Consider the following 576,716-nt stretch of genomic DNA (forward strand, 5'->3'; position numbering starts at 1 on the left):
GAGTAACAAAGAACCAGGCACTCCGTTTAAAAACAGGCACTCCATTTCTGGCAGCGGGCAGGATAGAAAGCCTTTAATTTGAGCCTTTGAGTGTATCCATGCAACATAAACTACAAGTGTGAGAGGAACATGCTGATAGTTCTGCACTACCCCTAATGGCACTGAGATGCAACAAGAAGGAAAATCTAGTGCACGCTTATTTTATTACAGAACGTTCCCATTACAGCCAACTACAGGTGCCATTTTGGATAAGTTGGTCCAGCGAGCCCTTCCTGGATGGCCAGTTTCCATAGCAAGTGAGCAAATTTGTTGCTTGTATTGTGTATTATACCACAGTTGTGCACAAAGGAATTCAGAATGGTTTTTACATGCTTGTATATGTAGTAATACCAAGTGTCTGAAATGCAGAAATTTATTGTTTCACAGAAATATCAGTGAGTAAAATTTAAGAAATGTCTAAATGTCTATGTTTAGGGGCTAGATATGGAACAAGTTACAGATGGTTTTAGACAATATGGATTTTGAAGTAATTGCAGAAAATTTCTATAAATATATTAATGTCATCTGCAGAAATTAACTTCCCTGTCCAAACTGTGCAGAAAAGAATAAACAGATGTATTTAGTTGAGAGTGATATTTATTCTTTCTGAGGAGTCCTATGTATTCAAAAGGTAGGGATATCTCTTATATACCTCAAAAGCAGCTGTGGGGCAATTGCAGCTCTTATGTTTTTGTTTCATTGAATGCAAGATACAAGGAGCCTTTATTTTTCTATTATTTCTCATCTTCTGAAACAATATAGAGTGAGAACAGTAGATTTTGTTCTTTGTGCAAGGGAAACATGATAAAATCCGGGGCTAAGTAGACAGCTTAAAAAGCAGTGTTAGTTTTTGAAGTGACTGTTCCTCTGAAGCAAGAGACAGAAGAGAAAAAAATGGGTCTTGACAATACAGTAAGTAGATTTCTAAAAGGTTTTTCCTTCCAGCTCAAATATTTTATGGAACTGGAGAAACACCAGGCTCCACTTGTAAAAAGAATAAAATAAGAGGATAATGGATACAACAGTAACAAAGATTACTTTGAGACAGTGTCAGAAGAAAGACTCAAAACAAGGAGAAGTATCCCAGGTTAACTCATCCATTATTTTCAAGATTCCACGAGCCCCCAGGTTAGGCAGTTATCTTGAACCAGAAGTGAGTAGCAATGTTAATTTACCAGTTTTATTGCTCATTCAAACCATTAATCACTACCAACAACCTTAAAAAATATGGAGGATATAAAGAAACAGGACAGGACAGAGATCGTGTCAATACACAGATGACTGCTTGCTGTTTACCTGGCACCCCAGGTCCTTGTTGTATCAGCTGCCACAGAGAGTAAGTGGGCTTAGATTCTTGATGCAGTTGTACAAATCAGATTTTGTTTTGGTATTGTTTCCAGCTGAAAGCCTTTTCTTTATTCTAGTGGTAGGAGACTTTCTTCCTATTAAATGCTTCAGTGGTGGATTTAAATATTTAGAGGATCCACATTACAGGAGAACTGTCTGAAAGCATCACAAAGCAAGCATTAGTTAAATCCATTAAGGATCTACTTAAGTGGAATTCCCTGCTGTTATCTACACGATAGCCACATAAAATGACACTATGCAAAGAAAATGCTGGGGGAAATATTCCTCCTCACATACTGTATCTGTGAAAAATCCAGTCTTACTGAAGGATCCCTTTTTGATTGTCTTGATTTCAGCTCAGAATTTATATTCTTCAGCTGAATTAGAGTACAGGGAACAATATGGCTTGGTTTCAGTTGTGCTTTTGCCCCTCTCCTTTTTAAGTACACTCAGTTCAGATAAAATCTTTTCTTAGAGCAGAAAGTACGGAAACTCTTTTTGTTTTGGACACAGCACAAACCATCAAAGTTGTATTCATTGTGCAAGACACAACAGGAATACACAGAACCTTTGTGTTGTATATTTTTAAATACAGGTAAGTGGTAGCGGTATGAATAAGATGTTCTTTCTTCCAGCTCCTAGAAAAAGGCACCTGAACCATATGAATTATAAAACTTACACCATCTTTCAGCTTGCTCTTGTTTTTACATAGGAGGAAAAGCTTGAACTCCATGAACTTGTTTTTCCATTCTCTGCAATCATGGGTTTGACACACGCCCAAGAAGGCAGTTATATTCCTCAGAATATTTCTATTCTTTATCAGTTATGTAACATTTCCTATTTTTGAATGCTCAGGAATCTCTGATACAATTTAGGCTTATGGATAAGATAAAGGCACTACAGAGAGTATATACAATGCATAAACATCCATACTGGTTGTAATATTTATATACCTAATCTATCTGTAAATCAGTCTACAGCATCTCCCATCACTGATTTTCTCTCTGGCCCCCATTCTGAGTACATTTTATACAACCCAAGAGGGTAAGCTCTGTTCTCTAGTCAGAGAAGTATAGAGTTATTCTATAGAGGCAGAGATTTTTTCTTTCTAAGACATTAAACAAAATATTTCTTTTCTATTGGAGGGTGAGATACTAAGAAGTCTTGGTTCATCCATACATGTAGATGTACATACAGAGGACCACACAAAGCCAGTAAGCCCACTTTGTCTTCCCAATTAGACTGTACCTTAGAGGTCCAACGCAGAAGAGAAAAAACACCTCAGCAAATCTGTTATTTCAGGGGTTAGCAGCTTACAGAAGGGAAGGAATAGCACATGGGAAGTTTACCAGTGGCACAAAGCAGACACAGAAGTGTGAGCCCTGGTGATTTGAGAGAGGCGTCCTTGTTAAGCAGTGGCTCCTGGATTCAGAAGTCTGGACACTGGAGAGGCTGCCACGTCCTGGGAGGGAAGATACTATAATCAGGTGTCCAGAAACCACAAGACACTGTGAGCAACAGTATTCTCTCACATGTCTGACACTCCTGTCCACACACAAAGCTACTACACTAGGATAAAATCTGGTGTCAGGTGGTATGGCAAACCCAAGGAATTACAAAATCAGAAGTCAGACCCTTTCCTCAGACCAGTATTATCCTAACTATGGGACTGAAAAACAATGCCTGTCTGGGTCTTCTGGCACTCCAGCCATTGAGGGATATAGTTCAGTAGCATTTCTAACCTTGTCTCCACACACATGGAAACTTACTTTAAAAAAAAAACAAACAAAAAATTCAATTTATCAAAAGGGTTCAGAACATCGGATTGCTACAAAAGCATCACCTGTCAAGACTGTGATCATAACTTTACAACTAACTTCATATGACACTGGCAACACAGGACAACACTGCCCTGTGGTGCAGCAGTATCATGACGTACTTCTTAGCCTTCTCCAGAGACATGCATCAGCAAACAAGCAAGGCCACCAAATTGGGAATGGAACAAAGATACACCACAGTCCTTCCACACCTTGGGGGAAAAAGACTGCATTTTTGCAGAGCCACACAATATTCTGAGAACCCTTACTATAGATTAATAAAAGGGTCTTGCTGTATATCTACAAATTGAGCATTCAAGGTGTGATAAAACCTCTAATGACTTTCCACTGGTATTTGTAACCCTTTGAAAATGTAACTTCTGTGCTCTTTGTGCCCCAAATAAAAAATTGTCTTTTGCTGTTTTCTCCATTTATAGTCCTTTCAGAGTAACTGCGTGATTTATAATAATTCCTACTCCTACAAGCACTTCTCCGCAGACAATAGGTTTGCCAAGGCCCACGATGTGGAACTTAAATGGCCTATCTTTCAGAAAAACACTTCTGAGTAGAACAAAGAGGTGTATGTGCATGTATGAGGGAAAACATTGCCCAAAAAAAAAAGACCTGACCCTGGAAGGCAGTGTTACCAGATCAGCAGGGGGCATTAGGCACCACACCTCCCCGCCGCTCCAGTGGCACAGGCTGCCGGGCAGCGGCAGATGATCTGGCACAACACATACAAACTATGAAAAGAAGACAAACATCTATCACCCGTTAAGTGCTTTAGCTTTTATTTAGCATAACGACAGTGGGACAGGTATCCGTTAAACAAGTGGAGTGCGACGCACAGGGGCAAAGGCGTCGGTCCGATGTGGAAGCCCCTCCTCCCTCTTCCCACAGCCTGCGGTGCGCGACATGGCTGCCGCTCCCGGCAGGCACTGCGGCCGGTCCCTCCGCCGGGCACTGGGCGCTACAGGGCCCGTCAGGCGGGCGGCCACAAGATGGCGCTGGCCCGAGCGGCGCCGCGGGGCGGTCGCGTTCCCGGTCAGCTCCTGTAGCTGGCACGGCAGTTGTTTCTGGTAATTTATTGGTTTTATAAAGTGTTCTGGGCTCATTATAAATAGCACCACATTAGGAGCAGTTCTGCTGCGCTGGATTGAATTAAAGATACATGCTTATTTACCCACTGAACTTAGGATCTCATACAAATACTTATTCACATATTAAGTGTATTATGACAGTCTGGGATCTACATTGTTCACACTCCCCAAATCTTTGTGTTAAAACGGCATTTTTTGCGCAGCAAATTTGCAACACATGAGTAGAAGTGATACTTGAATTTCACTATTTCAGCCATTGTGGCTTTTTCTTTTCTTTTTAGTCTCCCTCTCATATGCCAGCAAAAGCAAACACGGCACTAGCCGAGCAGCACTTTTCGTCTCTGAGAGGCTTGTGAATGTCCCAAAACCCACACCCAGCCCCGCTGCCTCAGCGAGGGGCTGTGTTGTGCTTTCAGCCCATGCCGAAGTGAGCTGGATCTGTGGCGCTCCTGGCTGGCAGCGGTGCCTTTATCCCCTGCCTGCGTGAGCCCAAACCCCCCCCACACGGCAAGCCAGAACGTGCAGTGGCTTAAGTGAGGACAGCGGTTCGCTGTTCCCCAGGCTCCTGCTCCCGCGTGTGTTCATCATCTTGAGTGGTCGTGCAGTTTTGAACACTTCATGGAAAGAAATTGACCGCTTAAGTCTTCTCCAGGCTTCCCGTGTGCCAGTGCCGTCCTTTCTGAGGAGCAAAGCACAAACTCGGAGCAGAGGTTGTAATCATTTTACCATTCCTCTGGTAATGGTTTCCCAAATCTTTGTTCGCGAAGTCAAGCCATGAGGTGAGGTAACGGTGTGCCTCAGGACACACCTGCCCTAAGGTGTGCCTGCACCCCTCAGCTTTCGCACCTTCTGCCCCACTGCCAGTCCTCCATGTGTTCTCAGAGGAGTGAAACGAAGCACCACACAGTCCTGTGTGGGATGCCGGCCGTGCAGGTGAGACTAGGAGCTACGGCCATGGGGGTCAGACACCGGGGGTGACAGTGGGATGGGTGAAGGAAAACTCAGAGCTGCGATGCTGGAAATAAGGAGAACAAAAGCCTTGTGGAGGGCGAACAGCACCGTGAGGCATGAATGGTACAACAGTGCAAAAGGGAGAGAGACAAGAAGCAGCCAGAGCACTTTGCTTCCCAAAACCCCACATCTGTAGCTCCCCACATACACTCCCTTTCTTGAAAACTACAGTCACCTCCAAATTGTTTCTGAATGCCCTGAAATTCAGCTTGCATGTTCCTTAGTGAGGGGAAGGTCTGAGGTGGGAGTGGTGCAGATGCAGTGGAAGCTTTAGCATGCAGCCACTCGCCACTTTGACCAGGCGAATCGCTGCTAAAGCTGTAGAAGCAGTGAATGAGAAAAGCTGTGTCAGAGTACTTGAAGGCTTCAAGAAGTTTACTGGGAGACGGGGGAAAACACATGGAATATCGCAAAACTTTATAAAGGTGGAGTAAAGACTGAACAGTGGTCATGCCCTTCCAGCATAGGCAGCACCTAGACATAAACTGTGAAAAGCATTTTTTGCACTTTTGAGCACCATCTAAGTACTGAATCTGCATCTGCCAAGCTGATACTAAAGCATGCCCATGTTCTAGGAACTCCCTGGAAATGGAAGCTGGGAGCACTGCTGAATCAACAGTTAACACCCATACTTTGCACAGGCAAAGCTTGAGAGTGGGTCACACAGTCTGATCACGGATGGTGCATCTGGCCTATACTTACAGACCAAAGTAGTGATGTTCCCTCCTCATTCCCTACTCCTGGATGGAGTGCTAACTGTTATCACCCTTCACCCTTTCCCCTAGGGTCTTTTTTGAGAGCTAGTTTACACCACAAAGAATTTTTCCAGTATAGCTGTAATTACTGAAACCATGGGGTAAGTGCAATTCATTCCAGTGCCATTTTTGCCAGTATTGTTAAACCTTTGCTTCAAATGACAGAAACTATTTCAGAAAAAGAACTTTTTTTGTTACTTATTGTTTATTCTGACTTCATTCAGCCTCATCTTTTCACACTCCTCCCTGACAAAACTATTTGGCCAACAGATTTAGCCTGAACTTCTGAAACTGTTTCTGCTCTCTCCCCTTATTAAATGCTGTCATGTATGGTACCCCAAAGCTGACAGTTGCCAAGGCCAGTTGCGTGCCCTTTTTCTGGCAGCACCAACAAAATTGATTGGTTTAGGAATCACTGAGGACAGTGCTTCACTGCGAATACTATAATCTGAAGCAGTTTAGTGTGGATACATCTGTACTAGCAAACCAGTGTTTTCTTCTAGCAGAATAAAACCATCTCCCACCAATGACATAAAATATTATTGGTAAAAATACAGTTTTACTGGTACAACTGTGTCTCTACCAGAGGCTTCTGTTGACACAGCTATGCCTGTCAGGGCTGGCATCTCTTTACAGCTATGCTAGTAGATATCAATCCTGTAAACGTGATCTTGGTCTCTCAGAACACACGTTCACTGCTTTTCAGCTCACAGTGACAACTCCATCCCACAACTGTATTCCGTACAGTTACTCTTAAGACAGTAAATGCAAATGAAGATGCAAATACATGTTGTAATTCAAATCAGTGAAACAGCATCCTATTCTGCCGTTCCTTCCTTACAGCTACTTAATGCAGATTCATAAAATTTAAGGTCAGAAGATACCTTTAGGTAATACAACTTGAGGTATAACACAGGTCAAGCAATTATATGTAATTAACCCTCATGATTCATAGATGAGCAGGCATCTTCTAGAAACCATCTTTAAGTCAAAGATACCAAGTGAAGAAATCACCATTTTCCTTAGTGGCTTGTAACATCTGCCTCACATTACTGAATACAGAGCCATAATAAGATGTTTTGACCCCTGTGATGTCCCATTCTGTGTGGGTTTCTCTCCTTGAAGTTCCTCTTCTCTATGATCCTTTTCCTTGATCATTCTTCTACTCCTAGCTGCATTATTCTAGGTAACACATCTCCAGCAGCAAACCTGCCATCACCCTTCCAGAGCAGCATAAGCCATTGCACTAAGACAACCTACCAACCTTCTGGTGTCCTCTGCAGGGAGCAGGCGAACACCCTTGTGACAGAATCATGCTCAGTGGGTACTGTCATCTCTGTGAGCAGGGTTGAAATACTGTCAGCTGGGTAGTGTATATTTTTATTTTACATTTTCTGGCGACCAAGTGTTTATACTGCACTGATCTCCATGCTCTGCAAAGGTAAAAAGCATGCCTGGGCAATAACAACTCTACATTTGTTAGGTCTGTGGATAATTCACATATATAAATCTTAGTAAATTTATTCCAAAATACAGAGAGTAAGACTTTTGACTGATGTATATTCGTAGGTACAAAGATACACATCATACTAAATTCATATTATTAAAGCCTTTACAAGAGAATCAGCCAAGCAGAAGATGACAAGCTTAAAGAGATTGTGATTACAGAAAGACAAGGAAAACAAACAAAATTCTTCCTTGTTTTCATTTTTTTCTACCCCATAAAGTGTTTATGAGTAGCTGGGTTTAACTATTCCTGTCTTCACTGAAGTAATCAATAGAGGAATACCTTCATAGAGAAGCATGCATTTTCTACAGTTATAGCTAAACAGGACAGATTTGAACAAATTCCTAAGGATCCACTTCCATTATTAGGGAAGAATCTGAATTTTTAGCTCTGCAAATAACCAGCTGAATAGCTTGTAACTCGATTTTTATTAACATCCAGTTGTCTGTCACATACCTCAAAGTCCAAGTGTCCCTATGTATAGTATTCCTGAGTACTTGACATCAGACAGCTGGCAATATTCTCAATATGATGTATAACAAGTGACTTTATTGGGGTAATTTAGGACAGACCCTGCAGAACATGTAAAAGAGTTTTTGTCTGGGAGCTGTTTCTCCAAATCTATCTGAGAAATGGCTTGCAATCTTACTCATCTTCACAGGTGCTTGATGCCATTGATTTACAATTTTATATTGCAATTCTAAGAGGTTAGCTGAAATAGAGCATACACGTATGAAGGACATTATTGAGTCCGATATCTCCAGTTCAAGAGAATGAGATAGTTCCCTTTCCCATTTAATCATAAATGTTTCTTTAGTGGGCAATAAAGAAAAAGCAATGGCTTTATGCAATCATCCCACAATGTTCTGAGATTCATTGCTAAGGAATAAGATTTGCTCAGAGAAAAAGGATTCTCTAATACAAGTAGATTTAACATCAGACTGAATAAAGGAACTCCTGAACTGGAAGAAGCAAAAAGGGAAGTCTAGCATGTTCCACCTTTATTGTATTTCTAGGTGAAACATGAATTTGTTTTACTGAAGAGTTAAGATAAATATTCCAAATAATTGAGATCAGTTTTTTTCCTGCAGTCTTTCAAGAAAGTAGGAGAGCAAAATACACAATATACTTAAAACAAAGAGTCACATTACTTTTAAAGTTGGTACAGACATCACCCCAGGAACAGAGAACATGGGTTCAGGTCTGGTCCATAAAAACTGCAGTTTTCACACCTGCAAACTCATGATCCCTCTCTTTCCAAAACATACCTAGAAAGTCAGTTCCCCTTAGCTGAGTAATGAGCTGGATTTATACATCTGTAACAGAACCCACCATACTCAAGAGGCTTGCATAGTGCTTTTAATGATTCCCATTCCTGCCTAAGTTAGTAAGAAGTGTTTTAAACAGGATGAAACACTGAATGGGGTGAAGTTCACAATAGTGAACTTCAATACAGACATAAAATAGAGATCACCTAATTCATCCATACTGAACCAACCTAATTAATCAGCAGGTCTCTTCAAATACATGGCTTCATTGAGCTGCGCAAATAAGGTCCCTGTATAAAAATGATATGTGTTAAAACTAAATCAGCAGAATGTTTAGTACTGGCCTTAGTTTGCTCCTGCTGAACTTTAATTCTTCTGTTATTGGTACTTTGAAAATTCACATTCAGTGGGACCAGCCCTTCAAGAAGAGCAAAAAATGCAAGATGATTTTGATGCTTTTACTTTATGTGGCCTTTCCCAGAATGAGTGCAGTCCCTGGTTTCTAGCTGGTGAGAATCACCATGGATAGTGGTTTCCAAATTAGGCTCCTTTCTTCTTGGACATATGCATAGGAAGTTTACACCCAACACAGAATGGTGTGGCAATTTAAATTGAAATGTGGTTAAATGAAAATCACATTTGTCCAGTCCTGTAGATGAGAAGAAAACAGCTGTAACATGGCAAAAAGATATGCAGACAGTTGATATTTTTTATGAAGTCCACTGAAAACACAAAATCAAGATTAGAAAAATTTTAATAGTATTTGTATATTACTTTTTTAAAAAGAGAGAGAACCTGGCATTTTTCTGTCCACTTACAATTTTCCCAAAATCCACCAAGAGAGATAAAATATTAGGGGTGGTCTGTTTGGAATGAAAAACAAATAGGAATAGATTAATTAGCGTACAAAGCGAGCCTATTGTCGGTCTCTGAGTCTTTGCTGCCTCTGACTATAGCATCTGGATTTGTTAATGCAGATGACTCACATTGTTAAGTCTTTGTTAAATAACTAGATTATATTTTGGATTAATAAAATGGTGGTTCTAATTTTAATAAAATTTCTTTTTAAATTTAAGAAGAAACATGTTTTAAACAGACCACATGGTAGCTGCTCAGGTCTGTCACTAAGTTTCATGGCTTAAGAGGAACAAGGACTACATGTTTGTAAGCATTTCCAGGATCAGGTCCTCAACTAGTAACACACAGAGATTTTTTTTAGAGCTGTGTATTTTGAAGTAGTTCACATCCAGGATGTTTAAACCCTCTTCTCTTAGGTTAGTTTAGCTCTTAGATTAGCTGAAGCAGGGAGCAAGTCAAAGGGATGTTTTTCTTGATAAATACTTTGCCTTCATAATGAAGATTTGATTGTGGCTGTGACAATCAGAAGTGTTGTGGCAGGGAGGATGTGAAAGTGAAGTACCCAAATTGCAGTTGGTGGTGATGTCCTGTTTGCTGAGGGCAGGAGCAAGCTCAATGAGTCCATGGGGACCATGTGCTTAACTGACAGCTACTGCACCACTCCAGTGCGCAGCCTTCTGCACTGGCTCCCTGGGAACAAAGCTGTGGCTGCCCCTCTCCAGCTGGTGTGTGGAGCATCTTCATCCAAGTTAACCTCTCCCTGTGAATCTAGACATCGCGGACATTTCAGCTGCCTCCTGCGCAAGGAGCGTTGCCACCTCACAGTCCTGAGGCAAGGACTGCCAGCTCACTTTTGCAATTTAGAAGCTCCAGTGAGCCACTGTATGAGACCAGCAGCCATAAACAAGCCTGAGACTCTGGAGATATACATACAGTTCAGCATATGCTTCACAAGTATACATCCCCATGATGCTGTCATAGTAAAATAAATAAAAGATGGTAAACCCCACACTCTGGTGCTTTTACTACATTAAGCCAGACACCTGAAAAGTGGATAAACTCTCTTCACTGACATGTAACTGTCTCTACATCACCATGACCAATGTTCAGGACCTAAACAGATGGACTCCTTCAGTATACAAGAATTTGTGCTTATCAAAAGAGGTTACTGCCACCTACCAGCTATTTATTGGCCCTCTGCTGGAGTCCGCTGTCTCCTTAGATCTGTTGGCTCACTTTATCCTAATTTTATTTGGGCAAATGGGTCTGAGCTAATGCAGATAGTTTAAATAGTAGTGTCTAGTAACCTGGTTCATTTAATCTGGAAAGGGCTGGGGAACACACACCAGAAGATGTGAGAAGCATTAATATGTTTTAGGGGTGATGCTGACAAAAAATGAGGATGGTAACTTTTTTTCACTGGCTCATCTGGGCTTTGGAAGAGAGCACCTGTTTATAATCTTAGGACATACATTTCTTTTGGCAGTAGTGCTGGCTATGCAGGTCCTATTCACCCCCCCCCCTGCTTCCAGACCTCCTCTTTGGTCAAACAGTAAGAAGCGGGTAACGGCCTCATGCGCTCTGCCCCTTCTCTTTCCCCTTCCTGTTACGCCAGTATTACTGGTTGGGCCGTTGGGTGAGTCAGTGCAAGGATCTGGATAAAAATAAGTTTTTTTTTCCCCCCCCTTGGGTTATCATGCAGCTGCATAGACTGTTGCATCAGCACTCCCAAGGTCCATGCCAGGTGCTTATGGCAGTCACCTGGAGCTGCTGGAGCTACTGGAGCTGGTGTTGCAGCTGGAAGAAATGTTCATGCAGTCATGGCATTCCTCCTTTGTGCCTCATTTCGTTGATGGTAAAGTGGGACTAACTGGACCTCTCAGTTTACAGGAGTGCTTAAAGGGTAAATGTATCAAAGCAACAGCTCTCAAACTAGGAAGCTGCCCTCTTGGGAAAGCATAGCATGTACAAGGTAGGGATGCAGAAGGCTCAGGAAAATTTCATCTGGCCTCTCCCACCTCTCTCCTCCCTTACCCTCTTCCAGCCTTTGCAGTTCTCCTCTCTCTTCCCTGAGAGCATGCACTTTGTGTCCCCTACACAAAGTGACTGAAAGAAATTGGCACTAGGGTGAACTTTGCTGTAAATTGGAGGGTAGGATTTATTTGGAGAGAAAGCAACAATGTGAATGATACTTATGAGTGATACAGTATGACTGCTTCAGAAGGCTAAGGCAGCTGCAAGTTGGGCTGCAGGAATTTGGGGTTGCCAAGAGAACGAACATGCATGTACCTGTAAAAGGGTGGGTAATGAAGATAAGGTGGGGAAAGGAGGGAATTACAAACTATTACAGCAAAGGAGAAAGGTGGGGCTCTGGCTAAAAGACTCAGAGCTGCTATATTACAGATTGTGAATGGTCAAATACTACAGAAATGAGTCAGAAATAGAGTGCATTAGGCAAAATAATGTTTTTTTCATCCTTGCAAATATTCAGAATTGCATATACACTTTAGTCATGGAAAAGAAATTCAGTTTGCAAAGGAAAGAAATTGTGCCATCTCCTATTAAAATCCATGCATTTCTGGATGTACATAAAAATATCCTATGGACAAATTATTTTTCTTGGTGAAGACATAGAGGCCACAGTAATCAATTTATTTTAATTTACAACTAATTTATCAACCAAAACCTTTATCAATTGCTGTTCCCAGAAGCAGCAATTGATAAATACTGTGGGCTGTAAGTAATGTTTGCATTGTGATACATAAATTACTATGTAACTATGCTGTGGAAAAGGTTTACGGAAGAAAACTAGGGCTTTTGTTTATTTATTTTTTCTTGGAAGACCCAGCTTTTTTACAGCTAGGGTACTGAGCTCATTTATTTTATGAGTGTGAAAGCTGTGTATTGTCAGTTTGACTGTTTCTTCAACCCTGCATGCTACAACTGAGGATAGAAAGGACCTCCAACCAACGTGTAGCTAACAGCAAATATTTCTTTTGGTTTCCCACGTGTATCTTGCACATCAGCGAAGAAAAGATTTGTTAAAGGCAGGAGAATGGGAAAGAAACACTGTCAGAGAACTCTATGATTATTCTTATACCAAATCTTTTCAAGTTTTGTAGTTTATAAATGAACAGGACCATAAATTAATAATGCAAAGGAAGGCTGGCCTTTTCCTAAATTGCCCCAAAATGCAATGGTATTCTCAAACAATGACATAGGATCCAGAAATGTTAGCATCATTCAGTTTAAAAGCTCGGATTTCACTGGTGGGTAAGCCCAGAAATCAACAGCCCAAATGGAAGATTTTGTTTTGATTTAGAAAATCAGTTGGGCTCCTATCTCACCAAAGTACAGACTCAAGAGCTGTTTTTCCTAGAGATCTTAGTCCACAGAAGCACTTAATCAGGGCTTAACTTTAAGGAAGTGAGTGATCTTACTGACTTCAGTGGATGATTCACATTTGTAAAATTGAGATACTTAAACATTCTATTCAAGTGGTCTACATCCAGCAAGGGAAAAAAATTGCTGATGTTGCATTTCCATAATAAAATCGTGTAAGGCATTCTTGAGATAGAGATGTGATGTTTTGAAATCCTTTTGTTTACACATTGCCAAAAGAAATGCATTAAATTGCCAGCGATTAGTGGCTGCTAAAGAACGGATTTTAATTAAAAGGTAGAATGTGTCACTCCCTACATGTTTTAGGCCATGATCTGTTGGTGTAAAACGTGTTTTTTTAAAGTTCGTTATGACCAGCTAAAATAAAATTATTATGCTCACCTCCAAGCTTTACACCTAACAGAGCCTGGCTTATCAGCTGGATATCTACTATAATAGTTTACATATTACATTTGTGTCTGAAGTGTCAATATTATGTAATAAAGAAAACACTACTATGTTATAGTTTTATGTTGACCACATAAGGGTTCTCTTAAAAACAAAATCCTGTTACTATAGCTCCAAACACCAAGCTAAAGCGTAAAGCTAAAGCTCTGAGCTGGCTGCTTACTTTTCTGTGATCTGATTTATGCCTTATTGAAATCAATTAAAAGATTTGCACTGACTGCAGAATGATTTCGATTGGATGTTTAACTAGTAAAAGAAGCGATAATTTAATAAAAGCCCCATACTTCTCTCTTTTTTCCTCATTAAATCTAATGCCAATGTAAAAGGAGGAGATTGAGAATTACAGTGAATTTGACAACTGTTTCATCAAACTGCACAGTTGAATCTAAACATAAAGCACAACAACAAAAAGGGTGGTTTGTGGGTTTTTTTGTATGTAGGGATTTTTCAGACTCTTGTGGCTACCCAGGTCAGATGCAACAGACTCTTGAATCTCTGACTGGATTTTCATCTCACAAAAAAGATTAAAGATTTCTCCCAGTACCTCTAAAATAACACCTTGGGGCTGTTACCATATTGGTTTATTTTCTGTATCTCTCTTTAGCATTATTCTGTGTATAAGAGCCACTGCTCCAACCAAATGGAAGGATAGCTGCCATACTGCTGGGAAAGCCACATCGCTACCATGGGATTGAGCTACCCACGGGCAGCCTGCAGGGTCTCTTCTGATGTTGTAGCCAATGGAGTAAACAAATTGCCAACAGTAAGTTTAGAAAATTATGTTGCTTATCCTGGAAAGGGATCCCAGAGTCCCAGAGTTTATAATTTGCTAGGAAAAAGGCAAAAGAAAGAAACCATGCTTGGACAACATTGGTTTATAGAAAATAATTAAATCAAAGAAACAATGAAAATGGAACTGAAGTTGAAACCATGCACTTGCGATATCAAATATCAATGCAATCATTTTGAAGCAGCTAATATGCATGGCAATTAGAGCTTTTTTACATTATATTATAATAAATTCATAATTCATGCATACAATGAGAGCTTTTGGAAAGGAGCATTTGAATTTAACAAACACTACCACTCATCATCTGAGCAAAGATGGCAAAAGGAATCTCAACATTATTTGCAATCTAAAAAAATTGAACCATGGTTTTTGCTTTGTGTTGTGCTTCCCTTGCACAGACTGCAGTGCCTTCTGTCTGCTTTAGGGTGTGGCATCTGCCATTGGGGAGGAAAAACTGGCATGTGTCGCCTTTTATAGCAGACTGATTTCATTGTGCTGAGGGCCTCTATTTTATAGCTTCTTAGTTCCAATCTTGTAGCCGAGTTGCTGAAACAAATGGGAAGAAAGGAGTTAGTAGTATAAACTCTTCATTTTAAAGCTTCATTCTTTTCTTCTTTCCCAGGGAAAACATTTCAAAGTAAATCTTTGTTAAACTTTGCAGGCTATTTTCCTGACCAGAAGGAGTTGCGGAGCATGTCAGGAAGTATTCCATCCGCAGACGGGGCGCTATCAGCACATCTTATCGGATTTTAGATATATTTATTTTTGCTTGAATATAAATGTCTTGAAGTATAAATGTGTAATTGATTTTATATTTTATTTTAGAGTACACATGTAAATAAATAGACTCCAGGAGACATCTATATTTATATTTGCATATGAAAGACTTCAAAAAATCAACTTATGTGGCTTAATGTGTATAATTAGCGTGTATTTGAATATAGAAAGGAAGAAAATCCGGGAGAAAATGTCAAAAAGGCTCACTAACAAAGATCTAGTATTCTCTTGGCAAAAGCTGATGAATGATTTGGCATGAATTCATCTTACAGTTCTGTTATTCTCTCTCCTACAAAGATGATATACCCCTTTCTAGCAGTTTGCATAGAATTGCAATTTGTTGTTGTTACAGCCTGTAATGACCCTTGGGTATGCACCTGATTCCCCCCAGTAGAATTACTCACCATTTTTTCCCCCGCTCTGTGTTTTTCTACTAGCCATATAACATTTTTGCACTTGGAAATGGTACCAAAAAAAAAAAGAGAAATACAATTGTAACAGCAGTATTAGCAAGATGTACTTGACAAGCACCAAGACTTTTCAAAAGTAACTCCATCATGGAAATCAGACTACTTCTGACTTTTCAGACAGAAATAAAATTAATAGACACTGAAATCACACTGTTCATACATTTATCAATAATCTTTGCATGTAATGCAACATTATAACATGAAGTTTCTGCTCTTAAATGCCTTCACAGTGGATTCAAAAAAGCCTACCTACTCATGACAGCATCTGTTGTGATAGGCTGCATTTTTTTTCTACCATTATTACTGAATCTCAGATTTAAATTTCCATTTTGAAATTTGCAAACGTGCTTGCCTTAAGCCTTAACAGAGCGCAAAAATAAATTCATTTAAAACAGTGTGGTTTAGACCGTTACGATATTGAAAACATTCACTAATATTCCAGTTTGCTATATTCATAGCCAAGTATTTAATCTCCCATATGCTTTCATTAGTTGAAGGTAGTGTGCTACTATTACCTTTTCTTCTACTAGGGTATCGTTTGTATTAAGATAGTTCTAAAAACCCCTTCAAACCATTCTGAAAGATGGTTAAAAAATGTAGGTCAGCAGCAGCAGCTTTCCATTCGGAGCAAGAGTTACATGGATTACATATTTTGGGTTTTGTGTTACTACGTTTTCATGAGTGTCTTGTGTGTACTGGAAATTATATTGTTTGGGGAAACAATTATGGGACCGAAAATGCCTCACTCTCCTTGATCAGTCTGTTGATCTGCAAATAAGTACACAGAACATATTGAAAACAGCCCTATATATAAAGGCATCATTAGTGCAAATGACCGTTAGAATTTGGAGACAGCTGGACAATATGGACAACTGCAAAGATGCTACCGCTGCAGAATTTTAGGTTAAATTTTATATTTCGTTTGCAGACGGTTATAAATCTTGGGGGGGGGGGGTGGGGGGGGACCAAACTGGAAAGAAAACACCAAATTATTTTCCCGTGAGATGGCAAACGTTTCCCTGCCCTCGGAGCACAACGAGGCGCCTTCTGACCATGACATATGGGGCTGGGGGGCAACTTGCGGTGCCCGAAAGTTTGGCAGTTCCGCCTGCTCCAGCACACCTGGACGCGGGGGCACCGCGTTTGCGGGCGTCCCGTCGCCTCTGTCCCGCCGCAGCGGCCCCGCGAGGCTGCGCCGCCGGCGGCACCCCTGGCTCCTGCTCGCCCCCACACGCCGAGGCCCGCCGGGACCCTTCTCCTCCAAGCAACCCCCGCGCGAGTTGGGCCTGCGGCTGCCCCCTCGGCGGGGCCCGCTGGACACGCACATGAGTGGCACCCGGTCAGAGGCAGCGACGGGGCTGCGCTCCGCCCGCCCGCAGCCCGCCGCGCTCCTGACGGCGGCCCGGAGCGGGAGCCGGCGCCATGCGGAGTCCAGTCCGCGTTTTGCGAGTGCGCGGGCGCGCTCGGGGCGGAGGGGGCGATGTCTGTCGGCGCTGGCTCCCTCGCTCGCTCGCTCGCTCATGCCATGCTGGGCCAGCGCGGCTCCGCCAGACGTGTGTTCACCCATATCCGGGTTAGGGAGGAAAGGAGGGGGGGAAAGGAGGGGGGGGGGGAAGGGGAAAAAGTTTCATTTAAACCTGAACAAAAAACTTTCAACATGAAATCACACAGCGGGAACAGGCGCGGACCGTAAGGAGTTCTTACCATTTCTAATCTCAAACACGGACTCGGGGAGGGAAATCTCTGTATCTCGGTGCGTGCGGAGCGGTCCGCAGGGGATACTCTTGGCTCAGTCAAGTCCCTGCCCCGGCCGCTTCTTTTTCTGCCCCTCTCCGCGCCCTCCCCCACTTCTGCTCCCCCCCCCCCCCCCTTCTGGGGGTGAGGGTCGATATTTTCTTCTTTTGTTGTTTGGTTAGCTTTTTTTTTTTTGTTTTAGTAGTTAGTAGTATCAGCATAATTTCTCCGGACTCGCAATGTTGCGATGATCATGGCCGCGCAGGTCGCAGCGGCTCCGGCTGGTGCGAACAACAAGGGCAAAGCCCCGAGCCTGCCGGGGGGCCTGGGCCCGGATCAGGGCCCGGGGGTGGCCGGGGCCGCCGCTACTGCCGCTCCTGGGCCTGGCCCCGCGCTGGGGGTCGTTGAAGGGAGTCCGGCCGGCGGCAGCGTGAATAATTTAGATCACCATCTCCTCCACCACCACAGTGAGCCGCTGAACATGGCCAATAACGCGGCTCCCGCCGCTGCCGCCGGTAACAACAACAACAACGCCAGCGGCGGCTGCTTCTCCTCAGAGCCGGCTCTGAAGGAAGGTGGAAGCTCCTCGGCGTTATCTTCATCTTCTTCGTCTCCTTCCTCCTCCTCCTCCTCCTCCTCCAACCCGGGCTCGGCTATGGAGACGGGGCTGCTCCCCAACCACAAGCTGAAGAGCGTCGGAGGCGATCACCCCGCCGCGCCGCCCCACCACCACCACCACCACCATGCCCACCACCCGCATCACCATGCCCACCACCACCATGCCCACCACCCGCACCACCACCACCATGCACTACAGCAGCAGCTAAATCAATTCCCGCCGCCGCCGCCGCAGCAGCCGCCGCCTCAGCACCATCCCGTGCAGAATAACAACAGCAGCCTCGGCGGCGGCGGCGGCAGCGGCAGCAACAACAACGGCGGTGGCGGTGGCGGCGCTGCTCAGCCCAGTGCAGACATGGAGCAGCAGCAACATGGAGGAAAAGACAGTGTTTTGGGCGCTCAGGCCGAGCCCCCCCAGCAGCAGCAGCAAATGCTGAATAAAGGCGCCGACGAGGAGGAGATGCCCGGCAAGATGGGCGAGCCCATCGGCGGCCGCTACGATCACCCCGGCTTGGGACCCCTGGGCGGACAGCAGCAGCCCCAGCAGCCGCCCCCGAGCGCTGGGAGCGGCGGCGGCGGCCTCGGCGGCGGCGGGAGCGGCGGCGGCGGCGGCCCCTCCGCGGTGGGTGTCTCGGAGTTCAATAGCTATTATGGCAACGCTGCCCCTGCCCCTGCCAGCAGCGCTACGGCGAGCCGCGCCGGGCCTTGCTTTGATCAACATGGCGGACAACAAAGCCCCGGGATGGGGATAATGCACCCCACGGCGGCCCCCAACAGCATGGACCCCCTGCAAAACTCCCACGAAGGTTACCCCAACAGCCAGTACAACCACTACTCGGGCTACGGCCGCGGCCCCGGCGGCGGCGCGGGCGGCGGCGCGGGAGCTGTGGCGGCAGCGGGCGCCGGAGCAGGCGGCGGCGGCTACGGGAGCTCCGCGGCGGGCTACGGGGTGCTGAGCTCCCCGCGGCAGCCGGGCGGCGGCATGATGATGGGCCCCGGCGGCGGGGCCGGCCTCGGCAAGGCTGCTGCCGGCGCGGCGGCGGCGGCCGGCGGCTTCGCGCGGTTCTCCGGACAGAACCAGCACCCGTCCGGGGCCACCCCTACCTTGAACCAGCTGCTCACATCCCCCAGCCCCATGATGCGGAGCTACGGCAGCAGCTACCCCGACTACAGCAGCCCCAGCGCCCCGCCGCAGCCCCAGCCCCAGGCAGCGGCGGCCGCCCCGGGAAGCCAGCAGGCAGCGGCGGGCATGGGCATGGGCAAGGACATGGGCGCCCAGTACGGAGCGGCGAACCCGGCCTGGGCAGCGGCGCAACAAAGGAGTCACCCGGCGATGAGCCCCGGGAGCACCGGTCAGGCCATCAGCAGGACCCAGGTAACCCCTGCTCCCCATCGCTGGTGGCTCCGCGCCGTTCGTGTCGGGGTCGCAGTTTCTTTATAATTCACTTTTTCTTCCTCTCCCCCTCCCCCCCAACCGCCTCTCCTTAAAAAAAAAAAAAAAAAAAATCTTGATTTTCTTTTTCTTTTTTTTTTTTTTTTCTCCGGGCCAGTTCTGCTTCTCAGTGCCTCCGCAGCAAGGGAGAGCGGCGCACAATGCGCGGCCCCGCCGGGGCCAGGGGTAGCGGAGCGCGGCTCTGGCTGCCGAAACCAGGCTGCTCTCGGACCCGCTTCATATTTTTGCTCCTTCGTTCCGCAGGCAGCAGCGGTGGGACGCGGGGCCCGGGGACAAGCGGCTCGGGACGGGGCCGGGTTTGGTCAAGGGGCTGCCGGGCCCGGGGGGATACAGTCCATTATCGTTCACGGAGCCTTTTGCTGTATTTTTATTTTTTTTTCTTCGTCCTTCCCCCCCCCCCCCCCCCCCGTCTCTGTTTTTAACCTGTTATTTTTTGTTCGGGCAGAGCCCATTGCGCGCTCTTAGCAAAGTAGTTTGTCCCTGGCGGAGTTACCGCAGTGAGATCCGCGCGGCGCGCCCGGGATCGTTCTTGGTTTTTTTTTTGTTTTTTTTTTTCCCCCTTCCCGATGGGAAGAGCGCGCGCGCGCGTGTGTGCGCGCGTGTGCCCGCGCCTCCGTCCGCGCGGCGCGGTGCGGGGTGCCTGGGGCCGGTGACCTTACGGGGGACTTGCCCCACCAGCGTTATCGCGCGTGGGTGCGCAGAACTACGTTTGTGTCCCCGAACACACGCGGAAATCCAAACGGGAGGGGGAAGGGTGGACGGGAGAGGGTGGCAGCGAAGAAAAATAAAGAGAAGGAAAAGTCCTTGGCGTCGGTAAAACGGGCACGGGCACCGGGCTGGCCGCCACAGCCACACGCACCCCCTTGTACCCCCCGCCCGGTAACTCCGCCGATCGATCGATGAGTGGATGGATCGATAGATGGGCGCGATGATCGCGTCCGGCGGACCGCTGCGCAGCGCCTTTCCGGCCGCCCGGCCGGGGGGAGCAGCCCCTCCGCCCGGCCGGGGGGAGCAGCCCCTCCGCCCGCTCCGGCTCCAGCACCAGCTCCGGCCCTACCGGCCACCGGCGCCTTCAGGGCCCAGGGCAGGCCCTCGCCTTTTCCCCCCTTCCCTTCCTTTCTTCCTCCCTCCCTCCTGCAGTTCGGTTCCATGGCGTGCTTTTTCTGGGCATTGGTTTATTTATTCTTTCAGATTATTAATTCCTAGCTAATTGGAGGCGGTAGGGGAGTACCTAGCAATAACAGGGCTTGGGTGAGGGTTTGGGATTTCAAGGTGTGCTCGTACCTCTGAAAGCGTTTTGTAACGTTGCATCTTATGGATATTATGCAAGGGATTAGTTTCTTACTTTATTTTTTTTTATATAAATAATCCGGATGCTAATTCCATTACATTCCTCTTACCTTGATAACTAACCTGTGCATGCCTTTTAAAAACATCATCTCGTTTGCGTGTGGCTGCTGTAGGTGAGAAGACGCCGCGTATTGTACAAAGATGGGGAAAAGGAGTCGTTCTGCCAGAGGTTGCGTTTGTCTCATTTCTGCAGCACATCCAGATATTCGGGGGGAAAATGCGCTTTTGGGTTTGAATTGTGTGTAGAGGACTTAAAGAAGCATCGGGAGTTGTTGATCTCATTATTTTTTTCTACACAAATGTGACATTAGGCTTGAATTCTCAGAAGTGAATTGTGTTAAATGGAGTAGTGCATTAGGATTTTATGGGTTTCTTTTCCCTTCGACAAGATCTTTCTATTAAGAACTGTTAAATCTTTTAATAGCTTTTAACAACAAGGACTGGCAGGAACAAATGCAGGTGTATGCTTTTGGGATCCTCAAAGGCTGGATCTTTCCATAAAGTAATAAGCAGAACCTAGAGAAAACACCATTTAATGTGGTAATTAGTGTACTAATCCTGAAAAAAAATAATGCTAGAAACCCTGGATGGGCTGAATGTATGTGTGTTTGTCTACTTCTAGCAGACCACTCCTTTCACGTTTTTAGTTTTTGTTCCATTTCTTTTCTGTTTCTTCTAGGGAAGTAAGATTTTTCTTTTTTTATGAGTGTTATTCTTACCTTTTTTAATTTGCACTGGTAAAAGGGTCACTGCAAGCCATAAGGTAATGAGGCCTTGTATCCTATGACCTTTAGTAATTAATTTTAAAAGATTTGCATTGTCTGATTGGTTTTGAACACAGCTAGTTTGGAATTAATGGCTTTAAAAGCTAGGAAAATTGTTGGCAGATAGACATAGTACATGTTAGTTTAGAGCACTATTCCTTTACAGCAGAAATTGTTTAAAGTATTTTATTTTTATTGGAGGAGTGAGAGTAAATTCATTATGTCCTCAGTATGACCCTTAGAAATACTTCCTTCTATTTATGGGTTTATGTGCTCTCTCACAGTTGTTTTTTTTTTTTGTGTGTGTGTGTGTGCCATAAGAATTAAGATGCAGCTTAGAAAGAATATTCTGGCAAGGGCATAATTTGATTTTTTTTAAATTATTTTCCTTAAAATAATTCTCATAAAGGCAAGTTGTCAGTGTTCCTTATGATATTTCCATCTAACCAGTAAGTGATTAAGGAATTTTGTTAGATTTTAAATTAATATTTTTTTAATGTGTAAAATAGGTTGTGTCAAATAAAAGATATAACTTACAAACACATCTTTAATTTTTTTTTAATGCCCATGTGTCACTCTCCATGTATGTTGTGTCATTATGTAGAGAAATTAGTTACTTTTTGAAAGAGAAAACCATAATGTTCAGTCCAGCATTTGAACAGGAGGCTTTTTTTTTTTTAATAATCATCTCTGTGTGTACTCTCTATATGTGTATGTGCACATTAGAATATACTCACTTGTGATACATCTTTGGAAAGCAGATGATGATTTAACCCTACACCTGTAAGAAACTGTCGGGCTGCTAACAGAGAACAAGGACCTTCAGTAGGCTACAATATCTCAGATACTTGTTGAGGAAATTGTTGCCTCAGCATGGGTAATTTCTATAATATGCAGAACTGTGGCATCCCAATCTGCCCTGACTTCTGTGTTTGTCCAGCCTATTAAATTAAGAAAATTTTGTTTCCATTTCATTTAATCACCTTATCCGACCGTGAGACAAGATGTAAGCTTGAAAAGGAGGCCTCTTGTTTCTGAAGAAACACACGTTTTCAAAGCAGATGGATATAGCTCATGCAGGTATATTGATTTGATTGTGGAGGAGACATGTGATGCTGGTACAGTACCTTCTCATTCAGTCATTTTGATTATTAAGTCCTTGACAGTGTACAGCTATTTAGGCTCCTGAAGCTGCTTTTATGCTTCTGATTTGTCCTGCCGTTTCTTAACACATTAGCTGGCCTCTGTGTGTGTGCTTTATACACTTTGTTCTTCTTTGTGCACACATACAAGATTTACCCACACCTACAGACAAAGAGAGAACCTGGGTCTTTTCAGGAGTACCTGTATAGCAAGTGTTAGGAAAAATTCTGTCTAGCCGCTCTGAATTAATGTGTGTATCAGTCGTTTGTTTTGCAGTGGAGAAACTCTGAATATGTCTGATTCTGCAGCTCTTTCTATGCCAAATAGTTAGCCTGTGTTGGGAGCCCTAAGCCAGGGCTGCAGCATCACGTCCTGTGCCTGAAGGCCATTAAACAGCTGTTAGTGTGGTGAAAAGCTTCTTGATGTCTCAATGGGAGAATAAAATATATTTTTCCCTGTGCATTTTGGAATAAACAGTTTAGCATTCATATAGCTTCTATTTAGAAGTAGCAAATAGCAATATTCTCAGTTAGTAGCATGTATATATATATTACGACCATATATTTGACACTTTGTGGTTTGGTGTTCAGTTATGGGTTTCTGTAGTAGCGCTTATGCCTACATATTGAACAGCAGGACCCTGTGTATGAGATACAATAAAGAAAGAGAGATGCAAGCCTGTCTACTGTATTACTGCCTCCATCGTGTACTGATTCTACAACTAAGCAGTCGATTGCTGTCTTCTTGGCATTCTGATCCAAATCTGTGGGGATGAAAAGGCATGTAATCTGTTGCTAAATTTCCTAGATACATATGTAATGTGAAATTTTTGAAATTACTAAGTATGGTCTGTTAGGTGATGCTGTTTCATTTTGAAGTAGTGTCTTAGTTAAAACTAGATTAAATTTGTGCAATGAAAATATGCTTGGTTAGCTATTGATCTTTTGCACGTCAAATATTTTATTACAGGTATTTTGACATTCTTCTTGTTAACATGAGAATGGCAGTAGTTTATTTATCCTTGTGTCCTTAAGATTGTACCTTTGCCCTAACTAGTTGCATTTCAGTACTTTTTCAGAATATGCCATTTATCGGGAGGCTTTGAAGATTCTCTGTGGATTTGTAAAGTAGTGTTGCCACAGTCACTGTGCATGCATGCTCAAGGCTGCAGAATTTCAGTAGCATGTGTTTGTGGTAGGCTAACTTGCTAGAATATATTTTAGAATTGTGATTATTAAGGTACTTGGGGGAAAAAAGTTTCTTTCAATTTTGGGCTATTTACATAGTGCTAAATACATGTTTTGGTAGGACTGAATGAGGACTTTAATTAAACTTAAATTAAAAGTATACCTTAGTGGTTTTCAAATTTGTTTTGAAAACTAGTAATAGAAAGGCACTACTAAGCAGTGTTGTTTTGTACTGCTTGCTGCTGAGAGAAGCAAATAAATATGATACATGGAAGTCTTGTGGAGCCAATTGTATTAAAGTAAAATGTATTTTAAGGAAGCCTTGCCTGTTAGTAAATTTAAATATTATTTTTTAGTAAAATTGAAAGCTTTCTCTGCAGTTGATGTGTGTTTTGCCATTCAGATCATAAGGTTACCTTTTGAATTTTTCTGTTATCAATCGTCCCTCTTTGTGCTCACTTTACACACAAACGCGGATGTGCTGGCACCGGGCTGCAGTGCTTGTGTTGCAGGTGGGCCGCAGGACTTCTGTTGTTGTACTTCCGTTTTGGGAGTGTGGCAGCCAGTGATCCACCAGGAACACAGATTGGCTCCAAAAGGACCAAACTCATCCAGGGCAGTGTCCCACTGCAGTCAAGGAATCTTCAGGGAGGAATGTATCCCAGGATACCAATGTAATTTGTGAACAGTGCATTTTTGGGACAGTAGATGGCTAATTTATACAGGACTACTTTTAACTATCTTTATTTGCTCAGTAACAACATTTTTTATGCTACCTTTCTAGTGTGCTGTGCACTGGAGTAAGAGATGATTCTTCCTGTTGTACAGGGTGGGGAAACGGAGATACGTAACACACACCTTCCTTTAGACAGGCACACCTTGGCAGAACTGAAAACAGAGTTCTCAGAAATAAATTGGGTCTCAGTGCCATAAACTTCAGCTTTTGCATAAATCCAGTCTTACTGTGAACACACTGTTGTGGGAGAATTTAAGCTTTACAGTCCTCTATTCAGACAACTGGGAAGGCAAATGACTGAGCGAAATGAGGGATTTGTCTGCTGTGTCAATATAGTCACCTTAAACTAAAGGCACCATCATCTAAAATGCAAGTATTCCTTGCACTGTTTTATCATTGCACATGCAATGTCATCTATATAAAGTTACTCGATTTCTCCTAGAAATTAAGCTCTGAGGAAAATTGAGTTGAACAAGTGCCCAGGAGATTTGCTGGTGTTGCAGAACTTGCCTTCTGATGAATACGATGTACAGAGAACAAGTATGTGCTGGGGGTGTGTGGGGGTGCATGCGCAGTCTTCCCTGCCACCAAGTCCAGTTGTTTTGTCTGGCAGATAAATTGTCTTCATTTCTAAAATGAACAAATTTGAGGCAAAAATCACAATTGTTGTTTCTTGTTTAAAAATTGCTTTTCATAGGGAAATTGTTCTTCCTGCAAGTATAAAGTACCTTTTAGCAAACTTTGTATTCCCTGTATAGGATGCTTATTTCATCTGAAGGCATCTGCAACTATTTAGAAAATTCTGTAACCTGAGATCATTATTCTGTTGATATTATCAAAATGTTTCATTTATGTTTATTAAAATCTGTGTGAAATCTGTGTAAAAGTTTTCAGCGGATGTGATTGAAGCAGTGTTGATGTATCATGCATTTATATTCCATGTGTAGTGGAAATGTTAATTTCCTTACAAACTATGAAGCCAAGTCATGAGCCTGCTCAATTTCTGAATGGGTAGTGGCTAAATTGTGGATGTAAAAGAGTTTGGTGATTCTGCAGTGTGTGTAAGGAATTGCGTTCAGTACGAAGCTATCAAGTTGATCTACTTGCATATTACTTCTTGCATTTGAGTCATGGTGGGTTTAGTAACTTATGTCAGAAAGACTGAGCATGTGTAGAAGTATGTAACCTATTTATTAGTTTCCTTTCTCCAGTTTCAAGGACTGTTAGTTTAGTTAATCTTTTGCACCTGAACTTGCCCAGTTGCCAAATGGTGTTCTGCATTTAGGAATTCACTGCTGTGCCTTCTCTTTCCAACCTGCACTGTGGCCTTCTCAGACTTGAAAAGATACTGAATTCAGGTTTGTGATCTGATAATTGGTTATGAAGACATTCATCTGAGTGATAGGCCATCTGACGCTTCCATCTGACGCTGTAGGGCTGTGTTGCTGATCTCTTCCTTCCACCCCCACATCCCCCCCAGTCTTTCTTTGACCATTGGGGGTGGGGAAGGAATTTTCTGCCAGTCTTTTTTTGTTGTTGTTTTGTTTGTTTGTCTGTTTTTTTAATTAGATGTACGTGGGATTTTTGTCTGTTACTTATTTTCTTAATTTGTTTGCTAAAAAATAATCATGAAAATGGGGAAAACTTAATGTATAACTTTTTTTTTTAAGGGATAGTGTTACTTGTGTTACTAATAGGGTCTTGTAAGCTTCTGCTTTAAACTGTTACATGTGTGTGTTTTTTCAGTGAGAGCTTTGTTTGATACTTACTTTAGGTATCTACTTACTCAAAAAATAAATCTTGGGTAGTAGGGTTTTCTGTTTGGTGTTAGTAATTTTTTTTTTTTTACCTGTATTAGTTACCAAATGGTTTTGATTCTGTGGAGTTACTGAATCAACTTATTTGCCTTTTGACACCATGTGGCCAGGTCCACTGAACTTTTGTTGTTGTAGCTGAATAGTTAAGTTCAGGGAATTAATTGCATCCCTGACTAATAGCTGTTGTGGCAAACCCCTTTGTATTTAGTTTACCATTGGAGTGATAGTGTATCTGCGCTGGCAAATTGAGCTTTTATAAGGAGGCTCTCATGAGAGGTTTACAGGTATGGCTGGTAAAGTAGAGGTAACTTGCTGAATTTTCCACAAGGTAGATGGTTCCACAATATGTTTTGGTTGTGTTTTAAAAGCAGGAAGTGATCTGTGTTATGCAGGTAAAAGAGGGTTGTGTTGCTGTAGCACAGTCCCTGCTATAGCTGGTTTTCACAGAAGAGCCTGAAGTTTGAGCATGGTTGTTTTCTATTTGTTTGACTGAAGAAAGAAGATTGGTTCAGAAAATCTCAAAAGGAGAGATCCTGTTTTAAAACATAATTGTAGTCATGTGTGCCATTCCCAGTGTGGACATGGCTTAATTTACAGATTGATTGAAGTGGAATAGTACCTTCTTTACACAAGCAGCGAATTCAGCCATGGTAAGTGAATTATGTGACTTCAGGAAAATGGTATTAGTTGGGGATTGGTGAAACAGTTCTGGATAGTTGTCTGCTGACTGCATCATCTAAAGGTTGCTAGTTTCACTGTTGGATGCCTCAGTTTCTCTTTGTTAAAGTAAGGATAATATTTCCCTATTTTTAAAAGTACACCTCAAATAATTAATTACAGTATCATCCAGAATAAATAGGCAGCCTAAATACTTGTTACGTGTCTGCGCTGTGCCTTCCTCTCTGTTTGGATGGGATCTGAGACAAGGTGTTCCCAACACCGATCATGTTATTTAGTTAACTTGTCAGGCTTACTTGTTTGTAAGCAAGGTACTGAAACATCAGCTGTAAAAATTTCTTTTGAAAGCACAAGGACAGGATTTGTAGTTCTTAAATTTTATTCTTTTAAAGTTAAAAATAAAGATAAGGAGGTTTGTTTTGACAGCATCAAAGGAATATGCTGGTTTATTTGCAGCCTTTGATTTGGATGGAATGTATGGAGTTCTGCATTTTTTTTTTTTTGTGTAGCAATTCATGTTGTGAATATTTTGGATATTCTGTTTATATGAGGTGGTAGTATTGATGTCTTACTTTCAGGCATGATTTATGGAAAATAATTGTGCTTTTGTGATTTTTCTTTTTCTACTTTAATTTACTGTTGCTTGAAATTCCCAAGTCAAGAAAAATGAGTGTGTTCTTTAGAGCTCTTGCTGTTTTAAGATATTTACAGATGGTCATAGATAGAGGTGATTTAAAGAAATATTTCTGGAAAAATACAGGTAGGTACATAGGAGGCTGCTTTAGCTGTGTACAGGCAATAGCAAAATAATTTTACTTGGCAGTTTTACTCCCATTTGACAGCGCTTGTTTTCTAGAAACAGAAAGGTAGGCTTCTGCGAGGCAGTGACTTCATGGTGCCCTGTGTTTGGCGGTTGTGAGAAGTGCCAGTAATATATAGATAGCTGTTAGCTGGTTGTATTCCGTTTGGGTAATTGTTTTAAACCGGAGTTATGCTTGACTGAGGAATTTCCAGCAGGCAGAAAGGCTGAACCTGGCGATTGAGGCTTCCTCGGGGAGGGGAGGGAGTGAGCTGCTTTCTGGGGCCGGTTACAAACGTGGTATTTGTAGCGTCTGTAAAAGTTTAACACATGAAGCAAACTAGTTAGCTTGTATAGAGTCACATGATCAAAATATTTTTCCCCTTGCCTCTGCCAGAAGCTATCTATTGCTTTTCAACAATCTCGCTTGTCGGGCAGCAGGCCAGGGTGTGCGAGGCGGCCCCTTACGTGAGCTGCTCCATTCTTCACCTCCCCGGCTGGAGTGCCCTGACCTTCACATATGGAGATTAGCCATGTGCTCCCGCAATTGAAACTTGCTGCCTCAGGAAGAAAGGGGGGTAGTGGTGCTGTGGGTTTTGTTTTTTTTTTTTCTTTTTTTCCCCCTCCCCCCCGTCTTTTTATTCCCCGGGGAATTTGACAGCCATTCATCTCTGACCTGGGCAAAGGTAATGCAAGAAAACTGGACTACAGTGGCATGCGGGAGGGAATGGGAGCATAGGCCTGCAGGTGGGCTGCTGCGGGAGGTGCCGGTGGAAAAGGGAAGTTTGGGGAATATTCTTGTTCATTTCAAACGATAGTTCTTGACTGCGTGCCACTGAGCTGCCTTTCAGAGGTTTTCTCCCGTGTGACCCTCTGCCTTCACATCTTCAAAACAACGTTATGTGGAGTGTTGCTAGCGGTTTTCTTTAAGTGATGCTTGGTTTACTATTAATTTTGTAATTTTTGCTAATAAAGAGATGTTCTGTTTGTTTGTCTTGTATTTTGATTTACATATTTTTTTTCTTTTAAATCCTGAAGCTAGCACGTATCACTTGTGCCAGGCTGGGGGGACTACCACAAAACCATTTTTCCTGCTAATAAACTGTAGTAGCTACTGCTTCAGTGATGTTTTGGGGATTTTAAACTTTCTATAGAATACTCTTTTTGTTGTTGAGCATGTGGTATGCAAATACAGGGGAATATAGTATACATAAATACAAAGTATTTTGTTGTGGTTTCCTTTTTTTAAAGCATTAAAAACACATTTTGCTTTTCTAATAAACCCCATAACCAAACCTTTTAATGTTTTGATATAAATAGCAATTACACTAACTGAGATCCAACCACAACTAAAAGAAAACATTTAAAATCATTCAGAAGAACAGTTCCTAACTTAATTGAGCTCTTCCTTTAAAGAGGAGGGGCTGATGGGGCAGCATCCGAAACAAACTCACTTGGGTTTTAGAACAGTCTTCTTGAAGTATTCAATGTGTCAGCATGGTTGCCAGCGTTTAAAAATAAAGATTTATCCAAGAATTAATTTGGGATCTGAGGGCTACTGCTGTCTGTGCTGTCAAGAGTTTTATGTGTGAATGCTGGTGACAGTCAGAATGTTTTCTGGATGAATTGAGACCCTCAAAAAGTATTAGATTTAGGGACATGGGATGGTTGTCTCATACATTGGGATACTAGTTAGGGATTTGGTTGTTAATAAGGAACTTGCCAAACTCAGCACTTCGGGAACTTCAGAGGGATCATCTGCCCCAGGAAGATGTTACATAGCCCCCCCATTCCTCCTTGGGTTTTTCACAGTGCATTTTAATAATACTAACAATAAGAATAACATGCTTTGTTATTGGGGGAGGGAGGGTGAGTGTTGTTTTGCTATAGAGGGTGGTTGGCAGAATGGTGAATGGAAGATTAGTGGAGCCCACTACTTTTTCTGGAGATACTAACACTTTTTGTGTGTCAGCCTTGTTGTGGGATATGATTGCTCAGGGCTCTTCCTCTGTATTTTCTTCTGCAGGGAGTTTGAGATTTGTGGATCATTTGCTTCTGTCTTCTTCCCAAATTTACACTACTTTCTTGTATCCAGATGATGTCATCTTTCTTTTTGCCCCTTTGTCTTGTGATACTTCTTTTTCTTTTAATCTCTCTGAAATTCCTCTTTTTCCAAATCATTGGATGATGGAAAAACCATTCCTCTTGTCTTCTGCCATTTTACAATTGCTGGAGAGTAAGTAGTGTGATCACATATACAGGGAGAAGATAGCTTTTGAGTGACTGTGATACCAATCCCTCCCTTTTACTTGCGTTTGCTCCTTTCTGTCCACGAAGGGGTCTGTGCACGAAAGTTGTTGGGGAAGGAGTGACAGCAGGGAAAGTGCCTTTACCAGCCAGCTTCCTGTGTAGGCTCTTCTAGTGACCCAGGGTCAAGCTGCATTAAAAAAAAAAAAGGCCATCAAAAACTTGACCAGGCACACAAATCCTGGTGAAATTTAGCATTGTTATGAGTAGTCACGCAAGTAGTTATCTGCTTGCTTGTGCCCTATTTTTTTTGGGTTCCTCTAAGTAACAGCAGAGAAAAGAGAAGGAAACAAAGGACACAAAACCAAGCTGGAATGTAAATGTTGATGTGCACAGTTTCTTTACTTTTTACCTGGCATGGCAGCTGTAATTAAAAATTTCTGTATTTGCTCAAAAGATATTTGAAAAGATGTCAGCATGGAAATTGAAGTATGGTGTTGCTGTGTATGTGAAAAGTGTAGAAAAGACAGGAACTGAGAAGAAACACTGTGTGTAATTGTCTGTATTAAGTAATGAATGTGATGTGCTAGATGCAGTCTGTGCAATTTTATAGTACCTGATACTTCATTTCATACATATGTTTTCCTTTTAATTTTCTCTATAGAGAGTAGCAAGCTGCTAGCGATGGTTGTTTGTATTCCGCTGTGTCATATTTTGTTTGGGGGGATGTAGCTAGTTATAGTTGGTGAATGAAGCCTATTTAAAAAGTTAAAGTTCCGTTGTTCTAGGAAACTACCTTAGGAATTTGAAGAACAAAGGCCAATTTCTTCTTGCATGGTAGTCTCCAAATTCTATTGCTTTGTCTCTAAGAAGATCTAGATGCTTATTTGCAATAATCTTGTTCCCTAAAAAAAAAAAAAAAAAAAAAAAAAATCTCAGATGTAGCCATGATAGTTACTTGTCGTTTTGGTTTGAAAAAGTTGAGTCTGACTCTACCCTGTTTGTTCCCTCCATCTACTCTGGCTATTAACATTCAGTTTAAATTTTTACTTTGCTCAGGGTTGGTGTTGTCTTGAAGAGATGGAGGAAGAAAGTAGGGGCTTTTTTGTTAAAGGCTGCAGCTGATCATGGCATCATGACAGAAGGTTCAAATAATTAGGATTTCTGATGACATTTCTGCTTTCTTAAGTCCTTTAATTCACATATGGTTGTCTGTTTTATTCGAGCAAGTTGTCTCAGCCAGGGTTCCAGAAGTGGGTGTATATATCCTATTGTAGACTGAAGGAGATGATGAACATGGCTTTTTTTAATTACTGAGGGCTTTCCCCCCTCACTTCTCCCTCTCTCCTGCCTCCTCCCCCCCCCCAGAAAAAATGATACTCATCTGATACTGAGCATTCAGTAAATGTTTTGGTGTTTTTAGATTAATGCTTGGGAATAAGCAGGGAGTATTTTTTATTTTTGTTTAATTGAGCTCATTCTTCAGACATTTATCAGATGATCCAAGTGGGTATTCCTCAGAAAGGCAGCTTTTTATTCTTCTTGGCTTTTGAGGATCAGGGGCTGAAACAAAGAGCAAATTGGCAAGAGAAAGGTTGTAACACATAAAGATATAGGAAAATGTGTTGAATTAAATGGACATGTGCCTTTTGTGTAGATAAGCCAGAATTTCTTCGAGGAAAACCGAAGAAAACTTGAAAAAACTAATTTATTTACCTCTGCATTTTTCTGTAGCCTGTTGTTCTGCTCCTTGGCCACTCTTTTATCGAGTTGTGTATTACTAAAAGATCTTACACCAAAGGGTGACTCTAATGATCATCTGAAGCTGATCTAAGATTTCACTTCTGCTGAAAAGACCAATCCCACCCTTTTATGAGCTCCCTGCTGCTTCCCTTGTGGCCTAAGGTGAGTCCCATCAGCTCACTGATTTGCCTGAAAACTAATCCTGCCAAACAAAACCTGTGAATGGTTATAGCTTTCAGCCAGGTCATTGAGCTGATCTGACTTTCAGCACTTTCCAGCACAGACGTAAGGCAAGGGAGAGCCTGGCAAGTTCAGCCGACGGTTAGGGTTAGGGCTAGGGCTAGGGGCTAGGGCAGGACAGTCCCTTTCTGGTAGTGGTACAGGTCTGTTATCAGCATAAACTCATCATGAGACTGTATTCTTGAGTGTAAAATCACTCTGCAGATAGACAAATATTTCATTTCTCAGTGTTTCTCTAGAGCAGAGAATCATTGTTATCCTCCTCTTAAAAAGGAAAGAAGCTGACCCAGAGGGTAAAAGAGATTTATATTTTTTTTCTCACCAAGATGATAATTATACAGAATGTACCGATTGCAGTGGCTAAATAAGCCTTCAGTAGCTTTGAAATACTAGATTTCAAGGGTGGGACTCATCTAACCATATGTATTGTAGGCATTTACACCTGATCTTTTTGTGTCTCTTTGATGTAAAGAAATAGTCATTTCTTGGTGTGAATCATCTCATCTTGAAGTAGACATGTAATGCAGGTCTAATGAATCATGCTGCTAAAGTTACATGTTTTTTCCCTTCACTCTAAAGAAGGTCTAAGCCGATAAGCTCAGGTGCTGATGTCAAAGGGCAAAGTGAAATTAATTTCTTCCGCTACTTGCAGTGTTTGCAAATCATACAGGCAAATGACTCCAGACTTCTGTTGGAGTTCTGGGCGGACTAACCTTCCTCTCATTATCTTGCTAACCCGTAAGAACTAATGGTTTTGGTACCCATTTCCTGTTAAGCTTGATACATTTCTTTTTTTTGTTATCCTTTTTTATAATACCTATTCAAAGTTTGTCCTGCTGTTCCTTTTCTTTTGATATGTTAAATTTTTGCATGTTTAAGTGTCTTTGTAGGCATGAGGCATACTGGCAAATTTGAAAATATCAGGATGAGTTTCCAGATCAGTTGACCTTAATGCTTAGGTACAAAATTTCCATACAGAGGTGCGAACTCTGGATTTGGAAATAGGGCAGCGGTTTCGTTGTGTAGATGCTGCTTCAGTCCATTGAAAACTCTTTGCCCATTGCTGGTACTTCAGCTGTGGTGAAGTGGGTGCTTCTGGAAAGAAGCTGCCATAGTGGTGGTCCTTCATGCCTAGCACTGGTGCTCTCTGCAGCTTGTCAGCCCTCTTGCTTGTCAGTCCAGGGGTCTGTCTGTGGGGCATCACATAGGGCAGTGAATGCGTTGAGTGCTTTGGCAGGGCTGAGGGACTGTGCCGGGCACAGGAAGGAAGGGGCAGCTCGAGGGAGCTAGTGTCTGTGGGAGCAAACAAGGTGTGTTTGGACTGCTATGGGTACATTCCAAAACAAAGCAACAAAACCCAGCCTAATGCCGATGGATGAAATTGCTCAGAAATGTAAAAGAAAACACGGGGATGCCCGTCCTGCCAAGAGCCCTTTTTGGCAAGGCAATTTTATGCAAAATTATTGAAGAGGAAAAAAGGTATTTTTCAAAAGAGATTTACCTGCACGTCCTGCGAAATGGTTACAGTAATCCTTTATTCTCTCTAGGGTCACTTAACCTTTCTTAGTAGAGTGTTTAAAATGCCCAAACTGAAACATTGTTCCTATTAATAATTTAGCTGACATCTTTGTGGCAGGGTGTCTGCTTTCTACTTTTTGAAGCCTGGTGTAATCACTGTTTCCATTTGCTCCCTTTGTTTTGTAAGGGATCTTTCTGAAACAGTGACAATTTATTTGGCTTACCTTGGGTTTCCAGCGGAGTATCCTCTAAAAAGTTACATGTTTTCAAAAGATTCTGGAGACATTTCTGTAGTTTTATCGTTTATCTTCTATAGTTCTTTCTTACATTTTGAAGTTCAACTAGTGGTATGGTTTTTAGATGTACTTTTTGCCCTCCAGTGTGTATGAGGGGCAGAGGAGGAAGTCTGGCTTCCTCAAGGTTGGCTGAGATGTTTTAACTTCTATAACAAATGAGGTGAGAATGAAATTGTCAGAAGGATAGAGACTAAATTATTGAAGCACTTGACTGTTTAAAGTAGCTGGGGATGTACTGTAAAAGGTGCGAGTCTAACAGTCAAATGTGTAAACAGCACCTTCCTTATTCCTTCCTTGTACCTGATTTCTCACCACTCGCTTTGTATGATGAGAACCTAAATCAGTGTGGGAGATACTGCAGTTGTTCTGAAAGTGTTAGTTTATGATCCCTCCACCAGAAGAATAATCTATTGCCATATAGGATAGCAAAGAGAAAAGCATTTTCAAGAAAGATTAATTGAAGTAATTCATCACTTTAAAATGAAGAAGGTTCATCAAACAAAAATAAAAGCTAAGTATTTTATGTGTGTCTATTGGAATTTGATAATCATTTGTTTTGCTAGAAAATATATGTGGACTGGGCAACCAGTGCTTGTCTACACGAGGAAATTTAATGGTACAACTATGTGCTATAATTATATGCTATAATTATACCAATATAACTCCCTATGGAGACACTCTTATACCAGAATAAGAGTTTACACGTTTTATCTTACTCTGCTTCCAAAGCATGAAAGCTTAAGTGGGAAAGGGTACTCTTATACTGGAGCAAGTTTCCACACAGAGCTAGTTATATTGGTATAATTATGCATTTTTTTCCCTTCAGTGTAGACAAGTCCCTAGTGCCTTTTCAGCTTTGAACTTTAGTTAAAAATTTCTTGGTTGTGACAAGTGTCTAAGCATTTTCAGAGTATATTTTTATAATGGGACTTGAGTATTTAAACCAATTACTTTGGCCAATTAACAGCATCCTGTGTTGTGGATAACAATAGGATGTAAAGAGGGATCAAAATTTATGTTCCTAGCTGCTTGGGTATATCTGCATTTTTCTTTTCCCCCTCTGTGGTTTTACAGGTATACAGTGTACAATGCAACAGGTGGAGAAGTCTTTGGCTGTCTAATGAATTCTGTGTTGGACACTTTTTGTCTCCTGTTTCTCATTATTTCTCAAGTTTTTTCTGTGTTGTGACTGTAATTGCATATATCTCTGTGGATCACAGAAAGAAGCTTCCTTGATGAAGTTGGAAAAGAAACTCTTCAAAAAATGTGAATTGTTTGGAGAATTGCTGAAATTTATTGATCTTCATCTCAAGACAGTTAGGACCATAACTGACCTTCTAGGCACATGTTGTGCAAGGAGTAACTCAGATTGGTTGCAGGGAGAGGAGAGGGTGCAGGTGCATGTGATGTCGTCAGAGGAAGGGTGATGTTTAGAAGGCATGTTTGGTAGGGATGATTTCTTTATTCTCATTCAGTCAAAAGTGGGTATGTAGAGAGGTATTTACATGGATGTTGCTTTAAGTTGGCCATCTCCTCTGGTTCTCTTTGCTGCTTAAAATATAGCATGTCTCATTCTTCACACCTCCCCCAAAACAGGAATATGTAAACACTTCTTTACAGTATTTTAGCAGTTTCTGCAGATATCAACACAAATTCCTTTTAAATGGTTTTTGTTGTATCTTTTTCACTTCTTAAGAAGTGACTGGTTTGAAAACATACTTTTTCATCCTCTTAATTTTCTTTTGTCAATATTTCTAGTACATATGTAGTGTTACAATGTTCATGTTGTCTCATTGTGTTAGAAATTGAGATTTATGACATCAAATGAAAAGCAAATGGCAGAAACAGAAGTCTTAAAATAAAACAGAGGTGATGTAATAACCTCCAAATCATAGAAGAGCAAGACTGGAGGGGACATCAGGAGGTCATTTAATCCATCCCTTTGCTCTGACACAGGATAGCACAGACCTAAACCATTCATGACAGATGTTGCTCTATCCTGTAGTAGTAGCAGACTGAGCAAAAAGGAATAATTTATGCATATACTTCCACCTGCCATCCCAAAGCTTTGTGCAAGCTGAACTTGCCATGAAATTGGTGTGAGAGGATATGTGGATTCATACAGGATTATTTCAAGTGTCTGAGTTGTTTCTGGTTTTTGGAAATGTAATGTCTTCTGTCCAAATAGTCTAATGATGTTTGTGTAGTTCTGAGCGTAATGCCAATTTCTAATTTTATCTGGTTGTCTGTTTTTCAGGTGTATTTCTTCCTGAAAAGATTCTTTCTCTGTGTTAGCTTTGTAATGGGTGTCTTATCCTCTTGGGCATTGAGCAGTTTAGTTTAAAAATGTGTAGCATTTTCTTTTCATACTTGACAGTATTTTTGGTGTAGAAATCAGTGTCAGTTTTCCTTTTTTTGTTCAGCTTCTTTCTGTGTGAAACAAAAACTAACTACTGGTAGGAGTGTAAAGGGAGAAGGGGAAGAATACATTCAAGAAATCATAGTAGTTGGCAGAAGAGCTGGGTTTAGCTGAAATGCCAGGTTAGATATGAAGTGAATAATGTGGCTTTAAGAAGAATAAATATAATGTACATCTCAGAATTTTACACATGGTATCTGCAGCTCTTTAATCGTAAATCGAAGTTTGCAAATCAGTGTCAGATGAATAACATCTTTCTAAATTGAACAATACCTAGAACTGGAGTTGCAGATACCCTGTTGCTAAACTGAGTCTTTGGGCTTGTTTGGTCTATTTTACCTTTTAGTTATATCAGCTGAGAAACACTTGTCTTTGGCCTAGTCAGAAGAGGTCATTTAGCGCCAAATTATTTTGACAGAATGAACTCTTTTCAGCCCTCATCAGCTGCAGGAAGAGGCTGCTATAAGTTGCAGCCTTGGAGAAAGGAGAAAGATTAAATGTAAATAGACTTAAATTGCTGTTGCCCTCAGAAATGGTTTACTTGGACATATGGGAAAGCTTCCCTATACCTGTACTGCTTCAGTGGCTTTTTTAAGAAGATGGTAATTTCCTCTCTATTTTACCATTTCATGTGATTGTTAATTTTAATTCTGGTTTAGATTTGGTAATTTTAGGAAGTTGGGAATGCTGTATTTTGTGTTGCGCCCGAAGGGTGATCATTAATTCTGAGTATCCTATCTAATAAATGAGGTTTTTTGAAGGCTTTTTGGGAAACCTGTGTTGCTGTTTTCACACGAAGACTGATGTGGGCTCTCTTAAGGACTGGGAAATAGGAGGTGGTCATAGAAGTGGAAAGAAACCAAGAGTTTTCAGGGAGACAGAATTTGAAAATAATGGTTTCTGCTGTGGGAGAGGGGAGGAAATTCTATGAATATGGCATAGTCAGGTTTCCTGTTAAATGATGGTTTTGGGATAAGAAATACTGAAACGGATCAGCTTTCCTGCTTTCATATTTCCCAGACCAGATATGTCTCATATGTTGATTTTTAATTTAATTTTAAATGGTGTGATATTAAAGAAAATTATGGCTGCATATTGAAAACACATGCCTTCTTTGTATAGAAGCTGAAAGTTCTGGATACTAGCTATAATAAAACTGTGCACTTAATTCTGAATATCCAGGCTAATATGGTGCAGAGGTTTGATCCCATGGTTAATCCTGCTTACATATTTGTGCACTTACCCATGTGCATGTGCTACATGCATGTGTTTCTTTGTGCTGAGATGCTTTAGGATGTTTCATAGTCTGTCAGTGGTTGTGGAAGAATTTGTCCCTTTTATAGTGATTGTGAAAAGAGCAGTGAAAGCGTAGCAACTTTTGCTGGTTTTGAGTGAGAAGTAGGTGAAGGAACTAGGGTTAAAACAGGATTTGACTTGGTTTAAACCCAGGTCAGAGTTTTTTTTTCTGAGTAAACCATAGGGAAATGTGTATTTATATCCAGATATGGTTTTGGAGGTCTGTTACATAGATTTCTTTGGGAGCCATTCCCAAATCTCCATGAATTTTTAAGTTTGTTTAAAACCTGTGGGTATTAGAGCTAATAATCTTTTTTAATCAGTGGAGCTTTTAATTTTCTTGCTACCATTATTGATTTTGCTTACAAATATATTTCTATAATTGCATGTATGTTGATCTCAAGAGCATTTCTTTCTTGTAGATATTAAAGTTTAAATCTGAACAGATCCCTTAATACTTCGAGGTTTTGTCTTGCTGTGTGTCTCTTAGTATGGCTGCTACATGCATTATAGTTCTGGAATTACTCTGTTGCAGGATGTTCTTGCCACCACCACCTTTACAGGGAAATTTACAACTCCTGTAATATTTGTCCTTTTAATTCTAAAATCCAGATGAAGCATAGTCCCAGGAGTGTTGTTTTGCTGTTGAAATGTAATCTTTTTCAGATGATACATGATTTAGTTGGAAACAAATTAGCAGCTATGCATGCCTAAAGAAAGCAATTTAATAAACAAGATTTTTGTAAGACCTAATCAGAATTGTAAAATGATACTTGGGAATCAGTTACATTAAACAAAAGAGCTGGTGAGAATGTAGGCATGTGTGTGAATTCATGGTTTCCAATCACATTGTTCTCTCAAGTAATACAAGGTCTTCGACCTTCAGTCTGCTGTTTTTTCTAATTTATTACTTAACTATGAAATGTTTTCAGTCAGTAATGAAGATTTCCACTCATAAGTGTAGCTTATTCTGGGGATGGATTTTAATTTTTATTTTAACTACTGAAAAAAGCTGTTTAATAAATGCTTCAAATCACCTGCTGCTGCTGGTGAATTTTTATTTGTTTTTATCCTTCCCAGAAACTTAGTTCCATGCTTCTGACAGTGTCTGTGTTGATGAGGAAGATCATTATAAATGCAAAATAATCATAGGCAAGTACTCATCGAAATTATGTTGCTCCAGCTCCACAACGTGGGTGTCTAGCCCCAGATGGTCTGTTTCTGGTTGACCCTTGAACCGAACTGGTGCTGCTGGTATGTCTCTAACTGGGGCAGTGGATTTTTATGATGTTCAACCAGCGTGATACAGAGGCTGTTATGGAACAATTGTAAAAAAAGGTGAACCAGTTGATTTCCAGGTAACTATTAATATTTTGCACTATTTACAACCAACTATTAATATTTTGCACTATTTACAGCCTTTACAGGAACAGTTTTAATGTAGAGAATGTTACAAGAGAAGCAGTTTCTTGGCAGTTAAAGAAGTGACAAGGCTTCTGTTATAGAGATGAGTTTGCCTTCCCGTTAATCCTGATCCTAAATATATCCTTTAGGGATTTTGCATATATTGTCTCTAGCTACAGGCTTTTCCCTGTTTTCTTATTTAATTAAGGCCATTTCTTACCTAATTAAAAAAAAAGTTGAAAAGAAAAAATACTAGATTAGCAAGTATGCTACCTGCTGTGAGGCTAGAAACAAAAAAAAAAAGCAAACCAGAAATTCAGTGTTTTACACTGCTTTTTAATGTCCAAGTCTGCTATCATTTGGTGTGAGTAGCATGACTGATTTGTCTCCTTTTCCTGAGCTGCTTTTCTTCATGGTATGGCAGTAGAATATAACTCTTAAAACTCTTTGGCAACCATTTCTCAGTGTGGGCAGAACTTTCTGAACTTTCCTTAGTTGCCATCTCATGGTATGGCTATGAAAAAGACAACTAACTACTTTTGTTGCCCATGGTGGAGCTTTCCGTTCTGTTATCCTTCTATGCTTCTTTATGCCTATATTCTATCCGTTCTGTAAGTGGATTGATTGGTTTTTGTTTGTTCTTGTTTGTGTGGTGTGGGGTTGTTTTTATTGTTGTTTTTTAGCTTTTTTTTCCTGATTTTATTCATCATGAACTTGAACAGCTGCAAAAAGAGGCAAAATTGCATTCGAGTCTTCACCAAAGGAACTTACACTGTGTTCCTGAAAGAGGGTGGCAGGGCACTTTGCAGAAAAGAATGCAAAAAATCCTTGATATATCAAAAGGATATAACCAGCAGTCAGGGATGAGAGTAAAAGCTGGGGTTTATAAAGGGAAAGGGGCTGTGTTTCTTAGAGTATCCACTAGATTCTAGTGTCATCTGAACTCTTGATTTATTCTGGAATTGCATTCTGGTGAGGTCCATTACAAATGCCAGCAGTGGGTATAACTCAGTTTTTTAAGAGTTGATATTTGCTTTTTTTGTAATAGTGTAATCTCAGAGCATGGCCTAGAAATTTTAAATATGTTTCATTGGGGAGTACTTGATGAAATCTAGTGCATAAGGTTGAATTTGAGAAGTTGAGGGGCTTATTTTTGGACTTCCTAGAAATAGGTCATTTTCTCAAAGGCATTAATACTGTTCCAAGTGTTCTAGCAAAAATTTAAGGTAGGGATTTTTTTGTCCTTTTTTTTTTCTTTTTTTTTTTTTTTTCCTGTTAACATTTCCAGACACCTTTTTCCATCTGAAGGTAGGTTTCTGAAAGTTCAGAATACCGTGTTACAGCCTGTGATGCTGTAACAACGTTCTCCTTTTGAAAACCTTCCAGAGATTTTTTTTTTATTCGCCCTTAGCCTACTGATTTCTGACTTCTAGTCCTGTTCCTTGCTAATCATAACTGACATCCGTCTCCCCAAAGTCTTCTTGTCTTTTTCCTTGTTAAGATTGCATATAATACTTGTTATTATGAGAGTGAAAACCCAGTCACAGAAAGGTGAAGTGTTGTGCTCAAGTTTGCATAGCAGGTCAGCTGCTGAGCCAGGAATAGAAGTCCTGTCTTATGACTTGGTGCCCTAACCGCTGGCCTGCACTGCCTCGCTGGACCACTGGTCTTTTCCAAGAATGTAGTGGTGATGGGGTATAGAAGAAGCTACAGCAAGTATAGGAGCTCTGCTTCCAACTCTGGCAGGGCTTTGAGGCTTGTACATAGCTTAAAATACTGGGGAAGGAAAGCAGCTTTCTAAAGGAGCACCTAGATAAGTTCTGTAAAGTTACGGTTTACTGTGCTCTGTTTAAAAATAAACAACAAAAAACAATTTGAAAATAGCTTTCCAGAAGGTTGTGGATGAGGGGAAAAAAGTTCTATGTGTTTGAAAGTCAAACTCTGCTCCACAAATAACCTCAAGAGCAGCCTGTGATTAAATCTTTTGTATATTCAACAACAAACTCATTTTATGCAACCACAACTATGATAAAATTGAATTAAATGAACCTGCCTCTAAGAAAAGAGACTGAATAGCTGAGTAGCGCATTATTCAGTGAATGGGAAACGGGGAGGCTGGCTGGAATGGCTGGGAAATGGTTTTAACATACTGTTGGACTAAAGAGCAATTCTGTGAAATCACTGTATTTGTTTCCCCCCTACCTCCCCGCCCTCAATTTTTAAATAGCAGTGCTCTTCATACTGTCAGAATTCAGTGTTGTGACACCCCTACTCAAAAGTTATGACAGCAGTGTAATGACAGCTACTGCCTCTTGAGAATCAATCAGGCAATTAATTTTGTAAATGAAATGCTGATTATACAAAGCTTCACATGAGAGGCCCAGTGATTAAAATCAATTTAACAAATTGTTTCAGGTGGGACTTGATTAATAATTTGCCATAAATGCTGAGGATATATGACCAGCATACCTTTTTGTGTGTGTGTGTGTTAATATAGAACTATACATAACACTTGGAGTGGAAAAAATCTGGAGCTAACTGTATGTACTTTTGGCTTGTGACCTAGATGAGATTGGTTATACCTTTTTGTGGCTACCCTGTTCTCCTAGGTGTCCATAATGCCACGTTCTCAGCTAGTGCTCTTTCCAGCAATTAAGTACATCTAACTTTTATTTTTGCTAATAAAGCCAAGTAACTGAGAAAATGTATTCAGATCTACTTGAATATTTATTAGGTTTAGGAAGATTTTTCTTTAAAATTTAAAGTGGATGTAGGATATCTTTCATTTATATTCTCCCCACCTCCCTTCTGTCCCTTACTAATTTTCAGGACTTTCTGCATTTTTCCCCTCCTACTCCAGTACTTCTCTGCTGGAACCTTCCTGCAGAGTGCCCCTCATTCAGTTTGAGGCTGCTCTCTGCTCCTTGCCTGATGGACGCTATTTTTAGTACATCCTTTTCTGTCCATCTAACCCTGTGTTTATATAAGAGCTGTACAAAGTAGGTGAGGGAGGTGGGTTTTTTTTGAGTTCCAGATGGCAGCCATGCACAGGGAGTGAAGGTGTTTACTTGTCTAGGAAGCTGAGAACCTCATTGCCAGACAAAATAGAAGTAACTGGTATTCTGGGTGGGGCTTTTCTTTCTTTAACTTACAGTTTTCTGGGTTTATGAATGAATTTCCTCTTGTTGCACCGTAGTGTTGGCTTCTGAGAAGGCCTTAGGGCTATGAGACACCCTCTGTGAATCTAGCCTGAGAACTTTGAGATGCTGTTTTCTCTCGCTATCTGCCCTGGTCTCCTGCCACAGGTTACTATTTCAGTAGCAGAAATGGTAGACTGTGCCCATGTCTCACGTGTTCCGGTGCCAAAGCTGTTGTGTTGGTGCTACTCTACGCAGGCAGGTTTTAGGTTCAGATGTTGGGCTGTGGATGGAAGTAGCTACAGCATGGTCATGATCTGGCAGAAAGTGGGAAAAGCACTGGAACCATTGACAAGTTCTCTGGGTGCAGATAGGTTTGCTAGAAGACATCTTTAAGAACCCCTAAATTCTGCTGCATTAGAAATTACAGCTAACTTGCAGGGGAGTCCTTTTGCTAGGAGAGTAGAGCTTGTGCATGCTTAAGAAAGATGGTCTCCTCTGCATGGAGCATCCAAGTTGGAGAATACAAAGACAGGAATATAATTCTTGAGTACTCCTTGAAGAAGTTTGGGATTGGTAAAGTGGGTTATAGAAGAAGGTTGAGTGTTCAGGTGTGTTACACCTTCTGTTGACTTCAGAACAATCAGGGTGTTACCTCTATGTCAGTAATTGGTAGCGACAAAGACAACTTGCAGGGCAGCAGTTCTGAGCTGTATAGTGGTGTGAACTTATTAGAAATACAGGATTGTTTTAGCCATCATCTGTGATAAATGCGTATAGTTGCTTTTTGATGATGTCTTAACCATTGAGTGCACTTCTAGTGGCAACTGAAGAGGTTAGTTTGGTATACTTAAAAACAGGTTTTGTTGCTGTGTTGTCATTTTTTCTTTCAGTAGACATTTAGGTTTATCTGTCTACAGAATAATAACTAGAGAATGGTTGACTCACTGACCTTCCAGTTTTCAGGCTGTGTTTAAGAGGACCCAGAAGAAAACTGGAAAACAGGCATACATACATACATCCTTCTCCCCCACCCTGCAGAGACACTTGCATGTATAATTATTTGTAAATGTTCTAGTGGAGTAATAGTTGATTTTTGGTGGGGCATAGCTTTGGTTTTCTCTGTTTCCGCTTCTTAATTACTTACTTTGGTTTGAGTGGGACTTTATCTTTCTGATGTTTCCTTGCGGTTAAAGTCAGACAGTATGCAGAGCCTTTAAGACAAGGAAAATTGTTGTTATTGTTAATTCTCAGCCAGTATATGCTTTTTCATTTACTGGCCTTCATCGTAAGCTTATGTTGAACTTGGTTCTTTGTTTTTGCTTATTCCTTGTTGTGCTTATGCAACTGACTTTTTATAATTTTAATTTTAGTAAGGTACAGAGAGTAGACTTACTGTTTAGAAAAAAAAATGGAAGCATGTTTGCCAGTCACCTCTCAGATTTTAATATTAATGTAAGTCAGAATTTAATGCTGTACATTAATACTGTTTTAATAGTTGTATGCATCTTTAAATGGATATTTAAAACACATGTAACAAGTGTTATGTTTTGAAACTTACGCTTTTGTCGTGTAAAAACGTTGGCTGAGGAGTCCTTGTACATGTTCATACAAATGATGGCATTATCTAGGAATGGATTATCTTTTCCCCAGTTTCGTCCTCATGCCAGCTGTGTCATTGTATTGTAGTGAATACTTGTGATTATCTCTAGAGATAAATTTGTAACTTGGTGCCTGACCTAGAGCTGAGAGCTCCATGCCCATCTTTCTTGGAATGTCGGTAATGGATTGTCAGCTGTCTTTATTATGAGGTTTCAAGGCTTTGGTATTAATGAAGAGCCTTTTTTTTTTTTTTTTTTTAATACAGAGACAGAAGCTTTGGCTGCAGATCAATGAATAAACAAAGAGTTATTGTATTCAGTAGCTCTAGGAGTTTGAGGGCAAGCCTACTTGAGAGTGTTGAGTTCATGTTATTTTGTTACAGGCGCAAATGATGTAGCATTAGTTGTTGGGATGTGCTGTGGCTTATAGTCCATTTAAATTGCAGCATTTGCTGTTGTTAGCCAAACCAATGCTGCTTTCAATCTTTTTTGTTTAAACAAACAAAAAAGCACACTTTCACTTGAAGGGTAGTCACATCTCATGTGAATATTCTTCTGGCAGTGAACTGCTCTGTCTGCCTTGTGTAGGAGCTCTCCCATCACATCTGAATCCCACTGTGAACTTCTGAAAGTGTTTCCCACTCCTCCCTGCCTCAAAATTTCAGTGGTGGGGTTCTTTGCGGCATCTTTAAATGGATATTATATTTTGGGACTGTGACTGGTGGTGTTCATATTCATAAATGTCTTTCAGATAAAGATTTAGGTGTTAGAAGTAAAGCATTCATTAATAACTTAATAGTGTATGTATAATGCATATGTAACATTAGTAATGTCCTAAACCGAAGAACTGATAACAACTTGGTCAGACTCCTGCTCAAGCTATTGCAGTGTGTATGCTGCCTCAGATCCCAGCAGAGACAAGGTATCTGGGAAAACACTGGTTAAATGATGAGAAAAAACAGTAGTGTTTTGGTTGTTTTTTTTTTTATCCTCTCACTTTAGAAAATATAAAATTGAATGTCAGGTACTTCAGGGTGAGGTGATTTATTTGTTTTGACTAGGAGGAGAGCAGAAGTGGTGGTGATACTGAGTTTACAAGTGGGTGTAGAATATTAATTTTTCTACTGCTGCTTATGGCAGGAATGCCGAATTTTAAGTATTCTTTTACACAAGACATTGAAAGAAAGAGCAGGAAACAGAAAGAGGTTCCCAGTTACTGTCTGTGGGCAGCGTAGGCTTTTCTGTGTCCTACCTTAATGGTTATGCTGTCTGTCTAAAGACCAGGATTGAAACCTTGGCCCTATTGAAATCATTAGCAAACCTTCCCTTGGTTGTTTTAATGTGCTCACAAGGCACATAATAGGCAAGAACTCTTACGAAATGCTCTGTTCTTACAAAGCCTGATAGTACATGTGCAAATGAATCAGATACTGACACAAGATAGGCACTATAATAAAGGGGTTATAAATTATAATATTACTGTGGACTGAAGCAAGGAACAAGACTTGGGTATTTTGAGGAACTGCAGATCTATGCAAAGTTTAAATGAAATGTGGCAAGTTGAAGAGGAGGTGCAGAATCAGAAGTAAGAGGCAGAATTCATTCAGGCTTGCCTGGCAGAATATGGCAGTAAAAAATAGCATGAGCAAACAGTAGCTAAATTGGTAAAGGGTAATGTGTATATTGGGGGTAAAATAGCACTAGAGAAAAATTGGACCCTCCTGTAAAGGAGGAGGGAAAAGGAAACAAATGGATATTGATGACTGCAGTGGCACTAAAATAAAATTTTAAAAGTAACTAAAACTTTGCAGTACAGCATATAATAAAATTAAGTAAAGGCATAGAAGATGTGAGAATACACGCATCATCCATTCATGGTCATACCTGCCCACTGGGTTTTGGAAGCATGTGATAAAGCGATGCTGTCATTTTCAGTAAAATGCTAGAGAGCAGATGTGGAGTGCTTGGTGGTTGATCCCTACAACATGAAGAGGCTAATACTAATACTCATCATGCTCATCCTGTCACCCAAAACTTGTCTTTGAAAACAGTTGGAGTTGATGTTAAAGAAAATATATGTTAATAAATGTTAAAGGAACATTCAGATGAGATTATAATATGTATTTATCAACTAACAGCTCCTAACTTTTCAAAATGTTGTGGGTGAAAGAAACTTGTTATCTTGTTACAAAAATGGAGTTCAAAAGAATGCTAAAGCTAGAAACTGTACATGCATTAAAGTTGGAAAAAGTTCTAATTAAATTTTTACCTGCGGTATGGGACACAGTACTTGATGAGCAGTTGTGTATGGCTCCAGGTCTTTCTCACCGTGTGCCATTCTGAAAATAGAACTTGTTCTTTTGTTAAGAGTTTTCAATGGTATTGATGACTGTCATATTAAATTCTAAAATCACTCTCTAGTGAAGAGATTTTTCCTTTTTTACAGATGGAAAACTGAGGCAAGCATTCATTGCTGTAGGAAGTCTTGAGTGGCCTGCTCATGGTGGAAATAGGTTAAATTTTCTGAAATACAGAGCTTCTGAAACGCCTTCAAAGCACATTTCTAGTCAAATTCAACAGTAGTTGCAGTTGTAGATACACAGTATAACCTGCTATTTAAATCCTATTATTTCAAGTCAGGAAATGAGGTATGCGTTAAATCTTGAAACTTTTTAGTGGAAAAACTGTGGCAGGTGCAGGGGTAAACTCCAGTTCCACCTGAGCATCATACAGCTACCTTAATGGTAAAACCATCTGCTGCTGCGTTCACTGCTCATAGACTAAGTGAAGCATTCAGTCTTCTGGCGCACAGCAACTCCTTCACTCCATTGCTCTCGGCGGATCCCCTAGAGCAGGCCCATCCGCTGCCTGCGCAGACAAAAGCGTAACTATGTATTTGAAGACTGATACAGTTGTATCTGTGAAGGAGACTCATTTAATGTTGCAAGGGCAAACTTAATTCTAACTGCTCTTAACTTCTGCAGTGGTAATATTAAAAAAAAAAAAAAAACAAACAGGGGAAGAGCTAGCTGTTTGGTTTTCTTTTGCCTTGCAGAAATATGTTGACAGCCACTGAGTCTCTGGTAGATGTCTTCACCTTTAGCTGCACTGCACAGATGGTTGGGATCTAATCTAAAGGGAGTAAGGAATAACAGTGGTAAGTTGACACCCTATATAGGGACTGGCCAGCGCAGGGATGAGATGTACTTTGTTACTGGATGTCTTCTCCAACTGTAAAGATGATCAGAGGACTCTGTTTTGTTCTCTCCCCAACACCTTGGAGGAAGGAGGGAACATGCACCACTGACAGCTAGGGTGGGCCTCTCTGGGTTGTCCCAGTAATTTCTGTAGAGGTACTTACCGCTCTGTCTTGCCCTCTCATATTCAGTATCTCCAGTCCTTGATCCTGATGCCTGACTTGCAGTGTCCACAGTAAGTTTGGGGTATGCCTGTATCCAGTGACCCAACCCTTGGTTTCAGAGTTGCGTGGGTCACTTACAGCCCCTGGTGACTTGAGTTACAGCAGTGTCTCAGGCTCTTTATCCTTCCACCTCTTTGAAGTGGACAGATGTCACCTCAGGGAAAGAGGAGCAGCTGACCTGGGGAGAATACTGGGAAGCTTGGAGACAGCAGGCTGGTGAGGAGAAGGGAAGGGAGGATAAAGTGGCAGTGAGACTCAGCCTCCTAATACACACCATAAAACCCCTCCACTGGTTGGAGGTCAGTAGTCCAGAGGACAGAGACTCTTCAGCCTGTATCCATGTCACCTCCTGACCTTGTTTCCTCATCTTCCTTTCAGCTCTTTCATGCCTTGCTTCTGTTTCTGATGCTTTTTTTAAACCCATTGTCCCTATTCCTTTGTCCGGCAAATTCGAGGCTGCCTCTGTACACCTTGTAACTCCTCTCATGAAGTCTTGCTGTGCTGCTCTTCCTCCCCTTCTCCTCATGGCCTGGTGACATTTGGGTGCTCCCATGTTGCCTTCACAAACATCCAATGTCACCCTGGCAAATTAAAATTCCCTGCCCCTCTGGTATCCAAGAGGTATTCTGAAGTGTTTTATGTAAGAACATAAACGACGTATTTTTCTGTGACCTCATTCTAAGACATAGCTGAACTGTTTCTGCTGAATTTTCCAGAGAATTTCAGCCTCAGGCATACGTATGGCCTGGAAAATTTCAGCCTAAATGCTTGAAGTTTGGCAAAGTTTATGTGCACCTGAAAGTAGTCTTAATAATGGAAAGTGTCAGACTTTTAGCTGTGTAGCTATCTGCATTGTTTATAATTATATTCAAGTACTGGATGTGCAATAGAAAATACTACAGTCAAAATTAATTAAAATTTAACTTGGATAAATGTTGTTACTGGAGTTGAGACCTAGAACTAATACCCTGATATGGAAGATGATGACAGTGAACAGTGTTGTTTGGCTTCATGAGAATCTTGTGGAGGAAAAACAAGACTTGCTTTGAACAAGAATTTATATTTGAGAAGATAAATATGAGGGCGATGCAGAGAATTAACATTAAAACCCATAAATAAACATAGATAAAGTATCTTGGTCTATAGGAGGAAATTCAAGTTGCCCCCTGGGACCCTCTAAGAAGGAATCTCTAGTCCATCTGCTAAACCTTTGTGTTTGTGTTGCTTTTAGTTAAAAGAGTGGTGAGAGTGCATGATTGCCTGAAGAAAAAACCAAGGAAAAGAAAAATGAGAGCGTTGTTACGGGTCAGGTGGCCTGGAGTGGTTGGGGAACCATTGATTTTGAAAAATACGCAATATAAATAGTAAATTACCCAGGACATTTAGTGGTGGAAAAATAGAAACTTCTGATCTGGCCACAGAACAGCCAAATAATAAAGGGAAAATTGCTGAGTAATACTTGCCAAAATTAGAAATGAATGTGCAGTTTGCTATGGTGGCAAAAAAGGGCAGTCCTCTTCTGAAGTGAATGGAAGTATTGTGTGAGGAGGACTTGGTTATCATTTTACCTCCTCATGTGTAGTGTGTCCATGTTTGGAATGTTTTATTTGACTTGGGGTGACTTTCCTGGCAAATCGATGTTAGTAAGGGTGTGGAGAGACATTGGAAAAGTGGGAATGTTTGAGTTTTTTACTTGCAGGAAGGAAAGAGTAAGAACAACATGCAGTAGTTTGTTAAGCAGCAGCTACTTTGGAGAGCATATACTTTGTGTGTAAAAACAAAAAAAAAGTCTCATTATTGCTGTTTGTACTAATAGCACACTGAGAAGAAACAGAGATGGGAGGGGGGGAAGTGTAATTCACTGTCAAAATAACTATTGCATCAGAATCTAATAGCCAGAAAGGACTTGTAGAGGCTGTGTTGCATACGGGGATTTAAAATTAAACTGGTCACAGTACAGTGTAGGAAAACATGTACAAAATATGCTACGGGAAGGAATCCTGCTCTTGGCGGGGGTGGGGGGGTGGGTGCGGGCTGGCTGGATGAATTAATAGATCTTTTTATTGGGAGGAGGAGGGGGTGTGGGATATGTCTCTTTCAGGAAGATGAGACTGTGATAGGTTTTTTAAAAGCTCCTCCCCTCCCCCCTTTCTTCCATGAATATAACCGGCACTTGGGAATTAAAAACTGGATATCATATTAACAATACAGCGCTGCGCTTGACGAAGTCCGGTATTTTTTCTGGTTCATTTAGTCCTCAGTAATAAAACATGAGAGTAATACCGCACAATGGTTGACACCTGTCCTGAAACTGTTACAGTGCTTGGTAAGTGCTGCCAAGAAGTCTAAAAATAAAACTTCCCTCCCTTGGCTCCCCTCCCCCTCCATCAGTGGCTGCTGTTTGGATTTTCTGAGGTCTGTTAAGGAGGTGAATAAACTTCCATGTGAAATGTGGGTTATGACTTGCTTTTGATCTGGGAACTTACTAATGCACATGATAGCAATATGAAAGTGCTGAAATACAGTGTTCTGTATGCGTTGCACTTCTTGGAAGTTTTCTTTTCTTTCCACTTTCCTTTTCCTTTTTTTTTTCCCCCCAAGGTAAGAAAACGGATGTTTTCTCAAGGTTGAATGGGTTGTCCACTCTTTCACTACTTGTGTGTCTTTCGATACACACAGTTTTCTTTATGTTTAAATGTTCAAGTCAGTGGTGCCGATCGGTTTACAACAGCATACTTAATTATTTCTTAACTTTATTGGACATTTTTTCTGCTTTTTTTTTTTGTAGGTAAGAGAACCGTAAGTTTGAGTGCAAAATTATTATTTTTATTTTTTTTTTAATGCAGTAGAAGTGCCAAACTCACCATTCAAAACCTCACCTAATTAATATAAGCACCAGAGTATGATACTTTGCCTATTTGTGTGTCAAGTCAATATTTGATGTGTAGGGCATTGAGAAGACATATGTAGAGTCTGCCCGTGGTGAGTGTAACTGTTCTGACCTTTTTCTTTCCACACCTTAAAGTGTTTCTTGGCTTGTGTTTAACAACAGGGCAGCCCAATGGATCCGATGGTCATGAAGAGACCCCAGTTGTACGGCATGGGCAATAACCCCCACTCTCAGGCGCAGCAGAGCAGCCCCTACCCCGGGCAGTCCTACGGCCCTCCTGGCCCCCAGCGCTATCCCGTGGGAATGCAGGGCCGGGCGGCGGCAGCCATGGGAGGAATGCAGTATCCACAGCAACAGGTTTGTGGAGGATTTTTCTCTGTTACTTTGGTTTCCCTCCTCTCCTTCTCTTCCCTTCTGACACTATGGTAATAGACGGGGTGCAAGGAGAAGAAATCAGAAATAAGTATTTCTCCCACAGAAGGAGGGTGAAAGGCTGTTTTGAAAGTAAATCTATTGTGTTGACAGTGTGAATGTATTCTGAAACCCCATAGTCAGAAAAGAGTTTAGTTTATTGCTGGTACTTCTTGGGGAGAGGAGTATGTCAAATGCAGTCAGTTTTCCATTTTTCTAGTTGATATTGTTTAGCCTTGTATATATTTTGTTTGTTTTTAAAATTCTCTTTCTCTCTGACTTAGATACCTTTAAATATAAGATGAAAGCTAGAGCTGACACCAGTGCAGCAGACTAGTGTTGTCCAGTGTATACAGAAGTGGTACATCTTTATATCAGCTGTTTGTTGTTGTGGTGGACTTTTCTGTTTCATATTCCTCTTTTCGCCTTACAGGAGGAGCCTGTAGATTTTACAGCTTTTTCCCCTTTACCAACTCTTTAAAGTCAGGATATTTATTTATTTTGTATCAGAGGACAAAGAAATGTAAGAGTTTCCTTTTATCTACTTGGATTTCACTGTTGATGGTGACCTTCTCTGACTTTTCCTGTCTTTGTAAAGAAGGTCAATTCCTATGTTCATACCATATACTAAGAAAGATACAGTACTTTTCTGGGGGAGAGGGGGTGGGGGTGTGAATAAACCCAGGTTATCAAGAACTTATGTTTCACTAATTTTGTTTTTAAAATTAGGAATGTGAGTGTAGGCAATGGGAGCTCTCTACTTTTTTGTGAGCACAGCAGAGTAATAACTTGATCATTAATGGGAAAGTACATTCATTTCGTGCAACTGACTAGTTGCAGTTAGCTTTTTTTAATGTCATTTATTGTTAAATATAGAGAAGATAAGAAAATCTTGCACTCCCTGGCAGATAGGTGTCTGGCTAGTTCTTGTTATCACCCATCTACCAGGGCAGGATATTAATCAGGCGGTTAATTAAATAACAGTATCCAATATACTAGTTGAGTGAATAGTACCAACAGTCTTCATTTTTATTCTTTTCTGTTCTTAAATAGATACTTATAAGGGAGAGGTTGTTTAGTTTAGAAATGTCAATGTATTTGGTTGCTGGATTCAGACAGCAAAGTGTTTTGTCAGTCATAAAAGGAGGAGAAATTGAAAAAAGGAGGCTTTATTTTTCTCTGTGTGGCTGTAGCCAAAATGAAGTTATTAAAACGTATTTTTAATTTTCAAATGAGTTCTTGTGTGCTGTGTGGAGAGGGGTGTTGAATTTTCACTGCATTTGCTAATTGCTTGATAATTGTAAATTACCCGTCAGCAGGCAGTGACCTGGCACAGTGATTGGCTGCGGGCCCTATCCGTCTTCTCACAGCATTAATGTAATTGGCTGAGCAGCAGCACACTTCTGAGCACTAATGCTCTTTGGGGAAAAAGTGAGAGGATAATTATGACATTGAATTTTTATTGAACGGACATCACCACCTAGGCATGATTTTGTTTTGGACAGCCTCCAAAGCTTCGTGTGTTTGGTTTGTGAACCTCTAATGATCTGAATCCAGTTCTTTTCATATTGCTCATATATTACCACCTTTCTACAAAGGATTAAAATGCAGAAATGCAGGTTTGTAAATTGAATTGCCAACTTACCAGCTGAGTGGTAAGTTGTCTTTGGCACAGGATGCCACAGTTTGATTCCTGGCTGGATTTTTACTCCTGTGACATGAATATTAAATAAGGAGAGCCTAGCTACACTTGTTAAAATTGGCAGCGTAACATGTACCTACTTCTAGATATAATGTATATAAAATAAATAAGATGGCCAGAAGTTTCAGAAGATGAACCTCAGCACTTTCTGGAAATTGGAGTCCTTTACAGTGATGCATTGAATCTTTCAAAAGCACAAGGAACTTCTAAAACGTTGATGGTTTAAAAAGTACTGGGCCTTAAACACATACAGCGCTCAGATTTAAGTATTGTGTGGAGACCGCACTGGGTAGATGGATTATGAGGGTGGAAGTGCCACACTGTAGGAAGGGTGGGAAACATCAATGGGAGAGGTTGTTCTTATTTTAAGTTCTAGTCTGCTGTTGCCCAAAGATAGCTGAGGGTGTCAGTTGTTTCTGTGGATGAAACGAGCAGACTTTTTGTTATACTGTGAAGATATTTGAAGAAGACCTTGAAATGCTAAGTCTGGCTCTTTGTCAGTGAGTGTTGTGGCTTGAGGTTAGAACTATGGGACTTGACAATTTAACTTGCAGGCTCTGCTGCAGGATGCTGCAAATGAAGAAATAAAGATGAAAAACAACACCCTAAATATCTAGCTAAAATTGATGGAAATGGTAGAAATAAAGATAATTGCCTAGGTGTAGGTGGTTGGTCTGTGTCATATTGCAGCAGAGAACAGTGTATTCCAGCCTGCTGCCCATAGGTGAAAGAACTTGCTCCTGGGAAGGGAGGCCTCTGGCATAAGCAGTGAAAGATTAAAGAGGCTGAAAAAGTGTTATCAGTTGCAGTCGTTCTGCGTATCTGCAGCACAGGTGTCACACATCGCTTGGTAACTTGATGCTTCATATCAAACATAAGGTGCAAATAAACCCCCAAATTTTCGTAATGTTCTTTGTAGAAATCTCAGGATATTGAAGAGAGAATGGAAAGTATGGGATATGTTCTGTGACATGGCTGCAGAGGATGCTTTGAAGAGAGAAACCAGATCTCCTAAGCATTTGAGTTTGAAACTGATCTCTCAAGAGTTACCCGTGACGACCCCTAGAACAAAACACTAAGCCTAATATAAGGGGCAGAATTTGAAATGTCATCTTTTTGCATATACTAATACAACTAGAGATAAAGGGGTTGAAATATATATGTAGGCATGTAGGAAAGAGGTAAAACTGTAAGGAAGTTAATGGTAACCTGAGTTTTTCTTGTTCTTCTCCAACACTTGACAAGAGAGATCCAGATTTATCATGTGAAGATGGGTGATAGCTTGTTGTGACAAAATGCTAAGCAATTTGAAGAATGTAGCAGCATTTTGTCAGATTTTAAGGGCATACCCAGATAACTCAGTGTGTCAAATAAATACATAAAGCATTTGGGCTGATTTGGGTAAAATTGTATTAATGGGTTAGGAGATTAAAAATCACATTATTCTGCGTAACACATTATTACCTGTGTAAAAGGGGAAATGTAAGAAAGAAAGGTGTTAGTGAATGAGTTATATACTTAATTTATGGGATTGCAGACATGACAGTTCGTCTCTTTTGTCAGTAGGCATAAATATGTATGGTGAATGAATTACTCAGAAAGAGTTTGTTATTTGGAAACTTTTGGGGTTTTGTCTCTTCCCCATCATCTTTCAGTTGGGAGGGGAGGAGGTAGGGAAAGCTAGGAGCAAGATGACCTGTACTTGTGTTGTCAGTTTTCAGCATGATTGAAACACAAGTTGCAACAAGGCCAGTGGTTGCATCCCAAGGTTTTTAAATGCTGGTCTTGCATGTAAAAGTTAATACTGCTATCTCATCATCTCAAGTACTCTGTCTCCTGGTTTACATGGGATGAATGTAATTTTAGGATTACTAACACTCCTTACCCAGGACTTCACAGAGATCGCGGTGTGTATGTAAAAACAGAAAGCAGAAAAACACACTTTCAGGTTTAATTTTTGGCTTCTAATCTCTTAGATGCTTCTGGGAATTATAAAGAGGTGATGTCAAAATTGAAAATCCTAATAAGCAGGAATACTTAGCACCTGCAGACTTCAGGCTTGATTTTGCAGTACATTTCACTATAGTGTGAGTAATAAGAAGTGATTATAAAGACAATAATTACCTTTTCACTTAACTTTTCCCTTTCCCATCCACCCCCTGGCTTCAGGCCTCGGTCAGGCAAGCGATGGTGCCCTATTCAGTTTCTGGATTCAGTTCAGTTGCCCTGCCAAAGTGTTTCTGTGCTTTAGTGCTGTATGCTATAGAAAAACCTGGTACTTTGTAAAAACATTTTGCTAAAACTAGAAATATCTCAGAGTACCAATTAAAAGTGTTTTGTTTTGGTTTTTTTTTTTCTGCTTTTGTCTAATGGTGTTGCTTTATCATGTTAATAGCTTGTAATAGTTTATTTTGTGCTGAATTTCATTAAGCTTAAAAATCAGCTCCTTGAAATACCCACATACAGGTTTTGAAAGTTTTCATTAAAGTCTGAAGGCTTGGATTTATGAATATGTTTGAAAGAATTGAATGCTGTGATGTGCCTGTTTAATCAGATGATCATTGCCTAATTGATTTTTTTTTAGCATTCGTTAAAATTCCTTGTGTACTTGATGGACTGGAACAACAACTTATTGTGTAAATAGAATTGTGTTGCTATAATACATAGTGAATTCTTTATGAAAGATAGTTGTGTGGGTATGTACAGTAGCCATTCCTAATAGCTGTTCAAAATGTACTGTTTCAGTACTGATCATGCAGTTGTCTTAGTGCCTTGAGCCTGCTTGCAGTAAGTCAGTTATGAGGCTTGAGCCTCCATCTGTTCTTTCTCTTTTTTTTTTTTTTTTGCTATAGAAATACCGTTAAGATGAGAGGCTGCTAATCACTTGTCCCTTTAACATTATTTTTGTATATATATTCTTGTTTTGTGGAATTCAAAAATAAGCGTTGTCACTGTCCTCATAGTTTTAAGAGTGGAACTGTAAGTATTCAGAGAAACACTATTTTACCCTCCTCTCTCCCCTCCCTCCCCCCCCCCCTTTTTTTTTAAATGTACAGATTATTTCAAGGATTAAGGAAAATATGCTGCTTTTTGTCTTATATGGCAGGTTTCAACTTGGAGTAACTTTCTGTTAAAGTGACAAAGTTGTAAAACCTCTGGGAATGTTCAGCAAGGATTTTTTTTGTAATGGAAAATGCAAGTCAACCAGAACTATAGCAGCATCAATGTGATTACCTCATTTAGGAAAGGGTTTACAGTGCTCGTATTGGGTAATGTCCCGGATTGGAAACATCAAATTCAGGCCAAGAAAATCAATTGGCTGTTGGTTTGGCAGGTAGAGTTTTAAAGTGAGCAAACACAAATGTGTGTTTACTACTGGTTGGTTGGCTGGTTGTGTGTGTGTGTCACTTTCTGAAATCATTTTAATTCTAGAAGATTGATGTATGCCAAGAAAGTGAGGCTTACTGTCATGTTTTGCTTTTGAACCATTAACTTAAAATGTGGTGCATACAGTGAATGCTCATCAAGTGATATGTTTGCACATTTTTGTGCTCCTAAGCAGCTTGTAGCATGGTTGATGTTAGTATCGGTTAAGGGAGCAGACACAGAAAATAAGCATTGTTTTCATTTCTTAGCTTATTTATTTTGCAAGAACAGAGAATCAGTCACTATGATTGAGTCTCAAAAACAACCAGTGGAGGACAAAACATTGAGATGTGTTGCTTTTTCTTAAAGATGGATAGACTCATTTCATACACATACATAAAAAGGATCAGCACGTGCATCAGAAGTGCGTTTTTTCCAGAGGTTTTTTTTTCGTTTGATTTAACTTGTTTGGTTTGGGTTTTTGTTTTGCAGAGAGGGGGAGGGGGGTTTGTTTTTATTTTGGGTTTGGGTTAGTGGTATTTTGGTGGGGTTTGTTTGGTTGTTGTTTTTTTTGAGTTTGGTTGGTTGGGTTTTTTTTTTGTTGTTTTGTTTTTTGTTTGCTTTTTATTTTTTGGTGTGTGTGTGTGTGTTTTATTTTGGGGCTTTTGTTTTGTTTTGCTTTTTTCCCCTGGGCATTTATTTGGAGCTCTCTCTAGCAAATTGTGGACTTACAATTCCTGGAAAGCAGAAAGGTTGAAACTCTTAAAGATGAGTATTTTTCTAACTACATTTTCTATTAAAACCATGTAAACACTTTGAATTAAGATAACTTCTCAGTAAAGTATTATTTGAATGGCATATCTGCTATCCTGTTGAATTGCTATAAACTTGTGGGGGGAGGGGAGGAATTAATCAAATAAGTAGAAGAACTTCCTGGAGAGTGTGAAGTTTGAATCCTTCCTTTTATGAATCAGAAAAGGAATGAGAAGTCACAGCTGTTTGTCTTCCTTGTAAGGTCATCTTTAAGAATGGGTCTTTTGATGGTCAAGTGTTAATAATTGCAAAGAAAAGTTGCTGTTCTTTGTTATGTAAAGAAATGGGATTTTTAAATTTCAGATTTGGGAAAATGCTAAATAATGTTCATGTGCAGACCGTAGGAAAATATTTAGCATGGTTCTTTCTTTGCCTATACTAAGCCTCATTGACTAAATTGAAAAAAAGGCTGCTACTTTAGTTCATGCCAGGATAAGGCTTTATGTTGTATTGTCTCCTTTAGAATTATCCCTTCTATTGAGTGTAATTCACTCTATAGAGGGAGGTGTGCAGAGATTACAGATAATGACGGAATCAAATATGACATAAGTTTGAGGTCTTTATGGTAGTTTAGCTCTTCATCTTAATGCTGGTCATCTGAGACTGTTTACTGAAGAAAATCCCTAAAGTAGCAGAATTGCATTATTATGGAAAATAGAAACATTTCAGTAGCTTATATAATTTCTTTGAAACTGTGGAAAAAATGTAGGTTGAAAAAGAAAAACTGATCCTTCAGCTGGTGAGAGAAAGCTTGGAAATGAGACATTTGTATCTGTTGAATTACTGTGTACTGACATTCAGTAAATGCTAATTTTTACATCCATCCTGGAGCAAATGGCAGTCTAGATTTGTGTAGAAACAGTGTAAGAATCATCAACGTACTATGCTGAATAAAATGTATTTTTGATACTGCTAACTGATTGTACTTCAGTTAGAATATTTAATAGCTGTAATCACATTTGTTATTCTGCTTGGAAGTGGGGGCATGAGAGAGGAAAACATGCAAACCCTGTGTGTTTGTGTTCTGAAAAAGGTTGCTGTTAAGGAAGCAGCAGTTACTTTGTTGTTAAGAACTTGGTTTGCTAGCAGTATTAGCTGTCATTCTACACTGGATTTTAGGCGGGAAATTGATTTTGGTGATCAGAAGTGGAGAACAGAGGGCTGTTTGCTGCTTTGCTGGGAAGATACAAAATTACTTACTTATGAACAGCTCATTTTACATGGCAGCAGGAGACACGAGTTTATTTACATTTGAAGTAAAATAAGCATCTTGCTTTAAGAAAAGACTACTGTATTACTCTATTCAGCAGCTGCCATATAATGACTGTGCAAGGAGGGTTTTAAAGTGTAGGTAAGGAATAATTAACTGTTACTCCTAATATTATAGTCATAGTAGTTTTCTGTTAATAATATTCATCAAAGAATAACTGACACTTGAAACTACTGAAATGACATCCAGACCCATCATGTGCACACACAGTAAGATTTTTGTAATCATACGTTCTGTAATGCTCCCCAGGGGCAACTCAGCATTTTTTTAAGAAGTCTTGGTATAAGTTTCTCAGAAGATACTATCAGTTGTCCATAAATTTAAATTTACATAGAGGAAGCAAGGAGGGAATGGGGTTTGCTTTTTTAAAACTAGGGAGTGTGTTTCCCATAGCTGAAAATAGGGCTGAATATAAGAAAGTGAAACCTGTCTGAAATCAATGGGAAATTTGCTGTGACTTCAGTGGAGCTAGATTTCACTTGGAGGCCATGTTGTTGGGGTGGGTGACATGTATTTAGTTGGTAGAGCAGCGTAGGCAGAATCAGCTTTCAAAGTCAATTGAAGAGAACTTCAGAACGAGACAGGTCAATACCCTTCACTTTGGTGACCTTGGGACGGGTAGCTTTCTTCTTGGAGCAATAGACCTTTCAAGAAATATCTGATACCAGTATCTCTGGATTGGATTCCTATTGCTACCAGCAGCTTTTTTTTTTTTTTTTTTTTCAGACTAGGAATTGTTAGATTTAGTTTCAGCAAAGCTTAAGTAAAAATTAGTTCTACAGTAGCATAGTAAGTACTGCAAAAAGTCAGAAGCATTTTCCACACCTTTTTAATGTAGTTAGTCTTAAATGACATGGGTCCCATGCAGTTTAAACAAAGCTTTTGCGGCATCCTGCTTCAGTTTTGTGTGTTTTATGATCTGAAGCATTAGGACCTTTGTGGGAGTAGATGAGTTATTAAAAATACATATACATATAAAAGATTTTTATGTGTTTCAGACTATTAACATTCTCTGTGGTTAGTTTTGTCTAAAACTCTAGTTTGTTTATATATATATTACATTAATCCTTACAACTGTACTAACTGGGCACATATAAAGATCCTAATGTAAATACTTTAAGCTTTTAGTGTTTTGTTATTTTTCAAGACTGATGAAAGATTTAAAAACTTAAGGATTAACTGAAAGATATAGCTTATTTTTGTAGGCTTTTATTCTCTTTCTACCTTGCGTGACCCCATTTTTGGGTGCTTCTCTGGTGCTTGCACTTATTCATTGCTTTGCCTAAAATAGAACAAATGTGTTAAATGCTTGCATCCTTGCTGATAAGTATTTGATCTCTGAATCTTGTAATGTGTTTTGGGGGTGGGGAAGAGGAGCAAGGAGAAAATCAGTGTCTGTCTTATTTCTCTGCATCCTCCATCCTTTTATGAACATTGTTTCTTAGTAATGCTTTTTACATTTCTGTGTTAAGAAGAAGGCATATAAAGGGCATAAATGCACAATATTAAAAAGTATATTTGAATCTAAATATATTTTGAATTCAAATACACATTTCAGAAAGTGAGTGAATTTGGCTTTGGTGTATATATCAAAGGCACAAATTACACTTGCTGTTGCTTTGTTTCACAGAAGAGTGATGAAGAGATTTCTGCATATTTCTTGGCAAACTGTAATATAACTTGTCTTTTGAGACAAGAGTCCAATCAAAATAAGCAAGGTTTATATAGCTACTTAGGAAAGATGTCGTTTTAATTACGGAAGTATCATTCCTTATCTTGAGTCTATGTACATACATGTGTTTAACAGCCAATGTTTTACAGGACAGGTTAGCAAAACTGCCTTTTTCTTTTCACAGGGTTCTGTCTTTCTCCGAACTGTTTTGTGCTGTGCAAGTGGTGCTCAGTAAAAACAAATACGTAAGAGTCTATGCCAAGAGCAGAGTGAGCCTGTGCACAGTGGAAGCAAGCAGGGTTGCTCAGCAAGGACCTCTGCTTTTTGCTCCTCCTGCCCCTTTTTGAATGACTCCACTGCTCACCTCTGCTGTACATCCTGACTTTCTCAGCTGTCAGGACTGAAAATTGGCACGTGCGTTAGCTCTTCTACCATACTGGAGAGTATTTAAAAGCACGGATGCAAATTGAGTCGTTTGTGTTTTTCATTGGTTTAATTTTATTGCTGGTTGGCAAAACTGAAGAAAATCAGCAGCTAGATATCCCCCTGCAGGTTTGGGAAGTGTGTACTTAATAGATTTATGGCCTTTTTACATTTGGAGAGCTGTTCTAGGGAGGAAACTGTTATTTCTAAAATGAACCTTAAGTTCTGCAGAAAATGATACTTGAGGCCTTGCGTTCACCAAGGAAAAAATTGTACCTGATGTTGGAGAGCCGGCAGGTGGGTTTTCAGTCCTCTGAGGTTATGCTGTGGGAAATTCCACGAATCCTTCTCAAATTGAGATTGTTTTATGACCTGAGTAAATTTGCAGTCTTGCAGCAAGTAGTGAAGTATAAATTCAGTAAATGCCAAGACTGTATATGTACTTGGCCTTTTTGATTTTATACATTAGAAGTAAAATAATGTTTCCTAATATTGCTTTAGGCCTGTAACATAGGGGTTACAAGAGAACATTACCACAAAAAAGTAATTGAAGAATATGCAGGAAAAGATCAGATATACTTTGCCTGTATTCAGTGTAGGCTTTTTTTTCCTCTTTCTCTCTCCTGTTCTGTCATCCCATTTTTGTCTTCAACATGTAGAACTGACTAAAAATACATTCCTATTCTTGGTTTGCATTAAGGTCCTTTATAGCAGAATAAAAACCTGACTAAATATCAGAACCATGTGTACGTGTGAGGTGCTGCACTTTTACTGTAGTTGCTCTAGACCTGCTTGCAGGAACTTTGAGACTTCTGCTTTCTGTAAAGCTTTTTTTTTTCTTTTTCCTTTTTGTCACCTCCCACCACCTTTTTTTTTTTTTTTTTTTTTTTTTTTGCATGGGGAGTAAAGCAATTTTTAGCCCAGAGGATAAAATTAATTATTGTTATGAACCTGGTTGTAAGGCTGTTGTTTATAAGAATGTGGGAAGATGCACACTACGTGTAGTATTCTGCTTAGTGGAGAAAACATGTTTTTACTTGAAAAGTATTTTTTCTATGTGGACCCACTTCTAACCATAGGCAAGGGTGACTGTTTCCTGAATCCTTTCAGGTAATAAATTTTAAGTTTCCTCATCATCTTTATAAATATTTGCTGAAAAGAAGCACAACATGCTTTGGTACATGTTAATCCTGTAGTAATGAAATGCTGCAAATGATAGGGTTTTTCGTTATACTGTGTTTTTTACTGTCTCTGAGATGTAAAATTTCACAGCTTATTTGGCATTTTCAATAGCATCTCTGAAAAGAGGGGGATGGAAAGTCTTAAATAATAGAGTTTAGTAAAAGGCATGGAAAGGAGCCTGGGACTAGTAGGAAAGTAGTACCAGCTAACAATGATTTTACAAGGAATGATCATCCACTTCCTGCATGTCAATAAAAATGCAGGAGAGCACCTTTCTTGACACAGGGGTTGCTGAAACATCAAGTGCTGTCTTTTTTTTGTAATACTCCCGTGGATGTTTTTTCACAAAGTGGTATCTGTCAGAGCTTGAAATATTCTTGCACAGTTCCCTTTGAACAGGTAGCACAGGACAAGTTCTAGCACATAGCTGCTTGACATGGGGCCGCCTACCGCAGGGAAGGAATGCCTTGCTTACATACATCTGAGTTGATGTGCTAAGAACTTTGCCAGTCATTCTGCCGATTACATACTGGGCTGTAAATTATTACTGAGCTTCCATTTTGAGTCATGGATTCTTTTCTTTTTCTTTCTCCCCCCCGCCCCCCCGAAGACAATAGCAGTTAGAAATATTGAGGATGCTATTACAGTTTGTGATTAGCCTGGAGATATTTTACAGAGAATCTAACATAAATCTGTGCATTTTTATTGCTACACTGTCTTCGGTTTTGCAAAGCAATATTTGCTTTCTTGTGTTGCTTTAATAGTACTGTTCATCTAGTAATACACATGGTGGAGTATCATAGAATCATTTGGGTTGGAAAGGACCTTAAGATCATCAAGTTCCAACCTCCAACCCCCCTGTCGTGGGCAGGGACACCTCACACTAAGCCATATCACCCAAGGCCTCATCCAACCTGGTCTTGAACACTACCAGGGATGGAGCATTCACAACCTCCCTGGGCAACCTATTCCAGTGCCTCACCATCCTAACAGGAAAGAATTTCCTCCTTATATCCAGCCTAAACTTCCCCTGTTTAAGTTTTATCTTATGTCAAATAATGTCAAATTACAATTTTGCATAAATGTCAAATTACAATTGAAAACAGATATTGTGAATGGCTCACCTGGAGGATGCAGTAAGAATACTTAGACTTAATATTTTCCTTAAAGTGTTATACCTTTCTTTGTTATTTTTGTATGCTTGGCAATAGATTGTAGCTAATATTTGAACAGGGGTCGAGAGGAGTATAGTCTTGGTTTTGTGCACTTGCTGGAGTTCTTTATCTATGCTGTTAACATCGTTTTGGAAATTGAGATATTCAGACATTGGAATGAGATACGCTCTGAAAATCCCAGTTGTGCTGAAAAAGGCAGAATGAATTGGGCGATAGGGTCCCTTGAAAGGATGTGAATTCACTCTTGTCCCATAATTTTTCCTGTGGTTGAAGTCAGTGGAGCAGTTATTGGAGCAAAGAACATACAACAGTATATTTGTATGCAGTTGCCTTGAGGGATTTTTCTTGTCTTTTCTTCCTTAAGATTCCCTATCTTGGGGCAGTTTTCTCTGTTTACCTGCAGGTGAAATGAGCCTTGCAAATACATGTCAGCTGAGGTATACATTTGCCCTTACTGCAGTGTTAATATTGTTAGTTACACTGTATTTGCTCATGGAAAAATAATGGAAGCCTGAAACTTGTTCTGGATAGAGGTGTTACGGATGCTTTGTTGGTTTTCTGTTTGCTCTCCCTTCTGGGTGAAGAAACTGTATTGCCATATCCCTTTAAATCCTGTTTGTGTTAAGGAAGGCCACCTCTAGCCATTAGCTTTCCCATTGGTTTACATGATTTTTGGTAAACTTTGCCTAAGATTGTGCTATTCATCTTAAATTTTGCTGTTCCGGCTGCAGTTTCCAACTGGAGGCACAGGAGGCTCCCTGTTCGGCATAGGCTGCTGCTTTCACGGGCAGCAGGAGAGGCTACCAGCCCTTCCTGCAGCTACCTGTCCCTTCTTGGAGTTACTTAGTGGAAAACTGCGGTCATTTTGAGCTGATCTGTCTCAAAGGTCTTCCTTCTGCTTGTGAGACAGCCGAGGTAAACATAGTGACAGTAGGACTCTGGAAAAAATACGGACCTGTATTGTATATAATACATCTTGATGCAGCAGTCATTTGGGTTGAAGGTATGTTTTGATAACAACTGAAAAAAGGGTTACCATGTGAAAATAAGTGTGCAAATGCAAATCTTGAAAAAAAAAAAAAAACCAAAACAAAAAAACCTCAACCAACCAAACCCAAAACAAAACCCCATTTTCATAATCGTTATCCTGAATGAAGCTCATGATTGTACGTGGCTGGCTACTGCAGTTTAGTGTCTTCGACTGGACTTGACTTCTTGTCGTACCTTTGGACACTCTACAGTACCCCTGGGAAGGGAGCCTCTTATTTGGCTGGGCTCCCTCTAGTAGCCTGAGATGCAATTTGTTGTGGGGTACTTCAGCTTGGGTGGGTCATGGTTTTGTGAGCAAAAGTGATCAAGGTACACAGACATAATAGGAGGGACATCCCCCCATTTTAATTGCCTGTACTCTAAAGCTGGCAGCCAGGGTAATAAACAAGAGGAGCTGAAATTTCTCATTTACAATTGTAAATTTCATCTACTTGGTATTACCTGAAATCTAGTGGGAAGGTTCACAGGATTGGGATGTTAAAATAAATGGTTATAACCTATGTAGAGAGAATTGAATGCGTAGAAGGGGAGGGAAAGTGGTACTCTATATCAAGAGTGATATTAGGTGTTTCTGAATCACTGAGTACTCAAAAGCAAATAATATTAAATATTTCTGAGTTACTGTCCTGGCAAAGAAGGCAGGAGATGAGGGTACCAGCTAGTACTTGCTAGATACTGCTGAAATAAAGTAGCAGCAGGATGACCTCCTTTGAGATGTTACAGTGATGAGAGTGGGGGAAGCAGAGACTGAACACCTTCTGCTGCTGGTATTGAAGCCCTTATGAATTTCTGTTAAAAACTCTGTGTGTGTAAATGCAGGTGACAGTTTGTCTGTAAAAGCAGTCTATCAGACACTGAGGAATTCAAAGGCAGAGGAAGAACTGGTCACAAAAGTACCATAGCTTGATTTTAATGATATTGCATGCAGGAAAAAAATCAAGATCAAATAAGCAACAACAGAAAATCTATCGCTATCATATACATATATGTCTGTTACTTTCAGAGGGATAGCAGCACAAAGATGGGCAGGGTTGTAAGCTAAATCAGTTGAGAGAATTTTTTTATTTTTTTATTTTTCTTGTAGATGATGCTTGGAAATGGCTTAAAGGTTTGGTTTTTTTTTTGTTTTGTTTTTTGTTTTGTTTTTTACTAAATGAATAATTGAGGAAGAATTTAATTCTCTCCCGCTGTTTCTGTCTCCAGCATCTGTCAGAACTAGAAACTTCTTGAAGCTATTTCTTGTTTAATACAAATGTTTTGAATGTGAATCGTTTGTTTTTTTGTTTGTTTTTTTTTTAAAGTGGTTTCTTTAGCTAATGAAGACCCATTTTAAAAGGAGTCAAATTCCTTCAACTATAAATGAGCACTAATTATGAATTGAAAAAATGATCTGGTAAGAATAAAATGTTCTGCTTACCATTTCTCCAATGTAATAAGCATGTTAAATTTCAGAACTGAATAAATACTTGTTTAAGTACATAATTGCTTAAATAAGTGTGTGTGGACATTTAAATAGGTTTTTTTTGGTTAGGAAAAAGACTTGCCAAGTGTAGTGTGAAAACTAGAGCTAATAATAAGACAGAACAAAATAGTTACCAGTCAGTGAGACTAAACCTTTCTTAAAAATAACAAAAAATAATTAATGCAACACAAGATTAAAAAATATTATTCATACTAGATTTTTATGCTTGCCAATTTAGGTGAAGGTAAGACCACACTAATATACAACACTTTGAATAAATCCACTGTGTTCTAGGAACTAAAATGCATGTCTCACTTACGGGATATTGCTTTCTTCTGGAAAAGCAGTGACAGAGGAGGCTTTGGAGGTCATGGCAGATAATCAGTTGAGTGCAAGTTTCTTGTGCAATCCTGCAGTTCAAAAGCTTTAATATGATATTTGGCTGAGTAAAAGAAAGTGATACTGGAAAACTGGATCTGGGTTTTGGTGCCTCAAAATGGCTAGTGGAGATAGAGCTTAGATAAAGAATTAGGATGGCTGCAGTGAACTGGAGTGGTTGTTTGTAAGAATTCCCGTGAACAGAATAACCTTCTAGGTTAAAAGGATGTGATTTGGGTGTCTTGGCCTGAATCTGTGTATAACTGAATATGTGGAACCAGAAATTTTAAAGAAGACTTTTTCGGTCTAGTGTACAAGTATATAGATAACATGGGCTGTACTGCCAGAGACAAAAAAAGCACATTGACTGAAGAACTGTAGCCATGTGAAGATGCCACATAAGGCTTGCTGTCTCCCTCAGACATGGCAGAATACCTTTAAACAATCAAAATAATCCTATAGGTCTGAAAATTAACTTGGTCTTTGAAGTGTTGAGTGACATGAATGTGAAACCACTTTCCTTCTGGATTATTCCAAAGTATTTGCTTTCCTTTGTCAAGTGAATCTCATGTTCCAACAATGCGGTCAGTTTATTAAACCTGTAGCACGTTGTTATGCCTTTGGAAACTGGGAACTTTAATTACTAAAAATAACATAATGTGGTTCTTAATTTTACAAAACAAAGTGGTTTTTGTGGAGATGGGTTCTGTATGGCTGAGATTGTTTGCCACCAGGTGAGCGATTTAAAATGCATGTAGAAGATAGGAAAACACCTTCTGGAGATGGAAGGCATTCTTTCTTCTTCTAAAAAAAGCTATGTGTAAACTGTAAGAGTTCATAAGACACAGACATGCTATTTTGTCTTGCTTGGAATCAGGAGCAGGACAATTACCTGCGTCCTCCAGAAAAAACTGGCAGGCTGGTCTGTGGCCTACCATGGTCTCCACAGCATGGGCAGGCATGGCTGCGGAAAGCACTAATCAACTGTAGCTTGCAGGGAAGATGTCTGAACAGGAGACTCAGGGAATGGGATATACACAAGTTTTTCTCCTCAGTTTGACTTGGTCCAGTTTTGTAAAGCCCATTTAAACTCTGAAGCTCTTATTTCCTTGTGCTGTTCTTTTTTTTTCCCAAACATGTCCCACTGTAGATCATTCAGAGTTTCTCAGGGGAAGGGGTCAGGTGTGGGCTTGTAGGGTTTACTGCATTTGTATGAGGGAGTTTTGGAGAATTTTTTTTCATTTTATAGTGGTTAGCAATCTGTCTTGATTCTCACTGCTTATTGTGAAATCAAAAACATACAAATAAAGAAAAGTTTACTTGACCAAATTTCCATGTGAGAATCTGTGCAAGTGTATGCATCCTAAGAACTCCTCTGTATCTGTTCCTCTCTGTCTTGGTGTGCTTTGGGATTAAGGGTTTTAATACTGTTTGATTAACAGTTTACTTTCCACAAGGAAGCAAGTTAAACAAATTCATAAAACTATACAGTAGATTAAACTGTCACTTAATCATATCAGTTTAATCTGGCTCTATTAATAGCTAAAAAATGGTTTTATATTTTTTTTTAATGCCTGGGAGCTATGCTACAATATACTCCAGTTATTTCAGATAATAACCTCTAGTTCTTCTAAACAAGGAGTAGACAGCTATTACTAATTTTTATATAAAATATAAATCTTCACTTTAGACCTTTTTGGGGTATTTTTGAGAATAAATTAAACTTAATTCACAATTTATTACAATTTTATATGTAAGTTTTGCTTTAAATAGTTCAGTTTTCTTTCAAATTTCTGTAAGCCTAATAAAAATGTGATTATAGTTACATATTTATGATAATTTCAGTTGTGTGAGCTTTCAGTAATGCATGTCTGCTACATACTAATGAGCAAATGAGATAACACATTAGAGTTGGAATATAGAAAGAATCCTGGTAATTAGGGTGCTTGGGTACAAATTTTGACTCTGCTGCTGAACTGTTATGCTAATTTATTATAAAATGCATGATACTTGCAAATAAATGATAAAATACCTACCTGGTGCTGCATATTAGTAGCGTTTTATCCAAATAATGTTTGTTGAGCAGAAATGGAGTTCTTGCAAAATATGGAAGTGAAATCCAAGTTTTGAATGTGCTGGAGGTCTAACATGCTTCGAGCAAGTGTGCTTTTACAGATCAGGTGGAAACACTTACGCTCTAAATGCGGCAATTAATTGCTTTTATCTTGGCACTTTGACACTCTCCCTCCTCTCCCACTTAATGAAGTCTGGTCTTGGAAGTCTTTGCTTTTCAACATCAGGTCAAAATGTGCCTTGTTGCCATCATGAGAAACTGCCCTGCACGAGGGTTCTAGATTAATTTTCATAGTAGTGGGGGTTTGATGTATTTAATGTGAATTTATCCTTAAGATGGTAGCATCATAGGAGAAGGTCTTGAGATGAGCAGGGAAAGCATTTAAAAAATGAGGATGAGTAGGGGGAGCAGAAACCAACAGACATGCACAGTGGATATGGCCAATGCAGAGAGTCAAGTAGATGTCTGCAGAAGTGTAGGACAGTGGGCTAACAAAACTGGTGTGACTGCACTAGAGAGGAACGTTGCAGTGACTATGACATGAACTGAAAGGGCCATTGTTGGGATACATAGCTGTGCAGGCAGAGGTAATTGTTAATTTTGGGTGCTGTTGCTCTGGATGAAGCATCAAGGCTTTGCAGTAATTAACGTCAGGATTATTGAGGTAAGAGTGTTTGGTGGTGTATGTGGGCACAGTTAGTTTTAAGTTTTCTTTCCCAGTTTACTGACATAGTATGTTACTGTAGCTGTGGAAAATCAGTCTACTGGAGTGGGCATGTGTATGTGTGTAGCTTGTTGGAATAGTATATGTAAAAGCAGTTGTAGAAGTTCTGTTTAGTTTAGTGGGCAAATTATTTTTCCTTGAGAACACGGCAACTTAAGTATAAAATTTATAGCAGCTTTCATTTAGCTGTCAGTGATAGGCTGTCATTTAGTCATCTTTTAGAATGGGTGCCAATCCTGAAGAGATGACCCTCAGAAAAACATCTTGGCCTACTCTATAGATGAGGAGAATGGGGAAAGATGTGTGTGGGCATCCCCTTCAACCAGCCATACTGGTAGTTAGTAGATAATTCACCATGTATTTCTGTGCTTTCTCTTCATCTTGTTCTAGTTTTGTTAACTTTTGTCTTTGACATAATATATACACACCCATATATATATATATATGTGTGTTTATATATATATACAGACCCCCACACCTGTGCATAGATATATATATGCATACATATATATGGTGGTATATCTGTTTCCAGATTCAGAAACATCCTGACAGCATGGATTCCTGAGCAGTGGTAGGGCACCACTCTTAGTAACGGCACTGTTCTTGGCTCTGTCAGCTGTAGTGATGCTTTAGATGTGGAATTTGCTATGACAATTAAATGCAGACCATGTATGGCTCACAAATCCACCTCTGCCATGACCCCAGATACTGATGTATTTGATTGGACAGTTGGAAAACTAAGCAGAACTATCTGTAGAGCAAGCAGCATTTTGAAACCAGTCTTTATTAATATTAAAATGATTGTGTCTTATAATCAAAATAATTTGGAGGGTGTATGTGATGTTACATAAACACTCTAGGTATGATGGGTGTTTGAACAAATTTTCTGCAGTCTGCTTACTCACTTAAAATTTTCAAAACAAGTATTCAAAAGCTGCTTCATTTGAAAAGACAGAGTTTTCACAGCTTAGCAGGCTGCACATTTAATACCAGTGAACTTCAAAGCTTTAGCCAGGACAAGTGCATGCATCTTTGTATTGCTCCACAATTTGGTGGTTTAGCTTAGAAATAAATTGTAAATGTCAGATCTGAAGAAGAGCTTGTGCGACTGTAAATTTGTGTGTGTGGTGGTGGTGTTTTTTTTTCCCCAGCTATGTTGGTTAGCCTCGTAAGACATTCTCTCCCCCTACACACACTTCGCTTTATTTATTCCATGTGTGCTGTTATTTGTTTATTTATGTATTTATTTTTAAGTATCGTTTGCATTCCAGTCTAAATGTGCTTGAAAATTACCATCTGCTCTCCTGCTATTTAGATAGGGCATGCTACAACTGAGGTGAAGAGCTGTCACATCAAATATTTTCATTCTAGCTTTCGCACCTTTGATATCGAGTTACATAATTGCAGTGCAGGACCATTTCCAGGGATTTTTTATTTTCTTTTTAACCCTCCCGTGCCTCCCCCCAGTCTTTATTGGATTTTGCTGCCTTTTGAGAGTGTTCCCAGTACAGATGCAAGTTTGTGGGTGCTAGGAGGTGAGGGTTCAGCCTGTCAGGAAGGTCCTTTCCTTTTGGTTAAATGCTAAAATGTAGTAGAATAAGGAGGAATAGGAAAACATAGTGTGTCTATTTATGGTGTAAGATGTTTTTAGACAGATAAAACACTGGGGGTGGGGTGTGTGGGGGGGTGGATTTGAGGTTGGTGTCTGTGTTTTGTTTTCCTTTGGTTATTTTTTTTCCTTTTTCCACAATTTTCTCAAAGTGAAATCTAAACATGTCAGTGACACGTGCAAAATATATTTTCTGTAAGGCTGAGGTTTACTCTAGTGGTGTTTTGGTGGTGGTTTATTTGTTTATATTTTTTTTCCTTGGGTTTTTAGTCTTTTAAGTTCAAGGACTAGGGGAGGTAGAAACTACTCTCAAAATCAGAGGATTATAAAAATGAACAGATCATCTGTATTCACATTGACAGTCACTTTGAGTTGAATGGGAATAAACTGACAGAAGATGGTGTTTGGAAATGAAACATGACAGGAAAGCAGTTAGCACAAACTGCCCAATAATTTCTCATAGTCAGGAAAAGAGCGCCATTAGAGAACGGGGGTTGTGCCAATAAAATAGCTGTAAGATAAATTAATGGTCTTGCAGTATCAGGCAGTAAATTGGGTGCATGTCATCTGCCCCCTCCCCGCTGGTTAATTCTGTAATAAGAAATGGGATGCATGCTGGCACAGGCACCAAATTCCAAGTGTTTGTATCTCCTGTGAGGAAGAGTTTGTTATCTACCTTGTTTTGACCCGCTGGGGCTCCCGTGGGACAGACCTCTGTTGACTGCCTTCTGGGTGAGACCCTATGTCCTATCTGTGGGGTAGCAGGTGGTTCCTTGGTGTGCCTCTGAAGCCATCATTCACTTCTTCAGACAGTGACAGTGGTCTTATGCATGATGTGGGGATTTTTATTTCTACTGCTGAAGTAGTGGATGCAATAAATGTAATTAGTTTTACATGGTGGTTTGTGCATTTTTGTGGCTTATGTTGGGGGGGGATCTTTGCTTTCATTGGTGACTAAGTGCATCTTCTCTAGTGCTTCTGGACATCACGGAGACTTTAGTGGCAGGTTGGTGTTGCCAAAGCCTCTTGTGCTTACATGATGCAGGTGTCCCTCTGCTCCATCCATCAATGTACTCCTTCACTTGCCTGAGCTTGGGGAGCGGGATTGAGGAGCCAGGCAGTGGGACAGAGCTGAGGTCATGAAGCTCAACCAAACTATATGGTGGGGGTAAAATATTTTGCCCCAGCTATAACATCCTTTTTCTTCTTCATTTAAACTTCTGGAAAAACCATGCACCAGAGATGCTTCAACTGAAGTTGTACTCTGGTAGTCATAACTGTAATGTGTTGTATGAAACCATGGTGGTAGCTGTGACCTCAGGTCTGGAAAGGGTGCACATGTCTCCATGGTGTCACCCATGTGTGCTCATGCGTGTGTGTACCACGTGCATGCTTTCTTTTACAGCAGTCTGACAATTCCCTGCCTGTAAAAGCTGTTCCATGGCTCCGAAATGCTGGACCATGGGTATGGTTGTTAACCTGGAGGGAAGAAATGTGGGTTTGTCCTGGTTTGGTCCTGTTTTCTGAGCTACACCGGGAAGTTTTGTTCCTGCTCACAGATGTTACTTCATTACTTGAGTTGAGTTTTTCTTTCTTCTGTTGGTCAGCCGAAGGATTTTGGAGTATAGTGAAAGCCCAGTAACACCCTTTTGCTCTGAGGTTGCTGTTTCAGTATATGGTTGTGTTGAATACATTGCTAAAATCCATTCCAAAGCCAGTTATGTATTTGCAGTATCGCCTTGAGATTGTTCCTTCATAGGAAACCAAGAAATTGTTCAGTGCCTTTCAGTCGGTTAATTCCCTTTTTCTGCAAGAGGAATAGAGCATGGGAAAAGTACATGCCCAGCCACTATAAGCTGGGGACTCCACAGCAGAGCTAGGTTTATGTTTTCTTAAAAGCAATCCACCTCCTCTTAGCAAGGACTCATGTACTTGTGGTAATTGAATGAGCTGCAGGGTACATCGGGAATTGTAGTTTTGCAGTGTTTTGTGCTCTGAAGATTAATAATCTTACAACCCTCTGAGGGAGATAAGGAGAAGATGTTCTCTGACAAATTGTTATCTTGTATTTCAGAAATGTGCTTTGAGCACTGAGCATACCTTCAATTCATCCCTTCAGTTTTTACCTTGATATCCTTAGTAATGGCAATATTTTAAACATCTAAGCTTGCCTTTCTCCTTCATCTCTTTGTTTTCTGCAACTGTTTTGGGTTGTTTTGGAGATGTTTCACTTACAAGACAGTTGTCTCTTTCAGAAGACTGTCCCTGAAATACAAACCAGGAAAAAGCATTAAAACCACTATTGTTTGGTTTTATAACTATCTAGAGCAGGGCTCAAATTGAACAAATGTTTGCCTTTTATATCTGAAGAGTGCTGGCAATATCCTAATGACCAGGGTTTAAAGAATAATTTGTATAGTCTCTAACTTTCACGTAATTTTTGTCTTTTCTCTGCCAGTGGTTTCAGCAAGTTTTTGTTATAATTTTTGCTGGTGTTACAAATCTGAGTCAGAATAAGGGAGATAGGGGAAATGATTTCCTTAATTTTGGACAATTTTCTGTTGCTCATGGCAAGCCCATCCAGTTTGGGTCTCCTGCTTTCCCTGTTGGTCAATACAGTGCCTTGCTAATTTTAGTGAAGCTTAGCAGAGTTTTACTGAATGGGTGGGAGACTTTCCTTTTTGTTTTTTGTAGGAGGAGGTTTAAACTAGGAGGTTTAGTTTCCTGGTTTAATGCACTGAAATGGCACAGCTCAGGGCCAGGCTGGTGCCGGGGCCGTGCAAAAGTAGGGAGTGTGTGCCGGGAGGATGGAGAGGAGGGTGAATCTCCAGCACTTAGCAGTTGGATTGGCTTGCTTTGCTGCATTGCTACAGTCAGGATAATTTGAAAATAAGCAGTAATTTGCTAATTAAGGTTCATGTCCTTGAACAAGGCATCTTGGTGGCTCTAGCTGGGTCTGCCAAAGCTGTGTGGCGATGCCTGGTGCTCCTCTGTCCAGCAGTTCCATCCTGGACCTAAGAAATTTCTGAAAGAAATTGGTAAGTTTCCATTATTTTCTTCTGGTTAAGAACAGCATTTTGTCAAGATGCTTTGTCTGACTTCTCAAACCAGATGTGTTAGAAGGATGACAACTGACTGGCAACTATTATAAAATACATTAGCATAGGATTTTTCTTCGACAGTCCCATTTGTGAGAAGTAATGAGGTCACTGCACAAGAAGTTTTGGATTTAATTTGGCATGTTTTGGCAGCTTGTTAGAAAAGCATTGTTTGGGTAGGCGCTAATAGAGAGACTAATAAATCTTTTTTCTTTTGTAAAGAGAATGTGTTGTCAGTGCACTCTTACCACCTTATGAACTTGGTCTCTCTGCAGGAGATCCACTCACCAAAATGCTGTCTGCTCCATCCTGCTCTTTGAAATGTTGGGGTTTTTATTTCTCCTTAGTTCTGGTAGAGAGAAGAATGTGTATAACACTGATCACAAAGCTAAATAACACGAGTAAAAACCCTACCAGTTGGCCCTATTGCTGCTGGCTTTGTAGACATCGCTTTTGTACATGGAAAAAAAAACCTGTGGAAATCACTCTAACAATAGATCTGCTACCAGCAGATTGCTCCTCTGTGCATAACAGCAATAGGTAAACACAGAGTTGTTTCATTAAATTAATGTATCTATCAATTTGCTTATGTTACATGCACTAGCATCTAAGTTCTTTAAGACTGTTTGGAAAGCTTAATTATTTTTTCTTCACATCTCCTAAATAAGCCTTGACAATCTAAACATCAGGCAGACTGTTATTCGACATGAATTTGTTGTCATATTCCAGATCTGCCTTGGATTGTGGCAGAATTTATTTCATAAAATCTTTTCCTATTTCTTATTTCTCTTTCTTTTTAAATGGCATCACATCAAAATCTGTCCAAAATCTGACTCACTGATGAATTAAGTCTTCAAAAAAGACAGATGGAGAAAGCAAATGTTGTTAAAATTTTGTCTCAAGTATTATAGCTGTGCTAATAGTAACTTTTTGATCATGATTGCTGTGCAAGGTTTGATTGGTTTTAAATTCATTTCTTTTGTTCTTCACTGTTTCTTAGAGGAGAGGTAGCATATAGTTATACAATACTGTTGTTTTGGCTGTATTATAACCAATACATTCTCCTTGAGTTTCTCAGTTAAGCAGTATAAAATGAGAAATTCTGTCTTGCGGGAGAATAGACGAAATAAAAATTTGAGATTCTCTTCTAGAATTTTCACTTTTTCTTTTAAACTACAAGCCTCTATAATTGCTTACTGAAATTTGTGGCTATCTTTAAACAGTTATAAAACTTCTTAACTAAATCACCTCATAGATGTGCACAGTGTGGTTTCTATTAAATTCACAATTCTGTGGGGAAAAACGTGATTGAGATTTAAAGTGTGTGTGTGGGAAGCTGGTACGACTTTTGTTCTTGTTGCAATTTGTTTATTAGTTTTTCCGAACTCTGTACATACTTGTCTTATTCTGTTGATTTTTAAAGGAAAGGCAGTAAGATTTTTCTCTTATCCATCCAGGTAGTGTTTTCAATCAGGAATATTTCTCAACTGTGATGTCCTTTTCAATTATAAAATAGTATTTGCCTTTTATAGCTGAGTATTAAATAAATTTTAAAATAGGATCAGCCTGACTGAAATAAGATCTTTTTGTCAAGATTTATGTGTGTGCATACAGAAGTACTACATTTCTGAGTATGGCAAATAATACGTCAAATCTGAGCTACAAAATAGAAATGTAGATGGATCCTTGCAGTGCATGTATTTTATTCTTACTTTACCAGTGATTTTTCTTTCATGTAGATTGACATAAAGCCAAATATGTACTTTCCTTTAGATATTAAACCCACTATCTCACCTGTGAGGGACTGTGAAATTATATCCCTTTAAAAGAGAATACATCAATCTACAAAAAAATTGCATCTTCAAGACAAGGTCCTTCTTATTTCTCTGTTCCTAAGTGTATTCAGAAACAAAGGGAAAGCTACAGGATTTAAGCCGGTTTGAAGCTTGTATCAAATACGGGGATTACTCTAGTTTTGCTATAATGTCATGGAGTATAATGACATTTTTTCACACTCTCCTGTTGGGATACAGCAAAAATGCAGTTGTTTTGTGTGTGTCTGTTCAACAATTTTTTTTAAAGGGCCTACATCAAAGGATCTTACAGGAAATTTAAAAGGATGTGGAGGTTTCTATGGTACCATAAACAGTGTAACAAATAATTTGTGGTAGCTTCTAAAATTAGGTCTTTGGGATGGGGAGAAGTGTTTAATCTGCGGATATAGCTGGTAGTTCTTAATGGTAATTAGTAGCTGTTGAAGAGTTTAGGTAGAACATTAATTAAAACAATCCTATCCAAGCCTTGCAATAATAGGCACTGACTGCCATCTATCCATGTGTGTTGTTTTTGTGTTTTTTTTTTTAATCAGGTCTATCAAACTATCATTAACTTTCTGCCTAGCCTGTATTTTCAGTGCAGTTTTACATCCTAATACTTGAAACCTTCCTCCTTCTGGGTGAATGCCTAAGACTTAATTTATCTTACTACGGGACTTTGCTGTTTGTCTTTTTGGCTCTGAAAGCAGAAATACAGAGCATTTTTCCAAGTATACCCTTAATCTAGAAACAGCTTTATAACTGAAAACTGAAGTTTATGATAAACGAACAAAATATTTTTGAAGTATAGGCATCATTGCCTTGTTAATGTGCTTTCCCCTCTGGCCACCCCTTCTCCAGTCTTTCTCTTTCTGTCACTCCATTAAGTACTGCTCAGTCATCAGTTGAAAAAGCACTGAAGGTGGAGTGAATGCAATCCTGACTTTGTTGTCTTTGTTAGCTAGATGAACGATGGGGACAGCTCTTAATTTCTACAGCTGGTCACAATGGTAGAGCTCTTACCATTTCCCTCCATTACACAAATTGGGTCAGGGAGTAGAAAGGGGTTGCGAGTGATCAGATAGTGTCCTTAAAACTTGAAAAAGAAATTCTTCTGGATTTTAAGTGTGTGCTGGTGAGTGTTAAATGAGCTGTATTTATTTATTGCAGGAGTTCAGATGATATTCAGGCAGGGGCTTTGCTGCCCTGGGTGTGAGATGCAGTGTGTGAGGCTTCATTCCCCTTGGAATGCAGGGTTTGGTTGAAGTCCCATCTTTGGGAAACCCTCAAGCTGTGCAGCCCAAACATTAAGCATCCAAGCTATGTTACTTTCTGACCTGAAAACATTTCCAGTGCTATTCAAGTCTTTGGTGCCTTTGTTTTCAGGGTAATTTTGGAAAGAGAGGATGCCAGTCAATTTAGTGAAGTTATAACTCCATTTTCATTAATTTTTTGAGAATGATTTGTTCATTTTATTGATGTCCAGTCGCTTGTGTTCTACAGAAATTGAGTTAGAAAAGGTCTGTCAATGTTTTGGAGCACTGTAGATGGGCAGAGTATTTTTCTATGTTAAAATTACCCTAATGTCCAAGCATGTCTTGTTCCACTTGGACTCACTTTAGTGTGTATCTGCCTACAGATGCCTACAGATTTATGGACACTACATTAAACAAACTATAATAATATGTATACATTTAACTCAGTATACTTGTCTTCATGTGCGTAAGTCCGTTGTAAGTCCATATTAATTTTGTTCTATTTATTAATGAGTGCTTATTACATTTGAGTGTACTTTTCCACACTTAACCAAGGTAGGAAGGTACACTGCAGTGTGTTAGTTAGGATACTTGTAAGCTACTGGAATATGTGATGAGAGTAGTTTTCTGTCAGGTAGTGAATTTCTGTCATAGTATCTTTGAAGAAAATTGATTTCAAAAGAAATACTGGGGTGGTGGTTGGGGGGTGTTTTGAAAAGTGGGTTTGGTCCCATCCTCCCTCCCCCCCCCCCCCCCCCCCCCAATGTTTTTATTTTCAGTGTTTTTTTGGGTTGTGGGTTTTTTTTTTTTTTCAGTTATAACTTACAACTTGTCTGTTCTTGACAGCTGTAGTCAAATCTAAATATTCAAATTTTGTAACTTTTTTGGTTTTCTGTTGTGACAGACTTTGCCCCCCCCCCCCTTTTTTCCTCCATGCATGTGTGAAAATTGTTTTTCATTCTGAGTTGGAAACTTGAAAAACTCTTAATAATTTCTGCCATGCTTTAGTACTGCATGCTACTTAAACAAAAGACCCCAAACTGACCTTCAGGAGTTTTTGCATCTCCCTGTGAAGCATTGAAATCTGCATCCATATAATGAAAAATTTTAACTTCTAAGAAAGAAGTGTTATGCACATGTATTTTGATGTCCTAGACATTGATTCTCTTCCCCCCACCCCCGATGGGTTCTGAAGAGCCTATTAATCTTCAGCTTTACTCATCTCATTTCCTAAGCTTTTTTGAAAGCTCCTGTGTTTTTGAATTGGGCATTCTGTCTCTGTTTGCCAGCTCCCCTCAGCATGGTAGAATAGGGAGAGATAATGGTAAGGGCAGAGATGCTCTGCCTGCGGCTTGGAGGGTTTCTCTCCATTAGCTGTGCTGCCTTCTTTCTCCTTGTCTGAGGTAGAGCGGGGTTTGATGGATCTTTTAATATGAGTATCATCTTCCAACACAGAGCATGGGAATGGATTAGCCTAGAGGGTATGAGATATGTTCTCTAAAGACAGTATTTTAAGGAGGACATCACTGACAATTTGGCTTCATATCCACTTTTCTTGTGTTTTGCCAGCTCTGCTCTCTGTGTGTATTGGTAGCTTTGAAATAATTTTCTATTGTTAGTTGTTAAAATAACTAAGGAATACATTTAATAGTCTTTGATCCATTTGCTCTTCGTCTTGTCCTTTCAGGTGGCATACTACTTGCTTATATGAAGAACAATTAGGGAAATAATTGAATGGATTTGTTTTGGGGTTTTCCTGAGTCAGAGGGGGTTTATTTTGGTATTTTGTTGTACATAGCCCTGAAATAGGTTCTTAGTAATTAACTACAAAATAGAAGGTGGGAGTGTAGTAGTTGCATGTGTTCAGGTGAAAGTTCTGCTGGAATATGGTGTTCTCGGACAAAAGAAATTAAGAAATTAAATTATACTTCTGGGATAAGCCTTGGACCAAGCTTAATCTCTGATAGTCTACTGGTATCTACCAGGTGACATGTGCGAGATAGTGAAAAGAAATAAAAAGTGGAAGATGGTGGTGTCGTGCTGAAATTTTTAAGAAAAAGAATGGGTTTGTTGTTGTTTTTCTTAACAGCTTTTCATTGGCCTAAAAAGTGTTTCATGTTCCCCCCACTCTCCAAGAAAAAAAAAACCAACTTTTTGCCAGTAAAGTACAAATTCAGCTACTTGAAAAATAAATTGTGTGTGACTAAATAGCTTTTAATAAAGATTATTGTGGATTGCTGCTCTTGTTGGGTACTTTTTTTCTTGATCGGGAAGAGACTGTAGCTGACTTCTGAGTTGCAGTAAGTAATCAGAACCCTTGACCTAAACAGATACTTTGTATGGATGCCTAATGATAATCTTCCCTCCTGGTTGTTTCAGTTTATTGTTGGGGAATGTTGGAGATCCCAGTGAGGTCTCCCAAGTCTTCCGCATAGGCACAATGATAAGTGGTAGGACTGAAAGGGTAAAATAAAGGAAAGGAGGAAAAATGCAGTACAAACAGGAAAGGATCCTGGTATTGTAAAATAAATCTGAAGAGACCATGTCTAGAGAGATATGCAGGGTGAAAATAGAGCACAGAGAGAAGAAAAATTCTCTGGCAGTCAGCAGAAGGCCCCATCTCTAGCACATCCCTGAGTTGGTAGGAGCTGTGTGGAGGCTGCAGCTGACTGGATGCAGGGGTGAGGGTGCCCACTCCTCCTCACCCAAGAAGTTGCCTGTAAGCAGGCAGGGTCTGTTAGGCAGCCTCAGTGTGGCTTTTTCTTTGATTTTGCAAACCATGATTTGAAGGGGCAGTGTTTGTTATACGTGATGATGGTGAACTTCTTGACTTGCATGTATTGACCAAAGCCTGAAAACTGCTAACGCAATTCCTCCAAATTACAAAACTTTCCTGAGGACAGGTGTCATTGTGTGGCTTGTGCTGCTCCATTGCCTTGCACAGGGAGGGGACAGCTCATGTTCTAAGCAGCATTTGGTAATTTATGTGGCTTGGGCTTGGTTTGTTCACAAGAAGGGATTTCAAAAGATGGTGAATATTCAGTTGAAATCAGCCCTATGCCCTCTTGGTGTGTGCTCATCTTCAGTTCTTTGAAGGTTTTATTTGGTTTTGTTGTGATGTTTAGACCCAAGTTGTTCAATATAATCTTTCTCCCTTAAGCCTGGCTGAACACACTTTTTTTGTTAATATTACTGAGGTGTTTTACTGCAGCAGCAGTGGTGATTACAAGACTACTACGTTTTGGCTAACAAATGCAATAAATGTGATGAAAATCCCCCTGTGTTTTACATTTCACTGCATAACATGTTTATATAACATGTTAAACACTTCTGTCTGAAGAGCAGCTTTCCACAAAGGTAAAATGTATTTTCCTTGGCACTTTTTAGAATTACTGTGGGAAAATGTAATTCCTGCTTGCTTCTCTCCCCACATATCTAAGTCTACATTTCCTAGTGTGTTAAAAACACGCTTTTTCTTATTTTCCCACCACCCTTTGAAGTATAATTTTTGAGTGTGTCTCTCAGTTTTATGAGGTGAGAGGCTGTTATGCAGAGGACATGGTTTTCCTGATGCTGGGGACCTGGCAGAGGCGCTGGGCAGGAGCAGCCAGGTCCCTGCCAGAGCATGCCGTTGCACGAGCGCTAATTTGGCTTTTTGTATTCTTGTCCTGTCTGTTTGTGGTATTTAATGTTCTAACATCTCTCTGGTTGGGTGAACCCATATGTCATTCAAATGGGAACCTGTGCCTTGCCATTGGCCTGACAGCCGCTCAGCCGTGGAACACAATGGTAAAATTATGAAAACTGTGTCTCTGTTCATTGGACCAGTGGAATTTACAAGCATTTCTCCTCGATGTGCCTAAACACTATCTTGCCGTGCCTTGGCTCACACGGCAGATTTTTCTGGATTATAAGCCTTGTCAATAGTGTGAAAGCTTGCTTGTGTCTTTTTTTTTTTGTTCCCGCTACCCTCTTTTTGTTCTCCCCCTTTATTTGTAGATGTGTACTCGCAGCCAGATCACAAGTCAGCTGCCTGCTTTGGTGGTTACAAAAATAAATATTTTGTTTGTATATTTAAAAGCAGAGATATTTTTATAAAAAGCAGTGTTTTGCTGCTGTTTGGGTCTGTCAAGGTATTTAATGGTAAATATCAGAAACGTTATTTACATTCAGATTCCGTTTACTTCAGTATTATTTGTAAAGCAATACTGTGTGATGGTAGAGCCATGTCTGTAAAGTCATGGGTTTGCTTCATGTCTCCCTTTTTGTGGTATGGTGTGCATTACAGATACATAATTCAAACATGAATGTTATTTGACATAAGGGAATAAAACTGTTTTCAGCTCATGAAAAAAACCTGTTACTATAAACTTGAAAAGTTCTTTTAAAATCACACTGTCAAACTGGTAGCATGTTTCTACTGTAGTGTCACCTTACTTTTTTGCCTGTGGTTGAAATGTCATGGTAATAATCAATTCATCTTATAAAACTTAGTGAAATACGCTTGCTAATGCTTGGAAGTGAAACCAAACCCTGCAATCCTGATGTATTAGTAAGGTATAATTTTGCTCAAATAGCCTTGGCTTCTGTTTCTGTGTATCTTACTTGCTTTGTGTACCTTGTCATTGGTTGAGTTTAGAAATCCAAGACAAGTTTCTCAGCAATTGAAATTATCAAGGTTCTCCTGCGCCCTTATATTACCAGAAAATTTGCTGCTCTTTCTGCATACAAAGGATGAATTTGCTGTTCGAGCCTAGAAATAGTGTTGAATGTCTATGGCTGCATGTATATTGAAATATCAGAGGAAAAATTCATTGCTGGGTTAATTACTGCTTGGTTCTCTGACAGCGAGTTTGATAGCGTCTCTCTGTGTTATTTTTCCCCTTATTTTATCAACTGAATAAACTTAACAATAGGAAAAATGGAAGGAATGGATGGTTAGTATAGTTGAAACTGGTTTTGGTTTTGCATTTTTGTTTTCTTATTTCTATTTTAGAAATAGTATAGTCTGTTCTTATTTTATTGGAACTCCTTTATTTTTGAGAAGAGTAGAAAGACACCTGAGAATGGCTAGCAGGGAAAATTAGTTCCCAATTAGTCTTACAGTTAATCACAAACTTCTTGTATCACAGGTTGTGTAGTACCTTTCCTGACTGTCATTATCAGACAAAAAGATTGTGGAGATCCTGCTAATCTGATGAATTACAAAGCTTTTTCCTGGGTCTTCTGCTGTCCTCTTTGGGCATGCTGTAATAGTGCAACAGTGGCGTTATGTTTTACGTTCATGATCTATGAAAATTTTAAAACAGAAATATTTATTTTCTGTTGGCAAAATTATCTGCTGCTTTGTGAGTCATCGACGTCCATATTCCTTGCCCCAAGGATCCTGCAGGATAAATCCCTCAGCTCATAGGTTCGTGTGTACATCACTGGTTACGCTGGTACCGTTGGTCCTGTTAAGCTCAGTGACACTACTCAATGATGAAAATTAAAAAATGCAGTTTCTGGAGTTGAAATCTGAGTAGCATATAATGGAGATAAATAAGGACGTGGTTGGGAAAGATGTATAGAAAAGGTTGAAGATTTTGCTGAGTTTTGTAGGGCTTCTTTGGAAACGTGTGCGTTTCAACTGGGACTGACTTCATGGTTTTATTTATAATACAAACTTTAATAAGTTATAAGACCTATATAGCAAGTACTTTGAATTCATGTATTTCATGAATCCAGCTGTAATGCGCTTTGTAGGGCTCTGCAAAGCTCTGTGCTGCATTGTGTGTCTACCCTGTTCGTGTGCTGAATTTCTTTCCTACTCCTTTTATATTACTGCACTTGAGAGAGTTTCCACTTGCTAGTTGGAACAGAAGCTTGAAGGGGATCTTTAGGAAAGCACAGTCAAGCAGGCATAATAAATTTTGAAAGGCATGAAAACCTACCTCCCAATTGAGGCAGGTAAAGATTTACAATACATCATAGAAATACTTTTTTTTTTTTTCTTTTTTTTAACTTGATAGAGCAGAAATCGTCTGACTTTGCAAAGCTTTTCTTACTTCAAGGCAGTGGAAGAGCCACTCGCAACGTAGCAAGTTGTTTCCTTTTTGACTTGAGGATGAAATAAGATTATTTGCAGATCAGTTACAGGCAACAAAGTAGAAGAGGCAATGCTTTTAAGCAGATGCTTGTCTAGGATTTTCTCTGATGCACAGAACAGTTACTTTGGATGCTAATTATTTGATTAGATGCCTTCTGGAGAGACACAGAGATACACTGCAGTGTATCAGCTGGTCTTTCTTCAAGGGAGCAGGTCTCAATAAAGCGCGTCCCAGAAAGAAAAAACAGTGGTGAAACAAACTACCATTTAGGTTAAGATAGCACCTAGTAGTGTATGCCTTGTATAACTTACAGTGTGAGGTTATAAAATTTGCTGGTTTTTAAGGGTCTTCGGTTGACTGCTGCCTTCTAAAAATCAAAGCCCTAAACCTGCCAGAAAAACCACCACTAACTGAAAATGTTAAAAACCATGTTTCTTTAAGCATTCACAAATTTCCAGGCTAAACAGAACCTACATCTTTAAGTTTGAAAGCAAATTCTTCCCTTAGATTGATAATTTAATGACACTCACCACATATTGGAGCTGTTGAGAGAATTGGATTATAAAGATTTGTAGATTGCTTTTAACAACATGGACTATTAATTTATTTTACCTTTCTAACATTTCTGTTACTTTGAAATGTTTCTTTTTAAAGAGCTGTTATATTTTATCATAAAGCATTCCTGCTTTCACTGCAAAAGGGTATTTATTATGGCTTCTCTTCTAGGTGAAATGTGATGACATAGTCTTTTCCTATCTATTTTAAATGTAGTAAAAGGAATAGGTTTTGCAAGCGTGGTACTATATGTGAGGAGAGGAAGAAAACAGGTGGGTGCTGGAAGTGTTTTTTGTAATGGGGTCTTACCCAAAAGGGACTTCCCTTATTGTAATACAGTATAGAAATTTACTTGTCTAAGTGAAAATCACTAATTTCACCTTTTTAATCCCCAAATTGAATACTCTTCCTTAGTGTTACATTTTTACAGACTTTTGAAGGTATTTGTGGCTACTGTGTTTGTGTGGGTTGTTTGGCTAACACTGCTGTTTTGAATGTTGATCTTAGTTTTGAATGACAAACGTTTTGCAGCTTTCTTTAGCTTACTGAATTTCTTCAAACACTGTGATCTTGGTGAGTAAATAGTAACACATGCTGTAGTTCGTTCTTTGAATTTTACAGAAAATAGATAAAATAGTCTTGATAATCTTAAAATGCGGGGATTTAGTTTATTTTTTTTTACCTATAGATGTGAAATAAAAGCAGAGTAGAAGCTGAAGGAAGGACTAGACCGAAAAAGCACAGATTATTTACTGGGGATTTTAATTGTTGGTTGCTTTTAATTGGCAGTGCTCCTGTTTCTCTTCCCTGCTCAACCCCCAATCCCCAGTTTCTGTGCTGAACATTTAAACCAGAGGTCAGTTTGGCTCTGTGTGTTGTTATTTAAAATATGCTGCAACTGGACTGCTAAATGGAACAACAGCATCAGCATAAAATGCAGAGACCGCATTAGATCTGAGAGGGTAGAAGTGCACAGAGGTTATCAAGAAATACCCAAATCAAAGTGAGTTTACTCTATAGATGTATTTTTTCGTAGTGAACTAACAATGTTTCGAGCTGCAGTCCCCTTCACATCACAGAGTAATAATCCTAGTTCGTGCTGTTCGTGTTTTCTCCTTTTTCTTTCTTCTAACTCCCATAGCACAGCTTTTTCAATCCAGCATTCACTGCACATGTTCCAGTCATGAGGTTACAAAGCTGACATTGCAGTCTCAGCAGAGGTTATCTCTTTAAAAGTCCCTAAAATTCCCCTTTGGCACATCCAGTTTGGCAGCTGGGTTTCTGTAGGAAACTGATGGAACCACCCCCTCCCCTTATGTCCTTTATAAAAATAGAAATCTATTAAACCTCTGGCCAGAAGGGCAGATGGGTAAATACTCCCTCCAAAGCAGACAGTGCTGCTTCCTAAGCTTTTCTCCCTAGTTTTATACTCTCAAAAAAATCAGGTTTATATACTTAAAATAGTATATAAGGTATTATATAAAAAAGTAAATAGTGACAATACCTGCTTTTAAAATTAAAATGCAACTTGCCTGTTCTTCAGGACATGTGAACTCTGTGCTCTGGAGGATATGTACAGGTGCTGAGAAATGTTGACCTGTTGTTTGAAATATTTTAAATAGTTATGCAACTGCAAAATCAGAAGCTTAGTTTAATCTTAAAAGCGCATGTCTCAACAGTGCTGTAGCTTGTAAAATACGACTGGTACTCGGACGATCTGCCAACCACATGGGATGCTTAAATATCTAACTATCAACATAGAAAAGTGATAACTGACCTAATAATATTAAAAAAAAAAAGACAACTAAATGGGCATTGCCCGTTCACGAAGAGGCTTTAGTTTCATGGAAATATATCCCTGAAATGCATTAATTATTTGTTTCTGCTTCCTGCAAGGAAGAAAGGGAGAGAGAGAGTTGTGTGTGCATACCCCTCCCCATATCACTGATTTTTCTCTTGGGTGGTATTTTGAGTGAGAGCTGCAGTGACTGCTTTCCTGCTTAAAGTGGGCTAAATTTTATGGCAGAATTTAAGTATCTGAGTTTAAGATGACCCGAAGAGCCACTGTCAAGGAGAGGAGAGGCTCCTTTTGTAGCTTTGCTTTGTTGTGGAGCTTTCCTGTGGTATCTGTTTCTGAGGGCTCTGCATCTACTCTCCTTTGGAGAGCTGGAAGCTACTTTGTGTATGGGGTGCTTTTTTGGAAAGTGAGAATTGTGGATTGGGATTCACAGGGTGAGGAGAGCACAGGAAAACCAAACCTGAAGGCTGCAGTTCAACAGCAGCCAAAACCAACCCAACTGGTGGCTGCAGTGCTGCTTCTCTTACATCACCTCTGGGTTTGTCTGACCATGTCCAGCTGTTTCTTTGCGCTAAGCCAGAAGGCTGTTGGTTAACTTTCTGCTATGTTAGTCTGGTGGTATGGCTCAGTAGAGGATCAAACCAGCCATGGGAGTGTCCTGGTTTTTACTGGGGTAGAGTTAATGTGGTGTTTGGTAACCGGCTGGGTTTAAACCGTAACAGGGTAAAGACAGAAGCCAGTGGGACTTCTGGAGCAACAGATTTGGAGCTGTATGCTAGCTGTCTTGGTGCTTTAGCTTCTGGAGCATCATACAAAAGGTCAACAGTCCCCCCTTGGTCCTGCTGTCTTTCCAGAAGAGGCAGTCTTATTTTTTTGTGGTGCCTGCTGTCAGGAAACCCCTTCTTTCTCCAGCCTCCCTATGTGCAGAGGTGGGCACTAGGCAGTTGTGAGGCAGGAACCTGCTCAGTGGATTTGATGAGGAGCTGGGAAGCATTTCTGCATGGAGAGTTTCCTGTAGGTCAGCTTTGAATGGCTCCCTCCTGAGAATGTGTGCTTTTTCCATCACCTTCGGAAGAGCTTAGCACTCTGTTGGCTCCTCTGGAGAACTGCAACAGCAGCTGTTATTTTGACCAGCTCTGCCTGGTGCTTGTGATCTCTCTTTGAGGACTGTGACCCCTGAATTAGACTCTTCTCATGTCTTTGTTGATGGTCAACAAGCCTACATGGCTATTTATGACTACATTCACCTGACACCTTGTGCTAAATCCTGTATGAGTTGCACAGAACATTGTATTTTCTCACTATAAGTTGTTGCACAGAGCATTGTATTTTCTCACTATAAGTTAACCATGTCTATTTTCTTGGGTTTATTGAGGAAAATCTTTGCTAACATGGCATCACTATTTAACCATCTTCGAGTCAGCCTGAAGCCCTTTTCTTTGTATGTTGTTTTAATGCAATGAAGCATCTGCCTTCTTGTTATGCTATCTATTTTTACCATTCCTGATTTTCCCACCTCTTATTTATTGATAACTTCTTGTTTCCTATGTCAAACACATACCAAAAAAAATTTTGCTCTTATTCCCCTCTAGAGTTTGGGGGGGGGGGAGGGGGACCCACACAACACACACAAAACCTCACCACTCTAAATTGTTCTAATAAACTAAACAATGCAGGAATCTATAAGTTTATTACACATCCAGGTGAAAAAGCATAATGAATTGTATGAGCGCTTGCAGTCCATTTCAGTGCAAAGTCAGATGGATTAAGACGGATTTCCCTTCATTGCACGTGCAGAGAAAATTATTTATGTAACAAAAAAGTGTTGACAATCACCTCCTGCAGCCCTTTTTGGAAAAGGCTGCTTCTTAACAGTGTTTTGTAAAGGAGAAGGGAGAACACAGAGGATAACATTCAAAAAGCATGTGTGCGGAGCTGCAGTTACCTTGGGAATGAAGTGAGGAAGGTGTAGGGTCCTCACTTGTGTGGTGCATACATCCTTAATCACCTTTCTGAACAAGCTGAAGTCTGGGCCCCTTCTGTGCTTAGCACTATAAGACAAAGACTATCTGGGACACCTTTATTACACAAAAGCAGAATGAACTGTTCAGTTTCCTGCTTGTCTGTTACTGCTGGCAAAGTGCGCTGCAGCAGACGGATCCCACCATTTTTTACAGTATTGGTCTTGGAGTAAAAAGAATTGAAGTTGACTGGTTTCTTTGTTTTTAACTGAAAGATTTCCCCGTAATGCAGCTGCTTTGTCAAAAGAAACTGCTCTAGACTTCACAGTTTGGAGGTATTGAATGTTCCTGATAGATCCTTTAAAGTGTTTTAAAGTGCGTAATTGGGGCACTTGAGCATAAAACTACAATTATACACTTGTGTGTTAATTTTGTGTACAGATAGATATTACTTCAGTCTGGCCATAAATGAGAAGGAAGCATTTTATTGTGAGTATAAGAATTTGTTTTGTGAATGCTTTGACAAAATAGGTGTACAGATAATAACCCCAGATGATCAGACTTGGGGGGGGGGAAGGTGTGGTTTAAGCTTTCAAGAAAGGGAAGGAACATGTATGGGTGTATTGGAGATGCTTGGGTGCTTTGAAAGAATAGTAGGCATTACAAAGATTAACTGATGGCGGACAGTATTTGAGTTAAGATTAGTTGCAATATTGATGAAAATTCTAGTAGGTTGGTGGAATGAATGCATGTGCTTGATGGTTGATTCTTTGTAAGATTTTAAGGGGCCTATTTTCAAATAATCGAAACAGGCCATTTTTGATAAATGATGTTATTACTATAAAGGTTCTTGTTTCATTTTCTGTTCCATTTTAAGGATAATGTTACATGAATTAGGTTAAGTTATTTACATACTTACACTGAGCAGATGTTTCTAAGACTTATTTGTGGTAACTGATTGGAGGAATAATTTACAATAATGATCTTATTTTGAGTATAATAAAACTGTAATTCTTTAAGAAATTACAATGTACTATATGTTTTCATCCATGAATTTATAAGATTGATGTCTTTGATGTTCCTGTCAGGGTTCTTTTGATGTTTTCCAGTGCTAAGTAGTAGGTCAAATTAAATAATAGAATTGGAGTAAATCAAATATATAAGCTCTGTGACTATAGGGAGAGGGCTTGAAAGTTTTATTTTAGAAATACTTGCAGCAGTATTTGAAATCGTAGCAGCGTTAGAGTTGTGAGATACAGTGTTCAGGCCATTATGTAAGTACTGGTATTTAAGAGCCTGACTTGTTTTTTACCTGTTCCATATAGGGAAAGAAAAGCTAGCACAGAAAATATTTACATCTTCCTCTTTTTTAATTTCTGATTCTGTTTGGTCAAACTCATCTAAAGCAGGGGTTTGGATAGGGGTTGCTTTATATTTCTTATTTTTCTAAGCAAGCATAACTAATGCAGGGTGTCTGACTCTGTTGGCTGGAATGTTGGTGTTGAGGGGCTGTACCACAGAATGGGATCCTGATCTTGGGCGGTTAATGCTATGCGTCAAGGTAATAAATTATGCTGGGCTGGTAGAAACGTAATCAAATTTTCTTATCCAGTTGGTTCAGCCAGTCATTCTGTTTGCGTCAGGATTTCTTGCTTTGGGGAATTTTTAGTGTCCAGATTAAAAGCATGATTTTGAGTCTACTGTAGTAAAAGCAGCTAGCAGAATTTGGACTGTACAAATGACTGCATTTGTCACAGAAATTGCTGAACCTAAATGATAGCTGTGGGAGGTCATGCCTTTTTCTTTTGTGTGTTGACCTCCTATGCTGTGGACACTATTTGGGGATTGAAATACATAATGAGAACACAAGGAGCTGTAAATCTGTTCTCCTGCTGCATGTGCATGGCAAGTTTTCCATGATTAGAAGTGTGATATCCCTTGGGAAAGTGAAGGATTGGTACTGGTGCAGGTGGCTTGCTGTGTGTAATGGCAACCTACTGCTCTGCCGTTTCAGCCAGGCCCAGGAGGCAAAGCTGTGGGGGCTAACTGGAAAGTGTCAGTCTCATCAGAGGTGTCTGGGCCAGGCCAGAGAGGTTCTCTGTCAAACACTAGAAATGGAGTGTGCCCCATGGCTGTTAACTTTGTACTAAGAGAGTGAACTGGAGTATGGAAGGGACCTTAAAGCTCATCTGGTTCCAACCCCCTTGCCATGGGCAGGGACAGCTTCCACGAGAACAGGTTCCTCAAAGCCCTGTCCAGTCTGGCCTGGAACATTGCCAGGGATGGGGCAGCCACAACTTCTCTGGGCAACCTCACCACCCTCACAGTAAAGAACTTCTTATGTCTAATCTAATCTCCCCTCATTCGGTTTAAAGCAAATACCCCTTGTCCTGTCACTACATGCCTTTGTAAAAAGTCCCTTTCCAGTTTTCTTGCAGGCCCCCTTTAAATACTGGAAGGCTGCTATAAGGTCTCCCTGGAGCCGCCTCTTTTCTGGTGTGAAAAACAAGTCCAGATAGATGACATCAGTTGTACTTCCCTTATCCAGCAACACTGTAATTCCATTGTAGAAGGCCACCAAAATTACCAGGCACGATTTGCAGTATGGCAAATTGTCTGGTACGTTTAGAGCAGCTCCACATCATTAAATCACAGAATGGTTGAGGTTGGAAGGGACCTCTGGAAGTCATCTGGTCCAACTCTCCTGTTCAAGCAAGGCAATGTAGAGTGGGTTGCCCAGAGCCATGTCCAAGCAGTGTTCAAGTATCACCAGGGGTGGAAACTCCATAACCACTCTGGGCAGCCTGTCCCAGTACTCCGTTACCCTCACAGTGAAAAAGTATTTTCTGATGTTCAGAGGGAGCCTCCTGTATTTCAGCTGGGGCTTTCACTTCTGTATTTCACTGGGGCTTTCACCAGTATTTCACTTCTGGTCCTGTCACTGGGCATCACAGAAAAGAACCTGGCTCTGCCCATTTTGCGTTGTCCCTTCAGGTGTTTCTGTACATTAATGAGATCCCCCTGAGCCTTCTCTTCTTCAGACTGAACATCCCCAGCTCTCTCAGCCTCTCCTTATATGTGAGGTGCACCAGCCCATTAATCATCTTTGTGGCCCTTCGTTGAACTCTTTCCAGTCTGTCCATGTCTTTCTTACTGTGGAGCTCAGAACTGGACACAGGACTACAGCTGTGGCCTCAGCAGTGCTGAGCAGAAGCACCTCCTTTGACCTGCTGTCAGTACTTTGTCTAGTGAAGCCAAGGGTGCCATTATCTCTTTTTGTGGGAAGGGCACATTACTGGCTAATGTTCAACTTGGTGTCCACCAGGACCCCCAGGTCCTTCCCTGACAAGCTGCTTTCCCGTTGGAGGATGGCCTCCAACACATATTGGTGCCTGGGCTTGTTCCTTCCCACGTGTGGAATAGGAATAAAGAAAGAAGAAGCAAAGCAGCTGCTGGAGATAGAGGGTGTGCATTGGGAAAGGTCTGTGAAGGCCAGCAGTCCAGTAGAACTGAACCATTTTGGGTGAGAGGAGGAGAAAGGCACGGCTTGCTGAAGAGAAGAAGGGCTTTGAATGATCTCAAATGATTTAGCTCTGAAAGATGTCCAATTTAGGAATGCTAAAGACAGTATTCATCGAGATTGATATCTTTGGAGGAACACGTGAATCGATTAAAAAGCACCCTTCTGTCTTGAAAGAGCCTGAAAGAAAGGAGAACTCAGTCATGTGCAAGAAGCTGGGGAAGTGATGCTAAACAGGGTGTTTGTGCATTCTAGCTTTCATCAGTACTGCAATAGAAGAATAATGTTTGCATTTGTTCCAGCTATCAAGATTGTGTGCCAGAAGAAATGTAGAGTGAAAGATGTTTTACAAAGGGATTTTTCAGTCTCCAGTATTTAAGTGTCGGGAGTCTCTCTGTATAAATGCATAAAAATGGAGGATTACTCATGTGGTTAGATTACCTGCTATTCAGACTCAACCCATACCTCTCATTTGTGTTCCCTGCTTTAGGAGGTTTGAACGGCATTGCAGAATTTGTCTGAAGAAAAATGATTGTCTGTAGTTTCTTAACTGTTAACCACCATTGGAGAAATAGTGGTCAAAACGGTTATCAATTTCCTGGAGAATAAAGAGCAAATACAAGACTTGAGGTACAAAGACCGCTGTGTAGTCCACTCATAGATGCAGAAGAAGTGCCCTGTAATGAATTACTTGTTATATGATTAAAACTCAGGGGCTTTTGCATTTTTCTTTTACAGCTGCCATTTTGTAGGTGAGTTTCATGCTGTTAGTGCAGTGAGAGATGAGGCTTCCTACAGGCGCCAACCATTGGAGATACCATAGGGATCAAGGGGATCCTCCTGTTGGTTGTGGCAGTTCTGATGTGCTTTTTCTTATGTTGGTTGGTAAAATGGAGGTTTATTACTTTAAGCCTATTATATGATCCTTGTTAATTGTTTTGATCACTTTAAAGAAAAAAAAAGGGAAGGCTGAGTATAAGAATAGATGTTATCTGACTCATCATTTAAGTGTGTGTATATATATATAGGCATTATGATTTCTCACTCTTTTTAATACAATGTATAAAATAGCTCCCCTGAAAAAAATTCTGTTTCAAATTCCCAGTCTTTTCTGTGGTGCTGGTCTGAGGGGATGGATATAACAACGTGGAAATCTCTTCCTAGAGATTATCATATTTTCATCCCTTAATTTGCAGAAAGGACCAAATGTTGCATTAGTTCAAACTGTAATGTACTGCGCATATCAACACTCTCAGGCTCTTGTGTGGAAGAAATTTCTTCCTATTGTTTCTAGCCTCAGCTGTTTACCTCTCCCTTGAAACTAATTTTAGCTCATCTAAAACATGCAAGTTTTTTCTTTCTGTTTGTTTGCTGTTTTTAGGGGAAGGTGGGAGTGGGACATGGTTGTGATATTGGCATAGATTTAGCGTTTACAGCAGAGGTAGTTTTCATCAATTTCTGACAAGGGAATCGAAGTGTTCTTTTCTGGAAGGAGAGATATTGCTTTTCCTTATAAATGATTGACTATTTTGTGGTAGTAGTCTTTATTTATTTGGCTCTTATCATGAAGAACAGCAAACTTATTAAAAATCTCAGAACATCAAAAATATGTCAATACATAAAACATAAGTACTGTTCCATACTACAGTCTATGCAAAAAACTATGTTAATAAGATGTGAAGGTTGCACAGCTAAGAAGTCAGAAAACATAAATGATAAGATTCTAGCAGCCACATTAACTGAGCCACATTTCACATCCTCTACATTTTATGAAATGCCTTTGACAACATAAATCAGAAAGAGAAGGTGCTATATATGTGCAGCATGGCTCGGTTAATGCTGCTTTTGGAACCTTAACATCTGTATTTTCTGACTGGAGAGTTTTTTAATTGTGTAATGTTAGTAGGTTTTTACAGGTTTTGGGTGGTTTTTTTTTGTTTTTTTTTTTTTTTGTAGTTTCTCTTTTTAAAAAGAAGAGAGTTGCCTGTACTAATAATGGGTTAGCTCGAGTTGCTTTGATTTAAGCTACAGTAAAAGGTAGTATATAGAGAGCACGTTGTGACAGGTATATATTTGATGCCATATACATTGCACTGACAACTGGTGTAATCATGCTGCTGTGTGCTTTCTGAGGAAAAGGGGGCTACAGGCATGTGTTTGAAGTCCTGTCCTTTCTGTCCTGTACTTGTAGCACAGGGCATGACTGCATTGCAGACTGCAGCATGTTGTAAAGATGCTTGAGCTACCTTTTTTAGGTGAACTGGCTTGTGTACAAGAAGCAGCCTGCCTACAAGAGCGTGGCTCTCCCTCTGACCTAATTCACCCTTCTTTAGAGCACAGCAGATTAGCCTAGCATGGCTTTTGGTGTGGTCTCCTTCCAATACCTGAGCTAGTTTGCAGTTCTGTATGCTGCACTGCAGTCTTCAACATAGACATGCATTTAGTGACTCTGCAAAATCCGCTATCTTGCGTATTCTGTAATGGGGATTATTGTGCTGTGACACAGAAAAATGCTTTTTATCCTTTTGCTTCCTTGCTCTGGGTCACGGGGTGAACCAGAATCAGGCCCAGTGTTAATATTTTAAAGGCTCTTAATAAGATTTTAAAGTTCATACTTCAATGTAAAGGCAAGCAGTCTAGGAAAGACAGCAACATAGGTGAACCTTGTGACCAGTGTATTGTCAAAAGGTCACAGCTAAGTGATAAGAAGTAACAGAATTTATATAATGTATGAATAAAATGCCTTAGCATCAGGATTTCTGATTTGCCTGTGATTAATAGCCTTGACATTAACACCCAGCTTTTTACTTGGTTTCCTTTTTGATTGTTTTTTTTCCTTTGGTCATTCAGTGAGAAGGACTTGCAGACTTTGTTGAGATGGTGTGTGCACAAGCACTCTGGGGTTGGACATGGTGATCTGAGCTGGGAGACGGTTGTGCACCAGCTATTAAACAGTTATCTGCTGGACGTGTGCCAGGGTGTTTCCCATGTTATATTTCTTTCTGTAAACCAGATAAATGTACAGGTGAAGACTTGGGCTTATGTGAACTAGAAAGTTCTAAGTATGAACTAATTTTTTTAAGTATGTGAAAGCCAGAGGGCTTGTATTTTTTTATGTTTTTTATATTTATAATTTTCTATCCAAAAGTATAGAGAAATGCATGGTTTGAATGTTTGAAGGAAAGTATGTTCTGGTAGAGGTCTGGGATTGGAAATCTTAAGACTGAAGCAGTAGATGTTTCAGCAAATCACAGAATTTTTATTTGAAGGTTTGATAAGGAACTGTGTGACAGCTTTCTTTATAGCTATTACTGAAGTGACCATTGTAAAATTAAAAGAATTAGAATTAAATTTGGCTATAATGTTTTGCTGGCTGGAGGAAGGTGCTATTGTACTCCTGGTATGAAGTACAGGGTGTAGTGGGTCTTTGGGTCTGGGATGGTTTTTTGTTTGTCTGTCCTGAATCTGTGGGATTCCCAGTTTTTCCCTGGGAAAAAAATCCCACAGTTTTTCCTGGGAAAAATCTGTGGGATTCTGTTTTGGTTTTTGTTTGTCTGTCCTGAATCTGTGGGATTCCCAGTTTACCCTGGGAATCCCACTCACTATACATTTTGTATTGTAATTTCTGTGCAGTTACAGTGTTATAATTGCTCTGAAAGTGGGTTGTCACTGATTATTACATTTCTGAAGCTGGTACTGGTTTCACAATGCTCAGGTCTGTTTCACTGTTTCTCAGCAAAGTAGGACACTGAATCAGGTAGTGTCAGCTTTTTTTCTACCACCCCTGCCTCTCGAGTTCAGCTTTTCCTCTCTAAGCAGGGCTTGAAGTTAATCAGGCCAGACACACCCTTCTTCTCCTAGTTTTTTATGTCATGACACTGTGGTCCAGGATTTCTGAACTGTACTGTTGCCTGCTACCGACAGGGTCTGCCTTACCTTTTGGGTATGAAATAGATTGAAGGGAGAGGCAACGGCTGATGTTGCCAGGACTCTTTCCATGTGGTGAGCATGTCATGGTGACTGACGTGTTCAGGTGGGTCCCAGACTGATTTGGCAGAGCTTTTTGTGATGGGGGACATGTAAAGATTCTTCCATTATTGACCAGATGTAGCCATTAGGATGGTTTAGAAGTGTGGTAACTGCATATTGCTGGTATTGTTAGTGTACCTGTGCTGACACACTAATTCTGTTATATTTTAATTTTAAAAATTATTATAATGACTGTAATGCTGCCTAATGATCCTTCTCCTTTGACATCAGTTATGGATTATGCATGCAAAAATTGCTTAAAATTTCCATTACTGTGAAGGTATTACCTGGACAAAGAACATCTGCCACAAGACCCCTTGTTTAAGCAAGAATTAAAGATAATGGGCTAAGTTATAGGTTTAATTTGATTTCTCCCACCTCTTCATTCTGGCTGCCAATTTTGTTCCTCTTTTATTCTCATCCTTTCTTTATTAGCTTTCAGAGTGGTTTAATCACTGATGGCCAGTCATACTTCTCCCAAAATAACGCTATTTGTACTGTGCAAGTCAGATGGGAGGCAAAGTAATTATTACCATTTCTGTGCTTGCCTAGAAATATATTCAAACTCTGGTCCATTTCTCTCTTGAACCGTCCCAAGAATGTGTGCCTTACCACAGGCATGCTGAAGTTGCCCAAATTTCATCTCCAGTGTTGTGTGGCCAGCCACAAAGAATGTGGATATAAGGGAGAAAGGGAGGGAGGGTTTACCTTAAGAAGAAAGAAGATGCTTGGGTCATTCACTCCAAGTGTTCTAAGTAATTGGCTTCAGATTTGTTTCGTTCTGGGGAGGTTTTAATGAAGTTTTTTTTTTACATGCCATTTAATAAACATTTGTCCATAAGCGGTATCTTGTGATCTCCATCACTAAAGCAGGATTAATTTGCATGTTGTTGTTTGTTATTTATTTAAATACCCACAGAAATTATACTGACTGTTCTGCTAAGGCAGCGGTGATGGGTCTCTGCACTGAAGAGTACAGCATCTGAAGCTACATGTAGTATAGTTATTGTTGTGTTTAGGGGTGGTTTTTTGATGCCTTTTTTTTTACTTTTTTAATTGGGAGAATATGGAGGAAAATTCCAAGATAACCAACAGAAGTTCAAGAGAAGAGCTCAGTACTCTTTTTTTACAGCAGTGTCTGGAAGCAGATTGCTAGGGAAAACACTTTAGAAAATGGAGCAGTCTTCCAGTTTCTGGCAGTCAAGGTGTTATTGCCTCTTCAGGTTGCTTACCTTGGTTCCTAAGTATCTCACAGGACACAAATACATATTGCAAAGAGGCAGTTAGACCATAGGCATGACTTACATCAGGTCAAATCAAGGATCATGTAGCCTCCATATCCTGCCTCCAGTGGGGCTTTAACTGGATGCCTAGAGAAGAGTGAGAACAATGCAGGCATGTGATACTTCCCCCCAGTACTCTCCAAGCCTCCAGCGATTTTCAGTTCACGGACTTCCTGAGCCAGATGTGGCTCTATATATTTGGTAACCCTCAGAGGATATATCTCTTGTGAACTTGTCCAGTCTTTCTTTGAGCCCACATAAACTTTCAGTTTTCAAAACATCATTTAGCAAGGAGTTTCAAATATTTGCTACCTCTGTGACTGGAGAACCTACCTCTCTTGTTTTGAAGTTTGCTTCTACCAATATCTATCATTTAATGCTTTTGTAGATGTTTTTGTAGCTTTTTATCGCATTCTACTTCCTGGTGTCTTTTCCATACTCAAAGGGTTATAGTTTCTTCGTATGGAAACTGTTCATACCTTGACAATTATTGCACTTCTCTGAGACATTTCCTACTAAGTCCAAGAAAATTGTATTGAGGGACTTTTCTTTGAAAAAGCTGTGTTGATGTTTCCTAATTCTGATCTTTGTTCTTGCCTGAACAGTCATCAGCCCTTCATAGTCTTAAATTACTCAAATGTCTGCCTTTTTCTTTTCTTAAAAGCCATACTCCAATTCTCACCTACCAAGTCAGCTCCAGGTTAGAGACTGTATGCCATCATTAGTAATTCAGCTGTTTAATTCGTGAATTTGTTTAGACCTCTGGAGTGATACTAAATGGTCAGTTTGTTCCATGCATAGTCCCATTAGATTCAAATGCATTCATCAAGTCCCTCACAAGGGAGGACTCCAGCATAGGAACCTCCCAAGATTTTTCCATAGTGCACACTAGTGCAAAAAATTTTCCAGCTTCTCTGTGATGACACTGTTTTCTCTGAATCTCCTTTTATACCTCAATCGTTACTTTGGAACTTCAGACTCTCTGGCAGACCTCCCTCTCCTGTTGTGTTTGAAGAAATAATTCATTACTCATTTGGTTCCCTTTCCTAGCTGTTCTTCCAGTTCTTTCTGGGCTGCCTTATTACATTTGAAGTGCCAGAGTTTATAATCTTTTCTGTTCTCATTTGCACGTGGTGTTGGCTTATTGAAGGGTGCCTTTTTGCTTCTAGAAACCTGCAATGAGCCATGCTGATGTCCTTTTGCTCTTCTCAGGTCTTTCTGAATAGGCGGTGAATATTGGTTCTGTGCTTTCCATGTGGTTGTTGTTAAGCAGCTTTGATGCTGACAGTGAGATTTTATTTCTTGCAGCTGTCTTTTAGAGCTTCCTTTTAACAAGCTTTCTGCTTTTTATGTAGTTACACTTTTTGAAGTTAAGCACAACAGTAGTAGATTCCTTGATTTTCACGGTTCCTGTAGGGCTGCTCAATTTAACTGTGTTATGGTCACTGATGCATAGTGGTTCTGCACCTGTAGGATGTAGAAGTAGATGATTCCTACTGCTCAGGACTGAGCCAAAGGCAGTGGATCCTCATGCAAGTTCCTTAACCAGCAGCTCCGTGGAACAACCTTTGGCAGTTATTTGATACTTTGGTCTCTGCTTTGTAGTCCACTTACTCAGTCTATATAGGAAGTGCTGAAATCTCCCTCTATTACAGTCTTGCACCATGCCTTTACTGATCTTGGTCAGTGTACTGCTGTCAGCGTTGCCATAGTCTGGCCATGCCTGGTGGTCTCTGCACTCACTCTTCCTGATCCAGCCAAGCTCCAGGCCTCTGCCGCTTGCTTTAGTGGAGTTCTGGCTTGAGCTGTTTCTAAACTCTATGTAGCGCATATAGTGTTACTTAATCAGTAGCTGTCTTCCCTGTGTAGCCTCAGATCAGGCAAAATGGTGACTTGCAAGTTGTTTCCCTTCTACCAGATTTCTGTTACGACTACTGCTAGTGCTTCTGTTTGAGGCTTGATGTTCCAGTGATCTGGTTTTTCTCCTACCCCCCCAACCCCTCTACTCCAGTCCCTTTGTGTAGAAGGCAATGTATTGTCTGTTTGCCTGGTGATATTCCAGCACACCCGTTTTAGTTTGTGTTATAACAACTTCATTTATGCATCAGCAGGGAGAGGGTAGTTGTCAGAAGGGGTTGCTTTGGTCACAGAAACATCTAACTGCCTGTGAAATGATAGTGAAGAAAATGAAAGTGCAGGTGAAGAGAACAAATGCAGAAGTGGAGTTAAACTGCTGACCTTCGAAGTTAGCAAGAAGTAGGGCTATCAACTTCTGGCAGAAGTAATAGGAGCAGATCAAGCTGTGGTAGCAAAACCAGCCTAGACAGGTGGTGTTGTGTTTATTACCTAGGAAATACTGTTGTATTGTTGAATGAATGTAGTAAGTTAACTTTAGGTAGAACAGGTATGTGTTTGCATGTTGAGTAAACAGATTTATCAGTGTATCAGAAACTCAGAGGAAACAGTTCAGAGATCAAAGCATATCAGATGTGCTCAGGTATCTGAGACATTTGCAGGGGTGTGCAGGACCAACATAAGACCCATTCTAGAAGGGAGAAATTCTGTGTTGCATCTGTCATTCATCTGAAATGGTACTAAATACCTGTGTCTAGGGAAGAGCACAGGTACCTAAAATTGGGGAAATATAGACACAGTATCAGGCACTTGTTGAAAGTGTGCTGTTTCAAATAGCTCAAGAAAATGTCAGTGTCTATTGATACAATGCTTATAGAGTGAACTGATGCAGAAAATTCCTCTGATGTTTTAATTGACTTGCTTTTGGTTATAGCTTAAATTCTCAGTGTATATGTGGGTTCTCACACATATGCTGATTTGTCTATTAATAGCACCTGTAAGAGGTTATTTTGTGTTGCACTTGTGTTTTGCTTTTATTTTTTAAAACAAGAATGTATCTTAGTAGGGGGAGAGGAGATTTAGGTTGAACTGGACAAAACAAAAAACTTGCCAAACCCCATTTTTTTTGTGTAAGGCTTAAACACACAAATGCTAAGGGTTGTGGGCAGAGCACTTCACAATAATTAGTACTTCCTTACTTATATATTCATATAAATAAATATAAGTATATATAAAAAGACTTTTCGGTCAGCACATCAGAATGATTCTTCTGTTGATTTGCCTTAGTAGTGTGCACATGAAGAGCAAGCATTTAAAATAACTGCTGCTGGGCATTATGGGACTGTGATGTTCAGAAGCATAGCATTTTCCTTAGTAGCTCTTCTTGAAAAAAGTAACTATACAGAGCACTTGGGCTTATTTTCTGCTCAGGCAATCTGGATCTAAGGGCTTGCATTAACTGCTGAGTGAAAGAGTAGGACTGTTGGGTCAGTTGTATAGCTGAGGATATCATTTCTGATCAGGTTGCTGTACAGATGTGACATAGCTTGATTTCATGTCCTGCCTCAACTCATGCATTTGCTTTGCTTGGCTCTTCCAACAGATACCGCCTCAGTATGGTCAGCAAGGTGTAAGTGGCTACTGCCAGCAGGGCCAGCAGCCCTACTACAACCAGCAGCCGCAGCCTCAGCATCTGCCACCCCAGGCACAGTATCTGTCACAGGCCCAGCAGAGGTACCAGGCTCAGCAGGTAAGCACTGTCCTTCACTACTGACAGTTACCCTGGAGCTAGAAGTGTAGAAATGATCTGTGTGAATTGAACAAAACCCACTTGATTCCTTTTTGAGAGAACAGTGTTAAAAGCAAAACTAAATAAACATGGAATCAGACAACATCCTTCTGAAAAGTCTTTGGGGATATACACACAAATACATCTGCACATGCTTTAAGGCTTTATTTTATATCTTTTTTTTTTTTTTTTTAATAAAGCCAGTGTACATACCCCAGCAACTATTAATTCTGCTTTTAAAAAGAAGTAACAGTTTCTTGATCTGATGTTAGTGGCGATTTTCCTTGCCTTTATTTTGTTCTGTTTTTTTCTCTCACAAGACATTGTTGAGAGCTTCTGCATCTAACATGGTTACTACAGTTTTGGTTTTTGTGCTTCTTCATTTGAGGATAGATGAGTTCAAGGCATTTTGGAACTGCTTTGCCAAGGGAGCTTCTTAACAGATATTTTTAATTGAGATTACAGCTATTAATTTGAATGTTGTCAGTTATTACACATCCAGTTATTGAAACTGCATAATTCAATATCCATTGCTGATCTCGAAGTGTGCTTTATATGTTGGCCATTAAAATAAAGCGATTCTGTTTTTAACAAAGATCAGAGTGATAGTGTATGGGTCTGCTTCCCAGAGCTTGAGAAACACCTGAACAAAATGGATGTGCATAGCTGAATGCAGCTGAATGTGTAGGCTCAGTTCTATCTGCAGTCTCAGCTCTGTTAATCACAGAGAGGTGATCTGGAAATGGAAGAATGAAACTAAAGCATACTTGCCATCCTGGGAAATCTAACAAAAGTGAGTTGCTGAAGACTGGGTATTAGTGGAAGCAACAGCACTTGCTACAAATCACTGGGGAATTCTGTCAGCCATGGTTGATTAACATTTTGGGATAATGCTGGTGCAATGTAAAAATCTTAGCTTCACATAAAAATAGTGTCTAAAATAAACTAACAAAAGATGCCGTAAGTAGCAATGGTGCAGAAGGCTCCACTCCTTTGATTTTAAAATAAAGCTATCATAATTTCACTGTGTAATTACGTGTTAATTTTTCTTCATCTACATTTTAAAATCCCATTGAGAATAAACTTTTTTTCATTAAAATGCTGGATAGATTATGAAATAGAATTCTTAATTGTATCTGTGATGTTCTTGTAAATGTCACCACTTTCCGTCTTTTGGATTATATGTAGCTGCCACTTTAAAGATTGCAGTTGTGTCTTTAAATTTAATTTTCTCCCTTTTTACTTTGGTATTAAATGCTTGATTTCTCTGGCTTGAAAATACTATTCATAACCATCTTGGTAAAGCCTTAGCAGATAAAGTCCTAGTAATACAGCCTATGAGAGAGAAACACAGCTGCTCCAATGTCTACATATCACAGTCTGTGAAACTGAAATGTTTTTTTTTTTTGCTGCCTTGGACACTTCATAATATTCTAAATACCATCAGTTGAATGGATTGAATATTTTAGTTTAAAAAAATACACAAAGCATACCAACTGTGCAGGACTTATAAATCAGTAACTTGTTATTTCCTATGTTGATACGTGTTCCAATTACATCGTTTGATATCATAACCAGTAAAATGAAGGTTTGTGCAATGAAGTGAGGGGTATCATAGGAGAGGATAAAGGCAAAATGAGAGTAAAGCTTTCCGTATATTATAGACTTTAGAGAACTGGGATGAAGAGAAAGGCAGGGACAGATTGATGAGTAGAAGACACTAGCCTCAGTGTAGCTGAATTTCTTCTTTGAGGATTTGAGGGTACAGCGGAGGTGTGTCTAAATCCAGGCTCCAAGGGTGATAAAGGCTTCTCATAGTCAGTAGGCATTTTTGCCTGAGTCTGCGAATTCAGATGATACATCAGGTTCTCACCAACACAGCCTTGCAGTTGGTAATCCTTGGTGTGAGAATTGAACCTGAAATTCTTTGTGGTTTGTGAACGGCTGTTTGGTTATCCTGTTCTTTAGTAGTGGTCAGCCTCTTAAGTTTTGAACTATGATCCCCTGTTCTGAATTATACAGGCTTTTCCTGGAGTGTTTGCGTGTAGATGGGATTATTTCATGTAAGTCCTTAACACTTTGGGACTTGGTCCTTTTCTACATCTCGAGATTGGTTCCATGGTTCCTCTTCCTGTGTCTCAAGAACAGTCATCAAGTGAACACCTCCTTTCTAACATTTCTCTGTAAAACCTCACCATGTTCTTCCTCATTCTTTGGGAGCAGCAGTTCTAGAAATCTAGAAAACAAATACCTAACACAAGAAGTTGAAGTCTGTACTTTTGATACTTCCACAGCAGTGTTCTTTCTCTGCTGATGATGCATTGTGAAGTAGCCATCAAGTGGTAGCCAGTGTACAATACAAAAATTAATGCTGGGATAACAAAAAAGTTGTGAGTGTATATCAAATTGTGCTGCTGAGACAAAAATAAAAATTAACTGTGCTTATTTAAGCATACATGTCTCTGCTTATATTAGACTGATGATCTTTTGAAAAGAATTCAAAAATTAGAGTTTACTTGATTAAAATTTTAATCAAGAGAAATAGGAGTAGGTATTCGTGTAGTTTTATGAGTTTTAAGGGCAGACTTCCCTGAATTTGACCTGTTGGGCAGCCTTATAAAGGGAAAGCTCAAGGGAGATCTTACTGCTGTTTGCAGCTACCATATGGAAGGATGTGGGAGAGAACTGGGCCAAACTCATCTCAGAGGTGTACAATGTAAAGATAAGAGGCAGAAGTGACAGACTGGGACAAGGGAAGTTGCAACTCAGTAAAAAAACAAATCAAACCAACAACCAAAAGACCAACAAACAAAAATCAAAACCAAACAAACCCTGCCAAAGAACAAAAAGCCTCAACACCAAACCCAAAATTACCACTAGCGTTTTCAAACACAGGAAGGAGTCCAGGGAGACTGGACATCTTTATCCTTGGAGGTGCTCAAAAATCAGCTAGACAAAGTCTCCAAACGCCATGTTGTCTCTTGACTTGCTTTGAACTGGAGGTTTGACGACATGACCTTTCTCTGGAGGTCTCTTCAAACCTATGTGATTCTGTGTTGCTGTGATTTAATGTTGGCTTTACATATTCTAAATAAAACTTTAAAATAGACTCCAAAATCCTATAATACCTGTTGCACCAGTTGGTGTATCTTTCTCATTTCTTAAAAAATACCAGTACATCCTGGTTATATAATCTTGTCAATTAGAAAACTGAGGTCGTCTCAGTCATACAATCTGTTATCCTTTCTGTCTGTAATCTTTACTTTTGTTCGTTCTTTCCAGCTCGCAAATGAATTTCCTCCATGTTTTCTGTATTTTTCGTTAACCATTTTCTTGTCTTTTTATATTGATTTTGTTATACCAATTCTGAGTGCAAAAAGCAAAGTCCTAGTTTTGAATGGTCACAACTTTGAGAACTGTATAAAGGCAACTGATGTCAGTCTCAAGAAGAGAAGCTGGCCCCTGAAGATGTTTTTGCCTTGTGCTGGCTAGCCAGAATTACGGCAACTTTAGACTATTGTGTCCTGGAGAGCATTGTTGGATCATGAAGCAAGAGGAGATCACTAGTAATATTGAAGTAGATGGCAGCCCCAGCTGAGGATCAAAATGTTGTTATTCTGGTTGTTTGCCAAGTACGTAACAAAAAGGCGGTCTTTGCCCCAAAGAGTGTACAGGTTATTCTATGCCCAATGGGCTGGAATCTTAACTTGTTTTTGTAGGAGGGGTGCAGCTGTGAGATGAAGAAGTTTCATGTTCTGTTTTAAGCTAAATAAGCTGTCTCCATAACTGCCACCTTTGTGTCTGTGATTGAACTGATTTTACCTCGAGATTGAGGAGAGAGATGCCAGATTGGAGAAAGGGGGCTTCTCAGTAATTTGTCTTCTTTTGCCTATGGTATTTTCTTTATTTCCCCTGTGGATTTATGTTGGTCTACTTACTTTGGAGATTATCAAGCCGAAAGTAGTGTTTATTCTGGACGGCTGATGGAGTTGTTCTTGCCACCAGTTTCGTTTTATGTAAAATCCTGTAGCGTGATGTGCTGGGCATTCTATTATGAGGAGAAAACTGATATGGAATTCAGTACCAATAATGTTCTATTTTCAATCTTTCAGACATTATGTGGGCGAGCGTCTGCAGTCAGGTGTAACTCTAAGTGTTGTGCCTTGGAATTGGTACTCGTCTTCATTTCTGACATTTTTTTTTTTCTTCTTGTGGAAGTGTGAAGCCATTGCTCCTTTTCCTTGACTCACTTGAATTCAATAGGCAACCCTGTCAATAAAAGTAAGCAAATAACATAATTTCTGGGCCTGTTCAGTGACTTGTTTCTATCCTTTGTAGAGGGGAAGGAGGAGAACGGGATTTATTTAAATGTTTGAACTCTGAATTGTTTAGATCTTTGTTAAATTGATTGCATGGTGGGCAAAAAGGGAGTTTTGTAAGAGATGATTTGATAGTAATACTGGCATAGTTTACTACAGAGCCATATTTTGAGCCAGCATCAGTCATCCCCTCTTCATATCAGGAACCTGCTGTGTAAAAACCATTAAAGGAAGAGCTTCGTCTGAAGCAAATTTATTGCAGTAGCAGATTCCTTGATCATTAGATATTGCCAGTAGATGTAGATACCGCGTTGGTGTTGGTTTTCTTTTTATTTTTTTTCTATTTTTTAGAAAAACTTCTTTTTACCTTTACTGCTCTTTAAAGTCAAAAAAGAGAAAGAAAGATGTGCTGTACTACGACAGTGTTGCCCTTGGCAGGGTTTTTCATCTTGAAATGGCATATAAATGAATAAATGCTTCAGTTGTTTTTGCAGTTTTAAATCTTTTGCCGTAAGTAGAAGCTGTATTTTGCTCAAGAATGTCAGGTAATTGTGAACTTAAACTGTCGTCATTAAATATTATTTTGTTAAGATAGCATGATGTATATTTTTGGTTATGATGCTTTCCAACTGGCTTGTAAACAGCCATGTTTATGTATTTTCTTGTTTTATACAGCATGTGTTCATATGCATTGAGAGAGGATCGTGCCTTTGAGGTTTATTGTGTTATTTTGAGTTGGGACCATATCACTTTTTGACAGATGAAATGATCTGCAAAACAGTTATGGCCTCACTGTTAGTTAAGCAAAAATAGTGGTTTTATTCTGCACCTGCTACTGCAATCCTGAAGCCATCCTTTGTTTTATATGTTCCTTGCAAGTTTCCAGACTAGAGTGGGATTTTGCTGATCCCTTTTCTCACATGCAGGCATGAGATTTTACAACGAGGAAAAAGTGTGGCAGGTCTTTGTGGTGGAGTATGCATGTTCACTTTTCTGGTTGGTCCTCCTAGTAACAGTGTGCAGGGAGAGGCTGTGTGTGTGTGTGTGTGTGTGTGTGTGTTCTTACATCATTCCCTTGTGGTTACTATGCTATTTTTTTTAAATGCCTTGAAGGAATAGTCAGGTAGTTCAGGCTCAGTCTTTAGTCTGCTTTTATTTAAAAAGAGAAAATATTTTATAAACAAGCAACCAGACGAGACTCCCTCACTGTCAGATTTTACTGAAATGTTCTAAAACCTGGCCCAGACCTGGCTTCCCTGCTTACCAAGCAATAATACCATTCCTACTGATCTTGGCAAGATTGTTTTCAATGCAAATTGTTATAGGACAAATAAAGTGGGGTGTTTTTCTGAGTGGGCCAGGGAGATGAATGCAATTGAGGCCAGTTAGAATTTAAGTTGTTTTCGTAGTCCCAGGTAGAAAGGCATTCAGAGCAGGAAGGCGGAGTGCCTGATGTGGGGAGCATCTCTGGTATCAGTCTGTCTCTGTGGGCAGAGGGCTGGAGGCAATTTAAGCTCTTTCAAGGGGCTGCAGCTTCTCTCTGTTTCCCTGAACTGCGATCAGTGAAGGCCATATGTTCCAGGTTTGTTCCTGAACTGGTGACAATGGTGTAAAGTAGTCCGAGTTGCAAGCCTGAGATGATGAGAATGTTCTTGCACAGACATCTGTTTTTAGTGTTGAGTCAGTGCAAGGTAGGACAGATAAAACATTACCCGATTTGAAACAGTCTTTGAAAATGTGAACAAAATGTGAAACTAATTAATCCGTTTTCATGTCCAAGCTGTACAACTGTCATGAAAACAGAACAAATTGTATTGTGGCAAAATGCATCACATTATTAAAGTGATTTTGGTACAATGAGGATGAAGTCTTGTTTTTAAATTGTGTGAGCTGCTGAAGTTCTTTTAGCAGTGTAATAAGCAGCACGTTAATTAACATTGTCAAGCTGTTTTGGGGTGTAACACTGCAAAAATACTGTTGTAAGTTAGGAATCTTTGTTAAGTGCAAATACCAAATTCATTAGTAAGTAATACAGACAGTTCTCAATGAATCCAAATTCAAGTTTTGTACCTGAATGCAATTACTCTTTTTAATAAAATCTTCACTCTTAAGTTACTAGAAACTGGTACAGAATTAGCAGACTAATTCTGTAGTTTAGTCTCAAATTCTGTAGTTTAGATTTAATTTAATTCAATTTAAACTTCTTAAAGAAGTAACACATAACTGCCCCTGGCTTAAAGTTGTAATAAAAATTGCTTGTCCTTCTGTCCTTTTAACTTCTGTCCGTGTAATCATCTAACATGAGATGAGTGGTTGCACTTAATATTTGTTGTGTTATGAACCACAGGAAATCTGGGAAGGAACAAGCTTGTATGTTAATGTGACATTTGCTGCCAGGCATATAGGAAAGCATTTTTTGTGGAAGTTGGCTATTACATGAGAACTCATAATCAAATTTAATGTTCAGAAGAGATTGTTGCCTGCCATCATCAGCAGTGGTTGACACCACTGCTTGTTGTGTACCATAAATCCTTCAAGGCTTCTGTCATTTCAGCAAGAGGTGTCCAGTGCATATTCACAGTCTTGAAATGCTGGGCTTTTTTTTTTTGCTTAGAAGCAGGTATTTTCTTTCCAGCATGAAGAGGTACAAGGGGGAAGTGATTTGTTTAAACTATTCAACCCCAGATTTATTGCACTAAGAGCTTTAGCTTCTGAGGTGTGCTTGTTGGCTGGCTTTTAGAAATCAGGGCTGCTTGTATGTAATGAGCAGACATATGCCTAACAAGAAGGCACCTGGGTGAAAATTCTCAAATGGATATACATACTCTGACAGCTTTTCCAGCCTCCTTTCTGCAAGATCTGAAATTAGACACAAAGAAAACCAACAGTATAACCTTTATAAAAAGCATACGTTTTGGTAAACTGAACCTTTTGTTGCCAACCTACTTCAGAGAGACCGGGTAGGTATCAAAAGACAGAATGCAATCTCGATTTTTTTTTTTGCATCTGTAATAAAGCTTGGCTGGACTTGGGAAAAGGAGGGAAGGGGAGCAGGCTCTCAGCAACTGACTTCCAAGCTCACACACTTAAATCCTGGCTTCTAGACAAGCCACCGGTGACCAGCACCTCTGAAAGGTATAACCATACCTTGCTGTATGATGTGATTTATAAAAACCCTGTTGAAGTACTTAGGAACCACACTGATCTTGTGTATAAAGCAATATATCCTTTTTGAGCCTTTCTTAAGCACATAATATTTTCAGGAAGGGCAAACGAGGTTTGAACCTGTGTAGGTTCAGTGAACGCTTAACTGATTGAAGTCTTTGCCAGTTAGAGTTCTGCTTTTATGAAGTCTTATTTCACAATCACGTTGCTTCTGTAATCAACTGATGCTTAAGTAACTGTTAAGCATATGGCTATTTATCTGTGTGGCGGAGATTACTTACTTAGTTTAGGAGTTCAGTGGAACCACCCGTGACTCCTGTTGTGCTACATCTTCTCCCAGTAGTGGGAATAGCTGATTATTGTCCATTTGGGGAATGCTCTGTTTGCTCAGCATTGCTTATATCATTCCAGGAAGTGTGTCAAGCCTTTCTCTTTTTAACTCTGTGATTTATATCTGTATTTATAAGATTATAATAGGTGCTAGCTTGTCAGACTTGGAGAATGATCTTCCAGAGCCAAGTAGCTAGCAGGAATAGAGTCAGGCAGAAAAAAGCAAGGATAATCGTCTGTAAACTCACACCTGAGCATGAACACCAAATTGAGGGCATAGCTCGGAGCAGCACTTAACAGCAGTGCTGGCTCATTTTGCTGAGGGCCTATTTGACCAAACCAAAACCAGCTGTGATCAGATTTTGAGAACTTTCTTCTCCCTGTTATTTTAAAGCAAACATTTACAAACATGGTGATCAATTTAGCCAAATAAGAATCTACTCGAGTTTATTAGGTCTGAAGCCTTTATAAAGTTAGCATGTGTAATTACCCCTTACACATACCTGTCTTTGTAGTAACTTGGATTTGTCAAGTGGTATTACTAGAGAAGGAGAAGTATTTTATCTTGCAAAGTGGTACTACTGTTTATGTATAAAACCTAGCAAGCTTGTTTATGTTTCTGTTTTATAATCTTCCAGAGGGCTGTCAGTGAAAGTATTTGTTTGCCTCTGTGTTGTCTTAACAATTGTGTGGCACCTTCAGTTTAAAGTTACCTCATCGTAGTTAAACATTTTCCCAGTCTGTATGTTCTTTTGCTTTGTTCATCTATTGACGGTTTTCTGATGAAAATAGGCTTTTCTATTTGCAGTTTGAAGGAGGAATTTTGAAGGTCAGCTTTCTTCTCCTGGGAAACCAGCAAGTGCACCTCTTCAGGCATCTGCTGCTGATGGGGGTTTGATGATATCTCGCCGGATAGTCAGAGGAGATGGGTCAGAGCACATTGCAAACGTGTTTGGCAGGAATGTCCATGACTACCTGTACCCCACTGGTTTTTAATTTTTATTCCAGTGTTTTTGTATCATTGTAGACTGAGTAGACATAGTCGCAGTTCTTGCGCTTGTAAAATGAGCAGTGCAGTCATAAGTTTTTCCATGTACTAAAGTTAAGTTGGCATACAGTATCAAAAAGAAACTTCAGTAAATTTCAGCTAAATTGGAAAGAGAGGAGATTTAGTCTGGGGGAAGGAAGGGAAGTCCTATTTTGTTACTTTAAGTGGTCAGTTACGTAGATGCCGTTTGTGGATTCAGCAGGCAATGTCCCATGTCGGTAACAAAAATCTCTGCAGAGCATTCTAGTGCAAAAGGTGAGGATGCCAAATCGGGTTTTCAAAGTAGAAACTTCAGTATTTCTAAGTAAATAACCCTGAAAGGAAACATTTTTCATCTCATCTACAGAAAATACATAAGATCTGTCATGGATTTAGTATGTTATACATCAAGAAAAATCTATTTAATGAGCTTAAATACAGTAAAATACACATGTTCAAATATTTCTCAAAGTTCTCAAATCAGTGGTTTGGCTTTATTCCACAAAGTATTATTATTGTTGTTGTTATCATGGTGGCAGTATTTAAAGTTTCTAAATTCTGATTTCTCTCAATATTTAAAACATAGAAGGTTAATTAAAGCAGTTCTTTATTTTGCGATTGCTTGGGAATATTAACCTCACAAAGCCTGCATTAAATCAGTGAAGTGATAGAATTGCATTTGCTTTGTAAAATAACTGTGCAAGAGCATAGACAAAGCCATTTACAGTTCAGTGCCATTAATTGCTTGGCATTTAGGTATTAGTGTAGGAGTCTATTAATTAACTTGATAGTAAAACTATTGGAATGCAGGCTGATAAAAACTATTTTGTTTTAGGATGTTAGTGATTATAACAATTGTTGCTCTCCTTACCACTCTCCTTATTACTTGGTTTTTTTTTTTTACTGTTATTGTGAGAGCAGAATTAATATTGCAGAAATAATTTTATCTGTACTTTTGAAATTTAGCAGTAATTAAAATGGAATAGTGGGTTTAGCAAAGGATACCTGATCATGTAATAGTTATTTACTTAATGAATGGCCATCAGATTAATGAATCAGAGACAAAGTTATCTGCACACGTTTTGGAATATAAACGCATAAATCCTATTGTAAGAAAATTTTTAAAATGCAAATGTATAGTACTATGAATTAAATGATGAAGTTGTAAAGTCTGAAAAGTACTAATAAATCCGAGTAGTAGGTGGTTTTGTTTTCTGGGGTTTTTTTAGTTCTGTATGAGCAGTATATAATCTCAATTTTAGTGGTCTTGTAAATTATACCTCATGGCCAGTTGCAATACAGCAGTATTCTCATATGGCCTTTAAATTAACACACATTATTTTCCTCAGAGGCAGGAAAAATAAGTTTGATAATATTTCCTGGCATTAAATTTACCACTGTATTTTTCTTTGGCTGCCCATATTTTCTTTAATAATTGAAGATTTTCAGTGTACGTGTATTTAGTTTTATTTTCAGTATTTTGAATTGGGATTTCGTTGTTGAGACAATGTATTATCTGAATATAGGTCAGCATATATTTTATATGTATTCATTATCCTTTCCAGTATTTCCCTTTTACTGCATTTCTTTGTTACTGTAGTAGGATTCAGACTAGGTTTTGGAGCATGCAGCTGAAACCTTACAGGGTGGTTTAGTTGTTGCAATCAAATATGGAAAACAAAGAGTGAAATACCAAATCAAATTAAATACGATACCAGTTGAAAAACATGTTTATCTTTACCTGTTGACAAAACTGCTTGGTGCTTTTGTTGTGGGAGAGAGAACAACTGTTGGTCTTGTTAAGTTGTCCCTCAATAAATCACACTCTGCAAGAGCACAGCCTCTCTTCATGTCTTCCTTGTGCTTCTCCCTGATACCCAATATGGGTGCTTGGCAGTCTTCCCCATGCATGGGTTTAGGTAGAAAATGAAATAACTAGCTGTATGTGTTTTGGTTTTGGGTGTCTGCCTGCAGAATTCATAAAGATCGTGCTCTTTCACCATCACAAGAAAGGTGAGGTTTATTGTTCTTCATGACCTAGCAACCCCTTACCAACTTTTAATGAAAGTCACTGGTTTTTCATTGCTATATTAAAGGGTAGTCAGTGACCTGGTCTCAGAGCTTTAAGTTTTCATCACTATTTCACTTGTTCTCCACCCTCCTCGCACCACTCCCGGTACCAGCCCAACTGGGAATACTTTCTTTTGACATAAAAAAAAACCAACAACCAACCCAGAAGTGTTTGTGGTGATGGTGATGAAGACTTTTTCTGCCTCGAAGATTAAAGGAATCATTTGCCACAGTTGGTTTAAATTCTCGTATTGTGCAGTCCATTGAATTGCTTCTGCTGGTGAGCGCTTCCTTCTGCAAATTATTGTTCTGTTCTGGAAATTATTGTTCTCTTTCCAATTTTTGGACAAAGGTATTTTGGCCGCATTTAAAGACTGCTGCACGGATACTGTCTTCACAGACGGCAGAGCAAGAGAGCATGTTAATGCAGCTAAGTCTCCGGGAGCCCCTAATGTAACATGCTAACCCTCTCATGTACTGAGAAATTAGGTTAACCAAAACAGTAAAGACGAGCTGAGAAGGCCACTTTTACCAGAATTGTTAGAGATTTCTTTATATCTGAGCCTCAATTCCTTCTCCTGTGATTATGCAGTTGATAAAATAGTAGGTAAGCGTCATGTCAGTAATTTCAATAAAAATGTCATTTCCACCTCTGTGGTGGTGGAGTATTAGGGAATAAGTTAACAGGGTTCACTGGGCTGTGATATAAATGTTGTCTGTAACTTAGCATAGCTTTGTATGGGGGGGGGGGGGGGGGGGGAAGAGAGAGGAAACAGACCCCCAAAACAAACCTCACCATTTTGGTTTGGGTTTTTCTGTTGTTTTACTTTTTTAATGTGACCTCAGTGATGTATTTGGGTGTTGCTTGCAACCTTTCCTCACAGATCTGTGGATTTTTGTGAGCCTTTAGATGCTGTCCTGGCTTTTACCTTGAAGCACAGTTACAGACGTGCCCCTAAGAAAACACTGAAGAAATGTTTCCCAGTCTCAAGTGAGGAAGTCTCATCCTTGGGTACCTAGCTCGATTAGCCTAGAGGTAGCAGCTGCTCTCAGTACAGCTTTTCTCTTTATTCTGTAAGCTGGCTTCAGGCTTTCAGCTCTGCTGTAAGCTGCGGGCAGTGCGCTGACCTCGTTTCTGCCAGCGAGCCGTATGCTTGGGAGAGCTTCCACGGCGGCAGCAGGCAGTCTGGGGCAGGCTGCTGCCCTCGGGGGCCACAGAGCCCCCAGCTCCCCTACTGCAGCAGCTGAGCTGAAAGAAATGGCAGGTTTTAAATCCTGCCCCTCTCCTGTGCCTGGTTGGGTTTAGCCATTTCTTCGGGGTGCAGAGCTGTTCCTCAGCCCAGCTTCACGTCACAGGTTGGCTGAAGAGGTGCGTTCCTCATGGAGTTTTAGGAAGGACTAGTGTGGCAGGGCGGGACGCTGGATGGCACAGAATCTGTAAGTCATCACATTAACATAGTAGTCTGTCCCAGTTGACCGTAGAGAGAAGGACATCTGAAAACTGTTGGGGATCTTTTTCTCTTTTTCTTTCTTTCTGTATAGCTTTGTCAGTGAAAGGATGGGCAGGGAGAGGAAGGAGTGGGTGTAGAAAATGAAAGTGTGGTTGGACTGCCTGGCCTTCTAGGGATTTTTAGGAAAAATCCAAAAAGCTCTTATAAACATGGGAAGATTCATGAAAATAAAATTCTTAGTTTACCCCTCATTTCCAAGTACTGTTTCTCAGATTACCTCTCCAGGTTCTCTCTCATCTCTTCATTCACACTAGAACTTTACATCTGTAGAACAAAGAAACTACCTTTTTTTGCCTGTAAATGAAGAACCGACAGCTGTTTATCAGGCTGTGCAATGTGCAACAGTCACATTTTAATACGAACATCAAACTGGCCTATTTTTTTTGATGTGGCATGTTACAAGTATGAGAGAAGAAAACTAGAAGAAATGTCTTGTTTCTGATTAAATCCACTATTGAGATGCTCTGTGATCCATGGAATGCAATAGTGGTAGAAAGAGAATAGCAAGATAAGAGTTTCCGAGAATGATTTCATCTTGGAGCTTTTCCTGCATCACTTGCTTAACGTGGCTCCTGGAGACCATATAGATGAGACACATGTGAAAACAGGCTGGAGTGTTTAGGAAGAGAGACCCTTCTGTCTAGTTAGTTGGCTCAGATTACGTGATATGTGACTAGAAGCTATGCTGTCCAAACAATGTTCTTCCTGTAAGATGGGGGGGGGGGGGGGGTGTGACAACGACACACACAACTTTTTTTTGACCCTAACTGCATTTAAAATACTTTCAGTGCATTCTGCAGGGCAAAACCTTCCGTAGTATGAGTTTCTAATAGCTTCCTGTGAGTCTTGATGGACACAGCCTCAATAATGTATTTGCTTACCTAAGTTAACTATCTTTAGCATCAACTGCTGCCTACCATGCAAAGTATATTTTTTTCTTCCCCGTCTGGTGTCTTAAGACATAACTTAATGTCAGTCTGTGAAACTTTGGATCCTGATGGGAGAAAATGGTGTTCCCATTGTTAGATTTTTTGTTTTGTTTTGTTTTGTTTTTAATTGGATTGAAGAAAGAGATCTGGAAAATAGTAAGGTTTTAATGAAACTGTAGGTGTCTTGGAAAAGAAGTTATGAATAGCACTGAAGAAGATGATGAGATGTCTTGCTGACAATGACTGGTTTACACCTGAGGCATACAAACTGACAGGTTTTCTCCAAATTTCTCACGGTACACAGGATTTGTCTCCGAGGAGTTAGGTGTGATTTCTCTATGATAAATTACCTCCTTTTGGAAAGACAAAGGACTACCTTGCTTTGCTGTTTCTCTGAAGCCCTAGATGCCCTTTAGAACATGTAACAAAGATGAAGACTGAAATGACTTGGTAAGGCAAAGTATCATCCTTGGTTTTGAGAACACAGTCATGCTGTGGCTTGACTGTGGGAAAATGATAACCACCTTGAAAGAAGAGCAGTCACTGCTTGCCAGACCCACTGAAGAAACAGTCAACAAGTAGCATCAGCACATGGAGGTAGATGCCAGCCTGTTGCTTGCTGTACATCAGGACAGCTGCTTTCCTTATCTCCATTCAGGTTTCATGGTGGTGTAAGGGGTTGGCTTGAAATGATTCACATATTCTGGTTGTGAGCAGGGTTTATTCACTTCACATAAACACAGACCTAGCATGGTTAAGAGGATTACCAGACTGCACTGCTAATCCACCTCCGGTGGTTAGCACTCTCTTCTTATATTGTTGGCATAATAGGTGCTGGGACCTACAAAACAATTTTTTTCCTGTTCCCTCTGCACAGCAAGAGTCTTACTTTGTGCACAGTGCTCTCCAGCTGCAAGATACCAGCTTCCTTTTCCTCAGGCCTTTAGGGTTTTTATTTGTTTTGGCTTTTCAGCTTCTGATTCGTAACATTAGGGACACATTTATACGTATTTCTTTTCTTGACCCAGGATCTTCTGCAGCAGTCCATCTGCATCCTGCACGACCTCTGCAGACCATCTGCCCAGGATTCAAGCAAACCAAACCTCTCTGCTCTTTTGTCCTTAGTGGATCATTCCCTACAGGGCTGCATTCTGTTGGCTGCTTGCATGCGACTCAGTGTTGCTTGTGCCCCTGGGCATACCATTTTTAATGAGTGCAGCCTTACCTACAATAGGCTTCTAACAGGTTGGCTGTCCTTTGTTGTCACTTTTGTGCTGATGGTATACAACTGGGGAGATGACATGTTAGATGTTATGGTTGGGCTAGAAGCTGGCTGTGTAGCGACAAGTCACCATTTTGGTGAGGTTTTGTTGTTGCAGGAATTTTTTACATTATTTTTATTTTTTCATTGCAGCTTTTTACTGTAGAAGGTAAAAAGAGGGGAAATGTGTCGATACCTATGTGTCTACACAGAATAAACAGATACTTGGTTAAGTGGTAACAAGAAATGTCCTATAGCTCTTAACATATCACTTGCTTTCTTTCTGTTCCACAGTATCCCTTCAGAGACGAGTAAAATTATCTTGTATTGTAGGGTTGTGTGCTCTTCTTGGCTGCTGTACTGGGTCCTGCCTTCCATTCTCAAGTGGTCTGGGGGGGGGAAAATTAACATTTGCTTTCAGTTTTGCTGTTGTCACATTGCTGTAGAATTCACTGTTCTCACACTTGAAGTCTTCTAAGGATCAACAGAGTGAATCAAGAACATGAGCTAAAATAGTTCTTAATGAGTTTTTCAAATTGAAGTCTAGTGTATTATTTACCTTCTGTTTAATCATCATGGTGCTTATCTTCCTGGGTGGTCATGTTATCCCTCTGAAATTTGCTGCAGTAGAAGTAGATGAAGCCTGAATGATGTTTCTCACCCAGCCCTTCTTTAAATGTGGTTTTCCTCCAAACATTAATGCCTTCACTACGCTTTCATTTTCCATTAAAAAGAATTTAAAACTATTTAATAGTTAGATCTTATCTTCTTCGGCAGAACTAATAACAAATGTGCATTTCATCTACGTGGTTTCAAGCATTATCAGCACTATATTCAGGTTTGCAGAGAACATGTAAATGCGGACAGGCTCACTTGTTTGAAACTAGGTCCAGCTAGAGAATGAAAGCATAACACTGATTAGCATTGTACATCAAAAGGGAAAATGCTGTCCATCTGTGGCCTACTCCAAAGTGGTTGCAATGCAGTTGACTTGGGCTGCAGTTTGGTGGCTGGTGAAGCCAGGCCTGTGGCTGGCTGCCACCAAAGGAGGGAGGTTTCCTTCCTCTCTGTGCTCACCCAACCTTTCCAGAGGCCAACTCTGCTCAGTAATAAAGCTGGGGGAAAACGGGTTACTGTTCTTCCAGTTTTAAGTTGCACCATTTCAAAAAGTGGGCAAATAAAGACCACTACAGAAACTAAGGGGGTGTGTGTCCAACTACATGACTTGTGGTAGGTGGGAGTAAGGGGCCTTTGACTTTCTTGCAGGCTGGTACATCTCCTTACTTGATCACTTTAAACCTCTGTGGTAGTGAAATCCCACAGCAGAATTAGAGACTAAAAGCTGATGGGTACAGTAACAGAGAACAAGAGGGAAGAATGTACCCCATTTCCTTCTTCACTCCTCAGGCTACACAATTCTCAAGTTCCATATACTGCAGTCTGCACACTAAGCTAAAGGTGTATATGAAACAGGGGTGGAGAAATAGTTTTGGCTCTGTGGATGATAAGCAGTTGGTGGTTATTATTACCCAATTCGCATATGGATTGATTTCTGAACAGCTTATGCAATACATAGGTTTTAGGCTGTGTATATGTAAGCAATATGTAGGCATAGGGTTTTTTTTTGTCTACCTTTTTTCACAGCATGTTTCTTGCAAAGCCTCAGAAGTCTAAACTTCAGCAATTTTGCATACATGTTTATGACTTGCTGATTATTTGTCCCTGTGCCTTTTCTAAAATCTGATGGGGGAAACCCTGATTTTAGTTATTTTACAACTTTGTTGACAGTTTGTGCTGTAACAGCTATGACATGATTGGGTTTGTGCCAAGTTGGGAAGTTCTGAGTGGAAACTTGTAGCTGCCTGTTTATAAAAGGCTTGGATTTCTTTCTTACACACATGCTCTTCTTCTGTGAGGGGAAGCATTCTCAGTGATTCATAAAAATTCATAAGCTTTGCTTTGAAAGCTGATGACATTTGATGGATGAAATATTGGGAATCAAAAGAAAATAATCAAGGATCCCAGGAGAAAATTGAGCCACAGTATCACTGGGGGTCTTCTCAGCCATGACTGTAGCACAACACATGGTAGCATGTCTCTCTTCCCCTTATGTTCCCTCTGTTCAGCCCTCAATAAATCCATTCCTAGAGGCTAGAAAGAAAAATGACCTTTCAAACCTGAAAGTGAGAATTGCCAATTCCAGGCATTTCTTCAGTGACAGACAATTTACCCTAATACTTCTGTCCTTATTTCTTATTTATCAAAATCTGTTGTATCTATTCTGTAATATGCTGTATGTTGAGAGAATTTCCTAGTGCAAAACTGAAGAAAGGCAGTAGGGATTTTCTCTCCTCTGTTTTTCAGTGGAAATTATACTAAGCACTATTTTGGTTACAAAGCCAACCTCTTAGTGAAATATGCTATTATTTAATCATCATTATGTTTAGTATATAAATGGACTATTTTTACTGGACAATGCATATGTATAAACACATAAAATTATACACACAGTGCCATGCCTATTTCATCTGGGAGATTCCCATGCCTGCAACTCACTGAGAGCAAACTGACTCTTTACTTCTCAAGAACCGCCTTCCAAGTTTCCACTGATCCAAGTAGCTTAAATGGCTTTATGGAGAATATAAGGAGGAGTATGTGTCCCTGGCAGGGGGGTTGGAACTAAATGATCTTTAAGATCCCTTCCATCTATGATTCTTAAGTGTATGATTCTATGTGATCTCGGTCCCATTTGGAGTGCACAGGTATCCGTATCATAACAGACACAGATGTCTGCAGTACTTGTTTCCAGACCTCATCTAGAATTGAGCAAATGGATTTGATTATTCCACATCAGAGGAAAGTACTATGGTGCTGGTGCATTTAAAAAGACAAAGGGTATCATGACTGGGGTTTTTAGTGTGCTCTTCACTGTGTGGAGAAACATTTCATAGATGATCTTCAAATACCCATTCAACATGCAGTATTTCTCATGAGGAAGTGTGCTATCTCTTCCCTCTCCTGCTCCATACCCGTGGAAATTTCAGTAGGAATTAAGATTAAAATCTTGCAAGTGGGTGGGAAAAAACATGCTTGGTACTTTGTAAGGAATTAATGGCTCTTGATTTTTCACAATATAAAACACGTTTTGCTTCCCAGCAAAATCCTGTCGTGTCTTCTTCCTAGGGAAAAAGGAACAATTGCCTTTATAAAATGACATCTCCTAAATTGAATATTCCATTTATCCGTTTTCACCACTTTCGGTGTTTCCGAGTGTTCTGTTGTTGTTTGAACAAGTAGTTCTCATTTGGGGTATTTCTGTAAGAACTGTGAGGAAGTGAGCAGAGCGCTGAGCTGGAAGTTGCAGTCTGGGGCTGCTGGGTTTATTACAGATGCCTGCGCAGTGACAGCCCCGAGCGTGTGCGTGTGTGTGTGTGCGCGTGTGCGTGCGCGTTTTGAAATAAAAAGGAAAGCAGAGGTTTGCTCATTTGTTTGCCTATTGTGAAGCTGTCCTGCACCTTTCTACTCCTTTGTACTGGGGTGAAGGCTGCTGAATGGGGGCCTTGTTCCATTTGTTGATTTTAAACCTCACTGTTAATCCACAGGAACCTGCTGGTGTGCGCAGCAGGAGAGCTGTGTGACAAGTGGAAATCTGGGCGGGGGGGAGCGCGGGGGGTCACAGGGGATAATAATCATTCAGCCATCAGCCTTTGTCACCCTTAAGCCTAATTGTTACCCTCTGCTGGTAACCACATTGAAATGCTGGCCTTTTAAGTGTTTCTTGATTTTACTTGGCACAGGCTTAGGGATAGGATCGTTTATTGCTGGGTTTACATCGTATCAGGTTTGCTAGGGTTCGTTTTATTAGCCGCGTTGAATTTTCTACATCCCTTAAAATAATTCAGCAGAGTCCAAAGAGGTGGAAGGGGCTGGATGGAAACAGTACAGTTGTTAAGCAAATTTCCCTCTGTCAGGAGCTGGGATAAAAGGAGAGACAGAAAGCTTTCCTGCTCTGCAAGCCAGCTCTGTCACGGAGTTTGTGCATGAGCAGTAAGTGTCGGTCTGGACGCTGAGCTGTCTGAACAGCCCTTGGTAAAGCAGAACAAGGCAACGTTCAGGCTGCAGTGGGGTGGGCAGGGGTTGCTTCCCCTGCCCTGTCTTTGCACCAGGAAAGCGTGTGTTCCTTCAGCTGCGTGTCAAAACTGAAGGTGTGGGGGTGGCCGAAGCACGCTGAACTGGGAGTACACTTGGGAGGGGGAGAAGAGAATTAAACCGTTTAAAAACAACAGAGAAAAACCTTTCAAGGTGAGATATCTTTGCTAGCACTCAGGAACTGGTTCTTCAACTTTCCCTGCCAGTTACACATGCTGAAGTCAGTACTGTGTTTTCTGTTGTTTTCCTTGAAGAAGTTAGTGTAGAAGCTGCTGTAGTAGCTAAAATGAAGCCTGAATCTAAGGCTTTACGATGGGCAAGTGTGAAGTAAGCTTGTGTTGTGGGTTGTGGGACAGCAAAGGGGAGGTTGTTTAGTTGCTGTCACTGCCACTGTAGTGGGTATTGTGTTAGGCCATTATGTATGACTGCTTGGGCTTCTTGCTATAGGGAGGGAGGTAAGTCACCTTACCACAAAGCTGGTGTTGGCTTTGGATCTACACTTTGCTTCTAATCTGTCAGATGCACCATGTCTCCAGCAGAAGCAGCAACTGTGTTGTGCTACGACCTGATAGCTAGTGTTTGAAAGTTGTGTCGATGATAAATCTAGGGTTGTTGTAGGAGTCTGATTACGTAGCATGATTACAATCTTATTTTCAAGTCCGGTCTTCCACCTGCCTCAGTACTTCCATCAAAACGCTTGAGAATACATCTCAGTAGGATGAATGTATTGACCACCTAGTGCTTGCTACTTTTACAGTAAAAGGGGGTCATTTATTTAGCAGGCTTGTTTTTGTGTGTTTCCCCATCTTCCAGTGGTATGGTTCCATGGTTGTCAGCATGTTTCTCAGCTCCTTGCATTTCTTTACAAACAGTGCAGGTCATAGTGGTAGCTGTGAGGGCTTGATAATTCCATCACAACTGTTCAATAAAAATTTCTGATTAAAAAAAAATACAACCCATCAGCATTAAGCTGTTGTATTTTCACCCTTCTGTGATGTGGATTTAATTGCAATTACTAAGTCAGGTTAATAATTCTGTTACAACTGTTGTTTCAGGACATGTCTCAGGAAGGCTATGGAACCAGATCTCAACCCCCCATGGCCCCAGGAAAGCCTAACCATGAAGACTTGAACCTAATCCAGCAAGAAAGACCATCGAGCTTACCAGTAAGAAACTAATGCTTGTTTCAGTGTTTTAAAATTAAAGCAGTTTACGTAGCATTTCATTGCATCTAGGATGAGCAGATGATAAATACTGAAAGAAGAAATATTGAACAAGGTTGATCAAAAACTGTTTTTAAACATATGATGAGAACAGACAGCTTGTGTATAAGTGGACCTTGCTTAGGCTTGTTATGGTTCAAAATAGCACTATTTATGCACATGCATGTTTTGTGCTTGTGCACATATGTATTTGCATAGAGGAAATGGATTGACTTTTTTAGCTCTAGGAATTCTGTACTTGCACAAAACAATCTGTTGAGGAAGAGACTTTTTTCTGTGCCCTTTTCAAGGATTTCAATAGATTCTGGTTTAGAATACTGCTGCCAGGAGTTACTTGCTCCAAACCCTGAGCATCAGTAATGAGTTTGACATGTTAATTCTGCTACTGTCTACTACACTGCGGAAGTGTAGAAGTGATACTTGGGCTAGGTTGATCTTTTGGTTAGCAAACTATTTTGGACTAACATTTCTTAGTTTTTCTGAGTGCTGTGCATTGTGCTGTGAGGAAAACAGCACAAATTAATATACTTTGCAAAGACACTGCAGCTACTTGCATTTCTGAGTACCTTATTTCACTATAATGGAGAAAGTACTCCTTAGCCTTGTGTCTGTGTGCCCTTCGTGGTTTGGGGATTTTCTTGTTTGTTGGTAGTAATCCAGCATGAATTTAAACCAACTGGAATATGTTCAGTTTGAATGATGAAAATTTTTTATAAACTGTATGCCCACTGGCTTAGAATAATGCATCGTACTCATACAGAATACTTTCTGCAGTCCATTATGTATGTATTCATCTGCAGCTAGCAGAGAGATCTCTATGAAGAGTTTACCTTACTAAGACATGTAACAGATCTGGTAGTATGTAATGTAGTTTACCTCTGGCACATACAATGATAGGGCAGTAAACATCTGCACAGCATTTTAAAGTTATTTCTTTGACATGTAGGAGGGTATATGTTCCACAAGTTCTTTATGAGATGTTTGAGACATGCATGTTGCAGGAGAAGCTATGGAGACTTGTGTAAGAAGAGATACCCATTTGCTTTGAACCCTATATTTATTCCACAGTCTTTCAGGAAACCTTTTTTAAAAGTACTTATTTCTCTGACCAGGTCTCAAAAATGTATGTTGGCAGTTACCTTAAAAATAGTAGCTACTGTGGACATTGTTTTGGCAATAGCTGTGCACTTTAAAAAGCAGTGACATTAAAAGGGACGTTTCACCTCCCCCAGTTTTTCATGAGCAGTGTTCATTAGGGTAGAGAGAAGCGAATTTATTTATCAATTAAATGTTCTGCCAATTTGCCTATGGTTTTCTTAAACAGTTGTCCTACTTTTAATCCATCCTCTGTCCTACCTCCATCATCATGCTATCTAAGCAGAGTATTGGGTATTATCTGTGTCTCTGAGTATTTGGTATATTTAGTAGCTCATTATTATTATAGCAATGAGTAAGCTGGTAGTATTAACAGTGAATATTAACTCTTTTGGCCACATATCTTAAACTCCAAGTTAGTCCCAAATTCTCTTATTGAGACATCTCATTACTGAAAAGCTTTGATACGTAATCAGAAAGCACCTTGTGTACACAAAACCCCTGCTGTTTGGATATGGAAGGGAATGGGAGGTATTAACCATTTTGTATTTTGTTTTGGGTTTGGGTGTGTTGTTTGGTTGGGTTTTTGTTCATTTTTCAAATTGAAAAACAACTGCAATCCTTCATATGTGGCAATAAGGCTTTTTTTTTTGATAGTGTGATCAAACTCGCCATCATCTTGCATCCAAGGAAAGCGTCTTAGAAATTAGAAGCAATCCATATATTCAGAGTACGGTGAAACAAGGTAGATGCTTTAATATAGCTCTGAGGTATGGATGGCTTGACTGTATGAAAATGGTGTTTTTTCTCTGGAGCAAGAGAGTTCAGATTTGAACTGCTACAAAAACCTGTGATCACTATCCCTTGTTTAGTATTCCTAATTATAATGTCATTTTGGGATACTAAATACGGCTTCTTAAGTTTGTTTTCAAGGTAATGCTGTTCTTCAGGCTAGTAGTCAGTAAGTCATCTTTGTACAGCGAACCTTGAAATGATAGTGGTGTTATGCTTTTAATAAAATCTAGTTATGTTTTTTATTTCATGGTATTCTGGTATTTATACAATATGCCCGTTATCTTTTTGTTTCTTAAGGGCATTGTGTAAAATCACAGCAGCTACATAGCAAGCTTACATGACTGTCTAAAAACAACAAAAGAGATGTAATGCTAAATGGTGAATGGTGTTCTCTGATGTGGCTTTGAAAAGAGTTTTCCTTTGATGGATTTGAAGAAGAGCTGGCCACTTTCTGCAGCACTGAATGCTGGCTTGTGTCATCCTTTGGGGGACTTTTTTCAGCAGGTTTGTGTCACAGTAAGTGCAGCTGAACAGCTCAATAGTTGTTCCGTTTCCTTCACACATTGTATATAGAAGTCCTGGCATGAATGTTCCCATAAAGTTCAAAGCGGACAAATTTGTAATGTGGGTTGGTAACAAATGGCTACAAACAAAATATGGCTTTATTAGCTACTTCTAATGGCCTGTCAGATTCTATACAATGCTTGCTTTCCTTCTCCCAACTGCTCTGATATCTGGAGGGTTTGACCTGTGGGTCTCCGACCATGTGGAGTCACTGAGAGCCCAAATGAAAAGTTGCACAGAATAGTGCTCTGAGCAGTTTTGTTGGGGTCACAATTAGAAGGAAATCTCAAGCTTTTGAGAAAATATGGGAGTCAGGTACTCTGTGAGGAAAGGAAGTCATAAACAGAAACTGTTCCCTATTAGAGTGGAGGAATAAAGGGGTGAGAGGCTTGAATGAAATTGTCTGGAGAACAGCTACTAGAGAATATATTTATTGAGACTTAAGGGATAATAACAAAATGCACATTTCTGCTATTGTGAGAAAGCTGGAGCACGCTTACAGGAAAAAGCTTCCAAATGATGTATCTGCAGATTTGTTGTTGCAGTAAAGGAGCTTGTGTCAGCAGTAGGCTGTGTGTGTCTGTGAAGACTAATCCTTTATTTTGTCTTTAATGAGTAATTTTGTAAATGTTGGATTTTTGTTCACGTTGGGTTGTGTTGATAGAATGAAGAGCAGAAAACATAAATTAATTTTTATTGGCATGAGTGTGAAAGTCATTTTAGATAGGCATTTCAGAAAGTCATTTTTAGATAGTGATGGTTTTGCTATTACTTTCTTTTAGTAAGGTATTTTTTTTGTCCAATATCAGGTGTGCTTGTTGTCAAATGGCCTACTTGAGGTTGCCATGCTTTTGAAACACAGGTTTCTGCTGATTTTTTGTGTTGCAACCTATAGGTAAAGTTCTGTGGCTGCCTGAGGTGTTGTAAGCCCAGGGCAGTAGCAGTCCTGCTGTGTGCCCCACAGCATGCCAGCTGTGCCCTCCCATGTCCTCCACTGTCATTCCTGAGACCAGCCAGTGCATTTGACTTGGGGAGTTGAACCAGCTGAGAAACAGCCACTCTCTTTATTTCTGGGTTAGTTTTTGACTGAATCATTGTGTAATTGCATGGGTGCCACTGGTACCTCAGACAAGGAGATGGGAACCAGAATCTGTGAAGGGAAAGGAGACAGTAGGGACTGCAGCGGCTTTGATTTTAGCCACATTCTGAAAGACTGTATGATCTTCCTGGAAGGGTTTAAGATGCTGTCATTCTGTCAACTGAGACACGACGGCACAGCAGATCCCAGTGTTCACAGTTGGGCCCTGCAGCAGTCACAAAGCCACCGACAAACACAAGACACTTCACTTCTTTTTGTAAGGGTTCTGCCAGTTTACATCCCTGAGTGCAAGCCCAGAGGCATAAGCATGCACGGCTGGAGGCCGCTGGGGAGCTGGGCTTGTGGCAGCCCTCATCTGCATCAGTGTAAACTGTAGGGATATTGTGGCCTTAGTCTTACATCTTAACTTAGGCTCATCTTGCATTTACTGGAGGTCATGCAGTGTTGAAGGGGGAAGGTGGTTTCTGGAGTTGAAGAAATCAGTGCTTTATCTGGTCACTCAGAATTCTGAGTTCATGGATTAATTCTATGATATCACTTACTCGCTGGGTCCTCTCATGAAGGCAGAGCAGGTTCTATGGAAAACAAAATAGTAGCCAACAGTGGACATAGAATGCCACTTGTATCTTGTGCCATGCTGTGACTTGAGAAGTTTGTTTGTGGTTCTGCAGTGTCTATAGTTGTATGAACTTCAGTGTCAGGTAGGTCTCAAATACTGCATATTGTTGCTTGGACAGAGAAACTTTTTAAGTTGCCAGTTGCCTTGTTTCATTATGCTTAGTCCTGTGGAAAACAGTACATCTGCAATCCCTTCCTGATTTTATTAACTGCTTCACAGTTCTGTTTTACCTCATTTTAACGAGCCTCTAAAGGATGTTTTGAGTGCTTCACACTCATTCCTCTGGTTGACACACCTTTTTCATTGTAGAAAGAGGGTACTAAATTAGATTTCAGTGGATATCTGTTGAGAACTGCTAGTGAACTAAATGCAAGATTAGGTGTACTTGTCTCACAGAACAACATCCTTTCAGATGCATCTTGATAGGTGCAGGCTGTAAGGAAAATACATAGGATGATTGGGAATCCACATTCCCTGTTTCACTTCTAAAATATGAATTAGCTTGGAAAGTCATCTTGAGCAACAACACTCACTGAACAAATGCCTTTAATGGCTGAAGTCTTAATAGAGCAGGAAAACAGCTTCCAGCAGTATTTGAGAAACTGTGGTTGACACCAGGAGATGCCTCTTTTCTTAGCAGTTAAACTGCTGGGACAAGGGACTCTGGTGACATTTATACAGAGCTTAGTCCAGTAAGCCCTAATCATGATCAGGTTTGTGATCAGTACCAGAGTGTAAATACTAATCACCACTGTCACCCCTCTGGTAAGGATGAATCAGGTAAGAAAAAAAAAAAACAAAAAAGCTTGATCTAAATTTAACTGATGTTTTAAAATTCAGAATATTATTTCTGATTTGATGGGGGGGGGGGGAATCTGTAAATGGATTCTTGGTAACTCTTGGGAGGCAAATGCAGTTGCCAGTTGACAAATGCATGTGTAATACATGATAGCAAGTCTGTCCTGTAGTTATTTGCTTCTATTCATGTCTCTGTTGAAAATAACTGGGAGTATGTTAAACCACGAACAAGAAGGAAATACAAGTATGTAATACTTGTGAATTAAATTTTCCATCATTTTTACATCAAGTAGGATAAGACTGGTGTGCCTCTTTCCCACTTTCTTTTTTCTGCAGTGTTGTAAAATAACTGAATGATCTTGTTTTCCTTTGTTTGGGTCAAGAAATTTTAGCTGAAAATTGTTACTCTGTGAAAGAAGATTATTGACTCAACAAGCCTTCAATTTTCAGTGAATAACACTCCCACCATCTAGCTTCAGGAACATGTGGTGCATGCATTCTATTTTAAAGTACAGACTGCAATTTAAAACCGAGGCAGTTTGATGCCCCACTGAACTTTGTTTAAGCCTGGAATAAAAGGAAAAAAGCTTCAAGTTGCAAAGAAGTGACTAAGCTTTCTCAAAGGCTTTTCTTAGCCATTGGAGTTGGAAAAAGTTGCTATTTTTTCCAAGTAATTTTAATTCTAGAACAAATGCATTGGCTACTTTGGGGTTGGGGGATTGGTGGTTTGTTTTGGTTTTTTTGTTTGTTTGTTTGTTTCATTTTGTGGGGTTTTTTTCCTTATTGCCATTCCATGTAATACGCCTGTACTAGAACAAGATTCATACAATGCGTACGTATAGGGGTACCAAGTGCATGTATTTCAGTTTGTTTCTGAGGTGCAGAACATGCCCCATTGTTGGTGCCGATGGACATACAGATTGTGTGTGTGGGCTCTTGTTTGTGTCTTGGTGTCTATCAGAATAGTGGGTCAAATCCAGTGTAAGTCACTGCAGCGCCACCGACATCAGTGCTATTATCGGGGAGGGGGATGCACTTACACTTTGTGTGTTGTTGAAAATCTCAGCCTGCATGCTCATGCATGTTTTACACTGGCTTCAGTGAAGCCAGGATTTCACATGATGATCAAACTTGATTCATTGTCTGAGAGTCAACTTGTACATTCAGTTTAAGTCCTGTTTCTGGAGAAAAGTACAGTTAAAGTAATGCAGAGCAGCCATGGGCATATGTTGTCCATGTAGTGTTAAACTGAAACATTGAAACCAAAACTGTTGATTCTTCAACTAATTATTCTTGCTATTAAAGTTAAAATGTGTAATGTGAAGAGAAGCTCCTGTTGTTACTCGTGTTTTGTGCTTTACAGGATTACTTGATTTTGCTTGATAGATTGATCACATTTATTTAAAAAATAGTGCTAGGTGATTATTGAAGTATAAAACACTAATTTCACTAAGTACTATAAAAAAGATTCTTGGCTATTCCATCACCTTATGTTTTCAAAATACTTTACAATGTTTACATTAGCCCTGTAATAACCAGATTACTAATACAGGATCTAAGAAAATTTACAAATGAAAAAACGAAATGCTTAGTCTGGCCTGTACATGAAACTTACATGGAAAACATGCTAAGGGATTATAGATCCCAGTAGTGGTTGAAGTTGCAAAAAGTTGTGTTTAAATGGGCCAATGTTGTCCTAAGTGGAATATTAAAGTATTAGTAGTTTTTTTCCTTTTGAAGCCACAAGGAGTTGCACTAACATACTTGATACCTCCAAATACCAGGACAATATTGGTGTTGATTCAGGAATTAAAGAAACTAGATTTAATTTGGGTGGTTGAGGAATTTTTATTCCACCCCCATTGTCTCTCTCCCCCTGCCCCAAGGCTCCTGCCTCCATAGGTGGGGCAACTAACCTGCGCTTCTGATAGCCCCTGAACCGCTGAAGAAGCTTGCAGCCTGAAGTGAGGGGCAAGCTGAAAGCCCCCAGGGTTACTTTAATATGCAAGGCCATAAACTGTGGTAGCATGGGTGCCTCTGCATGCATGGCTCAGATGTACCTGCTGCAGGGGCAGTAACTGAACTAGCTGTCCCTTCAGTCAGCCTAAATTTCCAAGTCAGTGCTTTTCAGTTCTGCATTTGGGAATCTTAACTAGAATGGTAGGGGTTTTAATTTGCAGATTAACCTTTAATTTTTGAACATTTTACACAATATGTGTCCATGGATATAGTGTGTATAAAAGAATGCTTATCTTAGCTGCTTGTTTATTTGTAAATTTTGAGTTGATGGCTTACTATAAATTCCAAAGTTTAGTATATTCACTGGTGCCTGTCTTTGTTCATGCCTGTCTGAAAATTTGGATTACGACGCAGAAAGTAAGACAACAGAGTATTAATCACTTGAATACTATTTCAGGAAGTACCTGAGACACTGTAAATGTTTTCTTTCTTTTATTTTTACCCCAAGTATTCCTGTAAGATAGGATTTTTTTTTTCCAGAATGACTCCTTGTGCTCATCAACCGTTGTGAAGTGTGACCTCAGCTTCATAACCTTGACTAAACACAGTAACTCATTCTAACCAGCAACATCTGAAGCCTAGCAGTAGATAGCTTTTCTGTATCTTCCTCCATCCATTCCTGTCTGCTGAGAACAACATGTTGACTTCTCATGCTAATGTTCCAGCTTTCATATTAAAAAAAAAAACCAAATTTACCAGTCTTTGATGTGAAGGTCACTTGGAGTGGTCCTGGTCAGCTCCCTATTTCTGTGTAAGCAGATGTTTATGCAGTCACAGTCAATAGTCTGAAGATTAAGCCAGGTTTCACAGTGCTTTGTCTGATTGTTTATGGTGTATCCATAATTGCTTGGGATTTTAGGTACCAACATAGTGCAAATGGGAAGTGTCTGTAATGTATTGTTTGTTTTGATTGATTCATACATATGAATCCTGACAAAGTCAGTCCTGTGTGAGGCTTATTCATGTTTTGCTTTATTTTTTTGAGGTTTGAAACAGGTTTTAAAATTTCTCTCAAATGCGTTTTCTTGAAATCAAATGTCTTGTAATGCTTAAGCCTCCAAAACCTTTCTTCCTTTGCTGGAGTCATACATCTTAGATTCACTATCAAGTCCTCCCTTGAAGACAGTGATTCATGGTGGCTTTTTATAGAATCTGTGCTATATTGTGCTGTATGTGAGAAGTGCTTCTGAAGTGTGTTGCATGTAAATAGGCTTCCATTATCAATTTACCTTTAAAAATCTATATGCACACACACTAGATGAGAGGGGTTTCTGCATTTGTCTTTGGAAGGCACTGTACTTTTAATTCACTGCATCAGTTTTCCTTAACATCATGCAGATTATTCTGTGCCATTTCCCACACAATTCCAGACATAGTTTTGCTCTCACAGGAGTTTATAAAGAGGGTCCTATTTGAATCAGCAGTGTAATTGCAGGGGCTGAAGCATCATGGTGTGTTGAAATTAAGATAGAAAAGTTGATAACATCAGGAAAAGGGTACTTTCAGTTCCCAGTGTTAGGCTTTTGATTTCTTTCCTTCCATGTAAACAATTGCAGATGACCCTTTTAATCATCTCAACCTGTGAAATAAAACTTATTGCGTTACATTAGAATTAGGACCTGAATTTTGATGCACATTTGAATAATTGCATTAGTATAGGGAAATACACCATTCTGGGTCATTTACTTCACATCATAGTTAAGTGGCATGAATTTATAACTGAATGTGTGGTGTTGGTGTTGGGTTTGGGTTTGTTGTTTCTTTCCCCTTCAAGGCAGAATTTCACTTAATAGTTTGAAGTGATCATTTTGGGAAGTAATATAAAGATAAGCACGCATGAGAATTTGCATGTTTGCATGTAGTAATACATTATGCATCAGTAAGCTTTAGTAAGGGTTGCTGAATACACAGTAGTGGACCTAGTTAAGAGAACAAAGCTTGTTTTTATGCCATAGCATAAGGTGTAGACTCACGTGTATGTTTATAGTATCACAGATGATGAATTTTGCCAATGCATTCTGCACAGAAGATTATGAAAGAGATATAAAACATTATTTTTTTTGTTTCTTAAACTGCAAACTATACAACTGTTAGTGCTTGTTTCTCAAAAGTATGGAAATAAAGGAACTGGAAGCGATTTGAGATTTTTAAACTTGCTTGTTAAAAATCAAGTAAGTTAGCAAGCTTGTATAGGTAGATAAAATGGTGTATGGATTAAGTACATATATTGGCCCTGGTGAACTAATTTCTTATGGCATGGGATTAAAACTTAATGCAGACTGTTACCTTTCCATTTTAGGCTTTTACAGTGAACTGAAAGCCTTGCCAGTTTTTTTGTATGATACTGCAGTGGAGATGGAAGAAAAACTCCAGATTATCCCTTATTCAATTTACAGACCATGTCAAGATTTTAATAATAGGGCTTAATGAAAGCTTCATAAAACTTTTTTTTTTTCCATCCTGTTTATTGTATCATTAGACACCTACATGAAAGTAGGAAAAAAATAAACTTGTTCGGTACAATTTTCCACTCAGTTCTCCAGGATTTATTGTAACAAGGCTCTAGAATTTAAAAATCTATTTGGTGGTGGGTTGTTTTTTTGTTTGGTTTTGTTGGTTTTTCTTTTGTTTGGGTTTTTTTTGGAGGGGGGGGTGTTTTGGGTGGTTTTTTTTCCTAGCATCTCATGGTTGTGGCGTCATTTGGATTTTCTCGTAGTCCATTTTCTCTCCCATCTTCATTGCTTTTTTTTTGTTTGTGCCTTTAAAGAAGTCTTGGGAAGACCCACATATACACACACACACCACTGGTGTTTTTAAATGACTGCTCATTCTTCCTGCATGGCTTGTTAGACATTTTACCCCGTTGGAAATCACAGTAACAGTCTTTTTGATTCTATCCTGATGGATAACAAAGTATAGGAATTTTTTAGGCTCTGAAAGTCTTTGGCTGCTTCTGGCCAGAGGGTTATTCCAGTGCTTAGGCCCCAGCTCGGTGTGCGGGGGGCCCTTTGGGCAACCTACAGAGTTGTCTTTCTCCTCTGCAAAGAAACAGAGGTCAGATATCAGATCCTATGAAACACTGAGAAATGCACCCATACACGTACTCATATATAAATATTGTAACTCTTTAATTTTTGCTGGTTAGAACTAGTGATTTCTAGTGCCTGCTTTTTAATGCTTGTATTCAGAATAGTACAGGTCAGATTGAAGTCAATCCTATAAATCCTTTACCTTAGTTTTGCCAGGAAAACAAACTTTCCCCTCCTGTATAATAATTTTGATCACTTGACCTCCATTTCCATGGAGATGTGATCAGAGGGCTATAGTCAGCTAGCCACGCAGGCCAAGAACTATCTTCTGTCACTTGCGGTGTGCAATGAAAGTAGATTGGAAGAGTAATTAAAGGACTTATAGACTGACATGTTTTTCCTCTACCACCCACATCCATTAAAAATGTAACTTGGAAACAAAACACGTGATCAGCTAAGCAAAGGGTTGTTTGGTGTTTTGTTTTTTTTTTGTGGTTTTTTTTTTAAATTTGTTTAAAAGAAAACAACAACAAAAAAACCCACCCTTCTTTAGTCTTCAGTGTTTAAAATTACTACTTTTTCAGCAATCCAAGAGACTGTATACCCTTCCATGTATATTTGTATTTCACACAGACTCCTGATTCCTGCACGCTTAGTTTAGATGACATGGACTCAGTTTGGCAAAACCTGAATTTGTAGCCCACAGAACAAATACATTTGTAACTAAACAAGTGCAGAGTGGGCAGCTAATGCTCCTCCAAGGTCAGTCTAGGGTTGTTGATTCAGGGTCTCACAAGATTTGGCTCATGCTTGTGAGCAGTAGGTACCTCCCAGTCTTACCAGGGTGACTGCCAAAACCTGATAGCAAGTGCTGGCCTGCATTGTGCCTTGGGCCAGGAGCATATAGTTCAGGGACATGGTGTGGTGGTGTGTGCTGCTCGCCCAGCAGTGCCCATGGCCCAGTCAGCTAAAGGGCTGACATGTAATCTTTGGCTGAAGCACGTGCATGGCTCCTGTGCTTGTGTTAGCTGGCTAACTAGTATGCTTTGTACTGCTGTATGTGAGGTTTTGGTCTCTGACCGCTGTCAGATGGGAAGGTGCCTTTCTGGTAAGGAAACAAAAGCTTGTGGTGCTTAATGACCTGGCAAGAGGGGAGCAACGTGTCTCTATTTCTGCAGGACAGGGTTAGGTTTCCTTCAGATCAGGGTATGTATGTAATACCATTTAGATTATATATCTCTGTATATGGTAACAGAAAGAAAAGCACGCTTAAAGGTGTTGGGTTGTTCAGGGATCTGTCTTTTCAGCGGCTCCTCTGTCTCCTGTCTAAGGGGTTTGCAGGTTAACCCAGCTTTAGTAAGCAGAAAGGGACTATATTACCTTTATGTTGGTTTTGGCACACAGCTGTGATGCTGTGGGCAACATGGCACCTGAGAGAACTGCTCTCCCTCCCAAAGACTTGGTGAAGCAGATTTAAAAAACAAAATGCATCTGCACTTGAATTCACGGCTTCCTGGGCAGCACACCATACTATTGCTACACTACAACACCCGCTCTATAGATTGATTTCTAAGTGGATATTTTTGTCACGCTTAATAAGAGCGAGCATATTGATGAGACAACAGTGTATAACCGAACATCTGTTTTTTCTGCACTACTGTTACTCTTAATTGCCAGTATCCACACAGTGGCAAAACTTGAAAGTGAGCTTTCGCCTTCCCTGTGAGGGTTTTCTCCACCGAACCAATCTTGCAAGTATCCCGTACTCTTTTCAGGTAGGGTGAAAAAATGAGGAGGACTTCTGCTGTTGTTGTTGAAAAAGTGAAAACGACTTCTGCTGTTGTTGTCGGAATGACAGTGTAAAATTAAAAGCGCGTTGATTTAGCAAGCTCGGATTCTTCCTCCTGGCTGGGACAAGGGGCTCGGCCTCCTGTGCCGCCTGCTGCCCGCATGGAGCGGCGCCTGGTGAAGGCACCGGTAGGAGCTCTCCGAGGAGGTTCGGCGAGGGCCAGGGAGCGGCCACCCTGTCCCGCAGCCTCGCGGACCTGACGGAAGAGAAGGGTGGTGGGCGCCGTTCCCGCCAGCACGAAGCGAAGGCGGGCTGTAAGGGCCCGGCGCTCTGCGCCTTCCCTCAGGCCGGGGGCGGCGGGGGACTCCCCCGGGGCCGGGCGGGCGGAGGTTCAGGCGGCCTCGAACGCGTCCTGGGCATTTTTATAATTGATCATCAGCTGACACCGCCCGGGCAGAGAGCTCTCACCGCTCCCTCTGGCTGCTGGAAGTCTGAAATTACATCTTTGTCTTTGAAGTCGGGCGCACTGTTAGCGTCGTCATGGCGACGGGGCGGGTAATGGCCTCCGCCGAGCGGAGGCTGGTATTTAGCGCTGAGCGTAGCTCTGCACAAGGCCTCGCTCTCCAGAGCGGTTACTGAGCTGTCCCCTGTTAGAAAATGTTTAAAAACTGCATTTTTACATGGCATTACCGGATTAATAGTCATGGTTATTTCTTTTTAACTGCAAGGATAAAAGCATTATTCCATTAAATGGGTAGGTTTCCCCCACCTCCTTTGGTTTATGCATTATTAACACAAGCTTTCCTGTTTTGCTTGTAACATTTTATAGGCTCTTTCAAACATGTAGTCAGATTTGCTCTGCTGTGCTTTTATTTTTCAGGACTTAACCCTTTCTCTCCTTGATCATGTCTTAAAAAACTTCGAGACAAGCCTCTAGCAGTTCTGGTTGCTCCTGTTTAATGTGTTAAAAAACAGAAGGCGGCAGCTTCCTCCCCTCCCCCCCCCCCTTTTTTTTCCTTCTTTTTTTTTCCTTTTTTTTTTTTACTATTTTTTTAAGAATTCTACTTTTTTTTAAGCATTCTTGAGAGTTATGCAGATGGGTCTGTTCTTGTAATTTAATTGAAGCAAATGCTGAAGTCAGCACATGTGGACCTTGATATATCTGGGAAGGGTCTGAGTTGAGGAAGTATTTTGGTCTTTAGTTTTAATTCGTATGCTTATCTTCCCTTCTGTCCTTAGTGTTGCCACCCCACTCTGTACATGAAGCATTTTGTTGGCAGCCTTCTAAAGAGGCTCACCTTGTGTCTGAGAGACAGGAGACCAAAAATTCCGAAACGATCCAGGGGACATGGTATTTACTCCTATTGCCGTACTCTTTAACATGGAGCCAATGAAATACATCTAGACAACCAAAAGTATTGTTACAAACACAAGCTGCAGTCTTTGTTTCACTTTTCCAGTGCTCTAAAATACAGCTTTCATTTTAGTCTCTAGTAGGAGGCATACATCCAAGTGCAGTCAAGTGCTGTGGATACAGGGATTCAGTCATCCCTGCTGACACAAATGTTCTGTTAAAAACTTAGAGGCTAACAAGCAAACCTGGAATTCATATTTCTCTCCAGCCTCCCCACCACTCCACTCCACCTCCACCCCCCCACCCCCCAGTGAATTTGTTGTTATGGGGTGCTTACTGGCACCTTTATCTATTTGTATCTGTCACAGATTCTGCTTTCCTTAAACGTTTCCAAGGACACTCAGGAAAAGACAGATGCTCCTTTTTTTTTTTTTTTTTTTTTTTCGTTTTAAATTGATGTCATACAGAAACATTGATGTAAATGGTACCTCTTGTGGGATGGACTTTTGGCTTCTGGACAGTGGACCAAATCTTTGAGATGTATTTTACCTATCCAGCTGTTCTGTAGACCACACTCAGGTCTCTGAGCGGGGAGACTATGTCTGCAGGGCTCTTGCTCTCCCCCCACGTCTGTGTCTAGCACTCAGTGTCTCAAAGCTCTGTGTTTGTTCCTGTATGCAACTTTTCCCCTGTGGACTCCCACAGACACCTTTGGGTAAACAGCACTGCTTCTAAAACTCTAGTGAAATACATTTCCTACCACAGGGAGTAGCCAGGATGCATGAAAAATAGATAGTCAACCCATCTCTGACCACCTGAGACCAGCATGAGGCCCATCTCTACTCTTGGTCAGCAGCAGCTGGAGGCTGTGTTGCAGCCCAGCCTGGAGTTAGTGTGTTGTAGTGTTGGTGAATGTGGCAATAATGTACTTTTATTTTGCATTATATATGTGGTTTTAAAAATTATGTTTAAATATATATATTTTTTAAAAAGGAGTCTTGGCAAATCTGCTCCACGTGTGGGTACAGTATTGTACAACTGCATGTATTAAATAGGCCATACTAGAGGTTTACTCTCATCTCCTGGTTTTGTGGATGTGAATTTCATCCTTTGAGTTGCATTTTCCTTAAATCTGCAAATTCTGGGAAAATTGAACAAAACAGTTTACATTCCATGAATAAGAAATTACTAATTGCTTATAAAACAGGTGTATCTTTATCTATACAGGGCTTTTTAAAGTTGCTGCTTAATCTTTTTTCTTTTTTAATCACTAAGTAAACATGTCTCAGCAGTTGCTGCATGTGAAACCAAAACCTGGATGTGGACAAAAAGCAAACACACTACACTAATTTTCATTAGCATATCCTATCTCCTAGAACATTTATTTTTTCATCTCCTTGTAAATTGATTTTTCACGTGCTTGTGACTGATATTTGAACTGTGTGTTTGTAGTAACTGATTTATGTAAAAGCTGGTCCTGGATTCCCAACATGAATATATTATGGAGGTGACCTACTGGGTCCATAGTTAAGGTTGCACAGAGTTTTCACTTAAAATGATGTTTAAATCCCTTAATTAAACATTAAAACTCCCATGAATTCTCAAACATAGACTGTTTCAATAAAGAGGATAAACTTTAATTATTTTAGGTACTCAGTGTTTTTCTTAGCGCTGTATTTGCAGAATTCAGAACAACTTAAAATTATTCCTTCCTTGTTTTTTTCCAGAGTTCCTGGTATTTTCACTTTGTCTGTTCTTTTAGAAATCTTTTGGCTAAGCCTTTCATTGCTGTAAGTTGTTGTATCTGTTGACTTCATACAACTATGACAATCTACATAAAAGAATTCAACCAAAACCAGTTCATCTTTAATTATAATAAAGCATGATACAGAAGAAGACACAGAAGACATATGCTGAGAATGCTCTGTATATTGTATGTTTTGACGTGGGAGTGAGACGGTGTATTGGTTATTTATAGCTGATACCAGTCTTTGACCCCGATGATTTGGAATGAAAAGGCTAGAGAGCCTATTTAAAGAAATCCCATGGGGAAACAAAATCCAGACTCACACTTAAACACCAGTAGCATCTCTTCTGTACAGGTGGCTATTTCCGAATAATAAACAACAGCTACAAAGGTCCCAAAAGTGGGTGTAAAATTCCTTCTGCTTTTCCCCATCTCCTTATTCTTTGAGGATCTGTTTCAAACTTTGTTGATATCAGTCTTTTCACTGATTGCAGTGAGCTCTGGATTGGGCCTTGCTGAAAAACAGTGTATTTGCATACCATATCCAAATGAAGAAATGGTTTCCTTTAGAAACTAATGTTACCTGTGTAAGTAGTATCTGTATTCAGACCCCTTAGTCTGCAAATAGAGACAAAATAGAGAAGAAACCCTTACTCCTCATTAGCTTAGGGTCTAGGGAAAGTCTTTTGTTCAAGTGTTTTTGGTCAGGATCTGTGTTTTCCTGTCATTTATGGCTGCCTGCCACTGTGGTCAGGTGTGCTTATCAGTTCAGGTCTCTTAAGCATTGAAGCACCAACAGCTACTGTTTCTTAATTATTTTTGAAAAAATTCTTTTCCTGTTATCAGCAGCTGCTGGGCTTTATAAAAATGCTCACTACTTTTTATGTGAAAGCATTGTTTCGGAGTGGCTAGTTCTTTCATTTTGGAATAGACAAGCACTATATCCTGAGATTGCATACCAATACCACAAAAATTCAGAATGACCTATTAATTTGAAGAATTGCTTATTGCTTTAGGCATTGGATGAAAAGCAAAATTGACAGGAAGTTCTTGTCTCCAACGCAGGAGTAGGTTCTCAAGCTCTTCCAGAGTGGGGAATTGATATGTTGGAAATGAAAAGGCTTTTTGCACATGCACAGTGCGAGGTTCATGTGGAAAAGCATGGGAACAGAAGCTGCTGGGCCTGAAATGCTCCTTTGTTGGTGGTGATCTTGCATTTTGCTGACTCAACTGTGTGTGTACTTGCACAGTCTAAAAACAAAAGCATAGTGGAGAGGAATACATGAGGGCAGCAACTAGTGAAATAATATGGAGAGTCTAATTTGTATGGGTTGGAATCTAATATTACTATATTAGTGGTAATTTTATAATTTGGGGGTGTGGGGGGCTTGCTAGCCTGTGCACACTCTCTTTATTATTTTATTTTTTTTCAAGGGGGGTGTGTGTGTATGATGTTAAAAAAGCCCTAGATCCGAGCACAGTATGTACATTGTGGCAGCAAGGGGTTAAAGAGATGTAATTATGCATTCTTCAGTAAGTGTTCAGCAGTCAGCATTACAGCTAGCTGTACAGGAAGCTGGTGGGGGGGGGAGATGACAGAGGGAGAATATGGAGATAAGGTCAGATCCGAGGATTCTCCTAGGGTTTTCTTGTGCTTGCTTTTCCTTTGTGGCTTACTCTACTCTCTTCTGGTAGAAACAGAAGAAAGCATTATGGCCTGTTAGTTCCTCTGATTGATAATGTACACTTAATCGCTTTTCTTTGTGGTAGAGGTGAATTTATGGGTTTAGTTTTTCAAGGAGTTCTGAGCTATCCCAGTACTTGCCATGGTCCTTGTATATTCCCAGCCCTTAGTTATTGCCAGGAGTGTATTGCAACCTGTGAACACTGAACATTTCAATAAACACTGTTTCTCAGCTGTGGTTCACCCGTTCTGTTTGAGAGGATTTTAATTTCCAGCAAATCCATCTACTGGATACAGTTTGTTTTGCACCTTTTGGGGCGATTTGGATGGATGGATGGAAGCTCTTGTGGAGGCAGTATTTCAGGCTGATCTGACTGATAGAGGTAAACTTTCATCACTGCTGACAGCCTTTGAGGACCAAGGGGAAAAAGCAGGGCAGTTCCCCCCCCATCCTTATAGTTGCATTGTTGGAACAAGAGGTTGTGGAGTGTTTTAGAACAGCTGCAGTAACAAAGCAGAGCATGTAAAATAGGTAGAATACCTGGAATGTGGGCTACCCTGTTACTTCCGCCCTGTGAGTTAGCCTGAGGTCTGACTTGCTGAGTCATTCAGTACACCAGAGCCTTCTTTTTTTACTGAACAAATTTAATTTGCAGCTGGATTTCAACATAACGGCAAAGCATTTCTGGGAGATATTTGTGTGTTTGGTAACATAGTGGTCTGAAAGGTGGTGGTGGTGGGGGGTTCTCCCCCGTTTTTCTTTCACATGGTACAGTTTTCATTTTTTCACTGGGTACTTTCCCTGTTTAATTAAATGGGAAGAGCTGCAGAAGAGTAAACGAATGGGATTTCTTCCATCATCTTCCTTGAAACAAGAAAAAATCCAACAGACACACATTAATGCACACCCCCACTGATCCCCTGAATCCCCGAATAGCTCTTCTTTTGGGATAAAGTTCTTTAGCCTTGCTATTGACCTTATGGGGATGGAGTCTTGTGATTCCCCTAGAGAGAGGGGAGGGTGAGTTTGTCAGTTTACATGCTGGTGCAGAGTTCCTGGCAACAATAGCCTTTATGTTAAGTGAGTTAATTGCATGGGTCTTCTGAAATGCAGCATTAGGGAACAGTCTACCCCTAAGGACAACTGAAATCTTTCCTCCCACCCTTGTTAAAAGCCAGTTTAAAGCTATTGATTTCTTTCCCTGCAAAAATAACAGTTAACTCCCATCATACTTCTCCTCTCTGTTTCTTAACTTTCTCTTTTCCCTGTTTTTATCATTTTAACTGTGCAAAATTCTGAAAAGGTTGCTGTAAGCAGGAAGGGTAGTCTGATAAGTGTATTTCCTAAAGCTTTTGGCCTTTCAAGCTTCCTCTTATGGTAAGGTTGAACTGTGCCGATAACTTGGATTGAGACGACAGGGGAGTAGTGTGCAATACTTTCTGCTTCCGATAGCTCTTTGTTGATCTAAGAGAGAGCACTTAGAGAGTGGTAGGTCATTTATGTGATTATGAAGAGCACTTGGTTCTCTCTTATTCAAGATGGAAAAATAATAGTTTTTCAATAAGAGGTCGCTGTCAAGATGACATTGAATGTGACTTCTCTTCCCTCTTCATTCCCTCCCCCACTAGAAGAAAAGCAGCACTGAACAACCCAGGATAGGGCTGGATTTTTCCAAATCCATGTGACTTTCTCTCTTCTTCTGTTCTTTGTTCATTTTATTTCTCACCATTTCCTCTGTGTGTAATGTTTATGTTTCTTCATGGTGCCTGGATGTTTATGGTAACTGGAAATTTAAAAATAAATGTCATACATGTAGGGCTCTGTGTTTTTTAAAGTCTTGTTTTTCTGCTTTGCAGAATTAGCTGTGAATGTGTGATGTGGTATCTGCTTGGGTGACAGATGTCCATTCCTGAATGATGCTGTGTTCCCTTTGTGCTTTATTTATGGAGTGATTTGCTTCTAAAATAATCTCTTATTAATCTTTTCCAAACTACACTTCTGTATGTGCTCTTTTTACATGTGCCATCATTTAGGGTACCAGACTAAAACCTGAAATTACTCCTAAAAGCTTTGTTTCTAAAGCTAATAATAGTGATATAACACTGTCATTTTTGATGTGTCCTTTCAGAACTAGGTTAAATGTGTAGTTTGGTTTTGCTTAGTGATTTTTTTGTGTGTTTGTTTCCTGTAGCACTGGTGTAATGAAATTGTATTTTAATTTAATTCACTTATCAAATGAAAAGACAACACTAAACTTGTCCTTTTTTTAATCTTAGGTTTGCTTTTATACCTCAGAAAAGGAACTGTATCCCCAAATTAGGATGCAGTTGCTCAGAGTACAGGACATAATGTATTTTCAAAAATAATTAACAGTTACTCTAGGGTTAATTTAATTAAAGCAGCATTGAACATCAGCAAACACCTAGTTCCTCACAAATTTCCTTTTAGTAAACTTTACTAAATGTGGTTTCAGCATGGTATGGGGATGAGCAGTGGAATATGTATCATTCCTTACATTAGGGAAGACCTTTTCAGATTCTCTTATTTGCAGTCTAAAATAAAGTGCTGTATAAAGTGTGTTGAGATTTTTCAGGTGTTTGCCTGTTGAGATATTGAAAATAGCTGGACTTTTGAAATTCTGGTTTTTGGAAAACCAAAACTGTTTTGGAGCCAGTTGAGGGAAAACTGGAATATTTTGGGTTTCTTCCTAAACTGTTTTTTACATAGTTTTCTTTTTAAATGTTGGTATTAGCAATGAACAGTAATGTGGATTTCCAATTAAGATACCTCAAAGTTAAATAGGAAGTGCTGAGAACTTCCAGGATTTATTGGTCAACCATCTAAAACTCAGGGAAATTTTGCACAAGGCTGAAAAAGCATAGTAATACCATTGATATTCAGTGAGCAGACTGGAAACTTCTGGAAGTTGGACTTGGCTTCTCACAGAAAGTAATCTTGCTTAACTTCAGTCTTGGATGTAGAATTTGTTTGGACAATTGTATTTCATGAAAGCAAGCTCAGGATCAGGCCGGAGTATAGATGGTGAGTATTGAGCAGTGACACCTGAACAAAGGCTTTAGTTCTGGCTCTATCAGGTGAACTCTTCCTGAGGGCACTTGCTGTGCTTCAGCCCCCAGAATGTGCAGTTTTTCTGGAAGCTTGCTTGATTCCTCTTAGGACTTCTATAGAGAAGTGGCCTTGCGGTCTCAGTGGCAGATCAAGCTGTGTGATGCTGGAGTGGAACTATGTTAACATTGCAGTTGGTATCAGGAGCAGGCTTTTGAAGCGACTCTCTGGTTAAGCCCTGTTGCCATACTTTGGTTCACATTACCTAGTGGGCAAGGAGCAGGTTGGTGTCCTTTTGCATGAAACTAAAATGAAAACTGTGCCCCAGGAGCCTGCCTAATGCACTACAGCTGCTAGTGGTGCTCAATCCCTGGGCTGGACTGGCATTCAGCCCCCCAACAGGGGTACAGTGTAGGTGTTGGGTGCTCAGCACCAAGCTGCACTGCTTGTGCTACTTCTTACAGAGCTGCACCACTAGCTCTGACAGGCATAGCCTTCCCTTTCAATTTGAGATGCTGCTGGGCTGCATCTGGATGTTTTACATAAGGTCTGGATCCAAAGTCCTTTGAAGTCTTTGAATGACTTCCATTGACTTTAATAGGCTTTGTGGCAGGCCCTAATGATTTGGTTGTGATGTGAAAAGGGATGTTCAGAGATTTTTCTATAATGAGAAAATGTTACCTTTTAAAGAACAGAGTTCAAATAGTCTGATCAGTTCTCAAGTGGAAGTGAGCTTCTTGCTATCTCCTGGAATCCTTTTGTCCCTGTCAAGAAAAATGTCAGAAAATTAGTGCTCCTTGCTCAAGTTAGGTCCAAGGTTGAAATTAGCAGAGGAGTTTTGGGTCATGGATTGAACTGTGCTGACAAGCAGTGGAGGGATTTGCAGTGTGCAACTGTCTGCTTCTCTCAAAATTGTGTTCTAAGCGCCTCATTCTTACCAACAGTCACTTTGCTCACAGTTTTGAAGTAAAAGAGCAGAAGGAAAAACCCAGCTAATGTTCATTCACACTAACACTGTTCTGAGTGATACCATAGGTCTAAAACCAGCACTGATTAAAAAGATCTCAAGTTTGTTTTTAAAGGTGAGGATGGAATAGAAGGTATTTCTCTGCCCTACTAACTGAATAACAAAACTATCCATTTCCTTGTATCTCACACATGACCCTTCTCTCTTTTCCAGAACAGTTTCTCGACTTATTTTTTTGTGTGCAATTAAATCTTTTTATCACATACGGTGTTGTTTGATCAGTATCCAGAAAAGCTTTTCTTTTCCTGTTTCTCCTGAGTACTCTCATGTGAAGTAGGAAATCAGCTTACTGCTTTAACAAATTAGTGTGGATGGCTTGGATCTGTTGAACTTATTTAATGTATTATTTTATTTACTTAGTCTTCATCTTCCCATAATTATAAAAATATGTACTCTTCTTTTTTTTTTTTTTTCTTTCCATAAGAGGTGTATACTATAATAATGATGTTTAAACGATCTAAGAACAAAGCATAGCTCCATTTCATCATTGGACATGGGGATCTAGGAGAATATGCATTTACAATCATGTAATTGTATGTGTTATCCTGCGATGGTTTGTCTTAATATTTTTATTTGTACATGTTCATGGAAGAGTTCCTCTGAATTTGCACTGGGGCTGATTTATCACAGTTATCCTTGGTTTACATCTGCGTAATTACTTTGAAATCACTGAACTTAGGCCGATACAAAATTGCAGTAGTGGTGAATTAGGGTCGTGCTTTTGATGGTGCTTTTTATTCTGGTTGAAATATTCTCCTGATCCAGGTGAGGATGAAATGTTGTACTAAGCTGTGAGATGTTTCACTGATTGGGTTCATGCTGCTTATCTGTCAGCACTTCCATTCTTAGGAGCTCTGTTTACTGCAGTGATTTCTGTGTGCCTTGGAAATGCAAAGGAGTGGGGAGAAAAGTCAAAATTCCTTGCTTTCCTGGTATTTATGCACTAGCTGTAGCTGAACAAAGTGGTCCTGAGGGTCTCACACTGTATTTTTGTAAAGGCATTATTCTGTCCTTTGGTTTGGCTTTACAACAAAACAAAACCACCAAATGCAAAGACCTTCTTTAAACTCTTCTCATTTTTCCTATCTGCTTTGAAGCAATGGATTAGCTTGTTAAAAGAAAATGCATAGGCAGGTGTTACCAGAAGGTGGTTTGTGTTATCAGGAGGTGGAGGGTGCCGATGGTATTCAGAATACGTAAATAAAATGCATTGTCAGGACACGTCTGTGGTTGTGTCTCTGTCAGCCTTTCACAATCCCTGTGTTCCTCTCATCTCTGAAATACAGGCCTTGGAAGTGATGGAAGGAGACCAGCTGATAGTCCTCAAATAAGCCATCCCTGTGTACTGTCCTTTTGTTTCGTTTTCAAAACCTCCTCTATCGGAGGGAAGCAGTCGCAGAGCCTGCATGCTGTCATGCAGATCTAAAGAACGTCATTTGATGCCGGGGCTTGGTGTTGCCATAGTCTCGGCTGTGGGGCTTATCCGCTCATCCCGGGACCTCTGGCTTCCCTGGCTGGGAGTCATCAGGGTGCTCCCAGCCTGACATCAGGGAGCCTGTGTGGCTGGAAGTGGTGCTGCGCCACTGCTGAATCAGCTTTTCCCCTCTTCCCTTCAAGATTAGGAAAGCAGGTGTTAAGTCTCATTCTGAGAATTTATTGTTATCTGTTGCTGACGCTTTAGAGACCACTCTGCTTACCCGCCTAATAGCCAAATGCAAGCTAATAGTCTGTACAGGCCACTGAAGCCTAAAATCCTGCTAATTCCTTCCTCTAATGAATAATCCCTGATCTCTGTATGTGCCTTGACTACGGAAGGACTGATTATGAAATTCATTGTAAGGAAAATTTCAAACTTACAATTTCTGTGCATGGGATTTGTAAATAAATGATGTCTGCATGTATACCATGTACCAAAGTATAGCTTTCATATGTTAAGTTAAACATCCCCAAAGAAATTTAGTTAAAATAAATGGGATTGTAAAACATTTCTCTTGCTCAGTGGATTAATCACTCATAGTTTAGGGAATAGGTTGCATGTTCTGTATGAAAGGTCGTTCGTTCTAACCCTTAGGAGAGACATCTTACATTGTGCTGGTGAGTAAATTTGTTAATAGCTTTGAAGAAAGAAGCTTCTCACTGCGGAGCAGGAGGTGGGACTCTGCGCTGGGTCCTGGGGGCCCCTGCGCTGTGGCTGGAGAGCCCTCCATTCTCCCTGGCAGGTATTTCAGAGGAAGCATACTGGAAATGTACAGGGATGGTAAAGCTGGTTCTCTGGGTCTGAAGAATGCTTGTAAGAAACAAGTCTAGTGATCTTTTCATTTCAAATCTGAAAAAAAAAAGGAGGAAAATATCTAAGCAACCAAAGTATTGGGTAGAGATGTTGCATAAATTATAATGAGCACCAGAGGACACAGGATGTGTTCATTCCCAAGCTGCATGATTATTTTGTGTTGCGAAGGGTTAGCTTTTCAATTGCAAAGCTTAATCACTTTTCAAATGAATATTTCATAACAGTTATTTTTTCATCAAATATACAACAGCATGCTTATTTTGTGCCTCATGTGGTAGACATTAGTTTTCAGCAGCTTTAAATTCCTTTTATTTCCCCTCATCTCCTATTTTTGTTTTCAGCCATGGATGGGCAAGAACATACTTGTGAATGTTTCCTGATGAGTGGCTGATCTTGTGGCTGAGAGCTAGGAAGAACCTAGAAGTTTTAGTAAAATTAGTCCCAAATTCTTCAATACATTCTAATTTATTTCACGCTGAGTGCAATTTATGTGACATTTAAAATATTCTAAACTTAGTTTAAAATGAAAACTCAACTCTGCCACTACTAGTAAACCCTGTTTAGTTACACAGCACAACTGTAGTACCCCCTTACTACTATTTGTTCCTGGGTGATGAAAACTGTTATAAGAACACAAGGGTTTGATTACCCTTAGTACAGCTTCTTTTTGCTGGAAGAGTCAGGCAAGGGGGATCTATATATTTGTGTATATACCTCTGTAGTGATCATATGGGTGTTTGAGAACTGTCCTGGCTTAGGGCAAATTCTGGATAGCAACAAGGTTGTGCAGTTGCTGTGTTACATACCCTTCAAATCCTCAACTGGGGGATTTTCTGTAGCACTGCTGCCCTTGCTCATGACTGTTTCCTGGATCTCCTGAGTGCTCTGGCAGATAGATGAAAATGAAACAAACTTGGAGGCTTTAAAATATACTGACGAGCCAGACTAGCTGGAAAATCGGGGAAAAGCTGACCTTAAGGCACCTGCACTTCTTTTTCTGTTAATTCAAGAGTTCTTTTGGTACTCACCTGACCAGTCTGTTCAAAATTAAAATGTATTTTTCTTTGAAGTAGGCAATAAAAGAAATATTAATAAAAATATCAAGTGTTGTTTTGACTGGACGGACTACTTACTTTTCTTGTCTAGCTATTTTGTTCTCATACTTTACAATATTTTTCACAGTGTACTTTGAAGCCTACAAAATACAGTATTTGTCTTTTTGCCTTCAAAGCTAAAGTAATAAATCTCTAAAACTCATTTAATCACATATATAAGGCACAAGATAAGTCTCAAGAGTAATGCAATGCACTCTGCCCATGTATCCTACACCAGTGTTATGAATGTAAAAGCTGTACATGATGCTCTTTCTAGAAGGAGCATTTTAGGGGATTTTCCAGCCCTGTGCTGGTCTATATTAGACAATGTTCAAATTGCAGCATGCTGAAATCTTTCAAATCTTGAGCAGGCAGTTTAATGGTAGTTATATCAAGGAGTTATCTATTGTGTTTGTCCTTTATCCTGTCATATATAGCAATGCCATATTTGCCAGGATGGCCTACATGTTTGTGTGCTTTTTAGTCAAGTACAGGATCCTCATGACACAGTTGCTCTTGTGTTCCTAAGTAGGAGCCACTTTCTTCTGTCCTCTGTCCATGTAGTTGAAGTTGATTACGGGACTGTTTTAAAAAAAATCTTTTTTTTTTTCTTTTTTCTGTTGTTCTGTTTGTGGTTAATATAGAAACCCAGGAATGACTGAATACTTCCCGAACAGCATAAAGTCCATGCTGTTAAACCTCATTATGGTATGCCTGCTTAGAAATGTCTTCTTTCTGTCTCTGATTTACGGAATATGTTATAACAGCAACTTTCCTTGTCTTTCTGTGCATGTGGAAAACCAGTATTTTACAAGCTAGATCTACCTATGAGCAATAATTTTCTTCCTGTATGTTATGATGCCCTCTAGTTCTTTAGTTTGTTTTTATTTTACAGCCATTTTTGAAATCTTTGATTGTCTATACACTTGAGTGGTTTCTGAACATGAAATATAGATCTCTCAGATGCCTCAAACATGAATACATTTTCAATCAAGCACATAGAGATATGCTAAAGGCTTAGAAATTACTGACTCTTTCAACTTCTTGTTATGTCGGTGGTCATAAGCTGCAAAGCCATAATACACCATTAGTGCACACTGTCACATGGAGAATTCTGGTTTCTTCAGAATTTCAGGTTCTTTAGTGCAAAAGATAGTCTGCAGAAATAGCTGCCTTGCTGTTTGGAATTAGGCAGTGTTGGGTTGCTGCTGTTAGTGCCCTGATGATATAAACAACATAGAGTTAATCTGTATGACCTAAGAGGGAGGGAGCTGACCTCACAAACATCAGCGAATTTCTTCTCACAACAGTCCTGGGAGGTAGGAAGTTGTATTATTACTATCCCTGCTGAGTATCTGTGGCACAGAAAGATTAATTGATTTGCCCAAGGTCATGGAGGAAGTGAGAGGCAGAGGTGGAATTGCATCCAGATATTCTGCATCCTGGTCAGATGCCTTAATCACAGGACCATAACCCCTTAATATTTGTGATTTTGTTTGCTTAAGTAGGTGCTGTTTGTGTGGTATCTTAAAAGCCTCTTACTTTGGTTTTTTTTACAATCCTTACCCAGTGTGCATTTTGTCCTGAATAGAAACTTGGTGAAAAGGATTTTTAGGGACTTCATATTTAAGTGCCATCTGTTCTTTCATCTTTATAATAATTCTGAGATTATAGGTAGTTGTGCTTTGTTTCATCGAGTAAATCAAACTGCTGAAAATGCAATATAAGCAAAATATGTTGCCTTTTTTTTTAATTAATATATTTCCCCCCAATGTTTTAGTGGATGAGAATTCATCACAATAAAGGATTAAACTGTCAAAAGAATATTAGCTGTTAGTGGTGTGTTGATTCATTATATGCTTTCATGTGTTTGGAGTCATTGTGCTTCACAGTGAGCAGGAGATGGGGCTGTTCAAGGGGAGCACCGTGGTGACCATTAGCAGTTGATTAAAAGGGAAGGATATGCAGTGAGGAACTGCTCATAAATTATGTCAATCCAGCTGGAGTTTATCTGCGTAAAAGGAGCTGTCAGCATCCTTATTTGTTCATTTCGCATCTGAAAAGTGCACGTAGTCAAAAAGCATTAGGTAGTAGTCTGTAATAACTGTCTGCACACACTTGCCTTGTATATACTATAGGTACTAATGGACTATTCATGGGGGACTTCATCCTGCTGTGAGCCCTGTGAAGGAAGAAGGTGCGGAGCAGCTGGTGGGACTGGCCCAGGTGCTGTCCTGCCCCCAAGGTCTAGCTGCTTGTAGGACTGTATAGGAGGTGTCGTCTTTCCTGTCCAGACAGTGAATGATTTGGCTAGGAGGAAATCTGCATTCAGGCTTTGCAGCTCATGGTCAAAGTGGGTTTTCAATCACTAGCCCAAGGCATGCACTTAATATGTAGAGTGCCTTGATGTGGTGCCCTGCTTTGCCACAGACACGTTTCAACCTCAAAGACATCTCCTTAGCTCTGTAGATGTTAGAGAACAATAACGTCAAATGATTTTTCTTTTTCTTCCCCTTCATTCAGTATTTATATTCGGTTTCCCTTTACACTAAAAAGAAAGTACTGAAAAGTTACATGAAGTGAATTCAAGTCAAAGGTGTTTAACGTATGTGAAGGAAATGAAGCTTAGATTTCAAGCAGTGATCAATGAAGTATAGTATTGTATGATCATTACCGAGCAATAAAGCAGGAAAGGAATTATCACAAGGATGTATATGTCATTCATCATACCCTTTTAATACCTCTCTTTCTTGCTTGCTTTCTTTTTATTGTCTCCTATGTTTTATATTCTTTGATCCTATATATGGGGACGAAGTTCCCTCCTCCTCTCTGACATTTTCACCTACTGTTATACAGTGCCAGCTTAGAAGAGTACTTCAGGGGAAGAAAGTCTATATACTCTGCTTTAAAACTCTGAATAGAATTAAAATACCTTACGCTTCAGGTTTCGCAAATTTTGTGAGAACTACTGCTATGTTGCTTTTATTCTGAGCACTGTCTGAGCCTGACGGAAAAAGTCAGTGGCTTTGCTGAAAACTAAATGTATTGAAAACTGAAATAAAATACCAGTATCATGTTTTTCACTCTAGCTTTGCTGCAAGTGAAAAATTTCACAGTATCAAAACATACTGTACCTTACTTGCTATGGGCGGACAACAGTGGGAGGCATCAGGGTTTCTTTAGTTCTGTTTTCTTTGTGTGCTGATCAGTAACCAACATCACCAAATGCTTATCCCTGTATAACATACAACAGTAATTAACTACCGGTGAGTTGTTCTGTATGTAAAGATGCTTGAGAGCCTGAGATGAATGAAGCAGTGCTATAAATGTTTTCTTACGGCCTCTGAGGCCAGCCTTTCCCAAATTTTGGCACGCTTTGCTCAGATCCAGTGTTGGTGGTGTCCATTGAAACTGGGCATCAGTCCCTGAAGTGATCTGTCATGTCAGTCCTTCTGCAGAGGCAGTGTGGTTAATAATAATAATCAATTTAGGGCTTGCAGCATAATCTTAAGTAATGCAGACCGAAACGTAAATTATTAAAGTTTCTGTTTGACAGTGAGCAAATGCACAGACTCATTCTCAGAAGGAAGGGTGACTCAGCTGTATTCTTGAATTGATGTATCAGGCTTCAGTGACTTCCTAAGATCTGACAACAGGTCTATTAAGGAGAAAAGATAGTAATTTATAATGTCTGGGATAAATCAGTACTTACTATTATACCCCAGAAGGCTTTTTTTTCTAATTATTTTTTTTGTGTGGTAAGTAGCATTTAAAAGATATTTACAGCATCATTTCAAATGAACAGAACTTTGAGGAATCTGCCTTGAAATGTTCTTAATTAAGATGCAAAGAAATTTATCTCAGTGTACTGTGTAGATATTAATCAACGTAGTTGGAAAATGGGAACATACATGATTAGTGATAGTACTTTACCTTCAAACCTTGAAAATGGCTAAAAATGATACACTCTTAAATCCCTTGTCACCCCAAAACAATGTAACACACCATTTTGACTCTCTAATTACCAAGCCTAATTTGTTAATTTCAAAGGGGAGCACAGCAGCCTATAAGGGCTTGCAGGGCTCTTTTAAAAAGAGCAATGTGGTATAATTAAAATGATCAAGTGGATCTAATTCGGGGGGAGGAGGGGGGGATGTCTTCTCTCGTAAGGTTACTTCAAATTGAATTGGAGTTGGCATATATAGCCTTTAATGAGGTAACATCCCTAGATAAAACATCTGACTTGCTGTTTATTTTAGTCTACATTTATTTGCAGGCTTTTATAGTGAGAGAGCTCTGTCTAATGGCCCTGCCAACCCGAGTGCTGCTTCCAGCGCAGTAACTGGCCTGCTGCACAGCTTTGGGAGAGCATTACACTCTCAATGGTGAAATTGGTTTATGTATGTTTCTGATGCATCCATCACTGAGACAATTATGCTTGAGAAAAAGCAAAATGCAGGAGTGATGCTCCTTGTATCTCTTTCTGCGGGTAACAGTGGTGAAAGCACTGAAAGGCCATTTCCTTCCACTGTTTGCCTCCACAGGATAGCTGTGTCATAGAGCTAAGCTTCAGCTGGATTTTGTATAGAATTTTCCTAGTAAATACTTCCCAGCTATATTTTACTGGACTAATACAGATACGATCTCCCAGTGGACACTTGTCTTCCAAAATGTTACTGTTCATTTTGGGGACTGATAATGCCTGCCTTGGGGTAGGTCTTGGGGGTGGGTTTGGCTGTTTCGTGGTTGTTTCCAGAGTGAGGGGGTTAATGAGTATGCTTCATTCTGGGCTTTAAACTGCTGTATTAATAGAGTTCTGTCCTGTGTTAAAAAGATAAATACCTAATCTGGATAGCATCCTAATACAAAAAAATTCTGACTACAGTAGGAGGTTTCTTGTTTTGTTTTAACTCTTCTGGGTGTTTTATCTTACAGAGCACTGTAGTAATAAAGCCATATGAATCCTCAGCTTATTATCCATATTCCTCAGTGTGCCACAAAGGCATTATGGAGCCTTGAGTTTTAAAATAAAACATTCTGTGAAGAGGATGAAGTTTCTCTAGTAAAGAGCCTTGATGGTGAATGCCCATTGCAGAGGGACGATGAGAGAGGAAAGAGTGACTACAAGAGGGATGAAGTTTGGGGACAGCAGTGCAGATCTCCTTTTGTTTCTCCTGGTGGAGTGGGTAAGCTGGAATTAATAGATATTTCAGCTCAGAAGAGACAGAATCAAGTGCCTGACAGGTGCTTCTTCCTTAGCTCAGTGGTAGTTTTGTATGGAGAAGCAATACTAATTCTGTGACCAGTTGGTATCACCTGGGAGAGCAGAGGTTAATGTTTCAAAGGAGGAGAAAAAGCTGTTTGTACGCAAGTGACATTGAAAGGAGATATGAATATTTTAATACCCATGGTAAAGGCCAGTGGGTTGTACTACATGCACGTGTTCCATTTTGGCTGGACCCCTTCTGAGCACCAGTTCTCTGGACTGTGGAAACACAGCAGAGGTCTACATTAACAAGTAAATTATAATGCTCCTCTCTGCCTTTTGTCATGTATGTAGTAAAACTTCTATAAATGAAGGTTCCAGAAAGAATTTGATAACTATACGTGGCCTCTTACTGTGATCATCTTAGCAAGCCACTGTTGCCTGTGATATCTAACATGATTGTAAACTAATACTGTATTTCTCATGCAGATCGGCAAATGCATATCAGCAGAATTACCAACATATGCAAAGGTTTTAGTATTGTTCCTAATACTTTTTGTTTCTGTTGATCTTGAGCAACATGAGCAGCATTTGCAACAGAAAACATGTCAAGAGTAAGCATGAAAAGGAACCCTCCTGCTTATGTGGTTGTTTTTTTTTCTTTCTTGGCTTGCTTTTATTGTATCACACTCAAGAAAGACACAGTTAAAGACACAGTGATTCTGTCTACAGCATTCTGAAATAATTACTTTCTCACTACTCAGTAAAAAGCTGAAATAGGAAGCTGCGGTAAAACAAAAGTAAGGTGGGGAAGAATGTTAATAAATATATCTAATATGCTAGTCCTGCATCCACCAGCTATTTACTAGAAGCCTTTGATGTCCAGTGTTCTCTAAACTGTTTGTATAAAATGTCTGAAAAGACAGGGAAAGTACAAAATTTGAAACAGAAGTATAAAATATATCTTTCTAATTCAGCAGATAGGCTATTCAGTGGATTTATAATTTGGCCATTGATCTGTAATTCACTGTAGTTATTTTGCACGTTCTGCATTTTTCCATTGCTTGTGTGCAATTAGGTATAGGTAATAATAACAAGAATAATGTTCACAACTCTGCTTCTTAGTGGTGTAAAGCCCGTACTTGTTGATGGGAAAAATGCCGTGTAAGACAAGTGGATTATACTAACATTTGAAAATCTTTTTGTTTCTTTAACATGTCTGGCAACTACTGAGCCAAGTGTGTAGAAGCCTTTACCCTCCTAGGTCAGATTCCAGCAAAGCCGTGTTGCTTTTATAGAATAATGCCATACGGCAAACTGACTCAGCTTTAAACACTGCATATGGTCCCGAGGGGAGAAATTACCCATCCAAATGACGGGTGGATGGCAGGCAGGCAAGTTAGGATGTAGCTGCAGCGTGCTCATATTCTGTTTCACTAGGGCTGCAAACATTGAAAATAGCTGCTTGGTGTATTTGAATCTGATCCTCATAACAGTAAGGAGCATGAGGGGATTGGAAATAAAATAAGAACAATAGCTATTTCTCTTTACACTGCTTCTGTAAAGTACTTCTGATACATTGAAGGGAATTAATGTCTTTTGGCATGGTTTATTTCATTTTCCAGAGTGGATCTGGTAAGTGAATGGGAATCAAATACAATTATAATAGCCCATTTCTCTTTCCTAAATAAAGTTTGGTATGCTCATATTAACTCATGTCAGTAGTTCCTTAGTTCACATCAGTAAAAGTCAGTTTATAATAGCTAGGAATTTGACTTTATTTTTTCATGCTGGAGGTTTTCTTGGGAACCTGCAGCAGTAAAGAATCCTGGTTGAGTTTCAGTCCACATTAAATGAGTAGAATAGCAGAAAGTGAGTTTACATATTCCGTGCTTTGAAACAAACAAGAAGTAAATACCAAGCACTAAGTGAGTCCAAAACAGCGAGAACATTTTGGGAAAAAAACCCAGCTATTTTGTTAATTTGACAATTCTATAGCATGTACTGTAACTACTATGAAATTTGAGTAAACCCAGTAATGTTGTTTGATAAATTCATTAGCTAAAGTGCATTAGTGGTAGTGCCCTGCAGTCTCATAGTGCTCAAATGCTATCGCTTGTTCTACCTTTTTGGTTGTTTTTTTAAATAACTCTTTGACCTTCTTACTGCACAGTTGTAATTTGGGTGAGCTGGCAAGGTGCTTACTGGTTGCTGTCTGAGGGAAGCTGTGCTTCAGTGAGAGGCAAAGTCAGCACAGTTGCTGAAGGACTGAGGCTGGAGTTGGGGAGCTCGGTAGGGAAATAAGGTGTGAAGAAGGTGATGGAGGGCTGCTGAAATCTGCAAGGTTTGGTAGCTGAGAGTCCTCCATCTAATCTGTGTGGATTTTCTCTCCCTGGTTGGTCCTTTGCAGCTGTCCGTGGGCCAGGGTGCGAGAAGGCTGCTCCCCAGTGCTGGGGTCTGAGAGCTCTCCAGCTCCCCTGATGAAGTGCATCCCTGCCCCATCCTTGCAGTAAACCCTCATGAATCCATGAGATGGATTGTGCCATGTTTTCTCTTGTCACAGGCATGATCAAGTCTTTCAAGTTATCTTTGCTCAGAAGAGCAGTTTATTGAAGAGTTTTGATTGCATGCATTTTAATTCCCTGTGCATCCAGTCTTGATTTTTATAACCAGGAGCCCTGACAAGTAAAATCCTTGGGTTCAGTTGGATGTATAGCAGCGTGGGCTCCTCCCAAAACCTTGGAAAGTATAAAAGCAGTAGAGTACTCTCAATACTCTTCTAGGTTTCTACAAATTTCTCTGGATGTGTGAATAGCGTTGAAATGTTAAAGAATTTATATCACCTATTGAGGGACAGTACATAACATACTATTGCCTTGCTTTTTTAACTAGAAAAACACTTTTTACATTCCATGTGTAGTATGATCTTCTGAAATCCTGAAACTAACTTGAGATTGAAGAGCTTTCCATTTCTAAAGGTTTATACTGAAAGGAGAAATTTGTAGGTATTGCAGGGAATAACCCTGGATTCAGTGGCAAGCTAAGACACTGGCATCTTCATAGTCTTGAGTAAATAACTGAACCATCCTGGAAACCTTGTGAAGAAATGGATCTAATTGAAAAAATACTGTGTGTTTGGACCAGCTTTCTCAGTTTTCACTATTTGTGACCTTTTACCCAAGTTTCATATGCTGTGTTTCCAGTGAAATGAGCAAATATCTAAAATAACACCATCATATGCAAAATAGATTATTTTTTTAATTGAACTATTCAGATAAATGTTTATTTTAATAAGCAGAATCTTCCAGCCACTCAAGGATCAAACCTAGGCTGTACTAATCATTTGATACCCGTTTTTCCCCTCCCCAAGTTGCACACTGTGTGGTTCTTTCAAGTGCTCGTGGTACGTATTATTGTGACTCCAAAGTATTTAGATTCTCTCCACATCTGTTGTTGCATTGACCTCCTGTATTATCTGTACCCATTTTTCTTTTGTGAAAAAATACTCAGTTCTCTAATTTCAGCTTAGCACCAGCTTGACATAGTGTATTTTCTGTTTATTGAAGTAAGGCTAAAAGCTGATAAGAGAAGTCTTCAAAATCCTGTTTTAGACTGAGTACTAGATTATATGCTTGAAAGGAAGTGAATAGGTATCTTTTACCGATGACAACTAGCACAGATGGAATTCACTTTCTAGGCTAACCTAGTTTTTCAGGTTGCTTTCAAAAAAGCATTGCACTTGCAACCAGTCAAAGCTATTACTGACCAAATCCATGGAAAAGAAATAATTTGTATAAAGCCAAAACAAGAAATAAAAATTAAAAACTAAACTAATGCTATTGGATTTTTATATTTATTTGTCCTTAATTTGATTTCAAACCTTCCTCATTGGAACCTAAGAACATCTCTAGACTTGAGCATTTTATTTACATTTTAGACAGATTGTGGAGGGAGAAGATAGAGAAAGGCTTTCTATATAAATTGCAGAATGAGATGGAGGAATTGTTAGTTTTGTTTAATATCTGCTTTGGAAACTTGTATGTTTTTAATGCCCAAGCATTTTAGGGTTCTGTTGGCTTACTTAATATCCAGGACAAATGCTTTCATGGAGTCATAAAGTACGTAAATCTTGTGCATACTGGTTACTACTACAAATGCTGGGTGAATGGTAACTCTTTTCTCTTTCACACCTTGAGATCAGGCTTGTAATTGTCACAGCTTTTTGTTTGGGTTTTCCTATTTCCAGTCGGGACACACTTAATAAAGATTATTTTTGAGCTTACGAGGGGGGGTGTGTGTGCTTGATTTACATACTCCCACATTGCCGACAGTCTGGGTACAGTTAGCATTGCAAAAAATGCATTTTCTGTTTTTTTGAAGAGACACTGCCATATCTTTCTGGAAAGGGCTGAGGATTTTTGGGTCAGTTCTGCTCTGTGTCTGTCTTCTCCCCCATCAGCGGTGGGAGCTGGAAGAAGGCTGTTAGTGTCTCTATACTATAGATAGTATTTTGACCTCTTCTAAGGCTGGTAGTAGTGTATTAAAAATACAGCAAAACTGGTCTTTTTTAGGAAAGCTTGACAATATTCAGCATATTCCTGAAGTGTCTTCCATAAGCAATAAAGCTAGGTTAATGTATGCTTTCAGGGAAGATCCATCCTGGAAAGCACATCTTTCGCTACACGTCATCTCATGTCTTCTCATTATCTTCTGACAATCCTGCATTTTTGGTGTGTCTGATTTCTACTCTACCCTACCCTACTATGTGGTACTTACCTTCAAGGTGTTCACACCTTGTGGACACCAGCTGGACAATTGTGCTGCCAGGCATGCTCCATCAGATGATTTCTAGTACACGTTGCCTAGATGATGGGATCTTCAGCAGATTGCTTTGATTGATGGTCAAGAGAATTAGGGGCCTGATTGTCTGAGCCTTCTGGTGGATACACAAGAAAGTTCTTGTGGATCTGTAGAGGGCTTATTTATTATCACTGTTAGCAATTCCCTTTTGGACAGGCATTATGTCTGTTCACTGAAACACAGGCGTGCTTTTCTGCTCTTCACCTCCTGAGCTTTCTGAGCTGGTGGTTGCTGTGTTGACTTGGTACCTTTGTCTCAGTGTTATCATAAGGAAGGCAAAATAGTGCCTGACTGACTTGAGTGACTTCTTTGCAATGGTCATGATACAGTTCTTGAGAGAGGAAAATGCTTTTATGTAAAATGCTCTTCTTGGCAGTAGACTGAGAGAAATTATACCTTGAAAGATACACTTCTGATGTATATGGTTTACATTTAGCTGACCACAGATTTCAGTTCAGGTGGCTGAAGAGCTGGTTTGAGCTAAAGAATTATGTAGTGTCTTCTAAGCGTATCAGGAATCTCTGCCTTGACATTTGCAAGCTCACGGCTGCTCAGAGGGTCTTCCTCGCCGTGAAGCAGGGATTGCGTGAATGTCCTCACTCAGCAGGGTCGTAGTGTATCTGCACAAGTAAACCAAGCAAGGGTCTGAGATCTTTCCTAAATTGGGTTGCTTCTCTATATTGGACAAATTTGAACCTTTCTGTTCCAGGAAAAGAATAACATCAAATTAGGTAATCACCTCCACTAAAATGTATGTTTAGATGATAGCATGTTTGGAAGAGCCAGCCTCCTCCCACCCCACAAAACTACACATCCTGAAGGCCAACAGGAAAGGGGGCTGATTATGCAGTCGTAAGCAAGATCCGTATTTCCACTGGCAATTTAGGTAGGTTGGCTGTTGAACTTGTTTACGAATATAGAAAGATGAAAAGGCCACAAGTGCTAGTAAAATCCCTTTTTCTTTATTGACCTCTTGGGGAAAAAGGTATAGTAGGTACTGTTCTGTTTCAGTCAAGACAGTCCTCCCATGCTGTGTTTTAATCCTAGTGAAGAGCTCTGACACAATCCTATGTGTATAGGAGCTATAAGGCTAACTTAACTAGGATGCTTAAGTAAGAGGGGTATGACCCAAGCAAAAAAACTCAAACAAAAACACTTTTTAGGGAAAAAAAAAATCAGAATTTGTTATTTGAATAGATAGCTCTGTGTCAGTAGCACCCAGGCTGCTGGGTCTCCCCTAATACTGTTAACATAAAATGCCTATCAGCTGCATCTGCTTGTCTCCTTCAGGCTGAAAAAATGGAGGATTTGTATTAAAAATAAAATAAAAATAAAAAATAATAAACCCCCAGAGACATTTCCACTGGATGATTTGTGTGTATATTCTAAGAGCACTTGTTAGTGCTGACATTTCCCTCTATGAATATTTTACGCAGGCATTCTACAGTGGCCAGCAGTTAACTTTGCTTTCCTGTAGTTAGTACATTTTATCTGTTCTCCTCAAATTGTTACTTTTCCCAAGACAGGAGGAAGAACAATACTGTTGGTGGGTGCTCCAGCAGTTGGCTTTCCTGTGAAACTGTGAAGGGTTGTAAGACCTGAGTGTAATCCATGTAGCTGCTTTGCTGTTCCCAGCCTCTATATTTTTAGGCTGTGGCTCTCTGTAAATTCCATCTAGGCAGTTATCACTCTAGGCAGTATCACTCAGAGGCAAGGCATGAAAAACCTTCTTACCAAATACTTTTTTTTCCTCCAGATTACCATTTCTATCTATACAAGGGCCTTTTTTTATGGTCAGCAAAACACTGTGAATTTGTGCTAGTGCGTATTGTGCCTTTTGTGTTTCCAGATTTTAAACTGGGGGGTATTTTTAGAGTGAAGAGGTGGACAAGAACTTTGTCTCCCGTTCAAATAGAGAAGTGCAGCATATGGTTTCACTGGTTACAAATTTACCAGAGGAAGAGGTAGGTAGGACTAGCAGACCAGTGCTGGCATTCTCTTAAATATTTAGAAAAACTGCGAAAAGGAGGAAGAAATCTGAAATTTCTGAGTAATTGTGACAATTTATGTAAGGAAATTTAAACTTCAGAAACGTAAGGACATTTGCTAGAGACAATATAAACCCTAGAAGAGCCAGAACTAAATCTCTGAAGTCTAATTGCAAGGCAGTCTTCTCCCTTTTAATTGATATTTAAACATTGGCTAACATGAATCTTTGCCATTTAACTGACATTAACAACCTTGGTTAACTTGGTTTTGAGCTTTTGATTTTATGGTTTGTTTTTTTTTATGTTAATTTCACTTTAGTGCTTGGATCCTTGTAAAATTGATTTTTTTTTCTTTTCAAAAACAAACATCAAACATCCAGAATATCTGTTTTGTGTTAATATTTAAACATTTACACACATCTTGGGCATAATTGTATATGCATTTTATAGCATGAAAAAGTGAACCATATTGATTGTAAATTCTGAACATCTGCACTGCAAACCAAACCTATACTTTTTTGTGCACCTTGCTTTTTCTACATTTTTCTTATCATACTTTAAGTATTTCATTTTTATTAATTGCTGGCTTATCCCACACCTTTTTTTTTATTTTTTTATCGTATTCCTTTAAACCATTTCTCTTTTCTCTGCATCTGTTCTCTGCATCGATAACTTGTTTGGAATAAGCCAACCTTAAAACAGGCTTTTTGACCCTAAGTCTATCGCTGCTACTATCGCACTGGTGCAGTGAGCAGCATGTGGTTGCTGAGGGGTTCTGCTAGAGCAGAGTGGCCTCTTCAGTATCTGTGTTTTCCCTGTTCCTGCATGCAGACACACCGCCTTGGCAGAAGGCATGAGCTTGTGATGGGTTTCCACATCTGCAGTTAGTATTAGTGGACACACAGTCACCATTGGTACCTTGTGCTGTCACTGTAGCCCTCAACAGAGGAGGGTAAATGGCTCCTGGTGCATAGAAACTTGTTCACATGCCTGTGTTTTGCTTTCTAGAGCTGGGCACTGGAATGTAGTTAGGTGGCTTCTAATTGTCATCGGAATAGAAAAAGAGAGGAGTGCTTTCTGCCCTGAATGCCGTGTACCACATTTACTGCATTAACATCAATCAGCTTTTAATGATAGTGGCAGCTACATTTCAGATGCATTAGAGTACCACTGGCAGAAGGTTCCCCCACACACACACGAGTAGGTATGTAGGTATGTACACGAGTATTCTGTAAAGCAGTCCATATGTTTACTTTTTCTGGTTTTAGCAAGCTTTGAGATTGTCACAGTATCATAATCAACTGGGAAAGTGTTAATTCACTGCGAAGGAAATGACTGCACATAAAGCTTCTTCACAAGAGCAGCAACATTGTGCTGCCTCAAGACACCTGGGTATGGTGCTCATCATGCTGTCCAGTGGGAAGAAATGTTCCAAAATTCACCAAGCAGAAGGAACTAAACACAGCCTCACTTCTTTTTTCTGTCCAGCCATTGTCTTTTATCCATCAGTAATCTCAACTGCAGTTGAATTTCTGGTGATATGTTTGCATTTTCATTCAATCTTTTACCAATTGTTCTTCACCCAGATTTTTTTTGGGGGTATTTTTGGTGATCATAAGAACAGATTCTTGTATATAGCTGTATTTACAAGACACAGTGAGCTTGCAGAGAGAACATCGGTCTTCTGCCACTGCTCATTTGTTGTACAGTTTTGGTTGTGATGGAACATCTGATCACACAACAGAGCAGCTTCAGAGCTGCCTGAAGACATTTCATTCTCTGTCATTCCTCTTCCTTGTGATCTTCCACAAGCTTATTCTATTAAAATGACACAGAAAGTATGTTCTGAGCCATTTAGACATTCTAGCATGAGGACATCGTGTTTGGACATGTTGAACTTAGCTGTTGCAGCAGAAGAATGATGGGAGCAAAGGACCACTGTAGGCAGCTGGATCATACAAGCCTTTTCATAGATTGATTGTGCTCAGTCTCAAAACTGGCTGCCTCACCTGCACCTGCTCTCCTCTGTTTGGATAGCTGCTCTAGTATTTGCCCAAACTCATCTTGTCTGTGTTTTTGCTTTTGTTGTTGTACATTTGCCTTTGAAGTAGACTATCTGCAGCCTTCACTGTGAGCTATTGTCTGACAACATTAATTAGGCTTCTGTAACAAGTAGGAATTAGAGCGCATCTGGACTAGAGAGCATTTTAAGTGATGCAACTGTGTTGGTCAACTCTGAATGTTTTGATGTGTTGATGGGTGAGAGGTACTGTGTTTTTCTGTTGTTCCTCTGTTCTTGTGTCTGCATGGAAGGCACATGTTCCTCCTCTGGTGAATTTGTTGGCCATATTTGCTAGTGCTGCTGTAGGACTTAACTAGGTCAATGTACTACAAACAAAAATTAGACGCCATGAAAGTGGATATACAGATATCTCGTGCACTTAATTCCACGCCTCCTCTCACAAATTCAAAACAAACCCCCCATACTCTTACATTTGAAGTTATTTACTTGGCAATATTAATAAATTCCTTCAATATTCCCTATGTTGAAGACTTTAAAGAGTGAGTGACTGAGATCTACATATAACACATTTCTTCAGAAATCACTTAGACAAGGGCGTTGAGTTCAGCCACATATCAGAAACTATAAGCGACACATAGCACTCATAAATGTTTATAAAACATGAGGTTCAGGCTTAACTGATGGAGTCCCACAAGTGCAAGTGTGGAATCATAATCACTGTTTACCTTCTTTAACTGGTCTCTATCTGGTCTAGAGGGTTCTTCAAGTAATTAAGTCTTTAAAACAAATCCCCTCACTGAATAAGAAGGAGCAAAAGGGTCTTGAGAGTGCCTGTATCTTTGTGTTTCCTCGTACAGAAGTGTCCATGAAATCATGCAAAGTTTAGGGAGAACACCACTGTTAAGTTTTTTCATTTGGTTGGTTTTGTGATGAACTCTTCTTTTTTTTTCCTATTGAAAACAATTTTTGAAATATTTCTTTGTATAAATTCAGAATTTTCAAATGATGTTCACTTATGCTTTACATGCCTGTGGTTTTATTTACTTAAGTGTTGCTTTTGATTTTGAATATAGCATGAAGAATTGTCCTATTTCTGGTCTAAGACTCGGAGTTCAGTACATTCTTTACTCCTTTATCTTGATTTTATGCTTACTAGAAATCCTTGATGAGAAATAGGTTTTATTTTTCAGGAGATGTGGGGTAAGTTTTCTGTATTCATTTGGATGTAATTTGCTGAAGCAATGTCAATTTATCTTTAAAAGTACTACTGGCCACTTCTGATGATGGAGTTGGTCACTGCTTGAATAGATTTGTAGGCTTGTTTTCCATATATTGAAGACAGTTATTTGATTTAATTTTTGGAAAATGCTGCATAAGAAAGCTGTCCTCAACATATACTATATTAAAGTACAAAAATCACTGTGTTAAAATGTAAATAAAATAGTCAGTTCTGAGCTGGATGAACAATTTATAAACTATTCTAGACATCTTGACTCAATGAAAGTTCAAACAAGCTACACTGCAGTACTTGTTACTAGCTTTCTTTTTTCTTAATGTTATATTTTGACTTTTATGTACTAAATACGTTTCTAGTTTGCAGCTGCATTAGCTGATTTGGGACTGTATTTTTGGGATCACTGGCAGAAATCAAGTCCTGATGTAAAGATTTCTTGGTTATTATAAGGTTGATTTTGAGTTCTGATAGGTTTTTACCTCTGAAAATATAAGTTAAAGTTAATACTCCCAATGTGCGCGAGTGTAATATGTGTAAATAACATTTTAGATGCTTTGTTTGCTCAGAGATAGGCAACTTGAGTTGCAAAATTTTCCTCCTACTGTGGAGCAGCTTTAGACTCAGGTTGGAATATGGTGGGGTTTTTTTGATGTGATGCCCCTTTCAAAAAGCAAGAGGGGGAGCATTGAGGCTTTCACATATCAGGCTCACAAGTTGTTCCATTTACTTCTAAATACTGTTCACATTTGTGCTCAAAGGAAAAAGTGAACTGCAGACTCGTGAGATGTAATATGAGAGAAACGATGTATATTGATGTGTAGTGTCTGGTTCAGAGTCCCTTGCAATGAATGCAAAGGTCGCCATTGACTCCACTGGGCTTTTATCTGCCTATACAACAATCTGTTAAGAGAGCTTCTTTCTTAAATAGAAGCAATGTGATTTGCTTTTTTTATGCTGTGCATAAGTACACTTCAGTGTGGCATAGTCAAGAGTAAAGTGTATTTTTTTTCCTGACAGTAATTAGGTATTTCCCTTCTTAGACAGTTTTCCATTTCTGTGATTTTAAAAGATGTTTAACTTTCATGAATACAACTGTAACAATAACAATTGTCAGCAGGTTTGGTCTTGTTGCAACCCTTTGCCTTGGATAAAATACCAAGTATAATTCTGAAGTAGGTGCATGCTATATGACCTAGGAGTCAAATAGACGTTATCTGCCTGTCTGAAACATGGAAGCTCTAGTTTCTGCTGTATCCAGTTGGGGTATGCCTTTTTTTTTCCCTAGTATCTGTGAATGAATCTATGATTCTATGATTCTATGAATCTTATACATACAGATAGGCCAGGAGAAACTAAATCAGTTTGAATCCATCTCTGCAGTTTATAGTCTTTTCTGTCTTTTGTGTATCTCTTACTACTGTCCTGATAGATGCAGTTTTAGTGCCAGCAGAGAATTCATTTCTGGTGGGAACAAGTGTCATCTGTTAGAAATCCTACCAACTGCACATTCAGACAAAAATGAAGCACTGCCACAAGCAGCCTCACTGCTGTAAACCAGCTCTCTCTGCCAGGGCAGCTCGCTCGGTGTTGCTTAACCTAAGCAGCGTCCCAAACTGGGTGTGTGTATTTTTAAATGCCTGTTGGCCCCTTTTGCGTCTTTTGTGTCCGCTTCCCTGTCGGCGAGTGCGGAGTGAGCAGCAGGCCGGCGCGAGGCCACGCGGGCTGTAGCAGGAGGCTGCTCCAGTGGGCTCCCATCTGTCAGGGCTGCGCTCTGATAAAGCTTGTGGCAGCTGGCTCAGCTCGCCACTAATCCATTCATCCCGGCTGTGGATCAGAAGGTGGCCTGTCGCTTCCCGGAGGCCTCTGGACCTTGGAGAGTTGCCGTAGCCCCTGAGTGGTCCCACTGGACCTGCCAGCAAGTACAATGATAGGGCACATGCAACTTGAGTGAGGGGCATGTGTGGTGGCTCTAGGGCATTGTGCAGGGGACAAAGCCAGTCGCTCCCCTCCCAACTGACCTGTTGTGCCTTCGTCAGCAACAGTGTGTTCGCAGTTGATGTGCTAGCTACGGGTGGAAGATCACTATTAATGTGTTACTTACGAAGGAGTTGTGAAGTCCTGAAATACTTTCTTGCATATCGTGCAACTCGGCACGCACAGACCGCCAAGCAGAGTCAGCCGCTCAGAGCTCCAGATGGCACCGACGACTGTGAGAGACCACGGCTGTGTGTGATCTGTCCTACTGCTTTTTGGTGTAGGCGTATTATTGCTGTTACAAATAATTGATGAGTATAGTGGTTATTTAAAACCATGTAGTAGTTGCATTTCCCTCCCCAACCAAGGCTACATAGCTTGTTAACAGAAGTATCAAGATAATTCCTGCCCTAAAAATCTATAGCCTTTTATGCACAAAATCTGTCTTTGAGCCTGGAAGGTCTGAGAGGAGTTTTGCTGAGAATGGGAGATGGAGCAGAAAATACAAAGTTCAGAGAGAGAACAGAAACAGAAAGGTGATGGTGGAGCATACATGTGGCAGAGCACTGTAAGAGCTGAAACACTGTAAAACGGGCCAGCAAGGAAGACCTTGTAGGTGATGGATGTGAGTCTTCAATCATCCGTTAGAAGTAGTAGTTCTTTCTTATATTAAAGAGGATCTGAATGTTTTGGGGATGTTTGTGAAACATGGGATGGCCACATGTTCATTTTTTTTGTTCATCTATCTGAACAATAAAAACAGAACATGTAGGCAGGAGTGATTAGCTGGTTTGTCCCCTGTCATTGTTCCCCAGTCAGTAGAAGCAGCGCACCCTCAGCTACCTCATGTCTCTTGCAACTGTGTCAATAGATTTGTAGCTTTCCTATTTATTTGCTGATGTACCTAAAAAAAAAAAAAGGCAAGCTGAATCCCAGAAGTCACGAGGTAATTAAACAGCTCAGGAGAAACTGGTTTCATCCCATAAAAGAAGTGCCTGCAAGTTTAATAGAATCCTGATCTAAGGATTGGCGTCTGTTGCAGCAAACACCTTTGGGGCAGTCCAGAAGCAAAATGGACACACTGCTACTGCTTGAATTGATTCCCCAGTTGATGGTTGACATGACCTTCAGTGCATATGACACGTTAGGAGATGCTGGACACAGCAATTTGAACTGACGTGGAGGATGCAGCATAAACAAAACAAAACAGAAACTGCTCAGAGCTCTGTCACAAGCTTTTTACACCAAAGTTTTGTAGCAGAAAGTTGCAGAGGCTACAAGAAAAGCAGTAGCATATAAAAACTATCTTCATTTGAACTGAGAGGTTCAGATGAATTCCTTTAAAAGCACATTTAGATGAATACATATACAGTAACACAGAATAAATGGATTTTGTTCTCCTGTGTTATGATGAGACCACTCCTCAGAAGGTGTACTTTAAATGAATCATTGTTTTGAAATCCTCAGAAAGGCAGGCTCAGTTGCAGAGAAAACAGAGCAAGCAATGCAAAATCCTGGAGCAGAAGCCTGGTTAGGACAATCGCATTCACAATTGAATGGACAGGCCTCCGTGGTTTTGTAGCTCTGCTGATGGACCCAGCTCTGGATTGCTTCAAACAAAAAATCTGTCTGAAGTAGCTACACTGCAGTCCGGCCTTACGTGAACAGTTAAACTCTCAATACCTTAAATACACTGTGGCAACATGGATAGATGAAACCAAATGTTAGATAAAATTGGATATGGCATAGTAAATTTATATAGACTTTTCAGGCCTGTGCTATTTCTGTGGGACGCTGTTCTGTTTTGAATCTAATTTTAGTTTGGAGAACTCATTTGCTTTCCTTTTTCACATCCATATGTGCTCATATGGTGAATTTATAGTCTTTTTACTAGGTTTTCATTATGTTAACTCTAATTATTATAGCACTACGGAAGCAGTGTCGTAGTTCATACTGAGATAGAAGCTCTTGCATTTAATCAGTGAAAGTATTTTTTGGTTTGGTTAAGCATTCTGGTATCACGAATAACGTTAGTAATTTTTGGGGGGTATGTAGATGGATGCAAAAGGAAGGCATGGTAAAATCTAGCAATAACAATTAAATTATTTAGAATTTACTGAAATGTGCTGAATGCCAAAGCGAGGCATTAAATAGAATTTATATGAATATGCTCTGCAGATGCTGAAAGACACTATTTAAGTAATAAAGAAGTTTAAAAACAATTGAAAATAGCATCCTAAAAGTACAGGTTACCCTGTTCCCTTTCAGTGATTTGATGGCTCACAGTACTTCTTTTCATACCTGTGCATGAGTTCTTTCCCACTGGGTTTGTCCATGTGCCTATTTGTCATGATTTTCTATCCTTTAAGGTGAGACTGGAATGGGAACAGCAGCTCTGACAGCAGCTTTTACCTGGGTATCAATGCCAAGGATTAGATTTCAAGTACTCTGTGAAATGCTGTGTTCTGCAGAGAGTCTGTTAGGAAAAGTACAGCATTTATACAAATACAACTTGACAGTTAGGTGTTTCTCTAAAAATACTGGCTACTTTCTCCTTATTCCAGTTGTCTTCCCTCCCCAAGGCATCAGTCTTTGGCGTGAAACACTCTGTCCAAGAGTCATAGATCTCTCTCGGACAGGTGACAGAAGATTGTAAGCAGCTCTCCCAGGAACACATGGAAGAAGTTACTGGGGTTAGCACTGGGAGGGGATGGACACTGGAAAGCACCAGGAAGGGTTAAGGAGGAAGGCTGCTGGGGTGGATGAGGGAGAATGAGAATATTTGGGGCTTTGATGAGGCCCACAGGGCTTCCTGGGGAGAAAGTGTTTGAGCCAAGATCAAGCAGCAAGCAGCAGCAGCAGCAGTTTGTTTAGAAAAAGTGGACGGTGAAGACGGAGGTGAGGACATGGAAAGATGTAGTGAAGCATGTTCACTGATCTTGCTAATGGAGGAGAGATGGGAGATGAGGTGTTAGCTGATTAAGTTGTCAGATAATTTTGTTTTCCATATTGTGGAAGAATAAATTGTGAGTCTGTTGTTGAGGACTGCTGTACAATTGCTTTCTAATATTGGATAATTCTTCACAGTCTCTGGCCTCACAGATGTCTCTGCAAAACCTCTCCCAGTTGTGCTACCCACCAGTGCTTGCATCCCAGAGCTTTTATCAAGTCATTCTGTGACCTGCTGTAAGCCAGCCACGGGGCCTGGTGGTGGTAGTGGTGTTGGAGCACTGCCTCCCCCAGTGTTCCCACCAAATGCCATGTGATGAAGACTGATTTTGATGAGAAAATGACCATGTGTTTGCAGTTTGCACCGAGGCAGAAGGTAGCATCTGTCAACGTATTTTGTAGCTCCCATGTTTGTGTGGGTTATTTTTACAGTTCAACTCTGGGACATGCTACAGATGAACATTTGTGTTCAGTGCACTTGTGAGCCACCATGGCACTCTTTTTCTACCAGTACAGTCACTCCTTCCTCAGCAGTATATGAATAAGAAGTCTTTATCATCAGCTTTTCTTTTGCAATGAAGAAGCAGTTGCAGGGAAATAAACCATAATTGCATAATTTGGTGGGCAGGCTTTGACCGGAGCTCAGAGGCTTAAATGACTAGAAAAAGCTACCTATTGCCGCATTTGTTTGTTTGTTATTAAAAGTGTGTAAATGGAAGACATATCCGATCCTGCTGCATCATTAACAAAATGTTTTTAACCTGAAGTAGAACAGGCAACATAAATGGATGAAGAGAGGGAGAAACAGCAAGTCTTTCAAGGAAGTTGCTCAGGACAAGTGTTGTTTATTGATATTTAAAAGGAAACTGATACAGGAGAAATAGATTCAGATTTCAGCCTGAGGCTGAAACACAGATCTTTCACCATTCACAACTTTTTAGGAGGATGCATTTGTGTCTGCAGCATGTCTCTGAGGAAGGACAGACAGAGTGAAGTTGTATGTATCATTTCTTTATTACTTTAAAAACAATAATGTTTTGTCTGTAGATGTATAGGCAGCCATATTCTGTTCTGGAAGTAATACTTGCAAGTTGGGTTGTATGTTTCTAGGTTCTGTTTTATGTTCTTAGCTTGTCTTTCCCCATGCCTTTTCTCTGCCGCCTTCTTACCTTTACACCTCTCCTTGTACCCCCAACAAAAAGGGAAAAAGAGAAAAACAGAAATCAACCCAGGGGATGCAGCTAATTTGCTAATGCTTGTACATTCACTCTGAAATAAACATGACAAGGTCAGCAACACACAGCGGCACGCTCCTTGGGATAGATGAGGAACCTTTAAGCTATAATCAGAGAAGATCATAGATTCTGTTACTTGATTCTGCACATAGCATGTTATCTCCGTCTAAACAGAACCTCCTTGCATTCAGTTCCCTGACTGGAATGTCGTGCCGTTACTTAGGAGCTTTTTCTCAGTTCCAGCCTAAGCGCAGCTATTCCTGGGAGTTTCTACCCATTTCTGCTTATGCCAGATTGCCCTTTCTCTTATTTAGCTGTCTTTCCCATCCTGTTTATCTTCTCAATGTTTTAATTTAGGTAGTTTATTTTACTGTAACTTTTTTTAGGTTACACCTGTAACTAATGAGGTACATAACATACACCAGTCTAATTTTTCTGCAGGTTAGGAGTAAGCTCTCTGTACAGCAGTAGTTTTGGAAGCCATTCATAACAGAACATCCCGTATTTCATAACTGGTCTACTTATGACATTCTTTTTGCTGTCCTTGATTATTATGTTGTTATCTATAGCATATGATTTCCAAACTGTTAAAATTTGTTGTACCTTGAGAAGTGATGTGGATTAAATGTGCATAAAAAAGTTCTCTTCCCCTGCAGCGATCGTTAAGTACACACCAATTTTATTACTGGGAGCCAAGTTTTTCAGGGAGCACGTGCAATGTCAGACTCATGGGTCCAGCACACCAGTATCGGAAATTAACCTGTATGTGTTGTCTCCTCAATTCTTTTTTGCCGCTGTTTGTTATTTCCTTAGAGATACTTCGCATAAATAGTAAATACCTTACTGATGCTAGGTTGCCCTAATTTTCATACACAGTGAAGTGTGCGAGATACCAAAACAACGTATTTCACGGAAGTGAAGAGAAATAGCAGATTTAAATCTGTTCTCTTATTTAGAAAAACTGTGCACTGTAATTCACAAGTTCAAGTCTGGGATAGTGACCCTGGTTACTCCAGTTCTTGGCTTTTGAGGTAAAAGGCAGGTTCATGCCTTTTCATCTTGAGGTTTCCGGTTTCATACAGCTATGAGAAAATCCTGCGGATACTTTCTTTGTGTTATTGTGGGCAAGACTATTTCTAATTCCAAATGTCTCCTTGTCTAGTACAGTGAGCACCTTAACAAAACTGTCCTAGCTCGGGAGTTCACTATCTACTTCACCTTAATCTGAACAGCTGTTTGATCAAAGACTCTTACGGCCTTTCTGTAGCAGCATTTTATGTCTTAAGAGGTAGGGGTGTAACAATGAATGCCAAAATGCAACAGGTAAGCTCTGTCCAGGCTTTAAAGGTCATTGTAGAGAATCTGGATTCAGTGGCTCAAAGGTCTTTGTGCAGCAACACAGGTTTTAGACCATGTGTTTTTTGTCTTGTGTCCTGACTTTTTTTTTTTTCCAGTCAGTGTTTTTGTGCAGCCCTTCAAAACCATGTCACTTCAGAAATGGATGTGAAACCTGAAATCCTAGGTTTAGACTAGTTCCTGATTCGTGAGGAACAGTTGGTTCCCTTAGCATGCAGAGACATCTCAGTTTATGGACAACTGGTTCATGTCCCAGCAAGGATATTTGTTCTTCAAGGCTGGACAGCCCTAACACTGGAAACCCGTCCTCTCTGTCTGACTTCTGTTGTGACAAATACTTAATTTTTAATGATGGAGCGTGTTTTGTCTGTGAGCACACAGGGCTGAGGGAGTAGAATTTTCTTATCCCTGCCCATGATGACAGAACCACATGAAGGGAACAGACTTTTCTAGTTTATTTTAAAAATTATCTTGTTTATGTGGTGATGGGTAAAACCACCTCCATGTAATTTCTTTTAGTTCTCTTTGGTCTGACCTTCAATGCACAAGGATCTGTTTCTTCTTTCACCATACTGTGAAGGTGATGTTCCTTCTGCAGTCACCTTTTCTGGAAGGTGGAAGAAATCCAGGCCTTCATTGGTGATCCTTCCCTCACAGTGCTCTGGCTGGACAAAGGTGCTACTGTAGCAAATTTGAGTTTCTCTGCAAGGTGTTTTTTTTTTAATTCCTCTTAAACCCAGTTGTCAACCTGCATGCTTTAAGCCAAACCACTTCTGGTGCCAAGGCCTCTTTTTACATCGTCAGCATCAAAAGATTCATTCTTCCTATAACGATGAAGCTGATCAGTCCCTGAGGATACTTGTAGCATATAATGAAAAGACAAAGAGTATGAACATATCTGCGTGGAGACTGTTCAACTGGATAATTAGATGCATTAAAGTGTCACACAAAACTGTCGGGGTGGAGTTCCTGTCTCTCACCAGAGCATGCTCATGCCACTGCTCTGGCCTCACTGAGGAGTACCACCATGCCTGATGTCCTTGAAATGCACACCTGGAACTCTGTCTGAAACCTCATGGAGCTCAGCTCCTGTTGGGCACACAGGCAGTTCTGGGAGGAAGGTCCTGCAGCGGTTCCTCACTGAAAAGATTCTGGGACCACTACCAGATTTGTGGGGGTGTGAATGGGGCTTATTCCCAGACCTCTCTGCGTTTTCCCTTCATGTATATAAACAGGGTTTGAAAATAGATATTACTTATTGGTAATTGATGTCCTTCATAACACACAGCCCTCATGAATATTCAAAGTTGCATTCTTCCTCTTTTCCGTTTCCTCTCCTGCCTGAAAGTCCTATTGGAACTCCTGTCTTCAGGATAGTGCACGATTAAAAACTGGCATGGCAGAGGCCATGCTCCGGCTTAGATGTACAGGAGAGCAAGGCTGTGGGAGGACCACGTTGGTATGCCAGACAGGTACTGGTACAGAGCACCTGTTCCTGAGTGACAGGGTATATGGACCTGCTGTGGGAGTGGACCTATGAGCTATAGATATCAAAGAACTGGAGCAGCAAAATATAACCTTTCTTTTCCTCTCAAAATCTCTCTCTTCTTTGTCTCCCATTATCTTCAGTGAAGTTTTTTTCTGCATTCAGATTTTAGTTCAGGCAAATCTGTTACTGGTTGTTAAAATGTTCAGCTGATTTTAAAACAAGGTTTCTCTCCTGTTGTTCAGAAACACACCGTCCCAGTTATTCCAACATGCCTAGCCATGTTTTTAAGCTTCACTCATGTTCTTCTAAATGAAAATGTCACACTTCCTTTTCTAGCAAACTTGTGAAACTGGTCAAACTAGACTGACACAGCAGCATACTACTACACTCACTACTTCTTTAGCTTTGTAGACAAAATGCAACCCTAACAATGCCCTTGTCTGGCTCTGGGTACATCAAAGCATGTGCTTTCTTGTAGGATAAATGTACAAATCTAACTCATCTTGATGTGTCCTCCCTGTCTTTTTCTTTGTCTCTTTTCTTCTCTCCCTCTCTTCCTTTTTCTGCTGCCCTCCATCTCTTTTGAAAGTAGTGGAGACAGATTCAAAGAGATGAGACCCTTCCACCATGTGGAGTGAATAAAGACTGATAGCTGGCAGAATGAAGAGAGAGCTCAAGTATTGATGCTGAGATGGCAGATCTTTTTTCTCTTCTCCTTCCTGCAAAACATGGGAGGAGATAGCCCATTTCAGGAAAAAAATCCTAGTATAGCTCACTGGAGACCCACTGTACTCTGGAGTACTTTGGGATCTTCAGATTTGTGGCATTTTTACTAATGATATTTACACAGTTTTCCTTTCTGACTGCTTGACCCAGGAAGGTGAAGGTCAGAGGACCAATTATCATCTGCAGCCCCCTCATTTCCCATTTAATATGATAGAGCAGGACAATTCCAGGACTTCAAAGACTGGTACTAACCCATTCTCAACAATATATATGTAATTTCTTAGTAAGCTGTTGTCTTCTAGTCTCTCCAGGATATTTACTTAATGTACAGTCATGTTCTCCTTTTTCCTCTCCCACCCAGCAATACATTCCTTACATGTGCATTTGTGTAACACAGTAGTACCATAGAAAGAAGTATTATTAGTGGTGCAGCAATAAAATAAAGATGGCCCTTCTAGTTACAAATACCCTTTATAAACTTAAGTATTTAGGAATGTCAAAAGTTGCTTATTTAGCTGAAGTATAGAGACGAGTGTTTCTAACAATAAAAAAATGGGGGAAGGGAAGGAGTAAAGGAAATGTCTGAAGACAGACTCCAGAACAAGTCTGAGTAGAGCGGTAACTTCTCACATGTAGCAATCAAAATGGCAATGACAGTGACACAGTTTGCTTTGAGTTGCCTGATTCACAAATGAAGAATGGCCATGACAAAGTATCTGTTAGGGTTATGAAGCCTACTGCACATGCATTCCTCATGTAGATTGAAAAAAAGTAGATTTTAAAAAAATAGAAAATATAATTAAATCATTAAAATTAAAAATGAATTTAAATAATTAAAAAAGGTAAAATAAAATAGAAGTGTATCAAATGGCAGAAATGGTTTATTTATGTATTTAAAGCATACGCAGAAAATACTCTGCCCCTCTTCCCTGTTCCGTTTTCACTTCAGGGTAATAGTAAATAAAGAAATCCCAAGCTTTCAATCCCATGTTTTAGTTTATTAAAATTTGTAAAAGCTCGCTAGTATTTCTTGCCGTTTGTCTCATGTTCCCAGGGCTGGCTTGTTTATCCCCAGGAAGAGGTGGGAGTGTCTCTTGGGATGCTAGCCTCACAGCCTGAGTCTGGGAACAAAGTCATCTAAGGCAGCACTCCTAAATTAAAAGAAGAGTTACTGGTTGGTGGTTATGGAAATCTGTTCAGGTGAAGAGAACCAGAGAACCTATTTGGAAATTATTATGGGCAGGCGCGATAGCACTAATACTCATGGTGTCTGACATTTCCTACTGTAGGAGCCTGTTTTAAGTTGCTTACAGATAGTTTTAGGAAGTGTTGGAAACTGAGAAAAACAGCTCAGCTTTTTTAAGGAATGGATTTAAAGAAAAATGGTTTTAGTCATATTAAAAATCCCACACCACAGCCTCTTCTCTTGAAACAGACCTTTCAGTCCCATTGGTTTTAGCAGAAACTTAAAACTGAACTGCTGCTGTGCTTGGCATGCAGGGTAGGTCACTTACCATTGCCATGAATCACAGAATAGTTAGGGTTGGAAAGGGCCTTAAGATTATCCAGTTCCAACTCCCCCACCGTTGGCAGGGCCACCTCACACTAAACCATGTTTCCCAGGACTCCATCCAGCCTGGCTTTGAACACTGCCATGAAGCTGCCCATGTAACCTGTACTTGGCAGATCTGAGTTTGTAATGTCACCTGCTTGGCCCAGGAGCATAGCTAAATTCCTCAAAAGAGCCTCTCAGTGTCATGCTCTCACCTGTGCTAGCAACAATGGGCTGTGCTCGGCAATGGAGAAAGCAGGCTGCTCTCAAAGCAGAGGTGAGACTCAAGATCTGAGCCAAGGATGTGGCACAGAACAGGTCCTTAGCAGCTGCAGGAAGGGAGTGAAACCCCATCGTGGGGGTAAAAAGACAGGGTGACTGGCTGTAGGAAGGGACAGAAGTAGAAGGAAGAAACTTGAGGTCTAATGAGGAGTCTTGGGAAGGTTAGAGCTGTGCCCATGTAGGGCAGGAGATGAGGGCTGGAGGTGATGATGCTGGTGGTAGCACAGACTGAATGCAGAGAAAGAGTTGGGGTGATGCTGCGTGAGAGCATGGGGAGCACAGGGCCTAGGTCCCCAGGGATGGGGGCCATAAGAAGTTCAGAGACTGGGAGCTATAGAGACAGAAATTCAGAAAGTGAAGATTCTAGGTCTGCTGTGAGAGTAAGACAAGTTTCACAAGAGAAAGGTAGCAGGAGTAGGACATGAACAAATAAGTGACGACAGGGAAAGAAGACGACATCTGAGTTGACATCAACAACCTCAATTTTCACATCTTAACTTTTGATCCTATTTTTGTGACCTAATAAAATGTTTTAACATACAGGGCTTTGTACTGAGGGGTGTTAAAAATATCTGACCTTGGAAGAACACAGAATATCCTTACTGTAGGAGCATTTGTAAAAGCAGAGCTTGTATTTTATGAAGTACATACTTCAACATCCATGACCTCAAGTGCTCCTATTCTAAACAATCACAACACATCCTGAGATTTGTATATATTTTTTAGAGAAGAGTTCATTGAAATAAGCTGACTACAGTCTGAAGCAAATGTATATGGAATTATTCCTCAGGAGATTTGTACATCATTTTTATGTTGCAAAACTTCAGGTTTGGTTGGCTGTTTCTATGAAGGTGCTTGGAAACTGGTGCGGAGGCTTAAGTTACAATGAACAAGGTTACCAAAAGACTTTGTGAAGGTGCGAAAGCTGGGGGTTCAACATGATTACTAGATTTAACTGGTAGTGTTCTCAAAGCTAGCTATGAATCTTACTTGATAAAATGCTCCTCCAGATTTCAGTATGACTTTGGAACATAAAGGAGTCTTTTGTAAAAGAGGCAGGATTTCATGCAAGCATTTTTCCCTTCCTTCCAAATGTTAATACAGCTCCTTTGGCTTCTTAATAAAAATTTTAAATATCTTTAATATTCCACTGATAGGCTGTTATTCACAGTGGGAACCAAATTAATGTGCTCCTGAAAGCTCACTGAAGCAAATACTTATATCAGGAATGAATTTGGGCTCAAGGGTTAACTGCTGTCTCTTGTTAACAGCTGTTATATAGAGCAAAGGGAGAAAACTCAATCAGTTTTTGACTACAGCCTTTTATATAGGAAAAAACTCTTTGCCTTTTTACAGATACTTTTTTTTTTTTTTACCTTTAAGGTACCTGACTTTAAAGGGAATATCCAAATGTCTCTCTGTGGAGACTTAAAACAGCCTTTGTGGAAGTATTTGGAGTGGTGCTAATAACAATGGTTTCTGGCAATTGCAAAAAGGGATCTGACCAATTTTAGTAAAACAGTGGCATTAAACGCCACTGAGGTTGCTTTTGAAATGGTGTTTCAGTTTGAACTGAGTTAAAGCGATGTTTTAAGAAACAGTTTTGCACCTCGCTGGAAATGATAGACAGCTGCTAGACGAGGTAATGATCTGTCTTCATGTTTGATGCCTTCTTTTATCAGTCTAAGGCTTTTCACTGAGTCAGATCTATTGATTAGCATTAGTTTACTTCTCAGGAAGGCTGCTTTGCATTGAAATGTCATGGGATTAGGATACTAAATGCATGCCATGCTACAGCTTGAACTCTGTCTAATGCTGCCCGGTAAATTACATGTTTGCTGAGTGTTTAGCAAGGGTAATAGCTTTGCAGCCCCCCAAAATGCTAAATGAGGTCTTTTTTGTCTACTGTGAACAAATACTGGGTGAGAAAATAACAGGGTCATGCGGTAGATACTCTGTGCTCTGCTTTGCTTTACGAAGTATCAGTTTACAGAATTTTACAGAGTGAGTGGAACTCCAGAAAGTTTGGGGCAAAAATCTCTGCTTCACAGTAACTGGTGTGTCTGCATTCAAAAGAATGATAATGGAAGAGTGGGAAGAGAAAGATTACGTACATCATTACTAGTAATGAAATTAATTTACCACTTAGAAAAACCCAAACAACAAAACCAAACCAAACCTAAAAAGATAAAATAAAAGAACACACAGAAGCAGTTCTGGGAGACGGGAATTTGGTTGAATGCAATGTTCAAAATCCTAGGGGGGTTGCTTTGTTTTTCCTATTTTGCTTGCAGGGTTCCAGGTGTACCACTCTAAATATGTATGGTCACTTTGCAAGCAGAAGCTTAAATATAACACTGCTCAGTAATTATGCTAACTGCATTAATGGAGATTAGGAGAAAGCTAATAACCTTGGGTAGGAAGAAGATAGTCTGGGTATGTTGAACAGGATTTTTAACAATCCATTATTTTATATTTGTTTAAACTTCTTCAATATGTGTTGAAAATCTAGAATTTTCCACAACTGTCTGGAAAATTAACTGTTGCCTGAAAGACCGGAATGTAAATGTCAATTTTCAGTGATCTAATCTGATACTTCTTGGTTTCCTGTATTGTAATTCTCGTGTATTTTCCAGACAGTTCCCACCCTTTACTCCCTGTGTTTTCTCTTGCTTCTTTTTCCAGACAAGTTGTTATATTTCACCATGCTGTGATAAACATTAGTAGATGGGGTTTATGCCTATTACCTACTTTCTGTACTACTTGTAAATAAGAAACTGACATTTTTCTAACATTTTAGTTTCTTCCATGTTAAAAGAATATATTTTGTTTATTTAGTCACTATAAGAGATACTTGAAGATACACTGTAGATGATATTGACTCCTCAAGATTTCTGGTACTGTCAGATTCCACCCCCCACTCCTCCAATCCCCGGGATTACAGTTAGGAACAATTCAGAACACAGGTTCAAAAAAGAAAAAGGCAGTTTATGATAAAGTGGTTCTTTAAAACAACACGGCAGTATCCTGTGTGTGCAGTCTTTCTTCTACGTGTTTGTACGTTTTAAGCCATTTCCAGGAGCAGTGCTGTGTGCTGCATAAATGCACAGTAATTGCTGTACAAAAAAAATGTTTGCTTCTGTTTAATACCTATTTTTAAATAACAAAGGACGTAGTGTTACTTAGCTCAGAAGTAACATCATCTGAGAAAGATGGCCATTAAATTTCAAAGAGAAGATGTGATCAAAATAGGGGAGAAGCGGGGAGGAGAGATCATCTCATCATGACTCTTGAAAGAAGATGCATCCTGTTCTGTGTATTTGTAGAGAAAATGAACTGCAAATGCTGAAATTTCCTAACAGTTTTAAAGCAGAGCTAATGTGTGGCATGCCTTGGCAAGCTGTATCTTGCCAATTTTTCTTCATCCCCTCAAGCATATGCCTTGCTTGCATAACCAGTTTTTTAGCCACATGGATTCAGTGTTCCATGCTGCACGGAGGCTGTGCGAATTTATCGCTAATACTAAAAGAACATTCATGTTAAGTTGTTTTGAATAGCAAATTTGATCTAAAAAAAATTAAAAGAAATCCTAGATATTACTTTAAAAATAAAGACATGATCTGGTGAGCAGTGTGGGTATGCCACTGCATGCATGTGTCACCCAGCTCTATGTTCATCAGCTCTGTGCCCTCACAAAGCGTGATCTTTCTATTGTGGTGGAATTCCCTCTACCTCTCCAACTACCCCTAAATGGTCTTTACCTTGGCTAGAGTACCGAAGGCCATATGGGCCCATAACATTTTGTTAATGCACTTCCAAATCCCAGTAAAAGCTCTTCTTTCCAGCAACGCCAGTATCTTGCCTGAATAAAATTAAATTTTAGTTCCTTGAAAGAAAATGCAATCAGCCTTCCCAGCAGCTGTGAGAATTGTGCTATGCTGATTAGATGTGACACATAGAAGAAAAACTGCTCTAGCAAGTGGTATTTGTGATTCAGTAGGTGACACTCTTCCCTCTCAACCCATGCTGAATCAATGCCCCAGCAGTGTACCAGGGGACAGGAGAGCTTCTGCTGGCCCTGTTGTTCAGATGAGATGTGAAACTAAAGTCCTGGCTGCTTGTAGTCATGACAGGTTCCTTAGTAAACTAAAACAGAAGATAGGAGGTGGCCCCAGCATCTGAGTTTGATTTATTGACGAATATTGTAATGGAAAATGGGTAGGTATGGTTCTCTTTATTCCTTCTGCATGTTGCACACGGTAACTCTGTGATGCTACACTCCAGGAAGGAGCTCCCACAATAGCACACCTGGTAATAGAGATGCATCGTGCTGCTTCCAAGCAGTGTGTTGATAACTAGGCTATCCCATGCATCCAGGGAAGGGAACTGGGATTTTTGTGTTGAAGGAAGGGACTGAATATTGGGACTGGACAGTGGCTGCCATTTTTATGAAGCCAAGGGTGAAGGTTTTCTTAAGTACTAAGAGTCCTAGGTGCAACAACTGATTTTTCCTATAACATTACCTTTCACTGAAGTTCTTGGTATCCTTATTTCTTCATCTGTAGAAAACTTGCGTTAAGAAATGAATGTGAGCCAAAGTCTTTAGCATTTCTATAATCATGAAGGACTTATTGATAAAATGGTGTCTGCAGAAACAGGAACTATTCTGAAAATCCTTTCTCATGTACTTTAAAATTGATAATAGACTTTACATGAACTTAAGAATTTTCATACAATTGCATAGAGTGCCACAAACCTCTGTTTTTGGTTAGGTTTGGGTTTTTTTGACTGGAAAATGTGAAGTGTGAGAATGCTAGTGGTGTTAAGTTATTCAGAAGCTGTGTACTGAAGTACAGTTGATAGTATTTGCAGACTGGCAAGAGCGAGCTGAATTATGTATTTTGTAGGAAGCTATTAATCTTCCTGGGGAATACCATATGCAAACAGGAATACTTCTAAAATTAAGCAAAATGTACATGCTGTGTACTCAAGAGGGGAAGACTAGTATGAGGTCAAAACGTGTACAACAGCAGAAAGATTCTTACAGAAGATTACATTCTCACATATTACAACATTTGACTATCTCAAAAACTAAAGCTTGTTTTGGTACATATAATACAGAGCATATGTGACTTACAGTGAGTCTGTAGGAGTCTCTTTAGAACTGCAGTTTAATAGTGTCTTAATGTACTTGAACGTCCATGGACATTACTCCTTTCTCTCCCACAACTTAATCCCACTGGATTTTTTTCTACCAGTGGAGGATGAGTGGACTGTTTATCCTGAACCCATCACTGTGGGGGTTTTTGAACTAGGCTTAAATCAGCCAAACAACTCAAGAGGCATTTGCTGAGTTGGATTTTTTTTTTTCCCTTTTAAATGTATTCTTGCAGAGACGTAACTGTAATTGTCAATGAAAGATTGAACATTAAACAGAGCAAGCCATGGTGAGTGCAGTGATCTTCCCCTGAACTCTGGTTCCATAATCATGGGGGGGGTTTCAGACCTTTTCAGTTTCTGATGTAACTTCTGAAAAATGTTAGAATAAAATTTTCAGATTTTGTTGAATCTGACTGTAATGGAGGCATGGAAAGGGTAACAAACAGAGAGGAGGTGAAAGGAGAGGGAAGATGAATTCTGCTTTCACATGAGCCAAAACAGACAGTTAAATGGCTCTACCCATGCCCAAATTGAAGTTGTGTTTATTAAAATAAAAAGAGGAAAGAACCCAAGTATGTCTTCTTTTTTCTTCCATCTGCACACACGCTTGCATCTGAGCTTATTACCATGGTCACCGTATTGGTTGCTTCCTAGTAAGTGACTGAATAAAAGCATGGTTGCTCTCCCCAGATCAATCTGAAGTCCTAAATTGCTGTCTAATTCTGAACAACATGCATGCAGTACCCACCCTCTTGTCCACAAGAATTACCATGTATTTCAGATGCAGCCAGGCTTCCCATCAGTTTAGTTAAAGCAGCTTGTGCAAATTTATCTAAACCAAGCGTATGTAGAAGCGTGTGCATGTGTGAAAATGAAAAATCTTTTCTCTGAGCAGCTAATCCTCAGTGGTGGGGGACAAAGCATGGTTTCTGCTCTTTTTCCTATGAAAAATAATCAGTGGTGTTTTCCTATAGGCCATTTTCCAAATGCTGGGAAAAAAAGGAAATATCATATTCTTTTCCCTGCTGTCTCTTCTCTTCCAGTATGTTATTATTGCTGCTGCTGTTAACAAGTACAAATAACAATGTTATATTATTTCACTGCCTTGGCTTTTGAGGAAGTCTGCAAATTATGAATAGTCACTGTTCTTGAGCATTAAAAAAATAAACAACAAGAAAAGCAAGCAACCCAACAAAAAATCCAACCCCCCAGCAAGCAAACAAAACATTCAGCTTGGTTATCTGTAAATTGCTCTGTTTTTTTCATGGCCTGAAGAAGGCCCCAAGGCTAACACACCACTTATGAGCCAACTTTCCACTTGCAATATGTCGTACAAGCCTGTCTCCCTATTCTCTTCTCATTTTCTTGACTATTTGCTTATGCAACACAACTGTAGAGTCGTCTTCTTTGGGGGCTGTTGTGTGGGAAACACCAAGGTGAGAATTTTTTTCTGTTACATTATTTTTTAAAGTTACTGGAGTAAGGAATTAAGTCTTCCAAAAACCTCCAAAAGGAGAAATAGCTTTGGGCATTTTCCTGTGATTTTTGGAACATGGAGGCTCTAGAAGCCAAGGCATAGCAAGACACTGCCGGCTCTTTTGTGTAGGATAGATAGAACTGAAGTTTAGAACAAGTGCTCTCCTGAGCCCTCAGCCCAGCAGCTAATACGCATTACCAGGAATAGTTCCATAGAAGTTGGTCTGTAGCAGCTGGAGGTACAGTAATTGATTTAATTATTGCTGTACAACAGAAGGTGTGGAGTAGGGCAGGTTTTGGGGCACAGAGATTGTCAGAATATTAAATGATTAGGGAAACAGTTCTTTGAAAAACATTTTTGTCCTCATCGGTTTGTGATTAAGCATACAACTTTTACTGTATCCCTGGTTATAGGAATATATTTTCTAACAAATGCTGCTGAAAGTGCAGTCTTCATTTTTTCTTTCTTCATTTTCTTCCTCTCACTAATGGACTGTCTTACTAGGTGCTACATACTGGTCACTTAAATGCACCAGTTGGGGGGTGTATGTGAAGTGAAAGTTGAGATGTCCATGACTTGCAGCAAACTGGATCATTAGCAGAATCTTCCTTCCTCGTTTTAATCCTCTTCTAGATGCTTGCATGAAAACAGGAGGAAAACTCAAAATTTTCTTCAGACTTTATTCAGTGAAGCACTGTAACTGTGCAAGAGCCACTGGGAGCGGGGAGGAGAGCGTATGTGCGTGCACATGCGTACACATACACAGCTGGAAAAGAAAAATGGAAAATTCATATCATCAAGTCTTGCAAAGCTGTATTCTACTGCTCTGATACATACCAAAGTATAAAAGCAGTGCCAGGTATTAAGAGATTTAATAACATTCATGTGCTGCATCTCACTTTGAAAATACCACTTGTTTTAAACGTAACAGCTTTTGTGAATAATTCTGAAGATTAGTTTTCCTGTTTTATATGATCTGGTCAGCTTTCATAGATTTGTGGTCTTTTTGATTAGTTGGAAATAAGCTTTTTCCTGTATTATGCAAACAAAATCTGTTTTTACACAAAGTACATTAAGGCCATAACATACAAACTCCATTAGAAAGCATGGTGTTTATTTACTGTTTTTTTTTGTGAAAGGCAGCAAATGTGTAGTGCAGCCATCCTAATTTTTCCATGCTGCAGAGGTGCGGTGCTGTGTGGAGGTGCGTTGTGTGCTGGGACATGCACACTCTGCAGGCTACAGCTCGTTACTAAAGACAATGCTATCTCCATTGTAAAACTCTGTGGATCTCATTTTGCTCGCTTGGGGTTTTGTAATTTTGCCTTTGTGACAGGGCGGTGTGGATGGTTTTTTCAGTAAGGTAATGTGGTCTTACACAGTTGGTACTGAGACACGCAACACAAGTTTTAGCTCTTGACAAGTGAAGGTTTGTACATCATGTTAACTGAGGTCTGTTGAGGAGATCTACAGGGGGGTAGTGGAGGGTTGTGTGTGCACATAAAGAAAGCGATTCAACTAATAACCTAACATTTGCTACCATTTGTGTTCTGACCGAGCTCAGAATCTGCACTGAAACATGGTTGCAGCAAAGCTAGGGAACAAAATCCAACCAGGCCAAATGGAGTTAATTCCTGTAATTGAGACTCAGAGCCTTGTATTTGTAATGTTAGTGTCAGCTGCCTTTTGTGAAGACAAGTAAATTACATGCCCTGTGGAACAGAGATGATTTTCCACTGAAAGGTAGTTTGTGAAATCCAAAGCCAAATTTAATGTAAATCTCCTTCACCTTTGTAGTCATCATCTTTCCCTGCCTAAAATACCCTCCGACTCGTGAAGTGCTTTGAACGGTAGTTTCTGTTAAAGAAATATATTAAGAAATTATTTTTATATGCATATATATAGACACACACAGAGATGCTAATGCTGTGGAGGTGAGAAGACATCTGCCTGATAGCTCTGAGCTGTCATAGTTGGATTTGATTAGCACTGTTTCTGTAGTAGGCTGTCTTGTATTTTACTCCTGTTTTGAAGAACCTGTCTTCCTTATTAGCCCAAGAAGTCTGGACCTACAGTCCATTAGTTATTTTACCCCTTTAAAAATAAGATTAAGGTCATTGTCTTCATATTGAGCAAGCCTCCTTAAAGATAGGCAACATAAGAAAGAATCAGAGCAAGTTTTCTTCCTATTTAATTTGACCTATGCAATTAAAAAGTTATTGCAATTCTGTTGGATAAAAGTGTTACTGGGATGGGGGAGTGAAGTTACAATAATCTTTTTTAACAGTTTATAACAACTTCTCTGATACAGCATCTCTCAGTGATGAATGACTGATCAACCTATGTTTTTTAGTTTTTTTTTTCTTAGTAAGGTGATGTTAATGGCTTCAGTTTGTCTGAGGGGCCTTTTTTTCTCTGAAAAACTTATTTTGTAAAGGAATGAAATACTGGCAGACATTTCAGATTTTGGTAATACTTTAAGAGGTATTTATATTACCTTAGAAATAATGCTGAATTCAGATTTTGGGAAATACCATGATTTAAACAGAGTAAATGTTATTTTGTACTTAGTTGATAAGTGCATGTTTAACGAAGGTATACCCAACAACCGTTCTTCTGGTAAAGCAAGTGTGAATTAATCAACGTAACCAGTGCTAGCAGTCATTCATTCCTTCTCTCAAGGCGAAAGTTAAGACGCTTGTTTTATCTCAAATGCAAAAGTCATTTAACCTTTCAAACTGTGCTTTCCAAGACTGAAAGGCTGGCTTTTCAATAAGAGGCTTCCTGGACACAGACTGTCCAACGAGTGTACTCTTCACACCCTTCCCCCAACTTGTTGGCATGTGTTTGGGGCTCCCTTAGCTTATAGCAGTATCAAAGCCTAGGGGTGCAGTTCTGGTGTTTTCAATTGTTGCTCTGGCCCAACTCAGAAAAGGAAACAAGTGGTGAGCGCAGGAACTGGTGCACTTCAAATCCTCTGATTCCCAGCTAACATCTGCACAGAAACAGGTCACCTGCTCAGAAAAGGTATCATTATATGTGTGTGTGTATATATATGTGTGTTTATGTGTGTATGTATGTACCAGTATGAGTATCTGGTTGCCTTGTAAGGGATGTTTCTGAGGGAAGAATATTGACTGCTTTAGGACTCTTGTTCATGTTCTTGGACTCTGGGACCCAATGTGCATGTGCAGAATTCCCATCTTGAGGTGCTATTTCTGAAATACCTGTGAAGTCCAGTCCCATTTATGTCTCTTCCAAAACAAGGTAGCATTCTGAAGGTAAGCAAAAAGAGACAAGTTGTAGGTATCTTTGCTTGTGCAGGATATTGCAGATGCCAGAAAAGTAAATGGGTTCAAAATAGAGGTTGGACAAATCAGTAGAAGAAAAAAATCCACCAAATGCTACTTAGTGCAAAGCTTGATGACCTCTGGTTCATCAAGTCTTGAATTACAAATCACTGAAGACTGGGAATATATCTTAAATGGATGTATATAGGCAAATAAACCACATTTTTCAGCTTGGTGGGTGGCTGAAATTCTGAGTGAACCCATATGTAAGCACAGAAAGCCAGAAAATTTTATTTCCTCAGCAGTATCTGCAGAGGAACAAAACAAACATGACCCTGTTTCAGGTTGCTCTGCCCAGTATTCTGGATTACTTGCTTGAGCTGAAAAGAAGTGGGCCTCTGTTAAGTTTACTCAGGTTGCACTTGCTCTCCCTCTCTGCCTGGAACTCACAAGTAGAGATTTTTTTTCTGTGCTAATTCACCCCACCCTCCAGAGATCACTGAGGGATCCATGCAATCTCTTCGGCTCTGGCTGAGTAGGTCCTTCAGTGAAATGTCAGTATCAGCCTTAATTTCTGCATTACTCATCTGTTATAGCCAGTGTCCACATACCGTGTTATTTTTACAGAGAAGATGATAGTTATCTTCGTATCTACATAATCCTGGCCAAAAAGAAAGGAGAGACCCATGGCCTTGTGGTGGACCATTAATTAAATAGTTTTCAGGACAAGGTAGCTTCTAGGACACAAACTAAGTCTTCCTCTGAGGCCATGTCAGAACTCCATTTGAGTCTCCACAGCTTACCAGCTTATATTCTCTGAGGGCTTGGTGCCTCCTTTTGTGTCTTACATGTTTTGTGATTTAAAAAAAACACAAAAACAAACAAACAAAAAACCCCAACCCAAAATGCTATCAGGAGCACCCCCTCAGCTTGCTGGACCTGCCACTAGACAGTTAGGAAAGTGGGAAAGGATGTGATGGCTCAGGCACCCTCCACCATAGCTCAGGTGATGCAGCATGTTTTCTCTCTCTAGGATTTTTTTTACATAGTACCTAGAGGGTTGGTTTTTTTTCCATGTTTACCATGCTTTGCATCCTGTTAGAGCCTCGCTGATTGGTGCTGGTTTGGGCAGAGCAGAGCTACAAACTCCCATGGAGTAATCCCCCTTTAGGTAATCCTCCTTAGGTAAATGGCATTTTGTGGGAAGTACAATCTGGAGCTCATGTGGAAAGGCATATAAAGGAGATGGAAAGGTTATTTACTCGTAGCCGTTCTTCATCTACGGTGTGTTGTTACTCTGTATCTTCACAAGCCATCCTGTCACTCTTCTTGGAGAACCTTAGAAAAAAATTTCTCAGGTTAGGAACTGAAGGGGAGGAGCACACACCACTGATTTCGTAGCCAAATGCAGAGCATGCGGAGGGAGTCATGTTTATCTCCTTCCTCTGCAGATACTGCTGAGAAAATAAAATTCTTAGGCTCTCTGTGCTTGCATATGTTTTCACTCACAATGAGAATGTACACATAGGCAGTATTTACACAGGAACACCTATAACTGTAAAATACAGTTAAAAAAAATTATTGAAGAATTTTATGCTTGAATATTTTCAAATAAAAGCCACGTTTATGAAAGGTTGTGGGGAGCCTAATGAAGGATGTTTCATTCTGATGGAATAAATTAGCTTTGTTACAGGTTTCTTGTTTTAGAAATTGGTCCCATTGTGCTATCGAGCGTGTAGAGCTCTGTTTGTAAATCTCTTGATGCATGGTAGAAGATGAGAACTTCAGTAGGTTGCAGAATCACTAAGCTGAAACTTCTCTGGCTTTCCATGTACTGATTTGGGTGCCTGGCTTTTGTAACAGCATTAAAACAATCCCAATTTTCTAGTACATGAAGAAGACTCACTTCCTCCAGTGACCATGAATTCTCACTTTTGCCTGTATCTACTGTAACAGGTTGCTTTTCAGAGAAACCTCATTAGGGAGTCTGTGTAGTATACGGAAAGATTTTCCTTGCATACAGTGGATTGGTGTGATCAGCAAGTAAATTGTTTCTGTTTTGGGGGTATTTCCTACCACCATTGTGAACAGCAGTGATGAAACCAGTTCAAAGTGGGGAGAAGGAAATATCCAGGAGCAGAGGCAATTCGTCTCAATGGTGACCAAGGTTGTATCTGCCTAACCTATCTACTGTTGTCTGCTGATCATTCATTAATAAGGAGTTTTGAGATACCTAAAGTGAATAGTAAGCAATCCATTTCTTTGTGTTTCTCGTGTTTCTTCGTTACCTGTAACTTTATCCGAGGTAGGTTTTCAATGTTCTGTATGGTGAAACAAGTATATCTGCTTTTTTTCCCTCAAGAATTGTTGTCCAGTCTATTAGTTATTAGTTTCTCCACTAGAAGCAGCACCATGCCTTTCAAACAGCTTTCTCCTGACATAGGTTGCATTTGGAGGACTGCATTAACTGGCTTAGTCTCCTGTTTCAATCTTGCTTTATTAAGTTGATGATATTGGGACTGACACTCTGCTAATGACAATTTCATTTAGTGGTAAAAGGAAGGGAATGGAAGTCAGCACTCATCCAATCACACAGGCATTTGTCTGGGTTGGCTTTCACATGCTCTGTATTTTCATACGTTTTAAGAGGACTGGAACAGTATGTCAAATATTTATGCATATAGACCTTATTTTGTCTTTCAAGTGTTAGTTCCACAGCGTGCAAAGAGATGCGAATAATTCCTATGAGGCACTACAAGCTGTCTTAGAACTTTCTAAAAGCATTTTTTAGAGCTTTGTGATTGTGTGTGTTAAACGTTGCTGTTGGATCTTGGAAGATTTTGAAACAGAGATACAGTTACCAGCAAGGGAATTTTCTTGCTTTTCTAGAGTTTTGGAAAGCTTATTTTCAAGGAATTGGGGTCACTTTCTGCTTAACAGGCACTGAAAGGGATGGCATTTGTTTTTTATGCTTCATATCTCATAATGGTCTTGTTGGCAGTTCTAGAAAATCATACATACAAAGCATTAGTGTTTCATTTGAAAAGGTCGTAAGCCAATATAGTCTACATATTAGATGTTTGGTTTTTCAAGTGTAAACAGACCATTTGCTTTCTGTACATGAGCTAGAGTTGCATGATTTTTTTTTCAATTGTTGTTCCAGCCCACATAGTACAAGACTGAGAAAATGATCTTCTTCTGCCTTATTTAAAGTCACATCTGCTGCTTACATGTCACTCTAGCTGAACTTACACCTGCTTGCATTAAAGCACAGATAAAGTGCAGGTACTCAGAGATGGTGGCCATTCATTTGTGGTTTCCCCCCACCTCCATCAGGGCAGCTTACTGGATTTTTAGTCCTCTCTCACTTCCTCTGACTTTTTTTGTTTTTTTCCTTTTCTCTCCCCCCAGCCTTTAATACTGATCGTAAGTTGCGATAGTGTTAGCATACAGAGGCATACAAAGTGACACATCATCATTCCTACAGAGCCTCCCAAAGCTGTTACAGGGGAGCCAAGTGCCGTGCACTGTGCCTTTAAAGGGCTTGTCATCAAAAAGCAGCATTCTTAGCAAGTTAACTACCATGATGTAATATGATGAGGATGAGATAATTTGGGTTTTTCAAACAATTTAGCAGGTCAAGGTAACCCTTAGGTTCTAGTGATTTCAGTTTTGTCACATCACTTCAGAGCGACTGGACTGTGGCTAGAAATCTTTCCTTACTTTGGCCATCCCGAACACAGTGCACAACTCGCCCTTGCTTGCCTGTTCCCTGACTGCAGCAGGGCTGGGACAAGATTCCTGGAAGAAACCCATGAACTGTCTCCTGCAATCTCGATGCCTAGGAGGCCTGTTAACAGCAAGGAACTCTAGTACTTCTAAAGCCACTGCAGTGGATTTTTTCCCTGCATAAAGGAGCCTAGATGAAGCTAAAGATAGTACCTCATGATTACAGGCAGGGTGTTGGGTTCACCAGTTTTTGGTGAACACAGCAGAAGCAGCAACTGCTGCTGCTGCCCTGCATGGGGGTGAGGCAGAGGCAGAAGCCGGCCTCCTCTGGGAAGCCTTGCTGTGTGCTTGCTCCCCAGGCGCTGGAGCTTGTGAGTCCTGCAGGGTTTTCATGGGAGGGAGCGTAAGGGGCAAGAGGAGATGAGGATGGATCAGGGATTGTTTTTTTGTTTCTTGGATAATTTAAGTAAACGAACAACAACAACAAAACAACCTTTCAGCCTCCACATTCCAGTGCTTGTAGGGGGGGCATTTTTTAGCTCTTGTAAAATGGAGGGGAAGAGATGTGAGAATAATGATCTAAGGATCTACTACAGGTTCACAAACTAGAAGACGTATAAAAAGAATCCAGAGTTGTTTCCTAAAAGTTTCGTGTTTTGTAAAGCTTTTTTTCCTTGTTTTGAGCTAAAACATGGAATTTTTGAATGCTTCTGCTTGGTGAAACTGACTCCAGCTCTGGCAGAAAGCAAGAAATAGGATTATTTTTGGCATCTCTCAATTTTCTTTTTCCTCTAATACTGCTCTTTAGAGCCACCCCTGTGCCTTGCTCAAACTTACATAAAAGTTAATTTCAAATTGTGGGAAAACCAGCCCATGTACAGTCAGAAATAACAGATTAGCTTCAATGAGGTACATATACACATACAGTCTTTACCCAGTTTGCTTTTCCTCTGCTTTAAAGTAGCAGTGATTTCCCCCCCCCCCCCAATTTAATTCCTTTATTCGAAAAAGTGCATTAACTGTGATTAATTTAATGTTTGGTGTCAGTTCTGACCATTTGTAAATGTAGGCATTGTATTCTGTTGGGGTGAGAGTTATATTTTTTTCCACAGCGGTAATTAGAACCAATCTAAATATCAGATTCAAATAGAGCTTTGAATATTTTTAATGCAATTATCACATAGGTTCTGTAGCACTAAATACCATTGCCCAATAAAAAAAAATTCCCTTTCTAGCCTCTCCATATTTAATGGCAAGTAATTACACCAGTATTTGGTTGTAACCACTGTAAGTTGGAGGTTTTTTTTCTCCCTGTTTCAGAGATACAACCAGAATTTTCAAACGTAGGTCAAATTTAGATGCGTAATGGCCTAATTTTCAGAGATGTGAAATTAATTGAAAAATGTGAGTGCTTATTTCTGAAAATTAGGCCAGGTATTTCAGTAACTAAATACGAACATAGGTACCTAATATTAGGCAACCAAATTCAAAAAAATTGTAACATTAGCTTTTATATCTGGGAATCGCTTGCTTGTCTGCAGTGGTCTCAAGTGCTGAGCACCAGTGAAGTTAATTTGTTACGGTGTGTGCACAGGAAAATGTTTGGACATTTTAAAAATAAACAGCTACAAGGGATTAGAGTTTTATCTGACACTTTTAGTATGGGAACAAGGAGCACAAATGTTTATCTTCCACCTTTGCCTATTACAGTCAATTAGTACTTTATTTACCGAACTTGGCAAAAGTCTCGCCATGTGCATTTTGTCTGGTCTCCTCTTTCTTCTTCCCGTCCTTGTCAGAACAGCAGCAGTTCCCATCCTCTGTCCCCCCTCCCAATCTTTAATTTCTAGTTCCTAGGGGGGGTTTATTGGGGGCGGCTAGAGCAGGGGAGCGGAAGGGCTGTGCTCGTTTCTTAACTGGAACATTTGCTCTTGCCCGGCACGTCCTTGTTGGCTCTGGGTTTACTCCCCACAGCCTTTTAAGTTTAATTAATTTCCGTGTCTTTTCGCGACGCAGGTAGCAGAGGCCTTACAAAATTTAATGTGAAGGCGAACCTCTGTGTCGAAGGCCCCTTCAGAAGAGCGGGGAGTGGGGGTGGCGGGTATACCAGGCGGCCGAGGCTGAAGGGGACGGCGGTTGCTGCCTCGCGGGCGCCTCCCCGCTTGGGCCCCTCGCTGCCCCCGCCCGCCGCCCTCCCCGCTCCCGTTTTGCTCCCCCGCCGGCTCTGGCCGGGGCGGCCTGCGTGTCAGCGGCGGAGTTAATCATTCATCGGCACGGGGATTTTATCTATTTTTATTGGTTGCCAGGGACGGGTTTTTGAACGGGGATTCGGGAAATGTGAGGGAGAGAAGGACAACCCCCTCCTGTTCAGATGCGCTCATCCCTCTGCGAAGTGTTATCGCGCTGGAAATCTGCCGGCGATTTAAATAATTGGGGTGGTTTAAATTAACCGTTTACCTTTCGATGAGCCAGCCCCCTTCTCTCGCCTCCCCACCTCGGGGGTGGTGAAGCAGAAGGGGACGCCCGCGGAGGGCAAAGAGTGAAAATCCGGCTCGCAGGACCAGCGAAGTGCGAGGACTTAGTTAAGCGGGGCTTTTTATTTTTATTTAGGTTGGCAGGATTAAGAGAGATTTTTGGCAAGCTGTGCGAGGCACCCCTTGACAGTTCGAAGCCCTCGCGCTACAGCCGCGCGACTACAAAGGTTGAACTTAAAATCAGAAGAAAAGAAAAACTAAACCAAACAACCGACAGGGAGAAGAAGGATTGCGACACCCGGCGCAGCCTTGGGAAACCGAGCCCCAGCAGCTTCCCGGCAGGCCCCGCGCTGCGCTGTGCCGCGACCCGCCCCTCCCCCGCCGGCTCCGCAGGCTCCGCTGCGGCGCGGGCTCCACTCAGCGCAGCGCAGCACAGTACAGCTCTGCTCTCCTCCTCCTCCCCCGCACGTAGGCGCTTGGGAAAAAAAAAAAAGAAGAAAAAGGAGGAATAAAAAAAACCAAAAAAGCCCTTCCAGCCTGACTAGAAAATCAGCCTTGTTTCCTCAGAAACCGCAGCTGTTGCGAGCAGAAAACACGTCAGGCTGGCCCTCCAACACGCACAGATGTGCCTTTGTAAATCCACATAAACGCCGAGGAGGATTGCGTGCTGAGGGCAGGCACCCTCCCCGCCGAGGACGGGGCCGAGGCAAATGGCAGACAGCTTCTCTTTGCCGAAGGCCGCCTTCCACCTCCTTCCATTCCCCCCCCCCCCCGCCGCCTCTCCCCGGCTTCCAGTGGTCCTGGTTTAATTCCTCAGAGCGGCTTAAAGCGCCGCGAAACCTGGGGGCGGCCTAAATACGGAAACTTTGGAACTCGCGGGGAGAAACCCGCCCGCTCCGCTCCTCACACGGCGGCCTCGCCCCAGCCTGAGGGGCTGCCTGCCCGCCCTTCGGGGCCTTAATTTCTCTTTTTATTATTATTTTTTTTTTTTTAGATCGTGTGTTAAAGGGGTAGGCACCAAAGATACTGATCTTTTTTTTTTTTTTTCCTGACAGGACTCAGTGGGAGGAACGCGGAGGGGGGAGTTTGTGCTGACCTCGGAAAAAGCTTAAAATAAAACGTTGCATTTAAATGTACTGAAAGGCAAGGAGCGTTGTTTATCATGCCCTCGCCGGCTGTAACTCCACCCTCAACTCCTTTTTCTTCGTTTCCATCTCTTTCCCCGCACTCGCGCTCTCTCTCTTTTTAATATAACTTTCAGGCTGGATGAGTTGCAACTCGTTCTGCGTAATTAAAATGAGTGGATAATGGTTGAAAAGGGATGGAAAACGAGGCCGGGGGTGGGGGGGTGGCGGTGGGGAGGGAGGAGAGGAGAGGAGAGGAGGGCAGCGGGAGGAAGGCGGGCGGGCTGGGGCGCTGCTGCTGCCGTTGCCGCCGCTGCTAAGGCAGACAAAAACAGGTCTGGTCGCGCGGCAGCGGGGGAGGGGCTCGCGGGCCGCCATTGGCGCGCGGCGGGGCGCGGGCGCAGGGACCGTGCCGGTAGCGCGCGGCCATTTGTCTCGCCGCCGCCCGCCTCAGCCCCAGTGGCGGGAAGGGGCGCTCCGGCCTTTTCGTCTGATTTTTGGGGTGTTTTTTTCTTCTTTTTTTTTTTTTTTTTTTAATTTTAGCCACTTACAAACGAGGCTCGCAAGTCCACCCCCCCCCCCAACCCTCCCCCCAGCCCAGAGTTGTTTACTTCCTTGTCTTAACAATGGGTTTACAGAATTGTTTTACATTATTTTGGTTTTTCCTGTAAAGCTGCTCGTGATGGCTTACTCGGAAAAATATTTCTTCCCTTGAACAGAATCCGGCGTATCCCGGGCAGTACAAGTTATATACGGAAAGAGCTAACCTACTTAAGTGCTTATTTTTGTTTGACAGTTCAGTTAGGAGCTGGCCCAACCGACTTTTAATCCACTTTTCTAGGGTACGGTTCCAGGGACAGAGCTGCAGTTGTCCCTGTGGCCGCAGCAGCCGCTAACGTGCGATCTGAGGCTTGGATTGCTTTTCACTCTGCGTATAATTCTGTCTGTATTAACAAGAGGCAGCTGAATATGTGAGCACGTAACTGTCAGGGTTCTCTCAAACACACAGGACCGGCTTGTTGCAGGGAGCCGGGCAAGCGGGGAAGAGGCCGAGCCTGTGTAGGCATATGCACATACCTTTGTTACTTTGGCGGGGAGAGACTGAACTGGGTTATTAATTAATGTAATAGTGTTTGAAGAAACAAAAATTGCGTGTTTCAGACTTCAAGTGCATCTAATTAGGCTTGAAGTTACGGCTAATGTTTTTTAGGCTTGTTTATGGTAAGAAAAATAGAAGGATTTTATCGCTTTGGCAGAATGATGTGGTTGGCGTTCAAGCAGCTCTTGATTTCGGGAAGCCATTGCTTGCTAGTGTGGAAACAAGTTTTAAAATTATACTTCCCCCCCCCCCCAAAAAAAAATAAAAATCCCCCAAAAACCCTAAACATAAAAAATGGCACTCTCTTTTTCTTACCTCCCCATGTGATGTATTCCTCCCATCCCCCACCTCAGCTTTTAATGAGTAGGAGAGACAGAAGTTGTGACAGGGCAGGTACTGATTAGTTGCTGTCAGTCTGCCCAGATTAACACCTATTTTTAGGTTTTTGAACCTCTTGAGTAATACTGGTTAAATTGGCACAGGTTAATAAGTTGGGGTCCACAGAGCCTCTTAACAGTTCACTGTGAAATTTGAATTAAAGAGGCAGTCTCACTTTGTCAAAACGATGAAAAGGGTTTGTGTGCCAAACATTTACTACGTGTCTGTGTTTGTGTGCATGTGTGTACACAGCACATACAGAGGTCTGGAAAACAGAAATTGAAACGGGTCACTTTGAGCATGTTAACACAAACACATGAAAAGTTACGGGATCTTTGCAGAACAAATCTGCAGTGTAGTAGGTTCTGAGAGGAAATGTTTCTCTTTGCTTTTAATATAAATGTGGCACTTAAAAATTAATCTTTGTTTTTTCATGCATTTTCTCCCTGTCCTCCCCCCATTTTATCACTACACTGTTACACTGACACCCACTGGTAAAAGTTGATCTGAGATCATGATTGTAAATTGAGCTTCTTGATGAAAGGGCAGCTATTACTCAGAATAAATAAAAAATGAGCAAAGAGTAGCTTCTTCCCCTTGCTACCCCTGGGGGTGAAGGAGGGAAAGTGTGGCAACGTTCTTAGGTTTATTTTGAGGAGTTAGTGTGTGGATGCTTCAGGCTTAAGAAGGGAGGCTGCAGTGATTTTCCCTAAAAAACATAACATACAAATAACTGCATTGCAAGCATTTTCTTTCTAGATATTTGTATATTTGGGGACAGACAGCAGGCTGGCACAGAAGAGAACAGACACAAGTGATCAGTGTGTTAATAACTGTTTTAAAGCTGTTTCCCAGGTAAAACAACTTGAAGAAAATCAGGAATAATGGTCATGCTAGAGATACATTTGTGTGGGCACTGACCTGATTGTATCAAAGAAGAGATGAATGCCAGCACTGTGCAAGTCTTATTTAGTCTGTTTACCATTTAATTTAAACTTGTCAGTGGTCTTGAAAGCCACTTGTGTTGGAGAAACAAGAGCTTATTTTATTGAAATCTACCACGGCACCAAAATCTGGTTTGTGCGAGTGTTGTTCCATAGCCCTGCCTAGCACAAGAACAATACCACACAATTATGCTGTTTCAGCCTCTGAAATAGGCTTTCTTCCAAAACACCCTCCCCTTACATTATTAGACGTGTTCTGTTAATGAAATGATTGATTGAAAATCTTCCTGTGTTTATGTTGTTTGGGCAGCAGTAGCTTGGATTTCCCCTGTCTAGACTAAAATTGTATGCAGTGGAGAAGCATGGGACACCTGTTTGTAAACTCAGAGTGAGACATAACAAATGAGCTGCAGTAGAACCTGCCCATGACTGGTTGCTTATAAATGCAGTGAATATTCTTTGTTTTAAGGGAGAAGGGGAACCTTTGTAGAAATAAATACAGAAACAAAATGGACTCCACAAAACATTAAAGTGTTGAAAAGACCTGCCAGGGCTGCGCAGTTCAGAAATTAAAACTCCAGCCTTTCACCTTTGAGATTGTAGTTCAAGTCTTTCCTTACATTCTGAGTAAAATGAGCTTAAAAGAAGTATAAAAAGCACTCTGGGGTTGCTGACTTGCTGTTATAATTGGTGCAGATGCTGTAATTGGAAAACAGGGCGAGTGCTGGGATTTAGTTCTTCAGGAAAAGTCACAAGAAAAATCTTTACTCGGTTACTTGCTGTATCCTCTTGCAGGCTAACTTGTGCAATATATATGCGTGTAAATAAGAAATCTTTACAGAAGCAGTTATTGAAGTTAACAATTTATACAACCTTCTTGCGCCTGAAGATGTACTTCTATACTGAATATTACCTTATATGCACACCATCGTGCAGAAATGCTAAGTTTGGAAAACTGCACAAGGCTGTTAGCAATTGATTTGTTTTGCTGTTTTACTTTGAATAATAATAAAAGCATGAATAGGGGGCTTACTCTGAAATTGAGAACAGGCTGGAAAAAAAATGCTAGCTTGTATCCCATAATTATCCAGAAGCACCCTTATGGACCCAGAATAAAACTCACGGAACAGGCATTAAGCCTGTTAAATTCATTCATAAAATGAAGAATCAGAGTTTGTGAGGAGGTGGCATGTCAATAACCTGCCACATCCTTTTTCCTCTCCCCCTTCCCCAGTGTAGTTTTGTTCTGTTTGTGTGGAAAAACTACAGCAAACAAATAAAGGGGATGTTGGGGGGGGGGAAGAACATTTATAGTTTGTATTGCAGTATTCAAATAAAATACTAAAAATGCTATAAACAGTTTTATAGTCATTGTTTATGGAGTCTAGATTTTTTTAATATTCCAGCATGTAATTGAATTCTGAAGCCGAGATTCTGCAATTAATCAGGCTTTTGTAAGTGAGCTGCTATTTGCTAGAGATAACTTTGAGAATAATTTGGACTTAAATTGTTGGTTTGTTTATGGGTACAACAAAAAAGTGAAATGCTCAAGTGGTCTGCAAAATAATACATTGTGCACTTGCTTGGGTGAGCTAAAGTCCTAGTTTGTGTAAGTAGTTCAAGCATTTGAGAAACCCAGTTGTTCGATCCCTGTACGCAATTTCGGGCTTTGTGCATGTGAATTGTGGAACGTGTGTTTTCAGAGGACATGTTTTCAAGGCCTGTGTTCAATATCTCTGTTACAACAGATAATTCAAGTGAAATGGAAAAAACAAACACTTTGTCATGTTAATCTAGGTTTTGATTATTATGTGCCCTACTTGGGACTGAGATGACTCCTAGGGATGTTTGTATTTTTGTCTATGCCACTGAAATGTTCAGGAGAAGCTGGACTAGATTTGAGAGCCAGTTTTTCCTTTAGTACTGAGGAGGCATATGTCTGTTGTGGGCTGCAAGAGTGTGGAGGAGTTATGGCACTGACTGGAGCACTTGTTCTTTGCCAGTCAGATCTTAAATACTGCTAACAGAAGGGTCAAAAACTGGCCAGCTGTGACATCTGAATAATTTTTGAAGCAGTTAATCCAGTCAGAGTGTTTATCAGTCTTTGTACTTCATCAGGAGGTGGTATGGATGCAGCCTGAAATAAGAGAAAAGCTCAGATCAGTGGCAAAATCATTTAATTTGCCTGTCTTGTTCCAAAGATTTACCTTTCCAAGTTGCAGTATGAGATACAGAACATTATCCAGGGGATTCCTTCTGTGGGGCTGTTTGGCAGGAGTATTGATACTTCGTTGTGCAAAACCATCCTTTCCAAACCTCTGTTCTGAATCTGTCAATGCCCAGGTGATGCCCAAGTGAATTGTCCAGACATTGTCAGTGTAAGCTATGTTCTGTATATGGCACAATACTGATTTGGGAGAAGGGGATGTCAGGAAGAGCTTTCTATGTTCTTGGGAAGGTAGGGACTGGGTTCTGAGAGCCTGTTGCATCCCTACTGGCAATTGCCTGTGACATTTCCCCACGTAACTTGCAGTTGCATGGACCGACTGTGGTTCTGCTGTTGATCATATCATGCTCCTATGGCAACAGCAGTAATTTAGCTGAGTATGCAATAACAGACATGCACTTAGTATATTTTAATCACCTTTAGAGAAATATGTTTCAGCCTTTTTTTGTGTAGAGGTGTAGGCTTTCCTTTTAATTTATGCTTATTTCCTTTCTGATCCATTCCATTTTTTTTTCTTGTTTTAAGAGTAAAAGGATCATTTTTATGTTAACCAGTTTTTTCAAGATCATGCTTTAGAAAGGCCTGTTTCACCACTGCTGTGAGGGAAAGGGGAGAGGGGGAGCACAGATAAAATACTCTGGTTTTACTCAGAACAAGTTCATGAGCAAGTCCAACCATATACAATCTAGAAAAAAGTTAATCAGAACATAAGCTGTATGTAGGTAGGTCTTCTAATGACAGATTTTCTTTTATTGGTGTTTTTATTCTTAAAAAGTACCACTTTTTTTTTTTTTTTCTAGATAACGCAAAAGGAAAAGCAGTCCTTGAAGGGCAGGAGTATTGTGGAGATTGGACTAAATTACAAAAAACTGTTCAGAAAGGTGTTCTTTTTTCCTGTTATTTTTGAGATTCAGCAAGTTTGCATAAGTAACCTGTTCCATTAAAACTACAAATGAATGCAGTTCATGGCTGGAGGTGGCTGTGAGACACAGTAAAGGTTTTGAAGCTAAAACTGTGTTTCTGAAACAGAGTGGTCCCTACCTTATGTGCTTCCTCACCTAAAAAAAAAATAAATAATCTTTTTAACCCACATAACCCAAAATAGTGTTCTAAGATGCAGGAAGCTTTTTTCCCCTGAGCACAATAGGAATGTGTTGACTCTCTTGAAAACAGTTTCTGTTTCTCAAAACACGTTTTCTTTTTCAGCATAGATAATTAACGCCTTCTTCACAGTGCTTGGTGCCCTTGATACATCTGTTACCTTTGACAGATCCTTTCTGTTTTCCACCTCTTCCTAATATGCTTCCAGTATTTTCAGCACAAAATAGCTTAGTATCTTTGATGCTGGTTATATACAGGCTCAATTAAATGAGAAGGCTGCTGACAGAATGGTGTAGAGTTGAAACTTGAAGCTTTTGTTTCTGTAAAGATTGTGTCCTTGGTCACTTATCTTCAGTTTTGTTTGAGTTCTTTTAGGCAAGATTGTTTAGACTTGCAGTTTTTAGCTAGGTCTGTATTTGGTTTTGCTTTCACAGGTGGTATGTGCAGTAATTAGGTAGAGATACATACGCTCTGTGGTCTTAACAGCAGAAACCCTTGCCGCTGGTGAGGGTGGCTTTAAAACATGCCTTTCTGGAACTGTCTGGAATATTTGAAAGCATTATGGCACTGCAGCTGTTCAGTACCACCCCCTAGTTGCTGGTGGATGGTATCTTGTACTTACACTAAGCAACCTGGCTTTGAAAAGGGCTTACCATGGGTGTTCAGGTGGGCCCTGGGTTGCTGAACTATGGCAGTGGGAACCTCCAGCCCTGTGAGTGAAGGGCAGCAGTGGTTTAATCCTTGGTGTTTTCTGTAGCAGGGTTCTACAGCCTTACAGTGTGGTAGTGCGCAAAGGCAGCTGCTGTAGAGACCCTTTAGTAGTGGACTTTGGTAGACAAGGTTTTATGATTCCTGGTTTGGAAGTGGGGAATTAAAATGAAATCACGGTGTTGGAACAAGAGAATGAGAAATAGAAACAGATTAGAAAAGATGCAGACACACAATACCTAAATAAAAGGCTTACCAGTGGCAGTAATTGTTCCTGCTTATGTCATATGGTATAATGACAGTTTCTCAGATTTCCCATATACTAGAATAGGTGAGGATGAAAGGCTGGAATTTTGTTTTTACATCTTCCGCACTTTTCTTAAGGAAAATTAAATAGTGACTGCTCTGAGATTTCGATGCAAGTACATCATTTTGATATCTACTTTGTCAAACAAATATCAAAAGCTAATTTACAGTGCAGCTACTCTGTTTCATGCAGCATTCGGGTGTGAAAGAACTAATTGTATGTTACTCATCTTTGCATACATATATATGAAAAACAGTATGACAGAAAAATATAAAAGAATTTAAAATGCATGTTTACAGAGGGAAAACAAGTGTATATGTATATGTGTATCTATATATTGTACCTATTTCATCTCGTAATGATGAGCAGATGAACATGTTACTGTCATGAACTTGCAGCTGATCATCTGTTTATATAGTACCTACGGGGGCATAAGTTATCACAGAATTGCAAAGGATGGGAGCATACTCACAGATAAGTCTCAGGTTCCCTTCCAGTGAGCGTGTGCTGAGCAGAGATGTAAACAATCTTCAGTGTCAGTTTATCTGGGATTTGTAATGGTTGTTTTCTGATGCAGACCTAAATACATTTGTGCCTTTCTGTCTTTTTGAGGTTACAGGATTTGCCCCATAGCACACAACTTTTTTCTCCCGAGTTGCTTCTAATATATGTAATTCTGTTGCAAGTATTCTATCTCACAAGGATGATGGTTATTGCTTTTAGTTAGCTAATATCTAGAGTCTATTTTTTTTGCTTCTTAGGGATTGGCCTTGTTCCCAGGATTTTGCAAAATATTTGCAGTGGGAGACTAAACCAGCAGGTTAGTTAATAGCGCATCCAGCAATGTATGTTGGGCACAGTGTTGAAGATGTGAATGATTTTTTGTGGTGTTGTAAATCATGTTCCCCCAAAACATTGACATTTAAGAAAAAGTTTAAGAAAATGAGCAGAACCAATCTGTTCTACTAAACAGCTTTTAAGAACATGAGGCATCATTGTGTTTTATCTCAAACACTGGCTGACCAAGTACAGAGCTGCTTCATCGAGCTGTGTCCTTGAGCCACTGTGTTGTCTGTACATGCTAATAAGGAGAATGAGGAGAATTAATAAGCAATTTGAGCTGCAGCATACCTTCTTGAAACATCTTTTCAAACGTTTTTAAAGCAGTGTAGCACACAAAGTTATTCTTGCATTTAAAAAGAGATCATTTTGTTACTTAACTTGTATTTTTTTGAGCTAAAAGTTGCAGCTGCAAAAATCAGAGCATTGATCTTTATTATTGCTAGGCCTGGTGAGCTAAGAGATACATGACTGATAGAACAAAGAACAAGCAAAATAAATTAAAGGGAAAGTCTAAGAAAAGGTGGATGCCAGATTTAATGAATAACTGCCCTGAATTGGGTCACATTGTATCCACTTTATACATAGGTCAGAGGGGAAGGGAAGCCTGGCATTTGCTTCACTGCAAGGCCTTGAGTAAGTAGCTTCAATGACTTTGCATAGAAAGTGAGGAAATCTCAGCTGATCTGTCCTTAATTAATGAGATTTACATTGTGTGACTGTCATGCCTTTATTTTGGGCATAGATTGAGGGTCATTACAAAGGTGTGTCTTTGGTGTATTTGTTCAGGGATTGCCCAGGGAACATGCCAGTCCTCACTTGCTGTAGACGCAAAACATAGCCTGAAGTTACACGGGTGATTGCAGCTAAAAATAAACAAAACCAGTGGCAGATACCAGAGAAGAAGGGAAAAAAGGGTTGTCACAGTTACCAAAGTTTATTCCTACAGTTCTGCATGCATTAAGAGTTGTGTGTGCCTTCAGTAAGTCCTTGAAGGATTGTGGGTCATGTAGGTTTGTCCTTGCTCCAGCCAGAAGGACAGCCATCTTCTACGACTGGCAAATCCTTAATTACTTTAAAAGGAAGGCAAAGGGAGGAGCTACTAGAGGTAGTTAGGCTGGATTTCGTAAAGATATGACCAGCAGGTCGAAGAAGGTGATCCTGCCCCTTTGCTCTGCTCTTGCGAGACCTCACCTGGAGTATTGTGTGCAGTTCTGGTGTCCTCAACATAAAAAGGACATGGAACTGTTGGAACAAGTCCAGAGAAGGCCCACGGGGATGATCAGGGGACTGGAGCACCTCCCGTATGAAGACAGGCTGAGGAAGTTGGGGCTGTTCAGCCTGGAGAAGAGAAGGCTGCGTGGAGACCTCATAGCAGCCTTGCAGTATCTGAAGGGGGCCTATAGGGATGATGGGGAGGGACTCTTCATTAGGGACTGTAGTGATAGGACAAGGGGTAACGGGTTAAAAATTAAACAGGGGAAGTTTAGATTGGATATAAGGAGGAAATTCTTTCCTGTTAGGGTGGTGAGGCACTGGAATAGGTTGCCCAGGGAGGTTGTGAATGCTTCATCCCTGGTAGTGTTCAAGACCAGGTTGGACGAGGCCTTGGGTGATATGGTTTAGTGTGAGGTGTCCCTGCCCATGGCAGGGGGGTTGAAACTAGATGATCTTGAGGTCCTTTCCAGCCCTAACTATTCTATGATTCTATGACTCTAGCCATATTCATGCTAAAAATAAACTTTTTAGGGACTTTGAAAAATGGAAACTGGATTAACTTCCTGTAAACTTTGTTTAAAAATGAATTCAGAGGTGGTGGAGTGTGGGTGGGTGGGCTGATCAGAAAACCTGAAAAGCTGCAAATCTGCACTAGAAAAAGATTACAAAGGGTGTATTGGCACCAAGTACTACAGCATCCTCTGTGTTTCATGGTATCTGGGCTGTTTTCTATAGGCAAGACTGGTGTGTGGAGATAGTAATTGGACTTGCATTTGGCATTGCCCTATGCCTGAACTAATGGGTTCCATTTGTAAGTTGTGATTTCAGATCCCTCCCCTTCAACCTGCTACAAAGTCCTGTGTAACTCAAAGGGCAGACAGTTTGATTATGAACTGGGCAATGTGGTGCGTTTTGTCTTATCATGATTGAACACGACATGCACTCCAGACAGCGAGAAGGTGATCTGACAGTCATTCAGGAGGCACCACCTCTATTTCCTCATTCTTTTTGGATTTTGTTGTCATGGGGAAGAGAGTCCTTTATGGTCTGACTAATCTTAACCAAACAGGGAAAACAAAAGTATTGCAAAATGCAAGTATTAACATATCAATTTATTTTGTGTTGAGCATCTTTTTAAAGTGCCAGGGGCATGCCTTTTTAGTAAGCAGGCAGTTGACAAAAACCCTCTAGGTATCAGAGAAGCCCTGTGCTATAATTTTCCTAGAATAATAATGTCAAACAAATGACAATAGAAAGCCTATAAAATTTGGAGCCAGCTGGGCAAACTCTTGTGTGTGAAGCATGGTTACTGTCAATGCCTGTGCAGAACATTTTGTCTTGATCAGAGCTGCTCCAGTCTGCTGCATTCCTAGCCAGAGTAGCTGTAACCCCCTCACCTGCCAGCTGCAAATAGCGGCTCCATTAGATGAACTCTGAGGAGCCTCTACCCAAGACAGCAGCGTTAAGTGCGTATTGTATTGGGAGCTTTTGCCTAGGTAGTTAAATGTGGATCGATGATCCTTTTCAGCATTAGTGTTAACAGGCTATTACATGGAAACTGACATGCATCAGAAATGATTATTAGTGCTTATTTTCAGATTCCCCCAAAAAAGATGGAGAGGGGCTCTGCGACCCATATCTTTTTGCAAGTCAGTTATTTTGTCCTTGCATACTTGCTATTTCGTATTCTGTTGTTTGGATAACAGTCTTGGATATTAAGCGTAGCTGTAATTTGTCCTGTTAACGGTATTCCACTTCCTGCAGCTCTTGCTCAGTTCCAGCTAATCCCGTCTCAAAGTCTTGATGAGACAAGGAGGAGCTGGACTGAGCTGAGAACCAAATCAATGCTGAGTATGGCTTTGGAGAAGGCCAAATGATAATAATTCCTTGTGTCGTCTGATCACTAGGTTGTACAACTCTGTTCCAAAAAGGTATTGTTCAGCATTGCTCCTCAAGGTTTTGATCTGTGTTTCAACTTCTTTCCTCTTTGATGAAGGTAAAAATAACTTTGTGAACAATTTACTGTAATTCCTCTGGCTGCAATACAGTATTGTTTGTTGAATTGGAACTGTGTGAGTCCTTTATTGAAAAGCAAAACAAAAATAATGAGGAAGTCTCATTACTTCTGACAAAAAGAGACTCAGGGCTACTCCCGAGCTTGTTTCAGGGTACTCCACATGTTACTTATCAGGGATTCTCCAGGCTGACATGAGCATATTTATGAATTCTTCCATCTTGAAAAAAAAATATTAAATGCTATTTCATTCTACTCTTATATAATAGTATGTAAGCAGTGGTGGTTTTGGCCACATCTGCCTGTTTTGGAGATCATCTAGGTTGTGTGGGGAGATAGCAAGTTCATTTTGTCATGTGTTTGGGAAGATGTGCAGGGTTTTGGGGCACCATCCTGGCAAGTTCTTGATCCCTGAAGGGTGGCATCTGGAGCAAGAGCCAGGAGCAGGCTCTGGGAGGGGTCAGGTGCCCAGGTAGAACAGGCATGCTCCAGATGTGGGATACTTCTGTGCCACTAGGTGTGTCTCATCTAATTGATCCGCAGCATATGATTAATACACATGCTGTCTAGAATATTACGGCATCATTTACCCCTTACCACTTACAGTGGCCTTCTAGCCCAGAATTGTAGAACACTGTAGTGCGGTTTGAGTTTATTGATTAGAAGTGAAAAGGCTGTTAGATTCTTCAGGTAAACTGGGAGAAACACCAATTAACAGTGATTAAAACTTGCTTTTACTTAGAAATAATATACAGGGCAAACAGATCCATTTAGTTGTAACACTGTACTGTGAGGAGTGGAAAGTGGACTGAAGCAAAGATTCAGAGCAGTGCCTAGGGGCAAGCTACTGTATCTGATACAATCAGATACATACATGTAAAATCAACAGTGCTTCATGTAAGAACCAAGTCTGCTTTTTTTAATGATGCAGTGAATTTTTCAGTGTGAAAAAAAACCAGTCCCCACCCAAGATAATATATTTACATATGTCCAGTCAGAGCAGACAACTAAAATAGGAAATGTTTAACTGCCACAAATAAGCATATTAGAAGTTCTTAATTCATGTCTGATTATCTCAAAGCAGTAATGAAACTCTTGTTCGTTTTTTTGTTTACTGGAATGGAAGTGGTATATCTTGAAGAAGATAAAGAGAATGATGGTGCTTGCCTGATTCTTACCAAATTTTTCTTCTGTCTGGGGTGCTGTGGGTGCTAATTGAAGTACACTCTCATTCCCACTAGAGGGGGGTCCTCTCAGCCTAGGTTGTAATGCATTTTGGCTTGTCTTTTTTTTATTTAACTTAACATGAGGAAAAACTCACGTCCTACATCTTGTTTCAGTACTTTCTATTGAGTATCTTATGGTGTCAGCAATTACTTGTTTCTTAGTGGTCTTAACTGCCTTTTATACAAAGAGTTAAAAACCAAAATGAGTGAACACTGGTAAACACACAGTAGTAACAAAGAATACAGAGGGTGTTTTATATCATTGTCTGCAAGGTGAGGACAAGTATTTAGCACAGAAGTGGTGTGATCACTCTTGGAAAACAGAAGTGGCATTATCAGACCTGTTCAATAACTTTTTTTAATTATCTCCACCAATAGCTGCACTCCATTTTATTGTCTCTGTGAGCCTTATGTTCTAAGCATGAAAGAAAATATTTCTATATGTAAAGGAGACTAGATGTATAGTTTTTACATCAACTTAAATTTCTGCAGTGCTATCTGATGTCACGATTTGTTCCTCTTCTCAGTTTCTCGGTGAAAAAGAGGAATGAGTTTTGTAAATGCTCTGGTCATTGTGCCATGCTAATTCATGCATTTTGAAACTATGGCAGTTGCGAGCATTCTCTTGGCCTTGAGCAAGCAGGAGCTTAGCACAGCCTGTTTGTTGACAATACCCCTGTACTCTACCTGAAGGTCCCCTCATGGTGAGGCGGCCTCTCCACAGATGAGGCCAAGCATGGAGGCCAAACAAAGGAGGCTCTGCCTGATCTCTGCTGGGTCAGTGCAAGAGTTTTGTGCTATCTGTAGCATGCTCTTGATGTGGGGAGCATTGAGAGAGTACAGGGCAGAGGGCAGGCAGCTCTGGGCTGGCTCAGTGGGCCATCAGCCCAGCTGGGACCACTTGGGAAGAAGAGGAAGAGAAAGGAACAGTAGTCCAAGGGAAAGTGAACTGGAGCTGGCAAGGAGTTTGCCTCCTGGGGTCAAGGATGGAGGCAGAGAGGGACTCAGTGTCACAGAGAAGGCTCCAGTTTTCCTAATGAATCTCCACAACTGAAATGTGGCAGAGTAATAAGCATTAATGGGTCTGGAGGCAGCTTCTAGGATATGTGACTGGCACATACTGGATAAAGAAAACTGAGTGAGTTTCCAACAAGATTGTTCACGTTTTGGGGTCTGCCTAGTTACAGTGGCTGGATATTGTACTAAAACAGTAAGCTTAGTGGAAGTGAGCATTCACAGTTTAGATGGATACTGAATTAACCCTAACTGGACTGCTTCTTGTAGTGAAATTACTTTTTCCAAAGGCCACTTGAACGCCTGAGCAAGGTACTGTATTGGGACAGGCAGTCGCACTGTTATTTCCAATCCAGTGGCTGATTATTCTCTTTTTGGCCCTGGGCAAGTCACTTAACCCTCTGTCTGTTTCTTCATCTGTAAAATATATTATGGATATTTATCAGTCTCACCAGGACTGATTGTTTAATATTTATGAAGTGCCTAAAGGATTAGAAGCTTAATATAAGTAGCTAATACATATCATTTAGATTGATTTTATTTACTTGATTTTTTTCCCCTACCTTCTATTGAATGAGATGTTATTTTGTAGCCTCTTGCTGCTGTTCCTAATCAGCTGGACAGGTCACATTTGGGTAACTTCAGGTTCATTTTCTTCTTTTATTCCTAGTTCCTATGAATGCTTTATCTCCTTCCTGCTTTCTTCCCTCTCTTTTTTAATTTAGAGATGAAGAGATACCGTATGTTGCTAGATCATGACATAAATATATTTAAGTGTTCCCATCATTGTTAGTTTATCTGCCTTTCCATTATAAACCCTCTTGTTCAGGGGTTTATAACTCTGGCATTATAACATGCTTCAGGCTGAAACTTGACATTCATTTTTTCCCTCTTGATTTGCTTTAAATCCTTCACTCTTCTTAAGTTAAACTGGAGATTAGATACATTAGTTATAGTTATACTAGTTGTATAAATCATGATGCAGCAGTAGGCATTTTAAACAGGATGTAAATCAGAGAAATGGAGAATTTTCTCGTTGTTAAACCATGTGCCTGGGAGTAGGAATATGGGATTCTTTTCCTGAGTGTGTCCCTGGCTTGGCACATGACTGCTGAGAAATTACTTAACCTCTTTCCACCTTGGTCTTTTGTCTGTATATTGGGATGATGACATTTCTTACTTCACTGGTGTATTGGGAAGCTTAATTAATTAGAATTCATAAAAGAACCAAGATTCTCAGGTGAAAGGTGATGAAGTGTGAAGTATTCCTAAGGAGTCTTAACAAAAAATCAGTGTGCCTGCTCTTCTGTGTCTGTTGCCTGTTGTCCCAGATCAGTGCTTAGAGCTGTGCGGTCTGTGGCTTTACATCAGTTAGGCTGAGAAACCCTGTTTGTGTCATGAGGGATGCTCTCTGAGTTTCCTCTTGTCAGGATTTCTGTTGTCAGCTGTTAGTTTGGCATGTCCTATTGTATGTAAGCTTCCTAGGGTTGACCAAGACTGCCATCTTCATTTGCAGATCTCTTCTTTGCCTGGACTATGGTGCTGTGCTCAGGGAGAGAGAGGTTCTTGGTGGTGGCTAAATGTGAAATGGCCTTTTTCCTTATAATTTCAGGTTGAAGTGTTGGCCTCTGAGGATGCTACATTTGGACACAAGGTGTGTAGTTTGATGTAGTTTTGTTACATAGGTCCCATCAGTTTGAACTGTTGGATGTGTTATCACAGAAGATGACAATTTTCAACCTGAAAATTCAGGACCCTGTGACTTACATCCGTCAGTTCTTTCCCTTATATGTGGTAATCTGACAGTGACACATAAGACTGTCTAAATGCTGTTACTTGGCATAAAACCTGTGAGGAAGTTTTACTTGCGGAAGCCCATGGAACGTCAGCTTTGTAGTAACTTTGGAGATTGGCCTGGTCCAAATGCTGGATTTGTTCTTGTTCCATAGATTTGCAGCTCAAAAGTTGTAGTTGTTATCTGTTTTGCAGTCTGGTGAGTAAGCCACTTTGTTGATGGTCCTTTTTCACAGTGCATCTTAAGTAGAAAGTAGTACATTGAACAGCTGCATCACCCTGTATTCAATTGTAGATCAATGTATGGCGCACAGTATGCGTGTTGGAGAGGCCCCTTAAAACCTGCTCTGCTAAATAGATGGGCTCCTAGTTATTGCTCAGGTTTCTTTGGCCAGAGAGCATTATGGTGATGACCACAGTTTTAATTGAGCACTAATCGCAGATGATTTTAAGCAGGGCAGATTGTGTGTAGGCTACATCTGCTTAGCTAGGAGGAGAATGGGGAGGGGAAGAAGGAGATTGTAGGAACAGTAGGCCAAATCATGACAATGAAGAGTTTTGTGCTGCTGAAGGCCCGCATGCTGTGATACTACTGCAGGTGAGAAAATAACAGTAAAATAGCAGTGAGAAAATACTGTCAAGGTTAAAAAAAAAAAAAAAGTTCTCAAGTTCTGTATCGAATATGAAAAAATTAAACAACAGAAAAAAACCCAAAACTTTTAGATCACTTAAATATTCATGATGCTAAAATTTACATTGTGTCTGTATTGTACATTTTTATGTCGACCTCTGATAAAGTGATTTAAATAAATTATTAAAAAACAGAACTACAGTATTATTTGAAGTATTTAACATACTGTAGTCTGCAGTATTTTCTGAGGTTTATTTAATACCCAGCCTGCATACAGAATATTTCTTGAATATTTAATAAACTCAGAGGGTCAGCTCTTGTGAACTCATCTTCATAATCCTTCAGACTAGGTGGGTAAACAGAAATGTTGCTGAAGATAATTGTAGCCAGTCGCTCTCACAACGAAAGTACTGTGGAGGAAGCTTCTTACTTGTTTCATGGCTAGACTTGCAAGCTGGTTTTCAGTCTTTGGATTATTTTGATGGACATCCTTTGAACCTCCTTTTCATTATCAAAAGTTTTAAGAATTTCTAGTACTAGGCTTCAGGTTTATAGAACTGAATCGTTATGCTTGCCAACATCATCCTTCAGAGTCTCAAGCAACTTTTCTGTAAGATTAAACTTCAGAACAAATGGGGTCTTCTTACTCCCTTAAAACAGTAGCTTAATGTTACATAGTGAACTGTATATGTCTAGGGGTGTCATGTACCTTTTATCAGTCAAGGAGAAAGGTAAATGTTCATCCCAGATGTGTTAATTCCAGAATTTATCTTAGCTGTCTAGGCATGCTGTGAAAGCACTTTCCTTCCTCCTCTCCCTTAAGAAATGCTTCCTTTACTGTCTCAATGACAAATAAATATTAGTGTCTCTGTTACATCAAATGTCTTTGTTAGATTAACAAATGAGTTGGTATGCCCATGAAGAGTATGTATGAACACCATTTTTTAATGAAAAATAATTTTAATTTTATAAATCATAAAGTAAGTTGATATGGTGAATACCAGGTAATACAGATGAGAAGGATATAAGGTTGAAAGTTTCCATGATATAAAGCTTTCCTTAATCCCAGCTTTTAGCCTGCATTTCACTCCAGGTCTGTTGGAGACTGTTGAAGGGGCTGTCTTTATGGGTTTGGGTGTAGCATATACTTCGACTTGAGACATTGTAGGCCCTCTCTACATGCATAAGGAGAAGCATAATTTGCTGCAGGTTATGAATCTTCTTTTGACTGTATCCATTCCATCTGTCCTTAGACACTTACCACTTAGTTTTAGGATTGTTGACAGGCTGTGTTGCCTGTAGATACTAGAACACTGGTTTAAAAACAGAGTATTTCTAGACTGCTGAAAGAGTTTACAATGTTATCTGTTAGTCGTAAATTCTCCATGATTTTAGTCTCATGGTAAATACGCAATCTGGCAGCAAATGGGGCTGTTTCCCAGGAAAGCACTCTGAATAGACGGCAGAACATTGTTCAGCTTTACTGTGGTTATTGGCAGTGAAGTGAAGGTCTGGCTGGTGTAGTCTACCCCTAGGATAGTTGAGTCTTTGGTGATGACAAGTGCACGCAGAAATCAGCTACAGGATGCTTTTGATGGAAGATACACATACTGATTTGGACTAAATAATTTTTATTTTAGAAAAGAAAATGAAAAGCAAAAATAGTTTCACAGTGTTCAAAATGCCCAGGGAAAAGAGGCACCTTGAAGTACCAAATCTTATCTGCTAAGCACAAAACAGGTGCAAATTCCAGACCATTAGCAGAAGTCCTTCAAAATGTTCACTCCACCTCACCTTTTTAATGAGAAAACAGTCTTCCCAGAACAAAGGTAGAATGAATGTAAGGCATTTATTGGAGTAAAAATGAGATCTTAATATGAACTTCTTTTTCTTTTTTTTTTTCTTTTTTTTTTTTCCTTCTGGTATTCTTTAATGGACCATGAAAATGCAAGCAGCTTTTCAATCAGTTTTAAAGTTGTGGTTTTATAAGTAAAAAGATGCACAGGTTTGACAGCATTGCTGTCCAAACCTTTCCTTTGGTTGAGTAATAGGAAGCAAAACCATTCAGCTTTCTTTGCAACTAATTTTACAGAAGTAGGAAGCTGTTAGTGTGCTGTAACAGCTTTTTCGAAGATGGTACATGTGGTGTTCAGTTTCATTTACACATTCATTGGTGTGTGTGTTTGTATGCATGTTTGTTTCTTAAAGAAAAGGAAAGACCTAAACATCTAGCTTTTGACTGATCCTTCTGCTTCAATATTTAGAAGGATTGTGATATATACGTGGCGGTTTATGGAGAGATGTAGGGGAAATGACCGCCTAGCAAATCACAAACAGCTGATGGGTGACCTGGGACAGCATTAACAGTTATGCCTGGTTCATTCAAATTCTGCTGAGTATAAGCTTACATATATAATTTTCTTGAAAACGGTAGTTGCCAAGAAACTAACAGAGAGCGAGTAGATGAAGTGGTATCTGCCCGAGTCTGCAGCCAACACACAGGAATGTATTTCAAAGTTGGAAACTCCTTCATTCCCATTAATCTTATTAAAGCCTAATGGTTATGTGTAAAAGACTAACAGTACCAATTTATTTTGTGTTTATTTTAGCTGGAATAGGAAGATAGATCTTAGCAGATGGGATCAGTGTTCCCAGATGGTAGAAAAAAATTGGAGGGATACAAAGATGTGAAAAAAAAAAAAAAAAAAAGAATAAGGTGCACAGAGCAGAAATAAAAGGTTTAACCATTTTGAATTACGCTGATTTAAACATGAAAGCAATGAACAAATAAAAATAACAGCATCTTGAGGATTTTTAAATCCTCCTTTAGAGATTCAGATGCTCAGTTTCCGTAAGAACATCTTAATCCCTGAGGCAGAATTGAAAATCTTAGTTTGAAAGGTTGGTTATTATATGAAGATTTAACCCACATTTCATTGTTGTAGGAGCCACATATTGGCGTCAGTTGGAGTTACAGTGTCAAATGCAGTAGCACGTACTCCATACAGACTACAAATGGTGTTTGGCCCTATCTAGAGAACAAGTTGCTTGGCTTTTTAAATATTTGTGCTTGGTTTACTCTCTCTCCTTTCCTTCCCCTTCCCTAAGGCTTTTACTGTCAGCATCTACCTGACCCAAATAACGTAGGGTAGAGGAGTCTTCATTCAGTTAAGCAGGGTGAGATCACCTCATCCACGTGTCTCAACCTGTCTGTGGACGTGTAAAGTGCCAGAAGCTCTCTGTTTGCAGAGACGGCTGCAGAGCCCGCCTACCGCAGCTAATGCCGAGATGCAGTGATCCCAGCTTAGTGCAGCATTAATATAAATAAGTTTGTTAATGGCAGTCCAGCAGCTACATGTCAGAAGGCTCACAACTTTGTGCAACAGGAAAAGAGACACTTATGTTCCCACAGTGGGGGAGCTCCACCAAGAACAGGACTCTCTTATTTGGTAGTGAGCTTTAATCCTTCCATTGTGTGTCGTTTTAAGCTGTGTTGTGATGTAATTGGCTTAATCATTACTATTATGTTGCTTTGCACAAGTTAAGATTGTAATTTGACATATGGAAATGAATGGCAACTGAATTAGTGATTTGCAGGTGTCATTTAAAAATGGGGCAGGGAAGAAAGCCTTTCATATTTTGCAAGCAGCATGTTTGCTAATGTACAGAAGCAGAATTAACTACACAACTCCATCTCACGCTGCCTTGAAGTAGGAGCGAGCCTCACCTGTTCGTTTCTGGGACTGTGCTGCTTGGGTTGAGAAAAGAATCATTCCCAATGGGTATATTCCCTGTAGGAGTGATTTTACGTTTCCTTTGCAGAAGACAAATACAGGACAAAAGCATTCTCTTTGATTGAGAAATCAGCATAATGGAGACACAGCTCTATTAGAGAAATGCAGCAGGGGTGGCATTTCTGATGTGGCTGTGTCTGCGTGGTGGAGCGTTCAGCATTGTTCGTGGAACTAGATGTATTTTGTGACATGGCATAAAGTGATGACCTCGTCTCCATAATTCAGTAACTCTGGAATTTGTTGAAAGAATCTATTCCTTAGTCTTTCTAAGTATGTGCTGGTGGGATGCATTCTTTTAATGTTCTTTCTCTGATACAGGATACATCGTTTTGAGACTCAAATGTACTAAAGACCTAAAATACCTTTTTTTTTTTACCTCCCAAACACGCTACTTCTACTTGAGTTTATTAAGTTGCGGTTGGGTATTTTGTTTATTTCAGTTGATTTTTTGCTTGGTGGTAGTTTTTTGTTTGCTTGTTTGTTTGGGCTTGTGTGGTTTGTTTCTTGCTTTCCTCCACCTTGCAAATGCTGCTTTATTGCAAGACGCAACACATCATGGTGTGTCTTCCATAGCCCACTTATTTTCACAGTGCAGATAACGGAAGTTCAAATCCTGAGGGGAGATTCAGCTGCACAAGGTAGCTATGTGCCAGCTTCCTGGTTTGAAGCATAGAACACTGAAGAGAATACATGGCTGACTGAGAATTACGACTGCAAATCTAGAAGGAAACTGTTGTTCTAGCCATATCTGTAACACGGAAGCCTTGATTGAGGTGCCATTTGAAAAAATTAAGAAAGCGTGTTCTCAAGAGATTTTTTCCTTAATTTTATTATCACTATTTTTATTTGTATTAGCTTGATTGCAGCAAAACAGTACTTAGTTCTTGGAAAGAAGGAGAAAAGAAGCCATTGAATGAGAAAAAAAAGTAGGCGTTAAAAATTGTTTTCATTTACCGCATGTCTTGTTTAAGCCTGCTTTCTTTTGTTGAAGTCTCCAAGCAGCCTCTGCTTCTGCCATCTGGTGGTTTCTAATAAAAGTTGCATCTTCAAAGCCAAATTAAATTGTTTTAAAGCCAATTAATCCTTTTCAGAAGAGGATGTTTTCAAGTGTCTGAATTATCTCTGTCTTGATATGTTGACACTTGGAGTGTCTATGTGTGTGCTTAGTATATGGGAAAATACAGAAAAATGAGCCCTCATTTACATCTATCTCTGCACGGTTGGCTTAGGTAGGAATCTGGGGGTTGTAAATAAGATTTTGGATTTGTTTCAGCTTAGAAGAAATAGATATTCATATTAGCCTCCAGTGACTTCTGTTTTGTTGCTCAGAGCACAGTTAGGATTACATGTTTCTCCAGTTCTGTTGTTTTCTTTGTGGAGTTGTTTCACCTGAGGTGTTCAGATGACTGGAAGAATTTCCCAACCTTCTTTCATTAAGTCATTTTTAAAGCTGTGTTTTAAGATTGCTGAAGTCTTATGAATGCCCTCTCCACTGTTTTACTAAGAGTAGAGAATGGCATTATAGCAGGGAACAATATTCTTAGAGACCCCTTAGACCTATTTTGAAGTAGTTAAGTAGCAGCAACTTAAACACGTTTCTGCCTAGACCTTTGCATATCACTGGGATGTTATTTGGGAAAATTCAGGAACATGCAAAAGCAAGCAATTATGATAATGTTTCAGAAATTTCATTTACGTAATCAATAGTTCTTAATATCTGATGAATTTTGTCTCAATAAATAAAGTTACCCTCTGTCCATTGTGTCGTCCTCACTGTGGTCCAGCTTTGTCCCGAGTACTCTGGGCTGTACAGGAGTGTAACCACCTTGAGTAGGTAAGGTGAAATCAGTACAAGAGTGCAGTACCCCATCAAAATCCATTCCAAACAGCACCTGTATGTTATGGTGCCCCACTCCTCACAGCTCACTCCTGCTTCTCGTGGAAGAGAGGATTTTAAAGTTCCCGGGGGGGATGGAAAAAAGTGAGAGCTTCTTAGAGTTTCTGATGCCTCCTTGTGCAGTGGAGGTGGATCTGGACAATATTAAAACAATCTTGAATAAAGAAGAAAAGACAAAATGATACACAGAATAGGAAGAAAGGTTGTATGTTAGCCAAGAACCCCCAGATGTGAGAACATCAAGACACGCTGGATAAATGGCGTAGTAATAGTGGGTTTTTTCCTTCCTTGTACCCTGTAGTCCACACTCCTGGACTATAGTCTCAGGAAAGACAAGACCAGGCAAGGCAAAGGCGCTGTCTCATGTGGCAGTGTCCTTGTTGAGGGTACAGCGTGTCAGTGTTTCTTGGATATTCCCTTGTTTCTTTTTCTGCCAGTGACCCAAATATATCAGATGCTCCTTGTAAGCATGAAGCATCTCACGGTGCTGGCCGAATAAATACTGATGGCCGCAGGGTTAGATTTAGGCACATGAGTATGTGGTAACATTTGTTTTACGAAGCTTCCGAGCCTCTGTGGCAGTCTGGTGTGAGCTCAGCTGGTGAACATCAGCCTTCCTTAGCACCTTTGAATATCACTGTCCTGTGTTTTGCCCAGCACCTGCGGATTAGTGCTAAAAAATTGTAACTTGCTAGCTTTTCTCTAGCATCATCTTTACTTTTGGTCGTACATAAACATGATGAACAGCCTTCATCTCCAGTACTGCACAGTTTATGTTATTAAGGTGTTGATATGGCCACACTTTGGGTTTTCAGATGAGTTTAAAGCTTTCACCACCTTTCTGAGGGCACGAGATGGCAGAAATCAGTGTGCAGTTTTCAGAAACATGTATGTAGTTCATGGCAACTGTCAAGTATTTCCTCAAGTGATGTCTGTAAGTAAGAAGGCGTGGCAACTGGGTTTGCTTTTCTGATTCATGAGTAGTGTCCCTCTTTGGCCAGTTCTATGCCAATTTAGTTTGCCACTTTTTTGAAATTGGCTGCTACAACCTTGAATTGTCCAGCTTTTGTGGCAGCAGCCGTAGCAGTCCATACTTCCCTCGCTTTTGTTTTGGAAGAGATGATCTGTAGTGTGGTTTGCCCTTTCCAAGCTCCTTAGAAATGCCAGAAGAGTACAAAGTTTGATGCTTTCATGGTGGGAACATGCATTACCTTCAGGGTTTGACTGAACCCACAACCCACCACTTCACACCAGTAACTAAGATGTGGCGATAGCAGTTACCACAAAAAAAAAGAAAAAAAAAAAGAACTTATTTTCTCAGCCTTCCTTCTGTAACTGCATTTTTAACTGGTGGGTGCATTTGGGCTGCCTGACCCTGGTGTGCCCGAGCTGACTGCCAGCATCTGGTTTAGGGTTCTCCCTCCCTCAACTCTTAATGTATAACGAGGGTGATGCTTGCCTGATGGGCCCGGTCCTTTACAGTTCTGTGTGGCCTCTGATTTATACTGCTGGTTTGAACTTCGAGGGAGTATCAGATCTACCAAGAAGTGATCTAACAGTTGGAACACAATGTTTGCTTGTAAATACCTGCACATTTTAAATAAATGTTGAGGCAGGTGGTCTCTTTGTTTGGGAGTGGGAAGAGGGCAGGACAGAGTATTTGCAAATAGTTTGCTGTTTCTTCTTGATTAGGAGAGCAGGTTAGACCAGATTTCTTTTTCTTCTGTAAATTCTACCTGATTGCACAACTGGTGGGACCAGAACTGCTCCCTCCAGCAACCAGCCCCACCTTGCTACAGGAGGCATGTTCTGATTGATAATGTGACTTAAAAAACAACAAGAAAGAAACCACAAATATTTACATTTTTTTAAAACTACTGTTCGTTTGTTTGGTTGTTGTTTGGTTTGTTTTTTTTTCCACAACATTCTTTTTTTTAACAGCATGAAATACATGTATAGGAAAAGATTCAGATTTCTGCTGTGTGGCTGCTTCCCTTGATTGCATAGTCGGCTCATTAAAACTAGTGCCAGGGTTGAAGAATAAGAATTGCAAAGAGGAACGTGAGAAAGTTGTTGGGAAGACAGATACAATTTAAGTTTTTGTTTCCCCCTTTTTTTCTCTGAGACAGGGTCAGGTGTGTATCATGCTTCTGAGCTGTGCTTTGCTGGGAAAAGGGCTGTTGACATGTGGCAGATTTCAAAGAAGAAAAAACAATGACAATAATACAGAATCTCAGGCTTTTTACTGAACATACGTTTCTTGTACAGAAAACACCATTTTGTAACTTTGATGCTTCAATTATTCCATTGTGCAGTTTTTAACAATTTCTCCTTGTGTGACAGGGTTTTCTAGTGAATTGGGATTTTGATGGATAATTTTATTATATTAGGAGGACACTGGGAAATCTTGTTTTTCAAGATCCTTTCTTTGATTTTCTTTGTGAACAGATCTTAATATTTTCTAGTACTGGAAGATCAAGATTACAGATGGTTTCACCATGATTTTCCTGCTGTTGCAACGCCTTAAATTGTTTAATATTATACACACGTAAACTATTGTGATATATTTCTAATGTAGCAATCATTATGTGTTTTATGATTTTATTACTAAATCCTTGCTGCTACCTGAAATAGAAAGTAGATTGATTTACAGTCTCTCTAGTAAAATTTGCCTTAACATTTTAATCTTAAGCAAAATAAGCATCATTCGTACTGTTCAATTTAATGTGACTGTCTGTTTTCATTCCACTGGCTTATTCCTCCCCCTCTCTTTATCAAGATCTGTTTGAATCTCCCTGAGCCTCCTGTGGAACTTCATCAGTGTTATTCCTTGTGTCAGAACCGATGTACCGATTACCTCGTAAATATAATCTATATCTAGAGTGGTTTTATAACTTCAGTCCTTGTGCAAGGGCTGTGCTCCAGTGGAGTGGTGTCCGCCTTAGAAACACTGTGGGAAGGGCGGTTAGAATGCATACTAATTTAAAAATTAATAAATGTATTTTGAGAAATGTGTTAACTGCTGTTTATGAAAGGAACCATTGAAGTGAATCATGTGGAACTGGCTTTTGTCACATCTAAGTAACTAAATATCATTATAGCACATACGATTGTGTGCAGAACCTTTACAGTAATGTAGGTATGGCTGTTTATATGCTTATTAACTTGTAGTTTTTTAGCTGTGGTGTGTGCAGAATGCTGCTGAGGTCAGAGTTGTTAAGCTGCCCCAGATAGTACTCAGGGAAGGAATTGTATTCGCTAAAGCTTTCTTGGTTTGGTGTCTTTTAAGCAAGTTTTTGGTTTTGTTTGTTTTGTTTTTTTTTTACCAAGAGTGTTGCAGAAAAGGATTCTTGAAGGAGAAGTTTGGGGACACTGGGCTTGAAAATGGCATGAAATTAAGGAAAGTCATTAGGATTTGAACTGGTGTCTTTGGTGGAACAAATGTTTAATATGGGCATGATACTCTTAGGATCCTGTGGGTTGCCTGGCTTACTTATACAGAGGTCTGAAATGGAGACGAAGAAGCTCAAACTTAATACAGTGAGCAAGGGGAAGCTAATGGAGCACATTAAAAATGCAAGCTGACCTAGATATACTGTTGAATGGTGCCATGTGGTGTGCAGCTTTATATGGCAGGCTGCAGCATCTTGTTGACCAGCTGGAAAAGCTGAAAATACTGCACTGTTCACAAATCCAAAGAAAAGATTGAAGAATTGGGCCATCCTGTTCTTACAGGTGGCGTTAAGAAAAACATCAGTTTTTCACTATGAAGGCAGCTATTGATTTCTGTTAAATGTATACAACATTTGTTTAAAAAAAAACCCTACAGGAACTACTTCTGGGAAATGATCAATGTGCATGTCCCATTGTTATCAGTGTGTGTCTACTTCCTGCTGTCTCCTACCTAAGCTACATGTACACAGGACCCTGGCAGATGGAAGGGAAGCCATAGTATTATGCCAGCAGTTAGTTGACCAGAGCTAAGTTCTTTCTGGAATATGATGAAATTCAGCATGGTAAAGGGTAGCGGAATCCAGTCATTAGTTTCACGCTACTTTTAATTCCAGGTTAATTTTGAAGAAGTATTTTAAGAGGGGTCAAAGTATCAGAAAATATTCATATGATATTATTTTCCAGATAATTAATAGTAGGTTTTAGCTGCTGTTTGAAACCTGGTGGAAGGTCATTCATTTTTGCATTGAGACAGTTTCAACTTGGAATGATTATCTTCGCTTATTTATAAATACCAAAAAAAAAGCTTACAGAGAAAATTTTGAGTTCCCACCACCCTTGCATTTGCCTTAGCCTCTGTTCGAACTGTGTAAGTGCAGGCATATATGATTGGTATATTATATATTTTTATTAGACTGGGAGGTTTAAAATCGATTTTTTTAGGGCTGCAAGTTATAATGTGTTTTCATTTGGTACTATAATAATAAAAAAGGCTTTCATGTACCTGTGATGTATTTGATTCCTCCCTGCAGTGACTCATTGTGGATCTCTCACAGCTAAGTGCTTGTTCCTTGTGATCAGAGGAAAATGCTACACACCTTCTGCTTCGTGCCCATTAAATTCAAGTTTCTATTGTAGGCAGCATTACACAGCTATCTTGGAGAATTAAAGGAGAAAAAAATACCAGCAACAGTAACTGAAGTGGAAATTTTAAAAGCCGCTTTGTTCCCCCTCAGCCCTAATGTCAATGTTCAGGGCATTTCAGTTTTTGTGCTTGCCTCTTCCAAATACATAAATTTTTCCTTCCTCCTGTTCAGAGCACCGGCCTTTGGTACCCTGATGAAATTAGTGACCATAATGGCAGTTAATCTTTTCTCTCTTCTGGAACCTGAATGATGCATACCAACCTTTTTTTAGTCATGTTATGCTAAACATAGCATATAGTTCCTTTATCTGGACCCATATTTTGAGTTGAAGAAGGGATTGTTTTCTCTAATTTTGTTACTCTTCCCCCCCACACACCTTTTTCATCCCCTGAGGGAATGGTCTGGAGAACAAAGTGTCCATGGTCCTGGGAACAGAAATAGCTTGTTCCATTCATAATTTAGTGATCTATTTCTGTTTGGCAAAGTTAAGCATATGCTTAACTTCAGGTCTGTGATTAAATCTCACTGACTCCAGTGCGACTTAAATGCTTTGTGAAACTGTGGCTTTTATTCCCATCTCACCATAGCACCATTCCTTCTGTCACTGCTCTTTTTTTCCTCTTTTTTTCCACTCCTCAGCCATGCTGCAAGTTGGCTGTGCTTAGTGTCAGCAGTTTATGTTCTGCATGTTTAATGAAGGCCATGGCTCAGCTCAGCATTAGCCCTTCCCCTTACGCTAACAGAATTTTGATAAATGAGATTTCCTTGTGTGGAGAGCTGAGAAGGGGCTTTGACGGGAAAAGGCAGGGCATGAAATCGGCAGGTGTCAGGGTGTGCAAATTACAGGCATTTTAAACCAAAAACAAAATAAAGAACTTGTTATGACTAACCGTCTTCAAAATGTGTATATTCCTGTGAAGTACAAAAAGGATTTAACAATATACAAGCAAACCAGAACAAAATTCAGTAAGCAATAATCTGAATCAGTATATTTCTACCTCCCTTTTTGGTCCATATTCCCTACGACCTAAATTGTGAAAGCATGCTGTAAAAGCAATTGGATTACAATAATCATTGCTGAATGTAGCACGTGGAAATACATTTCAGTTGTGGTTTATATCCTGTGTTGATGCAAACTATTAGAAGTTCTCCACTTTATGCCCACTCAAGTTATTGACTGCAGTGGAATAACAGAGGGAACTAGCTGCACAGATGAAAGGAAACTGCCAGGAGATATTGGAAAAAAACCATTTCAACTGAGGAACATTTTTATGATCCTTCCTTCATTTTCAGTTCTATTTTCATTTTTGTGATAGTGCTTACTACGTTCCCCCCTCGACCCCTGCTCTTCCTTCTTCCTTCCTCCTTCATGCAGATTTAGCTCGTTCAGTGACCAGTCTCCTATTCAGACTGTATTGCTGTGTAATTTAAAAGAATCTTTCTGTGTGCTCGTATGTGCCAATGAGGTATTGGATTGTTGAAATAACATAAGACTCTTCACTGGAGATTATAATCTGACACAAGTGATTGAAGGCCAGAAATAGATCCTGCAGACCTAAAACTGGAGCTATTTTATTACCTCATCTAACGTTTCATGGAAGTTTCTGCAGTGGATTAGAGATGAATTGTTTTTATTGGAAAGATGAAGAGAAAGGACAGTTGGTATGGTTATACTAATTAATAAATAACACAGTTAATTACTGTGCTGGCTCTCCAGTATGTTCAGAGATTAATTTAAATCAGTCTAAGCTTGCTTCTATTAAAATACTCAAAACTGTATTTTTATACACAGAGAAATGTAAAATATATATATATATACAAATGCGTGTATTTAAATATATAATTTTATTTCTTATATATTGGTTTAGTTGATTGGTTTTTTTCTCTTTGGTTTTTGCATGGCTTAAAAGTGGGGATAATTGCAGGTCTAATTGTTTTAGAGGTTGGTTTGTACCATACATACAACTAAATCTTTCTGTAATGTCTACAAAGAGTTCCTCAGGATTTTCGGCTCACCTCCAGCCACCCTCTTTCCCTCCTGTCAGCCAGGTGCTGATGGGGCCCCTACACACTTTGGACAAGCTTAGCATTGCATATGGTCACCCACTGGCATCTTCTGGTGTACAAATTGTCTCTTATAGATGATATGTTTTTTTAAATTATTAAGACATACTCTTCATTCGAATTCCATCTCATCCCAAATTTGTGTATGTATGTATATACATACATAAAAAATTAAAAATAATCTAGCAGTTCTTTCTTTTCTGTTTTCTAAAACACCTTCAGATGTGTTACAGCAAAGCAGCTGCAGTTGCACAGGCAGTGACTTCCAACAGTAGCTGTAGACCTTGGGCTATATTGTACCTTCTCCATATTTTACAGTGTAACTTGTAATACACCCTTTTCAAATGCTGAATTCCAGTCTCTTAGCCCCCCTTGATCACAAAGAGTATTTACAGACTTGTCTGGGAAGTGCAGACTGGAGGGCAGGCAGGCAACATTCATGATTCTTGTAAATTGCGGCCAGAAAAGGCTCTTCCACAGCATATGATCAGGCCTTTGAGGCCATTGGACAGCTGTGATTGCAGGTGCAATTAGTGTCCATGATCTTGGGTTTGTTGTGTTCAGGGCAGAAGAGTTTGGGAAGGGCCGCAGAAAACCTGGGTGTGAGTGCAGCACTCCCTGTGCTGTGCATGGGTAATGTGCTACAATCGTATCCCCATCAAATATAAATGGTCTAAGTTAAACAAAGAAAACCTGTGTTAAGAGGCAAAAAGAAAACAATGTCCATTCTGCGTTGCGGAGTTAAATGCTGTTTATTTTGCCTTAAAATGTAGGCAGGTGAAGAGTGGTTCCATTTTTTTAATCCCTCATCACTAAACCCCAGTAAGTAAGGCCCAGCAAGGTTTCCTTTCACTAGCTGTGATTTACTTCCTTCAGACTAGCAGGCAGAATTAAACCTTCAGTCCAGAAGAGAAATGTTTGAAAAGTATATAATACGTTATTTCTTGCAGGAATTCTTAAAATATTATATTATCTTGTGAAATAATTACAAGTAATTGTGATCAACAGTTTATATGGTATCACCTGTTACTTGTTTTGGTTTTTTTTTTCCCTTCTGCAGTTTCTTTTTGTTGATCTTTACCATGAATATAAGCTTTATGAAAAAACATTGCTCACTAAGATTTGGAGACTATGGTATTTTATGGTGATGTAAAGTAATTATACTCTAAACTCTGACAGACAATGTAATTTAGAGATTGCATTCCATACATACCCTTCCGTCGTGTTCTGGCAAAGGCTGTCCTTCTGCTAAATCTGATAAAATATAAATTTCAAATCCCAAATGTGCACGCACATAAAAAACAACCATACCAAGGATGCCTGTCGCTTCGTGGTGTTGGCCAGCATCTTGGGTGCTTTACCTTCACACTCTCAGAATGTAAATTGCTCCATGATAAACTGCAGCGCTAACCTTACCCCTGGGGGAGTGCTGGATTCTCCAAGTACAGCCTGCAGTCTGTGGGCTGGGTGCCACAGTTCTCTCAAGGCCAGGGTGCCTCACTGGGCAGTATGCTCCTGCTTAACCTCAAATATGTCAACAGCCCTCAATTAGAAGGCTTTTTCAAATGCGGAGTTATGTGGAGCCTGAAGTCTCACCAGAACTGGGGGCTGCAGTGTGCAAAATCTGAACTGAACTTTTAGTGAGGCCCAGATGATCACTGTAGAGGAAAAGGGTACGCCTTCTGGTCTTTCCACTGGCACATCTTTAAGGTAAAAGGGAAAAAAAAAGCCTACGAGGTCTACACTGATTTCCAGATCTTTCTCATGGTTAAAATTGCCTCCTCTTATTTTAGTCTCGTACTTCCAATTTTGTTCTGCGAAGTTATTTGAGTTCAGCATGTTCTATTTTAGAACTGAAAGACAGTTTTTGCTACACTCAGATACATACAGTCACTGTACCGCGGTCTCCTTGCATACGTCAGAGACTCAGACTGTCTCATTCCAGGACTTGCTTCCCTCAAGGCTCATCTCTTCTCCATGTTTTGATTAGGAGATGAAAGGTGCAGAGAAGGGCTGCTGTTGAACAGAAGGAAGTTCATTGTCTTGATCTTTGATTTATCCCCTTATCTAGACACAGAATATTTTACACCTAAGTATTTTAGTAACTTAGAGGGAAGAATTGTGAAATAATACATTTTTCTAAATTAAATTTTCAAAATGCCAGCAATCTCACTGCATTCTGGACATGCAACCTCACAGTGCAGAGTTGGAGTGAACCACTCCACTACGTAAATTTATCGAACACTAGTCAGTAGATTGAAGTGTACGTATTTGCATATGTACACTTGTATATGGCACTTGGTCTAGAAGAGAGTGGATTTGTTTCACAGGAAACATATTCAGTAAAAGTGAATATGACCCATTCTGACATCCAGGCTAATCGGCTTAATAGCCAAAGAAAGAAAAAAAAACAAAAGCAAGAAGCATCCTCAAATAACAGGAAATAAGGTTTGCATGCAGTCTTACCTGTTAATATTTCAAAGTTACAGGTCCCCACTGTACAGTAAAGTTTGTGCTAGGAAGTGCATGTGGAAAAGCTAAGTCGGGTTTCTGTCAATTTTCAGACTTCTTTATGCATACACTCTGAATTTTCATGTTTTCATTGAGAAGATCTTGCTAATATTTTTAAATCTTGTTCTGACCAAGTTATTTTTAGAGCTGTACATGCTCAATTGGAAGTAACAAAATCAAAGATTTCCAGTACCTTGGGTCAGTTGTGTGCATATCAGCAGTATGGATAGCAAAAATAGTGAACTCTTCAGTGGAAATAAAGTAAGCCTGAGATTGTCACTGTAGGTTGCCCACAGCTCTGCTTGTTGCTTATGTTTCACTGCTGAGCTGTAAGAAAGAGTGTAATAAATTTAGGAAGAGTATTGCAGGTGCCAGTCTTCAGAGATTCAAAAGGGCTGTGCAAACTTGAGGTGCATGTCTCTGTCCCAGAGGTGGCACCAGCCATAGCTGAGCAAAGGAAAAAAGCTCCCATTTTCCAGGCATTGTGCAGCAGTGGAAAGACAGTTTTTTAAGGGCGAATTTTGAAAGTTAGTTTGATATTTGAAATATATTCAGAATTGGAATGTAGTGTTTCTGGGTTTCAAAGTGTTTTATAGTAATTTTTATGTATGTTTCTCTAGTAAATTGCCGTCAAGGAATTGTTATTAAAATTATAAAAAAAAACCTGTATTAATTGTTATTAAATTGGTTTCTATTCTTACACCCATGTGATCTTTCAAATCAGGAAGAAAGCAGTATTTTAAAACAGAAGCTGTTTTAAAGGGCATCTTATGTTAGCGTTATTGTTCTGTAGTAGTATATCATCAATCCCTGACTAAAAAATACTTGTTAGTACCTGGAACTATTCTGCAAGGAATTCTAAGATAGCTGGTGGTGTTGAGCAGGTGTCTTAATTCCAAAATACTATTCAGACATTACCCAGGTTTGGGAATGTTTTTCAGAGAGAGTCAAAAGCTGTTTTTAATAATTCCATTTAGAGGTAACCCTCTCTGTAACCACTTTCTGAATTCAGTTACTTTATGAATTTGTCTTGTTTCTTTAATACTGTTTATGGAAGAAAACCATGGAATTTTCACTAACCTGTCTTTAAGATGATGTAAGTTATTTAATGAGATGGATTTTGAAAGTTGTAGATAACCAAAGATTATGTCATTTCCTTGATACTGTACATATACTAAGAAATTAAATAAGCACATGTGCCTGCTTCCGTTCATGTACATATAGCAAAGAAATGAGAATAGTTGTGTGTAGAACTGATTGCTTTCCATATATTTAGAGTAATTCTTGTGATAAAGGGAGCTGTAATCCCATTTCTGAGACCATGAATGTTTTTCTTACAGTCTTCCAAGCAGTAACTAAAATGCAGAGTATTACACTCTAGAATAAGAACTCTGGACAACTGTATTTTCTCTTGAATGGAAAATGCTATTACTTTGGAGACACTTGTATCCCCATGTCATAAAAGATCCATGGAAAAAATAAGGCATCGTTCCTGTTAATGGTAGAATCTAGCTATTGTAGGAAATCTGCTAAATTAAAAGAGGCTCCCATTGTTTCTAACCTTCCTTTAAGATTTGAGGATTTTGGGGCTGGAACATAATGCATATTTTTCCTGCTCTACTCCTAAGAAAGAAGGAAGAAGGAAATGGGAAAGCAACATTCTAGAGTAGACATGAGAAGACATCCTCCCAGCTTTGTCTCAGTGCTTCTTTTTCAATCTGGAAAAGTAGTGACTGAGTGTTGCTGCGATGTTACATCTGCACAATTTATCAAAGCTTATGGGATTTTAACTTGGGTTACAGAAGGCTCATTAGTTGTCAAGTCAATTGAACATAGGTCATAATTATTACACTATTAGAGCATTATTGAAAAAGATAAATAAGTGTCAGGCTGTGAGATCTGTTGGAATAAAAGTATTTTAATAAAAATGTCAGGATTTTAACATTCCTCAAGTTCTACAAAACAAATGTGAACCTGGCTTCCAAATAAATGATGATAAAAGTTCAGTGATAAAGGGATACTGCTGCCTAACTTGTTAAAAATAAGTCACTGAAGTCGGAAAGGAAGGGGGACTGTATTTCTGTCAGTTTCTCTAGAACTCTCCTTGGTGAGGACATGAAGAATTTGCATCCAGGAGAGAATTGCTGTGTGACTAACCTTTACAAATCTTCATACTTTCAATAGTCTTTAAGTTGTAGTTTGAGTAGTAGGTTATGGTTTCCTACTAACCACTTACTCCAGAGAATACATCTTTCCATCATTTCTTGGACTTACCTCACATACCTTTTCTGCCAGCCATTCTTTTGCATTCAAACACCGTGGTAATGTCCACGACCAGCAGAGTAATGTTCAAAGACTAATTTACAGAATTCTCCATCGTTGCTGTAGAGCTAAGGTTGGTGATATACTCATGCTTTCCCTCCTCCCCACATGCTTTTTTTCTCTGACTACAATGTTGTGTAGTTTACGTCTCTCTATTTTTATCGTTTGGCAGACAGGCATTGTCCAAGAGTATGAGAATGTGTCTCATAATGTGCAAGGCAGCTGCAGCATGTCACATTTGCACTTTCTAAGCATCAACACAGAATTTCCTTTGCTGGATAGAAATTTGCATGCAGATTGAAGGCATTAAAATACTGTGCCTCTAGGAAATCTTGGTGGAACTTGATCCATTTGTTGCTTACGGAATTGCGGTCATGAAAGAGAGAAAATGTTGTTTCCAGAATTTAGTTGTTCCAAGTAATGGAAATTTAGAAATTCCTATTTAAGCTGTTTGTCATTCTGGATGTTGGTGAAGAAGACTGTATAGCATATTCCCCTTCCATTTGAAGTTCTGGAACCTTGTCTTACCAGCTGCTGTTTGCAGGGCCTTTCATATTCCCTATGGGAATTGCTTATCTGCATGTGATTTTGGAGGTTGTTATTAGATTAATTACCCTTTTCTCAAAATTATGAACTACAGTATGTGTCTGGATGTGTCATCAGGGAGGTAATACGCGGAACTTGGCCAAAGATTTTGATGATACTGTGTGATGAGCTTGCTTTTTATTTGCTTCCTTGGATCAGCTGAGATTGGTCACATATAACGTGATGTTGTAGGATTTGAGTTATGTGATTTAAAGGATCATCTCTGCATTCTTTAGATTAGGCGCCTACCAAGAGGCAGATGTTATTGCAGAAGGTGTTAACTACCCTTAGCTACTTACCATAAGCTACCAACCTTATAACATGGAAGTTTACTATAGTAGTTCAGCCAATCCCAGATTGTAGTTCAAAACATGGATTCAGTTTGTTGGAGCATCTGGGTGCAAGTTTACTTTCTCTTATCAGGATTTTTCTGTAAAAGCAGCAGAGCAGCAAGGTAGACAGGTAGAACAGCGCTAACCAGACCCAGAAATGTCTGTTAAAATGAGGCTATAAAAAGCCCTTCGTCCCCGTACGTGAAGCAAATTAGCAAGGCTGCTTGCACCTCAAAATACCTCATCAGTTCGTGGGAAGAGAGGACTTCTTGGGAAGGCTTTCTATCACAGGCTGCCAAATCCTTGGCTTTTTGGCTTTGCCGGATGTATCCATTAAGAATTTAGGGAGACTTGCGTACTTCTGCAAAATGGGATTTGTTCTTAGCCTGCTTCTTCACAGAGAAGTTTTTAATTTCATAAAGCTGGATGTTGGTGTTCAGGAGAACAGGAAGATAAAAAGGAAGAACAAAAGCAGAGCAGATGCATTTCTTAGTGCAGGGTGATGTGAAGGGCAGTGTTGGCAAGGCTTGTTCAGTGACGCTGTGCTTCCCTTATATTGCAGGAATGAAGAAACCTCAATAGCTATTGAACACTTTTTATGAGCAGTAAATACACTGCAGAAAGAAAAGCAATGTCTGCAGGGCTTTATAAAGGTTCCTGTAACAGCATCTAACTTAGTGGGTTTTTCAACGTAACCTGTTACGACCTAGCTGCCTGGCCTTCATTCACTTTGTTGGGATTTATTCAGACCAGGAGGCGTGAAATCAGCAATTGCAGGTGGGAAATTAAAAAAAAAACAAACAGGTGTTTTTTTTTTTCCTAAGTCTTTTTTTCAGTTCAAAGCCAAGATTTAAAGCCAATTTTTAATGCCCCCCCCGCCCCGTTGATTGGCTTCTCCCCAAGTCACATAATTTTCAGTGAATCTGTTGAGAGTGCAGTGCCTGACATTATAAGGGGTAATAAGTTGGAATCTGGAAAGAGTCCTCCCTATATTATTTGTGTGAAGTAAGCAGGCTTGGAAGGCGGTGCAGCAGAGAAACAGAGGGATTTTAAAAAGAGTGACAATTACTATTATTTCTATAGCTACTCTATACTTTTTTTTAAGGAAAAGTGAGAATGAAGATGAAAGGAGTTGGAAGGGTACAATTGGTATGCCTTTTGCTCTGCAGCTCTTAGAAGAAGAGACAGGCTTTGGCCCTGGGAAGCTGCTCAGTGGCACAGAAGAAAAAAGGGACATGGAAAGCTGAATAATTGCCATGTCTTTGTGGACTCTCAGCTCCTTTGAGGGGAAGGGAACACAGATCCTCCACCAGCTTTCCCATTGTCAAAGAGCCTTGAGACTTCTTACTTTTCCCTTCTTACTTGTGCTGTGGCTGCAGCAGCTTGTGCATGGAAGGTGCAGATCAGCAGCGTAGGTCTTGTGGGAGACGTGGGGTACGAAAGGTATTTGTCTTTGTCCTGTAAATACTCAAGCTTTTGTTCTTCCCTCCCCAGCTTTGCAGCAGCAGCAGCAGTTTAATACCAAATTGTTTGCATTGTTGCACTGTATGGAACAGTGCTGGCACGCAGAACTGTATGAAGAGACATTATACAAGATTAATTTAATTTTTAAAAGAAGTTCATATCTTGTCCGGCTCTATATTGGGAAGCAAGGATGGGAAGATCACCACTGATAAAATGTATCTCAGGTAACTCTGTTGATGACAAAGAAGTTACACTGGGGTAGAAATCTGAAAGTGGTTTAGTGAAAACAGTTATTGGAGCAAAGAGGTTAAGAAGAAGATGAAACATTAAAAGCTGTTTTAAAATGATGATGTGTTCTGGCTAAAATAGTAAGGTCTCAACCATTTAGGATAAAGAGATGAAAGCAACCCCCTGCCTTTAGGCTGGAATGGGTATGTAGCTTGCCAAAACTTTTCTTCCAGAAAGTCTTGATTTTCCTCATTTTGTGCTGTCTAACCTTATTGTGGGTAGAATTTGTGATTACACATAATCCTAACCAAACAGAAGGAATGCACTACACTGCTGGTCTGGTTGTATGTCTAACAGCCCTTTCCCGTCAGTTGCATTTCATTCTGTCTTTGGGGTTGAACTAGTGAATATGCACAACCCGAGTCTGCTACCAGTGATGATGACAGCAGAAGTTTAGTACATCTCACTTACAGTTTCAAAGAGGAGAATTAGGCTGTTGGATTTCAGAAAACTTCCTACACATTTGTAGTTCATTTGAAAATTTCAACTGTGCTGAAGGAAATTTTTCTTTTAAATGCATATCCTCATTTCCCAGGGCACTTTTCATGCCCTAAACTTCCTGCTGTTAAGAAGATCCTAGACTGCATGGAGCTGACACACTCCTGCCCTGTAGGATAAGCATATCCCAGGAGCATACATAGGCCTGGATGGTCCTACCACCATTTGAGGGTAGCTCCTCCATCAGAGCACAGCTCTCAGTCCCGGAGCAGAGAGGTCTCAGAGCAGGTAGCTCACCTGAGATTAATCCTGCACCACCGGTTTGAGAGCTACTGTGAGAGCACGCATCCAGGAGCCTGTTAGTCTTAAATTGGCACAATGGCCATGGAGAATTCTTATTGATACTCTCATTTACTCAGATTGAGGACAGGAGACAGCAACCTGATGTTAATTTACTTGTGTTTATTTGTTTAACAAACAAAACATTTGTTTTATGTTCAAGTATATGTGTAGGATTTTAATCTAGATGTATTCAACAGACAACAAATAAAAATTATGCTTTGTGGGCATCTCGCTAGTGTTGAAAAACAGAAGGCTAATGTCTGCAGTAAGTAGCACCGTCTAAAGCAGTACCTAACTGCGTTAGATCTCATAAATCCTTTATACTTAAAGGAAAGGAAATTCTGCTTGCTCTAACATGAAATGTAAAACTTTCTACCTCAAGCAACAAACTCATCTGTCAAAGCTAGTCTGTAAAGCAGAGCCCCGCTGGATGATCTGAAGGGCAGAAAACAGCTCTGATGTATTACAGGCTTGCATTTGTTAGCAAATAGTCTTTGAGTAATATTTACCAGTGTTCATGGTCTTCCTTTAAGAAAACCAAAACAAGTTGCCTGTGAGAAGTTTAGCCCCAAAGAACAAGTTTGAAAAGGCAGAAGGAAATGGAGACCTGCCAAGCTTGTTGGCTGGAGCCATGGACAAGAGCAAGGCCTGTCTGAACTGCCACTCAGTTTTTATTCTGTGAGTTTGCAGGGTTGGTGATTAGAGTGGCTTTCGCCCAATTATGCTGTGATTATTCCGCTGCACTGTAATTGACTGGGGAGATATGCTAATACCTGTCATTTGGGATGATAAAAGATGAGCGGAGGACGCAATGCATTATTTAGCTGGCTGTGTGATAGATGAGGGATGCGCAGAGTGCTTTAATTGCTGAGAAGAGAGGTTAAGCTGAACGAACGGATGAATTAGAAATGAGTTTTTTTATGGCTTGTGGAAAAGTGAAATAAAGGGAAATGTGCTTTAATACTGTAGCAGCAGATAGAAGCAAACACAACAAGACGAGATCTTTTAGGCAGCTTACTCTCTTAATTTAAATATGTAAGACAAAACATGGTTTAGTGCTCAGTAAATAATGATAACAGTAATTGTAAGAAATGGTTGGTGAGTTCATATCCTTGCCCAAAAAATCATTATAAAAGGAACTGTTTTTATTTGAGGTGTTATTTGGTGATTTGGAACCTTTTAAATTTCTGCTGCAGTTCAGACCTTTAAAACCTCATTTCTAAGGGCTGTGGTACCACTGCTGAATAGTGTGTTTTGTGTGCATAGGTCAGATACAGATTTACATAAGTAATACCACACATATATATACATATATATATATACACACGCGCAAAATCTCTTGAGTATACGTGTTATACAGTTAATAAGTGCATGGAGAAAGAAGTGAGATAAAATGAATATTCATAGTGATTGGAGGAGTGTAGAGATACAATTAGCAAGAGTATACAAATAACTCACAAGTGACATAGCTCTTACCCTTTGGGTGGGAAGGTCATTAGAAACTGTATCTTCTTTTTTAAAAGATTACCCAGTGAAAAACAATGGAGTCAACCAGTAATTTCCCCATTGTGTCCTTTGCATTTCTGCAAGCCTTTGTCTGTGGTTTAGAAAAACATTTAGGTCTGTTCCATGAAGGCATGTGTGGATAGGTTTTTGGGAAGGACTTCCAGTTTGTAGTTAGGAAAACAAGGTGTCTGTAGTGTGATGGAACCTTTATGAAATGAAGGAATTGATTTCCAGTGTGGTTGATGTCCCCAAACCTGTCTTAACTGCTGGGAGGTTGCTGCTTCTCCATTGCAGTATGGTTTTTTTTCCCAGAATATGCTGGCTCTTGAGCCATTGTTATTGAATGATAATGGATTTGTCTAGAATATCCTGCCTCATGAGCTGAATGCCAGCTTGAGATGGATGCAGTGCTGTGCTGCTGAAGTAGAATCTGCAGGGCCCAAACACTCCCCCAAATGTAATTGTCACCTTGTTTTTTCTGCCATTCACCAAAACTTACTTATGGCTGCTTTTCATCATCTTACTTGGGGACTGGCAACTTCTTTTACAGTTGTGCAGCCCATTGTTACTTTTTTTTTCTAAAGTTATTTTTGAAAGAGCAGTTTATAAGGCAGTTTGCTGCTTTTATGGAGCGATTTATATCACGGTGTGCTGGTTAATATAATTTTTGTAAAAGGACCACTTGGATTTCACAAAGTGAGAGCTTCTGGTTGCACCTTGGCTTCTTTCCATCAGTTGAATAGATGCAGCTCTCAGAAAAGCTGTGCATCTTTAAGGAAAGAAACAGTAAAAGAACATTATTGTTTTATGGAGTATTATATAGAAAAATCTGACTTTTAAGAATCCCTTGTTGACCATTTTTAAAGTTGATATATGAGAAAGTTTATTCTACATAACTAGTGTAGTAACATATTTAATGTAAAAAGAAGCGCATTTTCCCACCCAAAGAGGGATCCAAGCAGTTTTGCTTCTTGAGGTGGGATACCCCAGATGACAGCTGGTGTTAGGGAGCATGGCCGGCCAATGCTTGGCACACTGCTGGGGTATGTAACAACATCCAGCCAGAGCCAGTGGGATATGACATTGCAATAGCCTGGTCTAATGCAGTGTAAGCCATGGTTCTAGTCCAGCAGGACACAGACAAGGACAAAGAAGTTATGGAAAGGGGACAAGGAGCTGCCTGCTCACCATGGGTCCCAGGTGGGAGCGGGTCCCTCCAGCAGGCACACAGAAGCAGCAGGATGGTTCTGCACTGATGTCTGCTTGGGATCAAGTAGCTTCTGGCATGACAAATATCTTTTTTCTGCCTAAATCCCTCTGCTGGTTTTGTGGTTTGTGGCCTTCCATAGTTTTTTCTCACTACCAGGTTTGTGATGGACCCTTGCAATTTAGAAGGGAGTGAGGCCCAGCCCTGCTTGTTTGCAGATAGCATTAACACCCTGGGAAATGATCTTATCCGACTGTGCATTTGCAGTCAGCTATTCATCTGCTTCTGTGTAAGTTTGTGTAAATACAGTGGGGATAAGGCTACTAACTTTTTTCAGTCTTTTCTAGTCCAAATTCCCTGCGAAGCACTATCTTCACTATTATGCCATGTACAAAGCATCCAGTGACTTTCAGCATGTTGTAACTATGAAATCAGCATGCAGCTTAGGGGATTTTCATACTCCTTGAATAATAAATTTTAACCTCCCTAGGAAAATAAAAATCACTTATGATACAACAGCAAATACTGCTGAGAGCAAGCCATTTTTCCAGTACTCTGCTTTGCCACTTAAAAGATTTGTCATCATTATATGTATTGGGTATATATGTGTGTGTGTGTATGTTTACATAGCATGTAAATATCTGTAAATAAATGTGTAACACATGTAAAATGTGTTACGTGGACACAGACTCCATGGAGTTAATTTCTGTACTGCATCATGATGCAGATGTCTGTCTGTCAGAGAATTTTGGCTTATTCTGCTGAGCCCTAAGATGTGCCTGCAATAAGTATAGATGGGAAGCTTAACTGAAAACAAAGCCCAATATACCTTAAAGAAACACCTTGCTTATGATCAGCAGAAACGAATTATAGGAAGGAGCAGAGTGTTAGTTCATAATAGTTAATCTTTGTTATTTTTCTTTCAGTATATTATTCGGGCAGTTGGAAAATATTAGTCCCCAACTGTCGCTTGGCTTAGTGCTATTTCTCTACTTGTAAGGATCTACAATTTAAATTCTGAGGCAAAAATAACTTACTTTGTTACTGATAAAAGATAAAACCTATTTGACTGACGTTGTTAGAAATAAGCGATAAGAAACTTTAACAGATCTATCAATCAAAACAGCAGTTTTATTTCTTGTATTACTGGCTCCTGAGGCTTTTGCTGCACCACGTGAGAGGTAATTTCTTACCGTAGGCTTTTCTTACTGTGCACTTGATGTACTTCTGGAGTGGGCGGTGAAAACTGTACATTTTATTTTGTTTTCAGTGTTTCAGTCATAAGGTTTTGATGATCTCAGCTTGTTCCTTTAGCAGTTATGTCTGGGCATGATCTAAGGAATCTTGCAAACCCACTAAGGTAATAGGAAACTGAGGTCAGGGGTGAACAGAGTAATTTTTTAGACTTAACAACACTGGGGGCAGGAGGGGGGCAAAACTGCTGTTATAATGCTTTATAAAAGCAAACCAACAACAAATCTCGAGAAATTCAAAGCATCCTTTCCTTTTCATAGTTTTCCATCAGGGCTCTATATAAATTTTGCAGTACTGCTCTAGGCTCCGTTTGTGAAGTGCCTTCCGGATTATGTGAGTGATGCTTGTGCTGGTTTTTGATCCCTAGATCAGTCCCAGTGATGGGAGTTTATTGAAGCCCCCAGTGGGTGAAACACGGGACAAGGCAGTGGAAGTTCCTTTGATAGTGCCTGGGTAGCTTGTTAAAAGAGGTAGCAGTGTCATCCAGAAGAAGCTATTTGGGAACCACAGAGTGTGGTACTGGAGAGAGCGCTTTCCTTGACTCATCTGTCACAAACATGGACCTGGTAGAGATTTTTATTCAGAAAGAAGGGAATTCCTCCTTCAACCCATTTCTCTCCCTCTCTACCTCTTCTCCCCCTGCCCCCCCCCCCCCAATAATTTTAAACATCATTGGCCCAGAGCCCTCCAATTTTGAATTTCAAATTATTCAGCTGTATAAAAATGAATAGACTCTGCTATGTGTAAAGCCAGGCACAGTGGTTCAAGGGCTTTATTTGGACAGAAACCTCTGTGTCCATGTAACTTCATGTAAATATGTGCACACACACACACACAATATACACACAGTAACAGTTTTCTTATCCCCAGTGGAAAAAGGCTTTTTGTGTTTCATGAAAGAAAAAAGTAATATAAAGTGTAAGAGGCTAAGCCCAATATCTGGGACAGAGATGTTCTTCTGAGTTGATAACAACTGTGAGTTAGAAAGAAATGTATTAGGACAGAAAAAAAAACAACAACTGAACAAACATTTGTTTCTACCTAACAGTACCATGTAAAAATCTGGAATTCAGAGGCCAGTGTAGTATCTTTCTGTTCAGTGGGAGAGCAAAATTGTGAGTGGCTCTGCATCATACTTTTTAAATAATGTATTTGTTGTTCTCTGTTAAACGTATTTCAAAGCTTACTAAGTAATTTGGTATTTACCAAATAATGCCCGTGACCAGTAGTTGCTGAGTCATGATCCAAAGTTAGCATTTTGGTGGGAGATTGAAGGGGACTATGACCAGCATTATGTTTTCAGCTTTGAAAAAGATGTTCTGGCAATTCTAAGCAAACGAGCTGGGGCTGGGGAGCAGAAAGTACTGCTGTTTGGAGGGCTGAAATTTTGAATTCTCACTTACTTTAAATGTTTCAAAGGTAATAAAACACTTTCTAGGAGTTTAAATGAGATATAATGAATTTGATTTTAGGGGGAGGGGAATTCATTTCTGTGGTTGTTGCTTAATCAACATCTACTCTGCCACTTCACATCATCTTCTGTCCTTTCCAAGTGAATTAGTTCTTTGGGCAGCACGTTAAGAGGAAGTGTATTGTTCTTGGCAGGGCACTTGAATTTCTAATTACCAGATTCCTGCCTTAATTGCAATTACCTGGACACCCAGGCAGGGTGAACTTTTGGAAAAGAATGTAATTAGTGCAGAAGAAACCTTGCTGCCAACTGCTTGTCTGGATATCTGCACTAAGCAGAACCTTGATAAGTTCACATCTCTACAGACAAGCTATCCATCCATTGAAGTGCTGTCCAAATGTTGTGCAGGTCGGTTGGCAGTGTGTGTGATTATTGTGTGGTCTGAGACCCAGTGTGAGGTTAAAGACAGCTGTTGGCCTTTCTGTTCCCACCTGAGTTTAGGAAGCAAGAAGGACCACTCTGAGAGAATTGTCTTCATTTTTTGTAGGTGCTCACCAATAAGGAGTTCATCAGATGCAGAATTTGTGTAAATAAATGGCAACAGCAAATTGTGGCCTATGTAAGATAAATGAGGTGCACAAAGTAATTTAATTCAAGTAAAAACAAACAGTTCAGGTTATTTCTTTACAGTAAGCCATTCTTTACATACAACTACAAAGGCAAAATGTTTCCAGCCCAGAAGAAATCATGCAAAACCACACTTTTGAGCTGAAGTAGAGCCATAGTGAGGGTAGCTGTGAATACAGGCTGTAGCATATCCTGATTATAAACTGAAATCACTTGGTTTAAGGGCCTCCAGAAAGGTTTGCTGCATCAGGCTTTTATTGTCAGCTCCCTTCTGTTGACTCACAGGAAAATTAAATGTAATTGATGAAAAATAAGGGAAAAGAAATTAAAGAATTACTGCATTTAAAAGAATTACTGCAAAACATCTTTCTGTAATTGCAACCTTTTAGTAATTCAGCTTTCAAATAGTGTTGCTGATGAGGAAATTGAAAAACTTCTGTGTTAAACATTTTTTGTACTGCGGCTTGAGTGCTTGGGGGGGGCTTTGTTTCTTTCCTTCATCCCTTTTAATAGAAAAACCCAAAATCCTCACAGAAACATAGGTGTGATAGATCCCTATTAGGGAACAGACAGACTTCGTCGCTGTGGTGGTAGCCAGTTGTGTACCAGTGTAACTTACTGGTGGAGAAGTTCTCAGGTAAGTGCCTTCTGTTTGTATAGAGGGAGTTATAAAACTGCTTTGTTCTTTCAAAAATGTAGTTAAGAGCACTTCAAATGAGCTGCTTAAATGCTAGGCTTCCTGAGCTCACATCACAGTGAAAGGGTTGTGGTGGGAAGGGTGGTGGTGGTACAAAACTCTTCCAGTTGCTTTGAAATAACACAGGGGTAAAGGAGATGAAGGAGGTGGGATGATGAGGCCCTGGTGAATAGTTAACTGGTTTAAATTCAATTACTTGGGTGTTCAAGTCGTTAACAACTACATCAATATGGTTTTTATTAACAAAAGTTTTCCTGTCACATATGGTGTGCTTGGCAGCAAGAGCTTGCTCTCAGCCAGCCTGACTGCACAGACAAATCTTGTTCAATCAGATCCCAGGGGTTGCTGCCCATCCCTCACTTATGCCAAGCCAGAGGTGACAATGCTAAAGGCTTCGGGAGGTAGTTCATGAAATTCAAGGTCAGCAAGTTTGGTGGGCTCAGTACTTAGGGGTTTACATAGCTTTTAGATTTTGAATTTGTGAAGAACAAACGCTTTAAAAAGTTTGGCTATCACAGTGTTTTCATTATATTTTTTTCTCTCCCCTCCTTGTTTAAATTTGGCTATCCTCAGTCTTAACACTCACACTTCTTTTTTTTTTTCTTTTCTTTTTTCCCAGACATACATTGTTTTAGAAAGTCACATTTGTGAGTTTGGGGGATTTTTATGTTCTTTCCAGTCTTTCTGTTTTAGCCAAAATATATATTTATGTGCCTCTTGTGCTAGAAAATAATATATACATATTAGTATTGGGGAGAAGAATGGAGAGTCATACTCCTGCACGCAGACAGTCAAAAGTTTCATTGACAAATTGTGATATTTAGGTGCTGATTTTGAAACATTTTAGAGAAGTTTCTTCAGGCTTTTTGGAACTCTTGGAAAATGTTCCATGTAAAGGTAAATGAAGTCACAGATTCCAAACAGTGAAAGTGGATCTGGGTAATCTTTTACTTCTTAGTTATAGCAGGTCTTAATATTTCTGGTTAGAGTCACATTGTGTTTAATATTAAAACTCAGATGTATCAAAAGCTTACCTGGAATCGAATAGTGAATCCCTTCGACTTCCCAATCGCTCAGAGTGAGCAAAAGGCCATCCCCTCTGAGGATGAATGGGGACTGTGCTAGGATGACTGCTGGTTCTGTACCTTGGCTAGAATATGTCTCTCAACACATGTATTTTTGTGGTGCCAAAGTGAACAGAATAGACATTATGATTTGCACTTTGCTTTCTTTTGTTTTGAATTCAAAGGCCATCTCTAATTGATGGAGGTTTCCTTTATGATGCACTTATTTTCAAATCCATCATGCAGTGCTTGTGCTGCCCCTTGCCTTCGTGGATGAGCTGGTCTTTGACCCAGAACTGGTAAATGAACCCTGCAAGGAAATCATTAGAGAATTGGAACGGTTGCGGTGGAGGGGACAAGGGTCAAACCATTACTTCCCCATAGGGCTGCCAGCTTAAATTGGACTTCTTGCTTTTTGGAAGCAGGTCAAGTGTCAGGGATGGCTGAAGTGGTCAGGTACAAAAGGATATAGATCATGGACTCAGTTCAGTGGTTTTAGCTTAAAAAAATTAAGGCTAGGCAGGCTGAATTTAGTCTAATGATTCCTTCTCTGCCTCTGTCCTCTTTTCTACCTTTAAAAAGCAAAATTAAAATCCTGAGAAGTCAGTGGGAGCCAACACTCTGACATTAATGTGCTATTTGTGATTTTGTTGGTACATTCATAATTTTCTTTAGAGTAGTTGGATCAACCTTTTTAGTCTTTCCTTGCAGTTTTCTTTGATTGAAAAATAACAAATGATATTTTGTAACAAGAAAATACCTCCATAATTCTTAAGAGAAATATGCTTCCTGCTCTTTTTCCCTTCCTCAACTGTTCTTTGCATAATTTTTGCACTCTCTTAAAAAATGTAAAATGACCTTTTTCAGGCTTTACAAAATGAATGTTTCCTGCTCCTGAAGGAAAAACTCTGCAGTAGTGCATCTATGGCAATGAAATGTATAATGCTGAATATGGGAAAGTATTTAATTTAGAAATCTGAAGTCCTTGAAACATTTTTATAATGTTTTATGTAACTCCAGATGTGTAACTATGTAAAATAAGCTTAAGATACAAAAAAATGCCAAAAAGCTGTGGGTATCGTGCTGCTGAAATATGACCACAAACACTGAAGAACAAAAAACATTGTTTTGTACTAAAAAAAAAGAAGGGGTAAAAAAAAAAGTGTCTCTGAAACCTGAAGGTCTTTTCACTGTGACTTCAAAGTGCCACAGAGACCCCTTAGAAACATCCCACTAGGCTCTAATGCTGTTCGTAGCTCATAGCAGTTAGTAGGTCTTGTGTCTTGTGTCTGTCTTACACAAGTCTGACTTGTGTAAGGATTTCTCCATTTCTGAAATAATTAACAAGATGCAAGAATTAACACAGGTTTGAGTGAGTGGGTTGAAACCCAGCTCTCCTTTTGAAATCGGTGGCAGTGGAGTATTTCTGTGGAAGTAAATACGCTTTGATCGTAGAATCACAGAATAGTTAGGGTTGGCAAGGACCTTAAGATCATCTACTTCCAACCCCCCTGCCATGGGCAGGGACACCTCACACTGAAGGGAAGGTAAATTAATTGCGATGTGTCTGATAGGTAAATGTCTTAAAAATATTAATAAGAAAAAAACTGAGGAAAAATACATAAGTACTACTTTGACTGGGCTATCCCGCCTCAGGAACACCCATACTTGAGATGCACAAGTCAAGAAGACATGGCAGGAGTCAACGTGAAGCTGTTCACCGTCTCCAGCCGCGGAGGGACAGACTGTGAGATCATGTGAGGAGAGCTGCGCTAGGTTGCAGGTGGCCTGCTTCAGTGGCCTCTGATTCACAAAGTGGGCTGTCTTCCCAATTCAGTTCTCTTAGTCTTACTCTGTGGGTAAGGAGGAACAAAAATGTTCATTTTTGTGTGTTTATCCTTTGAATATGGTTTATTATGGGACACACACACACACCCCTCCCCCCCCCTTAGTTTACACATTCATTTTCTGGGGGGTTCTTGTACCTATGATTTATAAGTAAGAAGGAAAAGAGAAAAATTGAGTAAGAGATTGTATTTTATCAGACAAAATTCCCTTTCTGTGGGGTGTCCGGTGGGTTTGCATGCTGCCTGCTGCTGGGATGACATCTTTTGAGGCGCTACAGCCCTGAGCACTCTGGCAGTGGAGAACAGACACCCTGCTCCTCAGCTGATGAGGCTCTTGGGCCCCACCATGCTGAGCTCCCTCCCCACAGCCAGCAGTGCTGTGGGCCTCCTGCCCCACAGCTAGAAGTGAGCATACGCGGTGAAGTGAGGGTTGGTGAAGGAGCCACTGGCCAAGATGGTGCCAGTGCAGGAGCTGGGGGCCCAAATCAAGATGGTGGGGAGTCAGGGGAACTGAGCACAGAGAAGAGGGTAGAAATAGAGAAGCATCACCATTTCTGTACTTGGAGAAGGGATTACAGCCTGTCCCGTGCTCTAACGGTACCTTGCCTCTACAGATCAAGAGAGACTGACCAGCTGGAAGCTGTTATGCTTTACTCCAGCTCCTTCCTCTTCCTGCAGCTCTTTCCTCTCCAGCAGGCTGGAGATGAGAAGCACATCGTTGGTGGTGTGCAGACAGAAAGAGGGTTCCCCAGCACTTTCAGTGTTTTGTCTGATATAAGCCAGCTGAATAGGGCCAGCAGTTTGGAACATGGCTCCGTACATTCCAGCTGGCTGAAGGGAGAGGCTGCTGTCCTTGTGTCAGGGTGGACTGTGTGGAGAAGGCACCCACAGCACGGCTGGCGACCTGCTGCCCAGAGTGCAAACCTTGCCTAAGCACAGAGGCAAAAGAGAGCAAGCTGGCAGCCCCTAAAAGTTAAACAGGGAGATTTTTCATTCACACGGGCTGATCCAACAGCTCCTGATGTTGATAATGATGAATGGTGTGTAATGAAGGGCTGCGCAGCTGAAAGAAACGGTTCTTTGAACATGGCTTTTCTGCTGTAGCGCATCAGGAGTAACAACCTGAGTTCCTTTGATAAGAGGTGCTCGGATGGGAAGCAAGCTGGAAGGAGAGTGATTTTCACCAGCTTCTTACAGAAGGCACACAAGGCACCAGGGCTTTTGCTTGTCAGTCATGCAATTTGCTTTAAAAGGTGAGAATTTGAGATAGCACGGATTATAGTAACAATAACATTGATCAAACTTAGCCGGTTAGAAAGGTAGATGCAACTGTTTCATGAACCAGCACATTAGTGTTCAGTTCACAGGAGGGAGCTGTGTTTGGGGCGGTTTTTGGCAGGTGAGTAACTATGTTCTCTGCCACCTCTGTCATGTTAGGAGGAATGGTGTCTGAGCAGTGCTCTTCCTGCTACCAGGCATCCCCAGTTGTCCCCTGTATAACATAAGGCCTTACTTTTTATTTAATGGTGGTGTTTCCAAGGTTGTGACCTTTGAGCTTTCTTCACATCTTTACATTTTTTTATTTCAGTGGAATCAACAGAAATTAAACCTATTCTGGAGGTAGCATTGCTGATCTCTAAATTTTGCCTAATATTCTGAACAGCACTACAACTTGAAGTCAGTATTTAATCTGTGCCTAGTTTTATGCAGCTCACTTTTCACTCATATAGGTATGAATAGAGATAGGTAGTTATGTGTATGAGAGAAGTGAGGTGTTTTCACTTAGCTGTTTGTTAACTTTGAACAGGAGATGAAGGACCAGCACTTTTGATCTTAAGAACTTTTCCCTCCTTTCTTTGCACATTTGTACCCCTGGAGTTATGGGTACTGTCCACTCTGTGTTTCAAAATCCAGTAAGAAAAGAAAGTTAACACTAAATGTCATTTTATAATTGCAATAATGATCACACAGCTGTGCTTTCCTAGTTGCATAACACGCGTCAGGATCGGTTTAGTTGCTCAGCCTCATTTCCTGCCCAGTTGTAATTCTGGTGACCATTATTACAGTAGGAAGGCTGTCCTTATTCGTTGTGGCCATAGTCTTGACAAAGGCCAGAACAGCATACCGGACGCCAGTGTAGACGGATGCTGCAGCTCTGGGTTAGCTGCATGTAAGCTTTTAGTGAGTGCAGGAAGCTCATGTGGTGCATATGGACAGGACAACTGCAGAAAGCACAAGCAGCTTATGCACATATGCCCCTGTGTGCATAAAAAGTAATAAAAAAAAATAACTTAGGTATGCCTTTCTTTCTTAAGAAATGTTGCCTTTATTTATGAGCATGTGAAATTCTGAGGAGGAGCTCTTACACTTAAATGAACCTGCGAGCAGCCCATAGAAAAGCAAGTGCCTGCAGCGCTAATAATGAGAACTGACAAGGCAATCCTGCTGTGTTTATTTATGACCTTCTGCCTTTGTTAGCTCTTGTGAGAAATTCCTCTCTAACCATAACAATATTGCTGGAGCTTGGCACTGCACTGAGGAATCCTACAGTGCCCCGAGGCCGCTCACTGGCACGAGTACAGCTCGCAACAGATTGGCATGGTTGTTGAAATTTTCATATGTTTTCCCTTCATTTACTTCTTTACTTGATTCATAAGGCTGTCTGTTTCTTTGGTACGTTTGTTCTGACAAGCACCCTTCAAAGTATTTTGGGACTTTGTGAAGATCCCAACTTACTGATTTGTTTTTTTCCCCTCTTTTTTGGTAGTCTGTCTAATGAATAACTCAAAGGATGAAATGAGCTTTGGTTTGATAGTTCCATCAGGTAGATCTTAGAAGTTGTGAGATACATAGGGCTTTTTTAAAAGAAAGCAGTGTATAAATACTGCCTCAATTTGTAGTCGTCAGCATAAAGACTGAGAACAGGGGACTGGAACAAATGCTCAAGCACCACTAAACAAATCAGCAATGACCTTACAAGCCACAATGAAAAATTTTCATCAGGGTAAGAACCACATTCTTCTTGAGCTGTAGTGCTTATGAACTGTGCCATGATGGAGCTTGCTGTTTTCTCATCTTCTTCTCACACGCATTCCCCAGAAGACCTTTCAGCCCTGCTGCATTAGGTAGCTCAGGCACAAATTTAGAGGATGGAGAATCAGCAATAGAGCTTCACCTGAAGGTCTGTCAGGGCTGAAGTCTCTTTTTACTTCATCTTGCAAGGACCAGGGTGCCACCATTGACAAGTCCTGCAGTTCCTTGGCTGATGTGTATGACATGGGTTTTCCTTGGGGGAACAGCAGCAGCAGGAGAGGAGGGCAAAGGAACACTGCCTTACAGGATCCTGCCAGACCCTCTTTCGTAGAATCATAGAGAAGCTTCAGGCTGAAGCCCATTTTTTCCAGCTCTATCACATTACTCAACGTGGTTTTGAGCATACTCAAAATGTAGTGCAACTAGAATAGAAATTAGTGGGGAAAAAAAGTTATCTTTCATTCTCTTTACAAATACTTCATACAAGTGGCTTCCAAACGCATTGTGTCTGTGGGCTGTGGTACAGCAGTAGTGCTTGCTGAAGGGAGCTACAGCAGGGGGACAGGTGATGGGGAAGGACCATTGGCATCTCAGATGAAGAGCTGGTTAAAGCACTCTTGACAAGAGGGCAGATGAGAGCACCCCACTCAGTAAGGCTCCACTGAGTGTCCACCCATTGTAGTGCATGGAGCTGCAGTTGCATCTGTGCAAATCACAGTTGCTGTACAGTGATCATTCTGCCCCTGCTCTCTTGGACTTTTTCTCAGAGCATTTTTACTAGCATCACACCAAATTGGTAGTTCTGTGCAATACCAACCTCCTTCTGTCAAGCCAAGGAAGATTTTTCAGGAACAACCTACTGAAAGCTTTATCTAAAAGACCTCAGGACTCCCTGTCTTCTCTGTGCTAAGAAAAAGCTGCAACTTTGAAGCATGCTCAGGCACTCAGAAACTCACAAAAATCTGTCTTTTGCAACTCATCGTGGAAATATTTCCTTTCTGTGATACATTAATTAAAGAACAGTAATAACTGGTATATTGTTTTTTCTGTAGGCTGCATAGACTGCATGGTTTAGCACTTCTGTAGTGACTCTTCCACATTTCTCCTAATTTGTTGGATTTCAGGAGTGCACCTAAAATTATGGACCTGTTGGAGAAAGGCTAACTTAATGCACTCAACGATCTGGACAGCCATGTCATCATCTTAACTTCAAGATACCTGTTCCCGCCCCAAAAGCAGTTCATAAGCTTGGCTGGGACAGCATGCTCAGCAGTAGACAGGAGAAGGTACTAGCCTTTCTTAAAGCTTAATGGGAGTGCTACAAGTTACCCTTCTTAGTAGGGTAATCAAGACATTATTTCAAAAGGAATCTGAGGCCAGGACACTTTTCTAGGCTTTCAGAAGCCTTTTGAAATTTCTATAGAGGCTTCTGAAACACAAGTCTGTCAAAGCCTTATCATCTCAAAAATATCGCGTTCCCTTGCTGCTCAATTATTTTGCACAATAGTGTGCCCAACCAGCAGTGAATTACTGCGAGATGTGAATTCCAGAACTTCAGGTGATGAGGGAGTCTGGTTCTAGCTGGCATGTGTGAGAAGCAATCTGAAAGTTTGGTTTCTGTTTTATTACCATCTTGGATTTCCCAGCCTTTTCCCAGGTTACTGGAAAATGAAGAGGTGGGAGGGGTTGAGTGAGCAGCTCTTGAAGCATAATTGTTTGGTTTTGCTCCTGTGGCCTATAAACCTCAGAAAGGATCAAGCAGTTTGTGTGCGTGGTGGGGGATGTAGAGCAAAGCATAGCTTTCACATAGCTGTCACAGCCCCATTTGTGCTCTCCTGGTTGTCAAACCACGTGCTGCTGGGGTTGCGTTGGGTTAAAAAAAAAGAAAGGGAAACAGGGAGGAGGATGAGAGATTCTTGTGTGATGCTGACAGAATGAGTCTGGAGTGACAAAGGAAGCTGAATTTACTGCAGTAAATGTTATAACACTCATTTCTGTCTGATAAGCAAGTATAATACTGCATATCCAGTTTGTCCAAGTTCTGTTAAATAAAAACTAATTAATTAATTAATTTATACTGTTCTCTGAGGCAAGTTGCCTTACTCTGTTCCCTTAAAAGGAAGCCTTTCTAACATTTATCACTCCTTTTGCTTTATACATTTTTCTGTTCCTTTCAGCTTCTGATTCAAGGGGAAGAGATGGAAAGTTATGGGAGCACCTGTGTTTTTGAAGTTTAAGATGTGTCTGTGGCTTATTTACCATCTCATTGAGTTGTGGTATTTGGTTACAGGGTTCTGTGGGAGAGAGAAGAAAGAGACGCAGTATGGTGCATGCACAAGCCCTGAGCTAATGAAAAACTGTATTTTGTAGATCCTTATTCCCACAGTAACCTGCTGGGACATCCTTTTTATCAAACCATAACTCTACAAAGGATATTAATATGCCAAAAAGAATTAAAAAAAGGCAAGTGCTGTAGATCAGGAGCTTTTAAACCTTGGACATACAGGTGTATAGGTTCATCAGTTGTTTAAGTTACTGTGATCCACACATTGGTAGCCTTGGAAAGTTGGAACAGCTCATATTACCAAGTTGCCTGGGGGAGGAAAAGATCTGCTTTCAGTGATCAGTGGACAGTTGATTGTTGGACCAACACTTTTTCTGCTCTCTCAACTGCAGTCTACAAAGCACATAGTATTGTAGGCCCAAACTTTCTAACATCATAGGTAATGCCTTCTGAATACAGTGTGGGGTGGTCTGAAAAGCACATGTGGACCGATGTTAATTAGTAGTTGCAAAATAGGTGTGCTATGACTCAAGGTATGCCTGTGGTAGTAAACAGTGAGGCACATTAAGCTGTGTTAGGTTGTGTGGTCATGTTTAAAGAGTTTCTCCTGCGTGAGCTACCCTGCATAGACCTATCGAGAATCTCTGCCCTGCAATCGCATGTGGGCGTCCTGTGGGATAGACATAGTGTGAGTTTTACCACATTTCATGCTACAGTATTCTAAAGTGGTGTTTGCTCCTTTTTGCTTGAGCCACACCTGCAGAATCTCAGGGTTTTTAATAGATGGACTGTGTGTGACTACACATGCTGCAAGTTTCCTAAAGTATGGTAGCCAGATTAAACAGAATAAAAGAGTAAGCAGTAAGTTCTAATATATATTGCTGCTGCTCCTGCTAAAAATTTAAGCATCTTTCAGATCTGCTGACCCATATATTAGTTTTGGTAATGTCTTATTCTTTCTCATATGCTTCATTCAAATCCATGTTTCTTGTGATTCAGTACTCTCCTTGCTTGCTTGGTTGGATTTTTTTCTACATCACCTGTGAAAGTAGAACAAGCACATAATGAGAGGGTGAACAGCAGGAGCCAGTATTTTCTTTGTGCTTGGTGATGCTAGGTTCAACATGGCCAGAAGCACAGCCAGGAAAGAAGGCTGGGCTGGGAAGCAGGGGATCTGGCCCTTCAAATTCTGAGCTTGCTGCAGAGAGGGAGGAGGATAGCAATCCCCAAAATAACAAGCTGCAGAGAGCTTGAAAGTTTCTGGATCAGTGCGCGTTTTCCTTCATTCGGTCAACTTCCTCTCTGCTTTATCCTGCCAGTTCAGTCTGTCTTCTCCCTGGGGAGGTAGCTGTAGGCTGCGTGATCTAGAAAATGGTTACAATCCAAAGAGACTCTAAAGAAGGAATTCGTTATGTCTCACCTCGTTGTTCTTTATATGAAAAATCCTTAACATTTCATGTTTGGGAATGGTTAAGATTGGCACTGAGGAAACCGTGGATGGGAAGTATTATGAGTGCGACAAAATTTCATTAGGATGCTGTTACACAATCACAACTTTTCTTCCCTCTTCATAGGGTAAATTTGTTGTGGTTTTCATTGGTTTGGTTTTAAATGTTGATGATTTATTGATGATAAATAGCTGATGCTGTAGCTACAAGAATTGTTGGCTGTTAATTTTTCTTTGCTACTCTACTGAAGAAACAAATGGCTCCTAAGGGTTTGCGGCTTTTTGGGTTTAAATTTTGTTCTCAGGAATTCTACATGCTAAGCATTCTGCTTCAGAGATAAACAGTGAAGTTCCTATCTTGAGAGATGCTGTGTTACTGTGTTTCTGTTCTGGAGGTTTACTGTTTATTTTTGATATAAAAAAGTATTGTTTTCAGACAAGCTGTGTGTCTTATCTATTTACAGTCCTTGTTAGACTTTGTGCTTTGATAGCACATGGGCCTAGTATTTATCGCTTCATATATCAGAGTCAATGTTTGTAAACCAATGACTTTTTGTTACGCCATTAGGAGATTCTTGATGCAGCTGGAGAACTCAGGAGCTCTCTTCCCATTAACTGTCAGGAGCTGCAGACCCTGTAATGAGTGGCACTGGGCATGAGCAGGGAGCTGTGCAGTGGTCTGGGCTCTCCTCTGGGTCCTCTAAGCTGCAGTGTCAGTTTTGAATTTCTAACTGCCCCAAGCTGGTTTTGGTGTAAAGCTCTCAACTGGACAAGCAAAGAAGGTCCCATTGTGGGTCAGTTTAGGTACAGAAGTGTGACTGTATCCATCTTAGCAACTTCTTCTTGTTCTGTGTCTTAACAGACACATGTATAGCATGTTCTGTTCTTGGGCACCTGTATCCACAGGTCCACAGTTTTTATTTTTAGTTAAGGTAGTCCTACAAACACAGATCCTTGTTAAACAGATTCTTGTTAAACAAATGTAGTAAGAAATTACTCTTTCTTTAAATGAACTGGGAACTGAATGCTGCAGTGAGATGCCATATCCAGCAGAACAAAATTACATTCGTCGTTAGGGTGGCAGTCCTGCCTAGGCAGCCAGGAAGGCCGCTAGCATTCCCGGCATTTTTTAAGACTGGGAACGAATTTTGTATCCAAATTACAAGTAAGAACTGTCCAAAACAGTCATTTGCTTAGCAGTTACTGTGACTCGAGTCTGTTTTTCAAAGTTGGTTTTTTGTAGGTAATTTCTGGAAGACCAGTGTAATTCCAGGATAGGCTGTAAAGATGTCAGGCAGAGCACTGGCACTGCAGTGCTTGCTTACACTTTTTCTCAATTGTGTGACTGAATATAGGGCTTTAGGGGAAAAGATTTTACATCCTCAGGGACTTCTCTGTGAAACTTCTCAGAGTGTTTGATACTGATTGGAGTCCTTGCAACACAGTTCAGCAACTGAGTTATTTTGGGGAGCCTGTGAGGCCTGCAGAATGAAGGGAACGTGTTTCCCCAGCAAGTTGTGCTTTGTCACTAAACTTAATGCAATAAGTTAGTGGTTTTATCATACACTTAGAAATTCCTTCATCTAGAGTGTTGCACAAATAGTTCAGCGCATAGAGGTTAAAGTTAAAAACATTAAAACCTCTAGTTAAGTGGAATAAAATAAGACCAACAAGTACCATAAATAACTAAAAAGTGCCTCTACCCAACTGTATTGTCTTGCAAGTAAGTTTTTGGTATGAAACAAATCCTCTCCTTAAAATAGCATGTTCTGAGGAGAAGTTGTGCCTGTCAATAAAAATCAAGCTTTTTCCTCAAAGAGGTGTTTGAAATGGAAGTATCTTTGCTTTTCCTTCTCCAAATCTTGAATTAACAAGATTCAGAGAACGAACCCTGTTTTCTGTCCCCAAATTCATTGCACTAATGGCACTTTGGCAAAAATGTAGCAGCAGCTTTGCTGTCTCCTGTTAAAGAATTTTTTTAAGGATGTGCATTAGGTACATTTGGTATGCTTACTGAGGGTTGCAACGCAGCTGGTGCAGAAGGAAGCCCCCCATGTAGGGGGTAGCAGCCTTAGAGAATGAAAGCATTTTGCCTATGGCCTCTGTCATTGCTTTGCTCGTGTTTTCTTCCAGTTGCACAGGCCATGGGAGGCTGTTAGCTCACTCGCTGCCTCAACAATGTGACCAGCAGGGCCTTTGGAAGACTTCTTGAAACATGCTATTATAGGCTGCTTTGTGATGAAAAGAGGTCTTACAAATATCTTGAAATTTAAACAGGGCTATTGTGGGTTTTCCCTTTGTGTGTGTATGTGTGTTTGTCAGCCAAATCATTTGTTCAAAGTTAATCTCAATTACAGAGCATATTGTTCATAATCCCCCATGGCTCCAAAACAATAGCAGAGTGTATGTCTGCTTGAATATATATTTACATACTTACATGTAAAGTATATTTGCATGTATATATAATTCTGCTTCTAAGGCGGCGATTCATGTTAAAGAGATGGATATTTCATGTAGGATCCTGTCTTTCGAGCAGCACCATCTTCCATCCTAATAAAAATACTGCAGGAAGGCCTGAATGGAGTGAGCAGCGCTTTGATCCTGCAGCCATTCAGTTGCTGCAGTTCCCTCCATGTAATGCTGGGATTCATGCTAGCAAACGGATGGTAGAGAAGTCTTGGGTTTTCAGCTTCTTGGAGACTGGGAGATTTTGTGTATCTTTAATTTTAATATCTACAGAATACCTCTGCTTTTCTTCTAGTCCCTGAGCATAAAGGAGCCAATAAGCAATAGTTGGAAAGTTGAAATAAATCCCAAGTTGTATATGCTCTGCGCAATCCCTGCTAAGATCCCCGAAGTACAGTAACCTGTCAGTGAAAATAGGGTGTAATTCAGCGATGCACGAGTTCAGTTAGCTCTCTATTTTTACTGATTTCAGAGAAGGTGAACATCATTTTTCAACTGTAAGTATTTAGCAAGGGATTGCTTTAGTGAAACCTTGGTTTATGTCTGCTGAGACACACCTGAGCAAAACCAGCAACTGTGCAAAGTGTTTACAGTGTAAATTTTTGCTCTGTGGTGAATGCTTTGATCTTGTCACACTGTGAGTGTAAACTTGTGGTGGTATTACGGAGTTACTATAGTCTTGTTTTTGGCTGTTTATTGGATCTGGGTGTATTCCTTGGGTAAGTTTACATTATTATATATGGGTGTTTGTTTTGTTTTTTTTTCTTGCACTGTGTTTATAAGTAACTTTGGGTTTCCTGGCTCTACATAAGCAGTTTATTTCTCTCTACCCCTTGCTGCCTGCATTGCAGTAGTAAATTGGTGTTCTGTTTCAAGAGCGTCTCTCCTGTCAGTCTGATAAGATCGTACCACCAGGAAGGCATAACATTATAATCCCAAGCACAATGTGATCCTGTTCATTTTAGCTCTTGTACTTGTCAGTGGGACAAGAATAAAGGTTGTGCATGGGTGGAAGGTGAGGCTGGAAGTGAAGACAGTCAGAGATAAAACACTTTGCTAAAAGAGATAGATCTTGCACAGGGACATTTCAGTTTGTAATCAAGGTATTATGTAGAAATTAACTTTGAAAGCTGGCTTGGGTGTACTGCATAATACAGGATGTAAAGCTGACAGAGAGAATACAAAACCATAATACAGATTTGTGACCGGGGAAAAATATTACTTTCATTTTTTCTTAGATTTGGTGTACTTTGAGTCATACCAATAGGCAAGAATAACAAAATTACTCTAGAAACAGATCTGCAAGAAACAAGAGATTTCTGCTAATTCCAGACTTCCGACATTTTAGCAGAAGAAAAGAGTACTTTCCAGAAAAAACCTCTGAAAAGAGGCAAAATTTAAGGCATGCCTTAGGGTATGAAGACTTGAGCCCCTTAAAAGAATCCCAGCAATTACCTAACCTGCCAACTTTCCAACAAGATAAATGGAAGCACTGTAGCTTGAAGGTGCCTTGGTTTGAATGAGATGCAGTAAGTAAGGTCTCTCTGTTCTTTACAGGCATCATAGATCTGATAGTACTTATAAAAGAAGAATAGAGTTGGTGCCCTGCTGACTAAATTGTCCTCTAGAGGAGTATTAGTTACAGAGCTTCTTTGTTAACTAGGCTATCTGCTTAAACCACTGTGAATTTCTCTTATTAGTAAGCTTTTTAATAGCTTTTCATATGGATGTGCTAAGTAAATGCAAGAATATCCACGTAATTTAGGTATATAATTGTGTATGTGTACAGTATTTTATATATAAATAAATGTTTGTGATGTGGAAATTGCACACAACTTCATTACTGTTCTGTTGAACTGAGGTAAAAGCAAGCATTAAAATACTTATAATAGCAGAACAGTAAGTCGACTTCTGCTCTTTCTGTCCGGGTGCTTCACATAAAGTCTTTCTTCTCCTCTGTAATTTCCCAATTAGCTTTTGTGGATAACAGAGGTGTTCCTAAAGCCTTTGTATGCTGGAAGTTTCCCAGTTGCTTGCCTACTCAGGATTTCTACCTTAGAGGACTAGTAAGGCCACAAAGCATGTGTTAACAAAACACACAAAGTAATGATCTGCAAAACCGTGCTGTGCAGAAGGGCTGATATTTTTCATTTTAGCCCACTGTAACACAAGATAAAGTCTGTGTAGCACAGCCAGGCATCTAGATAGACTACAGCTTTCATGCCGTCCTGACAGCAACCTTGTTATGAGCTTTCTTGATGGGTCTGATGAATGAATGCTACCATAGCATCCTTGGCAGCTGAGTTGATGGCGAAGTTCCCCAGCACGGGGAGGACACCCCAGTGCTGATGCTGAGCACACATGGGGAACGCAAGGTACTGCAGGTGCCATGGGACGGCCTGGCTGCTCCAACTGCATGTGCTGGGGTAGGGGGGAAGGGGTGTTGGTGTAGCCTCGCTCTTTGAGTAGCATTCCTCTTCCACTTTTGTGAAGGAGTTGCATCAAGTTGGTGAGAAAATCCCTGGAAGGCAAGCACTTGAAGAAACACCTGCGACTCCTCCAACACTCCATCCGCACAGGAGACTGTACAAGTCAGATGTGACCTGATGGGAGAAGTGAATTTCATTCCTGCCCCAAGGTTATTCCCCACATGCAGGTTCAGCAGGCTGGAGAGGTACTGTGGGGAGTGGTCAGGTTTTGCCTTGGTCTCTGAACAAGAGATAATTTCACCATGGGCAGTGCTAGCCACTTCATGGCTTTTCATTATTTCGGCATGTTTGTTTTTCAGGTACTTTGTGCCTTGCTGAAACAAATGAAAGCTTTAATACACACACCCTTTCTAACTCTAAATGTAAACCCCTGTGTTTTCTATATCTTTTCTCAGCTGGATACCAATCTGTTTTTTTTAATGCAGAATTTATATTCTTTTAGAATAGGCTCTATTCTGCTACATTCGGTTTTCAAGGGTTTATGTATGCTTTTCAGCAGCATTTATTTTATCAGCGTTTCCTGCAGCATTTGTTGCACATCACAACAGCAGTGGCTTGATTCCATTTAGAAGAATACCATATTATGTATGGAAAGCAGTAATTGCTTACCTGTTTGCCAAATACATTCTGCTGTGAAAAATCCCAAGCATTGCTCTATACAGCATCAAGCAGTGTTATTTCTTGTTCATATTTTCTACAGTTAATAGTTTTGAAAAAGAAAATAGTTTACTGCCCATTTCACAATTAAATTTCCTTTTGTGGGGATCTGGAACTCTACTCTGAGCGAATGCAGAGTCCACACAGTCTGAAGTCTCTATCTTAATTGTTGCTTTTCATGTGCTTGTCAGAAAAAGCAAAATTAATCTGTGGTGAGAGTTGTGCTTGAAGCATTAGTGGAAATTCATTAGAAATAAGGTCTGCAAGGTGTCTTGCAGAGAGATAAGCTGAGTGAATTGTATTACTACGCTTATGCAAGAGGAGGAATAACCTGTAGTGTTCTAGGTGTTTTTAAATGATTTTTCCTGGTGTTTAAATTGTTAATCCTACTTTTTCCATGACTTGGAAGACTGTCTGTCTTAGGGGAGACTGGCTGTGAGCTTTCCACATAGCATAACTGGTCAGCATCGGGCATGACTCTTACTCAAAACACACTACTTTGCATTTTGTCCAATTTCTGTAGCTTCTATAGACACATTTATTTTTTATTACGAAAATTAGGCAGCGGTTAGGCTTTGCTTACTGAGCTCTTTGCTCAGGGAGAGCCCAGTTCTTTTCAGTCCATGCCTGACTTCTACTCAGACAACGGGTACCATTGTCTACAGTGCAACCACTTGCATGAGCCAGGCAAGTGAAGTCAAAGTGAAGCAGCCAAAGTAATACACCATGTCATCCCAGTTATTGAAAGCCTCAGAGGTCATTTAATGACTTGTTTTATATGTGTGGTAGCTCTGTGCTTCTTGTTTGCACCTTAATTCACTAATAGAAATAGTAATGTGCTCCTTAACCTGTGCCTTGCCAGTAATCACAGAAGCACAGCTATCTTTGTGACTTTTCATTTTATGTGAGATTTTTCTGTGATTGCTTAGGAATTTCTCTGACAGTTAAGGGGCACACACTTGCTTTGTCACAGCATTCTCAGTTTTTCATATCTGATTTTACAATGGTTTAAAAAAACAAAGTACTCCCACAGATCCAAAGACTAGTATAACTCCTGTGTTACAGCTTTAGGGAGTATGCCCAGCAATCTGTAGTTAGAATTCAGATGTGCTTTGACCTACAAAGGAAGTTTCTCATGGAAAATGCAGCAGTTACGAACTGAAATGGAGCAACTTTTAGCATTGTGTTCAAACAAAATGGAAGAGAAACTGAGTTGTACGCTGGTGCTTGATGGAAATAGAGAAGAGGCCTTCCTTGCTTGTAGGTGGCCAGCAGGTCATGAGCTGCTGCCAAGGGCTGGGCCTCTGCTTGCGTCTGTTCTGCAAACTGAAAGAGCTGCGTGTGAGGGTTAGAAGAGCTGCATATTTTACACCCTTCTCTCGTTTTGGTGATGGTTTAAAGAGTGAAGTATATAAGCTGTGATTGTTAATGGTAGCAAACCCCAAAATGAAATACTGTGTGAAAATGAAACTGATGTATCATTTTCATTAGTTTTAGTATTGTCAGGCAGAATTTGTGGGATTAATTTTGAAAGCTTAATCCAGATGGAAAAGGTTAAATTCACTGTTGAGTGAATTTGGTTCCAGTTCGTTTGTTGCCCTTGCTTGTTCTTTTCTTGAAATAATTAGAGATTTATTGGAGAATTGTATATACTATCCTTGTTTTCTGCCATCATTTAACTATGTGAACCAACATTCAAAGACAACGTCTCAGTTATCTGCTGCAATAAGTAAACAAATGGAGCTGGTAGCCATGCCAGCTCTCAAGTCCTGTGTCCTGAGTATTATATGAGTTCATAGGAGTACTTACATTCTTTTTCCTCAGGATTTATCTGGATCCATTGACGACTTGCCGACTGGAACTGAAGCAACCCTGAGCTCAGCTGTTAGTGCGTCAGGCTCTACAAGCAGCCAAGGGGAGCAGAGCAACCCTGCACAGTCTCCGTTCTCCCCTCATGCTTCTCCGCATCTCTCTGGCATCCCTGGGGGCCCATCACCTTCCCCTGTAGGCTCACCTGTTGGAAGCAACCAGTCGAGATCTGGTCCCATTTCTCCAGCAAGTATTCCAGGTAATTTTGTTCCAACAAACAAAATTAAACTGATAGACTCGTTTATGAAATAAATAAATACTCCTGTAATATGAATTAATTTATTTTCTGAGAATCCTGCACTTTCAGGGCTGCCTTCTGGGAAAAAAAAATGCATACTTACAGCATGGTTAAATTCCATCTGAACTTCAGCTGCCAAAACCTCAGAGTGCTCAAAGTTTGGAGCTTGACTCCACGTATGTGTTTGATAAATGTCTTTATCAACCAATGTGAATACTTGGTCATAATTTTTATATTTGGTTTGTGTGTCATCTGTGTGTCACATTCAAGGCCAGGTTGGACGAGGCCTTGGGTGATATGATTTAGCGTAAGGTGTCCCTGCCCATGGCAGGGGATTAGAACTAGATGATCTTAAGGTCCTTTCCAACCCTAACGATTCTATGATTCTATGATTATTTACAGTGTCCCTTTTTTGGTTTTACTGTGTATTTCTGTTAGGTTTGGCTCTTTGACTTCTGTGGTGGTTTCAGACCCACAAGATGAGGCAGAGATTTTCCAACCCTGTATTGTGATAATGTGATTTTGGACATGAATAGAGAATACTGTATGAGATGTTTCTTAGTACTGCAAAGGTCAATGAGTTACTAGGAATCCAGCTCCACAGTAATAATTGAAATGCCAGTGGCATGCTTGCCACTCACTCTCTTGTGCCACATAGTGTGACACACAGTCATTCATGTACTTTCAGAAAACTGTGGAAATCTCTTAAGACACTCAGAATTAAAAACAGGCATGCATTTACTCCAGTTCTTGCCTTGTCCCCACCCATCTTGCATGTTGCTTGCAGGGGGTCAGGCAGCAATGTGCACTTGGTATTTCAGACGAGTTTATTCTCTTTCTGATGCCCAAGTTTTTGATTGTTTTCTGACATTTTGAATACTAGGGGAATTCCTAAGAGCAGGAGAATGCTGACATTAGCCCAGGGATAACATAAGTTGCTCACAAAACCACAAAAAATCAACATGGAGCTCAGTTAAAAGAGATAAAAACAATGATGCATTTTCATTAGATATGCTGTAAACCAAATGCAGGATAAAATTCAGTGAGTAGCATGTGTTTTGGTATTCAGAACAAAAGTATCTGTGTGAAGTGTAGGTGCCTGTTTGTATACAGAGGTTAAACTAGATAAGCAAAGGGGAGTAAGCTCAGTGCACACAGGAATGTTGCACACTTAAATGTGGTCTGAGCATGTCGAGCCCTGATGCTTCATGTGTGCCCTGCAGTTATTTCTTCCCTTTCCAGCCACTCTGACTGGCAGCATGTGCTCAGGTGGGTCAGGAAAAGCAGGGACAGCAGCAGGACTGGAATATTTGCATTATGTGCAATATTGTAGCTTTGTGTATGCAGCATATTTTACAGTACATGGTGAAGCCCATCCATTTTGTCGACTGGAGTCCCACCTAGCTGGAAAGGTAACATTTTTCCATCGTCAGATTCAGGCAAGTAAATGGATTGGCATTTTATCAGCCTGATTGCTGAATAGGGAAAGAAAGTTATGACATTGAAAGTAGCTTTATTGTAGCCATGATAGATAAGGATAAATAAGAACAGAACAGAATGTAGGGAGAATTAATAACTTCTATGAAACCAGTTGATCCCTGTGAGATAAAAATAAAAGGGGAGTGGGGCCACAGGTCAGGGTCAGAGTCGCTTCATCACTTCAGCTGAGCCCAAAAGCTAATTTTTTGTGACTGGCCTACTGAAAAGTATTGCCTCTTCATACAAACCATCGCCACCATTTTGCATGTTCTTTTCTGGTCTGCTGCAGTCACACAAAAGCAGCTCTTCCTCGGGAAGGATTTTTATGAATGGCACTAAATCAAAACCACCCGCTGGTGCTGTCCCAGCGTGGGTGAGCTCCTGCTCTCTGCAGCTCTGTTGATAAAGGTGAACTCCCAAGCGTGAGTTCTCTCCAGAGGGGAGCCAGGCAGCCGCAGGAGCATCGCTGCTGCTGCTGCTGCTGCTGCCATGGTTCTCAGGCTACAAAATGACATGAACAAAGCTGCTCTTTAAAACTCTGCAACTAGTAGGACGCCGCCAGGTGCTGGGGCTTTCAAGCTCTATGAATTCGACTGTGCTTTCACCTAAGTGTATTCCTGCTGTTATGCTTCATTGCTAGGACTGGGGTAGCTTTTTTCAGCAGCCATATTTACGAGACCCTATAAAGAAGTAACACGGAGCTTGTTTGTATTTCTGTGGCTGTTCGGAGTGTTCAGGTTGTGGCCGTTTTTAAACAGATTGTGTGCTACAGCATTGCCTTCAATAATTTTGCTTGCTGCTATTTTCCCCTCCGTTCTCACCCTACCCTTGTTTGTTCTGACCTCATTCCTCTCCTATTACCTCCTGCAATGTTGTGCCACAGCTTCTCCATGTGACATAGATTGGCTCTTTCAATCATTCTCTCTCCAGCAAGTCATTGTAAAATGAGCAGCTGTTGTGTTGCTGATAGCTATGGCTAGAGAAAGCCAGAATGTTGCAGGGGGTTCTTGGTGGGAAGGCCATTAAAATAAAGGTGTTGCTTTTCCAGGGTTTACTGGAAGAGAAGCATCCTTTTTCCAATGCCTCCCTCCTCACAACAAAATTGAAGACTAATTTAACATCAAAAGGGCAGACAAACAAACAGCCCCCTGTTAAACCTCCCAAATGGCTGATTCTATTCCCACTGCCTGTTTAAGCTGTCTCCCCACCCCACTGCAAGCCTGCCACCCTGCATTGCTTTCTGCCGCACGCCACAGATTTCACGGGAATGGACTGGCACAGGCAGCACTGACATTGGCACGTCCCTAGCTCAGTGGGCATTTCCTTCCTGTGCTCTCTGAAATACTGGACGGATATATTGTGTGGTAAGTGGCACACACATATACAGACTTTGTTTCCATTTGCTTGACTGGAATAGACCAGGGAGATTAACCCCTAAGAGCAGAAAAAGTAACTAAGATGGGTTTTGTTCAGAAAAAGTTTTCTCTCAGAAGGGTAACAGTTCTTTTTCACACACCCTTTCCGCCAGTCTTTTATGAAATCATAGTCTCTTATGATTTTGGGGGATTCAGAATTACATTCTGGTTTGTGTTAAGTAGATTATTATTCTGCTTTGCCAGAAATTCTGCTCTCTTTATTTTTAGGATACATGTTCTTCCAAAGAATGAGATGCAATGCCCTGCACTGCTTTAGGTCTTGAACTGTGCCTGATTCAACCCTAAACCATTAGTGGAAGCTGATGCAGCACATCATCAAAATGCACTGCTGTTGGCAGAAGATTTAGTGGCTGTTAATTTCACTTTTCTGTCTTTTTTTTTCCCCTTTCCCTCCTGCTCCAACCATTCCAGTTTACTAACAAAGCAAAAATGTAAATAAGCTAAACTCCCCTTTCTCCCCCCATCCCCAATTTTGATCTCACTGGCCAAAGGCTTTTGTCAGCTCTTTCTCCCTTGCAGTGTAAGCAGCAAAAATTTTTAATATTTAGAGTTCTGTGGAAGATTGCTGATAGGCCAGGAATCCCTTAACCCATGGTGGACAAGCAGGTTTTGTATGAGTCAGTAGGTTCTATTATATGTAAACCTCTGCAGGGATTTTTATCTGTATGGAAGAGAAGGATATCCTATATTAATATTTAATAGCAAATATTGTCTTCAGAAATATGTAAAAGGATTTTTTTTCCACACAGATCAGTATTTTGACTTGTGCTTTTAATACATTACATTCACTTCCTGAACAAACAAGCTTATTTTCACTCTGTTAAGCATCAACTGCATTGTTGGTTTTACTGCAATTGTATTGATGTTTTCTTGCACCAAGGATCTCAGATACAGCTGGAATTACAACTTTTAGGAAAAAAGCCATGTGTGGATACTCTCACCGAAGAATCTTATTGCTGGTCATCTTAATTTATGCTAACCAGTGTTTGGCACCCTTCTCTGATTAAAAATAGCCCACATCTTTAATTCTAGTATATGAGTCAATGGATGTGTTCCATTCAGTGATCAGTTCTATTCTTTTCAGTTCTGGAGGTCTTCCTCTCCTGTATTGATCAGCTAGCTAGCTTGAAATCCAGGACATGTCAGCATTAGAGTTACAGCTAACATTCTATGAAAAAAAGAGCAGGAGGGGAATGGGATACCCAGAGAGAGCTGTAACAGGACACCTTGCCTTGCTGTGCATATTAATCAATGAGTGTGTAGACTAGAGTGATTAAAATGCTGAGAGAAGAAAAAAATAAGCAGTAGTCTATCATAGTCCAAAAGGATATTTTAATGTAAAAATCTGAATAGGAGTGATGCTTTCTTTCATGCCTTATAAAAGGAGAAGCCTAAGAGTTGAACTGCTTCCAGAAGCGGCTGCAGTAAGACAAGCCAATCAGACAAGTCATGTTTTAAACAAGAATTTGGAAAAATAATTTGCTCAGGATTGAGTTATTCCACATGCTCACTCCATTGACCACCACTACTGGTATGTTTTATGGCATGGACTTTTCAAACATTATCTGAAGGAGAGAAGGCTACCATATGAAAGTGACCAGTGCTGTTCGATGTCTTTGTCAATGACAATGACATGGACAGTGGGATTGAGTGCACCCTCAGCAAGTTTGATGGCAACACCAGGCTGTGTGGTGCAGTTGACACGCTAGAGGGAAGGGATGCCATCCGGAGGGACCTTGACAGGCTGGAGACGTAGGCCAATGTGAACTCATGAAGTTCAACAAGGCCAAGTGCAAGTTTCTGCACCTGGGTCTGGGCAATCCCAAGCACAAACAGAGGCTGGGCACAAAATGGATTGAGAGCAGCCGTAAGGAGAGAGACTTGGGCGTGTTGGCTGATGAGAAGCCCAACATGACCCAGCAGTGTGTGCTCGCAGCCCAGAAAGCCAGCCATATGCTGGGCTGCATAGGTAAGTGTGAAGAAGTGTCAAGGGAGGTGATTCTGACCCTCTACTCTGCTTTTGTGAGACCCCACCTGCGGTACTGTATTCAGCTCTGGGGCCCCAACACAAGAAGGACGTGGACCTGCTCAAGTGAGTCCAGAGGAGGGCCGCAAAGATGATCAGAGGGCTGGACCACCTCTCCTATGAAGGCAGATTGAGAAAGTTGGGATTGTTTAGCCTGGAGAAGAGAAGGCTCCAGAGCAACCTTTATAGCAGCCTTCCAGTACCTAAAGGGGGCTTACAAGAAAGCTGGAAAGGGCATGTAGGGCTGGGACAAGGGAGAATATCTTTAAGCTGAAAGAGGGGAGATTTAGGTTAGGTATAAGAAGTTCTTTACTGCGACGGTAGTGATGTACTGGCACAGGTTGCCCAGAGAGGATGTGGCTGCCCCGTCCCTGGCAGTGTTCAAGGCCAGGTTGTATGGGGCTTTGAGCAACCTGGTCTAGTGGAAGGTGTCCTTGCCTATGGCAGGGGGGGTGAACTAGATGGTGTTTAAGATCCCTTTTAACCCAAATCATTCTGTAATTCTGTGAATTTTTAATTTTGTTTTACAGATATCCTTAAATAATTGCAGAACAAGGAAGGGGATTATATCCTTGTAAAATGGATATGATTTCCCTGTCTAGAAAGATTATTTTAACACATCTATCAATATTTCCCCCTTGGCTTCTCCGGAGGCAAAAATCTTGCAACAGCTTGTTGCAGGGAAGATGCATGCTGTTCATTGGCATCCGGACCAGAAAAAATCAAAACAAAAAATGCCATTGACGTAGCTATGTTCTTAATCACTGTTAGTGCACAAAACATCTATTCAGCAGTTTTGCAAATCTAGAATGCTTGCAAATGAAATACATGAAGGTTTCACATAGCAGTAGTTTAAAACGCCTTCTTTTGAAAGGTGTGCACAACATTTTGAGTTTTTCTGTCTTTTTGAAAAGAGGAAAAGTAAGCAAATTGTAAGGCACTCTAGCTTGAGGCATTCCTTCTAGCATATGGAGGATCTAACCTGTGATACCCATTAGAATTCAGCCCAGGTCACAGCTGATGAATAATCTGTTGTCTCAGGGCTTTGTGAAATAACTAAATAGTCTCAGCCTAGTCTGCTGAGGAAAGCCCGTGCTACAGAAGGAGCTATCAAAATTGTTATCATACTTGCAGCCTGGCCAGAGAGATCAGGAAGGTGTCCTTCTCTGCAGAGGTGGTCTTCTGAGAACAGGTGCAGGAGATTAAATGAGACAGAGACACACTTTTCTAGTTCCTCGTGTTAGTTTTGCTTGATGACAGAGGGTTTCATATTCCAGGACCATCAAGCTGCTGTTTTTCATCAGCTCTAAGTTAAGCATCAGATAGAAAAAACACAAGTCACCAAAACCAGCATGTCCTGGGTGATTATTTTTTAGAGGTAGTTTTCAGTTTTAAGTGTTTTCATTTGCTTCATATCTGGCTTATCAGTATTTATATTTCATGGTCACACATTTCAGTTTCAGTATTTTAATTGCTGTATAAGCCAGTGATGAACATTTCTGACCCATGAACTGAACATCCTGCAGGGTCTGACAAGCATGGCACTGAGGGTTGTCCAGCACCCTACAGAGGCTTCATACAAACTCACCTAGACAGCCAGGCTGGCAGCACTCACATAGCTGTGCTCTGCTCCCTATCTGGTTTGTTCTCTTTGTTGATTCTTGCCAGGCCTGTTTTCACCATCCGGGCTGTTGCCAAGCGGCCAGCATGGTGGGGCATCTGCTAGTGTGCATGCCGTGGCAGCACTCCTACAGCAGGCCGCTTCTTGTAGCCCTGTGAGTCACTGGTAGCCCGTGTGATGCTGGTACAGATCCACCTGGAGTATGATGGCTGTCGAAATCCAGTTAAAATCTTTGCATAATCAAGCACTTGCACTGGTTCACATAACAAAATTCAAACCACAGCTGCCAAGATTTGACAGGTATGTTTGTTGTTTAGCTGTATACTCTAAGCCCAGCCTTGGACAATTACTGTTTACATTTCATCATTAAACTGCATTTCTTTCTGACTTTTTTGCTCAGCCCACTTAGGTTAAAAAGTTAATACAGTGTGTATTTGGGTTTGACCATTTGGGGTTTTTATTGTTTCATTATTTGCCTACACAAACACAGATTCTCTGTCCTTTGTGTTGCCTAATAGGGCATTAATTTGCATATTACAAACATTAAAAGGTTGTCTTTCACTCCCTTGTCCTTTGCAGTACTTATCGGCGATTGACGAGTGAATGGGAGAAGTCTCTCATGTTTGCATCAGTGTGTTTTTGTTGTTGTTGACAGATGGTTGTTATACCTAGATAAAATAGAACATAAATGGCCTAAGTGGTTTGGTTTCTGTGATGGGATAGGCTGTTGGGGCTTCCAGTTTTTCAGTGGACTCTGTATCGCTGCCATTAGAGATATTTAAAGTGGTCTTCATGCTTCATAGTTACTATCAGGCTTGACTAGATGGATATGTGGTGTGTCCCTCCTTAGTAGAAAGAACCCAAGCAATTGTAAATATGGCTTGAATTAGTAATGGACCAGCTAGAAATTAGCCATTTAGCTTCAAAAGAAGAACACTTCAACTACCTCCATATCATGTTTCTCTTTTTTTTAACAATGAAAAGCAAGATACTCGGTCTCCTCCTTAGAGACAAAATTCATGCAGGTTGAGCCAGTGGCTTGAAAGATTCAGACAGCCCTTTGACAGCTTTGCTCCATAGGTAGATATGGAAGTCAAATTGCGAAGTGAATTCTTAGAAAGTAAACAACATAAGAACAACTCACTCTGATAGTGAGCTTTTCTGTTTGTTCCCCAACTCCAGATAACAGTGGACTCAAATTATTGTGATGTGTTGATTGATTACAGCCATTAAGTTTCTTAGTAATCAGTTTCATCACTTATTCTCAATTCACACTTGCACCTTTGATTTCTCTTCTACAACAGGGTGATGTGATTTGTCGTTGACTAATGAATAACAGAATTGGTTTCGGCGTGAGACAAACGGAATGCCGACACCAATCCCAAAATGCATTAATCTTTAATAATCCACATCTGCATGTTTATAAATGATATAACGAGGGGTTGCTAACGTTGATATTCCCCCTTCCAAACAGAAGCTGACATAAAAGTTGGTGTTTGCAAACTGCATGAGAGACACGTGGCAGCGCGTAGCGTGTGTGACCTTGTGGAGGGAGCTCACCAGATGAAAGTTCTCTGTTGATTAAAAATACATGAAAAATTGCTCTGCTTCTGCACCAGTCTTTGGAGCTTATCATTGTTGGGCAAGATGAAATATGGCATGATAGATATTGTCTTCTAGGAGGATCAGACCCACCAAATGGGTTTTGGAAGCAGGTTTACCTCAAGGTGCTTTTATCCTTTTATGCATTCAACTTGCCCTTTTTTTCCACAGTCCCTGAGAACCATTGAGATGGGCCTCTGTGATATGTAATAACACAATAAGAAAAACTAGATGATCTAAGAGTTGTTCCTTTTGAGGATAGCATTAATGAGAGCACATACATTTTGCTATTGAAACACCCATTAATATCAGGCAGTGGACTGGTATGAGAAGCAGCAGGTAGGACTAACAAAATAGTTCATTGCCAGGTATCAGCACTGCTCCAATTTCCAGCTGCTTGCCTGAACTTTAGAGTCAGGAGGAGCAGGGAGGAGTGAAACACCATCATTGCTGGTCTTTCAAGTTAATGCCACCTGATAATGAATCTTTATCCTGAACAATTCTTACGTGTAGCTGGATCAAGGGAAAAGAAATGCAGCTAAGAATCAGCAGTTTCAGTTCACATTCACTCTTTCTTTGGCATCTTGTATGTTTTCACACTGAAATACTATACATGAAAGATGGTATATGGTTTTCTTAGAATTTGTTAATTGTGTTAAATTTAGGAGTTAAGGTTTTTATTAGGTGGAAAATACTAGAAGTGTATGTCTGCTACACTGGTTGTGCTTCTCAGGCTCTTAAAAACAGATGCAATGAAGAACAGCTTAGAGAAAAACTTGCAGTTACAAATGTAGTCTAGAGAATGAGCATTGATAATGAAAAATTCTTCCTTTTGGAACTTGGATTGGCTCTCTAAATGGAATTCTAAGGTTTTATGTTTCAAGTGTGTGTCAGAGTAGTTTTCATTTCTGGAAGGAAGAAGTGAGCCAAAAATAAGGAAGAAATACTGCCCTGTCCTTTGTTAAGAGCTTTTAGATATTTAGCACTTGAATCAATTGAATTTTATATTCTGGTTAATTGACATTTTCTAAAGAAATTGAGAACGATTTTTCTCTAATCGAAGCATGTGCTTTTTGCATTAACAAACATGTAATGTCGTGTCCCAAGTAATTACGAATTATTAGATCCATGCAACCCTTTGCAATCTTCTACTTCAGTGTAAATGCAAGCAAAACTGTCATTTCTATGAAAGGCTTAAAGGACATAGAGAAAAAATAACATATGATTGCAGGGTTTGGATCCTTCCCTAAAGAACACAGGCACTTTTTTCAGCCGTTTGCACAAATTTAAGAAAATATAATTTACAAAATCTAAAAGCAGTTCAGAGGCCCGAGAGAAAGCGCTGGGCAAGCTGCGGCTGCAGCCTCTCCCAACCCCTCTCATCCAGATTCACACTGTCTCTTTGGAGGGACATGGTGGCACAGAGTGCAAAACATGTGGAGGGGCAGTTAAATGAGACTTCTGAGAGGAAAAAGAAGAATTAAGTCAGTGGCTGGGCTTTGAAGAGGTCTGTCTAGTGCGAGGAACGAGCAAGTGGGGAAGAAAGGAGCAAGCGCCTCATCTAATCTTTCTCCTGGGGACCCAGGTGGACAAATTGGCAACCCTGTTCACAGCCCTCCCCCCCCCTCCTTTGTAGCATAAGAACTGCTAATCGGATCCATGCTGCTGCAACTGTGGTTAGTTATTAACAGAATAAAAGCAGATTTCTTCAAAAGAACGGGTTGGGGAAAACGGCTATACAAAATTGCAAGGTTGTTAGAATCTTAAATGCACAGCAGTTGGTTTTTCCCTATTCTGAATTAGGTGATGAATACAGCCTTTCATCTGTCACTGTGCCCGTTTCTTCAGAAGGCAGCCAAACATTAAGCTTCTCAAACACACAAAAAAAAAGGAAAAAATTGTTTGAAAGAGGAAAAATATTGGGGAGCAGGAAGAATAGGAAAACGAGAAGGAGAAACCAGGTTTTGTTTTTATTAATTTGGCTTGGTGAGAGAAATACGAGCTTGCCTGCTCTGTTCAGTTCCTGTGTGCCAGCCGCTGTGAGCCACCATTTCTGAATGCAGGGATTAGAGAAGATTTAACTGGTTGCTATCCTGGGCTGCGCCATTCTGGATCGGCCTCCAGCAGAAATACCCTGGGGCTGGGAACTCTCCCGAGTTTAATGAAAGTAATGCATTAAATGAACATGGAGTTAGGCAGAGGAGAAAGAAAAAGAATTTGATCCCCCAAAATGAAACTTCTCATAACTGTGAAGTGAAATTACAGGTCTGAGGAGGGCGTTATGGAGGATAGAGAAGCAGCGGTGCCTAGATTTAGACTGACTCACACCTTTACTTATAAATAATGACTAAATGACGAATCCTTAATTTTGAGGAGCTCTGCAGCGTTTCTGCTTTGCAGCAGGATTCTGAAATATGTTAGAGAGGAATAGTTGTCAGGCAGACAGGTACGTGCTGTGGCCTACTGGAAATCCATTCAGTCTTTGGGTGAGTCACAGCCTTTTGAAGATTTCCACTGACAGCTTGCTTTGGGCTTGTTGCCAAAATCTCAGCATAAAAATGCTGTGGTGCTTCACATCAGTCCAAATGCAGAGGTGATTTCTGGATGAAGCATGGATGAAACAGACCCTCTTTGCAGTGGCTGCTGCTCCTCACCCTTCCTTTCCTGGGCAAAGTGATCTTTTGCCTTGGGGGGGGAGGGGGCAGTATATTTGCTTTCCTGCCTTTTGCCACTCAGCCTGTTGTCAGTTTAGGCAGTACTAACACTTATTTCACTTTATACTCCTGAGGATTTCTTAGAAGTCTTTTGTACCTTACTCAGAGGTTACACAACGTGAAAACAAAACTTGGGTGCCTAATTTGGCAGACCCCAGTTTCAGCTACGTAATTATTTAAAAAAAAAAAAGTCCAGAATATAATGAATTATTCTGTTGTGAGGGTGACATTTGGATTGTGTTCCATAAGTAATACCTTGGGACTACATGCTGAATAATGAGCATGAAACAACATATTGAATAGCTACCTCATCCAGTCAGTGTCAACTTTGCTTTGAATTAAATGTTGTATCATGTCAAACAAGTAGCTTCTGGTTGTGAAATTAAGATGTTTATACTATTGCATATGTGCAGAGAAAAGTCAGAGCTAGGGTTCTTCAGGCTCAGTGTTGCATCTTTTAATGGAGATTTGAGAGCAATTTAGTGCTTATGTTACAAAGACATCCCTGAAACTCACTCACAACCTGTCCTTGATATGGTAACACAAATACGAAAAAGAAGATGGAGTGTAGCTTTCAAGGATTAGCAGTCTGAGTATTATACTTTCATGAGAAGAGAAGTGAGTTTTTACCTCTTGTTGATTTTGTGTGGATTGTGAGTGACACTCGTGTGTGTTTGGGAATCTTGAGTCTTTAGAGCATGATGCATTTGTTTTAAGAGGTAATATGGAAATGCAGAGCCAGGCCCAACAACAATCTTGATAACTTTTTAATGTGTCGTGTCCGTAAGTCTGGCTTGACAGTCTTCATGTTTGCAGACGCTTTGCATTACTACAGCAGAACAAGTCAGCCACTTGCGATCTCGCCTTCAGCAGCCACACAGCCAGCCACCAAAAGTATCCCAAAGCAGGAGGACTCCAGGCTTAGTACGTAGCTCCCAGGTTGGAGAGATGGAAATCATCTCAGTGAGCAGCAGGCAGAAGTGGATTACTTGCGTTGCTGTTGCGAGCAAGGAGTTATTAGCTGCAGTGTGCAGAGCCAGAAGGCTTGGTTTGAGCATGCTTGACTCTGTGTACCACCCCACCCCCCCCCCGAGTGGTTCAGCACAGCCGCAGCTGCTGTATCTAGAAGGGTCCACATGTCGCTGACCTTCTAAAGTATCTGTGCTCAGGTTGCTGTATAGATACAAAGAAGGTTTTAGTATTTTGTGTCTTCATTTGGAGGGGTATAGGATATACAGGAAACCCTTGTTTTTTACTCAAAGAGTAAGTAATTTGAAAGTAATGTTGATACAATAGGAAGCTTGGCTACAATGCGTAAATTAAGGAAGAAAATAATTTTAAAGGGTCATAGGCTTTGTAAGATGAAAGAGATAACACAAACCACGTGACCAGTTTCCTTTTACGCCACCTATAGAAAAGTTTTTCTTTTGAGGTCATTTGCACCTCACTTCCAATTTCCTGAAAAGCTCATTCAAAACAGTCCGATGTAGAAGCCTCTTTATGATCTTTAATTTCTGATGTAGGGATCCAAGACCCAGAATGTCCCTTCTGGTCTGTGAGCCTTTACTGTCACATAAGACTGGTTTTTATCAGATTTCATCTGGGTTTCCTGGACCTCATTATTCCTAAAAGGAAGTTGTTTAAAATTCCAGTAGTGGTTTGATTATCATCCTAAACATCATGCTCTTTTTCCTCCCTGGTATTTAGCCACAAAAACAATTTTAAAAAGAAGTCACTAAATCACAGCTTTAGTTTTTGCCATGCTAAGTAATAACTCTCAGCCTCCTGTCACGTCATGCTGGTAGATGTTCTTGGTTCCCATTCCAGTTAGCATTATACTTTCTGGTTTTGTCTGTGTGAGTACTCGCCAGTGATACATCAGCAATGGTATTATGTTGCTTTACCTCTACTAGAAACAGTTCTCCTAATTCATCCTAATAATAAATTTATTTCATTCAGGGTGACATCAAATGCTTAACTATAACCGTTTGTAGGTTATAACGATTTGTAGATCAACCAGTATGGTCAGATGTTCCTTCCTTTTATTCTCCCATTTCTAACTGGTAATGCTACAGCTTTTCCATTAGAAAAGGCTTATTTCTGGTCTGGGAATGTAATGTTTGTATTTCTGTTACTCCAACCCAAAAGGTGGTCCAGATAGTTTCTGAGATAGTATTTTGATCATCTTCTATATTGACTAAGATTCCCTACTTAATAATCAACCAATATCATTAATCCAGTTCTAGCTCTTTAATTCCTAAATTAGGGTGAGAATTGTCCCAAAGACAACTCTGACTTTTCCTCCAGCCTGATGTTCTCCTTTAAACACAGACTGTGGTAAGTCCCTCTCCCTGCTGTTTCCCAGTCCTCACACATCTTAAAATTCCTGTGCTGATACCCCTCCTTAACAAGCAATTTCGCAGGGAGAACCTGTTACCACTGCAACGCTTTCTTGATTCAGTTGTTCAGGCACAATTCTGTGAGCTGTTGTCCAGCAGGTACAGGGTGCCACTGCTGAGCATCCTCCAGTGTCATCACCATGATGGGATCAAAGAGCCCTCAGCATGTTTCAAAACATTATCCATTTGGGCTGTAATTCATTGTAAGGACCCCTCCTCACCAGGTTATCAAAGGTCTATTCTTTCTTGCTATGTTGGCTCTAAGGAATTTACTTTTTACACTTTAACTGCAGATTTCATGGCTGTAGTCCTAATGCAATTGCCATTTAGTACTTTTCTCAATCCATCTTTTCCAAAGGTGCGGTGCAGTCTCCTCTAACTCTGTTTATTTCAAGCATAGATTTTCAGTTTCATGCAAAATGTTTAAAAGCATTTCTGACATAATTTTAAAAATAGAAATCCAGCTTACAGTTGTGCTAGTAAGCATCTTTAAATTCTCCCACCTCTTCAACTGACTTTTTTTTGTTTAATAGCAGACATGGTATTAGCAGACATGGTATTAATTAGGCTGCTGGTTTTGATAGTTTTAATGACTAATTTTGCAAGATAGCTTTATAAGTTTGAATTCCATTTTGCTCCTCTGTTAATATCTAGGAGAAAGAATTAGTGTGGCAGCATCTATGCTTTTAACATGCATTATTGTATTGGCTGTGATTTTGCATAATAAAAATATTGCAAAACATGCATAGTATTCTCTTTGCAGAAGTTTTGGCAGGTGGAGCATCTCACTAATGTGGCAACAATGCTATACAAAATGTGTAAAAAGGTCATTCCTGTTTAAACTTTCGTGTGTGTATTATTGGGAGGCATTAGTCTGTCAGTGAAAAAAAAAAAAAATGTTTTTTTTTCCTGTCTTAAATAGCTGTAGGATTCATGTTTAAAAAGAAAAGAGGTTGTTTTCTTCTTCAGTAGGAGTTTTCCTTCCCTAATAAAATACAGAAGTCTGATCATGTAGTATTTAATGTGTCTTCCAAGAATCCCAACTACAATACCAGTTGAAAGAGAGAAGGATTAATATCATTTAAAGGAAAGAAGTGGAAAATCTTTAAGGTAATTTTTTTTCCTGACAAAGAAACTTTAAAAGCATGGCAGACAGGATCTTCAAGGGTTTTTAAGGTTCTGTCATCAGCTCCCAGTCAATAGGAGTTAGATACCCAAATTTAGAGTTCCATTCAAGTCTTCAAAGGTATTTGGGTGCTTAACCTCCTCTTACCTTTTAGATCACTTGCAAGGATAAAATAGCAGTTCACCTGAAAAATTTTGGTGCAGTACTTTCATGTCCAGCATCTGGATAATTTGTAGCACACACTGATAAATGACAATGTTACTTCTGCAGTTTTGTAAGAAGATGTGTAGAGCTGATCCTGTTGACCAAATTGTTTTCCTTTGTAAAGCAAAATTTTGGCTTTAAATTTTAATACCGAAAAAAAAATCCAAACCACCAGAAGTAAACTTTAAAAGGTGAACTGATGAAATAGCATTAACGTTTGGTGAGTGTGGCAGTGAATTTGCAAAACTTCTGAGTCTGTATTCCATAAGTATGCAGAAGAAAATGATTTCTTAGTAGCAGGTCATACCTGCACTGTCCTAGGCTTTGACTTTACTGGTCCATTCTTGCATATCTGCCAGATAACTGAAGTTATTATCAATGTAAAAAATTAAATACCGTGTATAAATGTATTCAAAATATGTTGCCTAGCATAGATCTTCCATGCACTATTAATCTCCCTCAAAGTTTGCCAAGCCTCTACCTAAAAGGAGATCCCACTGGGAGCTGTGTGGTGCAGTCAGGACTACCCCTGCCTTTATATTACTTTTTTAAGTATTTGTAAAAATCTTCCATGGTTCAGATGTACTTGAAGTATTCTGTCTGATAGCAGTGCCTCGGGCATACACAATGGAAGTGGCAGTGCCCCGTGTTAACATGGAATTGCTGTTTGTTTATAGTCTTGAGTCACTGAATCCTTCCTGTCAAGCAGAAAGCGTTCATTATAATGCAGGCACTTAACGTCTCCACCGCCTGCTCTTGCATGACATCAAAACATAAGCCGGAATATTATTGTCATATGCCTTAGAGTTCGTGAATGGGCCGTGGATCCCAAAGCCTCAGGCACTGAGTGGCATGTTTGGTCTTTTGGAGGAGCAATTCTGCCTCTAGTCCAGCATTTGCATCTCTGAGACAGTTGTCACAGCTGCTCCCGGTAATGTTGACTGTCATGTTTTTTAGTGCAAATGCACCTCATCAGAATAGCTAGGCAGTGGTTACACTCCACATTTTATGGGTTTTCATTTTGTTCTTTTATCAATCTAGAGGCTGTGCTGAGAGCCAGTTGCTTTGAGACTGGGAAGTGGATGGGGTAGAGCAGACACATTTGCTTTCCTGCCTTTATGTCCAACTTGGGGCCCTTCATCACTGCAGAAAGAGCAGCGCCCCTGTCAGCCAGCTCCCAGCACCAAGACTGGCCACAGGATTCTTGCTCCTGCCACTGTGGAGGGGCAGCTGCTGAGCAGGAGGAAATGAGTCTCAGCAGGCACAAATCTATTGCCTGTGTTTTTATTCTTTCCATTTCTTCCGAACGGAAAACAATCTGAGCAGTTTCTGAGGACGAGGGATATAAATCTGTCTGTTGCTATTTATAACGTGCTCGTCACTACAGTGTCTAAATGCTTAAAGTATACATTCACTGCCTAACCTGAGGTGGTCTTCCAGCCACTTGGGTTGTCAGGAGCAGGCGTTTCTCAGACCAGCAGCAGAGAGAAGCCCCAGGAGACATCCAGGTCTCATTCTTACCCCTGCTCATGCTGCGGCAGGTTGGCTGTCAGGCACCAGGCCACTGGGCTGTTGTGCAGTGACAGGGTGGTAACGTGGACCTCCCTGCTTCACGTGGTGCTGAATGGTGACCTGGAGGAGTGATTTGCATCAATGTAATAAGCATCTGCTTTACTATCCAGTAATATTGAGAGGGAACATTTGATGCCCTGAGCTTCACAGGCAGCGCTGTGTGCTCTTCTTCTTTGGGTGGGTGGACAGCAGGGGATAAACTGTGTGGGTGTCTTTTGAACCAGGCCATAAAAAAGGCTCTGTCTGTTCTGGATGGATGCTTTAACAAGCAAATATATTCCCTTTCCTTTTATTTGTAATAAGATACCCTCTTTTCTGTCTGATCTTTTTCAAACGTGTTTCGCTTTCACCCCATATTCTACATGGACATTCAAATAATATTTAAACCACCAATTCATTGAAATACTTTTTAAAGTGTTGTTGTTAGTCATTTTTGTATTGACTGAATTTTTCATTGGTAATATTGTTGGCAGCAGTCCATGTCTGCCTGGCTGGAGGCCAGTTTAAGCTCAGCAGGATGAGCCCTATTGTTCAGCAGACTTGGATTTTGTTAAAGTCTCTAACAGAAATATGTGTCAGGAGATTTGCAGCTATAAATTGAATCATGTTGGTGAGGTTGGGAACTCGCTCAATACGAAATTGAACATTTCGCCATGCCTGTTGCTAAATATGTTTATGCATGTTCCCTCCATGGGTTTCCAAAAAAAAAAAAGGGGGGAAAAAAGAAAAAAAAAAAAAGAAGGAAAAAAAGCTAGACCTGTTGAGCTCTGTCTCTGCCTTATATAGCTGGTGTTTTCTTTGATGTTGAGGGGTTGAAAAATGCAGGAAGGCTTGGTTTTGTGCATTGCAATGTTAAAAGCAAGTCTGTTTTCCCTTTTTTCTCTGTGTGTTGCAGGCAGTCAGATGCCACCGCAGCCTCCTGGCAGCCAGTCAGAATCCAGCTCCCACCCTGCCTTGAGCCAGTCACCAATGCCACAGGACCGAGGTTTGTTAGGTGTGGGGGCTTTTTTAGTTGGTGCCAAATGCAGCTTTTGTTTAAGTCGCACATTAGCAATGTGAGATTTCTTGATTTTTCTTTTCTTTTCCCAGGGAAAATAATGACAATCCTCATTGTAAAAGGCTCAGGGGGTTTCCTTCTCTGGGGAAAGAGCAATTGAATAGCAGGTTTTACCAAAATGTAATTGGAAACAAGCCTTTCTTAAAATACAGTGAATTCCCAGAGTATAAAGGCAGTTTGCTGTAAATACTTGTGTCATGTCTTAGAGAATTCAATATTTGGTTGTCTATCTTAGAATTAAGGTATACAGAAATAGCGTTAGCTATGAGCACTGCAGTTTTGTTACGGTGCTCAATATTCTCATCTGTAATATTTTTACATGGGCACAATAGCTAGTCCTCTAGCCAGTTCTAGGATAAAAATATCTTTAAATATAAAGGGAAATCAACTATTTAGGTCAGATGATTCAAAGATTCGGAAATCTTGCAAGAGAAAACCTTGCAGGCAACAGCACTGTTCTAAAAAGGGTGCTTCCTAGCAAGTGCTTACAAAAATAAACAGAGCTGCTTTTTCTTTCTTAATGTTACTGTTTATAAACTGTAAGCTCTTCTCCTTTTGCCTCCTTCCTCCCTAGCTTAGGGAAGATAGTTGTCATAGTTTTGTTGTGTGACCATACATATGATCAACTGCTGTAAACTGGGCATTCTGTCCATGCAGTGGTTATCATGTGCCAGTGACAAGCTTGCAAAACAGACACATGATAACTGTGATAAACATGGAGTTATTTATGAAATGCTCCTCCTAAAATGTCTTGCTACCAGAAATACTCCAAGTAGCACCATATGGGGATACCATAAATACTGGAAGTTTTCTCACAAGTGAAACAAGTTGAACTCACAGATTGACAAATTTCTGGGATAGCATCCAGGAGGAACTAAGAGGACTCACAAAGCAGTGAGTCTCAATTTTTGCTGGTTTTCTGTGTTGGATGTCCCCTCCTCCAGGAATGCTGATTAATGAGAACATGAAACACAGAATTCCACACTCAGTTTGTTTGTTTTACTTCCTTTTCAGTCATTCTTTGTAGACAGTCAGTTATTGGCGCAGGAACCTATTTTCCCTTCAGAAAGTTGTTAGAGTAACATACGTCTTTAGTGAAATCAAAATTGCCTCAGCACTTGGTACAAATATATAATGCTTTGTGGGATAGTGTCACAAGGCACTGGGAATGGATCAGATTTGAGGCTTTGAACACCCAAGCATCTCAGAAAAAAGTGTACATTTTCTGGCACAATTGGCACTTCTTGGCACAAAATGTTATATTGCCCTGTAATAATTATTTCTGCAGTGTGTGTTCCTCACCTGGCTTTGGGGGACAAGTTAGGCACGTTTGATGGAGCTGAAAGGGTTGAACCTCTCTCCATTGCTGATGTAGAACAAAACTGGAGGTCATTGTGTGGTCAGGTGAGGCAGAGGGATATTCAAAAGTAGAACAGAGTAAGACAGCTGCCATAACTGGGAAGTAAAATTTACAGATTTAGTGTGGTTCTTCCTCTGTGCAGGGGTGTGTGTGTGAGAACTGTGGGTATGTTCTTGGAGAAAACGCGTTTGGGAATGTTGCAGTTTTTGCACTCTTCATACACAAAATCCAGTGTAATACGCATGATCCATGTGACCCAGCTTGTACTAGAAGCCTATTTGTTTCATGCAGCAGATATGAAATATGTAACTAGCTAGGTCATACTGATTTTGCAAAACATGTTCCCCAAAGCTTCTCTAAAGTCTGTGCTATGCTCACATAAACATGCATGCATTCCCTTTTGTGCCCTGTCATTGATTAGAGGCTCCTTTGAAATGGAAAACTTCACCTTTTAAAAAGGCTGCTACATTAGTTGATTCCTTTGCTTGCTTGAACTGCTTTCCACTGAACTTGAAGAAAGGAAGAAGGGGGAATGATGGGGACTCAAAGGGAAGGTGCTTGTCACTTATTGATAAAAACCTGAGCAGAAAATGTTGCTGCTAAGGACACCTGATCCATAGGCATCTGTTACAGTAATTTAAACTCCTGGCTTCCTGATACACTGTCTCCCCAAAAAGAAAAGGAAAATAAAAAGAAAATTAAAACAAAAAAACCCAGAGACCCTTCTTAGGATAAGGTAATGTTTTGTTTAGCACTTCGTATACCAGTTTTTTCTTGTTTAGAGAGAGAATTGAATGAACTAAAGACTACTTATGATTTCTGAAACAGAATCCTCTGCTCTTAATATTGAAACAAGTATTATTTACCAGATACTGTGAATCTTAATTGACAGGTGGAGTGTGAGCTGTAGCACTTTTGCAACCTAAACCGCTACCTTGAACCATTAAGTTTACATGTATTTATTTTGAGAGTGTTTGATTATATTTTACCGTATTTTCCATGGTAACTCAGTACCCAGCTGGGATTTTCATGTTTGCCTGCCTAAGACTGTACATCCCGTCACACAGTGCAGCATGAAGCAAAAAGCCTATTTGTACATGCACATTCTACGTATGGGAGGAGGGGAGTGGTAACGTGTGCATATACTGTAATGGGAATTTCTTGGGGGACTGGATTTTTTGTGCTCTCCAGCTTGCTTCTTATACAGCTTATTTCATATTTTCTGTAATGAGCATAAAAATGCTTACTTTTAAAAAAGAATTTGAAAACGTTTCATGTCCTGCTCAACCTCTAGGACATTTGGACCTGAGTCAGCATAGGTGGAGCATGCTATTCTAGGCAACCCATGTCTGTTCTCATCCCAGAATCGATAACTGGCTGCTGTTGTTTGAAGCCCAATCAATGAAACTTCTTCAGTTCTACCAACACACACTGTCTACCTTGGCAGTAAGAAATTGCATGTACTTTTATGTGCATAACCTATGTCTCAGCTTCTGTGGGCAGGTTACTTGAAGTGCACACCTTAATGGATTGTTGGTGGCAGAATGCTAAGGAGATGGCTAGGCTGTGCAGGGCTGGGGTCAGAAGTCTCCTGGAGAAGCAGGAGTGGCCATAGCTGCTCACCTACATGTGTTTTCAGCTGCTGGTGAATCCCAGCAATTACCGTTACTTGGAGATACCACATGAAAATGTAATCACGGCCAATGAAGCTTATTACTGAAACTTGCTATGCTCTGAGGGGGGAGAAAGGGTTGCATGTTTTGCACTTTGTTTCTGATACGGTTACTCCAGACTTTACTATCATCAAAAGTAGGGGGTTCATTTTTTGTGTTTACTGAAGTCAAGGCTTTTTATAAACTTCAGTTACATCAGCCCCCAGAGGTCGGGCAGTGGTGATGCCACAGCTGTTATAACCATTTGGCAAATAACTGAGGTAGAGTCACTTGACTATATTCTGCTGTATATACTGACCTCATCTGTTTGGGTTTTGAAGCTGTGCTTTGAGGATGTGCTTAGTAGCCAGAACAGCTCAGTGGGTTAGAAGTTACTTGTATTCATCAAACAGAAATCCAGCATATCCAAATTGACCCCTGAATGAGTTTCCTGAAACTGCAGCATGAAAAAGAATCTTTCCATCCTGACCATTAGCTTATACTCCCACTCTTACTTTTGGAACTTAACAGAGATGTCTGCCTGCATATCCGAATACTCACCTATGCAGATACTAATAGGAGAATGTCTGTCACAATAATGTTGAAACAGGCATTTTTACCCCCACAGAGATGCATGGTTTCTTACCTAATTTTGAAAAAAAAATGTAGAAAACTTAACTACTTCTAAGTAGTGCTTTTCATGCTTATGCAGTTGGATATGTACATGTCAGGTTTCAGTCTTACATTAAAATAGTGAATCGGGAGCTCCTGAAAACCATTGAATTTAATGGGAACAGTTAATGACTTTAGGTTATTACTCTAGCAAGCACTCTCATAATGGGGATACTTAAAGAAGCCTTATTTATTAGTGCAAATGTATATGGGTCAGAATTAATTTTTTAAAAATCTTTAATTGTTTTCCCCTTACAGTTTTCACAGCGGTGCATAGTTAAATATTCATGATAATGCTGATGATATGCTAAAGGTCTGAAATAGATCTGGAGTCTCAAAATCAACACAGGTTATTTAACCCTTTTCATCTAATGCACCACTGGGGACTTGCTCAGTGAAATCTCAGAGCACTGGAATAATTAGAAGATAGTAATGAGGATTTAATTAGTCCTTGAGATATGCTGAAATAGGACCACTGAGAACTTTTCTGTTTGGACATGGACTGCAAGCAGAATTGATGCCGTTGCAGCTGCTATGATGTGCTGGAAAATGTATTCCATTGCTGGAGGCAGTTTTCATGGCAGCATTCTGTGCCTGTCAGATCTATGGGGAAAGTGCCCTGAGTAAGCACCTCCAAAATAGTTGAATAGTAGCCTTCCTCTTCTCTATCACCTCCTCCCAGTACCTTTTCTGTTTTCTTTGTTTTATGTTATTCCTTCCGTTCTAGCTTTATTTCTTTTATAGTTGACATGATCCAGCTTTTGAGGATCGTTGTACACTTGTATGCTCTATTAAAAACATAGACAGGGACATGGAGTTAGAAACTGCAGGCTTGTAGGAGTACAGGTGTTATACTAAGCAAAATTTGAATCTTTTTGGTGTAACTGCTTGTAAGGTTTACCTCAGATCTAGTTCTTATTTAGTAATAGATCTTCACAGAAGTGATATTTATCAGTTGCTGCAATGTAGTAAATTTAAATAGCTTTTTTGGCATCCAAGATGTTATCCAGCAAGAGGTAGTAACAGATGGGATGTGAGCAGGCATTTTGATGTTCTCTTTGTGCTTCCCTATAAACACTGAGTAGCAACTGAATTCCTGTAACTGCAGTTTTCTAATTTACCCATTAGATTTCACATTGGTATTTTTCTCCCCTTAACTTTTCTGGGCATGCTTATTTACACGCAGTCATCACATAAATCCCACTGTCATGTATTTTATTCTAACAAAATAGAAATGGTTTTGCTTGCATGGAAGACACAGAATGCCAATCGGGTGTTTTGCGCCTACAATTCCTGATGAGATTTATGGCTTAATACTGACATACGATGGCAGAGATTCTTTTCCCTGAAATCTGTTTTCTTCATAAGAAACCAGAAGGAAGAAAATAGACCAAAGAATTCTTATTGCAACAAAAAAGATACTGTAGTTTGCGTTTAGATCTTAAAAAGTCTTTTTTCCCTGAGAATATGTTTTTTGCTCTCATTTGGGGGTTTGGGATCTATTCAGAGCACTGAGGAGCTAGAGAATAAAATGATTCTTGTCATTAAAATTCTTCTGCTTGCCATGTTAACGATGACACCACTTAAGGTTAAATCAGACTTGGTAATAAGTTTACTTGATGTAGACTGAAGTGTTTCAAGCTCTTGAAGAAAGATGGTTGAGACATGCACTGAGTGCAAAGCCACAGGTATGTTTGAGTGCCTCTTCTGCACGTAGCATTCTCCAAGTGGGTCAGTGCGGAGGAGCTGAGCTCCAGGTGGTGCACAGGAACACCGTGTCAGGCCAGGAGGAAGTCGTTACGCCCAGAAAACTGGGGTTAGAGGAACTGGGCCCTCAACAGCTAGAAAAGTGTATCATATAAGGAGGAAAAGCAGGTTTTACTTGAAACTGTCATACTACCTCAGTAAAACATATCTTTTTCATCACAAAGACATGACTAAATAGGACATGTTGCGTAGGAACATGCAGAGCCACTCAGTATGTGAAAGCAGAGACATGCAGTAGAATTGTGCACTAAACTTCTTTGGTGACTCAAAAAGTTAATTTCTCAGTTTAGTGAGCACTAAATTTATCAAGTCTTTAGAAAGGATCAGGCCATCATTGCTTTTTACCATTTCAGTTTTAATTTGCTTGTAGAAGTGGAAGTGCACAGAAATGTAGTGTTGCGTGATAAACAAGTTTTTTGAATGTATACACACTCTACATTCTTCTTTGCTATAGTGCTTCATTTGCACTATACTATTCTTTGCTATTTCAATTGCAGTGGCACCCAAGACCGCCATCTTTCTACCTGTTTTTATTGTACTACGTTATGTAGCAATGCACAGCAAAAATGCTTACGATGTGTCTACTTTGACTAGCAGTCATTTGAGATAAATGGTTACCGGTTTTCACTCTGAGCTGTGGGAGTGAATAGTTTTGTGTCTGTCTCAAGCATTACAGGAAGACCTGCTTTTCTTGCCCAAAAGTATTAGTAATGATGTTACTCCGCCAAACCAGGTTAATTCTTAAATCAGTCAGTTGCCATTTCAGGGTGCTGGTTTCAGACTGTATTTGTATTTCAAACATATATCAGCCGGTCTGTGTTGGGTTGATCTGGTTAGTTGCGGCCTGCAACAGTATTGACTATCTGCAAAAAGGAGGAAAGGGTATGATTTACATATGATAAGCCATTCTGGGAGAGAGGAAGACTGCAGAAGTAGGATTTGAAGTAAATAATAATATCTGGACAATCAAACCCAGACTCAGGTCACCCAAGCAATTTTTTTGTACTAGCAGCTGGTCATTGCTTTCTTCTTCCTGATGTTAAATCTTGTTATACTTGGGGATGAATCTTTATTTCATTTTTTAAACTAAATTGGGGATTCTCTTTTTGAAATCAGGGAGCAGAATTGAATTATTGTGAGAGAGTTTATATAGTTGCCAGCAGAGAAACTTCTCAATAGAAAAGTTTCCACTGACTTCATTAGGCAGCCATCAGATTCCCTGCCTCTGGGCTCTGGGAGCAAGAAAAGCCACAAGAAGTCACTGATAAAGAACTTGAAAGTGACAGTTGATGTTGCTGTCACCATGCTCAATGTAAAGTTACTGGGTACGATCCCACCCCTGGGACAGCTTCCCATCATGGTCTGTAAACTCCACTGATGGGAGCCATCAGTGCTCTGCCTGTTCAACAGCACCATCATTTCCAGTATACTCTGCTCTCTCAGTACCTAAGTTAGCCTTTGTGAGAAGCTTCTCTAAAAATACAGAGCTTCTAATATTAGACCCTTTGTGTCATTTGTAGTTAATATATAAGGCAGTGAGCTGAAATCTATGTAGTGTATATATTAATAGATAACACTGGATAGTTCCTTCTTTCCCAGAGAATCCCAAAAGGCTGCAGAATAATCACTCATCAGGGAACAGCTGCAAATCCAGGAAGGAAAAAAATCAGTCAAATCATAAATCATGGTAAAATATGACAAAAAAAATATTGTTATTTATTCTATATGTGCGCAAGACAGGAAAGACACATTGTGTATATTTTAGTCTTGTCCACAAAATCCATATATATCTCATGGTATTCAATATATTTACTTCATGAAAAGGAAGATCTGAGTTGATCCATGGAACCTTTGAACAGGAGTCTCCAGGGAGGGTAAATTTTTCAAACTTGAAATTTAGACCATTAAGCCTGCAGGCCTTTCACATTACACATTGAAAAGTGCTGTTCCTTCTTTGCTCTCCTCTGTGATTTTCCTAAGTATGCATTTATTAGGGAAACTTAGACAAATGTTGACTGTATAAAGCAGACGGACTCCTCAGTTTTTTAATGTTGCTGTTCAGATTCATTCCAGCAGCTCAAAATACCTACTGAAATTGAGGATTTGCTTTGGGGGCAGTCAGGAGGGTAGGGTGAGGAGCTTTTGTGCTTGCAAGTCACCATTCCCAGATTTTCCAAGCACCATAGTCAAAGCTTCTTGTGTAAGTTATGTTACAGTAACAAATTATATATAAGATGGTGGATGAGCAATGGTTTTTTTGTTCTGTCTATGCACCTCCACAAATGTCTTTCTTTCTTTGCCCTCAGTGTAGCACTTAAATTTACATGAGAAAGCATTATGCAAGGTTTACATTAGGAAAGGCTGGATATTTCTTCCCCAGCTACCATCTGGGTAATCTGTCTGATCCTTCCCCAGATTCTAATTTATCAATGATAGATTATATGAATTTCAAGGCTAGGCAGTAGCAGAGGGAGGTTTAGGGGTGGGAAGCATTTTAACATTATTACATGCTATACATAGACCGGGTTTTGTAATATCAGAGAGAGCAGCAGAGGAGATTCAGCCAGTTAACCTAGTAGCACAGCTGGTAAAACACTAGGGGGTCTGGGTTAAAACCTTAGCTAGGTCATTAGTTTCCATCTTCCCCAAAGCTATTCACATTGTGAAGAGAAGCAGTCAGACAAATAAACAGGGAGGAGACTGTAAGATATATATTAACACATAGTAAAAAATACTTTTAAAGAAAAAATAAAACAATTTCAGCACTTTTTCTTAAAGCAGAGCATTGATCCTTTTGTGAAAAGGCAAAATACTGTAGTGATCTTTGCAGAAAGCCTCAGTTTTGCTATGGTGGTGTTTTCCATAACTGCTGTTACACATAAGCAAAGAAACATCCTTTGTTGAATGGGTGTGAAGAAATATGGTGGCTGTTCTGCAGATGCCAACATGAAAATAAATCATCCAGGTACAAAAGGGAAACTGTGTCACTGGTACTCTGGCCCAGAGAACTTCAGATGTTTTTAGTAGCACCCTGATGGAGTTGGAGATGACAGGGTTTATGTGGGCTGAAAAAAGAGCTCAGTGTGGAAGTTAGATTTTTTTCATGGTTAATAGGGAAACAATTAAGAACTTTCTCCTAAAAACTTTTGGAGGCTTTTTTAAATTAAAGAGGTTGTGATTGGAGAAATAAATGAGGATTTAAAAATTTTTCTGTTAGGTTTTATAAGAATAAAAAGCATTATCAAGGTTATTATCCCTTCTGTTAGAGGCAAGAGAATAAGCCTCTTAATTTTTCCTGTGTCAGTGGTCTTACTACATTTTTTTATGCTCCTGTCCTTCAGTTGTCCAAGTTGCTTGTCAGCAGAAGTGTTCACCTGGTGCCAGGGATATTAGTAATATCCTCATGTTTTCGATACCGAAGTACTGCTCTTGTCATCTAACAGGTTCATACCAAAGCCATCCGAAGATGCTGTATCGGTGCAGTGCTGTAGCTTAGCCGTGCTAAATACGGATCAGATCTTGTTTGCCATCTGTTTATAAAGGTGTTTTATTTATTATTTCTTTTACCTGCCTATTAATTGCACAGGAATGTTGAGAATTGGTATTTGTATCATCTAAATGAGGTTGACACTGCAAGCTGATCTACGCATGCTCACCAGTCTTGCAGAGTATATTACCAAATTGAATGTTACATGTATGACAAACGTAGTTTCATATGTGCTGTCACTAGTCCAGATGGGCATGTTTTTAGTAAAGCTGTCTTCTGGAAAGTGAGAGTAGGAGCTGAGGTATCTTGAACATAAAGAAATCTTGTGCCTGCTTGCTCTAGAGGCCAGTTTTCATATACCACCCACATGGTTTCACTTGGGTTGTATTCTGGTACTTCAGTCAAACCTTTCCCAGTTTCTTCACTGATGTTACTTGTTTAGACTTGTATAAAATTTTTTGTCTGCTTATATTTTTTCCAGTATCTAAATCTCTCACTGTGTCCTTCTTAATGTAGATTTTTAATAGTACCTTACAGGAATACCATGCCATTCTCTGCCAGTGACTCTAAGTAGCTTATGGCCACATAATGCTGGCCTCTCAAAGTAATGGCACAACAGTATTTTCTTAGCTCCTACAGTCCATAAGCTACTCATTCCCAGGTCTGATGACACCATTTGAAGACGTTTGTTCTAGTACTATCAGCAGTCTCTGCAGACAACCTGGTTGCATATTTGGGGTCCTGGTGTCTCAGGCTTATGCAAGAGTAACCAACTATTTTGATGACTAGAACACTTCATTAATGTGTGAATGTTATTCTGTTGGATGTTTCTTTGCACTGCTCTGAGGTGCTGACTGTGGACATGTTCAGCTGGGCAAAACCCCACGCATAGTTCACCAGTCCAAACACTTCCTGAGCTGTCCTTGCCACTTGAGATGGGTGGGATAGTGAGAATTTCAGTCTAACTGTGATCTTCCTGAGCATCCTGCCATGCTAACAGGTTGCCAAATTTTATTATACTCACTGCACAGGATAGTGGTTTTGTTTGTTCAGCTTTACCCTGTCACTTCTTGTCTCAGTGTTGTTTACCCATGGATGAGCTCCGTGAAGTCACCGCTTTAGATCCATCTCATTTCTGTTGTATTCTCTGGTGAAAATCCTGAGATAGTGAATACAACCCAAATGGCTGTCTGCAGAAGGAAAGTCTGCCAAAATTTGTCATGGGTGTGCAAACATTTGCTCTTTTTTCCCAAGGGTACTGACCCAGTGCCTTACTAACGTACCAAGCAGTGGAAATTTGTGTGATTCTCCACATACACGTTTTTCTCTGTAGGTAGTGGAAAATACCTCTTCTCAAATATTTATCTTATAAACTGAATTGTAAGTAGAGAATTTTACATTCTTTTTCTCTAATTATTTGATGATTAGTGAATGCATCCAGTCTTTTTCTGCTCTTCTTATTCCATGATTTTCAGAGTAATAAGCCAATATAGCCCCTTCTTTAGCCTCTGCTCTTGAGCAAGGAGAACTTCAGAATATACTCAGAATATACTCAGAAGAGTTCCTCAGTTGTTTTGGTCCCATGCTCTGTCAGTAAGTATGCCTCTCTAGAAGGAGCGATAGCCTGATGTATTTTTATCTTACGTAAGTTCTTTTTTACAAAGTACCATTGCAAGTTCTATCATTCCTCATTTTTTGTTTATCAAATGTGTAATTTAATAGTGACCTCCTATCACTGTAAGCTCCAAAGTTTTCCTGAGCTTAAAATGAGTATGTGTTCCATGTGTTTTCAGGTTTAATTCATTCATGAAAATCAATGCAGTACTCCTGGCTAAATCAAAAGACCTCTCATTGACCATGGGTTAAGTGTGTGCCAGTAGGCAGTTGCTGTCTGTCAGCTGATATGCAATAACTTGTTACTTTGCAGTCATTTCCTTTGTGTTTGAGTTCTTGCTTTCCTGAAAGGGTTTTGATTTTTTTTTTTTCACATTCAAGCTAAGACTTTAAAATAGCAAAATAATCCATCTGAGGTTTTGCAGCAACACCCAGCACATTCAGTGGGTGTCTTTCATGGTTAGTGCTAAGGAGATAACAGCATTCAAGAAACAGTTGATTTTATATTGGGCAGTGTGCAAATGTAATTAAGACAACCTTAGTGCATAATTTCATGAAGCTTTAGTAATTTACTGTTGTTGGTCTGGTGTGTGTGCATATGCATATATGCATAAGGGAAAAAAGATGATTTTAAATGTTTTAACAAAGGCATCATAAATGGTATTACCTATATGATGTACATTACCAGAGTATTGTGTGCAGTTCTGGTGTCCTCAACATAAAAAGGACATGGAACTGTTGGAACAAATCCAGAGAAGGGCCACGAGGATGATCAGGGGACTGGAGCACCTCCCATATAAAGACAGGCTGAGGAAGTTGGGGCTGTTCAGCCTGGAGAAGAGAAGGCTGCCTGGAGACCTCATAGCAGCCTTGCAGTATCTGAAGGGGGCCTATAGGGATGCTGGGGAGGGACTCTTCATTAGGGACTGTAGTGATAGGACAAGGGGTAACAGGTTAAAATTTAAACAGGGGAAGTTTAGATTGGATATAAGGAAGAAGTTCTTTCCTGTTAGGGTGGTGAGGCACTGGAATGGGTTGCCCAGGGAAGTTGTGAATGCTCCATCCCTGGCAGTGTTCAAGGCCAGGTTGGATGAAGCCTTGGGTGATATGGTTTAATGTGAGGTGTCCCTGCCCATGGCAGGGGGGTTGGAACTAGATGATCTTAAGGTCCTTTCCAACCCTAACTATTCTATGATTCTGTGATTCTATGTTAGTACTGTGCAGGACAACAGAAGCTTCTTGTTTGTCTTCTCCTTATCAAAGGAGCAGAAACTTCTATCGTAAGCATTACCCATTTTATATTTTTTCTCTATATTTTGCTGAAAAGGAAGAAGAAAAATACGCTGCTGCCTGACCAGTTTTAAACCTTGTATGGATTTTTATTTTAGTTACAATGTGTTATTGTTAATAATGTTAACAATGTGAATTGTTAATAATATGCTACTGTTTTATTTAGAACTAAAAAAATTCAAAGATGGTGCTACAAGGTTAAATTGGGTTGTAATAAAAACAACCATTCTTTAGGAACATAAATGTAGCATAAAAAGTAACTAAAAAGGAAGATAGTATTTCTGGCAGACTCACTTTATTCAACTGCTCCTGAAATAGCTTAGTTTGCCAAAATCCACTCAAGTGTTTTTTTCAGTAAGTAATCCCTTGTTGTGATGGAAAGTAAAGCATCATCTGTACCTCTTTTATCACTAATGCTAAAGGAAAGGAGTAGATTTGTTCACTGATGAGCATGTTGTGATTGCAGTTTTTAATGTCTTAACTCACAGCTTGCTCTTAGCAGTTTATTTAAAAGAACCACCTTGTTGTCGCAGAGGTTGACGTGTCAGATGTACTCTGTTGAATCACTCCACTGCCTTTACTCCAGGGCAGCCCTAATGTAATCCTACTTCCCTTCTTTACAAAAGCAAACTTTATCTTAGATCTAATTTTCTGGAAAGAAAATTTATTTCTTTTTGTATCAGTTATAAATGAAGTTGAACGCTAGGCAAAATATCTGTAAATAAGGAAAAATGAATGTATGCCAGCTGCTCTCTTTCATTTCTAATATGATTTCTAGAATTGATGCTGTTTTCTCTTTATGATGCAAGAATGTTAACGTCTTGACCAGGAACCCTTTTTCTAAGACATCTGAGTGTTTTGCAGATATTCAAAACACTTCAAACTCATGCACTGATCTCTGAACATGCGCTGGGCTCTCTCAGAGCTAGGAGGAGGATAGACTCCTCTGTTATAACAGAATCAAGATCACAGTAGGGTCCTGATCTTACCTTCTCCTCCACATAGCATCTGTAGCTGAAATGACTCCTCTCTGAGAGCTGTCTGACACCTTCTGGGATGATGAAACTTATGCCTCAAGTCAAAAGCTGTTAAGGAATCTGTTCGTTCTTGCTGTGTTAATCAACATCTCCCCAGACTAAGGCCAGAGTGTGAGTTTGAGTAGTATCACAAGTTACCTCTGCTGATGAATTACTGGTGTCCCCACGACATAGGTTTGGCTGATGCCTTTGAGCACTCCCTGAGCCATAGCTCACATGGATAAGGCATCACAAGGGGCTGTGCGCAGAAGTCATACAGATAGGACTATCAGGATTGAGTGGGAAGGTCTAGCTGGATGGACATGGATGTGCTACCTGGCTCTCCAAGCCCAGGAATGGTCCTGGCATGTTTTATTTATGACTGTGCACATAGCCACACAGTCCATTCCACAGCATTAGAAAGGATTAGAAGTTTCCTGAAGAAGAGGTCATTTGAGTGGAAACATTTATTTCACCTCTTACTCTAGTCCTTTCAGGAGCCCTTCTGACAGCAGCTGAGCTGGCTAGAACTGGTGTTCTCCTTGTTCTTCATTAGACATTAGTCCATGTTCTCCATTAGACATTAGTCCATGTTCTCCATTACATTCAACAACCAGCAGTCTCTTTTCATCACTGCTAGAAATCACTACAACCTGTACAAACGATAGCTTTTCAATGTGTCGTCCATCCTTGTGGTGTTAAGAAAAGTACTGCCTGTGATAATAACTGAGCTGAAAAAACTTTAGCCACTAACACAATGTTTGGAAAGTTTTTTTGCATAGGTTATAAGGCCCACGGTGAACAGAAAACCCTCACTTCTGTACTAGATACTGTCTTTATAATAAAAAACTTGGTGTGACCAGTACAGAATTTTTCATTTAAATGGATCCCATGAGTGTGACACATATGGTGTACGTGTGTCGGGGATGCAAACATTTATTTCATACAGATGCACAATTGTATTAGGTTCCTAAATTAGTTACAGCACTATCGCCAAAAGACACCGGCTTTGCAATGAGGTTTGTGTGCATAGTGGAACCATTTTAGAAATCAAGGGGTCTGTTTCAAAATAAAGCTAAGCGGAGAAAGTCATACAAGCTTCCTTTGCACAAGTGTGGAGTTTTCCAATCAGGACAGGCCAGTTTCCAAGCCACCATTTCACCCTGGGCTCTTTGCCATGCTGCATGCCATCGTGTGTTTCCCGGCTTCCTCCAGAGCCAGTGCTAGGCTCTGACTTTGCACTTCAGGTGTGATCAAATCCGCTTGTCTTGGGGCTTGCAGAAAGACCAGGAGAACTCTGTACATACTCTGTCAAACATTACAGTTGGTAGTTCTAGCATGTTATGGTTGAGCTGATCATAGCACAAAAGAACTGGGCACAAGGGGGTGCAAGATCATCTCGGCTCCTGTTTTTTCTCCTTACAACCTGCAGCATTGAGCTTGTTGTCTCTCTGACAGGGGATTAGTGGATGGGTAAGTATGCTAAATAGGAAGGGTTTGTGGAGGGCTCAAAAATTGCTTACAGGTGCTTGGACTTAAAGCCTTATCTCTGGTAAAATACACACCGCCTTTCATTTCTACATCACAGAACCTGTTTGTCACCAGTGAAAAAAACAGGGAGGCTGACCCACAGAAAGGCTGGGAGGTCGTTCACCCAGTGTCACCTACTGTGTCACTGACAGCAGCGTTAGGATGAGAAACTTACTGTTTTGAGTTCAGGGCATGCTGGTTGGGGCTGTGGCTCCCACAGAGAGACTGCTGAAGGCAGCTGCCTGGTTGTGGGAGCTCTAGCACCTCAGTGTTTTCAGTTGTGAATTTGATCATGTATCTTTGTGTGGCTGAGAAAAAATTACCACTCTCCATTAACCAGATCTGTGTGATGTGTAATGCTGACCTATAGGAGGACAACCTGGCCTTTTGGGAGAGTCATTCTTCAGCCACCTCTCCTCCTCCTGTCACCCGTTTGTGTCTGTCTTCACAACTTGTCTTTGCCTCTCTCTCCCCTTTTTGCTTGCTTTCTTCCCTTCAGCAGCTTCCAGTTCTCAGCTCACTGTCAGGGGGGTTTGCTCTTACCTTTCCTCTGTTCTCCCCCTCATGTAAAGAAAGGTGTAAATAAGGTTGCCAGGCCAGGTGTCTTTTGCCTTTCAACTTCACACCTTCCCACACGCACACCACTAAAATGAATGGAAGGGAGTGGAAACCGGCACTTTTCATAAATAATGCTTCAGCTCTCTGCAGCCTCCAAGCACAGGTGCCTGATCTAGTTGCAGGATGGGCCAAAGTGCAGACTTGCTCATGCATGTTCACCCCTTGGCACCAGCACAACATGTCTCCTGCCTCAAATCAGGCAGGGGTCAGCCGCTGGCAGCACAGCGAACACTGGCCTTCAGCACGCTCACGTTTGGCCTCACAGAAATGTGAAGATGAAATCTAACGTGCAAGCAGAACAGAAGAGAAAGCTTGTTTCCCCCAGAAACAAGGAAAAATAAAAAATCCTTGCTGTCCCCTCAACACATCCTCTTCAACACTGAAAGCAGCACTAAAATCTTTCAAGGTAAAACGTGACAAAACCAGCGTCCCTGCATAGACATTAATTTCATGGGCAGCATTGAAGGATTTTTCCCAGTTCGTGAAAACTTACAAAACCCTGCCACAAAATGCACCTCTCATTTAATAGGCTTAGTACTTTTCCTTTCTATGAAGCTTCTAGATTGTATAGCATCTCACTAGGTCTTTTGCTGCAGGTTTTGAACCTTAAATTAAATTGGGATTCATCAATATATTTACAAAAGGAGAAGAAGAGAGACTGCAATACAGGTGTGCTGGCGACAGACCAGAAGAAGGACCTAGAGCACAGCTACATACCAAAACTACTATTTTTTTTTCTGGCTGGTGCAACTAGTCTTCACATAAAGGGAAATTTTAGCTCTGAAGAGTTTGTAAGCAATAGGAGTATTTACAGTGGATTTCTACACGCTGGAGTTAATGCATTCGGTTAGCAACATATAATTTTGGAAGACAGGATACTCCCACCATAAGTCATCAGGCAAATTCTGTACTACTTACTAGGTAATGTAAATCATTGTCATTGGGTTGTTTTTTTGTTTTGTTTTGTTTTGTTTTTTTCCTAAAGATGTGTTTCATTTTAAAACTAGCAGCAATTTGTAACTAAGCAAAAGTTACAAGTAAAAGTTTCTGAACCTTCTATACAGGTTGGGTTGTTGAGACATCTTTGCTGACTTGGAGGTGCATTTATTTCTGTTCATATGAACAATAGGAGTTTTCTGGACATTTTTAGTCTGAAAATACCTGAAGAGTGTTGGGATTTTTTAATGTCAAAGATTATTTAAATAAAGAACAGTTCCCTGAATATTAATTTTTGCTTTGGCACTTTTTTCCCTTCAGGTTTTATGGCAGGCATTCAGAGGAACCCCCAGATGTCACAGTATGGAGCTCAGCAAACTGGACCTTCCATGTCACCACACCCATCACCTGGAGGCCAAGTGCATCCTGGAATCGGTAGCTTTCAGCAGAGTAATTCAAGTGGTACTTATGGGCCTCAGATGAGCCAGTATGGACCACAAGGTAAAAGGCTTGCTGGTAGTACACATGGTAGTTTATATGTACATATATATAAAAGTATATATATGTATCGTATTTGTAGGTAGGTATGTGATTTCTTAAAAACAAAATAAGAAAATAAGCAAACCCAACACTCTCCCTCAAACAAAACTGTCATCCAGATGTGGAGCTGCACCTTGTGGAAGAAGCTGCTTCTGTTATTAGCCTCTTTCTCTGTATAAAAATAGTGACTTTAAACTGGGCAAGGAAATGATGAACCTGTTGCATTGCAAGGGCCATTTGTTTGAGACCGAGCATGTCGTCTCTGCAATGAAGCCACATTTGACCAAGCATGGAATAAGGGTCACACCACCGATCCCAAAATAGGACTTCTTTTCTTAAATGAAATCCAGTGAATATGAAATTATGTGGTGACTGTGAGGGTTGAAGTCTTCTAACAAGTATAATAGTACAGCGGCTACTGTGGAAATATAATATTGGGCTCTAATGCATACAGTTTGTGAACCTTAACTAACCCTACAGACTGAGAGAGAGAGTTCCTTTTATTTTGCTTGTTGGAATTGTTGGAGGATTAAGCTGAAAATAGAATACACTCTTTCTTCCCCTGGACAGCCCTAAACTTGTCTACTGTTTTGTCTTCAATGAAAAACCATTATCAAATATGCATCTGTTTAGGGGCTTAATGAAGTTGAAGTCAAGCCATAGAATATATAAGGGACGGTATTTTCTTTAGAGGTACATGAGTAAGCTTTTCTTTGCCAGCAAAAAAAAAATAGTAGTTAAGTGCTAACTACTGTTGCTTTCTTACTTAAAATTCTCAAAAAGGACTGGAGCCAGAAGCTGGAGATTCTGTAAGAGCTTTATGGCTTGCCTATGCTAGTAAGGATGGTGACTTTAGTCTCCAGAGTTTCTGAGAACTAGTTCTGATGTTTGTTTGCAGGGACCTTTACTGCCCTGCATGATGTTCCTTTCTGTTTCATCTCTGGATAGCATTTGTTGTAGTGTTCTGAGCGCAGGGCTACAAGCCAAGATTTCCCAGTGTCTAATTTTGGCTCTGCCTTTTACATCATCTTTCAACATAGGCAAGTAGATTCATTTCTCTGCTTCGGCTTCCTTGACTGTAAAATGGGGCTAGTAATGCCTTATAGCCATGTGTGAAGATTAATTGCCTAACTCTAGTTGACTGGTGCTTTCCTTTTATTTGGAAGGCATTTTGTGGCCATAAAATGCTGTCCAAGTGCTTATTTTTATCTGCACAGCGAGCAGCTAGCTTAACTGGTGAAAATCCAGTGAATTTATGGTGTGCTATCCTGACTTACAGCTGTACTACTGCTGCTGAGATTCTGAACCATGGGAATAGTGGGTGTCAAGTGTAGTAAAACATTAGCCATCCACACTGATTGAATGGAAAGGGTTTTGTACTAAATCAATGCATTTAAGTAACACGCTGAATACTACTTTCGTTTTTGCTTGAGTTCAGCAGTTCTTTTCCTCCCTCTGTAGATGAAAGTGCCTATGTAATGATTTTATGGGTCACGGTCAGGAAGAAACATCTATTAAAAAGTGAACTTGAGGGGCAGGAAGAAAATGAGCATCATTGTCATTAACAGGCCGTTTCAGAAGGGTCTGGTGAATAGTGTGATGGATGAAAAGCGTGTTCTTCTGCCAGCTCTTGGAGAATACTGGTGTTCCTGTGCACTGGTCATCATAAAATTAGGGCCTTGCAGACTTTCAGCTCTACAGGTAGCAATTAGAGCAGAAGGATACTACATTTTCAACAGGCTAATGTGACCATTAATCTGGGGATGAAGATGGTGATATTTTGAAGTCATGTATTTACCTGGAATATAATAATGTTACACTATTTACCTTTTATTACCAGAATAACAAATATTTTGAAAATCACCTGGGTTGCAACCAAGTTATTAAAATATTAAATTAAATAATTGTCAAGGATTTTATTTGCTTTCCATGTTCTGTTCACATGGGCCTTCCTCCAGAATATTGTTAAGCACAGGCTGAGTTTGACAGGACTACATGTATTTTTATGTACGTGTTAGTATTCTGTGACACTGAGCTTTCAGTTTGAATGCTAGATTTCACTATGTGCTGTCATGAAAACTGTTTCTCAAGGCTGGTGTCCTTTCTCTGCAGTGGAATTGCACACCATAATAAAGACTACACCAGTAAGTTTGGGTTGGAGGAATTAGCCTCCAGTTCACGAGAGCAGAATGATCCATTTCATGCATATGATTGATTTATTTGGTTTTCATTGTTTACATGACACTTAGATCTATAATAAGAGGAGAATATATTTTCCCAGGAAGCAGTTATGTACTGGGGACCTAGTCCAATCCTTTGAAACCATTCCCTACAAAAATAAAAAATGGCTTTGGCTCCACACTTCGGTGTCTGTGATACAGCATGCAGTTACAGAACATTAGTTTTAATTTTGTATTAAATCCCGGTATTTGCCTGCACCCAGATTAAAAAAAAAAAGAAAAAAGGAGAAAGAATGGAAGTTGTTACTGAAAGAAATAGTCTCTTTGGTTTGTATTTGGACAACACCTAGCTTGGGGGCTAATGAAGCTCTGGTCTGTGACCCAGGCATCAAACTGCTGCCACAGCAAAATGTCCTTTAAATGCACTCTGGAGAGCAGTCAGATGCTATAGTCAGTTTGGTCTTTTAAGACTAGGGAAGAGAAAAACTTCCTGTGGATCAGTAAAACATGCATCCCATCTCCCTAACTTTTGCTGCTTGATTCAGCAGAAAAACTGCTCTGTTTGGGTATAACAGAGAAACCACAGGATCGGAATTTCACAGTAAGTTAACCCCCCTTTTTTTTGTGGTGAGGTAATGTGGTTTGTGCTTTGTAACTTTCAGTGCTGGACTCATTTCACAAAAGCACTTTGCTACTTAGGTCCCACTGATTTTAATCTAAGTGGTAGCATCTTAAGGATGAGATGCCCTAAATATCTCAGCCCACAAATACAACAGCTTGTGGAGTTAAGACTTAACTACCAACTGTATCTGCCAAAGTCTCCTAGGTAAAATAGTTTTGGTGGAATTCAGAACAATGCATTTAAATGTTCTGTATGAGAAAAACTTGATGCTTAACTGCACGTGTAAAAAATTCTAAAATGACTTTAAGATGCTATTTTTAATACTGTGAATTTGACCCATTCCTGGAGAGAGCAAAATTAACAGGTAGTTCTCAAATTTCCCTCTTTTCAGCTTGCCTAGAAATGGCAAGATATCAGAGCACTTTGTTCAGCAGACCTGGACAAAGTGGGCCGGAGTTTCACCAGGAAGTACGAACATCTGTCTTTGGCAGGTTGTTATTAGGCTTTTTTATGTTTTATCTTCAATTACCCCTTTTTTTTTCTTTCTTCACAGTTCCAGTTACTGCTTTGTTTTTTTCTCGTGCATTTGAGATGTCATCTCTCTGGGTACAGTTCTGCTCTGCCAAGGGGGAGTTGGAATCAAAAATCCCTCGGATATGGAGGGGAGGAGTTGTTCAGTGGTATTGTACAGCCGCTGTTGCCAGGCTTGTACCCACTTGAAAAGTGTGGGCTTTTGGACTTGGCTGCCTGACACGTCCAGCTGATGTGGGCTGGCCTAGCATCTGCTGCATTCATTGTGTTTAATGCTGCATCCATCTGCTTTCTGTCAAAGCCACTGCCAACAAATTACTAATCTATTAGAGAAACATGGAAATAAGATTGCACTCCTTATTCCTGGCAATTCCTCTTGTATTTTGCTTGGCTTTTATTTTGCCTTTTTTTTTTTTTTTGTGGTCTGGGAAAAGTAGAAGAATAGCTAGTACTTGAAGTATTGAGGAAATGCTTAGGGAAAAAAGAAACATGGAAAAAACATTGAAACTTGTTTTCCTTACTGAAAAGATACCACTTCCCTGTGCTCTTGGATGTGTATCCCTGGAGATGAATGATGAGGAGCTATTTTAACTGAGCCACATATTTTTATGGAGAAGGTTCCACTGTTTTTTCAGTGTTGTGCTGACACTGGAAAAGCCAAAGCGTGAAAGAAGAGATTCTTTGTCCCAGTTCAGAATAGCATCAAAACAGCAATAGTATTTAGCATTGGTGTTTGCTCCTCCAAGCATGCTGCTGAATCGTACTTTATAGACCCTAAATGACAAAACAAATTGGCTTTATGTAAATTGGACTGACAGTAGCTCCCAGTGGTTATGGATATCAAGTCTCCTAGTCTAGGGAAGGAATTTACTTCTTTGGGAATCAGTATTGCTAATAGCATGTACATAAAATGCATTAACTGGCTGTGTGTAATCTTTGAGTGCACATATACACTATCTTGCGTATTTTTCTTGCACAAAGCAACTGGAAAACTAGAGGAACATCCGAGTTGTGTGTTACACCTTTAACACTAAGCAGAGCAGTATGAAACTAGTCAACACTTCAGTTTGTGGTCGCATACACTGAATCAGAAGTGTAGTCTCAGCAACCAAAACTCTGGCTAGGGGCGATGGCTCACTGAACGGAAAATAGTCAGCTGCCAGCGGCCAAGCCTAGAGGAGAAGTGACAGGGCATTCTAGAGTCAGCATAAAGCTGAATCTGGAGCCTTTCATCTCTGTTGAACCACATATTGGGGATATTTCTGTGGAGGTCCTCAGGCAGGCTCTTGGTTTCTGACACAGAATAGAATTGTTGCTTCATTTCCTTGCAAAACGTAGGTCTTACGTGTTCTTGCTGAGGAGAACTTGCAGCAGAGTGAGTTGGTTACTGTGTAGGGAGGAGAGGAGAGTTAGCCAAAGCACAGCGGCAGGACGGTGTGAATTAATTATATGTGCATTCAAATGGTGGATGAATATATTTATTTTAAATACAAACAAGAGTTGCATGCCACCAGCTCCACTGCCTAGTAGCTGAGGCCTGAGGAGAGATGTGGCTGATCTCCATGTTCAGAGAAAGAGTCCAAGGGCTGCTGCCTTTGAACAACCGTGGGAATATCTGAGAGTAGTCAGGAAACTCTGCTCTGTGGCATCCCACGGGGAGGGAACGGCTTGTGTTTCCACTAATCTGCATGAGATGGAAATAAAGACAAGTCAAAACTGATGACTGAAGTAGTGTAATGTGATCCATTTCCTAAAATACTTTCTATCATATCTTTACTGGGTTTTTTCCTTCCTCTTTCTCATGCTGCTTGGGTTTGTTTCTATCACTGAATAGTGTACACTCACTTCTTGACCTTTCAACGTGATAGGGAAATAGGCACTCATGAGTTAAGCTGCTGCAAGTGGAGCAGTTTGCTCCAGTGACAACGTAGATTGGGGTCAGCTGCATTTTCATGCCATCCCTCATAAGGCAGCTGTTCATATTAGCATCTTTGTAATGTTGATTACTCTGGGAATACTAGTTTTCCCAGAGGAGGTGTGCTGTAAGCTACCACCCCTTCTGCTGGCATAGTCAAACCTTGAATTTACCAGGAAGGTAGGGTAGGACAGGAAGGAGTAGAGATGTTTCTCGGGGCCTGGCACCCATCCTCACTGGTCCATGCCAAAGCACCTCTGACACAAATGGACAGAGCAGTTAGGAGCAAGAAGCCAGTGAGAATAGCCTGTTGCTGAAATTGCAGGAAGATGAAGAATGAGAACATGAAATTACAAAAACAAGATGCTCCCTTGAGCTTATGTAATGGGTTTCTTACATGCCATGTATCTCTTTACTGCATAAGGCAGTTTTGTACTCTGCGCTATGTTGTTAACCCTCTGGAGGCTGTGCTTTTCTGTCTTTCCTCTCATCCCATGATACATAACAGGCAGAAAATGTTTAAGAGTACATGAGAATCAGGTTCATAGGGTCATTCAGGTTGGTAGCGTGCTCAGGAATTGTTCTTGGCTGACCTTGTATTCAAATCAGGGTCAGATAGAAGATCAGAGCAGGATACTCATGGCATTATCCAGCTGGGTCTCAAAAATCTCTAAGGAGGGAGTCTGCACAAGCTCTTTGGGCAGCTTGTTCCACTGTCTGTCCTCATGGTGAAAAAGTTGTTCTGACTTTTGAGGACAGTGGGGTTCACTTTAGTTCACATGTGTAAGTTCTGCAGCTGCTTGCTTCCTCAATAGATACATTTGCTCAAAAGTATGATGTTTTTCTCTGTGTTTTTTATCATTTTGTTCAGGAAACTACTCCAGACCACCAACGTACAGCGGCGTGCCCAACACAAGTTACAGTGGCCCAGGACCTGGCATGGGTATAAATGCCAACAGTCAGATGCATGGACAGGGGCCAAGCCAGCCTTGTGGTACCATGCCTCTGGGACGGATGCCATCAGCTGGGATGCAAAGCAGACCATTTCCTGGAAACATGAGCAGTATGACCCCCAATTCTCCTGGCATGTCTCAGCAGGGGGGCCCGGGGATGGGCCCACCCATGCCAACTGTGAACCGTAAGGCACAGGAGGCGGCTGCTGCAGTGATGCAGGCTGCTGCAAACTCCGCTCAGAGCAGGTATGCGTCCAGGTGAAAGGAGTTTAAATGAGTAGGAATGTTTTTTCTTGACGTTTCTGAAGTAACGACACTATAGAGGTGTCAGCATATGCATTTATACATGTTGTATCAGTGTCCTTATCTCTGAGAGGAGATAAGGTGGAGGAAGAATACTTTTTCCTTCAGTGTAAGGGGAAAACGTGCTATCATGTGTTTGAATTATCCTCTCAAAAAGCAGCTGTGACAGTGGAGATGGCAACCACTTCCAGTTTGGTTCTTGGCATTGTAGGCTTTAGGAAAAGGCACAGATTTGCATTGAATTAGGAGTTGAAAACAACCCGTCTGCAACTTAAAATTGATTAGCTGGATATGTATTTTTTGTCTCCAGTAGGGAGAGGGCAAACGTATCCTTGGCTACTTGCCAAGTGCTTGACAGAGAGTAGGGAAGCTGATGAAGCTGCCCATGAGATCTTGCATTTACTGCTCACGTTGTGAGCAGCAGTGCTAATGGCAGTTCTCTTCTATGGGATGGCATGCAGAGGGGAAGAGGAGGGCAGGCTGAGAGGAGCAGCTGGAGGGGGAAGGAAGAAGGAGGCCTAAAAGCAATCTCTAGTTAACCTGGAGTTGATAACTGCCACTTATGCATCCATAAGAGAGAACTTATACACAGGATTGTAGAGCTTGGAACCATCATCTTGTCTCCCCTTTGGGCACCATAACTGCATGTTGCCATTTGTGTATGAGGTTTTGGCAAAGACACTTTTCTGTCCGTGGTTACTCTTAAGATGCCTGAATACTTGTGATGAAATCATATTTTCTGGGAATTTTTTCAGATGAAGTAATTTCCACATTTCTCTGGACTTAAATAACTCCTGATGTGTTTATTATCTTTATCTGTTACAAGAAGTTCCATTACATTTGAAAATTACACGAAGCTGCTTGCGCTGTTCTGATGAGCATGTTTGTGTGTATATATTAAGCATCTTGCATTTATTGATGCATATGCATACACAGATGCACATGTATGCACACAGGTATTTATCATTCAAGACCAGTGTTTGCAGATGCTAGAGTTGCTCTGATTCCAAGATACAATGTAAAACTAGAAATAGGAAGGTAATGTGTCCCTGTTGCTTTTTGTTCTGTGAGGTTGGAAGGCAGGTGGCTTCTCGTGATAAGCAGTAGCAAACTTCTAAAACAGTAACAGTAAATCTAGTGTACTGCGTGTTCTTGTTCAGTAAAATAGAACCATGCTTTCTTAAAATAGAGGGTACTCCAGCAGATACCTGTGAACCAGCATTCTCTTGCTTGTGTTGGTTGTTTAAACAGACCTGTCTAGTAGGATTTACAAAAGTCTGCTACTGTCTGTCTGGTTTAGGCTATTAACTGATGGGACAGGCACAAAGGAATCAATGGGCCATCGCTGCAGCTGCAAGAATACTTTCTTTATATTCATAATAAAAGGAAAAGCTTATGTTTGTTGGTCTTGACAGCAAGAAAAGACTTTGTGTTAAGTGGAATGTATGTAGTTTTGATTCAACTTACACCTTGGACATAGTGTGTGGCATTTGATCAAAAACTAGGTTAGATGATTACCACTTCCATCTCACACCTTCCTCCCAAGTCAGTTTTGTAACAATGCTTTTGGTTTCTAGCTTTGCCTAGGCAAAACTGCAGCATTACAGAGCCTTTCCATCGCATACTGTCCATTCCAGTGCCCCAACACCTGCGGAACGGCTGAGCAGTCATCAAATCTCTATTGCAAATACTGGCAAAAGGGATATTTATAAACTGCAAATTGAGAGAAACCTGTCACACCCCTCTGATGCCAGGGGGCTGCAAGCACACTGTTTTCCTCTTTGATCTCAAGTCAACTGTAGGGGTGAAAGCATAATGGCTTTTGGCTATTCCTGCAAATCCTCCATACCTGAATAGTGAAGGAATGTACTTGACAGTGATTCGTATTTGTGATACAGAGCAAATCCAAAGAGGCTGTTCTTTTGTTCTGCTTTAGGCCACCATACATTAGGTGCCTGCTTATCCCAGACAGTCTGGGGCTGGCGGATGCCCCGTGTTTTCTTCACAGCACCCCAGCTATGGCAGCACTCAGGCTCCCTTGATGCACCAGCCTGACCAGTATGGGTAGGTAGCAATGTAAACTAGACCTTGCTGGGATTTTTTTGTTAATGAACATGCCATCTGGCTGCTGAAGGAATATAAAAATCATGTGAAATGTGCACAAGTACTTTCATCATAGAGGAGATTGAAATTTCTTGTTTCCTTTCTACTGACGCCACTGTTACAATAGGATGAAAATCTGCATGTCACACTGTCATACCTGCATGGCTTTTGGATTGGCTCCATTTCCTGCCTGAGTGGGAAATGAAGAAATTTGTCACTGAGAAGGAATCATCCCTCCTCCCTCTTTTACAGGAATTATCTTTCTCCCCTCATTGTTGGTGTTCTTGTCTCACAGTGGTGCTGTACAACCCCATTATCTGACTTGGTGCTGGTGTTGTCGTTGCTGCCTGGGCAGTGAGCTGCAATCCCCAAAATATGCTCCCATTCTGAGAGGTGGTGTATTGCAGGAATGATGGCAGGGTTCCTTGATGGCATCTTCATGAACGTTCTGTTACACTGTAATTGAGCATGTACGTGTTTGAAAAATTTCAGTTAGTTGTTAGTATAATTTTTAGGAGCACCAAGTATCCAGTGCAAAACATTCAGCTGAAATGCAGCTACTCTTTTCACACCACTCCTTCACACTGTGATTTCTGTAACTGTATCATAAAACACTGGGAGTGGCTCCCAGCCTGTTTCTTCCTGACAACCAAGTCCAGCTTCACCTGAGATTCAGGTTTCATGGATTTCCCAGCCGTCATGTTATTTCAGTTGTTACCTGCATAGGAAAACTATAATACCCAAATTACTGCTACCTTCATGCTTATTAACTAGTTTTAATTACCAGTTTTCTCTAGGTGCTTTTGTTTGGATTTTTTCTTTATCATTTAAATATGTGCATATGAAAAGTACAAACAAAAAAAAATAGAATGCAAGTCTATTGGTTGTCCTGTTTAAAAAAGCAGAAATCATTGAAATGGGAGAACACTTGCACCATACTATTTCATCTGACTGGAAAGACATCCTCTCTTTCAATGCCAAATTGCATGAATAGTGTCCAGCCTTCTTCCTTGAATGTCTTGAGTTTCTGAGATTCTGCTGTGGGATTCAAAATCTGTTGGATATTTATTACTATAAAACACACTTCTCTGAAGACCTAGAAAGAAAATGAAATGGTTGTGTCAGAGTCATGATTACCCAGCAGTATTACTGTACAAGTTGGTTGTGATCCCCTTCAAAGTCAATTTGTTGAATCAGTAACCAAGTGTCAATAAGGGACAGAAATTTATCTTCAGCTGTTAATCCACAGGATCTATCCTTTACCAGCTCTGGAGTCTCATTTAGACACTGAAAGCTGGTTTGCCTCTGCCTTGCAAAGCCACACTAAGCAGCTGTGTAAAATGAATTTAAATGGCATACATTAGAATAAAATCACTTCCACTGGGGCAGAAGATCAATGTTCGTTAACCAGAGCTGGATGATGAGGATCTGAGTGTCAGCCAGTTATACCTAGGTATCATCCTCAGTGCAGACCACCATCCTTTTAATTAGAGAAGATAAAATCATATAAATAAAAGTGTGGCTGTGGAAGATACTAGGTTTACACCATTAGAATTAGCCTTTGAGCTCACCTTGAGGCCTGCTCTATGTTAAGCTTAGATTAATTTCTACAGCTACGTATCTTCACTGTAACATAAAATCTTCAGATGTTCTAGTCTCCCTTTTGCACAGAGGCCAGTGTTTCCCAGATGATATGTAGCATGTCATACTAAAGAAAAGAAAGGTGTTTTTAAGACCTCTTCATTAAACCGGCACTATCTATGGTTTCAGGCTACCCAAGATGCTTAAGCAGGTTCTGGGTAACAGTTTACATCAGGCAATGCTAAATAACTCTAATACCTTGTATAGTAATTCTGCTTATTTTCAGGAAGGCAGTGTGAAGGAACTGCAAAACCGTGTTTTCCTTTTTATATCTGTCTTGGTCTCAGCACACCCATTGACTGATAAGGACTGTATGTTGAAGACCTAAGATAGCCACTGCTAGGTTCTGCTCCTGAAGGTTAGAACGCAGTGGAGGCCTCTGAGAACCAGGTGGCTCCAAAAAAGAACATGTCTTTTGCCACACTGTAGTTCTTACAATACAGGTGATAACTTGAAATTTTTCAGGACTGTGTTTCACTGTCTGTGAGCTTTTGTTTCCTACAGCAAGTGTCCAGTATACACTTTTAAAAATTGATTATTAGGTTGACACCTGAAGTCAACAGATGTTTTTAGAGCTAGATGCTCATCATCATCGTTTTCAGCATCTGCTGTGCTCACAGTGAGTGTCATTCTGAGCATGTTATCTTAGCAGTTGACGGTGTTGACTGTAGTATATGGAAAGATAAAAACAAAGTTGTGAAATAGCTGGCTTATGTACTGTTAGCAGCGTGGCCTTGGGAAGATGTAGTTTAGTACTATGTGGCTGTGAAGTACACATCCAGCTGGATGCTAAAATGAGCCTCTTGCTGGTGTTACTACAGTTATCGATACCTGAACTAATTACTGTAAAATGACTTTCAGTGTGCCTACACATGAGGAGCAATCCTAGCTTTGAAGGCAGCATCTTTGACCTCAGTGTACTGTAACTTAATATGATTCTTGGAATTGCATGTTGCAGTTTTGTAAATTAAAGCAATTTTTTTTAATAGATTGAATGAATTTAGAATTCAGTGTCATTGATTTTAGAGTAGGCAATTTAGACATAGTAGTTTATTAAACTGAGGAATTGGGATCCAGCTTAGCTATTTGCAGCCTCTGGCCATTTTAAATCCTGGTCATTGGGTTTCTAAATTGAAGTGGATATTTACATTATTGTCCACTGATCCCCATGCCACCTGGGAACTGGTGTTCAATTGCTGTAGTAATGTGGGTGTTGCATTGCTTTGACATACTTCTAGGCATACTCTAGAATGTGGTTCTGGTTCTGAACTGCTTAGCGGCTGGTTAGATACCACAGCTTCATTGTGGTGAGGTCAGAAGAATTGAGGTAGGTTTTCATTCGGCCCTAAAACTGATCTCTACAAGCTGACTGATATAAGAGAATTTCTGTTGTACACAAAAACAGTTACAATTTGTGTAAATACGTTTGAAATGTGCATTCTAGGTATCTTCTTTTTAGTCTGTGTGTATACATGCACATGCACACTTCTGCACATACAGGCAGATGAACCTTCCATCAGCATTTCTCCCCTGCTAGGTATGTATAATTCATACTCCATGTTGCTGGTGCCAGCAAAGCACTTTTTCTGTATTATTTTCTCCAACAGCAGGGTAATGTAGCACTGCTGATGGACTAGAAGGTACTGGTGAGGAAATATAGTAATGGACATGGTGCATTAAAATGTCAAAAGGAAAAAGAGCAAGGCGGAAATGGGGAATAAATTTTTTAAAAAGAATAATAGTATAAATAAAACCCAGAACTCTTTTAGGTGTTTTACATCCTAGAGCCTGTCAATTTCTATGCAATATTTTCTAGTCTGGCCCTTTTGATCTTGAAACTTTGGTTTAAAATTCTAATTGTGATTTTAAAAGCTGTGGTTATGTAGCAGAAGACTTGAAGTGCTACAGTAAAACTACAGTCTTTAATCCCTGGAGAGAGTATGTATTTTCCATTGTTTTTCCTTTTCCCCTTAAGCATGGAGGTGTTCTCTGCTGGGAAGTGCAGTGGAGTGCAGGAAGGTTAAGTACTCATTCAAGTTTCTTTGCTTATTCAAACCAGGCTGCTTCCAGATGAAAGGCTGCCAACTGTGAAATCCCCGACGTAAACTAGGCTAAGATAGGACTGGTAGCCATAATTGGAGCCAGTGCAGGGGTACGTTATCTGTTGCCTTTGAAATAAGCTCCTTGCAGAACTGCTGTTCTTGACGGGTCTTTTATTCAATATTCAGTTACAGGGAAGGAGTTACTCCTGTTTGAATTCAGGCCTTTTACAATTCTTCAGTCTCAAGGTGTCTCATCATTTCATCTCCACCCTGCTCCTCCCAACATGCCCAGACTTTGGATTTCCTTTAGGAATCCTGAGAGATCACCCTGCTTTGCTTTCTGTTTGCACTGTTTGAATATCCAGGCAGTACATTTAGTTCATGGAACTACTTCTGGCTTCTGAAATACAGAAAAAAAGGCATGTATGGTTTCAGCTGGAGCAAGTGGTATTGCTTCTTGGCCTAAATGGCTGTACAGTGTTTCTGTGAACTCTGAATAGCTGCTGTGCTTGCTCCACCTGAGGCTGGCAGCATTTCAGTAACAGGTGTAATATTTTCTCTCTGAGCCAAGTTTCTCTGTGATTCGAGGGGTTAAAATTCCAAGTATTAATGCTTTCTGTAACTGTAATTTCTAAGGGAGCTATTAACCACTACTGGCATCCTTTTCTTCAAAAGGACCCATGCTTCTTCCTGCTTCATGAGAAATAGTTGTTTATGTCAAACTGGTGGTTTTTTTGTTCTTTTTTGAAATGGCACTTCCTTTTCCTTATGTTTTGCTTTTTAAAGGAGAACCATATATGGCTTTTCTACAGTGTATTCGGAAGGGTGAAGTACAACTTAGATTATATGTATTTATTATAGTAAAGGGAGAGCTGGCAGTCACACTTTGTGATTTTTTTTTTTCAATGGGGATGCATTTTGTAGATCAGCTCAAAATTGCTGATAAAATCATGTAAGGATTGGAAGAAAGTTTACATGCTGAGCTAACTGAAGCCATTTCTTGTAGGAGGCTAAGAAAAATATATTTTTATCTGGAATTTTGTTTTACTAAAAAGTAAATCCATCATTCTGGAGCCCTGGATGTCACCATGCTGCAGAGCTCGTGCAGGCAACCAGCGATGTGGGGAGGCATTTTTTCCTTTCTTTGTTGCTCATCAATCAAGTCGACTGCTGTATGTTGTTCATGCTTTTAGAGATTCACCACAGACCTCAAGAGTCCTACTCCTTTCCTTCTTCAGAGACTAACCATTCTTAAGTTGTGAAAGCAGGAGCATGTTGGGAAGGAAGGGTGATTTTCAGAGTCATGAATGAGAATTTTCGTTCATCTTAGAGACACTTCTAATTCAATTATTATTGTGTCAGGATTATTTTTGGCTTGATTTGGTTATTTAGGGGAGCTGTTGCCCTCTACAGAAGTGCTCATGATTTTGATGCCAAACTGCAGTGTAGAACTGTGTAGTGTATTAACATTCCTCCTCAGAGTCAGATGTTATGTAGAAATTTTGTACCTCGAAAGGTGATCTTTAGGGCATTAAGAATGCAGTACTTCATTAATTGTTACTGTATAATACTAAAGAAAAAGGGAGGACTTTAGATTGAGTATTCTTTCTTGGGTGGGAAGAAAATGGATTTTCACACTGCCTGTCTTTTTGCCTATTAGCTGGAAGATCTACTAGTTTAAATCACAGCACTAGTCACAAAAAAGGAAAAAAAAAACAAACACCACCACAATAAGAGTAGCAAAACAATCCCAAACCCCAGGAAAATAGCCATCTCTTTAATGGGACTCATGAAGAAAGCTAATTCCATGACTGCTCTATGTGATTAAAATCTCTAAAGGAAGAAGAACAAGGCAGAAATGGGGAATACATTTTTTTAAAAGGAATAATAAATAAATAAAACCCAGAACTCTTTTAGGTGTTTTACATCCTAGAGCCTGTCAATTTCTACACAGTATTTTCCAGTCTGGCCCTTTTGATCTTGACACTTGGGTTTAAAATTCTGATTGTTACTAGACATGTAAGTAACCTCGCAAGAATCATATTAAATAGTAACATAACAGCAATAAGATTTTTTCAGCGGTGGCCTGCAGTCCCACTAACACATTGTATACCTGTTGCAGTTGTCACAGTAGGTTTCAGGCATCCTCTGAGCCAAAGATGAAGAAAAGAGCCAGCTGAAACCATGCTGACCTATGCACCGCATTGCTCTTATGAAACTGTCTGGAGTGCCAAAGTGCCAAGACTGATGGTAATAATGGTAGTAATAATATTGATAAACATATTAACAGCTTCAGGCTGTTGGGCAAAGATAGGTAAGAGAAAATGTATCTGTTGGGAGATCCCTCTGGAGAACTTCCTGGACGTGCTGCTGCACAGGCACAGTTGCATTCATTGTGCTGTCAGCCAGATGACATTTTACTATGAAAAGATACACTGAAGAGCTGGCATGAAACAAACTGGATTTTGTTAGATTTTCAGTTGGTTGCCAGCACAGTGAGCTCCATGGAACTGCGGCGGTGCTCAGAAATGGTGTGGGGACATGACTGAACATGGTAAGACCTTGGTGAAAGGCAGCAGGAGATCCACATCCGCAGGTGGAAGAGGACAGAGCTTAGGGGTTGAGCCTCTTCCAAGGCAGTGCCCTACCTTAGGACATTGCATCAGTGAAACACGCAGTGTGTCCTTAGCTTCCTGTAGCTTTTTAGCACCACACTTTGGTGACCTCCCAGCTGTTCATATGCTGGGAACAGACTCTTACCCACTTACAAGTGATCATTCTGGGCGAGAGTTCATAGGGCCTTCTGACTTTTTAATACAGCTATTTATAAACATGCACAAAAATAGAAGGTGCATAGTGAGCGAGTCATATGAGTCATTCCCATTTTGATATCAAGTCACACCAGGCTAAAATCACCCTTCTTGGCATTCCAGTTCAGATTGACAGCATCATGCCATACAGGGCAAATTTCTTTTTTTGCTACAAATCCAGTTCATGCATTCTTCTGCTTGCCAGCCAGATTACTGCAGCACTCTTTCACCCATCATGCACTCCATTTTGGCTAAGAAATGTAACTCCTCAGTGCTCAGATATTGTCTGATAGGGACAGTGTGCAAGCAGCTGCTGTTAGAGCTGCTGTTTAAATCCACATTGTCAGGAAGGTAAGCAGGGGTCACTAAGAGTAGAGCTTCGATGGTATTACAAGCCATTTGACTTGGCCTACTTTTCAGTAGTCCAGTGTTTTCTATCACACAACATTATTTTGTATTTATCCAGTAGAGGTTGCACTGAGTACAAAGGGCTTAGTTCTTACACAAATAAATTCAGGTACAGAGGTCTGGTTGCACTTGTAGAAATGCTGTGCAATAAAGGCGTTTCATGGAATCCTTGTGGGTTTGAAGACTGGTGACAAAATGCTGTGGTCACCATGAAATTCAGACCAAAAAAAACTTCCATTAACACAGTAGGAGCTTTATAAAAACAAAATAAAATCACTGCAACCTAAAAAAACAAACAACCAACCTATGGTATTTCACTAAATATCCTTCTTGTTTTTCGGTCACACACCCTTGTATCATTAGGATCAAATGAAGTTAAGGATTTATTTTTCTGCAGGCTTGTGCAGTGTTCACTGTATTCAACTACTTTGTTGAATTCTTCATTATTATTCTTGGATCTCTTCCTCAGGTTTTGTTACCTGTAAAATGGGATAGGGGGATTTATTCTGATCTCAGCATGCATTCCACAGTACAAAATGCTGTGTAGTTGTGTTGTTATTAGCATCAATACTCATGAATACTCATGTGCCTCTTATGTTGCTCTTCCAGTGTGTGATGTAGTGTGATGCTCCTGCATTTTATTGGGCTTTAAATGACAACCAAGTAGGTAGCCCACCAGGGAGATGTTTTCACTGGAAGTAGTGTGGTTGACAGCAGCATGTAAACAGTAAGTTTTTGTGGCTGCTTTTCTGAGGGGCTAAGCATTGAATCAGCCTGATGGGAACAACTAATTTTTAAGTTTCTTTTCCCTCCTTGGTTGTTTATTAGTGAAATCTAAGTAATGGTGATGATGCTAAAGGCGCAAGTATTTGCATAATCAGAAGAAAAATAAAATATTTAGAAAGGCTATTTCTGTTATTCTTCCAAAAAGTGTCTTGCACAGAAATTTTTAGATCAGCCAAACAAAAAAAGCAGGCAGTGTGATCGGTCTGATTGCAGTGGATTACAGGGTGATGTGCACTGTCACATAATTGTGATGCTAGGAAGTTACTCCCCATTTTTAGCATTGCCATTTAGGCCTGAACATTGGGAAGAGCAGTTCGGTGTTGCGTCTGTGTGCCTGATGTGAGCAGACACGAACACGCACCCCAGTACAAGTCTGGATGCTTTTTCATTTATGCTTCCTAGTGTTTTGTCAGTGTCGGTGCATTTCAGAGGTTTGACCTCCCCTTTTCATGCACGCACACACAAGTAAAACATTTTATTTTTCCTTCTAGGCTAAAAAATGGAAAAACTCTCATGGCAGACCTGGCACCTGTCACACCACCAGCTTTTGTGCTTGCTTTTTAAAACTCTGTTATCATGAGTGGCGAGCTTCCCCACTGAACAGAGGAAATGTAAATCCAGGCTAGTACACTTATAGTAGCAGGTGACAAGAGGGGGATGCTTTTCTTTCAGATATAGTAATGTTAAACTTGTTTTATTTACATGGGAACTGCCTTTAATGCCATTTTATATCTGCTCAAGCCACTATTCAGATTTCATGTGTCTTGGCCTTTGCTACCAGCTAACAGCACTGACATACCAGTGAACTTCCAGTTAGAGCAAAGTAAGCAATGTTGGGGTTTATTTTCCCTTTCTCCCTTCTCTCTCCTCCAGTTCTCCCATATCCCCTGACAACAGAAACGGTTCCACTTCTCCAAGGAAGCCCATAATGTAGTGAGAAGAAAAATCTATAACAAAAGAGCACATGTATCTGCCTGCACATGTTTATGTGTAAATTCTCCAGGGAGAAAGCATTCATGGGTCTCACTCCTGAATTACTCTCATTATAATAACCCATTTGGTGTCAAAGTATGACAGATTATAAGCGCTTAAGGCTAGTCCCAGCTCAAGACAGATTTAAATAAAGTACTTCTGGTTATTGTGCAGGTCAGTGTGTTTAAATAACAGCCCCCCAAATCATACTTTGACATTTAAAAGAGAGAGGAAATATTGTCATGCTGCAGACCTGGCACAGATAAGCACAGGGCAATTTGGTCAGTACACTGTGATTTGTGAGTGCAGCCTAACGCAGTCATTTTCACAGTTTGTAATCAAGTAGCCACCTTAGCAGTGTGTCAGCATTAAAAAAAAAAAAAATGTTCCTTTTAAAATGTTTACACAAATTACTCCCCTGAGGTGCTGCAGTGCACTCGCTGCAAAACTGATGTAGGTTAAAGATCTGGAGCAGAAATGGCAAACTTCCATGAGCTTGGAAGCTCATGGCTTTTCTTCTGCAGCCAATTGCTCAGGTGGCCAGGCCACAGTAACAGGATAGTTCTTCAGCTCCAGTGCCAAGGGTAACTGGGAGAAATCCCTGCGTTACATGAGTGCTGTGGCAAGTGTCAGGAAGCATAATGCAGATGTGCCTAAATAATAATTGATGCAAGCTTGTGGTCACCAAGATGAGTGAGGTGTGACTTGGTGGCAGCTCTTGTCTCCCTGGGCTGAATGACCCATCCTGGCTCCCATCACTGCAGCACTGCTCTTTCAGCATCACCCTGCTGTGCCATGCTGCTGGACTGGGGCTCACCCAGCTCCTGGCCAGGGTGGCCTCCTTGGAGCCTGTTGCTGCCTCACAGCACCCTGCTTTTGAGGCTTCCCTGTGATCCTCTCCCTTCCTTCTGCAGACCTGGCTGAAAAGCTCTATGTTCCCACTGGAAGGACCTTCCATGTGTTCACCCTGAAGGTAGCATCTCTCTTTATGTTCCTCCCTGCTCCTCCTGCACCTAAACGCCTTTGGCATTTTGTGAGAATGCTTCCAGCACTTGTTCATTCTTCATTTCCATCTACTCTCTCCTTCATTTCCATCTTTTCTGCCCCAAACTGTCCTCACCTCCAGCCTTTCTAGACTCTCCACTTCTGAACCCTTCTATTCCCTATGTTTTTCCATGCTCAACTTGCCTCTGTGCTCAGGTTGCCACAAGCAGAAGCCGGATCATTTTTTGTGACTGTATGAATGGCTTTGCTCCAGTGTTACAGATTTAGATCAAAAGGTGAGCAGAGTGTCAGATGCATGCCACAAAATCCACAGAAAGTTATAGACTGTGATCACTCTGCATGCAGTAGAAACCTGAACTTTGACATGTTTCCATAGGAAAAGTTGTGTTTTCATTCCTTGTCCTGCTGAGTAATCCACTTTTATCATTGTCCATAGCTAAAAAACACACCTACATCTGAATTTAATTTTGTAGTTAGCTCAGATTTGTTCAAATCTGAGGAAAATGACAGTAAAAACCTTCATCAGATGGCAATGCTGACGAGGTACTAAATCACATAACAGCAAGTGTTAAATACAAGGGCTGCAGAGTGTAGCAGTTGGAGACAACACACTAACCTGCTGGTCATTTCAGGTCCAGCTAAAGGGAAACATCTCAGTGTAAGAGACGCTGCTTTGCAGCTGAGATCACCCGTATTGCCTGTCTTCTTTCTTACAATTTCTTTGTTCTGCTTTTTAACAATGACCAGATCTCACATGTCATCTCCTCTCTTTAAATACATGGACTTCTGCATTAGCTCAGAAGACACAATTAGATATGATGCTGCTTGTTTTGCAGAGAAAAGAGATTAAGTGCAGATTAAGCTTTGGGTAGATTGCAAATGAAGGAAAACAAAAGAGCAGAACAGGACCTTCTTAAAGGGAATGTTTTGAATTTGTCCAGTTGTATTTTGGATCCAGTAGTACACCAGACTATCAACAGCACAATGAAGGTGACTGTTTAGGATCATAGAGTCATTCAGGATAGAAGAAACCTCAAGGGGTCTCTGGTCCAACCTCCTTCTCAACAAGCTCAGCTGAGAGCTTAGGTCTTTATCCAGTTGGGTCTTTAAAACCTGCAAGGACATAGATTGCACAACTCCTCTGGTGCCTGACTGTTTTCACGGGGAAAAGGGCTTCCTTACATCAGTCTGAACTGGTCAGGTTTTAACTCTTGCCCACTGTGTCTCATCCTCCCACCAGGCCCCACTGTGAAGACCCTAGTTTCATCCTCTTGCTGACCTTCTTGTTGGTGCTGAGAACTGCTGTCAGGTTCCTCCTGAAAGCCGTCTCTGCCCCAGGCTGAACTAGCCCCTTGTTCTTCAGCCCCTCCAGGGTGAGTGCTCAAACCCCAACCGTCTAAGGGGCCTCTGCTAAGCTCACTCCAATATATTGTCATCATCTTTCCTTTACAGATCCCTGGGGGATCCAAAGTGGACATGATACTCTAGATGGAGTCTAATGGGTGCAGAGTAAGGAGGAGATGATCAGTTCCCTCTGTCTCCTGCTTCTGCTCCTGTTCGCACAGCCCAGGATGTTGTTGGCCCTCTTCGCTGCCAGGGCACTCTGCTGGCTCCCTGTCTGCCAAGATGCCCAGGGGCTTTTCAGTAAAGCTGTTTCCCTAGTCAGGACCATGTTGGCACTGCTGCAGCAGGCTTGTCCTTCCCAGGTGCAGGACCTTGCACTTGTCCCTGTTGACTTTCATAAGGTTCCTGTCAGCTCATTCCTCCAGCCTGTCTAGGTTCTGCTGGGTGGCAGCCCTTTCCTCGAGCATAACAACTGGCTCTGGCATTATGCAAGTGCTGTGAGTTACTAAAATGTCAGCAGGGTAAATAAACCACAGAAAGCAAGCAGATTCCCCCTCCCCTTGCCATTTTTAATCTCTTCCATTTGGTGTATACTTGGACATCTACTTGTAACAGTACAGCAGAAAAAAATAATGTGTAGGCTTAAGTACAGTGTTTAAATTGATAGCATAATCCTAAATTTGTACTGGCACAGCTGATTTTTCTTCTAAATGGGGAAAAATAGGTGATCTGGGATCACAGTATTAGAGGAGTTAGAGCTGGAAAATACCTGACAGGTTATCTAGTTCATATGTAATGCAGGGTTTCTCCAACCAGTACATTTTCTGTGTTGTCTGTGTGCAAAGTGTCAGGTACTGGGTTTTTCTTCATTGCCTTGGAGGGTAACTGCATCTCATCTCAAAGACATTTTTTCCTTATATTCAACACAAGTGTTTCTTTTCTTAATTTCTTCCTATTATTCCTAATTATTGCTTGTGTCATCCCAGCCATTGGTGTTTATGTGGTAAATACTGTAAAACTGAATGCTTAACCGGGTTTGTTCTCCTTTAGAATTCATAGTGGTCAGTTGAATATTTGCCATTAGATACCACTACGTGTACAGCAGACTTTAAAAGACTTGGGTTTTATTTATTCCTCCCAGAAAAAGTGGAGGAGGGAACTGGGAGATGTAGGAGTCTGGTAGTATGCTTTGAGGTAACTGCTTCTTAAACAGTATGTTGGATACGCCTTTACTAAAAGCAGCACAGAAGGAAACATAAGATTTTTTACTTAACTCCAACAACCAACAGATGATGCTGTGACCTTAAGCATATATAAATATGTTTAGCAGCTGCTGTGTAACATATTTATATGTGTTTAGTGACCTGGAGGTTAATCAAAATGAGTTTGGTGATCTCAGCTCAGTTCTTAATGGACTCCACTTCATATTATAGCACTGATGCAGCACAATTTGTCACAGTCAGCAGTCTTTACTCAAAGGAGGCCCACTGTGGAGTGAGAATTAAGGACTGAAGTAATACCTGATTATTTCTCCCTAAAGAAACTTTCCATTCCAAGCCATCATAGAGCAGAATAATATATGGAGGAGCTCTGTACTGTGCACTGCACCCACTCTCAGGATAAAATGTTCACTCTTATGGGATATGGCCTTTCAGTATTAGTGCTTTAGCTCACGTGTGCTGAGGTCAGTGCTTTGACAGGGGATCAGGAAAGGACAGAGTTCTGCCAGGGATGGTGCTGAGTCTTTTCACTTGCTGGGCCCTTTCCAGAGATGCAGAGCTGTGTCCATTCCAAGTGCAGCATTACATGAGTGGATGAAAGGGAAAGATACTGACTTGCCAGATGAAATTTTGGAATTAGGCTCTGCCATTCAGGTCTTTCTGAGTACCGAAGCAATCTTTTTTCAGTTGTTTTCTTGCTGTCCTGACCAAAGCTAGTATATTTCTTTTATTTAATTTCTACTCTCCATCTAAACTGGAAGTAGTTTCCTACTTTTTGATTTAAAGCTGTTGTACAGCAGTATGCTTTCATGATCTACAATTGAGATTGATGTCCATGGTGGGTAACATGAAATAGGTTGTACCTCAATTTGAGACAATGAACAGCCCCACAGTTTAAAAGATATATATGCTATAGGAAGTAATAGTATTGAAATATTAGTAGGTAAGGACCAATTTCAACTTACTGCAAGTTGCATATCTCTTGTGTATTTTTAAAGCAAAAGAAGGACATTGGAGAGTTAGATACATGTAGAGACTTCTGCCTTTTCCAGAATTTCAGCCTTACTCCATTAAGGAACCTCTCAAAATCCATTACTTCTCTTTTAAAGTGTAGAAATGCACTAGTGTGTTCTCTTCATCTTCACTAGTAACTTTACCCAGTAACAGAAAGAATCTTGCTTTTCCAGCATAGAAAGAAGTTTTCATTTAGCTGCATTTGTTGAAATATAGCCATTTTCAGCTAAAAAGAGGTGGGTGGGGATGTTTAAAATACAGTATTTACATAAGAAAAGCTAGATTGTGTGACTGAAATCTTTTAAAGTTGTTGCAAAATGTTCCTGCTGCTTTTGTTTCCCTTTGTAATTTTCCCTTGGAGCATTGATCCACTGTGCATTTTAAATCTTTTCCCTCCACTACTCATCGCAAGTTTCATTGAGGAAATGACATTGCATGGCAGTTGTCTCCTTCATATCAAAAGAAAGGCTTTGCCTCTTTGCAAGAGTGAAGAAAAGTTTGTCTTCAGAGAGCAAAGGACAAAACTGACTTGGAAAAAGATGCTTTATTTAGATAACGCGTTATCTTTTCCTTTGAAGAAATTCACAGTGAGCCAAGAAAAATTAGGCCAAGTAGTGCTTTAATGGTCTTCCTCCTGTACCTCCTAAAAAAGAAATCTGTTTCTACCATTGCGTTAAGAATCTGTCATGAGTTTGGAGAAGACAAGAAGCCACTGAAGTTGTTCATGGTTGTTGGTTTGGGGGTTGTTTGCTTTGTTTGAATACTGTATAATAGTGAAAAGCAGAATTGATACCAAAACTCCATCTTGCTGCCAGGACTTGCAGCTTTCCCTACCTGTAGGATAAAACTAAATGCTTTGGTTTTTGTGCGGAGAAAAAAGCTGACAGGTACTAAAACTATGCAAAGGGGTGGTTGCTTCTTTCTTGTCTCCCTTATTTGGAAAACCAGCATAAATTTACAAGGGGTACATTGAAGAAACAGGTCTTAGTTTTGTGTTTTCATATATAGGTAAGTATATTCTTGCCTGTGGTTTTGTATGATTTTATTTGTATATCCATACAGACATACCATAATATGTGCAGTCTTCAGCTAGACCAAGAAAAGGTATATGTGTATAAGGTATATATAAATCTGTATTATGGATTAAAAGAATAAAAGGTTATTTTTGAAGTTGGATCATGCATTACATCAGGTTATTCTGCTTACTTGGATTATTTTCTTCCTTGTGCGTCAGTTTATCTATAGAATTTGATAAACCAAGTACAAAGCATACTTAGATACTTTTTACAACTTGAGAGTAGGTAAGGTTTAGCCTTCGAAAATATTTGGTCTGAAGATCTTCGTGTCTAGAAGATGTGGAGAATTAGGTAAGGGCTTCATTTAGGGCAGTTTTTCAGACAAACTTAAGTCTCAGTCATGAAAGCATTGTACAGTTTTCAAAACCAAAGTAGTTCAGCTGTGCTAAGATTTCCTGTTGCAACAGAGTGTAGTATGCGCGTGGGTTTTTGTAAGATCAGACATAGATGTCATGTACAAAAGATGAGCATTGTATTCAATGCAGTAACGTCAGATAGAGAAATCTGAAACAGTCTGTGGTACCCATTATTCTTCTGGTCATTTCGCTGTTTCTTAAGCTGTGGCAGGTAGGGATTTCTATCACATAGTCAAAATGGCAATTCACTGGAATATGCCAATGCTAGGTTCTGATTTTGACTCCTGATCACATTGCTGTTTACTCATAGGATAAATAATATGAATTGTATTTTTCTGCTGATTGGTTGTGACATAAAAAGACACTGTAGACATCTCTTGAAATTTGTGTTCGGTCAAATTCTGTCTCAGATACACAGTAACTAATTCAAGACTAATTCAGAGCTCCCCATGTTGATAAAATGAACTAATTGTGTGCCTTGTTCTTAGCTATTGGCAAACAATAGGAGATGTACTCTGTGACAAACCACAGCATCTTTAGCAATGAGGTACTTAATGAGAGATGGTCTGTGTGCTCTTTCTTCTTGCAGGCAAGGCAATTTTCCTGCCATGAATCAGACCGGTATTATGGGATCCAGCTCCCCCTACACTCAGCCGATGAACAACAGCTCTGGCTTGATGAACCCGCAAGCGCCACCCTACAGCATGGCACCTAACATGGTGAACAGTTCAACAGGTAATGGTGGGTAACCTTTCAGCAGTGGCTTTCCTCCACAAATCTGCTTACCAGTATCAGCCCTGGGCTGGTGTCAGAGGGATGGCCTTTCTTCATTCGGTTCACCCCAGCTGGGTAGTGTGGAGTGGTTTGAAACTGGGCTAAAGTATTCACATTTTTTTGTACAGTAACTCATACATTTTTCATTAAGTCCTTTTGTGCAGCATGTAGATGAGTACAGTGTTTTGAACAGTTCCAGCAACACTCGGACCCAGTTTGACGTAGTTGTTGACTAGCAAGTATATGTATATTTGTGTGTATGTGTCTGCAAGAGAGGGAAGGATGAAAAACCCCATCTTTTAAGAGGCTGCTGTAGCTTTTCAGTGTCTTACTTGCCAAGATTGCAATTTCAGATATTTAATGTGGTACTGGTTTAAAAAAAGAGATGTGCACCTGCTCTGACTTGAAGATGCTCTAAGCTGAACACTTAAAATAATTACTCTGTTCTGAAAACATAGACCATATTTACTGTTTCTAAAATTCATATAACCATATATAGGGTTTCTTCATTTACTTATTTAAATATCAGTATATGAAATTTAATTATAGCTGCCTTTTGCAAAAAAAAAAACAAAACACAAACCACAAAATATTCAGTGTAGGTGCTGAATTTATTCTTTATGTCATGAACCGTGAATTTAGCATTGTTTGCAGCTTTGTATGTGACTGTGAAGACAGGTGAATGCATTCTGTGCAAATATGCTACGTAGTCCATTTTCAGCTTGAACTCCTAACAGTTATCCTCCATCAAGATAATACTTCAGTAAAGGTCAATTCTTCGATTGGGGTGGGTTTGGATGGAGTTTTAATGACCTTGAAGTGGATCCTTTCAAATACTTATTCTAGTCATGGAGTTTCTGTGCATGCTTTACTGATTACATTAGACCTTTTTGAAATGTTGGAGGTTTTGAAGTTTTTCTGAAAGCTCATGTGCCAGGATGATTTGACATTGTTCCTTAGTTGGTTTCATTTCTACTTTTGTTTATTTCTGTAGAGATACGTTACTATTTAAATTGTATCTTGACAAGAGCCTGTTTTCGGTATCATCCTCTCTGCCCTGCATAGCCCATTTCATGCCTTCATCTCTTGCCTCCTTACCTGACTTTCCTCCCCGTCAGTTTTACACATCACTGCTTTCTGCACAGAAATCGGCCACTGTCAGAATCTAGTGTGTAGTATGGCTAGAAGTTTTCTTTCCTCTATATAGGAGTTCGTGAGCCACCTAACAGTGTCATAGTTTTCAATAGTATTGTGTTATGGTTTTGGTAAGCAGAGGAAACTGAAAGGAAGCTGTTAATCAGTAAGATTAAAAAAAAAAAAAAAGAAAATCAAAACAACAAAAAAAAGGGGGCTTTTTCCAGAGCTGGCTTGGAAGCCATCGGTTAATCCAGACAGCACACTTCACCGTCTGGATGAAGAGGGAAAAACTATTCAAAAGACCATTAGATAATAGCTTGCTTTTCCCCCACTAGAGCTGTCCCAGGTAATATTATGTTTTGTTTGTGTACTTACATGTTTTGTCTGGCTTGCTGAAATAAAATTACTTCTGAGCATTGAAACTGTGCTATAAATTCTGTTTTGCTATTAGCAGAAGTAATTTTTCCCTCTTTTTCTTTGGCCCCCAGAGCTGCAAAAATAACCAACAGCAAGCAGATGGCAGAGTGCCCTGCCTAAGAAGATTTATGTATTCCTAAGGAATAACCAGTTTAAAGGAAGATTCACAGAGGTTTTTTGTTCAGATAATTCAGCCATTTGTTATTTCATACAGTGGAAATCTGTTCAATGCAAGGCCATTTATCCTAGCAGTCTTTTGTATGGGATAGTCATACTCTTTTTATTGTGTTATGCATTCTGAAATATTGGATTTTTAATAATTTAAACATTTATCAGGGTTTTTTTTCTGCCAGTGCATTTGTGAGGTTTTCTTTTGTTCCAGTTTTATTAATTCAAAGATTACCCAATGGAAAGTAAGTATGAGATGAACTGGAGGAGTTCGGTGCACCTCTTTTCATCTGTATGTGAGCAGACATGCATCTAGATTGCTTTATGCAGCCAGCATCCAAGAGCACGCACATGGGACAGCAGGGCAAAAGAGAAAATTAGGTGTGAGTATACTGCCAGGGGCACATGCAGTGGGATTGCTGTTACTTCCCCCTATCCTGACTCATCCTTCTGCTTAGGTAAAAGAAATGAAAGGCTGAGCTTAAGGCAAGTGTAAATACAGTACTTCAGTATGGTGGTGCCTTGAGTTGGGGAAGCGCTTCAGGATCAGCTCCAGCCCTGCATTTGATAAGGTGCATTTGATGAGGTGGAGAACTTGCGGGTGATACTTACTTACGGGCTTTGTGTAACAGCATTTTCTGTGACACAAAGACCAGTTCTGCTATCTGGCTCTTGATCCTTCCCACACACTCAGTGTAAAGTCACCAATAAACCAGGGTTCAGTCAATGTTTAGGGCCAAAACAAAATGCAGCTGAGTGGCTGCTGGTAGAGTGAAGCGTGGTCATTAGTTAACTTGCTTTCATACAGTGAACATGGGCAACTATGATTTCAGTTAGAGGCCAATAAAAACCTAAGGTAAGCAATCGGTAGAAGTTGGTTTCTTGATTGTCTGGGTTTTGGAGGGTGCAGTTGTGTTGCCCACTTTGAGGGAGGAAGGTAGGTTTTGGTTATATTCATTTTAATCAAATGCACTTTCAGGTTTTACTCTAAAATAGAGGAGGATTTCTGATGCTGATGGAATTGTTTTCATTGGAGCTTCAGTACAGCTGACACTGGTTTTGCCACACATTTTAGTAGTATTTATATCTCCTTGTTACCAGTTGATTATTACTTTTTTTTTTAATTAATGTCACAATTGAAAGGAAAATCATGTTGCAGTTGTGCATCCTGGAACCACTTCAAAAGTGACTGTGGATCAAATAACACATCACCAGCTTCTGCTGACGTAGAGCAGTTTAGGAACACAGAAATTATAAGATCAAAGAAGACAGATCCTTCTGACAGAGTATCCCATCCATAACAATAACAAAAGCTTCAAGAAAAAGTGTCAGGATTCCTTCACAATTATGGAACAAACTGCCATTCAGAAAAATTTTACATACTGCCCTTTTGTTATGTAAGTTCACATTTCCCATGTGTATTTTATATTTTTCCTCCTATTTTTAAAATTCAGGCTTTAAAAATACATAGAATGAAAGGAAGCTTACAAAACTTACAAAAATAAAATCTCTCTTTCATGCTGTAGGCCTTGTTAGCTCTAGTGAAAATCATCTTTAAAAAGAAGTAATATGGAGTTTGGATCTCTCAGATTTCCCTATTGTGCTTACACAGACACTGGCACTCATGATCTCTGCTACCTCTGAAGGTGAACAAAACAATAAAAAGGCATTAATCTCCTTACTCCACAAGGATCCTGTCCTAATTTCACTGTAATATCTGTTCTACTGAAACCTTCCATTTTCTGGGTAGTAGTATTCCCAACAAATTTTTAACATCAGAGTACTTTACATAAAACATGAAGTTCTAGGGAAAGTTATTTCAACTAAAGAAGTTAAAAGGATGCTTTTAAAACAACATTAAAAACAGACGCAACACTTTTTCACATATATATTTGACTTTGTGTTTATTTGGGTGAATCTCTGATAGAAAAGCAATCATTTATGAATGTGAAGCATTATTTTTTATTTTTTTTTTTTAGAAATTTTAATTGTTTTTCTCTGCTTGGCTACATTTTTCTGAAAAATGAAAGCATTTTTTTTTACTGTTTTCTGGCTCCAACACTTATGAGCTGTTATATCCTGCATATTTAAATAAACTTTCTGGAGGATGCCAGCAGCTGGTAGCAGTTGAGGTACCCCACCACCTATACTCCAAGCAAGTGATGACTATGATCCAGTGGTCATTGTGTGATTACAAATCAAGCCAGCTCCTGGCATAGATGCCCTCATCCCAAACCACATGCACTTGTCATCCCTCAACCGAGCCTTAGTAGGCAGAAAGAAGGTGCAGTGCCGAGGTCCCTGGTGGCCCACTCATCCCTTCCAGAGAAATTGCCCGAGCACCCTGGCCCGTGCTTTTCCCCAGAGGTGGACAGTCATTCATGGCAGGACATGAGGCAATGCTGTTGTCACTCTTCCATTTTTCCTGTAGTCATCAAAATAGTAGGGATCCTCTTTCCAACTCCACATGACCCAAAAGCTTGCTGCTTTTTCTTTTCCTTCTCTCTTCCTGGAGCAGAGGAAGGAATATCTTACAAAGGATGTAATACTGTGTTTTGCCGAGTGTGATTTGTTACTGCACTAGCAATAAAGAGAAAAACAGTGTTCGTGTATTGCTGCTCCTACAGTATTTCACCCTCTTCTGGGACTGATAGAGCAGCCTTTAGCAAGAAAGAATACTTTGCTGCAGTTTTACTCATGTCAATATCTGCTTTTTAGTACATTAAAATCAGTGTGGAATAGTGAATTCAGGACCTTGACCCATACTTGCTTTTTGAAATCATTCTAGCTCTTAAATTCTTACAATAAGCCAGAGGCTACTACTTGAATCCTGTTCACGGTACGCTACAACACCTTTTGAGTCAAGATTTCCCTGTCATCCTCCTCTCTAAAATGTTTTATCCTTTGGTTTGCACTTCACACAGAGAATTACTAGTAGCTGTGTAGAAGGAGGCTGTGTCTTATTTTAGCAGTTTCATGACAATAACAGTATTTCACTGCTCAAAAAGGGTCAAAACAATGTTCTTGCTGTACTGCTTTGCTAAAAGAAGTGAAGGAATGTCTGTTTGCAGACTGCTGGAGAGTGTGTTTGCAATAAGTTATGAAACAGCATTTCGACAGTAGGTGTAGAAACATCCTAGGGAAGCTGTATGGAAAGTAGACAACCTTGCAATTTGCTAGTAAAATCCTTGCACTTCTCTTTTAGGTAGCCAGAAAGGATGTAGATGAAGTAAACGTTTTAGAGCAAAAAGTGAAATGGATTTTGGGACGCTTTATTATTTTTTTCATAATTGTCTCCAATTGTACTCTTGCATGTGCCAACAAGAAATAGTCAAAAGCCAAAATGAATTGGTATTTTTAAATTTCTAAACATGATTAATACAGTCAGAATATATGTGGTGATTTTCAGACTAGAGTTACTTGCCCTTTATATGAAGTGCTAACTTAAACCTCTCTGAAAAGGAGCTTTTATAAAGGCATTCTGATAGAAACGGGACTGCCAGGAGTGGGCACAGTTACTGTATTCTTTGTAATAGAAAGACCGTGTGCCAACCTAGATAACAGTGAGATAGCAAAGGATTTCGCCATGCAGAATTCTGGTGAAGAAGCGTGATTGTTAACTTTGCTTCGTTTGACCTCTCTAAAATTGCTTTAGAGGGGAAGGGTCATCTTTGGTTGCTTTGAAACTAAAACTCAGACTTTTTTTAGCGCTTTCACAGCACGAAATGTGTTAACTGTTAAAATGGATTTTGTATAACAGTTCTGCATCCCAGTTTGAAACCAGACTGTGGTATGCATTGGACCATTTGGCACATATATTTTAGAAAAAAACTCTAAAAGAAAAATAACTTGGTGGGTTTTTTAACAGTGGAATTCATATCTAAAATGTGTTAGGCTGCTTTCCTTCACTTCATAATGGTCACAAGCTGCCCCAACTCCTAAACAGAGTATAAGGGCAAAATGCATACAAATCAAATGCTGGCTTCCCAGTGTCAGATTACTTGTCTGTTTTGTTGAGGTTTCACACACATACATAAAAATAACAGCATTTTTAGCTGATCCCAATAGATTTTTCTCTGCAGCTGCATCACTTCAAAAAGGCTTTTTGTTCCAATTCTTGAATCTTAAGTATTGCAAGTTTGTTGGGTTGGTTTTTTCTTTAATCTTAATTATGATTTATGTGTTGTGATGACTTTAAGGGCTTGATTGGGCTACAAATGTGCTTTGAAAAAAACAAGATGTGCCCATGAAAAACACGGGCAGTTCAAAGCTGAATATTGAGCATACAGTTGTAAACTCACATGGCACATGGTTGGGTAGGTTTTTTTGGCAGACCCGTAGTCTCAACCTGCAGTGATGCTAAAGATATTAGCAAATTAGCACTGCAGAGCTTGCCAGTGTATTCGCCAGAGTCCTGCTCATGCTCTCACTGCTGTAATTAAAACTAATTATTTTCTAAAACATAGTAATACATGAATATGTGCAGTAATCATTTTGTAGTGGGCAATCTGTGAAGTATTTTTAAAGCTTCTTTATCCCCTCCTATCTTTGGCTTGCTATGCAGTGTGCCTGCTGCCTAGTGCAAGCCAGCATTGTCATTTTGCAGAGGGGCACACAAGTCTGGTAATGATCAGATTTATTTATTTGCTTCCACAGTGATGCTTTGCTGATTCTTAAAATTTGTAAGTTTGGAATGTTGGTTTTTTTTTTCTTTTTATTGCCTTGTAGGTTATTCTATTCTATGTTTTTCTTACCTCAGGTCCTTCTTCGAAAGAAGGGCATGAGGGGGAGAAAAAAGGGAGAGAAAGGAAGCATAATCCAGTCTTTCGCAAATGCTGTGCACGTGGTTTTCTGCAGGGAAAGAATCGCCTCATGTCTTGCTGTTGTTCTCTGCTTATTTGCATTGATTCAGTGTCATGGCACCTCCTAGCATCTGGTCTGTGCAGTATTTTGTGCCTATTTGTCTGAGTGTTTCTTGCATCTTTCTAGAAATCCAGGAACCCAGCAGCTCTGCAGCAATAATACTATACATAGCACTAGCATCTTCAAATAAAACCCCCTTTAGCTCCCCACACTTCTGGGAAGCAACTGCATGCGGTTATCAAAGAAAGACATTTGTATGTTCATTATAGTCCCACCTCATTTTGGCAGGAAGGGAATAAGTTGAGTGCCGGTTCTCCAGCAGAGCACAGTTTACAGCTTACAGTTCTGTAGTTAAGAATCACAGTGGCTGAGCCATTCATACTGAAGTCAGTAGGGGCAGGAATTATCTGCTGGCCGCCAACTTTCATACAAATGTAATCGGGAAAGTCAGCCTTTTTCTCAGATTCAACACGGCAAGCAAAATGCACATCTTTTTTATTTACATCTTTCTGTTGCTAAAGGGCTGCAGCAGTTATTAAAATAGGCTGTTCTGTTAACACGTAGTGGTCAAATGTGGAGACAGCTGAAGACTACCAGCAGCGTGAAGAATAAATTTTACTCTGTAAAGTGTTTGTTGTTGCATGGTTTTTGTATTCTCCCCTCCTTCTGTCTCCTCTATTTCCTCACTTCAGCGGAAGAGGTTTCCAGGTTTCCGGATGCTAGGATAACAGGACGAAGGTGGGATAACCTTTGCTTCATGTGGCGCCACAGTCTTCAGTAGGAAGCATGTTTTTTCCTACAAAACCAAACATAGTCATGCTTAACTGTTTCTCCTGTTTTCGATTAGCACCTATGGGTCTTGCAGATATGATGACACCTGGTGAGTCCAAACTACCCCTTCCTCTCAAAGCAGATGGCAAAGAAGAAGGACCCCCCCAACCCGAGAGCAAGTCAAAGGTATTTACAATCTCCGCACGTGGTGTTGGTTCAGCCCGCAAAAGTCTGCTGTGTTGTCTCTCATCTTCTGGTTTTGGCCTACCCACCTCTGTTCTTTCCTGCATGCCTTTCCATTCACGTGCAATCTCTTTGTTTGTTTCTTTTCTTATATTTTTTTCAATTTTCCTTCACTGTGTGGATCTGAAAGTTACTAGTTCTCACGGCATTTTAACTTGCGGGGGCAAAGCGACCCAAGCCAAAAGTTGCGTGGGGATTCAGCTGTGCCAGGTGGGTGGGAAGGAAGGGTCTTGCCTGGTTTCAATACTTGCAGCCATTTTTCTCTGCCTTCAGTTATAGCTTCCTGTTTTGGCCACCTCAGCAGCAGCAACATACTTTTAATATTTTGCTTTCCTACCTTATTTGTTAAAATAAGGTGAACGGCTTGTTTTTTTTTCTTTCTTTCATAAGGGGAAACCCATGCTTAGCATTCCATGTGAGCTTGAAATAAGCATGGTGGCTTAGTGACTTTAGCCAAGCATCCAGCAAACTTTCCAAATTATACTAATTAACAATGTTGTTCTTATATCTTTTATATATATATAAATATATTTATATATGTGTGTGTTTTCTGTATGTGTCTCTCTGTTTATATATATTTTATATATAACAACTGGTCAGTCTGTTAAACTGGATGTATTTTTTTGTTTTTAATAAAGTTTGCCCTGCCTTTGTCATACTTTTTTTTTTTTATTCCTCTACCACAGGATAGCTACAGCTCTCAGGGTATTTCTCAGCCCCCAACCCCAGGCAACCTGCCAGTCCCTTCCCCAATGTCCCCAAGCTCTGCTAGCATCTCCTCATTTCATGGAGATGAAAGTGATAGCATTAGCAGCCCAGGCTGGCCAAAGACTCCATCAAGCCCTGTAAGTGGCTCTGGTTTTTTTTGGTTTTTGTTAATTTTTTTTTTTTGTAATTAAATATACTTTAATGCTTGCTTGTTTGTTTTGTAAATTCCTTTTATTCATTATTTATCCACTAAAGAGTTTTCTTTCTTTATAACACTGGGTACAAATTCTGCTCTCGGACACATGACTGTAAGTTCCACTGTCTGGCTTCAGTGGGGCCTGAGCATGCTTATCCCAGGGCAAAATTTGTCCCAAGAGTACTTTGAAATAAGAAAAATTGTGTGCATCATGCAAGTGTGCTGTGTGGTAATGCAGCAGTTGTTGTGAAGACAACATCCTTCCTGTAATGCATCAGCTTTCAAGCATGCCGAATGTGTTGTTAAGGACAACTCCATTTCTGTTCCTGGGCCCAAACTCCTTCACACAACTGACTTCACTCTGGTTGCTGCATGTCTTTGCTAGGATTATTTAAGAAAAAAAAAAAAAAAACAAAACAAAACAAAGTGAGAAATCTCCACGAATATCCATCAAAGTTTGAATTGTAGACTTGGCAACACAAAAACACTGCCAGGTCTATTTTTAAAACATTTTTAAGTGTGTATTTGAAAATAGAGTAAAAAGTCTTGAAACGAAATCATTTCTGATTTGCTTCATTCAGTTACTTCGAAATAACCCAGATTGTGGGTAGGAAAACCTGATGTGTGTATGTTTTTAAAAAGCTATTTTTAGATGAATACTGTTTAGTCGTTCTCATGCAGGTTGTAAAGAAGAACCTGAGAGAGATGTGTGGAGCTAAAAATGAATTTCATCATTATATATATGTACAGAAATAGAAAATGCATATACATATATAGACAAAAGAATGCAGGCTTAAGCTGATATGGCCTGTGGGGAGCAAATGTCCACTTGGTCATTTTTGCTTTGTTGTTTTTTGAATTAGAAAAATATATATTGTTCTTTTTTTTCTTTTTTCCAAAAGTAATAATGATCACAATGTTTCTATAGAAAAATACTGAAATATAATCTGGTGAGGAATATTAAGGGTTTTTCACAATGTTAATGTGCGCTTAAATTAGCAACAATTCTTTGACAACAACTTAGTTTTCACAAAGTGGTACGTTGAAGACTGTCTCTCAGGGCAAACAGAGGAAGGCCAATTGGAAGGAAAAAGGTCTACCCATCCAAAAACCAGACATCTCGTGAAACCCCCGAGCAAAGGGGCAGCATGGCATGAAATGCACCACCTTAATGTTTTGATATTTATTGGCAGCGACTTTGAGTCTCAGAAGGCAGCTGGTATTACTTGTTCCCACAAAGTCTCATCTTTTTCTTAACAGCATTTCTGAAAGTGTGGTACCAAAAACTCTGATAGTTAGTTTTCTTTGTAGTAGTGTTTTGGGTATTGTTTGTTTAGGCAGTTTTCTGGAGGAAAGCAAGGAGTTACTGCACAGGCTGTGGCAACACATCACGTTCTTCCTCTACAAGGCTATCAAATGATACCAAATGATAATGCATTCCTGAGCTCATTGCATAAACTGAATAACAAACCCTAGAGTCATCACGAACATGGAGTTTTTTCCATGTAAATATGTCAAAGTACAGCATTAGAAAAAATAAATGAGGGAAGTTTATGTTTTCAGTTTCTTCTGAATGCCCTTCTGTCCAAATGCTGCTGCATCTTTAGCTTCAGTTAGCTTCTTGGTACACAGATATGGATAAAGGCAGTGCTTTGGAATGATAGAAAAGTAAGTCCTATAAGTTAGTTGATCCCTTTTTACCTATGAAGGCCAGTGTATTGGATAACTGCATTGACTTCAGCAGCACCCTGACATAGACTGGAATGATTGATTCCAAGCGTTTCGTTACACTTGAAAACAGCCTGAATTTGTTCATTAAATCCCAAAGCTGCTTCATGTGCTACAACTTTTCCATTACAGCAGAGGATAAAAGCAAGAATGAATGGTCTGTAATTCACTTCACAGTATCCCTGTGATCCTACTAAGTGGATCCTCTCTTTCACTAGTTTTATATGGAAGTGAGGCATGAGAAAATGTGGAGAAGGAATTGTTGAGCATTATGTTTTGAGGGCTCTTCAGGTACATCGGTAAAAGGACACTTCTGCTCTGCTAGTTTTGCACATAATGTGAATCTCTGACAGTGGCAAGGTGGCTTTAAAATTCTTCAGAAGAGAAATTTCAAGTGTGTGTGTGTGAGCTATGCAGGGTCACTGCAACATGAATAAAACAGTAGGTTATGAAAAACCCATAAAATGCTACTCACTGTCTGTAAGTACACATGAACATGACAGTGAATACACCTGAATAGAACCATATCTCCATGGTGCTAGCTGTGAGGGATCTGCAGAGTCCTTCAGGAGGAAAACTTGACAAAGGATCATGTCCTGCAAAAGCCTCTGCCAGAGATTTGACTATAGGCAGGTTTTGCTGCCTGTGTGTGCACACTCTGTTCTGTAGTAAAATAGGTCTATGTAATAAATGTAATATTGGCAAATTCTTTGTTGAAGTGGGGGAAGTGAACAGTAGATAGTTCTATAAATATAGCGGCTTAAAGATACATACGGAAACAACTACCCACTGCCTTGATGTGAAAAGAGCTCCTGCAGAAACTTGTGTTTGCTCCGAAGGATTCTGCAGACTCACCATACAAGGGTGTGTATATAAAACAGTTTTAATAGGTGGTAGGGGTATTAAAAACAAAGTATGGTGTTAGACAGATTTAATATAGGAATTGGCTTTAGTATCCACATACTTTGACGAGGTTTTTTAGGTCACCCATTTAAACATGGCCAGTTATACCGTGTTAGAAGAGTGCTCAGGATCAAGGGCAGAGTAGGATAGAAGTAAATTGGTAAAGGTGTGTGCCACAGGCTCGCACTAGCATTCTTTCATCACCAAAATTATCAGCAAACTTTACAGAAGAGCTCATGATCTGTATTCTTCCAGCATTGCCAGTTTAGTTAACGGTCTCTTCATGGGATCATTTCGTAATAAACCCTTATTTTCTGAGGGTTAACATGTACCTATAGGCAAATTTAGGCTTCCAGCTGAACCTTCCCATGTGGAACTGAAGTTCATTTGTGTGTAGACTAGCTTGCATACATCTGTCATTTTTGTATGTTTACATTTATAAAAACAGAGAAGGGAAAAAGATCATCACTCTTGAGGAGCAGCATTCTCCCCTCCAGTGCGTTCTTCTAAAGTTAACATTTCATTTTAGAAGAAAATTGCACCCATTTTACAAAGCATGACAACCTGAAAGCTCACACAGTAAGGAACACTTCTTACCTTCTGTAAGCTGTGAAAAGTTTTCAGATTATACTGTCATTTTAAAGCCTGCTGCCACACTGCTGAAAAGTAGCATCAGTTGAGCTGTATAGCAGAAAACCCCAGAATGAGAAATTCTTAACTGTTTCCGTTCTGCCCTGAATCTGATTTGAAAAAGAGAATCTTACCGTATAAAAATGAAGATGTAAAACTGGTAAATCTGAATATTCTTAATCAGAAACTACCATAAAAGTGAAACAGGAACTGTTTTTTTGCTTCCTATGTTAGAATATAAGCACATACAAAAATTGATGGGTAAAAGCTGAAATTTCCCACCTTCATTTTTATTAGTTCTGTGGCATCATAAGTGGCAGATTAAAATTAATGCTAATCAGCAGCAGATTGTTCTTAGTGCAGTTGGTAGTGGAGTATCTCCATTTTATTCAGCTCTTCAAGCTTGTGTGCTCATATATCTGTTCTCACTACAAAATCAAATTAGTAGCAACATGACTTGCCTACTTCCCTCTTTCCACTCACCCCCCCAGAAAAATCTTTGGCAAAGTATATTTGCTGAAAAGAGTTAAATTGCTTTTCTGTAGCACCCAGATACATTGGGAGTGATGCTTTGAGTAAACTGGTTGCCATTACAGAATCAGTTTGTAGTTTCATTGCATAATCTGCAAGACTCATGTCAGAGTACTTTCCTGCCAGCCACTTAGTAAAGCAAATTCAGTCCTGACTCTGACTCCAGTAGGTGTTGTAACACAACTGAGTCTGGCTTCAGTAAATTCAGGAGTGCATCTCATCTCTAAGTAAGAAAGGTAATAATGTCTGTTTGCAGGAAGGACTACTGTAGGGGAGTTACAGTATCAGAAAGCAAGGCAGGAAACTTTACAGGAGGCTGTTTATTTAATTAAAATGAATGTCCATTCACTGGAAAGAACAGCAATGGCTCATGGAACTGCTGGGTCACCCCCTTGGCTTCACGTCTCTTTTCTCCTGGCTCTCCTCCAGCATTGCCAAGTTTCAGCTAATGGCTGGAGGGAGGTACAGAGCCTGTCATATTTTCCAGGCTAACATGCAAGATGAATGGTGGCAATTGGCAATGCTTTTAAAATCATTGGCAGACGGATACTACCCCGCTGCATCTTTCGTAGTGTTGAGTGCCAGTCCTCACCAGCACTATGCGGGGACATGGACCAAGTGGGTGGTTCTGTAGCATCTGTGAGGTACAGCTAGGGTCTTCTTCAAGGATGTTCAACTAGAAGTAAGTTCCTGTTTTCGTCAGAATAGTGCTGTCTCCTGCTCAAATAATGAAAAGAGAGGGTGATTGACTACATGAGTTTAAAGTGTCTACTGCAATCAAAAACAAAGTTTAGAATTTCACTATACAGATGCGCTTTCCTTCATAAATCTGGCTCCTTTCCCAAAGCTTTGTATCAGTCTTTTTCTCTAGTGTTTAATTCTGAACCACTCCTATCCCCCACTGCTGATCAAACCACTTCACCTTCTGCAAGCAGGGGGGTCTTCCTGCAGTAGCAGCAGCCCCTCTCTGCTGTCAGACAACAGGCAGCTCAGATAGCGTGTAGCCCATCCACACATGGCACAGAGCCCAGCTCACAGGGTTATACTGCACAGAGAAGATATGGTGAGAAGTTACAGCTTGTGTAGCAGCCTCAGTGCTTTCTGCCATATCCACATAGAGAAGGAAAGGGCATCAAGAGTTTTCATCAGCTGTGAAGTCCAAATAGCAGCAGGAAAAGGGGTTTGCTTCTGCATTTCTGCCTCATGAGACAGAATTCTTCTCTTCCACCTCTTTCACTTTTCCTAGTGGTGGTTCAGCTCTGATTGCTGTGCATCCCTCGTTTTCAGCAGGTCTTAATACACACTCTCTTTGCAAGGTGGGACATGTGAGATTGGTATCTTATGTCTGTTTTCAAGGGAGGAGAGTAGCACCTACTGGAGCATTTTTGGCTCGGGAAGCTAATTGACAGTTCACATGCAGCATTGCCCCCAGTCTCCTTGTATTGTAGGCATTTGCTTATCTGGCTTTTTTGGCCAACAGTGGTGTGACAAGGTAGTAAAGCATAACCATTTGCGACTCTGAGAGTATTACTCCTTAGTGTACTGCCGTGAATCACACTTTAGGCTACTTTTCTGCAATGCCTTTTCTGGAGGAGCACTTTCAGGCTTTCTAGCCCCTTTTGGGGGCCAAAGAGTAAATGATTGATTTGATTTGGTTTTAGGATTATGTGAACTTGTGTGGGACAAGCTTATTCTTAATTTTACTCAAAGTATTGCTTGCAAAGCACTTTGAAACAAGTGGGTGAGAATCACTGTATGAGAGCTACCACCTCTTAAAATTACATGAGGCAGCATCAGAAACTTGCCTTCTGGGATTCAAAGTTCCAATCAGTGAAAAAAATACGAAAATGGGGAGTTTGGGCCCTTTGTTTTAGAAGCTGAATTTTCCGTATATGGACAGAATGTACTGTTTGTGCCTGAACTAGTAGCCTTCATTCCTGACTGTTGTGTGATAGCTTTAGTTTGTTTGACATCTTCTCTTTTTCAGTGTTGTGAGTTTCTTACTTTCTTTTCCCTTCCCCTCCCACCCTTCCCCCAACTCTTTTCTTTCTTCTTGCGGTTTAGAAATCAAGTTCCTCTACCACAACTGGAGAGAAGATCACTAAAGTCTATGAGCTGGGAAATGAGCCAGAGCGCAAGATGTGGGTTGATCGGTACCTCACCTTCATGGAGGAGAGAGGCACGCCTGTGGCCAGCCTGCCAGCTGTGGGCAAGAAGCCCCTGGACCTGTTCAGGCTCTATGTCTGCGTCAAAGAGATTGGAGGTTTAGCACAGGTGAGAAGTGGTGCTAGAAAGTGAACCTCTTGAAAACTTGATGCACACTCTATTTTCTAGAGTATTTCCTGCTGGTTACACCATTACATGTTCAGCCTTGACAACACTGTTGAAGAAAATAGTTTTGTGCTTTAATATTTGTCTTTAATATTTGTGCTTTAATATTTGGAGTTCATCTTGGCTGTGTAATTGCCCTAAAACTCTGGCGTTTCAATCAAAATTGGCCATTGCTGTAGACAGATGAAATTTTTAACTGTTCGGGGAAATCCAGTAACTCCACTAAAAGAAAAAAAAGAGGAAAAGGCCATTGGATCAAAGTTACAAGTAAGTAACAGATGATAGAGCTGAAAGGAAAAGGAGATTTTTAAATCCATCCTTCCCAGATAGGGATACTGCCTCTAGGACAAATAATTCATCTCTCAAAAGAGGTGTCAGATACGTTCTTGAAACACAGTCCTTCATCCCAAACCTTTCATGTCTGAGTGTCTCTGTATGGTACATTTGTTTCTAAGACATGGACTGTGCTTTCACTGTGTTTGGAAAATGCTTACAGGACATTTTGGGTTGCCTTACAAACATAATGATTACAAGGAAAAGGTGAATTACTTAACTGAGATGAAAAATGAAAGCAAGAAGACCTGAGAATAAAAAAGGGGAGAGAGAAGCTTTGGTTTGTGTTCTCAGCAGTTAACTGGAAGTTTTACAAAGGGATGTTTGGAAATTAGTTGTGAGTTCTGTAAGACTGATCACCACAGAGCAAAATGTTTCATTGTCTTGCACCATCAGAAGGGAAAGCAGGAGAAAACAGTCAGTATTTGCAGCCTTAGATTTAGTATTCAAAGTCATCTGTCCTTGCCTAATGTTCTTACAAAGCATCCCTGGCATTAGGGGCTCACTCTGGCTAGGTGCTAGAAGGTACTGTGAAGTGTTGAGACCCATAATTTCTGTGGATTCAAGAACATTTGTAGATGATCAGTGCTTTGCAGGATGAGGTCCTAAGCATAGCTGTATAGATAAATACGCATATGCAATATTTAATATAAAATCGGTAATATTTAATATTCAAATAGATATGATTTTACACTAATTACAAAATTAGAACTTAAAAATTAGATCCTCAGAAAGAGAACACATTTTAATAACCTGTATGGTTAATTCAAGAAGGAAATGTCCAACATCAGTTAGTATCATTCTCTATGCTTTTTTTAATTGTACACAGTACGTAAGATTTGACTACTGAATTAGATCATTGGCCCTTCAAGTGCGGAGATTTCAACTATTCATTAAAGGTAGGCAGAGAAACGTAACATAGTTCACCTTGCCAGCTGCTAAATGCTGTATATGGGTAAAAGGTGTTATCCTGACATTTTTAGTGATCAGCTTATGCCCCCCAGCATCATAAAGATTTGATTACTTTTAGCTCAGAAACTTTATTACAGGTAAATTTTATCATGCAGCTGCTCTGCCTCATACAGCATGATTGTGCCCATAGTATGACTCTTAGCATCAAAAATTAGGCAAGATGGGGGGCAGATGAGATATTCTAGAGAGTCATTCGTGTTTGCTTATTATTTTGGGACACTTGGTGTTGATTTGCAGTGACAGACATTATGCTTTGCCAAAGAATAGATGCTGTTCATTTGGACTGATTTTTGAAAGAGCTTGAGTTACAAATGTATGTTCTTCGGTACCGGTAAAAATTGACACTTAAAGTCTCCTGGTTTTGCTGGTGTGCCCACATGAATGATAATTACTACTAGTGAGAGGCACAGAGCTTTCTTTGCTGAGGTTTATTGAAATGCACCTGTGTCCTACTCTCCTAAAAAGCTGTTGCTCCAACTGCTGCACTTCACATCTCATAATTCTGTCTGGGAAGAGCCAGGGAGCGGAGCTGTGCAGCAGCGGTGCATATTCTCTGAACAGTTGCAATTGATGTGGTCCTAACACGAACAGACCAGCTGTTGGCAGTCTTCTTTTAAATGCCAATATACTGGGCATTTAGGCATGAATGTTTCTGTTTGCATTATGCAATGTGTTCATTACGCACCACTTAGCTGTAAGCCAGTAGGCACAAAGGGCTGTGTAACTGCATTTCAAGCCTCAACAAGGGCAGTTTATGAAAATCTCGTCTCCTTTAACTTCTGGATTCTTGCAGGATGTACCAGGGAAATAAAAACCTGCTTGCTATCAATGCTATCCTCTAAAGATCTTCTCTGTGTGGCAGCAGTTACGATGTTATTAAACATTGAAAGAAATGTCAAAAATGTTTCCTTTGCTGGCATGCAGGCTTAGGAACAGTATGGCTAATGATAGCCTATGTAGCTATACAAGTTAAGTTGGAGTCATTAAAATCTGAGGCCTCAGGGCAAGTAGCAGTCATGGGATCAGAATTCATCCCCAGTAAAAGCTGAGATACGTAGACCTTTAAAGCCCATTTATTTCAGAGCTGCTCCCCTCCTTGGGTGACACTTAGCAATTGCACAACTGGTTGAATAAACTCTGGGACATCAGGTATTACAGCAAAAATACTGGCTGCTTGAGCAGTACCTCTGAGTGAGCCAGAGGCATCATCCAGGCTGACAGATGAACTTCACTGTTATTACAGATCACCTGTGTTTGAGGAACTCTTGAGCAGAGTCTCTCAATATTCTCAGCCGTACACTGCAAACAAGACTCGCAGTGGAGTTGTGCAGTCAGCATTATAATACAGAGTATTGCTGGACTATCCCTGTGTGAAGTCTGCCATAATTAATTAAGGGCCTCGCTTCACTCTGCCTCTCATCTAGCCAGAGGATCATTGATCTGTCCCTGCAAGAAGCCCTAAAGAGAAAGGACCTGAACCAGGAATTGCAGGCTGAACTGTTTGACAGCTGGTGGCTATCTTGGAGAAAAATTTATTTTTCATATTAGTGCTCAAGCACTTAAATTGCAAAATAATGCTCTTACTGCTTTCTAAATTAGTTTTTAGAAGCTGCTTTTTAATTGGAATATGGTGGGTGTGGGTGGGTGTCAGAGACAGGGAGAACAAGCATGAATTTGCTTGGAGATGGATTGCTAACTGAAAAGCATAGGCCCTAGAAGAGTGCAAGGCATTTAAAAGATGCACCATGCATAAGACTCTCCACAAGCAAAGCATTTTACGTTGCTATCAGCAGGTTCCTTAATGGTTTTATAACTGTAAATGCTGTCTGTGCATTACTTCGTGTGGGAGTAATGAGCATTAGTTAAAAGAGGAAAACAAAAAAATTACAAACCAAGACATTAAGTGCCTTTTTTTCCCCCTCTTCCCCCCCCCCCCCCCTTTTTTGTCTCCTGACTTAAATAAACCACATTGCTGCAAACCACCGATCCTGCCATTTATTTCGCTAGGTTAATAAAAACAAGAAGTGGCGTGAGCTGGCAACCACCTTGAACGTTGGCACTTCGAGCAGCGCAGCCAGCTCCCTGAAAAAACAATACATTCAGTACCTGTTTGCCTTCGAGTGCAAGATTGAGCGAGGGGAGGAGCCCCCTCCCGAAGTCTTCAGCACTGGAGATACTAAAAAACAACCTAAGATTCAGCCGCCATCTCCTGGTAAGTCAAGAAAACTGCAGCCTCTTACACAACCGGTTTTTGAATGCAGAAGGTACTAGGTTGCAGTTTACATATTTAGAAGCATGTCTTGCTAATGCTGGACAAACGACAAGGATAAGTATGTTGTTGGCGTGTTGTTTTCAAACTTAGAGCTAGCTCTTGAGTCAAGTCAGACTTAACTCTGAAGGGCCGTCTGCAGTCGTGTGTCTGGTTTGTCATTGCTCACTCTAACATATAAAGACGTGTGCACCAACATACCCTTAATATTCAGTTACACTGGCACAGTAGAAGGAATAGGATTCTGCATGGGCCTGTGCTGTAAGACGGGAGGTAGTTGGTACTAAATGGATCATCCATTTGCCTATAAAGATCAGGTTTAGGTACTTGCACTTCCTTTGCTATGACAGAAACTGCATATTCAACATAACTGTTGGTCAGTAAAGCTTCAGTTAGAGTCAGAATGACAGATGATGGACTGATGATGAGTGGGTCTCATATGGTTGCTCTGATATAGCTCATGTTGGATGTGTGGCAGGTGGAGAGAATAGAGTGTGGTGTATCCCCAGTGCCAGACCTCATAGTTGGAGGCACGCTCTCTGCTCTTTTGTTGCTAATCCTGTATGTCAGATGAGTCATTAGCATCAGTGTCTTTATCTTCTCATCTGAAAAATCTAAATTGAAATCGCTTTATTTTGGCTGTTCTTTATGCATGTACGGTGCGATGTTTGAAACCACCCTGTTTTCTTTCTAAATTTAACTTAGGTCTCTAAAGATTTGATAGTCATGATTGATACTTAAGGCAAGACAAGCATAGTACTAGTTTATGATGTTGCCTTCTGGACTACCCATGGAAGAGGAAAAAAATTGCTTTGTTTTGATGTTTATTAGTTTTTTTCTGACCAACAAAATAATTTGACAAAATTTGTGAACTACCTTCACAATTACTGTTACACAGACCTCCTTCTATTACTGTGAAGAGAATATAATTCCTGAAATGTTTACAGCAGTTCCATGCAGTAAGTTTTAGAAGGCAGTTTTAGGAAAGTATTAAATAACTTAATTTCTGTTAGTGCAGTTCACTGGCTGAAATTGGGAAGTGGCAAGTCAGGGACCAGCAAGCTCTGCAGGCAGTTTGCAGGCTGTCTGGCTTCAGTATCCTATTGTGGATACTAGAAAATTGCAGAGACCTTTATAATCACATAATACAGTTCTAGGCTTTACAAGATCATTTCTTATGATAGTGCTTTGTCAGTGCAGAAAACAATAACAGCGATAAGGTTGAAGTCTTTTTCAGCCTGATGTATTCAGTGTAAAGATTCAGGGAGGTGTTTAGTTAAAATCTGCCTAGGTGCGGCTGTTTAATAACTTAAGTATTTCCCCCGCCTTGTTAACACCAAGGGTTATCAGGCACCCTAGCACCAATTATTTAATAGAGAAGATAACGAGGTTACTTTGCAATGCAAGTTTAGAAGATGCAGAAGAACACTTGGTACTGGAAGTGAAGCCTATAGTCCGAATATTTATCTGTCTGAAACGAGCATAAGTGTCCTGAATGTGCACTACTGCAAAAAAATAAAAGATGTTGGACATGCCTGTCACTTCCTGAGAAGGCTGGTAAGGGGAGCTGACACTGTTAGACTTGTTAAGGAGGTTGAAGAGGAAATTCAGCTGTGCCTAAAATTAAACTGCAGTACTAAAACTGAAGGAGTATGTTGCTTTACTCTCTCCTCCCTTGCCCCTTTGCATCCAACACTGCGCTCAGTAGTTGCTTTAGGGATGATCACCATAAATTAGCTGAATTTTGAGGTGAAGAATCATTATTGAAATATATAAACCTGAAACAAAGGAATAAAATTGTCAGACATACCACTTCTACAGGGTTCTTTTGCATTATGACACTACAGATGAAAATGGCAAAGTCTGAGTTTAAATTTATCATAACGTTCAAGCAAGCTGTCTACGAGGAGAACTGAAACTATTTTTCTAAAATAAAAACACAGCAGGACATAGAGACTGAAAGAGGGGGAAGCAAGCAAAGATCTCAAGGTTTGTTTTGTTGGCAAGAAAAGAGCTCGTGTCACTGAATGGGACTGCACTTCTGTACGGAGAAAGGCTTTCCCAGTGTGTATCAGCTTTAGTACATGAAATCCCGCTGAGGTATAGATGCTGCAGAGAGTACAAGCCTGTTCTCTTTAATAGTCAGCTTTTTTTCTTGCTCCTTTTCCTTTAGTATATACCAACATTAACATTTTAACTGCACAAAAGAAGTAGAGTTGTAGACGTACTTTAGTTAATCTGTTACTCTGGCATTCAGAGGGAGCAGGAGCCCAATACAACAAGAAACAGTAGCCTCCAAAGGTCCTTGCTTTAACCATTAGCCTCTGTTGTGCAGTTAGCTCAATGGAGGCAGAGTCACTTTGAAGCCAAATCCATTCACGGGGAACTAGTTACAGTATTAGGGCTGAAGTTAATTCTGATAAAAAAGCAGGGGGACTTGCCTCAGAGGGGAGGGTGTTGTATTTTTTCCGGTTCTAACCAGCTGGTGCTATGAATTTAAAATCTTGAGAGTTTAAAAATCACCTGATATTCATAAGACTTTTAAAACAAAATATTTCAATTGCTTATAAGAACACATTGCTGCCTTAGTACAGAGAAGAATGCAGTTGCTATGTAGATGTAGTTCCCAGGTAGATGTTATTCAAGGTGGAAGCAGGCTGAAGAACAGTTTAGACAGCTTAGAAGCACAGTTCTTCCAGATGTTTCACATCCAAGGGGTGGTTGTGTTATGACTGTCTTACAGAAGACCTTTAGAATGTAGTCGTAGCAGTACTAGGAAGTGCAGCTCAACAGCTGTATCAAGGAGACTGCTGTAGAAGAACCCAGTCAGGGAAAGGATGCGATGTGTAAGTCAAATGTATGGGATGGTAAGGCAGTGGTGTGTTCCTTTGTAGAGCTGCCAGGGTGAGGTGAGGGCCTGGATGTGTTTTAGGGTGGTTTGCACTGCTCCGAGGCTGTGCAAGTTGGAGACGTGTTGTGGTAGGCTGAGGCCTTTGTATTATAGCTTAACCTGTCTGGGTCAGCAGCCAGCAGCAGATACTTGGTGACAGGCTAGCTATTAGAGGGTGTCTGTTGGCCTTATGTCCTGATTATTGGGTCCATGGTAAGGTCCGTGTCAACTGTTGACTGCTCTTTTGAAACATAGACAACCCCTCAAAGAGAGAAGGGCATTGTAGATCTTCATAAGATCTTTCTAGGACCTCTGTGCTTTCCAGAAGTGGGTGCAAAGGCAAAATGCTCTGTCATGCGTGTTTGATAGTTCTGACTGAAATACGCACAAATTATGTGGCAAGTTCTAAACTGAAAGGAATTCTGGGGGCATTACACTAAGCACTAATGGGTGCCAGAGAAATTTCAGAAGAGCATCAGCACGAAGGAGTTCTGTTCCGTTGCTGTGCTATGGCACTGTAGATTCTCAGCTGCAGTATGTGGTAATGTATGCAAGACTCTAAAAATGACAAGCTGAGTGTTTATCCTGTACTGAATGGACAGAATGGCCGCAGTGGTACAGCTGAGGATGCTCCTGAGTAACACTCAGCAGCTGGCCCTGATGTCAGCAGAGATTTTCATTACAGCAAACCTGGAAAATTGTGTGCCTGTGTTTGAAAGAGGGAGTGAGAGCACGCCAAGAGCGTGTGTGCCCTGCGTTTCCTTGGCAGCACAGAAACAACACTTGGGGAGGGGAATGGTGGGGGGGACACGACACAGCACCACACGACACAGTCATTCAGTGAATGCATCTGTAACCAAACCCATCGTCTCTGCCGGCGGGTGGCTGACTGAAGTGCTATTATTAGCAGGCAGGTGATGTCATGGAGCGTGTCATGAGGCCAGCCAGGGAATCCCCGTGGAAGATGGATGGGCAAGGGGTTGGGAAGGGTGGAAGGGGGGACAGAGAGCGGTGCCCCCTTTCCCTGCATCCGTGCCCACCCAGGGGGGCCCTGCTGCAGCAAGCAGCCCCCAGCCCAGCCTAACTGGGGCACTGGGCTCATGCTGTGTAAATTATCTTCCCAGCGTGGTGGCTGGCTGTTCACTCTGAACTATGTGAATGTACTTAACCTTCAGTAACCTTTCCATTGTTTACTTCAGAGTATACATTTGTAGCTTCTGGCAAAAGGTAGGGATATCCTAGAGAGCACATCAGGCCTCATATTAATGGAGTTTTAAGAGGCTGCATTCTTCTTTCTTTTTTTTTTTTTTCCTGAAGGGAAAAAAGTGCTGGCAAGAGAAAGACTTTTTTTTTTTTTAAACTGCATATTCTGTTCTGGTAAATAAAGTGTCTTTCCCGAAAGCAGTACTTTCAGGAAGAGTAGGCTTTGCGTGCAGGCTGTGCAAGGAAGAATAAGGCTGTGCAAGGAAGAATAATATGTGCCATTGAGTGAGCTGTGGAAGGGTTTGTAGGACCCCACCTTCTCACTGACAAAGATGTTCATCTTATTTCATTTTGGGTGGATTTTCTGTTGTTAAAACATATTCTTACAAATCTGTTATGACACTTGAAAAGTGGGTATTGCTTAGATGTGGATGTGGGATGAAGAATTCAGTAGCTATGTATACACAGTTTTTTTCCCTGGGCATCCCCAAATCAGCTGCATAATCATGTAAGCAGAGATTACCTGTTCTGAAAGAACATTGTTGTCTTCCTCCTTAGTTCTTTAATACTGAAGCTTATGAAGCACTTCTAAAGCTACCGTTTCTATTTCAGAATGTCCACAATCAAAATTAAACATGTACCATCATAAAAACCCTGCAAGGATAGGTGTAGAAATTTCAGTGAGCAGCTTAGCAAATGGAAAAATCAAGGTAAAATATGAAAAAGGCATATGGTACTTTCTGGAGAGAATAGGGTTGTTTTCATATTCTTTAACTAGAAAGCATTGCTAATGGCTATGTGTGTAAAATATATATGTGAGAAAACATAGCTAGTTTGCATTTAATGTGTGTGCATGCAGGTACCTGTGTGCACATGCTCTTATCCAAAAACTGTTTGAAGTGTATTGCTTTGATGCAAAGTCAAGCGCTGAGAAGATAGGAAATGCCAAAAGTGAGATACAGTCTTTGCAACCTTAATTATGTTTCCTTGTGCATATACAGTTCAATACACTCTTAATTACACAGCCACATTGAAAATTTTTCCATGAAATGTTTGTGACATTCAGTGCATGGAGTAAACAGTGCTCAGTGAATGAGGGACTATTCAGTATTCTGTGTTATTCTCACTTGTGCCACTATTTTCAACCGGACTCAGAGATTTGGGTTTACTCCTTAGTTTTTCTTGTCTTTGCTACAAATGTATTTGAGACCTTTAACAAGCATTAATCAGCCTTTGCAATACTCCTCTTGAGAGGGAAAGTAGTATGATTCCCATTCTACAGAAGAGGAACTGGGCTTCCAAAAAATTCATGACATAACAAACCCTATTACCCTGTCTTTGCTTACCAACCTCTCTCCAGTTGTAACTGTGAGCGCTTGCGCAGGGTAGCTTCCTGGCTATAGGTTCTCATACTCAGCTCCACATTGAAGACTGCCCAGATCAACCCAGGAGATGAATTACAGTGGGAGTCCGTGCACCCGCAGCTTGAAATAAGTAGAAACAGGATCTTCAGAGAACCAAGCAGTAAACTTATAACAAGTTAATAATCTTCACATAGAAACAGGTATTTTTTCACATTTATTTAACCAGATCACTGGAACAGCAACAGTACTTTCCCTGTCACAGGCACATTTACAGCATTTACCACCAAGTCTCTTCTTCAAATAATGAAGGGACCACTGGTGCTGTGTATGAAAAAGTTGACCAAATACATATTTGGCTTGGAAGACTCACAGAAAACTATTTCTCTTCTGGGGACAACAGAAGAGGACTATATATTTTCAAAGACATATTTTTAGAAAAAAATGGCCAGTTACAGCTGAAAATTGTGAAAATAAAATTAGCTTGAGGGGAATTGACTGAAGCTTGGCGAAGGTACTGAAAATCACATCCCAGAAGAGAAAGTTAAGTTGGTTTAAAGATTGTATCTGCTTTGCTAACAGTAACCATTAAGAGTACACACTTATTCTTTCTGAAGGAATATGCTGTCTACATTTATGTTATTTCTGAAATAAAGGTGAACTATTCAGTGGCCTGTTGGGCCTATGGCGGTCTCTTGTAGGGCATATTCACGTTCGGGCCCTTCTCAGTAGCTGATGACCCAGTCCAGAGGTTGACACACTTGCAGTCCCTATCCTGTATAAGTCTCCCTGACTCAATCGTAGCAGTACCAGAAATGGCACTTCTCATGATAGCATTTGCCTTTCATTTTTACATCTGGTTTAGTCATTTAGAAAGAGGCAGGGGAAAAATAGCCATAACCACCATAACCTACAACCACCACCCAGCACAGGTAGGATAGAGAAGATGTTAATTGCTGGTTAATAGCCCACCATAAGAGAAATACACAGGGTTAGGCTGTATCATATTTTACATTAAGTATAGGGGTACACTGAGGTGTTTACTTACATGGTTCTAATCTAACAAGATGTGACAACGTGTGGCTTAACTCAGAAATGCTCTCAAGCTTTTTTAGAAGTAATCTAGAATCATGTTTAAAGCTCAAGGGCAGGAGAATGATCCTGGCTCATGCAGGCGTCATATATACAAAGAGCTCACTTTATGTGAACATGATTTTACTTTTACATGGATTTGTTTTATTATATCACTAAAGCCTTCAGTCACTGTAGCACTAGTTGTTGCAATTGTTGTTACTGTATTAATGCAATCAGAGAGCTTTTAAACTTTTTTTGAACCTCATTACTATGCAAGCGTATTCCAGAAATGCCTGGGAGAGCTGAGGACAAGAACAATGTGGTCTGCACAATGTGGATTTTACATATTACTTGCTACTGAGACTGATTTCCAGATAGTGGAACATGTGTTACAGATATAAATGAAACACATATAAAAAAGGTGTTCTTCAGTTAAAAACAAGCTCTGCCTGTCAAGATGATGAGTGTTCTAGGATTCTGAGTCAATTATAAACTACTCTCTCTTTCACATACAGAAGAAAAGACCATACTGCTTGTTCCAATTTTCCCTCTAACAGTAATTTATAAAGTTTTGTTAATTGGTTCTTGAATGTAGATAATCAGGCACTATAAAATGCCTACATGATAGTTCATAAAAAAGAAGGACCTCTCACACCAAAGACACGTCTTTCTAAGCCTATTAGATGTGTGGCTTTTTTCTGTTGGTAATTTTTTTTTTCCCCAGTTGCATCTGAAGATTTGAAGCTTACATGTTCTCCCTAGGTAGAATTTCTGCGACAAGGGGAGTCAGATCCAGTGTTTAAACATTGTTACTAATTCCCACTTAACCACCTTCTAAATAAGAAAACTGCTACATCAGGTCTTCGGGGCTGGGAGTATTTCTCCTCAGTAGTTACATGAAAATAATAACTTCGGTGTCTACTTTAAAAGACTGGTCTGGATTTATTCTATCATTAGTTTATATGATGTATCATCTAGTGCCCTTATTACTGCTAAGTCTCATTGGAATAAAGCAGTACAAGCTTTTCTATGCTTGTCATATCAAGAATAGAGCTATTTACCATGGTGAAGGATGGCAATAGTGCAGTTACTCTGAGATCTCAACATAGAAGTTTTTGAAGATGAAATGGATGCTTTGCAGAATTGACCTGGTCCTGTGACATACGCTCTACAATGACCTTAACTACAGATGTCCGTTGCTATTTTTACAGTCTTATTAGGAGTGTTAGCTGTAGCCTCCTGCTCAAATTCTACTTTCAGTGATCACTTTCTTCTTATCCCAGATTGCCTTTTGCTTTTTCTTAAATACAATCTTTTGCCATGCTGTCTCAAAGATGGCATAGGGTTGCAGTGTGCCACTTATCATTTGCCATGTTTCACCATGGCGATGTCTGCCTTTAGTGGTAAATGATGAATTTATATTATTATAGCAGTTTAAATTTGTGAGGAAAAGCTTCTGGATGAAATTTGCCCTATAAATGTATGTGTTGTGGTAGTGATTATATGAAGAAGCTGTGCCAAAGAACAGCCTTCATTTACTCTGTTGTAAACTATAGACGGTTAACTTTGTATCTCTGACCTCTGATTTAAATAATCTTTTATCTAGGTGATTTCTGTTCCTGTTGCTTCAGGCAGCAGATTAAATTCACAGTTCCAGGAAAGATGATGACTATTACTGCACAGCATATTCTGGTATCAGAGGATTTTGGGGAAGTTCTAAAGTACTGAGATGCATGTTATAAGCATACTTACGGGTGAAAGAACCAGTTTCTCTACTTTATGATTATTATTTCCACAGGAATTTGGCTGCTACCTTTTAATATTTCCTGTTTCTTTAATTTTCCAGCAAATTCCGGTTCTTTGCAAGGCCCACAGACTCCACAGTCTACTGGTAGTAATTCCATGACAGAAGTGCCAGGCGATTTGAAGCCCCCAACACCAGCATCAACACCTCATGGACAGATGACACCTATGCAGGGTGGCAGGTATGAAAAGAGCTTTGTCTCATTTTCAGTTGGGCTGCAGTTCTACAACAGTTCCAGTCTTTCCCAACTGTTAGGGCACTCATCTGATGCTGTGGAGATCTAGTCAGAGTCTTAAAAGTGGCAGGGAGAGAGGGAAGGGGAGGAAGGATTAGGAGCTGCATTAGCTTTCTGAATACTAGAGGTGGATCAGACAAGCACCAGTGCAAAGGGGTGCATGTGAATATGTGAAGAGTGCAGAGGAAGGTGGAACCCAGCAGCACCAGCGTAGAATCACAGCCTTCCTTTCCTTGTTTACCCTGTACTCCTCTGGTATACAGGTCCAGACGTTCATGCTCAGGAACAACTAATGTGTGGTTTTAAGGTGTTACTTAAATTCAGATTATGAAAATCATATATAATAACAGTTGTTGAGATAGCAGAGGATTCAGCTGGATGGACTAAGAGATCGCTTTCTGTTCTGTGTCCTGTAAATCACAGAGACAGACTTAATCTGAATTGAAGCCTTCCCACTGTTCATTAAGGATCCGTATCCCACTGAAGTCCAACAGAAAAAGTTCTTGTTGACTTCAGCAGGAATGTAGCCAAGCTGTGAACTACGTACAGTCACTCCAAACATACTTAGGTTCTTTTTTTTCTCCATCTGTGATACTCCAGGAAGGATAACAAGAACCTTTTTTAGTAATCTTTAATTCAGATTGAGTTTTCTTTCACTATTTAAAAACCAGCAAAACAACTTAGTGAAATTTCAGAAATATTTAGACTTTTCTATGGGTAACAGGAACACACACAGCTGAATTAGATTAAAACCCTTTAGGGGTTCTTTGAAGTAAGTAGCCAGATAAGCCTGGGGAAAAAGTGGGTAGATTTTTTTAATGATTGTCTAGTGTGAAAGTATTTTGCATGTTCCTTAGATGTATCCTGCACTGATCACTGCCACAGCATCATGGGCTAGGTGTGTAATAGTCCAGTCTCTTTTCACAATTGTTACGAATAGATGATGATGTTAATGTCTCCTTTTTTTCATCTGCTAGAAACAGCGCAGTTAGTGTGCATGATCCTTTTTCTGATGTAAGTGATTCAGCATTCCCAAAGCGAAACTCCATGACACCAAATGCACCATACCAGCAGGGAATAAATATGCCAGATATGATGGGAAGGATGCCATATGAGCCGAATAAAGATCCTTTCGGTGGAATGAGAAAAGGTATTTTCTTTGTGGGAGGTTAAGTATTCTTCCCTACTCCTATGTAATCAAGATGTTCTAGTTGTCAAAATGAGCTCTTTACTGATTTTGCCATTCGTAAAATGGCATCCTTGTAGCAAAAAGAGACGTGTAGCAAAAAGAGAAGTGTAGCAATTGTGTTTCATTCTGGTCTGGTCATATTTTTCCCTCTCAGAGTCACACTATTTTAGACTCAACAGAATCCTAAAAATGCTTGTAGGAATACATTTCAGGAAATGACATAAATTCATAAGGTTAGATTTTGTGCAACACCATAGGTTTCTTGAAGGTGGTTAGCCACCCTGCAAATCCGACGCTGGACTTCAGTGTTAGAATATGGTCAAGGAACATGCCTGGTTGTAGTAGGACTGAACTTGGAATTCACTGTGTGGAACTGAGCCAGTCTCCTGATGCTCTCTGTCTCAGTTTACATATTTTCAGAATAAGAAAGCTAATTTTTTTCTCACTTGAACAGGCCCTGACAAAAGGTAATGAACACACTCATTTGTTTATTTTTAGAAAGCAAAAATTAAAATGATTGTCAAACCTGACTCTTGTCCTTTTGGCCACTTAACCTAAGATGGATATTGTAAAACGTGCTTAAAATGAATCAATCTTGCACGCTTCTTATATAGGAAAGTGGGTGGAGAGAACACAAGCAGGGTTCACAATGCTGCAAAGAGAAGAGCAGATGGAGGAGATGAAATTAAGAAAGTGGAAACTGAAAGGGAGCAAAAGGGAGGAATGGGAAGAGGAGGTCCAGAAATCAGGGGAAGAAATATATGTGATGAAGCAGAGAGATGTTTTAAAAGAGATAGTTAACCTGACATGATTTTTTTTAAACCTTCCCGTTAAATTCTTTCACCTGGACTGTGGATACTAGCATAACACAGTTGGAGGAAGAGAAAAACCTCTCTGCCTTCGATTCACTTCAGGTTTTATATCCGTGTAAGATTAAGTCGGTTTATTGCACTTTGTTATACATTTATCCTATCGAAATAGAAATGTCTGTGTTCCGTATCTACTATGAGGGACTAAAGGATAGAGTCTCTTCCTGTATTTGCTTGGGGATTTATATCTGATAATAGTTGTCAATGTGCCTTTTCTTAGACCCATAGAATATGCTCACCCTGTTCAATAAGCTACATCAGGATACAGTATGTTTTCCATGATTAAATTATGGTATACATGTGTGTGTGCAGGCTTTATGGGAAAAAAAAAAGAGCCTGATTTTGACAGCTTTGTAATCCAGACTAGGAGATTTGCTTTAGTCTGTTTTGTAAGGTCTCTGTTTTCATTCATATTTAGCATTGTTTGGGGTGAAAAGAACAAGAGCAAGTTGATCTTCAGCTGTGAAGACCACAGGGAAGAAACTGCCTGGTGCCTGATGAGCTCAGTTCCATAGGATAAGCTTACTTTCCTCGCTTGCAGCTCCTTACTATTATAACCATCATGTTGGTAGTGGTGCTGCTTCATGTGTTTTCATCAGACCCTGAAAAGCTTGTCAGATACCAACTAATTATCTTTGGCAGTGTTAAGGATCTGAACATTATTTTAAAATACATCATTTAATAGAAAGATATCTTCAAGCACCCAGAATAATATATTTAATTTCCCCTACTGTTGCAGTGCCTGGAAGCAATGAGCCTTTCATGACCCCTGGACAAATGCCTAACAGTGGAATACAAGATATGTATAACCAGAGTCCATCTGGAGCAATGTCCAACATGAGCATGAGCCAGAGACAGCAGTTCTCTTATGGAAGTGGCTATGACAGGAGGTGAGTCAATCTACAGGAAAAAGCAAAGCCCATTAGCAAAAAATGATCCTCTCTCTCCTTATTTTCCCATTACACCTTGCAGAGAACATAGCAGCTTACATTTCCTGCAGCATCTTACTAAATCACTGGGAATCAAACCACTGGTAATGACCGAGTCTGGGTGTTCACAGGAAGTAATAAGGAAGAATTGTCACACCTTAGAAGTCACTCAAGCTCCAGCAGATCAGAATATGGGTGTTTGACAGCCACCTTGAGCTGGTGGCTGGGCTGGGGTGTGATGGCATAAATTAGCACTTGAGTTAGTCTTCTGGCCATGTTTTCACCTAACCAGCTGTTGGTGAGCATTTTATGAAAACCAAAATGCACAGCCTAAAGGTCTGGTTTGTGATCTCTTACTGAATTCCCTTTGGAGAGTCTGAAGTCTGTTGTCTGAGCTGTAAGGACACCAGTCTTACAGTGTGTCTGTCAGGACCCTCATAGGTTTGTCTTTCAGTGAAGTACACAAAATAAATGTGTCCCTCTTTTGTTTATCCCAGGAAAGTCTTTGGGGTAAAAAAAAAAAAAAAAAAAAGGGTAAAAAGGTAAAATCACCGATGTCTAAGCACTGATACAGCAAGCAGAATGGTTTGGCAGTGTTTGGATGACATGAAGTATTCCAGTAGGTTTTGCAGCTCTGGCTGTGTTCCTACTTTTACTTTCATTAGACTGTGTACTTTAGCTTCACTTCTTGTTTCCTGAAGGTAGCTGAAGTGATGCAGTGTGTGTCTTTTAAGTCTAACAGTGGAGTAGTTTTCAGTCAGTATGTCAGTAGATGTGTAGGGTAACACAAGTACAATCACATTGTTCAACAGGTCACGTTGCTGGGGAGTCAGTGAGAGTAAGGGTTCCAGTGGAAGGTGGTAAGAGAATGCTTTCTTTAAGGGGCATGTCTTATTTTGTTGGCAGTTTTGGAGAGTAAGTGCTTTTTACAGAATGAGGTTTCCTTTGTCATTTTTTAGGTTGGATCATGGACTGGGTTCTGAAGGCATTATGGGACCACCTGGTGGTCCACCAACGTTGTGCCTTCAAACAGTGACCCAAACATGTACTCTCCTAATTAGTACCCTGGCCAGCAAAGGTGAACACTGATTTCTCTGTAGTATCTACAATAACCAGCCAACCAGTGTTACCAGTGTCTGTGAGAGCACATAGACAGAATATGTGGCCTCTTGGTGTGTTTTGCCTGTTCTTATTTAGGGTTATACCACTGGTGCAGTTTTTTGGAGTGGCAGAGACATGGATGAATCTGTTGACTTTCTGTAGCCGTAGAATCAGAGATTAGATAAGGAGTTAGTTGTGTATCTCCCTGCCAACACTGAACTAGAATATATTTTACAGACCCAAGTTCTCCAGAGCATCATTAAATGACACCAGTTCCGACGTTTCCACAACTTCACCTGCCTTGTGGTTATTCTGTGGCTAACAAATTGAACATTTAGGAAGCGTTCCCTTATGTATGACATACATGTACCTTTCTTAGTTTTATATTATTGCATGTACCATCTTGGACAACTGTAGACAATTCCATCAGTTGTATTGGGTTTTTAACTGGCATTAGGTAATTTCTCTCCATCCTCATCATAGTTTCAGAGATACTGAACAGCTATTGCTTTCATTCTGGTCAGCTCCCAAAAAATGTGAGTTGTCTATGCTTTTGGAAAAATTAGGTCCCATTAATTCTTTTAACACGTCAGCTTCTCCAGTCCTCTGTTTCTGTGACACTCTGTGATATATTGCTTCCATAATTATACTCACATTATAGATGTGTTCTCACTGGTACAGAGAGGAATTACTGATGTTGTGGTGTGCAGTACAACTGGTATTTATCAGTCTTAGTACTTTCCAAGTACTTCATTTCAGAAACCTAAATTTCATTCAGATGTGCTAAAAATATTGCAGTTGCACTGTAGTGCTCCTTGGAGGTCTTAACATGCCACAGGTAAGTTTCCAAGTGCAACGCAGCTCTACCTTTTATGTGTATGCTTCATTATGTAGCTTTAATTAAAAATAACATGAACATCAGCAAAATTAAAAGTACTGGTGTTACTCCATAATGATGTATTTAAATGTTACATATTGTAATTAAATTTGTACTTGCTTCCTGTCACCAGCATCAGACTAAAATTACAATTTCACTTCAAGTCAACAGTTAACTATTGATTATACTCTTAAATAATCCAGAAAGTAGCTTGGTTGGTGACTTGCTTGGTAATTCTTGTTAAGAATTTTGACTTGCAATCTTTGAGCTGCACATACGATATTTTTCCACCAGTGCTGCAGCAGCCTGTCTTACCTCTTTGCTGACCATACCCTGTTCCCATTCATGACTGCTACCTCTAAATCTCTCTTGCATCTTCCCTGCTCCTCCTTTCTTCTATCTGTCTGCTTTATCTCCTCTCTTCCACAAACAGCTCCAGCAGAGTTTATTGCATCAGGCTCAGTACCATACCTCACCGTACCTTCACCTTGGTTCCAAATGGCAAATACCATCAAGGTGCAAGATCATCAAAGCACTTTGCTTTTCCTGGTGTCTTGGAAATTCCAGCAGCTCTAAGTGTTGATTTGAATGCTTCATTTTAGGCATGAACCATATGGGCAGCAGTATCCAGGACAAGGACCTCCCTCAGGACAGCCACCATATGGAGGACATCAACCTGGAATGTATCCACAGCAGCAGGTAGGAGAGGGGAAAACAGCTATATTTGTATCATTTGTTTAATAAATGTCACCCCAGAATTCTGTATACATTCACATATTTGCCTTGTACAATACATGTCTTTTAACACAGAGGAGCACTGTAGCTCTGGTCCAAATCACACCCCATATAGACAAGCAGTGTATGTACAACTATAGAAAAATACGTTCATTACACCGGAAGAGTGTAAATTTTAACAGATGTTCTGTGGCTTTGGATGTGTATCAAGTGACTGTCCCAGGTTAATAACCAGCAGACTGGGAAAGTCTAATTCATAGGATAGTAAAGTGATGCTGCCTCAATTCCAGAAACAAACAGGAGAGCTGCTTGGCTGGCAGGTTGAAGGGTCTTAACCTGATTATCATGCAGCCAAGTGAACCCAGCAGAAAACTGGAACAAGTTAAAATGTGCACTACTCTCAATTATTTCCAGTGCTGTGGTAGGTGATAACACCTATCTTTAATACAGATCAGATGGCACATTTCCCCACGTCTCTAATAATAATCTCTAATAATAATATGGTACAAACACATGAAAGAGAACATTATTAATGTTAAAAATAGTTTAACTATTTGTGCATTCCAGTCACCCTAACCATGTAATAACTTTGAAAATAAAAAAAATATTAATAGGGGTTTTTTTGAGGTGTAACATTACTACCCTGCAGACAAAACCCCATCTTAGCAGTCAATAGCAAAACTACAATAACTAGAATTGAAGTTAGCTTCCAAAATAGAAAGCATTTCCTTACAATATAAAAATTTAAATGTAAGCAAGTTTTCAACCAATTTCAGATAGTCAGTTTGGGTAGAGTTTTACTAGGAAATTTAGGGGGTAGGGGAAGGGACACCACTAAAAGAGGAGATCTTAGTTTGCACTGCACTGGAAATGTATATACATTCCAATTTCAGAATTTCTTGCTTACGTCTTTGGTTCATAACATCTCTAAAATAGCATAATCAAAAAACTATTTTGTTGTTCTTTATGATGGTCATATGCTAGCAGTCTAGGTGATTTAATGGGGGAATTGCAAAGATCTGTAACAGAGCAGTTTGTGATATTCCATGCTAACGTATGCAGGGAATATATTAACTACATGTTCATTTAAGCAAGGAGACAGCTAGAATTTGTAAAAATATATTTGGCCCTGTCCTTAATGCTGTTTATATGCCTTGTACAATGACTCTGGAATGCAAAATGCATTAATGCAAAAAAAGCAGTGAAGAATTAAGGGCAAAGATCCTGGCTGGCCTCAGCCTCTCCCTTCCACTCCCAGAGGACTCCACTTCTTCATGCAACTAGAGGTTAGGTTGCCACTAGGTTATTTTCAATTTCCTAAATCTCAATTTATAGTAGTACAGGAAGAATGTGAAAAAAAGGCCCTTTCGAATCTTCATCTACAACCGGAAGGCTAGGGCATGATCTGGTATGAAGGTGCTTGGAGTACTCCTGCGGCTAATGAAGCACTTTGAGACAGGTTTTTAAATTCCTGTACCACATACTCATACCTTGAGTGCCATTAGGCAGCAGGTTTCCAGTGTTGGTGTCTTTCTGTCTTCTGTGAGGTCTCAGAATTCTACATCCCCAGTGGAAAGACACATTGTGCAGCCCAAGCCTCTTGCCAAACCTTTACACAGAAGGGGGAGTTCAGGTGCATCGCTGTCCTCAGCCTTGGGTACTATTAAAAGCACTGAACTGCTTTTAAAAAGGCACATGCTTCATTCCCAGTCTACTTTAAGCACTGAGTCACTGTGGCAAAACAAACACCATCTTTTTAGGTGTGGCAACTGCCAAGTCAGTTTTTAATGTATAAATTGGCCCCAAGGGTGGAATTTACTACAGCAAGTAGTTTATGTAAGGCTGAAAATAGTTATTTCTCAGATAGCCAGATAGCTCTATAGCAAGTTAGTTTAAAGAAAAAAATACTTTCATGCAATACAGTAGTTGTGGTTTGATGTGCACCAAAGTTGGAAGATGAGTTTATGAATCCCAGAGCTGTTTTAACTGACCCATATTGAATACATACAGAATTTTATCTGACCTTAACTCCAGCACATTACTATACATTGTGCAGTGTGACTGAGCTACAGTTTCCAGGGGAGCTGTAACTCTGAATTTGCCATAGCTCATATATTCAAGAATCACCCATTTAATTCACATATTTTGCTTCAGAGCACTCAGTGTGGTTTGAACTGTGGAACAAACTCCCACAGGAACGAAGGACCACTGCAAACCTTACCACCTTCTCCTCAAACTGCAACATCTTTTTTAGTTCTGCCATCTTAAATACATACAGCTTGTATGATTTAAAAACAGCTCACTTCACACAACATTCCCCACTTGAGAGGGTGAGAAACAAAGAGGGAATAGACCATAGGTGGCAGCTGTTAGTTACATTGCTTAATTCATTACTGATCAGCAGGGTAAGAACCTGCATAAACTGGAGCAGGACATTTGGATGTGACCATTTGCTGTAATAATCACACAGTAAATTAAATGTGATTAGGATGATTTGGGAAGAGGGATGGTTGCCCAAACAGGACTGTGTTCCTGGGAATTACACAGAGTAGCAAATGCAACAGAATGTTTTCTCCTACTAATAAATTTACTGTGTGTTGCCTATGCCCTGTTCTAAGATGCAGCATTCCAGACATGCATGCCTGCAGCATATCTTACTATTTTAAGAGTGTATTAAGTGCTTGTCTCTTGAAAAGATTCACTGAGTGGTTTTGAATTTTTTTAATTTTTTTCTTAGTAGACCAAGCATAAAAAAGAAGTGAAAATATTTTAGTTGATGAGGACCATTGCCTTTTCATACATGTCTGAAATGAGCAGTGGAATTTAACCTGTCAGAAAGGAAAGGAAACAGAAGGAAAAGGGAGGAAATGAGAGCAAGCATAAGAAAATTTAGCCCAAAGATAAATTTCTTTTTAGTATTAAGTTATAAGCACAGCTAAAAAGAAACCACTGGATCAAACCTAACTGTAGCACTGTGTGCCTGGCTCTGAAATCAGCGTGAACCCCTAGCACAGACTAAGCGCCTTCAACTTTTTAAGTGAGCTTTCAGCCAATATACCTGTATTGAGAATGGAATAAAAGTGACACATCTTCTCTCCACATTTTTTTTTTTTTCCAGAACTACAAGCGACACATGGATGGCATGTATGGGCCTCCAGCCAAACGCCACGAAGGGGATATGTATAACATGCAGTATGGCAACCAGCAGCAGGAAATGTATAACCAGTACAGCAACGCTTACACAGGACCTGACAGGAGGCCCATGCAGGGACAGTATCCATATCCATATAACAGGGAGAGGATGCAGGGCCCAGGACAAATGCAGCAGCATGGAATACCTCCCCAGATGATTGGTGGCCCCATGCAGTCATCATCCTCCAGCGAAGGTCCTCAGCAGAACATGTGGCCAACACGAAATGATATGCCTTACCCTTACCAGAATAGGCAAGGTCCAGGAGGCCCTGCACAGGCCCCACCGTATCCAGGGATGAATCGCACTGATGATATGATGGTACCTGACCAGAGGATAAACCATGAGAGTCAGTGGCCTTCTCATGTCAACCAACGTCAGCCTTCTTATATGTCATCCTCAGCCTCCATGCAGACTATCACTAGACCTCCTCAGTCATCCTACCAGACGCCACCCTCTATGCCAAACCACATCTCTAGAGCTCCAAGTCCAGCATCCTTCCAGCGCTCTTTAGAAAACCGTATGTCTCCAAGCAAGTCTCCTTTTCTACCCTCCATGAAGATGCAAAAGGTTATTCCCACAGTTCCAGTGTCACAGGTCACAGGACCTCCACCCCAGCCACCACCAATTAGGCGAGAAATTACCTTCCCTCCAGGCTCTGTAGAAGCATCCCAACCAGTCTTAAAACCAAGACGAAAGATTACCTCAAAAGATATTGGTAAGAATCAAAATAAAAGCCAAATGCTAAAACAAGTTGGGAGAAAGGACTTCGATTTTGATTTTACATTTTCTTTTGACAAATAGTTAATTTTAGTAACTATAATGTGATTGTCTTCAATAGAAATGTAATAACGTATGCACTGGGGAGTATGATAGGTAAAACTCATCCCAGACAATCTGACACGAAATGAAAGCAGTATTTTAAATAGAAACCTGAGGTCTCCAGAAATGCATGAAAAATGAAGCTTGCCTCAAATTTCCAAATTATATGTGTTGAAATGTCCTTAAAAATGTCTGTTAAATCACCAGTACAAAATTTAGCTGAGCAAAGCTTTCTGTGTTTGTGTTCCATGGAAGCTCATGCTGTTCTGCTGTGTAGTTATAGTCTATGCCTCCCTTGAGGGGCTCAGTTATTCATTCCATATTATTTGTTATGTTTGTTTCTCCCCATTCTTTCCCAAGTATGTTCCTGAGTTCCTGTTACATTTCATACATTCAAGTTCTCATACTTCAAATTCCCACACTCCTAACAGAGTATCTGGCCTTTATGTACCAGTTATTTGGTTTAGTCAGTTTCTCTAAGCTTGCATGATTATTTTGGCTTCAGCAAAGTCAGGAAGAACAGCCTGTCATGCTGCAGTATGAAGGCTGAGCAGCAGTTTCAGAAAAGCTGAACAGGACTAAGTGGTGAAAGCAGGTCTTACCCAGTGTTTTACTAACTATTTCATTTAAATTCTGCATCCTCAAAATGTCACATTTTAATCTTTCAGAACTCATTAATGTCTCCAGGGATGCACTGTTTTACTTCTCCTTTTTCCCTCCAGTAACTCCTGAGGCCTGGAGAGTGATGATGTCTCTTAAATCTGGTCTTTTGGCTGAAAGTACCTGGGCGCTAGACACTATTAATATTCTTCTGTATGATGACAGCACTGTTGCTACTTTCAACCTCTCTCAGGTAGGTGGCAAAGCAGTTTGCTTCACAACTTTCCAAGGAAGGAAAACTGAAATAAGATACCTACAAAAATGCAGAAGTCCTTTAAAATTTATTATAATTAACATGAAATTGAGTATTTTGAAACTTCTCTTTTATGATTGGTGAGCAACAGTGAGCAACAAGAGATAGCTTTAGGTCAAATAGGGGAAATAATGAGCCTGAAAGAAGGGTATCTCTTGTAGAAAGGAGCATGTAAGAATGTAGGAATTTTGGCACTGACATAAGACTAAATTCACTCTCATGATAGTACAAAGACAATCCCAGAAAACAGTAGTATGTTAGTAATCTTGTGTTTCCATAATAATCTTTGCAAAACTGTTTAAAATGGATTTGTAGTTGTCTTTTGGTGACTACTTGTCTTATTCAGAAGTTCCATACTAGGCTGTGGGGTTTTTTGAATTGCTTATTTTCTGTTTGGTTTCTTCTTCCAGTAAATTAATTTTGCCCAGAAATATCAGATGGGCAATATAAAGGCTAATATCCATTGTCCGTCCACAGGATGCAAGTAACACAGGATTTAACAATGCGTGCTTTGCCTCACTACCTCCCAGCATTTTTCAGCCCTGCTTTAATCATTGGCCTGTTAGGTGGTAGTAATAGATGGCATGCAGATAGTGCACATCATCTAAAATTTGTACAAATTAAATATTCAGTTTCTCTGCTCCATTCATTCCTTGGTTACTAATAGTATAACTCATCTTTTTTTAAATATAATGACCTTTTTTAAATACAGACACAAATGGTACATTTCATCCTGCCTAACTTTAGAACTAGGGATATCTATAGCATGATTCATCTCACCCTGAAGTAGAGATCTAAAATAGGTCAGATGAATCATACCCTAGAAATGGCCTGTAAAAAACCATTGATTATAAAGGGAATCTAGACAATTAGGTTAGGTGTCTAACTGTTGGAGGTGTTTGAAGTGAAGTGAGGTGAACCTCCTCTGAAACCTGTTAGAAACTGCATTAATGCACCCTGTGCAAGTTGCACAGAATACCAGGCATATTTTAAATACAGGTTTTTTGTTACTTTTACCTTGGGGTCTGTTTCCAGTGGCAGTCAGGACTCTGGATGATGACTGATAATTTCTGCAGTTCATAGGCATCAGTTTGTTCTTAATTCTTCGAGGGTTTGGCAGTCATAAGAGAATACAGGACAGAAAAAAAGGATGCATTTTGCTGGAAACCTATTAGCCCACAATTTTAAACACCACCACCACAATAAAAGCCAGACATCAGGCTGAATACATCATAACAGCCAAGAACTTTTAATAATAAAGCCACTGAGAGTAAATTAATACCAAGTCCAGTTGCTGGCTTTCCATAAGAAAGTGATTACAAATTAATTAAAAGGATTGAACCTAAATGAAGACTGTTTCTGAAGGGTGACTTAAAGCACCAGGCTCCAGTAACAATTTTTAAGTATTGCCAGGCAAAAATGGAACTGTTCCAATAGAGATAGGGTATTAATCTAGGACGTTGGTACCTAGACCCTGAACTGCAGATTCCTACACGACAGTTGGTTTTGGAGACTGAGACACAAAGGAGGAAAGGAAGAATTGTAAACTTCAGGCATCTAATAAAAGTACAAGTCAGAAAAACTATGTGAGTTAGAAAGTACTCTGTGCAGAACATGAAGAATGGCAGCCACTTCCAAGAGGATAGAACAGCTACGATAGATGCCTACTGTAGCTTAAAGGAGACATATGAATAAAATTCTGCACTTCTCATACCTGTAACAGTTCAAGCAAATGGAGCTATGATAGTTAGACACTACATACTGTTTGCACAGATGCTAGAAGAATTTTTCCTTTGATTAAATTCTGTCATGCAGGACCTAGTCACAAGTCCACAGCACTAGGAGTCTGGAAACGTTCACAGGTGTATGCATCAATGTTCCTAATAACATTTCTTTTATCTGATTTTTATGTTCTTTCTTCTCCCCTCAGTTGTCTGGATTTCTTGAGCTTTTAGTAGAATATTTTAGAAAATGCCTGATTGACATTTTTGGAATCCTTATGGAATATGAAGTGGGAGATCCGGGACACAAAGCACTTGATCACAAAGCAGCCAAGAAGGATGATAGCCAGTCCTTGGCAGAGGATACTGGAAAAGAGGAGAACGATGAATGTATTGACTATTTTGATGAAGATGAGGAGGAAGGGGAGGATGAGAAGGTAGAAGGGGAAGAAAAGAGCATTGTTTTTTCCACTCCTGGTGCCATTGCTGATCCAAGTGAGCGGCCAAAACAAGCCAGTAAATTTGACAAGCTGCCAATAAAGATTGTAAAGAAAAATAATCTATTTGTTGTTGACCGATCTGACAAACTTGGACGTGTTCAGGAATTTGATAGTGGACTTCTCCACTGGCAGCTTGGTGGTGGGGACACAACTGAGCATATCCAGACTCACTTTGAAAGCAAGATGGAGATTCCTCCACGCAGGAAAGCCCCTCCTCCCTTGAACTCTCCAAGCAAAAAGAAGGACCTAGAGGGGAAAGGTGAATCTGAAGAACAACAAGAAAAAAGTATAACAGCAACCATTGATGACGTCCTCTCAGCTCGGCCAGGAGCATTGCCTGAAGACTCAAACTCTGGTTCCCAAACAGAAAGCAGTAAATTTCCTTTTGGGATCCATCAAGCCAAAAGCCACCGGAATATTAAACTGCTAGAGGATGAGCCAAGGAGCCGGGATGAGACTCCTCTATGCACCATAACTCACTGGCAAGACTCCTTGGCCAAACGCTGCATCTGTGTGTCAAATATCGTCCGTAGCTTGTCTTTTGTGCCTGGCAATGACACTGAAATGTCGAAACATCCAGGCTTGGTGCTGATCCTGGGAAAGCTGATCCTTCTTCACCATGAGCATCCAGAAAGAAAGCGAGCGCCGCAGACTTATGAGAAAGAGGAAGAGGAGGACAAAGGGGTGGCCTGCAGCAAGGATGAGTGGTGGTGGGACTGCCTCGAGGTCTTGAGGGATAATACATTGGTCACATTAGCCAACATTTCTGGGCAGCTAGACTTGTCTGCTTACACAGAAAGCATCTGTTTGCCAATTTTGGATGGCTTGCTGCACTGGATGGTGTGCCCGTCTGCAGAGGCACAGGATCCTTTTCCAACTGTGGGGCCCAACTCAGTTCTTTCGCCTCAGAGACTTGTGCTGGAGACCCTGTGTAAGCTCAGTATCCAGGACAATAATGTGGACCTTATCTTGGCCACCCCCCCATTCAGTCGTCAGGAGAAACTCTACGCTACTTTAGTTAGGTACGTTGGGGACCGCAAAAACCCGGTCTGCCGAGAAATGTCCATGGCGCTCTTATCGAACCTTGCCCAGGGGGACACATTAGCAGCAAGGGCAATAGCTGTGCAGAAGGGAAGCATCGGAAACTTGATAAGCTTCCTGGAGGATGGGGTCACTATGGCCCAGTACCAGCAGAGCCAGCATAACCTCATGCACATGCAGCCTCCACCTCTGGAGCCACCTAGCGTAGACATGATGTGCAGGGCAGCCAAGGCCTTGCTGGCTATGGCTAGAGTGGACGAGAACCGCTCAGAGTTCCTTTTGCACGAGGGTCGTTTGCTGGATATCTCAATATCTGCTGTCCTGAACTCTCTGGTTGCATCTGTCATCTGCGATGTACTTTTTCAGATTGGGCAGTTATGACATAAGTGAGAAGCCAAGCATGTGTGAGTGGAGATTAGAGGGTCACATATAACTGGCTGTTTTCTGTTCTTGTTTATCCAACGTAGGAAGGAAAAAAAAAGAATCTTTGCTCCTCTGCCCCATTCACTATTTACCAATTGGGAATTAAAGAAATTATTAATTTGAACAGTTATGAAATTAATATTTGCTGTCTATGTGTATAAGTACATCTTTTTATTTTTTTTAACCAAAGTTGCTGTCTAGTACATTCAAAGGTCACACTTTTTTTTCCATAGATTATCCTTTTCAATGTTCTTTTCCATGTTTGTATTGCATATTTTTTGGGAAGCGAACTAGTGACTTTTTAAAAAAAATGTTATGGCAAACCATTGTATGATGGAAAAAAAATCTCACCACTTTGAAACAAAAAGGTGAAAAATAACCAACATACCAAGTTCCTGTGTGTTTTATTTTTTCAAATAAGGAAAAAATAAAAAAAAACTTGTATACCATCACCCAAAGCTCTGTGCAATAGAAGATTCTAGTGATGTAGGTGTAGGGGATCAAGGAGGGTGTCAGTCAGTAGTCAGAATACAAAACAATACTGGTTTCTCCTCAGGAGAAATGGTTACATTAGGCTAGGAGCAAAACAAAACAAGAAAGTCAAGTTAAAAGATTTTTCAGCAAAACCTGATGATAAACATCAATTGCTTCCTCACCAGAACTGTCTTGTCTACATCTGTTTTTTTGACCTTCCACAATGACAGTTCTTCACAATTCCTTTAATCATTTTTTAAAATATTTTTTTATTGCCTAAGGGCCGTGATGTATATAGAAGTTGTACATTAAACATACCCTCATTTTTTTTTTTTAGTACAAAGTTTTTAGTTTCTTTTTCATGATGTGGTATCTACAAAGTGATAGTAGAATTACTTTTTCTTTCATTTGGGCCATATCTCCAAAAAATAATTGAAAAAAAAAAAAGAAAAAAGAAAAAAACCCAACACAGAAAACCAACAACTGAGGGTAATGTACAAGTTTCTGTATGTATAAAGTCATGCTCTATTTCGGGAGAGCAGCCGATCACAATTTGCTTTATAAATCAAGGTGTGGAAATGGTTACGTATGGATTGATTTAAGAAAATGGTTACCAGTCTACAGACAAAAAAAAAATATATACAGGAAAAAAAAAGAAGAAACACAACTTCAAAGATTTTTCAGTGACAAGAATCTGCATTTGTATTTCAAGATAATGTAGTTAAAAAAGAAAAAACTTGATGTAAATTCCTCCTTTTCCTCTGGCTTAATGAATTTCATTTATTCAGTATAAAATCTTTATATGTTCCACATGTTAAGAATAAATGTACATTAAATCTTGTTAAGCACTGTGATGGGTGTTCTTGAATAATGTTCTAGTTGCAGTGTGGGATATCGGAAAGCAAACTAATTACAAGAAAGAGCAATAATGATTATTCTCTTTCCCCTACTTTATTATTATAACCTTAAAAAAAATATTACGCTATTGTATTGCAGCAACTTGCTCTCCTTTTAGAAAAGCCTTCTCACAGCACAGAGAAGTGTTTTTAATTCTTATTTATAAAACCACGGAGCCTCAAAGGGGAAGACATGGCTGGGAAATGATAGCTCTGACTATGCAGGTATCAAGTCTCCATGCTGTGTTTGGGGGACTGAAGATGGATGTTAGAAAAAGTGACAAAAGATTTTGTTAAAGCAATAACCAACTTGAAGAAATTGATCTGTATTCACTACCTGTAATTCTCTCTGTTGGTTAAAGGTGGAAATACCCCAGTGATGTGGGTATTTAGAATAAACACCCACCCACTTCTCGATACTGTATGTGTCATTGCATACTTACATGGCCTCTCATCCTCAGAGTCCCCCATTAAAGTGGATCAGGCTTTAATAGAGCACATCCATCGTTGTAATTGGTGGGAGATGGCCATTTCAGTTTTAGGAATTATCTGGTTTCAAATACAGCCACTCTCACCTGGTGATACCTTGTTGCTGAATATTGTTCAAGCACTAATTTTTTCTATTTCATCTTGGATCATTGACTTTGTTAGTGTGATCATAAAAAGCTAATAATAATCAATTTTCTTGGAATTGCCACATAATTACACTGTTAGTGGATATCCTCCTCCCCTCTCCAGTAACAATACAGAGGTACTTGAAAATTACAACCCCCTCTGGCATACTGCCCATTTTGTTCATATAGATTGCTGTAACATTAATATATGTAAGAGGATTTCAGAGACAGGTAGAGCACATACAATTATAAGCCAAGTTTGAAACGTGACTCCCTAGTGCCATGAAAAGTAATTTCTCCTTTTAGCTTTCCTTATTCGGTAGTTTCTCCACTCCCACATCACCTGCTGCAGCGGGCTGTCTTTCTCTGGCATATCGCTGCGTTCAGAAACACATGGTGAATTATAACCCACTTGTAACTTCTCATCACAGAAGGAGACATATTTCGGGGATGATTTTGACAGCTTAATACTGGGCAGTGTGGAAGTAGCATCCCCTGCTAAACTTATTTCTTACTAACATTTTACTGCTTGATATTATGCATGGATACAATCAAGCTGTTAAATAAACCCTCTGCTGAGCGATGCCCTTTTCTTGTCAAGGACAGAAAAGGACGTCTATTCTCTTCTCAGCATTCAGACCCAGAGTCCTCTGGGGAAACTGCACCGGTGACAAAGCACTCTGAGCTGTCAGAGGCAACGCTTTAATGTTATTCAGGACTGCTCTGAGCCTGGTCAAACAACATGGTGAAGGGAAAAACCCACCCCACTAGCCAGCCAGCCACATCATGTCCGTATGTGTGTACCATTGCTGCCACTTTTCCAGCTGGACCAAGAACTAGCTGGGGAACTGGAGGAGTAGAAGGGAAAGGTTAATAATACAGAATCTGCCTGAGCATGATTTTATGCTGTTACAGTAGGGGTAAATGATCTAAATCGCTGGATGGTATTGCAGCACATTTATCAGAAGAAAGGTGAAGCATAAGAACACCAATTCCCTCTGTTGTCTATGTATGATTTCACTTCTCCCACAATATTCTCTTAAACCTTTGGAGATCTGCTTGTGAGGTTTGTGAACTTGACATGTTCTGACTGAATCCTGAACGAGCTTGAGCTGCTGTTGGCATTGTTCCTACAAGAAGTATTTTGGTTTTCAAATGTAAAACAAAAAATTTACATTTTGTTGCTGATGTGATCACAAGATACTCTGTACTGAAGCTCAAGCTAATACCAACAGAAAGGTGCAATGTTTGAAACTCTAAAACTGCAATGAGTTATTTAGGGGAAAGCAGCCAGTGTGTACTTCAGACAATAATCAAACACAAATATTTGACTAATATACGTATATATCAATAACCTGCTGTTTGTCTGGCAGGCCCAAGCAACTAATTGCTTATAGACTGAAAGAGCAGCAGTGAGCTACACAGAATCCCTGAATCTTACTGACTTTTAGAATTACTACAGGAATTAAAAGATGCCTATCCCCTCTGGCAGAAAAAAAGTGATTTTTTTTTCTTGTTAACATAATTTCTTACACTATCCCTTCAAAAAAAAAAACCCAACCAAACAAAAACCAAACAACACAGCAGGCACATTTTCAACCACCCAAAAGGAAGGATGCAGAAGAAAAATATATGCACATTCTTAAAGGCTTCTGCAGTTTCATCATCCTTTACTGTTTTACACCACGATCAGTGAACTCTGTGCCCTACATCACTACTGTGAAACTGTTACCTTTTTGGGCCTGGATACAGCCAGAATAAAAATGTATTTAGAGGAATATTGTTGCAAAAGCATATGCTTGTGTTCCATATTAATGATTCCTATACAGCACTTTCACAGTACAATGAAGATTATACTCCTTATTTTACAAAAAATGTGAAAACACCTCTCAGTAATAAAGAATCGAGTGTAGCTGTCATTTATGACAGAAACAGTTCCATCCAAAAAGATCCAGCCGTTGCAGGGGGTAGGTTTATTTCAACAAGTGTTTTAACCCATGTTGTTGTGCTTCACTCTCCTGCTGAAGCTTCTGTTCAATATTACTTAGTAGCAAAGAAAAAAAAAATAAGTCACTATCATCTCCTCAGTTATCCCCTGTACAAGAGGAAGAATTGTAAGCAACCATAGGTGCAGATGCCCAACCTAACTTGAAACTGAACTGGAATATGAGAACTGAGCTGAGGTGGCACATAGCCAGTTCACCCTCTCAAGAAGCTGTGTGTAGGTTCCTTACTCTGCAAATAGTAGTACTGGCGCATCTAAGAAATAATACATATGTATTGCCCAAACACTGTAACAACACTGTCACAGAGGTCCATCCCTTCTGTGTTTTAAATAGGAGCACACTCTTGAATTTTGAGATGAGTTGTTCAGAGAGGGATGACAACTACTAGTTTTATCTTCATTGACCTGGTAACATCAAATATATGGAAACCACACTGGCACACAAACCACAAAGCAGTCTCTGCTGCAAAAAGCTTCCTTTCCAAGTCATGAAGATGTAACTGCAGGTGGAGATAGACAGGAGAAAATAGAAACAAAAGCAAAAGTAAACTGAAAAAGCAGGTACCACTCTTGCAGAAGAGTAGAATTACAAAGACTTAGGCCATGGCCCCACACCCCCTGCAAATTTAATTTTCCTCAGGATAATTTGTGAAATTTCTGGGGCTCCCCCCTTCTGTTTTCTCATTACAAAATTTTACACTTCCCATGCCCAATTCATTTCCTTCCATCACTCACAAAGATTTTTATTTTTTTTTTGTTAAGGATTACAGAGTCTGAAAGGAGAGAGCAAAGTACTGAGGGAGGAAAGGGAGAAAAGACATGGCCAGCTGGAGAGAGGCAGAACGTGAAAACAGAGCTGAAAGAAAAACATCCTATGTCCCTGCTGCATTGCTCTATTTTTACATTTGGGCTGTTACAGAGAAATTAATAATTAAACCAAGCAGGGGAATTTGGCATGTCATTGGTGGTTGGTATAAAGAAAAAGGAAGTAAAAAGATTTTAAGAGGCAGGAGGAGTAAGGGAAGGGAAGGCAAAGATGAGCCTAAACATGCAGACTGGTAAATGCAATTTTCAGTTAATTTCATTTACCTTTCAAATCCCCAAGATGGCAGGAATAGGGAAGGATTAATATTGTCTTTACTGTTAAATTCACCACAGTTGTTCATTTGTGCACTGTCAGAAATGGGCTGTGGAAGTCTGGCCTTCCTTTCTGTGTTTGTCAGTAGTTGTGGGTACAGGAGACAGCTGTTCTGGGCTGCATACCAAATCCAGCTATTCATGCCTAAATGACTTCATTTGTGCTTCCAATTACTTATTCTAACAATTTCATTTCAATGCTCTTGTACAGTGTAAAAAAACATAGGTTTACACTTCACATTTGTTTTAACTGGCCTGAACTAGTGAGATGGAGGAGCAAGATCCTTATCCAACACCTTCAACAGAGCTATATCATCTTATCCTGCATTTGTTAATTTACTTGGTCTGTCATTACTTAGTATATATTGCATTTCCATTAATTAAGGATAGTTATTTACATTGAAAGGGTGATGGGGTGAAATTGCCTAGCAGAGTAAATCCCTAATGACTCAGGTATCTCTGCAATGTTTATTCAGGTCAGCAAAGAGACTCCTGAAGGACAAACATTCTGTATTTTCCTCCTCTATGGACTGTTTTAAAATGGCAACTCTACATATTATCATACGGGGGGGGGGGAAGAGTATTACTGAACATGAAAAACTGTTGAAACACATGCTCAGAGTTCTATGTATACATAGGCAGCTGAGAGGAACGAAAAAAAAAACTAAATCTCTAGTACATGTTTTACTGTCAAATTATAACACAATTGCAAAATCAACTATTAAACCTCTTTTCCTCTAAGAGAGTTTGAAAAGAAACAATGTGCCGCTGGTTGCACTGCCACCACTGAAGCTTACAATGGACTCCTTTTAGAAGATTTTTATATATTATAGATATATGAAGGATGAAGCTCCATACAGAATGAATCACAGCAACTGAGAGATACTGATGTTTAAGCACAAGACCTCATCAGCAGTACTAGTTCTATACATTTTATATGCAGTTAGGGAAGACAGACTTAAAACAAGTTACATGTTACCAATATCCTGTACCCACCTAAAACATGTATTTCCCTATATTTCCATTTTAAATAGTCATGAATCTTTTCCCTGCCATGGGTCATTAAAGGGTAGTGTAGGAGAAGTTGTTCTTTTCATTTGTTCTATTTTTTTCTCTCCCAGTATTTACTCTCTAAGCCTCTCATGTTGCTTCCTTCCTTTCCCCTAAGCATTAGTACCAAATAGAGAGTCCTGTTTTTCTGAATAATTGAATAGCCTGGGTTTTGTCTATTATTGACACCTTAAAGGGGATTTCTCCACTGTGCTGAATAGTATCACCAGTTCTTGAGACAGCAGCATCTCCTGAACATTCTTACCCCGCAGGGAAAAGTTCCTACAATGGACTCCCAGTCTTAACAGTGGAGGTGGCCGAGATGTGTCAAGCAGAGGTAAAGAAAAGAAAAAGACTTTGAGTTACACATTTGACATTTCTACACCTCTACAAAAGATGGGTATTTTACTTACGGTAAGCATAAATAACCAAGCTTTCCAGTCAGCAACTACAACTTCCTCAGCTTTTCTATTATGAAGGGTCTTTTGGGTAAAGGAAGTTTTCTTTAAATAGCAAAAAACTGCTTGTTTGAAAGCACTTAGATGAATGACCACTGTACCCTGTGAAAATAGCATTATGACCTCCATAATGTCAGCTCTGCCACAACTCACTCTATCCCAGGCTCCTCAGCATACTTATTAGCCTAGCATTAGCATATGCCAACCTTCCACAACATGCATATCTGATCTAGGAAAGGCAACTCAAAGAACCAAAACACTGACTACTGGACAATCAGATGAGATATAGTTTGTTGCTTATGTATGCCATAAGGAAGAAAATATACCAATCTATAATGTGTAAGTACAGATTGTATCCATTAAACACTTTCTTTTAAACAGGACACTTTTAAGTTAATATCATTAGTTTATTTTACCTTCAGCTGCAGCTGTGACCTTACCTGAAGAGGTCACCATTGCTGGCCTGTGCCTCCTAGAAGTTACCAACATCCCTGCAAACACAGCAGCACTGCTGGTAGTGGTACTGTTTCTCATCAAGTCCAGGCAAAGCAGGTTAAGCACCTAATGCACTCAGGTGTTCAGTTTGCTTGATTTTCCAGCCAGAAGAGTTTGGCAGCTGCTGTGACCATACACTCACACAGTTATTCACCCATTACACTACGAACAACAATTTATTTGGCTGCCAGCTGATTTACCTCTCGGAGCATCCCAAAATGCAGTTTAAGAGAGCACTGACATGGGTGAGGAATCCAGCCTGACTGCACAAAGCACAGCACAGAATCTTGCCCCAGGTACTGGCAGAAGGTGTGGTACTGGAACAATAAACACAGGCTGAAAAGGCACCACAAAATATCCTTATAAATCAGCAAGGGGATTGGACAACTGCTATTAAATTCCTCTAAAAGCCAGTCTGATCTGTACTCTGTTTGCTTAGGTTTAAATGTCTGGATCTGCTGTTCGCAAAGTTACGCATTCTACTGCAAGAGCTGAAGACAGGCTTCTCATTACCACTGTGTCTTGACCAGCAACTGACTGATCCTTCACAAATGTACCCCAGCACCTGAAAGCCATGTGTGTGGCTTTGGGCAGCAGTGCCATCACTAAGTAGGCTCCAAAGTAAACCGATAATCTCATAATGTGTGTGAATTTGACATTTCCTCTCCATCAGCAGCACTTTTTTGCTTTGGCACTGAAAGTGGTGAAGTGAAAAGGCTTGAAGAGGGGTTGTCCCAATTTTAAATTTTTAATTATTTAGCAGTCAGTGAGGAGTGATAAGGATACATGGAAAGAAGCCCCCACAGGTACTCCTCGTTGGACAGGACAACCTCATTCTCTACGGGTGTGACCCAAACGCTCCTTTAGGCCCCGCTCCAGCCCCTCCTCCTGCACCATGCCTGCCTCTCCACATCCCGCCAGCTTCCACCTCCTCCGCACTCACCCTGTCCGGCAAGAAGCCTCTCCCAGCCCCCCTGCTCTGACTGAGCCACCCCAGCCCCGATCAGCCCCGCCCCGCGGCCGTTGGAGCCCGCCGCCTTCCAGAACGTTCTCGCCCCTCGGCAGGTCACTGTGGTGGAACCCGGAGGGGCCGAGCCGCAGCCCCACACGAAGCGCCCCACTCCGCACGCATGGCAGTGCTTTACTAAGGACGCCTATTTAGGGAGCCCCAGTTCCCCCCAGCCTAGCCTTTCAGATGCAAACATATCAATTACCACAAGCCCAAATTTATTGTTTGAACTGGTACTTAGCTTTAATGCTTTTTCAGTACTTGTCATTTTAAATCAATTCATAAAACAATTTACACGTGCTATTTAAATTAACTTTAATCCAAAGCCTTATCAGAATCAATATTTAGCAGGATTCTGCAATCTGCTGAAGACTATTTACATAGGGAAAGCAGTGGGTGTGCTGCTGCAGGTGAACCAGGGGCAGCTATCCTGAGGTGGGCAACATGCTGCTGAGGAGCTCCCATGGGTGCACCACCGAACGTCCTAATCCGCAGTACCATGCGACCTTTATCTGCCTTTTTAATCAGATGCCAAAAGTCGAATACTGTTGGTGATTTCCTGAAAGGTCAGTCTTACTTTTATCTTTCCCCCTACTGAAAACAGAATGAAGTTAAGGTGACAGTGTTTGGTGCAATCAAAACAGGGAGGTGGGTTTAAAAGCCTATGTATGTATTTGAATAAATGTTTTCTCTTTCACTAGCATGTGTTTATGTGAGTGCTCTATTTATGGCCAAAGCTGTTGCTATCAGTCTTTGGTAACCCAGCAATTAATATACTATATCGAATTTATGCATGTACAAGATCAGCTGTCTTAATTGAAAAAAAAAATTAGGTCATATTGAAAGAAATACGAGTAGTAGTCATTCACTAAAAGAATCACTTCATCATCCTTAAACTATTAAAAATGGCAATCTTCACCTCATGTTTGTAAGTATCTGGTAATACGTAATTTTTAAGACCCTTCAGTGGTGTGATGATATGTTACAGATACACCCCTTCATGTTAATGGAATAGGAAGCTGAGAAAAGTATCTCCTGCTCCAAAAATCTTTGCTTGATAAAGTAACTGATAACATTTATTATATGACACTCAAGATCAAACAATAATTTTGCCATAGTGAATTATGAAGAATGGAAGCAGAGCAATCACCTTGAGTGTACATTTTCATTTTCTCATTAGTTTGCAGGCAGTGGTGTTTACTAGTGTTAGTATCAACATTATCCACTGTAGAGAAGTCAAATTTAAAAATCCATTATATAGTACTGTGTCTTTACAGTTTTTGAACAATCTTTTTTTGCACTTTCAGTTGCAATTAGACCCACTCCGCCTTTACCTTCATAGTAACAAATTGTTGCAGTGTTTTTTGATATGACTAGATGAAAAAAGCAGACTGGCTGACTTCTATGTGAACTTCATCTTCAACAGCTTAATTTGAGAGATCACAAACTGCCATGGCTCGGTCTTCACACCTCACACTAAAGTTCTGCTTAGATGTTCCGTTCCAGCCACAAGGCTCTGTAGTGACTGGCCTGCGTCATAATGCTCTTTGCCAGGCATTAAAAGGTTTGGAGCACTCTGAGCCTTTCCCTAACTCTTCTTTTCTCTAACCTGAAGAGTTGGCAAGAATTTAAAAGACTAAATGCTGGTCTTTGGCTTGGCAGCTACCAGTAACTCTTACAACACTACCTGCGTTGTTAAATGTGTTAATTTAAACCATCCTTGCAGGTGGCATCGCCACTGAAGCTGTGGGTTCTTTGGACTTTGAATTGGGTAACACATCCTTCACATTAAGAGAACTTCCTTATTTCATCAATTCATCATGAAGTAAAAGAAGGCTGAATCAAACTTACGCAGAGCAACAGTAAGCAAAAATAAGTACATTGAGTTCTCAGTACAGAATTTTCAATAACTGAGAGTATTATAATTTGAAGTGGGAGTTCTATGATTCTAAGTTTCCCGTATTTCCCATATTTCAGAGAGTATTTTCAATTTTTGAAGCAAGCCTTGTATAAAGGTAGGAAGTCGTTTTGTTAAGACAGATGACAAGGGCATTTGTAATTTTGAAACACTGATAAATAAGAGTACAATGTTTCAGTGCTGAATAATAATAAGTAACTTCTTTATAACAATACTAACTGATATTTAATATAAAGCAGATATAAAATTAATCAGAATAATAGTTTACATCATTTTGTCAAAACTAAAGATTTCAAAGGTATTAAACATGGCCAAAACAAGAAATTCAGCTAGTTTGTTCAGAATGTTTTCCCTAATAAAAAAAATATTTGAAAGCAGTAATTTTTTGCAAAACTTAAGTGCAGTGAAAGTTCAGTCCCCAACTGAAAAAACACACATTTTCGTCCAGAAAAAAAGTGTGTTGGCTAGCTCTCAGCAGGGATAGGAATAAAAGAAAGAAATAAAGGACAGCATGCTGGAGAAGCTTACCAAAAACCCTGCTATTGGTGCTCCCTAAACAGTGATAAATGTTACTTCAAGCAAAGAAAAGGCAAATTAACATTATAGTGCTCTCAATAGAACTAAGCACGTTATTGCCAAGGCATCTTCGTTTTTCTACAGGTTTCTCGTCAGCTGTATGAATTGTACAAGTCATGTTAGCATAGCAGCAGGTAACCAGCCATACCTTTGCTTCACCTGCTTACAGCCTTAGAGAATTCAGAGCTTTACAGTTCCTTGCTGGCAAAGGCTTTTTGTCTTATTGGCACATTAACTCAGCTTTGGCCTGCCACATATTTTAGTCTAACTGACAACATTCATATTGCCATAAAATCAGTCAATAGCCTCTGATTCTACTAAAGTTGTGCTAAAACATACAACATGCTATTGCAAAGCTTCTGATCTGCCACTGCCTTTTAGTTAGGCTGCAGAAACTCCCCTTCACAGTCAAAGGTTGCATAGAAACTTGTGTACATCCATTTCCTACACTGGCCTGGAAGCTCCTGCAAGGCAGCTACCTACTGTTTTGCTCTGAGGCTGTAACATATGGGAAAGATGCCTGGCTGCTCTCCAGAACCTAGGCACCTGCAGCAGGTGAATCACATTGTAGTGAACCAGCACAGTCTCAATCAGCATCAGCTGTTCCATTAACAGAAAGAAATTATCCCAGAGGACTTGCAGCTCCTGGGTAGAATCTCTGGCTGCACAGGAGATTGTGGAAAACTAGTGGACTGAGAGGAAATATATACAAGCTTTTCCTGCACTGCTTCTGAAAGGATCTGTCCTACAAAGCTGTAGAGGATGAAAGAGAGAGGGCTTTTTTTTTTTCCTTTAAATTTGTTGCAGGTTTTTTGAAAGGTTAGTCTGTTTAATTTGAGTGAAATTTCTCTCATAGTCAGTTTGTGCTGCCAAAGGAACAAATGATTTGGAGGTACAGAATGGGGCCTGGTAAATGGTGAAGAACAAAGTAATATTGTGATAGGTTGTTGCAGACTTAAAAGGCACCTGAGGACAGCATGAAGCATATAATGAAGTCATATAACTGTAAGTAGAATTCAAGCATATCTTTAAGCATATGATGAAATTTAAAAGACTTCCTGAATATTTGTATTACATGGAAACTTAAGCAGAAAAAAAAATTCATAGCATTTTTATACCATCCTTCTGCTTACAGGTAACGTTTGTGGCCAGGAGACACTGGCTTTCGAAGGTATTTGCTGAACACAGTTTCAAATGATGCGACATAATGAAACAGCAAGTTATGTTGGTAAGAGTTTTTTTAATGGGGTTTTTTTTTTCAATCACTCTTTCTAGGACTTTTGCAGACTTTTTAGAGTACCTATGTTAAAAGTGTAGAAAGTAGCACTCTCAGTGTAGATTGTATGCTTCTAGTTTCTTCTTATTTTTCATTGAAATTCAAACAAACACAGCCTTCATTTGATAAGATATTTACCATACAAAATAATACTAAAATGAGAGAGGGAAAATCCTTTGAACCACAGCAGAGAGGTAAGATCTTGACATTATTTTTGTCTTTGGTTTAAAAAGAAAAAAAAATCTCTTTAAAAAGAGAAGGGAATTTCAAAGGAAAACATTTCAGTCCAGCAGGCTTTATATTTTTTCAACAGCATAAAAATTAAGTTTTCAAAGTCCTTTTGTTCTCATCTGAGTAATGCATTACATTTGTTTAAATAACTAAATGTATAAATAATAAACATTTTGTAAATCTTCACGTGAAATAGTGATATTGAAGGAAAGCCTTTGAAGTGTGGATAGCTCCCTCTCATGGCCTCCTCCCCTCGATCTTCTTCAGATCTTGCAGAATGCTTTGCTGGGTCCCCAGAGGTACCTTTTGTTCCATTGAAGATTCTAGTTAAAGAAAGATGTTCAAATGTTTTAACTGAGTTTTTGGGGTAGCATTAAGTTAAAACTGTACATCTTTCAATTTCCTGGACTTTCACTGCTCTGTTACTTAAGCTTCAAAGTTCAGTTCACTGAAGAACTGTTCATAATTTATAGCTCAACTGAGGATCTCTTTCCCTTATTTACGTTTTAGTTCTCAGGCAAGTGGAAAAGGCAGATGTTATGAGCATAGTGTACATGCAAATATTGTTTGTGAAAAACATGCTGAGGCAAGGTATTCAGGCCTGACTGTTATGTTAGTGGGCTTCTGCTCTGCAAAGCTCACCTGGAGACGTCTGAAAGGTACTTGACACGTTTGGAAGGCCAGCCACTTTAAAACATTATGTGTCTAGAAAGCTTTATGAAAATCCTGACTTCTTGGGGATATATTTATCCACAGAGCAGGGTCTCATCATAAAAGTTTCTGTGTTTCATAGAATAGTTAGGGTTGGAAAGGACCTTAAGATCATGTAGTTCCAGCCCCCCTGCCATGGGCAGGGACACCTCACACTAAACCATATCACCCAAGGCCTCGTCAAACCTGGTCTTGAACCAGGTCTTGAATGTTTACCAATAAGCATACTTTGGTCACAATAGTGAAGAGTCAGTCTGTGGATTAAAAGTGAATTCATGTGTCTTTATTTTTTCCTAAGTTTTCTGAAACTATTGGCATCTTGAGAAAATGGGACTGGGGCATGGAGGAGGAGGGAGGTTATGAGATGCAAGCTCCTGTTGTTCAGGAACTAGGTTCCAATCATAAAGTTCTTGATTCTTGGGAGTAGGGCAGATGCCTGCACAAAACCCCATTTACATTAATGGGATTCTTTACTGGTCAATGAACCTGCCTTCATACATCAGTATCACAGGATCAGAGCCTGAAATTTCTCCTGGAGAAAATAACTGAGTTGCTCTGTAATGCTAACGCTTTCTAGTCACTGCTTTCTAAGCCTAACATGATCAAACTAGTGGAAAAAGATACTCTGGGCTATTAAACCTTATCTACCCAGTCCCAATGACCTGTGCTTTCTGGCACTCATGCAAATACCAGCAAGCTGAGCTTTAATTATTTCTAATCCAATAAATAATAAAAAGAACAAGATTTTTTTGTTTGCTTAAAAGTGTCAATTTAGGAAGGCTTTTAAAGATAGTGTTTATAGGAAAGCACAAATGCATAGCATGTTAGCGTTACTGATTAGTTTAAAACATTGAATACAATAATCCATTATTTTAATTAGTTTTCTAAATTGCTGGCAAAAATAACAGAGATGCTGTCTGCACTGAGGTAAATGCTTCCTTGTAATCGTTTTGGATTTTGCTCTAACCTTTAATGAATTTATTCTTGTAATGGCAAGAACATTATTTTTATTCCCACACTTAGGTTAGGGAAGCTCACACAAAAGAGCAAGGCATCTGGGAACTCAGCAGAGTTTTGCTTTGACAAATGACCTCATTTACCACCTTGACAAACACTGACTGTACTGACCAATGTTGCATACAGCTCTGATTTAAGCCATCACTACACAGAAATTGCCAGTTGCTGCCCGTTTCCTATGGCTCTGCTGGGGAGCTGTTTGTGTGAGCTCTGCCTTGCACAATAAAATGAGCCAGGAAAACTCATGCTGCATGTTTCAGTGGGTTACACTAGCTTGGCTGATTCTGTCTGAATCAAGCTGTCATACAAACTGCTGCAGGAGCAGCAGAATGTCAGTGGTCCTTCCAGATGAGGCAGTTGACATATATTGCCAGCCCTAAGGATTGTGGTGCATCATGAGACAGAAATTCACTCCCACCTATTTGTTCTAACCTTCTCCTCCCTTCCCTGCTAACATTTAAATACCATTCACACTTCCTGCTTTCCTGAGATAGAAGTCCTCAGAACTGGAGGCCTGTGTACTCCTTTTGCAAAGCAGTAATGGTTTTGCCCACTCCTCTTTATTTCCAGTGAATGCAGTCATTGTGAAGGTGACACTGTTAAATACTGTCCTAATGATTCTTTTAAGCATTTACTAGTGGTTGCCAAAGTTAGCTCAGATAGTCTTTTCATCAATTCTCCAGGATACAGAGAAGGACCTAGAAAAAGCTAGGAGGATTAGCCAGGTTAATAAATGGTTAAGATGGTGGTGTCATAGTCAGGGGTTTGGGTGTCTTGAACACGGGACCCAAGTTAGTAGGCCAGGTCTACTGGGTGCTGGTTTTGGTAGGCTGACTGGTCAAGGAGGCTTTAAACTAGATGTGTTGGGGGAGAGGGGTATCATTCCATCCCAACACAACCAGTCAGTTGCCAGAACCTATAAGAAATGCTGGGAGCAATGTAGACATATCCCAGCCGCTCCAGCCAATGAGCCAGCTTCATTTGGAGCTCGGCTCAGATGCCTCTATACAAATGTCCATAGCATGGGGAACAAACGAGGAATTAGAGATGTGTGCACATCTACAGGGGTATGATATAATAGGCATCACAGAAACATGGTGGGATGGCTCCTATGACTGGAGTGTTGGAATGGAAGGTTACAGACTCTTTAGAAAAGACAGGCCTGGCAGGCGGGGAGGGGGAGTTACCCTTTATGTTAGGAATAGGCTGGAGAGTATGGAACTGTGTCTGGGGACAGGTGAGCAGTCCACAGAGAGTTTGTGGGTCAGGGTTAAAGGGAATATAGCTATGGGAGACATTACTGTGGGGATCTGTTACAGACCGCCTGGTCAAGGAGAACCTGCGGATGAAGCACTCTATAGACAGATAGGAAGAGCCTCACGCTCACAGGCCCTTGTTCTCATGGGTGACTTCAAGCACCCTGACACCTGTTGGAAGGACGGTACAGCCCGGCACAAGCAATCCAGGAGGTTCCTCAATTGTGTGGAAGACAACTTCCTTCTGCAAGTAATAGAGGAGCTGACAAGGAGAGGTGCCATGCTTGACCTCGTGCTCACCAACAAGGAAGGGCTTGTTGGGAATGTGTTGCTCCAGGGCAGCCTTGGTTATAGCGATCACGAAATGCTCGAATTTGAGATCCTCAGGACAGTGAGAAGAGCGTGCAGCAAGCTCAGTGCCCTGGACTTCAAAGGAGCAGACTTTGGCCTCTTCAGGAACCTGCTTCAGAAGGTTCCATGGGATACAGCCCTAGAGGGCAGGGGGGCCCAAGACTCTTGGTTGATATTCAAGGATCACCTGCTACAAGCTCAGGAGGGTTGCATCCCAACCAGAAGGAAGTGCAGCAGGAGGGCCAGGAGACCTGCTTGGATGGATAAGGAGCTCCTGAGGAAAATTCAAATGAAACAAGAGGTTTATAAAATGTGGAAGCACGGACAGGTGGCCTGGGAAGAGTACAAGGATGTTGTCTGGGAAGCTAGGGACCAGGTTAGGAAAGCTAAGGCCCAGTTAGAATTAAACTTGGGTAGGGATGTGAAAGATAACAGAAAGGGATTCTACAGGTACATTGCAAATAAAAGACAGACTAGGGACAATGTGGGCTCTCTCCACGATCTATCAGGAGAACTGCCTACCCTGGATTTGGAGAAGGCTGAGGTTCTAAATTACTTTGTTTCCTCAGTCTTCCCTGACAAAGGCTCTGACCACACCACCCAAGTCTTTTAAGGCAGACGCAGGGACTGTGAGAATGAAGACCTTGGGCCCACTGTAGGAGAGGATCTGATTTGAGACCATCTTAAAAATCTGAACATGCACAAGTCCATGGGTCCTGATGAGATCCATCCACAGGTCCTGAAGGAGCTGGTGAATGGAGTTGCTAAGCCACTGTCCATCATATTTGAGAAATCATGGCAGTCAGGTGAAGTTCCTGACGACTGGAAAAAGGGAAATATAACTCCCACTTTCAAGAAGGGGAAAATGGATGACCTGGGGAATTACAGACCAGTCAGTCTCACCTCTGTGCCTGGCAAAATCCTGGAGGAGTTTCTCCTGGAAGGCAAGCTAAGGCACATGAAAAACAACAAGGTGCTTGGTGACAGTCAGCATGGCTTCACTAAGGGGAAATCCTGCCTGACCAATTTGGTGGCCTTCTATGATGGGGCTACAGAGCTGATGGACAGGGGTAGAGCAGTTGATGTCATCTACCTGGACTTGTGTAAAGCGTTCGACACTGTCCCACACAACATCCTTGTCTCTAAATTGGAGAGACATCAAATTGATGGATGGACCACTCGGTGGATAAAGAACTGGCTGGATGGCCACACACAAAGAGTTGTGGTCAATGGCTCAATGTCCAGCTGGAGACCAGTAACGAGTGGTGTCCCTCAGGGATCGGCGTTGGGACCAGTCTTGTTCAACATCTTCGTCACTGACATGGACAGTGGGATTGAGTGCGCCCTCAGCAAGCTGTATGGTTCGGTTGATACCCTGGAGGGAAGGAATGCCATCCAGAGGGACCTTGACACGCTTGTGAGGTGGGCTGATGCCAACCTCATGAAGTTTAACCATGCCAAGTGCAAGGTCCTACACCTGGGTCGGAGCAATCCCAGGCACAGCTACAGGTTGGGCAGAGAAGAGATTCAGAGCAGCCCTGCAGAGAAGGACTTGGGGGTGCTGGTTGATGAGAAAATGAACATGAGCAGGCAGTGTGTGCTTGCAGTCCAGAAAGCCAACCGTATCCTGGACCGCATCAAAAGGAACATGACCAGCAGGTCGAAGGAGGTGATCCTGCCCCTTTACTCTACTCCAGGTGAGGTCTCACAAGAGCATTGTGTGCAGTTCTGGTGTCCTTAACATAAAAAGGACATGGAACTGTTGGAACAAGTCCAGAGGAGGCCATGAGGATGATCAGGGCCTGGAGCACCTCCTGTATGAAGACAGGCTGAGAAAGTTGGGGCTGTTCAGCCTGGAGAAGAGAAGGCTGAGTGGAGACCTCATAGCAGCCTTGCAGTATCTGAAGGGGGCCTATAGGGCTGCTGGGGAGGAACTCTTAGTTAGAGACTGTAGTGAAAGGACAAGGGGTAATGGGTTAAAACTTAAACCAGGGAAGTTTAGATTGGATATAAGGAGGAAATTCTTTCCTGTTAGGGTGCTGAGGACCTGGAATGGGTTGCCCAAGGAGGTTGTGAATGCTCCATCCCTGGCAGTGTTCAAGACCAGGTTGGATGAGGCCTTGGGTGATATGGTTTAGTGTGAGGTGTTCCTGCCCATGGCAGGGGGTTGCAACTTGATGATCTTAAGGTCCTTTCCAACCCTAACTGTTCTATGATTCTACAAAGTTACACCTCCTGAGAGTGCAGTGTAACATTAGGTTACATCATGCCTTCCCACAGGCTGTGTGTTCATATACTGCATAACCTGCAGTCATATTTCATCAGAAGGGTAGGCAGGATTTTTCTGAAGGAGACACAGGTGTGCAGGTAACTTGGAGATGAAGGAGGCCTTGGTGAGAGAAGTTTCCCCATCACCTGTGGGAGGACAAAGATGAATCATGAAAGGGGCACTGAGTGACCTGAAGTGGGAAGTGTAAGCAGCAGTGAGTGTTACCCGTATTTTGATCTGAGAAGAGCAGGTGTGTGTTTTCGGACTTCGAACATCTTCAGTACACCACCACATCACATGCATTTATGGAACACTGTACACTGCTCACACTTTCTCTGAATATCAGTCCTTTGATCACCAAGCAGGCTTACCCAGCACAGGAGGTAACAGAAGAGAGAGATTCTGGTAGTATGTGAGCTTGTGCTCTCCAGCAGCCGTACACCTCTTCCCTTCCTGGTCTTGTGACTGGACACCAATGTATCACCCTTACACACCACAGTGCCTTCACACGTGTCTTGAAAGGTGTGAAAAGGAGGCAGAACATGTGGAAGTGAGTGACAGAAGGAGGTCAGTCCCTGAGACTCCCTTTTTGTAAAAATACGGGCTTCATTTTGAAGGGAGTTCTTTGCTCTGACAATAAGCAAACTCTGAAATAGGTTTGTGCTACACAGAATGATAGTGTAACTAACATTGGTCTTAATGCAAATTCACTGAAGTGTTTGCTAAGTTTCCCAGTGGCTGCTTTGCGACAAAGCTAATGGTGCAGGGAAAAATCTTTTGATATTTGTTTGTGCATTCACATAAGCACCAAATGAAAGCCAGCAGTTTAAATACAGTGTTGTAATTTTAAGGTTTCTTTTCTTTTCTTTTTTTTTTTAATCTTCTCAAAAAATATTGGTTTTCATTAGTAAGTGGTTTTCATATTGAAGAAAATGTTGGTTTGGATATAAGTACAGATTTCAAAGAGCCCTCTGAGATTCGGGGTCAGTGGTGCAAGAGAGAGGAGTCTTCGGGGAAGGGGAGAGTAGACATATGATACTGGGGAAGGGACACAGCTATTATGGCTGGGGAGAAATAGGCAGAAAAATGTGTGCATGAGAAAGAAATCTGATTAATCTTGGTCCTGTTGGTATTGCCATCTCTGGAGTGTGAGAAATTGTCTCTAGATGAAAGCTTTTCTTGTAGAAGCTCAGGGTAGACACAACAGTGAAGCAGCTATTTATTAACATTTTTGCAAAAACTGGGTGTCCTAGCAAGTAGGCACACACAGCAAAAGCAGAATTTTGATTTGTATTTCCTATCCCACACACAAATTCCCTCCCTTGTTTCCCCATTGGTTGGGTACTTCAAGGTTTACAACCTATCCAATTCATATAATCTACATGCTAACTATTCTGCCTCTGTTTATATCTCCCCTTACTCTATTTTGTATGCCCCTTCCTCAGGTTTATTTCTCTCCTTTTATGGTTTGATTTCATAACTGTCTGGCATACATGTGGTACCCCAACTTACTGTTTAACTATAGAACCAGTTTGCACCAACTTAGTTTCATAGGTTGTCCAAAGATAGCGTTCTTTTTAACCACAGTGTGTCTAAGTCATGGTATTTCAAACCCTTTGTTTTGTTCCCTTAGTGTCTTAGACCCAGCACCAATATTGCAAAGCCCCATCCCCAATATGCGGAAGTAACACTGTTTTCTTTCACGTGGAGTGCTGGCTTTTTCCTATGCTGTTTAGTGCAAGGTCAATGATTTTTAAAAAACTGAATCTGTGATTGTCCTGCTAAGTCTCCCCTTCTCACCTCAGTTTCTGCTCTCTGAACTTCTGCTCTGGCTTCCTGTCTACGCTGTTTATCCAGATCATGTTTTAATGCCTGTAGGTGATTCTTGCCCTTCACTGGTAGCATGGAGACAGTAAATTTTGTCTTTCTCTTTCTTGCTTATTCATGACTTTGCTCAGGCCTTCTGACAGTGCTTCAGAACAAACAGTAATAGTACAGTTCATTACAAGTCTTGAAAACAAAGCATGTCAAAAATTGAATCAATGCAAATAGTCTTTCTGTGGGAATAACTCTCCTCACCTCAGAGCTATTTTCAGCCTTTCTTTGTATTTATTGGCTTTTGTGTGGGTTTGTTGGTTTTTTTTGGTTCCACTGTTACTTTTCCCTGTCATAATGTTCCGTTATTCTTGTACTGTGTTTTGACCTAATTTAGGACAGTAGTCTGAGTCTCAATACAGATGTTCAGGTGTGGTACCAGAGAGCAGAACTTACTCGAGAGTACTTATTGCAATGTGTTAGGGTGCACTGCATGAAAATAAATCTTGCTTTGCTTTTTGCAAACTGTGTCAGTATTAAGGGTTTGCAGTACTGCAATTACTTCACTGCAGCATGAATTTCTCTCATATTCCACATCCTACAGGATCAAGAGGCAAGGACCCATGTCTTGTTACTGGATAGTAAAATAACATGCTCACATCCATTAGGTGTAAATAATAGACGACAGCCCTTCCCTGCCTTTTTGCCGCACTAACTAGGATAGGTCTGCATCTATAGGCACGTGTGTCTTTTTTGGTCTCTGTATGGTGACGGAACTACTCATAATTTTGGTTCACTAACCTTCATAATACTCAAGGAGACATTTGGAAACATAAGTGCATTTCTAAGCATACGCAGTGTATCATTACTCCCAAACTGATTTCACAGGGCATTTGTAAAGTGTGGTATCACAAATGGTCTGCTGAGACAGAAGAGAAAGAATATTTTTCATTGGCATTAATTTGAGGAGAAATGGGAGTCACAGGAATGGAAGAGCAGTAAGAAAACAAGAGGATGATCTTAGAGGCTGCAAATAGATCAGCCTTATGAAAGGCTGAGGGGAGAATATAGTCCTTTCTAATTTGAAGGAATAATCTGAAAACAGCCTTTAGACATTTAGAGATCACAAATGCACAGACAGTAGTCAATAGGAAACTGGAATTTGCTGGTTAGTATTACACAAACTCGCTATTTTTCATTTGATGGAGCTCCAGAAAAAGCTCTGATGATAACCCCCATCTGTCCTAAGTCATTTAGCAACAGTTCCTGATTCAGTACCACCTGAGCATGAAGAAATGAAATACTGTCTGTAAGAATGCATGGCTCCTAATGCTTCATTTGCACACTCCTCAGGTCTCAAATCTATTAACAGAGCTCCAGGAAATCTTGAATTTAAAATATCTGACTGCACTAAGCTTTGCGCTTGACTAATCAAGTCAAACATTGTCTTCTAATCAGATTTACAGGTGTGAACCTGTCAGGATGTGGGGATAGGCCACGTAAACATGCAGAGAGATTCAGATAGCTGCCCAGCAGTATCTGAAATGACAACCTGGCCAAGACAGCGGAATAGTGGATTCCTTAAAGCATACTGCTACAGGGATTGAGTGAATTATCCATATTTTCTTCCACATACTGTGTTTCTGATGAGTGGCATTTTAAAAAATCTGTTCCTTGAAAAAAACTACCTTCAAGTAGTCCATATTCTTGGATAATCTGAACTTCCAGGTAAGATGCCCAAAAGCAGAGGTAAAAGCAAAGAACTGTTGCGCAAATAACTGTTGCTAAGGAGGAAGAGGTTATGGGGGGATTGACAATGAAGACACTGTTAAAAAAACACTCTGGGATAAACTTCCCATTGTACTGCTTACACACAGACATATTACCTACACAGATACCAACCAGGGTTTAGGGATTTTACAGATAACCTGGGAGCTATAAGTGTGACAGCATAATAGCTAATTTCCATATAGATATTTCCATGCTTTTTCTTGCTATAGGTTCTCCTTCTAGCTGCATCTCATAAGTACAAGAGTTTTCTGCCAACAGAATTTATTTTGGTTGTGTGCTTTGAACACTCAGTTGGAGTTTGGCCTAATGATGATGCAGTTGTATCCAAAAAGAAGTTACTGTAAAACTTTCTGAAAGCAAATCAAAACATATTTACATCAAAGTGGTGTATAGCATAGTACCCCAACTCAGACTCCATCTATAGTTGCCTTTGATCATACTGTACATTCAAATATGTATATTTGAATAACTACACATTATTAAATATATCCTATGTAGTCTGAGGGACAGTGTGACACCTGTGGAGCAGGAAGACAACAAGTTAGTGTTTTAGGATGCTGATCTAACAGGAGTAACACAAATGTAGCTTAATCTGTAAGGCATTGAAAAGCAGTTCCATCCATGAGCAAAATAATTAGATGTGGTTCTGGGTAAATAGGATTTCTAGAAAATGTTCCTGAGTGTAGCTGTGATTCTCCTAGGTGGACAAACTTCACAGGTGAGAGAGAATGAGACACCTCCTCCATATTTACCAAAGGTGTAAAGGGTTTAACTGTGCCTACTTAAAATAGCATGGCCCATAGTCTATCATGTGTTACTTTATGCTTTCATTCAGTATAGAGTTGCTTTTCCTGCAATAAAAAGGTGTTCTTACTCTTAGACCTGATGGCAATATTTAAATAGTGAATTCTTCCAGAACAGGCTGTAAGCAGCCCAAGAAGCTAACTACATGTAGAAGCAAGTGCCTGCTAGCATGGAGATCAAGAGGTAAAGATGGACACAGGTCAAAATACATTCCCTTTGCTCTCCCACCTCAAGTCTAGTTCACCACTAGCAGAAGCTGCAGTAGCAAACAGGGCTGCCCTATGTATGTAGTCTGCAAGAAGGTTATTCTACTGCAGACTGCAAAATCTGAGCATCACTATTTTCCAGATTAAACAGAGCCCATGCTTTGCTCTGTGGAATCATTTTATGGAGCTTTTTTACATAAAGAATTCAGTCTGCTGAGATCTGAGACATTTCAGTATCTCCTTCAGTAGCACTACAGCTTACAAGTTTAATTGAGAAAGACTGACTATAAACTGATCCCAAGACTTATTAATTACCTTTCTCCTTTTGTAATTAACAAACTCTGAAATATTTTATACATTAGGTGTTTGCCCTCAATTCCAATTTAAAAATATGTTTTCTGGGGACAAGAATAAAAAATATATTTAAAAACACTAATGCAATCTCGTAACATGGTTAATATCACCTATTGTATCATTAGATAAATTTGTAAGAATCATTTTTGTGTGTTCGAGGAAGTTTGTAGATAGCTGAAGGTCAATACTGCCTACTTCATGTTTCTCCACAGCATTAGGGCAGTGAAAGGGGGAAAATTAAGGAAACCTGATTTCTTTTCCATACATAAATTATACAGAGTGCAGATTCACTGATTTTTCCAGTTTCTGACGCAATGGGGGAGAGGCCTATACAGATTTGTGGGTAATGATCAGTTCTTATTTCAAAGCAAATACACTCTGTCTAATACAGAAAAGATGTGACTCATTTTGAATATTCATAACCAACCATGCCCTGCCTTCTAGTTTCTGCATCTTTATTAATTTAGTAATTGTACAAAAGTGGTGAGGGCTTGATTCGACCTGTGATGGCTAAGTAATCCTCACTAGATTAGTAATAAGACATGGCTAATTTATGATCAAGAATTACTATGGACACTGTTAAAATAATACTTTGTAGAAATGTTTGGCTTGACTGTATTAACTGTAATTGCAGCTGGCTAAACTTCTGTGAGGGCTAAAATTTCCTTAAAATGTCTTTCCTTTGTGATGGTTGGTTGATCATTTTTTTGCTTAGTAATGAGATTGTTTGGGATTTTCTGCATTTTTTTTGCCAGCAATCCACTCACAGTTTGCACAGATTTCCCCTTTCTTTTTCTGAAAAGAGATTCACTAGATACAAATTCCCCACAGTTACAGTTTGCCTCTTGAGGCTGCGAACGTGAAGGTCATTCCCAGAATATGTGTTGCCAGTCTCAGAAAGTCTTTTCTCCTTGTTTGGAAAGGGAGATAAAAAAAGAAGAAATATTAAATATATGGAACGTGAATATAAAATGCAGACTGCCTGTTACCTGAACTGATATATGACACTCAACAACTGTAATTTGCTGTAAACAGCTGAATCTTAAAGTGTTCACTGCACAAACTGGAAGTGCCAAGTCAAATAAAATCCTGCATGACTTGGACCTTGGATGGAATCATGGTGGTTTTACAATAACTTTTTTCCCCCAAGCTATATCTTGTGACACCAAGTAGGCAGCTTTCTTTTAAAAAGTCAACTTTTTCGTCTTGCAGTTGTTGAAAGAATGTGAAAACAGAATCCCTACTTCACTAAAAGACTTATGCCAAATTGTTGCTATTTCTTTACCCTAATAATCTGTAATGCAGTCTTGTAGTTCCTTGGAACCCAGCTTAATGCCTCTGGATCTTTTTTTTTTCCTTTGTTTGCTATTTGATTTGCTTTTGTTTTCATTGCTGTTTGATAGTTCAGTTGGGTAGAAATAATCTTATTAATTTAGTGAATTTAGCTGAATGCGTCAAGCAGTGGGAGAGCAGAGTAAGTACTTGTATTTGTATCTTAAGAGTTTTCCTAAATATAAATGAATCTGATATCAGCACAAATTTGTACTTTAACTCAAGCAGTGTTACTGAGAGTCTCCATCTCTGCAAGGATCCTCTATCCCTTTACAAAAGGTAAGAGGCCCAAGAGGTGGAGCAGAAAATCATTCCGAAGCCCACATTTTTGGATATATGATTGCAAGTGAGTGGGGAGTGTGGAGGTGCACATCACAGATGGATGTGCACATTTTCCTATGGAGCTGCTAGGCTGGTGGTCATCCCCAGTGCTGGGCAGTTAACCATGATTTAGGCTATTCCTCATGTCTATGTGCCAATGTCATGGGCCACTGATTCCTGAGATACAAAGGTGCCAGCTTGCTACCCTTACCTGAGCAGCAGCGTAGGAAATATGGAGGAAAATGGCAAGAGTGAGCAAAGTTAGGGAATGACTTCCAGGTGTGAAATAGGTGCACTGGGATGGTTCTGTCTGGGAAGCAATGAAGATGGTGACAATCCAAATCTGCAAACTTGAGGGACACAGGGAAGCAGACAAGGAACTGTTGCTTTTTCCAATCCAAGAAATGTTGCTACTGGAACTAGCAAATTGGTTGTTGAAAGTAACAAGAAGAGATACTTTTTAAAAAAAAAAGTTTTCATTTGGATCTATTCCTCATATAGAAGTCGGAAGTTTAGATGAGTTCCAAAGCAATTAGCTAGATTCTTTCAAGAGGAGTTTGTGATGCTACCTCTGGCTTTAAAAGCATCTGTGTTCTCATACTGTGCTCTAGGCATCTGCTGTTAAGAGCATTGCATGCTAGACAGATTTCTGTTACGTTCTCTCAGTTCTGCTCCTCTTGAGGTGCAATTGTAGCCTGCAGTTCAGATACAAGATTGCAGCGTGATGGTAACTACAACCTCGCAGGGTTTGACATAGGCTGCCGAGCCCATCAGGGATCCTGCATAATACTTGGCAGCCGAAAGCTCTTATCTGTAGGGGTTGCAGCTAAGCATTTGAATTGTAGTGCGCCCTAGTGAATTCAACAGGCAAGTTAAGGCAGATCTAGCCAAGGAGAGTATAACTGGCCTACTCCCGTGCTAGAGGCTGTAGCGACTATCGCAGGGGCAGCAGAATAGCATGTGTGCCTGCGTCTCAGCCAGCTCAATTCGCAGCTTGCCACTGTAGCACAAACTTCCAGTAACAGTGCTGAGATGGGCTGAAGCGCAAGCACGCCATGCATTCTGCAATAGCCCCTAACAAAGAGGTGAATCCAAACAAACACTTGGAAATAACATCCTGAATTGCCATGGCTAGATCTATCAGACTTCATCTGTCAGCTTCGTTAGAATGCATGACTTTGGAACAGTGCTTGTTATAGGAAAAGATCATTACTGATGCAGAAATTCAGTGTTGCCTCTGCTGTGGCTTAGAAAGTTCTGACTGCTCCAGGTAAAGGGCTAAAATCTTCAGATTTTAGGGACTCATATTTGTTTTCCATTGGATGCTGACTTAACCTTTAAGTAGCATGCTGCTTTTCTTTGTATGTTGCCATCTTTCACAGGGAAGAATGTAGACTAGCTTTTTCAAAAATCTATGTGTATTTAAATTACTCACTGACCATCTTTTGCTTACAGACCAGCCACAGGGTTTTTTACCACGTGCTATCTGGGAGCAGGCTATTAATGTCTGTAGATTGTACTGTAAGCAGCATGTGTGCCTTCATTTCTCTTGCACATCACCAGTTTTCATCTGATTCTTGTAGGAATCTATAATGTAAAAATTCACTTGGTTGATTTTTAACGTCATGAATTGATATTTTATTTGAGAGATAAACAGTGCCAGAGCTTCACCACAGAAGTGACTGTGTATCTTTCCAGAATGATACCAATTTTTTGTGACACAGATTTCGGAAGAGTCTCAAAGTTAACAAACCTTTTAAATACTTATTAGTAGCCATATTACAGATCAGTATCTGTAAGAAGATGACAGGTTATTATCTCGCTTATCTGGCTGAGCACCAAAACATTGTTAGACATGTATGATGCAACGGAGACCCTTTCATGCCTTTTTTTTCCGAGAAAGGCTGTCATTGCTCAGCTGATGGTATTTCTGCTTCCTAAACTATTCTACAGGGGGTGGGGGAAGCACTGGTTATCTCTGCACAAAGCCAAACATCCTCACGTCCTGAATTGTCAGCCTCCCTGTTTCAGAACCCAGGCGATCAGCTGAGTGCATCCTGGTGGGCAATTCCTTCATTCCCATCTTCCTGTATCCCAAATAAGCATAATGGTAACCTACCCACAGGATACTCAGTCGATCCATAGAAATGTGTTATTGCCTGCTCAGTATTTACTTTGTTATTGTAAAAGAGATTACATTAAATTTACAGTGCTTGGTGATAATTTGTGCAACTAATTAAAAACTGGGGTGGGTTGAACTGCTTTTTTAAAGGTTTAGTCAGTCACAAATGCTACTTCCATTCATGAAAGCAAATGCTAAAGTAAATAGCTTCTGATAATTTATGTTTTAAAATAATAAAAAGCCCAAAGAAGTTAAGTATCAACCTAATGTTATTAACTTTGAGTATTAAACAGTTTGATGAAACCAGGAAGCAATTGAAACATACTGTTTTATAGAGTCCTTTATAGCAAGATAGTTTTTATAGGTCTATGTTTGCTTTTTCTGGAAGGTGAGCCACAGTTCAGGTTTGCCCAGGAAATAATAAATGGTATTAAGAACACATCAAAAGTGCAGCTGTTTTCATGAGGTGTTTGGTGGTGGTCTTTGTGTGGAGAAGGGAGTGAATAAATCCAGCATCCAGGGCCTCCAATATACTCCAGTGTATAACATACTTTTCATGCACACCAGCTTATCCAGAGTGTCCTTGCACAGAGGGTATGGTTTTAAAGTACTATATCAAAGCTAGGCTCTTGCCCTTGTCACCTAGTGCTTAGAGATGTGCTTTTCTTTACTACTAAAAAATTAAATAATTATCAGCTATGCTTCTCAAGAGATACATAAGAATAGTGATAAATCTGGTTGTGCTAATAAATATGAAAATCACACGTAAGAAGCAGACCTGGTATAATTCCTTTTTATTTTTCCCCTTTAATACATATCTTTTATCCATGTGGGAAGCCAGTGTTTTCTATGAATTTATATTTTTGGTGTATGCATTTCTTGATGGGACCCCTGCAGGAACAAAAGGGCTTTGAAAGGAAATCATATATGGTACCATAGCTGAATACAATATTGCTGTGCTGGAAAGTGTCAGTGGCTGCTGGCAAGTAAGCCTGTGATCTCTAGGCCATGGCAGCTCTACCTAAATACGTGTTAAACACCCTCAGTTCTGGGTAAAGGGAAGGCTTGGTTAAGCTCCTTTATACAAATGACCTAGCTAGAAAAAGTAGGAGTCCCCTTCAGTAGCAAAAAGCTTCATGTTGGGGCCTGATTCACATTTAGGCTGTGCACCATGAGTTCTCCAACTACAGGCAGAGATACAAGGTGCTTGTTTGGCTCTAATGGGGAACAGAAGAATGGAGAGGACTTTCTGGGGCACAGAACAGACTGGAAAGACGAACTTGACAATTGTGAGTGTGAATGTTGCCTATCTTTGCTCTATGTTTAGAGATACAGGGTTGAATGCATTTTCAATAAAACAGTAAAACTCCATCAGGGAACAGACCCAATTGCATCACTCCTTTCTCATTTTAACAAAAGTGTTTCTTGGCTTCCTTTCACTGCCAGCACTAACATGTCCCTTGCACCAAGCAGCATATGCAAATGGCAGAGCTTACTTACACTCTTTCATTGCCTGAAAATGTGTATCTGAATAATTTGTGTTAAAATTAATTAGAAATGTGTCTGCTGCTAGCAATTAGTCACTCAACATGAGATTTTTGGGGAGCCCCTAATAATCTTCACACAGAGTATTATAGGCTTTCCACATTTTCCCTACAATTAAAGGTTGCTGAGTACAATGCACTGTTTGTATCTGAAACCTTTGGCAGAGAAAATATGGAAGGAAAAGTGTCTTATTTGTTGGTATATGATCCAGAAATTTCCTCCTGAAGAGGTTGGCACATCAGAGCCATAAAAAATATGAACCCTCTTCCAAATCATTGCTATCTCCTGGGTTTGGGGATTTTTTTGGTGGTTTTTGTTTGTTAGTTTGTTTGTTTTTTCTTCACACCTGCCTAAACACTTAGAATGATTTTTTTCCAAAATTATCATCATCACCCTTTTTTCTCCATGTGATGTGGAGAACAGTTCTTCCTAACACAGACTAATCACTGTCCCCATTTGCTCCTTGTTGATGATTCTCTCCAGCACATGGTGGCAAAAGCCACTGTTACCCTTCCTGGAAGCAACTTTACTTTGTTGCCATTGCTTTGAGGGTGGGGAAAAAAAAAAATCAAATAGGGTGCCCAGAAGGAAAAATAGGAGGCAGTAGTCATCTTGGAAACATCTTTTGGCAAGAAAGCTTTTGAGCTTTTCTGCATAGAAAAACTTACAAAGATGAAAGCGTAAAGCTAGGACACCAAAATTACACTCTGTTTTCTTCCACAATGACAACCTAAACAAGGAATAAAAGACACAACTCTTAAAAAAAAAATACCAACAACATAAAATTACAGTCTGATTTAATCCTATGTCTTTGATATACATTATACTTTATTAGCAGTACGTGCTATGAGGCTTGATTCTTTCTGCATTGATTGTGAATTGTTTTATATTTTGAGTTTGAAGGTTCTATATTAAACAGTGTAGCCCTCTGCCATTAGATATTGCAATTTACTTTTCTTCCCTAGGTACATTAAATTAATGTAATAATCATTTTCATTTAAGCCACCATTTTTTTTCTACTTCCTTTTTTAGCAGATTGCTGTCATAACCAGACCTGCAAAGAATATGTCATGTGTGGACCTTAGTCAAAGCTACTATGAGTTTCTGCAGAGGGATTCAGATAAAATTAGTAACAGTAGAGCAAATTATGTAGTAAAGTTTACTAAGCAACTAAACCTGTTTTCTATATTTATTCTCAAAAGTAGTCCAATTTTTATAGAAGAGGATATGTAAAAATCCCTGCATGGTAAACATTTTCTTTTTTTTTTTTTTTTTTTCTTTCACACTTGAGGTAACCAGACCTAATGTAAACCATTTTATGATGGCACTTATTTTCACTTCAGTTCTCAGGCTGAAGGACAGGCTCCATCTATTATCACCAGGACTTTTCTGGTTTTTGTTTTTTTTTTTCCTTTCTTTTAGGTAATACTGATTTCAGAATTCCACACATCCATTATTTAAAATTATAAATGTGGAAAAACATTTGATTCCAGTTTCTTGACTTTCTGGAATATATTTTTGCGGCCAGCTGGGCTATGTTGCAGCAGAATCTAAACATGTGGCTTTACATGGCCATCCATATCCTTCCCTAATAAACTCCCCAAATGGCAGTCAGTGAGGTTGTCAAAACCTGTTAGAAGACTTGTTCCTTCTAATTTCCATAATTCATAATCTACGATAACCTAACATTACCAAGCTAATGATGTAAACTAAATCTCACCAACTGAGTTGTAAATGAAACAGATGCTACTATTCTCCATCTCACTTACAGGGACAATAGGAAGGCAGAGGACCGTAAGAGCAATGTCTCTCTTTGCAGTCTGCCTGTTTGCAATGAATCATCCTCAGCACAGGCCACAAAGACTGAACAGGTGTCAGCATAACCTGTTATCCCCATAAGCTCCCTTCACTCCTCCCTAACAAATTCACTCCGTAAGATGAGAATGAAGGACAAAAATCAATGCAAAATGAAAAGTCAGGACAAGTGAAAGGAGGGGAAAGTGTTAGAAAGAAAGACCAAGTATATGGATTAAAAGAGGTGTGGTAGAAATATTTTTTCTAACAGTGTAAAGTAATCAGACCTAGTTAAGTACAATCAATTAAAGTTTTTCCATTTTTAAATATAAGAATTAGTTTTTAATGTTATACGCTTTACATCTCCAACTGGATTGAAGGCATTTTTCAAACATGAAGGAAAAGAATGACCTTTTACAGCCTACTGGCATAACATTGCCAATGCCGGCTTGTCCTAAGAATGTGTCCCATTGATTTTAATGGCACTACTCAGATGAAAAGATTTATATAAGTAAATGCAGGTTTGCATATCTGAGTCTTAAATTTGAAAATAACATAATGAGACAAACAATGAAGCAATTTAATGAGCATTATAAAGTACTTTAATATTTTTTCCCTAATCTCATATTATAAGACTAAGAAAGGAATCATCTACTCTGCTAGGAATTTCAAACATCCTTTTAAAATAAAAGATAGGCTGCTGCTTAAAGACTTTTCATACAAGCCAGAAGATTCAATGATCAATTCATCTTGAGGATTTTGGAAAATATTTGTTTGCTTCTTAGATTTTTATATGCCAACTTTTCATTCAGTTGTCTTTCTGTTTTAATTCCCAACCTAGTTAAATAAAATAATTAAAATACTTATGTATGCTTTAATAACAGCTAGAAGCATTTTTTTTCTTGTAAGAAAATGTTGTCCCTGATATCCTCCTTATGAGAACAAAAAGCAAAGGAGAAATTACAACAGCTATAAATCAGTTTTGTGGTTTTGGTAATTTAATACATTTTTCCCTGGTTGCTCTCTCTGTTTGGCACCCTTATAACAACTCATTTGGCATGCGACTTTGCAGTCAATCTTGTATTTTTCCTCTGCCCTCTCTTCCTTCCCAGTATCATATACTTAAAAGGAGTTCAGATTCCAAGAAGTGTTTTGCCAGGTGTACAATCCAAAGACTCATTTTTTAATCCCTGACATTCACATGATCCCAATTCTACAGATGAAAAGGTATTTAATTCTTTTGTTGCGTGGACAAAGCAATGAATATTATTGTAGGGTTAGTAACTCTAAGTGGCTATGCTGATGAGCTAGCTCAATCCTTTGGAAGGGGATAATAGGGTAATAATACACAAAGGACTAATGTTAGTCATGTCTCTGTGGTATTCTGACAATTGCACCCTGTTATAAAGTAGTTTCATGTAAACCGACCAAAGAAAAAATACCTGTAGTCATCAACTGCACAGATGAGGAAAACATCCATGGTAGTGTCAGTCATTTTAATGAGCTCACAGGAGGAGGGAAAGTGGAAGAACAAATTAAAAACAACAGTATTTTTCTCCCTTCCCCCAAACAGAAGAAAGTGAGAATAGTTGCAATTTCATTTGCTTTTAAAGCACAGCACTTGGGTAATAAACATCCTTTGCAAATGTGCTGAGCAAACACCTCCACATTCATCAATATGCCGGAGCTGTTTATTGCCTCATAAACTTGGAAGCAAGTGATATTGTCTCTTAAATCAATGGCTGCATGGACATCCTAGGCACTGTAGGAGAACAGTACATCCAGACAATACCGATACTTAAATTAATGGTTCTAGTAATGACTGAAAGGTGCTTCGTCACTACCAAAGAAGTTAGACATAGCGTAAAAGTATGCCTAGGACACAATGTGTGTATGTTGTGATAGAGAAGTGTGTGTGTATGTGTGTCTCATTACAGTTTTTATTACTTTGGCATTAAAACTTACTACTCCGTGCAGTTTTGATTTAAATGCAGGTTGGGCTGCCAGTATTAATAGGGTCAAACTTGCTTTAAGCCTAGTTTATGCACAATCCTAGTTTCTAAATGTATGGAGAAGATGGCTTGGCTTGTGAAACTGTTAGCTTTATCAAATTCAAACCAGATAAAATAGCCAATAATAATCTGAATTCCATAGCAGCCATTATCTGAAAATGATTTATAAACACTATGGAATTAGCTGACATCACACTGTAAGTTTCTCATCTGCAGTGTCTCAAGCTGATCTTATTTCCTTTTTATCTGAAAGGAGGAGAATACACAGCTGGAAGGTATTGCTCCTGGTCTGCAACTGTTAGTGTTTAGGGTAGGAAGTCGGTATAGGAGATGTGCCAAGGATCAGGGAAGGGCTGACTGATCAAGGACTGTGTTTTGCTTTCTGGGTATTTGCAGTGTCTGTATTGCAACTAATTGCTTCCTGAGCAACAGTAACTTTAATTGCAGTGGTGAAATGCAGTGTAATGTGAATTAGACTTCCATGTAAACTAGCCATCTGACTATATACCACGGGTCCCAAGCAGATGTGAGTAGTTTATGTTGCTCTTCATGCTGTTGAGAAAACTAATTTAGGAGTAGTAAAGGCACATTTACACTTGCTGCTGTCGCATCTTCTCAAGGCAATCATCCGTGGTGCTAAAGCATTCCCTCTTTTGCAGAGGAACAGCACAAAGGTAGCAAAGGAAAAAATATTCCTTCTCATTTTTTACCCTGGAATGATTTACAAATACTAATGAAATACTAACATTACACTATAGTGGATGTTTCTCATCTGCAGATTGTTCCAGGCAGATCCTACCTTGTGTATCTAAACGGAGAGCGCTGCTCTATCTGAAGTCATTTAGACATATTTATTTATGAAGTATTTTCTCCTGGTAAGTTGCATTTCTGAAGATCTTATGTATGTACTTAGTGCCAGAACTTTAACTTCTACAAGTAATAATGTACTGCTGCTGATGTCCCAGGAGAGTGCTTGTATGAACTCTTTATCAGGCCTATAAACAATTTGATTTTAATCTTTAACTTCAAGTACTTTTTGAATTGGCCATGTCCATTGGAGCATTAGAATTGTTTTCTAATTAGCAAAACTGTTTCTTTTGTTAGGGTAGCTTAAGATCTGAGTAGGCGTTCTTCAAACTATGCAAAGCAAAAATCTGTTTTCATTAAGTAAAACTGTTAGCTGAAAAAGGTAAATATTTTGCTAAAATTCAGACCTCTCATAATACAACAGCTTAAAAATAAATTGTAATTTCTTACTAAAGTCCACAATCACCCAATTCAGATTTCAGATTTTTTTTTTAACGACATCATTACTAGCATTCAAGCAGTGCTCAGAAAGAGTGTAAGCAGCTGAATAGCCTCATAGCAGTGTCTTCCATATTGTTAAAGGGTAATAGTGAGCAGAAAATTAAGCATGCATATGTAACATAACACAGCTTCAATGAAGTGTAGCAAAATTTCAGGCTTCATGTGCAAAAGCTGTGCATCACTGAGCCCTGTTTTAATAGCCCTTTGTGTGTAGTTCTTTTGTAGCCTGGCTTGAATACTAGGTATGCATTTGATTTAGCATGTTGCTGGACTGCAGCTGATAAACTAAAGCAAATCCAGAGGAGGAGAACAAGATGATGAACTAGCACAGAAAAAGTAACAGTCAAGTATAGGCAACTTAATGAAAGAGTAATTGAGATGAAATGTAACAAGTTGTAAATGTTTATAGGATGTAAATGCTAAGGAGAGAGAAAAATTACCTTATTGTAAAGCAAAGACAAAATCAGGACAAAGACATTAGGAATAATGGAGTATGCTCCCAGAAGGAGTAGCAGAAGACCTACCCACTGGGAATATAAACGAATTTTAACAAGGCAATAGAAAATTAATATCAAATACTGTTCTCGGCTACCAGGATTTGGTTTTGGTGATGTAACAGCTTTTCCCTCTTGCTGCCTCTCAGGGAATGAAATTAGTGCTTTATTAGTGCTTTCTCACTACAGAGAATAAAATTATAAATTTCTATTGCCTAGTGAACCAGCAGTCTAATATTTGTATTTCTGCTTGAAGAAGCACTGCAAGGTTTTTAACAGGTGAAATACAGCTTTTCACATGAGAATAGCTGCTCCTGGTGTTTCCTTCTCATCCTGGAGAAGGCAGTCTCCAGACAGACTTCAGGTGTGGCACCTTTGAAATACAGAAGATGAGTGCTATAAATGCTGAATATTTAAGGAGTACGTATGTTTCATACTTCTTGAAAACAAAATATATTTCCTAGTTACAAAGTGAACAGATGAAAACCCATAACAATATTGTGCCAAGTTCCCAAGCACAAACACAGTATACCTCTTTCTTTCCAAAGACACATTCTGAGCCTCACTCTTCCCTACTGTGGTCCTAAGTTCAGCTGACTTGGAAGCAGTAACCTTTGCTTTGCCTACAATGACTCTGAGTTCTCATTACCTGTATCCTCCTTTTGAACCCATATGCTGTCCTTGACAATTTTGATTCTCATCTGTTACTTTTTGCAGTCCCACTGGATACACTTTCCCCTCCACTCTTTCTGTCCTCATCCTTTCATGATTTTGCTCTACCTGTAGTTACTGTATCTCTCCTGGCCTAATAGAATGGTTAGGGTTAGAAAGGACCTTAAGATCATCTAGCTCCAATCCCCTGGCAATGGGCAGGGACACCTCCCACTTGACCAGGGCCCTGTCCGACCTGGCCTTGAACACTGGAAGGGATGGAGCATTCACAACTTCCTTGGGCAGCTTGTTCCAAGGCCTGCAGTATCCATCAGTTTTCTGCATTTTCTGCTCTGGTGGGGTTTTTTAAGCCATCTAAATTAGATGCATTCACACAGACAGCATTCAGTCAGTTCCCTTTTAATTGAAAACTAGCTGCACTTAGCCCCAGAGAAGCTAAATGGATATAGTGCCTTTGACTTCAGTGAGGACCGGATTTCAGGCTTACACTCCTCACATCTCTTGACTGTCTCAAAAGCAGGAAACTATGAAGACACTAGGCAGTACAAATACAGTGATTCGTGCCATGCAAAATGTTGCCTGGTTATAGGACTGTTACTTGCTTGGCTTTTCAGTAATACCAGAATACCTTGGCAGGCTTTCTGCTAAGGTTAAGAAAACTTAGATAAATAAGAGCTTGGTGAGCTCAGATACTTTATCTTTTCATGTGTTTTCACTATATCTGTATTTAGCCAGAATAATGTTGGCATGTTCCTGTCTCATTTCTAGATGCTGGAAAGTTAATTGTAATCAAGGTATTTCTTTTTAAGAGGACTGATTTTAAGTTCAAATGGAAGTCTCTACTCCTTGCAGTTTCAGGTCCTTCAAAACTGAGGGAATGTTGAATTTAGGAATAAAAGTAGTAGCACTGTATTTTTTTTCCCCAGTACACTTATTTTCCATCCTTTTTCTGTGTTCTTTATAGAAATCTTCCTTTCCTTCCTCTACATAGTTTTTACTCTACCTTGTTCTTCCTCATGGTTGAAGGCTCTGTTGACATTCAGCCTTTTTTTTTTCTTCATTCTTGATGCCTGATTTCTCCTTTTGCTGGCCATAGCGACTATCATTTTATCTCTCTAATCTTGAAGGACAGATTTAGGAGGAAGAATAGAGATGACAGATGCTCAGTGGAAAAATTGAAAAAGGGTGGTTGTAAATTAATCAAAGCAAGAGGAGAACAAGAGAGCATCAAACTAAAGTGGTTAAGAAGACCCAAAGAAAAAGGAATAAGAAAAACACCTAAAGGAAGGAAGCAAAAAGGAAAATAAACAAACAAGCAAAAAAAAAGGAAGGAGAAGAGATAAAAATGGGGGCTATGATCAACATTTATATAGAAATGGTCAAGCTTTATGCAGAAGGAAAACAAACCCCAGAAAGCTTAGGAAAATCATAAAGCCCCCTTACTGGGGAAGAGAAATGGGGCATGAGGAAAGAAAGAGGTAAGGAAATAAAAGTTGGAAGTTGCCTCATTGCATTGTGTTTCAGATTTTGATGGCAATTTTACATACACAAGATCCATACAAGATAATAGGTATGTATAAAACGATAAAAGATTTACTATTTATGCAAACCACACATAATTTTGTCCCTGATTCAACATAGCACTCAAGCACTGGCTTAATTCCCATAAAGTCAAGCAAAACTAAGTATTTTACTCAAAATGAGCCCAGTTCCCCCCAGATTACTTAGGATGTGTTGGGTGAATACTCTGCACTGAGGGCTCAGAATTTGCCTTATTCAAACAAAAGAGCCATCTCAAGGCTCCTCAGTGATTTTAGTAAAATAAGTAGATGGGAAAGGGGTTGAAGGGAAAGGTAGAGCTGGCCTGGATAGTTAAGGGTACAATTTGCTGCTCATGTAGCCCCAGGGCGGGTGAAGTTATTCCTTCTTCCTCCCAGCAGCACATTTTATTCCAGTGTCTGCTTGATCACCAGTCTTACTATCCAAAGCTCTGACATAGTTGAAGTCGATGACATTTTCTTGCTATGTGGTGTCCCCACCCATCTGCTGCTGTAGACCAGCCCTATGAAGTGCTAGTGCCTTGGTTTCCTGTGTGTGTCCATCCAGCTTTTGTTCCATGAGCCAACAGAAGAGCTGTACATGAGGTGTGACAGTTCCACAGAGCACTTACTGTGCTAACATGATATTAAAGTTCACTGTATCCTTATCCACACAGCACTGAGTTTTGGTTTTGTCCTTATAACAGCTCTAGTTCCTTCTTTACCCAATAACCTACCAAGAATGTCACCCAGTATTCCATCTCTGCATGTGTTCTGGGTCTATCATACAAAGACCAACCAATAAACTGTTTGCTATCTGCAGTTATTCTGTACATGAAGTCATATCCAGCATTTCAGGAATTAGTCTGGTACCTAGCTTGCTCAGGTATGTTTTGGTTTTTCACTCTGGGTTGAGCATAGCTGGAAGCTATAAATCGCAGTCAAAGTGAATAAATGAAATTCCATCTAAATATAGCTTTGAAGAAAAGACATCAAGTAAGGGATTCCACAGGACTGTTCACGCAGTAAACCTCACAAAGACATCAGTACAAGCATTACTAACAAATTTGGAAATTAATTGCCTGATACAAGGTACTGGTTACCACCAGGTCACCCTCTGTTCACATCAACACCCGTAGGAGTTGAGGTTCATTCTGTCCTCTGAATATGAAGTCATTATTGTCTTCCTATTCCCAAGTGAAATGGGGGTGTCAGTTTTACCCATTGCTCACTACTTGACTATCTGGGAAAACCATAGCTGTCTTGGACATCTACAGATCAGGAGCTTTCAATTGAGCAGAAAGGAAATTTTTCAATGGGCAGCAAGAGAGAGAAAAAAATTTTCTAATAAAGATTTCACTTCCCAGTGAAATAGGCATCCATACAGGCAGTAAATAAATCCTCCAGCTCTACTTTCCTTATCCCATCTTTGCAGCACAATGCATTGGGTTGTCATCTGCCATTTGTGTATTCATTCTAATTCTATCTGCCTTGTTATTCTGTCAATTTCTTAATCTATTTACACTGACTTTATTTTCAGTGTGTCTATTGCGACAGCAAATCCTAGAATTGCCTTGGGTGTTGTCTGAAAATGGCCATTATCAAATCATAATGCCTACCCGGATGAGGAACTGTAAAGGCCCTAGGCATCAGTAGGAGTCCTTAACAGCTGCCTGCAGTTTAGACCTGCATATCAATTTCCACCTTGGAGGATCTGCTGCAGTGTTGTAAGGTGAATAGGCACTGTCTGTATTAAAATTTGGATTAGTGGCTCAACCAAAATATTCACTTTCCCTCACTCTCTCTCTTTCCTTTCTCTCTCTCCTTTTTTCACATTAATAAACTTGCTATCTTCATCTTTTGTTGGTAAACTATATAAAAATGCAAATGACCCAGAATCCAATTAATTTCTGGAAGGTTGCAGCTGTTTTGGGCCCTATTCACAAAGACATGTGGTGTGCATGCGTGTGTGTATGCATGTGTATGCATCTGATTGCTAAGAAAATCAGGCCTTATTATTGAAGCCTTGACTCTCAAAATTTGAGCTATTGTTCATTGCCAGTGCTGATGCAAACAGATAATTTCCAAATTGTATTCCACGTTTATTAAAGTGGTAGAAAATGTGGCTAATTTCAGACAAAGCTGAGAAAAGGTGGAGCTTGAGAGCTGAAATAGGAGATCTGGGAAATCTGTTTCTATTACAACAAAGAGAAGTTTATCTAATATCTCAAAAAGCATTAATTACTGTGAGGCACAGGCGAACACATTGTGGATTTCTTCATTGGTTTTGTCATTCTTCCTTGCTTTATTCTACTACTGTGAGTTGTTTGGCTTCATTTTGTGTTTTGGGGTTTTTGGTTTTTTTTGCTTATATCTAACATGTAGTTATGAAATTGAGACCATCTTGGGAATATTTTTCATTACCCAGCTCAGGCTTTGAACAGTAATTTATCTAGACCAGACATTTTGAAGCAATGTACGTAATTGTTCCTGCTGTTGGTTAAACTTGGGAAACACAATCAGGACTGATTCTTTAATTTCTATTTTTATATTAAAGGGCTTCATTTATGGCTGCCCAGTATGCACCTGCAGCTGGAACCACAAAACTAACAAAGCATGCAAAACTAGTAACATTGTGAGCACATAGGTCTTGATTTCCTATGTATCTATTCCCACACATTAACATGTTATCCACAAGAAAAAACATCAACAGAATCTAATTTTCTATGATGTTTAAGTCTTCATATGCTCCTGTTTGCCTCCTCTTAAATCTAATACAGGTTAAGCATATTTCTGTCAGTGGGATATTGGCAGGATGTTCATAATCTCTCCCCTACCTAATGAACCTCAAAGCAGCTTAATATCCATGAGATGTCTTCCCCTGTGCCATTCTATTTGTTTAAGTTGGCCAACAGCTCAAAATTTATGGAAGTGAAGGGAGCCGGCGCTGAAGGCAGCATGATCATATACCAGGCTGAAAAAGGAACATTTTTCTTACTTGTAAATAATGTGGGAATCTTATTTAATTTATTCTTAAAACAGAATTCTGGTATTTTTCTATACCAATCACTAAAGAAGCATAGATGCTGCTGACAAGGAAAGATGAACTTATAATTTGTCATTTTCATTGTGCTGTGAGCATGTAGTGAAATTTTAGCCATCACAGAAGTCCTGCATTTAAAGAACACAGTAGCCTATTAGACATATGTAGAACAAGCCCTCCTCAGTTTATTGTAGTCAGCAGTTGCAGCAGGGACTGCATACAAGGTTAAATTCAGCCTTGTGTGGAAAGCTTGTGTCAGGTCAGAGCACTAGATAAATCCCACTTGAGCACTAAAAACTGAATTTGAAAGTGGAATTTAAAGCCTTGTGATAGCGTCTGGTACAGACAAGAATTTAACAGAGAGGAGGCAGTTTTTGCCAGGGTACCGACTCTAACACATGCTTGCAAGGATGGATCCATAGAGGCAGCAACCAGGCCAGTTTCACCAAGTATTGCTGTTTGTTGAATAACATGCTGAGGTGCCTTGGTTAATAAGAATAGGCAATAAGCTGAAGGCTGCTCTCTTCTCTGAAAAAGAGCCAAAGCTTTTGATCAGATAACTGGGGTTTTAAGTTTAATATTTTACAGGGAAAGCCTTTATTTTTTTTTTGCTTTGTTGTAACTGATAATGCACAGAGATAATGCATATTGGGAGCACTGATAACAGAAAGAATAAGCAGATCTATAGCAAGAAAAATGGGAGAGAGGCTCCCATCTCAAGCACCATTCTGGGAAAACTGAGTGGAGGGATAGAATCAATAAGGTTATGTGTGGATCAGCTGTAACTGCTTGTCTTGCTGCCAAAGCAAAATTTGATGTTAGAGCCTTGCAGGTGAGCTTACGATTGCATGGTGAAATCAATGTGGCAGACCCTGGGTGTAGTCCTTGTGTAGGATACTTTTTTTCCAGTTTACATATAGCTGTCTCCTTGAGTAAAGAGTAGTATGGGTTCAGGCAATGCCTTTATTCAGAAACCTCAAGAAAGCACAAAATAATTCCCAGAGTAACAGCTCTGATAGTGATGTTTGGGCAGAAAGCAAACTCCCCTGCTGCCTGCCATAGCATCCAGAGCACAAAAATTATTTCACAAAATTATGCAGTACATAAAGTCTTAAAACAGAGGGTCCTTGCATGCAAAGAAGGACAATTTAGAAGAGTGTAAGTAACAGCTCCATCTGATGATGCCATCCTTATTAACTATGTATTTAAGTCTCTTTTATATAGATCCCCCCCACCCTTCCCCAGACTTCTTTCAATTTTAGATCCTTTTCTTCTTCATTATCTGAAATCATTCAGATTTCATTACAGTGAACAAATTTCTTCAAGGTACCAGCTACACTGGAAGATTATGGGAGAGCCTGGCAAATTGTCCTAGATCACTAGATAAGGTGATCTCTGCCATAAATCATTTGAGAGTAGGAGGAAAAATGTCTCTCTGGTATAAGAAATGTCCTCTTATAGTAATCAAAGAAAACAGTTTGATACATGTGGGTTAAGAAGAAGTATGTGAAGCTATGCAATTTTCTTAAAGGGCCTACTCCTACAAAGCGTGCATTGCCTTCTGCAGCTGCTAGTTATCCTTAATCTGTATTGACATAAAGTTTGTCAAAACTACTGTTTTGCCTGATTTGTACAACACATGTTATTCATTCCCTCATTTTTCCTCCCTCATCTTAGTAAACCACATTTTGAATAACTCAGATGCAGCAATCTGTTAGAAGAATGTAAAAGCCATTACTAGTAACACCAAAGGCCCATCTAACTCAGCATTTGTATCTGCCTGATACTTGCTCTTGCTGTTCTCTCAGACTCCAGCTATGTTCATTCTGAATAAATGTAGTCTCTGTACCTTTGGTAATTCTCAGAGGATGATTGATCTACTTGTCTAGTTTCCTTTTCAGTCTATGCATCTACAGCATCATCAGGCAATGATTTTCATGTCTACAATCTATTGTACAAAGAAGCACTTGTGTTTGTTTTGAATGTGATTTTTATTATCTTCATTTGATGCTCCCTAGTTCTCACATAGGAAGGGTCAAGATCCATCCTCTTCATTGCATTCATGATTTCTCATATTTCTGTCATATTCTTACAGGTCATCTTATTTTTCAGGATAAAGAGTACTAGCATCTCCTGTTGTAGTTGCTTTTTTAATCTGCAGCTTTGATGATCTGTGTTGCTTTCCACAAAAACTTTCTGGTTTACCTGTATCCTTTTTGAAAGAAGGGTACCAGGCAGTATTTGACACACAGTATTCAATACGGGGTTGAGCGATGGCATTCTGTAGCAGCACACTGATGTTCTCTGTTTTTTTCTTCACTTACTTCCTAATATTTTCTAACATTTGACTTGCCTTCTTGGCTACTATTAAGCACCAGGTTGACATTTGGGTAGGACTATCTATCATAACCCCAGATCTATCATCTAAGTAGTAATGATCAGTAATGGTCAACAATCATCAATGTGTGGAGTTAGAAGTGTTTGTCCCATGTGCATTATTTTCCATTTATTTGCAGTGAATTTAATTTGTCATTTAATTACCCAGCCACTCAGGCTCATCATGTTCCTCTGCAGGTTTTTTTGGTCACTGCTTGCCCTTGCTACCTTGAATAACTCTATATTGTAAGCAAGCTTCCAAAACTCCCTACTCACCCACTTTCCCAAATCATTTATGAATACATTAACTATACCAGGTGCCACCTCAGACCCTACTGGAATTCCAAGGGTGGAATGAACACTGTTGCAGAAACTATCCATTCACTTTTTCTCTCTGTGTCCTGTCCTTAACCAGGTACCTATCCATTCAGGGCTCTTTCCCGTTATCCCATCACTGCTCAGCTTGCTTAAAAATCTGTTGTGAAGGATGTTTAGAAGACCTTTGGAAGTCCAGGTAGATTATGTCAACTGAATTAATACTACCCACATACATGTTGATCTCTTTAGAGAAGTCTAGTAAATTTGGAAGACAAGGCTCTCCATTATAAAAACCATTTTGACTCCCAAGTGGGTTAAAGTTTTTACCTGCTTTTTCTTAGACTATTACTATAAGCAGAAAAATATGATGTATTTAGAGTGGTTCCCAGAAGTATTTCTTTAAACTTTATCTGAGGTGTTTATTTCGATGATTAGGCAGGAGGGCTAGTAATACATTACTTGGTATATATGCTTTTTCTATTTTGACCCCAGTACTCCACTATCTTACAGACACTACAAGGATGGATATTCTAGTCAGGGTGAAGAAACTATAGGTATCTACTATAACACTCATTGCTTGTGGCATGTGCATTGGTGATCCCATGTGAAAGTTGCATGCACCAAGAAGATTAAGTCCTCTCAAATGACTTAGTGACTTTCGTTACCACTCAGTTTAACAACAGGGTATGGTACAAAAGGTGATGTAAAAATCTGTCTGAAAAGGTAATTTGTAATCCATGCACTCCAAGTGTTATGCTAAATATTTCTGAGTATTAAGCACTGTGACTTTATTTATTTACTTTTTCCATTTTGCATAGTACAGTAATAACCTGTTGATTTATCATGATAGAAGTTTAGCACTAGGATAAGTCCTCTCTGTTAAATCTACCGTCATTTTATTCAGCCTGGTATAAAAGACATAGGAACAGTGATGAAAAATACCAGGGGAAAAAAATACAGTTTGCAGAGTTAGTTCTTTTTTATGTGTATCTGCACCCTATTAATGTGCCATCTGCTGATAAGACATGGATTCATTTACCTCTACAGAGTTCTAACATGATTATCTTTTTTCCCCCTCAAAAGCCACATAGGGGCTAAATATAGATTTACTTAAAATTCTAGGGAAAGAGGCGGTCCTTGTCCTAGACACAATTGTTCCCTTGATTTTGAGAGCATTACCACTAGCATTAAATGTAATTTACTTTATCTGATGACAGTTTGCTGAACAAGATCTTAAGTTTTAATAGGATCAGGACATAGATGGTAAGTGGAGAGAAGAGAAAAGCATTGTGGGTGGAATTCATCCCACCCCATTACCCCTTTCTTAACTAAGAACAAATTGAGCACAAAGACGAGATTACACCTTCTCCAGGAGGTAGGCCAAGTTAGAGGGCATTAGCACAGTCTGTCTCCAAGCTGGAACAGAGTCTGACACCCTGCTACATTTCCCCTTGTGGGTTGTTGCCCTGCTGTAGTACGGTTGTGAACTCATTACTCAGATATATGCTCCTCTCCTCTCCTCTCTATTCACCACTGCACTCCTAATTACCCTCTAGTTTATGATAGCTGGTAAGGAACATGCAGTTGCTCAGGGTACCTGTTCTGTAAGCCATCCACCCTTTACACAGCAGAAGCTTTCTTTTTTTTTATGTCTCATACTATCACGGGCAAATTTCAGAGCATGATAAAACTCTTCACCAATCAAAGCATCTAGTGTTAAAGGAGAAATTGGTTTCTCATTCAGAGTTATGGGACTATTATGACCTCCCACATTACTGCTGGTTCATTTGCAATCAGCTTTTTCATTATCTTTCAGCTACACTGGACCAGAATTATGTTAATTGCCCATTAACTACAGTTGGGTGATTCATTTATTCTTTTAATTTAGAGTATCGAAAATGGATCTAACCTCTATTTTGCTTTTAAAACTTTCTGATACAATCTCTGCCATTACTGAGGTGAAAGTAAAAACAAGTTATCAATAAAGCCATGTCCTTCACTGGGTATAGAGCCTCTGTGGACAGCATCAGATCCTGTATGTATTGCAAAGTAGTCCACAAAGAATGACAAGTTTATTAAATGAGTTCATTTCTTTTTCTCTCCTCTTCTGCTGGAATAGATTTTCCTGATGTATACTGGATGTTCTTAATTTTGTTTTTCACTTCATTATTTCTGCCTTTTAAAAGGGCTTGTGCTTCAAGGCTTAAATCACCCTCTACCTAGCAGAAATTTGGATAAGCCTTCTATGTGGCAAGCTTAGCAAAAGTGTGGAGTTTTCTGCAGTTGGGATGTGTAGCCATTCTCACCCAGAATACCAATTCCAACACTGTTTTTACCTTTGAATTGTTTGGATTCTTGAGCTTTGTACTCCTTTGCAGGGGTGGGGTCTTAACTGAGTATTTTTCTTTCAGATGTTTTTTTCATTGGATTCCTCAGAATTAGGGACTGGAAGCATCCTCATCTCTATTCTCTAGAACAGATTGTATTTTAACTTATGTTTTCCCCTACAGCAACATAGAGGTGTTTGTGATAACTGTTGAAGGTAGAGGTCTTACTGGAAGTGTAGCTACCCTCCTACAGATACTGAAGTATCACTTTACTGAATTAACATAATTTATATAACTCCAGTACTGATCTGAATAAACATATTAATCCTTAGCTAAAGGTAGACTCTCAAAGAACTTTCTACATTTTTCCAATTTGGACTATCATAATACAATCTTAACCAAGGATGCAGATACCATGTCACTGAATGCAGTACAGGTTAGTAAGGAAGAAAACACACTAAGCCTCTTGAGAGCTTATATGCCAAGTGTGACAAGACAAAGGACGTGACAGAATAGGTGAAGTGGTTTGGGATGAGAAAGATGGGGCAAAAGAGGGCATTTCTACCCTGAAGATTGGAATGTAATTGATAGGTCTCTAGGGTGGGGAGCCCCAGAGTGACTAAAAGATAAAGAACAGGCTAAAAGTGGGTTTGAGGGAAGCCAGGTGTCAGTGTGAGATGGAGTCATTAGGACAGCTGGAAGGTCTGGGGAAAGTATAAGAAATTTTGAATTGCAGCAAGAGGAAGAAGGAAGGTCACAGAGGATCACATGTGTATTTTGGTGTAGGCATGGCAAGATTCCAGTTATTTTTATCAGATGAACTCAGATGAGCATTTGAAGGTGAAGGTGCACTTGCAGGTTTGAAAAAGCTGACATTTAAGCATGTCAGGTTTTTAGGGAGGGAGGTTTGGGGGATTTTTGTTTGGGTTTTTTTTCTTGGTGGTGGTTTTTTTCTTCATGTGTTCTTGTGCAAGGAAAAGTAAGAAGGAAAACAAGGAAGCACTGGATTATGAAAAAAGCAAGTAGGCAGTACAAGATGGTTCATGTTAAAATCAACAGTATTTTTGTCACATGAATACAGCTAGTGTTGCAGGATTAGGAACAAAACATTACTGACTCACTATTAAACCCTAGTTTTTCAACAGAATTAACAGAACTGCTTTTGTGTTATTTTTTCTCAGGGAAAGATTTGCACATTATCTAGAAGTGTGTAGACCTTTATTTTTCTGAACACCTGAAGGGTTGCCTACACAGGTAATTGAATTTTTGAGGGGTTTTCATGTCAGAAACAGAGCAGAAATATGTTTCATGCTATATTCTCATTTCCATAGATGGCATGTTTTATCACGATTTTCCAGTATGGCAAAAGCCACAAAATCAGTAAATCTGATAGTCGGTGTCACAAAACCATACATAAAATTCACAAGCTTGTTCTCTGCTCAGTCTGCTTCTAACCCATCACCATGAACTACATCTATGAAATGCAGGTGTGTCTTGCACACTTACGGGTTCACTTTGAAAAAACAGAGGTTAATTCAGCATCTTAAAACACGGCTGTTGCTTCCAGCAGTCCCTTTAACTTTTGTTTACAAAGCATCCCTTCCCAAACTCTTTCTTGATCTCCTAGTCACAGTTGTCATCTTCTTGGAGAGGGTAGAAACCTCATAGATTAATCATGTTAGTATTGTCAGTGGAACATGCAAACCACTTGGCTGCCTTACAGCATCTTTAAAACAGGGTGGTGCCATTCACTATAAAGTTAAGCAGTATCATGTTGTAAAGATGTAAATTCAAGAGGACAGCTAGAAGTTAGAAGGAAGGAATACCACAGATAAGCAGAGTCACTCCAGTGTGGCTCAGCCTCTCCACCTCAATATTAATGCAGCCAGATTACTAAAAGAATGAAACTGCAAAGATAAAAAAAAAAAAAGAAAGTCTTAAAGAATCATAATAATTTAGCTGCTTTTGCATTGATAGATTGTTTACCCACGCCGCTTCTTAAAAGCCAAGGGCCTAGAAGTGCTTAATAAAGCTGCTCTGGTGTGTGTGTCTGCTGGAACACTCATCTCATTGATTTTATACACACACAGATACACATACATGTACTTTCTGAATTAAGGTCCCCCTCCCTGATTGGGATTGATTGATTTAGTGATTCCTAAACTGTCTATATTTAATCACAGTAATCAATGTTATAATAGTGTCTGTGTTGTAAAATATGCAGAATGCAAAATATGGAGAGAGTTTGAGTCAACTTTGCTTCTGGAATCTCAATTATTTCCTTGCTGATAATTTTCATTTAAATATGTAATCTTAAATCTTGACTTAATGTTTTTAATATAATGCTTTTCCATATTTTATTACGTTCTCAGGATCGGATGATTAGTTCGTTTACCTATGAGCTAATAAGAAGGGAAAAGGCTGAGATTCTGGGGTTTGTAAAAGATGCAGCAGAAAGCACTAGGCAGAGGCGCAATCATTTTTCCATATACGAATACTACCCTCTGCTGGACAATTGTTACGTTACAGCTTAATTATCTTGAGATTACTCCCTCCGAGTACCTTTTCCCAGCCTAACTGGAGGTAACAATGGTATGGATTTACTGTCCTGATTCACAGTTTTGCTTCCTCTGAATACCAGCCACAGTGTTTCCCTGGCTGCCCTACCCTTGGAGAAGTGACATCTGAAAGGTATCTCTGACTTCTTTGCAAGGCTCTTAAGAACAAAGCAAGACACAGTTTCTCTCTCATGCAGGTTTCTGCAGTTAAGTGCATTGCTCTTCTCTTCTGCTTTGTAATGGGAAGTTAAGTTACTTGTCTGCAAACACAGAAGGCTATTGGCATATAGCTGTTGGATGAATAAAGCGTACCAGACTGTTTTCAAAACCTCAGATTAAATTTGATTCTGTAACTGGATAACATGGCTGCCTGAATTTTGTCCTGACAAAGGTGGCTACCATGTGCCTGTGAGAACCACTACATAGTAGTAACACTGCACATGGCCTTCCTTACCTTCATCTCAGCCCTGCACCATCAGCAGCTGATCTAAATGTTGACTTTCCTGCATCTGTCTTTACTTGCATGGAAAGAACTTGCTTGGATCTAATTCCACTTCTAGTTTTCATTCTTTCCCTTAAGTCTATCCCCAGTCTGTCTTCTTGGCAATCTACCCTTTTCAGGATGACTATTTAATTCAGGATGAAAATCAGCTTTTGTATGAGTGGTTTTCTGTATAAGATTAGTACCAGCCACTGGGATTTCTAGTTCTGGCATTCGAAGTTTTTACTGTCCCTGCCTTAAGTTAAAGCAAGATGACTTTTTAGTCATAGTTTGAAGGTAAGAATAGACCCTGAGAGAATGTAACACAATGCAATCAACATACCAAATAACCAAAAGAAAGTGTAATTTATGCCAATTTTCACTACCTTGATGGGTAAGCCCAGCAGAATATATTAACAAATGATACTTCTACAGGTTTCTGGTGCCATCTGCTATAATTTAATGTATAATTATGTCTTTAGTACAGAATATTAAAGGATGGTTTAAAAACCCATAGAACGTATCTCAGAATTACAGTAATTTCTGTGGATCCCAATTATGTTTCATAAAGCTCTGTTGATTTTTTTCTTCTTTCTTAAAGTGTGCACTGTTTTCATAAAGCAATATTTGATTCCGGTTTGCAGACTTCATAAGCAGAAGGGCTTATATCATAATCAGCTATATTAATCCCACTGCTGCAATATATATTCTTCATAGTGGGCAGAAATAAAGCAGGGTATTTACTGCATGAAGACTTACTACATGTAAAGGTACAAAATTCAGTTTAACGTTTTGAGATAAGCATAGAGCAGCCAGCTTTCTCGCAGGACTCGGGTCCGATTTTGCATCAGCCTGTGCAATTTTAGAGTTTGCTTCAGAGCCCACATGAAGCCTGTCATTTTAAAAAGGCATAAAATACGGGGGGGGGTGGGGGGGGTGGGATACTATTTGAGTTTTACATAAAATTTGGTGGGGCTTAATCCATAGGAAAAATGTGCTCTATCATCATTAAAAATAGAACTATTTCTATTTTCCCTTATAGCTTTATGTTATTTGTTTTGAATGATCTTGTTACCTTTGTCCAAATATTTGTTTTCCTTAAATTTATAAAACTTGGAAAACAAGTAGCTGAACCTTTCCAAAATGACTAGCACATGCAAATAATCAGTAGATTCAAAGGCTTTGAGTAATTTTTTTCTAAGATACAGAAGATATTTTTTAGCCCTTAGAGCTGTAACTTGAACAAATTACTGTCAACACTTTATTGTATTTTGAGCTGCAGCAAGTTTTGATCTTTATTGTTTATCTCCAAAGCAAGAAAATAAAACAGTGCATTATAATGCCTTGTTGCCATCTCCATAAACCTCAACCATGCATTGGGTAAGCAAATATATTCCTCAACACCTTCAAAATTTATACATATGGAGCTGATGATGGAAAAAATAAACAGTAATAGACATGCTACATTAAGACAGAGGGATCTGACATGATCAAGAGTGAAGGAGTGTTTCTAACAAAATATTGCAGGAAATCTAATAGGAAAACTTTCTTTGTATGTATGTTAACTCTTTCTTTCTCTTTTTCTCATGCTGGGAAAAAATGGCAGAAATGCTACCTGAGAATGTAGCTCCATGTGTGTTTTCTATGGATGTATTTATTGCCTTTTAGCACAGATACTTGTTTTAGAATCACAGAATAGAATCATAGAATAGTTAGGGAGGACCTTAAGATCATCTAGTTCCAACCCCCCTGCTATGGGCAGGGACACCTCACACTAAACCATGCCACCCAAGGCTCTGTTCAGCCCAGCCTTGAACACTGCAAGGGATGAAGAATTCACAACTTCCCTGGGCAACCCATTCCAGTGCCTCACCACCTTCACAGTAAAGAACTTCCTCCTTATATCCAATCTAAACTTCCCCTCTTTAAGTTTCAACCCATTACCCCTTGTCCTATCACTACAGTCCCTAATGAAGAGTCCCTCCCCAGCATCCCTATAGGCCCCCTTCAGATACTGGAAGGCTGCTACGAGGTCTCCACGCAGCCTTCCCCAGGCTGAACAGCCCCAACTTTTTCAGCCTATCTTCATACGGAAGGTGCTCCAGACATCTGATCATCCTTGTGGCCCTCCTCTGGACTTGTTCCAACAGTTCCATGTCCTTCTTATGTTAAGGACACCAGAACTGCACACAACACTCCAAGTGAGATCTCATGAGAGCAGAATAGAGGGGCAGGATCACCTCGACCCGTTGGTCGCTCCTTTTGACGCAGCCAGGATACGGTTGGCTTTCTGGGCTGCAAGCGCACACTGCAGCCGGCTCACGATCATTTTCTCATTGACCAAAACCCCCAAGTCCTTCTCCACAGGGCTGCTCTGAATCTCTTCTCTGCCTAACCTGTAGCTGTGCCTGGGATTGCTCCGACCCAGCTGTAGGACCTTGCACTTGGCATGGTTAAACTTCATGAGGTTGGCATCAGCCCACCTCACGAGTGTGTCAAGGGCCCTCTGGATGGCATTCCTTCCCTCCAGTGTATCAACTGAACCACACAGCTTGGTGTCATCGGCAAACTTGCTGAGGGTGCACTCAATCCCACTGTCCATGTCAGTGACGAAGATGTTGAACAAGACTGGTCCCAACACCCATCCCTGAGGTACACCACTTGTTACTGATCTCCAACCTGACACTGAGCCATCGACCACAACTCTTTGTGTGTGGCCATCCAGCCAGTTCTTTATCCACCGAGTGGTCCATCCATCAAATTCATGTCTCTCCAATTTAGAGACACGGATGTCATGTGGGACAGTGTTAAATGCTTTGCACAAGTCCAGGTAGATGACATCAACTGCTCTACCCCTGTCCATCAGTTCTGTAGCCCCATCATAGAAGGCCACCAAATTGATCAGGCAGGATTTCTCTCTCCCTAGTGAAGCCATGCTGGCTGTCACCAATCACCTTGTTGTTTTTCATGTGCCTTAGCATGCCTTCCAGAAGCATCTGCTCCAAGATTTTGCTAGGCACACAGGTGAGACTGACTGGTCTGTAATTCCCTGGGTCATCCATTTTCCCCTTCTTGAAAATGGGGGTTATATTTCCCTTTTTCCAGTCATCAGGAACTTCACCTGACTGCCATGATTTCTCAAATATGATGGACAGTGGCTTAGCAACTTCATTCACCAGCTCCTTCAGGACCTGTGGATGGATTTCATCAGGACCTACGGACTTGTGCACATTCAGGTTTTTAAGACGGTCTCTAACCAGATCCTCTCCTACAGTGGGCCCAAGGTCTTCATTCTCACAGTCCCTGCGTCTGCCTTAAAAGACTTGGGTGGTGTGGTCAGAGCCTTTGTCAGGGAAGACTGAGGAAACAAAGTCATTCAGAACCTCAGCCTTCTCCAAATCCAGGGTAGGCAGTTCTCCTGATAGATCCTGGAGAGAGCCCACATTGTCCCTAGTCTGTCTTTTATTCGCAATGTACCTTTAGAGTCCCTTTCTGTTATCTTTCACATCCCTAGCCAAGTTTAATTCTAACTGGGCCTTAGCTTTCCTAACCTGGTCCCTAGGTTCTCGGACAACATCCCTGTACTCTTCCCAGGCCACCTGTCCTTGCTTCCACTTATTATAAGCCTCTTTTTTCAATTGAATTTTCCTCAGGAGCTCCTTATCCATCCAAGCAGGTCTCCTGGCCCTCCTGCTGCACTTCCTTCTGGTTGGGATGCAACACTCCTGAGCTTGTAGCAGGTGATCCTTGAATATCAACCAACAGTCTTGGGCCCCTCTGCCCTCTAGGGCTGTATCCCATGGAACCTTCCTAAGCAGGTTCCTGAAGAGGCCAAAGTCTGCTCCTTTGAAGTCCAGGGCAGTGAGCTTGCTGCACGCTCTTCTCACTGTCCTGAGGATCTCAAATTCGAACATCTCATGATCGCTGCATCCAAGGCTGCCCTGGAGCATCACATTTCCAACGAGCCCTTCCCTGTTGGTGAGCACAAGGTCAAGCATGGCAGCTCTCCTTGTCAGCTCCTCTATTACTTGCAGAAGGAAGTTGTCTTCTACACAATTGAGGAACCTCCTGGATTGCTTGTGCCGGGCTATACCGTCCTTCCAACAGATGTCAGGGTGGTTGAAGTCACCCATGAGAACAAGGGCCTGTGAGCGTGAGGCTTTTCCTATCTGTCTATAGAGTGCTTCATCCGCAGGTTCTCCTTGATCAGGCGGTTTGTAACAGATCCCCACTGCAATGTCTCCCATAGCTATATTCCCTTTAACTCTGATCCACAAACTCTCTGTGGGCTGCTCACCTGTCCCCATACAGAGTTCCATACTCTCCAACCTATCCCTAACATAAAGGCAACTCCCCCTCCCCGCCTGCCAGGCCTGTCCTTCCTAAAGAGCCTGTAACCTTCCATTCCAACACTCCAGTCATAGGAGCCACCCCACCATGTTTCTGCGATGCCTGTTATATCATACCCCTGTAGATGTGCCCACATCTCTAATTCCTCTTGTTTGTTCCCCATGCTACTGGCATTTGTATAGAGGCATCTGAGCCGAGCTCCAAATGAAGCTGGCTCATTGGCTGGAGTGGCTGGGATATCTCTACATTGCTCCGAGCATTTATTATAGGTTCTGGCAACTGACTGGTTGTGTTGGAATGGAATGATGCCCCCCTCCACCAACACATCTAGTTTAAAGCCTCCTTGACCAGCCTGGCAAGCCTCCTACCAAAACTGCTTTCCCTTCAGCAGCTCCACCAGCCCCCAGTAGACCTGGCCTACAAGCTCGGGTCCCATGTTCAAGACACCCAAACCCCTGACTATGACACCCCCCTTTTAACCATTTGTTAACCTGGCTAATCCTCCTAGCTTTTTTTAGGTCCTCCCCTGTACCCTGGAGAATTGATGAAAAGACCACCTGAGCTCCACAGCCCCTAACCACCTCCTCCAGGGCTCTGTAGTCCTTCTTTATGTCCCCCAGGCTACTACTATCTATGTCCCTAGCACCCACATGTATCACCAGGAGTGGGTAATAGTCCTTGGGACTTACTAAAGCAGGCAGCCTTACTGCCACATCCCTGATCCGTGCCCCCGGTAGGCAACACACCTCCCTTGAGACGGGATCTGGCCTGCAGACAAGTGCTTCTGTCCCTTTCAGTGTAGAGTCCCCTACTACTACGACCCGCCGCTTTTTCCTAGCGGCACCAGTAGAGATCTTTCTGGCTCGAGTGCGCTTCCTCATTAGCCCCCTGCAGGACAGCAAAGCGGTTCTGCGTGGGGACAGGGGATTTAGGGGGAAGCCCCTCGCTTTTGGCTGTCCTTTTCCTTCTTTTTTTTTTTTTTTTTTTTTTTTTTTTTTTTTTTTGTCACTAATTCCCAGCTTCCCAGGTTAACGGCCTCCTTCTTTCCTTCATGAGCTAGAGGTGAAGCTCGAGGCCCCTGCACAGTTTGGGCCAGGAGCAAGCATTCCTGCTTCCTCTCAGCTTCCCTGACATCTCGCAGCCTATTAACAGCATCCCGCAGCTCAGCCCCTGCTGCAGGAGCACCTCCACCAGGGAGCACCGAGTGCAGCCCTGCCCATTGTGCACCCTCCCCTCACCAGACCAGTGCAGGCACTCTCCTCTCTACACCCCGAGACTCTGCCCTGCAGCCTCCCCTCTCACCGGCTCTGTCTGGGTGCCTACGCTGGCCACCGCCGGGGCAGCCAGAGCAGAGCTCCCAGACCGGGCCCTGGTCATAAGACGAGTGCTCACCATCCCGCTCCCCTGCCCGTGCAAACTGCCTCGGCCCGCTCTGGTCGCCGCACTCCCGATCGCTCGCTCTCCCTGGGCAGGTTTTTACCCAGTCAGGGCTGGTGCCGCTGCTCCTGGCTCCGCCCCGTGTGAGTCAGCTGCTCGCTCGCGTCAGCTGAGCTGCCGGCTCCTGGGCAGGTCCTGTCGAGGACTTGAGGCTCCCTCGGTGACTGTCGCCGCTCTGAGGCTCCTGGACGCTGAGGTTCCCCCTGCTCCGGTGTTGAAGGCGTCCTCTCTCGAGCTGCCCACCTCAGCAGTTCACGTTTTCATGTCTAACATTAAATTCCTAGGCAGCACACATTAGCATTACAGTCAGACAAGTTTATACCAGTAATCTCATCTGATTTACAGTATCCTTCTGCTTTTTTTTTTTTTTTCATTTTTAAAATATCTTTCCAAGCAGTGTTTTTAGTGAAAGAAAATGGCTGCTTATACAGAAGAGCCTTAGGAAGTAATTAAAGTCAGGTTTCAGAATAAATGGATGAAAGGTAGCTATGAAAACATTTAGCCTGAAAAATCAGAAGATAGTTCCCAGTCATATGGGTATAGTGGGTATAGTGAGAATAGCAGCAACTAAATCCCCAGTTTAAGAAGTGCAGAATATAACGTGGTGCTTGCAGTCAGAGTCTTGAGAACCTAGGAGGTCTCTTCCACTGATGTGTTCCTAGAAATAAAGTGTGTATTTGTAGTGAGAGCAGTTGACTGTAAATGGCCATGAAAACTTGCTGAGAGAAAGCTGCTTCTACCATTCAGTCCTGTCACAGTATTTCTTAACGTCTTCCTTCCTGTGGTTTTCTATACCAATACCCCCCTCTTCATAGGACAAGATTAGAATAACCTTCAGGTGTCTGTGGATCTTGATACCCAGTCTTAAAACCACAGCTCAGACCACTGAATTGTGATGTATACATCATAGCATCTTACAGTGCTAATGAAGGTGCTCCTCATTACAGAAGTTTTCTCTAATTCAAGGGAACTGTAAGTTTTGCTCCTAACACTTTCTAAACACCAAGTGGTGGAAAGAGCAGATTTCTGAGAGCTGCCTAGAATGGCCCTCCTTTGACCCTGAGATACATCTCCTACTTCCCCTGGATTTCCTGTGCCCCCTGGTAGCATATTTGGGACCCAGACTTGGATCCTTGCCTACCACCTTTCCTTTTTCATCTTTTCAAGTACAAAACTTGCAGGATCAAACCAACTGCTGAGCTAACTTTCGTTTTGGAAGGTACTGGAAGAGACATCCCATGATGCAGAATAATTTCTTGCTCCATAACCAGATCAGCTGTAAAACCTTGATTGGATATTCATTTCCTCCTGTGGCCCATTTAATGGTGGCTGCAAGATATAAAAAAGATGAAATCTGTCTTTATAATGTCTTTCTTTTTCCCCATCTGCATTCTAGCAGATTTGAGCAGGCCTAAAGGTCACACTGCATGTAGCCATAGTAGCTTTTTAAAAATCTTTGAATGCTAATCCAGCTCTGAACTGCTTTGCATTTGCATATTTGCTTAATCAGAAGTGTGTAAGGTCAGCATGGGAGCTTCATTAGGATATTCATGGCTAAAATTGCTCTCCTCATCACTTCTCTTAGAGTGTTCAGCCAAGCTCTGCACAGGTTGCACACCTCCCTCAAGCCCCTGCTGGGAGTGGCAGTGGGGATAAAAACAGATCCAGAAATAAGTGGGAAGGCTGTAACCCTCCCCTAAGTAGGGGGACTGAGGGAGCTTGTATCATGCCAACCATGTTTTAGGCTGTGCTATTTTAGCTATTGAGAAAATCAAAACAAAGTCTATTTAAGAAAGCAGAAACACAAAGCTGCAAAGATAAGCTAAGAGGTGCAGATGGCTGGAAACAACTTGTTTTGAAGAAACCTTAATTGTTAGACAGCAACGATGGATTGTGTTCTTGGACAAAAGAAGAATGCAATGGGTTCATGTTTATACTCTGCAATATTTCTTCCTAGGAGGCAGTATTTTTCAGAAACCTGCAGTGCCACCTAATAACTGCCTGCCTCCCACTCATGTAGCTGTACTAACAATCACAGTGATATCTCTCACCAGGCCGTGTTGTGTGAAACGGCGACCTCTGGGCATTTTCCCATTTAGTATGCTGGTGGATCTTCAGAAAGAAACAGTGTCCCTTAGTCTCATAATCTCTCATATTTTAGCTGCTGCCTTTCTGAAGATTTTCCTCTTACTTAGGTCATTATTTAATCATGTTCTTCACCCATTTCAAACATCTATTTCCTCTGCTGTTTCTACCCCTATTTCTTCTACCATCCATGGGTACAAAGCCTAACTGTATAATTATTTTATAAAATAGGAGTGAATTTAGAAGTAGGGAAGAGAAAATGCTAATAGGTACATTAAAGGAAATGGGTGCATGCTTATTTTACAGAACTTATAATTTATGAATTTTAGGAAGCTGTTGCACTGTGATACATGCCATACAAATGCTTAACCTTTCTTCTACCTACCACATGGGAGGCAGGCATATATTATGTTCATTTGGCTGGTAGAACGCAAAATGGCATTGTGTGATACTTCCCTTACTTGTTTTCAAGTTGCTTAAGCATGCTTTCCCTTTGGTGAATCCATGCTGACTATTCATAATCACCTTATTGTCTTCTATGTGCTTGGAGATGGCCTCCAGGATGAGCTGTTCCACCACATTTCCAGGAAAGGGGGTGAAGCTGACTGGCCTGTAGTTTGCAGGGTCTCCCTTCTTGCCCTTTTTGAAGATTGGGGTGACAATTCCTTTCTTCCAGTCCTCAAGCACCTATCCTGATTGTCATGACCTTTCCAAGATGATCAAGATAAGCCAAGAAATAGTGCCCACCTGCTCCCTCAGCACTTGTGGGTGCATCCCATAAGAGGCTATGGATCTGTGGATGTCAAGTTTGTCTAAATGATCTCTAACCCAATCCTCCTCAACCAAGGGAAAAAACTTCCTTTCTACAGACCTTTCCCCTGGTCTCCTGGGTCAGGGATTCCTGAGGGCCAACCTTGGCACTGAAGACTGAAGCAATGAAAGCATTCAGTATCTCTGCCTTCTCTGAATCCTCTGTCACCAGGGTCCTTGCTCCATTCAGTAGCGGGCCCGTATTTCCCCTAGTTTTCCTTTTATACTGAATTTGAAGAAGCCCTTCTTGTCCTTGACATCCTTAGCCAGATACAATTCTAAATGAGCCTTGGCTTTTCTCATTGCATTTCTAATTAAGGCTTTCAATTTTGTATTTCAGAATGAATAGGGACTCCAGAGATTACAGGCACTGACAATGGGATAACTGCAAAGGCTGTTTTGTGAGGATTTTTGAATACTGTTTCCTCAAAGTAGGGAGGTGTCAATGGAAGCTTTCTGTTCAGGTTTTACAAAGCTGTTACAGACACTCTGGAGGCAATATAAGAAAACTTGTTGTTCTAAGAATATAAAGTATATTAGTTGAGTTGAGAAAGATTACAAAGCATACATGTAGAAACCTGAACATCTGCTACGAATGAGAAGGCTTTTTAAATGGAAAGTGGAATAATGCTAACAGATGGCCAGCAGGACAATTAAAAAAGAAAAAAGTAAAAGTTAATTCTAAGCATTGCCTTAAAAGATGAGATTCTGGTGTTCATTGCATTCTGTTTTGGGCAATTTCATTTTTCAAGATTTTCTAAAAATTAATTACTGTACCTCCACCATTGTCATGTCTCTCCCCCTTCCTTGTCATTCACCCATCTTCTAAAGCTTTACATTTCACCAAATCAAGCCTCGTCTGTCTTTCAGTGAGATTTCATGCAGACTGCTTTTATCACTTCACCTTGAATTTGAACAGCCAAATACTAGCTGTGAATACTACCTCCTCGCTACGTGAGCACTGCTTCCCTGACCTGTAAGTAACGGCAAGTTCTCCACATCTGACAAATGAGGCAGACTGGATGAATTGGTTTTCATATAACAGGGTCTGAACCTTTACTTTTTGGTAGAGCCATTACTTTATCATGATGAATTAACAAAGAATGCATTTAGAAAATCTGAAGCATATCTTTTTTCCCTTAGTTTCTTTAACTGTAAAGACATATTCTTACCATGTAATTCATGGATCTCCAGTGATCAATGGAACATGAAGAAACATTGCAAGAAAACCTGCATATATCCACAATTAAGTATGCAAATAGATAAAAACTGAAATTCCACTGTTACTACAAATTTTTTTATAGTTGGCTTTAGATGAAAAACATGCTGGTTTCACTCACACAAGACAGTCCCTAGATTTTTTTCAGAGTGAATATGGGCTTTTCTATTAAAAATGCGTGGGCAATACTGTGATAAGTTGCTTGTGTAATAAAGGATTTTTCAGGAGCATGTCTTTAGTATAATGGTAATAAGAGCTTACAACAGCTAAAAATCTGGCAACTAACGAAGTATTCTGTCTGTCTAGAACTCAGCAAGGAAGATAGATCTGAAATAGAAATCTTTTGATCTTAAAATGACAAGATCTGAATAGTAAAACCCTCTCTCATAAGAAACACAGGCTGTAATTATGGCACATCTATTATTTAAAATGTTCTTGAAAATTCACATAAAAGCTGTTCAAAACAAAGTAAAGCATTAGGTCAGGAAGTGGTGTGTAATACTGGAGAATATTTTTTATTTAACATATTTCTGCCTTCTTTACTCAAACAAGTGCTTGCTTGCAGTAATCGCCATGCAGTATGTAAAATGTTTGGTCCAAATGGGTTGATTCTTTCCTTGTAAAAATAGATTATTATTTATTCTCTTTTGTTTTAAAGATGACCATGTGTAAAGTGTCTGACGAGGCTTAGGTCTTTCCCTTCCCCTATACAGTCTCCTCCCTGGACAGCTGAGCTGTATTTGTGCCTGATAGCTAGGAAATCTGGCAAAGAGTCACTGTTAACATGTTAGCCACAGCTATTATAAACAGAATTCTGCAATGTTACTGTCTCACAGCAGATATCAAATAATCTAGGAAAACAAGTGAGCTGGAGCTTAGTCATATTTGATAATTAATGTGTGATGCTTTCCAACCAAAATTAATTTAGTGATGGAGAAAAACATATGGAATAATACTTAAGCTTACATCAAAGGCAAATATTGAATACATTAGGATACATTATCTCTCCTCTTTCTGGAGTACATTATGTTCTGTTAAGATGTGATGTTCTGAATTTCTGCCTGGGCTTCTCTGAGAATTTGTGTGATGGCTCACAAATGTGTTCCCTAGTGCCCTCCTCTCTAGCATCAGCTATCATTTTTTGTTTCAGATGAAGCATTAACACTCATTATCTGTCAGTGGAATAAAAAAAAGAAAAGAAAACAAAACCAAAAAACCCAACACCACTTTTTTTTTAGATAAAACATCTTTCCTGGGTGGCGCTTCTGATGTTATCAGTAGGAAAAGCCTTCAAAGAAACTGGGTATCAAGCCTGAAACATTACATAATGCTGAGTTGAAAGACAAAGTGTTTTCTGGAATTTTAATTTTTTTTTAAAGCAGCTGCCTTTAAGTGAACACAGCCATCACTGTTATAAAATATTCAAAGCCTCATACATATCAAAGAGACACAGTTACTAGGGCAAACAATCTCACATATCTGTTAAACAAACACTTGGAATTTTTCCTGAGCCCTCTCTAGGTCCTTGCACAATGCCTCTAATTTTAACTGATTTTTATCTAATATCCATTTGTTCTCTTTTTTATGGTAATTTTCAACTTTCCAGGACCCTGCTAGCTTCGTGGGGGAGTGCGTCAGCATGCAGTCATGGGAGCCAGAGATTAAAAGACTTCTCCATGTTAGGTCATTAGCCATTCCACTTGCGGTACTGTAGCTCATTTTCCCATTCCTAATTGATCACTTCATTGATCAGACATTACGGAGATGGCTTAGTAACCTAAGCCTTAGCTTTGAAATGCAGCAGAGACTGCAATTACCTGAAAGCCTTCAAGGGTGCCTGCAATTTTCAGACAGTCGGAGGCTCAGTTAATCAAAGATTCTGGCTAATGGAAAAGAGGGAGAAGAGCTATTTCAGCTGGGCTCCCTAGGGCCAGTACTTTCAAGAGAGATCTGGAGAGGCAACGGAAACATGCGTATAAAATTTTCTGTGCAGAAGTCTTGTGGGGTACCAGCACATGTTGAGAAGAGATACAGAAACCGCTATCCTGAAGACAGGTTAGTGTAACTGAGAGCACAAAACACCTGCTGAGTGAACCCCAGGACTAGAGGTTGTTGCACCCAGGAGTGAGGAATGGTGCATACCAGCCTATTCTGCCCTGTGATTAGATTCTTTCCTCTGCTTGCCACCGTATTTGTCTTGAAATGTACTTGCAGGGTCTTGAGTGGTAGAGGTGCTTTGGGGTGTTTGCTACATGGAAAGCTGGGAGACCCAATGTCTGAGACAGGCACAGGGCTGGAGCAGCCTGCCCAGTCAGTCCTCTCCCACCTACATCTGTGTGAGCTGAGGATTCAGTTGTCACATTGCATGTGTGCATGCATGCTCACGTATGCAGACACTGCCACCATCCTCTGCGTTTTCCTCTTGAAATCCTTTAAAGGGCAACAGCTCCCAGGGATGCAGGCTTGAACTGACCACATGTAGTTGTTAACCGAGACTGATGTAGCGATCAGGACTGAGGTAACCTGCCCATAGGATGCCCTTGTAGTTCCATGAGTCCCTTACAGATGCCTCTCATTCCAATTTAGATAGACATGCCATTAAAAACTGAGTTCTTTACTATTTTCTCTCCTATTACAGATCCTGCCAAATAATGTGTTCTTCTCTGTTTTCTAATTATTGCCTTAATGTCTGTTAATATAAACCATGCTATAGGTCATCATCTAGTCAGAAGACTGTTTTTTGGTGGTGTGCACATTGTGGTATAGAGGATAAGATATTTCCCTTTGAAGGCAATTTATAAATCTTGTTGCGCTTCTTCATGATGAAAGGAACTATAGATATGTAAGAGATCAAAGCTGTGTAAAGATCAGTGGTATTTGTTTGCATGAGGTTTCTCTTTCTGTTCTTTCTGAGGATTTTGAGCTTCAAATTTTCAGCTCTAAAGAAACTCAAAACCCAAAAGAAAACCCTAGTAAAACCCACCATGTTACAGCTGGTTTGAGGTCAGGCCAGTCAAGGGCCACAGGATTCTGACATAGACTCAGATGCTCTTTTCCAGCCTTCTTCTATCTGCCAGCAAAAGCTGGCACAAGGGAAAATTTTTGGTCTTTCTTAAAGACAGTGAGGGCCCACAGCAGTAAGTTTTGGAAAGGAAGAATGCAACCTAACAACAAAGAGGGAAATAGAGCTTAACTCAAAATGTGTTTCTGTTGTGACTTGTCAGCCTGATTGCAAAATTGTTATCATTTGTGAGTATACAATAACAATTGGCCTGAACCCCCAAATTAATTTATTACACGGTGGTATATTTTTAAGGTGCACTTTATTATTCCCTTAAAGGTTTCAATGTTGAGAATTTCAGTGTATGTTTCTGCAGATGCCAATAGGAATTGGGACTAGAAATCCAGTACAGTCACTGAAAAGCGCTGGCCTCACCCAGGTAATATTTAATATTTAACTGCATTGTACTTTAATACCAGATTAGTGTTTAGTATCAAGTAAGTCATCCCTGACATGTGAGTTTTTCTTTTTCAACAGGAAATTTTCTTTGCTTCATAGTGTGCTTTCATAAATGACATCAAAATAAACCTGTGAAGCATAAAAATAGCTTTCTATATTACAGCCACACTATGGTCACAGAGAACTTACTAGTAAATAAAATTAAAAAACCATAGCCAGTTGACCCTGTATGCCCAATCTGAAAACCATTCTCCTTTAAAGGCCTGCTGAAAAGTGTTGGTCAGTATTTTCTGTCTGTTCATCATCAGCAAAGCTCTCACTGCAAGCATCCAAAACCCACACATCTAGAACCATTTGGTTTTGGTTTTGTTTTTTTTTTTTTTAATTTTATTCTTTTTAAAGAAAAGAGGGGTCTAAACGAAAGGGGAAGGAGAAGTAATAAAGAACTGGTATGGATCTACATGTGTCTCTGTAGGACAATGAAGCATGAGAGCAGTGAGCCAGGCACAGATACATGAGTGAATCCCAGACTTCCTGCAATATCATCTATACGCTCTTCTTGAGATGAGTCATACCAAATAATAAATAAGCTGTGTAGCTGCGCACAGTAGAGAACAATAACCTGTCTACTATGTTTTATCAATATAAAGTCATAGTCCAACAGCCAAGGGGAAGGATAGGAATTGGGAATTGAGTTTAATCAGTTGCTATTGCTTGCAAGAACTCCGGAGGCCTTACAGAAGAGATGAATGCAAATTAAGTCCCGTGGCGCAGGATAAAAGTAAGTTCAGTTTTGAGGTGAAAATGTTTCTTTTTGCAGAGAATACAGGAAATGTTTTTGTATTGGGAGAATCCAGCCAACCATGAAAGTACATGTTCCCATTCTGAGCTATTTAGTCTATGTTTTTGTAAGGAAAAAATATATATGAAGAGCAAAGCAGAAAGCGTAACATTTGAAATAGGCCTTCGTGTTCCAAGAGGATGGCCTAGGGTGTTACCTTATGCTCATGTATCTCATCCCACTCCACTGTCAGTGCTGTCTTCCTTTATGTTAATTGCCCTTGAACTTTACCCTTTCCTATCCCAAGCGAATAGCTTGACCATAAAATTGTCATATCAGCTTCTTGTTTTTTTCTTTCTTGCTGGCATAATAACTATTGCATTATTTACATTCAATGAAACAGCTTCAGCAGGAGCTAATGAGACAGGTGGTGTTGCTGCATGTTCCTCAGCCATACACTGTGTAAGAGTTTTGGGTTGGGGAACTTCCCTGTGGTTGAGAAGACTGGTTTACAAATTCTTACTGCCTGTCAGGTCACATGGCTTTTAAAACTGTCACCGCAGTTTCGTATCTTAGCCATTGTTAATTAAGTTAAAGAGAAGAAAACATACTGTGTTTTGCCAAATGGCTGTACAGACTTCTCTTTCTGTATATATGCATCCACATGCATGAGTGTGCATGTACACACACAAACACAGAGTTATTTAGGTACTGGCTCTGCTTTCAACAAACAATTTGTTCAGCTTCATAGAGTGGGTCCTGCCAGCATCAGGTTGTGCTGCAGAGCTGATGGCACCAAGTGCTTTAACTCTGGAGTGACAGCCACTGGTGCACCTCCTCCCCTGGGAGAGGAAGGCCTTATGGCAGCAGGTGAGGCTAGCTAGACTGAGGACAAGGAGTCACAAGGGAAGAATTGTGCCCATACCCAAACTGTTAATTGTTAAATATCTCCCCCCTGCTCTGCTGCTGATGAGAATAACACATCAAGCAGGAAGGAGAGCAGGTTCCCCAGTTGTTAGGCTGATGAATAACTCAATTGGTTTTCTCAAACCAGTCCAATTAACAGCAAAATCTCTTTCATAGAAACAAATGTTCAGCCAAATAAAATTGAGATTCTTTTTGGACTTGGAGAATTAAAAATTTATTTTACACTTTCTGCATAACAGTCTGCAAAAGCTGATTTGTTCCCTTCCAGAATCTCAGGATTAGTCCCAGATATGCCTGTGTGAGGTTTCTGCAAATTTTATTTAGATGTGAAAGGAAAATAACTTGTCTTGTACAATCCATTCTAAGTTTCTAGTGCTCAACACCCATGAAGTGGATTGCTTATGGGGAGATAATGTCTTTTTTGTGCCTTCCAAAGTCTGTGAAAAATGTCTTCCTGGTTAATAGGCTGATTAAAACTGTATATGCTTCAGAAGATAAATATGATTATTTATCATACTTGCCCAAGATAATGACAGTAAAGAAAAGGTTGGAATTCTGTATGATTTCCTCTTTTCCACATTCAGAGACATTCAGCACACAATACGCAGATGGTGCCACATAAAGGATCACATTAGCTGTTAAACATTTTTTCTTCCCATTAACTAATTTAACAATATGTCCCTGCTATTAAAGAAAGAGACAAATTACACAAAACTTCTGTCAGCTTAATCCTGATTGCTAAAATGGACCATTTGCCCAGACGGGATTGTTTTCTGGCCTATCAGGTTCAAAACGACTAGAAATTCAGCAACCACCAGCCCAGACTCTCACAGTGTTGATTCAGCTCTTCATCCTTAATTGAGTTTCAGGCATGTAACTCTCTGGAGATTTTTGAATGACAGCCTAAATATTGAAGCCTATTCTGCTCTGTGTTTGTTAGGTGACCTGAATTTTCTAAAACTATGAGCTCTTAGAAGCCTAGTTTAAGTCAGCAGCTGCTGTAGGTGTCAAAAATCACAGCAAAAGCTCCTGAGGCATTTTTGCCAGAGAGCAGCTGACCAAATTAAACAAACATCTCGAGTTTGTTTTCATTTGCCACCTCCTACTGCAAAGACACTGTTGCTGACTGGTGCTGTGGAGACTCCCTTTGTAAGCATGTGAATGGTGGAGTAGCCTGACTATCAATGTTTCTTACACAACCGTTTGCCATACTGATCTCTTTTCATCACTGCTTTCCTGTTTCACTTCTTGCTTCTAAGCAGCAAAGTAGTATGGAGGGAGCTCATGTACTATTAAGTATTAGCTTGCAGGCTAATTTTCAGGAACACACTTTGCCTCCATTATTCCCATAACTAAATGTGACCAGAAAGTTAGAAATGTAACACAAAGGTCAGCTGAAAAGTGACTTGAAACAACTTGAAACTGCACTGTGACCACACTACATTCCCCCACTTTGGATGGCAGTGTTGCAATCATCCCGTTGTTTTAGTGTAACTTTTTGTACGGGAAAAGTTGATAAGGAAAATACACTTCTTCCATGTTTTATTCTTACACTCCCTTGATGCAGAAAGAGAGTGAGCAATTTTTTAAACAAAAGAGAAAGCAATAGGGGAGGCACTGGACTTGCCAACTTTTTTAGTGCCACTGTCTACTTCTAGTATCTAAGTCTTGAAATTTGACTTTTTCTTTTTAATCTGTATTTTCTGATTATTTTTTTTTTTTTGCCTAATTTTATTTGCTCAGTTTCAGTAACTGAGTATACTATGGTATCTAGCTGCTATTGGTGTACTAGGTACTTTTCCTCTGTATTTGTTCAGGGTTTTGTTGTGGTTTCCAGTAACTCTTTGCCAAATATTTTCATGAAGAGGAAAAAATGAACCATCACAAAAACAGCAGAATGCTCACCAAGTGAAAAGAGCTGCACAGTGCAATAAAGAAAATCCAAGATCTCCCATGTTTTTCACGTGGATTGAGACTTGATTTACTTTCACATTACGCCTGCACTCTTCTACAGAAACCTTTATCTAAAGAAAACCCATTTCCAGCCAAAAGCACAGAATAAAGCTTGGAAAAAGATGATCTATGAATTCCTCTCTCCTTGAAAGATGTTTTATGTTCTGCCTTATACCTCAGCATGGATTTACTTGAGCACTCTGTACTTGCCCTGGGTGGTTCTATTTTAAAGATTTCTGTCTTTATATAGTGTCTTTGTATTTCACTATGTTAGGATTTTTTGAATCTGGTATGTCCATATAACTGGGCACCTCCAGATTCAATTCATCCTATCTGTTGGAAGGGATTATTTTTTTTAATAATAATACAGTTACACTGATCCCATGGCTAACCATTACCAGAAGGGACAGCTTTCTTGTGCCAGGACTAGCACTGTTCTAACCCTCAAAGCTCTAAAGCACTCAAAAATGATTCATTCTTATCCTCAATTGTGTTCTCATGCAGTTACTGTGCTAATGGGAGGTAAGCAAAGGTAGAGCAACTCTTTTCAAAGGCAGCCAGCAGGTAGGTCAGGTCAGATGCTTTGTACAGTTCCAGAAGCAGCCATTCATTTCAGTACAGTGCAGGTAACCCTTGTGCCAGTCCTGTCTTTCTCCACTGACTCTGCAGGAAACTTTGGATGGCTCACTTAGGTGAGTTATTTAATCCAGATAAAGACAGATGACCTGAACCCCACCCTAGAAACTAAAGGTAAGCAACCTTATGGACATCATGTGATTTGCATCTATTTAGTTCAGTTCAGCAACTGACCAGTTTTAATGACATGGCTGCTTGTTAAACTTGGTAACTCAGCATAAGTGTAATTAATATGGTATCACCATGCACACAAACTAACAGAAATATGAAAATAATAGTACCATTTTTCATGTGCATATGATGACAGTATTCACCAAGAATTATTTAATATTGTATTACAAGCATCAAGCTATGGAAAAAATGTCAACTATTACCCTTCAGTCGCTTTAAAGATACTAGTTTAGTGTCATGTTTCATAGGAAAACCATACCTCTCTATTAGTCATCTAACATTTAAAGCTTTTTTTTAATGTTTTTTTTTTCCTAGGAATATAAAGACTTAATCATAAAAGACAGGCTTTAAGAGGACTTCATTGAATCTGACAATTGACTAATTGGGCAGTGTGCAATTAATAAAAAAACCCTGATAACTGAGCATTCAACAAAGGATTTTTCACTAATAGCATTTATTTTTTATTATTTCTGCATTTTTACAGATCTACAGTTCTGCAAATACAATGTTTGAGTAAGACATTATTCACCTTATGCCCATATTTTATGAGATTACTGCAGTGTGCAAAAGTGTCACATTGCTTCTCCAGGTAGAAGAACCACAGGAACAACTGAAATACAAAAAAATTAGCCCGGCCCATACACTTTCTCAGCTGAAAATATTGTGTAGGACACACTGTGTGTCTTACAATTTTATACCTTTTTCACAATTTAAATTGGTATACAAATACAGTAGAAACTTTTATGCAAATTATCAGATTCACTATTGCGGGATCCAATAAAAAAGCTAACACTGAGAAAACAGTGCACTTTGTAGAGATCTCTTCTGATGCTCTACAGAGGAGCTCAGTAGGTCACTGCCAGCGTATTGGATGTTGTAAACTTTCTCTTCAGACACAAAGAAATAGTTTGATTTAGATACTTTCTCTGTTGCAAATTTAAGTATCTCTTTTATTTTTAGAAAAATGCACTGTATGCTTTACCTTCAGTCTCAGTAACAGATCTCTTATAGTGGACTATGATGTTACATTCCTAATGGGATATGTACATGTCACTGAAAGTACTGTTGTGTGTCCTGGAGAAATTTCCTAAAACTTCTGTAAGACACAGGATGGGATAAGAGTTTACTGGGGTTTTGTCTTAAAGATCAATTTCTTCTTTAAGTCTTCATAAAATAGAGTCTTTTTTTCCAAATTGGATCCAACTTCTCCTGGGGAGTTCACTTCCTCGAAAATAACTATACCGAGCATGCTGAAAAGTACAACACAGATTGTTTTGCTTGGTTTTGTTTTTTAATTCCCTTGTTGCTAGATGTTAACTGACATTCCCAGGATCACTGAACTCAGTAACTTGCTCACTCCAAGTTTTCTTCTCTCTTTTTTCAGATGGGATACTTCTGCTGCTTCAGCTCCTGTTCTTACTGAAGGGACATCTCCAAATGGCTCCAAGTCTTTCACTTCGATTTAAGTAAGTCTTCCCATTCAACAGTGGACTCAGTATTTTTAGGAATTGCTGGAAACATTGACTGCATTTTAGTTTTGAATTCTTTCATCTATAAATGAAATTTTAAAAATAGTATCAGTTAACTTTTAATAAGGAGCAGATGAAGTGGCACCATGAACCTCAGTCTTACTCCACAAAATAAGCTGTGTGAGGTAAAGAGGTAAGAAGACTTCAAAAATAACAGGAAATTAAGACTTTCCCTCTGATTATGTTGGTTCAACTAACAAAGTAAAAAAAAGTTAAAAAGGACCCACAACAATCCCACCTTCTAAAACAGCACACTGGGGTGCCTAATTTGGACACTTGCCTGAGCGATTCACTGCTATTACATGAACACACATACTTTTACTTGGGAGAAAATTACTCCCATAGAATGTGCCAGTATTTTCACTGCAGCACCTTTTTCTACATTGGTCATGGATTAAAGGCCCAACAGGGTTATTCAAGGATTTCAAAATGAGGATTAAAGAAAAAATACTGGTCAGCTCCAACAGTTTAAGTTTATCCCACCATATGGATAGAGGTGACGAAACCAAGTGTTGTTCAGATTTATACATTAGTAGGAAGGGAAACAAAATTCATAACAATATATAGAACCAAGCTTTGCTTTCACCGTTGCTAAAATAAAATGCTGTGAAAGACAAAGTTTGCTAGTTTTATATTCTGTATATTAATACTAATCGCCAAATATATACTTATAATAACCATTTTATCACCAATGTCTGATTTAATAGTCCTGGCGGAACTGAAATTTAATTTCATAAAAAAATCACTTCTGTTTAAAGATAATATTTAGATTCAGTGGGTTTCTTTCTTCCAATATTTTTTACATATAATATATTTTTAAAGGATAGGAATGAAAAAATCAAATTGATGAAAATCCTGTTACACAAACAGCAGAATGTACAGGGGAAGTTTTGGACTGCTATATTTAGGAAGCTATACAGAACCTATGACATTCGTGCAGAGGAGACAGGATGTGGTACTGAAACACTGGATGCAATGACCTCTTGAAGACCTAATGCTGTCTTAGACAGTATGTCCTGGAGAGGTTCCAGGAAATCTAGATATTCTAAACCAGCCACAAGCAGGCATCTTCTCTTATATGCCCACACTTTGTCAGGGCAAATAAATCTGAGTCATCAGATTTATTACAAATACCTCTGGGCCATTTTCTGTTCCAAGTCCTGCATAAGACTAATTCTGACAGAGAACTGGTACTCCTTTAGAGAAATTATGCTGGAATGCAGTTATTCAAGTTACAGCTGATACAAAGAATGAAACAATTTACGAAGAAATTACCAATCCTTTGCTAACACAATAACTAACAATGACGGATGAAAGCATTTTAGATCAAATTTTTGTGTAAAAATGCATGGGTAGTGATAATCAAATAAAAATACATATTATATAAAGTAGGAGGAAAATTCAGAGCCCAATTATCCTTTTGTTTTATCCTGATTGTGTTCTTCTGTAGAAATTAATTCATTGCCTGTTTTATGTTTTATTCTGATCAGACAGCTGTTTTTTTATAAATCATTTGGTTTTGATTTTTAAAAATCTTGGCAGTGACCCACAGTTGTTCCTAAACTAACATTTTTGCTTCTTATTTAATACTAAAAAGCTGTCATAAACAGTATTTCAAAGGATAATAAACACCAGTATCAGAGCTGACATAGGGGAACAGCCCAAATTACACTAAACAATTGCTGACAATCAAATACTAGTATTTACAGTAGGAAATGTTTTATAAGCTTTGCCTTAGCTGTTTTTTCCAGTCGTCTATAATCAAGTTACCTCAACTCTCTGATGTGTGGAAAGTGCTCAACTTACTTAACATTTCTTACTTCCTGAAGTAAAACTTTCCACTCTTTCACCTCATTCAAGTATTATCTGGGTATTTAGTAACACAGGAATGGTCAGATCCTAACCTGATGTAAACTGCTGTAGCTCAGCTGGTATAGCTGGAAATAAAACATTTTATACCAGCTAATGAGCTGGTACAATGTGAATTTTTTGGATGTTTCTAAACTCAGACTTCTACATTTCTTTACTGTCAAATTTAAATGAAGGACTTATAAGCCCTGCAGGGCACCTCTGTTACTCCACTGAGGACACACAAAGCCAAATTAAAACTAAAAGGAATTACACAGAGCTTTCAAAAGGGAGTGGGGTGGAGGAGCCACTGTCTTCCCTTCATTCATAGCTCCTCTAAAGTTTACTTGCCGCTAAGCAAGTGAGAAAAAATAAAAGCATGGAGAAGACTTTGAAAAATAACTATTCTCTGATGTAATGGAACCACATCCAAAGTTCCTCTCCCTTCTCTCTTAGTGACAATGCCTGCTTAGGAACCGTTCTAGTATCAAATTTTAGGCTGCTCTTAAGGTTCTTTCCAACCCTAACCATTATATGATTCTTTCAATCAGAGACTATCAGCTCAATATCCTGGGCCTTGACTGGCCAAACTCTTATTTAATATATTTAGGACTAAATCTGGCCTCCAAAGTTATCCACACTGGCCTCAGGGTTGTTCTTGTTGACATCTGGTTGACATTATCGTACCAGGCCCACTGCAACTTCAGACAAGGAAATATTTGTTCACTAAGCTTGTAAATTACCTGTCATGTCATGGATTACCACTGTCCAGTCACCTCCTGCAGTGTGGTGAGCTTCTTGTGAAGATGATGAATCTAGCTTTATGTTCTATTACTACTGCACACTTGAGGTGCAAGAACTGGGACCTTGTCTTTACCTCTCCAGGGACAAGAGCACTTCTTGATGAGGGAAATGCTGCAATTAGGAATCTGTCTTACCTTGCCTTCTCTTTTTAGTACACATGCCACTTGGCAGGTCTCTTCTCCCCTCTCCTGGAAATCTTCTCCTGTATTTCCTCCACATTCCACAATACATGTGCAAGTGGCCTTAAATCAACAGGCATGAATATAACTATGAAAGCTAATGTGCTATGTACTAACTACTGGAATGCTTTGAAATAATTCACTGAAATGGCTGCCTCTTTGTTATTGCCAGTGGCACTGACACTGGCATACTCGGTTCAACTGTGAAAATGAAAATAGTGAAGTAAACCGAGCACTAAAATCTGCTTATATTTAACCTCTTTTTGCTACCTTCAATACCATGGGCCACTCCCTCAGCTGATGCTTCTGAACCTAGTGGTATGTGAATGATTTGTAACACATTTCTTAACATTTCAGCATGCTCTCTTCCTGGAGGCAACTCTCTGAAGTGAACTGCACTCAAGTGAATTTAATTTTTATCACAGATATTGCAAAGCTTGATGCTGTTTTTTCTTGCCAAATAAATTACAGTAACTGTTCTACCTCTGTCAGGCTGCTTTCTAAAAGGGTATCATCTACCTTACTGCATTAAATAATCTGTAATAGCTACAGATCACTGTTATTTTCTTATCTTAACCTAATGATCCTGCCTCAGATGGCAAAAATATGGGGACCTAAAAGCATCTTCCATTTAATAATCTCTTTTTAATGTACATCGTTGACAGAATGTCACAGAAAAACTGAGATAGCACTATTACTGAGAGCACTTACATGGCCGTTCATATTAGAACGAATGGAAGAGGGGCTAGAAGAGTTTGTTTGAATCCTAGAATGAAAGTTTTAGGAAGAAATGTTCTCTTTAATGTCTGACATTCATAATAGGCCAACCCAGATTCTAGGAATTATTAGTTTCCTATTTCAGTACTCATACCAGTAAGAACTGCTTACATTAGCTTGAAAATGAAATGAGGTTAGATCCCCTGAACTGGAATATCAAATGGCAGCAGAATACAGTACATACATGCCCTGTGTCCTCCTCAGCCACCTTCCATTTCACAAGCACAAAGATGAGATGGGCTGCCCTGGATTTAAAAAGCATCAGCGAGGAGTGTTCTTGCTGCCTCTTGCCAAATCTTAAAATGATCGCTGTTGCCCCTGTTAGCGGATGATTACCAAGGTCCACAGACAGAAACAGCAAGTTATTTGTAGAAAACGGCAAGCGCTGACCCCTTGCAGTACTTGAAGAGTAGAGCAAACAGCCTGATGGCTGAAGGTGATTCTCAGTGTAAAATCAGGCACTCACTGCACATCACCCTGTGCTGGTCTGCATGCTGACCTCTAAGATAAGCATGGAAAATAGAGCCCTGGTTCTTATTCTTAGAACTTACACTTCATTGGCAAAGGCATTATGAATGTTTGGATTATGCACAACTACAGATCTACGAAAATGGCCTTCAGACAGTCAATGCTGGCAATATACATCCTAATATTTAACTGTCTAATGCTGTACTGTCATAATACACTGTGCACAACCTGTTTGCTGATTCCAGTGTTTCAGGCTTGCATTGAGAAAAGCAGCAGCAGAAGTTTATTAAACCATCTGAAGAAGTCAAGAGCTCATATTAACCCCGTATCCCATGGACATTTACACACATGCTTAACCTTATGCAGCATTGAATACTCTCTTTGAAATCAGCAGGCCATTTACAACACCTAGAACTAAACAAACACATAGCCATATTTTTCCAGAAACTTATCCCTATAAATCCTGTGTAATTGGGTAAAACATGTCCTGTGCTTTTTTAAAGAAAAATAAGTAAGATAAAAATAACCTAAGTGAACTTTACAGGGAGAGGGGGAGAGGACTGTCACTGTTTAGAATGAAGCTGTCACAGCTCCCAGACCATTGTACATATGTAGTAGCCTCCCATAGTTACTACGTAGTGTGTCTCAAATTACTGGTGAACTACTGAGAACTACCAACGCACAGGGGCCAGGCTGCCTCTTTTCCGGTGATTGGGTCACATGAAGAGATAAAACGCATGAAATACTTTCCTCATATTACTTTTCCAAGCAGGCAGGAGCTGTGTTACCCATTCATAAATGAATGCATTTCACAAATGGGAAGATAGCTGGTCTACATCACAAACTTATTTTACTAGCCCCATTTTGTCTGGTTTAATTTCCGTGCAAATGTGACCCACCAAAAGTGGGATTATTACTGGTATCTTATATATATCTATCAGAAAAGGAAGATCCCATCTCAGTAGAAAAGCCTAAAGAAAACAAAACTGTTCTGGTTTAAGGCTAGATTATTTTGAACACACACAGAAAAGGTAGTGATTAGGTAATTATGATCAATTAGAAAGACAGCTATTAATTCATATAGACCGAGAGTAATTTTGTAAACCACAATCTGAAAAAAAAGTTCAAAGATACAGGAGTACCCTTAAAAAAACTATACATTACCATGTTGATCCTTCTGAAATTAAATGCCTAGGACTTATTTTTTTTGTGGTATATGATATCTCAAAGTAGATGAAGTCAGTGTCTCATTCTCAAGCCTGTTCTTACTGACTTCAGTGCTGCTGCAGCTGGCTTCAAAATAAAATTAATGGTACAAAGTTTGGATTATACCATCTTGTTGCAAAAGGCTTTCACGCCACGCAGAAAAACAGTGAAATACTTTTGAAATCACTGAGGAACACACCCTGTATTTCTGCAGAATCTTAGTTTCAAATCTGGGTGCCTGGAAAGGACATCCACATGATTAATCAGTCTATTATGGTGTATTAGTCATTACTCTTTAGTCACCCTGGGCAATCTGAAAAATTAATATTAAGGAATTAAAAATAGTTAAATGTATAAAGCAAGTTGGTTAATGGACCCAAAATCTCGGTATTGCTGTCCCAACTCTATAAACTCTCCTGTGCTGTAATTTGGATTTCTGAAATAAAAACACAAACTGTCTGCAAGCAGGCAGTTCCTGAAAAAGGCAACCTTTGTAATTTTTAATGTTCTTTTTCCTCTGTATGTCCAGGAATAGAGTGTATGCATCATCCACAAGTGAAATTTATGTCTGGGAAAAGTCTAAATAAACCAAAACTCTTTGAGTGATGTATAAACCTCAGTGCCATGACCAAGGCTGAACTCCATGTGGGAAATCTGTCAGAGCCAGGCAGGGATGGCTGGGTGCCTCCAGGCAAGCAGGGCAGCTGGGCTCTTAAACCACAGAAAGGCAAGACAAGCATGGCCATACCACCCCACTTAATGAAGCACAGGAAAATCCCATGGGACCAAGATGCAGCATGAATAATTTGCACCTACCAGATAAGCTCTTATTCAGATTTCAGTTGTATACATATCTGTATACAGATTGCAGTTACATGCAACCAAGAATTCAATCACACCTGCTCATCTGCTTATGGCGACATGGAACTGCTCCAAAGGCAATTTCAAGACCACAGGCTGAACATGTTTTTTTCTTTCCAGCTTCTTAACAGGCTGGTGGCAGTTAACAGCTATGAGTCCTTCCTAAGACACAGCAGAGTAATCCCTCAAGACAGCTACAGTTACAGTCTTCCCATATTCTTCAAATACTTACTTACAGCTACCCCTATTCATAAAGCAGATGTAGCAGTAGAAAAATGATGACCTTACTCCTTGAATAAGCATTCTGCCCTATCAAGTATACAGTGAAGTTCATAGGTTATTTTTTTTAATTCTTTACTTCATAGATAAAATACTAGCAGTACATATGTGTGGAGGCAAGTCTTCTCCACAACAAACTAACTAGGCAATATAAGCAGTACTGAAACCCCTATATTAATAGGATGGGGAAGTGCTAACTTGGACTAGCACTCCATCTTCTTTTAAGAGCTTGAATTTAAGTAAGTATTGAAGAAATAAAAGAATGTTAAAAAAAAGGGCAGATTTGATTTATATGGAAATATATGATCATGAAATAGCAAGGAAAAGATATGCTTTTGTCATGCAGTCAAACATAAGCCTGATAAGGAATAGAGACTTCATGAATAGTACTTGCGTGATGATTGAATACAACTATAATTAAAAACTAATAACAACATAAAAATCTAGGAATTACTTGATTCTAGAAGTTGTACTGCTCTTATAGCAATATTTGTTCACTTATGAAATAGCATAAAAATTTCAGTCACTGCACTATGCCTGTACTTGACTGAGATCTATAGATCTTAGTTCTATTTACAGATAGAACCCAATAATTTTTTAAGACTGTCTCCATGTTCTCTTTTTAATTTTAATATATTTTAATGAATCCATCCTTAAAGCAAACACTACTTTGCATTTATACTGTACCCATGACTATAGTCTCATGAAATTATATTAAGTATATCTCAAAATAAGCAAGGGAATGATGTTCTTTTCATGCTTAAAATGCTGATTTAGAGGTTAGATTTCCTCTAGAGAAAAGCAGCCTGCCTAGGAAATGTCCTTACCAACACCACCATGGCCAGCCTATACTGTCTGTATTGCTTTTAATTGTTTTAGATGTCTGCACAGCTGCAGAGTTGTTTTAGACTGTCAATATTTTAAAGGTTAAGATCAATGAAAACAAGGATATTTCATTAGAAGTCACCATAAAAATGACAAACTAATATTTTGTAACTATATTAGTCACAAATTGCTGGGTAATTCTCACTGTTTCTCCAGCTTTCCATGGAACAGATGTGGCAGCAACAGTCAGAATCTCACAAACCTTCATGTGAATCACCCTGGCCTTTTTCCTATGGGAGAAAGAACACTTTTATTTCTGAGGAAATAAAACCTGATTTATGGAGGGCATGAAGAGCAAAAGGGCTTTTAAAGCATCATTTATCTTGTTTGTTAATTGTTGTATGCTTCAGTCTATTAGGGCTAAGGGGCATTGTTCTGCCTTTAACAGTAGCTTCATAATTGCTGACAGCTATAAAAAAAAAGGAAAAGAAAACCATCAGGCATTCATAGGTATGCTTTAATACCTGTCAAGTACTCTATAGCTCCAAGTTTAATTAGAAACAAAAACCTGCTTATTTAAAACAAGGGTTTACAACTCAACTGTAACTTCCAGAAAATTGCAAAACTAACATTTTTCCAAGCAATAAAAAGGTGTGGTGCATCATAACATTTGTAGAATAGGTAAATTAAATAAGGAAAGTTTGATTTTTGGAAAATCCCATGAAAATACCTGGTTAGGTAAACTTTAACTGCACGTTTAAGATCATTTTTAATTTGTTACTCTTAATTATTTTTTTTTTTTAGTGAAACACCATTTATTTTTCAACTGAAAATCTGAAACTTCATTGAGCATTTCATACGAAGAATATTGAAACAGGATGCTTAAACTACTATTCAACTTAAAAAAATAATGTTAAATTGGCCAAACCCGTTCTTTTCTACAAAATTTATTTCAATACCTCTGTGGTTTTGCATCAACAGTCAGCCCACTGCACCAGGAGCTGCTAGCGACAGAGTTCTGAGGTTGCAAACTCAAAACCATGGAAGGCACTGTCGTAGAACACAATGTGGAAGTTCTTAAATAGCAAATACACTCATTTAAAATGATGGAGCCGTTTTGTTTCAAGGCAGATGACAATTATTAAGCTTAGGCCTAACATTGCACATGACCTTCTACAAAGTGTGTCAGAGAAGGCAGCTGTGGGTGTGCCTGGATGAGCTCTCAGTTCAGACCAGCAGTGCTCTTTGGAAGCAAATCTTCCAGTTGTCCTATTTACTGGGCGTGGGTTTGTGCACTGCTGAACAGTCTCGAACTGTTTCTTTAAGGTGATGCAAAGCTGAAGAGACATTCTAGGAGCACACATAACCTACTCCAGCTGCAGGCAGGCAGGCATGCAAGCCATGCGGCAAGGCCAGAGGCAGTCCAAGTTTTAAAAATCCCTCAGCATGACTGTAGGTGTCCTCAGTCCCAGTTGCTTCACTGCCCCTGTGCTGCTGGTTGATGACACTTGCTAATACAGACAGGTTCTGTGCTCAGAGGTAATCAGAAGTAGACTGGCTTTAAATATTTTCCTAAGAGACTCCAGGAAGCAAGTTAAAAAAGTCTGACTATTACTGACAGCTTGTTATTTTCTGCAAGAGGAACAATGTAAACCTAGGTAACCATCATCTCCTGAATGGTTCTGAAAACAATGATTTCTCTTTTACATTACTGAAAAATAGGACTTAAACCATTACCAAACCAAGTGCTCGCTGATCTATCACTTCTCTGTTTATGATTAAGAACTGACTGGAATTTAGTAGGGTTTATTCCTTACCAACCTATCTTCAGAATACAACAGTGGTACCTGCAGTCAGGGGATATTAACAACCCTACCTGAGACAGCATAAAATGGTTTATATCCCTTATCAAGACAGAAGGATCAGTTACCTACTATCACCCCTGGGTTTTCATGCTGGCATAAAAAGCAGCAGCCTGTAAAGCTACAAGGAACCACCTTTAACAATAAAGCCATTTAAGAGCTGGAAGTAGGCACTGTCTCGGCACTGTATTAAAAAAACAATAAGCCACAAAGATTAATAAAAGTCTCATATCACCAAAGCTGGTGCAGCACTTCAGTGTCTGGAACAGATGTTGGCAATGACTTGCTTCTATGACAAACACAGGCTGTCTCAGAAGGCGTAAGGATGAGGTGTACTGAACTACGGCTTCAGTTTCTTTTCACGACACAAACTGCAGAGCAATCACGATGCTGCTTCCAGATGACAACACAGATTAATTACAGCAATTATAAGTCATCAAGTTTGCTCTTGTCGTTTATCTCTTTGTTGTGATAAGATCATTTAAACAAAGTTTAGGGTAATACACGATTTTATCAATCACTCGCTGTCCTGTTGATAATTCATGCTCCTAGGAAACAAATCCCTGAACGTTAAAAGTCACAGCATTTTGGTAATGGTAATGCTGTAATGCCGCTATCTGCATGGTAATACCATGCAAAACTACTCTTCAGGGCTCCACCTAACGGCAACACCTTTGGCTACTAGTGCACTGATGTATCCCCCGCTCGTTATAAAACGATTAAATACAAGATACAAGATGTTTAAACCCACTCATCCCCTCAACGTGAACAATAACCGGGGCCGCTCCCTCTGGAGGCTGTGCCTGCGCTGCCACTCCCGCCGAGGCCAGCTGGGGTCGCTGCGGGGTAGCAGAGACCACCCCCGCCTTCCCTCGGCCCGGGAACGGGATAGAGCTGACCGGCGCTCTGCAGCGGAGAACTCACACCGGAACTTTCCCTTCCTTCACCCCCAAAACCCCACCAGAACTAATGGTAGCAGCAGCTGGCTGTGCTAATTCTTCCCTCTCAGGTGTGCGGGAGGCGCTCACCGCCTCATGCGGGCACAACTACAGTAACAGCGGATCTACGGCAGAAACGCGGAGGTAAAGGGTTAGGGCAGTTCTGCCACGCGGACTGAATAGTCCATCATTTCCAAAGCAGTGCGTGGGTAACGGCAGCAGAGTTCAAAGCACAAAGACCGCCGAGTACAGCTTTCACTGCACTTCAAATTCACAAACGAGCTTTGCTGTGTCCCTCCTGTAAAGCCACCGGCGGCTGGCCAGGCAGTAGGGGAGCTGCTCAGTAGCTTTCCTGGTCAGAGCAGCTCCACTTCAACATCTAGCAATTTCACTCCCTTCGGTGTGGCTCCTGCCAAACCATCACGGTCGATTTTCCTGGTTTTCCTGCAGCTTCTTGTATTTTACTCCTGGAGGTGACAGGAGGCACTAAACAACACTTTGCAACTCAGTCTTACTTAAGTCAGAACTCCCCTCCAAACTCTGCAAGTGAAGGTCAGTCCTTTACTCACTATGATCTCACCAAGACAGTTACACGGACTGAGCTGGCAATGAATGCGCTGGAGTTAATGTACTAAGGGAACAGCAGCAGCTTTCTTGTTTGCAAAATGAAACATATGCAGTGTTTACAATTAGAATTTTATTATCCTTCACGATTTAATAAACAATTTTTTTTAATCTCGAGAGACTGTATTAGATGTCAGTAATGTTATCAATATTACCAGTAGCTCTTAAACAAATTAAGCTGCTGCCCAGCAGGGCCATATCACTGATCAGCAGGTCCCAAAAGCAGCTGGTTACTGTTACAGACAGCAAGGTGAAGAGGCTGGGCAGAACCCCTTCTTCTCTTTGCCCAGCTGCCAAAGCTTTAGTTACTAAGTTCAAACAGATTCCTGGCATCAAAATGAGTCAAGTCTCCCCTCGAGCCACACGCAGTTTAATGCTTTCAGAGGCTGAAGCCTATCTTAAGCTCATAGCTTTGAAATTCTGATACCTGATGCTAGGTTTGAAATTGTAACTTGAACTTCTATAGGCATTGGGGAACCTACATGTACTACAGAGCAAATGAACTCACAGCACTTGGTCATGCTGAAGAATCAAGACATTTTTATCCAGGTAAATCTGCAAGAGCCTCTTTGTAAAATGTTTAATTAAAATCAAAATGTTCATTTGAAAATGTTGAGTTTAGTATAAAATCTGTGGTGTTTGCTGTGGTCTCAACAGTTTATATGGAAAGAAACTCTTTCACTCAGTGATAAATTCAGTAAAGAGTTTCCCACAAACAATATTTATTTTTGTGGATATCTAATAATTATTAGATACAACGTATGCATCTAATATCTGTTCTTAAAAAACAATAGTTTGTCTGAATGTTAATTATCTCTGCTTATATGATAGCAATTAAGAATTTTCAGAAGTATCACAATGTTCCCCTGAAATATGAAAATAAATAAACTGCCCTTCTTAAAATGACCCTGTGTCAAAGAGTCCAGAACTAATGATGTACCAGCCAGCTTATAACTGCTTATTTAATCTCAACTGCTTGGGAAAATAATATTTAAGCACAAAAAATACTGTCTTTGAACAGTCAGTGTTTGCTCCTGAGTGTTGTGTTAAAGCAGCACGCAAAAAGTGTCAAAACCAACCAAAAATCAAAGATGACTTATTCTAGAAGTATATTGTTAATGCTAATGAGCCTCTTTGCTTTGGTCAGAGTACTGCATTTTTAGCATACTGCTGCTTTCGTACCTTCACCAATTTTCAACATGTTTATACTTGATTTTAACAGACAGTAAACCAGGAAAAATGTATGTGTCACAGGAAACCTATAAATTGCTAGTTTTTTATTTTGCAATAATGAGTAGCACCATTGTACATCTTTCCTTTCTGCAGTGGGAACTTACAAGTCTATAGTGAAGGCAGTATGTCATCAGAGAGCAGAGAGCTGTTCAAAATCCTGTGCAGAGACAGTCTCTTGACAGGAATATGCTTCCTTTGGCATCTGCAGTTCTTGATGTCCACTATGGCAAAACGTAAGCACTCCACAACAGAAACCAATGCCAACAGGCATTTGCTAGAGACTCTTAAAATACAGTTTTCCCCAACTCCTTTCGACACTAACACAACACAGAATACAGTAAGGTGCAGCTTCCTGAGTAGGAACTTTCGATGAGTCTTTAAAATGCCCTGCAATGTGCTGTATGCTTCTGACACAAGACCTCATTGCTGTCAGGTAACCAGAAGCCCCAACAGTCTCTGACACATCATGGGTCTTGGCCATCTCAAGCTTACAGAGACGTTCTCAAGGAAAGCAGCCTCACAGGGAAACCAGGCAACTCTGGATATAGGCCAATAACTCTTAAGGAAGTAAAAGTTAAGCTTACTGAGAAACAGTTAATGTACATTGCAGACTAGGGTCAGACTCTGATGTCCTTTGGCAGGACCAGAAGTACTCTGACAGTCTGAAAATAAGAATGTGCAACATAGTGTGAAATGGATCCTTTTAGCTGGTGAGTTAACTGACAAAACTGAGTAGCTCAGCATGCCGAGTATAAACTGGTACTCCCACTCTTCCTCCCCTTCTCTGCCATTCCGTAACAGCCTCACAAGGAGGACCCGAGTTGAAACAAAATGTGTTGTAGCTGTCTCCTATATGTCCTGATATGTTTTTTTGGTGTTCTGCCTTCCTTTACTGGTTCCTATTGAGAATTGGCATTGGAAACTAAGGAATGAGGGACTGTGTAGTGCTGTATGTTGGGACCCAAGTCATGACTTACCGGATACATCAGAACAGAAAACAAGAAATGAGAACACTACTGAAGTAGTATCTGTCTTCTTCCTTCTAGTTTTGGGAGACACTGCTGAACATATAAATAATTTGCCATGGAAGGTGAAGAAAGTCTATTCATTCCCAGTCCTAGGATGCAGACAGCTCTGCCAAACCTACCGCTGCAGGGGACTCTTAAGTCATGGCTCGTTACTAGGGGCAAACAAAAATAATTACATGAACTTCAGTGTTCGCACTCCCCACTGTGAAACACTGGAATGTAAGCAATTTACTAAAGATAGCCTTAACCTCTTGGGACATACAGCTGCTTCCCAAGTTTCTTTGCGTTGATGTGGCATGTCACGGACCACCATTCTACCACACATGAAACTCAGATCTTCTGCCCTCTTGACCCTTCCAGAAACACACTAAAAAGCAAGCTGGTTTCCTCTCTTTTTTTTTTTTTTTTGTATGTCCCCAGTGCCCTGACACAAAAAGAGTGGGATTTGGACAAATAAACTGATTGCTGTAAAGTTAGGATTTAGAGGGTAGCCTTCAATTCAGTTAGCAAAGAATATAGAAAGCTGTAGCTACTGTATTAGTCTCTAAATAGAACACTGGCTCTTTTGTGAAGTATCTGAAACATCTGTGCAAATAAACATAAGCAGGACAAAACTGTTCACCCCCAAATTGTCTCCTCCCACAGCATCCTGTTTTTCACCGTCCCAGTGTGCATGGACTCTACTTGGACACTCTATGCATGGTGAATGAAGATGTGACTCCCAGGCTGAAGCATACAGAGATGCCATCCCAAGATGCATTACCCAAGGAAAAATACAGTGTTTGAGGGGCTTGTACTTGCTACTCACACTGTGCACACCCAGAGCCTTCCAGATGGCAAAACTTAGCAATCCAACTCCACACCACGCATACAGTGAGCCCCATCCTAGGGCTCGTAAAGCCAGTGACGAACCACTCTCTGGTAATGTAGCTGTGGCAGTAATCCCCTGGAACCAAAAATAAAAGTGATTAAGACAAAGTGAACAATAATTGAAAAAAAAAAAAAAAAGAACTAAAAATGTTAACTTAACAATCTACAATTTTTCCCTACTTGCCAACTGTACTGGTGTTATGGCTGCCAGCAGACCCAAAGAGCCAAGCAAGGGGGTGGATGAGCTGGCTTCCCACCAGAAACAGTTTTCATGGTTGCCACTACCACTTGGGTGTGATTCTTATTACCCAGAAATGCTGGTCAGCTGTTTCATGGGCACAAGAATCTGACACTCAGCTATCCCACCAGTCAAAACAGCTGTCACAAGCCCTTATGCCAGTGATGTCAGAACATAATCACTGTACATCAATCACTGATTTTGGTACTTGTTCTTAGTGGGGTGTGGGTGAGAGGCAACCACTGGCCTACAGGTCTTTATCTGCAGTCCTGAAACAGCAGATTAGGAAAATGGCAGAACTTGAGTAGTTTCAACTGGACACAGGGTATAACAGTGACTGAGATTTTGAAGGGCTACAACTCTGAAGGAGCTCTGGAAACTATTTAGTAGTAATATTCAAAATTATAGGAAACTACAGTAGTAGTAGTTAAAATTTTGTAAAGAGCAAACAACCATCCCCCTGCAGAATTCACCAAGTGGCAACATAGAAAATGCTCTGCAGGCTCCATACTTCTCATTTTTGACAGAAACAAGAGCAGGTGGTTTTAACCAGTTGTTAAGATAGTGCTGCAAAAGAGCATGCCATGAGATATGTCCTGAAAACACAAAACACTGTCCCTTGGAAAGGCCACCTCAGGCCAAGAGGAATGGAGCCTCAGCCACAATAGGGTCACAACCATGATGAAACATTCTCTGTTGCAGCACATTGCAGCTACCAAGGGCATAAACCACATGCTGGCTGACATCAACCAATTCACCGTTAGCCAGCTGTTTTCATCTCACAACGCCCACTTCCCTGTACCTATTTGGTATAGGACAGCTTCAATCTGTGTAGCCCACAGCAGCAGCAAGTCAGATATAATCCTATTGCTTATAGTGGGTAAACGTCAGCAAAAGAGTTTGTTTTATTTCCACAAAGGATCACTTGTTCAATTCTTCACATAGAAATACAGATTTCAGCTGGTAACTGTTGAAGACTGTCATCTACGGTCCTTACACAACTGAACAGTCCTACTTACTGAGTATCTCAGGACAAAAAGCAGCTAAACACAAATGAGGCTGCAACCGTACAAATATATTCAATAAAGAATTATTTATAGTCTAAAATACTGAAACTTGAGGATCAAAAAAAGATTTCCTCCAAAGCATGCCAAAGAGCTGCATTTTTCTATTCATCACAAAAAGTGGGATAAAAAAAATCTTTTGCATTCTTGTTTTAAAGGACTGCTTTTTTTTTTTTTAATGGTTTCTTTTCTTCTTTGATATAATTAAATATCTGCGGTGCCTATCACTATGGTATTTGTTCAGTGAAGTAGCATCGATGGGATTTTTTTCCTCTTGGCTTTGTATCTATTAAATGACCCTCAGATAGTCCTCAGCATTAACACTTTTTTCTTAGGAGTTAGCTATAGGCACAGTTATCCAAGGACAAATAAACACTTGCAAAGGGCACAAGGAAAATGCATATTTATCCTTATTTATTGCGATTTGGACATCCCAAACTGGAAGCTGTTAACAAAACCACACTCTATAAGCGTATACATACACAAACAAGGACACAGAGATCTCTAGTCACACTATTATACCAGATTCTATTAATTTCCTTACCACAGCTAATGAACTTTCGTAACTCTTTCAGCAGCGACTGCTTTGAGTAGATTTAAAATGCTGATGATTGTTTCTGACATTTTTCCTGCTTCCATAGTCTAACCGTATATAACAACATGCAGGCAAATTTCTCCCATTTGGAAGATGGGAAATGAATGGACAAAAATACCCTCTACACAGCATCTTTAAATAGGAGCCATTATCTGTGAAAATTGCTGGGGAAAAAAAAATAAAGCACGCCTGAATACTATTTAAATGCTTGATTGCCCCAGAAAAACAGTGGCAAGTGGAAACAATTGATTTGTTTTTACTGACAGCATTCAGTCACAGGCTGATTCCTCGGGGTACACAGAGAAGGAATTCTGTAAACAAGACAGTTTATTATATGATGATCAGATATGCTGTTAAGGGCATCAAGAAAGCTGAATAAGGAAAGGCTATAAAATTTTAAAAGACACCAGCAGCGTGGAAGAAAAAGATGTCACAAACAAAAGAACATTTTTAACAGAACTGAGTTTTATCCATGAGCCCATTATTCTGTGCACAGATTGTTTTCTCTTCATTACTGCTCCTATTTTTTTTTTAAGCAACACTTTAAAAACAAGCTATTAAACAATACTTGAGTCTTTCTAAAAACCAGGCCAGGAAAATATAGGGCAGAATTAGTTGATTACCAAAATATTTGCTTTCACCCCCTCCCCTCCTTTATTTTTTTTCTGGAGGATATAAGCAGGAAGTGGGATGACAGTGGGTTTTTTTCAGACACAGGCCTCAATCCTGTAGCTATCCCCTTGTGGGTAAGAGTGTGTCTAAAAGGAAGCAGTGCCTAAAATAAATGGTGTGTTCAGCTGTTCTGGTTGATTGTACTCCGCATGTTCACTGTTTTGTATGACCTAATCCATTGCAAAATTCAGCATTTGGTAAAACTAGACACAAGAAAGCTGCTGCATCTGAGCATTTAATTATAACACCACCCACAGTAATTTCTTAACTGAAGGTCTCTGCAGTGGTTCATCACTGAACAGGAACACATAATCTCAGTTTCAAGTCAATTTGGAGGCCAGTCCTATATATGCTCATATTTACTTTACCTCACTACCATGGAGGAGGTACAGTAAGTGCCATTCCAGCTTTCTCTCTTGCCAGTAACACTCTACTGATGCTGCTCTACAAGAGTAGTTGCTACTTTTGCTTTGCAGTCTTTTTCTTCACATGTTCAGGTAAATCCTGTTACCAATTGCATGAGATCAGATTATTTTTGGCCATCAGATTTCAAACTATCAAGCCACTGCTCACTTCATCAGTCCCTTTAAGTGGTGCGAAGGGAGGGGAAAGCCTGAATTTTGTCTAAATTATTTCACTTCCATATTCTACATCTTAACAGGCTTTCCACCTCCTCATTCCCATCCTTAGCACAGTTACCTCGCTTCCTGGTTCACTGCAGTATTGTGAGACCACATGGTGAACTGGACCACAAAGGTGATACAGGCTTGTGACTGAAGCGTGTCAAGACAGTATGCAATCAAGACAGGACATCAATTCCATTGCATGCTGCAGCAACAGTAATGAGTCCAACAAACAGCATAAGCTTTATGTACGTCAACTAATCTCAAGTACTTAAGTATTTAGCAGTGCCAACTCTGAATGGATTTTTAAGTTAATCCTACCCCTCCTGACTTCCATTAAGTACAGTGCTCTTACCATCAATTTTGTACAACCAAACTTAACATGTACCAACATTTCTATAAAGCGTCTGATGCATTCTTTTTTCCTGCATATGACAACTGGAAAATAGTTTAAAAGGAACAAACCTTACTGAACCAGTCTGGGTTCTTCTTTTTTGCCATGGCAAGTGTGGTGCCAAAACCTGCTATCATTCCTGCAGTAGCAACGGTACCTAGAAAAATTCCACCTGCCAAGAAAAGTTAAAAAAATAAAGATTAATATTTTAATTCTTAAGGGGAGAAAAAAAGCTCAACCAAGCCACAAACCCAAACCTGTCTGGGAATTAAAATCTGAAAAGTTAAGATCTGTCAGTACATGCTGAAGGGAAAGGCACAGTTGTCTACATTGTTTACATTAACCCAATATGGCAAGAAAGCCAGACAGAGCATTGATTCTATGAATTACAGCATTCTGAAAACTAATGGTGAGTGTATTTGCAAGCCAAACACACACAGAGAAATCATTCAAATGCCATGATGCCTTCTTACAGTACTTCAGATTTTTTCTCACTTCAGAGCCAGGCTACTAAAATTCTCTTGTAAGAATGCTATGCATCACCCTTCACCTGAAAATTCACCAGTACCTCTGCAGACCACTCCATAAGCAACACTTGTTCTTCAGCTTTCTCTGGTTTATGTTCCCATGCTCCATGACAAGACAAAAAAAAAAAACCAAAAACAAAAAAACATAACCAGCAGTTTTCCCAAGATAGAAAGGATTCCTCGCTTATCCGTTCTTTCAGAATGCTTCCAAAGTCATTTGGGGTCCTTTGATCCCTTCTAGTTCTTGTGTCACAGCACACGTAGCTGCCCACTTTTAAGAAAAGGGCTTGTTACAAAGACTGAGTGCACTGTACAAAACCATCTGAGTCACAGTACGCCTGAAAAAATTGGGGGTGGTGGTGTACAGGTTCTTTCTTTGCAACTACTGGTTCCCAGCCTCTTCTCCCTTTCCTAATACCAGTCAGGTAATTACAAAAAAGGCCTGAATAGGAAGCAAGAAGCAAACATGTTTGTGTGAGGCTGCACTATTTAACACTTGTCCTGTTACTGTGCTGGAGAACCTTGCTGAGCTCCTGCCCATGCAACCTATGAAGTACCTCTTCTGCCCGGGAGCTGCAGGACCGCACGCACTGTCCCCCACCGTGCAAGGGAGGAGCTCCGGCCTCCGCTCCGCCAGGGGGCGCGGGCAGGCCCCGCAGAGCCCCTCGAGCAGCCGGCGCTGACCGCGGCGGTGAGTGCCCGTGCGCCCGCTGCCGCCTTCCGCAGGTGCGTGCGACCGCGGGGACTCGGGCTGCGCCCCTGCCTCAGCCGCCCCGCTGGGGCCCAGCCCGGGAGGAGCCGCTCCTTTGCTTTACGGGGCCCGCGGCGCTGCCTGTAACCCGTACGAGCCGCCTCTTTCCCAACGGGTCCTACCCCCTCAGGGCATCCCGGCAACCACCGCCCTTAGCCCCCCACCGCCGCACTGAAGTGCGAGGCAGGCAGGCGGCTTTCCTCCGTGGCTGCCGACCCCGGCCCGTACTCGGCTCACGCGCACGGGGCCCCCCAGATCCCTCCCAGCAGCACGGTTGCGGCCGGTGCCTCGTCGCCCCGTGTCTGGTCCCCGTGTCGGGGGCGGGTGGCTGAGGGGCGACAGGTGCCGCTGCCGCTGAAGGGGAAATAAAAGGCGGGCGGCGTTCTAAGGGCTTTCTCACTGCACCCAGACGTATTGGCCAAGGCAGGGAAACGCCCTTCTCCCGGCCGCCGCCTGGGCTGTCCCTGAGGCACGACCGGCCGGGACAAGCAGCACGGCAGGGGCGACCACGGGGCTCCGGCACCCGCTGCTGCCCATCCCTGACCCGTGCAGGCGTAGGGGGGCAGACGAAAAGCGCTTTCTGCACCTTTGATTAAGAAGAGCTTGTCCTGGGACGCCGCGTGGCTCCCGCCCCCCCGGGACAAGGGCAGCTCTCGCCCTGGGTTGAGCGGGCCCTCCGGGGCGGCCCTCCCATCAGCCGCCCTCATGGCACAGGGGGCGAGAGGCCAAGGAGGAGGTGGTGTGCCGCAACCCGGAAGGAAACGGAGCTGGGGCGGGACACGCAGCCTCTTTTCTTCCTCCTGCTTCTCTTTCCCTGCCGCGCGGCGGGTGCTGGGAAGCCGCCACCTCTGGGGCCCTAGCCGGGTGCTGCCGCCCCCAGCGAGACCGGAGGAGGGCGGGGAGCAGGCGGCGGGGAAGGGGCGCGCTGCTCCGGGCGATGCTGGCCCCGGCTGAAGCAGCTGCGGCTCACCTGTGAGCCCGGGCGGGTCCCTGTACCGAAGTGGCCCGAGGCGGGGTGGTGGGGCTGCCCCGGCAACGCGGGGCCCGGGCACCGGAGTTTTCAGCTCGTTCAGCCGGTGGCCTCAAGATCCCGAATAGCGCAGAGGGGAAATGGGCAAAAGTTGTCAAAGCCTCTTTTAAATCAGGGGTTTTGTCGCGGTCTAGTAAGAGGGACTTTGTTTAGATCTGTGGGACAGATAACGTTATAGACTTCACTAAACAAAGCTGTGAGAAATTCTTCCGGCGACTTTACAAAACTGTATGCCTACAAATGGTGTTGCTCTAAAGGACCTATTTTAGTTAAAAATTCTCATTTTCCCAAGTTATATAGTTTTTCATATATGTCTAAATTCTGTCAGAATGGAATCCTAAAGTAACATTACGACAGCCGTCTGTTCCTTTTTTTCTGTCATGTCTGTCCACAGTAATTCTCAGTTGTTGCTGATGGATATAAATTGCTGTGCAGTTACCTATCACTGTTGGATATGTGCCTTTATCAAATAATATACTAACTGATCAGGACAGACAGGTAAAGTATATTTTTGTTTATAACAGTCAGTACTTCAACAGCAAGCAAAGAATGTAAATAAATCCAAACCAAGCGTTTCTTTCACAGCTTCCTTTGTATCTTTTCATGATCATTTATATTCTGTATCTAAGGGGCTTATTATAGGGGCTTGGGTTGCTAGGCAGAAATTCAGTATTTTGGGAAACTTCCTGTTCACTGTACTTGTGAAAACCAATCCAAAGCCGTTTCCTAATAGTACGTGTCCTGTGTCAGTTAAACAAAATCTTACACCGTTAAGAAGCAGTTACTGCAAAAGAAGGAGGCGTTATCTCTGCTGTATAGCTCACCCATCATCACTGGCTCCTTTTTTCTCATCTGGACAGCACCTAAATGATTCCTAGCCTTCTTCCCTCCTTTGGCAAAAGCACCCCAAAACCCTCTGTGTGTTTTGGAATAGCATTAGGCTTTGTCACAAATAATTATAAAACATCCTGGAAAAGCTTAGAAAAGGTGGTCATAGAAAAAAGGCACAGTGATAATATTAAAAGATGAAATTACTTTTTATTTTATCTTCATGCAGAAGTGCATACGATGATATGAAGTATTTAAATGTTACCAGTATGCATGAAAGTAACCAGCAGTGCACATGTGGTTTTGATTGTAAATTGTGTCAAGATCACCGTTGCATCTGCTAGAAGAATCCTTGAGCTGTGCAAAATAATAACCTATTTTTTTATGTCTTTGATGATAAAATCCTAGAGTTTATCTTCTCAGGATGGTTTTTTTTAGTTCACATCAATCAAGACATCACTTTCTTTCAAATCTTCTCCAGAACTAGAAAGAAAGAGAAGGAAAGGGTACAATGATGTTATTTAATCCTGGTTTGAACAATGACAAGAATCTGAGTCAGATAAGATGTTTGTATTAATCATTCACAGAGACTTAAAAGTAGGGCATAAACCCCATGAAGTCCACTCTGTCTTAGTGAGTAACTTGAAATTCTTAGTATTGCAAAATAAATCATCCTACTTGAAAAAAAGATGTTCAGCAGAATTGAGTCAATTTAGGTTATAATATTAATCTCTTCTTGTTGTATAATTGAATATAATGTAACGCTTTCTCTCCTTTTCTGTATACCTCCCCCAAAAGCCTTGCATTTTCTGTCATTATTCCTTCTCTGTCACTGTTACAATACATGTGCAATGTATTCATCTACTTGTGGCTACTCAGAATCAACCATTTATCTTCTATAATCCAGTTATGTTTTCCTGAAAGTGTACACATTTGTTTGAAAGACAGATTTAAATGATTCTGATATCAAACATCCAAATCTTCATAAAAGGAGGGCATGAAAATGGATATGCAACTAAGTAGGTTATATAGGTGATAGCAGAATTGAAAAGTACTTTTACTCATTTAATTTGACCATGGGTCTGCACTCCTGTAGCTTAGAATTTGGACAAAGTGTGGGTACCCCTCTGACCAGGCTCAGGCACTGTGTAGTGCTTTCTGTAGGGGTCTGCAATAGCCAGGGTGCCCTGAGCTTCACAGAGAAGCACTTGTGCATGGTGGGCTTCCATCTGTGGGCTTCCAGGTTTATTACAAAAAATACAGTAAGCCAAAATCAGATGGTGAGAGGCAACCAAAGTTTTCCGCTTCAAAGTATGTGTTAGTCTCCACAGTGATGCTGAAGTTACGGTTAGGATTTCTGCATCAACCCCTAGGTTTTAATAAAAAATAGGTGATGTGGTGCTTCTCTTGTGGAAGTTCATACAATTTTACTGTATGGTTGAGGGAGGAGTGTGGGAAGAGAATAAGCAAGAGCAGAAGGAAGAAAAGAAATTTAAGGAAAATACAAAAGAAAAATTTGCATAAATATACTTTTAAATATGCCTTTTACAAGGGCATGTGGTAACAGGACAAGGGGCAACAGTTTTAAACTGAAAGAGGGGAGATTTAGATTAAACATTAGGAAGAAATTCTCTACTATGAGGGTGGTGAGGAGCTGGAACAGGCTGCCCAAGTGGTAAATGCTCCATCCCTGTCGTGTTCAAGGCGAGGTTGGACAGAGCCTTGGGCGACATGGTCTAGTGTGAGGTGTCCCTGCCCATGGCAGGGGGGTTGAAACTAGATCATCTTTAAGGTCCCTTCCAATGCAGACTGTTCTGTGATACCCTGTGAAATCTTTATAATCTTTGCAGACACAATGTATTGCTGCCAGTAAGTGGCTCTATCAAGAAATAAAAGCACGATGTGCAAACTTCCTAACATGCTGCAGAACATTTCAGTCCTGGCTTGGGTCTCTGCTGCTCCCCTTCCTCTTCCATGCAGGACTGCACAGTGATACCTGGACACCTCCGATGAAGGCAAGTTTCACTTGAGGACCAAGCTTGCAATTTAGGCCTTCAGAGGAGAAGCAGCTAGTTTATAAGATGACTGTGAGCTAGTAAGTACAGTAATTTGGTATATTCACTAAATTACCTAACTGGCTGATTTTCTATATCCAAACAGTCTCAAGTGCCACCACATAAAAAGTTGGCAGCTGAGGCGCAGAATCCTGCTTGGAGCTTAAAAATCCAATTCAAAAAATAGAGGAGGTTGATTTGAATGCTGGTTAAACTGACATGTTCACTAACAGAACTGGATTATGTAAAAGAATTTGGGAAAGCGCCAAACACTGGTTTTGGAACGAGAGAAAAGGCAGCAGTTGATCTGCTCTCCCGCTCCCAGGAGAGCTGAGCTTTGCTCTCTGCCTGCCTCACTGGGTCATTTCCTGTATTTATGGGAGCTTTGATATTCCTGAAAGCACGGTGCAGCCTCAAGAGCTGTGTGCCGGCACGGGTATGGGGAAACGGGTTACGTGTTTCCGAACAATTTTCTGGTCAATTAGACAAGAAATGAAAGCGTTCTGCAGCTATGGTTTGGTTTCTGTTTTTACAGTAAGCTGGTTACTGTTGTGCATCTTAAAAATCTGGTGGCTGAAATTCCCATGTCAAGATAAGTCCTTAGGACTTTCAGTTCATATTGCAGCAAAAATCTGGTCACTGAAAAATGACTTACACACTGTAAGCACAGAAATACTGACAAAATCAGTACTTATTTGGCAAATGTAGTAATGATTGTAAGAGCCTTGCATCGGAGAATCAAAAGGCACTTTAAAAACATTGAGCTGGCTTCACACATTTATGGGAGGGGTATTTTGCCATCTGGAGAAGATGAGGAAATTGACCAGTTTGCACAAGGTTCTGCTTTAGTTCTCTGGCAAAGGCAGGAGCTGGGGGCCAGATCTCCAGATTCCTGGTCACCTCCAGCCCTGGAGCTGCTTTCTAAGCCAGAGCTTACTCCAGCAGAATAGGAAACACTGCTTTTTTAATTCCACTTTTACATGTGGTTATTCAGCCGGGCACGTCAGGCATGACTTCAGACAAGGCCAAGCATGCTGGCCGGCTGCACAGATACCACAGCAGCCTTGCTTTTTACAGCCAGAGCCTGGCCACGTTTCAGGAAGTGGCAGAAGTCCCACTGGCAGAATGGCCCAAGTTTCAGTTAGAAATCCCAAATTAGCACTCATGGATGATGACATAATGGCTGCTCAGGGGCACACTACAAATTTCAGAACCGTTGGTAACATGTACCAAGGCTGTCATATGGTTTGCATGGCATTTATGTGGGGCTGCAGGCATGAGAACATTTACAGAGGGTCTTCCTTCATATGTGTATATCTGATTGCTTTCTGTTCTTATCCTTTACTAAATTATAGGTTTTATTACCTGCTTAGTGTTTACGGTACTCTCTTGACAAGTAAAATAAGCCCATATGTCTTCGGCTCTGCCCATATTAACTAGACAGGCAAGACATGGATCCCTCCCCACTTCCTGTGGTATTACCCCTGTCTTTAGGGACCTAGTGAACATGTTTATGAGCTCTTTTAATTTTACTGGGTACCATGTCTTTAATGCGTTCAATATGTATTTCATTACAGAATAGTACTCTATCAACTTTTAGTAGTTACTTTACACTGTATTAGAAAAACCTTTAAAATGGTCCACAAAACAATGTATTTCTGACTGAATTCAGAAAAGAAACAGCAAAAAAATAATTACTGTTATTTCCATGGCATCATGAGAGCATGGCCTGGTACTTGAGGCTCAGCCACCCGTCCCAGAGGTAGCAGTGCTGATCCTGCAGCACCAATTAGATCTATCAGCCGTGGTCTGCCTGGTGACAGCCTGGAAGGAGGAATTTCCACAGAAAAAATGCATCTAGAATTGGAAACTTCTAAAATGATTGTTGGCAGGACAAAGCAGGCCTCTTGGTGACAGTCCAATACATCGCATTGTCTGTCCTGTGCATTTCCTGCTGTGGGCTCTGGTAGATGACTGTTGGTAGCTCAAACGTGTCCCCATGAGGACAGCCAGGCTCATGTCAGGCTGCCCGCAGGGGTTGTGCAGATTTCTTTCAAGGAAGAGACTTGATGAGGATAAAGCCCTGAGTGAGCAGCTCTGAGCTCACATCTGAGCCTGCTTTAGGGAGGAGGTTGGACCAAGACCTGCATGTCTGGGTAGACTTCTCACTGATTAGTTTGTGTGCAGGGGTGACTTCAAGCTTGGCACGTGGCTCTGATGTGACACCCTCATGCCATAGTAGCTGTGGGACGGGGAGGGATGTGCTGCTGGCATGGGCTACCGCTGGCCACCACAAGGTCCTCAGGTGCCACGTTCAGAGGCTGATGCATTGTGTGTGTTGGTGGGAGGGCTGCTGCACCACCCGGTGCCACTGGTTTTCCTCATGTGGCCAGTGACACTGGTTCGGGGGCCGTAAGTGGCAAGTGCTGAAGAGCACGTGGCTGAGGGAAGAAACTGGATTTGCGTTCCGTTCATCGTGGGGAGGTAGCCAGTGTAAACTTGACTCATCTCTGGTAGTACATCACCTGCTGAGAAATCCAACCGTAAAATTAATTGGCATGGGTACAAGATGTATACTTTTCCTGATCGGCACCGGTGCAGTTACATCCAAAGGCCCTTTTTACTGCCATTCACAGAGCTTAATTGCTGGGGTTTAATGTTACAATTAAAAAAGGCCTGGAAGGAGAACAGAATATTAGGCTCCTGATGAATGATAATTATCACTTTGTGTAGATGGATGGAAAACATTTCTAATTAAATTATTCTTGTAACATAAATTAATAGTGTGATCTGGATAAAATACTTCTGATTCCACATCTAGAATGCACAAAGTTTGTGCCAGAATTTCAGTTGGCACGTCAAATTGTCTTTTAAAAACACCTGACTCCAGTCAGTTTAGCAGCTTGTAGGTTTCTGCAGTGAAGATGTTCATCAATGAGAGAATGATTCAAACATTGCACAGAGAATAAAGTAAAATAAAATAAGAATAATGAAAAAAATAGCAACTAGCATAATATTTTAGTTGTAAGTGCATGGGGAATTCCAGTCTAACTGATAGGGTTTTGTGGCGTAACTCTCACACATTTTCTTCCTACATTAATTTCATCTCCACCTAAGGATTTTTGTGAGACATAAACCATGAAGCTAATACTGTGAAAACCGGAAAGCTCATTAGCAGCTTTATGGAAGGGAGAGAGATGGGCAAGGAAGGTGCGGGTTGTTAAGGTTTGAAGGAGAAGAAAATGTGAAAGTCTTAAGAAGAATTACTCGACAGGCAATCTGTCTGTACTCTGTAAAAATTCAATGAGTTTTGTCTGCCTCGCTTTTATTTCTCATTAGTGAGACCTGCAATTAATACAGTAAACAGCCAGATGTACACGTCTCAGCTGAAGGTGTCAGACTGCACCTCAAGAAGTGGATTACAGATTATCATTCTAAGGTGACCAGTAGGTTCCTGGCCTAATCCATGTAGTGACACAATCAGTGTTGACAGCAGCCTTTCCAACAGGCCTCATTAGACACTTGTTTGAATTTTTTAGAGCAACTGTCCATGACTCCAGCAGGGTATTTTTGAAGGGCGTGAAGTAGTAATAGTTGGCCACTTTCTGTCAGAAGATAATGGGAGTTCTGTGTCCAAGTGGTGCATATGGAAGACTATCCCTGAGATTTTCTGCATGCATGTTCTCTTGTGTATGCAGTACATTAGTGTTTACTGTATATATCAAATTTGGCACTACTGCATCTCTCTAAACATCACATTAATCCAATCTGTCTGTCACCATGGTAACAAAGCTCCCTATTGATGACTTAGGACGAGCTGAACCATTAAAACTAAATGTTTTAAATAAATGGTTAAAAAAAAAATGGGTAAGCTCACTTGGTGTAGCACTACAGAGGTGGAAACAGTTAAAGATAGGCTAATTAATATTTTCTATGCAATATTTTTATTCATGGTTGTAGATCTGAAATAAACCTATTGCTAAAATGATCCCAAAATCTGATCCTTGCTTCTGTGCATCTATTTGCTACATATTCTGCTGAAGTCAATATTAAAAAACGTGCATTTCTTTCAGAAGTTTACATGTTCCTTTGTTTGTATTTATTTGTGCTGGGGTGTGGAAAGATGAAATGAGTATCTTAAAGATACCAAGTACAAAGCAGATTAGAAATGTTGCTGAACATTTTGCTGCACATGTTCTCTTGCTCGCTCGCTTCCATGCTTGTAACATCGCCAAAATAAAATCAGTAAAGTGCACACATTCATTACAGGATCAATGTCTAACTGAGCACTGTTAGTTACTGGACCTGAGATTTTTTGAGAAGCACAATGTTGTGGAAACTGACATGAATTACTGAGCTTCATAAATCATTCTTGGACACTAAATTTCCATTTTTTATTACACTGGCGCCATGCATGCTATTAATGGTAGACTCGAGTCTATAATTCTGTTAGGCTATAAAGAGGTCTTTGGTTTTAGAGCAGAAATAAAGCTTAAAACTAACCACTGACATCTCATCTCCTTCTGTGTTCATTGGACAGTGCTTTTTGTTCTCTGAAAAAGGCTGTGTGTTTTCCTGACCCTTTGCAGAGTTTCTTTTCCAAGCCTCTTTGCTTTGCTGGCAAGGTTAATGCTAGTAACAGCTAGAGTGGATAAAATGAGGAGCCAGGTAAAGAAACAGGAATACTGTGTTTCCAAATGCTTTGCAGCATTCACTGAGCTGAAAATATGATTATTCTTTCTTATGTCACAATTTATAACTCTTTGATACCTGTTTTAAACTGTGGCCCTGATCTTATAAGCCCTTGAGTCAGGATGTAACTCATGGAACGTTCTGTCAGCCCCATGAAAGCCTGGCTGGTTGGAAGGTCAGACAGGGCTATTGCTCTCTTTGCACATGGAGGGGTAGAGTTTGTACATGTGCGTGTATATTAGATTATATATAATAATGTATATATAATTAGATATAACAGGTGGATTTTATTTAATCTGATGTCCTAGTGGGCAGACATGAATGGTTTGCTCTGCTACAGGGTATATGAACCCCTGGAAAGACCAGGAAGGTCGGCTGAACCCACTCAGTAGAACAAGGAGGCACAGATGCTACCAGCCAGCCAAGCGTTTGTGATTCATGGCTGACATTTAAAATGCTTTCAGCTCAGCAAGAGGAACTTGCAGGTGTGTGTCAGCCCATCAAGTAATAGAACCAGCACAAGCAACTTCTAGCTTGAGCATCTTGTATTTGTGGTGGTTGAATCCAGTGCTTCTCCACTGAAGTGGTCTGCATAGCAACACTGGATGAAGCCTAAACATGTATGCACTTTGCTCTGTTTAATTTGAGGGTTTAATAATGGTAAACTCTTCTACATATCAGAAATACTTTTACATACCAATCCACATGTATTTTACGACATGCTTTTGTTTAATGTTTTCTGCTTGCCATCTATTTTTAGTAAGGGCTTGGAAGGCAAGTATTTCCCTCAGCTCAGCTCATCAGCTGGCCTTCTAGAGAGGGATGTATGGAATGTGGGCTGCCTCTGTCTGGAGGGGGTATAAGGCAGGCAGCAAAGCAGTGAGATACTGTAATTCTACCTGAGAGAGCTTGGGGTTTGTTCTTGTGTGAGACTTTCATGGCACAGGCCTTGCTACTGACCTTTGCAATGAGCTGACCTCAGCCCGCCAGCTTCTCAGAAGCAGGGAAGGAGCTAAGCTTATGAGGTGTTAAGAAGATGGAGAGTTGTATCCTTTGGGCAGGTTGGTGAAGAGATCGACTGGTGCTTTTCATGACTTTAAAAGGAGGTGGGAAAAGGAAGTGGGAGGACTGTTTTTTTTCAGTCTTTTTGTATGAAGAGGAAACTCTTGCTTTTGTCCTCTTGAGGAGGTACAGAGGAAGGAAGGAAATCAGTGCTTTTTTTTTTTGGTCATGTGTGGAGAGAAAAATTCTGCTCTGTGAGCACTGGCTGGAGTGAACATTCATTAACGTAGTGCCTTTCTTGCCCTACAGAGCAGGTGGTGCTTGTGAGGCAGTGCTAACACACGTTTGCTTGCCATCCCATTGCTCAGGATGGTTTGGAGACAGCAACAGTGCTGAGTGTATAGGTACGGTGAAAGACATAATCTTATGGGGCTAATCTACACTGAAGGGTTTACCAGACCACTTGTAAAGAGGTGGTGTGAGATGCATCCTGCCACAGGGATTCTCACAGAACACAGGAAACTGGTGTCCTCTGTATCCTGCAATGCGTGTACTCACAAGCTGAATGCGCAGTCCCTCCCGACACCGCATGTGCACAACTTGCCTGGGTACAGGCACTTCACCCAAGATTGAAAAGCTGCAGTGCCTGAAATAAACACAGCCTTCCAGCCTTGCAGAAGGCAAGGTGCTGCAGAGGGGGAGAGAGTGCCAGCTACCCACTCTGGAAGAGTGGAGAGTTGACAATGACTGACTGGTATTTTTTCTCTGAGTGTAGTTGCAAGAACTGTGTAGATGCAGCCTGTGTGAATGTGAATCCTGTGTTTTGTTCCCTGCAGTGGGGAGTCTGCACTGGGGAAAGAGCTGACAATACTTTCACAGTGTTGCTGACGATTACATGGGGATATATATTGGGGGGGGGAGGGGGGGGAGAAATCAATTTTATGTAAGTCTAGAAGTTTCTGCAAGGTGTTGAGATGTGACATGTAGAGCTGGCTTCCCTGGCCTAGGCAGGCGTAGGAGAGGCCTGAGATGCTGTCGTGATTTCTTGAGCTGTTGCACAAGGAGCAGGTACAGTGGCAGCTGCAGAAAGCAGAATCCTGGCAGGTGGGGTGTGTTTGCAGTGTAGGCTATGCCAAGGTTACGAGTGTGGCTTAGTCTGAGCAATGCGTTGTGGTTAGGTGCTGTGGTTAGAGCAGGCAATCGCTGAGTGTTGTGCATAATGTATAACAGACAGGGCTGTGGTATGCAGATAAAAAAGGCATAGGATGGATTTTGCACTAAAATATGCTACTCTGAGTGTGAAGAAAGGATGAAGCTAGTCAGCTAGGAAAGCCCTAGCTTTGACCTATATGCCAAAAGCTAGTCTGCACCAGTTGGCCTGGATGAGAATCACAAAAAATGGGAGCTGGGTTCTCATAAATCTCCATGAGCTGCTCCTTCATGCCACCAGTAATTTGCTTTTTGTCTGTGTAGGAATCCTTCCTAGTTGCAGTTATCTTGAGTAGTGGAAAAGTACAAGGTTTTACAGATTATTTCCTGTATAAGGTTTTCCTTCTGAGTAAGGTGTCCCTAAAAATCCACCTGCAGTTTCTCCTATGGGTAGTGAGTGCCAGACTTTTCCTCTGTTGATATCCTTTCTCCCTACTCCCCAGCTCTGAGCAGCTATCTAAAGCTTCAGCCATCAACTTTCCCAAGTATTTACTATCTCTGAGGTGGCCAGGGCTGTTTGCATGAAAGGCGCAGGCTCTTCACAATGGTTATTTGGAGACTTTGTGCTTCTGTATGCAACCCCACTTTTTAAATTTCCACATTGAAGTATCATGGGAATATTTATCCCAAACTTAAAAGGGAAGCCTACTTACTAGTAACTGAAGTTCTTCAAGCTCAGTTCCTCACACAAGTATTCCCCTCTTTACCTCTTTCCTTCTGATGTTACGGGTCACCTGGGGCTCTGGCTTGAGAGGCAACTGAATTAGGATGGTCCAGTTGCAGTTCTCTGCTGAAAGGAAGGCAGGGTGAGTGTGCCCCACTACAGTCAAAGTGAAAAGATTTCTCCACTGTCTGCTTACACAAACCTGTGGTAGAAATACCTGGATTCCACACTGGGAGGAACTCTGGTTACTAGTAAATACCTTCATAGCATCACAGAATGGTTTGGGTTGGAAGGGACCTTAATCTGGTTTCAACCCCACTGCCATAGGCAAGGACACATGCCACTAAACCAGGTTGCTCAAAGCCCCATCCAATCTAACCTTGAACACTGCCAGGGATGGGGCAGCCACAGCTCCTCTGGACAGCCTGTTCCAGAGCCTTACCCTCTCATAGAATTTCCTTCTTATAGCTAATCTAAATCTGCCTTCTTTCAGTTTAACACCATTCTCCCTTGTCCTATCCATACATGCCCTTGTAAAAAGTCCCTCTCAAGATTTCTTGTAGGCCCCCTTTAGGTAGGTCTTCCTTGAAACCCCTTTCGTTATCTTTACATCAAGTCTGAGTATAAATTGTTCTCCCAACCTCCTTTCTTTTTTCCTGTTATTTTCCTGCTAATATTCTGTACCTATATTCCTTTTAATCAAATAAAACAAACCAATCTATAATGCCTCCAAGACTAATCTTTGCATATTATTTATTGCATGAATGATTTTCTTTAGCATTCTGAATGGTCTTCCTGGATTTCCTGGTTATGGTCTTATTGGTTTAAGATGTGATTATACTGCAGACTGCCATTTGCTCATCAGAATTATTTTATGTGAGTAGATTAGTATAGTTCTACAAAAATTCAGATTTGTAAACTCATTTTCCTATTTTAGTGTAAAAAAGCATATGTTCTAAAGCCATATGTTCTAAAGTCATTCCCAGAATCTTGGCCAAAACCATCTCTTAACCATGTAAGTAATCCTGTACCTTTTCTTACAAGAAGTGCATGAATTTTTTGAAGAATAATTATTGGTTAAAATAATGAATGGCTAATAATCATAGGAAAAAAACAAAGTACGTCTTATGAGGCCCAGTAAGGTATATTTGAAGAAGATAAACTTCTGAAAATGCTTAAAAGTGGGCCATCACATTGACTGCAATATGAAATACACATTTATTAAGTGAAAACTGCATTTCCATCAGATGTTGCATCATCTAGTCCTAGAGGTAATTGCTAAAACTTTGGTGCCATAAACACATGCCTAGTTGGGTGCGGGCTTCTGAGCAAAACCCATCCATTTAAGTGTTCACACAAATATGGGAATGATAATTATAGTAAATAAATGATCAAAAATAGCAGAAGAATGTTTCTGGTTTATGCCTCTGACCACATTTGTGTATGATCAGTATCACGTTTCTGCTGATTGTCAGACTTCCTTTCTCTACTGCAGTGTTGTCAGCCATATGATTCATGAGTCACATCTAGTCCGTTGTATACAGAGCTCATTGAATATTCAGATCCTATGGAGTCTAAATTATCAAGTAAATGAAATATTTTTTTCATCCTGTTGGCTGGGGGAGCAGGGATTTGGTGGGGATGGGTTCCAAATTTGAAATCAATTCAGTCCTTGCAGTGCCCCACCCCTGAGTCTGTCAGGACATATTGTCCTGAAAATATCTCTGAGAGGTGTGAAATGACCTGTTCTCCCTTATTTGTTTTGCTCATTGTTTTATGGTAGGAAGGTGGGAAAGAGGGTGGGTATGAAACCCATGACAAACATTGCTGTTTGCTGAAATGAAGTATATGCAGGGGGGGATGGGCAGGTCTGGAAGAGACACAAAGCCAAGTTGAAGGCAGGGAAAAGAGTACGGGAGAGAAAATTAAGGCAAGAGAGAAAGAAATGATATAATATTATAAATGTTCCCCATTAATGATGCTGAATTTTAACAACAAAACATTAAAGAGATTTTCAGAAGCAGTTAGCTCCATTTTGAGATGCCCTAGTTAAGTGTTTAATGATGCAGATAGCCCCCCTCTGGGATATACAGAAGTCTCTAATTGCCCAATTTCTCCAGGAAAGCTATTATATATCTTGTGTCAATCCATATAAGCACACATCATGGATGTGTTCTGCTGACAGCAATGGATGGTTCTGATGTAAATGTTCCCAATGTATCGTTCAGAACAGTGAAACAGCCCACAACTATAATTATACAGAAGGCTTTTCTCCAAATGAACGTCACGCTCCTGGATGAGCTGGATGGAATCACTTACGCTCCACCGCAGAGCACAAGATCCTACTTTCCCCCAGTACTGGAAGCGGCTGTTTGCTGAGACAGCGGGGAAGAGAAAGAAAGAGGTGTTCAGGAAACATACACAGAGGTGTGGGGGTGGGGAAGGTTGTAAATTGGATAAATTGGAGCATATTTGTGGTTATTCTTTTTTCAGTCAGGAGTCCAGTCCCTTCTATAGCCCCAAGTGAAAAGTGGGATGAAAAAGAAACACCTGCAAAAGGGGTATTCTTTTACAGAGGAGATATTAAAGAACTCTATCTCAAAACATTTTTACTATTTCAATTGGTTAAAGAAATTAATTGCAGTTGACAGCATCCCTTTAATGGCAGGACCACTTGTAGGTGTGTATTATTTTTTGTTTTGTTTCCTATGGGAACAGATTTACCCAATTGTTTAAAGTGTCAGTCAGATTTTCCTTCTCTCCCCAGAGGAATACTTTGGAACTTGCTCAGATGAATAGGCAAAAGAATAGAAGTTTCAAGTATAATTAAATTCTTGAAAGTTTCCTGAAAATCGATGGAAGACAGACAAATCAATGCCCATGCTGTGGAAAGGACTTGGTCATTATGTACTACCATACCAAACAAGTCATAATGAGGTGGCTTGGGCTTATCTAACAGTCCACCACTACCAGAGGCAAAGGTCCTGCTCTCCCTTCCTTTTCTGTCTTTAAGCTGTGTGTTGTCTCCTCTTACTTTTTGCCAGCTCTTGCACCTATGGGATGTCCCCATGAGCACATCTGGTTGAATCTGAAGTTCAGTGGCAGCCTAGACCGATCCAACTGCTGCCTTTGGTCTTACTTTCTGTCCCTTTATATTTAAATTTAAATACATTTATAAATACTCTTTCACTTCCCTTTGCCTGGGCAATATGTTCCTGCCCCTCCTTTGTCCCAGTCCTGATGCTTTGTCATGTCCTTTGCCGAGTCATTTCAGTGTGATAACTTGGTGGAAAAAGAAAAAAAAAGTGAATAGTTTTCTATTATTTGTGCTGATACTTTTGCACTGAGTCAGCCCAGCAAAACATCCGATGAGCAGTAGAGAGACTGCAAGGGAGGGTGGAAGGGACTTGGGAGAGGAGAGGACAACTGCCACCCTTCACTGCTAGTTTGGAAGAGGGGAGATGGAGGCCTTCCTTCCTTGGTGCTTGTGAGCTGCTCACTCTGCTCAGCCACTGACTCATCTCGTGTTACGTCATTTTTGGTCATTTGGTGGCAGGCAGCTGGCCCCTGGTCAGCTTGTGTGCTGCTTCCACTTAGTTACAGTGTGTGATTTGCTTGTCATACGAGGAGTGTCACGTGGACCACAGGGGAAAGCAAAGTTGTTGTGATGGGGAAAGGAAATCCAGCTCCACTTCATCCACTGCTCAGTCAGACACTTGTTTTAATATTGATTGTGATGAACACAAAATGAGGCCTGGCTCAACAGAAATTTTTAGCAGTGGAGACGCCTAGAAATCAGAAAGCAGATGTGCTGTGCATGGACAGGTATGACCCATGGTCATATGTCTATTTCGCTGAAGTGCTAACTTCATTTCCTGTATGTAATGGGGGGAGGAAAAAAAAAGTGGATTCAAGAGGAAGTTTACTGAAGAAAAAGTACTTGTTTGGTGAACGGAGATAAGGATAAAACTGTATGAACCATGTTAATCAAGAATTAGTAACGTGGGCATCTGACCTTCACTGAAGTACGCAGTACTGACCGGCTAAATGATGGTGTTTTGCATCAAGCAGTGATGAATGCAAGGTTCTTCACAGGAAAACAAAACATCAAACAAACTTGGAATTCATTCTACTTTTTGAGTAGTGTACTTTGCTAATACATGATGTAAGACTGAGGAAAATCATTTCCTCGCTCCATCATGGGAATGTTTGATGTGCTCCAAGACTGATGACACTGGAAAAACTGAGGGTTTTTCCTCACGTAACTGCTTTCCCGGCCCTTTCTTTTGGTTGGCTCATGTTCTGTGTCAGCTTCCCAGAATGAAAGACTTTTTTCTTTCCTTCACTCAAATCAGAACAAAGAGAAATGTTAAATAGGGTTAAAATACCACACTGATGACTGCACACAATGTTTGCATTGTTTTTTTTTCAGTTTAAATGGTAAGATTTTTGAAGTAGTCTCCCTTCGGCTTTGGAAGCAGTCACTGATCAGGGAAACATGGCCAATTCTCAAAACTTCTGGGTTTTGATTGCATTTTTAAGGAGAATTCTCATTTTATTCTGTATTCTGCTGGAATAAATTAAAATATCCATAGACTCTCATTTCTATGCAAAGCAATGAAGCTCTGTGGTAAGAAGCAAAAAGCAGAAATTGAAAAATGACCAAAAAAAATCCAGACTACATGGTTAAGCTATTTCAGATCATTAAATTCTAAACAACTGTGTTTCTAATGCTTCAAAACAGAAAAAAAGTCACCCCAGTCAAGAGATATGGTTTTAACATGGGGTGGATACATATAAATACAACATTGATTCTGGCCTGCAGAGCTTGCCATGAAGAAGCTTTCTTCCTTCCTCTTGTCTTCTTAATTTGTCTACTGCAGAGAAGCAGCACATGTTACACTTTGTTGGAAGGCTGTACAACTAGTCACCTTGGTCTTTCAAAAGCAAGAGACATTTAAAATTTTTTTGGACCTGCTTAAATTGATCACATTGTTGTAATGAAAACCTCTCTTTATATTTTTGGATTCCTTTAGAAAGTGTTTCTGATGTGCATTCTCAGTCTTACTCTTCCTGCCAACTTCTATGAAATGTAATCTCCAGTTTAACCAAAACCTTGTTTAAGGAAATAAAGCATCTGACAAAACGAATGACTGGTGCTGGTAAGACTCTAAAACATTGGCTCACTGTCCAAGCAGCGGTACAGGGAAAGGCAACTTCTGAAAAACAGCAAAAGGAGGAAAACAAAAATGGTCAGGAAAACAGGTAGAAAACTCTCAGCACTGTGTGCTCTTGACACTAAACCATATCACCCAAGGATTCGTCCAACCTGGCCTTGAACACAACTTCCCTGGGCAACCCATTCCAGGGCCTCACCACCCTAACAGGAAAGAACTTCCTCCTTATATCCGATCTAAATTTCTCCTGTTTAAGTTTTAACCCGTTTCCCCTTGTCCTGTCACTACAGTCCCTCCGAGTGAATGAAGAGCCCCCCCCCCCCCCCCCATCATCCCTATAGGCCCCCTTCAGATACTGGAAGGCTGCTATGAGGTCTCCACGCAGCCTTCTCTTCTCCAGGCTGAATAGCCCCAACTTTCTCAGCCTATCTTCATACGCTACAGTTTGCTAGTTCGTGTTTATTTAATCACTTACATATTTTGTCTGATAATGCTTCCAGCACAGTCAAGCAGATTCTGCCATGAAGCATGGTAACAGATGTTCTATATATGTAAGGTGATGTGTCATCTCAGCAAATTAGGTCCCCTGTTGTTTTAAGTCTTGCCCGTACAACACCTCCACACTGCAGAGAAAGAGAGCAGCTTTCAATGGCAATAGCTCTTTTGTTAATATTTTCTTAACAAAAAGATAATCTGTCTTCTTTTTTTTGTAACTAAGTAATGTTGCTGCAACATACACATCTACTCCATGAAATCAACCTGGCTCACAAATAAGAAATCAAAAGAGTAGATACCGTAACAAATGATCCTACAAAGTTTTATGAAGGGAGAATATTTTTCCTACTGTGTCTATGGTTTAATCTATTCAGTGCCTCAAGCCAATGTTTATTAGTGTTGTGAATAAACAATAACAAATGCTTTCAAGAACAATGTTGAATTGTGTGAAATATTAGCTGTATAAAGTCTTTTTTGTAGGGGAGTTTCCAAATAATTTTAAAAACAACTTCAAAGAGGTGTTGATAGTGTTTGTAATGTTTGCAGAAAGACATCACTAACACTCTAAATTCCAGTGCAGTACTGGTACTGATTAGGGACTACAACACCCTGTCATGTGAAAAGCACAATGTGGGGCATTAGATGATCCTGTTGGAATCAAAGCAGATTCACTACTGAAAGTAAAAGTGCGTTTGTTCTCTGAGCATGACTTTTAGAATTATTTTTTCAGGCACGCCTCAAATTCCTTTATGTATTTCTCTCAACTGATATGGCTGAAGTTCACTTCCCAACCATAACATCTTAAAACCCAAGGGGAAGGCTGTGAAATGAGACAGCAGCTCAGGCAAGGTACTGGTATTGTTTACCAATGGTTTGCTTCTGTAGAGTGTTTCTGAAATTAGCCTGAGTGCTACCTTTAAGATAAGCCAACAATGGCATTTCTACATAAACTGTTTGCTCTATTCACAATTGTCTAAAATATTTCATAATCTCAGGAGTGAACAGTGCCATTTGACATCATAAAGTCATTAATATTGTCAAAGTGCTGAAGGCAGTATGCTAATAAAAGGCTAGTGAAGACTAAAAACGCTTGTCAGTGAACTACGAAATTTGTCAGCAGCCTTCTGCTGGCACATACTGACGCTGGGTTAATGAAGATAGAATTAAAAGTTATTAGCTGTTTATAAAGAACATTTCAAAGAACAAAAAATACTGTGATATCTGAGTTATGAGACAGCAGGCAAACTGTTGGCAACAGGTACTACATGAGGGAAGGAATAATGCAGCAGCATCTATTACATGTGGGGGGAAATGTAAGCCAATGCATCTGCATGAGAGATGGCATAGGAAACTGGTTTTACATTCTGCTGCCCACTTGCCAAAGGACTACTCCTTTATACCTTGCAGAGGGAGACACCCCTCTTTTTTTTCCCATGAGGCAATAACATTTTCCAAATGATTCTTGTGTATCAATAATACGGATTGTAGGCTCACCAGGAGTGTCTACCAATCTTCTCTGTATAATTTGGTTACCAAAGTAATTAATTTCCTCCAAGGAAGGGGAGTATCCAGTGATGGTCAATCTGTTTCATGGTTACTTTGTTATCAGGCACTGTTTAGGGATAAATAATTAGCTTGTCATACTAAATTAAAGGGATAAATATTCCCTTCCAAAATTAGAAATGGAATTATGAAAATGGAACACATATTGCCTATGTATGAGAGCTCAGTTGCATCCTCACACTGTTTCTGGTGTCTCTGCTAGGACAACATTCAACTGTGAGAAATGCGGGCTGACTGTAATATATATCTAAACTTCTTCCAGAAATTTCTTCAGTATGCTTTGGGGTTTTTTGAACTGAGGATTCAATTCTACTGCATGTCCCAAAAATTAGTCCATTCTTTGTTGGTTTAAACTGAAAACCTTCCTAAAAGATGTGCCAAAGTAAACGCCTTGTTAGAGCTGTGCATGGCTGCTTATCTCCAGCAGTACACAGAATCATTTAGGTTGGAAAAGACCTTTTAAGATCAAATCCAATTGTAAACCCAGCACTGCTAGGTTCACTACTGAACCATGTTCCTAAGTGACATATCTACACATCTTTTAAATACCTCCAGGGATGGTGACTCAGTCACTTCCCTGGGCAACCTGTTCCAATGCTTGACAGCCCTTTTGGGATGCCCTTTGGATTGGACATCCAGTCTAAACCTTCCCTGGCACAACTTTAGGCCATTTCCTCTGATCCTATCTCTTGTTATGTGGGAGAAGAGATCGACCCTCCCCTCATACAACCTGTTTTTAGGTAGTAGAGAGTGATAAGGTCTCCCCTGAGCCTCCTTTTCTCCAGCCTAAACAATCCCAGTTCCATCAGCTGCTTCTCACAGGACTTGTGCTCTAGACCCTTCACCAGCTTGACCTCTTTGAATGCACAGGGACACACCACAGTAGGCAGAAAGAACAGCAAGCAGTTTTGAGAGTAGCTGTGGGAAGCCTCCCTCCCTGGGCTTCCTGCCACCAGTGCCATTCTTCACCAGGATAATACTGTGCAATAACGGCTTAGTGCAGGACTGCGTTTCTGAAAAGGTTTTCCTTAGCGGCTTGTACCTTTCTGGCCTGTGCCTCATGAAGTCAGGACAGAGTACAGGTCCGTACAAACACACCGGTGTTGGTGGACAAGCCTGTAACCGAGCATGCCACTGCTAAAGCAGTGGAACGTTTGCGTGTACGGGCATTAGTAGGGACATCCACCTGGTGGCCATCTCACCAGTGCAGCCGAGGGCTTTGGGTGAGTGAGACAGGCACATGTGGTTTTCATGGCTGAGCAGGGAGCAGCGGAGGACAACGCACCGCCTGGCTGCATGGATCGGGGGCTGTAGCCTCAGGCCTAACAGACACACAAGCTGCGGCCGCGGCCGTCCCAGCCCGCGGGGACAGGTAGGAGGGAACGGCAGGGCCGTCTCGGGGTACGGCGGGTCCCGGCTCAGACACCTCGGGCCCGCTGAAACAGCTACTGCCGCCTTCGCGGCAAGCCCGCCGGTTCTGCCTTCACCTCGCCCCGGGCCCTGCCGGCGCTCTCGCACCACCCCCTCCCGCCGGGGCCGCTCGCAAGGCATGCTGGGGCTTGTAGTCCCTCCTACGGTCCTCCCGCCTCCGGAGCGCCTTCACGGAAGCTGCCGAGAGAAACTACAACTCCCAGCAGGCGGAGGGGGGCTCCCCGAGCGTCCGCGGCCGAGCCAGCACGGGGAGGGAGGCCGGTCCCGCTAGGTCGTGTCGCGCGGGCGAGTACCGGAACGGGTCGGCTCCGCCCGGGGCTGACGGCAGGCATCGCTCGCGCCTGTGTGCGCGCGTGCCGGGGGCGGCGAGGGCTCAGGCGGCGGGAGCGGGGCTCCAGCGCAGGCACCGCGCCCGGCCCGGACTCCTGTACCCGCAGGGCTGGCCGCTACCCCAGTGGCGGAGGCGGCGATGGGGGACAGTTAGTACTGTCGCCACGCTCCACCAGCCGGAGGGAGGGCTGGGCTCGGCTGCATCGACGGCGCGGCGTCCCCAGCGCTGCTGGTGCGGGTGACCTGCCTGCCCCCTCGGCAGGAAGCAGCTGACTGACGGACCGACCGCGGCAGGGGGTGTCCGCCTGTGTGGTCCCGTCCCTCGCCGCCTCCTCCCGCGGGCGGCCGCCGCTGCGGTGGTTGCCGCCTCTCCCTGAAGATGAGGAGGCGGCAGCTGCTGATTCTGGGTCTGGCTGCTGGGGAGAAGCCTGGATAGAGACTCTGGAGAAAGCGGGGAGAGAAAGCCGCCGCTCTCCAGCTAGCGGAGGCGAGCCGGGCGTTTTCCTCACCTTGCTCCGGCCGAAAGCCCAGCCGAACCAGAGACGCCGGCGGGAAGCCGCTCCTGTGCGCCGGGGCGGGGGCAGGATGCGGGGGGGGACCCGGCACCGCCGCGGGCCGTGAGCGAGAGCCTGCGCTGCCGCAGCGTGCGACCGCCCGCGGCGGCCGTGAGGCGGGAGGCGAGGATGGTGACGGGCGGGAGAAGTTCCGCAGAGATCTCCCACCGGCGGCGAAGCCTCCCTGTCCTCTCCGTTCCCCAACGTCCCTTCCGCACGGCCGCCCGCCCCGAGGGGATGAGGCGCTGGGGAGCATGAGGCGGCGGCTGGGACCTGTTGTGTAGGGGAGGCGGGGGTTAAGCGCGGCGGCGCGGAGCGTGAGGCGGGGGAGCGGCTCTGCGGGGAGGGGGCAGAGGATGAGGACCTGCTCTCCGGGCGCTGCTGTCTGTCGGGGACCGGCTCTGCCCCGCGCTGCCTCGGGTTCGGGAGACTCCCCTGCGGCGGAGCTGTGACAGGGAGGCGCGCCCGCGGCGGGGAGACCCGCGACCCCGGCTCTGCGGCGAGCAGCGGCCGCTTCGCCCTGAACTAACTGCGGCGGCAGGGAGAAGAGCGCTTGAAGTGTCTCGGAAGCTGGAGTTGCAGCCTGGCTCCTTTCTCCCCCCACTTCGTTTTTTCCTCCTCTTTACTGATCTGTTCCGCGCCTTTCTTGAGGGAACGTTTTAGGAATGGTCATTTTTAGCAGTGAAATCTGCTGCGCGAAGGAGGATTATAACAAATCTCTATGAATGCTAAACTCGATTGCTAAACCTTGCCTTGACCAACCTTCTGACCCTCGGAGAGCTCTCTCAGGGTGCGCGTGGGAGGGAAAGAACAATCTTCCCATTTGAAAATAAACTTGGAAAAAAAAAAGACTAATTTTTTTTTTTTGGACAGACTAACTGCTTTATAATTCTTTTTTTTTTTTTTAATTTCCTTTTTCTTGTTTTGTGATAAGTTGTTTTAAAAAGGATTGTCTTACATGGTGGTTTTGTAACTGATGGAGGAAGCTGAAGGAAGGATCCCTGTCAAGCGTTTCTGATGTGACAGCTTTGGTTTCTGAGGAGTTAAGTGGTGTTTGCATGATACACCTATTGCTAGCCTGGTAGAGACTCTTTTTTCATCTTTTTATTTGCTTTTTTTAATTAACTGGGGCTGGTGGAGAGGGCTGTCTTGGTCGGAAGACTGTTTGCACACATTTATATATTGTATATATTTTTGGTGGGGTTCTCCCCACATTTTACTCTCCCTTGATGACTCCTGGAGGTAGTAGTGGGCCCATGAAAGACTGTGAATACAGTCAGATCAGCACACACAGCTCTTCGTCTCCCATGGAGTCTCCCCATAAGAAAAAGAAATCGGTTCCCAAGAGAAAATGGGAGGTTTTTCCTGGAAGAAACAAATTCTTCTGCAATGGGAGGATAATGATGGCTCGACAGACTGGAGTCTTCTATCTGACTCTTGTTCTCATCTTGGTCACCAGTGGACTCTTCTTTGCATTTGAGTAAGTGACATTAAAGTCTTTGTATCTTCCTTATCTTTCTCTAGTTACCTGTTTTCTGACTGAAAGGAAACTAACCATGTTTAGCCAGATATCATGGAGAATGCTGACTGAATTCAGCTAATGTTGGTTTATATAACTGAAAATATTACCTGATAAGATGCTGGGGGCATAGGATCCAGTTTTGGTTATCACACTGTGGAAAACTGATGTTTGTGGATTAAGGTTGTAGGGTTTTCATGCCACGGGTTTCCAGCTCTTGCTGATGTTGCAAGAAGAGTGTAAAACAGCAGGTTTGGGATGGTCGGGAAGTTATGTACCTTCTTGTCTGTGAGTTACTCTGCTGAGAATCAAAACTGGCAGGTGCAAAAATACTTTTGTAACCTTTTGTAACAGAAAATGCAAGGAAAGCGGTATCTTTCATCAGTTCATGGGTTAGGCATGCTTTTAACTGAAAATGAAAACCAAAACCCAATAAAAAACTAAAACCAAAACCAAGAGCATATACCTAGCATGTGCAGTTTTGCATATACCTAGCTTTCCGCCGCTAGGTAACAGCATTACTTTCTGTTTGTGATTATAACTTGTATGTGAGTTTGGTCTTAGTTTAAGTTGTATCTGTTTTGGAAGTTTGGGCTTTTCTTTAAGCAAGCTTTTGATGTCCTCCTAGGGCTTTTTTCTCTGTTGCTCTGAATCTTCTGGAGTCCTTTTCATTTATATAAAGTGGACACACGGTGACAGCAGATCAGATATACTGATTTTTGCACTTATGTTGGAATGGCTAAATGAAATATGTATGGCAAGAAAGAATTAGGCACATGATATGGACAATATGCTTCGACTTACTTTTTTTAAAGAGTTCCCAGATGCTCACACTGCAAAAACACTGGCTGTAGTAATAATTGAATTATTTTTAAAGTGTTAATGCTGTTTTACCTGTTCTAAACTATAGTAGCTTGGCTTGTGGCAGGAAAAAAAATCTTCAAATTATGTATTAACAGCTCTTACTATTTTCTTGACTAGAAACTATTATGTATAAGTAAGCTTCAGTGCTGCTTTCAGAAATTATGTTCACTTTGATGAGTGATACAGTTGAATGACAAAAGTCATTCATTACTTGGTGTCTTCCAGGAAGATGCCAGTGCTGTTAGCAAACCATAAATTGCACCAGTTAAATGCAGACCATGTTAACATACTGATAGTAGTAAAGAAGGTAAGAATGCTCAGCAGGTGACCAGTTGCTGAATATATCTGTGAGCTCAGCAAATGAATTGTCTTCAGTGGGCTTCAGGTTACTTTAGCGTGATGCTTTAATTGTGAATCTTATGCAGACGTTACAAAGCTGCTTGAATATGCTTTGAGTAGCTGAAATAACAGTCAATATGATATCCATATACTGCAAATGTGTTTACTTTCCTGGTTTTAAAGGGGTGTTAAAGGTGTAACCTGATAGTATTGCATCAGGACTGCGTGCTACTCTATTCTGTGTGTCATGATTAGGCTTAATTTTGGAAAGCTTTTGGGTGGGAGCTGATATCTGCATCTCTGTGCAGCCTCATCACCTTCAGCAGAGCCTCTGAAGGGAAGTGCTGGACTGCCTGCAAATACCAGAGTGTAAATGTGAGATCAAAACTGTAATGTTTTATAATCATGATTGTGAAACTTATTTATTAAGCTACAGTTTATAGCTTATTTAGATGTCTTAACACTTGGCTGCTTCAGAGAGAAATATTCTCTGCAGCTGCATGATTCAGAACTGCAAAAGCAGGATGAGCTTCTAGCAGTTCATCACCTTCCAATTTCATTACTACTGTGAATTATGTGTACCTACCAAAGTTGAACACTACAGCTTCTGTCATGTCTTTGAGCTTATTTGGAGTGATGGACGACATCTTTAGTCAAGCTGCAGCATTTTTTTATATATAATTGGTGCTTATTCTAACTGGCAGTCTTGAAGCAGGGAAAAATCTTCAGCTTTATGTAACTATATAAATTCTGTGTGTGTGTGTGTTTGCTGGTCTTGAGTCATTCTTGTATCACTTGCACTCTCCTTTTAAGGAAAATCAAAGTAGAGGGTGGCAATGATAATTTATTTTTATAATAATAAGGTAGGCTTTGTTTTTTAAAAAGCACTTGCACTGGAAAATTATTACTCATCCTCTGGAGGCTAATTAAAAAAAACAAACCCTAAGACTATGAGAATGGTGTTGAGCACATTTGTGATGTTTGGACTGCAGAAGGTTGTTGATTTTACAATGAAAAGGGATTTAGAATGAAAACAGGTAATCTCTGACTAAAAAGTGTTCTCTTGAAGCAGTTTCCAAGTAATAATCTGAAGTTACTATTTATTGATCAGTTGATGGCATCTCGAGGAGTTAGTGTCACTTCCATTATTTGGCTGACTTGGTTATGGTGCTCCTCGTTAACCACCAGAATGACAGAAATGTGTTTCAGTTGTTTGTGTACAGGTGGGTCAAAGTGATTTTTAAATGGGCATGTGGAGTGTCTGAACTGTAAGGTCAAACTGTCATTGAAGAGGAAAGACACCCTGTATGCTCTTGCAATTGTTTGGTCTTTTTGCTACAGGTGAAATAAATGATTTTGTTCCTTTGGTTTCGGAAACTGGAAGATAGGTACTCATCACATTCCCAGTCATTCCCCGGTTGCAGCCTGTGAAGTGGGGGTGTAGGAAGGGTAGGACTTTGACAGCTAATTCCTGGGGAAGCATCATGCTAACATAAACAGTTGTCTTTTACTCTTTTGGCTTCATTCATTCTTCCAACATGATTTCGCCCCGACCCTCCTTTTATTTTACTGTTGACACCCGTTCATCCAGAGCTACATCTCAGGTGCTATGGAATCCTGTCCAGGGGAGAAATACATGTCTCTGAGTCAACAAACCCTAGTTCTCCAAAAGCAAACAATATGTCATGCATCTTGACCTGTATAGCTTTTGACATTGAACCATGCCTTTGCAGTCTTTTGTATTTATACTCCTGTGCTTTTTCCTGCCTACTTTTCCCAGTACCTACTGTTGGTTGGTTTTATTCCTTTCTCTCTGTTGACTTTTATCTCTCATATACTCCAAATACATCACCATTTCTCCCTTTTGTCATTTCACTGTTATTTTCATTTTTGAAGAGGTAAGCCAGAATTTGCTTAAAAGAAAACAACAATCTAGGAGCTTTCAAGCTGGTAAAATATTTATAATTCCTGCCTCCCTGCTTTTCCAGAGGTAGAGAATGGAAATAACAAGCAGTTTTATTTCTGTAACTTATCTATTAAACGTAACATGAATTATTGCAAGAACTTCTGGGTCCCAAGAGGGATGCTGTGCTTGAGGTATTCTTAAAAATGCCTATTTCAAAATGCTCAAGATGAGGCACTGCAAATTATTTACTTTGTCTTTAAAATTTGGGTATGTTATTTTGGAAATATATTTCCTAACTCTAACCCTATGATATTCAGCCTTTTTTCTTTTTTTCTTGCAAATTTGGCTTTGTGTTGCACTTCCTTTTTTTTCCTTTGCCTTGCCTCATTACACAGACATATATATTTTTTAAACTATTCAGTGCTCATGTAAAGTAGCTGCATGAAAGCTTGGAAAACAAATTCCTTTCCCCAGAGCAAAGACAACATCCATAACTGACGGGCAGATCTCGCTGCTGTACTTAGCCAGTTCAACCGCTGTATTTACATAATTTAAGTCCTTTATTGGTGCAATAGAGAGGCAAAACTAAGGCACTTCGTACTGCTTTTATGCAGCTAGGTATGCATAGTCAAAAGAGAAAAGAACCCTTTATTTCCATGGTCATCTGGAGTCCTATTTTTGTAGGTTACAGTAAAGCAAAATGGAGGCTGAATGACATATTTAACACAGCAGGATATGTAAAACAAACATCTTGATGTTAAATGGCAAATCTTAGATGAATGCACAAGCTTCACAGGTTCCAGAGCAGTGGTAGATGAGTTTGGCTGCATTACTACTGTGAGTTAACGCTGCTTCTGTGTGCCAGCTCCCTTTTTCTTGGACCTCATGGTGCAGGTAGCACGAGAGAACATGTCTGCACCTGAGCTGCTTCAGGTCAGGCAGGCAAATTAAACTTCCCATAAAAGGTGGGTTTAAGTGAAGATGCCAACTGAACTGAATTGACTCAGGCACAGTCATGTTTTCTTCTATCCAACTCAGTTGCAGGGTGAGTGGTTCTGGAAGAAAGTTGGAGCAGATGGTGGGATGCCGGAAGGGCTGATGCAGTGCAGCTTTTTTCTCTGTAAATGTGAGTCAGAGCCCTATCACTTCTGATACCATTTAACACTTGCACTGATTCAACAAACTGGAGGGTTTGGGGTTTGGTTTTTTTTTGAGCTGGTTAACGCTTAATTTTTGTGTAATTGCACTGTCTTTCAAAAAGGATGCTGGAAAATTATTTAAACTGAGATTGTCCATGTGCATGTGCATACAAATCACTGCTTTCTGTCTGCTCTTGCAGTCACTGGCAACCTGCTCCATGCCTCCCACCCCGAAAACCAGTGTGACTGGAGGACATTTATGAGTCACGCTATCGGGTGCAGTGTAGATTGTTCAGTATTGAACTTCTATAGCACGTACTATGGCAAAGTGGTGTAACTCACTGCTCACTGTGACAAACCTCTATGTGTAAACACTTAAGTCAATAAGCTGAGCATCTTCACTGTGGTATCAACAATTGTCATCGTCTTAAGGCGAATGTTCTGTGGTCTTGAAAGAGGTGGATTCTTAATGTGAGGTCCTATGCCAATTAGGTGGAATGTTCTTAATCTGATAAGCCTCCTTTATCTTTCTTCCTCTGCTCTTAGGACGAGTAGCTTACTTGCATCTTTTGATGTCCTTACACAACGAGTTCCTTAGCAGGAAGTGCTATCAGTGTGACTTCAGGTATTAAAGGCTGCTATAAACATTTCCTGCTGAAGATGTCAAAATGGATTTCAAAGCAAAAATTGTGGCATATAAACTGGAATGATCATTTAACAAGAGAATTGCGTCCTTTTCTACATGAAAGGCAGTAGCTGCCTAATAGTGCAAGTGGTGTAGGCAAGTGCACTGATGAATAGGTGTTTCCCCCCAACCTGCAATTTTCTTTGTTTAAAAATAATCTGTCATTAACATTAAACCAAAGCAGTATTTCTGTTTCTCATTTTGCCATATTATACATCTCTGACAGTTTTGTGAAAAAGACATGGAATGCAGCAATTGTAATTTTCAGGGTTTACTTTTTGTATTGAATTTATATAGAAGTACCAAATAATACGGTAAATTCCTAAGGGATGGCATGCATTCTAACCAGATGTTGTTTATTCTTTGCACTTTAATTACCCTGAAAATGTTAGCTGCAGAATCTAATATCTTTCAGGTACAAAGTATATCTAATATTTTTTTCCTTTGATAAGGGACTTTCCTCAATCACAAAAAAAAATATTATGTAATCCATCTCTTCTAAGTTTCCAGTGATCTATCTGTTCATGGCTGCTGAAGTTTCTCCCTGGCCAAAAGGGTATAGTTTTGTACTACCCTAACTTAAACTAGCGCTTCACTGAGCAGGTACCTCAGTTTAAACTTTTAAACCTGCTTTGAATGAATAGCATGATATAAATTGAAGTTGTTTCACCCAGAGATGTACCAGTAACATTTGATATTAGGTCATGCATCTCTACTTTTCAAGGCTAGATCTATTTATGTGGAAATGGATAATGACTAAGTGCTTCAGTTTTTCAGAGTGAAATTCTGTGAGGATAACCTCTTTTACTTTTGGAAGTCAAACCTTCTTTAGTTCTCCTGAAACTACAGAGGCTTTTTATGATATTGTAACACTTCACTTGTTTTCCAAAATAAGTGTTAAAGAGCTTTTTTTCCAGTGTTGTTTTGGTTTGGGATTTTTGTTTGTTTTTTTTTAATTCAGCTTAGTTGATGGCCTTTATCTGCTGTTTCATGGAGAAGATAAGTTTTGAACACGAGTTTTTGTCTTTAAATTTCCTCCTTTCTCCCCTATAGTTCTACTTTTATTTCCACTTCTTTTTTTTTTTTTTATTTTCCTTTTTTTTAAAATTTTTTTTTTTTTTGCAGAGGTGGGGGACAATGAAAACAGGGAGTGTAACAGTGCAAGAAGTGATGTTGGCTTCTCAGATACCATGTCCTCTCAGGACCTGGAGGAAATCCCTGTGTAGCTTTGGACCATTGGTACATGCACATCTTCAGAGTGAAATGTGAATGTTTGTGCTGTTCTTTGCTTGATGTCATTCTAACCCGTTGGAGAAAGAGAGGAAATTTCATCACAGCCTGCTGGGTGATGGTTTTCTATGTTCATCATAGCTCAGCATGGTTCTTGTAGCTAGGTGTAGATTCTCACCTGGGATATTTGATATCCTTTCCAGAGTGGGGAAAAAGGAAATTTTCAAAGTTTGTTTATTATCTATATAAATGTCTTCAAATATTTACAAATGCTGATGAGTAATACTTATCTACGTCTTCATTCTCCAGAACATGAGGTTAGACTTGTAATTTTGTGACACTTGTTTGATAAAATCTTAATTTATCACTTAAACATTTGTGGTTTCTATTGTTTATATAATCTGTATAGTATGCCCGTTTTCTTTTGTCTTTTCATGAGCAGGTACTCTTGCCCCTTTAACCGAATGGATGTGTGCCCAAGGTATAAGATGTATCTCCTGGAGACCAGTGTAAGGGAGTTACATTAACTAGATTTACACTATTGAAAAAATAATTTCTATTAGTTCTGGTCATTGTCATGTGACCGTCTCTGGAACTCTTTTCACATCACCCTGCAGAAGTTTTCATAACTTGTTTGAAAGGGAGATGTTAGGGCTTTTTTTCACATATATTCTCAGGAATCATGTTACATGTTTAAGTTTGTGTAAAGTATTCTTTTTACGCGTGTTCAACTTTGGACTAATAGTGCAAAAAATACCTTTGTTGATAGGTGATTTATGTCATAGCTGCATTGTATTATCAGTTTGTTAATGGCATTTTGTACAAAACACAAAACAGTATTATCAGTGGATCTGGATGACTGAGAAACTATCTTGCTTTGGAAGGAAAAGGGGAAATAGCCTGTACAGAACTTGAACCAAACTGTCGGGTTCATTCACCTTTTTTTCTATTTTTTTAGAGGGGGGGAGAGGAGAAGCATGGAGCTGAAAAGAAGTATTTTGTTAACAATATATGGGCTTATTTGTAGCTTCAGTAGAAACTGGAATGCTGGAATTTGAACTGGGCATTAAATACAGAAATTCTTTCTTAACAGTTAAGTTATACCTTTCAGGGAGCTAAGAACAAGAAGACAAAACTTCTAACGGAAATGCCTCTCCATTTATTGCAGCATTAAACTGATAGTTGTAATATTCAAATGTGAACTACTTAATGGGAAGGTGAAGAAAGAGGAGAAAGCTGAGAATATTTTTATCTTTAAAAGCTGCATGATTGTTTCAAATTGGCCCAGCCAAAGACTTCACTGGCTTAAAATACTGGAACATCTTGAAAAATTGCTTAAAATGTTGTAACAACTTTATCTAGGAAATTTTTGCTCACCTGATTGAGAGTCCTTCTAAGTGAGGCTGTAGTAGCTAATGATCACTTAAGTTACAGGCTGCCAATGAAGGTTTGTACATGTCAGTGCTTCTTGTCTTTCATTTGGCAAAGCCGATGGAAAAGCGGCAAAATCCCCTGAAGTCAGCTGGAACTACCAAAGTTTATTACACTTTGTATAATCACGGCCCTTTTTTTTTTTTTTTTCAGAACTTCATACAAAAAATGTGAAGTGGTTAAATATTTTACAAACCAAAGAGACACACTAAAATCAAGAAATCAATATGAAGCCTGTGTTTAATAGCCAGAAATAAAATTCTGTTCAGATTTATTGAAGTATTGAATGTTAGTAACGTAAAATGTATTTAGGGAAAGAAGCTGAACTGTTTTGGAATTTCAGTTCCGTGTAACACTTGCCCCATCCTTTTCCCTGTTGTATGTGTTCATAGTCAAACTCCTGTTCATACCTCAGTTACTAGGCGAGGCGGGCTTTGTATTTGTGAAGCCTGACAATGGGCTTTCTGCAGTGTACATTAGTGGATTTCTTGCCCAATTGCATTCCAGAACTTTAACTGCTAAGTTGACAGTGTGCTGTGGTGCTATATGGTTATTCAGCATTTGTATCACTTCCTTTTCATCAGTGTCCATAGGGTCTATTCACATTATTGTGGGATGGTGGCTAATGAGGTCTTACATAATGTGCTTGGCTAATGAGATCACAGCTGGTTTTGTTTTATAGTTTTCCCCTCCTGCCATCCCCTTAAGTTGCTTACTGCAATGAAGCAGTTGCTTACCAGCAGCATGCATTTATTGTGGTGAATATGCAGTAGGTTCAGTTTCTTCTTTAACTTTTACTGTTACAAAAATGTCTTATGAAACAGAGATTGAATAGAATGCTGATAATTAAATTGAAAGCTGAGAACCTGAACTCGGAAGTTAAAACGCACATAAAATTTGCAGTTTAGGAATTTTATATTACAGTTTAAGGGCAGTCAGATTGTCTACACTGAGTGAATGTATGAAATAAATTTGTGAGGTTTGGAACTAGATGATCTTAAGGTCCTTTCCAACCCTAACTATTCCATGATTCTAACATACATTTCTTAATACATATCTATTAGTTCTTAAGAGCAAGGAACAGTTATGTTGGAATTTGTTACTATTTTAGCATAAACACTCAGTATATTACTAAAAGTTAGATTAACAACATTGGCTGGGTTTGGAAATAGTAATCCAAAATTTTTGTTTCTGATTGTGATAGATTTTGTGTGCTTTTTTTTTTTTTTTTTTTAAACTATCTGGACATCTGGAAATTGGAATCCTGGTCTTACGTGTTCAGTGCACTTGTTAGATATCCCATTGGTTACGAATGCCATGTTTCAGGGTAGAGAAGCAGAAGTACTGTTGGACCAGTACAGTACTTAAGTTTTGCTGTATGCTTGTTTATGCTCATGGTGTGGGTTTTTGTGGCACAACTGTCTATGCCTGTTCCTTAGCGAATACTGTTTCATTGGCAAAAGGGCTTTCTAGTGTTGGCTTAAAATGTGGAAGTTATAATTTTTCCTAACTTGGAACTATTTGAGCACTAAGAAGAAAAGTAAAAGCTAGAATAGTGTTGACTTTTCTCTCATCAGTATTGCAGCTCTTTAAGAGACATGCTTCTTGTGAGTGTGGTTTCTTTAGAGCTCATAATGCTTTTATGTAGTGAAAAAATGCAACTTTTGAGATACTTTTATTATTCAACATGATTTGTTGGTTTGAGGGCTGGACAGGCATCGGGTGTAGAAATACCCAAGTAAACTTTGTCATTAGTCTGAATAGACTGGAACATGAAATGTGTTGCATGGTGTGATAAAGAAAATTGGAGGGTACAGGCCAGTTCACTGATTTGCCTCAGTGAACTGGCCTGGAGAAGGCTCAGGGGGCATCTTATACCTGAGTGGGGAGGACGAGTAAAAAATTCAAAAAAAAAAAAAGGAGCCCTGGAGGGAATGAGCACAAAATGAAACACCATTTAAACATCAGAAAGGACTTGGGGTGGTTTTTTGTTTGGTTGTTTGTTTTGGTTTTGTCTGTTTGCCTATTTGGTTTGGGCTTTTTTGCTGTGAGGATGATTGAACACTGGCACAGGCTGCCCAGAGAGGCTACAGGCATTCTGAAAACCAGCCAGATGTAGACCTGAGGAGTCTCCTCTGACTCTGCTTTGAGTTAGCTTTGGACTCTGTCTGCAGAGGTCCCATTCTACCTCAGCCATTCTGTTACATGTGAAAACCTGAGAACTTCTTCCCATAAGACAGCAAAAGGTATATCTAGTGAGATTGTTTTAATAACCCATTTATTACATTACCTATTTCACAAGAACTTCAGTTATATGTAGTCTTAGAATCTGAACCTAAAGTCTCAGTCCAACAGAACTTAAAAATTTGCAAGTGGAATAGACATAGCTGTTGTTTCTGTCCCCTCTCCTTTTCTCACCTTTGAATATGGCTTTCTCAGTACAAAGTGCATTTTCCAGCATTTCTTGGAGGTTCTTTTTCTGCTTTATTTCACTTATCTGCTGTTCCTAAACAAGCTTTGCCCTCTACTATTTGTCTGGTTTTTGCTGAACTATAGTTAGTATTTTCTTATCATGTAAGCAGCAGCATTTTATTAAACATTGGATTTGCTAAACAAACAAGTAAATAATTCCAGTTCTGGATTACAATTTGGAAATGAAATAAGAGGAGAAAGCTTAAATGAAGTGGAGCATATTTTTTTTCAGTAAAATATATCTGAATCTTTACATGCTGTAGTAGCTATCACTGCTAAGTTTCTCTCAGGCTGGTGGAAGCCAAAGGGGCATATCCCTATACCACTTATTCAAAGCACCATTTTCCAGAGTGCGCTTCGTGCCTGTAGACCTGCCTGGACAGAGGTTGGATTATTACTGCTCATGAATTCAAACAAAACTTTAGAGTATTTCATAGGAACATCCCAGTTTCCTTTCTGTTTATCAGGCCTAGTTGCAGTGAGACTAATCTGATCGTTGTAGGCTGCTGAAAAGAATGGACCCACCTCTTCCCTTCTCCCAGGCCTCAAACGTTGCTTCTTTTGTCTGGCTCTGTTTTTTACACCTAGTGGTGAACCACTTCAGGGAGTTCCCTTCCTGCTGAAAGCTAATCCTGCCCTTCTTCTACACAGAGAAAAACTTTTTGCTGTTTTAGATCCCTGAAGTGAATTCCTGAAAATCCAGAAAAATGTTATTAATAGTGCAAGGGAGGATGTGAAAGGGAGGAGTTCGTCAGATCAGCATAGCTGTGATTTGAAATTGTATCCCAACTTTAGGAAACTTGGTGTTATATAGTCTTGGTTCGTTGTTTGGCATCTGTGAGGGCACGGACATAACATCTTTAGGCTTACCCAAATTATTATTTAGTTGCTTAATGAGAATCTTCAGAGTTCTGGCGTCTTAACCTTATTTTATTTTAAAAGTAACTGAATTGTATTTTACAGAACTTTAACTGCCGCATTTTCCAGATAACACATTATTAAGTACTCCTTAGTTGTTAGTGCCTTACAGTTTTTCTGTATTTTTTTAATGAAGACATTATACCCAATTCTGTAACACAACACAAGGGTGGTAACTGAAGTAATTCTTCCTGCATCCTTGCCTATATAGTCTGTGTTCCCCATATCCAGATTGCAGAGCCCATGTATTCTAATAGAGGGCCTATGAATACTTCTTCACCTTAGTTTGTATAAAAACAGATAAGTTAGCTCAAAATACGCTGAACTGAACCAGGGAATGAGTATTCTCAGTCCTTGCCATTTCTCCCACACTTCAGCTGAGATAGCAAACAGCGCAAGAAAATTGCCTGTTTCTTCACAGTCCTGTTCAGCTGCCCACTTGCTTGGGTTTTTGTTTTGCTGGTTAGTATGGTAAAAGTTGAAAGTTTCAGCATTGGGAAGAATCATAAAGCAGTAAATGGAAAATTGAACAGCCTGCATGCAAGAGGAAGTTGGAGTGGATGCCTCTATTCACAGTGTGATAAAAGAATTGGCCTTTAAAATGTTTTTGTAAAATAAGACACCTAAAGCTAATCAGAGCAGAAGGAATTGTCTATAGAGAGAAGACTGGGAAGAAGTTGTGGACTGAAATCTGACAGAGATTAATTTACTGTAAGACCTTGAAAGGTTAATAATTCTTCTTTTACAAGATACTAAGCTCAGGAAGCTCTCTTTTCTTTACCTTGAGGCTCTGAGATCTCTCATCACTGATGTGAGTGTTCTTCTTCAGAGTAAAATATGTTGTTTTTTTTTTCACCCCCTGTAATGTAATGAACCCCAGATCGTTTCAGTATCAGGCTGTGCTGTGTGCACTGTGGGGTTTTTTAAATGCTGTTCCCTGGAAGCTGGAATCTCATTTCCAGTACTTGAGTATACCAAAAAAAGTGTGCTGGGGGCAGAAGGACATTTCAGGGGAAAGCATATAGAGATTGGGTTGTATAAAATAATTTTGCTTTTTTACTCAGCTCATACTCAAAAGTAGAGGGAAGCAGGCAACTGGCTGTGAATGTGAAAATCTAAACAGTCTGATATGCTAGGATCCCAGTAAGTAAAATTATTATGGGCTGACATCCAGCTCGACTGAAAGGTAAACATGCCCTTCCCAATGCACATACCTTTCTGTTATTGAATCCTAGAAAACTTTAACTAACAGTTGAAGTCTGGAGGTGCAGTATTAGCCAATGGTTGACTGTTCTTGGCAAAACTAAGTTTATTTTCTGTTCTGAAACTCCTTTTTTTTTTTTAAGCAGTTTTTGGCACTAACCCTTTCTGTTGCAACAAAGAAATGGCATTTGTGAGAACATAGGTTTGTTGCTTCTTAGTTCAATACAAAAGAAGTGACACTTGTTGGACACTTGTTGCAAAGGCAATTTACTATTACTGAAATAACAATGTCACTGAAATAAGCTTTTAATTTGAGCTTTATTACAAGTATTCTTTCTGGCTGCAAAATAGAGATCAAAGATTTAGGGAGCATACCACTTGTCACTGAAGTTGATCCCTACAGATCAACTGTAGTTGCATGGTTTTGTTATTCATCTGGAGTGAGTACATCCATCTGTGCTTGCCTTCCTAGTCTGAATGATAAAAAGACTGACAATTTCGGAAGATTGTTCAATGCAAGCAGAACCGTTGGGGCAGGGTGATAAGCAGTGGGGAGGAACTCACTTATCTGCTGTAGCATTTCCTTCTGGAAATTAATTTCAGTTACTTGAGGGACAGTTGCACTCTGTCCATATTTGGTTAGTACCTATAAGCAAGCTAGTAATAACTTTTGATGTACAATCTGGATTTTTCCATTATTAGTGTATCCAGTACTGTAGACAGAGTCAGACTGCAGTCAAAGTTTGTAGAATCATGGAATAGTTAAAGTTGGAAAGGACCTTGAGATTATTTAATTCCAACACCCAAGTTGCTTATCTGTGTTGTGTCCTACCAACATCTTTCTCACTTCAGAGGCTGAAAGTGAAAAATAAATATATAGTTGTGCAGAGATATGAGATGTTGAAGTGGCTCTTGGAGATACACCGGCAGTTCTAGTTTATCAGCACAGAATTCAGAACTCTTGGAATGACAGCATGGTGCATAAACCTTGTTATTAGACTCCTTTTGGAGTTTGGTAATTTATGTATTATAAGAGCAGGCCAGAAAAGAGAACTGTTAAGGACAGTAACACCAGTAGTGCTGTAAGGTTTCAAAATATTTTTGTGTGTTTTCAGTTGTGAAATACTTTTCCCTTTTCTTACTGTTCCTGATTTTTCTTCTGCTAATCTTTGCTGATGGGAAGGCTCTGTGGCTCTGAATAAAGTTGTTCTTTTTTTACTTTCAGTGCCATGATAGTGAGGGAAATACCCAGGAGGCAGACTTGCGGGTTACATATGGGAGACATAGTGGGTTATTCTGAATGTTATATGTAGGCAGGAATCTGCAAGCGTGACAGTCTCTCAAAGGTGTATGTTGTCTTCATAAAAGTATTGATATCTGTGCAAGTTTGAGTCTTCTGTGTGTGCTAGGAACTTGATGTTTATGATGTGAAATCTTTGAAACCTGTGCCTGTGCTGGGCATGCCTCTCTGAGGTTTTTGCAGAGCTCTCACTGAAATTAAAGTTTTGAGCAATGCCAGCCTACTCCTGAGTTTGGTTGCACAACTGTTTTTAGGGCTAAGCTCTGCTCTGTGGGGATGCTTTCATCTGTGGCTACAGGCAGCATAAACGAAGAACAATGAAATGGCTTCATTTACCCCACATCTTCCAGTTTCCACAGCCTCCACTTCTGCGTATTACAAAAGTAATCTTCACTTAAACCCCAGTTCATCTCCAGTGCATTCTCACCTACAGCTTTAAGTAAAATAGGGCTCCTTGGTGGGTTGGGGGTGGGTCTTGAAACTAAAAGCTCTGCCATAAAGCATATGACAGGGGAAGGAGAGCTTGGCAGACGGGTATCAGATTGAATTTATACAGTCATGCTGGCATTTTATTTTGTTTTGGTAGTCTTCAGTGTAGCAATCTTACAGTTTTAGCAGAATTGTTCTGTGTATAATTATTAGGCCATTAAGTTCACAATCAGGTTCTGTTTCTGTTCTCTTTCACATGCTCATCTCAAATCAGTGTTTCTCCTTCTCTTTCCAAATACCTTATACATGCTTGCTCTTTACCATTGTGTTCCGTGGACTGATGCTTCTATCTCCAGCCCTTTTCAGGGGCAGCACTGCCTCTTTCTTCTGTTCAAAACAGCTCTTGAACTTGTTGCAGGGGTGGGAGAGGTAAAGGCAGGGGGCTTCATTTTGTAGTGGTATTGTAGTCTTGCCCTATTTTCTTCTAATTTCTGCAAGTCTTGCATATGAGTTTTTTAAAGTTGTTTTTGTTTTTCCATGTGCCTCTAATTGAGGAGGGAAGCACTTATCTTTCACAGTTCTCATAGTGTGGGTGGCTGGGAGAAACTGGCGAAGGTTCAGGGATGGTCTTTGCAGGCAACAAAGTACAACCAGGAATGAGCAGGATTGGACAGCCCAGGCCATGATGGGAATATTTGTGCACAGAGGGGCTCCTGCTCTGTTGTATAAACCAAGATGGCTTGATACATAATCTGTCTTTAACATGGTACAGAATACTTGATTAAGTAGGTCTAAATGTTGCTTGTATAGGAATTACTATGAGAAAAAACCTGCTTTGTAACCCTAAATAAGCATTTTGCCTTTCAGTTAAAGTTCTAAACAAGTTGTAAAAGGGAAGCTATTGGATTTAAGTACATCTGAATAGTCAAACTTGTGAAATAGAAAAGTGACCAGTGAAATTGCCGGGGTTCCAGTGAAATGGAAATTCGCAGCAAATTTAGGTTGGCAGAGTCCATGGTGTAACGGTATTTAATGCAGACAGTTTTCATTTTGTGACCATTTTACATGGGCTTTCTTTACGTTTCAAAAGAACAATCTTCTAACACTTAAGGCACTGCTTTTCACAAGGTAAGGTCCTGCAGATAGTTTGGTAATTAGGCATACCAGCCTTATATTGACCAATTTTAATTTTTCTATTGTAGTGCCTCAGAACCTACTTTTTTACTTTTGCATTTGCTTGTATTTTTGTATTCTAATTCCGACAGTCAGCTTTCATTTTTGCTTTCTGTATGTTAGCATTAAATATTTAATATTTTTTGTTTTGAAGGTGTGGGAAACTTACTGCTACTTTAGCTTTGGTCATCTGTTATAGTTCTAAATTTATTTTCAGTTTGTAAGATGACCCCACCTTGTGATAGCTGTGTTGACTAAAGTGGACTAAAGTTCATTTACCAGTGGAGGACACTGAGGGAGATCAACTTGGTTCTTCAGTGACAGCATTGGTCTAATACACATGAAAAAATTATAAATAACTCAAAGTACTGTTTAACTGTGTGTGGTCATAATAAAAGGGCCAGAGGTCTGTGCCTGTGTGTGACAGACATGCAGGGTGATAATTTCTGCTCTATACAGACTTTCCTCAGCTGTGTTGAAAAGCAGGCACAAAAACTAGTTAATAGTAAATGGCTGGCAGATCAGAGAAGTGAAACTGCTTTTGCTTTGCTTTTTGTTGTAATTTATCATTACGTTATTACACTATGGCTTGGAGTAGTGTTTTTGCAGTAGGATTGGCACTGGCTGCTTCCTCAGCTAGTTATCAAGGCTCCCTGCCATCTCAAGTTTATTTTTCTTGCACAATGCCTGGGAAAAAAGCTGAACCCTGTTCTGAAGGTCACTGTGTCCAGCCATCCTTCTGAGCAGTGGGAGCAAATGCATTTCAGAAGTACTGACCCTTCAGCCATTGGCTGCCCTCATTTAAAGCTGGGACCCTCAGGGCACTGAGGGAATTTCAGCAGCTGTGGAAATGAATGAGGAGGATGTCCCCTTAAGGTAGCCAAATGCAATCTACTCTTGTACTGGCAGGTTCCACTGTAATTTTCTTTAAATAAAAAGTCATCCACAAACACACTTTTTTTTCCATTTGATGAAAGCAGAGTTTTAAAGGGACTGACTTATTCTTATGGTAAGACATCAGTTAAATTTGAGTGCTATTTGTGACTTTGATATAGGAGGGCTTTGAACCCAGTCTTCGGTGTTTGTTTTTTTTGATCTCATATTTGGTTTGTGAACCCAACTATGTCACCAGTTTAATAAAGGTATACCTGTAAGAGAACTTTGATACATCGTGGAGTCTTTCCAAAGGAGAAAATGACCACTGATGGGTGTGTCAGTCCCAGTGATATGCTTGCTCTCTTTTTCTTTTTTTTTCCTTTTCTGCTGGGGACACACATACTACATCCTTTCCCAAGAAGTAGCTGAAATCTAGTTATGTTCTAGAGATGGAGTTTGTAGCACAATTTGTACTACAAATTGAAGACCAGCTCTTCAGATCGTGTTTATTAAGCCAAAAATATCTTTTGAATAACACTGTGTTTTTACTTCCCAATCTTCAGACTTTTTTTAATTTTTTTTTCCCCTTCACATGCTTATGTGTTAAAGTGTTCTTCAGCAACTCTTGTTTTCAGTTTGTACTACAGTAGTCAGAGTAGCCTAGTCAAATGAAACTCCTCAGGATAGTGCATTTCTACTTGCAGCGTTGCTTGGTTAGATGCAGGATAGCAATTCAACAAATTGTGTGTGCTCTGTGTTGTGCAAAAGAACAGTAAAAATTTCTGTAAAGAGCAGTCTGTTGGGTATGAGTGGTCTTCTTTCTCAGTGGCACTGAACTATGACAAACATGGTGTCATAGTTTAAACCCTAGCCAGATAGCTTGTTCACTTACTCCCAGTGAGTGGTGCCAGGTGTTAAGAATCCATGCAGAGACCAGATTATTCTTTTCAGATTTGAATGGCCATTTCTATGAAGTGAAATCTTAATATGTTTGGAAGAGATCACAGGCAACGCTTATGATGTGTACAAAAAATTGTTAAATGCTGTTATTGTCAGTGTAAACTGTTACTGTAGATGGCATGTGTTTAATTACTTGAACGTGGAGTTTTCTGTTGCTTTTACTAAAGAACTGGTCTCTATCTGCAAATTCCTTATTGTGCTTGGGGTGATGTGTAAGGGCAATGTAATGAAAGGTGCTGTCTTCTCTTGGGCATTGCTTTCCTAACAATAGGTAAATTAGGTTGTTAAATTGAAAAATGTATTAGTTTTTATTTCAATTTTCTGAACTTCTAGCCTTTTATCTCTCTCAAAATAAGGGAACCTATTGGTAAAACTGGCATTTTCTTCCATTTCTTCCTTCTCCTTCCCTCTCACCACCCCAGGTACCTTAAAAAAGGTTGGGATTTCTTTTGCCCAGAGAGGATGATGATGAGTGAGTCATGGTGATTTCCTTTGGGTATGTAGGATGATAATAAATACTTCTCCACATTGTTTGGGATGTGACAGGAATTTCTGACTCTTAAGCTTCATCAGGAAGTATTCAGGTTAGAGGTTAGTAGACATTAGGGAAAAAGAACCCTTTCCAAGCACAAAGATAGATAAGGACTGAAATAAATTTCCTAGGAAGATTGTGGAATTTGCAAAAAAACTTCTAACTATGTCAAGCAGTCTAGACTGTTTTATCTGAAATGGTTCATGTAGAGCTGATCTTGGTTCCACTACCTTTATTCAGGAATAATATCTATGAGATATTAGAAGGATTTTAGCTGAAACTGTTCTTTTTCTTGTCTTTATTAATAATGAAACTTTCTTGAGGGTGGGGAGAGGAAGGAGTGTATTGTATATTGAGCAGAACATGATTAGGACAGTTAGTTAAATTCTTAGTTACATAATCCATTTGTAACTTGCTACGTAGAAGTGGTATTAGAAAGGACTTCTGAGCTTTCAAAAAGGGGAGGGCTATTGGTGGTTCATATAGAAGAGTTTTAAAAGGAACTACAATCTAGAGCTTAGTTATCATAGTAGACTATTAATGTGGGAAGAAATCAGCCTAAATACTCACTGATGTCTTAGGAAAGGTAGGTAATGAAGTGTGGGAAGAAATCAACCTAAATACTCACTGATGTCTTAGGAAAGGTAGGTAATGAAGTATGACATGAAAAATTCAGTAGGTTACCAAATTGACCAGATGGTTCTTTGCAGTCCTACTGCATACCAAAAAAAAAAATAATTTTATTGTAAAGCATGCTCTTTCCTATGTTCATGTTAATCAACTTGTTATAAATGTATTTTCTTGTTAGTAGGAAGTATCATATTCCATTAGTACACATAAAATTTGGTTATTGCCTGCTAAGGACATTCATGATCCCATGTCTTGCAAAGCCTGAAGGCTCTTTGGGAACAAATAGTACTATAGGCCTGGGCATCATTTTTCCTTTTTTTTTTTTTTTTTTTTATTTTTTTTATCTCATTGCAGTAGGGAAGAGTTAGGCCCCTTTATTCCCCTTTGAACAAAGTGGCAGATGGAAACTGCTTGATGATGTCCACAGCTGCTTGGATGGCTAGAAGTAGATGGGACCAAGTAATCAGGAGGGGTGTTTAGCTTCTGTCTACCTATATTCTCAGATAGTGTATAGTTCCTAGGAAGCCCTGGAACTGTAGTGTGTACACTTACCAGCTTGTCTTTGCTACATAAACATGGAAAGGGCTATTGCCTGTAGACATCTAATGCCACTGGAGAAGTTTATACAGTCACCTTATTAGAAATAGCGTGGCCTGATATTTTAAATATATTGAACTAAAATCAAGGGTAGGATGCAAAACTTGCAGAACTTTCAAAGCACTTTCATGTGATACATTGAGTAAATACCTGAATTTACAGTATGTGTTATGACCATCCAGTGAGTTTCAGCAGCACTGGTGAGAGAGATACTAAAAATTAATAGTGTGTGAAAACATGAATGTTTGTTTTGGCCTACATAAAATAAGTGCTCCTGGAATCCATTCTTACTGTTTGGATTACTAAACTTCTGAAGTCTAATGAATTAGTACTTATGATTTTTTTTTAACATGTCTAAGGAGGTTTACTTGTCCAGTGTTACCTTGGAATTAGAATGAGCAATGAAAACCTCAATTTAACAAGGAAACTTTGAGATAGTCAAAGGCAAGTGGTGAAAGCATTAGCAAACAAATTACCAGAATGGTCCTGAATGGGCTGAATTGACATTACCTGAATGGTCCACAATGGCAAGTGGAGGGGAGTTTGGTTCTTTCAAACAGTTGAAGTATATTTGGGACAAGTTGTCAGAGCTTTTATGGGAAATAACCTCTTAAGCTGGCATGGGAGCAATGTGATGGTGAGAGAACACTTCTGGATCTTGTGGCGTGGCTGTAATTACTGTGTTTGATTTGAGTGTTCTAATAAGTAATTTGGATAGATAACAACCACCTCTGGACCTGTTGTTTTGCACATCTTTGAGATCTCATTTGTCTGCTGTAGCTAGGTGTTCTCTCTGTTACTACTGTTGACAGTCTCTTCAGCAGCTAATAAGCAAACAGCTGACCTGCTCCATTTTATTAGAATTAATTTGTAAGTTGTTTACCAACATGTGGAATCTTGCCTGCTTGCCAGTCAGCCAGACTTTTTGTCTATTTCTTTGTTAGCAAAGGAGAAAGCTGTGCTTAGCTTCAGAATATATTGTGAACAAGCTAGTTTGTATAGGTCGGACTTGATTGTGAGTTTTTATCCTTTATGAAGAGGATTGGGTTAGTTACCCTCTCAGCTGGAGTCAGCTCCCATGTCTCTCTGTGACCCGAGCTGTAGTGAAGCATTAGAAAGCGGGGAGAAGAGGTCTTTTTGGATAAGTGGATACCAAGCTATTTTAGTCTTTATTTGCTTCTATTTGTGGCTGTCACGTTTTACATTATGCAAAAAGGCTAACATTTAATGTTAAAGGGACTATGTGGGAATTGTAGGGAACAGAAGTTTCAAATTTTAAAGCTTTCCTAGTTGAATGTTAAAAATCTGTGGGATAGGAGTGGATCATAACTGCCTGGTATCATGTTCCCACTCTGTGCTTTCACAGTAATTGTGCTTTTGCCTAAGTAGAGACAAAGACTCTAATTGTCTGTAGATTGTATGTTCAAATATATATATTCTTATCCTCCACAACTTCACCATGTGTCTACTCAAAAACTGCTTTTGAGGCACTCTCTTAAATGCATGAGAGCTCAAAATGAGTTAACTCTACGCCTAACATGGCTTCTGACACTGGGACTTTGCAACTAATCTAGTCTTTGTCCTGTTTTGCTTTGTTTTCCCTTTGGTTAGTAGTTTTTTTGTTTGGTTTTGTTTGTTGTTTTTTTTTCCCCTCTAAAGTGTGGTGTACTTTAGTAAAGACAAAAACTAATGTTACCTGTTTTCTGTTTTCAGATTTGGTAATGCAATTGATTGTAAGCTTTACTGAGGCAGTGTGTGTACTAGGTGTTGTGCTGGACAAACCAATTAGTGCTTGGTGTTACCATGACCACCTTCAGCTGGGTCCTTCCAGAAGTTTATCATTTTTTCTGACAAAAAGTCGATACTGTAGTTACCACTTGGACATATTTGAGAATTAGCAAATGGAAGGGATAGTGCCATAATTCTCCACCCTGTGTTAGAGACCTCTGTTAGGTATCTCAGTGCCTTTAAACCAGTAGGCAGTTGTTTGTAAAAAACTTTTTTTTGTACTGTGAGATTTAAATGACCATCATAGCTCTGACAGTCATGTGATTTACAGCACATTCTTATCGTACAGCTTTGTTTATTCTCTTTTGTTAGCTGTTTTTTTGCATTGATTTGTGTTACGTTTAGTCCCTGTTTTAGGTGTGTATAGTGTAATTGGTAAAATTCTTTGGAAAATAGGCTCCTTCTGTATCATTTCATAATGAAAGAATTATGTCTGTCATTTTAGATCAAAAATATTGTCACCAGAGTACCTATTTTATCTTCCTGCTTTGACAGCCCTTAACATACTTGGATTTTGTGTGTGAGATTTACCAACAGCACATAGTTTGATGCTGAAGAAGGAGTAGCACTAGACTGTTTTGTGTTTCTGAAGCACTGATTGAAAAATAACCCAACAACACAGCTAACTTAGTTCCTCTGTTCTTGTGAAAGGGACAGTATAGCATCACTTGAGTAACAGCCAGTTTCATTCCCACTAAAAGATATAATAATACTCATGGATATATTTCAGTTACAGAATTTTGTGATAAGAGAATGAGTCCTTTGATGTAAACCAGAAGGTTCTGAAACTAACAATATGTGGTGGTTGGCTTTTTATAATTTATCATTGCAACTTTTAAGTTTTTGATTAGGTTTACACTGAGTAATCGCTGGCATATTCAAGGCAGAAACATTTGATGAGGAAGTTCATTAATTTATTCCATCTGCCTTTTCTTGCCTTCTTTTGAAATCCTGTGTGGATCTTTTTTAACTTTAAATGTTTTGCATTATCCTACACTTCTGTATGTTACCAAAGATTATTACTTTTTTTTAAATGCACATTTTTTTTCTGATATTCATCTGTAACATTGTCCTCTCGAAATAACTGAAAAATGCAAATTAAATACTTCTGAGAATTTTTCTGGCATAATAAAAGCACTGCTGCAGAGACCATGGATTTTCTTTCCCGGCTTTTCCCAAGTTAATAAATGCAAGTACAAAGTAAAACTTTGTTCCATGTTTTTTGGGGGGGATTTGTTGTCTACTAATTGGTTGCCAATATCATGCAGCAAAATATAAGGTGGTTCAATAAAGGATTTCCCTTGTATAACTGTTTTCTTGTGTGCATTTAAGAGTGGAAGATGGGAAGACTTTGAAATTAAACAGAATAGATCTCTGCAGAGTGTTCTGGAAATCTGAATCAAACTCTGCTTTGGATGTCTTTTGCAATATGGAATGTTGTCATGTGTTGTATGTGTTGTAGGTGGAGTTTGAGGAGATCTTGTACTTTGGATCTTGGCCAGCTGAGTGAGGTTATGTTGTATGGATGTTGTTTAAATAGATCTGGGCCTTCCTTTCTATCAGATAATGAGGATAATATTAAATCAACTGTAAAATCTCCTTTGCAATGTCCAATATCTAACTTTGTTGTCAGTGTAAAACTAGGTTGGCTTCTGATTGATTGTTTTCATATGAACTATTTACAATATAAGCAGCATAAATTAATCTTCCATTTCTGCCATGGCTTTTTTAAAAAGTTTCTAAGAAGAATCCACTAAAAAAATGAAATAAAAATCTCAGAACTTTTTTGTCTACCTTGTCAGCAGCTTCTGAATGCACTGTCCATGCCGTTTCCAATTTTTGAGGTAACCCAAAGGAAAGGGAGGGAAGGACTACAAGAACAGTTCCTTTCTAAACCTGGACAGAACAACCAAGGTATCTTAATGAGTCAGAGACAACTAGAAGTAAATACAGTCATAGAAGACACAGAATTACATAAAGCCCACTGTCATCTTTGTGTTGGCAATTCAGGTGCATCTGCTCATGCAGATCTTGACCTTTGGTGATGTCTCAGCCTCTTGCTGTGATACTTTGTATGAATATCTTAACTGTCAACTTAGGCTTGGTGTGACCAAAACAAAGTATTATCTCATTTTCCCACTTCCTCTTTGATCAGTAGTAGCAGTAAATCTATTTCCTACGAATTTATTGGCCATCACTCAACGCCACTGGACATCCCATGTCATAAATGCACTTGCGTTTTCTCATCTGTGATGGCAGTAACAGCAGGAGGTTTTGGTCTTGTGTATATGCAGGGAGAAATACTCAGTTACTTGAGCACTTTGTACATATAGCCCCTAGCTGTCTTGCTATTTGCACAGTGATTTACTTTTGGTGGCCTGCCAATAACCTGCTGGGATTTAGACATTTATAGAAGAAGAAGGGTTTGTGAAATGCTTTCAGTAGACTCATTGAAAGGTCTACAGGAAATAAGACCTTTCTGGATGACATTTGCTATATTTGTAGAAATGTTTATAGATGATACTGTGGTTTTGAGAGTTTGACTGTAAGGGTTACACCTTGGAACACGAAAGAAAACTAATTTTGGGATATTTTATTTGACTGCTGTCTGTAGAACCTGACATCAGGTTGTGGAGTCCTGTCCAGAGTTAATCAGTAGTGCATAGTCAGGAGAGTGAAGGATGTTAAAGCAAGTCTAGTTAAAGATCAAGGAGTGGATAAAGCAGTTTTGCAGAGCACTTGTAATTTTTTTTTCAGTTTTTGTAAACAGAGCAACTTTTAGTGTTGTTTTTCAGAGAGTAAGAGTCCAAATCCAAGGGTTCTTCTGAACACTGTAATTATTAAAATCTGCTCTTGGGTAGCAGCTTGCATGGGAAAGCAAATGTTTTTGTTAGTCAGCAGAGATGTGAGCAACTCTTGTCAAAGTAAAAATTAATCCAAATTATGTTTTTGGGTTTGTGCTCATAACACACATACTCTGAAGAAGCATTTCTTCCAAGAAGGTGTCTGTTTTGGTTTGGTTTGTTGGGGATTTTTTTGGGTGGGGTGTTGTGGGTTTTTGTTTGTTTGTTTTAAGCAAAGATGGTAACTTTTGTATTTGGCTTATTGAAAGGAATAATATTACTTACTGTATATTTTAATGAAATTATTTGTAGAAGAGATTAAGCAAAGTCTTATTAGTTAAGTAGTGGTCCAGATGGATGATAATAATTTTCAGAGTTCATTTAGTGCAGTATTTGTATAAGCAGATGTTTGCCTGCATGAAACAGTTTCTTTTTTTTAAGTAAGATCCTGTCTGAGAATGGTAAAATTCAAACAAATGCAGAGATGGCCTTCTAATGATTTGTAACTCTTCAACTTAAATAGGAAGTATGATGTATTTTGTATGCAGATTTAAGTATTCATACCATTTTGGGGTAGGATTATGTGCTCCGCCTTTTTTATTGGCAGCTGCCTGGAGATACGGTTTAACCTCATTTTTGAAAGCTACGTTCAGTGTTCAGACAGTGAGCTATTTTCTGAATTTATACTTACTTTTTCAGTTTTGATAACAAGTAAGACCAATTGCAGGATGTAACAGGCATAATATTTGAAAGATTTGCAGTAGCTAGAGGAAAAACGCAGTTGTGATATTGCTAGTGATTTAAAAGTTGAAGGCTTTCTCATAGGAATTGACAGCATTTCCTATTATGTTTTTCCCTTTGAGATTAAAAACAAAGCATCTAGACAAATTAGGATCTATTTTTTCCTCTGTCTTTCATAAACTGTACCCTTTGGCTGACTGTTGAACACAACAAACAAATGTTAATGGGTTTTTGTAAATAGTACTTTTGACTTCTAGCCGAAGTATGAAAACTGCCTTTGCTACTTTTCCACAGGATCGTAGTGCCTTAACCACGCACACTGTTCCCCTCCTGACTAAAGAATGAATATAGATACCAGAACTGAATTATTCTCAAGGTGGCTTCTCAAGATATTTATGCTTTTTAGTATTAAAATGTATAATGTGCAGATAAAAACACATGGTGACTACTGAGAGTTACTTTGTATTGACTGCTGAAGATATACGCAGGGTGTTTAAAGAGGTTACTTTGTAACCTTTTGGTGCCCCTTTTTTCTGTAGGGGATAAAACCTTTGAAAACCTGAGGTTTGCATATGAGAAACAGTTGTGCTGTCAAGAAAGCAGTGGAGCAAAATAAGGCTTCATTTTACTACACATCCCAAGATGCATTTTTCTCTTGGGCCTAGTATCCAAGTTTTAGGCATTTTTGTTCAGCAAGTGGATCTTTATAAGGGGGAATTAGTGAAGCTTTTTTCCCTTGCATCATCTATAAAATCAGTTCTTCTTCATGTTCCTTGTATGGTAGAGTGGCCACCAAAGTGTTTTGGTAATTTTTGTGAATATGTACATACTGTAACAGATTGTTCCCATGTGAGGTGAAAACACACAAATAATACTTACTGTAAAATGGAAGTAATGTGCTTTTGCATGTTTTCCTCAATTTCTCTCTATTTAATTCTTTTCTATGAGGGTAAATAATGCATTGAGACTTTAAAAAAGAGTTTTGAAAAGTAAGAGCCCAAATGTCATGTTTCCTCAATTTAGGCCTGTGGCCCAGCATGAGTGGAAAGAGAATGTACACAAAATCTTAGAAGTGGAGACTGTAAACAAAGAAATGTAATCCAAGTGAAAGAGGGATATTGTTTTTCCTGTATGAAAATGGTATGTCAAAGGCAATGGGTTTATTTATTCATCACATCTTTGTTCCCCAAATTTTATTTTTTTATTTAACTAGCAAGATAATAACTGAGATACTTTGAGGCAATTGGTTAAAATCTCAGCAGTAGGCCATATGTAATGGTTAATACCTGCCTCTTTCTCAAAAAGATCTATGTATGCTTTTGGATGTTGTTTTGTATATACTCTAAATTATTATAAAATGTGCAAGAGAACTCTGTAATTGCTCATCCTGTTTGGCCAAGGAATTCTGTGGCAGTTGCAAAGACCGGATCTGCATCCGGAGACAGTAACTATTGCAGCTGACTGGCACGGAGTGTTTTCTTGGAGTTTGTTAGCTGATTTTATTTTTGTTTTCCTTGTATAGGAATTGTACAGACAGGCGATGCTTTGTCTGCACTGTGTGCTTTCACGTGTGTTTGACTGAGACAACTGCCACATTTTCGGTTTGAGGGGACCACAAGAGCTCTTTGAACTTGCATGCAAAATGTATTTAAAATTTGACTTAAATGGTAGCTAAGCTGTATCATACAGATTTTCGTTGCTGTTTTTCCCTGCTGCTTGGATTTAACAGTATTGAGTTCTGTAGAGGACAGAGGAATTGGCAAGTTTGTTTTCATCAAATGCATGTCATCCACTTGGCCTAAACAGGATGCTTGTACATATTTTTAGCATAATTGACTATCCTTCTGGTAACTTCAGATATATAAGCTCCTGGTTGGGATGTATTAATAAGATCTTTATTTGAAAGAAATAATCTCTTAAATTGTGCTACTATTATTTCCTTTTATATAGCAACAAAACCAAACTATTATAACCTTCTCATAATACAGTTGATTTGTATGGTGTTAGTGTACAAGCAGACTCTGGTCCATGGAGGTATTTAGATACCTAGCTTCGTGCTGGAGTTGGTAGACATTCAGAGAGCCATCTTAAATACATTTCTGAACCTGACCACAAGTACTTCAGATGCTTTTTAGGTCTAATAATAACTTCTCTTTAAAGTAATCACTTTATTCTTTAGAAGTATAAGTTTGTTTTGTGAGAGATATTGATATAATACTATGTATCACAGAGAATACCATAAAAAATAAAAGTCTTTCATAATGATGATATAGACTTGAATTCAGTTTTTATGTTCACTGCAAAGGTTCTGTGCTTTTTTGTTCTTTAAGGGTAACTTGACTTTGCTTTAGGAATTATGAGACGCAGTAACTGCTTTGGTAAGTATTGCTGGTTTGATATTAGATTAAGTTGTCTGCTGACAGAAAAGACTGTAACTGAGCAAGTAATTACAAAAACCCCCAAACCTGGTCATCTTTAATTTATTTCTCTCACACACACAAGAGCAGTGTGTGTGAGGGAGGCTAATGTGAAGTACATAGCAAATTGTGATTGAATATAAGGAATAAGGAAGGAGGATGCATAGGGGATTATTCTTGCTATTCTACCTTGTGGATAACATCTCCAAAGGTGGTCTTTCCCCCTGGCAAAGAGGATTTTGAGGGAGTCTTAGGTTAGTGAGTGTGGGCATGACTTAATTTTTTATAATGATGTGTTTATTGCATGGTTTCCTTTGACACAGTTGTTGATACTGCACATGGCTAGAAGGGACCATTAGATGATCTAGTCTGCTATTACATACTGCAGGTCGTTCTTTCATCTAGTTCTCGTGATAATGAAGCTTTTGACTTACCTGACCAAAATGCAGTTTGTGCTTGGCTAAAGTGCATTTGCTGAAAGGAAATCTTCATTTAAAGATATTAATGGATAGAGAAGACACTACTTTCTGTGATACCTTTGTTCTGATGGTTACTTCACTTCTCCCTTTTAAGGGAATAAAAAAATTGATCCTGACTTCACATGTTGATAACATGTTTTACAGTTGCATGTCTGTAATAAAAATGTGTATGTACATGTAGTGCATACATAGGTCCCTACTCTTGGTCTTAATTACATTTAATATATTCTTGTTTTGGAGAATTCTGCTATGCCCTTTGGCATGTATCTACACACAATGTGTAGATATGGTACAAAACTCACAAATTGAGGATTATCATAAAAGTTTTTCTTTTTTTTGCATTTTATTTTTATAAAATGCAAATGTTTTATGAAATTCTGAAAATTAATAACATTATTTTAGTTTTTTATTAATTAACTTTGCCTCTGGACCCATTTGCAGCACAGAGCTTCCATTAAACAATATCAGGACTAGACTGCAAGAACATTTGCCCTTTGATTTTTAATAACTTTTGATTGGTATTTATCTTTTAGGATGTGCTAATTGCATCTAGAACTCTTCTAGCTGAAGTTTTTTTTTGACAACATTCTGCAAAAGTAGTATTTTTATATCTAAGCTTTTGTCTCGGGTTTATGTGCCCATAGTATTAGTCAGTTCCCACACTGTGTGTGCGCTGAAAAACCATTGCATTGGCCAAAATCCCTAATTACTTTTCAGCTTCCTATTGAGATTGTTCTTTTCCATCAGGTTTTGTGTTATTGGAATCTGCCCCACATAGTATTAATAGGCCTTCAAATATGGTGTTATTTTCCGTTCTCCTTCATGAGATTGCTGTTTGGCATGCTATTGCTTTGAGGTGCAAAATTGCTTTCAGGATGTATATTTTGGTATACATGACTAGCGTTTTCTGTGTTGTGTGGTTTGGTTTTGGTTGTGTCGTGCATGTTGCCTCTCCTGCCGTAAAAAAAAAATTCAGCCCTTCATATGTAATCCTTTTATTTTTAGTATGGTGACCTATATTTTTCATCCAAGCATATAGTTGAGAAGCTTGGAACTACCAGCCGTATCATTGACTTTGTTTTAGAATTTAATTATAGAGTACGGCTCAGTGCTGTGTTGAGAGCTGGACGGTGTTCCTTACCCAGATTCCTTCTGATGATTCACTTAAAATGAGAATTTCTGTAGGTAGTCACTACTTGTATTTTATTTTCGTTCAACTTTAGGACCTGGAATTTGACTTAGAAAAGTGCTGTGAACTCTCAAATGCAATTGAATTCATTGTAATTTTCTGTTAAGTAAAAGTAAAATATGACTTTTATGTGTAATGAAGATACTATGCAAGGCTGCATAGTCTGAAAAATATGTTGCTGGGTGTTTCAGTTTGGCACCCACAAGTCTTGAACATTTTTTGCTTTTCTTTGCTAGGATTCTTCTATCTCAGATCTTGGGGTAACACTTCATAGATTTTAGGGATGTGTTTTGAGGGGAGTGCTTAGGTGCACTCAGTTGATATGATAATGAGCCTTAGGGAATACCACAGCAGAAAACTGAGGAGTCAGCCTTTGTAGAAAGACTTGAGTAGTGCTCAGTATAGAAGCCCTCAAGGTATATTTCAAATGCTGAGGACAAAATATTTAATATTTGCTTAGTAAATGTGTGTTGTTTCTTCTTTTTAACTGAATCAGGGAACAGCCTTGTGGGGTTAGGTAGGGTGTGATCCTGTAACTAAAAACTTGACCATAATGCGTGCACATAGGGCAAGGGCAGATCAAGGCTCCCAGGCATCTTGCCCATTGTTTCTGGCAATGTCTTTGACATTTGCTGACTTTGGAGTGATTGATTTTTGTAGCTTGGTTTTTCTCTGGGCCTAGTGTCTGTGTTCATAACTATGTAACTCTAGGAACAGGAACCTATGAGACAAGTGAGTTATGGTACAGAACAGCTTCTAAAAGTTTATTTTGACAAGGTCCATTGTTGAATTGAAAAGGGTCATGCCAGAAAAAAGTCAGGCGGTTTTGAATTAAGAACAAATGGCTGGTATGCCAGTGTATTTGTAAACTGTGTTTAATCATTGCTGTGAACAATCCATAATTTATCTGCCACTAAGGAAAAGGAACATGAAATTTCCTTCTCGGAATGAGCAATCTAGTATGGGAGCTATTCATCAAAGTTTGAATGTCAAAAAGGTCATGGGAAGAGATTTGTAAAATTTTCATAATTCCAGAAATAACTCCTTTGGCATCCAAAGAGAAACTTGTGTACTTAGGAGAGAACCCGTACTGTATCAGATACCATCCTGCGATGGGGTGGGTCAGCTCTGTTTGATGGATGTTCTTCTGTTCAGCAGAGCTGTATGTTTTCACGTAAACCTCCCTTCCACCCTGTGGGAAGAAAGGGGGAGGTAACAAGCATATATTTTGTGTGTGACAAGCAGAGTTCGTTCCCTTTGATGCTTATGTCTGTCTTTTTTTGATTTTACTACTCTGTATGAAAACCAACAGTATACTTCAGAGACCTTATATTAAACTTGCTGTTAATTAAGTTCTTCAGATCAGTTTTTCCCAGCAGGAGATTTTTGAGTTGGGAAGATTTAAAATGGATCTCTCATACAGAAGCTCTGCTGTAACATGCTGTGCTCTCTGAGAAGGCTAACGTGTCAGAATAACAAGATATTCTCAATGTTTGTTAATATTTTTTCCATTTATTAGGCAGACATAGCATCATAAACTGATTCCTTTTTGTAGCTCCAGATATTTTTCTACCTCTGTTTAGTTTTCTCATGGCCCTTAATTGTCCTTATTTCTAAACACGTTCTATGTCAAAATGCTTTTCCTAGTATCTTTTTTTCCCCAGTTCTGACTCTTAAAACTGTTAATATTATATGATTGCAGGTAAGACAGGAAATAGATTTCAGAGTTGGTTTTTTGGTTTGTTTTTTTTTCTGGGTTAAGTATGTCTAGATGCCAAATATTCAGTTGCTCATTGTAGGTATGAACTGCCCTTGGAAAATTTTACTTTCAAAGGGATTAGTAGGAGGAATCAATAGTATTCACTTTTTATTCAGTCTTTCCTCCACTCCCCCGAGAGTTGAACTACTCTGTGTGATCAGTATTAATGCAAGTAATAGCAGAGACTATAAATCTTATTTCTAAAATAATAGTAACAGAAGTAACTAATTTCTTTTCTTTAAAATTGAGGTATGTGACATTTTCATGCAGAAAAAGATATGGCATAATTGGGGCAAACTGTCTTCAATTTGAAGTCTTGTGGACAAGATTCACTTTACAGAAAAAAGCTGCTTGCAGAAATTCCCTGTATTTTTCCCACTTCCTTATTTTTCTCTACATGAGTGTTGTATACAGGTCCATAGAGTATTATGTGTGCAGTGTCAGGTAAAGGAACATTTGATAGATAATTGGTAGTCCAACATAAATCCTTTAGGAAAGTATTTGATTGCAATAGGCAACACTGCCATAAATAAACCTCTAACAGATTCCCAATCAGCACTGTGAGGGTCTTCTCCTTTTTGGATAAGACCTTGTTGATGGCTGATGTAACAAGGTAGGCAGAAAGCAGAGGCAATTCAGGAACATCTTAGGGTCTTTCCTTATGGTTTTCACAGTTGGAAAAGAACCAGAATGTGACAAGGCTTTTAAAATATTCTCTCATCCATGTTTGGAGGCATTTAAAATAGTTCATGCAAAAATGTGAAGCCTTTAGGAAAGGCATTGGTTTTACGAGTTAAAATTTTAGTTATTTTGAGAATAAATGTTACAATGAAGAAAAACTTCATTTTTCTATATGGATTAATGCATTGGGTTTGGAGTTTGTTTTTTTATTTATGTGTATATATATAGGATTACCTAATATTGCAGTAAGGTTTTTAAATTATTTTATTGTTTGGGCAACCATTTCATCTGTCTGAATCCAGTTTTATCTTCTATATGATACTTTGTGCCATTTTTCCCTTTTTGCTTTTATAATCTGAAGTGCCGCCTGGCAATCTTGTTCTTCCTGTATAGTGCTTTGTTTCTGATATCCGATACTTTGTAGTAAAAGACTGGCACAAATTTAGCAAAGCCTTATCTGAAGAATTGCTTTATTAGAGGAGTTATGAATTTACAGTCGTATGTTAATGCTGTGTAAGTATACATAGAAGGTAGCTTTAATTGTAATGATGTTTTGGAGTGCCTTGACTCTGCTGAAGGTGGCTTCAAAAAGGATGAAAACTGCAGTTCTTCAGCTGAAAGGAATTAACAGAGCCTAGGAATTGCTGTGTAATGGTTTTCTTGATGATTCACAGCACATTCATTTTTAGCCAAGGAAAAAAAATTGCTTCACAACCTGGTGGTGTTTCCAAAAACTGTGAAAGAAATCAAAAGGTTTGTTCTGGAATGCATCACTCCTATTACAAACTAAAAATGGGTTTAAATTCACTAATCAGAATTTATGTTTATACATTTTGTCTTTTTAATAATTCAATTCTAAAATTCATGGTTTTTTTTAAAGAAAGGATGGAATTGGTAGAACATTTTACTTTTAATGGATCCTTTTGGGACAAAGAATAGTACAGCTTTTATGACTTGTGGAGTTGCGCTGTCATTTTTACTTCCTCTTACTTGTATCAGCACCACTATGCAACAGACTTGTTGGTTTTAAACCTTTTGCAGATTTGGAATAGTTGGTTCTGGTGAGAGAAAACAATTACAGAAATGTTTCTAATGTTTCTAATTCTCCTTCACTACCTAATGTTTATGTCATCTTTCTTTGTTCTTCAGCAATAAAACTTTGAATGAGATTTGTATTGCTCCATAGTTATAGTGACCTTAGAAACACTTTGAAGTTTCTTGGGACAATGAGGGGCAGAATACACGTGTGTGGATGTATACACTCGTCTATATAAACATTACTCATTGCATATGAGTAATTGTGCGCGTGTATGCATATGTGCTTATGATCTGAAAAAAATATGGATTTTGTACAAGACATTTGAAGGCATAAAGTCGTCTAGCAAATTCTTTGGAGCTTGTGAGATTTACACATACAGCTATTTTAGAAGAGTTTAGAGATGGTTTTAATTCATGTTTTGCATAAGGGGATGAGCTTTTGTGCAAAACATCTGTTTTCATTCCCTACTTTGCCGAGGCGGCTGGCCTATTACAGTGAGCAATCAAGATGCTTATCGTTTCTTATACATAATTCAGTTATTTAATCACAGTTGGAAGTCCTGTAATCTTGGCCATCACCTCTGGAAGCTTTAATAGAAGACCAGTCTTAACACTTCTGCCCTGAAGACGTTCTTCAAGGTTAGATGATATCTAGGTTAACATGTTATGCAGTATTTGGTGTCCACTATTAATGTACGTGGTATGTGATTGCCAGGGTTTCCGATTGTTTTGTTTGTAGCATGATCTAATGTATTATTGAAAGTAAAATCAGGGTTATTTATAATAAACATTTTTTCTAAGTTCTTACTAGTTGTATCTAGCAATGCCATGAGTAAAAGCGATGGTTTGAAGTGGTTTTGAGGAAGCAAAATGAAATACTGAGAAATGATTACCTAATGGCTTGCTGTTTTAAAACAGTGACTGCTATTATAGCTGTATATCTTCACAGAAGAGAGCAAGTGGAGTACTAGGAAAAAAAAAAAAGCTTTCTTAAATGCTCTTTGTGTTTTGTGTTGGCTGTCAACTTTCATGCTTGGTGAGAGACTATCAAAATAAGTGTATGTAAAACCCCTTGCAAAGCCTTGGCAAAGGTTAAATATGAAAACAGGTATCAAAAGGATAGTAAAGCAGTTAGATTTGGGGGAAATCTAAGGTGTTTGAAAGAGTAAGTGAGCAGTTTCTTCAGCTGACACAGCCTGCTGTTAGATTTACTGCTACCAGAAGAGAGAGATCTTTCTAATCCACTCCCACAGCTGTCTGTATGGTACTTTTTTCTCCTACGCTGCAGTTCTAATGCTTCATGGACTAGTCCCTGATTTCCTCCAGTTTGCTAATGCAGCAGAAAGTGCCCTTCCCCAGCCCTTTGCTGGGTGATGGAACTGCACAGGGTGACACAGGGTAAGCAGTGGACTGTATGGCTGCAGGGTGTGTGGGCAGAGCAGGACTGATATTCCTTCCGTTGCATGGAGTCCTACCTTTGTAATCACCATGCTTTTTCATACTACAGAGCAGTAATTTTCCAAATACACCCTACACTCAAGTTCTAATTTTTCTCATTTCAAACCATATTGCTAGTCTCCCCTACCAAAGCTGCTTTCCAAGAGATTGACCTTGACCTCTGGCCCTATCATAGGCTTTTTATTTCTTAGGATTTGCAGATTATAGACCTCACGTTTTAAACACATATCTTCCCACTTGCACATTTCAGTGGTTTAAGATTGGTTTTACTGGAGCTGGACTTCATAGCATTCATATTTTGCATACCTTATCAGTATGTTTATTGTAACTTCTAAATCCTCTGAATGAGTTTCTGACAAGCTGCAGAAATCCTTTCTTGTGAAGCTTTTAGTACAAAATGTTAACAATTTTCTGCCTCTGCTCCTGGTTGATCTTTTTTTTAATCATGTGCCCCTGTTAATCTGGGGATTAGTATCAGCTTCCTATAAATTAATCAATTTAGAAGAGGATAGTTCTTTTGGCTAAAAGTATGTACATGTGCAGCTTTACTATTATTATTGAGAGTTTCTTACAGAGAAAATGTTACTATTTTTATACAAGTTAATTATTACCAAGAATATTACTATTGAATATACGTGAGTTTTCTTCCAGGTTTTCAGGAATTCACAAGAATATATTCTTATATTTTAGCAAAAAAAAGTGTAACTATAAATAACTGTAATCAAGTCTAGACTTCCCTATATCATTTAATTTACTATATGCCAGTGACACTGACTTTTATAATTGTAGGTTTGGGGATAATTTACAGGATCCATCACATTCTATAGTCTATAGCTTGGTTTGTTACTGTGTGTGTCTTGTATATGGCTTGGTTTATATAGTGCATATGTATTATGAATCACTTAGTGATCTGAGAAAATATTTTTATCTATCTATTTTTTGCTTCTGCACAAAATTGGATTTAAATAGCTGTTTCCAGTGATGTTAATTTATGTGTCTGTTTAAATCAACTTTGCTTCATAACAGTCCTTTTAATAAATTAGGGTTCTTTAGTGTAGCAGTAATCTAGGATCAGTAATCTGCTTTTAAGAAGTGTACTAATTTGAGACAGAAATCATTGAGGCAGACTGTGAAATAGAAGGACAGCACTTTACATTGGCTTTTGACTTATGCATGGAAAAAATAAATTGCAAAAATATCTATGGTCAAAATATGATTGTGTTGGCAAAAATAATGGATTATGCTCTTCAGAAATATCTCACTCTCATTCTATTCTTCTCTGACAGGTAAACTCTGTTATTTAATTTTAATAGCTTATTCTGCTCTTCTGAGCTCTTGTGATTTAAGTGAGGTAGAGATTTTTGGCAAGCCTGAGCAGAAAAAGGCTACTGTGCAAGTTTTTGCAAAGAATGTGGGATTTTGAACTAGGTCAGGTGAATGTGAACTGTAAATCTGGGTAGGACAAGAAGCAGGAATTTGTGTTGTTTTTATAGTGAAAGAATCTGACCTAATGTGTTTGTCACTTCAGTGTAATTGATTTTGCACATTTACATAAGGATCATTAGTTCACCTAAGTAAACATGGAAAGACTAATGGTGGGAGTTAAAACTTTCATTGTCATGTTGCTGCTGTGGGTGCATTACACACTTGTTAGTACCATTCTGAGTAATTGGCAGTCTTTGTTTCAGCTATAAGTCCTTGTTCTGTATCCACAGGTTATTGAGCATCTGAATATTTAAAATCTTGTGGATAGAAGTAAAAACAAGAGCCTCTTGGCTTGTAGCCTTGAATTTTGAATTTCTGCAGTTAACAACTGTTATCTCAATGGTATTGTTGCTGTCTGTTTATGCTCAGTGTTCATGAAGTTCTGAACTGAAAGCTTCTCTCAAAGACAAGCAGTTCATCTTTTGTTAGATGTTAGTTGGGTGGTCTGACTGTCTTTCAGCAATGAAGGAAAACACTGTTTTAAATGACTGGATTACTTGAAATGAGGGATGTATTCCTGCTTCCTCAGATACCTCATTTGCATTTTGATATCTCTGAGGTTGAACTTCATGAACTCTCAGTAATTTAAAAAAATGTGAATAGCACTTTTCTGTTAAGTAAAGAATGTCAATAACATCGTTCTCTCCAGGGTGGCATATGGCCATGGTAGTATCATAGAATCATAGAATCATGGACTAGTTAGGGTTGGAAAGGACCTTAGGATCATCTAGTTCCAACTCCCCTGCCATGGGCAGGGACACCTCGCACTAAATCATATCACCCAAGGCTTCGTCCAACCTGGTCTTGAACACCGCCAGGGATGGAGCATTCACAGTCTCCCTGGGCAACCTATTCCAGTGCCTCAGCCCCCTAACAGGAAAGAATTTCCTCCTTATATCCAATCTAAACTTCCCCTGTTTAAGTTTTAACCCGTTACCCCTTGTCCTGTCACTACAGTCCCTAATGAAGAGTCCCTCCCCAGCATCCCGATAGGCCCCCTTCAGATACTGGAAGGCTGCTATGAGGTCTCCACGCAGCCTTCTCTTCTCCAGGCTGAACAGCCCCAACTTTCTCAGCTTATCTTCATACAGGAGGTGCTCCATTCCCCTGATCATCCTCGTGGCCCTCCTCTGGACTTGTTCCAACAGTTCCATGTCCTTTTTATGTTGAGGACACCAGAACTGCGCACAGTACTCCAGGTGAGGTCTCACAAAAGCAGAGTAGAGGGGCAGGATCACCTCCTTTGAGCTGCTGGTCATGCTCCTTTTGATGCTAGCTTGCTTGCTCTAAGATGTAAACAAAGACTTGCAAACACACACACACCCCTGAAAACAAACATAGACAGAAGATAATGAAATATACCAAAAGTACCCCAGCATATGCTTCTGTAAGTTTGTATCTACTTTTTAGTTCTACTTCTGTTACAGTGAATGTTTGTCTGAAGACATAACTCAGGTAAGGGCTTCAGAATCTTCTTTCTCCAGATTTTGGGAAACAGGCTGCATTTTTGAAAAGATTTCATGTCTCCTGAGGCAAAAGATTCAATTCTTAGAATGTACGTATTAGACATTCCAGCTTTTATAATTTGGTGAGCCTGTGACTGAAATAATACAATAGGATTTCTTAATTAGAAAGATAAAACTGGTAGCTTGCTTTTTCTGGTTTCAGAGTCATACAAATACCATTCTAAGGTTTAATTAATACTCAGAGTGTCTAGTGCAAATCCTTTCCAACTGTGTGAAATCTTTATTATAAAATTGTGTTAAAGGAAACATTAAATATGAAAAGTGAAAGATTCAGAGAAACTGAAGTTCCCTTTTCAGATTTTCTTTACTGAAGTCCAGGTAGATGAGGTGGACTGCATTTGCTTCATCTTTTTTTGGTTCATCAAAGGCAGATATTGAGTAAAACTTTATAGTTTGTTTACTTCCCATTTCTCCAGTTCTTTCTTTCAAAATGCATTCTAAAGCTTTTTTTTATGGCACTTAAGGCAAATTCAGTGTTCTATATTTGTCTGAATTGTTTTCACAAGTGCGGTTATTTGCTGCTTGCTAGTCATATGTTAACATATAACTAATCTCATAGTCTTACTAAGAAAATCTTCTTACTTAACTTCTACTTTAATATGATGCTTTTTTTTAGTTTTCTGGATTATCATCCCCACAGCGGAGCATGGCATGCTGTATGGGTTTCTTTCACGTAAGGTTTTGGTGTTGGGATTTCTCATCAGTCTTGTTACCCTTCTCTCCATGCCTCTGATTTTTGCTCATCTACTGTTTCTTGGAGACAGAGGCAAAACATCCTTTTGGATACTCACATGATCTTTGATTTCTATATGGCACAAATGTGCACTTCTTTTCCTGGTTCTTGGGGTTTGTTTTTTGGAGGTTGGGTTTTTTTTTTTAGTTTGGTTTGGTTTCTGTTTGTTGGGGGGAAGGGGTGTTGTTGTTTGTTTGTTTTCCCTGATTAAAAAGTGGAACAAAAAGTATGATTTTGTCACTATTTCCTAATTCAAATGTGTGAGTAGTTCTCTTCTTACACAAACAATTGTTGACTTTCAGGGTGTAAATGTTTTAGTATGTCTTCCCTCAGCATTTCTGTTGGCCTTCTGTTCAGTCCTGGTGATTTTCTTTAGGTGTTTATTTGTATAGTTCATTTTGGGCACCTGTTTCTGTCTGTGCCCCGAACTACAGAGGGATGATTTTCGTGGATTTTTGACTTAAGAGATGACAAATTCTCCTTCAGATCCAGGTTCTTGTGTTCTCCAGTACTCCTGTCTTTGTCCTGCTGAGTTGGGATGGAGGGAGGGGTGAGGAAATAACCAGTTACTGACTGGTTTATCCTTTCATCTAACATCAGTATTTAAAAAGTTAATTTGGCTTAATGGCAATTTATTTCCTATGACCTGTTCCTCTGTAAAGTCCTTCCTACTACCCAAAACCAGGTTTTAATTAACATTGCTTCTTTCTTAGAGTAGTGCTTTTTTGACTGAAGTCTTTGTCTATAAGGAATATAGGCTGTTGGGGTTTTTTTGGTCTATTTGTGAAGATACTGTTTCCAAGATGATGGAATTTTTGTTCCATTAACCTCTATTCATTTCCCAGCCCAATTATTGCAAACCCTTACTACTACTGTAAATATAACCTCTTTAAACAATCATTTCCTTAAATGATCAGAGCTAATTCTGCTTTATCCAAGAAATCTTGTATTTCTAGTTGGTAAGATGTTACTGATACACTTCAATATATAACTGGCTTTACTTTTGTGTTACTCTCCTGAATACCATCTGCCCTTCAGCTTTGACATGGATATTCCACTATTCTTTTTTTGTAGTCTCTTTAACATGCTGAATATAAGGTCCTGAACCAGTATTTCTAATTTTTCACATTGTGTCTTCCAGGCTTCATATATACAGGTGAAAATGTTCATTGTTGCTCTCTGGCCTCTCCTGAAGAACCAGTTCAGGTTCAGCTCTTTCACGAACTACTGCAGTAACTAAAGCTCAGATCCATATCAGACCCGCATCTCTGCTGACCACCATTGTAGCTGGAGAATTCTTTAATCCTCTGCTGTGTCTGTGTATCCAACTTCACTTGGGTGCGGAAACAAAAAATTCTTGTGACTCTCTCAGAGTGCAAGGATCCAAAATTTCTAGGGTACTGACTTCATCCAAAAACAAGTTTAAGTTTAAGCTTGTATACATAGGGAGTTTCCATATTTCCTGCCTTATGCCTCTGTTAGACATTTTTGCTTTGGTGTGCAGAATTACTGCACATAAATTAGATTGGGTGATTTACCTATAGGGTATAAAGCCGCTTCAACTTGCTTAAAATCCTGCCTTTAATTAAGATGATGCAACTCTGAGTGTGGGTGAGACCTGATTAAAATCCAAAGTGCAGTTGACAGTGTCCTTCCATTCTACTTTGTTAGATCAAGGAAAAAATAAGTGCTAGAGGGACTGTTACCAAAGTCAAAATAATATAAAAAGCTAGTCTGAGTGTCACCTGTATAACATCTGTAAGTCACAGTCTGAGGGGGGGGGCTTATGAGGCAGATTTTTCTGCACTTCATCAACAAGATGGACCTCACTGGTCATTTTCATTGAGTTCACCCAATTAACTCATAACATGGCGCTTACAAAATGGTAGTGGTGGTGTGCAGAAAGTTACCAAGGATACTTAAAAGAAAAAAGAATCTTGGTAACAAAGGATTGCCTGTCTCTTGAATGTTTGCATTTCTTTAGGGATCCTTCTGTCCTTGTTCTAAAGCTTGAGGCCATACAAGGACATACATTTTTGTATGGCATTCATCATTCACTGCAGTGTCGAGTTTTGGTGGTTTTTTTTCTCCCATTTCAGACTTCACTATTGATTGCACAGTCACAAAGTGAGCTGCAGGGCAGAAAGGGAAATGTACTTTTCTGTCACTCAGAATTTGCTTTTGTTGGACAAAGCAGCAGTGCTGAAAGGAAAAAAATGAAGCATTCAGTGCTGCATCAAAAATGCCTTCTCCAAAAAAGATTCTTCTCTCTCGATTATAGGTTTATAACACTGGGATATAGTTTTTTCTTGCCAAATTGAGATCACTGAAGCTGCTGAGTTAAGACATCCTCCTGTATAATGACTCTCTCAGGTGCAGTAGCCTATAGATGTTTCTCTGTTGAGCAGCGGGAATGGTCCCCTGGCCAGAGTCTGCTGTGTTGGAGCACTGAAGTTTTTGTCAAATGCTGAGGCAGGCTTGTTGCCTAACTAGGAAGTAAAAAGGTTGGTTACATTTTTATTTGTAAAAAATGATGCTGGGGATGCTTCCCTCAACAGCTCTATTGTTGCTGTGTTCCGTAAGATGCATTTCACCATGAACACAAGGCACTGGTGTTATGGTTACTACCTATGTATTGGGGCTGCTATGTACTAGGGGTAGAAGGGCAACACTCAGGACTCTTGAACATTGGCAATAGGAAATGATCAGTTCACAGGAAAGGATTCTGAACTAAGGAAAGCTATTATCCAACAGCTGGGTTTGGAGGGAGGCATTTTGGTGATTTCCTCCTCAGATGGCCAGTAAGCTTCACTGCTTACTCCATTTGTAGTTCTCTCCAGTGCTGCAGCATTAATCCTTTTCTGATTCAGAGGTGTTTGTGTCATCTTAAAGATGATACTGAATGTTTGGCTTTTGGATTAGGGTCATGTGATTCATTCTGTGCTTGCTGGAGTTGATTTAATCAGCTCATACAGGCATTGGGAACAAGTACAGATTTGTCCAGTCTCTTAAGTAAAGACTTCTGATAGTAAATGCCAGAGTGACTGACTTGGAGATGAGCTTTTCTTGCAGATTGAAGGTGCAAAATGTCTGTAGTCAAGGTTTAAAGAAAGGAAGCAAAAACTAAGGGAAGTTTGACAATGTAAGGAATTTTTTATTTCATTTTTTTCACCTATGGAGTCATAGTATTTATAATTTAATGAGGCCTAGAAATTGTCTAGTTATTGAAGTATCAGTAATAATGATATACTGTAGTGTGGAGAATATGTATCGATTCCAACTGCCAATTCTAATTTAACTGTCATTTTGCTCCAAGATTTCAGTTCTACTAGGTAAATTCATCTTGGAGCAAATATTTTTGCTTGACACAAGAGGAAATTCCAGGTTAAACAAATTTTATATTAACTAGCAACAACTCCTATGAGTTTTTTCAGTATCTAGGAATCAGAGGCCTGCTGTATAACAACATCAACAAAAGAAAGTAAGGGGCAAAGTAAAACTTGCTTTGTTGTTATGATGGCAATGGTAGAATTTGGTTTGTAAATGTAGTTCACACACCTCTGCGAATTACCTGACCTATTTAAACTTAAATAATTATGTTTTGAAGAGACTGAGTGGAATTGAGTTTCTTTTTGAAAACGTATGTACAATTTTGTGGAGTTCAACAGTAAAATGTTCAAAGGGCTAGGTATTTTCAGGTGCTTTGGACTGTTTCTTTAATCAGTCATCTCAATGCAAATGGGCAGCAAGTACTGCTTAGTAATGCCTCGTCATATTATCTGTAAACATCTGTGGCTTTCCTTTAAAGTTTTTCATTAAATTATTTGATTTCTTGCAGGTTCAGTATTTTATGTAGAATACTGCTGAGATTATAGATTTAACTTACACTGCACAGTGCTAATTATGCTGTCAGGTTTGAGTCAGCCCTATGGTGTGTCTCAAGTAACGGCGTCTAATTTTCTCTAAAAATATTTCAGTCTTTTTCTCTCTTGTAGCTGTGTTTACAGTTTAAATGAAGATGATTTTGGATCTTTGACGGCTGGTGAGCAACTATTTATTAATAATTAAAATGAGAAACAGACAAATCTAAACAATGAATCATAGAATTGGAAGAGGTCTCAAGGATCATTTGGTGCAACCTTTCTAGGCAAACCTAGACTAGATGTCCCAGCATCCTTCACAGCAAATATTGAAAGTGTCCAGTGTTGGGGAATCTGCCACTTCCCTGGGGAGAGTATTCCAATGATTGATTGTTCTCATAGTGAAAAACTTTGTGTCCAGTAGGAATCTCCCCAGGAGTAACTTGTGCCTGTTACCCCTCATCTTTTCCTGTGACTCCTTGTAAAAAGGGAGTCCTCATAGGCTTTGTAGCCACCCTTTAAATACTGGAACAATGAAAACTCAAGAGTTTTCAAAACAACCAGACCACCATCTCACTTCTCTCTCCAGCATGTTTTCTGCTCTTCGTTTTTTCCTGAGGAGTGTGTCAGTCTGGTCTGTTTCCTCATTACCTGGAACATTTATGTCAGCACAAGGCACGGGTGGAAATGACTGGGCTGTCTGATAGGAAGAGGAGCTTCAGTTGGCACTGTCAACAAAAAGTTACTCACTCTCAGGATGTTGGTGGGGATATCACTTTGGCCTGCATGAACTACTGTTACTCCTCACAGTGGCAAATGGCTAGTACCTGACTGCTTCAAGGCTTAGATGCTGTAATCCAGGCAGTCTAAGGCTTTTTTTTTTAAATGAAGATATTTTCTTCACACATGTTTCTCAGTATCACTCACTTTACAGAAAAAAGGGGAATTCAGGTATCTCAAGAAACATTTTTTCCCCAGGACTTTAAAGTCATTTCCTCAGAATTATTGTCTAAAATTTCACAGGCATGTGCTTGACTGTATTTGGAAAGAAACCGTTGCTAACGTTATCTGTCAACACCAGGTTCCTACTAACTGTTTTTAAAAAACAGTTAAGTTCTTACCTAAAATTGAAAATTGTAGCTTTAGAAAACAAGATTTAAATGTATAAGGGACAAACGTTCTCTTTAGGAGAGGCTGAAATACCTCTGCTTTGGTATATTTTAATTTTTTGTAATTGCAGTAGTTTTTTAATCAGACAACTAATAATCAGCATAGTACCATATGGAGTTACTATTTTAAGTAGTCCTCCTTTTTTTTTTTTCCCCTATTGTATTGTGTAAGCCAAGCTGTCTATCCTGTTGGTAATTATTTGTATTTCAGCATTGCCTAGAGATTCCAGCTGATTTGCTTGCTGTATAGACGGTGGTTTTGTACAGTAGAGCATCCAAGACTATCATTAGTGCTCACTGGCATCAAAAAAAAAACAGTAAAAGTGTATAACGGGGGGGCGGGGGGTTAATAGTCGTACAGAGTTTGGCACATAATTATTCTGTCTTGATTGTGTCCTCGACAGGTGTACGCTCCAAAAAGCAGAGGAATAATAAAGAGGTGAATTGCCTTTGCTCAAGGTCATGCAACAGATTCCTCGCTGATCCAGGAAGACAACTTTACTGATTCCGGTCTCCTGTCCTATCCCCTGAGCTGTTTCTGACCTCTGTTGTAACGGGCTTCTTTTAGGCTGATCCATCCCTTTTTTGAGAGAAAATAAAATATTATTTCATTGACCAAAAATAGTCTGAAGCACACATTCACTATCCTTCAAGAGGGACAAAAGAAGCAAAAAGGGATTTTGTATTTAGCAACAGTTAGAGGACACAGTATTGTTTGTGCAATACTCTCTAGGTCTCCAGAGATTCTTTCCTAAGCATAGAAAGGCTGAGGAAGTGGAGGCATTGGCATGGTGTTGAAGCAGCTGCAGAGGGTTGGCTAAGCTACAAGCATCTGAGTGCAGAGTAGGTCAAAAAATAAGGAATGTTGCTTTGTTCTTGTGAAATAATATATAGTTTTAGCTAATTTTAGCATGAGTGCTGTACTGTTATATACAAAATAGAGATGATTGCGATGTAGGGTTGTAGTAACAACTGGGTGATTTAACTGAGAGAGTTATGACATGTATTTCCAAAATATTTTCAATTTATTTTTTTTTACTCTAGACACTTTCTTGCACCAGTTTAATCATCATAGGCCACTTCTGGCCAGAAATGCTGCCAGGGCTTTTGTTTATACTTTACTTACTCTTGCTGGCTTCCTCAGCGTGGAGATTTATCTTTTTTTTTCACTTCAGTCTTTAGTAAAGGAGAAACACTCCTTCAAATTATGAATGTTTAAATTGTATTTATAGACTCAAGGTTTAATTTAGCTCTCCGGTACCATATGAGAAACACCTTGAGAGGTTTTTGACAGGAGGAGTGTGCTAGCTCTTCAAGGAGAGCAGTAAGGAAAAAGAGGAAAGAACTGAAGTCCTTTGTTCTGGATATTTAGCAGTCAGTGAAGAAATAGTATAAATAAAATAATACAGGATTTGCTGCTGTTCACCTTTTCTTCTTAAAAATCTCAACAACTTTTTTGTCACTTTTCATAGAATCATAGAGTTGTGGACTAGTTAGGGCTGGAAAGGACCTTAAGATCATCTAGTTCCAACGCCCCTGCCATGGGCAGGGACACCTCACACTAAACCATATCACCCAAGGCCTCGTCCAACCTGGTCTTGAACACTGCCAGGTATGGAACATTCACAGCCTCCCTGGGCAACCTATTCCAGTGCCTCACTACCCTAACAGGAAAGAATTTCCTCCTTATATCCAATCTAAACTTCCCCTGTTTGAGTTTTAACCCATTGCCCCTTGTCCTGTCACTACAGTCCCTAATGAAGAGTCCCTCCCCAGCATTGTTTCATTTATTGCTCTGTTGTCAGTTTTAATGTAGTTTCATGTTTTTTCTGTGAATATTATTGTTTATGCACTGATGCTCTTGACTGTAACAGTGGGAACTGGGCTTAAAGGAAGCTTCTCCTTAAAAAGTAACAGTAAGAACACAGATAATTATGTTTATAGACCTCCACTGTGCCTGAAACACAAGCCTGGAACCCATGGTTCACAGGTGTGTACTGTTTTTAATGGCTGTTCATTGCTATAACAGACTGAAATTTCATAGACCTCTTATCTTAATATTTCTCAGTGTCTGAGAGGAGTTGGACACCAATAACAGGACACACATGCATTCATGGCTATGAATTTCATTTCAAAGATAGTTGCATTACAAATCTTTTGGGGGAATGGATACTAGCTTGTATTTGCCATGCTATTTGGAGATTTATAGCTTTTCTGAATAGAAAAACTGCACTCTCTACTCTTGCATTTTCACTTCCATTTGCCTCCAGCCCTAGTATTTTCTGCATGTTTTGAACAAGTTAATAGGTGGTTAGTATGTATTTAGGACATAAAGGATATTAATGTTTATTTGCAATCTAGGACAAAATGCAATGTTTAGAATTTTAATTAACATACATGTGAAAGTAGATTATAGAGTATGGGTTAGGATCATGTCAGTTCTTTATAAACCATCTAACCTTCAGACCTTTTTCATCCTGTCAGCAAAATCTTGTTAGAATCTTCTGTCTGTGAGTAAGAAGCTTTGACTCCCTGGACAGAACAGAAATGTATCTGACAAAGTGTCAAACATAAGAAAAGAATGGAAGTGGTCCAGTAGTGATAATTATTTGGTTTATTAGTTTAATTAAGGACTTTAAAAAATAATCAAGCATGAATTGAATACTTACTTCATCAGTAAGTTCAGTTGCCTGGCAGTGCTTTTCATCTTCAATTTGTGAACTTATTTACAGTGATATGATGAATTATTTGGTGTGTTCTTCATACCAGTGAACCTCTGAGGGTTTGATGGTCTTCAGGCTAACGAAACACTAGGCAATAAGTTACGGTATAATGGATGTGAAAAATGAAGTTTTGTTTTGGAATGTAAGAGGGGAAAATAATTGCTCTTGGAGGAGTAAGTGCACATAATATTGTTTAAGCTTGTAATGTAAAGTTCAATGGACCTGAAATTAGATTTAAAGCTTTATTTTGATCTAAGATTGCTTGCATACTGGCTATTATTCATTGCTTTCTCCCCAACCCCCTTCAAACAAAGCAGAGTATTGGAATAAAGAATTCTGTACTTCAATTGTAAAGCAGAGTAATCTCCTATGCTTTGAGAAGAGCAATATTTCTATTTTCTATACCTGTTAAGAAACAGAACAATATTCTAATTTTCTATACCTGTTAAGAAACAGAATCTTGTGCTCCTGCTCTGTCTTTTATTTATAGATAGAAATTACTTACTCTACTGCAGTGTTGCATGTATCTTTCATACACTTTGGCTTTTCATTGTGAGCATTAGCTTCATGTTTGTAAGTAGGAGCAAGATGCATCAAGGTCTCCCCTTTCTGAACACATGTAGATAGAAAGTGCTAGAAAACCCCATTACATTGTACCTTTATATAGGAAAAATATTGAAAAGTGAATCACATACCTGACATCTGAACTTTGTTGTCATGTTTGTAAGGGCACAGAAAAGGAAGAACACATTGGGCATTTATCCTTTCATTTAGCGCAACTACCTGAAATAACATACCAGCACTCTTCCAGTTACATGTAGCTCCTCTCCTTGAATGTAGTATGTTCTGCAAAGCTGAAAGGAAAGCTTCTGCATGGACAATGGACTTAAATCAGAGGATGGGCTAGAAGAAAATAATAAAGGCTGCAGAGCATTATGAGCTCTAGATCTTCCTCCTGGTTAGGTAGGGTATGTGCCTGTTGCCTTGGGTTTTCAGTGCAAGTTTAGTTGCCAATATCCTCAGATAAATCAGGACACTGGCAGGGTGTTGTAAAGGCTGCTCCTCTCCTCTGGTGCTGTAAAACAGGGAGTGTGTTTGGAGCAGGCAGGAGGGCCTGGACAGTCTCTGTTCCCTGATGATCAGAGTGCAGCCGGGAGAGAGCCTGAGAAACCTGGGAGGGACTGGCCGAAGCAGCAGCAAACCTGATTAAAGGCAGAACACTGAGGCAAAAAGTGGGGCTTGTGATATCAGTGCTTGAAGGACTCGATGAAATAGGTTACACATCACCAGTTTACATTTAGAGTTGGTGCACTACACATATATAAATGTTTTGTTCAGCCACTTGCGTTTTGTTGTTTTGGGTTTTTTTTCTGCTCTGGCAGGGGGATTGGACTAGATGATCTTTTGAGGTCCCTTCCAATCTCCAGCATACTGTGATACTGTGATACTGTGTGATTGTGGTCCTGTAGTGGTGTTGTGTTTGTTGCTGGAATTCTGGCTTTATTTTCGTTTCTATGCAATTGTTTAATGTATTCAAAATATTTCAATTTCTGTTTAACTTCGTGACTTGCTAATTTTCTGTTTGTGCAAAACTGCTCAACTGCAGACCAACAGTCAGAGCGGTAATTGCATGGTTAAGTGTGTCTGGGAGAACTGTTTACATGTCGGCATCTGAAACTGGGAGGAGGACAGCAGAACGTGTTTGACAATGGAAAGATGGACTGCGAATCTTGTGTTGCAATTCCTTAGAGTATATTCTGGGAACAATGAAATAACTGAGCTTTGCTCTGATTTTCACGTCTGGCTTGCCTTAGGGAGAGAGATCACGTTATTCCACTTGCAAAAACATCTACTAGATGTCCATGTAAATAGTAGCAAAAGAAATGATCTTTCAATGGTGCTTGGAGTCATATAATATAGGCTATAACAGGTTGCGTAAAAAAACCTTAGGAGAAAAATGCTTGAAATTTACGGTTGCAATGGATGTAATAAAGACTTCATTCTCCCTGCTTTGCTTCGCCTTCTCATGACACTTTGTTAAAAGGCTTTGGCAGTCTGACAAAAATAGACAGATGCTAAACTGAAGAAGTAAATTATACTTTTGAAGAAGGGTAGCAGTAATTCCCAGTGTTCATTATTCTCCCCTACCTGAAATCCTGATTCAATTTATATTAAAATTTGAGGTTTGTGGTAATTACTGAACAAAATTGCAGTAAGAACACAACTGGGGAAAGGCTTGAAAATTCTAACGGAATAGGAGAAAGCGGAATTTGTGTATGAAAAATTTAAAACTGAGTAGAAATTTTAAATAAAATGTTTTTAAAGAAACAGTGTAAAAGCTGGGCATTTCTTTGTTCACCTTCTGTTCAGGTCTGGTTTGTGCATTAGCAGTCAAAATGTTTAGTTACTGTACAGCAGCTAAGTATAAAGTAACTGGATTTTAAGTGATTGACATTTGTATGAAGAACTTAATTCTCTTAAATGTGAAAATTATTTTGCTGTTGAGCTTGCTGCAGAACCTTCTGTGATACTCTCAACTTTTAACTGTTAATATGGATGGTTTTCATCCTTAGTTTTTAATTTTCAAAATAACGTGTTATAACTTCCCTTTAATTGAATTTTTCTGAAATACATATTTCTTAATTTAGTTGGCTTAGGAGGAAATATGCTGGAATGTTTTCCTTATTTAAACAAGTTATTTAAATTTTAGAATTGATGCATGATACAAATAATTTTTGGTGAATTATACAGGTGTTCAGGAAGGGAATATGGAATTAGTAATTTCAGTCAGTGACCTTTCTCAAGAGGAAAGCGCTTGTGTGTGATGCATGGAACTACAGAGAAAAGCATAATATGATAAATCCACTATTTCCAGTTTGCATGTGCTTATCTGGGTTTCGTAAGTGTTTAAGATAAAAGGGTATACAGAGCATTTTAAATGTCTTCATTTAAAATAAAAAAACAAAGGGGGTGGAATTCAGGCAAAAGTCTTTCAATGTTCAAACAGCACAATATTTTCTGTACACACCCCTAAAGGTAATTCAATGCTATGATATTGCTAATTCTGGTGATTCAGAAGCAATCTTCAGTGTAGGGTATTTTTTAAACTTTTAATGCCTGGATTTACATGACTTGCACCCAAATCTCAGTTCTAATGCAGAACAGTGAAAGGCTATTCTTAGTTGTTTTAATTACATTGCCAACCAAAATATTTGTAGTGGTAGTGCTGTCTATGTAGATGAAGCACTATGTGCTTTACTTTTCTCTATGAAATTAAAGATTTGCCCCCAGCTGATCTTGGAATTTATTTAGATATAAACTGACTCATTTTTAGATACAGATTGCTGGCACTGCTTTGGCACGATGTGTGCCAGTTAGTTGTTGGGGTGTTTTTTCAATCTAAAGTAGCTTGCTTGATGTTAGTCTGTTTGTCCAATGAATGCTTAGTCTGGGATAAGAGAATTCTAATGGTACTGTGAGAAGGCAGTAGGAAAAAATGAAGTGTGCCATTTCAGGTACAACTGTGAAGTCACTGAAAACAGGCCCCTCAGGTCTTTGAGAAGGGTGATCAAGTTGCTGAATTGCAAGTGCTCAGCTCTGCTTCTTTTGGGGAAGAGGAGGTTAAACTCTTGGTTTTATGCTTACTTTATGTTCCCAGTTGTTATATTTATAACAATGTGATGTACACTTTTGAGCTGTAGTGTGGGCAGGATCATCAGTTTTCCACTTCTTATAAGTAAAGGAACCCCAGAAACTGCTGCATCTGTAAAGCTTAGCTCTGTTTCAGTGAAAAAGCGAAGGCTTGTATTGTAGTGGGATCCACTGAGAAATGATGGATTTAATACTTTTTCACCTGTGTTTCAGGTTAAAGTTAATTTGTGTGTTTTATGCTAAAGACTTACAATATGGAGAATTAGGGAGGGAAAATGACACAGTAAAGAAAATATAAATCTGTATAAGACACTGGAACTACTATTCCTAAACTCTTATGACTATGTGTGGGATTTCATTTTATGACTAATCCACATAGCAATTGAATGCCTCTGGAGGTGACAGTTGAACTTCGTCCTGCCCTCTACCTGTTCACTGGTACTTATTACATCAAACAATGAGTGAAGTTATTCTATCTAATATTAATATTCTCTTTAAGAAAAGGGGACAAGTTGAGAGCAATTCCTTTGTTTTAACTCAGTGTTAGCCAGCTCACTTTTGCTTATATGAGGGAGGTGACAGTCGAGTGTGGTCAGGGGAAGATATTGATTTCGTTGACAGGCCTTTGTCCTTTAGTAAAAGCTAGGCTTTTACATCTAGCCCTTTGCCTTGTGAATTGTGCAGGACTAACACAAAATATGGCTCATTGAGAGCTCCGCTATCTACCAGCAGCATACTTGCATACACTTCAATTTCTGGAGAATCCTGTGGCAAATCACCTAGAAGCTTGTACTCCTTCAGGGACTTGTTTGTGGCATAAGGCATTTCCGCTTGTTTTGTCCCAGTTTTCGTTTCTGTTTATAAGTACTTGGGATTAACCTGGTAGTTGAGTTATAAAATCACATAACAGGAAATAATAAGAAATAATAAGGAAGTAATATGAAGCAGAACAGGAAAGTGTTCGATATGAGCTGATTAAAAGAAATTGTGAGTTTATTCATTTAAGTGGAATTCATTAATCTGTAGTCTTTTACTATGGAACCCAGACCTTGCACTGTGTTCAAAACCAGAGAATTAAAGTACAAATATATTTTTAGCTTTTCAAGTGATAATTAGTGAACAGAAATTGCAGTAAAGCAAGCCTTCAATTTGCTGCGTGGTTGGAAGCCATGCCTTTTGTGAGTTTGCCTTTTGAGGATGCAAGTCATACTTGCATTGGCTTTTCAGAAGGAAAATTTGGTAAGGCTCGGGCTCTTGATGTATAGGTATTCCCCCTTTTCTTACTACCATGCTTGGAAATTTCTGCCCAAGGCAGTGCAGTCAAAGTTTTATAAATTGTATTTTGTAAGACAAAAGTTCATTCTCTGTGTAACAAGGAAAAATTTAGTTGCCCTAGTAGGATTTTAGTAACCACATCTGTTCTGCAGATGGTTTCTTTTCACATAATGTATTTTATCTATCCCAACCTTGAAGTTTGACAGTGGATCATTAGAGTTAATTCATGTTGCAGTAAAAATTGGGAGGTTCACGCAAGGCTATTACTTTGATTGTTGCATATCTGTTACATTAAGCCCTTGAGAGCTTTACTTGTGGGAGGGAATTTGTGGTTATTTTGTACAGTTTCACAGTTAACACTGCTTGCTTAGCTTCATTCTACACTCCTACATCCAAATGCAATGGGTGTAAATCTGATTTCAGTGGTAATGCGCTACAATTTAATGGAGTCAGCGCTGCAAGGAGTTCCGTTGAACACTTGCTGGTTTGAGCAGGGCAGAGAGAGGTCCCTGCAGTCTTTCATTTTTTGGTAGTTGCTCATGTGTTTTGACATTGTCTTTAAAGACCAAATTGTGTCAGGTTTTCACATGAAATTTTGAAGACCGGTTGTTGAGCTCTTGCTGTTCAAGGTAACATTAAGCTGATTTTACTTTGTACTAGGTTTGAGAGAACTTCTAAAGTACTTTATTTGTTAAGCTTAAAGAACATGCTGTTCTGTAATCTGTGTGATTTTGTCATATTAATCTTCTTTGCTTCAAGGAATAATTTCTAGGTGCTGGTAGAGGCTGGGATACTTATATACACAATATAATTACTATTGTTCTGTATGTGTTCCCACTTAAAAATTATTTTTAATTAGACTTAATTTTAAGTGGAGTTATTCCCAAGAAGTATAACAAATACAGAAAAAAATATGTATATGGTATGATAACATATCAGATAAACTTGTAAAGCATTCAAGCAAGGTTAAATGCTGAAACCAGTCAATAAATCTGCATTTATGATGAGGGCATAATATTTTAGATTATTAAACTGAGGAGGAGGTAATATCCTGCCTATTTTTTCCATTCCTGCTGTCATTCTGCCTTTTATTTATTAGCTGTTGTGTTTTCCATAGTCTTCATGTGTTTGCAGCATTCCACATCTTCTGGATTTGAAATTAAGCAAGGTATTGGAAGAGTGATTTTTGTATTTTATCAAATAAGTTCTTGAAACTGACCATTCTGAAATATGGGGGTGTATGATGTTAAAAAATAGTTCAAAATACAAAAAAGAATAATGAAATTTTTTTTCTTTTTTTTTTTTAAGTGAATTTCAAATCCCATTGGAAGTAGTCTGTGGTTTCCTTAATTTTATTGAAAATTTTAATAGGAGTTTTAAAGGCTGTACAAAAGAACCAGGCAGATGTAGGAAACTAATGCAAACTTTCTTACCTAATCTTCTTAAGCATTTCGTATAACATTACTTGGACTAATCTGTATTTACAGCACAATTTTTGTGTGCCAGTGGCATGCTTGTGAAAAATTAGCCATCAACTGGTTGATGAACTTGCAAGTTGTTTATTTTTGTAACTTTTTTCTTATGTGAGACCTTTCTTAAGAGTTTCTTCATCCTAACTTTAAAAAAAGGTCTTAGAGGTAGTTGTAGGATGCTGGGATATGGGAGTGGAAGTGGAAAATGCCGTCTGAAGAACCAATACATTCAGACATTCTCTGATACTATTTTTCTTCTGGTCTTTAAATTCCTGTGACTTTGATTTCTGCAGTAGCTATGCAATTGGAAAACTTACACCATTCTTTTTGCAGTTCTGAGTGTATTAAAACTATGTTTTAATATCATACGTGCAGTACCTTTGAAGTCATCTGTAGCAGGTTGAATCCGCGAGTGCAGTCTATAAAAATAATACTTCTGTGATTCTTTTTATGCCTCCTTATACTTCATTAACACTCTTCCGAACAGCAGTGTAAAATGTAGTGTTCTCCAGCTGAGATTCTGTTCTAAAACAAGTAAAAAGAGGCAACCCTCCAAACTCTACAACAGTGAAATTTATTTCACTCTGATCCTTCTCTTTGCCCCATTTATCTTCCTGCAGTCTTTGTCAGGCAGCAGCCTCCAAGGTTCTTGCTGTCCCTCACATTTTGCCTATCCTTGCATCTTCCACTGTCTGTGTTGTGGTCTATGTGCATATTTTTAAATGTTTTATTTAAATTGGTAAATTGTCATTAGAAAAGTAAATTATAAGCCATTTTTGTTCTTCTATCCCAGAGTCTTGATTTGCCTTTAATCTGTTTGTATGGCTATTCTGCTGCCATCTCTAAATTGAAAGAGATCAAGGTTAGAGTGTGGTTTCACAAGAGGCAGTGGTCTGAATGAAAGCCCTACTGACAGCTGCTCGAGTGGAGGTCTCCTCCCTCCGTTCCATTTTCCCTCTCCCTCTGGTTTTGTCTCTGTCTCTGTCTCTCTTGCTTTGTGCTAATATCACTGCTCCTTTCCAAGTGCATATTTGATTTGTTGAAAAGGCAGAAAGAGAAGTCAAGAAACTGGTGTCATCTTCATACATTTTAGTAGACTAATTTGGCTCACAGAAGAACCTGATGAACATCTTTGTTGGTGTAAGGGAAGAAGTTTGGGACCAAATGACTTGAAGCAGTGACGTAGTGGAGTTGAGAGGAAGGGGAAGCTGAGAGGAGCTGTAGATAAGAGTGGAAGGACAAACAACAAACCCATTCATTTAGTTTAAGGAAGTTGCACAGTCTTGTTCGGGTGTTAACTTGTAACATGTAGAACCGCATCCAGGGTTTGGAGTGCATGCGCTCTCTCTCAGCATTGGACATCAGCTGTGCACCAGCAGGTACTGGTATATCAAATAGGCAATACTTGCAGAAACATAAATTAAATTGATGATGTAGGGAAATGAACAGTATTTTTTTCCCTTGTTACTTGGTTCAGCTATACTTACATAGAGAACAATATACAAAAAATGTACTTGTAGAGTACATTCTTAAAATACCTGCTGCAAAGATTTTCATGCTGATGAAAAGCTCAACATATAGTATGCTTGACAGCCAAGCTAGTTAGGGGGGGAGGTTATTTTGTTGGTTTGTGTTTGTTTTAATTAGTGTAATTAAGTGTGATAGCTGCTACATCTTTGCATAAATCTGTACTTTTATTGCTTTTTGCCTGTCATCTTAGCAAATGTTAAGTGAGATCTCAAATTTCTCACAAGTATAAAACCCTGTCTTTTTTTTATACTCTTGTGTTTGTTACTAATGTTTTTTGGTAACTACCAGGTTAGCCTCTCTGCAGGTTAGACTCTCTCCAAATCTCCATTATCCCCACTGGATAGGTTGGTCATTTATTGTATCTCCCATCAATGAATAACAACAACTGTCAGTGAACTATTTGAGAAAGCCTTCATCTTTCCAGGAGAGGCCTTAAGGAGGCTTCTTTTTTCCCCTCCTCTTTTCTAATGAAGGGGTTGAAAGTTGTAGGATTCTGACTGTGTGTGCTCTGTGTCCTCTTCAGTACAGTTACTGTGTGTATTTTTCTATTGATCTCACTAGCCACATGGAGCAGGTTACACAGTTCAGAGGGCTGCTGGGTGGTGAGAATTACTTTTGTTGTTCTTCTGCATCCTTCATTCCTAGGGATGATACTTGATAATTATCTCTTAAATGCCAGTGTGTTGTTATTTTTATCTAGCTGTGACAGACTGGAACTTATTTCCCTCCTACGCTCATGCAGACTTTCACATGATGCTTCAAAAACAGCTGAGAAGCCAAGCAAAAAGCAGGCCTGATTTGTATAAAACCCCTATATTAATTCAAAACTTCAGGTTGTCTTACTTATTGCTGTGTGCAAATCCAAACATTGTTCTCTGAAGAAGCTGTTTCCGCAATAACAACTTCTAGTGGGATCTATAGTCAATTAATACTTCTAACAACTGTTTTCTGGGATGGACCTAGTCAGTACTTGCTATCATTACAGATACTGATTAAAATAATTTGCTTTACTGTGTGTTAAGATGTAAACTGAGGATATCAATTCACATTTAGTAGTTACCAACTGCTAATTTAAAGGTATTTGTCACTACTTGCTCTGCAGTAGGACAGAGATTGTTCTGGAGCTCTCTGCTGTGGATGGGCTGTCCTCTTCATGGGGATCCCTCTATGTGAAAGTTCTGAAATTTGCTGTCGGGAAATACCTGCTAATATTTACTTTAAAAAGACACTGAAAGTGCCATCCAGAAAACATATTTCTTGTAACATCTGAGCAAAGCTGATGCCTGAAGGGATGCAAGCTGAATTGAAGCAAATTAATTAAAGAATTTGAGCAGATATTGGGAATAATATTTTTTTGTGTACAGTATTTGACAATTCTAAAAGGAGCAACTCTAAAGCTGTTTAAAATGATATTAACATTGACTTAATGTAGCAGTATAAACGCATTTGTTGTGTAAGTGTGAAAATATACATTATATAAATATGCAGTGGTATTTCTACAGATGTGTTGACAATTTGGGGCTAAAATCCACATTTTTAATTAGAAGCCATTTTAATTGGACTTTTTAGGAACTCAGGAGATACTAAGATGTTTTTTCCCCCCCCCCCCCCCCTTTTTTTTTTTTTTTTCCCCACAGACATGAATGAAAAATGAAAAGTCCTGTGCAGTGTCTGGGGGTTTTGTGATTATTAATTTAATTGATAAAATTTTGAAAAAATGATTGGGCCTTCCTAAAGGATGGAGATCATTGAACTCTGATGCAGTATTATATGGTCTGTTCATACATAAATCAGACTGGATTGGATAGTCCTGCCTAGGCTTACAATCTGAATCTCTTTAAGAACTGGTTTCTCAGCTTGAAATAATTTCTTAATTGGTGGAACATTAGTTGGTTATTACTGCAAAACATAACATCTTCAGTGTTTTCTACATTACTGCAAGTCAAAGTTGTTAAAATACAGGTTGTTAAATGCTGAAAACAGCTTTAGGTGAAGCAGATTACCTTACACTTGCCTTTGGTGAACAGTGTACAGGCTTTGAGAGTGTTTGGGTGTTGTTTTTTTTATACAGATGGACTTGGTTCAGCAAGGCAAAGGCATTTTCATGCTTTTTTACTATAGTGAAGTCATCACTTTACAGCAGTGCAAGGCTTTCTCAGTTTTTTCAGCACAGGAATTTGTTCTTTGTACCAGTTTCCTGTAAAATTACAGTTAAAGTGTGTCACTGATATGATGGCCCTACAGTTTCTGTTCTCTAAGTATCACTGAGAATTTGTGTAGGCAGATGCCATTGCAGTTTTTGTGTTGGCACCTGTCTAAACTGTGTTGCACCTACTGTGCTGCTCTGAGAGTATCTCATGGTACCTTTTGCACACATACAGCTCATTTGGTCAACAGACTTCATCACAGTTGCAATTTCTTCGGTATGTGTAATGAATAATGTAATAGAAGAATAGCAGAACTGTGCTATATTTAGTGTTCATTAACGTACATGTTCCCTCTAATCCTTTTAAAAATATGTTCTTGCAGCCTATTTGTACTCCTCTCTGAGCATATCATAGTAGTTTTGATTTCAGTAATCCTTTGTGGCAAGAAATAAATTGAGCAGTAGGACATGTATGTGGTATGAAAGCTTCTTTTTGGTTGCTCATTCTCACTGACTTTTCTGACGTGACGGGAGCAAGGCTTATGTCTACCAGCTGTCTTGCTGCTGCTTCCTTTAGTTAGAACTGATTTCATAAATCTGGGGCTTTGAAACATATTTTCTGAAAGTGTGCATTTGAAGTACATTTCCTAGTATTTAAAGAGTTTATTCATTATATGAAACTACAGATTCTCTTGCCCTTCACTGTTGAATTTTTTATGCCCAGTTGTCTTTTTAATCTTTCATAACTTGTTACACCTGTAATATCAACATTCATGTAGGGTGAAAGAAGAATTCCACTCAGCGATGGTATGATGCTCTGAGTAGCATGCTTGGACTCACTGCATCTGTGAAACCCGCGGTGTTCAATGAAACAGCCAAGTACATTTAACAGAATTATGCAGCGAGATAAAAGCTTGGTACATGGTAGCTGGTATGAAAAGTGTTTCCATTCTCTCCCCATCCTGTCAGCAGAAGTGATGGATGATGAAACTGACGTTGTCATCACTTGCTCAGAGTGAACATTCCAGTGAGGTTAACTGACTTGCAGTGCAAAAGCTTGCACTTCTGAATCATCATTGAAGGCAGTCAGCAGAAACAGGAAGACGATGTTAATTAAACTTGATTGATACCTGGAAGCTTCAGATGAAGCCCTAAGGCCTAGAACTTGTTGGTTTTCAGCTTATGTTGGGTTTAGTCTTATTTTAGGACTTTTGACACATATCAGAAAAGGATGAAACCATCTCTGTGTTTTGGCCACTTCTACTTAATATAAGAGCTATGAACATAGTCTTCAGCCTGTGTATTTTCTAAGATGATCCTGCAGCACTTATTGTGTGACTCAGATTGACAAGAGTGATATATACTGTGTAACGTCCAAGTGTCCATATCCCTTCTTTTTGCACAGCTATAAAGAGACATATTTTTTTGTGTTGTTTAGATTCCAGTGCTTGTGTCCATTTTGATTTTATTACATGGAAGATTTGCTAAAACTGTGATCCAGTCTTAAGCCCTGCATGTATATTGAAAGTCTGATAACCACAGAGCCTTTTGTGCTGGAAAAGGGCTGTTGATGTTGCCCTAGACACTCCCCCCCGAATTGTTTGTTTCCAGATGTGCTGCATTGTCTTTTGCAGTCATCTTTGTAAATTAGTTAACAAGCATACCAAGTTAACAAAATCTGATTAAGAAAGGATTAGCAGTGGTGTTACAATATTGGTGTATATCAGGGCTATTAAAGGAATGTGTCACAGCTGCAAGTTCCTGAGCACCATCTTTGTGATGGATGATAAATTCATTTCATAGACTTAATTGCATTGCTTTTTACTGCTGAATATCTTCAGGTTATTTTGCTTTTCCCCTCACCCCAGTTTACTTTATGTAATTGGGCAGTAGATTAACAAATACATGAGCTATAATATGCTGTCATAAATATTTTCTTATGAATATTGTATTCATTGAGATCATTATTATGCTATTTGGACCTTTATTATATTAAACAGATTATAAGAAATTTCAGAAGTGTCGTAAATACCTAAATATAAATTTCAGCTTCAGTAAACATTTTGAGACAAGTCATGTATCAGTAGAAGAAAGTGAATTCTTCACATGTATTTATAATGGTAATCAGAGAGCAAGTTGGACTGTGTTATTGATTATGTTTAATCTTTTTTCTTTTTCCAGCTGCCCATATTTGTCAGAGAAGATTACACCTGCTATACCTGCAATTGGTGGGATTCTTTTCTTTTTCGTGATGGGGACCCTGCTGCGCACTAGTTTCAGTGATCCTGGTGTCCTCCCACGTGCAACACCAGATGAAGCAGCAGATCTAGAGAGACAAATAGGTAACACTGAAGGTCTGTTGTCTCTTCACTTTCCTCCCGAGGGTGCATGTACTGTGTGAAGGCAGTGTGCTGCTCTGCTCATGGGAGGAGTTACTCCCATCTTGTCCGTTGTTCTGGAGTTGTAATGTCTGATGACATTGCAGTGATTCCTGTGGAAAGATGGTTGATCAGTTCTTCACCAACAAAGATAGTAAGCAAAATCCTGGCCTTGAAGAATCATAGTTATTACTGTAAATACTTTTCAGCAAGTCTGGTAGAAGTCTCAGTAGTGCACAAGAGAATACTTCCTAAAGTGTTTTTGGCAAGAAAGCTGATATTGCAAAAGTTTTACAGTTGTGCCTCTTTTAATGTAATGAACCTTCAGAGTTTATCTGCATTTAATTATGTTGTTATTCATGTTGTGAAAGAGTTAGGTAAGTCTCTGTGTTAATATACAGTCTTATAAGTTGATGCAGTCTTGGGAAGATTTTTCTTCAGTAAAAGTAATAAAATGTTACTATTTTTATTTGAGTAAAGCCAGCACAATTAAAGGAGAGTGAACTAGATTTTAATCAGCCCCATTTATCAAGAGAATTGTTAACTAAATTCTAATTGTGGAATTTCTACAGCTACAGACATGCTGAATAACTAAAGTGTGCTACAAGGATAAGAAAACACAGGGTGAGTTTGCAGAACTGCTTCATGAACAGTGGTGGGCTTTGCTTATTTTTATGTAAGCTACTAAAGCTTACTAAAGGCTACTACATCTGCTTTAATATGAGAGTCAATAGAAATCCCATTTCTGAAGCAATTTCAGAGGAACACTCACTCATATAATTGAAAAGACAGATAACAGGTTTATGCAGTCACAGGAGAAATACCTGCAGTGTCCTTGATGTTTAATACTACTAGAGTACAGTCTTAGGTCTTGTTTACTGTGACAAATAATTTAATGCAGTAGGAGCAAAAGCTGTTGTTGTAGGTGCTTCTGCATCTGTAGAGTGTGAATTTGAGCAGTTAACTTCAGACTATTTTTTTTCTGGTTCTCTAGGTTATATGTCCTCCACAGAGCGCTAGTGAAAATGTCTGAGGGGCAAAGTCATTGATTTAGACTAACACCATATTATGGTGTACACATGAAGCAGAAGTTCTAGTTTAGTTTCCTCAGAAAACAAATGTAGTTTGTACACACCTAAATCACACTGTGAACCATGCCCAAGTAAATGGGAATGATACAAGAATTCATGTCAAAATAGCAAAATGTTAACAGCAGTATGACCTCTTACTACATAGCTGTCAAGAGACTGAAAGCAGTCATGCAGCTATATCTTCCATTTAAGAGATCTGTTGGACAAAGAAACATTGATAAGGTAGAACAAAAAAAGTTGGTATTTGTATTCACTCTTTTAGGCCTTAATAAGCATTTAGCAGAGAAAAGGTAACAAGTTACCTTAGTTACTACCTTAGCAGTTGGTTGAATCTAATGGTTTAATTGTGATTAAAAGTCTTGTCAGAAGGACTTAGTTTCAGAAAACTGGTGCTGGAGGCTGTTTTATTTTCTGGAAGCACGTGTTATCTTTGATACAGCTCAAAAAAGCAGCAGGATTTCAAAATACAGTGATGAGTTCATTGATCATCACTACAGTGAGATCATTTTTTTTCACGAGGTTTGGAAGTTCCTGACCGCAGCTGTTATACTATGTTACGTGTTCCGCTAAAAAGGTGTCTGTAATAAGCATTATTTTGTGTCTTTTAAAGTGTTTGGGTTTGAGTTCTGAAGTGGAATCAATGCATTTGCAACATGCTGTATTTAGCAGCTAGTTGTATTTGCGCTGTATGTGCTTTGTCTGAAGGTTTTGAGGCTTTTAGAAATGTATGACCATGGAACAGCATCCTCAGACTTTGTGGGAAGGAAATTTTATAGACCTGGTATAGCATTCCAAACCAGTGTATTCTGCTGGCATTCACATTTCAGGAAGAAGACCTACACTGCTTTTTTACATTGTTTGGATTAACTGTGTATAGCTGGGAGTCAGCTGTCATTGCCATCGCAGGAAGGTTACATTTAGTCAGTCGGGGCTTAGCTTTGGGCAAGGACCGTACCGAACATAGTATACAGGGAAGAAAACTATTAGATCCTAGATGACCCAGATAGCTCCATCCCAGATGGATGCATTTCAATTCATACATATTTCTTCTGTTTGCTTACTTTTGGATATGGCACTCTGGATTATTTAAAAAGGTAATCTTCAGTCGGCCTGCCCTTACATGCCATAAAGAAATTTAATACACAATGGAGGAGTGTTGTGAAGCCATATTTTCACTGCACTCTAAATAAACCCATTAAAAACGGATATGGAATGTTTTTTTACCAAGGAACAGGAATTCTCTTTGAACACAATAATTTCAGTCATTGCTTGTGTAATAGAAGAATTCTTAATATTCGCAGAATCCAGATCTGTGAAAAACAAATGCCAAAGTTCAAATTTGTGTTGTTGGGAAAGCCAGCAGATTTCTTAAGACAGCTGGTTTTGGAGCTCGTTTTAGCTTTTGCCAGTGCTGTCACTGCAAACTCCTTTCGGAATTGAATACTGAGTATGTAATGTGCTGCATAGAAGTAAGTTGCTATAATGGGTAATGGTGTATTTTTCTTATAGCTGGGAAGGAAAGGATGGAGACTGGGGGAAAAACACATCTCACAATTATTTGAGGAAGTGTAGGAAAAGTTACAATTTCCGTTCACTTCTCTTTTTTGCCCCCAACTCTTCTCAAAAAAAACTATTCTTTCTGTAAGAATGATGTGTGGGAGGAGGATGGAATTCAGACGGGTATCTTCCTTAGTGTTGCCAAAAAGGAATGCTCCTTTATATCATAAAGCTGTGTTCCAATTTGTAGATAAATAATTTTTTAAAATTTAAGAGTTTTCCAGAGAGAGCAATTTCAAAATAGAGATTCCCATTTAGCTGTTTTATTGCTTTTGTAGTTACTGTGGCAGCTCGCCAGTATTCTGGTTTTTTAAATTAAGGGGTTTTTCAATTTTATTAATGCAATATTTAAGGAGCAGTGGACATTTTTTGTCTGTTTCAGTACTGGAGATCCCAGTAAAATGTCTTATGTTTGAAAGGTAAATATATTTGTTAGAGATTTGAAATCATAAGTCTATCATTTTAATTGAGTAACCTTTCATAAGACTTACTTGAAGAACTTAGATTGCTGTTAAACCTTTACATGTCATAAGCCTGACGTCTTGACCTCTCCTAGCTATTTCACTCCAGCAGTCCCAGCACACCTATTTTTTTCTCCTCTTGTTGTGAAACACAAGTAATCTTAATTTGCCAGCCATCAAACTGGTCTCTGTTGTCCTAATGATAAAGAACAGAATGTAATCTGTTTCCAAAGTGTAAAAGTAGGTCTTTATCGTATGTGGTATGAGTTACTTAAAACACTTAATAAAGGAAGCAGTACTTTCTAGATAAAATAAAACATAAGTGATACTTTAGAAAGTTTAAATTAAGAAAATAGTGTTGTATGGTTCAGTTAAATTTAATCTTTCACAAATTTAGCATTTTAAAGTAGTTTAAAAATGAAAGCTTAACAATTGTTTAATGAGTACCAAACTTGTTTTTAAATAATCACTTCTACAGAACAACACACAAACCTTCCTACTTATATGCATAGAACCAACCCATTTGTGTTAATTGGTCTTCTGCCTTCTCTGAAAAACAGCACTGTGTGCGTCACTGCTGTACCTAGTCAGAAGTTCTCATTAGGAAAAGGCTGGACCACCATAGGAGGGCACTGTATAGAAATCACACTCATAAAGCATATTTAAACCAGAACTAGGAGAACAGAAGACATTTGTGTCCAATACTGCTGACCAACCATCTTTCTTTCACTTATTATATTAACAAATTTCTTTGAACCCATTTTTGGCTAAGGATAGGATTTTGAAGTTGGTTAGAAGTAGGATTTACAGAAAAATCTTCAGGCTTTTTACTGCTGGTAATCCATGTTGTTTCTTTTTCTCTGTAATGAGATAAGTTTTAATGATTGAGAGAATAATTTATTCCTAGTATAATGTGGGATAATTGTAAACAAAATCTGAAGCATAACTGTGTATGAAGAAAAATGTATTTGAGGGAAGTTATCTTAGCCCTGGTTAAAGTAAAGGATATACTTGTTGCTTCCCTTACTAAGAAGTTTTCTGAGTGAAAAAAAGGGTCATCAGTTTAGACAGAAAGGCAGGTATGGTGTTTTGAATTGTGCCGCTGGTTGCTGGTAGATCAGCCACAGGAAAATCATAGTTCTAATTCCTTAAACTGTTTGAAAATTAAATAAAATCTTCCTAAACACTGGGAGGCATTCGCACCTGCGTTTGAAAAGGGACAGAGAGGAGGTTAAGATTGTGAAAAGATTAGTAGTATCCATCTAGGTACTGTCATATGTTCCCTATCATCTCTGTTAAGTACTTTTCAAATTCTGTGTTCATTTCTTTGAACTTACTGAGTCTCTTAGGCAGAAAATGAAATTAAAATCCATTACTGAAGCTGCTACTGAAATTTACTTGCTGATTATCTACCTCTAAAAATGGCAGTGCAGCTGGGGGAAAAAAATTTTCAGAACAAAAACTAGGATAACTTATTCTTTTCATGTAAAACAGTGGTCTTTCTAATGGGAATTTACCTTTTCAGTAATTATGTATAAAGATGATAGTGATGATGGTCTGCTAAATGATATTGCAAGTGAGCTTTTGAAGAGTAGTTATTAGGATTTAGTTATCTTGCTAAGACAGTTTTTTCAGCACTGTATCCAACTACTTGGTGAAATCTTGAGTGTTCTGTAAATCATGTTTTAAATACACCTTCAGTAAAGCATTTTCCCCAATTTAACCACAGCAAACAAATTCCTCAGTTTTTAAATCCAGTATTCATATATGTGGTATTTAATTGTATCTGGTTTTGAAATGAATGTGGTGTAATAGTCTCTCTAGAATTTTAGATGTACAGTTTAATCCTCTATTCTTATAGAATGGCAGACGTATAAGCAGGCTATAAATTAACTGTCTGTGTTCTTGGCTCCATTTGAAGGATGAGGTATATTTGAACACTGGCTAATTGGCATAGAAAGTGGCTTAGATACATTATTTTCATAATCCAGAGGTTATAAAGACACACACACACAAAAAAAAATAAAAATCAAAAGGAGCAGTGAAGTTGTTCTTTGGGTAATAACCTAGACAGGCAAGGCAGAAGGCAGCACTGTAAGAATGTACATCTGGTTATTGTGGCCTAGACACAAGAAGTTACTACAGTTTGTTCTGGAAATTTGCTCAGGTTTTGGTTCGTATTTCTGGAGAATCCTGTGCTTTCTGGTGTTTAGAGTCCATTCTGGGCTCTTTTCTGCCTCTTATTTGCACTGCATGCTAGGTACATATATCCTTGCATTCTGCCCTGTCTTTCCTGTACTTCTGTTCAGCCCTGCCTCCATGGCTCTTAGCTGAATCCTGCTTGGTTGTATCTGGTGGTTGGCGGTCACTCCTTCCTGTTTTTCTGATCCTTCCTTTTACTCTACTATTTACTCACCTTGTGTTTCTGTGGTGGATTTACTCAAAGCTTTTCCTTTCTCTGGGTTGGGCAGGTGCCATCTCTTTCTTGTGGATGTGGTAGGAGGTAGAGTCAGATTCCTTGACTCTTGATTCCTTGCTATGCTTGACTGCAGCAGTCTCCAATAACTCAGTTCTGCTGGAACGTGTCATCCTTGGTTTCTCTGCAGTGGTGGAGTGTTCATAACCTTTTCATAAACAGGTTAATCTGTGCTCTGCAGTAAAGAAATACAGAAGTTAACTCTATAGCTCTTAACAAGATGCTGCTGAGGATAGCTAAGCTGTGACAATACCAACACCCTGCCCATCTTTTTTCTACCAAAGTTTGTGCAGAAAAAGTTGCATGGTAAGCTCAAGGATACAGCATGTGCTAGGTTTCAGCTCCTTTTTCAAATTTGTCTAATATGATAAAGGTGTTAAAATGTTTATAATTCATCATGAGTTCCAAAGGGGTTGAATCATCTTTCTTAAGCATCTGAAAAACAGAAATTGGTATCTTAGGAAAATTCTCCCAAAAACCAAGAGCTTGATTGAGTGAAGAATCCTGGTGATACCTATGCAAAATGCCAGCCTCTGAGTCTCATCTAAATAGCACCTCCCATTTATTTTCGATGTAATAATTTGAGAAATCTAGGTGGAGTTTGTTGTCACATTGGAAGGTTACTAGACTGTGCTGTATCTCCATTAAGTACTTGGGGTGACTTCCTTAAAACAGTTCAGGTACCTTGGTCCTGCAAGAATATGGATTGTGTGTTTGGGGGTTTTGTAGTAGGGTAATGAAAATGCTGGAGCCCCATCTAGTGCATGAACATCTAACACTGCTAGAGAAGTTATAAAATGTGTCAGAGTAGAGAGGATGAAAGGCAATCCCATTAGTGGGAAATTTTTAACCTTTTGTAAAGTGTCTTGCATTACTACATCTATAATGGATTAGAAAAGTATAAAAAGTAGTGATTAAATTGAGGTTCATTTGGGGAAGGTGGTTCTGTAAAGGTTAATCTTAATGTGCCTTAAAAGGAGTGCATGTGTTAAAAGATTATCTGCATTAGAACCCAAGTATGAGCAGTCCAAGTGAAGGCTAATTACAGTGTGAAAACATCACTGAAACACCAGGACATGTTTAGCACATTTGGGTGAGATAAATCTGAGTAAATCCAAGCACATTTGACCTTGCCGTGTTGCTTTGTTCAAAACCAAAAAAAAATTGTTAATAAACATAAAGACTGGGATTTCAGGTTTGATCATGCAATGTAGGATTGTGGGTGAAAGTTTGACTCCATGGAAAGTCAGCAAGGCTGTTGTTGTTAATTTCACTTTCATTAGCTTTCATCCCTGGATTTTGAGATTAATTTTCCTCAGAGAGCTAGGATTTGCTGTCTTTCTGTGAACTTGAACTTCCCTGCAAAGGTTCGGAAGGAAATCCTCTTAGAAAACCAATGTTGTAAGTATAATGGGCTGGCCAGTAGTCTCCCTTTTCTGCCAGAGAAGAGGCAAGTTGCCTTTGAGAATTTGCCAGAGTCTATTTTAAAATAAAATAAATACAGTGCACTTTTTGAACATCCTAAAAAGTGGGAAAATACTGGGTTTAGTCATTGTGCGTTTTGGATGCATAAATGATTCATTAGGAAAAAGAGCTTTTTTCTTCTGAACAATTCACCTTCACTGGTTTAAGTAATTTTGTTTCAATGATCATGTACATATTCAGGAACAATAAGATTTTGTAAAAGAATATGTGAAAGATTACTGTTATTTTAGGAAATTCAATGATTCACTGATTGTAGTAGTATAGAAAGCTACATGTATAGAAAATTCAGGCTTTGTGTGCATTTTTTACAATTATGCACCTAATTTGAGTATGAGTATCAATTGGTCATCACTGGTTTGTTAATGAGCTCTATACATTCACGTGCTAAATGCTTTTTTCGATAAATAGCCAATTGGTGCTAATAACCTACATTTTTGTTTGCAATTTAAGTCTATTTTGACCAGGCTGTTGTCAGAAATGGGCATAACAGTGTGTTTTGTAAGGCCCATGAGTTTATATAAAGGCTAAGAATATTACAAGCCTACTGCGGATGTTGTCACCCAAGTACAGTGTGTTGAAATACATTTATCTTTTTCAGTGGTAGTGACTAATATCAGCTATAGAGGATTTTTAATAACAAAAACTTCCTATGGTGATTTTCTTCCCTAAAATGTATTGTCTTTTGTAGACAGTTGTTTAAATAAAGTTATTTATTTCAGCATTTCATGCAGCCTGTGATAATTTGTTTTACAGAAAATAAGTTTTCACTGCAAACAAGGAGGCTTTTCTAAATGTAATCTCTGGATGATGAGAGATTCTTCCCTATTTTCTGGATTTAGGAATCATACACATCTCCGTAAAGCTTTAAATAGTGTAAGCACAGTTGTGCTGTGCCCTTCAAAGAACATCTTTTCAGCTTAGTGCTGAATTAGAATTCAAAAATCAAAAATTACCCAACTCAAACTGATATTTCATGAGGACAAATAAACTGTTATGCAAGTAAATAAAAAAATACATTTTTTACTATAACCTGAACAAATTATTTCTGTTGACCTCATCAAATTCTTGTATCTGCTGGAGTGCTTTAAAATAACAATCATTAAACCAATGCGTTTTTTTTAAATAACATAACTATAAAAAATAACAAAAAAGGAAACTCAAGATAATGCCCATTTTGCACATGAAACAAATTTTATTGTCTAGTTGTGCTTCAGCATGTTAATACACCAGTAGCTTGTAATGCAATACTTACTTACTTAATCGAAAGTACTGTCAAGTAGTGTTGGCCTTGAGGTCAAAATCTGTAATATGGATTGTTACGGAGCCATACAGTAATCTCTGCTCCCGCGTGCAGACAATAGGACCTTTTTCAGCATTGCAGGAACATTGCAGGAGGTAGTTTTGATACAACACAAGCAAATGCCTGTGGCTTATCAGGGTCTGGTAGGCTGCTTCTAAGCTGCTGTTTCTTCAGTATTCACTATTTTGTTCTCATAAGAGACATTCAGGAACTTCAAACCCTGATTCTACCGTTCTCAGCTATTGCTCCCCTCCTTCCCACCCTCTTCTCAAGAGTTTTCTGAAGTCCAGTTGTTTCAGTGGTCATGTTTACAGTGGTGTCCCACAAATACTTTTATTGATGCATATTTATGAAGTGGTGAGCTTGTTGCAATTGGGAATTTCTTAAGCTCGATTTGCTGCCAAATCTAGTAAATTGTTTAATGACACCTTTGCTAGCACAGTTATGTTACAGCTAATTTGAATACCTTACAAGGTAGGAGGCTTTCTAGTTGTCCCCTTGGAAAATGTAGTTTGTAGGCTGTGTAAACGTGTCTACAGACCTGTCAGAAATTGTGAGTGATACTTCCAACAATTTGAGTTCAAATGCAAGTCATGGATCTTTCAGTAACCTGTCATTACAGCTCCACATTTGCCCAACATGAAAGTGAGGGGGACAACTTGATACACAGTTATGCAGGTGACTGTGACTTTGAAATGTAGTTTCATTCATATATTGGAAAATAATTTATTTTACTTCCCCATTGTTCTTGCTGTTCAGCCTGTCCAAAAGTAATAATTTAGGGTTGGGTTTTTTTTTTTTTCACTTCTGTGGTTTGATTTGATTGTGATTACACAAAAAACTGGGAAAAAGGTACCATTTTTACATGTTCAGCTTTCAGTGTGTAGCTCAGCTTGCACACATTTAAAGGACAAAATTGAACTTCAGTGATTCAACCTAACCAGTCCTTTAGTTGCTGGATAAAATGAGTGCTGATATTCTAAAATAAAGCAAAAGTAAGCAAACAAACAAAACTCAGAACCCCACCACTTGCACCAAATGAGGTAGTTGGAAACTATTTTTATGCAACAAACTTCAAGATGTGTAAAAGTAACACTGGGAGTTAGATATTCAAACTTAGAAACAGCAGGAGCTGTGAAATACTATTCTGGATGTGCTCCATTTTATCACAGCATTTAAGAGATCTCAGAGTGATGACTGATCTTATTTCTACCAAATGCCAAGGTCTAATGACAGATCTGTTGTTGCTTAAGTAAATGTGCAGATTCTATATTAGGTTGGCGAATTTCTGCATCACTTCCAGAGAGTCTTTTTGTTGTTATAGGAATTCTAAAAAAATTTATTAAAATCCTAAAGATAATTTGTCCAAGTTTTACCATCCTGCTACAGTGGTCATAGTTTTTAATGTAATTATTGGGGGTGTGAAAGTATAAGAGTTTTGTGATCAAGGTTGATGTCAGCATTTGAGAATTGGGTTGGGTGATCTCTTTAATTTGAATTGATTGGCTATGGATGCTATTTGTAATTAACTGTCTTTTTGCTACATGTTATTTTAGGAGAATATAAATGGGAAAAAAAGTTGTTTATTTTAAGTGTGTTGATATCAATTTAAAACTTAAAATAGGTTGCCATCAAAGACAGTTCTGTGCATACACCAAAGCTCATGTGAAAAATGTAATGCGTTCTATTTCCATGTTTAGATATTGCAAATGGCTCCAGTTCAGGAGGATATCGCCCTCCTCCCAGAACAAAAGAAGTGATCATCAATGGACAGACAGTGAAATTAAAATACTGTTTTACTTGCAAGATTTTCCGCCCACCTCGTGCCTCACATTGCAGCCTTTGTGATAACTGCGTAGGTGAGTAAAAAAAAAAGATATGGTATATGTTCAATTTAGTAGCTTATATATTGTTACGAATACTTTTGATATGAGAGAGAAAGAGTTAGTGACAAGATTACTCAAGAGGTCACTTGCTGTATTAATCTTTCTTTCCTGTAAGCTCTGTTAAATGTTAAGAGTTTTGGAGGAGTTGGGAGATTTGGCCTAACAGATGGTTGTTGCTAATCTAAGGAAGAATATCTTCTGGTGCATGCATCTTTCCTAACCTGCTCTGCCAGACAAAGAACACACCCAGTTCAAACGGAGCGGCATAGTATGTGCACTGAACTTTCCAGTGCAGAGAGCAAAGCTTTATGGGAGTCTCTAGAGTTGTTTCCTTCATCAAACTACACTGAGGGCAAGGAAATGTTTTTTTCACTTCATTATAGGCTAACTATGTGTCATAGTTCAAATGGTTAGAGCTTGCACTGTGACCAGAATACACACGATAGGTGATTCTTACCTGTGAACAGTTTTAAGACTAGAAATCTGAAAGTCAGAATCCATAAGAAATAGCTGGACAAACATGCTATTTTGAGAGTAAGATGTTGTCAAGACCTAAGAATATTTTGTAATGACAGGTTGGATTTTTTCTTCTGAACATCTTATTTCATTACTCTCTTCTTTGGAGGGCAGACAAGGTGATTAAGATATGCTTGGATTTAAAAGCAAACAAAAAAACCCCCACCGATCAAATCCGAGTAGTTTCTAGTTCATTAGATCACATTAGAGTTCAGTGCAGCTGATTAGCACACTGTTGAGCCTGGATCCTATGCATTCAAGAAAATAATGTAGAAAGATGTCTCCAGATGAGAAATGTAATTGCAGCATTTAGGAGCATTATTTTTAGATATAAAGCAGTCATTGGAAGTATTACAGTTTCATGTTTAGATGATATTCATTTAGGGAGTACACTTAATTCAGAGTGAGAAATTTAGCCTTTTGGCCCTGTACAGTTGATTGGTATCTGTAGATGTTTCCTTCAGTAAACAATTTTTCTGATGTGTTAAAATTGAGTAAGTGTTGTAAAAGCTGTTGAGCTTGGCAAATAGGGATGTTTATGAATTGCAGTTGACACATTTTCAGAAAAATATTTTATCAGATATGTAACCTGGACATAAAAGTGTTGTATTGCTCAGCAAACCTGATAATATGAAAATGAAGTTGTTCACCAGTGCAGTAAATAAAAGTTTAAGGCTGTTGTCTTCACCAAGAGTGCATAAATAAGAGCAACTCACACACACACATCCTGAAGCTTATTTTAAGGTAATGTTTCAGGTTTTTTAATAAATTGGTATGAAGGATTTTGTTACAGATTATTCTGTAATCTGATGGTGTCCTTGTCATACTAAATTTGGAAAACATACTCCATGAAACATAAAATTAGTGATGGCAGGGAAACAACTCAATCCTTGCTTTCTGATTATGCCTGTGCCTGAAGCAACAGATGTGAATTATTATGAATGTAGATCAAAAAAGTCTGAGCAAATGACTCATAAGAGTGATAATTGTATCCAAGATTAGTCTTTTCTGCTCAAAAAATAGCTATGATCATTGTAATATCCTCTTGCACAGTTTTAAATTTGAAGTTATTTGTGTTAAAAAAAAAATCCATTCATTTAGTGGAATGAATTTGCTGTGTTTTTTCTCCTCGCCTCATTCTGCAATGGGAATTACAGTCAGGGTGCATTGGATAGTATTTCTGTTTCCTGATTCAGTACAGGTATTTGTCATGTAACTATTCAGGTCTTTTGAAGGAAAGAAGTGAAAGCTACAAGTACCTGCAGCTAATTTTCTGTGAAAAATAGATGTCAAGAAAATAATTTTGCTCACATATTTGTGGAGAACTAACAGAGCATACACTTAATCAGAATGTGTTACATAGTTTACCACCACTCTTTAAGTTAGGCTTGTCTATATGATGATGCTTTTATTTAATTTTAGTTTAAGAATAAATCTTATAATAGCAATGGGTGTTCTTCTGCCACTGTCGTTTGCTAGTTCCTTACTGGTCTAACTAAACTAACACAAAAATATTCCTACTTCACACACATACAGATGCATAAGTAACTTAATATTGCAACTCACTACCAATATGACTATGCATTCCTTTCTACCACGTAGTTCTGGAAGCTTTTGCTGCAGTTGTAAACTAACTACAGAGACTGTGTGATACAGGAATGGAATCTTTCTTCAAGCCAGCACTCACTACTTAAAAAAACAGTATGCTATTTTTTCCTAAAGGTGTTTTATGGTACTGGGCAAGTAAGTGCAGTTTTAAAGAGAGGTTCTTACGTTCCATGTTTTCTATTGATGCTTTTCATCCTGTAACGAATCCTTAGCAACATTTTAAATATGTGAGTACAACAATTATTCATTGTTGGCATTTTCCCTCTTGAATTGATCCTAATGTTCTAATTGTCCAGTAAGCATATCTGTTACTTATCTTATTTCTAATTTTAATTTCCTCATTATTTTTTAATAAATGACATGTATATTTAGATAAAAACATGAAGAAATAGCTTTTGGTTAAAAAATCAAACAAACCACACCAAACTGATTTGAGTTCTACCCATAATAATACTTCAAACTCCTTTAGCGTTACAATGTGTTCATAATGGTATCCCCAAAAAATCTAGATTTTTATAAAAATTTAGTTTGTTGCATTTTTTTGCATTTGTTTGCATATTTGATCAAATAAGTGTTCCCTGAGACACTGAGATACTTTGGGTGTATTCTTGACATGCTTTCTTTTAACTGCCTTAGTGATTGGCAGTTGGAAATTAGCCCTTCAGAGTTCTTCTGTGTACCATTATGTTGCTTGAAGATTATAATTGAATTTAAAATAATGTACACATAAACACAAGAGATAAAGAAAAGAATAACAACAGCAGACAAATTCTGAGCTCAGGCTAGTTATTGCAGGGTTTTAAAAAGAGGTTTTGATTGCACTGTGTGATGCTAGTAAGAAGCCATTGGTTGGCTTTGGTTCTGAAATGACCAAATTACTTTAAAAATTTATTTATCTATTTATGGTCATTTCAACACTAATGCTGTAATTTCCTTGTTTGTTTGTTTGGTTGGTTGGTTTTAATAAATAACTTTTGTCTTTTTTAGTTTAATTTCTATAATAAAATCATCTCCCTAATGGGGAGGACTCTTCATTAGGGACTGCAGTGATAGGACAAGGGGTAACGGGTTAAAACTTAAACAGGGGAAGTTTAGATTGGATATAAGGAGGAAATTCTTTCCTGTTAGGGTGGTGAGTCACTGGAATACGTTGCCCAGGGAGGATGTGAATGCTCCATCCCTGACAGTGTTCAAGACCAGGTTGGACGAGGCCTTAGGTGATATGGTTTAGTGTGAGGTGTCCCTGCCCATGGCAGGGGGGTTGGAACTTGATAATCTTAAGGTCTTTTCCAACCCTAACTATTCTATGATTCTATCTGACTATTTCCAAGCAATCTGTTTAAATATAGTACCAAATGACTAATGAGAAACAGTGAATAATAATTAACAAGCAGTAAATCAGTTTAGTCCAATAATCTGTCTAAAGTATTCCTGGTATTCACATGCCACAGTTTTGCTTATCAAGTGAAGTAACTGGTACACACTGAGGCAGAAGTCCAGTATGATGGAAGAAGAGATCCATTTATAATAATCTAAAACAATATGGCCATTTTATTTCTTTCATAATCTGTATGTCATAAATTTGTGTGTGACTGATGGATGAAAGTAGCTTCTCTTCTCCAGTTCCACTATGTTTCTTTCAACACATGACTTTTTTCCAAAATTTTGAAGTTGTCTATCACAACTTTTAAACGTTTAGTTTGACTTTTCTGGATCACCAATGAACATGAGAATGTCATACTAAGTTAGACCAATGTTTCAGTTTGTGTAGTAGCCTATTTCCCACCATGGCCAGAGAGGATACCTGGTGAAGAATAGGAGAAGAGGGCAAGCACTCGAGGATGCTTTCCATTGAATATTCTTATTTACAGCATATGCCTTCTTGAATCCTGAGGGAACATCCCTTTTTTTTTTAATAACCCTTGATAGATTCTAGTTGGCCTTCTTTGTACCTAATTGTACCTAATACAAACTTCTTTAGATGGGGAACCATAATGCCAATAGTGCTGAGGCACACATACCATACATTTTTTGTTTCTGTAGGAGATAGGATTCCTTTCACTTGTAAGTCTGGTTGCTTTTCTATCGATCCCAAACATGAGACCAAGTGTCAAGTTTTTGGCAAAATTTTTTACAGAAAATAGTCTATATTGGAAGTCAATAGACACCTCTTTTCTGATTAAATCACTGCTTCTGTAAAGCACTTGTACCAGGCAACTGTAGGTATTGTCTTTTTTTTTGGTATTGACTGGACTACATTAATTTATTGTTTTGAAAATACAATATGCTAGCACTCTTCTTTCATTACCTTATTATCTCCCCTCTTGTTTTCAGTTCTTTTTCATGACCTTTGCCTTCTTTCCTTACATTTCCTGCAATGAGGAGAATATAATTTTCACTTCATTTTGAACCTGTTAAACCTTGGTTCTGAATGTGCAGAAGTGACTCTGTAGCTGAAGAGTTAAAAACACAAAGTTGGCTGCTATGTCCTTTTTTTCTTCTTCTTTTGTGTATTTTTTCCAAGTTTTTACATGTGAGAAATGGCTTCGGCTCTTTCTATTTGTGCTACCTTTTGGGGCACCCAAGATGCTGCTGAATGGAGTATGCAGCATCACTTACAGAAGTCATATTTGTTTATGATTGTGCCATCTGTATACTAGATGTACGTTAGAAATTCAGGGAGCATGCCATGTTTGTCAGAGTTTTTAAGTCTAAGCCAAACCAGTGGTAAATATGGTAGAAAGTCTCTTAAAAAAATACAATAGTATAATAGGTTACTTCATAGAGAGACTGCAGCTTTTATATACTGGTCTGCATATTAAAAAAAAAAAAAAAGCAGAGATGATCATAATACCCAACTATGTAAATAATTTTGTAAGCCACAGATGTCAGACAGTAGTTACCAAGAAAAATTAGGAACCTAAGACAAAAAATACTTATATATTTGGTGCAATACCAATTTGAAAGAGGGTTAGGAATTCAAAGGCAGATACAGAAGTGTGAACAAAAAGCTGTGCTTTCATGTAGAAAAGAGAGGAACAAGTCCATAAATTTTGTGGATGCTGATATCCGGTAAGGATATTATGCATTCCCTAGAGACAAGTTGGGATTTTTAACTCTCTTCCTCCATTGTTGGCTGTGTGTCTGGCACTTATTTGGTTCCCAGTGTGTGAAAGTATTGACAAGAATAGGTATTTAACTAGAGATTGTTAAGCAGTGAGGTCCTTTGCTGCACTCTTTGTACCTATCAAAGAACAGTCATTCTAAACTGCTGCTGCTGCCTTTGAACGTGTCACCATTAATGTGCATGCACAGGGATTTGTTGTGAATTAGTCGACATTTATTATTGGAGATAGCAGTGAAGTGGGCTATGTGACAATATAGTTTAATTACTGTGAGCTATCCTAGGGCAATGGATGGATTTTCTCCTAATAAATCAATTGCTATTTTTATTTCAAAAATTAAGCATGTTTATTTTCTTTTTGTGATTAACATTAGCCTGCTACTATTTAAGCTGATGAACATGGGAAAAGCTGACATTGCAGTTGATTTGCTTAAATAAACCCCACCCAAATATTTTAGCTGTCTGGGGCAGTATTTAAATGATTTTAAGAGTGAAATATTTGTTGAGTAGCCCTTGTGTTTGTGTTTCTGATTGACCTTTTGTTGTAGATATCCATATACACTATTAATTCATTTCAGTAATACAGGCCCATCTTTCCCAATGTTACATCTCTATTTCAGTTTACATCACCTTGTAGATTATTGTAGTGACCAGAATGTAATCTGGAGTAAACCTTTGGTATTTCCCAAAAGTGAATTTGAGGCTAGAAAGCTCTTTTTGTACAATTTGGTTTTCTTTGGGTGTTTTGATTTGGGATCAGAGTACACAAGTACTGAAGTGTGGCAATTTAAAGGATCCATTGTGCATTGTCTATAGCAGATGTTCTAAAATAACATCAGCATGCATATAAATGTAACTTGCAATCAGTCTTTTGTTACTCTGCCTCTTTTTCATGTAAGTTCCTACTCCAATTGCACTCCACAAAAGTAGCAGCAAAGGCATTTTCAGGGGAATGACTGTCACACAGGTGAATGTCTAAGTTAAATTGATCCATGTATTTGACTGCTGTTGGCAATTGATGGCAAGTCTCATCAGTGGCTTTTTTAAATATGATTAAATACATAAATTTCTGAGGAGTGATGACTTAAGTAGTGGAACTGAACATCTCAGCTAAGGATAGGTTTTATGAAGTTTGCCTTGAATATCAGATACAAGATTTTTTACTAATTAGGCTAAATTATTAGACATTCTGAAGTGACTGTAAGGGATTTAATGCTATAGTTATATTGGCTTTTGTGCATGTGTGCATGACTCAGCAGGCTGTTGGATTGGACTGCTGTATCTTAGAAGAAAAGAAATATTTTTTGTAATAAAACATGTTCCTTATATGAACTTTAAAAACCTCATTTGTTTGCCTAAACATTTTAAGAGCACCCAGATTCTGAAAGTGCCATTTGTCATACAAAATGTCAGATCAAGAAGCCTGAATAGATGTGATCATATCATGACATCATAGTCCTACAAAAAGCTGTATTTGTCATCATTACAAATCCATGCAGATGTGTGGGTATCTCTACATAATTGTTCAGTGTGCATCCACGACAATGGACTCTGTAGTCCTATGTTGTACTGCTGCTATCAGAAGTAATTTTGAGTAATGCTGGACCAGTTGTTTGAGCTGTAATGTGATTTTTCTTTTGACTGACACAAGATTCGAATAGCAGGCTCTTCACTCTTTTCAGTCCTGGGATGCATGTTTGCATGTGCTCAGTAAAGGTGGTAGCATTTGGTGAATGCCTTAGGTTTGTGTCTTTCTTTACCCTACAATGCTTTACTTCAGTGGGATGGAAAAATCAGCAAGTCAGTTCTAACCTGTGCTCATTGGAGTCTACAAGTAGTTTGACCTAGATATTTTTGCACCAATACACTTTCTGTCTTTGAGACCTGCATTGACATTATGCTTTAGAAAAATGTATGTTGGTGTGCAGTGATCCAGTGGAGCAAAGGAAGAAGAAAGCAGTTCATAAATAATAACAAATGTTTCTGAGATCACAGTGTGAACAGGTGGGAAAAGCTGTAAGCTGAAGAGCCAAGCTGGCCTAAAAATGTTCCATGTAAAAATGCTTTTTTGTTCGTTGTAAATTATAAAGCTTTTGCTAAATGTTTTGAAAGAGTAAAGGGAGCATTGGGGTCATTTTGTCTGTGGTTTCCTGAAGCATAGTGATTGAAAAAATGGAAGCTGAACATTTAAGGATTTAAGAGTCTACATGCTGTGCTGTGGAAAAGTAGAGACTCTTTCATTCTGGACAAAAAGGAACATGCTTTGGTTTGGCTTCTGAAGCAAATACTATAAACGCTCCATATACAAGAACTTGGCTTATTAAAATGGGAAATGTTCTCTTTTAATCTGAGCTATCCAGCAGTTAATGTTTCTTAATTTTTCAAATGTATGTATTTTTGGGAAGGTAAAAACTGAGAAACGTCTAAGGTATGATGTAACTGGTATGCTGTTCTGTCATCTACTTAGCATATATTATTAGGTAAGTGTTAATGAGACCAGTGAGTCATATTGACAGTTTGCTGCTTGAACTTCATCCTCTTTTTTTTCCCCGCCTCTGTGATTCTCTGCTTTGTTCCTATTCACACAACCCTTAGTAACACAAAGCCATGGGTATGTCAGGTTTTCTCACTAAGCAAGGAATAAAAATGTTCTTTTCTTTCCTGCTAGTTCAGAAAACTGACCTGACTGATTCATCAGCAGCTTAGACAGTTAAAGAAGGAAGTGGGATGAAGTGGCAGGGAAGGCAGCATGTCGTCATCTCTTTCACTGCTACTAAGTTTTTGGATTGGCTCAGTTGTCTGCTAAAGCCTCACCCTTTGGATTTGGTTATGGGGCTACTGGCTATCCTCAGGAGTTATTACCCAAATTTGAAGTTGCTGATCACTCGGGAAAGACTAGTCAAACAAAGTCACTGGTGTAGGTTTACTAACAGCTCTTGAGGTTTCTTACCTCTTTGGTTTTCTGTGGTCATTACAAACAGCATTTTTAGTCTCCGTTTACCCACCTCCTGCTTTCGTTGATACTTCACTTTATAAACTGTTCGTACATATTCTTTTTGTATGCTTCAGCTTTTGTTCTGAGACCCTGAAAAAGTAATCAAAACTGGATTTTTCCTGCAGTCCTGATAAGCGTTAACCTGTAGTAAAGTTGGTGTTACAGCTAAGCTAATTAACACTTAACTGTGTCTGAAAGGATCATTTCACCTCTTTTCTGGCAGTGTGTTCTCACCGCTTCACTTGGGCCTGCCTTTGTGTTTGATACTGTGATGAGCTAGTCGGGGAGCTAGGCAGCAGAAAATTAACCATAGTTTTAAGTTCATCTGGCTCTGTCAACCAGCTCCCCACAGGGTAAAATGAACACCAGACTTGGTGTTAAGATGCAGAGCCAGGAACACAGAGGCAAGAGACTGGTTCACAGGACTGCTAAAAAGGGGAGAAGCTGGGCCATCATTTTAGCTGTAGTTCTCAATTACATAGGTATAGCTGTCATGTCATACCACATTCTGAAGGCAAATACATTAGCAATACAAATACCTTGTTGCTGTTTTTGCTTAAAATTGAGCGCAGGAGATGGTCTATTGCTACTTTTCTATCCATGGGATGCTTCCATAGGCAAGCTTTTCAGCCCTTGCAGCTTGCTTCCTGCCTGATTGAGAGTTTTAATCCACTTTTTATTGTCAATAGTTTGTATTACCAACGTTTTAATTCTCTTCATTTGCCTCAAATATTTTTACATTAACTTTGTCATGAATGTATGATTAATTTCAGCAATACATTAACTATACCCTGTGAATTTAAACCAGAACTGCAGTCATCACCTTGTAACAGTCTTGTTCTTCATAACAATGAGCTACATTTCTATTTGCTCTGCATTTTAAATTTTGGAGGGCTGTAATTGCCAGGCTTTCTCCTCATCAGAGGTTTTTCATTTCTCAGTGAAGGTAAATTTTAATTTTGCTGCCAGCGTTGTCCAAGCCGAGTAGGGATGTCAGGCAGAGCTTACTTTTTTCAAACCATTGGTGGTTCAGTTTGCAGGCATCTGGAGTGCTGGAGGTGAACTTTAAGTTAATGTATTATTTGTTCATTAAGACTTACTAAGCCATGTCTATTGTAAGAAAGAAGGAACAGCTGTAGATTTAAGAGAGTTTGTATTTCTTAACAGCATTAGAAGTTTCTGCTTAGTTGTCTGTTCATTTTGCCAGGATTGGCTGTTTTCTCTTGTATTAACAAGCAGAGCAGGTCACAAGCTGTAAGGCTGTTATCTTTAACTTGCATTTACATATTTATGCTCTTCAGAGTAGATTAATCTCTTGCTCTTTATGCTTTTGAGTCATATAACATAAATATCACATCCCTTTCTATTTTATGACTGAGAAAACTGAGTCCAAGTTTATTAATTCGCAACAACCATTCAAACCCTTTAATACTTCTTTTTCATTAGAGTTGATTCAGATTTAACACTGCAGCAGTGTATTTCATATTCAGCCTTTTCTGTCCGTTTCTGCTTTACAAGGATTTTAGGTAGCTTCTTAGCTTCACAATGATTGGCAAGGTATATATTGAGAAATGATAGCCTTTCAGTTCACCACAGAATTTAGAAGACAGAAATTGGAGAGGGGTGTCAAGTAGGTTAAGATTATAAAGTCAACCTTTAGTAAGGAATATATATGTATATATCGAAGTACGTATGTTTATAGACAGGGGTTTGTCTGTATGTGTGCATTTTTCTGTTTGCATTTATCTGAATCCATCAAATAGATGTCTAAGGTATCTGGACATCTAGGTATGGCTAGAGACTGAGCTTTATGTCAGTATAACTTGTTGATTCTCACAGTGTCAGCATAGAATAGCATGAATGTGTATATACAAAGTTTATCATCCAAAGCCATGTCATAATTTTTTTTTCTGAAGCAGTAATTTAGAATTATGCTCTTTAAAAGGCTCTCTAACGGTATTTTTCTTGGTGTCATTATTCACTCATATGTTGTATTAGGTTCCCATTAAATAAAGTGTAGTGTTTATCAGAACGTAAGAACTCATTCAGAAGCATAAATCTAAAAATAAGCATTGTTCAAATGTGATGTCAGCTTATTTTTGGAATACAACTGTATTGCACTGAATAAAGGTAGTATCGCATGGCCTTTTAAATAGCAGAGTGTTTAGTTCTTGTTTAGTTCTTCTTCTTAGCAGTACTCATTGAATCAATGTATTTCTGAAGCCTTATCCTAAGAAAGTTCAGTAACTTCACCTTGTATACCCCCACTGGAATTTGAAACAGATTTAGGGCAGAAACATGTGGTCCAAACAGCTGTCATGCAAAGCCACTTTAAAACCCCCTGAAAGTCTGGTGAACTCAGAAATCTGTTGTGCATGTTGTTTTGACTTTTTAAAATTAAGATAATACTAAATACATCCTTCAAGGAAAAGCTGTGATGTAGGTCTTTAACCTAAAACCACAGCTAAAATAAACTGTTGTGCATGGACAGATGTGCCATTTAAACATAGGGCTTAAGGACTTCAAATTTATAGCTTGCCTTTACTGTGGATTTACATATAGTTCGATATCATACATCAGTGGAGGCATAAAAGTCAAGAAAACAAAACAGGATTTGGACAAGGATCAGAGAGTGAGTCAGCATGAGAGCATCTGCTTGTCTGATGATCTTGGATTTGATTGAAAAATTCAAAATTCTGTTGTTCTGTCAGTGTAATCTCTCCAATTCAAAGTTAGGAAATGCCTGTTTGTTTCCATTTCCCAGCATACTGGGATGGATGGGGAGGGGGAGTTGAGGCTGCCTGGGGAGAAGCAGAGTGAACTGTTCCCTCTGCTGCTTTCCAGCACTTGGGCATTTCCCCTGTTTTGGGAACACTCATTTCTGACCTACCCTGACCTTTTCCTGTCTCATGAACGAGTTAATCTCTCAGGCAAATAAAAGGAAAGGGTTTGATTTACTAAAAAGTGGGAGGCTATAGCACAAAGGGTAACAGAGCATTCAGATGACGTCTACCATTTCTTATACCATGTGGTTTACAGAAAATTCCTGCAAGACTGAATAGATTATTTAAGGAAATAACCAACCCCAAACCCAAAAAAAGCATAAGCAAATTGTAAAATTGCCTGAATTTTATCATTTGATAAATAAATAGTTTATGTGAATTATTTTGCTATTTATAATAGTTCTGTGTGGCAGTGTCAAATCTTAAGAGGAAAATTAGGTGGTCTGGAATGACAGTATTTTGAGTGAAGCAATAAACTAAAGTGGGAGGGTATAAATATTTCATATACTATAATGGATGGATGAGATGATAGTAGACATAAGTCAGAAGTGTGATCATGACAGATATAAATAAATCAACATCAAAACAGTTTTGAGTAGAAGAGTCACTGGAAGAAGAAAAACCGAACCTATTTTGAAAATACAAAATACAGTGTAGTTGTACTGCTCAATGTAACAGTGGATAAATACCTGCTTACTGGTCTGCACAATTTATCACAATAATGTTGTTAGTTTAAGAGGAGCTTACCTCAGCCATGCTTTGATTTCTTTGAAAGCTGTGAGGTTTTCCTTAAAATACTTCTTTTTTTATTCTTTTTCTATTTTTTTCCTTTCTAAATAAGAATTTCTCTGTGGCTAATTTGCAAATGCCATTTAAGTCATGAGTTTTAATATAGTATTCAGAAAGGTTTTTCCAAATAAAGAGCATTTTATTAATCGTTTTCCATTTTTTTTTTTCTTCTGCCTCTCATTTCAGAACGGTTTGATCACCACTGTCCCTGGGTAGGCAACTGTGTGGGGAAAAGAAACTACAGATTTTTTTATATGTTTATTTTATCTCTGTCCTTTCTGACAGTCTTTATATTTGCATTCGTTATCACCCACGTCATCCTTCGTAAGTATGCTGGTGAAATCAGATTACGTATGTAGCCATTTGCTTGAGTTTTTTATTTTTAAGTTAATCTTTTGATCATTCAGGGTTTATTTATTTATTTATTTATTTGCCTTTTCTCTGAAGCTTCACAATCCCCAGTAAGTCCCATTTCCGGTCTGTAGCAGACCCTAGTCGTAGTAGTCATTGATCTAGCACTGGCTGTATCTTAATATAGTGTTAATTTTCTTAATTTTTTTTTGTCCTTTTATGGGTGACTAAATGGAAAAGCAGCACACATAGTGTATGTCTAAGGATACAGATAGTATTATTTTCTCAAAGAATTTTTACATGCTTTTTAAAATGTAAGCATGCGTCACTTGCCTTCAGAACAAACACGGAAATTACTAGAAAATAGATTGGAGCTATTTTACACATTTTGTTGTTTGCTGTTTAGTTTTACATCTTTCTCTACCCTATTTTCAACACAAGTTACTTTCATTTGCATAGACATTCTGAGAACAACAAATTCATAATGGAATGAATAAGCTATAGGAAGATGAATATTCATAAGTTTAAGATTGATTTTTATTTGTATTCTGTTTTGGATTTGAGGTCAAGACTCTTGTGGGTACTGTCTAATTTTTTCCACAGGTCTAACAACTTTGTTACCTGCTATATGATGACAATGATCTAATTTCTGGTGGAGATTATAAGACTTTTCTTTGAAGACCTTTTGTATATTGTGGGGGTCTCTTAATTCTATCTCTAGGAAGCTTAAGTGTTCTGTCTTTTCACTAATTACACAGGATATTGCTTTGAAGAGTATTTCTTGAATCATTTTGGAAATGTGATCTTTTTATTTCTTTGTGTTCTGTATTATAATGGAAACCTGATAGAAGTAATAATTTCAGCTTACAGCACATTTGTAACGCAAACTTGATAACGGCAATGTTTAGAAAATGTTTTTCTGAAAAATAAGCTGGATAATGCTCAATTCCCTACACTGCTTACACTGTGCAGAGGAAATTTGTATTTTAAAAAGTAGAACTCCTGCTTTTATTTGTGCTTCACGAAAGGAGGATACAAAGCACTGAGTGGTTCTCCTATAGCTCAGAGACATAGCACTTAGGCTAGAAGTACGGGCGCCTAATTCTTAGGGAGTCTGGAACAAGTTGTTCTCACTGACAGATAAAGCATTTCTAATACCAGTTGAAAGAGCAGAGATAAAATGTACATACTGTTTAAAAAGGGAAAAGTAATTTTTGGAAAGAGAACACTTTCCATTAATACTGAAATTCTTGACATTTATTTGGGCATACTTGAGTATATATATACATACCTTTTACATTGAAGAAGGAAGCATGGGGGTTTCTTCTGTCATCTTACTTTGCTAGAATTCAGTAGTTGAAAACATTATCAGTCTGACAGTGTAAAGCTACTTTTGAAGCTAACCTACCTTTATTTCACAAAGACTACAGTTCTTTTTTCCTCAGCTTTCAGCATATGAACTACCAATATTATGCCAGGATTTTGTGTTCTGTATGTCAAGTGCATTTATCCAGTGGATTTTAACTTTACAGTGTCCATACCTACTTCTAAGTATGAATTAGGCGAGAAATTAATTGTGCCTCTGTGTGGTTGAGAAGCACTTCAGCATTATGTATGTGTTACAGATAATGTATAGTAAATGTTAAATGCTGAATTGTCTGTCAGCTGTAAAATATTCTTGCTGTGAAGGTTTATCTACCTTGGATGAGACAGGAGAAACCTCTTTAGTTCTATAGACCAACTATGAGGTTGGTCCTCAACGGCAATGGGAGCAGGTATGAATTGTGATTAGTTCCTCAATGTTTGTTTACTACATTTGAGCTTCAAGCCTGGCTTTCAAATTTGTCTTCTATAATCTTAACTATATCCAAAAAAAGAATTCTTTACATGTAAGGTTTTCTTATTATATTGATCACTCCAGTCTCTCTGTGCCTACCATATTTCTAGAAGTCCTCATATCTACCTTTCTAGTAATTACCACTCAAGCATTTTTGTTCTGTTTTCCAGCCAGGCAGTTCTTCAGCTGATGCTAACCAGTAAGCAGGATTCTCAGTTCTTTAACCTGAACCTTTGCGCTTGGCATAGACTGCTTTCTGTTAGCGTGTCTGAATAAAGTCTCAGTTTTAAATCCTGGGACTATAATCTTACTGCTATTTCAGAGTCATCCATATGTATATGCATAAGTCCTGGCAAAATTCTTGGTTCTAGAGGAAATCCTGCAGGCTTAATGAAATCTTGTTTTTAGCTTTTCTGAAGACAATCTCAGCAGGATTACCTTTAGTAACACTTGTCTTCTGACAATAGTCATTTAGGAAGGGACTGAGGGATATTTATAGCAACTTGTAGGTACTGACGTTAAAATACAAAAAAAAAAAAAAAAAAAAACAACAAAAATAAATCTGCTTGGTTCATTCCCTAATAGGGAAGTTCCTATTATCCTATAATCTGGTTTTAATACATCTTACAACCTGGCTTTTTTATAATTTTTGTTGGGCCTAAGTGGTGACAAGATGGGGGATACATCTTTTTGTTTTGTGTGTTCACCTGAGGCATTCGTTGGACATCTTCCCTTTCCAGGATTAAAAATATGTGTACGTATTGTTATTGAAGATAATAAAACGAATATATAAATCAGATAGTTTAAAGGTATTGTCTTGCAAGATTTTATTCCATCTCCCCAAGCTTAAGACGTTTTCAATAGTGGTGTCTGTCTTCACAGTCACACAGCTCTGTTTGAAGCATCAGTATTTCAACTGTTGCAGTGAGGAGCCACCCCCTTTTGATGTATTGGGAACTGCTTGGAGGAGTGTGACAAGCAGTAGGGAATAGAAATCACACCTACCTGCTGCCACTGCCATTAAGGATCTTAAAAAATTGTAAGAAGGTAGGGGAAGTTCCATTAGTCTTGTGCTTTGAGGCTAAGAATCAGTTATGAGAGTCTGAAAAGGCTCAGAAATACAAGGTAAGTAACTTTCACTTCTTAATGGCAAACAGTAAAATTGACCATGCAGGGCTAGAGAATATATATGTGTGTACACACACACATACGTGTTTTCCTTTTTTTGTTTTAAAGACAAGAGTCTTCTCTCTTCATACAAATCTTCAGGTGAATTTAGCTAAGAGGAAGCTTTTTGTTGAGGGAAAGACTTTTGGCCTGATGCATTTAAATCATCTAAGTTATACAGTAAAATGCAAACTATGTGGCTGTAGCTGTATCACATTGAGTCAGTTTCTGCAAAGTAACTTGTTGCAATCGGCAAATTGTCAAATTATTCTTTTTGATTAATATCTCATGGTTGTGGAATCCATCTTCCTAGATGCTTCTACATCTCTAGTTCACTAGATCATGCTGCTCTTGAGCTTTTTTTCAGCTACTCTTTTCTCTTACTTGCCCAGAGGCAGCAAGCACTTACTAGAAAAACCTGTGCAGGTGGAGTAGGAGCAGGATTATAGTTTATGGAATTTGTCTGCTCCCAGAACAGAGGCGGGAACACTGACAATCTGGGTTTATAGAATAAATTTTACAAGTCAAAAAAGCACTTTGAAAAATAGTATTTCAAAATATAAAAGTAATTTATAATCTAGGCCTGAAAAGAACAGGGATAATCAGAAATCTTGTTCATGGGAACGTATGCGTTTATCAGTTTGTGGTATGACTGAGAAAATACCCTGCAGATGTTAACCTGATAACTTACCCAAGTTTTTTTCTGATGTTGTTGCTGCTGAGCAACGTATTCTCAGATTCGTGTTAGTAAATCTATGATTATTTGGTTATCTTCATATATTACTTGTGTTATCTATGTTGAAAGCAGCCTGTAGTCCAATTTCTTACTCAGCTGGTAATTTTGGGTTCTGTTTCTACAGGTTCTCAACAAACAGGGTTCCTCAATGCCTTGAAGGACAGTCCTGCAAGATATCCTTTCAGTGGAACAAATTTTAGATCTTATTGCAAAATAACATCTGAGATGTGTTTTGCTTGTTTTCTTGCTTTGATGGATATGGGCATTTGGGACTTTTATCAGTTAGTGATTTCATCACTTCTTGCAAAGCAGGATTTCTTGCCACATGTAGGAGGTAGGAAAGAGACTATAGCCTGGGGTGTTTTCTATTCTGTCTTTTGTAGAGTAGGACTCTTGACAAAGGTCTGTAGTTGCCATTTGTGATGGAAATATGCTCCATATGTTTGTGATGGAATTCGTAAATTTATCTCACAGTATATATATCATGCTGTGGTTTCATTTAAAATATGCAGTAATTATTCTGCTTTTGCAGCAGAAACTATCCAAAATGGCTGATTCTTGTCAGGATGGAAAAAGTAGATTGTGAAACGACTGAAACCATAAGCTGTGCCTGAAGAGTTCAATTTCTGGAAGTATTCTTATGTCAGTTTACTGTTTTTTACAGAAGTCATTTTCAAGTATCAGCTTCTGTTAGGTTATGTAATGGTATGCACATGCATATACACAGCGACTACTCTTGTTTTTAAGCCTGGGAAAGAGAAGACTCTGGGGAGTCTTATTGTGGTCTTTCAATATATAAATGAGGCTCATAAGAAAAGGTGGAGAGAGACCTTTTATCAGGGCCTGTAGTGACAGGACAAGGGGCAGTGATTTTAAACTGTAAAAGAGTACATTTATGTTGGCTATAACGAAGAAAGTTTTTTACAGTGAGGATAGTGAGGCACTGGAACAGGTTGCCCAGAGAAGTTGTGGCTGCCCCATCCTTGGAAGTATTGAAGGCCAGGCTGGATGGGGCTTTGAGAAACCTGGTCTAGTGGAAGGTGTCCCTGCCCATGGCAGGGGGCTGGAACTAGATGACTTTTAAAGGTCCCTTCCAACCCAAACCATTCTGTGGTTCTGTTTTGTAAATATTCCATGTTCTTTTTATCATTTTACAGGAGCTTTCTGTACATTTTCTACTCAGTGAGGATGGAAAAGGCTCCTTTTGTCCAAAAGCAGCTAGCATAATGTCAAAAGTGGAAGCTGATAGAACTACTGTTTAGTGTCTTCCTCACATTTTTGTACAGGCTGTAACCATCCTACTCCTTCTATGTTTTGATTAGTTTGTGTCTGAATAAACAGTTTGCACTTCTCACAAAGATACATTAAAAGAATTCCATGTGCCTCAAAGTTTGCTGTTTTCCTCAAAGAGTAGCAACAACTCTTACTCTGTCACTTGTAGTTGTGCATAAAGACAGACCTCACTTTCCAGCTAGTTTTTCCAAGTGTCAGATTCTCCAAATTGTGAAAATACAGTTTTGTGTGTATATGTGTTCGTCAGGTTGAGTCACTGAGCTGTAAATTCCTTTGTTAAACAAAGCCGTTGTTTAGGGTGTTTTTCATAGAAGAAATTTTACAAAGCAAAACCAAACTGCTCTAAATAGCATAGTAGCTTCCAATTAAAACAATTGTAGCCAATTCCTATAAAAGATGATTCTTTTGAACTATTTTCAAAGTGAGAATAGCTTTCAATTTTCCTTAAATCAAAAGGTAATTGAGGATTCTTGTACAGGAACAATGGGCTGCTTATTTGTCATTTGTATTCAGTGATGTGCTGCTTTGAAAGGCTGAGTAGTGCATCTTGTTGAAATGGCTGCGTTTGATAGTGATATGTTGGACAATTTAATAGCTTGGTTACAATTCATAACAGTAAAAAGATAAATTGTCCAAGTAGTATTGGGAATGCTACTTTGGAGCAAGCAAGTCAATTCAGGCACACAGAACATTGCCATTTCTAGCTTGCTAACAACACTTTGTGGGATACCAAGGGAGCATTATACCATATTATGCTAGTAAGTTATACTTTATGTTGAGAATATATTGCTTTTTTGTGTTTGGTTTTTAATTAATGGAGTCATGGTAATCTAACATGCTGTTCTAGAGATCTTTTTGTGGAGAAATACAAGTCTCTTACCTGGGGAAAGAAGTCCTTTTCAGTGGGGAAATGAAAGAGGTCTTTAACTGAAAGGAGTTCCCCTTTTTTGTCAGTAGGGATTACAGTGTGGAGGGAGAAACCTGCTTCTCAGGACCCTCTTGAGGGTAATCATGGTAAGGAATAGCCTGTTAGTGCTCAGTCATCTGAGGTTTGTAGGGAGCTCTTCTCCCTCTAAGGTTCCCCTTTTCTGGCCTGTGATTCTTCCTCTTAGTCTTGGTGTACCGACTCTACCCAACTGTGCTAATCTACAGCTGTCTTTAATATCTGTACCTTATCAAAGCCCTGTTTTTATTGTGCATAATGTTTTGGCGCTATTGCCTTCTTTATACCTTTCTGAACCCTCTGCTAACAACAGTCTACTGCTTTATTCATTTTCTCTTACTCTCTTTGCTTTAGCTGTGGCTGTTGCACAGTCAACTGAGTTTCTGTCTTGTTTGTTTGACTATGACTCCCCATAGTCTGAGGAGGAAATAAAAGGGAGAGGCTAGTGAACGTGCTGCTCAGCAATGCATGTTGATCTGCCTATTGCTTTTGGAGCAGATTTGCTTAGAATGCACACAGCTGTTTTCTTGCTTTTAAACCATTTTGAGTGAAGTAGGTTCTGAGGGAAATTATACAGACAGCTCAGGTGTTTCCCAATTCACTAGGTGAGAATACCTGCAATATAAAACCTAACTGATACTGGGATTATTTATCACAAAAACTTTTGTCCAACCATCTGTGTCTCTGTAATGGTGAGAAGCTGTCATATTTTTCTTCTGTTGTTAGGCTTAGTGATTAGACTGGTTTTGTATGTTTTAAGGCTGTGTTCTTGTTCTGGAATATTTTGAGTTGATGTTGTCTTGGAAACTGACTTCACTAAGTGTTGATACATGGTTAATATACGGATTATTTTTACCATATTCTTTTCCCATTGTCTTGTTCCTACTGATTTATTGTATCTATTTTTCTAGGAACCAAAACCTTTTTTGCTGTTGATTCATGTTCCCTTTTAAAAAAATTACTGTTGAAATGCTGTAGAATATAACATTCTCAAAGCTGATGCAGTCTTCAGTCCATGACTATTTGGGTGGAAATAAAAATACTTGCAAATAAAAAGCTATGGCAGGGAGCCTTCTACAGAAAGTTGCTCTTTATGCTTGATTATTTGAAGTTTAGAAGCAACTTGTGTTATTGCTAAAATGATGACTCCTTTAGAGTTAAAGGAATGCTGTAAACTGTAATAACAATGCAACACTGACTTTCTTAGTATACCAGTCTCACTTTTAAAGCCTGGTTACTTTGTGGCATTTGGGTAATGCAGTTTATAAGGAGTGAGAACACAGTTCTAGTGGTGCTCACACATATGCATGTGCATATCTTCGCTACTTTCTTGGAGGTGTATGTTTACCCTCTTGCTGTATGTGTACCTTCCTGCTCCCTACAACTTGCAGGTGAGAAGGCACTCCATGAGGACACATATACGTGCCTCAGGTGTGGGTCCCTGTAAGTTGCACCCCATACTGGCAGTTTGCTGTCTGTCTGCAAACAGCATTTGACAGGGAGGGTGCTCTTTCTGGGCTAGGTAGATGCCAGCAGAGTGATTTATGGCTGTGCCAAACTAAGTTTTGACTGCTGCTGTTCCCCTTCAAATGTTCTTCTGCCATTATTTTTTTTTTTTTATTTTCTTACAATTTGGGCTGATGCCTCCTTCAAAAAGACTTCTTATAATTCCTCAGATACTGTTTAATAGCAGCACAGTGACTTGGGAGTTGATAGTCTTCCTTTTAGCATAAGTTTGGGGCAAATGTTGCTGAGTATTGAGGATTCAACCCCACACCAAGAGAGCAGGTGGACTTTATATTTTACTCGGACTAGTGCACTAGAGTTAGGATCACTATCAGCATCTTAACTTCAGTAACAGAAGAGAGACAGGAATAGTCTAGCAGTTATGACAGAGATGCAGTTTGCTCAGTTGTTGTTGTTGCTGTATGTATGAGCACAGATCTAGAACTCATAGTAGTGGCTTCAGTCTTTGCTATTCAGCTAGCCTTGGGTTACGTCTAGTGTTTGATCTTCCCTTCACCCCATCAGAACTGTTATTTATTGTAACATATCAATTGTATATCAATTTATGTCTTAGGTGTGATGACTTTTAAGGGGTAAACATGAACATTTGATTTTCAGCAGTAAAGATCAGAACAACTCATCAGTAGTTTCTATGCTTTTTCCATATGCAGATTCTTAAATATTTGATGGGGTAGATGCCTGTCAGTAGCCTGTACACTCAAGCCTACTGAAAATAATTTTTGCTGACCCCACTGAAGTACCCCAAAGGGACTTGTGTGCTATAAATTGATAATCCTGAAGAATTATGTAACTACTTGTTACTTGATTTTGTATTCTTTTTCTCTTTTTTTTTTGGTTTATATGTATTTCCTTGACTTTCAATTACTGTGCTGGAAGCTGTGGTGTGTTTTTTCTCAGTATGGTCTATTGTTGGCCTCTCAGGTTTTCATACGTATTTGATCAGCTCCAATCAAACAACAAATGAAGATGTAAGATATGTTTCTACATACATGTTTCTAAATAGTAACGAGGAGGTTTTTCTCTGTTACTCTTAGACAAGTCACACATGCATACTGTGAATCCCTCAGTAGGAAAGAAAGAAGAAACCTGGTCATGATTGATTCAAAATAGCAGAAGACATCTTTTGGACTATATCTCTTGAAGATATGCTGGTTGCATAGCGTGTCTACTGTGATTTACATCCACTGGACCTTTATCTTGAAATAGGAAAATATAGAGAAGGAATAAGAAAATAGAAGAGAGGAGACAAAAAACCCAAGTATATTCTGTATAGTAGGAAATTACTAAATAATTTTCAGTATCTCTTTTTCACTGGGAGTCCTAAATATTCTTTGACTCAAAAATTGCTTACTGTAAAAATGGCAAAGTGAGTCGAATTCTCAAAACATAATTTTCATTCTTCATTTTTCCTTTGAAATGTCTCTGCCAGTCTGAGATCTAAAACCTCTGGCAAGGAGTATGTCATTAATTTAAAGGTCAGCTTTCTCATTTCTACAGTCAACCAGTTTCGCACATAGGTTTCCATTGTTTTGGTGTGGAGTAACTGTGTGGAGGCTTCATGTGTCCTTCCCTTGCTAAAAGGGGAAATGCAAAACTAATGAAAGGAGAAAATAAAAAGTTAGGTGGCTGATAGTATAGAAAGCTTGTTGGAATTTAGCAAGTAATCTAACAAATTACTGCAGGCTTAAAGCTATTTTACTGTAATTTTCTGCCGTAACATCAAACGTGTTTTGTTATTGTTTAAGGTCACGGCTAAAATTATGAATTTTACAGTAATACCAGTCAACCAGAAAAAAATTGCCAAGCATGCTCAGAATGAATTGTGCCTCAGCATCGAGTATCTGAGCAAGTAGCCTGTCTTTGAAGAAGTGCCTTGTTAGTAAGACAGATGAGATACTCTGGTATTCCTCAGTTGTTAGGTTTAGGCCAACATTGTCTCTCTAGGTGGACCCAGTGTACTTCCACTATCCCTCTTCCCCTCAGATAGATGTGTCTTTTGGACTGTTGAAGGCCAGATAGCAGGGAACTGCAGCAGTCTAACCTGTCTAAATTCCAAGGAAACTGTTCAGTAATTTCATTTAAAGCATACATTTCCAGTTGATTAAAGTAAGACATTTTACTCAGTCCTTTCAAGTATCTCACAAACAGAAAAGCAAGATAGCTAAAATGAAATGTAATACGCGCTAAAAGGTAGTAATGACTACAGTTGCTTCATAATGTTTTAAAGCCATTTGTGAACTTTAGGGAAGATAATGTTTTGTGGTATTGCATAGCTTGAGAACTTTTACCCAAGAGTATGGGAAAGAAGTGCTCTATTGCTGGCTTTAATGGTATGTTGCAGTTGAGCCTCTTCTGTAGGACATGCTGTAATATTTGTAAAATTAACCTTAGACCATTATGTCTAGATACTGAAATTCCTGAGTTTATTGATCCTTTGAGATTTTGGGTTGTCTAAACCTATGGATGTAAAGCATGTGCTTGCTTGTAAGACTTTAGGGTCCAGCTTTTTGTTACAGCCCAAAGCTCTAAGCTCTTTGGAAAGTGTGATCATGGTCTACCATGATCTACAAGTTTTATCTGGTCTACCTCTGATGTAAGTAGCATATTGCTGCTTTGGTAGCCCTAAATTTGTCTCAGCTGTTTTCTTTATTGTATTATATGTGATGCATCTTGTTCATATCTCTTCAGATTAAAGGATCATGGTCAAATAAAAGAGGTAAAGAAAACTATAATCCATATAGTTATGGCAACATCTTTACAAATTGCTGTGCTGCACTCTGTGGGCCCCTCTCTCCAAGGTAAGAACATCAAAAGTATTGTTAGTATAAATGAAGCCAGGTGATTATTGATGAAAAAATACTCTGATTGCTTGAGTTTATTAAAAAAAAAAAAAAAAAGTTTTGTTCCACTGTCCATTAGAAGCTTTAAGTAAGTTTTTCTTCAGTAGTAAAGAGATAAGGTGATGAATTGTGGTTAAAGTAAGCTAGTGATCTGACCCTGTAAAATACATTTTAGACGAAGAAAGAATCTATAAATAATCCAGGCTTTTCTCCCTTTTGTTAAACATTGTTTCTCATTTTTAAACGTATGCTAGCAAATTCAGATGCATTTCACATGTCCTCAACAAGTAATTTTAGATCTTAATTTGATCCATACTTGTCAGCATGGACAGCAGTTTTCTGATATGAGAGTTCATATAACTCTTTTAAGCATCTGATTTTTGAAGGCGTGCTGTCCACATGGCAGATTGTAATCTCAGGTGGATTTCTAAGTGCTTTGAATGTAAATAAAAACCTGTTTAGCAGATATTCATGAGGAAAGCTTAAACCAGTCTCCAAGTGGTGAAAACCTCATTGGCTTTTGAGAGGGGAAACGCCTTAGATTTTTCTATGCATCCTATTCTTATCTTTCAGAATTGAAGCCATCTTGACCCTTAGTGAATTTTGATACATAAGTCAGCAAATAAAACCAGTTCTGTTCTGACTTTAGCTCTCAGGCATTTTAAGGCACTCCTGTCGTTATGTGTTAGTAACTGGAACTATAAACCCTGCAGTTACAATTTATATCCTGTGAAATTTATAGTTTTCTAGATGGAAAGTAACATTGTTCAGGTCACAGGAAAAAAACATTTTGACCTATGATTAAAAGTATGGAACTATAATTGAAAGCTAGATATAACTAAAAAAAAAAATAAATGAAAAAACTCCTGAAACTTTGAATGAATTGAAGCATAAACAAGTTTTTGGAAGCGATATGAGCTAATACACATGTATAGTACTTAGGTCTGCACATTCAGTTTTTTATGAGTAAGCAGAACCTAAATGAGGTTTAGAGTTCTCAAATTGAAAGTACAATTATATGTGTAATTTTAGCAAAAATTTTAGTTAGGTCAGGTTATTCCATTCTGTTTATGTTTTTTTAATAATCTGATGTAGATTTTTACTTTACAGTAAGCTGTTCAAATAAAAGTTCCTCTCTCCCTTTTCCTTTTTTTTTTCTTTTTCCCTTTCCCCTTTTCCTTTCTTTCTAAATTTTGTGATTATGTAGCTTTAATTTAGAGGTGTGGAAACTGATAACAAAAGAACCTTAAAAACAGATACTGACTCAAAGTGCACCAATGAGTTTTTTAATTCATTTTCACACCCATGGTTTAGAATGTTTGGGGTTTGTGGTATCTGCTGCTAAGCTTCTAAATCTTTTGTCTGTGATAAAAATCCAGAAAAGTAGCAGTGGGTATGACTATGCGGCAGTAGTATTACAAGGAAACAATTACCTTGCTGGCTGGTGGAAATGAAGTCTTGTACTTCAGTTGAGTAAAAGGGGACATTTGAAGGTATTGGTGGGATATTAATGTCTGTTGTATGATAGAAAGTTTTCCTGCCTTTTTATCAAGGCAAGCTAGTTATTGATCAGAAATATCTCTAACACTTTTTTTGATTATTCCGTAGCTTAATTGACAGAAGAGGATTTATACATCCAGATACACCGCAATTAGCAGGACCAGCAAATGGCATTACTATGTATGGGGCCACACAATCTCAGAGCAACATGGTAGGAATCATCCCATAGTGTTGTTCATCAAGATTCCTGTGAATGTTTTCCTTCTCCACTTTCATGTGAACTAATCAAGTAATAACTAACTGGATACAGCTGACTCTCTGGGTGGAATGACTTGTTTATTAACAGTAAAGAAAAAAAAATCAAGGTTCTTTTTAGTATATGTTTCATGCAGTGTAATAGTTATTGCTCATGGATTCTAAAAAAAGAGAGGCTTTTCTACACTGTTGATTTATTGAAGGTACTGGCATTTGACTTGTACTGTTGACACCTGCTGTGTTTTGAACTGGAATATTCAAGTGTCATGGGCTTGCTCGGGTTCATCATTTTCCAGCTAATTCTTGTTTTATATGGCACTTTCTTTAAACCTATTTCCTCTGTGCTTGTACACTGTGGTTTTGCATAGACTACTGCATTTTAAAAACCAAAGATGAACAAAGGAGGTTTCTAGGAGAGAAGTACCTTGAAGAAAGAGCAGGAAGACACTGACCTTCCAATGAACAAAAAATGGAAACTGGATTGTAACAATAGAAGTTTTTAAGCATCTTTGAAACTGTGCCAATAGTTCTTACTTCTTTTTGTTGGTGGGTTTTTTTTTTTAGTTGGTTTGGGTTTTGGTGGGGGTTTTCTTGGTGGTTTTTTTTTTCTGGGTTGTTTTTTTTTTTACTGGTTGCGTTGGCTATCATAATGGAAAATAGCATTCCTAGTGCCAAGGAGAAGAAAATAACTGGAAAGAGAACTTTTTCCAAAGGAAAGCATCTTGCATATGTGCCTATTTTTGAATTGTTGTCACAGATCTTCATATTATGTGGGTTCTAAGACTTTGTCAAAGAAACCATGAGTTATGGATGCCCTCCCTCTGCCAAAAAACAAGCAGCCCCAAGGCCTTATGAGATAATTTAGCCTTTCTTTTGAACAAAAGAAGAAAAGACTTTTCCCAGACAGATTAGATTTAGTGTCACTGATAAACTGGTATAAAAATTTTGCTGTAGTTCCTAAGCTGGTTTTAGTCTTTATTTTGAGGACTAGGTAGAAGATTTATTAGTCTTAGTGAGAAAATGTGTTAAGAGACGCAGTATTGACTCTGAATCTTCTGAAAGGTGTAGTTGAGCAGAACAGTAATGCTCCATTGAAATTTAACTCAAAAAACCCAAAAGACATAACTCAATAAAGAGAAAAGGGGAGGGAGGGGGAAAAGAAAGTGAACCTTAGAAATAGCTTGAGGACTTTCAGGCATTAGCCGAATTTTCTTTTTCTGTCAAGGCTTCTTATTTGTGCAGATTGTTAACCACAGTAAGTCATAGAATCATAGAATAGTTAGGGTTGGAAAGGACCTTAAGATCATCAGGTTCCAACCCCCCTGCTGTATGCAGGGACACCTCACACTAAACCATATTGTAAGTCCCTGGCTTTAAATTACTGTAGCATTTTATGAATTACACTTGCATTGTAAGAAGATACTGTCATTATTACTAGGTATTAATGAGCAAATCTTGTGCCAGTTTAATACAAAATTTGTCTTTAGAAATGGAGAAATCTGTTACGGTATTAATTTACTTCATTCCTGAAAATGATCTCTCAGGAAAAGCTTGAAAAATGTAATACATCATGTTCAATATATAGGAATATCTCTAAGACTGTGATGCCATTTTTCTCAGGGTATTAATCCTGGTCTGTATCCAAGACCAATTGGCTTCTAGCAGTAGCTGGCTATCAGCATTAAAATTTCTCCCTTGTGTTTTGTTGCAAACTGTTAAAGACCAGCTTACTTTCTCAGTCTTTGCTGTTCAAATCATGCAGTTTTTCCTGAGTTGTTTGAAGCATAAGAAATAATAAATTCATTTCCTGCTGGCAGCAGTGCAGTGGGACATAACTTTGCCTCTGATTTGCTCTTGTTTAATGTTTCCCTTTTTCTGTATTTTAAGGTCAGTGGTTTTGTTCTTCTTAGTATACTCTGTGCCTTTCAGGTTCCCATGTCTCCTATCACATAAAGCAGCAACCAACAAAGCTGATATTCCTATTTCACAATCTTATCAACCTATTATCACAATTTTATCCATAACAGACTTTCTTTTTTCCTACCAAAATTAATTCATCTTACTGCTAGCTTAGATGTTTTCCACCATTCTGTTTAGTTACCAGATTTTCTGTTCTGAGTTAGACAGAAATAATCAAGTACAATCTCATAATTCTATTTAAACCTTTTTCCTATGAAGTGTGCCCTAGTACTTCTTCCAGGCTTTGCAGTGTCTGTTTCTCTCAGTTTTCTTCCCAGTCCACAATCTTAGAATCTTCTGAAGAAGTTTGGGAACTGGAGTGCTGGGAACACCAGCCATTCACTTGCTCTCTCATACGAAGAGCCGTAGAAAGTTCTTAAGTGAAAGGCAGTAAAGTACACTTTATGGCAGAAGTAAAACAAGGCTTGCAGCATTCCACTGTTTGATTTCTAATTGGTGGTGGGTTTTTTTGAGGAGAAATCTCAGCAAAAGGGATTCAAGAGAATCCTGCAAGAACTGCAGATGCAAACCTGAAAATTTCCTTTGGTGATTGACAGTTTAAATAATAGACCATCTCAAGCCCAAGACTTCAGTGGAAGCAAAAAAGTAGAGGGAAAGTCTTTGTGGAAGAAAAGGTTTCCTTTCTATCTTGTGTCCTCACTGATAAAGATTAGGCAAAAGATGGAATATGATTCAATCTTTCCTCCTGGAAGGTTACATACCTCTTGAGAAAAAGGCAGAGGCACAAAGTTAAAAACACGTACTTGTAGCTGAGGCAGGTAGACAACAAAGAACTGCCAAGTTTGAAGGGGATGTATCTGCTGCTGCAGGGTGTATTATTATGGTTTCAGATAAGATAGCCAAGGTGAAACTGCTTGACTTGAAAGCATGTGTAGACCGTGGCCTAAGTTGATAAGTATTTTTTAAATGGCAGAGGTTTAGCTATTTGCATATCATCGGAGATAGTTACACTGTTTTAGCAAGTTTAATGCTTTGAGTATGGGAAATAAATTCTCAGAAATCTGAAGTGTGTTCCAGGATATTGTGTCTCATTGGATTTTATTCCAGAATGCATTACACCATTTTATGTCTACATTGAATCTTCATGTCTAGATGCTATACTGCTTATTGCATATAGCATACTAAAATGCCTCTCCTGCCCATTAATATTAAAGGAAGATTTTAATGAACATCTTCTCTCACACTTGTCTTCTCTTATTCCTGTTCCTTCACCTCCCTTTATCCTTTCACTTCCCTCAAATCTTTTACTCAGTGACTGGTATGCTAAGTAGAGTTCTTGTGCCTCACCCAACTAGCCTCTCATCATTCTTAAAATCTCTCTCGGTTGCTTAGTATTATATTCTGCTTTCATTTATTTTAATACATCATATAGCATAGTATCATTTTTGCTTTTAAGGTCAAAATAAATATCAGGCCAACTTTAAACTTACCAGATACTTTTTTTAGTGCAATACATTACCTCTTGTTCAGGATACCGTTTATGGAACACTGCTTTTGTATTTAACATGTTATGTGGTAATTTGGCCTTTGAGATTTTGAATATTTCATAGAGGAGCTACCCTACTTGTGCTAGTGACTCGGTTTTTCACAACCTCAGAAAGTCAGGGTTGTTGCTATAACCAGTGCTTCATAGACCCATACTATGTGGTGGTTTTTTTTCGAAATCTTTATAACAGAGCTTTTTCTCCTGTTCTTTCCTTAGTATCTCCCTGACTTTATGAAAAGCTGAAGTTGTTATTTACTTTTTTTGAAGGCTGGAAGCACATACAACTTTTTTATCCCCTGTGGTTTTAATCTCTTTTCCAACACATTTGAAATTAATATGGTAAATTCATTAACCAGTTTATTAATATCCACATGCACATGACAAGCATGGTCACTTGGAGCATAGGATCTGTAGACCTGATATTTCTAAAGTATTTCCCTATTGCATTTTATTATTTTTATAATCTCTTCATTAGTTTGGTTGCCCATGTATCTCTGTTCTCATTCTTAAGAATTTTTTTTCACATGAAACACAATTTTTCGCCTGTATGAAATCATAATTTTCTCTGTATTTTTTCTTTTTTTTTTCTTTCATTTTAAGTCTTATATTCTTTGCATTCAGAAAAAAAAGTTCTTTATTTCACCATAAACTCATCATCCGCCATTGCCTGGATCTGCACTTCTGTGGTACTTAGCTTTCTCTTAAAAGCCTGCGCTGATTCTTGGGTTTTGGTAAAGGGTATTTTATTCTTTAGTAATCCATTATGAAGAAACACAGAATTTCAGTCTGTGCACTTTTTTTAGAGGAATTTGTTTGGTTTATTTTTACTAGGATGTACTACGGAATTCTCTAATGCCTTATAAAGTAGCAGATTTTGCTTCTATCATTCTCTATGTCAGGACAGGTTTATTTCTTTGATTTTTTTAAGAAATTTGCTTGTGCTCCTGCATTTCCAGGCATCTCTTCCCCAGTGCTTAAGTAGTTCCTTGTGTGACAAATTCCCTGGATGTAAATTCTTTACTTAGAGTGCGTTTCTTACTTATATGTATCACTGAAAATCGTAGGAACTGTAATAGCATACACAACATTCATTATCAGCAAGGGGTGCAAAGAAGCCCTCTCCCAAATGTTCACATCAGTATTTCTAGCACTGATCTGGAAACAGGAATCCAGTTGATCCAGAGAACATTAACTCTGACCGTCCTAGTATATTTTTTCCTTTGCTTTTCCTATTGTCATTATTAGGAATAAATATTTCTATCATTACAGTAAAAGGGTCAGCAACCATAAGAACCCCACTTTGCTGGGAGTTTTATGAGTGTGTTTCCTTGTATATTTGCTGCTGTACTTCACAAATGCAATTTATCATTGCCTGAAACAAAATTTAGTGCTCTTATCAACTCAACATTACTACAGTCAAGGTTGATAGAGGTTTTTCATTTAAGCATTTTACTTCACAGTTAAAATGGACACAAATAAAATGTAGTAAACAAACCAGCATTTTGCTTTGGATTGAGGTATGTTTCAGAAGCAATTCTTTAAACTGCATATTTACGGCTTATTTGCTCACATTGCAGAGCAGTATTGGAGCACATGAACTAGATTTCTGTCAGAAGATGGGCTTCTGAAATGCACCCAACATGCTCTAACCATTCACAAATATATAGTCGATAAGAACAGACAGGAGCTAGTCTAGAAAAAGTAGAATCCTTGGAACAGGTGTAATTTCCCGTTTGGCTTCAGAAATGTTTCACCTCATAGATCTACTCCTGCTGCACTGTACCACTTGGTAGTGGAGCCATTGACTTGGTGGATTTTGTGGCTCAATTGTTGCACAGTATTTTCAATACCATGATTTCGAATGTGAAATCCTACAGCTGGTGGGAACTGTTACACAGCTCGATCCCTCCACTCTTTAGCCATCTAGCATGGTTTTCCAGCATCCTTTCTGTTACCTTGTAGCACTGTCATTCAGGGCTGACAGTCTCCTCCAGACTTCTTGGTTTTTACTTTGTTCAGAGCTGCTGAGACAGTTCTACTGCTTTTCTCTGTCTTCTGAGGACAATTCTTTAATGTTACTAGAGTTGAGATAAAATTTAACAAAATTAATTTAAAATTCAAAGTAAATAATCTCTGACTTCGGTATTAGAAATGTGAAAAATATATTGCCATGTACAACAGCTATGTTAACGTGTATGTTTTGTGTAGCTTAGGAAAAAAAATCAGATTTTCTTCAGGAAAAAAATGAAAAAATATTGTTTCCTTAGTTGTTTATATTTATTATTTGTGAAATAAACACAATTTTAGGTTTTGTCTGATTTGTTCTGATTTGTGCCTTTTGATGTGAAAATAAATGCAGAGATGGCTTAAATTTCTATTCAAATAAATAATTGAATTTCTGTACTTGCAGAACTTACTAAACCTGTTTTACCTTCAGAATCTGCTGTTCCTCTGAAACAGTGGAAATTTTAAGTGGAAGATAAAATCAGTAGATCTGAAGTAAGAATGTACTGGTGGAATAATTTCTATGGTAGATTTTTAGCTATTTAGATTTCAGTGCTTGGCTTCCTTTTTGTTACAGTTATTGGCTTTTTTACTTAATTTGAAATGCTGGCATGGAATAATTCATGTGATTAATAAATTTCATTTAGTTAACAGTGGAATAAAGAATCAAGGGAAAACCACCATGCCAACCCTATAAACAAATTTAATTTTTCTTGTTTAATTTTGTGTTGGCTGTTAGACTCAAGAGTAGGTTAGCTGTATAGTATGTGTTGGGTTTGTCAGATGTTTTTGAGAGCTTCACTGAACACATCTGACTTTTCTAGTACAAACCCCGGTCTTTTTCACTTTCAAAAGCTATTTACAGCCTGTATTTTCCTAAGATACTTCATGTTGATCACTGTGAAATAGAACAAAAAAAGAGAAAACCCGAAATGTATCTAAATAAGAGGAGAGGTTTTAAGGAAGTGACAAGTACATGCAAAATGAAGAGGAGATATGCAGTGCCTGAAACAGTTTTATAACGCTCTATTCAATGGAGCTTTATGAGGCTACTTTGTCTTTTTAATATTGATTCAGTTGAAATATGCTTGAGTCTGGTAAGAAGAAAATTAATTCAGGCTATAGAATGAGTTCGAATAGATTACCTTCAGGTAATTTAAAACTATGTATTTGTATTGCTTGGATCACATTAATGATTTCCTTATGAAGATCAGTGTTGAAGCTTCACTAAGACAACAAGTCAGATGTTATTTGTTTTCAGTGTACCCTGGTGGGTTTAAGCATTTCTTTGTTATTTAACACACTCTTTGGCTACTGCATTTCAGAGAAGATGAGTTTTATTGGTCTTTTTGAAGTCTGAAAACTCAGTTAAAAGATTTTTTTTAGGTCTGCAGAGTAATTCTGGTTGAAGGGCTGTAATTTAATTGAAATAAGCAGGCGTGAATAACAACATATTAATCAAGAAAGAGTTATTCACACTGAATTACTAATTGAAAGATTGACTTTAAAAGATGCTGACAGTTTTCTTCTTAGTAAGGTACTTATGCAATGTTTTGACTTTAAGCCTGTGAGTAATCCCTCTGAAATGATACAAGACCTCTTACCAAATTCTTTGTCTGGGGCTGTATGTTATTTTGTGGGGAGAAGATGGTTTGCAGCATATATTAATTCAGTTTATGTAACAGGATATCAGTGCATTTATCTTACTGAAAACATAAGTGTTGGAAAATATGTAATGGAGTAAGGATCGGACTTCTGCCTGTCAAAGTATTTGGTCTGGGAGTCCTAAAATGCTTAGACATGTTTAGAATACTATCTGTCTACTGTGACCAAGTAGTCTGCTTGCATGCTTCCTACATGTAATGTGTGTGCATCTATCATTAAGCTATTCAGTGGTGGAATGGGAGAACCTAAAAATATCAGAGTGATGGTTTTCATCATGCAGTAAAGTAAGCAAAAGTCTTTCCATGAGTTTGAATAGAGTATATCACAGTGGCTTGTTAAACTCAAATGGGCTTTTTGGGGAATTGCTATAGTGTTAGTAGCAATGGTAATGATTCAGAATATATTGAACAGGTGTTGGATTTGTAATATCTTTCAGTAATTTGATACAGACTAAATAAATTGAAAGGCAGAACATGCTGCTTAACTGAATCCTTGAAATAACAACCGTGAACAGGCATATCTTACCTCTGGATATATTTTTTTGTTCTGCTTGCTTGCTTCCGAATTTTCTTTGCTGCATTGAATTTATAGATGTCTTCATTAACTGTAGTGTTTCTCTTGCACAGCAGAGCAATAGTATGGCAAGTGAATCTAACAGGGTTTTGAAAATCTGCAGACGTTATAGCTGATCAGGCTATGAATTAAATATATCTTGTCCTTGGAAGCTTTCAAAAATCATGCTAGTTTGTGTTAAAGAAACTGAATCTGGCAGTAGGTGTACTACTCAGCTAGCTGGACATCATTGAAACGCCCACCTGTCTTGTCACCTCAATGAATTAATGATAATTTTGTATAAACAGTTCTTAGGAATGATGTAGAGGAAAAGTGTTCCTGGTAATACTCATTGAGCCTAATCAGATTTATATAATGCTGAATTTGGCATGTTATTGTGAAAGCGCTTGCCAGAAAAACTGTGGTTTGTACCTTGATTCTTCACACTGTCAAGAAACAGCTTAAAAATCATTAAAGTTGATATCAAATTAATGCATCTGCAGTGCTGCCAGATTTCTACACATCCTCCTGAGTATTGGTGTGTAGAAATCAATGGTATGGTATATTCTCTAGAGTGTATATATAATGTATTAAATTGGAAGGGGGGGTGGGGGGGAATTTTTGCTCATAGAGGCTGTATTGTTAGCTATTTCTTTATAAAACTGCCTGCATCGAAGAGATTCTCCAGAAAAACTTCCATAGCACCTTACTTCCTACATGTGAAGACCAATTACGAAAGGATAACTTGCCTACTGTTTATGAACTTGGAAAAATGCTTTGATTATGCCTTTGGGTACCTCTCTGGACTGCTATCTACTTTAGGATAAAATGGGTAGTGTGGAAATGATTCAGCTCACTTGGAACTGGGGAGGTTTTGAGGTGCCCAATGCAGTTAGTTACACATGGTCTGTGCAACTAGATTTTCCAAATGGCTTAGAACAAGAATATGCAAAGTATCTGAATTACAGTACTCACAGAATGCTATTTTCAGGATTGCCAAAACCCATAAGTGAACACGTAAATGTTTATCATCATTTACTGTGATAGTAATCCAAAGCACTGGCTCAGTTATGCATGCTATTATTTTATTTTATTTTTTTCCTGGGCAGCATGCAATGGGACTTTTGGGTGGCTAACCATGGAATGATACTAATGGCTCTCTTTTTTTCTTTTCTTCTCTTCATATCCCATTCTTTTCCATACTTTTTTGTCCATATTCTCCCTTTTTCTCTGTTGTGTTTGCCTTACATGATTTTGACACTCTTCCCTTCTGCAGTGTGACCAAGATCAGTGCATTCAGAGCACTAAATTCGTTTTGCAGGCTGCTGCCACCCCCCTACTACAGAGTGAGCCAAGCATAACTAGTGAAGAGCTACCTTTACCAGGAAAGACTTCTATCAGTGGGCCTTGTGCAAGTCTAACTCTAGGGCAACCAACACCACCATCTTCTATGCCAAATCTCACATCAGATACAGGTTTGACAGACATGATACCATTAAAAGAGGAACACGAAGGTCATCAGTTTCTCACTCCTGAAGAAGCTCCATCACCCCCTGGGATGCTGCCAAGTGGAAGTCCTATTGCACACAGCCATACAATGCACGTCCTGAGTCTAGCCAGCCAGGATTCATTGCATGAAGACTCAGTACGTGGTCTCGTGAAGCTTAGCTCAGTTTGAACAGCTTTTTTGAATATTGCACCATTTCTTGGTGGCTATATAAATATCTTCTTAACAGGAATGACGCTGCAGTACCACTGTAAGACTTCATAACATGCCTACAATGGAAACTTTATTGCCTAATGGAGTGTACTAAAAAGACAAGTTATTTTTTTCAGTGGAGCTATGGCATTTTTTTTTTATCAGGTGGTTAATGGTTGTGCTATGATGGTGGCTGCATTTTATTTTTAAACAGAACCAGAAGTGGTCAATAATCTTGTTTCCTGAAGCTTGGGTACAGCAAGTTGGAAGTCAGCCTGTAACAAACACCATATACAGTATAAAAGAGAGAGATTCTTGGGTGCAAGTGTCATGCTCTGTGTTCTATGCTCTTGTAATACACACTTGTTAAGGCTTACCACACTTGTGGCCAGAATGATCTGCACTTACATGTTATGCTACTAATATTTGAGATAGAAAATTACCATTCCATTTGTTAATAAAAGAAAAAAAAAGACTGCAGATAAGGATTTGCATGCCACGCTACAGTATGTGTTACAGTGGTGTTGGTATTAAGAGAAAGTGCTGCTTTTTTTATTTGTGACTTTCAAGTGCTGTTTCACTTAAAGACAGTGCAACAAAGGAATTAATGGACTACATGAATTTTCTTTTTTCAATTTATGAAAGTTTATTTTAAATTAATCAGTGGTGCCTAGAAGATGGAGAATTACTGATTTGATCATGTTGCATATCATTTAACCCTCTGTTTAAGTGTTTAGAGTGAGGTATTGTGTTGTGCCATACCACGGAATTCTTCCACTCCCTAATGTGATACAATTACCTGTGGACCTCCAATAAAATGACATCCTCTATTTCATGGACATGTGTACAGTTATCCTTGCACAATTTTCCTGGGGAAAGAGGGGAAAATAATGACTTGTTGATATAATTTGTAAAATTTGACTGGAATATGTTTACATAATGAAACCAGAGCTATGAAGGAAGAGCTGGTTACGATTAGGATTGCTTCAGCGTCGCTTAGGGTTTTGTTTGCAATGTGTATTTGTTCCCATAAGTCTTTATTTAGAAGCAGTAGAGCTAGCCACTGCTTGGACTGTAATTTTATGTTCCTTATCTTATGGTTAAGGGTGAGGGGCTTAAGATTCAAGATACAGACAGACAGCTGTATGGACAGTGAAGTAATCTTAAATGGCTAACAATAGACTGTAGCTGCCCCCAGCCATCATACTTCATTTGTATTTGTCCTTTATTTTAAATAGAAATCTTGATTTCATAGAATTATTCTGTGCTTTTCTGTGCTGTTTTGTTTAATTAAAGCACAATATTTTGTTAAAGCACAATATTTAATTCATTGAAAAATATTTTTCCTTCAATATTTTAAGTAGAAATCTTGATTTCATAGAATTCCTCTGCTCTTTTTTTGTTTTGTTTTTGTTTGTTTTGTTTTTAATTAAAGCACAATAGAAAGATTAACAATATTTTTATAATTATTTTTTTGTGGCAGCTGAAGAGAACCTTACTTAAACTGAGAAAGTTTAATAGCTTTAATACTGTATTATTTACCATGGTTTTCAGGATCTGGAACCTAGATCCTTCTTTTCTCAGGACAAACTAAATGCAGAATGTGCTTTATCTGATGCTTCTACTGCATGAAAGCATTCACCATTTAATCAATGTAACAGTTCTGTGTTATTTACCATGGTCATTCACTGACACCAAGCTAAAAAGTCTCTTGTTTTTACTTTCATTGTTGAAATTGAGGGCAATCAGCCTGCAGAAAATCAGTCACCCACGCTATTGAAGCTTCGGAAAAGATACTGACAAAACCCCTGCTCCTCTAAGATTTCATAAGCAGTCTATTTCTATAATTGATGATGTTAGCATTGACCTAATTCAGCGTGGTTAACATAGCAACGCGTTCTGTCTGTAAGTGCCCTAACGGGTCCACCAAAGAAGCTCTGGCAGACGAGTCTGTCCCAGCTGTTGGAGCCACCCACCCAGCATTTTCCTGAACCTAGGGCTGTCTCGAATTCTTTCCAACAGTAAAACCGTAGTGACTGATGTGTCCCAGTTGGCTGGTTTCCCAGTAAGCCCCAAGTATCAGCCCTTAATTCTCTGCTCTTGAAGAGTTGGTGATGCTTATCTTCTTGAATTCATCTTTCCCTGTTGTGTCTTCTCATTTGTGAGGCCATTTACATCTGCATTAAAGCAAATGCCAGTTGAGGGCTGGAGATACTGGTCTCAAAGCACTTCACCTAGGCCTGTAAGTCTGTAGACCAGTACTTGATGGAATCATTATCTCACAGGTGTTTATAGGTAGTTAACTGTGGATGCATTACTCACTACATAGAAGGGCAAGCCAACTGTAGTATCGAACCTTTCCAGTTGTAGCAGTAATGATGAGGATCACTATTTTTAAAAGTTGTTCTTTTTAAGTCTTCCTGAAATACCCAAGAGATTTTGTGCTTCCAAGAATATCAACTTTGTGACAACATTTGCATGTCATTGCCACTGGGGAGTAGTGCAGAAAGCTGCACTTCAGCTCTGTGCGTTCAGTAGAATTAGTGTCAGTTTTAACATGAAACAGAAGGGAGAAGGACAGGATTAGAGTCTTTATGATACTTCTCTTGTGCCTACATGCTTTTCACCATAATTTCTTGAACCTTCTGTTTTGTTTATAAGTAAGATGTGAAAATTACTTCACAAATTGGAAACATATGTGCTGCTTCAAACAGATGTGCTAGTTATGTACTTGTTCAGGTGACCTTTTTCTTCCTTTAGTTTTTAAAATGTGAGCCTTATGTTTTTTAACATGCTGCCTATGCTTTTAAGTTTTCCATTTGAGAAGAAATTAAATACTGTGAATTTGTTTATATATTTATATCACCCTTATTTTAAGTCTGCTTCCCTGCCCATCTGTCTGTTTTTTAAATGGTGACTGCCTTGTGAGGACATCTGCTGGAAGACTTCAGAACTAAGTTTATTAACCTATCTGGTGTGGTAATTCCGGTCTTTGATTGACAGCAGGCAGTGATTTAGCAGAAGGTTGATCAAAGAGGTGCCTCTAACAGGGTTTTTGGTCCATTCCCCTCACCTCCATCACTGCTGTCTTTCATAGTGGGTGCTGCTCCCTTCGTTGGAAATTGTATGTACATCTGTAATGAGTCAGCAAAGTAACTCTTCATCACCTGCTCTACAGATTTGATTATTTTATTTTACTTTGTTTGAACTTTGATTACAGAGCATGCACACTAGGGATCCAAAATGATAATCCTAGTGAATGCTGTGCTGCGTGGGGTTTTTTTCTGTTTTTTTTTTCCCTTTGACAATTAGAATATTAATACTAAATAGCTCTTTCTATGTTTGTCTGATTTATAAATACAAAATTGAAGTGAAAGTTGATACTTTCAGAAAAGAGTGTTTTTCTTAAAAATCTAAAATATTTGAATGTGTAAAAACTGGTTAGTTTACCAAAAAAAAAAGATTTATTCTGCTGTGGGTTTTTTAAATAACATTTTTCTCTTCTAGGTTTCTATATAGTATTCTATGTAGAGTGAAATACAGTGCTTCATAAAATGTTTTTAAGGGCTCTTTGTTCTTGTGACTTCTCAAAGACTTTTCTGTTTTAAAAGGGGAGGGGTATATTAGTTAAACAGTATTGTAATAAATGTCACTATTACTGTGTTTTTGTATTACAGTGCATCCTTTATCGACTTCTAATCTGTTTGCCTTAACTGATGATATAGGTAGATGTATTTCTGCATAAAGTAGTTAATGCATTCATTAGGAATAATCTCTGGATGGAAGATTCGCTGTTTTGCAGTTGATCCTAGTGAATGATCCTAGAGGAAGCAAACCAGTCTCATAAACCCAAAGACCTGTGGGTTAGCATTGTGTGTTACGAGGGAGGTGACCAACTGTGATACTGCAGATTTTGTATTTGTTTAAATCTGTGCAGTGAGTATAATACTTCACGGTAAGTAAATTATTGCCTAATGTTCAAAATACTAAATGAAGAAACATCTCTGCAGAACTAACCAAATGGAGCTTCTGTTTGTCTTTTAGATCCCAAATTCAGTACAGCTTGAAGAGCAACTCAGCAACGTTATTGAGGGATCTAATCTTAACTTTGATTCTCCTATGGTTTAAATTATGTGTGGGAACTGTCATCACAGGGTTTTGTTCTTTGGGGATTTTTGGTTGGTTTTCCCTTCCTCTTACCAGCAGTTGTACCCTGAAGATAAACATGGTGTGCCTGGCCATGGGCCAGCCTGACTTTGTTTTAGAATCAGTTGCTGCCCAAGTGATTCTAATGGCTGAAGTGAAACAAGGTAGTATATTTCAGTACATTTTCAGATACTCTTAGGCCCAAAATATGAATGGAATGTGGTTTAGACAGTTGCATATAGATTTAGTTCACTTAAACTAGAACTGTCCTAGTTTTTGGGATCCATCTGGGTCAGGGCTTCCTGGGTTTGATCATCTGCCTGTGAAGACATCTGGCTGAGTGCACTGCCTGAATTTACAAAGGACATGTGGGATTAAGTGGGCTGTTTAAACCTGCACAAATCTAGATTAATTCTGAGCTGGTGGAGTAATATGGTTCAACCATCAGAAGGCAGCTATCTTCTAACATTCAACTAAAGAATTTGAGAGGTCACCACAGACAGTGCAGGGTGAGGAGGAGAACAACTTTCCCACATTATCAAGAGATTAAATAGGAGTTTGTTTCTGAGGTAGATCAAAGAGGACAAGAATAACAAGATGAAAGGGAGAAGACTGAGTGAAACCAGAAGATTAGCAGGTGACATGGAGGAAAAGAGGAATTACCTGTAAGCTGTGGAAGGAGAAGGAGGGGGTATAAACAAAAAAGCCACATGGGAAGAGGGGAAAGAGGACAGCTGTCAATTAAGCAAGATTAAAAGAAGAAACAAACTGGTATTTGTGAGAAATTTCTTAAAAATCATTCTGGAGAAAACAAAAATAAATAAGGTCAAGCTCTGAGAGAAAGCAACTGTAAGAAGTTGCTAAGAAAAGTGGGAGGAGTTGATCTGCCCTCAAGCTCCTCTCCCCTAATACATTTTCCTACTTCTGTGTTGAAAATACTTCTGTAAATATAAAGTGAAATTTTGGTCTGTTTGAAATTGATGGGAAGCTTAAGATATTGACCATGTTAAAAATGGTAATTGCTTTAGCATTTTGCATTTCTGTACTGATCATTGTTTTAGCATTCTATATTTCCATACCTCAATGCTATTGCACTGAGAAAGTTAATGGTGTAGTACGGTTCTGTGTTTCTTGGTGGTACCTTCGTTAAATTTGCTCATCTTTAACTGAGAGTGTTTTCCTAAGGAGTATTCTCACCAATTGGTCATGAAATCTGCAATTCAGCCAGAGCTTCTGCGACTGGTGTGCAAATAGATACTAAGACTACAGGCTACATAAACTTTGTAATTTACGAACCAAAAAGATCTGTTCCACAGAGATACGTTTACTTTGCAGTGTATACTGAAGTCAGTTCCACTGACAATAAAACACTAATGTCGGTGTTACCTTGATGTATTTTATATCTTTCCCATCTTCAGCTACATTGCCTCTTCTGAAAACTTGGAAAAGCAAAGCTAATTTTAACCCATCTATAATTTAAATCTTCCCAAACCTGAAGCTGGTAACAGCTGCTGGGACTTAACCTGCATGCGTTTAGGTGTCGTTACAGAAAGGGTGGAGAGGGACCATCTTGGTCAAATTGGCTGAGTGGTCTGTGGTGCGAGAATGCTTGGAGCCTTTCCGGAGCCTTTCTTGAGCTCTTCTTGAAAGCACCCTGTACAATTGAGAAAAGGATATGAATTTAGGAGGCTCAAAAGTATTGTGTGACGCTTTGGTGTCATACTCTATAGTCTGTCCACAGCAAGCTGCAGGGATCTGACTGCACTGGGGACAGCAAGTTGGGAGGAAGAAGATAAAGTGGACAATTTGAGTGTTGTACTTGTTAGGGAATGAACTTCACAGAATGATGGAAAGTTCAGGCAAGGTGGTGGCACTGTAATTAAAGCAGTGTTTGTGTGAAGGGTACAAGTAGGTGACTCCTGTTGCATAAATGTTCACAAAGCATGAGGTTTTTGGTAGCTAAGTGTTAAAGTTCTAAGACTCATTTCCTGAGCCTCCTACACTGTCAGAAGAATAAGCAGTAGGGCACAAAGGGTTCCCACAGTTTGTCACCAGGGGTGGCAAGCAGAGAAGGCCTTGACTGTGCGCAAGCACTGTTCAGCAATAACTAAAACATCCCTGTGTTATCAACACTGTTCTCGGCACAAGTCCAAAACAGCCCCATAGCAGCTACCATGAAAAAATTAACTCTACCCCAGCCCAAACCAGCACACGTAGTTTGCAGGTGAAACATGCTTTTGTTGCAGTAAAAAAAAAATTGGTTATTGGTTTTTTAGTTCATCGGCACTGCCTTGGTGTAGTGTGGCAGCTCATTGTGGCTGCTGGCTGGAATAGGAAGGGTGGAGTTCCTGGCCAAAACCACAGCAGGGTTGGCTTGGGTTTTTTTCTTTTTTCTATCTTTTCACAAAGTGTGAAGTTTCCTTCTAGGTAGGTCACAGATAATTAAAACCATGCTCAGCAGTGCTGACCAACTGGCTAAGTTTCTGGCACGCATTTTTATGTATTTGGTTTCCTTCCTGAATTAAAGTGAAAAACAAGGTTCTGGAGAGTTTCCACAGGTTATGAAAACTTTAATTGAAAATCCTTTTGGAACACAAACGGTGTTTAATCTTTAAATCAATAGCAGGTTTATGTACTTAGTATTATTTTATTAGCTATATGGCTTTTCATCTCTATTGAAATATTTAAAGAACAGTGCAGAGTGACAGTTTTCATATTCACAGTGTCTTTTATTATAGTTATATTTGCAGAAGAAAACAAGGTTAATGATTTATTCCATAATTACATGAGTAGAAGCTGTTTCTAATATTGTTTTACTCTTGAACATTTTTTCTCCTATACCAAATATTAAAATCCTGTTCCATCCCTAAATCAATATTCTGTAATACATCATACCTTTTTTATTTATTTAATAGTCAAACTTCTGGTAGAATGAGTCAGGAATGCTAAAAACAGTTTACACAAATTGGGAAAAAAAAACCAAACCCACACTATTTTTTAGTACTTGTGTCACAAGACTTCACAGCACAATAGTAATAGAACTGGTGCAGTTGGTATGAGATGACTTGCTCTAGATTACAGATTCTGATGTCAAAGAGAAGCAGAGAAATTTCCTGGTTTCCATTTTAGGGCAACCTTTATATTCCATCCTCCTGTTTCCTCATCTCCTCAGAAAATGCTGGGGCAAATGAGTTCAGGATCCTCCAGTCTGGCAGGCAGATGCATCTGAGTTAGCCTTTACCCCCTTGGTCCCCCCCTCCTTTGTGATTACCAGCACCCTGGTGCACCACTTCCTTCTGTGGCTCCTGAGAAACCCTCAGCCTGCAACAAAACAAGCCCAGCTTCCTACTGCTCTTTCATGTGGGATGCTCTTGAAACCAAGGCTGTCATTGAGCTCACCAGGGAGTTTTCCTGGAGGGCATGGGAGGCACACAGGAACAGGAGTGTCTCAGTTGCTCCTCTTCATGAAAAGCACAAGATTTTTTTACTTTCAAGACCTTTCTATGTAATTTGATTGAAATACATTCTTATTTAGGGGTGTGGAGACAGAGACACACACTGACCATGCACTTGCATAGGAAACCAGGCTGAAAAGAAGATATTATTAAAAATTAGTGTTGACAGAATAAAATAAGTTATAGGAAAGGCATATATGGGCAATGCTTATATCCAGAACTCTGACTACATGCCTGGGTCTGAATGTCTTCTGGTCTTTGGTTCTGTATGTATCCACATTAGTATTTTAAAACACTCTGAAATTAATTTTCCTGTTATCTCTGCTTAGCACTTCAGCTCATATTATGGAGCAGCCTCCTAATGCAAACTAGACTTCTTTTAAATACAAAATAAACCTGAAGATAGGTTCCAGCAGCATACCTAGTGCAATCCAAATGCTAACAGGGCCTGACTAGAGCTAGTCCAAAGTTTCTATCCTTAAAAGACACAGTGTGGATATCAAGTTTCGATTTGTCAGCACCAAATGTCTTGGTACAGAAATATGTGCATACCAAGCTCACTACTTGTGAAAATAGATGTAACCATCGGGAAATCTATCCTAACAAACTTGTATTGTTCCTCTGGTTCATAATGCTGAAGGTGTGCTCTTCCTTTAAAAAATAAGTATCAAAATATGCAGTGTCTGTCAAACTCAGCTTTTGTGAATTTATGGGATGTTTCCTTATATTACAATCAAAAAAATAATAATTCTTACATGAGGAAGGCATTAACTGTGCCCAGTACGTGTGTAAACTCCCCACCCACTCTGACAACCTGCTTTCTGGAAGTCTTAGGGCCTGAGTTCTTGTACATATCAGTTCCATTAGTTCATCAGCCTTAACATGAATTATTATAAAGAGATGGTTTCTGCTGGTAAGGCTTTGTTTTAATTTATGCAGATTTATTTGAGGAGTTTAATACTATTCCTGTTGTTCCTGAATTACAGCAGATTTCGTTCCTCTCCTAGCTGCTCAATAGTCAGTTGCTCTGATCCTACATTCTTAACATAATAATTTGTGATCCTGATGCCTGAGGAATGAATTAATGGTTTGAGACTGATGGTTGCATTTCTTTTTCCTACACGTTTCCACTGGCTGTAATGACAATAGTATCCTACAGAATTTTATTAACATATTCTTCCAAGAGTAATTAAAGAAAACAGCACTGATTAGAATACATACATAAAATATCTTAAAGATATGCATTTCTCTCACTGACTGTAAGGAAAGAACATTAGATTGCATTAAATAGAAATATGTGTTAGATGTTACATAGTCTCATATGAGTAATATCACATTCATACAAACTGATACTTGTCTGTGGTTACTAGTATTAGTGGGAATATAAAGCAATAGAATTTTAAAGACATAACCTCAAAGTCTTTATTTTAGTGTCTTTACACCGAGATACAAAGGAACAAGTTGTTAATAGCACCAGTACAGTGACAGAAGCACTGCGTATATGTTATGAGGAAAATGAAAGTGGGGATGCTGCATGAAGCCTGCTATATGATTCATATTTGTCTGCAATCTAAGCATGTGTACAGTACTGAAAATTACAACTTGTTAGCATTTTGCCTTACTCTAGATATTAGCTGTTGACCCAGCATGCTATTCATATTATCAGTGCTTGAGCATCTGCATTATAAACATTGTGTATTCTTGATATTGTTCATACCCAGAGTTCTGTACTGGAACACACTGTAAGTAATCAGTCTGAAAACAGAAATTTCTCTCATGCTTTTTCTGGAGCTGGATTTTGTTTATTTCTCATAGGAAAAAAAAAAAAGGAAAAAAGACAAAAAGGAGGGCTTATCTCTGACACAAAAAGCAATTTTCTCCCTTTTCCCCACCCAGGGACTCAACCATACCCGAGACTAATGACTTTTGTATTCTGCTCTGTGGTTTGTGGTAACCTGCAGGACTTGAAGAGGCACCAGCAGGTTATCTGTTCCCAGCTGCAGGCTTGTGTGCTGCTCATCTGCACAGCCCATGCTGACTGGTAGCTGGGTCTGACCGTTGCTCTGAAGTGGACTGGTAAGTAGGAACCAGGTGCTGGTTCTTGCTTGCTGACCTGTTACAGTTTACAGAACAGTAGCACTCAAAAAAAAAAAAAAAAAAAGCTTTCCAAATTATTCTCCAGGGTTATAATTAGGCAGTTTTATGTAACTAAAATGTTTGAGTACTAACATGCAGTAAGGAACATGCAGTGTAAAATTATTAGTTATTAAGATTAATTTTACAGTTTGCAGCTAATTTAGAAATATAAGCATATGTGTGTCTGTGTGTGAAATCAGAATTTGGGGTATTTGTGTTTAGATGGTGTTTTTAGATAAGACATGATTTAGATAAGACATGGAACTTCCAACTGAAAAATACAGCTCAGAGGACAAAACCTTAAAAGCCCCACTTAAAAGATTTGTATTTATTTAATTTTTACCTTTTCAGGGGTACATAAATGGTAAATACTGTGTTGGTGAAACATTATTCTTGATATACGTAGACTTCTGTAATTAAATGAGCCGTATATTTCTGAACAAGGTAAGAGATAAAAGGAACAGGGTACTGTTCTTGTGTGTAGGAAGTCTGATATTCTTTTTTAAACATAGCTTTTTAATGCTCTGTGTCTGTTATAGCAGATAATGTATAACCCAGATCAACAATAAAACAAATACCCAGGTTTGATGTCTGACTAAGGTGCTCTGCTGAGCCAAGTGCTGTCCCAAGACAATGGTGTAGATCAGAGGTGTTTTTTGTCTGTTCTCACAGATTTAGGCAGTGTTTTCTTTCATTATGTTCAATGGTAAATCGTTTTCTAATGGACAATGCAATCGGTTGCAGTTTTCCCTCAGGCAAGGAGCTGGAAATAGTTTGGGGCTTTTCTGTCATTTGAGTTGCATAAATACTTAACCTCTACGATTTCTCCTGTAGTTTCTTCTTCTAGGTGGCAATTATGAATGTTGCTCTGCCCTGCTTTGGTTATTTGATTTATTGTAAGGAGGATGTTCTTTCTACTAGGAGGTTTCTTCTAAAGGCGCATTAAGTAGTGTTCCTCTCTTGATTTCTAGTTGCACCTCTCTGCAGAGAGGATCATCTATAAACAGTTTCAGATGTTCAGTTCTTATGTTGGAAGATGCTGAGGTCTGTAGTCTTCCACTGGGCCTCAAATGTCACATCTTCTCTTTGAGAAAACTTCATATGCTTTTTTTCCTTTGCTTTTGTAGGTCTTTCTAAGTTGCCTTAGTGAATATAGGAGTTTACAGGTGTCCTGGGTTCAGCAGTAGCAGTCATGTTTCTCCTTCTTGGTAGCTGGTGCAGTGCAGTGTTTTGACTTTCAGCCTGGGAAGAGATCTGATAGCGATGTTTTGGCTTGGCCAAGGACTTTGTGAGCCTCATGCTCTGCCAGGGAGGAGGGGAAGCCAGGAGGAAGCAGAGACAGGACACCTGACCCAAACTGACCAAAGAGGTATTCCATACCACAGCACGTCATGCCCAGGATGTAACTGGGAGTTAGCCGGAATGGCTGGGAGACTGCAGGGTTGGAGGAGGTATGGGTCGGTGCTTGGTTGGGCTGGGGGGGCGAGTTATCGGTTGGCTGGTGGTGAGGTGTTGTATTCTCTTCCCTTGTTATTTCCTTTATCGTTGTCGTTGGTGGTAGCAGTAGTGATTTGTGTTATACCTTAGTTACTAAACTGTTCTTATTTCAACCCGTGGGAGTTGCATTCTTTTTGACGCTCCTCTCCGTCCCTCCAGGAGCAGGGGGCGGACAAGAAGGGGGGGGAGGAAGTGAGTGAACGAGTTACCTGACTGGGTTTAAACCATGACAACAGGTATAAGAAAGATACAGATGTATTTATGATCAAGTGAGCAGATAAATGTTAACTTTTTCTGCTGTTGCATGAACTGAAAAATGTTTTCCCTACAGTTACATGCATTTCAAAGAATAGGGGAATAACAAGATTGCATTGGTTTTGTCAATGAAATGTTTCAAAAACAGACAAAAAGCCACATTCAGTTCACATGGCAAAAGAGCTGCCGTGGGGCTCATGGGAGCTATTTCTAGGCTTTTTAAGTAGTCCTTTTTTCTGGCCACAGTCACCTTTGTCACTTGTACTTAAATATCACTTGTCAGCACTACCCTGGTCAGTGTTTGTATTTGCTTCCTAGATTGACAAGATGCTAATTTTGAGTCTGAGCTAGGTGATGGAAGAATATATTTCCATCCCCTCTTCATTCAAAAGCCTTGGAGTATCAGCCTCCTCCCCAAGACTCATAGTTTCTGTGATGCTCTTCCCACAGCAGCATGGCTGTCTCTCACAGCCTTAGGATGCCACTCCCTGTATCACTGCAGAGCATTACTGTGGTCCAGCCAGCGGGCTCTGTGTTGTTCCTTGTTGAACTTCACAGAGACCCTGTCAGCCCTCCAGCCTGCCGCAGGCTCGCTGAATGGCAGCCCTGCCTCCAGCACATTAACTGAACACCCACCTCCACCCCTCCATACAGCAGCTTGTTGTCATCATTCTCTGGTAACTTCAAGGTTATTAGGAGGATGCATGCCCACATGCACATACACAGGCTCAGAATGATTGCTGAAGTCTCTTTTTGCTTAGAAAACCCTTCTAAACAATCCATACAATCTTGGTTTATGCTTTGATTTTCTTCACATGCAAGTCCACTATAGCTTGGACTTTCAGCCATGTCTACCTAATGCCGACTAATACCTGATTTTCTTTTCCTGATCAAAGAAAGTATGCCATAAAATAGAGTTTCTTTCAGTGTACTTCTGCAGCTCCCCAGTGTTTCTGAATTTTATCTGAAGTAATTCCTTTGAAGCTTATTTGGAAGTCTGCTGAAAGCGTCAAGATAGCAGAGTACTTTGTGTAAGTGGATTGGTGGACGGCTCAACCTATAAATGATTTAGTGCCTGTCTTTCCAGAAGGGATGAAGCCATGTTATGTGTTCTATAATTCAGAAAATACTTAACACTTGAGTGAACAGGCACATATAAAAAGAGACATGATTCACCCGGTGTTAGAGCAAATCTGCTGCTTGCAATATTTTTTTCTTTCATCATTGTTCAGTGTTCATCACTTGATGTTCAGTAATGTCAGGGATGAAGAATTATGTGCACAGGTCTAGAAGGCAATGGGAACAGTAACAACCTTGTTTAATTGTACTGTTACATCGAAGCATTTAAAAGTTACTGGATTATAAAAACAAATATTGTTTGCCGTTTTTCCCTTCCGAATAACTGCTTGTTTCAGTGCAGTTGAGCTCAGTGATGTGCTACGTCAGTCCTACAGAAAATTTAATGTTTTTTTGTTTAATTACAACATTCTGTAATCTGGCATCAATGTAAACCTATTTACTCAACTGTTCTTGTAAAACATTAATCTGAGGCAGCAGTGATTCAGTGCCTGGCAGGTACTGTTTGTATCAGTACTCTGCAGTGACGAGAGTTACATGGATGTGTGAGCTAGTAACCTTTATTACATTTTGCTGTCCTCTCTCATTTACTGTTTTAATGTTGCCCTCATTAAATTCTGGGATTTGGAGTTTTAATTTGCCCTTTGTTATTTCCAAGAAAGTGAGAAGCTTTTGTGTCTCCCAGGGAATCAGCTGGTTTTTTTAATGCTTGAAGCTTCTCAGTCTCAAAGTTGGAGTAGTTTGTTCTCATTTAACACGTATCCTAGGCTCTGGGAACTGAAAGTTTAGCTCTATGGGGAAGTGAAGTTTGTAAGGGTGTTTTTTTTTTTTTGTTCCCAACCCTCATTTTCACTGTGAGGAAACTAAATTATAGGTGTGGGGCCCATTAAAGTTGTTAAGCTGGTATTAGTACTGCAGTTGATTATGTTTCACAGAAAGCAAAAGATATGGGTTGAAAGTGTTAAACCGCAGGGTGAATTGCTGGAAGGGACCCTGAAAGCATCTCACCCATCTCTGTGTCCCAACACATACAAATACCTGTTTCTGTAACACCTGAACAATTTTTGCTTATACAGTGTGTAATGAAGGAGACTTTACAATCTCTCCAGGCTCACATCTTCTGTTGCTTCAGTAGCCTCAGCATTAGACACATTTTCTTAGTGTCCAAATGGCATCTCTGGCAAGGTAACTCATTCCCATTAGTCTGGCCATTTGGGGCATGTTGGGCAGACCACTTTTCTCAGCACTGGCAGCTGTGTTCTTGGGGTAACACACCACTGGTTCATTCTGGTGGGGCTCCCGCTCCTTGGCTGTACTCATTCCCCTTCTTCCAGCTCTTGCCAGGCCAGCAGCACCTCCTAAGGTGCAAGGCCTATGGAAAGACAAATCTGAGACTCTGAGCCCTAAATCCTTTACAGAACTGCTACCCAGCCAGTTCTACTTGCTTGAGCCATGCGCTTCACTGTTTCCATGAGACACCTGCAGCTGTTCTGTAAAAAAGGAGTAACTGTAGCTATTTTTGGAGGCTTCTGAGGCTTGACTAATTGGGCTTGGAAAGGTCTTTAATGGAACAACTTACAGAAGATTCGGAACGTCCTACTGAATGTGATTTTTTTTTACCTAAGCTGCAATGGAGGTGAAGAAAAGCTGGACAAGTACTTAGATCCTACTGTCTTACCTGAAAGCATAGGGGACATGATGGAAACTTTGAATAACTCAATTTAGTGGATGCATTGTGACAGTCTGTTTATGCCAGCTCATCCAAAATTCCTAAGACAACTGGTATGATTCTTTGAAAGAAATCTTGTCTTCATCATGCAGTTGTGATAAAGTTTCAGTACAACACAGCTATTGTGGAGGACTTCATTTCTCACTCATGAGAGCCTGTTGGCGATGATCATGTAAGTCTTACATAAGGCAACGCTGCACAGTGACAGGAGAGGCATTACACTGGTACATCTCTGTCAGATACTCTCAGCTAAAGTGCTCTCAGAAAAGCTGTCAAGCTGGATGGATTGTGTATATATATGGTCCTGGCAGATCCTGTGCTCTGGAAAAGGGATACTTGTGTGAGGTATTTATGTGATGGTCTGACCAAGCATTGATTATCTTATTCTCTGTATAATATGAATGTCATGTCTTCACCTTGTTCAGAAATGGAGGTCTGTTGGGAAACTGATGGGGGAAGAGAAGGGTGAAGATAGGGAAAGCACAAAAGGAGGAACATGTCTTGTATTTCTACAGGGATGAACTAATACCTGTTTTAAGTCTAAGTAAGGAGGTTATTTGCACATGGTTCTGCGCTTTAGGATGTGTTGTGATGAAATCATTTGAATATATGGAGTCTGCTTCATTCTACATGTACGTTCTGCTTGCTCAGTGTACAGAGTTTACCCTCCAGCAGCTGCTTCCTGATAGCTCTGGTGAAAGGACCTTAAAAGCAGCATTTTCCAGGCTTTCAACTCAGATGAAATCACAGCAATAGCAAATACCTAGCCAAATGCAACATAATATGGAATTTCAAGCCACCCACCAGTTATAATGCATTTGGGGATTTATAACGTTCAGTTAGTCCCTCAGGCTTCCTTCTCAGTCATGGGGAATACCAGTGTTCCCCAGTAGTGCTCCAGTAAGTGCTGAGTCTGCTGTTCTGGTGTGCAACATCCTGGGGCTCAGCTGTCCCAGCTGTGATCATTCTTCCTCTCAGCACACAAACAAGGGTCCTTAGCGTCCTCCCCTCCTATACTGGAAATGCAGCTTCTTTCTGTGAGAGAGGTTTATTGCTGCATTCATGTATTTATCACAGAACTTGAATTCAGCAGTGTTACTCATGTCATTTGTTTGATGAGAGGCTGTATGGGGCGAGAAGCGTGCTACTCATCACTGGCAGGTAGCATGTGCCTTACGCTGTGGTTCACGCAGTGCTATAAGGGCATGTAAAGGATTTGAAAGGGAGCTCTAAGGAGTGGATGAAAGATGTGTAGGCAAGAAACTTTGGGTACATGTGCCTCCTGCCCTAAACAGGCAACTACATTTCCAACAGTTCAGTCTTTTCCAAAGTAATTTCCATTATTATTTACAAATGGGTTGATGGGGTAAGAACAGATAGTTACAGAGGAAAAGTATGAAAGACAGAGCCTAGACTGCAAGTCTGGCTCTGATTAGGCTCAGCCCTAGGCAGAAAAGTGCTTTGAAAACTGGTGTCTCAGCGAGCAGAGGTGAGAGTAAAAGTCCTCAGAAATCCCATCAAAACGTCATTGACCTGGAAAAATCAGAGCTCTGAACTGGCTGCTTGGCTAAAGCTAGGGATTACACAGGGAATAATGATTTTGAAAAAGTAAGAAAGAAAAACTGTAATAATCATTGCTATGGAAATTTGATGCTTCACAAACACTCAAACCTCATGATCTTTCAGGTTGTAAATTGGAAAGCAGTGAAAGCCCTGTTCTAAATAGAAGGCAGTAGTACTAATGGTTTTCTGGAAGATTGGGAACTATGTAAGACACATCTGCACAGTAATCATAGGCTAATTAATTAATCTTTATGTTCAGTCAGTAAAGCATCTGGAGTAAGTGTGCTGTGCAGACCTACGGTTAGTGACTGAGTCATAGGACTCGGGAAGCTGGATCGGTAACTTGCAAGTTGTTTATTGTCATCATGTTTATTGTACCAAATGTTCTACAAACTGGTTAGGTTAATTTTGGGAACTAATGTTGTGTTAAAGTACAAAGATGCAGTTCCCAGGCAGAAAAGCAATTTTGCTTAATCTTCTGTTTCCTCATACGTAAAATCTGGCTTCTTGATCCCTCCCTTTCTCCCCAGAGAAGAGTGGTGTTTAGTTAAATGCGCTTACTGCAATGCTAACACATACCAGTGATTTTGAATTTGAGAATTCTGGGGTTCAGGTTTATCATCTTCTGCAGTCCCCAGGTGTTCTAGGTTCATGGAGTAACTGTACTGTGATGTGGTTTAAGTATACTGCATTATGGAAATGTCATGGATCAAGTATTTTTCACACAGGCATTTACCCTATGTATTTACTATGTGCAAGTGGCATTATATTTCTCAGGTGGAATACATTTCCTGTATTTCACTGCTGAAAGAAAGTTTGTGATAACTTGAGCCATGTGTTAGATGCTAACAGGGAGAACTAATGATAGAGAAAGTATCAAGAGAATGAGGTCTAATGCTTTCCAAATTCTGTTTCTCAGGCTACCTACAATTTTTGAACTTTAGTAACTCTTGAACTTTAGTAGTCCAGAAAAAAAGAAATTATGAACTGCTTTTGATGGCTGCTGCTGTGGTTGCTGCATTGGACTTAAAAGAAGCCCAGTTTTTAAATTTCTGTTAGATTTATTACCTTGGTAAGAAACAAATGGCTGTTACTGTCACAGGGATGGTATCAGTCACTAGGAAAAAGGGGAGCAGTTATTTTCATGGTCTGTGAACAGAACTGAAAACCTTTGGCTCTGCCAGACTGTTCCAGGCAATGTTTCTCCAGTGTCTTTGGTGTAGGCAGCTGAGCTGAAACCTGTCCCTGCTCTTTGAGAATCTGTGGGGACAGATTGCAGCCCTGGTTCAGAGGATCTCAGTGCAGCTCTGTTGACTTCATTATAAATCTGTTCTTCAGGTTGCTGAGACTTGCACAGGGGTTCAAACATGCCAAGTGCCAAGATGTTGAATGCTAAATCTTGTCTCTCGTCCCCCAGCTGCCTCTCCAAGGCATCAAGGAAGTACTTTTCTGAGGCATATTGCTGCCACCTTTTAGATCCTGGAACAGTGTTTATGGAGTCCTTATTGCTTATACCACAGTGCAAAAAAAGTGAGTCCTACATGATGATCATAGGCTAGATGGTGCAGCTCTGGTGGGAGACGGTACAAAAGTGACTTTAAACTCTCTGCTGCCCCAGCCAGTGACACATATGAGTTTTGCTGCCCTGTGAGTAGCAGGTTGATGCCCTATACATCACAGCAGCCCAGGCTTAGCTGATTATATCTTAAGGAATACAGTGCAGCAGTAAAAAGCTGTCAGGGTACAGGGATCTAGGATTCCTCATCCAAGGGGAACACAGTGCAGATGCTACACAGTCATGGTACCACTGGAGTTTTCTTCTGCAGTGTGGAGACCTTGCAATGATGTTGCACCTAGAGCCTTTTAGTGCTGCCAGGGTAGTTCAAAGCAGTGACCATGCAAGCTAGAGTCCTTTTTTAAGCATATAGGGTTGGAAGAGCAGAGTAAATATTCTGACTTTTCATATTTGGACTGTGGCCTGAATAAGTATATCTCATTGTTGGCATAGATCAAATATATTCACTAATGTCTAACAGACTTCTGTCCTGAGAGAGTTGAGAAGCAGTGATAAAATGCTCTTGTCTTAATGCTAAGGCTGGCCGTAGCAGATGCAAAATAGAAAAGCAAATACAAGTGGTATTCCAACTTCCTTCCCTTGAAATCTAGATCTGACCATCGCCAATGTAGAGAGCAAGTTTCAAAGTAGGCCAAGTATGCCAATAACTATGACTCCTCCCACATCTTCATGGTTATCCAGAGCTGAAAATATGCCTGTGCTGTAGCTGTCCTTGTTTTTTGCCTTCTAGATCCTCATTATTACATCCTAAGAGTATGCAAACCAGTACTTTCTGTGGTCTGCATTTCTGCATGGTACATAGGTCTATATCCTTAATGGAGTCTTATTCCTTCTGTCCTTTCAACCCACATTTCAAGATGATTCAGATGTCTTCATCTTAGCTAAAATTACTACGACTTTGAGTGGAAGATACATGTTATTTTCAAGCCATTTTAAATCATATTGAAATTTGAATGACAATTTTCCAGGTTCTAGCTTTTATTATTATTATTATTGATGGATTGTTTGGGTTATTTTAAAAAGATAATGTATTGAAAAGAGAGGAGGAGTTGTGACTTCAGTCAGCAGCTGGCAGTGATACATGCCTACAATAGACACTGGGGAATGAGGACCAGCTGTATCTGCTTGGCTTGCAACCACTCTCCCAGTGCCCGAATGAACAAGAAAAGATGCCAGCAGCTCAGTGAATTCTGTTTCATTCTGAAGCATTTGCTCTATATAAATTACCTTACTAAATCAAAACTTAATAATTTCTTTGCTACTGAAAATGACAGTAAATAGCAAAGACCTTTCCTAAATTAATTTCAGCAAACTTCAGAAAAAAATCAGGTTTTATCTTGCTCTTTCATTAAAATTAAAAAGTTGTCATGTAGAAACATTTTGAAGAATAGCATTGTCCTCTTCCCTAAAAATCAACTAGGGGATCAGATCTGTCCAAAACAAACTGAATGTAAGTATTTATTCTGATTTAATTCCCTGAGAGCAGGAGAGGTGGCATCTTGTAATGTCCTAGTAAATCATTTAAAGTAATTGAGTCAGGGCTGATTTCATATAAAAAGGTTCCTGAAACTGGTTAATTTCTTTATTAATCAGGATACTTTAATCAGTTTGAGATGTCTCTGTACAAGTAACAGAATTGGAAGTCAGAGCAAGTTTCAGAAGTAGAACTGTGTGTTACTATAAGTTACAAATTTAAACTTTGCCTCTTCTTTAGGCTTAATGACAAATACAGCGTAGAACTAGACCAACCAGTCACATTTGTTTGCAATGGCCAGGAGGAAGATGCACTACATCCTTTCATGAGCGGTGAGGATATAATCTCTTCCAGGACGTGCTGGCTTGAGATATGAAGCCTGATGATTTGTAGCCATTTAATAACATCCAAGATGATGGAGTCCATTTTTTGTTTAAAAAAAAAAAAAAGGTGGTTTTGTGTATCCCTAGAAATTTCCAATGCTTTTGATTCCTACTGAGATCTTGGCACCTGTGATACATGTGGTAGTGAGTTCCCCTAACTCAATACACATTGTCTCCCTAAAAAGAATTTTTTAAACTTTAGTCCCTCCATTTTAAATCTCTTTTTTTGTTTGTGGGTTTGGGGCTTTTTGGTGTTTGGTTTGTGTTTTGGTTTATTGTTTTGTTGGGGGTTTCCCCATTGCCTTCTGAGGTAAAGCAAATACATGCCTTGCTTGTCCAAGGTTTGTTTATGGTACTAGTATCACTGAATTTAGGCTTGCTGAAATTTGCTTACAGATAGACACATGCAGAGCCAGTTCTTGAGAGCAGCAGCCCTTGCAGATCATATACAGCTTTCTCAGCTCTTCCCATTCAGAAGCAAAGCTCAGGACCCCCTGAGATGTCTCCACAAAGAGTCCTCCCAAGACTTGCATCCAGTTAAGTTACTTAGGGAAAAAACAAGGGTTAAACCTCAATCTCTGTTCTTGAGATTTGCCCCCAGGCAAGCCCTATCAAAATTCCTTTTATGCTATCTGGGCTGCAGAGGTGAAGAGGGGGGTCTTTTTGTGCAGCTGCCTGGCAATAAAATTAACTGTGACACTTTAACCATCAAAGTGTGCATTTAAACCTTGTCAGCAGAGGCTGAGAGTACATTCATTAAGCTCTCCATAGAATACCTTTCACCATAAAGTGGACAGATTATTTCTTACATGACACTTTCATAGTGCCTGCACAGGAAGCTGCAATGTCACTGTGCATGTCATTTTGACTTCTGGCCTCCTGATATTTGTGCAGCAGTGGCAGAAGCCAGTATCTATCACTCAGTCCCTGTGCTCAGCCTCTGATAGGTTGTTTGCTTTTAGGGTATATTTCTGTAAACCCACAGGGGTTCCAGCTAATGTATTCCAGAGAGCTTTAATTAAGCCCATGCTTTTCCTTTTCTCTCCCTTTGTGCCTTCTTTTAGTGAAATAAGACCTCCTGATCAGAAGGGCAAGAAGGACTGGCCAAGGCTGATCACTGCAGGCTCTGGAAGAAACGCTCAGGCTTTCTGTAAAGACAGTAAAGAAAGCCATGCTCACTTATTTAACAATTAAAGTATTTTGGATTCTGCCTTCTCTGGGTGACAAGCTATAGACACTAAAAAGGGGTTGATCATGCTATATATTCTGTCTTCTAAAGGTGCAGCTGGTATATGTTGTGTCTTCTCAGGGTGTATTTGCAGCAGAGAACCTCAGATTAACAAGGCAGTATCATTAATATACCCCATTTTGCTTTACTTTTGAGTCTGAAGTTTCAGTTTTCTGCCAGACTTTTTGCTGTCCTCTCCTTCTTCAGCCTGACCATTGCAATTACTGCCTTCCCAAATGTTAAGCTCTATTAAGTAACTACCACTTCAGAGCCAACCTGAATCCTAACAGATTGCAAACCCACTGTGAAGCAGAATGCCCTTCTGCATGAGGCTGGACAACATTCATATTCCAGATTGCAGGTTGTTTCATATAATTATGCGTGTATTTGATATGAGTATATGAATTTATAGGATAGCATGAAGTGTGATTTTTCATGTAAAATTCATGGGATTTAATGCATGTAACCCATTACTGCAGGCACAGTATTAATTAAATCACTTCAGTGCAGTATAGCCTCTGTGAAGAACAGCTTGCCCATACCCTACTGTGAAACAGACAGCGAGTTCTCTCTCCATGTGACGTATTAGTCATTGAAATACCTTTTAATCAGGCTTTTCTTTGTTAAAATGTGAGCTCTGAAATGCTACTTAAGACCAGATCATTCCTGCAAAAACAGGCCTGGGGGAAGTTAAGGGATGAGATCTCCACCGGCAGAGTGTACCACAGTCCCTTGCTGGGGCGATAACTGATATACCAGAGTAACCTTTCTGAGCAGTGGCAAAACCTTGGTCTTCACAAGAGCTGGTAGTGGGCTCTATGCTTCTGTGTAGGAACTTTCCCCCATTTCAATTCTCTGAGCTGCAGCTGCCTTGGGATATTTAGCTGTTGGGGTGGGTGTTACTTTTGTCTGGGGTGCTGGTACAGTACCTGTCACTCATGTCTGAACAGTTTGTGTTCTTGCAACTAGCGCAGGGTACACGCTGGCGGACTGGTTAATGGCATGCTTCACCTTACATGTGCTCAGTCTGCCTGTGGCCATGTGCTGGGGTGCTAAGTGTGGTTGTGCTCTTTAGTCACCTCCCTTCAAGTCCTGAAGATGGACTGCTTGCGCTTTTGCTTCTCTGCCAGCGCAGTCACACCCAGGTAGTAAAGACCAGCTCTGATGGTAGGCACCTTCTACCTGCTTTTGTGATTTTGGTAGGAGTTGAGGCACATAAATGAGTGGCTGGGGCTTAAATTCCTTTGCGGACTTCCTGTGAAGCATCTAATTTAGGCCATGTTGGAGCAGGGAATTTAAGTAAGCCTTCCAAAGCCAACTGGATTGGATAATTTACTGGACTGAGTTTCTTCTTCTGAACTCTGCTTGACCTCTTTGGGGGATGAAAAAAGGAGTCAATTCTTCTGCTCCTGGCTCACCCCAACTGTACTTCCTCCCCAGGGCAAGCCCTTAGCACAGCCCCTTGCCTTGTGGATGGGAGTCTATGGATGGTGCTCTGTGAGGGTGCACACGTGCCCAGGTTCTGATTTCTGCCTTTGCTGGGTGCTTCATTGCTGCCTTCCTCCAAGAGCAATAGGAATTACAAAGCAGCTGGTCAGTTGGTGCCCTGGCAGATATTCAGGCTCAGCTGTGTTGGCCAGAACTGCGTAGCTCCCTGTTCATCTTCATCCTGGCTGAACTGATAAATAAAGACACCCCTCAGTTAAAGAGCATTTCAGTTTCTTCACTAGTGCTTTGAAATATTTTCCTATCTCTTCTATCTGTTAATATTGGCAAGTGCCTGTGTTGGCAGATTCTTGTGTTGCCAGCTTTCATGCTTTTTTCAAAAGCCATTGGGTGGCTTTGCTAAGCTTCAGCTTCTGCAGCCAAATGATAAATGACAAGTTCTGGCCTTGTTTTTTATGACTGAGGAAGAAATGCCACCATGTCAGAGTTTTAAAACCTAGAAAAAAAAGAAAATAAAACCCATACTGAATCTTCATTGTTGTTAATAATAAAACCATGACATGATACTGCTAGTCATATAGTCATATTATGTGT

General features: G+C 39.7%; 4 protein-coding genes and 6 long non-coding RNA genes across 25 annotated transcripts; 4 read left to right on the forward strand and 6 right to left on the reverse strand.

Moving 5' to 3' along the window:
- Window positions 1-1,205: 1,205 nt before the first annotated feature.
- On the reverse strand, window positions 1,206-4,018 carry LOC134175176 (uncharacterized). The gene is made up of 2 exons (XR_009968911.1): window positions 3,851-4,018; window positions 1,206-2,848 (listed from the first exon to the last, which is right to left on the reverse strand). It is a non-coding gene; the product is annotated as an uncharacterized LOC134175176 (long non-coding RNA).
- Window positions 4,019-14,411: 10,393 nt separating this feature from the next.
- LOC134175213 (uncharacterized) lies at window positions 14,412-17,296 on the reverse strand. The gene is made up of 2 exons (XM_062640863.1): window positions 15,523-17,296; window positions 14,412-14,887 (listed from the first exon to the last, which is right to left on the reverse strand). Exon 1 carries the CDS (start codon window positions 17,153-17,155, stop codon window positions 16,493-16,495), a length of 663 nt encoding a protein of 220 aa, XP_062496847.1. The 5' UTR covers window positions 17,156-17,296; the 3' UTR covers window positions 14,412-14,887; window positions 15,523-16,492.
- LOC134175215 (uncharacterized) lies at window positions 14,412-17,406 on the reverse strand. Its single transcript, XR_009968922.1, has 2 exons — window positions 17,293-17,406; window positions 14,412-15,573 (listed from the first exon to the last, which is right to left on the reverse strand). It is a non-coding gene; the product is annotated as an uncharacterized LOC134175215 (long non-coding RNA).
- A 128-nt stretch (window positions 17,407-17,534) lies between these two features.
- ARID1B (AT-rich interaction domain 1B) lies at window positions 17,535-347,019 on the forward strand. Of its 8 annotated transcripts, none has more exons than XM_062640854.1 (21): window positions 17,535-19,315; window positions 50,242-50,436; window positions 98,251-98,397; window positions 118,253-118,363; window positions 201,307-201,348; window positions 246,568-246,811; window positions 263,925-264,014; window positions 280,350-280,529; window positions 286,688-287,015; window positions 304,439-304,590; window positions 312,056-312,165; window positions 312,909-313,067; window positions 318,983-319,192; window positions 322,562-322,766; window positions 331,198-331,336; window positions 332,368-332,540; window positions 334,188-334,338; window positions 336,958-337,054; window positions 340,209-340,998; window positions 341,825-341,955; window positions 343,946-347,019. In XM_062640854.1, the coding sequence occupies exons 1-21, from the start codon at window positions 17,570-17,572 to the stop codon at window positions 345,656-345,658; spliced, it is 7,113 nt and encodes a 2,370-aa protein (XP_062496838.1). In that variant the 5' UTR covers window positions 17,535-17,569; the 3' UTR covers window positions 345,659-347,019. The 8 variants fall into 8 exon arrangements, with proteins under 8 accessions (XP_062496838.1, XP_062496839.1, XP_062496843.1 ...); XM_062640855.1 differs by having other exon boundaries at window positions 304,439-304,584; XM_062640859.1 differs by lacking the exon at window positions 312,909-313,067.
- On the reverse strand, window positions 346,088-353,016 carry LOC134175214 (uncharacterized). Of its 2 annotated transcripts, none has more exons than XR_009968920.1 (3): window positions 352,775-353,016; window positions 348,448-348,524; window positions 346,088-346,275 (listed from the first exon to the last, which is right to left on the reverse strand). It is a non-coding gene; the product is annotated as an uncharacterized LOC134175214 (long non-coding RNA). The 2 variants fall into 2 exon arrangements; XR_009968921.1 differs by lacking the exon at window positions 352,775-353,016 and adding an exon at window positions 352,066-352,177 and having other exon boundaries at window positions 348,448-348,532.
- A 3,112-nt stretch (window positions 353,017-356,128) lies between these two features.
- On the forward strand, window positions 356,129-359,753 carry LOC134175228 (uncharacterized). Its single transcript, XR_009968927.1, has 2 exons — window positions 356,129-357,337; window positions 359,574-359,753. It is a non-coding gene; the product is annotated as an uncharacterized LOC134175228 (long non-coding RNA).
- A 51,165-nt stretch (window positions 359,754-410,918) lies between these two features.
- TMEM242 (transmembrane protein 242) lies at window positions 410,919-451,963 on the reverse strand. Of its 3 annotated transcripts, XM_062640905.1 has the most exons (5): window positions 431,265-431,514; window positions 429,472-429,572; window positions 425,753-425,890; window positions 419,465-419,549; window positions 410,919-412,034 (listed from the first exon to the last, which is right to left on the reverse strand). In XM_062640905.1, the coding sequence occupies exons 1-4, from the start codon at window positions 431,383-431,385 to the stop codon at window positions 419,514-419,516; spliced, it is 396 nt and encodes a 131-aa protein (XP_062496889.1). In that variant the 5' UTR covers window positions 431,386-431,514; the 3' UTR covers window positions 410,919-412,034; window positions 419,465-419,513. The 3 variants fall into 3 exon arrangements, with proteins under 3 accessions (XP_062496889.1, XP_062496887.1, XP_062496888.1); XM_062640903.1 differs by lacking the exons at window positions 419,465-419,549; window positions 431,265-431,514 and adding an exon at window positions 451,663-451,963; XM_062640904.1 differs by lacking the exon at window positions 419,465-419,549 and having other exon boundaries at window positions 431,265-431,567.
- ZDHHC14 (zinc finger DHHC-type palmitoyltransferase 14) lies at window positions 430,588-554,996 on the forward strand. 6 transcript variants are annotated; one of them, XM_062640902.1, is made up of 9 exons: window positions 430,588-430,653; window positions 510,055-510,227; window positions 520,322-520,480; window positions 532,509-532,646; window positions 536,538-536,586; window positions 541,042-541,144; window positions 542,865-542,974; window positions 544,625-544,727; window positions 553,735-554,996. In XM_062640902.1, exons 2-9 carry the CDS (start codon window positions 510,125-510,127, stop codon window positions 554,134-554,136), a joined length of 1,167 nt encoding a protein of 388 aa, XP_062496886.1. In that variant the 5' UTR covers window positions 430,588-430,653; window positions 510,055-510,124; the 3' UTR covers window positions 554,137-554,996. The 6 variants fall into 6 exon arrangements, with proteins under 6 accessions (XP_062496886.1, XP_062496880.1, XP_062496882.1 ...); XM_062640896.1 differs by lacking the exon at window positions 430,588-430,653 and adding an exon at window positions 452,319-453,187; XM_062640898.1 differs by lacking the exon at window positions 430,588-430,653 and adding an exon at window positions 452,319-453,187 and having other exon boundaries at window positions 553,780-554,996.
- On the reverse strand, window positions 445,859-448,882 carry LOC134175227 (uncharacterized). Its single transcript, XR_009968926.1, has 2 exons — window positions 447,810-448,882; window positions 445,859-447,376 (listed from the first exon to the last, which is right to left on the reverse strand). It is a non-coding gene; the product is annotated as an uncharacterized LOC134175227 (long non-coding RNA).
- Window positions 545,378-547,919, forward strand: LOC134175229 (uncharacterized). The gene is made up of 2 exons (XR_009968928.1): window positions 545,378-546,030; window positions 546,136-547,919. It is a non-coding gene; the product is annotated as an uncharacterized LOC134175229 (long non-coding RNA).
- Window positions 554,997-576,716: the final 21,720 nt, after the last annotated feature.

The sequence above is a fragment of the Pezoporus occidentalis genome, unplaced genomic scaffold (assembly GCF_034315485.1).
Source record: "Pezoporus occidentalis ecotype Australia unplaced genomic scaffold, CSIRO_AGI_Poc_V1 ctg67, whole genome shotgun sequence".
Lineage (NCBI taxonomy): Eukaryota > Metazoa > Chordata > Aves > Psittaciformes > Psittacidae > Pezoporus > Pezoporus occidentalis.

Coding starts and splice junctions, on each gene's coding strand:
- LOC134175213 (XM_062640863.1), bottom strand. CDS start 17,155: ATGGGTGAACACACGTCTGGCGGAGCCGCGCTGGCCCAGCATGGCATG.
- TMEM242 (XM_062640903.1), bottom strand. CDS start 451,963: ATGCTCCCCAGCGCCTCATCCCCTCGGGGCGGGCGGCCGTGCGGAAGG. Junction 429,573..451,662: donor GGGCTTTCGGCCGGAGCAAG/GTGAGGAAAACG, acceptor TTTTCTTGGCAG/GTGGAATTTTTCTAGGTACC. Junction 412,035..425,752: donor AGGCTCTGGGTGTGCACAGT/GTGAGTAGCAAG, acceptor TTTCATTTATAG/ATGAAAGAATTCAAAACTAA.
- ARID1B (XM_062640854.1), top strand. CDS start 17,570: ATGATCATGGCCGCGCAGGTCGCAGCGGCTCCGGCTGGTGCGAACAAC. Junction 50,437..98,250: donor TGCAGTATCCACAGCAACAG/GTTTGTGGAGGA, acceptor CTCTTCCAACAG/ATACCGCCTCAGTATGGTCA. Junction 201,349..246,567: donor ATGCTACATTTGGACACAAG/GTGTGTAGTTTG, acceptor CTTTTTCCTCAG/GATTTATCTGGATCCATTGA.
- ZDHHC14 (XM_062640896.1), top strand. CDS start 452,937: ATGACTCCTGGAGGTAGTAGTGGGCCCATGAAAGACTGTGAATACAGT. Junction 536,587..541,041: donor TTGAAGGACAGTCCTGCAAG/ATATCCTTTCAG, acceptor ACTTTCAATTAC/TGTGCTGGAAGCTGTGGTGT. Junction 542,975..544,624: donor TGTGGGCCCCTCTCTCCAAG/GTAAGAACATCA, acceptor ATTATTCCGTAG/CTTAATTGACAGAAGAGGAT.